General features: G+C 35.8%; 1 protein-coding gene, 1 long non-coding RNA gene and 2 pseudogenes across 20 annotated transcripts, besides 3 other annotated features; 3 read left to right on the forward strand and 1 right to left on the reverse strand.

Moving 5' to 3' along the window:
• Window positions 4,138-5,337: an enhancer, noted in NCBI's record as "BRD4-independent group 4 enhancer chr4:150262096-150263295 (GRCh37/hg19 assembly coordinates)". NCBI's record gives its function as "activates an origin of replication core promoter dependent on BRD2, P300/CBP, MED14 and CDK7 cofactors, and independent of BRD4, by STARR-seq in HCT116 cells {active_cell/tissue: HCT116}" and the evidence as "EXISTENCE:reporter gene assay evidence [ECO:0000049][PMID:35650434]".
• Window positions 14,903-479,037, reverse strand: IQCM (IQ motif containing M). 19 transcript variants are annotated; one of them, XM_017008901.3, is made up of 17 exons: window positions 478,794-479,037; window positions 478,505-478,542; window positions 430,943-431,025; window positions 411,887-411,949; window positions 405,849-405,933; window positions 398,570-398,652; window positions 396,438-396,702; window positions 349,572-349,662; window positions 345,312-345,400; window positions 284,323-284,438; window positions 273,251-273,289; window positions 251,124-251,191; window positions 226,886-227,084; window positions 216,337-216,481; window positions 211,649-211,783; window positions 96,590-96,751; window positions 14,903-15,260 (listed from the first exon to the last, which is right to left on the reverse strand). In XM_017008901.3, exons 5-17 carry the CDS (start codon window positions 405,883-405,885, stop codon window positions 15,145-15,147), a joined length of 1,545 nt encoding a protein of 514 aa, XP_016864390.1. In that variant the 5' UTR covers window positions 405,886-405,933; window positions 411,887-411,949; window positions 430,943-431,025; window positions 478,505-478,542; window positions 478,794-479,037; the 3' UTR covers window positions 14,903-15,144. The 19 variants fall into 19 exon arrangements, with proteins under 19 accessions (XP_016864390.1, XP_016864389.1, XP_016864391.1 ...); XM_017008900.3 differs by lacking the exon at window positions 430,943-431,025; NM_001378177.1 differs by lacking the exons at window positions 14,903-15,260; window positions 430,943-431,025 and adding an exon at window positions 93,126-93,223.
• Window positions 71,806-73,005: an enhancer, noted in NCBI's record as "CDK7 strongly-dependent group 2 enhancer chr4:150329764-150330963 (GRCh37/hg19 assembly coordinates)". NCBI's record gives its function as "activates an origin of replication core promoter dependent on BRD2, BRD4, P300/CBP, MED14 and CDK7 cofactors, with strong dependence on CDK7, by STARR-seq in HCT116 cells {active_cell/tissue: HCT116}" and the evidence as "EXISTENCE:reporter gene assay evidence [ECO:0000049][PMID:35650434]".
• LOC105377479 (uncharacterized) lies at window positions 180,074-184,458 on the forward strand. Its single transcript, XR_939327.1, has 3 exons — window positions 180,074-180,147; window positions 183,438-183,592; window positions 184,431-184,458. It is a non-coding gene; the product is annotated as an uncharacterized LOC105377479 (long non-coding RNA).
• Window positions 453,152-454,160, forward strand: AKIRIN2P1 (akirin 2 pseudogene 1; annotated as a pseudogene).
• Window positions 511,675-512,288: an enhancer, noted in NCBI's record as "H3K27ac-H3K4me1 hESC enhancer chr4:150769633-150770246 (GRCh37/hg19 assembly coordinates)". NCBI's record gives its function as "activates a minimal SCP1, AML or CMV promoter by ChIP-STARR-seq in naive H9 embryonic stem cells {active_cell/tissue: H9 hESC(naive)}" and the evidence as "EXISTENCE:reporter gene assay evidence [ECO:0000049][PMID:30033119]".
• RNA5SP167 (RNA, 5S ribosomal pseudogene 167) lies at window positions 570,754-570,869 on the forward strand (annotated as a pseudogene).

The raw sequence follows: 576,716 nt of genomic DNA on the forward strand, positions 1-576,716 counted from the left end.
GCTAGCCAGTTTTCTCAACACCATTTATGAAATAGGGAATCCTTTCCCCATTGCATGTTTTTGTCAGGTTTGTAAAAAATCAGGGTTGTAGATGTGTGGTGTTATTTCTGAAGCCTCTGTTTTGTTCCATTTGTCTATATATCTGTTTTGGTAAGAGTACCATGCTGTTTTGGTTACTGTAGACTTGTAGTATAGTTTGAAGTCAGGTAGCATGATGCCTCCAGCTTTGTTCTTTTTGCTTAGGATTGTCTTGGCTATGCGGGCTCTTTTTTGGTACCATATGAAATTTAAAGTAGTTTTTTCCAGTTCTGTGAAGTAAGTCAATGGTAGCTTGATGGGGATAGCATTGAATCTATACATTATTTTGGGCATTTTCACAATATTGATTCTTGTCCATGAGCATGGAATGTTTTTCCATTTGTTTGTGTCCTCTTATTTCTTTGGGCAGTGGTTTGTAGTTCTCCTTGAAGAGGTCCTTCATATCCCTTGAAAATTGTATTCCTAGGTATTTTATCCTCTTTGTAGCAATTGTGAATGGGAGTTCACTCATGATTTGGCTCTGTTTGTCTGTTATTGGGGTATAAAAATGCTTGTGATGTTTGCACATTGATTTTCCATCCTGAGACTTTACTGAAGTTGCTCATCAGCTTAAGGAGACTTTGGGCTGAGACAATGGGGTTTTCTTAATACACAATCAAGTCATCTGCAAACAGAGAAAATTTAACTTCCTGTTGTCCTATTTGAATATCCTTTATTTCTTTCTCTTGCCTGATTGCCCAGGCCAGAACTTCCAATACTACAATACTACATTGAATAGGGATGGTGAGAGAGGGCATCCTTGTCTTGTGCCGGTTTTCAAAGGGAATGCTTCCAGTTTTTGCCCATCCAGTATGATATTAGCTGTGGGTTTGTCATAAATAACTATTATTATTTTGAGATATGTTCCATCAATACCCAGTTTATTGACAGTTTTTGGCATGAAGGGGTATTGAATTTCTTTGAAGGCCTTTTCTGCATCTATGAGATAATCATGTGGTTTTTGTCATACGTTCTGTTTAGGTGATGGATTACATTTATTGATTTGCATATGTTGAACCAGCCTTGCATCCCAGGGAAAAAGCCAACTTGATCGTGGTGGATAAGTTTTTGATGTGCTGCTGGATTCGGTTTGCCAGTATTTTATTGAGGATTTTCGCATCGATGTTCATCAGGGTTATTGGCTTGAGATTTTCTTTTTTTGTTGTGTCTCTGCCCGGTTTTGGCATCAGGAGGATGCTGACCTCATAAAATGAGTTAGGGAGGATTCCTTCTTTTTCTATTGTTTGGAATAGTTTCAGAAGGAACAGTACCAGCTCCCTTTTGTAACTCTGGTAGAATTCGGCTGTGAATCCATCTGGTCCTGGACTTTTTTTGGTTGGTAGGCTATTAATTGCTGCCTGAATTTCAGAACTTGTTATTGGTCTATTAAGAAATTTGACTTCCTCCTGGTTTAGTCTTGGGAGGGTGTATGTGTCCAGGAATTTATCCATTTCTTCTAGATTTTCTAGTTTATTTGTGTAGAGTTGTTTATAGTATTCTCTGATGGTAGTTTGTATTTCTGTGAGATCAGTGGTGATATCCCGTTTATCATTTTTTATTGCATCTATTTGATTCTTCTCTCTTTTCTTCTTTATTAGTCTGGCTAGCGGTCCATCTGTTCTGTTAATCAAAAAACCAGCTCCTGGATTCATTGATTTTTTGAAGGGTTTTTGGTGTCTCTACCTCCTTCAGTTCTGCATTGATCTTAGTTATTTCTTGTCTTCTGCTAGCCTTTGAAATTTTTTGCCTTGCTTCCATAGTTCTTTTAGTTGTGATGTTAAAGTGTCGATTTTAGATCTTTCCTGCTTTCTCTAATAGGCCTTTAGTGCTATAAATGTCCCTCTAAACACTGCTTTAGCTATGTCCCAGAGATTCTTATGTTGTGTCTTTGTTCTCATTCATTTCAAAAATTTATTTATTTCTGTCTTAATTTTGTAATTTAGACAGTAGATATTCAGGAGCAGGTTGATAAGTTTCCATGTAGTTGTGCAGTTTTGAGTGAGTTTCTTAATCCTCAGTTCTAATTTGATTGCACTGTGGTCTAGGACTGTTTGTTTAGATCTCCATGCTTGTGCATTTTCTGAGGAGTGTTTTACTTCCAATTATGTGGTCAATTTTAGAATAAGTGCGATGTGGTGCTGAAAAGAATGTATATTCTGTTGATTTGGGGTGGCAAATTCTGTAGATGTCTATTAGGTCCGCTTGGTCCAGAGCTGAGTTCAAGTCCTGAATATACTTGTTAATTTTCTGTCTCATTGATCTATTATTGACAATGGGGTGTCAAAGTCTCCCAATATTATTGTGTAAGAGTCTAAGTCTCTTTGTAGGTCTCTAACAACTTGCTTTCTGAATCTGGGTGCATATACATTTAGGATAGTTAGCTCTTCTTGTTGAATTGATCCCTTTACCATTATGCAATGCCCTTCTTTGTCTCTTTTGATCTTTGTTGGTTTAAAGTCTGTTTTATCAGAGACTAGGATTGCAACCCCTGCTTTTTTTTTTTTTTCTTTCCATTTGCTTGGTAAATCTTCCTCCATCTCTTTATTTTGAACCTATGTGTGTCTTTGCACATGAGATGGGTCTCCTGAATACAGCACCACTGATGGGTCTTGACTCATCATCCAATTTGCCAGTCTGTGTCTTTTAATTGGGGCATTTAGCCCTTTACATTTAAGGTTAATATTGTTATGTGTGAATTTTATCCTGTCATGTTGATGCTAACTGGTTATTTTGTCCCTTAGTTGATGCAGTTTCTTTATAGTGTCGATGGTCTTTACAATTTGGTATGTTTTTGCAGTGACTGGTCCCAGTTGTTCCTTTCCATGTTTAGTGCTTCCTTCAGGAGCTCTTGTAAGGCAGGCCTGGTGGTGACAAAATCTCTCAGCATTTGCTTGTCTGTAAAGGATTTTATTTCTCCTTTGCTTATGAAGCTTAGTTTGGCTGGATATGAGATTCTGGGTTGAAAATTCTTTTAACAATGTTGAATATTGGTCCCCACTCTCTTCTGGCTTGTAGAGTTTCTCCTGAGAGATCCACTTAGTTAGTCAGATGGGCTTCCCCTTTGTGGGTAACCTGACCTTTCTCTCTGGCTGCCCTTAACATTTTTTCCTTCATTTCAACCTTGGTGAATCTGACGATTATGTGTCTTGGGGTTACTCTTCTCAGGGAGCAGCTTTGTGGTGTTCTCTGTATTTCCTGAATCTGAATGTTGCCCTGTCTTGCTAGGTTGGCGAAGTTCTCCTGGATAACATCCTGAGGAGTGTTCCATTCTTGGTTCCATTCTCCCCGTCACTTTCAGGTACACCAATCAAATGTAGATTTGGTCTTTTCACATAGTCCCATATTTCTTGTAGGTTTGTTCATTTCTTTTCATTCTTTTTTCCCTAATCTTGCCTTCTTGCTTTATTTCATTACGTTGATCTTCAATCTCTGATATCCTTTCTTCCACTTGATCAATTTGGCTATTGATACTTGTATATGCTCCACGAAGTTCTTGTGCTGTTTTTCAGCTCCGTCAGGTCATTTATGCTCTTCTCTAAACTGGTTATTCTAGTTAGCAATTCGTCTAACCTTTTTTCAAGGTTCTTAGCTTCCTTGCATTGGGTTAGAACATGATCCTTTAGCTTGGAGAAGTTTTTTATTACCCACCTTCTGAAGCCTATTTCTGTCCATTCATCAAACTCATTCTCTGTCCAGTTTTGTTCCCTTGCTAGTGAGGAGTTGTGATCCTTTGTAGGAGAAGAGGCATTCTGATTTTTGGAATTTTTAGCTTTTTATGCTGATTTCTCCCCATCTTCGTGGATTTATCTACCTTTGGTCTTTGAAGTCAGTGACCTTCGGATGGGGCCTCTGAGTGGACGTCCTTTTTGTTGATGTTGATACTATTCCTTTCTGTTTGTTAGTTTTCCTTCTAACAGGCCCCTCTGCTGCAGGTCTGCTGGAGTTTGCTGGAGGTCCACTCCAGACCCTGTTTGCCTGGGTATCATCAGTGGAGGCTGAAGACCAGCAAAGATTGCTGCCTTTTCCTTCCTCTGGAAGCTTTGTCCCAGATGCCAGCCAGAGGTCTCCTGTATGAGGTGTCTTTCGGCCCCTACTGGGAGGTGTCTCCCAGTCAGAATACACCGGGGTCAGGGACCCACTTGAGGAGGCAGTCTGACCCATATTAGAACTCGAACACTGTGCTGGGAGATCTGCTGCTCTCTTCAGAGCTGTCTGACAGGGATGTTTAAGTCTGCTGAAGCTGCACCCACAGCCGCCCCTTCCCCCAGGTGCTCTGTCCCAGGGAGCTGGAGGTTTTATCTGTAAGTTCCTGACTGGGACTCCTGCCTTTCTCTCAGAGATGCCCTGCCCAGAGAGGAGGAATCTAGAGAGGTAGTCTGGCAGCAGCAGCCTTGCTGAGCTGTGGTGAGCTCCACCCAGTTTGAACTTCCTGGTGGCTTTGTTTACACTGTGAGGGTAAAACCACCTACTCAAGCCTCACAATGGCGGACACCCTTCCCTTCACCAAGCTCGAGTGTCCCAGGTCGACCTCAGACTGCTGTGCTGGCAGTAAGAATTTCAAGCCAGTGGATGTTAGCTTGCTGAGCTCCATGGGAGTGGGACCTGCCGAGCCAGACCACTTGGCTCCCTGGCTTCAGCCCCCTTTCCAGGGGAGTAAATGGTTCTCTTTCACTGGCATTCCAGGTGCCAGTGGGGTATGAAAAAAACTCTTGCAGCTAGCTAATTGTCTGCCCAAATGGCTGCCCAGTTTTGTGCTTGAAACCCAGTGCCCTGGTGGCATATGTACTGGAGGGAGTCTCCTGGTCTGCGAGTTGCGAAGACCATTGGAAAAACGCAGTGTCTGAGCCAGAGTCCACCATTCCTCATGGCACAGGCCCTCACGGCTTCCCTTGGCTAGGGTAGGGAAATCCCCTGACTCCTTGGGTTTCCCAGGTGAGGTGATGCCCACCCTGCTTCGGCTCACCCTCTGTGGGCTGCACCCACTGTCCATCCAGTCCCAATGAGATGAACCATGTACCTCAGCTGGAAATGCAGAAATCACCCACCTTCTGCATTGATCTCACTGGGAGCTGCAGACTGGAGCTGTTCCTATTCGGCCATCTTGCCAGCAAAACCTCAAGTTTGTTTTTAACATGTTCTCCAGGTTAAGCAATAGCTGTTATGTGTTAACTATTTTTGGCAGAAAGACACTACACAAATCAGATTACATTAACATAATCAGATCCTATTTAGAGAACAATAATAGATTAAGATACTTCTAATAATACTAATAATTTTCATATATTTCATGAAATTAAAGTTTTTAGGAATTTTATTCTCTTAAAAGTGACATATTTGACACGTTAATGAACACTTGTAAATTTAGTTTAAAAGTTTAACATAGAAAATCAAATTTTTGTTTTTGCAGTGGTAATAGTATAAATTTTGTGAAGAATGGTGTTTTGGTAAAAACAATGTCTTTATAAAATCAAGAAATCTTTAGGGCAGAAATATTCCTAAAATTGGTTGTAGTGCATACATAATTCCTAATTGCATACAAACAAGCTGTAATGTTCTATAACTTGAAATAGAAGCTGGAGTTGTTAAATTTCAAACCCACATACACATATTTGTAAACAGAGTTAGAATAACTACTACAAAGTTGAGGGCATGAAGATGAGATTGAAAATGCAGCAATACTTCAGCATGGCAATAAGCATTTTCTCTCTTTCTTGCCCATCATCAATCTGAAAAATATTTCAGAAATATCTTTCCTTTAAAGAACTATTGTGTAATTCAACTGAAGAGTCCTACAATGATATTGAACCTTTCATGAGTCCTTTAGATTTGGGGTTCATTTTCTTTCAGAATCAATATAAAACCCTTAATAAAAATATATGATAAACATCATTGCTAAAAGATTCCATCTTTTAAATATTTTATTAAATCACAATTCTTGGAAACAGAAAGACACTGACATTTATCCCCATAAAAGCAATAGAAGAAGTGAGCAAATGAAACAATAGTAGTTTTAACGGCATGTAAGCTGTAATTCTGAAATTCTGTAATTTCACATTGAAGTATGTTGACTGGTAGAAGCACTATGTTATTGGAGTTCTAATATTTAATTGGACAAATTATGTTCTGGATGCAATGCAACTGACAGTGCCAATGATTTTGCAGGACCTGAAGTTGGTAAAACATTCAACAAATTATACATATATATATATATATATATATATATATATATATATATATATATATATATATTTGATATACTTTTTTCATGCAAAAATATTTGTTGAAGAATATACCTTAACAGGACACCAAAAGTGAATATCTCTGAAAACATTTGGGGTGAAATATATATATATATATCAACACACACAAAATATTTACAGTTAAGAATATCTTCACTTAGCAGAATTTGCTCTGAACTTACTGCACATATAAAAATTTTTTTTTTGGCTTCTTGGCTAAAAATAATATAATCTAAAGAAAAGATTTAATTAAAGGTGTCACAATTTTAAAATTGTTAGCCATCAAATGCAACTTAGAATAATACTGTACATAATTTTATGAAAAAAATGAAAATGAGACCATATCTGGGAAACATACCAATGACATTGTATTAAAGGGCTACAGGTAAGTAATTCATGAAATTATGCGATTTAAAAATGGGAATTTATACTGTCAAGGCTCAGAATGTGATATCTCAAAATACAGCACATTGACAGAAGTCACAGAAGCAAGAAGTTCACTCTGACCTTCCCTCACCTTTCTGTGTGAAGCCTGGCCATAAAGGAATTCTCTGACCTACCTCTCCTGAAAGTCAGTCAAAAGGTTATCATTCTAGAGGGTTGCTGCCCTGTACCAGGGGAGGGGAGTGCTACAAAGCAAGGCCAAGGAGGATCTGAACAAACAGGCCTTGCTGAGTTCTCCCCAGGTTATTGTCATGATTAGATCATAGCCCCCTTTGTCTAATCATGCTTCCTCATGACTATCCACTTCTTTCCTCAGACTAACAATAAAAATGCAGTTTTCCCTGGGTCTTTGGATCTTCATTTCTGAAGGCTTCCATGTCACATAAAACTTTGATTACATGACTGTGTTATGCTTTCCTCCTGTTAATCTTTCTTTTGTTATAGGGGTGTATGCCATAAACCTTGTGATGAGTGGGGAAAACATATCCCCTTTTCTCCCTTATAATACCAAAAATAATTATTCTGTTTATATAATTGTTAATGTTTAAATATTCAATGAAAACATCTTTCTATATTACATTAAGGCCTATAGATGTATGTTATTTAAAAAAATTGTATTTTTGTAATGTTTTTGGATGTGACTGACTATTGTACAGGTTCACCAATATAATAAAACTAGTTTGTTGAAAAATAAATACATAATTTTAGTTCCTTTTGGTTCTCCTTTTACACTCACAATGATCTCAATTTAGATGATATATTTTTGATTAGTCTTTTTATGACCTGTTACTATCTATATATTTTCTAGAAATTGCTGTAGGATAAAAAAAACTAAAGCCTTTTGCTTCTTGATAATACCCTTGCTAGTCTACTCTGCTTTGTAAACTAGTCTAGTTTAAATGATCTTAGTTCAATAAGAATTTCTAGAAAGCTTGCACTAGTGTTAGGCATGTGGATAATCATTGTTCTCAGGAATTGTTCTTTTGTTTTTCTGGTGAGTTAAAAATTTTGACGTTTGTCTGCAACATGTTGCTTTTTTTCCTGTGTTCCTATGGGACCTAGTCATCTGTATGACTCACAGAAGAACTAAAGAGATAAACATGCATGTGCTAAAAAAAAAAAAAAAAAAAAAAAGTAATGCTTCTGAAGCAAAGTGAGACCAGCGCAAGTAAGAAGTGCAACATAGCTTTAATAACAAAAATAAATGGTGCAGACAAATTCACGCTGGCAGAAGGGAAATGAAAGCACTGAAGATGACTTAGTTTTCTGGGAAAACTTTGAAGGTGGCTCTAGGACTGGTTGCCTAGAAAGATAAGCTAAAGTTTCAGCAGACAAGGAGAAAATAAATGGGAGGGAAGGGTTGATGGTATGAACTAAGTCAGGAATATGGCTTTTTTGGGGTGGTAAGCAGTTTGGTCAATAAGGTGGAGATACGTTGTAAGCAGCATAGGATATAAGCATGAAGATTTGAACTTCAGCTAAGGGTCTAGACAGTTATAATTGAGAGATTATAGAACAGATTTGAGTAGGAGGGCCATACAATGCTAGATGAATTGAAGAATGGGGATATTTATATCTGAGACAATTCTGAGACATATCAAGTAGTCTAGACTTAGAAGGACCTGGACTAGCAGAATGAATGCTGGAATGAAAAAAAAAGGGACAAATCCAGAAATATTTTGAAAAAAGAGTTGAGAAGAATTGGTAAATTATTTTCTAAAAGAAGCATGAGGTTTTTTAAAAAATGTAATTCTTTGTGGCTGTTTAATGCAGAGATTCTGTGCTAGCTAGCCTGGGATCTAAAATTAAACAAGTATTTTCCCTACATAAAACCTGAAATAATATAATGTATTGATGTAATCATGTAGTTACAAGATGCATACTAGGAGGGAAGCTCACTTAAAAAAAGTCATAACAAACACACAAAATAAAATGTATAGATAGGGAGGCTTTTATAATTCTATAATATTAGTAGTCAATCCATATGACATGAAGATTACCAGGATGCCCCTGAAATGGGTTGCACAAGATGTGAGATGTCTAAAGCTCTCATCATTAGTCATACACGATGAGTTGACAGGCCTTGTTAAAATGCAAACAAGGTGATACATGAAGCCATGAGGATTCATTAGCATCTTGAACCAACTTAATTGATCAAATTATCTAACCTATTCTAAAGCACAAGGAAAAGGGAGATGCAAGCAAGAACACCAGAGAGATTTTTCTGTGTATGGGAAGGGAAATTATTGAAGAAGTCAGAAAGAGGCATTCATCACATGGGTTGTGTGTAGTTTCTTTGTGTTGTTGCCCAGTTTGGGCTTGCATTGTAGATCCTTCTTCCTTCTAGTTAACTAATACACACTCACTTTGTCTTCTGGGAAGGTATATAAAATAGGATAAAGAAGATTGAATTGGGAATCAGAAGTCAATGCCAATTCTAGCTCAGGCACTAAATTGCTGAATGACTTTACTTACCCTCTTCATCTCAGCTTTTACTTTTGTAAAATGAGGGCCTTAGACTAGATAAGTAATACCTACTCCAGCTACTCCATTCTATAAGATAGTTACTCACATTTTTATCCTCACAGTCTTTTTTTGTTATTGGTATTTTTCTTTTAGTACAGGAGAATTTTATTTTTAAAAAACACTTTTATCAAGAAAATCACCTATTTGAGATCAAAAAGCTGGTGATGTTTTAAAGATGCATGTTTTCAGGCTCTTTTACAGATTAGCCGTGTTTCTTGGTTTACAGTGAAAATCTATAGAACCTACACATGCATAAGACAACATCAGTTTTCATTATAATCATATTTCACACATTACAAAGTCCCGATATTTCTTCTGTTAGTCATATAATTACATGAGAGACGTTTCTTCCAGAATAACTACATTATCATTGAAATTGTACTAAATTTACTACTAAATTTACAAATATTTTAGTCTTTAATATACATGTTGTCAAAATTCAGAGAGATTAAATTGATAAATATCTTCCTATTGCATCTTTTCATTTTTGTGAATTATAAGCAACTGTCAAGCCTCTGGAGTTTTATAAAATTATCATCCTGCTGGAGAATGTCGTGAACCCGGGAGACGGAGCTTGCAGTGAGCCAAGATCGCACCACTGCACTCCAGCCTGGATGACAGAGCAAGACTCCGTCTCAAAAATAAATAAATAAATAAATAATCATGCTGCTATCAAATATAAAGTTACATTTCTGATACCTCTGCCTTTTCTTGTATAGAGAATCACTTATAGGAATACTATTTAGGATATCAAATATTCTTGCCAGTAAGATGAAGCTGCAGTAATATGCAGAGGAAAAGTGGAACTAGGATTGCTTGGAACAATGTGACATACCAGGATATCTGATATCTGGCATATGCTTATGGAGTACCTCAAAAGTCTTCATTTTGAAAACTGCACCTTAACTTTTAAATATATTTTTATTAGTAGAGCCTTTATTGACTAGCATTATTTAATAATAAGGGAGGAAAAGATGAAGTGAGGAAAGGAAGGAAAGGAGGGAGGGAGGGAGGGAGGGAGGGAGGAAGGAAGGAAGGAAGGAAGGAAGGAAGGAAGGAAGGAAAGATAACTCATGAGTCAGGATTCTCAGAGAAGACAGGGTAACACTAGCTGTATTAATCAGAAAGATATTTACTAAGACACATAGACAACTCAAAATTGTTGCGATTGCAGAAGAAACAGATTGCAAGAGGTGTTCCATGAATACTCCTTGTATTACCCCATAACTCACTTGCCAAAATCAGGAAACTGAATCAGAAAGCCACCCCACAGCTGCTGACTTCAGAACCTGGCCCCATACCAGGCGGTATACCAGTAGGATGAATGCTCTGTGCTTGCCCTTTATCCCTACATAACCAAGCTCTAAAGCAAAGTTTTCTGTGGGGGTGAGGAAGGCTGAATAGTGTTTGGTGTAATATTATCATTATTACATTGAAAATACGTGTTCTACAATGTGGAAAATTAGCAAAATATGCAGACTTCTCCAAAAAAATCAGGAGACACGCAAATTTAAAAATATCTAATATGAAATCTGTTTAACAATCCCAAATCTTGGAAGTTTAAGGGTTTATTCCAGAAAGATCTTGCAATCTTGAAGACAGCAGATTTAAACTAGCACATTTGTTCAAAACTGTTAGCAAATCTATTTAGAATTTTGTTTCTTTAAGGTTTCTCTTTTTCCTTCCCCTGACTTGTTTCCAAGTCATAAAAGAGAGGGAAGAGAGAGAATTTTTAATTGTTCAACCTATTAGAATAAAGTTAAGAATTACTTCTGAGGTGTAAGACAGTCATACCTTATCACAGTTTTATTGGCCTTTCTTTTCTTGATTATTTACATAGAAAAATCTGGAGACAATATCATTTTGTGTCCCTCTCCACTGTTTTGGAAGTATTTGTTTCTGATAGCCTATTTCCTAAACCGAAAATTGTTGTTGTTGTTGTTATTTTCATTAAGAAAAATTATTCTTATCAGCATATTACTGAAAATTATTTACTTTACATAATTTGTACTTGAGTAACAAAAAACAAAAATAAACAAAAATAAAACCCAGAGTTCTTCATTCCAGAAGGAAAAGTATCTATCAATACTTTTTTAAAAAATATATGTTTTCTTTACATTGATGCTAGCTGTTTTCAGGATTCCTGATGAATTGTGCAAGGGAATTATTATCAAAATCTTGAAGAAACTAGGAAGAAACTAGAAGAAACTAGGAAAGGCTGGATTGTTTGGATATTTTTATAATAAAAATTTTAAACCAGATTTATGACAATCTAAGTGAAGCTATTTGAAATATTTCTTGTTTCCTAAAATAATGAGGAATTAAACTCATTTTCTTTGGCAGAAATTGGCACACTCTCTTCTTTGATACAAAGCTAGACCACATTTCCTAGACTTCTATAATTTAGAGGGAACCAGCTAACAAGTTCTCCCCTCTAGAATGTGAGTAGAAGTGATAAGTTCCAAGTTCAGATTGAAGTGGTTAAGAAAGTCAGCTTTCTCCACAATCTCTCTTTTTTGTCTATTGCCTGAGTGCAAAGGCTGCAGTGCTGGCCCTGAAGAATGGAACGGAGGCCAGACGCGGTGGCTCACGCCTGTATCCCAGCACTTTGGGAAGCCAAGGGAGGCGGATCACCTGAGGTCGCGAGTTCGAGACCAGCCTGACCAACATGGAGAAACCCCATCTCTATTAAAAATACAAAATTAACCGGGTGTGGTGGTGCATGCCTGTAATCCCAGCTACTCGGGAGGCTGAGGCAGGAGAATCGCTTGAACATGGGAGGTGGAGGTTGCAGTGAGCCGAGATCACACCATTGAACTCCAGCCTGGGCAATAAGAGTGAAACTCCGTTTGAAAACAAAAAAATGGAACAGAGTCCCTGCCTATTCACACTGGAATGTAAAGTGAGCAATGGGATTATTAGGATTGCCGTTTAACACTTTTAACCTACCCTGACTGATGTACATCTGTGAACATACTGTGCTTTGGGAGAAAGTAGTCAATATAAAAATGTGATCTACATATTCAAGCTGCTTCATATTGGTGCAAAAGTATACTGCCAACTCAAAAGCATTTTACAAATATATTATTATTAATTAAACAATAAAAATATTAATAGTTACACAGAATTCCGTGTTTCAATTGTGTTTGTGCTTGGGATGGAAGTTGGGGAAAGGAATGAATAGGAAAGAAAAATCCTCTTAAATTTGAATATTGTGAGAAGTCCATGTTATAGGACCAGAGAAGTTGGGCTTTCAACTATTCTAATAGTTGCACTGATTAAAAAAATTATAGATACATAAGAAGATGTAATACACAAGTCATAAACAATTTAAGAGATGTAACAAACCTGAATCTTGACCTTGCATTGTTTCTGTTTTTTTCCTTAATGCACTTTTATTTAATTTGGCTTAGCTATTTTAAAGATCATATTACTGCAGTCAGAAGCAGTGTTTTAGAATTCAGCTGGGTCACAGGAACTTTCTCACCACTCCATTCTAATTTGCAGTTTTGCTATAATAAAAGCCCTAAATATATTGCTACTGTCTAGATGTTTTATCTGAAACAAGTGTCCTTTGTAGTCTCAGAGGACTCTTCTATTTTATTTCCAGTAAATCAAAGTCTGTGAAGAGCTTCAGTTTTTATTAAGACATACCCTTCACAGTCCAGTGATTGCCAACTGTGGCAAGCCATTGACAGTTCATTTACATATAAGTGATGACTTCCATCAGGTAGTTGGCTCAAAAACACAATGGACATTTAGAGCATATCCAATATTTCTTGTTCTTTGATGAGCACCAAGTGCCAATTTTTATATAGAAACTGACTACTGAAAAGTGAAGGCTTCTTTTCCATGACCTTACACTGTCTTCTACAGCTCTAGAGTGAAATATTGTCACTGAACTTAATGTAGGATCACACCTCTAAAAGACATTCAGTAGCCTTACTTCAACTTGCTAAAAATCAAGGAGTCAAATGTAGAAAACCTGAAACAAGAACAATCACATTTTATTAAATGAAAAGTGAACTTCCACATCCTGTCCCAAACTGTCATAATCAGAACAACTTTTATATTTGTATAAAGTAATTGTGATATTATTAATTTTCTCTTATAAATATATTTACTACTTGGAATAGTGATTACACAACACTCATTAAGAAATCTTATATTTAAGTTTGTAAGTGCCTTTCATTTTAACTCCATGATTTTGCTCCTAATGTTTTTGGAATAGCAGTGGTTGAAATGTAGGCAAATTTTTATCCTAATTATGTTTTAAAAAAGGAGCAGGCTGATGACTTGTAATCATGCTTATATTCAACTTGCATAATTTTTCCCTTTTTTAAAAAGTTGCGCATTTTCTATTTTTTCAGTATGTAAACAAAAAATACTTTTACCTTTAAAATAAAATTCAATTATCAGTAAGGAGAATATGCATAATTAAATTTCACAGGTAAGCCAAATTCCACATTTTAGCTTTAGCTAGTAATCACTTCCTTGCCCTGCTCAAAGGTTTTTTTGTTACAATTTTCTGGTTAGCGCTTCATCATGATTTTTAGTCCACCTTGAGTTTGGTTTTGGTGAGGCCTGACTTAACATGATTCTTGTAATTGGCTTTTCTAAAGATTTAATAACTTCCATAGATATTCTTATAGTAAACTCAATTGCATAAAAATAACCTGAGAGTTTTTTGTTTGTTTTAAAATCAAAGAGACTATTACAGAAGTAATGGATGCAGAATAAAAGCTGTGAAACAATGGGACACTTGTCATGTAGTTCCCAGCTCTTTTCATATCTAGCCTCTATGCTATGTATAGACTCTATTCCTTCGATTATGGTTCCTCACTTGTTTCTCTAATTCCATTCAAAATAGAGGGATGGATAGATGGATGGATAAAATTAAATTAAAGATTCTTAAGAAAACTTTGCTTCAAATTCTTTCAGCATTGGGGCTGGGTGCGGTGGCTCACATCTGTAATCCCAGCACTTTGGGAGGCTGAGGAAGGCGGATCATTTGAGGTCAGGAGTTCGAAACCAGCCTGGCCAACATGGTGAGACCCTGTCTCTACTAAAAATACAAAAATTAGCTGGGTGTGGTGGCATGCACCTGTAGTCCTGACTACTTGGGAGACTGAGGCAGGAGAATTGCTTGAACCCTGGAGGCGGAGGCTGCAGTGAGCTGAGATTGCACCACTGCACTCTAGCCTGGGTGACAGAGCCAGACTGCATCTCAAAAAAAAAAAAAAAAATTATTTCAGTGCTAAGGCAAATCAACTCAGGAATACTCAGGAATACTGTATATTGCTTCTCACCTTTTTACTTCAGAATGAGCAATGAGTAGGGAAAAATAATACCATGACTCTACCAAAAATTAACACAGTTTAAAACAACCATTTCCAAAAACTTTACATAATAAAGGACATTATGGAAAACAAAGAAATTTTTTGACATATATGATTTCAATGAAACATCACACTGTTACCTTTTTAAAGAACAAAAAAGGTGAATCCAACAGTATTGTATACCAGATTCATGAGTTTTAGAAATAAGAATTTTAAAGTTTCTTTATGGTTGTTATTGGTAATGGAACAACATAAATTATAGTCTAATGAAAGGAGTACTTGACACTCTGCAGGTTTACTTCATTATGATAAAAGAGATGTTTTTTATGAAGGAGATCAAATGAATGGTGTTCATCCAAAAATACTAGAAATTATAGATAAACTTGTCAAAGTTCTTTCTATATTCAAAGATTTTTATCCTTTCTTCCTACTCATACAGAATTGATCCACCTCCAGTGTTAACTTGTCTCTTTGGGTAGAGAAGTTTAACTATTACAGGTAATAATATGTTGGAAACATCATTCAACTTTACATGACTTATAATGTTGTCTCATTTTCCTTTCTCTTATGGATCGGGCCACCAACTTTCCAACAACCCGGATGTTAGCTCGTTTGAGTGCTGGATGTCCATTTACTATAATACAAAACATACAGTCACATTAATATATTTTCAATTAATATGATAGTAATGTACCATGGTTTTGAAATTCTATAAGTTACAGGAAACTAATTATGGTTGTGTTAGAACATGCAAAAGACTGGACTTGGGCTCATTTCCTTCGGGTGTAGTGTGTTACCTTATATATCATGCCAAGAGACTCAAAGTTACTGTTAGACCAAAGCATTGAGGGAAGGGATGGGTGAAACTGGGTTCCACTAATATACAGAATATAGTCAGCCCTCTGTATCTGTGGGTTCCCTGGTAATGGATTCAAGGAACTGCAGATAAAAACTATTCAGAAAAAGAAATTTCACAAAGTTCTGAAAGGTAAAACTTGAATTTGCTACACAAGTACTATGTTGAATCCACATGAATGAAGAGGTGTGTAGCTACTGTATTAGGTATTACGTGTAAACTAGAGATGATTTAAAGTATATGGGAAGATGGGTATACATTATATGCAAATACTACCCCATTTTATATAAAGGACTTAAGCATCTGTGGATTCTCATATTCGAGGGAGATTCTGGAACCAATTTCCTACCAGCACTGAGGGAAAATCGTATTTGAAATAAATTAGATGCAACACGTTTGCTTTTAAGACAAACAGTATTGACTTTTTTTACATTAAAGTGTAATCAGTTCTGATAATGATATTTAAATTAACATAAACCACTATTCATATAGATTGGTTGTATAGATCCATCTTTATGTATAAAATGACTTTGCAATTAATAAATAAAAGGTATAGATTTACTGTGGCCACCATTATACAAAGAAATAATTTATAGATAGGGTAGTATATCTTTGCTGTTTAGGTCCTATAGTTGTTATTAAACAAAAACATAACCAGCTGCCAAAATCCAGTTAAAATTATAAGAAGAATAATCAACATGGCTAAAAGGAAATTAATGACTTGAGGTGTTATAAGAAACAAGGCATTGTTTCTGGGTTAATGTATCTCCATATTGTTATTTGACAAAGAGCAAGGCCTTATAACAACAAGATTAAATTGGGCCACTTTAAAAAAGGACCTGAATAGGCATTTTTCCAAAAAAGATTTAAAAATGGACAACAGGTATATGAAAATGCACTCAACATCATTAATCATCAGGGAATGCAAATCAAAACCACAATGAGATATCACCTCGGACCCCTTAGGATGGCTATTATCAAAAAGTCTAGATAACAAATGTTAGCAAGAGTGCGGATAAAAGGAAACACTTATACACTATTGGTGGGAATTTAGATTGGTGTAACCATTCTAGAAAACAGTATGGAGTTTCCTAAAGTAATTAAAAATAGAACTACCCTAAGATCCAGCAATCCCTCTTCTGGGCATATACCCAAAGGAAATGAAATCACCACCTTGTAAAGATTATCTACACGTGCACATTCACTGCAGCATTATTCACAGTAGCCAAGATATGGAAACAACCTTAATATATTTCATTGGACAAATAGATTAAAGAACTGTAGCATATATATACAATGGAATATTATTCAGCCTTAAGAAGAAGGAAATCCTGCCATTTGCCACAACATGAGTGAACTTGAAAGACATTAAGTGAAATAAGCCAGATACAGAAAGAAAAAATATTGCATGATTTCACTTACATGTGGAATCTGAAAAAAAGAGTCAAATATACAGACATAGAGAATCAAATTGGTTACTAGAGGTGGAGGATGGAGAGGAAATGGGGGAAAGTAGCTCAGGGATCACAAAGTAGCAGATGTTTAAGATGAACAGGTCTAGAGACCTAATGCTCAACCTGAGGACCACAGGCAATACAATTGTACCGTATTTGGGATTCCCACTAAAGATTTCAGTTGCTCTTGTCGCAAAAACAAAATAAACGGGAATGATGTGAGATGATGGCTATGTTGCTTCACTATAGTAACTATTTTACTATTTATATGTATCCCATTACATCATGTTGCTTACTTTAAACATACAAAATAAAACTTATTTTTTAAAACTGACAAATTGGCCAGGCGCGGTGGCTCACGCCTGTAATCCCAGCACTTTGGGAGGCCGAGGCGGGTGGATCACGAGGTCAGGAGATCGAGACCATCCCGGCTAAAACGGTGAAACCCCGTCTCTACTAAAAATACAAAAAATTAGCCGGGCGTAGTGGCGGGCGCCTGTAGTCCCAGCTACTTGGGAGGCTGAGGCAGGAGAATGGCGTGAACCCGGGAGGCGGAGCTTGCAGTGAGCCGAGATCCCGCCACTGCACTCCAGCCTGGGCGACAGAGCGAGACTCCGTCTCAAAAAAAAAAAAAAAAAAAAAAAAAACTGACAAATTAGGCCACAGTAATTGCAAAACAATTATTAGTTTTCATTCCTAGTGAGATCACAGGGAAAGGCAACCACAGATTAGTGTCCTAATCCTAATTTACGACAGTTATACTAGAAAAGCATGAGATATGCATTCTAGTTCTTGAAATGAGATCTCAGGATTAAGTGCTTTCCTATTATGAATTTCTTTGATAATACCAAGCATATATTTCATCAAGCAAGAGATACTTATAATATAACATTACTCAAAAGAGTTAAAATAGAAAGAAAAGTGAAAATAAGGGCCCAAGTTCATGTTCTTATACATTTCTGAGTGAATCCAGGTTTGGTATTCAATCTTAGTTTCCCTACTTTTGAAATTGGGGATAATATATATCTTGTCCAATTATTGAAAGGACCCAAAACTATATGTCAAAAGATATATTTGTAATAATATTTCATGAATATTAACTCTTCAGTTGTAATGAATGTACCACACTAATGCAACGTGTTAATAATAGGAGAATCTATTAATAGGGCTGGGGTGCAGGTGTGAGAGTACATGGGAACACTCTACTTTCCATTCCATACTTCTGTAAACCAATATTTCTGTAAAAGTAGAATAATGATAATACTGAAAGCTTATTAATTTAAAAACAGACATGACTCTGATACTTCATAAGTATTTAAAAAATAGTTGCTGGATTATTATCTACCCTATGATATCATAAAATAAGCTTTTTAAAGAAATTTCACTGGCAATTATAATATTATTATTTCATAAACATTTAAAGAATAATTTCACTTAGGAAGAATACAAATATAAGTACACATAATATATCTTTAATCTTTCAAAGTAAATATTCTTTTTTTAATTTTTTATTATTGTACTTTAAGTTTTAGGGTACATGTACAGAACGTGCAGGTTTGTTACATATGTATACATGTGCCATGTTGGTGTACTGCACCCATTAACTCATCATTTAGCATTAGGTATATCTCCTAATGCTATCCCTTCCCCCTCCCCCCACCCCACAACAGGCCCCAGCGTGTGATGTTCCCCTTCCTGTGTCTATGTGTTCTCATTGTTCAATTCCCACCTATGACTGAGAACATGCGGTGTTTGGTTTTTTGTCCTTGCGATAGTTTGCTGAGAATGATGGTTTCCAGCTTCATCCATGTCCCTACAAAGGACGTGAACTCATCATTTTTTATAGCTGCATAGTATTCCATGGTGTATTTGTGCCATATTTTCTTAATCTAGTCTATCATTGTTGCACATTTGGGTTGATTCCAAGTCTTTGCTATTGTGAATAGTGTCGCAATAAACATATGTGTGCATGTGTCTTTATAGCAGCATGATTTATAATCCTTTGGGTATATACCCAGTAATGGGATGGCTGGGTCAAATGGTATTTCTAGTTCTAGATCCCTGAGGAATTGCCACACTGACTTCCACAATGGTTGAACTAGTTTACAGTCCCACCAACAGTGTAAAAGTGTTCTTATTTCTCCACATCCTCTCCAGCACCTGTTGTTTCCTGACTTTTTAATGATCGCCATTCTAACTGGTGTGAGATGGTATCTCACTGTGGTTTTGATTTGCATTTCTCTGATGGCCAGTGATGATGAACATTTTTTCATGTGTTTTTTGGCTGCATAAATGTCTTCTTTTGAGAAATCTCTGTTCATATCCTTTGCCCACTTTTTGATGGGGCTGTTTGTTTTTTTCTTGTAAATTTGTTTGAGTTCATCGTAGATTCTGGATATTAGCCGTTTGTCAGATGAGTAAGTTGCAAAAATTTTCTCCCATTCTGTAGGTTGCCTGTTCACTCTGATGGTGGTTTCTTTTGCTGTACAGAAGCTCTTTAGTTTAATTAGATCCCATTTGTCAATTTTGGCTTTTGTTGCCTTTGCTTTTGGTGTTTTAGACATGAAGTCCCTGCCCATGCCTATGTCCTGAATGGTATTGCCTAGGTTTTCTTCTAGGGTTTTTATGGTTTTAGGTCTAACATTTAAGTCTTTAATCCATCTTGAATTAATTTTTGTATAAGGTGTAAGGAAGGGATCCAGTTTCAGCTTTCTACATATGGCTAGCCAGTTTTCCCAGCACCATTTATTAAATAGGGAATCCTTTCCCCATTGCTTGTTTTTCTCAGGTTTGTCAAAGATCAGATAGTTGTAGATATGCGGCATTATTTCTGAGGGCTCTGTTCTGTTTCATTGGTCTATATCTCTGTTTTGGTAAGAGTACCATGCTGTTTTGGTTACTGTAGCCTTGTAGTATAGTTTGAAGTCAGGTAGCATGATGCCTCCAGCTTTGTTCTTTTGGCTTAGGATTGACTTGGTAATGCGGGCTCTTTTTTGGTTCCATATGAACTTTAAAGTAGTTTTTTCCAATTCTGTGAAGAAAGTCATTGGTAGCTTGATGGGGATGGCATTGAATCTATAAATTACCTTAAGCAGTATGGCCATTTTCATCATATTGATTCTTCCTACCCATGAGCATGGAATGTTCTTCCATTTCTTTGTATCCTCTTTTATTTCATTGAGCCATGGTTTATAGTTCTCCTTGAAGAGGTCCTTCACATCCCTTGTAAGCTGGATTCCTAGGTATTTTATTCTCTTTGAAGCAATTGTGAATGGGAGTTCACTCATGATTTGGCTCTCTGTTTGTCTGTTATTGGTGTAAAAGAATGCTTGTGATTTTTGCACATTGATTTTGTATCCTGAGACTTTGCTGAAGTTGCTTATCAGCTTAAGGAGATTTTGGGCTGAGACAATGGGGTTTTCTAGATATACAATCATGTCATCTGCAAACAGGGACAATTTGAGTTCCTCTTTTCCTAATTTAATGCTCTTTATTTCCTTCTCCTGCCTGACTGCTCTGGCCAGAACTTCCAACACTATGTTGAATATGAGTGGTGAGAGAGGGCATCCCTGTCTTGTGCCAGTTTTCAAAGGAATGCTTCCAGTTTTTGTCCATTCAGTATGATATTGGCTGTGGGTTTGTCATTGATAGCTCTTATTATTTTGAGATACGTCCCATCAATACCTAATTTATTGAGAGTTTTTAGCATGAAGAGTTGTTAAATTTTGTCAAAGGCCTTTTCTGCGTCTATTGAGATCATCATGCGGTTTTTGTCTTTGGTTCTGTTTATATGATGGATTACGTTTATTGATTTTCATGTGTTGAACCAGCCTTGCATCTCAGGGATGAAGCCCACTTGGTTATGGTGGATAAGCTTTTTGATGCGTTGCTGGATACGTTTTGCCAGTATTTTATCGAGGATTTTTGCACCAATGTTTATCAAGGATATTGGTCTTGAATTCTCTTTTATTGTTGTGTCTCTGTCAGGCTTTGGTATCAGGATGATGTTGGCCTCATCAAATGAGTTAGGGAGGATTCCCTCTTTTTCTGTTGATTGGAATAGTTTCAGAAGGAATGGTACCAGCTCGTCCTTGTACCTCTGGTAGAATTCGGCTGTGAATCCATCTGGTCCTGGAATTTTTTTGGTTGGTAAGCTATTAATTATTGCCTCAATTTCAGAGCCTGTTATTGGTCTATTCAGAAATTCAACTTCTTCCTGGTTTAGTTTTGGGAGAGTGTATGTGTCGAGGAATTTATCCATTTCTTCTAGATTTTCTAGTTTATTTGCGTAGAGATGTTTATAGTATTCTCTGATGGTAGTTTGTATTTCTGTGGGATCGGTGGTGATATCCCCTTTATCATTTTTTATTGCATCTATTTGATTCTTCTCTGTTTTCTTCTTCATTAGTCTTGCTAGCGGTCTATCAATTTTGTTGATCTTTTCAAAAAACCAGCTCCTGGATTCATTGATTTTTCAAAGGGTTTTTTGTGTCTCTAGTTCCTTCAGTTCTGCTCTGATCTTAGTTATTTCTTGCCCTCTGCTAGCTTTTGAATGTGTTTGCTCTTGCTTCTCTAGTTCTTTTAATTGTGATGTTAGGGTGTCGATTTTAGATCTTTCCTGCTTTCTCTTGTGGGCATTTAGCGCTATAAATTTCCCTCTGCACACTGCTTTGAATGTGTCCCATAGATTCTGGTATGTTGTGTCTTTGTTCTTGTTGGTTTCAAAGAACATCTTTATTTCTTCCTTCATTTCGTTATGTACACAGTAGTCATTCAGGAGCAGGTTGTTCAGTTTCCATGTAGTTGAGTGGTTTTGAGTGAGTTTCTTAATCCTCATTTTTGTCATATGGCAGAATAGACTCAGAGAACAGTCCTTTTGATAAAAACAAGTCAAATCCTGGATAATATATTAAATATATTTTAACTTCATTACTAAGCTGGCAAAGAGGGAAGAAAAATGCAAAAGCCAAAAACAAGTGAAATCAGTAAGCTTAGTAAATATTTGAAATGCCAAGCCAGTTTTTTTGGTTGTAGGCTGGGGACAGAGAATAAAGCATAGGATCCACCCAAAAGAGGGAGTGTATCATGACAGCACAGTGGACAGTATATCATGATATACTCTCATGAGTATATCATGAGACCACAGTGGAGAGCTGTGCTATCAGAGTGAGTGGAAATGAGAAAGAGAGAGAGACACGGGTTGAGGGGTAGGGAGGGTGCAGGAAAGGAGGGAGAGAGGGAAAAGTAAAAAGAAAGAAAAAATGAAAAAACCTAAAGAAGGGGACATCAAGGAAATTTCCCTGTTTCCATAAGCTGGGTAGAGAGATCATAAATAACCCCAAAGCTGGTCCTTGGTTTGGTGTTCCAGTTCATGTCACTTGTGTGATCCAAAAATATCTCAAATAACTTTAATGCTCGTTGGTCCCCAAGAACAAATAAAAAACCTCTCTAGAGGAAAGTAACTTCAACAAAGGCCTTTAAAATATGTCATAAAAGCATATTTTATTAACCCATAGTGTGTTACAATGTATTTTTCAATGCAAAAGCAGTACCTATAATACCGGTATTTTAAAGTTATACAGATAGAAATACATGTAAAATATTAAATACCAAAATATTAATGATGAGTTTGGTTATAATTTAGCCTTATATTTTTTGCTTATCTACATTTTCAATGGAAAATATTATTTATGTAAAAATAGCAATATTAGAGATTTAAGCTTCTAGATTGGAATGCATGGTAGAAAGTAATTTTTATTGTAGATAATTAGGAAATAATTAGAAACAACATTTTTGTTTCTATTTCAACAGTTTAAAGAAGTGGCTTTAAATTGTGGAAATGTTCAAATAATAGATAATATGCTGAATACACGATTTACAGGCTGGATTTTCAGAAATGGGATATTTCTTTTTCTCAAAGGTTTGAAGTATTATTGTGTCCTATATTTTCTTTTAAATTATCTACAAATTTTTATATTCACAAGTCCATGTTATTATTCTTCATGCAAATTCCACAACTTATTCAAGGTTATATATCATTCAACACTATTGGCTACTTCCTGTGAACACTTTAAAATTAATCTTTGTAGAGCAACTTGGAAAGAAAACAAACACAGATAGTTTTGCAAAATAAAATAAGCATTTAGGTCATTGAGTATCTACTGAGTCCTGTTTGTTTAGATTCATGCTAAGTGCTATGGGGTGATATAAAGGGCACTAGCTGAGAGCTTTCTGGGTCTCCATTTCCTAATCAAGAAATAAACAAGAGAGAAAAACACTACAATTATTATATTACTCATAGTCATCTAGTTAAAAAAAAAATAAAGTGAAAGCACTACCTAACACAGTATCAGGATCTGCACATCAGATGATTATCATAATCAACATAAAGCAAAATACAGTTCTAGATGGCAATTAATGTATATAAGTATAGTCAGCCTTCTGTACCTCAATTCAACTAACTGTGGATCTAATATATTTGGAAAAATGCAATAAAAATAACACTATAACAATAAAAAGCAAAAATTAAAAAATGCAGTGCAATACATATTTATATGGTATTTACATTGTATTAGGTATTGTAAGTAATCTAGAGAACAATTTAAAGTATCCAAGAGGACAGGTGTATGTCATATGCAAATACTACATCATTTTTTATAAGAAACATGAGCATCTGTGGGTTTTGGCATGCTCCGGAGGTCCTGGAGTCAATTCTCTGTGTATACCAAGGCACTTATAATATGGTTTGGCTGTGTCCCCACCAAAATCTCAACTTGAATTGTAGTTCCCAGAATTCCCAAGTGTTGTGGGAGGGACCCAGGGGGAGGTAACTGAATCATGGGGGCTGATCTTTCCTGTGCTATTCTCATGATATTGAATAAGTATCATGAGATCTGATAGGTTTATCAGGGGTTTCTGTTTTGCTTCTTCCTCATTTTCTCTTGCTGCCACCATGTAAGAAGTGCCATTCACCTCATGCCATGATTCTGAGGCCTGTAAATCCAATTAAACCTCTTTTTCTTCCTAGTCTTGGATATGTCTTTATTAGCAGGGTGAAAACAGACTAACACAATAAATTGGTACCAGCAGAGTGGGGCATTGTTGAAAAGATACCCGAAAATGTGGAAGCAACTTTGGAACTGTGTAACACGCAGAAGTTGGAACAGTTTGGAGGGCTCAGAAGAAGACAGGAAAATGTGGGAAAGTTTGGAACTTCCTAGAAACTTGTTGAATGGCTTTGCCCAAAATGCTGATAGTGATATGGACAATAAGATCCAGGCTGAGGTGGTCTCAGATGGAGATGAGGAAGCTGTTGGGAACTGGAGTAAAGGTGACTCTTGTTACATTTTAGCAAAGAGACTGGCGGCATTTTGCCCCTGCCCTAGAGATCTGCAGAACTTTGAATTTGAGAAAGATGATTTAGGGTATCCGGTGGAAGAAATTTCTAAGCTGCAAAGCATTCAAGAAGTGACTTGGGTACTGTTAGAGGTATTCAGTTTTATAAGGGAAGCAGAGCATAAAAATTTGGAAAATTTGCAGCCTGAGTATGCAATAGAAAAGAAAACCCCATTTTCTGGGGAGAAATTCAAGCTGGCTGCAGAAATTTGCATGAGTAGCAAGGAACCTAATGTTAACCCCCAAGACCATTGGGAAAATATCTCCAGGCCATGTCAAAGACCTTCATGGCAGCCCCTCCCATCACAGGCCTGGAGGCCCAGGAGGAAAAAGTGGTTTTGTGGGCAGGGCCCAGGGTCCCTGTGCTGTGTGCAGCCTAGGAACTTAATGTCCCAGCCATTCCAGCTGTGGCTGAAAGGGGCCAACGTACAGCTCAGGCTGTGGCTTCAGAGGTTGCAAGCCCCAAGCTGTGGCAACTTCCACATGGTGTTGAGCCTGTGGGTGCACATAAGTCAAGAATTGAGGTGTGGGTACCTCCTCCTAGATTTCAGAAGATGTATGGAAATGCCTAGAAGCCCAGACAAAAGTTTGCTGCAGGGGTGGGGCCCTCACGGAGAACCTCTGCAAGGACAGTGCAGAAGGGAAATGTGGGGTTAGAGCCCCCACACAGAGTCCCTACTGGGGCACAGGAGAGCTGTGAGAAGAGGGCCACCTTACTCCAAATCCCAGAATGCTAAATCCATCAACAGCTTGCACCGTGTGCCTGGAAAAGCTGCAGACACTCAATACCAGCCTGTGAAAGCAGCCAGGAGGGAGGCTGTACCCTGTAAAACCACAGGGATGGAGCTGCCCAAGACCATGGGAACCCACCTCTTGCATCACCATGACCTGGAGGTGAGACCTGGAGTCAAAGGAGATAATTTTGGAGCTTTAAAATTTGACTGCCCCACTGGATTTTGGACTTGCATGGGCCCTGTTACTCCTTTGTTTTGGCCAATTTCTCCCATATGGGATGGTTGTATTTACCCCCATTGTATCTAGGGAGTAACTAGCTTGCTTTTGATTTTACAGGGTCCTAAGCAGAAGGGACTTGCCTTATCTCAGATGAGACTTTGGACTGTGGACTTTTGGGTTAATGCTGAAATGAGTTAAGACTTCAGAGGACTGTTGGGAGGGCATGATTGATTTTTGAAATATGAGGACATGAGATTTGGAGGGGCCAGGGGTGGAATGATATGGTCTGGCTCTGTCCCCACCCAAACTATCAACTTGAATTTTATCTCCCAGAATTCCCATGTGTTGTGGGAGGGACCCATGGGGAGGTAATTGAATCATAGGGGCCAGTCTTTCTTGTGCTATTCTCATGATAGTAAATAAGTCACATGAGATCTGATGGTTATACCAGGGGTTTCTGCTTTTGCTTCTTCCCATTTTCTCTTGCCACCACCATGTAAGAAGTGCCTTTCACCTCCCACCGTGATTCTGAGGCCTCCTCAGCCATGTGGAACTGTAAGTCCAATTAAATCTCTTTTTCTTCCCAGTCTAGGGTATGTCTTTATCAGCAGGCTAAAAACAGACTAATACAACTAATGTTGTTATATTTATATAGCAGAGGTCCAAGCTTGAACTTACGTTTTGTGTACTTCAGAATTTCTCAAAGGGATACATCCAGAACACTGGCAGAAGAAATCTTCTAGGGACCTCTGACCAACAAAACTTCTTGGGGAAAAACTTTTAGTAAGAGGAGAATGAGCTGAGTATTTCAGTCTTGTTCCAATAAGATAATGGCAGTTGGTAGAGTTGGATGATTTTATGTGCTCTGGAATGCCTCTTGCTATTTTGTTTTGACTTTCCACTCTCTTCTTCCTCACCTTTTCATACCATAAGTAGGAAGACTTTGGCCTATGTTTTGTGAGAGGAAGTCCCCAGTGAGAAAATGAAAGTAACTGAAAAGCTATCCTCTTAAACAATGTCCTGGGTTGCTGAGAGCACAGAGCATCAGTGCTCTGGGATCAGGGTAACTAGGGTAGAAATGTCAGGAGAGGGCCTTCTGCCTTCTGCAGGTTGACTTGACTCCTTGTGGAATCACCACAGCATGACCTGGACAGGTGTCAGTGGCAACAGCAGCAGCAAGACACCTTCATCAGGCTTCCTGAGCTTCAGAGTGACAGCATCAGACATCACTGCAATGGGGGCAGACTGAAGTAGGGTGGGTCCAGGAATATGGAATTCCATGTTGCAGTCTAGAATGATGTATTTATAAGTGCATGCAAGATATCCAAGGAGAATTTGTAGAATTTATTGCAATTATTGGGATTGTCTTCATAGACAGCAGAGATTGTGACTATTTTTGTGACTATATATGTATCTACATATATATATGTATGTGGTTATGTATTTCAGAGATTGTTTTGAAATACTAAACATTTGCTTTCCAACCCTCACTGCTCCTAGCTCCTGAGTCTATCATCCAGGCAGGAATAATGGTTTCCTAAAGGGTGACTGGAAACAAATCACCTCATTTCTTAAGTTTACCAATTTTGAAACATGGAAAAAATTATAAGTTGCTAAAACATATTGTATTTCTGAGTTTTTAAATAATCAGGTCCTGTTTTAATAATCTGCAAACATGGAAGACATATAGCTATTTAATAAACATAGCTACTTAAATTGAAGTGAATAAATTTCTGGCATTCCATATATTCACTGCCCTCAAGCAGAAAAACCCAAGAACAATGAAGACAAGTGCATTTCAAGAAGGTTTTAAAACATAAAGCATAAACAACACTTTCAAAAGTAATGCTTCTACTGGAATAGTATGACTTTGTTCAGAATCAATAGCATTCTTAGGATCCAAAATATCAGACAGAACCTAAAGAATTTAACACATAGAGACATATGGTAAAGAAGATTATGTAATGGCATAAGAACCCTTTCCAATTTTAAGGAGATAAAAACTGAACTGGAAGACTGGAGAAGGAACAAAATAGAAGAGATTTATGAGATCCTGAGCTCTTGTAAAATGACCAGGCACCCTTTCCCATTGTACCTCACACTGGAGGAATAGAAAAAGAGAAATCTCAACGATAAAAGTCACATATTGTTTTGGGGAAAATCAGGAGTGCAGGGGTTTTATTGAAGGGGGCTATAGCAATAGCTCTGGGCACTGTCTAGATGATGTTTCCGCAGCCTTACAGAACATATCACAGCTCAAGGTGGTATAAGGAGAGCTACTGATACTGCTGAGTTTCCCAAGGGGTATGGGAATTCTGAGAAGGCTGGCTGACCGGAAAAGATCTAAGGTCAGGATAAGAAGAGGACAGAGTATATTCATTCAGTTACTGGAATTATAGCAGATATTAAGAATGAATGACAACTAATGGCTCCTAAGGTCCAGGTGGCATGATTTATGCCACAGAGGAGGCCAGCAAGGAGACAAGATTGCATTGAGGATGTCTGCACCAGATGAAAGGAAATGAGAGAGCAGGCCTATTATAAATGGGTACCCAGTCACAGAGTAAGAAAGAATAGAGAATTAAATTAGATGGCATATATAAATAATAAGAACATCATAAAAAGTCAAAATGTAGCTTATAGAATATTGAAATAAAAGAAGTCAGTCTGATTACCTACAGAAAAATATTTTCTACATGATATACTTGAGTTTGAAACTCCATACACTGTGCAACCTGGAAATATAAGGTTCATTAAAAGTGATTTCAACTCAATCAAGGGCAAGGGGTGGAAAGGAGCTAACCTAAGTAACTCTGGAAATCAGTGTTTTGATTGGAAACTGGAGGCTAAAGACAAAATGCACATGGATACAGATGGATTATATATATATATAAAATTATAGATATGTTTACAAATATGGGTTCATATTCATAAATATATTTCCTAATTCTACCCTCTGAGAGGGCCTGGAAATAGTGACACTTCAGTAGCAATGAGCACATCCAGTTTCTAAATACTATTTTCCAAGTAAAGGAAACATGATTCCTTGGATAAATAGATGATTCCAGGGCTGGGATAGCAGCAATACAAGACGTGCCTGCAGAATTGTGTAGTGACAGCAAGTAAGGAAATGCACAAAAGACAAAAAGATGGGGACATGTCAAAGAGACACAGGAGCCAACCTGAAAAAGCTCCCAATCTCTAAATCTGGAAAAAATTGAGCAACAACAATAACAAAATAATACAGTATTAGATTAGAATTCAAACTATAAAAGAAATATACATAACTATTTACTAGTATAATCAATAAATAAATGGTGAAGAAAATTTTAGTACAAAAGAATTCTTAATAAGCTTTATAGATACCTCCACATCCAGAAGAAAACTTTAATTCCTGTCCCCTACCCCCATCCTTTGAGTGTGAGCTAGACTTAGTTATGTGCTTTCATAAAACAGAAAATGTAAAGGGAAGGGGTAGCTTTATAATGAAGAAATCTGACAAACACTACTTTGGACAGGTAATCAAGATTAATATCACCAGTGATAAGTCATATTGATAGCATGTTCCCACTGATATGATGAGGACACTTCACCTCTGTGATATTCTTTCCAAAAATTTGTAATCCCAATCTAAGCTTAAAAAAAATCAGACAAATCCAAATTGAGGGACATTCTACAAAATACCCAATCGGTAATCCTCAAAACTGTCAAGGTCATGAATACAAGGAAATAATGAGAAACTGTCAAAGCCAAGATGAGCCTAATAAGACATGACAAGTAAACACACTGTGGAATTTAGAATTAGATGCTGGAATGGAAAAAGGACATTAGTGGGAAAACCAGTGAAATCCAAATAAAGTTCAGAGTTTGGTTAATTATAAGGTACAAATGTTAGTTTCTTAGTTTTCACAATTGTACCACAGTTATCTCATAGATGTTAATAGGAGAAGTAGGGGAGGGAATTCTGTATTATCTTTGTAAGTCTTCTATAAATCTAAAATTATTTCAAACTGAAAAGTTCATTTAAAAAGTGGTACCAACTTTTTTACTATATAGGAGGGCTATCACCAGTAACCCAAACATTAAAGCAAAATAACAGAAATACAAAAGAAAATATCATAGCTCTAATAAAAGAGTACCAACAGTATAGTGGGTAGATGCTAGACTTTTTAGACTGGCTTGTGAAAACCTAGGGTACAGTTTTCAACAAATTTTAGAAACATAATGGCAAAATATACTACTTATGGCTTTTAGAAAGAAAGAACCCTATTTCAATCCTCTTTCCCAGCTAAATTGGTCTACTCCTCTATGATCCTACCTCCAAAACTTCCCATATCTCTTTTCATTGAATGCTTTCATCCTGCTTGCTCCATTGCCTGTTTCTTGGCTATCCTTCAATAGGAGGTTCAAGTTCATGTCTGTTTGATGAATTCCCAGACATTAGTAACAACTTTGTCTTCTAAATTCTATAATCTTTTTACTCTATGTCAATGTTTACCACTTTTAATACTATATTTTTCATTGTCCTCAAAAAGAGAGTGGAAAGTCGATTAGCTTAGAAAATACATAACAGCATGAAGAGCTACACCAAGCCAAATAAACAAACAGAAGAAGCTACAAGAAGATTTAGGGGATGTGTTGATATCTACAACTTACTCTAAAATGCATTAAAAAAAGATATGGTTTGATGGGTGAATGGCAGAATGGATGTGTTCCTCAATAAGTTCTTTCAAATTTCCTGTATGTATAAAAATTTTCACAATAAAATGCTGGGGAAAAATACAGAAAGTTCAAAAATATTTGAAATAATTGCATATTTTGTCAATTGCAAAACGGATTTGAAAAACTAATAATGACAAACAATGAGGAAAACTAATAAAACTAACAATGAGAATAATAACTGTCATTTAATGTATTTAATTCTGTGCAAGGCACTGTGCTGAGTGATGTACTTATATTATCTCAATTTTTCTGTTTACCAATACCTGATGCTATCATTTTTATTATGAGAAGCTAAGACTCCTATTAGTAACATGTTTCATTGAGCTATAGATAAGTCTTGATCCACATATGATTTCAGAAATGTTTACAGCAACTCATTGGAAACCATAGCACTATTTATAGCACTCATTTTTTAAGGAGTTCCATGCTACATTATATTGTTGTGTGATTTATTATATGTATGCCCTGTATACAAACAAAACACCAGTAATTCACTTCAAAACAGAGGTAATTCACTTCCCTATATCATTACACTAAACTCTAGGAGAGTGTCCTATAGATAAATGAGTGTTTAGTAAATATTTGATAATGCTTATTCTTGTTTTACAGAAATTATATCATACTATTCACATTTTGACTTATTTACTCAAGAGGAATCTCTTGAAATCTATCCAAGCCAACTAGTGTATCTCTAATTCATTAAGTAGTACATAGTATTCTATTATATGAATGGGCCATAATATTCCTCTACTGATTAACATTTTCTTTGGTGCCCAGTTTTACCAACTAAAAATAATGCTACAATAAGCATGCTTATTTATTCAGTATGCTCTTATTTCCAGCAATAAGATTTCCAACATGAAGTGCAGAGTCAAAAGTATATATCATATTAATTTGAATAGATATTGCTAAGTTGCTATCTAAAACTCTATGAAAGTCATATTTCTACCAGCAATGTGGAACAGTGCATCTTTGCTTAGGTCTCAGCCAGCAAAAGAAGTTATTGCTTTATTTTGCTTTGTTTTAATTTTGGCCAGTCTAAAAGCTGTCAATCTCACTGTGTTTTTTCACCTATTAGTGATTTTGAGCATCTTTGCATATATTTGATAGCTGCTGCATTTTTGTTTTGCGAATGGTTCCTCAATATCTTTTACCTATTTTGCTATTAGATTGTGTCCTTGTTCTCTATTTTAAGTAGCTCATTGTATCAAACCTCTGCCTTCTAAAGTGCAATTCCCCTTCAAATTATATTTATAGATTTGTTTATATTATTTTTCACATAAAAGTTTGAAATTTATATAAAAACAAAGTCATTTGTCTTCTCTTTTATATTCTTTATTAAGAATACCTTTCCTGTTCCTAAATTGAATATGCAGCTCTCTAGATTGGCTTCCAGAGTTTTTATTAATTAAATAATTAATTGTTTTGGACTTGTTGAATTTTTTCAATTACTTCTTTTAGTATTTAGAGGTAATATTATATAATCAACCTTCTTAGAAGTATTGATGTTATAAACTATGAGAATAGAATTATTAATATGGTATCATTCTGAAATAGAATGTATTTGGCCTTAATATATCCTTCAATAGATGGCTGGACAACTTAACTTTTCTCCACATACTCAGTACTCATGACTGCTAAGGCAAAGAATACTCAACCATTTCCACCTTGTTAGAAACCTTTGGATCCTTCAGGTTCAATGATAACAAATCCATTTTCAGTTAATAGCTATGCATCCAGGTTTATATAAAAATTAGCTGGGGCTGTTTCTAAGCAAGGACATGAGAGATGAAAATACAAGATCAATTTTAGGGCTTTGAATTTGAAATTCCTCATCATATTTCTTTTTTTGAGGCTTTAAGGGGAATGATTGGAAAATACAGGGTAATAAAAGTTAAAGACATTAGAGTCAATGTGAAAGGCACAAATTATATATATACATGTATATATATATATACATATATATACATGTATATATATACATATATATACATGTATATATATACATATATATACATGTATATATATACATATATATACATGTATATATATACATATATACACGTGTATATATATGTATATATATACACGTGTATATATATGTGTATATATATACACGTGTATATATATGTGTATATATATACACGTGTATATATATATGTGTATATATATACACGTGTATATATATATATATACACGTGTATATATATATATATACATGTGTATATATATATATGTATTTTTTTTTTGAGATGGAGTCTCGCTCTGTCACCCAGGCTGGAGTGCAATGGCACGATCTCAGCTCACTGTGACGTCTACCTCATGAGTTCAAGTGATTCTCCCGCTTCAGCCTCCCGAGTAGCTGGGATTATAGGCACCTGCCATCATGCCTGTCTAATTTTTGTATTTTTGTAGAGATGGGCTTTCACCATGTTGACCAGGCCAGTCTTGAACTCCTGACTTCAGGTGATCCTCCTGTCTTGGCCTCCCAAATTGCTGGGATTATAGGCATGAGCCACCACACCTGGCTGACACAAATACATTTCTCTGAGCTGACCTAGATCCTAATATTCCAAACAAATATATGAGATTAACATAAGGAAGAGGCCCATCTAAAAAAGACATTTTTAAAACCTAAAAAAAATGTGTACAAATGCATTTTACCCCAAATGTTCTACATAACTTGGTATATTCCTTAACCTTCATTTGTTTTACAGCTTGTCATAAAAGTGGTATAGCATTACTATGATGATCTACCAGAAAATTCACAAGCAAGTGCTTAATTATTCACTTTATTTTAACTATGTTAGGAAAACAGCAGTGAAGATTTGAATTGCCAAATCGCCTAAGAAGAAATAATCATAAGAAAATTAAACAAGTGTTCTGATATATGTGCACAATGAGAAACAGCAAAGAAGGTTCAAACCATCTGTGCTTATAATCTTTTGGGTTCTAATTGAAATCCAAATTATCTTAATGGGATTTAGATAGCAACATTTAATAGACAAACTTTGCAAAGCAATATCTCACCAGAAAGTGATAAAAATCTTGCAATAATTTTAAAAATATTTATTTATTCTTATTTAATTTATTAATTTAGGAGACAAGGTCTCACTCAGTCACTCAGGTTGGAGTGCAGTGGTGCAATTACGGCTCACTGCAGCCTCAGTCTCCTGGGTTCGAAAGATCTTCCCACTTTAGCCTCCCAGGTAGCTGGGACTACAGGCTGGGGCCACCACGTCTGGCAATTTTTTTATTTTTGTAGAGAGGGGGTTTCCCTATGTTGCCCAGGCTGGTCTCAAGCTCCTGCCCTGAGGCAATCCTCCTGTGTCAGCCTCCCGAAGTGTTGGGATCATAGGCTTGAGCCACAACATCCCACCTGTTGTAACATTTTTAGCATAGAGTTTATGAGCATGAACTTTGGAATTTGTTAAGGCCACAGTCCAAATATTGGCACTTCTACTTAACATCTCTGTGATTTTAAGAAAGATGAACTTGCATTTCTTCATCCGTAAAATGAAAATAACAGAACCTACCTTCAAGGATTAGTATAGGAATTTAAAGAGAAAATATACATAAAGCACTTAATTTGAAGTATAATAATTTCTCAATAAACTTTAGCTGTTATTATTCCCCTTTTCCTCTTTTTTGTCCTCCTCCGCCCAGAGGACCAATAATAGCTTATCATCATTTGCATATATATATATATACACACACACATACACACTATACACACACTATACACACTCTATACACACACTATACACACACACACACACCCTTATATGGGGTTTACTGGGTTTTGTAAAAAGAGTGTGCTGGCTCTGTGAATGCACTTGCAGACAAGCAAACAACCCTCTCTTCCAGTGAACTGACCACCAAGTTGTTTCTTCTAACCTTTCCCTGTAGATAAGTTTCTGTATCTACCACTTATGTGTCTACATTCAGATGTGTAGACCACTGAAATATATAATTCTCCTTTCACTCTGATAGGTTTCCAACACACAACCCTACTCCTCCACCTACACACTATATTAAATTCTAGCAAATGTGTATTTTTATTTTGTTAATTCTTTATAGATAAATCAGATAGATAAATCTACCTGGTGTATCTAAGATATAACCAGTACACAGCCCAATTTTCCTGCCTTCTTACCCTTCCCTTCTTATATGCGCATGACTCTGGAAATATTGTAAGACTCAGTCAGGGGAATTTCTCGAATTTCCTTCTTTTAGACTTAGAAGTTAGGCAATGACAACTTCTGAGTAAGCATAGTTGTTAAGATGAGTATATAATCCCTTATCAAACAGGGTCTACATCTATGGAAGGGCTGGGAGCAGGATGTGTTTATAGGGTAAATATGCTCAAAGTTGTAAATTACCACTAGATGTCACCCTTTGTAACATGTAAGCAAACGTGGGGCAACTTTCTACTACCAAAGTACTCTGGAGCCAAGGCACTTGCCCCAGGCCTGAGAAACACCTAGCAGTAACATCGACTCTGCCTGTGACCCACTGCCACACTGGAAACAAATAATAAAGATTTCTCTCCAATGTAGTACTGAGGCTGGCTCTGAGTGTCCTCTGATCAGGATAGGAGAACCCACTTATTTTCACCAATAAGGACTTCATTTATTAACTATCCACCTCCTAAGGACTGAGGCACAACTGCCGTGTTTCTGTCTCCAAGAGTATCTATCTTTCCAAGCTCCATCATGCCAGAAGGCTGATGGAATTACCTCTTCTGTTCTCTTAGATTGTGTTGGTATCACTAGCAAGAACTGATATGGACCTCGGATTTTGCGATGAAAACTAAGATTAGTCAATACCTCTTTATCACATAAAGCTCCACAGAAATATGACCTAACTGTCCCTGATTCTCCAAGATTCATTCTACCACTGCTGACAGATCATGAAAGTTAATTTTGAGGCTGAAAATGCAGCATTTTTCTACTTCTCAAAACTGCACTGGAACTGAAGAGATAAAACATTGCTTAATTCATGAAAAACCCCAACTTTTTCTGGATTCACGTGTAGCATTTCTCTGCTTCTAAGGATGGCCATTCCTAAAGATCTAGTGGCATGTTCTAACCATGACCAATTCCTTTTTCTCCATTTGATACTTCTCATGAATTTCTCAAGCTTTAAAAAAAATTGTAATTAATCTGAACCAATAGTTAAAAACAATATCTGATATTTGATTCTTCCAACAACTTTCTGATAAGTACTTTAATTATCCCTATTCACAACTAACGAGGAAACTAAAGCTAACAATTTAAGTAACCTGCTCAAGATTAAGGAGCTACTAAATGCCAAAGCTTGAGCTTTAACCCACAGTAACTGCAGTTGACAATCAAGCCAAGCTTGACTGTTACCTACATTTTCAGATAAATATATTTCAATTATTTGTAAGCTTAGTTGTATTTCTTCAAGTTATCTTTACATTAAATTTACATTTTGTTTTGTAAACTAAAGTTGTACTATTGTTTATGAACTCATAGACTGTATTACTGATAAGTTTTATGAACAAAAATAAGTGTTTAATATAAGGTGTTCCATGAATTTTAGAATAAAAGAAACTCTAGGGGATGTGCCTGCTAAACCCATGGGCATGTAGATATGTGTAAACTTAAATGTAACCTTCCTAAGAAACCTGTAGGGTAGCCCCATATTTGAATGGAGAAAGCCTCATTCAAATATGGGGCTACACAATAGCCTTTCAGAAGGTTTAAGAACAAGTTAAGGTCACATAGACAGTAATTGGCAGGATGAAGGTGTACATGCAGATTGGGTTTTCTGACCATAACATTTATTTAATTTTCATTAAACTGAGCAATGCTTCAAAGTGAGGACTGTTTCTTAAGTTTTCCAGTTATGGCTTTATTTTTTTTTCTTATTAACAAACTAAGTTTAAGAAAATCAATTTGTAATCATACTCTCAATTGCACCTCTTTTCCTTACTTCATTCTATTGTCATAGTTCCTTGGTTTTGAGGGACAAAATTAGTGGTGTTACATCCTAGAATTTTTATCACTTGGCATCTACTATACTGGTAGTAAAGATTTTACATATAATATCCACTATACCATATCTGAATAGCACATGAATATTGTGTACCAATCCAGACAGTTTCATGCCTGAGATGGTTTATCACGAAATCTGTGTCTATAAGACAGAATAAACAGAATAGGTAAGTGATGCTTCTCAGAAAAACTGCAAAAATAAAGACCTTGTGTTAAATCTTCTGAAAGAAAATGTTGACTAGACTGATATTGTGAAAGCAAATGAAGTAACTAAATGTAGAAAGTTTTAAAAAATACTCTGGATCTTATTTTGTGTCAGGCACTAGTGAAATCACTTTATATGTTATTTTATTTTTTTAAATCACTACCCTTACATGACACCTACAATTGTAACCTCAAATTTTACACATGAGGAAACTGAGGCATAGAAATTACAAGTAAATTTCTCACAGTCACATGGCTAGTAAACTCCATGACTGGACTTCAAACCTAAGTAGTGTAAGTGGGGTGTCTGAATCCAACAGCAACAATAACAGCAATGAATCAGACACCATATAAGCACTTTGCCTGTATTTTCTCATTTAACCTTGACACTAACCCTATGAGATGTTACTATCATAGTTCTCATTTTAAGAATGAGAAAACGAAGGTTCACAGAGGTTAAATAACGTGTACAATATATTTAATGGATGGCTGTTCAGGATTTGAATCTAGCTAGTCAACAGACTATAATTTTGTCTATTAAGTGAATATAAATTACCTGCATAAATATTTAATTCAGGTATATGTGTGTATTTTATACAAATTTTTTTTCATTATTGACATTATAATCTTAGGCCCAGGAATTAAAATATAAAATGGTTATACGAGCATTTATAAATATTTTCTATTCATGGATATTGATTCTGTCATGGATATTGTGGGTTGACTCCTCACTTCTGGCCATCTTTTAGATCTAGAACACTGAGAAATTTTAAAAAATATTTCTCAGAGGCCCATGGAACTCAAATTCTGGATGTTAATTATTTTCCACCAATTAGCTACACTCACTTAAGATTCAGAAGACAGAAATAAGGTGGAAACCTTTTCTCTGCCCTCACCTTTTCTTTTAGTTCTTCTTGCAGGCAAGGTCAAGGAAAGGTGAGTTGTTTCTGCTTTAGTGTTAGAAAGGCTGTTATCTAGAACAGAAGCATTTGCAGTAGCAGCAGCAGCGGCAGCAGCAATGGCATCTTCTTGATTTCACATCCTGATTTTGAGGATCCCCACCTGGGGTATGTTCTTGAATTCAAAACTCCAATCCAATGTTAGACACCAAGGTGGTAGCACCCTTGACAGGTCATCTCTTTAGTGTTCTGAGTCATTTCTGGAGGCCCAAACTAGAAATCACCCCTTCAACCCTCCAACAAATTTAAGTACTTAATTATTGTATCCATCTATTTATTTATCTATCTATCACATTTCTAGTGTCTATTTCCTGCCCTGGGTTTTGACTGATACAGTATTCATTGTTTAAACTGCATTAGTGCTGCCTGATAGAAGTTCTTGTAGCTAATGCTTTTCAGACACTGTGTTGCTGATTTATTTTACAGTTTTGTCTCTCCATGAATTTCAGTCAATCTTCTTCATCCCATCCCCCTTTCTCAGTAACTTCACCCATTCACTACTCCAAAAACATCTTTGAAAACCATTTTGACAGCCAAGCCTAACAAACCCAAAATGATAACATTCCAGCTTAGGAATGTTATTTTGATAGAAAAAGAAATTCTAGAAATAGAATGTTCAAATTTTTATTTGTTGTAAGACACTTAAAATAATAATGCTATTAATGAAAGGAAGTTTTGTTTGTTTGCTTTCCTGTTTTCTGGTGTATTTATACTGGGAAACATGTCCTGAGACCTAGCTCCCAACTCCTGCCAACCTTGACCTTCCACTCACCTTTTACCACTGTGGTTACTTGCTTTGCTGCTGTTGCTGCTTGATCTTGCCTTGGATGTTATGTTTCAAAAAAGGAGTTTAGGTGCTTTTACCTGATACTTGGCTTTTGCTATAAAATGTAATTGTCTTCAAGACATGCGTATAAAAACTAGAGGACAAGATTATGCCAAGTTCCTTGCCTCTGCCACACTTTCTTTGTGTGTGTGTGTGTGTGTGTGTGTGTGTGTTGTGTGTGTGTGATGTTCTTTATTAGCAAAATTTAACAGAGAAGTAGCCATTAAGGTAGTCTCAAATCCATTCAGTTAAATAGCTCAGTAACTTCGTATCAAAGAATACATATTGGTATTGAAGCACCTTGCTTAATTTGTACTCAGCTGCAAACTAAAATAAATACCATACATATTTATATGTGATGGCTGTTGGGAAGAATATCAGAAGGGTAAACAACATTTGGGAAAACCAACAGGCATTTGTTTCTTTGTACCTGACCGAAACTACATTCAGCTGCTATTTGTGCTACTACATAGATGGGCGCCTACAGGCCATCTGATATTTCTGCTCTTGTCGTCTTTCCCTGTAGAAGGAAGGGAGGAAGCAGAGAGATCAAGAACTATGTCTAAGTCCCAGACACCATGATCAAATCAGAGAAGTCTAACACAAAGGAAAGTCCATATCACCAGGAGCTGGGTTAGTTTCTACTTTTTGTTTCTGGATGGCAATCAGGAAGAGGTTTGTAAAAATATATGTGTATATATAGTAAACAATTTCTACTTTCAAAGTGTTTTAAACATTAGTTTGAAAAATTAATCAGGTTAATACATTTCTGTGGAAAGAATAAGCACTTTTTGTCATTGGTCTCTTTCCAGGTCTTTTACAAAAATATGAACTACAATTATCATTGCTATTTTCTTGCTGCTGTTTTTCCTAAATATTTCCATTTAATTCATTGATTCTTCCTCCCGGTTTATGTTTCTTCAAATTCAGATTGGAAGTATGAAATTTTCTCAGAAAACAGAATTGGCTGCTTCAAGGTTATTTTGATTTAAACTTACAAATAATCATTTAATGAAACGAACAAACGTCTGTTCAATTTTCACTGATAAGGCCAGAAATGGAATATTTAGGTATTTTGTTTCCAATGATTTATTATAAAATTTTACAAACATATTAAAATCATGGAAGAATTACACAGAGAAACCACCTAAATTGTACAATTAATATTTTGCTGTGTTTTCTTTATCATGCATCTCTCCATCTATTTGCTCTGTTTGGGAATTCTGTAACCACCTCAAAAGAAGAATCAGGTGAAAAACATTAGAAAGGGCATGATTTTATAGAAATATTCCTACCCCACACTTAATAATGTTTTCATACATTTTGATTTTGCTTTTTACTATCCAAATTACAATAAGAATTTGGAAAATGTTTTAAGTGAACCCTGGGACTTTGTGACTCAGATCTCAATATTTTCTGCAGGTTTTCCCATGTTTTTCAATAAAGTAGGGTTTGTTGAGAAGTAGAGAAGAAAGGGTTATCATTGAGTATCAGACTAATATATAAAACTCCTTACATGCCATCACTCTGCCCTCAATTTTTAAATAATGGGATTTTATAAAAAGACTGAATAAAGGACTCTAAAGCGATAAACTGCAGAGAGATACAAGATGCTATTGCCAAAAACCAGATAGCATTCAATTAGTTTTTTTTAAGGCATTCTTATCACATCTCCTCCTAATATTAGCTTTCTCAATAAACAATAGCCTGCTGCAATATTGCCAGGGTTGCCCAGCTGAGATGACAATGTGCAGTGACAGATGATTGGGATCATCCGAAACTGTTGATGTTATTCACAAATGGCACTCACTGGTCCTTTAGTATAGGAGATTATTTTATGACTCTAACATGAAACCAGATTAATATTTATGTGGTAAGACAGATAAGAAATGCATTTTTCTGCAATAAAAAAATTAAACATATTTTTTGGGTCCATTTTCAGCTATTAACTTTTATCTAATTGAGTCTGATATGTACATAAGATAATGAGCACACACATCTTTCTGCTCTTTGAAAAGGCTTTAAATCTTGTATGACTATTCAAGACCTTAATTTAGGCTTTCAGATTGTATTTGCTTTAAATGAAGGAAAAATCAGTAGGGTAAAAAATATCTACAATTTAATATAATAATGCTACCACTCATACTGGGTTATGTCAATCTCTGGTTGTTAGACATATGAATTACTTGGTCACATGAAGCTACTGGGTCAAATTAAAGTTTATAATAATATTTTATAGACCATTCTTTTTCTCCAGAATACAGAAAATTTCTAGTTTTAAAACAAAAAATAAATAAGTCATTACTTTAGTCCATCTAACGAAAAAGTATATTTTTAATATATTTTGAAACATTGGCCGATTTGATAGGATTGAATCAATTAACATTCTGAAAAAAAATTAAATTTTATTTAGATGCCAGAACTGAAATACAACATATTGAAATCTTTGGAATTTTCAATTCAAGACATAAAGCAATTACTAGCTTACGATAAACAAAACATTTCTGAAGATTATCTCCAAGGCCCTGAAAGGTCTGGCTGCTTCCTATCTTTCCAGTCTCATCTGGAATGATGCTTGCAGGATTTCCAGGTGAGTCAACTCTCTAGTTTCCTCCTACCTTATTGAGCTACTTCTTCTCAATATTTAGAGATTCTCCATTTTCTCTGACCTGGAATCATATTCTGAGACTCAAACTGTCTTCTTTTTTCACTCTCTTGATGTCCTCATTCAGTACTGTGTCTTTAAATATCATGAATTTGTTAGTGTTTATCAAATGTATATTTCCAGTCTGAATATCTCCCTAAGCTCCAGATTTGATGGGGAAAGGGATCCTATGATCTACTACATATCCGGAAAATGTGGACCCTGTCAGTGATGTGCTATACTAGCAAGAGCAAATTCTATATGTCTCCTCCCAATTTTGCATTCAGAGACATGCGGGTAGCTTGAAATCAGCCATATTGGGAGTATTTAGCCCATGAAAATCAGCAAATGCTAAAAATCCTCACCTGTCCTTCCAGAGCTGGGTTAGCAGAACACAACTGCCTATCACATCCTGAAGAGGCCTGATATTGTTTGGCTGTGTCCTCACCCAAATCTCATCTTGAACTGTAGCTCCCATAATTCCCTCGTGTTGTGGGAGGGACCAAGTGGGAGATATTTTAATCATAGGGACGGTTTCCCTCATACTGTTCTCATGGTGGTGAATAAGTCTCACAAGATCTGATTGCTTTATAAGAGGAACACCCTTTCACTTGGTTTTCATTCTCTTGTCTTGTCTGCCAGCATGTAAGATGTGCCTTTCATCTTCTGTCATGATTATGAGGCCTCCCCAGCCACACAGAACTGTGAGTCCATTAAAGGCTCTGTCTTCATCAGCAGCGTGAAAATGGACTAACACAGTAAATTGGTACCAGTAGAGTGGGGAGCTGCTGAAAAGATACCCAAAAATGTGGAAGTGACTTTGAAACTGGGTAACAGGCAGGCAGAGGTAGGAACAGTTGGAGGGCTCAGAAAAAGATAGGAAAATGTGCGAAAGTTTGGAAATCCCTAGAGACTTGTTGAATGGCTTTGACCAAAATGCTGATAATGATATGGACAATGAAATCTAGGCTGAGATGCTGAGATGGTCTCAGGTGGAGATAAGGAACTTGTTGGGAACTGAAGCAAAGGTGACTCATTATATTTTAGCAAAGTGACTGGTGGCATTTTGTCCCTGCCCTTTTTTGAGATTTGTCTGACTTTGAACTTGAGAGAGAGAACTTAGGGTATCTGGCAGAAGATATTTCTAAGCAACAAAGCATTCAAGTGGTGACTTGGGTGCTGTTAAAGGCATTCAGTTTTATAAGGGAAGCACAGCATAAAAGTTTGAAAAATTTGCAGCCTGACAATGTAATGTAAAAGAAAATCCCATTTTCTGAGGAGAAATTCAAGCCGGCTGCAGAAATTTGCATAAGTAACAAGGAGCCAAATGTTAATCCCCAAGACACTATGGGGAGAATGTCTCCAGGGAATATCAGAGACCTTTACAACAGCCCCTCCCATCACAAACCTGGAGGCCTGGGAGGCAAAAATGGTTTCATGGGCTGGGCCTATGGTCCCTCTGCTGTGTACAGTCTAGGGACTTGGTGCCCTGCATCTCTGCCACTCCAGCTGTGACTAAAAGGGGCCAAAGTACAGCTTGGGCCATGGCTTCAGAGGGTGCAAGTCCCAAGGCTTGGCAGCTTCCATGTGGTGTTGAGCCTGTGGGTGCACAAAAGTCAAGAATTGAGGTTTGGGAACCTCCGCCTAGATTTCAGAGGATGTATGGAAACGCCTGGATGTCCAGGCAGACATTTGTTGCAGGAGCAGACACTGATGGAGAACCTCTGCTAGGGCAGTGCAGTAGGGAAATGTGGGGTGGGCACCCCCACACAGAGTCCTCATTGGGGCACTGCCTAGTGGAGCTGTGAGAAGAGGGCCGCCGTTCTCCAGATCCCTGAATGGTAGATCCACCAACAGCTTGCACCCTGCACATGGAAAATCCACAGACCCTCCATGCCAGCCCATGAAAGCAGCCAGAAGAGAGGCTGTACCCCACAAAGCCATAGAAGTGGAGCTGCCCAAGACCATGGGAATCTACCTCTTGCAACAGCATGACCCAGATGTGAGACATAGAGTCAAAGGAGGCCATTTTGGACCTTCAAGATTTAACTGCCCTGCTGGATTTCAGACTTGCATGAGGCCTTTAGCCCCTTTGCTTTGGCCAATTTCTTCCATTTGGAATAGCTGTATTTACCCAATGCCTCTACCCCCATTTTATCTAGGAAGTAACTAACTTGCTTTTGATCTTACAGGCTCACAGGTGGAAGGGACTTGCTTTGTCTTAGATAAGACTTTGGACTGTGGACTTTTGAGTTAATACTGAAATGAGTTAAGACTTTGGGGGACTGTTGGAATGGCATGATTTGTTTTGAAATGTGAAGATATGAGATTTGGAAGGGGCCAAGTGTGGAATCATAGGGTTTGCCTGTGTCCTCACCCAAATCTCATCTTGAATTGTAGCTCCCATAATTCCCTTGAGTTGTGGGAGGGACCAAGTGGGAGACAATTGAATCAAGGGGGTGGTTCCCCCATACTGTTCTCATGGTGGTGAATAAGTCTCATGAGATCTGATGGTTTTATAAGGGGAAACCCCTTTCGCTTGGTTTTCATTCTCTTCTCTTGTCTGCTGCCATGTGAGATGTGCCTTTCATCTCCCACCATGATTGTGAGGCCTCTCCAGCCACATGGAATTGTAAGTCCATTAAACCTCTTTCTTTTGTAAATTGCCCAGTCTCAGCTATGTTGAAAATGGACTAATACAAGGCCCAAGAAAACCAGGACTAAGAAGATCATGCATAATGAATGTGCTCGTGTGTGTGTGTGTGTGTGTGTGTGAAAAGATTATTGTATTAGCAATTCCTTTAATACTATTCCTTAAATCCATTCCTTCAGTTTATTAAAAGTAACTCTATACACACAAAGTCCCAAATCCAGATTGGCAGCTCAATTTGGTGGCCCAGAGGTATGTAACCTATTATTCCAGATGTAATTACAAAGTTATGGCAATATGTGACATCAAGGAAACAAATCTAATTAATTTTAGGAAAATTTTGCTCATAATTATTGTCTAGATTAAGAATTTTATAATACTGGTGCTTCTAATCTCTCTCTGATCTATATGCTTAGATCAGGGAGGAGATACTAAACACAAACTGGCCAGATTCTCTTTCGGAAGAAGAGGGTCAATTAGCTGTTGGTAGCAACGTTGGAAAGTCATCTTTATATATCCTGTTTGACACTGCTGCCATAAAAACCCATGTGTTATGGGGCAGAGGAAATCAGGTATCAGGAAAGAGAAAAAAGTAAATGTGCAAAGAGAAAGAGTGCTAAGACATCCCACAGTCCAGGAAAGAGAGGGAGAGAGAGCCAATTGACATTCTACATCTTCAATTCCCATGCAGCATAGTTTTATTAGGTATCACATGCTTCCACTCTGTTCTCAAATGAATACCACTTTTGCTCAGAAGTTCTTATTAATAATACTATTTAAGGTTTAGTTGAGAAAAAAGTTTCTTTAATATCCAGAGTTGGTATTTAATTGACCTCTTGCAATCTTTGCTTAGATGTGTAACAGTCATTTCAAAATTCACATGCCTAAAACTGAACTCCTGAATTTCCCCCAAAGGTGCTTCATTCACATTTCATCTTCTTCTCAGCTCAGTAAATTTCTGCATCTTTTGCAGGCTAAAACTATTTGACTTTGATTCATTTTTTCTCACATAACTGTATCCAACCCCATAGCACGTCCTGCTGACTCTATTTTCTGAATAGAATATTCAGTCTGCACACTTCTTATTATCTTCATTGTCACCACCTCTTTCTAAGCCATTATTTTTTCCTGCTTGGATTATTGCAATAACCCTTTGTAGTCCCTGTTTCTGCCTCCTCTTCTCCCTTCAGTCTATTTTCTACACAGCAGCCAGATTAAACCATGTCATTCTATTGATCACCATGCCATTAAGCTTCCTATTTCTCTCAGGCTAAACGCCAAAAATCTTATAATGGCATCTCCTCTTTCACTGTCTAACCTCACCTCCAACTATTCACCTCCTCATTGACTTCTTTCCAATTACGTAGGCGTCTCAGCTCTTCCTGAAACACTCCAGACACTCTCTTCTCAGGCCCTTTGCCTTTGCTGTTCACTCCACTTCTTGGGATTTCTCCTCAATTATCTGCCTAGCTCCATTACTAACCTTCAGGTCTTTGCTCAAATGTCAACTTCTGAGTGCAGTTTTTCCTATCATTGCATTTAAACTAAAGTATCACCTACCCCTAGGATGCCCTATCCCTCTTCTAGCTCTTTCCCCCATAGTATGTATGTATGTATGTATGTATGTATGTATGTATGTATGTATGTATGTATTTTTAGATGGAGTTTGGATGGAGTTTAGATGGGCTCTTGTTGCCCAGGCTGGAGGGCAATAGCACAGTCTTGGTTCACTGCAACCTCCACATCCCGGGTTTGAGTGATTCTCCTACCTCAGCTTCCCGAGTAGCTGGGATTACAGATATGTGCCACCAAGCCCAGCTAATTTTGCATTTTTAGTAGAGATGGGGTTTCACCCTGTTGGTCTCGAACTTCTGACCTCATGTGATCCACCTGCCTTAGCCTCCCAAAGTGCTGGGATTACAGGCATGAGCCATCGTGCCTGGCCCTCCATAGTATTTCGAAGCATGCATTTTCTTCATTTTTAATTTTTTTGTTTCTCTCTACTAAAATATAAACTCTTTGCTGGCAGGGATTTTTGACTATTGAGATCATAGCTGTTTCCCATGTTTCTAGAATGGTGCCTGGCATACAGTAGATGCTCAACAAACCCTTGAATAAGTGAATAAGTGAATTCATATAATAAAAATACTTGTGGGGGTGCAGTTGGGGAAATGGCTGAATTATACAAACTATTTGTCTCCACTGCCCTATTTCAGTGGAATATTGCCAACTCTTTGCTCTGCTTTGTTCTATTTAGATTCTGCATCTGTGTAGATTTCTCTTCCAAAATTTGGGGATGTATAGTAATTTAGTCAGTGAAAGAGTTGTTTCCATGGATGCTTGGTAAACTGATTATAATGAAATTGGCACTGGGTCTTAGTTTTAATATGACACCATGGCATATTATAATTCTAATTTCCAATCTAAAGTTTCTCTAGTAGCAGAATAAGTACTTTCCCTGGGCATTTTTTTTTTCCTGCAGAACTTAGATAAAAAGCTCATGTTTTATTTGGCATCTGATCACTCACAGCAATCTTCTCAGATAAAAACACAATGTCAGTGAGAAGAAAGGAAAAACCTCCTGCCGAATAGAAGGGAATAATCCCTTGTAAAACTGTCTCTGGATGCTAATGAGCCAACAATAAAGGCCCTATTATGTAATTGTTTCGAGTGATATTGTTCACATTAAATTTCAGTGATGCCAAAGGCAGAATCACCCTGAGGCTCTGATACATCAGTTAGAATAATGACACAGATTCAAGCTCATCAATTTTGCTAATGGCTGGTGCATCTACTTTAGACCAGCAAGGAAAAACAAAAACTTGAGTTTTATTTTTAATCTTATTTTGACATTAATGGTCATATTCTTCAGCAAAAAAAAAAAAAAAAGAAAAATTATACTGAGGCATCAATACCCTGAAACAGGCACAAACATATCCCAATGAGACAACACCAGGATCAAAAGTATATGAAGTCCCCCTATCTGTCCACAGGCTGAAATAACAACACTTTGTCTTAAATTTCTTGTGTCTTCATACTCTAAGATTTTGATGTCTGGTTAGATTGGTAATTGCTTCCATTGCCATATGTAGACACTTTAAATAATGATATGGGTGATACAAACTGGGACAAAATGGATATTCAATATATTTTTGACTTTCTCCAGTATCTAGGAAACTTAGGTAATATCTAGTCATTAAATCATGTTTGAAATCATAAGTAAAAAACGAATACCTTAATGGCTCTCTAAGGATAATATGGATTCCGACAGGCACTAAAACTGTTATACCACATGAATGTGATACTGTGGTCAAGTGGACAGCATTTTGGTATATGCAATAAACCACATTTAACACAATCCTGTTTTTAAGTGTATAATTAAGTTATGTCACAGACTGAATAGCTGATTCCAGAAATTTTAAAGTCTTCAGCTACAAAATCTAATATTACATTTGAAAGACTAGATCTTTTTGGTAAACTGCCTACTGAAGGGATCAGCTAAGGTCCTCTATGATTAATCTTCATATTCTCTATAGAATATTCGAGAGCATAAGCCGTGCATGGTGGCTTACGTCTGTAATCCCAGCACTTTGGGAGGCTGAGGGAGGTGGATCACCTGAGGTCAGGAGTTTGAGACCAGCCTGACCAACATGGAGAAACCACATCTCCACTAAAAATAAAAATTAGCTGGGCATGGTGGTGCATGGCTGTAATCCCAGCTAATTCAGGAGGCTGAGGCAGGAGAATCACTTGAACCCAGGAGGTGGAGGTTGCAGTGAGCCAAGATCATGCCATGGCACTCTAGCCTGGGGAAGAAGAGCGAAACTCCATCTCAAAAAAAAGAAGAATATTCCAGAGCATATCCTTTATTAGATGTTCTTATAAAATTACAGTTTCTGTGAATGTGAAAATCATGTAGGACAGATGATAAAAAGTATATCTTCTCATGAAATTTGAGATTTGAGAATAACATTAGAGATTATCTTACTGTAATTTTTTATATTATAGTTAAGAAACTGAGATTCAGTAAAGCAAAGTGATATGGATTTATATCAGAAGTTATAATTGCATTATGTGACTGAAAGGGATCAGAAGAGGCCACCCCAAAACATGTTACTTTGGCATAAGAATTATGAATAGGCCACCCCAAAACATGTTACTTTGGCATAAGAATTATTTTGAGTTCAAAGCAACTGAGAAGCAGCAGATGAAGGAAGAATTCTCTGTCCTCCCACTTTCTAACTAAAAATAGGGCATACATTTCCTTTTGTGAAGGTTTCCTGCTCTCTTCTCCCATATCGAGAAAAAGAGACAATTCTTAATCACTAGATACTACTCTTGTCACTGGAGAGTAGTTGGCATAAGAATATTTACTAAACAACCCTTACTTTACATTAGTTTTTCCATATTTTTACCTTCCCACAATTTACCGTTTTTAGAAGGCTAAACCTCTTTTACTTTGTCTAGTCACTTTTCCACAATTTATCATCCTTTGTTAAAATGATTTATAAGCCCCTGGGTCTAACTACCTCTTAGGGATTTTAACCTCTTTTCTGTGAACCCCTCTCTAACTACACATGTAAAAATATTAACATCAATAACATATGTATGCCTTTTCTCCTGTTAATCTTTTTTTTTTTTGTCAGTTTAACTTGCAAACCCCAGTTATAAACCTAAGAGAGTAGAGGAAATGTTTTTCCTCTCTTTTGACATCTCATGACACACTTGATTATTTGCCACTTGGTTAAATAGAAAACATTAAGAATTTCCTCATTATTATCTATTTCTGTGGTGTGTTTGTAATTCAGCTATTAGTGATTTAGCTTCTTTACTTTAAAAAATGCTTCATTAAAATTTTCTACACCATCCACTTCAGAGCTCCATTCCTCTACTTGCTACATGTATTGAGGTGATGATGAGGTGGGGGAGAGTTGAGGGGTGGGATTGCTATTGCCATTTATCCTAAAGGACTGTTTTAGAAAGATACTGGAGAGTGCCTACTGTTTTAATGTTGTAGCACTAGCTATATTCCGGAGCTTAAATGTTAATGGTTTTAATCTGCCTCCATATTCATACTATTAGGCACCTACCTATATTACTTAGGGCTTACAAAATATCAGACACTTGCTAACAAAGGGAAGTCACGATGCCTTTCCTTAAAGGCCTTACAATCAAATATGAGGAGACAGCCGAAAAACGAGTACAAGGAAGAGGTTATAGACACCACGGTAGCAGCCTGTGCCAGAATAACAGGGGACAAAGGCAGGAGTAGACAATTGTAATAGGGTAAGTTGACGAAACTCAATAGAGGTGACCCTTGAGCTCATGAAAAGTGGCTTGTTAAGGGGAAGGTGATAAGTAAGTTATGCCACTTTTGTATTGGTGGATCAATCACAAATTTATATAAAAAACTCCTGGAAGCCAAAACCTTTCTCCTAAAATACAGATCCATCTATCCAACTGATTTACTTGACAAATCTATCATGCTTGACATGCTCAAATACAACTTATGATCTTTCCTTACAAACCTGGTCTTCTTTACTGTAGATATTCCATCCTATGTCTCAAGTCAGAAATCTAATCTTGACTCCTCCATTATTAAACCACTGCCAAGTATTTTCCTGTTAATTTTACCCCCAAAATATCTTTCAAATAAGTTGAAGTTCTTCAATTTTCTTCTTGACGACTACCATAATTCAAATTATGATCATCAACCACATTTACTATTACATTACTTCAGTAATTAGATGAATGCCTATCATATACTAAATGCTTAATAAATACATTTAAATGAATATATTATTGACTGAACTACATTCCTTTCATTCCCTTTCCTTACTCTCTCATTCACTTTTCCAGAGGGAAGGCATAGTGATCTAGTCAGCTCTTTAATGTGATTTTCCTATTTAAAATCCTTCATTGGCTTCTCACCTCTTAAAGAAAAGTCGTAATAGTAGGACTTAGAAGGTCCTACATAAATGTATTGGTTAGTGCTCCATCTTGTACAAAATAAGATAAGAAATGTGAGTTTGTGCACCTGTAATTTACTATTACTGTATAGCATGTTCACTGTGATGACACCTCCAGATTGAATAATTGAAAACTCTGGGTGTCATGTACTTCAATGGATGCCAGTGGAGAGAGAAGAATGAGGGAAAGTGGTAATCTCATGGGCACATATTTTTGAAAATAAAATTTTAATCACAATTATTTTTCAAACACAAAGTATAGAGAATATGTAACAAACTCCATGTACTTATTACATAGATCAGTTATCAATATTTTGCATTCTAAATGTTTAGTTGAAGTATTTTAGAGGCAATCCTAAATCTCATGTCACTTAATTTCAACATATTTAATTATACCTTTTAAAAGGTATACTTTTAAAAAGTGCATACTGCAATTGTCATTATCATAACTAACATAAATAGCAAGAATTCCTTTGTATTATCTGATATGAAAGCCATATTCAAAACTGTTCATTTGTCCCAAAAAACTATCTTTTATACACATGGGTTGTTAGAATCAGGATCCAAACAAGGTCCACACAGTGTGTTTGGTTATGTCTTCTAAGTCTCTTAATCTGAACTATTCCTTTGTCAGGTTTTTTTTTAAAATTTCATCCCATTGACTTCAAGAAATTGGGTCAGGTGTTCTATAGAATGTCCTATATTATATATGTTTCTGTTTGATCCTCTGTGGTTTCATTTAACTTCTCTTACCAGCAACACAAATTTTCTATCAGCTGTCAGCTCAAAAGGTTTTAATAGGTTCAGATTTAATATCTTTTTGTATCTCCCTTTACCAAAAACTACATAAGTGATGCTGTATATTTCATATAGCACCACAAATCAGGCATACAATACCTGGTGGTCTACCCCTTATTGATGCTAAAATAGATATGGATTCGATTAGTGTCTTAGTCCATTCAGGCTGCTATAACAACATACCATAGATTGTGTAACTTATAAACAACAGAAATCTATTTCTCACAGTTCAACACGGGGAAGTCCAAGATCAAGGTATTAGCAGATTCAGTGTCTGGTGAGGTTCCACTCTCTGATTCATAGATGACACCTTCTAGCTGAGTCCTCACATGATGGAAGGGGCAAACAAGCTCCTCCAGCACTAATCCCATTCATAAGGGCTTCATCCTCATGACCTAATCATCTCCCAAAGGCCCCTACCTCTTAATATCATCACCTTGAGGGTTGGGATTTCAACATATGAATTTTTAGGTGACACAGACTTTCCGATCATAGCAGGTGGTGACAAATGGATCCCTCTACTATAGAATTACCAATCAGTCTTTTACCCAATAGCTTCATTCTCTGGTGATCTTTGTCCAAATTAGGTTTCTTAGGGGTTACAAAATGGTGATTTTTCTAATTCTATCAATTCTCTCATATTTATTTGCTGGAATTTCTTTTCAAGAAAAACTTTCTTTTATCATTCAAGGCTTTTGGTTTGCCCTAAAATATAGTTCATATAGAAAGCTGCATTATTTTTAATTATTTTCCTCTGATAATAGAAACTGGTGCAGGGCCTATTTCTTTTTCTTTATAGCTTTATTTCATGAACCATAAATTTCACTCCTTTAAAGTGCATAGTTCAGTGGTGTTTAGTACATTCGAAATTGTGCAATCTATCATCATAGTAGAATTTTATAACATTTTCAACACCCACCCTCCCAAAAAGCCCACCCATTAACAGTCACCCCCTACTACCTCTACTCCTCAGCCTTAAGCAACTGATAATCTGATTTTTGTCTCTATGGACTTGCTTATTCTGAATATCTCACATAAATGGGATCATGTAATATTCCATTTTGTGATTCTCTTCTTTCACTTAGCTCAACATTTTCAAGGTTTATTTACTTCAAAGCATGCATCAATACTCCATCATTTTGATTGCTGAACAATATTCCATTATACAGAAATAGCATATTGTGTTTATCCATTCTTCAGTTGATGGACATTAGGTTATTTCCATTTGGGAGCTATTATGGATAATATTGCTATGAATAGTTGTTGATGAGTTTTATACTGACTTATGTTTTCATTTTTCTTGGGTAGATATCTGGAATGGAATTGCTGGGTCACATATTAGATGTGTGTTTATCCTTTCAAGGAAGTACAAACTGTTTTCCAAATTGCACCATTTTACATTCCTACCAGTGACATATAAGTAAGTCTTCCAATTTCTCCATATATTCATCATGGATATATGAATACATTCATTAATACTGACTTTCTTATTTTGCCATCATAGTGAGCGTGAAGTAGACTTTCACTATGCTTTTGATTTTCATTTCCCTAAAGACTAAAGATACTGAGTGTCTTTTCATATGCTTATTGGACACATACATATATGTCCAAATATATATATATTATACATATATATTATATATATTATATATTATATATAATATATATAATATATTTATATACATAAATATATATACATATATACATATATACACATATATAGGCAAAGAATATATATATACACATATATGGGCAAAGAATATAAAATATATATATATATACATATATATAGGCAAAGAATGAGGATAGTCCTTTCTCTGATTATATATGTCCTTTCTCTGACATATATATATATGACATATATAATATATATATGACATATATATATACACACACACACACACATATAATCAGAGAAAGGACTATCCTCATTCTTTGCCTATTTTTAAATTAGGTTGCCTTTTATTATAAATGTTCTTATATATTGAACACAAGGCCATTATCAGAAATATAACTTGCAGATATTTTTTCTCCCAATCCGTGGGTTGTCTTTTAACTTTCTTGATGGGTGCCCTGTGAAGCATGAAGTTTTAAATTTTAGTGAAGTACAACTTATTTATTTATTTATTTATTTATTTGTGCTTTTTTTGTCTCATAGTCAAGAAACCATTGCCTCATCTGATATCATAAGGATTTACTCTTATGTTTTATTCTAGAAATTTAATAGTTTTCACCCTTATGGTTATGCATATAATGCATCTTGAGCCAATTTTTGTGTATGTAATTTTGGAAGGGATCCAAATTCATTCTTTAGGCATGTGGATACACAGTTGTCCCAGGATCATTTGATGAAAAGGTGATTCTTCTCCTACCAATTTTTGTGGCAACCTTATAAAAATTAATTGATCATAATGTGAGAGTTTGTTTCTGGGCTCTTAATCCCATTCCATTTATTGATATGACTATCTTTATGCAAATATCACAGTCTTGATTACAATGCTGCTATAAAGACACATGCACACGTATGTTTATTGCGGCATTATTCACAATAGCAAAGACTTGGAACCAACCCAAATGTCCAACAATGATAGACTGGATTAAGAAAATGTGGCACATATACACCATGGAATACTATGCAGCCATAAAAAATGATGAGTTCATATCCTTTGTAGGGACATGGATGAAATTGGAAATCATCATTCTCAGTAAACTATCGCAAGAACAAAAAACCAAACACCGCATATTCTCACTCATAGGTGGGAACAGAACAATGAGAACACATGGACACGGGAAGGGGAACATCACACTCTGGGGACTGTTGTGGGTTGGGGGCGGGGGGAGGGATAGCACTGGGAGATATACCTAATGCTAGATGACGAGTTAGTGGGTGCAGCGCACCAGCATGCACATGTATACATATGTAACTAACCTGCACATTGTGCACATGTACCCTAAAACTTAAAGTATAATAATAATAAATGAAAAAAAAAGTTTTAAATCAAGAATCCTCCAATTCAAATGGGTGTTTCAACTTCGTTCTTCTTTTTCAAGATTGTTCTATTTTTGGTCCCTTGTATTTCCATATGAACTTTAGAATCAGCTTATGAATTTCTAGAAAAAAAAACTTAGATTTTATATGGATTGCATTGAATCTGTAGATCAGGTTGGAGAGACCACCATCTTGGTGGCAATGCTGATCTGTAAACATGAGATGTTTTCAATTAATTAGATCTTATTTAATTTATTTCAACAGTATTTTGTACTTTCAGTACACAAGTATTGTACTTATATTGTTAGAATTATTCTTTTAAAAACATTCATTCTTTGTGCTATTTTAAATGGAATCAGTTCCTTAATTTTGTTGTTTAATTACTAATTACTGATATATAGAAATACAATTGGATTTGTATATTAATTTACCTTGTATCCTGGCTGAATTCATTTAACAGTAGGATTTTCTTTTTATGAGATTTTATCATCTGCAAATAGAAATAGTTTTACTTCTTCCTTCTCCATCTGGATATCTAGATGCTTTTTTTTTTTCTAATTATCCTGGCTAGAACATCAAGTGCAATGTTGAATGGTAGCAGTGAGAATATCTATCCTAAAGACATTTCTGATCTTAGGGGAAAAGTAATAATTCCTTCTCCATTAAATATTATGTTAACTATGGGATTTTCATAGATTGGCTTTATCAGGTTGAAGAATTCCCTTACATTCTCAGTTTGTTGAGGGCTTTTGTCATGAAACTGTGTTGGATTTTGTCACATAATTTTTCTGCATTGAGATAATCATGTGGTTTTTTTCTTTATTAATATTGTATAACGCATTAATTGACTTTCAGAAGTTAAATCAATCTTGTTTCATGGGTTAAATCTCACTTGATCATGGGGTGTAATCTTTTTTACAAGCCACCGGATTCAACTTTTTAGTATTTTGTTGAGGATTTTTTGCTTCTATATTCACAAGGAATATTTGTCTGTAGTTTTGTTTTGTTTTTTTTTTCTTTATATCTGTCTGGTGTTGGTAATACTGGCCTCACAGAATGAGTGGGAGAAATATCCTCTCCTCTTCTACTCTTGACTTCAAAAGATAACTACAAAGCAGAAGTAATCAAAGCAATGTGATACTGGCATGAGGATAGACAGAGATAAATTGAGTAAAAATTAGTTAGATAAGAATTGGCATTAATTCTTCTTTAAATGTCTGATAGAATCCAACAATGAAGCTTTCTGGACCTGGGATTTTCCTTATGAGAAGGGTTTTAACTAGTAGTTTGATCTCTCTACTTGTTTAGGGCTATTCAGATTTTACATATTGTTGGGGGGTCAGTTTCAATAGTTCATGTGTTTCTGGGGATCTGTCCATTTTATTGAAGTTATCTAATTTGATGGCATACAGTTGCTTATAGTATTCTTTTATTATTCTTGCATCTATAAGGTCAATAACAATAGCCCCCCTTTTATTCTTGAATTTAGTAATTTGAGTCTTTTTTTCTTTGTCTGTCTAACTAAAGATTGGTAGCTTTTGTTGATTTTTTTAAAAACCAACTTGTGGGTTTTGTTGAATTTCAATATATTGTTTTCTATTATTTATCTCATTTACTGTATTTCTTCTCTGACATTCATTATTTCCTTTCTTCTTCTTGCTTTGAGTATAGTTTGCTCTTCTACTTCTGGATTCATAAGGTAGAAAATTAGGTTGTTGCCTTGAAATCTTTTTAAATGTAGGCATCTGTGGTTATATAAATTTTCCTCTAAGCACTGCTTTAAGTTTCAGTATGTTGTATTTTTATTTCCATTTGTCTCAAAGTATTTTCTAATTGTACTTGTAATTTCTTCTTTGATTCATTGGCTATTTAGGAGGCTGTTATTTATTTTCCACATAATATGAATCTCCCAAATTTTCCTGATGTTGATTTCTAATTTAATTACATTTTGGTCAAATAACATATTTTGTCTGATTTTGATCCTTGTACATTTATTGAGGTTTATTTTCTGGCCTAGCATTTGGTCTATGCTGAAGAATGTTCCATATGCACTTGAGAAGTATGTGTATTCTGCTGCTGTTGGCTGCTTTGCTCTCTAGATGTCTATTAAAGTCTAGGTGGTTTAAGTGTTTAGGTTCTCTATTTCCTTGTTGATCTTCTCCCTAGCTGTCTACCCACTACTGAAAGTGGGAAATTGAAGGCTCCAAATATGATTGTTCAGTTGTCTATTTCTCCCTTCAATTTTGTCAGTTTTTTTTTTTTTCACATAGTTTGGGAGTCCATTAGTAGGTTAATGTATCTTATAGATATTCTTTTTGGCAAAATATTAACTATTAGCTTGTTTTACAAATTTGAAATCAATGACTGAAATTCCTGTAAGTGATTCTATTCACACTTTTGGTTGGGCAAAAATAAACGGAGATACATAAGCAAGAAGGTTGAAGATAAAGCAATACATAAAGCTATAGCTAGCCAGTGGTGATTTGTTAATCTCTATCAACTGTAACCAAGCTTTGCAACCGTAAACAGAACTACCATCATCATATAATGTTTTTGAAGGTTGCAACCTCAGTAGAAGAATGGACTAGATTAAAATCTGTCCACGGGGAAAAGGAAATGACATAGATACATGTCTGACATGACCTGAATACTAGGAAGATTTTTTTTTCATTGAGTACATATACATAACCTAAGTTTTTCCCTCATGAGTTTAATATTAAAATTTATACTAACTCGATGGTTCCAGAAACTCCAGACTCAGAAATTAATTTATATTTGTTCCATGCAAGGAGTGTCCCAGAAGCCTGGAAAGAAGCCAGGGCAAATCTTTGCCAAGGGATTTATAAACTCAGAATCCAAAATTTACACAATGCTCCAGGAAAAAGGCCACCATCAGTGAATGCAGAACACTGAGGACTTACTCTCAAGAACTTCAAATTTTAAATATATATGAGACATAATGGGAATTAATGAAATTTTAAGGAATATGATTTGAACCAAAATATAAACAAATATTTGGGAGTTGTCGCTCACACCTGTAATCCCAGCACCTTGGGAGGCTGAGGTGGGAGGACTGCTTAGGCTAGGAGTTAGACACCAGCCTGGGCAATAAAGTGAGGCCCTGTTTCCAAAAAATAAAAACATAAAAACATAGCTGGGCACAGTGGCACATGCCTGTAGTCCTAGCTATTCAGCAGGCTGAGATGTAATGCTCATATGAGCCCAGGAATTTAAGGCTAGTGAGCTGCAATTGTTTCACTGCACTCCAGTCTGGGCTACAGAGTAAAACCCTGCCTCCAAAAAATATATACGCATATATAAATAAATAATAAAATACTATTAAAATATCAGGCAATGTGAAATAATTAGATTTCTGGAGATTAAAAATATAATGATTGAAATTATAAACTTCCAGTTGATTTAATAGCAAAATAGATACTGTTGAGGAGAAATGAGCAAGCCATAAAAAAGTGTTGAAAAAATTAGCCAGAAGGTAGAGCAGATGGAAGATATGAGAGAGAAAATAGGAAGAAAAGAATGAGAGGTTTCAATATAAACCTAACGGAAGCATTTTTTTAAAAAGAATATAATGGAAAAGATAAAATATTCTAAAAAATAGTGGATAAGAATTTTTAAGAACATAAAGATATATAGAAATTCAAGATTCTCAAATCCCAAATAAGATAAATAAAAATGGATACACATCTAAACACTGCTTACTAAAGCTGTGGGGAACCAAAGACCAAGAGATTTTAAAAGGATTAAGGGAGAACAATATAGTTACAACAAAAACGGCGGCAATGATAGACCCATATTAATATTATTAACCAAGAGAAAATGAGTGTAGACCAAGAATTAAATGTCCAGCTTAAGTATCATTCAAGACCAAATGAGAATAGAGATAATTTTAGAAAATAAAAAATGAGAATTACTTATTATCAACAGCTGCTTAAAATTTTTTCTGAAAGATATATTTCTGGAAAAAGGATTCCAAGAGGAAAGTCTGAGATGCAAGAAGAATTGGTAAGAATGAGCAAAGAAAATGGAAACAACAAAACAAAAACCTCTAAACAAATGTTGCATGGATAAAACAATAAGCAGGGTGGATCTAAAAACACTGAACAGTAGTTTCCAAATTAAGAGGCAGGATTTCACATGCATTTCTTCATTGTGTTCTCATAGTCAGTATTGCTCTTAGCATGTCCAATGCCATACTTACTTCAATTTATTTAAACATAATGTCTTTTTATTCATTTTGTTTTCTTTTTGTGAGTTTTTTGGATAATTTAACATATCTTGGTTATCTTACTGCATTTATTTTGATGAGTACATTGAAAGCCTATATAATTGGCTCATATCTTAAATGTCTGAAAATTTTTCTTTCATTATTTCTTTGATAATCTTCTCTTCATTTTTTGAATCTTCATGTTTTGAAACTGTAATAATGCAGTTGTTCTTCAGATTAATCCTCTAATTTTCTTATATTTTGTTCCCAATTTTTAAAAATCTGTTGTGTACTTCATCATTTTCTTTCAGAGACATTTATCTTGCAAAAGTATTATTTTAATGCTCATTATATTATTGATTTCCAAGCAATGTTTGGGTTCTCTGTTGTACTGCGCCTAATTTATGTACCTCCTTAGGTTTGCGCAGTCACACCTGCCTATGGAGAGAGTCCTGGCAGGTCATCTCACTTTCTCTTCTGATATAACCAGATGTCTCGATTTCCCTGGGGGTGAGGATCAGTCTCTATGGCCTCCAGGGTGCTTGCCACAGTAGGAATTCTGACAGGTGGATGCCCAAGTCCTGCTCAACTAAAATCCAATGCCACTACTTGAAAACTGGCGTGAAGGGCAAAGGATCTAGCTTCCACAGTAGCAATTACATCACACACTCTGAAGAGTTAAAAGATTTACTATAGTTTTGTATATCTAATCTCTTCATCTTGGGGAAATATTAATTTGAATATTTTTTACCTAGTTATTCATTAACTTGTATCAGAAAAAGGGACTGAAATGCTTCTAGAGAATTTGTTTGATAAGCAGTTACACTGCCATGAGGTCATATCACTCACTCCAGACAAGCTTATTTTGTTTTTTATTGGCCTATAATTTTACTGATGTGAAAAACATCTTAGAAGGAGACTCCACCAAATAAAACCTAGCTAAGGGAATAGGAAGAACACATGTCCACAAATAGATATCTAAAACTTCCCTACTGAAATCTAAGAATTCAAAGGAGGCCAATTCAAATGGGAAAGATGTCATGAAGTAAAACATATAAACATATCTATAGCTAACATTTGTTTTGATCACACGTTCCTCTAGGAAACACATGGCAACTAGGAAGAAAATCCTATTTTCGTTGCCAGCAGTTAAAAGGCTAACCTGCCTTAGAATCCAAAGTATTAGGGGTGTTGTGTGTGTTTTAAAACTAAGAAGTGCCACTTTACATGGTAGAGATTTACTTTTACAGTAATAACTGTTTCTATTACAGAAATATCATTTGCTGAATATGGCTTTCAGGCAAAACACCGGTATGTGGATTAATAGACTCAGGTCCAATTAGAGTGCTGCTCTTTCGAGAATGATTTACATATGAGCATGCCGGATTAACTGTTTTATTGAAGCATAGTTTGTTTTATATGACAAAGTTTGGGAGATATAAAAGTATAAACAGGAAGGAATCCCAAAGGGTTATGTGTTGCTTCTTTCTAACCACTGGGGAATTGCACAGCCCAACTGACATGTGGTTGTCTTTGCCAAAGAAAAAGAATGAATCTAATGTTATTCTAAGTAGCTCACTTCGATTAGCTACAACCATTTCTATCAGGAGACAGGAACATATTTTGGGAACAATAAAGTGCTATGCAAATGCTGGCTGTTATAATTAGTATTAAGACCTATTCTCTATTCCCAGAAGGGAAAATGACTAGACATTTTGCATCTTATAAAAATCCTTGTAACCCTGAAAACACTAATATGTTATTTCTTCAGCTTTCTCTATACAAATAAAAATCCAGTTTTACTTTTTCCCAATTAGCGTTACTTCTGAGTTGAATTTAATTCTCCCTGCTAGACAATGGCCAAATTTACCATGCCACAAATTTAAAACAAGTAGGCAATTAGCAAAAAATGACAAGATTTTTGTTAAATTTCTATATTTTTAGTTTTTTAACAGATAAAGGTCAACATGTCAATCATGTCTAATATTTGCATTTTAATTTTTTTACATTAAATTATGAATATTTTTAACATATAGAAAATCGAAAAATACTACAAAAAATACCTGCATCATCAGGTGGTCAATTTAATTCTACAATTATTAGCTTAATTGAATTGTTATAGTTGTCCCCCAAATGTCTATCCATAATCTTTAGGTAATTATTTTAATTAGTTTTTAGCTTATCTCTCCATTTGTTTTGAAAAATAAGTACAGGTATACATATACATACATATATTTTATATAAGAAAATTTTCTATATGATAAATGTTCTTACCATAATTTTAAAAAAAGAAAAAAAATACTACTAGACACTGATATGCAGAAATTACCAGGACACAATTTTAAGCAAACAGAACAAGCATACATTATACAGCTCTACATCTTGTTTTGTTTGCTTAATATTGTATCCCAGTGATTTTTGCATATCAGTATAGAGTAGGTCATTATTGTTCTTTTAAAAAAATTATTGGAAGAACATTTAACATGAGGTTTACCCTCTTGACAAATTTTTAAGTGTACAATATGTTGTTATTGACTATAGGTACAGTGGATCTCTAGAGCTTATTTGTATTGCTTGACTAAAACTTTATTCCTATTGATTAGTGACTCCTCATTTATCTCTCCCACTAGCCTCTGGAACTACCATTCCACTCTTTGATTCTCTTGAATCTGACTACTTTACATACGTAATGTAAGTGTAACCATGCAGTATCTGTCTTTCCGTTACTGGTTTATTTCTCTCAGCATAATATCTTCAAGGTCTATTCATGTTGTCACATATTGTAGAATTTTCTTCTTTTGTAAGGTTGAATAATGTATATACATTACATTTTCTTTACTCATCTGTTGATGGACATTTAGGTTGTTTCCACATCTTGGCTATTGTGAATCATGATGCAATGAACATAAGAATGCTCATATCTTGGAGACACTGATTTCAATTCTTTTGGTTATATACCTAGAAATAGGATTGCTGAATCATGTAGTAGTTCTATTTTTAATTTTTTCAGGAACCTCCATGCCATTTTCCATGGTGTCTATACCAATTGGCATTTCCACCAACAATGTGCAAGTGTTCCAGTTTCTCCACATCCTCCCCAACACTTAACAACTTTTTCTTTTTTTAATGATAGCCATATTGACAGGAGTGAGGTGATCTTTCACTGTGGTTGTGAGTTGCATTTCCCTGATGATTAGTGATGTTGAACATTTTAAAATATACCTATTGGCAATTGGTATAGTTTGACTCTGTGTCCCCACCCAAATCGAATCTCGAATTGTAATCCCCAGGTGTCAAGGGAGAGATCTCATGGGAGGTGATTGGATCATGGGGGTGATTTCCCCCATTGCTGTGCTCATAATATGAGTGAGATCTCATGAGATCTGATAGTTCAAAAGTGGCACTTCCCCTTCAGTCTCTCTCTCGCTGCCATGTAAGATGTGCCTTGCTTCCCCTTTGCCTTCTGCCATGATTGTAAGTTTCCTGAGGTTTCCCAGGCCATACAGAACTGTGAGTCAATTAAACCTCCTTTATTAATTACTCAGTCTCAGGCTGTTCTTTATAGCAGTGTGAAAATGGACTAATACAACAATTTTTTAGTCTTTTTTGGAGAAATGTCTAGTAAAGTTTTTAGCCCATTTTTAAATCCAGTTATTAGGGGTTTTTTTTCTTTTTCTTATTTTGCTATTGAGTTGTGGCAGTTCCTTATACATTTCAGAGATTAACCCCTTATCAGATATATGGTTTGCAAATATTTTCTCCCATTTCATAGGTTGCCTTTTCACTCCCGTGATTGTTTCCTTCATTGTGCAGAGCTTTTTAGTTTAATGCAGTCCTATTTGTTTATTTTTGTTGCTTGTACTTTTTGTGTCGTACCTATGATATTATTGCCAAGATAATGTCACAAAGGTTTTCCCTTATGTTTTCTTCTAGAAGTTTACAGTTTTAGGTCTTACATTGATTTTTGTGTATGGTGTAAGAAAAATAGGCACAATTTCATTGTTTTGAATATGGTTATCCAGTTTTCCCAACACCTTTATTGAAGGTGTTGTGTATTCTTGGTGCCCTTATTGAAGATTAGTTGACCATGTATGGGTATAATTACTTCTGGGCTCTCAGTTCTGCTCCATTTGTTTATACGTCTTTGTAACAGTACCATCCTATTTTGATGCTTTGTAATATATTTTGAAGTCAGAAAGAATGATACCTCTAGATTTCTTTCTCAAGATTGATTGTTTATTTGTGGTCTTTTGTAGTTTCATATGAATTATAGAATTTTTTTCTTTTTCTGTGAAAAATGTCATTGGGATTTTGATAGAGATACATTGAATCCGTAGGTCACTTTGCTAGTATAGACATGTTAACAATAAATATTATATCTTCCAATCCATGAACACAGGATGTGTTTCTACTTTATGTGTGTGTCTTGTTTCTTTCATCAATGATCTATAGTTTTTCAGTATGTTAGTCTTTCACCTCCTTAACTAAGCTTTATTCTTTGTGATGTTATTGTAAACAGAATTGTTTTCTTAATGTACTTTCTGGATAGTTTATTATTGCATTGTTTTTTGACAGATTAATGTTCCAGTGTGTAGATGTACTATACTTTATTATTATTTTTTTTGAGACAGGGTCTAGCTATGTTGCCCAGGCTACAGTGCAGAGGCACACTCATGGCTCACTGCAGCCTCAAACTCCAGGGCTCAAGTGATCCTCCTGACTCATTCTCCTGAGCAGCTGGGACTACAGGCATACATCACCATGCATGGCTAGTTTTTGTTGTTGTTGTTTTCTTTTTATTTTTGTTTGTTTTTAGTAGAGACAAGGTCTCACTATGTTGCCCAGGCTGGGCTTGAACTACTTGGCTTAAGTGATCTTCCTGCCTCAGCCTCCCAAAGTTCTGGGATTACAAGCATGAGCAACCGTGCCTGGTCCCATATTTTATTCTTGATGGATATTTGGCTTATTTCCAATCTTTTGCTGTTACAAATAATGACATAGTAAATAAACTTGTGCATATGTAGTTTCATACTTATGAATAGAGTAACATTCATAAATATTCTCAAGGCTCTTGTCTCTGAGTCATATGGTGCCTCCTTCCATTCCTTCAGGTCTTTTCTCAAACATCATCCTCTTAGTGAGGTCTTTTCACACCACCCTACTTAAAATAATGACTCCTCCCTAGCAGGTTTTGGTTCCCACTGGAATTAACATCCATGAGAACTACAGATAATACAACAAACAATAGCTTCATAAATACGTATTAATTAGACGAAGTGGAAGAATAGGGAACACAGGAAGAGAGACACAAGGCCAGGAGGAAGGGAGGTTGGGAGGAAGGGAGAGAGTGAAGAAAAGATAAGAAACAAAACAAGAAAAAAAGAGTGATAGAAGGAGGGTTATAGAGCTCTGCCTCAAATAGCAACAAAAATGTAAATATAAAAGACACTAAAAATAGATGAAAGGCATTTGTAATTACATTTTTTAAAAGTACCATTTCTTTGCCCTCACCCTGTTCTTCAAAAATGGGCAACTTCTAGTAACGATTAAGAGCACAGACTGTGGAGTCAGATTGTATGGGCCTGAATCCTGCCATCTTCATGCTCTGAATGCAACTTCTGGCAGGCTGCTTAATTACCCTGTGTCTCAGTTTCCTCATTTGTAAGACAGAAATAATAGCTTATTTTACCTCATGGGGTTACTTATAAATTAATATATGCAAAGTGCTTAGCACAGTGCCTAAATCGTAGCAAGTTCTCTTCAATAAATTCTAATTGTTATCCTTTTTGAGAGAGTATATGAAAAGGCTAGAATTTATGTAGAAAAACACCCTGTCATTTTAAGGGTGGACACACACACATGCACACACATACACACACAACAAATATTTCATAATTTAATGAAATACAATTGCAGACTCTGGATTGGCGGTAGAAAAGCATTATCAATACTTTTGTTGCTTATGTTTTTTAACTTTAGAAGCTAAAAATCTCTACTACTCAATTCTCTGGCCTCCACTGCTTATGATGTCATGTAACACTATTATGGTCAATGAGAGAAGAGAATGTGAGTAGGTTAGAGTCCCTGGGACATCAGGAATAGGTTTTTTTTTTTTGTTTGGGTTTTTGTTTTTTCTTTTTGCTTCTTCCTACATCCTTCTGCTTAGAACATGGACCTTAAATTATAATGGTACGTGAGCTATCTTAAGGCGAGAAGCTTAAAAACAAAGCCTTAAAAGTTAAAGGTGAAAGAGTGGAAAATAGGGACAATGTGAGTGCCTTATGGCACCATGGAGTTATGACACTAATTCTAGATTGTCTACATGCAGACTTCACGTGGCATGAGATACATTCATATATTTTAAGAGCTGCCTTTCTGGGTTCCACTATTTCCAGCCACATACATTCCTAACCAATATAAATAGAAATCAAAATAAAAATCTTAACATAATGTTTTTGTTTTAAATTCAATTTTTGATAACTTGTAGTTGAGAATATGAGAGAATATTCAGAAAAACGAATGACAGGTTAATACCACCAGCCCTTCTGTATATTAAAATACATTATGAGGCAAAAATAACTAAATTAATATATCATTGAGTGACAACTAAATGATAGATTAATGGCATAATATTAAAGTCAATAAATATTAAAAAGTTTAACATGATAAATTAGGCATGGCCAAATGATGGTGAAGGAAAGAAGCACTCAATAATTTTTAACATTATTAATGGAAAAGAAATTAGGTTTATCCACAAATCTCATGTAAAGCTGTATAGACTAATTCTTATGACAGACTATGTCTACAGAAGGAAACCAGAGTGCCCTGTCATATGCTATTGCTGTATACTTTGCTGTAGTACTTTTCACATCTATTAAAAGGGGTGACTTGCTTGTTTTTTATCAGCAATTCCTAAAAGAGTGTCTGTGTGCTCAATACATTCACAATAAATAATTTAACGCATATCTCTTTAGATCTTTCTAGCTGTGCTAAATTTAGATGAATAAGATAGGCCCACCCTCAAAAACCTTACAACCAGGAGAAGGGATACGATGATGTAAGTCCCCCCAAAAAGATAATACAAGTAGAATGTTACAGATGTCTAAGGCAGATGCAAAGCAAATATTCTATGAATTCACAGTATTCAAATTAATTCAAGAAGACATAGGGAAACATTTATGGTTTTGCCAAATAAGAAAATAAATATAACTTTTAAATTCATATATATTATTTAGAATGGTCTTTATATTTTAGTGGCTGACAGACTTTGAGAATCCAGTCCCTACCAGTAAACACTTCTAAAGAGAGAGAGAGGCAATCATTTTTTCACACAATTTCAGGAGATTCAGAATTTCCCTGATATTTGACCATAAACATTTAGTTAAGGACCATATATGTTTGATCCAGATATTTGTAGTCCAGTTTTTTAATCAATATTTATGTGATAAATAAGTTGATTGTGTCACTATATAGACTAGCAAACATCTCATGGAAATATATTTACCTTTGCTGTGAAGATGACCAGAACAATGCTGCAGATTCAAAGTACAATGAAAGTATGATTTAAAATGCAGGTATCAAACATTACATTTCAATGGTTAGGTAGATATTTTGCTTACAAAATGAGTTAAGAAAGTATAATAATTTTAGAGTAATGAATCTGTTTCTGAATGATTATTTTTCAGCACTGCTAATGAAAATGACAACTTTCCCAACAAATACTCCATGAAAACTTAGCACAATTTGAAGATTCCTTTTATAAAGGTTGATTAGATTCTAGGATATTGAGAGCATTTTGTCCATGCAACTTTAAACATTAATTATATTTTTAACACAAAACTATAATGTTCAATTGGATGATGTGGAAATAGAACTTTTTATAGGGAAATGTTGATACACGGATATAAGTTGTAATTTTTCATGACAACTCTATGGATAATTTGGTCTGAATTATAATATTTTTCTTGCAGTTGTTATTGCCATTGACAGAGGTGAAAAAAGAATAGAAATAATACATTCTTGAAATTCAGAACTTGGTGAATTCCATTAAGGCACAAAACAATATTAAGGTTCTTGGGTTCCTCTTTTCCACTGGCTCTCATTTTTCTATATGCTCAATAACAGGACAACACTAGATCCTATTGTGGGGATCTAGAAAAATAGATATTCCTTTTGATCTTCTACCCATACCTTTGTAGAAATTCAATAAAGAAGAATCAGTGATGGGGGCCTAAGGTCACAAAATATATAAGGGAGTTTATGTTCATGTGAGTTTAGAAAAAAATAAGTGTACCTCAGAAATTAATATTCACAGGTTATAAACCATTTTGGTGGATATCTGTTGGTTCTGAAACTGTGTTTTCAAACATATATCTAATACTAACTCTAGGCCATGATCAATTATTTCTTCCCATGAAGGTGAAGGGGTTTGGCTTACAAAGGAATGAGACAGAATAAGAGAGGAGAGAATACTGACTTAATGACACTTATGTACATTCAATAAACAATGTTCCTTTTTTTGTGACATAATCATGTTGGGGATCAATATATTATAAACCAAAATTAGAAATTGTGTAACAATGCTTTACTAAACAAATGGAACGCTGTAGTTACTAGAAACTTAACTAGGAAGTCTGTAGTTGGAGTATCCTATGTCGTATAACTATTTAAAATAAATTATGCCTTTATTTTTATGGTGCTTCACAAATTGCAAAGCAGTTTCACAAAAAAGGTTTTATCTAAACCTCACAACTTTGGAGTAGTTCATTTCATTTCATAAATGAGGTTTTTCAATGCCTAGTAAATGACCAAACCAGGATGTTAATCAAGTTCTCTCAACTCTATCACATGTTATTTCCAATTCAGCATGGTACTTGCATTTTACAATACAGAAGATGTACTGGCTTTATATTTTTCACTTATAAAATAATTTATCGTAATCCTCAGATGTCATTCGTATTTAAAAGTGCATCACAAACATATCCAGCATAAGCATTTTTAAGTGAATGAAATATTTTGATTATCTTCAGTGTTTTATTTCTTAAGACTGAATTTAGCTGGTGTTCAATTCTCCTTAAGAGAGATATTTATAGATTGAAACTACCTTTCCAGATTGCTGATTTCTTTCCAAACAAAATTTCTTTTTACTTTTTTTCCTCTGGCACAAGTTCCTGCATGTAACAGCAGGAATACAAATTATGTCCAAAGCACTTACGTAGTTGGCAGAAGTATTTTCTCTTCTGCAATAAATTTATCAAACATTTTTCAAAACAGTAAATCCTTGAAAACAAGGGCTGAATTCCAAATAGGATCATCATAGTTATGCCATTTACAATGTTTTAGTTTAAAGGATCTTCAATTATCCATCGTAAAGATGCTGAGTTTGAGAGCAATAGCAATTTGCTATGGGCCTGAACTGGCAGACTAATTTTCAGCCTCAGCTACTCTATTTTTTTTTTCTTGAAACTTTAGGCCAATTTTTCACTATGGGAAATGCATTGCTAATTAGTGATCAGTTCCTGTATGAGTCTTTCACTCATCCTATGAATATGCCTGCCATTGCTGATAGTAGCATCATCATCAAATCCAGAGCATAATGGGACAGATGGAGGAAAAAGGAACAGCTTCGAGGATTCAGAAGGCAAAACTGAGTGCGTAAGACATCATTTATAATGTCCCTATGTGTGCAAATTCAATTAGAGGTAAAATATTGATTAGGTAGTTGATGTCACAGATAATACATTATGGAAAAGCAATTAAACATTTTCAATTTTTCATTTTTTAAATATTCACAACCATATAGCAGAATTAAAGAGTGAATTAGTTAGGAAGTAAATGGTGCTGATGAAGGAGAGAAATGAGTCAAGCACAGACAAACAACCAAATAAATATTTCTTTAATTATCAAGTATTAGCAAGCATTTATTAAGTGCTTAATATTTGCTAGGCACCCTGTCAAGCAAAATGGATAAAAAGATGGATACACAGAGTAAGACAGAATTTCTTCCCTTAAAGAACTCTCACCTCTTGGGAGCACTAAAGAGACACATGTTCTTCGATACACCTTGCAACATTGTTCAGATTCACTCAGGTATGTATCCAGATTTATGGAGACAGAACTGAGTAGATAGAGGCAACCCCAGCTGCCACGCCTTTATCAGACAAATCAACATAGAAAATCAATCAGTATAGTGGTGCAAATGGCCACTATCAAAGCATGGATTTAGTTAAGACCTCCCTAGACTCTAAATGTTTGACCTTTGACTTCTATTTCTAAACTCTGCTAGAAAATATTAACCAGATGGAAACTCACAGAAAAGTTTCTGGGCTCTTGACTCTCAAACAAGAGTACCCTGAGAGTTCAAACGTTATGTCTGAATAATCTTTACTAAAAACTTTGCAATACACAAGAGGTGGAGATATTATGAAAAGTTTCAATACATGAATACAGAGCTAGAAGACAATATCAGAAATGCTCTATAGGAAAGGTGGTGTTTATTTCTTGGAGTGTAAAATACAGAAGTCTAGCAGCTGGTGAAAGCTAAAGGAACAAAATTAAATCAGATATGGAACAAAAAGTACAGTTAGTGACCATAGATAGGACAGCGTTTGGAGTCTATAAATGAAAGAAAAGAATGTAGTCTCCAAGGGTGTACAAAAAGAATTGTACAGAAAATATGTATACAAATATAAGGCTTTTTATAGCAAATGTTTATGGAAAAATATGAATTAACCGGTTAATAACAAAGTGTCCTCTAGAGAAAGCAGAGAAATATATTTCGTAGAGAAATATATTTAACAGACACAGACACCAATCTGTATTCTATATAGCAAGCATAATTTTAAAGATCTAACAAACTGAAAGTATTTGCTAAAATTTCCCATTATGGAGAAGCAACAATTCAGGAAATGTATAAAACTGTTCCACCTTGAAACAGAAAATTATGTTTTGGAATAAAATGAGAGCTCATTCATTTAGGAGTCTCCTGTCTGGTAAATTTTCATGTCCAGAAGAGAAGAAAAATTAGGCCAAAAAAGAAAGGAAAAAAAAGAAGAAAGCTTCTAAGCAGCTGAATCAAATTGCATAAAGTCATAATATACACAACAAACAGTTCCTAGTAGAGTGCTTGAAGGGTTTGTTGATCACTGAATTAAGTCAAACAGGAACTTCCTAGGTCCTCATTCTACAGCCGCTTAGCCTTCATTTTAAACACTTTTCTTGGTTTGTTATTTGTTTTCTTAGCTCCCAAGACATTAGAGATGGAGATAAGTAAACACGCAAGAAGAACATCACACACTGGGGCCTGTCAGGGGATGGGGGGCTGGGGGAGGGATAGCATTAGGAGAAATACCTAATGTAAATTATAAGTTGATGGAGGCAGCAAACTAACATGGCACATGCATACCTATGTATCAAACCTGCACATTGTGCACATGTACCCTAGAACTTAAAGTATAATAAAAAAAAAAGAATAAGTAATAGCTGACCCTCAAAGACTAAAGAAAGGGATAGAAAATAAAATTTGAAAAGCCTCAAGAAAATTCAAAATCAGTCACTTAATGTTGAAATATGCTTCTGAAATAGCTCTGAATAGCTTCTGAAATGATGTGCAGGACAGGAATATTAAAGTCACAAACTTGTTTTATTCATCTATTATTTCAATAAATATTTATTGATCATCCATGTCAGTATTTTTCAACCCTTTTTAAATTTTCACCTCCTAAGGAGCATATATATATATATATATATATGCTCCAGATATATCTCTCTCCATATATATATATATCTTCATATATATATATATATATATTTATCTCCATATATGTAAATATATATATATCCCTTTCTCCTTAAACCCCTTCCTTCCTCTATCCTCTATTTTGATATTATCATGAAATTATAATACCACAGATATGCTGTTCTTATTTTTATGAACTTTGGCCCTTTGGAAGTTCACAAATCATTGTAATAGCCAAGATTTTTTCACTCTCTTAAGAACCAAGTTTGCTTCCTTGAAGAAAATATCATTCCCATTGAACATACGTGTTCTACCCTTAGCCAGGAACTGTCAGGCACAATGTATTTAATAGTGAGCAAATCAAAGTCTCTGACCCTGTGGGATTCATTTCTAGGAAGGGAGACAATTATAATAATATAGACATATAAACATGATATGGTGACAAATGCTAGGGTATAGTAGTGAGCCCATAATATTGAATATTACCACCAGTCAGGGAGGTAAGAAAAGGCTGTGTTGAGAAACTGACACTTGAAGAGAGATCTGAAGAATGAATAGAATAAACCAGTAAGGAAGAAGGAAGAGCATTCAACATAGAGCGGACATCACATATGAAGGTCCTGTGGCAAGAGGGAGCATGGGAAAAGCAAGAGACTTAGGAAGACCTGTATAGATAGAACACTGAGAATATCAGAGTGCTCTGTAAGGAGGCAAGGGGTTACAGGTCCTAGTAAGGACTTTAGTCTCTATTCTCAGAGCAAAGTGAAAAAATACATGTCTTTAAGCCAAAGCAGAATATATGACATGACCAGTGTCATGATCATCACACAGCACACAAACTGAATTATTTATTGATGAATTCCTTGAATTATAGCAGCTGTAATATTTTCAATGTTTTCTACTAAGATGCCTACTTTTCAAAAATCTGAGGTAGATGTTAGTTATCTAGATAATTAAATTCTAACAGTCTGTATTAGTCTGTTTTCACGCTGCTGATAAAGACATACCCAAGACTGGGTAATTTATGAAGAAAAACAGGTTTAATGGACTCACAGTCCCACATGGCTGGGGAGGCCTCATGATCATGGTGGAAGGCGAAAGGCACGTTTTACATGGTGGCAGGCAAGATAGAATGAGAGCCAAGTGAAGGCTGGGGAGGCCTCATGATCATGGTGGAAGGCGAAAGGCACGTTTTACATGGTGGCAGGCAAGATAGAATGAGAGCCAAGTGAAAGAGGTTTCCCCTTTTAAAGCCATCAGACTTCGTGAGACTTACTCACTACGATGAGAACAGTATGGGGGAAACCACCACCATGATTCAATTATCCCCCCCCAGGTCCCTCCCACAGCTCTTGGGAATTATGGAGGCTACAATTCAAGGTGGGATTTGGGTCCAGCTAAACCATATCACAGTCTAACAGTTAATTTTCAATTTAATTATTCTACACTGCATTCATAAATTGTAACATCATTTTGAAATTAATTTTTAAACAAATTTTTATGGATTTAAGGGTACAAGTGCAGTTGTGTTACATGATTATATTGAGTAGTGGTGAAAGCTGGGCTTTTAGTGTACATTGTCCACCCAAGTAGTATACAATGTATTCAACAGGTGATATTTCATCCCTCCCCCTGGTGCCCCACCATTTGGAGTCTCCAGTGCCTATTATTCCACTCAATGTCCATGTACCCATTGATTAGCTCCCACTTAAAAGTGGAAACGGATTTTTTTTTAATTTTCTGTTATTGAGTCATTTCACTAAGGACAGTGGCCTCCAGTTTCATCCATGCTGCTGCAAAAGACATGATGATTTCATTCTTTGTTATGCCTGAGTTGTATTACATAGTGTATATGTACCACATTTTTAATGCAATAATCTTTGGATGATGAACAGTGATGAACAGTCAGTTTGGAACAGTTGATGGACACTTAGGTTGATTTCATGGCTTTGCTATGGTGACTAGTGCTACAATAAACATATAAACACAGGATTTTTTATATAATTTATTTTCCTTTGGGTAGATCCCCAGTAGTGGGATTGCTGGATCAAAGGGTATTTCTATTTTTAGTTCTTTGAGATATCTCCATACAGTTTTGTTGTACTAATTTACATTCCCACCTACAGTGTATAAGCATTCCGTTTTCTCTATAGCCTCACCAACATCTGCTGTTTTTTGACTTTTTAATAACAGCCATTCTGACTGGTGGAAGATGGTGGTTCTTATTTGCATTTCTCTGATGATTAGTGATGTTTATCTTTTTTATATGTTTCTTGGTCATTTGTATTTCTCCTTTCATTTTGTACCCCATAAATTTATACAATTACAAATTGTCAATTTACAAAAAAATAATGCCAGGAAAACCAGGTATTTTTCTACTTAAAATTAAACCAACTTATTGTGACATATGGAGTAATAAAGAAAATGAACTATGAATGTATGAAATAGGTGATTATCATATCTAAAATGTGAAAAGTAAACTGGTTATAAAATAATTGACGAAGCATAAATATTGATAAGAGGCATAAGATATGTCATCCTGAAAGCTACAAGAGCTTCTCCTAAACTGATATACTACGCCATCTGAATTTAAATGAACAAAACTGTGGTGTTGTTTCTTTTACCTCTGAATGCCTTTTGTTCCTATCTCATAAGAAATACCCATTAGAAATCAGGCAATTTTAAGAAACAGCTTTAGCAGTCACTCAATCCCCATTCTCTGGTACTATAACAACAGGAGGTGAGTCTTAAAGAACTTGGAAATTTGTTTAAATTTAAGGTTCTAATAAGTTCCAAATATGTTTTTGATTATTATCCTCAGTATGTTTGTGTTTATGTATGTGTACACATATCATTGAATATTAGGTTATAAAAGGTAAAAAAAATTATCATTTGAGGCTTTTCTTTTTCTTTTTTTAGATAATACCATAGCAGAGAAACACAACTGCTGTTCTTTAAGAGCAGACATCTCCCCAGCTGATGCTCTCAGGTTCACCAGAAGTCTAGCAGCTGGTACATAATATGAAAGAAAAGGCAGGGAGGTCTAGACGTGTTTTTTTATGTCATTCAAGAAAAACCCCACCTTGCTTCAACCTAGCTGTTCAACATTTTGTGTACACATCGCAACCTTTAACAAAATTACTTTCTGCAAATACTTCTATTTTCCAAACCAGGTAAAGTTACATAAAATGATCAACAACTCTCCATAACACTCTTGAAGATGGTGGAAATACTGCCCCATGTCATTCTGGAAAATAAGGATGGGCTCCCTACCAGCAGAGGTCTTGGGCTACTTCCAAGGCCTTTGGAAATGATCCAGTGAGTGAGAAGCCAGATCAGAAAATATTTACTGAAGATGCACAAAAGGTCAGTCAAGATGGGGCCTCAGATGTTACAAATGACTCTAGGATGGGTGCAAGGAAGCATGTGTGAATTGACAGACTGAAAGGCTTAGCAGGGGTTGGACTGTGGCCCATGCCAGTCATCCTCTAGCCCAGGAATTCATGGCCCACACCAGAATGGCCTCCACTCAGATATTTTGGCACTCCCGATGGCTGCACGCTGAGTCATAGGATGTGGCAAATAGTCCAGCAATTATCAATCTGGCATTTCACTAAGTAGAAATCACGGGGCTGCTTTTGTTCTATTTTGTGAACGCCCAACTGGCAAACAACAAAACAAAGGATAGCAGAAAACTTTTTGAAGTTTCTTCACCAACTCCCTTTTTGAAGTCAGTTGGAAATTTGTGTGGTGACATAGGGTGTAACTGTTTTTATAAATAAAAGAGAAAGAATAGTGTGTGCAAACGCTTCTGAACAGCTCTGAATTCTGCCTAATGAGCTGGGATGCTGAAAATATTCCTGTTCTCCCTGGTGTTTCCTCCACCATTTATGAAGACCCTCCACACTCCCTCTCTAAAAGCAGCAAAAGCCTCGGTAGTGAAGCAGTAGCACAGAGAGGATAAGCAGGCAGCAGCAATAGCCTGTTATTGGTCTCTACCTCTCCTGCCAGCTGGCCTTATTCACACTGCATCCAGTAGCACAGCCTGGTAAAAGAATCAGTTCTTGGCCTGGCCCGGTGGCTCATGCCTGTAATCCCAGCACTTTGGCAGGCCAAGGCAGGTGGATCACGAGATCAGGAGTTCAAGACCAGTCTAGCCAGGATGGTGAAACCCCGTCTCTACTGAAAATACAAAAATTAGCCAGGCATGGCGGTGGGCAACTGTAATCCAAGCTATTTGGAGGGCTGAGGCAGAGAACTGCTTGAACCCGGGAGGCAGAGGTTGCAGTGAGCCGAGATTGCGCCACTCCACTCCAGCCTGGGCTACAGAGCAAGGCTCCATTTAAAACAAACAAACAAACAAACAAACAAACAAAAAACCCCACAGTTCTCACAGCCAAAAGGTCCCAAACTGCTCCCATTTGCACCCTAGCACTCCTTCAAACCACAATTTTAACTAATACTATTTATAGTACTATATTTATAGACCATATTTATATAGCAAACAAGGTGGCCTTAAATTATCAAAATAAGCTTTCCCTCTTGGACGGAGATTGTTCCACAAATATATATATACACACACCTGTGTGTGTGTGTGTGTGTGTATTTAAATATTTTTATATATTTTTTCATATTATATATCAATATATGATATATATTCTAATATAAATAACTAAAATTTATGTAATATTTTCATTTTGTAATTTATAAACCACTGGCTTGTCATGAAAAATTTGTATTTCTATATACTGGAATTCAAGATCAAGGATATTAACAGTAGCATTCACATTGTCACACTTTTTTTTTTAACAGGCAAATTGCTCTTGTACCTTTGCCTTATGAAGAGCTATTTTCAATGACATTTAGGCTAAAATTAGTAAAAAGTCAGACTTCTATCTTTATCTAATGATATCTGATGAAGATGAAATTTTGTGGCTTTAGGTGACTGTCTTAACAAAGCTATGTTAGTGCTGGCCAATAGTTAACATAGACAAAGGACCTATTCCTAACCCTTCAACAGGATAGATGTTATTGATTGATTTCACCTCACTGGATTTTAATTTTTATATTGGATATGTATAATATTGTGGTGAACAAATGAGCAAAACTCTTTTCTGTTGCTGTTTTAAATTCTAGAAAAGAAAAAGAAATAAAATTAATAATCTTCTTGTGTTTCTAAAAGCTAAGAGTTGTCTTCTTTGTTGCCATTGATATGGGCATCCTGTTTCTAACAATGGTCTTTTCAAAAAAACTGAAGTTCATCAAAATCACCTATTACATCATAGCACTTCTATTGCAATATCCCTGAAATTTATAAAACTCAGGTATCCTCAATACTTCACTTTCAATAGTATTTAGCAGCAATTTTTTTCTACAATGTTTTTCAAATATCATTTTTACATGACTAATATTTTAGTGTATTTTAAAGCAAAATACAGACTTTGTTCATTACAGTTCTGTTGCAGAAAACAGAATTGTTTAACAGTTCAAAATATGTTTGTATTTTTACACATATTTTGGTTATGAAAGAAGGTGAAAAATCTGTCAGTAAAAGAGCTAGTTGTAGCTAACATTTTTTGAGTGCTCACTATGTGTCAAGTCTTCTTTTGGGTGACAAATTATGTATTAACTAATTTGTATTTGGGAATGAAAATTTACTTGGCAACATTAACAGAGACTGAAATAAATAAATCACTTTTCAACTATATAGAAAAATAAAATTTATTGATCAAATATTTCACCCAGACAAAGAGAAGAAAAAGCAAAGGAAAGGAATTTCCAAGATGTTTTTCACTAGGTTAATATTTCTAGTTCACCTTAAAATTAATTTTATTAGATTAAGAAAAGTACTTACATTTACTAGGAAGAATAATAAAAATGACTGACAATTATTAGGTATTTTTAATTGGGTACTATGCTATGTTACTTAAATATCTTACATTATTCAATCAACACAATACTGTTTTATCAATTTTTAAAAACTAGTGCTAAGGAAAATAAATACTATGTCCTATGACACACAACTGTAGCAATGGAGCTGAGATTGAGCCCAGATTGTTCTTTTTTTCTACTTCAGAACTGAAGGTCTCAGCTAAGATATGTGGGTTTTTAAAAGTATCATATAATTAAGCTATATAGTCTTTTTAGATGGATATCATCATATATTTTAAATGTCTTCATAGATCTTTACACGTATTTCTTAAAACATGTAACATTTAGTGTGTGTGTTTGTGTGTGTGTGTGTGTGTGTGTGTGTGTAAAATTCTTCAGTCTTCCCACACTTGCTCACCTTGCCACTCTGCAATCAATCTTGGAGAACAGATAAAGGAATACAAGGGAGGTGGCCCCACAGTAGATATGCTGGTCTAATAGTTATATCTTTGAGTCCCATGGAGAAAAAAGTACAAGCCCAGGCCACCCTGAGCCTAAGAAATTCCTCAAAACTTGAAAATAAGGCTAGTGAGGTTTTCTTCCCTACAGTACTTAAATTATAATATCTTTTTATTTTTTGACCATTAAAAAACCAACTGTAGATTACCTAGACCCCTCCCAAAGGGTCCTAATTCTTATATTTGTATTCTGACATCTTCTTTGAGTCATTGTGCACTGACCAAATTTCAAACCATATATTTGTTTGCCTTACTGTTGGTTATAAGCAGTAGTAGTACCTCTGTAGTACAATCTCACATTTCTTCTACTCACTCATTCAAAACTATTTACTGAGCACTTGTGATGTAGCAGTAACATGTGAGGTGCTGTAGATAGAAAGATTAATAAGATATGGCTCCCACCTTCCATAGTTCAGTATAGGACTCAAAAGACAGATATGTATAGATCTAAATCATAATGTGCTGTGCTAAGTGTTTTCAAAATGTCTGAATAATGGAGTATGCAAATTCAGAGGAGGCAGCAACTACAGAAATCTTAATGTTTTATATCATGGTGTCATGTTTTAGATTTAGTTAATGTATGTGAAGGAGTTTCCAGTCCAGAAGGAGAGCAGGGCTTTTCTGTAAGAGGGAACATGTGCTAAGGCATGCCCAGGGAAAGTTAAAAAGTTCAGAGTGGCAAGGAGGTAGGAGAGTGGTGGGTGATGGAGTGGAGAGAAAGCTGCCAGGATCAGACTGTGAAGGAGTCTGAGTTTTGTTTTCAAAGCCAGTGGTCTCTAAAATCTTTTATTGTTCACCTCCATTAGCATGAATCCCCCAGTATACTCATATTTATCTGTGTATAGATGAACATGTATGCACATTATAAAACACACATTAAAAGTACAAATTTCAAAAATACAAGATAACAATTTCAAATAGAAATGCTAAGATTGCCTTTTCCTACCTAATAGTTCATTCTATGTCTGTTTACCCTATTTTAGAAACTACTCATTTGGGCAATGACAATACAGAAGATGTGAAAACAAGCAAATGCTGAAATCAGCTTTGCCTGTTAAAGAGACTAACTCAGGAAGAAGTAAGGAGAATAGATTGAAAAAGGAATCTAGTGGGAAAGAAATCGGGTGGAGCCCAGAGCGACTGTCCAGGAGATAATGGGAACCTCAGCTAAACCTGTAGCGGGGAGCAGAGGCTGACGCTGAGATAGGGTGGGCAGGGGAGTGCAAATGCCAGGATGCCATCTGCCGTGGCTGCTCAGAACCACACACACACTAGGAAGAATAATAAAAATGGCTGACACAGTTCCTAGGAGTACTCTTCTTCTGCATGCTCTATATCAAGACTTTAATAAGGAAAAATCAATGAAATAGAGAAAAGTAAAACAAAGAGCAGTGTCTAAACAAAATTTACAGAGTTCGATTTGGGCTGTGAATAGGTGAGTGTTCATTACATGTCTCCATGTTTCTCTGTTTTTGAAATATTTAAAAATAAAAATATAGCTTATTCACGTGCTTATATTTTTTAAATAAACTTCATTAACTAGTGGAGAATTTTGATACCTCTGACTATTAAACATTAAATTCTCCTTACAGAAACTAAACATTTTTGTTAAATTCACTGAAATGTTGACATGTGAGAATTTCTTACCTTAAAATAACTAAACATTTCATGCATCTGGAGATAGGTGCAAAATTGCTATCAACTCTCTTCTTCTGTTACAAAATTAATGAGTATTCAGTGAAGCCATAACAAAGAATTTTCCTCTAGGCATGTTATAAAAACATTTCTAGTTCTAGTATTAATGCAAAGTCTTGCTTGAGATCCAGTGGTTTTTTAAAATGCACATTTTTGAAAATGACAAATGCCACACAAAAGAATTGGTTTGATTTCTCTTATATTTTAAACCCGTCTTATTTATCATCTCCTCTCTTATAATGAATGTTTTCCTGACAGAGGATTGAGGAACAATTAATGAGTAAATTCAGAGAATTCTCCTCTCTTCATCCAATTGCTTAAGGACATAGAGCTCCAATACATTCTGAATATCACCAAAGTATGTGGTCAATTCTACTGTATCTTCTTCATAAAAGATGATTTTGCCCAAAACCGATGCCTCAAATTACCTCAGGAGTAAGAGATTTCCTTTCACGATGACAGTTTTTCTATTATATAAGAATGCTAAGGTCTGAATTTCAGTCTCTGATTCATGGTACATTCATTTGAGTCCCACTATGAGAGAAAAGCAGTTTTGGAAAGCAGAGATGTGAACCTGAGAGAGTGCACAGAGCCATATATTAGTGAAATAAATAATCATCGATACACTCAGAGTTTGTCCATTATAGTCCTTACGATAAAAATTTAATACTTTCATTTTATCTTTTCCTCTCCCTTTTTAAGTGCCCCCATGATAATTTTCTGTATTTTATAGATATTTTTCAATTATATAACTAAGATTTATGTCATTAATCTTTATAAGTAAAAAAATTCAAAATTTTTTAAAAATTAAAAAATAAGATTTCTCCTTCTAGCAACAATATACCTATTTAAGAATTTTATTCTCACACTGATAGAATAATCGGAAGTCTCAAATATAAAATTTAATAGATTAAAAGTTTTAATTGATTTTTATAGGACGATAAGTCACAGAGAAAAAATATCAGGTATATTGAAGCAAGGTAAAAAACCCTCTCTGGCTTGTAGATTCATGAAGAAAAATACTTTGCATCAAATATAATAAAACTATATTTTGTAACATAGATCCAGCTATCTATATTTTCTTTCATAATTCTTATTTTTCATTTATGTTCCATAGTATTTGTATCTGGCTGAAAATAAACTCACTTTATATGACTTCTAAAAATGTCAATTATGCTGGAAAAAGAAATGGATACTTTGATTAAAATGCCATCATGTCACAGTTTCATCATATTTAAAAATGCATGTAGAGAAGGATAGCCTTGAACATTTGAAGTTTTCAGGTTACCTAGAAAAATTACATTGCAATCATTGGCTTCTGAAGAAAGCTCAATCACCATTTCTTGCTCATCATTCTTTGTAATTGATGATACCACTATATGAAAGAGAACCTGCCATCCACTGACTGGGGAATCTTGTGCAAGACATCATTCTTTAAACTTCAGTTTTCTACTATGCAAAATGAAAAAGAAAGTATCTATGTATTGCTTGCCTCGGTATTATGGAAATGATCACAGTGGTAAGTGTGTTTTATAATTCTTTCTGTAAATCACATAATAAATGGAAATATTCACAAGGAAGACAGCAGGAACATCCTTGCTAGAACACCAAATGATTGTTACTCTGTTTTGTGGCTCCTGCTTTTTTTTAGAATAGGCAGAGTATTTTTCTAAATTTTTCCACCTAACAGCAATGTTCACCCTACATCTAATCATAAATTGCAACCAAAATTGGAAAAAAGGAGTCAGGGATGAGACTAATAATAGAATATTCCATAATGGAATATGTAATATTATAGGTAAAGTAGTAATAAGCTCTGCAAGGATAGCTTTTCATAAACTCATCTATTCAGAGTCAGAGAGCTGGGTAGTGAGGTTGGTACAAAATCCCATCTCAGTCTAGAAAAGCTGAACTGGGTAAAAAGCCTGCTAGTACACACTTGGACACAGGAAGGGGAACATCACACACTGGGGCCTGTCGTGGGGTGGAGGGAGGTGGGAGGGATAGCATTAGGAGAGATACCTAATGTAAATGATGAGTTAATGGGTGCAGCACACCAACATGGCACATGTGCATATATGTAACAAACCTGCACATTGTGCGCATGTACCCTAGAACTTAAAGTATAATTTTAAAAAAGCCTGTTAGTAGAGTTAATTTAGAATCCTAATCAGATGACTGAGTGCTTATGACCCATAAAAAAACCTGGTTAGCACTAACCAACCCAGACAGATTTTTCTTCATTTAGGGATGAAGATACAGGAATCTTGGGATCAATCTCTCTCTTTCTCTCTCTGTCTGTCTCCCTCCCTCCCCCATGGAGCCTTAAAAATAATACTGCAGAACATAGTGATCCTGAAGATTTAAATAAATAATATATTCCTGAGAAAATATCTATTTTTGTATTCAATATAATTTTTTTTAGAAACTGGTACATGGTCTCTATAAATTAGAAGTCCGCATTCATTTGTTTAAATAAAAGGTTATTAGGTGAGTATTTTCTATGCTCCAGGCATTTTCATCTCTTTCATAAGGCAGTGTTTCTCAATTTTTGGTATACATTAGAATCTCCTGAGTAGCCTGAAAAACAGTAAGTGATGCCTGGGCCCCACCCCAGACCTTATTAGTCAATGCTGTCTAGGTCGGTGATTCTAGTGTGCGGCGAGGGCTGAGAAACCATATGGCTAGCAGTGGAGGACACACCTGTAAACATAGGTGGCCATAGTTCTTGAGGTAAGAGTTACTTCATGAACAGAGAAATGATATAATTTTAGGTATTGATTAGAGGAGATTTCAGGCAGGGAAATGGCATGATCCAATTCACATAGTTATAAACCCTTCTGCCTTTGTGTGGAATACAGACCAGGTGGGCAAGAGGAAGATTATTAGACTTTAAATAGTCCAAACTAGAGTTAAATAATGTGACTTGAACAAGAATGGAAGAAGTAGAAAGCAAGGTATGTTTTCAGCACTGGAAAATGCTGAGAGCTGACGAAGCTGGATAATGAGGTTCACTGCTATTCTGTCTGTTGAAAATTTCTGTAACAAAAAACTGTCTAAATATATAAAATAACTGAGGAATTGCTTTTAGGCTTTTGAGGGAAAAGATTTAGACCTAAGACTCTCATATGGTTTCCAGTTTTACAAAGGCAACAGAAAGACTTTCACAGGGAAGTGAAGACTTACATAATTTTCAAATTATTTTAGACATACTTTAGCAGATGAAGAGATTAATCAAAACTCAATTCAAGATTGCAAAGTTGCATAAAATAGTTTTTTTCTTACTCAGTTTGCAAATTCAAGGACCCCAGTAGATCACATGTTGTCGGAACATTTGCCACAGGCTGATCTGGCCTTGTCCTTAAGAATCCTTTAGAATTCTCCCTAAAGCTTGGAGGAGAGATTCCCTGGAGATCTATCTGCATGTTCATCTCTTGCACATGGATTTTGATCCCCTCATGTCAGATCGGAAGTGAAGTACAGTTTACGTGCCAGGAGGACATGGTGCTGTGAAGCTTGGTTGTTCTGGCATACTTTGGTTCCACTGGAACTAATCCTACCTGAACATATTTCTGGGTGTCACCTTATTCTGTTAGCTTAAGTCCAGTGAAGTTTAATTTAATAATCTTCTAATGTGACTAAATTAGAAACATAATTCATTATACATCACAGTGGACATTTTTAACAGGTGCATCACAGATTGGTATATAAAACCAGCTAGATTCAAGGTCCACAATTTAACATTCAAAGTTGTACAATTGAGTCATCCCTCTCTGTTATGCAGGAGAAAGACACACTTTACTGTCTCCTCTGTAATGATTTGCCATTTAGGTTCCAAGCTAGTGGGGATATGTTCAGATGCCAAATGCAACAAAAGCATTCTCTATTTCCCTTTTTCCTTTTTTTTTTTTTTTGGAAGGCACTTTGAAGTTTGTAAAAATAGCCACTTGAAGATTGTAGGAATTTATCCACAGCAATTGTGGTTTATGGGATGAATGATAATTATCACCTATATAGTCTTGAGCCTAGCAAATGCTAAAACAGTGTTAAGGGGGAAATTTATAGCACTAAATGCCCACATCAAAAAGCTAGGAAGATCTCAAATTGACACCCTAACATCACAACTGACCACCAAGAGCAAACAAACCCCAAAGCTAGCAGAAGATAAGAAATAAGCAAGATCATAGAGGAACTGAAGGAGAGAGAGACCAAAAGACCCTTTAAAAAATCAATGAATCCAGGTTATGGTTTTTTTTTTAATTAATAAAACAGACCACTAGCTAGACTAGTAAAGAAGAGAGAAGAATCAAATAGACACAATAAAAAAAGATAAAGGGGATATTACCACTGACCCCACAGAAATACAGCCATCAGAGAATACTATTAACACCTCTATACAAATAAGCTAGAAAATCTAGAAGAAATGGATAAGTTCCTGGACACATACACCCTCCCAGGACTGAACCAGGAAGAAGTTGAATCCCTGAATAGACCAACAATGAGTTCTGAAATTAAGGCAGTAATAAATAGCCTACCAAGGAAAAAACACGCAGGACCAGATGGATTTACAGCTAAATTCTACCAGAAATACCAAGAGGAGCTGATACCCTTTCTTCTGAAACTACTCCAAAGAATTGAAAAGAAGGAACTCCTCCATAACTCATTCTATGAGGCCAGCATCATCCTGATACCAAAACCTGACAGAGATTCAATAAAAAATTAAACTTCAGGCCAATATCTCTGATGAAGGATATTCAAATAGGAAGAAAAGACATCAAATTGTCTTTGTTTGCAGATGCCGTGATCCTGTATCTAGAAAACCCCATCATCTCAGCCCAAAAGCTTCTTAAGCAGACAAGGAACTTCAGCAAGGTCTCAGGATACAAGATGAATGTGCAAAAGTCACAAGCATTCTTGTACACCAACAACAGGCAAGCAGAGAAACCAACCATGGAGGAACTCCCATTCAAATTGCTACAAAGAGAATAAAATACCTAGGAATACAGCAAACAAGGGAAGTGAAGGACCTCTTCAAGGAGAACTACAAACCTGCTCAAAGAAATCAGAGAGAACACAAACAAATGGAGAAACATTCCATGCTCATGGAAAGGAAGAGTCAATATCATGAAAGTGGCCATACTGCCCAAAGTAATTTAGAGGTTCAATGCTACACCCATTAAACTACCATTGAGATTCTTCACAGCTATAGAAGAAACTATTTTAAAATTCATATGGAACCAAAAAAAGAGCTCCTATAGCCAAGACAATCCTAAGCAAAAAGAACAAAGCTGGAGGCATCATGCTACCAGACTTGAAACTATACCACAAAACCACAATAACCAAAACAGCATGGTACTTGTATAAAAACAGACACATAGACCAATGGAACATAATAGAGAACTCAGAAATAAGACCAAATATCTACAACCATCTGGTCCTTGACAAACTTCACAAAAACAAGCAATGGGGAAAGGATTCCCTAATTACTAAGTAGTTCTGGGAGATCTGGCTAGCCATATGCAGAAAATTGAAACTGGATGCCTTCCTTACACCTTATACAAAAATTAACTCAAGATTGATTTAAGACTTAAATGTAAGACCCCAAACTATAAAAACCCTGGAAGAAAATCTAGGCAATACCATTCAGGACATAGGCATGGGCAAAGATTTCATGATGAAATCACCAAAAGCAATTGCAACGAAGCCAAAATTGACAAATGGGATCTGATTAAACTAAAGAGTTTCTGCACAGCAAAAGAAACTATCATCAGGGTGAACAGGCAACCTACAAAGTGGGTGAAAAATCTTGCAATCTACCCATCTGACAAAGGTCTAATATCCAGAATCTACAAGAAACTTAAACAAATTTACAAGGAAAAAACAAAAAACCCTATTAAAAAGTGGGCAAAGGATGTGAACAGACACTCCTCAAAAGAAGACATTGACATGGCCAACAAACATATGAAAAGAAAATCAACATCACTGATCTTTAGAGAAATGCAAATCGAAACCACAATGAGATAGTATCTCACACCAGTAAGAATGGTGATTATTAAAAAGTCAAGAATCAACAGATGCTGGTGAGGTTGTAGAGAAATAGGAATCTTTTTACACTGTTGGTGGGAATGTAAATTAGTTCAACCATTGTGAAAGATGGTGTGACAATTCTTCAAAGATCTAGAACCAGAAATACCATTTGACTCTGCAATCCCATTACTGAGTATATACCCAAAGGAATATAAATCATTCTATTATAAAGACACATGCACATGTATGTTCATTGCAGCACTATTCACAATAGCAAAGACATGGAATCAAACCAAATGCCCATCAATGATAGACTAGATAAAGAAAATGTGGTACATATACACGATAGAATACTATGCAGCCACAAAAAGAAACAAGATCATGTCCTTTGCAAGAACACGGATTATCCTCAGCAAACTAATGCAGGAACAGAAAACCAAGTATTACATGTTCTCCCTTATAAGTAGGAGCTGAAAAATGAGAACACATGGACACAGGGAGCGAAATAACAACACTGAGGCCTGCTGGGAGGTGGGGTGGGGACAGGAAGACCATTGGGAAAAATAGATAATGTATGCTGGGCTTAATACCTAGGTGATGGGTTGATAGGTGCAGCAAACCACCATGGCACACATTTTCCTGTGTAACAAACCTGCACATCCTGCACATGGACCCCAGAACTTAAAACAAAAATTAAAATTAATTATAAAAAGAACTACAATTACCTCAAACTTAAAACAAGAAACTGAAACCACAGACACCAGGTTATTATTATAGAGTGAGTACTGGTAACATATATAGGTTGTATATTATATAGTAATTATGTTTTGAATTTAATGGAAATTTTGACTTCCAATGATAAAAATCATCCTCTTGACTTTTGCCTATACCTATGGCAAGGTGTAGTGAGGCACCAGCATCTGCTATAAAATTCTTCTCCCATCCATCTCTTCCACTTTTCTCTTCTGCCTCTAAGTCTTACTATTAAAGTCTATAGTAGGTGCCCATTAGACAGACTGTCAGATGGAGGTTATTATGCATAATTATGACCAGCACAAATGTTCAGTAGTGCCAATAATTATGACCAGCACAAATGTTCAGTAGTGCCAAAACATTTTATTCTCTGCATATTTTTAAATTCAGGCACTCTGGGAGGCCATCTGTGTACTGCATAGATAGAAATCTATTCAATGTCCAGTTGCTCCATGATTCTTTTTGTCTCTACATTGCTACAGATTCCTGGGTACATAATAACACAGTATACACTTTAGAGTATTCGTTAAATAAATGAATATATACATGAATGAAGATTTGAACCTTTCCTTCCAATAAGCTGAGATAGAATCAATTATTTTTTGCACAGATATGTGTCGAACTTACACTGAAAAAAAAGTGGGCCACACCACCAAAAATATGAAGAGAACACAACGGTGATGTGAATGTATAAAAACAGATATGTGATAATCATGATCTGATTACTGAGATCTTCCCATCCATAAATAAAATAAATATGGTCAAAATTGTTAGAGAACATCTATTATTTGCAACATGCCACAAAGATAAATTATTTTTTATAAAATTTTAAGTGTTTTATACACACAGCTGTCAATATGTTTATTAAATAACTCTAGTATCCAGGTGTTTGCATATCAAATGAAACCTGGGAGCCTCTACATTTTTTTTTGTATTCATCATTCACTATTTTCCCACAGTATGCAAATGCTACAGCTAAATAAACTATATGCATAGGTTGATTTTAAGTCTAAAGTATCTATATTTATATAAAAATCTATGCTTCAAATTTTAAACGCTTTAAGGAAAAAAGACAAGTATGGTTTTAGTATAAGATTTACATGCCTGTTTAATCTAATGTTAACTTTAAAGACATTTAAAATGTTCTATGCCCTGCAGGTATGCTTATTTAACAGGCTAATTTATTATAATATTATATAATCAAAACAGGATTCTGGCAAACTATATTTGAACTGAGATTTACATAATGACATACCTTTAATAGAAAGTCTTATCAGCTCCCTACAATTATCAAATGTTCTAATTTAACTGACAGTCAAACAATACAGAGGACAACTATAAAAATTCCAAAGTATTGTGAAAACATCTTCACTTCACTATGCTGCAGTCTTGGTGGGGGAAAAGTCATCATTCTCCCCTAGGGATAATAATTTTCAGCTTCAGCAACATTTACATCTAATAAGTATCAGTTTTGTTTTATGAAAGATTTCAGAATGAAGTGCTATTTCCTACTACTTAATATGTGTAGTTGGAAAAGTAAAGGAATTGAGCTTAAAATAGGCATACAAAGCAAGATTTGAGGGGCCAAAAATGCATGATCAGAGCTTTCAAAAAAGGTTGGTACTCAACATGTCCACAGGCAACAAGTTTACAAGGCTAGGGTACCTTAGTCCAAGGCCTTTGACTCACCTCTACTCCCAAGAAAGCAATAGGGGGAGCGGGCAGTATTTCTTTCAGATTTTCCTTCAGAAAATATACAAAGGGCAAAACCAACAACCTATTTTTAAGCTTCAGGAAAACAAAGAGAAAAATAAAGACTAATAAATAGACAAATGTTATGTTTACTTTGCCCAGAGAAATTACTTTTCATAAAAAGCCAGGAAGTTTGGGAGATTGTGCATGTGCGTGTGTGTGTGCGCACGCATGTGTGCATGAAGGGGGTGGAGTATGGACCTAATGTGACCCTGAATTTGAATCCTCAAAGCAGTTAAAATTAAGGACATGATCATGAACAAGCCACTTAGCCTCTGTGCCCTCAGCTCCTCAATTCAAATATTCTTCTAATACCTCCTAACTGGCTCTCTGTAAACATCAAAAGGAAGTTGGCATAATATCCCACTCAAGGTTTAAATATTCTATAGTTATAAATAGTTTTATAAAATCGTGGAAGAAACTATGACAAAATAATAAAAAGTGGTTATATTAGAGAGTAAGTGCTTGGTTTGCAATTTTACAAATTTTTTGCAATCCACTTTAAATTTATGCATAAAATATTGATGCATAGGACATTATAGTTGATCACTGTATGATGAAATAGTGTTAATCCTAGTAAACAAATGCATTATTTTTAATTATCATTATTTTAGAAGGGCTGGTTATGCCAACTTGGAATGTCTCTGTATAAGTCAATTTTTACACTTGTATAAAGAACTTCCTTGAGGCTGGGTAATTTATAAAGGAAAGAGGTTTAATTGACTCACAGTTCCACATGGCTGGGGAGGCCTCAGGAAACTTACAACTGGTGGAAGGGGAAGCAGGCACCTTCTTCACAAGGCAGCAGGAGAGTAAAGAGCAGGGGAAACAGCCACTTACAAAGCCATCAGATCTCGTGAGAACTCACACACCATCATGAGAACTGCATGGGGGAAACCTCCGTGATGATCCAATCGCCTCCCTCCCTGGACAAGTAGGGATTACAGGTTCCTCCCACGACACTTGGGGGTTACAATTCGAGAGAATATTTGGGTGGGGACATAGAGCAAAACTGTATCAGTCTCAGTTGAGTGGACTCTTTCTGTGAGCTTTGAATAATGTTAAAGAAGCCCTTACTGTTCTCCAAAGATGTTGACAGCCTCCATGCTCCTCTCCCTTGCAAAGTGTTTTCTTTAGCTTTCCTCTCAACATTGCTTAGCAGAACAACGGAGCACTCACTGTGTGGTTGTTTTACATCACTCATCACTGTCTATCTTTTATTGTGGTTAATTATTTATATATATCTTTTACCCAGTCTAAACCAATACATGAGAGGGAAGATGTTTTATTTACCTTTGAATCCTCCTCATGTCTATCATAGGGTATTGAATACAGACACTTAATAAATATTTGTGGAGTGACTGAATAATGCCCTTATCTCACCTTGGATTTTTGCCTCCCAATGGTAAATTTATATTTTATTTATTAAATAAAAAATTTAAATGTTAAAGAACTGCCATACTACATTACAGCCATATGTTATGGCAATCTTTGAATGAACCCAGAGACAGCAAATAATTTCAATATATAAATAATAAAAATGTATTTATCCTTAGTTTGAAAACATAGCTTAGCTGCTATAGTAATCCTTCATGTACACATTAAATAGTTTATGCACAAATACCTACTATGGGCTGAGAATTACAGTGGGGAATAAGGATAAATAAGTGGAATGTTTCTCAAAAGCTTACAGAACTATCAGAGATTTCTCAAATAAATATTATATATTTCACATGTATTTTAAAATGTAAAACTATTTTTAAATAGTTTTGAAATATGACATAATAAAATGGCCTCATTTCTCCTTTTCATTGAAAGGCTATATTTTACTTTGATGTAAACATATTCTTTTTGTCATAGTTTAACAGCAAAATCAAAATAAATAAGATAAATGTATATTTATCAACAAAGAACAATATAAAAATAAATAAAGCTTAGTTTTAAATTGAGGAATATGGCATAACATATGGAATTTCAGAATAATATTTTTAAGTCTCAAACTTTTATTACATTAAAAAATAAATGTGCATCAAAATGTGTGGAATATGCAGAAAAATTAGAAACTTCTGTTATATTAAAACAGTACATAAAGTCCACTGGATTCACAAAATCTAGATATTAAAGTTTATATATTCTTAACTCATTTTATGTAACTATATGAGTATATTATACATGATATACTATTCTGTGATCTTTTTTCATTAAAATTTATTTTTCATATTTTACTACAAATATTCAATGACATAACTGTAATGGTCACATGGAATTCCATCTTCTTTATGAATCATAATTTATTTAACTATTCCCCTATTGCTGGACATTTGCATTGTTTCAACATTTCTTTTCACTACAATGCTGTAATTATCATCCTTATAAATAAATCCATATGCATTATTTTCTTATGATTATTATACACACCTCACTAAATTCTAAAAGAATATACTGATTATAATTTAATAGCTTCTTGATGATTCAATATCATCTCCATCAAAACAAAGCATATTTCTTGCAGTTTAATGTGGAAATGTTTGCTCTAGAGTTAGAATGAAATCCTGATTGTACCATTCAGTAGCTGCATGACTTCAAGCAAGTTACTTAGCCTCTTTAGGAAATAATATCTCTCTCTGTAAAATGAGCTTGATAATAGCTATCATATAGATTATGAAGATAACATGAGAAAATGCACATAAAATGTATAGCTCTGAGTCTTATAAGAGTATAAAGTGAATAAATATTAACTTTACATTAATTATACAATTTTGTCATCATAGTAATTTTATCCATCAGGGATTTCCAGAGGAACAGATCCAATAGGCTATATAGAGATATACATAAAGAAATTGATTATGAAGGACTAGCTCATGCCATTGCAAAGACCAAGAAGTCCCACAGTCTGCTGTCTGTAACCTAGTGTCCCAGAGAAGCTAATGGTCCAAACCCAAAGGTCTGAGAACTAGGGGAGCCAATGGTATAAGTCCCAGTCTGAGTCCAAAGGACTAGGATCTTGGGGGTTGATGGTGTAAGTCCTGGTTCAAGTCCAAAAGTCCAAGAACCAGGAGCACTGATGTCCAAGGCAGGAGAAGATGGATGTCCTAGCTCAAGTAAATAGAGGAAATTTGCCCTTCCTCCACCTTTTTTTCTATTTAAATCCTCAACAGATTAGATGATGACCACCTGCCTCAATGAGGGAAATCTTCTTTATCTAGCCTACTGATTTAAATGCTAAACTGGTCCAGAAACACCGTCACCCAGAAATAATGTTACCAGCCATCTGGGCATCCCTAAGCCCAGTCAAACTGACAAATAAAATTAACCTTCACAACAATTATATTAAGATACAAGGAACTGTGAAGCTGTCCAACCCTGTTTACCCCTTGCTCAAAAAACTCCAGTCATAATAGATTTCCGTTTCAAACTATTATACAGATTTATTTTATAACTATTAAATATTACTTCAAGATCTATCTACATGTATATTTTATACTGCCAGATGTACTCATTCTCTTTTCCTAGGCATTATACTTAATTGCTTCTATTATATCAACGAACATGCAATCCCTATTGTTTTTCTTTATGCCCTGTTTCTTGAGTGTAACATTTCCCCACACTCCTAAGAATATTCTAAGAGTTCTACAGCCATGGTAACAAGTTAGAACTAGAACTTGTTTTGAACCTATTTAATTAGTCCATTATATTTCTATAATCATGGTGATAAGAAACTCTCAGAACCGGTTTTAAATATCAACCAGTGACAGCTAAACTTAGTAAACACACTTCTGAAAGCCAACCAGTCAGTGGGAGTTCCTGGTTTTCAAAGTTGACCACTGAACAAAAGTCTTATTCTAGTAACACATTTCTGAAAGCTAATCAGCAACTCAGTCTTTCCTGTGTAACCACACTCAGCATCCAGTGTCATTTTACTTTCACTGCTAAAAGTCACTAATCACTGACCTACATGCTTTCTATACTAGTTATCTACTGCTGTGTAACAAATTACCCCCAAACTAGAGGCATAAAACAACAAAAATTTATCTCACACCATTTCTGAGAGTTAGGAATCTGGGTAGCTTTACTAGGTGGTTCAGGCTCAGGGGCTATCATGAGACTGCCTTCAAGCTCTCACTAGAGCTGCAGTTATCTGAAGGATTGAACTGGAGCCTCCATTTCCACATTGTATTACTCACATAGAACTCAGTGACTCATTTGTGTAGGCAGAAGGTCTCAGTTCATCACCGCATACACCTCTCTAAGAGCTGCTGGAGTGTCCTCATGACATGGCAGCTAGCTTTCCTCAGAGCAGCTTACCCAAGGGAGAGCAAGGAAGAAGCCAGACTCTCTTTTATGATCTGGACTCAAAAATGAAGTACCTGCTATATTCTATTGGTAACACCTGATACACTATGAAGAAAAATACACACAAGCATGAACCAGGAACCACATCCTTGGAGCCATCTTGGAGACTGGCTACCACTCTTCCTGAAAACCCTATATAAGATCAACAGCCTGCTTTGCTCAGAGACCATGCTTAACCAGTATAATGCCCCCTTATTTAAATAGATAGTAAATTCAGATTTGTGGGTTTTATTTCAGATACTGAGAGTTAGTGTCATCCTTTTTTTTAATTTCTAGATGTTCTTCCTAGATTTTTTGAAGTTCCTCATTTGAAAGCATTCTATTTGACCCAGGAACCAACAACAGTGCTCACTGCACCTACTGCAGCCAAAACTCTGATGTTGCTTTATATCTGCTAGAATGTGAACATTTCTATGGCAGGTATTAAGCCTAAGTTATTTCTCAATCTTTATTGCCAAGTATATAGTAGACACTCAGTTAATACTTGTTAAATAAATAGATGCAGAAATCATAATGAAATATTAATCTTCCAAATTTCACCTCACAAAGTTAAGCAGTATTGAGTGGTGGATTGTTGTAAATGTACAACTCACATTTTCTTTATCTAATAGACCTGGTGCCATCTTAATATTTTCTTACTCAAATGTTTCCAACATGCTTGGTGAAGTTGGGCTTGGGAGGTAGGAGACACAGCTCTGATTTTATCATTGAAGTTTAAGGAAAAATGGAATTCACATAGAACACAACCATTTCACTAAATGAGAAAGACCTAATTCATCACCCTAATACATTTTTTGTAACTTGAACATAGTCAAAAACTTTAGCCAGGTACAATATTGCAATAGTTTTTATCTTACTCTTGGATGATTCATGTAAGTATAGCAAGTGTTGAAAGTTTGAACCAACTCAGCCATGTAAACATAAAACATTTCTCCCATCAACAATTACAATTACCATGAAAACACATTCACATCCATTTGCAACTACCAAAGAAAATCAAAAGGACTTTAGAGAACATGACATTGGAGGCTGATGGCAGTGTATAGTGGATAAAATAAGGGATGAATGAGGATATACCCAAACAACTTTTCAAGTCCTATTTGGCATAAAATATATTTTTCAGTGACTATATTATTCATCTCGAGCAAGCAGATACTCTATAGGCAAAGCATGACATTGACCTAAACATAGTGCATTTAAACTTATCCAAATTAGAATAGGCCATTTTGTATACTCGAGCAGATATAAATGATATAAAATATATAGAGCTCCTTTCAAATGATAATGTAAGTTTTTTACAGTAATCCTACAGAACACTTCAAAGAATAGCTCAAAATTAAGCTTAGTTTTTTACCAGGATAGCAAATTTAAGAAGGCAAAATAAATTACATACACATCATATAGTTACAAGAAAATATGACAAAAAATTAGATTAAAAAATATGGGTAGAAATCCAAGTAAATTCTGGGATGCGTATTTTTAAAAGCCTTTAAAAAAAATAAGCAGAACTAGTAGTAGCTAAGATTATATTCACAATAAATCAAACATGTATTGGATTATCATGTTGTATTCTGAGCTTCATCCCTTAAAAGAAATGAGAAAATTGGAAAAATGTTCAGAGAGAAGTGCCAAAAGGGATCAAGGATTAGGAGGGATTCTGAAGAATACATTAAATAGCCCATTTTAGAAAACAGAGAGTCATAATAATCTACGCATAGCCTTTATTTTGTAGCTAGTGAATAAGTTTCAACTGCAATAAAGGATATATAAGAAAGTCTTATGTTACAAAGTAGAAAATTCTTAAAGAATATCACCAAAAATCAGCCTTGACTGTCAAGGATGATTATCTAAATTGCTGGAATCTTTAAAGCTAAGATAGATTCTAATTTAGCAAATGTGTATCAAGTCTTGACTAAAGACAGTGAAGCAAACTGAATTGCGTAAAAAATACCTTGTACTTTTTTAATGGGAAAAAAACAGTAATTAGGCCAAGAAATCAGGTTCTAGTATTAATCACATCATTTAAATAACCATGTATTCTAAGGGCAAGTAAAATATATTATATGAAGTGCTGGAAATGATATGAAAAAGAAGTAGTAGAACTAGAGGTCGTTGATATTACTCAGCATCTGAACTAATGAGAAACTTGACAGTAATATAATAACACCATTTCAGTTAAAATGGACCATTGCTTTGGGAAAGTAATTTGATCATTCATTTGTATTCCCTAAGTGATTTTCTAGAAAGATAATAGCTAATCCACCCCTTCAAGGTATCTCCATTAGAATTCCAAGAATTATAGGCCTAAAATGCTCCTTAATATAATCTACAGCTTCAAGGTTAAAAATTTGCCAAAGTCACAAAAGCTTAACGAAGGAGAGAAACAAGTTGAGCATATTTGTGACAGTCCAGAGGGTTGGGAGCTTGAGGACAGACAGTGCATAAGGAAAGACAACGGAAGATAAGTTAAAAGACTAACTTTCCAAAATAGCCTTTCCAAAAATAAGTGTGACAAGCCATATATTCCTGGAAAAAAATTAAAGACTTGTTTTTTACTTGGTCTAAGATTATAAAATTATAATCTAGAAGAAATTCTTTGTGCCTATTAGCAAGTTGAAATTATGACTTATGCAGCATTCCAGTTACAATCAAGCCACTACTCTAGGAAATATGGGATATAAAAATATGGATGTACCAGGTATTTTTAGAGAATGTATGGTCCTAATACTAGGTAATTTGTTAGCAACCCAAGCCATTTATGGAGCATTCGTAACTCTATTTACTCCTTGGTTCTTGCTGTTGATAGATCTCTGAATTTACAGAGTGAAATCAATAAACAGGAGTACCTACATTGTAGAGTATTAATGTTGGAACACATAATAAATTCCCAGAGCTATCTTCCCTAAAATGTTTATAGTTAAGGAGTTACTCAGTTTTAGGAAGCACCTCTGTAATAGACTAATCTTTTTCAAGACAAATGTTGCAAATCTCTTGTCAGTCAATTTAATAACCATGTAATTCAAAAAGATTCAAGGCTCTGGTAACTTACCCAAAGAAAAAGAAAAAAATCAGCAAAAAGCTTGGAAGACAGAGTTTGAAAATAACAACGTAATGCCACTTGCATATTTCCTTTTAATTTGTTTATTTTAACAAAGTGCAAATAGACTCTAAACAACAAACACAAATAGATATAGGTCACCTTCTGATAATTTCAGGTGGAAAACTGCAGAGAAAATAAATAGCAGTCAGGTTCTTAATTCATCTTATTAAACCCAAAACTTTCAACTTAAGTTATTCTTTCTCATAATTTTCCTTCTTTTTTGTTCTCTCTTCTTCCTCTAGGCTATTATAGAACTGAGCACTTAAATATGCCTTTGTATGCACCAGCCCAGTGATATTACACTGAATTTGTGACTCTCTTTAAGTAAGTTTTAAAATGCAAGTTTTAAAGCTTCAAGAGGAAACATCTTTTAAAAATACTACCAAAATAAAAGCTTCCCTACCTTGGTTCTTTAATATTTATATTTTTAACTTTCTTTTTATAGATTTATTGAGGCATAAAATGTATACAATAAACTGCATAAAGTGTACTATTTAATAACTTTTTACTTTGTACATCCATGAAATGATAACCACAATCAAGATGATAAACATTTCCATCACTCTCAAATTTTTTAACCCATCACCTCTCATTTCTACTTCCAGTCCCCATTCCCAGGTAGCCACGGATTTGTTTCTGTCACTACTCAGTTTGCATTTTCTAGTATTTTACATAAATGGAATCATATAGTATGTACTCTTTATTGTCTGGCCTCTTTCACTCGCATACTTATTTTGAGATTCAGCCTTGTCGTTATATGTATCAAAGGTATCCAGGTTTTTCTTTTATACTGCTGAGTATTCTACATGGATATATCACAATATGTTTACCTATTCATCTGTAAGTAGTTATTTGAGTTGTTTCTATTAGTTTGAGTCTTTTACAAAAAGTTTTATGAATATTCATATACAAGTTTTTGAATAGACATATACTTTCTTTTCTTTGGGATAAAGATGTAGAAGTGTAATGCCTGGTTGTATGGCAGATGTATGTTTAATTTTATAAAAAATTGACCAGGCGCAGTAGCTCATGCCTGTAATTTCAGCACTTTAGGAGGCTGAGGACGGGCAGATCACTTGAGGTCAGGAGTTTGAGACTAGCCTGGCCAACATGGTAAAACCCCAAATCTACTAAAAAAAATTACAAAAATTAGCTGGGTGTGGTGGTGGGCACCTGTAATCCCAGCTTCTTGGGTGGTTGAGACACAAGAATCACTCAAACTTGGGAGACAGAGGTTGCAGTGAACCGAGATTATGCCACTGCACTCCAGTCTGGGCTACAAAGTGAGATTCTCTTTCAAAAAGAAGAAGAAAAGAAAATAGATAAATAAATGCAAAATATTTTGCAAAGTGTATTTACCATTTTATATTTGTACTAGCATGATATTAGTGTTCCAGTTGCTGCTCATCCCTGCTGACACTTGATATGGCCAGTCTTTTTAACTTTAGCCATTTTTGTAGATATATAATGATATCTCACTGTGGTTTAATTCACGTTTCCCTATGACTAATGACGGTACACATCTTCTTATGGACTTTTTGGCCATTTATATAAATGCTTCTCTTTTAATTTTGTGTTTATTTTAAAACATTTTACTTATAGTAAAGTTCATTCCTTTTGGTGTACAATTCTATGGGTTTTGACTTATTTATAATTATGTCATCGCTATCATAATCAAGATACAGAATGGTTCCATCACCCTAAGAACTCCCTCATGCTGCCTCTTTGTAGTAAAACACTACCATCAAATTTAAGCCCTAGCAATCACAGGCCTGATCTTTGTTCCCATAGGTTTGCTTTTTCCAAAGTGCCACTTAAATGGAATTATACCATAGCCTGGGACTCTGGCTTCTTTCACTTAATATGATGCATTTGAAATTCATCCATGTTGTGTACATCAATAGTTCACTCCTCCAAATCTGCTGAACCAAATTTTTATGGATGAACCAAATTTTGTTCATTCATTCACCAGTTGAAGAACAGCTGTGTTGTTTCCAGCTTTTGGCAACTTTGAATAATGTTGATTATATATATATATATATATGTGTATGTGTGTGTACGTATATATGTTACATATATGATATATTGTATATATTGCCTATTTATATATATTGTGTATATATATGCTTTGTGTAAATAAATGTTTTCTTTTATTTTGGGTAATTACCTAGGAAAAGAATGGCTAGGCTTTATGATTAGAATATATTTAATTTATAAGAAAGTATCAAAATATTTTCAAAGTGGCTGTATTATTTTGCATCTCCACCAGTAATGTGTGAGTGTTTGAGGTATTCCACCTCCTTGTTTGGTATCATTAGATTAAAAAATTATCTTAGCCTTTCTAATAAGTGAGAAGTAGTATTTCACTGTAGTTTAAATTTGCATTTCCCTGATGACTAATGATGTTGATCATCTTTTCATGTGCTCATTTGCTATCTATATATCTTCTTTGACTATTTGGTTTTGCAAAACTGCGAAGTTAATTTATAGAAAAATAGTCTTTTCAACAAATACCTCTGTTGGAAAGTTTGTGATATCAAAGTATTAAAAAAGAACTTCAATTTATATCTTGAGCCATATACAAAAATTAACCCCAAATCAACCACACACTGAAATATAAACCTAAAACTATAAAATTTATAGAAGAAAACCTTATTACTACAATCCAGGCCAACACTTATTGGATATGGCAGCAAAAGCATGCAATAAAGAAACACATAGTAAATTGTACTTTATCAAAATTGAAAACTTCTGCTCTTCAAAAGATACTATTAAAAGACAGAAAGGACAAACTATACACTGGGAGAAAATATTCACAAAGCATATATAGGTTAAATTATTTGTATTCAGAATATCTAAAGGATTCTCAAAACTTAATAAACATTAATAAATAATATGAAAATAATCAAAAGTTTTGAATAGACACTTCAACAAAGACATACAAATAGCGAATACTTGAAAAGAAGCCAAATAACATTATTTACTAGAGAAATGCAAATTAAAACCACAAAAAGCTACCAATATACATGTATTAGATTGGCTAAAATTAGAAAGACTGATTGTACCAACTGTTGATAGAGCTGTGGAACAAATGCAACTCTCATATCTCTGCAGTTGGTGGTAATATGAAATGTTATAATGACTGGAAAACAGGTTAGCCAACAGAAATGCAAACACATGTCTAAACATAGTCCTGAACATGAATGTTCATAGCAGCATTACTGGTAGTAACGCAAAAGTGAAAACAACCCAAATTTCCATTAACTAGTGAATAGACAGGCACAATGTAGTTCCACTATTCTAGCGGAGGCACCAAAGCATAAAATAGCCCCTTTTTAAATTGCAGGCAGAGTATCTAAGAAGTAAAGAGAACATTCTATAAGATCTATGTATCATCCCACATCATCTAAGTGATGAATACAGTTATATATTTAATATTATAAGGTATCACTTCTTCTTTACAATAAAAAATAAGGTTCAATATCTTACCTATATATCTATAACCTTCTTCCCCATTTACTATGGGTCTCAACCAAGTCGACTTGAGTAGTGTACTGTCAGGCACATGTGCACCTTCAGGAGGATAGAGTGTAAATAACATTTCAATTGCTTTGGACTTTTTGATTAGTTCAGAATATTTTTCTTTGCCATCTATAAAGAAAAGATAAAATATATAAAATTTTAGACATTTTACAGACTGTCATACTTGCTTCTTTTAAGGGATGCAAATTAAAAACTAACATTTGGATACAACAGGTCACACTGAAAACATGTCTTTTTTTTTAGTCAAAGTTACTTTACCAAAAATCTTCTTGTTAATTCCAAGCAAAAACTAAAGAGTAAGGGCTTTACTAATACCGTCTTAAACCACTATCAGCTTGAAGCAGTATTGTTAAGGCTGTGAAAAAAAATAAGATACCCAACGAACAGCATTCACATTATAGATTCTATAACATATCCATATATTCTTACTTTTAATTTCTATTTAACAATGGAATCAGACTAATCTGACAAAAATGTTGAGTAAATATAGAGTTCCATATATTGGAACTACTAAAATAATTAATATTCCTAGGCTATGGTTTTTAAGAAAATATAAAATGCATATTGCTGTGACTGAATTATTTTTATCTGGCAAACATTTGTATAGCACATATTATGTGCAAAGGATTATTCCTAGTGCTTTAAAATATTAACATATTTAATTTTCATAACATACCTGTAAGGTAACTCCTATTATTATTTCCTTTTACATGTACAAACTGAGACCCAGAGAAGTTAAATAACTTGCCTAAATTTCACAGTCTATAAATGATGCAAGTAGGCTTCAGATACCTAAGGAAGCTCTTATTTGCAAATGAATCTTTGTCAGCTGAACATGACCTGTATTAACTAGTAGCTGAGAAAGCTGGAATTAAACAATAATTTAAATTGCACAGCGAAAAATCTCTGGTATGCCCATTGGGCCTCCAGTTTGTAATTCTAGTTTTTGGTTGATAAGCCAGGGTCCTAAAATTCAACAAAGCAGTCTCCTGAGGACTTAAAGTGATTCTGCCTAGAAACACTTTAAAGAAAAGAGAGACACTAATGTAAATCTCCACTTATAACCCAATTACATATATTTCCCTCCTTTCCTCTTAGTCTCCTTTATTTTGTTACATGTCATATTTTCTGGCACAGTGAATATAAGGCCATATGACATGATTTGATGGCAAGCAGTGTACCAGGTATCCATCTATTGCCTCACAGATCCAAATCCATCCTTTACTGTCCTGCTTGTGAGGCTAGAACACTTCTTCCTCACAATATGGCATGATTTTAAGTATAAAACAAATTGGGCAATGGAGAGAACTAGAGGATGAATGGGTTCTTTCTGGATCTGGTGGGTCTCTCAGAAGGCTCCTGCAACTTCTCTGGCATCTCAGAGGGCACTCCCCTCCTCCCATCACTGGGCGCTTCCTAGATAGTTCCACCAGTGCAGCACCTTCCTATGAACGGCTTCCCACTGAGTTCCACAATGTGACATCACCCTACAGAGTTTGCCCCAGATCTCCAGAGTAGCTTCTCCATGAGTGCCACTAGAATGCCAGCTCCGTGTACTCCACCATTCACTGACTCCCCATGGGTGGACTTTGTAAACATTTGTTCTTTCCTCAGGTGCTCTGCCTCAGACCAAGGGGTCCCTATATCTGCTCTTGTCAATTATTAGAGTTATTTTACCCCTTAGTAGAAAATCACATTTACTCCAATCTCTGTCATAGTTAATAACTACTATATTAGACTTTTCCTGCTTAAATTACTATGTTGTTTCTATCTGCTAAGTGGACCCTAACTGATACAGACAGAACTGGGTTCTAATTCTTAATGGGCTTTGAAATATAGTCATGTGCTGCATAACAACATTTCAGTAATGATGGACCAGATACAAAACGGAGCTAAAATGCCTAGTGAAGTCCTGGCTGTGGTAACATTGTAGCACAATGAATTACTCACATGTTTATGATGATGCTGGTGTAAATAATGTTACTGCACTGCCAGTAATATTAATGTACAGAACATGCAACTATTTACATTACATTTATTATCATAAATGGCTGTTAGTGGTTTCTGTATTTACCATACTATAATTTTTAACTTTATGTTACAGTGTACTCCTTCTACTTATTAAAAAAAAAAAAAACAGTAAAACAGCCTCAGGCATGTCCTTCACGAGCTATTCCAGAAGAAAGCATTGTTATCATAGGAGATGGCAGCTTCATGCTGCTATTGGCCCTGAAGATTTTACAGTGGGACAAGATGTGGAGGAGAAAGACAGTGAATATTGACGATCCTGTGTAGGCCAAGGCTAATGTGTATGTTTGTGTGTTTATTTGTAATAAGAAGCTAAAAAAAAACAAAAAATATAAACAAATCCTAAAATAGGGCTTACAGAATAAGAATGCAAACAAAGAATATATTTTTTTACAGTTGTACAATCTATTTGTGTTTTCAGCTAAGCATTATCACAAAATGTCAAAAAGTTACAAAGAAATTTAAAAGTTTATAAGGTAAAATATAATAAGCTAAGGTTAATTTTTTATTGAAGAAAGAAAACTGTTGTTATAAAGTTAGTGTCGCCTAAGTGTTCAGTGTTTATAAAGTCTACAGTAGTGTACAGTCATGTCCTAGGCCTTCACATTCACTCACCAACTCACCTAGAGCAAATTTCAGTCCTACAAGCTCCATTCATGTTAAGTGCCCTATATAGGTGTATCATGTTTTGTTTTGGATACTGTATTTTTACTGTACCTTTTCTATGTTTAGATGTGTTTAGATACACAAATCCTTACCACTGTGTTACAATTATTTACCTATATTTTTCATATGCTTCAATATCAGGTCAAATAAAATGCCTACACTAAAATCTAAGTAGTGGTGAATATAGAACTGCCACTTTCTCCCACTAGCTTATCCTGATTGAAGACTAATAGAAACACATGAAGTCAATGGAGTGAGTGTTGAATTTGCAAGGATAACATAAAGATAAATGTAACATTAGACACATATCGAAGGTTTGTAGCTTAGAGTCTTGCTAATTCCCCATTTCCAATTGATAGTGTCAATGGAGCCTTGGAACTTACACAAACTTAAATGATTGTACCTTCTTTCATAATTGCATTGTTAACTAAAAATAAACATTTTCTCATTTCAAAAGGCATATAGCTGGTAAAACTCTCTTCTTTATATTTCATTACACATGTCATCCCAAGATAAAAGCAGGAATTTAATTTGTTTCTGATATTAATAATTTTTGCTGTTTATGGACTGCTTCTTTTTCGATATACTAAGTCAATATTGCCATAAGGGATTTAGATGTAGCAATACACTACTCTTAGAACTCAAAAGAATAAGAGCTCTTCCTTACCCCTACCTCACCAGGCCACATATGCAATATCTGAAGTTTTTTAAATTAGCAAATGTATATAACATAGTTGCCAGTATTTATTGAGAGCTTAGTATACAACAGGTGTGCAAAGCAGGTTATATACATTTGCTAATTTAATTCTAAAATCAGAATATGTTTAATTTGCTGACAATCCTATGAGGTCAATATTATCATACATCACAGCTCAAGATACTGAAGCATAGGGAGGTTACAGGGCATTTTCAATGCCTCCTAGCTGGTAAGTGGTGAAACCAGAATTTATTCTCTATTCTGTCTAACTTCAAAGCCTTTCTTTTAAACCACAATGCATATTGTTTTAACCAATGGTTCCTGGTATCAGGAGACTGTCAGCACTTCAATAGTTACGAGTGAACTGGTGGTCTCTCCCGTTGCTATCACCCTTCCAATCTTTTTAAATCCTTCTACAGCTGTACCTGTAAAGTGTACTCTGCTGGTCAGCCCTCTGAGAGCAGCATATAGCTCTTTCCTGGAGGTTTACTGATGTTAGTCTTCTCCACAAAAATTTATTTTGTAGCAGCTGTTGAAAAGCCCTCAGGTCAAAACCACCATTTATAAACTGATGATGGCCCTCTCAGTTCGCTAAGAATAATGGCTAGTATAAAATCCCACAATATGAACTCTACACCACCTCTAGTTTTCCCCTCTTCTCAGGTAAGTGAGGCTCGTTATGCTTAATATTCAGGGTGGATGAGGAGTTTTCAGAGAACTCAAAGTTCCCCTTCCCTTCCTCTCCCAAACAATGTGCTGTGTTATTGAGAGCTTGGTGCCTCCCTCCTGCAGAGCCTGGAGTATTTAAGACAGTGGCTCCAGGGTTGTACTTCAAGAATCACAGTGATTTTAAAAATAAATAAATAATAATAGAGAATTGACATAAAGATGGCAGACAACTTTACAGTCTAAGTGAGCATAATAAAAAGAAAGAGCATCTATTGTCGCAACTGTTCCTCCTTTGTATGTATTACCGAAGGATATTTCAACACTCAAAATGCATGGGCAAGAACATCTCAGATGAAAGAACAATAATTTACATTGAACCCTGGAGATTCCTAAATTTCCAGGATATTTTAAAGTTTCAAGTTCTTTCTAACGTACCCGCCCCTTCACACAAATGCCAGCCCAGACACAATACTTTAAAAAGGGCAAATGTATAAATTATTAAGGTCAGGACCAGTCCTAAGTGTACCAGGGAGACTTGTGGCTAACAAAGCTCTACTAGTGACCTTGGGTTATTAAACCAAAATGGTAGGGCTAGTTACTGAAGTCAATTTTTAACAAGTATTTATAAGTACAGATAGAAATAGCCTAATCCTTTATCTTTACCCTGTACTGGTACTATTAACTAAATGTATCTGCAAGGTTTAAAAAAAAAACATATTTTATAGTTTTCATACTAATACAGGCTAAAAACAATGGCAACAGGTAGATGTTTTCTTTCATTGTGAATGTTATGCATTCACAATGAATTAGCAATTTAATGCATAATATTTAATAAATAATGAATGATATTCATTAAATTGCTAATGCATCCTTCATGGACTACTAGCCAATACTGTGAAGTTTTTAGTATGGAATTTTCATATGTGAGTTTGAAGTGGTGGACAAATAATCTATAACCCAGCATAAATGACCAGTTTTTAAATGCTGTGCTTTTAACACCTTGTCAGTGTTCAGTTAAAGCACTTTATGTTGCATTCATTTTGATTTGAAATAAGTGATGTCATACTTTTTTGTCATGCCATTTTTATCTAAGTTTATTTCTGTTCATTAGTAATATTTAAAAACGAGGATACAAAGTTATCAATATGAAAAATTACGTACTTCTTGAGCAAGGAAATGTGAATCCAAAGCAGCCCCATTCTTAAATTAATGAAACTTTCTTACGTTTAGTTTCTTTTAAGCTGAAAGATCATTCTTAAAGATCATTGATGAAGGAAAATATTAAGATTCAAAACCAAGGGACAAAATGGTTAAGAAGACAGTTAAATGATATGCCAATAAATAATATGATTTGTAAAAATAAATGCTAGGACCACCTATCTCATATTACAATGAAATACCAACATTACTTAACTTAAACAAGAGTGAAAATGTTCTCTAACCCTTGACTAAGAGTAAATAATAATATAAAATGAGGTTATGAATTATTTAAAAATGTTAAATTATAGCAAATATTACCACCTTTAAATCCCTTCAGGTCATGAAAACAGGCACATATTTTAAATTTTGCCAGAATATTCTTCACTACACATTTAAATGTTAAATGTATGAAAATTGTGCTGTTGATACATACCTTTATAAATCCAATCAAAATGCCATTTTAGAGTAGAAAATTAGGGAATCACAGCTATTTAATTGTTCAATAATCAAACTACAGTTAGTTCAAAAGGTTCGCTTCTTCAGTGGAATAAAGAGTTCATAAAGAAATACACTAACATTTTAACTTTATTTTCATTCTGTATTTACTTATTTTTTGCTTGTTTGCTTAATAAACAAATTAAATAGACTTTCAAGTATTTGATATAGGAAGCTAAAAGACTTTTTCCTTTCCCTGTCTTCAAGGGCTTTAGATAGAAACACATATCATATCACTATATATAAATAAATTTTATAGCTGCCCAAAACACTAAAATACTTTTAGTTAATAACTCCAATAGAATTATAAGGATTCCTTAGGAGGAGCATTTTCTTTCTTCTAAAAGCATGTGTGTGTGAGTGTGTTTGTGTGTATAAGTGTGTCTGTGTACTGGAAATAATACAAACATTATCTCAAATTATTAAAGTGATTAATTTTAAGTACTCTATTTTAAAAATATAAATATTTTTATCTCTCAGTCTCAACATGGGTAGGTTAAATCCATTAATGAGACTTTGCTCTGACTAAAGACAAAAGACTAAAGATAAATGCTCCTCCCACCTTAGTTACATTTGTGAGAGTAATACAATAACACAAAAAATTCTTAAAATTTAAGAGCATAGTGACAGTTTTTATTGGGCTCAGCATACATAATCCATAAGATATTTCTTTTCACTTTGTTGGGAAGATAACTTTAATAAAAAAATTTACCTCACAGGTCAGATGCACGAATTTCCAATTAAGTGTTGCTATTCTTTTTTTTTTTTTTGAGACAGAGTTTTGCTCTGTTGCCCAGCCTGGAGTGCAGTAGCGCAATCTCGGCTCACTGCAACCTCTGCTTCCTGGGTTCTAGCGATTCTCCTGCATCAGCCTCCCGAGTAGCTAGGATTACAGGCATGTGCCACCATGCCCGGCCTTTTTTTTTTTTTTTTTTTTTTTTTTAGTAGAGACGGGGTTTCTCCATGTTGGTCAGGCTGGTCTCAAACTCCCAACCTCAGGTGATCTGCCGCCTTGACCTTCCAAAATGCTGAGATTACAGGCGTGAGCCACAGCGCCCAGCAAGTGTAGCTATTCTTAATTGTTAAATTAAATTTGAATTACCCAGTCCTTTTGTTTTTCCTGAGACAAATCGCATCATTTTGGTTATTTTTCTATATCCTTAAGGGGCAGAGGGCAACTCTATGAATTTTTAAGCTATTCATTACTAATATCAGTTTTAAATGTATTTTGAGCTAAACATTGCAGTTAATTACACAGTTAAATATTTTAAGTATTATTTTCCCATACTATTTAAATCCCTAAGAAAAACTGCAGTAATTGGCAGTTGACTATAACAAGCTTAGCTTTATGCATTTACTCAACAATTACATTAGCCCTGACATGCAAAAATATATACATTTTTTTCCTTTTCTTGTGCTTAAGCCTCTTTCTAGATTCAAGAGGCAAAAGTAATACCACGCTATTTCAGTAAAAAATGAACTTCAAACAAGTGAGAATTTTTCCTGATGGATTTTTTGAAATGAATTCCAAATAAATGTTTTTTTAAATTTATGTATTAATTTTTAAAAATAAGTGCTGTCTTTCAGAATTGAGCCATTCTTTAACTTTTTAGACTTCGTTTTCCAGACTTATTTAGATTTCTCAATCCTGTTCAAGATGTCTATAATTTAAGGCTTGTTTATTGATTATACTAATGTTAAGATTATTTTAAATTCTTTCCGAAACATGATTGGATACAAATCAATTTATAAATGGAATAATTTATTTACTTAACAAATGTACAATTTCCTGGCCCTGATTTATTTATATGCATTAATAGGTAATCATTTTCCTAGTTAAAAGAGACACAATAAGAGCAAAGATTTTCCCTTTTCCTCTCCCACAATGCCAAGATAAAGTATATTTTAATCAACCAAAAATATAAATATAACTGCATCTTTACTGAAGCATGAAAATTCCTACAACTTCCAATAACTTTAAAGAATGTATAACAGAAACAATAAAATTAACACCTAAATAAAAGAGACTGTCTAGAGTTGACACATCTAAATTTGGCATGGGTGAAGCCCTGGGTATAATCCATCTTGATGCATAATTCCTCTCCATTTATGGACCTGTGAAACTCAAGAATAAGTTATCTGCTCACAAAATACCTTGATGAGACAGGAATAAGCAATTCCTATTCAAAATGAGATAAAATAAAAAGAAAAAGGGTTACTGATCCCAAGCCATTTTAAAACCCAGCTGGGCAAACTTGAGAACAGTTCTAAGTCTGAGAATAATCCTCTGTGGTTTTCAGCTCTGCCTTCTAAGTCATCCTTCTTTTTTCATGAAAAGTAGCATGGGTTAGCAGCTGAGTCATTTTAATAGTCTATTTCCTGCCTGTACACTTTTGGGAGTCCAGAAGCCTTCTTTCCATTAATACGGTTTCTGTCACTTTTGGTCCAAGCTGGCAGTGTTCTACTGATTTAAATTTTTCAAAAATCCTGAGGTCTCATGTGTATTATGGGAATTCACTTCATTAGACAAGAGACTTCTCCACAAATCTTTCCTGTATAATCCCATTCCTATGATTTGAATGTTTGTTTTGTCCAAAATTCAGCTTGACATTTAGTTGCCATTGTGGCAGTATTGACAGGTGGGACTTTTGGAAGGTGATTGGGCCATGAGGGCACAGCCCTCATGGGTGGGATTAATGCCCTAGGTTCAGCCCTTTTTGTGCCTTTGCACTTCTACCTTCCACCATGTAATCATAGATTAAGAAGGCCATCACTTGTTGCTAGCACCTTGATCTTGGACTTTCCAGCCTCCATAATTGTGAGAAAATACCTATCTGTTCCTTATAAATTACTCAGTCAGGTATTCTGTTATAGCAGCACAAAACAAACTAAGAAAACTATCCTCATTTCTAGCTGCTGCTTGATAACTAATGAGACTTGTGAGTCACACATTTATTCTTTTCAAAGAGCCTTTGTGTGACTAAATTCTCTTTTTGATCTTTCTGAGGTATCAGCAAAAGGTTGTCCAGCCATATCTCAGTTGTCCCTCTAGAATATGCTTTCCTGACAGTGAATCTTCATTTTAGCATTTTTCACAATCTGGATGGATTGGAATTTTCCAAATCATCTAGTCCTGGTTCCTTTTTGTGCAACAGTACTTCTTTCAAAAGCAATTTTCCCTGGCATTTTACTATAAGCAACAACAACAAAAAAAACCCAAAAAACAAAAACAAACAAAAACAGGCTGCACATTCAATTCTGGTTAAAACTGTGCTTAACTGAATGTCCAAGGCCGTATCTGGAAAATTCTCCTCCTATGTAACTGCAGGACATTATTCCACTAATTAAGCTTTCTGCCACTACATAACAAGAATCTCTTCTCGTCCAGTTACCAATAGCATGCACCTCATTTCCTCTTGGGCTCTCAATTGTAGCATCTTTAACTTCCATATTTCTACTAACAGTCTGTTTATAATTAGATATTCTCTAAGGTAATTCAGGTTTTCCTTACCATGCTCCTCACTTCTTTCTGAGTCCTTATGAGCAGAATCTTTGACATCCATAATTCTACTAATGGTCTGTTCAAGGAAATCTAGGCTTTTTCTGTAAGGCTCCTCAATATCGTAGCCTCCACACACTGATCAATTCTACATTTTAAGATAATCTATATTAGTCAGTGTTCAACTGATATAGAGGAAGAACTAGCAGGCTATCTCTCAATACACACACACACACACACACACACACACAGAGAGAGAGAGAGAGAGAGAGAGAGAGAGAGAGAGAGAGAAAGGAATTTATTGCAAGGAATAGGTTTATGCAGTTGTGTGCTTGACTAGCCAAGTCCTAAGTCCACAAAGCAGGCCACCAGGAAAAGCAAGTTGAAACTCTTGTGCATGGCTGATGTTACTATTCACAGGCAGGATTTCTTCAGGGAAGCCTCAGTTCTGTTTTAAAGCCCTTTCAACTCATTGCACCAGGCCTGCCCAGATTATCTAGGATAATCTCCCTTACTCAAAGTCAATTGATCATGAACTTCAATCGAATCTAGAAAATATCTTTTGCAGCAACATCTAGATTAGTGTTTGATTGAATAACTGGAAATCATAGTCTAGTCAAGTTTGTACATCATGAAGTTCATGACAAGCTTAATAAACTTAAGGATATAAAAAGTGTCCTTTGGGAATCCAAATCACTTCCAACAGGCAATAACAGCTGGCTTTAGATTTTCTAAAACAACATTCAATGAAATAAGAAAAATACTTATAAAGTTCTGAGAAAATTCTGTAATCAAGTTTTATATGAAGCCAAGTATAAAGACACCAAAAAACATTCTCAGAAAATATAGCACCTACAACCTCTTCTTGGAATAAAACGAAATGAAATACTAAGTCTTGTTAAAATAGAGCGCAATAAAATTGAATTAAAATAACTAAAGAATCAAGAAGCCAATGGTAAAGAAAGGAAAGGAAAGGAAAGGAAAGGAAAGGAAAGGAAAGGAAAGGAAAGGAAAGGAAAGGAAAGGAAAGGAAAGGAAAGGAAAGGAAGAAAACTGGCAAGCCTTCAACCCATTTAAATACATCAGACTACAAGGTCAAAGAACTGTAAGACTTGTAGAAAAAGTACAAATGCTAGAATCCTTGAAAATATTTTTAACTATTAATTTTTTTCATATAGGGAGATGTTTGGAAGGAGAAGTAAAAGAAAGTTTAAATGTGATAAATTCTTATTTTATTAGTAGGATGTCAGTAGGGGAGATTGATAATTCAGGAACTACTTTAAGTTCCTAATTTGTAAAAGTATTCATTAAAAGGATCAAAAATAATGCATAATAATTCCTGATAAAGCTAAATTCCCAGTGCATAACATAGTATTTTAGCCAGACATATTGCTGCCTTCAACAGTTTAGAGGTTTCGCTATCAATTCAAAGGAGAAAGGCTACATATATTTATATTATCTTCCTCTATTATCCAGATGAATTAAAGACATTTGGAAAGACATATTTGGTTCTTTTTTAAATTCTCATGGCATAATTTTAAAAATGAATGTGTAAATAGCACACTTTTTCTATAATATATAAATTTGTCAGTTTAAGCTGATTTCTAGATCAAAGTAAACATTTATCAATCAGATTATCTAATAATTTGCATTTGGGAGAAAAGTGCTGTTTGGGTGATATATTTCTAACATTGGAGATATAGTAAACAGTAAATCCCTCTGTTTTGTGCATGATATTTCCTGGAAATATAAGACAACTTGGGTTATTTCCCTTTGGGTTTCTTCTAAAAGAGCAAGATTAATTGCTTGAATAAAGATAGGCTCACATCATTTATAAACGTGTATGCAGTCCACTGTGCTGTATTTAATTTCTTTCATAGGATAACAAGCTTAAAGGATAAAGAAAATTGGAGACCAGCTATCACTCTATTAATGGGGATTTAAAGAAGATTGCATTAAAAAATTATATGAAAACTGAAAAAAAAACAGATTAGCAGGCACTAAGATAAAATGAATCGAAGGAAATAATGAACAGGTTGTTTTTAGTGGTACATAGCAAATTGAGAGAAGATATTAGTTAAATTGATAACAAATATGAGCCTAACATATTGCATTGTCTTGAGGAAATAGGACAAAAGTTCATATAACGTAGTTCAGATAATGCATTGAAATATTCTTCAGAAATAGAACAAAGAAGAAAAGATGGTTGACTTTGACTACATTAAAACAAAGAACTACTGTTCATTAAATTATCCCCTTTCTGTCAATGTCCATTCCCATTTGGGTTGGAAATAACCTTTATAAGAATCATGTCTAAAATAATGTATAATACACTGTGACTGGATCATAGTTACAATATTCATTATTTTCCTTTAACCCTGAAGCATGATCAAGAGACATTTTGGTGACAATCAGCTCTTCCTTGTGAACAATATAACCTGTGGACAGGCCTTCAGGGGCACTTCTTTCCTGAACATTAGTGTGGTCTTCTTGGTTCAAAGACTAGAATTAATCAAATATAAGTGACTGAAAAAAATGGCGGCCAAATGGGCAACAGGACTGTCAAGGTAGGATAAACCTGGATTCCTTCACAGGCTCATGTAAGTTAGTTGTAACCACATTTAGATATAAATATTTATATGCATCCTTCAGTTTTAGACATAAAACATATACGTAGTTATTTCTCATCTAAATTATCATGCTTTTTAGTTTGTACACACTTGATACTCCAGGTATATAATTTAAAAATTAAGATTGAAGTCAATATAATAAACCATCCACCTGATAGTTAAAAATATGATCCTAATAAAAGAACCTGGTAAGATCAAATATACAGCCTCACTTTCTGGTCAAAATGATAACTTACAGAGAAGCAATTTAATCATTCTGCTAAATGTTGCCTGTGCTTAGGGTAATTGTTATCATCATTGGGCAGTAAAACAAAAGGTTTCATGACTTCAGCCTTTTTATCTGTATCGTTACTCTATGCAGCCCTTTCATAACGGCTAACAGCTGTTTCTCTGATGATTTACCCTAAAATTTGGGATCTTGATTCCGATTTTTAAAGGGACGTTTATGTTTCAAGCAGCATCAACATGTTTCATTTAAGATTGCAGTTGAAAATAAAAAAGGAATATCATTTTTTCCCTGAGAAATACAGCTGCCCATTCACTTATTTTGTCATATGATCTGCTACTGATCTGGTTTTAAAGAAAAATGTTTTTCCCTATATTTACTCCCAAGAGGTTTAGATCAGCATTACAAACTAAAGAATAACGTCTACTTCTCAATTGTGTAGCATTTTCCCTCAAAAATCTTGACATTATTTTATCTTACTTTCAGATAAATCACCAAGGACTAAGAACAAATATGTGAGAATCATTATATTCAAACATGTAATGTTTTGAATAAAACTGTCATGTTACTGACTTAAAATACTAAAAATATAGTTCAAAGCTTTTTTTTCTTTTATTAGTTGTCCTGAGAAATTTGGAATAAGCTGTTCACACTCTCTCATTTGGTGACTCTTATGAACTCTGAGATATATTTATAAAAAAGCTGTCTTTAAAAAGGAATTTATTCTTGAGCAATGAAACAGAATGGATTCTTTGCGGTAAGCTAACTGGTCCATGAAATAATTGAATCCATGATGCTACTTTTATTTAATATGCTCCATTCAAAAGAGCTTACTGGCTCAAATATGAATAATACTTAAATTTTTGAACAATAATAGAAATTTATGTAAATGATACTTTTATTTTATTAACATTTTTAAGATGCAAAGTGTCCTTTTTCTGGAGAGGCACAGGCATGTGGGAAAACTTGAGAAATTATTACAGCAAACTAAAACATACGCAAAACCAGGATCTTAATGTGAATTACATTTGGAAGCAGTTGAGGGAAATAATGGGTCTTACATTTACTCATTTATTAACTGTAGCATTAGATACTTATTTCAGGTTAAAAATTCAAATGAAAAACATTTTACATTCTTATAAATTATACATATATATGTATCACCATGAAGCATTCCTTCATTAGAACATTTCATTAAAAATTTCAGGGCAAAATATACTGTTTTAAATTCCTTAAGGATAGTCAGAATCAAAACTATGAAACCTGAAGATGGCTTATATTTTACATGTATTATAACAAAATTTAAATGTTGTCAAGAATGTTTTCAGCAAAACAAAATGTTAACTCACGATGTTAAAAGAGCAAAAATCTAAAATAATTCATTTATTTATTGAACAATTATGTGATAGACACTGTGTTAGGTAATAGGGATAAAAAGAGAGCAAAGTGGCCCTTCCTTTCCTGGAGATGATGGCCTACTGGAATATGAGACAGAGAGATAATAAAGAAGTAAATGAACAAAAACAAAAGAATTATTTCTCATGTAACACAGCTAAAGGATGTAGTGATATGAGAGAAAATAATATAGTAGATGGAAGAAGAATGAACCACGTAAGGTAGGTTTGTAAGAAATTTCTTTCATAGAAATTGAAAGCACAAGCATATTTTTAGGGACACAAACAGCAAATACCAGTAAGGTCAAATTCACAATGTCTGGCATTCAATAAAAATTACCAGACATGCAAAGAGGTAGGAAAATACAACTCATACTGAGGAGAAAAATCAATCCAAACCGATCTTCAATTGACACAGATGATAGATTTAATAGACAATGATATTAAAAGTTATTATAACTATATTCCACATGTTCAAGAAGTTAAAGGAAGTAGAAACATGAATGACTAAAATTAAACATCTAGAAATGAAACATACAAATCTGAGATGAAAAACACAGTTGATGGGATTAATGGCAGATTATACTTTGCATAAGAAAGATAAGTGAAATTGAGAACATACCAGTGAAAACTCTGCAAATGAAACAGGGAAAAAAGACTAAAAAAATAAACAGAGTATCAGTGAGCTGTGGAACCAACATTAAAAAGCCTAATATATGTGTAACTCAAGTTCCCTAAAGAAGTAGAATAAAGACATAACAGAATATTTGAAAAATAATGACCAATTTTCCAAATTAAATTAAAATTATAAGCTCATAGGTCCAAGAAGCTCAACAAACTCCTAGCATAAGATATATGAATGAAACTACAGATAAATCATAATCAAACTGTATAAAACTGGTGATAAAGAAATAATCTGTAATGAATCCAGACAAAAAAGACATTACATACAGAGGAACAAAGATAGGAATTAGAAACAATGAGATTTCAATATTCCCTTTAAAATAATCGAGAGAACAAGTACATTGAAAACCAACAAGGATATAGAGTTGAATAATACTACCAATAACTTAACTAAATTGACATTGACAAAACATTTCAACAAACAACAACATAATACACATTCTCGTCAATTGTACACAGAACATGTTCCATGATTGATTAAATTTTGCATTAAAAACTCTCAATAAATTTCAAAAGATTCAAGTTATATTCAATATGCTCTATGACTAAATTGGAGTTAAGTGAAAAATAAAAATCTATATATAGCTGAAAGATTTTGAAAACTTTAGAAACTATACAACATTTCTAAATAACTCTTGGCTCAAAGGGAAATTAGAAAATATTTTGAACTAAACAGTAATGAAAACATAAATATTCATATCTCTAGGCTGTCACTAAAATGGTACTTTGAAACCTATAGTACAAATGCCTATATTAGAAAAGAAATACTTCTCAAATTAAAGAGCCAAGCTTTTGCCTTAAAACTCTTGAAAAGGAAGAGTAAATGAAACCCAGAAAATATAAAATAAAGCAAAAAATACAGATCAGAGGAGAAAACGGTGAAATATAAAACAAAAACAATAAAGAAAATCAATGAAACAAAAAATATTATTTAAGATCAATAGAATTGATTAAATTTTAGCCAAAAAAAGAAGACAAAAAATTTTTCAATATCAGGAATGAGAACAATGTTATCACTACAGCATCTACAGATAATTAAAATGATGACAGAGGAATATTATAAACAATTTTATACCAATAAATTCAACAACTTTGATAAAATTGACAAATTCTTTGAAAGACACCAATTAACAAAGTTCACTCTAGGAGAAATGGGAAAGCTGTACATATGAAAGAAATTGAATGTGTGGTTAAGCACCTTCCCACAAAAGACACCTACATGCCCAGATGGCTTCAGTGATAATTTTCACCTAATACTTAAGGGAGGTATTATAGCAATTCTTTGGAAGACCTCAAAGATATTTGAATAGGAAGGAATGTTTCCCAATTCATTATATGAGTCAAAATATTTCCAATATAAAAACAAGGCAAATATATTCCAAGAGAATTACAGAAAAATATCCTTCAAGAACATAGATTTAAAAATTCTTAAAAATTTAGCAAACTGAATTTAGCAATATACAAAATAAAATAAAATAGATCATGGACTTGAGGTAGAGAAAGTTGGTGCAATAGAAGGCTCCACCAACTGTTCCCCCCCAACCCGCCACCCCCCACCACAAGGACACCAATTTAACAAGTATCTATCAAAACAAACAAACAAACAACAAAAAAAAGCAAAACACCTTCATAAAAAGCAAAAATCAGGTGAGTACTCACAGTACCTGGTTTTAAAACCAGGTTTATATATATATAAATAAATTATATTATATGTATATATTATATACATTATATTATATATTATATATATAATATATATATTTATATTTATATATATATAGTTCCTGAATTATCAATCTCCCCTACTGACATCCTACTAATATTTTATTATTCTCCACCAAAAAAGTATTATTACTGAAAAACAAATTCAGTAAAGTTGCAGGATACAAAGCTAACACATAAAAAATAGTAGCATTTCTATATGCCAACAGTGAACAATCTGAAAAAGAAATTTCAAAAAAGTAATCTCATTTAAATAGCTGCACATAAAATTAAATATCTAGGAATTAACCAAAGAAGCAAAAGATCTCTATAATGAAAACTATAAAACAATGATGAAAGAAATTGAAGAGGCCACCAAAAAAGGAAGATATTTCATGTTCATGGATTGAAAGAATCAGTTTTGTTAAAATGTACATACTACCCAAAGAAATCTACAGATTTCAATGCAATCCCTATCAAAATACCAATGACATTCTTCACAGAAATACAAAAGAAAAATCCTAAAATTGATAAGGAATCAAAAAAGACCGAGAGTAGCCAAAGCCATCCTAAGCAAAAAGAGCAAAACTGGAGGAATCACATTACCTAACTTCAACTTATACTACACAGCTATGGTAACCAAAATAGCATGATACTGGCATAAAGACAGACACATAGACCAATGGAACAGAAATGAGAACTCAGAAACAAATCCACACATCTATAGTGAACTCATTTTTGACAAAAGTGCCAAGAACATATACTGGGGAAAAGACAATTTCTTCAATAAGTTGTACTGAGAAAACTGGATGTCCACATGCAGAAGAATGAAGCAAGACCCCCATGTCTTGCTCTATACAAAAATCAAATCTAAATGGATTAAATACTTAAATCTAAGACCTCAAACTGTGAAACTACTACCAGAAAACATTGGGAGGAATCTCCAAGAGACTGGTCTGGGAAAACATTTATTGAGTAGTAATACCCCATAAGAACAGGCAACCAAAGCAAAAATTGACAAATGGAATCAGATCAAGTTAAAAAGCTTCTGCACAGCAAAGTAAACAGTCATCAAAGTGAGAAAACACACATAGAATGGTAGAAAATATGTGTCAACTACCCACCTAACAAGGGATTAATAACCAGAATACACAATGGGCTCAAACTCTGTAGGAAAAAAATCTGATAATCCAATTAAAAACTGGTCAAAAGATTTGAATAGATATTTCTCAAAGGAGACATATAAAAGGCAAACAGGCATGTAAAAATGTGCTCAACATCAGTGATCATCAGAGAAATGTAAATCAAAACTACAACAAGATATAATCTCATCTTAGATAAAATAGCTTATATCCAAAAGACAGGCAACAACAAATGCTGGCAAAGATGTGGAGAAAAGAGAACCCTCAAACACTGTTTGTGGTAATGTAAATTAGTACAACCACTATGGAGAACAAAGTAGAAGTTCCTCAAAAAAACTAAAAATAAAGCTACCATACGATCTAGCAATCCCACTGCTGGGTATATGCCCCCCACCAAAAAGGAAATCACTATATTGAAGAGATATCCACACTTTCATGTTTGTTGCAGCACTGTTCACAATAGCCAAAATTTGGCTAAGTGTCCATTAATGAAGGAATAAGCCGAATGTGTTTAGTATTCAGCCATAATAAAGAATGAGATCCTGTCATTTGCAACAACATGGATGGGACTGGAGGTCATTATGCTAAGTGAAATAAGCCAGGCCAAAAAGGCAAAGATCACATGTTCTTACTTAGTTGTGGGATCTAAAAATCAAATAATTGAACTCATGGAGATAGAGAGTAGAAAGATAGTTTCCAGAGGCTGCGAAGGGAAGGGAAGGGTCAGGGGAGATGGGGTGATTAATGGGTACAAAAAAATAAAAAGAATAAATAAGTCCTAGTATTTGACAGCACAACAGGGTGACTTTAGTCAATAATAATTTAATTGTGCATTTTAAAATAACTAAAAGTGTATAATCAGATAGTTTGTAACACAAAGCATAAATACTTAAGGGGATGGATACACCATTTTGTATGATGTGATTATTATGCATTGCATGTCTGTATCACAGCATCTCATGTACTCCATCAATATATGCACCTACTATTTGCCCACAAAAATTTAAATAAAAAATTCCTTTAAAAAAGCATTATGAGTAAGTAAGGTTTATTCCAGAGATTCTGGTTTAACAATCAGACAAAAAGTCTAAAGACTTAAGACTTTAGGAAAAAAAGAGCAATTGATAGAAAATTAATCAATTAAATTCATCATGTTATTTAACCACATAATATCTGAATAGATGCAGAAAAAGTATTTTACAAAATCTAATAGCTTTTTTCTCGTAAATTTTCTCAGCGGTGTACAGAGGGGCATTTCTTCAACCTGATAAAGGACATCTATAAAAAACAATAGCCAACATCATATGTAATGGTGAAAAATTGTATGTTTTCCTCTCAAATTCAGTAACAAAGCACTTCCTTTCACCATAGTGGTGATTCCACCTAGTGCCATAAGGCCAGAAAAAGTGATGACAGGCATCTATCTTAGAAGCGAAGCAATAAAACTGTCTTTACTCACAGACTACATGTTTGTCTATGTATAAATCCTATAAAATCTACAAAAGCTGCTAGAATAAACAAGTGACTTTAGTCAGCTTGCAGATTACAAGCTAAATATTTAAAAATCAATTGTTTTTATATATGTGCAATAAAAATCAGAAATTAATATAAAAATTGCATCATGATATATTAAACATAGAAGTATAAATCAAATAAAAGATATGCAAGACTTGAACACTGAATGCTATAAACATTACTAGTAGAAGTTAAGGAAAATCTAAATAAATGGGGAGATATGTCATATACATTTATCAAAATACTCAATATTGTTAAGACATCAATTCTCCCCAAATTGATCTACAGATTCAATGCAATCCCAATTATAATTCTAACACAATTATTTGTAGAAATTGACAAGATGATTCTAAAATATATATGAAAATATGAAGTATCTAGAATAGCCAAAATAACTTTGAAAAAAAAAATGAAGAACGTATACTATCAATGTTAAAACTTATTGCAGAGCTGCAGTAATCAAGACAATATGATATTCATGTAAAGATAAATAAATAGATCAATAGAATTGTATAGGGTTCAGAAATAGACCCAGATATATATGGTTAAATTGATATTTGACAATAGTGTGGAAAAGACAGTCTTTTCAAACTTTTTTGAGGAATAATTGACATATAAAAAGCTGTACAAAATTAGTGTATACATATTGTGCATAAGTGTATACCCATGAAACTATCACCATCATCAAGGCCATAAACATATCCATCGCCTCCCAAAGTTTTATTTTGCTCTCTTTATTATCGTTATTGGTTTGTTTCAAATTGAAAACTTTGAATAGGTAAAGTTTGTTATTGTCAACTAGGGCTTAATAAAGTGGTTAAACAACTTAAATAAAGTAGATTATTCTCTAGCAAAGTTTAATTTTAAGAACGACATTGGAGACTAAGAAAGAGTGGTTTAAAAAAAAAAAGCTTTAAACAAATAGGATATATTGCATGATGCTAATTCCAACCGCAGCATCATGCAATATACCCACGTAACAAACTTGAACACGTACCCTGTATCTAAAATAAAAGTAGAAATTTTTAAAAAAGGAAATGAGTAAAAAAAAAAAATGACAAATAGAAAGCAATTTACAACATCGTAGGAAAGAAGAAACAATTAGAAATAATCTTAAGAAACAAAGTGTGAGACTTGTATACTAAAAACTGCAAAAGAATAAATTTGGACCTCTACCTCACACCATACACAAAAATTAATTATTAATTTAAAATGGATGATAGTCCTAAGTTTGACAGCAAAAACTATAAAACTCCTAGAAGGAAAGACAGGAGTAAATTTTCATAACCTTGGGTTAGGCAATGGTTTCCTAAATATAACAACACCAAACTCACAATGACAAAAGACAAAAACTCGGTAAACTGCACTTCGACAAAAACAAAAACGAAAAAGAAACAAAAAACAGGCTTCAAAGGAAACCATCAAGGAAATGAAAAGACAACCCATAGACTAGAAGAAAATATCTGCAAATCTTATTTGTGGTAATGGACTTGTATAAGGAATATGTAGAGTACTCCTACAACTCAACAATAAAAAAGACAAAAAAATGTTAATGGGCAAATTATTTGAATGACACTTTCTCCAAAGAATATATACATACGAACAATAACACATGAATAGATATTCAACATCATAGTCATCAGGTAAAGGTAAATCAAAACCACAATGAGATACCACTTCACATCTACTAGAATGATGATAATCAAAAAGACAGAAAATAACAGGTGACAGCAAAGATTATCGAGAAGTTAGAACTCTCATATATTGTTCGTGAGATTGTAAAATAGTGCAACAACTTTGCATAAGAGTTTGTCGGTTCTTCAGTATGCTAAAGATATACCATATGACCCAGCAACTCTACCCCTAGGTATCTACCCATGAAATATTAAAATATATGTTTATACAAAAACTTGTAATCAATGTTCTTTGCCGTATTGTCAAAAACAGCTAAAAACTGGAAATTTTAGCTGTTCATCAACTGATGAGTAGGTAAACAAATGTTCATCAACTGATGAGTAGGTAAACAAAATGTTCATCAATTGATGAGTAGCTAAACAAAATTTTGACACATGCACGTGTATGTTCATCACAGCAGCAAAGACATGGAATCAACCTAAATTCCGATAAAGGTAGACTGGATTAAGAAAATGTGATATATATATATATATATATACACACACACACACACACACACACACACATATAAACACATACACACACAATTACAATTTATGGTGTATATACATATATATATATTTCTATACACACACTCCATGAAATACTACACAGCCATAAAATAGAGTGAGATCATGTCCTTTGCAGCAACATAGACAGAGCTGGGGGCCATTATCCTAAGCGAACTAATGCAGGAACAGAAAACCAAATATTGCATGTTGCTACTTGTAAGTGGGAGCTGAACATTGAGTACACATGGACACAAAGAAAGGAACAGACACCAGGTCCTACTTTAGGGTTGGGAGTGGGAGGAGGGTGAGGATCAAAAAAATACCTATCAGGTACTATGCTTATTATCTTAGTGATGAAATAGTATGTGCATCAAGCCCCAGTGACAGCCAATTTATCTGCAGAATCAGCCTGCACATGTTCCTCTGAAACTAAAATAAAAGGTTTTTTTAAAAAATGTGGTTCATCCATACACTGGAATATTATTTGGTAATAAAAAACAGTGAAGTATTGACACATGCTACAACATGAATAAACTTCAAAAACATTATGCTAAGTGAAAGAAGTTATGAAAAACCTCATGTATGATTCCATTTATGTGAAACCTCCAGAATAGGCAAATTCATAGAGGCAGAAAGTTGATTAGTGGTTACCCAAGATTAAGGGATGGGGGTAAATAGTAGCAGGGTAGGGGATGGGGAGTGACTGCTAATGGATACAAGGTTTATGTTTGCAATGAAGAAAATGTTCTAACATTAGGTTATGGTGATGGTTGCACGACTCTGTGAATACCCTATCATTGAGTAATACACATGATCTCCAACTTAGGATGGTTCAACATAAGATTCGACTTACAATTTTTCAACACAATGATGGTGTGAAAGTGATAAACATTCAGTATGCTTCTCAACTTATGGTGGGGTTACATCCTGAAAAACCCAACAATGTATGATACGTTTATTAGATGTAACCTTGTTGTAACCTTTATTCAAGAGAGACTGCTGTGTTGCATTTGCCGCACTGGCAGTTTATGCAATCTTCCAAGGGAGATGAAGGCTGTAAGATGAGTCAGGTTCAGAGGAGCTATAGATATGGCTCATTCACTCAATGCAGGATTTACCCCAAACTACCTGATCCCAAAGGCAGAATGTTGTGGGGGAAGCCCAACTCCTACCTGGCACCCAGACTCTGCAGTAAGTATTTCATTGCCTGACATCCTGTGAGAATGCCCTTCCCAGCACCCCTTGGTAGAACATATGACTGTTCATGTATTTACGACCACCTTCCTCAATAAACTTTAAACCCCATGAAGACATGAGGACATGAAGACATGTCCCTTTTACAACTCCCAGACACTCAGTGTATAGCAGAGTGCTATTCCTTTGTTGAGCAAACTGAGCACCTACTATGTGCTAGATACAAGAAATAAATGAATTATTGCTGGAGTGGTATTTTGTTAGCAGGAGCTGCAGACATGTAAAACCACACCTCCAACAATAAAATAAGCCAGGCATGGTGTCTCACCCCTGTAATCCCAATACTTTGGGAAGCTGAAGTGGGAGGAACACTTGAGGCCAGGAGTTTGAGAGCACCTTGGACAAAATAGCGAGACACCTGTCTCTACAAATTTTCTTTTTTTTTTTTAATTAGCCAGGTGTGGTAGCATGCACTTGCTGTCCTAGCTACTAGGGAGATTGAGGCAGGAGGATTGCCTGAGCCCAAGAGGTGGAGGCAGCAGTGATCTATATTCACACCACTGCACTTCAGCCTGGGTAACAGAATGAGACCTTGTGTCTTAAAAAATAAAAATAAAATTTTAAAAAAGAAAAGATTTCTTACTTCACCATCAGTTAGGTTCATGGCTGAGATCCCTATTAAAAAAAAGAGATTAAAAAGAGAAAAGCATACAAATTTACTTAATGTAAGTTTTACATGACATGAGAGTGTTCAGAAATGAAGACCCAAAGAAACAGGAAAATTTGTGAATGAAGAGTGGAGAGTTGTACAGAAGTACGATCAGACAAAGAGGATATGATTTCATGGTAATAAACTTGGGGGAACTTAGCAAAACCTGTTCAAGTTGTTCTCTGTGTCCTTGTGTCTTCAGAGATAGGGACATTCCTTTTCTTGGATTATGGATTGAGTAGCCTTTATCCAAAATGGTTAGGACTAGAAGTGTTTTGGATTTCTAATTTTTTTAAATTTTGGAATATTTGCATATACAAAATGAGATATATTTGGGATGGGACCTAAGTCTAAACATGAAATTCATTTATGTTTAATACACAATGTATACACATATCCTGAAGGTAATTTTGTACAGTATTTTAAATAATTTTGTGACTGAAACAAAGTTTTGACTGCATTTTGACTGCAACCCATCACATGAGCAGATCAGGCAGATCAGCTGTAGAATTCTCTACTTGTAGTGTCATGCAAGATCTCAAAAAGTTTTTAATTTGGGAGCAGATTTTGGATTTTTTGGTGAGAAATATTAAACCTGCATAGGGAGAGAATCCCTCTCATGAGAGTCTTATAACCTACTTTAGAGAAAAGTCAGAGAATTCTTTATGGCCCGCTTCAGAAGGACGAAAGAAGGTCAGAAAGACCTTCCTGCTTCTGCTGTTTTCTCATATGCCAAAGTACGTTAATTTGGATTAGAATGTCCTGAACTCCATGAAAGCCAGTGTAAAGAAAAAGTAAAGAGGTGAGTTAACATTTAAAACTTTCTATGTAGCCCAGTGGTGTCCCAGGCATTGCCACACATGAGATTGCATCAATTACCAAGATTTTATGTTTTTGTTACTCCTGTTGAAACATTTTAAAAAGCTCAGAGAGGTTAAATTTGCTGAATGTTCCACAACTCTAAATGAAGCTGTAGTTCCAAACTCAGAGTTATCTGATTTCAATTTTCTTCTCCTGAGGCCATACTAAAAAGAATACCAATCATTTATTTTTTTCTTAAAATTGATACAGTTTTCACCTATCTCACTTGCTTATAACTAGAGTTACAAGAAAACTTTGAGAAACTTTCTCTGCTTTGGGATTACATTATAATTAGCACTATCTAAAAAAGGAGTGTCCTATTTGTCCACAAACAGATGTACACAGGCCCTGGAAATCTCTCTGATTGTCCTCTCTAGCTTCCTCAATACTTAGTGACAGCTACCTTTGTCACTATCATTAGAACAAAAGCAGGGTGACGTAAATGCACCCAAAAGTAGAAGAGATAAACTGAATAGTGTGCTTGCTCTCTTCTAATATGCATTTCCAGAAGAGACTCTAGCAAAGGGTCATTCATCTGGAATACTTGATTTTTTAAATGTATAATAAATTGAAATAATTCTAAAACCAAGACATGAAAAACATCAGTTTTAGGTTTTGTTTTTGTTTTTGTTTTGCTACTAGCCTAAGAAAAGAAAAAAAAAGACTTATCAGAGGTTGGTTAGCTGAAGGATAAAATGATACAGAAGTATGATCAAAATATAGAAAGTTATTTCTTGAAAAAGAGACTGGAACAAAGGGTACCATGATGCCAACGTTATGGTTTAAAGATGTGATTTACAAATAGATTTTAGAATTCTACTGTTTTCTGTAACTGTAACATTTTCTATAGCAATCACGCTCCCTTTTGGTAATAAAGAAAAATATATGTATTTTAAGAGGGAGAACAAAAAATTAGACATTCATTTTGACTTGTTACTTTCTTTTCCTTACATCATATACAAGTTATAATTGTTTAGGAGACATAAATTAAGCACTGCTATATGCACATCAGTAAAGGTGATGCGAGAGGGGTGATGCTTTGTTGAACTTTGTTCAACAAAGTTGAACATAAAAGAAGCAACATAAAATAGAGTAGGGAGGTAGATTTCAAACAAACAACCAACAAAAAAATTTAGCTTTGTAAGTACCACAGGTTAAGATTTATAAAACCCCTTCAGGAAAACAAATATGAAAGTGTTTGGAAACTGCTTAATTTTATACTTGAAAGTGCTTAATAACTAAGATACTGTGCTAATCATTTAAATTACATTAGCCACCTGAGAAATAATGTGATTTTATTAATATTAAAATAACACCAACAAAGAATGTAAAAGGAGCTTCCCTAAGCAGTAAACAGTGTACTATGCTTAGTACTTTTGAATACATGAACAAAATAAATTCAGGAAAAAAGAAATGATAAAAGCTCTTAAGATTTATTTTTTAAAAAGTACCCAGTAAGTAAATTTAGAGCCAAAGTTTAGTAAAAGACAATAAGAAATAAGTGAAAATAAAGCGAACATTTAAGCTCTAAAGTATAAGATTATTCTCTAATCCTCTTAGTGTTTTTTGACTTTTCTTAAATGCCAATCTTTTAAAATTAAATAACCCTGCTGTGTGGTAGGTTTTAATTTTTTAGCATCTAGTTTGCAAGACAGAAAACCAACTTAGGAGTTAATTTTCTTAGGGAAAAGATTAAAAAGGAGAAATCCTAACTATTTTACCCAATGTTCTTATAGACAAGTTAGTTTGTTGTCTTAAACGTTCTAAAAGCTAATTCAGAATTTAGTATTTTGGTAGCAAAATCTTTTCTCCATGTGGTGAGGAATAGAAAAATTTAGTAATTGATTAATAGGTTGCAAGCAGATATAATCTATAAAAACTATTTAGTTTCCATTATCCTCTGTAAAATACTAGGTTTCAGGATTATGCTTTACCACAGATTAAATAGTTTATCTTTTGGGTGCCCTAGGCAGCCATCCAGTCTAGTAAATGGCTAATGGAAGTCATAACAATAAAGCTAGATAGAGGGTTTCTGTTGTTATTTTACTTTCAGCACCACTAGGTTATAGTGCAGTGGGGGTGTGAATCCCTGCCTGAGGCTTTCAAAATATTCCCACATGTTTCATAGAGTGACTGTGACTGTGCTGACACAACAATGTTCCAAATACCTCAAGAAAACTTATTTGAAAAGGTTATGGTATGATCACATATTTGAGATAAATATAAAATAATTGTTCTCTTCTTTAAATGAGATAAAAACAAAACACATACAGGATGAAACCAAGGGTGCTCTGTGCTGAGGTTATTACATTGCCTCCCATTAATGTCAGATGTGTCTCTCAGCCATTCACTTCTGCCTTGCCAGTGCCTGGCACTTGGCAGGTAATCACTAAATGTTGGCTGTTGAATTAACTGAAAAGAGAACAGTGAAGAAGTAATTGCAAAAATGAAGCACACACCCCTTTTCCCCAACTTTCCCAATGTTTTTATTGTAGTAGAATACACATAACATAAAAGTTACCATATTAGCCATTTTTAAATGTACAGTTGAGTGGTATTAAATGCATTTTTAATGTTGTACAACCATCACCACCATCTATCTCCAGAATTCTTTACATCTTGTAAAACTGAAACTTTAGACTCATTAAACAATAAGTCCCCACTCTCTCCTCCCCCAGCCCCTGGCAACCAACATTCTACTTTCTATCTCTATGATTTTGACCGTTCTAAGTTCCTTATACAGAATCTGTCTGTGATTGGCTTATTTCACATAGCATAATGTCCTCAAGATTAATTTATGTCGTAGTATATTCCAGAATTTCCTTTCTTTTTAAGGCTGAATTATATCCCATTATATGTATATACCACATTTTGCTTATCCATTTACCCATCAATAGACATTTTAGCTACTGTGAATAATGTTGTTGCGAACGTGGGTTGAACAAATACCTTTTTAAGACCATGCTTTCAATTATTTTGAGTAAATACTCAGAAGTGGAATTGCTGGATCATATCATATAATTCTATTTTTATTTTTTGAGAAGTTGCCAGTTTTCCACAGAGGCTATATACCATTTACATTCCCACCAACGGTACACAAGGGTTCCAATTTCTCCACATCTTCACCAACACTCTTTGTCTCCTGTGTTTTTTGGATAGTAGCCATCCTAATGTGTATGAAGTGGTATCTCATCGTAGTTTTGATTTGCATTTCCCTAATGATTAGTAAGGTCAAGCATCTTTTCGTGTGCTTATTAGCCATTGTATATCTACTTTGGAGAAATGTTTAATCCAGTCATTTTTCCATTTTTGCCTTGGGTTGTTTTTGTGTTGTTGACCTTTTAGAGTTCTCTGTATTCTAGATATGAACCCCTTATAAGATACATGATTTGCAAATATGTTCTCCCATTTTTTGGGTTGTCTTCTTACTCTGTTGATAGTGTCTACCCATTAAAAAATTTCATAATCTAATTTTAACTGTTTCAAGGTTTTAGAAACAGATGAGGACATATATAGCATATTTTTAGCTGTATAATGTCTACTCTAGAATTACCAAAGAAATGTTTAAATTACCTTGAGTAACATAATTATGTTGCCTCAGGTTACAAAGTCTCTGGAATTGGTGATTAAAATTTTTATCTTGGTAACAGGTAGAGCATCACATAAGAGGATCAATAGTAATATTTTGAAAGAAGAAAGAAAGGGAAAAAATAAAGGAAGATCAGAAGGAAGAAAGGCAAAAAAAGGAAGAAAGGATCAAATGATACAACGTATGAATTTACCAGAGGACACAGAAAGCTGTAATGCTTTTTAATACCCATCTTTGCCATGTAGAACAAAAGGTACTGACAATAATTGGAAAATATTTATATCTAATGGAATAAAGGAGTCTGCTTTTCAAACAAAATGAGGTACTGATTTTCAAAGATCCCATTGGTCCCCTTGGCATACTAGTGTTACACACTAAAATTTTTCTGCTTAAAAAAAATCAATGTCAAAATGTCATTGGCCAGGAACGGTGGCTCATGCCTGTAATCCCAGCATTTTGGGAGGCTGAGGTGGGCAGATCACCTGAGATCGGGAGTTCGAGACCAGCCTGACAGACATGGAGAAACCCAGTCTCTACTAAAAATACAAAATTAGGCGGGTGTGGTGGCACACGCCTGTAATCTTAGCTACTCAGGCGGCTGAGGCAGGAGAATCACTTCAGCCAGGAGGCAGACGTTGCAGTGAGCCAAGATCGTGCCATTGCACTCCAGCCCGGGCAACAAGAGCAAAACTCCATCTCAAAAAAAAAAAAAAAAAAAAAAATTCATCAAAGTAGTGTTTTACTCCAAACAGCTAAAGAGTCACAAGGAATGCTATTGTTTATGGTAAGGTAACATCTAATGACCACTTTTACAAGGTTATGATATCAATAATTATTTCCCCTTTATAGGAACTTTAAAACCCACTATGCTTATGAATATCTGTCTTTGTTTAAAACAACCTAGATTAGAAAATGTAAAAACAAACATGACTACATGGTGAAACCCCATATTTACAAACAAATACAAAAATCAGCCAGGTGTGGTGGCATGTGCCTGTAGTCCTAGCTACTTGGGTGGCTAAGCTGGGAGGACTGCTTGGGCCTGGGAGGTCGAGGCTGCCATGAGCTGTGATTGTGCCACTGTACTCCAGTCTGGACAACAGAGCAAGACCCAGTCTCCAAAAAAAAAAAAAACAAGAAGAAGAAAGAAAGAAAAAGAACATGAAAAAAAATCACCTTTGATTGTCTTTTCAATATTGAAATTAATTTTTTAAAAGGGAGAAAGATTCCAATATGGCAAATTTCTTATCAATGGCAACTTGAAGCCAATAAAACTAAAGGAATACTATATATATATAGTGTGTATATATATATATAAATATCCTGACACTATATCTGGCAGTATGGATCATTTTCAACAGAAGAAATTTTTATTAGAAAAGATTGAATTTTATCAAAACTTGGATTAGTCTTAACAGTACTGGTCTGTGGCCTGGGGGTTGGGGTCCCCTATCCTATCCTATAAAAATCAGGTGCTTTTACAGGCTTTATGTATTACATATATGTTATTACCTCTATCAATATACTGTACTTAAAAAGGTTTTATATGTAATACATATTGAGTGATCTATGAATTATTTGGAAATTTGTTAATGTTCTGTATCTGTGCTGCACAAATGCAGGTCATTATATAGTAGGTCTGGAGTGGAGCCTGAGATTCTGCACTTCTAACATAAGCCCAAGTGACATCAATGTAGCGGATACCACCGCACACTCAGTGGAAAGCTTCTCCAGGGCTGGTTTGCCAATGCAAGAAGAGGGGCTTTTTTGGGGATAGACCAAAAGCAGAATAATGATACTTCTTCAGAAAGAAAATGACTCAGTCAAAATAATGATAAATAACTACACAGAATGGAAGGCCAAGCCCACTGTCCTCTTGTCCATGTGTTTCCCTGACCATCTAAAAACATAGGAGGTAGAGGATGGAGTGTTAGAGGAATAGATGCAAATGAAAAACTACTCATCTTTTCCCATCTCTACAACAGCACCTACCACCTACATAAAACAGTACAAAATTGAAGTTAATTTTCAATACAGCAATAGGAGTATTTCCTACTGTTTGAATTCCTGTCTTTTCCTATTTACCTTACATGTGTCTTTTTCTCCTTTTTCCACTTGGGACCCATTAGTTATCATGGAAATAATGATTCTGGTGAGAATGAGGAATAAAGACATAAGTATTTTCAGCTGAGGCAAAGTGCTACAAATTGCATTCAATTCTCAGAGCTGGGTTTACACCACAGTTGGAGAGCAGCAAAATTAAATCAGAAATTAGACTGCTGAATTATTCTGGATTCAACTCTAGAAGGCAGACTGCTAGTCTCTGCAGGAGAACATACAAATCTGAGCTGCAGAGAATGATTAGGCAATGAACAGCACACTGGGAGAAAATGGATTTGTAGGAGGAAGGGATAAATAAAAGTTCTCTGTCCCTTTTCTACAAATTTTAAATATCCGTTTGTTGTGGGGTATTGGAATTATTGCATTGAAAAGACCATTAGTAAGAACTTGTAAAAATAGCATGATTCCCAATATTTAGGGAACAGCCTCTGGTTAGGAAAAATTTTTTAAAAAGACATTCGCATTATATAAGAATTCCATTTATACACATGTGCAAGGTGAAGCCTATGGGGTTCTCCAATGAAAATCTGAACCTGATTTGTCAAGTCGTGAAGACAAATGATGATCAAACAGAGCACTTTAAAATGAACTGCCATAAACAAGAAGAGTGCAGCTTACTGCTGCTATTAACCATAATTGGGTTTTGGAAGGAAACAGAAGCCGAATGCAATATAGGTAATTAAAGAACAAGCTTTCGTTAACACTAGCAATCAAGGGGTTGTGATTTTAGAGACGTTGAATGTATTATGGTGCCCTGAAACTCATCTATTTTTAAATGGGTAGTGTGTTTCTCTCTCCTGCAACACTAAAGTATAATCCTAGCTAACAGACAGGTCGTTTTCTATTCAAACTATTTACCTTCCATTTAGGGCAAAGATGAGTCTTTTCAAAATTCAGAATTACCATGGAAACCATATTCTGAATCCCTGAGGAATGGGGAACAATTGGTTATGAAATTGTGATGGCTAAATTAAAAGTCCCTAAATAGTGCATTATTGTAACTACTATCTCAATACTAAGCATATGGGTTTTTATTTTGTTTCCCTTTAAAATGAACTCATTGTTCTTTACAAGATGCCTATAACATTTTGATTAGGTAACTTAAAGCAAATATGGTATTTCAAAATATGATAGCTGAGAATCAAAATTAAAATCATAATGAATATAAAAGAATGATTACAATTGTCATACCAGATGTTCAACATTTCTGGAGAAATAACTGAGACTTAGCTTTATAAAAATGTTCAGAAGTAAAACATGAAAACAATCCTAGGAGATTCAATAAGTAGGACCTTTTTCGAAAGTTTTGAATCATGCTATTTTGAAAGAAAACTTGAATATCAAAGCAGTAGCTCTTCAGATAAAAAGTTAGAGTAAACAGCACATTTCTTTCCAGGTTAGGTACACAGGTAGAATTATAAAGCTTTGTGGTATCCATCTTTTTCCTCTTACTGTATATGTAATTCTGCTACTCGGCTAACTAAAATGAACTATTGACTCAGAATGTTCATACCTCCCACCTGACAGAAAGGACACAACTCTACGTAAGGGTTGTGCTGTGTACCACATTCTTAATTGGGGAAGCTGGATTACTCTTAACGCTAGCTTAATCTGAGATTATATGTTGGTTTCTAGACTAGGTCCACTTAAATAAATCTCAATCTCTATCTTAAATTCACTCCAAATCCAGGATTCAGATCCTTCCTATCCCGCAAACTAAATTCTTGACAGAGTATCTTGTATATTTCCAGTCCTGTCTAGGATTAGAAGCTCTCCTGCTTTGATCTTGCCAGAGCCCTCTGGACTAAGCCCCTGGCCCCTAAGGTTTCTTTCTTGCCAGGTTTGTCTGATTTTGCCATCTTGCCATGTGACTACTGCCACTACCATTATCCTCAGGCATCATGCCTTGCTTACCATATGGCAAACTTGCCCAAATGTACCTCCAAGTATTGTTTTTGACGGGACCTTTTGAGACCTTTTGACCTTTTGAGATCACCTTGCTTGACCTAGGGGATCTACATTATCCCTAGGTTCCAGTTCTCCATGATCAGTGCTACTCAACAGAACTTTGTGGAATGATGGAAATGTTCTATATCTGTGCCACTCAATTTGGTAGCCACTATCAACTGGTGCCTCTCAGGTACGTAAAATATGGCTAATGTGACTAAAGGAATTAAATTTTTAATTTAAAAATTTTTGATTAATGGGATATTATTTTGGATAGCACAGATCTAGATCCTAACTTCTTGATAGCTTAGAAATGTAAATCACAATACAAATTTAAATAGGAATAGTTATGAAGTCTAGATGAAGAGTGTGTACATAGACCTGCAAAGAGAAGAAAACCATGCATATTATTATTTTACTTCTGCCTTCATTTTATTTTCATTGTATGACACTAACCAGCTTACACAAGTGCCCAAACTATTAACAACAGGATTGATAACACATTCAAGATGATATGTCAAGAAAAATGATATTTAGATGCTAGTTTTTATATAAGATTTTTTTACATTATTGAATATAAATCAGATAAATTTCTATGAAGAGCAAAGTAGTAATACATTTTGGTTTTTTTTAATCAATTGATTAACAGAAGATGTAAGATATGTAGCTGGACAAGCATAATTTATATAAATAATACAGAAATTTTTCATTGTTCCTCAAGCTACACATAGGCCCTTGTGGCACAGCCACTAGACAGTGTTTCTCAATACAATAGGATGATATTAGGAGCCAAGGGACAAAACTAGTAACTAGGGCTCCCAGATGAGTACCGAAAAAAGGCTGATTAACTGCATTCTAAGTACACAAAGCTATGCTGTTGAAACTATCTCCCCAAAGAGCTTGCTGAGAGATATATACTGTGGATCAAGTACTAACTCAACTTTCACCCCACTATACAATCACCACCACCACAACTGGGGGAAATGAAGGTGCCTTTGAGAGAAAGCCATTTTGAGGGGAGAAAGAAAATATTTCCTTCTTCTCACCTACTTGTAGGACCCTCTCCCAAGTCAAATGAAAAAGATTCCAGAAAATTGGTTGTAAATAATCAGGGCTTCTTCAAGAAGGAAAAAAAAAAGTTTTTTTTTTGTTTCTAGTTGGCCATGTATTAGCCACTATGCTTACTGATCTGCCTCTGTGCTACTGGAATGGAGAAAAAAAAATAGTAGGGAATGATTCCTAATGGCATGGTAGAGAACTGTCAGGTGGCACAGGGAGGACTGCCCTCATGTCACCAGTTTCCATGAAATCAAGGAGGATACACTGCAGAGGTGGCAGGGTGTCAACCTTATTTATAATCAGAGAAGTGCATATTGAAACAGTTGAAATATTGTTGTGCTCACCAAATTTTCAAAAAGCACACTGATTAATAGCATTGAGTAAACTAGAACTAAAACCCAGCTGACTCAATACATCTTTATCACCATAACAAATAATTCTGCTGTTCATCAACATTGCGACATAGCTGTGAACAATGCTGATAATATGCACACTTCTATCATATCAGCTAGGACACATCACTACTCTTATTTGTTTCTTTGTCCAGCCTCTTCCAACTAGGCTGTAAGCCAGTTGAGTGAAGGAAGTACACTGAATATATCATAGAACCCAAGAGACTTTCTTCATTTTGGATCATAATTGAGGTCTAACAATAACAATAATAATGTTCAATTAATGGAGCTTAGTTTTCCCTAACAGAAGTGTAATAATCTGATAAGGGGAGATTCCTGTTCTGATCTCTTTTGCATGGGTCAAGCCACATCTGAAATTGTATACTCAAATCTGTGCATTACACTTTTTGTGGAATTTTTATCAGGAGAAATATTAAAAAGTCTCCTAGGATTAGCATGGACTACTTATGAGAAAACAGTTGGCAATGCTTATTTTCAAGAGGAGCAAAAATGCAGACAGCCATGATAGCTGTCTATAATTGTTAGCAAGAATGCCAGTGGGAAGACAGATGAGATTTGTCCCTGTAACTTTGGAAGGTAGAATTAAGAGAAAAGAATGTAAATCTCAACAGAGAATTTTCATTCAATTTAATAACATATTGTCTTAATATGTTCAGGCTGTGACAACAAATACCTTGGATTGGCTAATTTAAAAACAACAAAATTTACTTCCCAGAATTTATTGTTCTGGAAGCTGGGAAGTCCAAGATCAAGGTTCCAGCAGATTCAGTCTCTGGTGAAGGTCTGTTCCTCAGAAATAAAACCTTCTTGCTGCATCCACACAAGACAGAAGGGACAAAAAGCCTCCCTCCAGCTTCTTTTCTAAGGGCACTAATCCCATTCATGAAGCCGGGGCCCTCATGACCTAATTACTTTCTAAAAGCACTCCATTAATACCATAATGTTGGAGGTTAAGTTTGCATATATGAATTTCTTTTGGGGGGGCACATATTTTCAGACCATAGCACAAATTTAATAATTAGTAATGTCTGAAAGTGAAAATATTCTGTAACAGGCAATAGTGTGCTATCACTCAACATGTGGACAGGCAACACCTTTTCAGGAAACCACTTTTCAGGAATAATCACTAGAAGAATAGATGCCTACAAAAATCTCTTCCAAAGCTGAGATGCTGTAATCTTAAATTTGGGAGAATATTTCAAATCAAATAAGTTAAGAGTGTTGGGAACCACATTATTAGAAGAGGGAGAAAAGGCATAATGAGAATCCTTAATTCATTTGTTTATTCGTAATAACAACAAATATGTATTGAGTATATACTATGTCCCGGGCACTGTTCTAGGTTTTAGGGATGCATCCATGTACAAAATTGGCAAAGATCCCTGTTGTGAAATGCAGACAATAAATAACATGATAAATAAGTAAATTGCTTGTATGTTTTTCAGCTAGGACTTCAGTTGGAAACATGACATACTTAATAAAAAGTTTAATGAAAAGACCTCTTTTAAAAGGTAAGGGCAAGATTTAGGAAAACCAACCAAGCCTCATGCAGAATTCCCAGACTAGAAATTTCAAGGTCTTGCTATACCAGTAGGCTGGATGGAACAAGTGAAGAGCATAGCTATCAGAATCCAGAAAAGTCTGTCTGATAGGAGCTGTGGGTTTTAGTAGAGCAATGCAGCTAACTGGTAGAGACAGACACAGCAGTGAGGTTGCTGGAGAAATAAATATTCCAACTTCATTATTCTTCTGCCTTCAGATCTAGTGTTGCTGCCTCCCATTGGCTATACTTAACTGGAACCCAAAGGACTAAGGAGCCTGTTGATGCTGTTTATACATTTCATCAATGCAGGGCACAGAGTAGGGTGAATGGCACTGAAGGGGCAAATGAAAAATATCTGTTATTGCATGTTAGAAAGCAGTAAATATGGAAGATTGCTAGGGGGAGGCTCCAAGATGGCCGAATAGGAACAGCTCCAGTCTGCAGCTCCCAGCGTGAGTGACGCAGAAGATGGGTGTTTTCTGCATTTCAAACTGAGGTGCTGGGTTCAACTCACTGGGGCTTGTCAGACAGTGGATGCAGCCCATGGAGCTGGGCGGGGCATCGCCTCACCCAGGAAGCACAAGGGGTCAGGAAATTCCCTTTCCTAGCAAAGGGAAGCCATGACCAACAGTACCTGGAAAATCAGGACACGCCCACCCTAATACTGTGCTTTTCCAATGGCCTTAGCAAATGGCACACCAGGAGATTATATCCCGCGCATAGCTCAGAGGGTCCCACACCCACGGAGCCTTGCTCACTGCTAGCACAGTAGTCTGAGATCAAACTGCAAGGCAGCAGCGAGGCTGGGGGAGGGGCGTCCGCCATTGCTGAGGCTTGAATAGGTAAAAGGAAGCAGCCAGGAAGCTCAAACTGGGTGGAGCCAACCACAGCTCAAGGGGCCTGCATGCCTCCGTAGACTCCACCTCTGGGGGCAGGGCATAGCTGAACAAAAGGCAGCAGAAACTTCTGCAGATTAAACATCCCTGTCTGACAGCTTTGAAGAGAGTAGTGGTTCTCCCAGCATGGAGTTTCAGATCTGAGAACAGACAGACTGCCTCCTCAAGTGGGTCCCTGACCCCCGAGTAGCCTAACTGGGAAACACCTCCCAGTAGGGGCCAACTGACACCTCATACAGCCAGGTGCCCCTCTGAGACAAAGCTTCCAAAGGAAGGATCAGGCAGCAACATTTGCTGTTCTGCAATATTTGCTGTTCTGCAGCCTCTGCTGGTGATACCCAGGCAAACAGGGTCGGAGTTCACCTCCAGCAATCTCCAACAGACCTGCAGCTGTGGGTCCTGACTGTTAGAAGGAAAACTAACAAACAGAAAGGACATCCACACCAAAACCCATCTGTACGTCACCATCATCAAAGACCAAAGGTAGACAAAACCACAAAGATGGGGAGAAATGAGAGCAGTAAAACTGGAAACTCTAAAAATCAGATTGGCTCTTCTCCAAAGGAACACAGCTCCTCGCCAGCAATGGAACAAAGGTGGACAGAGAATGACTTCAACGAGTTGAGAGAAGGCTTCAGACGATCGGTAATAACAAACTTCTCTGAGCTAAAGGAGGATTTTGAACCCACCGTAAAGAAGCTAAAAACCTTGAAAAAAGATTAGACAAATGGCTAACTAGAATAAACAGTGTGGAGAAGTCCTTAAATAACCTGATGGAGCTGAAAACCATGGCACAAGAACTACGTGACGAATCCACAAGCTTCAGCAGCTGATTCAATCAAGTGGAAGAAAGGGTATCAGTGATTGAAGATCAAATGAATGAAATGAAGCAAGAAGAGAAGTTTAGAGAAAAAAGAATAAAAAGAAATGAACAAAGCCTCAAGAAATATGGGACTATGTGAAAAGACCAAATCTACATCTGATTGGTATACCTGAAAGTGACGGGGAGAATGGAAGCAAGTTGGAAAACATTCTGCAGAATATTATCCAGGAGAACTTCCCCAACCTAGTGAGGCAGGCCAACATTCAATTTCAGGAAACACAGAGAATGCCACAAAGATATTCCTCGAGAAGAGCAACTCCAAGACACATAATTGTCAGATTCACCAAAGTTGAAATGAAGGAAAAAATGTTAAGGGCAGCCAGAGAGAAAGGTCGGGTTACCCACAAAGGGAAGCCCATCAGACTAACAGCGGATCTCTCGGCAGAAACTCTACAAGCGAGAAGAGAGTGGAGACCAATATTCAACATTGTTAAAGAAAAGAATTTTCAACCCAGAATTTCATATCCAGCCAAACTAAGCTTCATAAGTGAAGGAGAAATAAAATCCTTTACAGACAAACAAAGGCTGAGAGATTTTGTCACCACCAGGCCTGCCTTACAAGAGCTCCTGAAGGAAGCACTAAACATGGAAAGGAACAACCAGTACCAGCCACTGCAAAAACATGCCACATTGTAAAGACCATCAATGCTAGGAAGAAACTGCATCAACTAACGAGCAAAATAACCAGCTAACATCATAATGACAGGATCAAATTCACACATAGCAATATTAACCTTAAATGTAAATGGGCTAAATGCTCCAATTTAAAGACACAGACTGGCAAATTGGTTGAAGAGTCAAGACCCATCAGTGTGCTGTATTCAGGAAACCCATCTCACATGCAGAGACACACATAGGCTCAAAATAAAGGGTTGGAGGAAGATCTACCAAGCAAATGGAAAAAAAAAAAAGCAGGGGTTGCAATACAAGTTTCTGATAAAAAAGACTTTAAACCAACAAAGATCAAAGGAGACAAAGAAGGCCATGACATAATGGTAAATGGATCAATTCAACAAGAAGAGCTAACTATCCTAAATATATATGCACCTAATACAGGAGCACCCAGATTCATAAAGCAAGTCCATAGCGACCTAGAAAGAGACTTAGACTCCCACACAATAATAATGGGAGACTTTGACACCCCACTGTCGACATTAGACAGATCAACGAGACAGAAAGTTAACAAGGATATCCAGGAATTGAACTCAGCTCTGCACCAAGCAGACCTAATAGACATCCACAAAACTCTCCACCACAAACCAACAGAATATACATTCTTCTCAGCAATACATCACACTTATTCCAAAATTGACCACATAGTCGGAAGTAAAGCACTCCTCAGCAAATGTAATAGAAATTATAACAAACTGTCTCTCAGACCACAGTGCAATCAAACTAGAACTCAGGATTAAGAAACTCACTCAAAACCACTCAATTACATGGAAACTGAACAACTTACTCCTGAATGACTACTGGTTACATAACGAAATGAAGGTAGAAATAAAGATGTTCTTTGAAATTAATGAGAACAAAGACACAACATACCAGAATCTCTGGGACACATTTAAAGCAGTGTGTAGAGGGAAATTTATAGCACTAAATGCCCACAAGAGAAAGCAGGAAAGATCTAAAATTGACACCCTAACATCACAATTAAAAGAACTGGAGAAGCAAGAGCAAACACATTCAAAAGCTAGCAGAAGGTAAGAAATAACTAAGATCAGAGCAGAACTGAAGGAGATAGAGACCCAAAAAACCCTTCAAAAAATCAATGAATCCAGGAGCTGGTTTTTTGAAAAGATCAACAAAATTGATAGACCTCTAGCAAGACCAACAAAGAAGAAAAGAGAGAAGAATCAAATAGACACTATAAAAAATGATAAAGAGATATCACCACCAATCCCACAGAAATACCAATTACCATCAGAGAATACTATAAACATCTCTACACAAATAAACTAGAAAATCTAGAAGAAATGGATACATTCCAGGACACAAACACCCACCCAGGACTAAAACAGGAAGAAGCTGAATCCCTGAATAGACCAATAACAGGTTCTGAAGTTGAGGCAATAATTAATAGCCTAGCAACTAAAAAAAGTCCAGGCCCAGATGGATTCACAGCCGAATTCTACCAGAGGTACAAAGAGGAGCTGGTACCATTCCTTCTGAAAGTATTCCAATCAATAGAAAAAGAGAGAATAATCCTCCCTAATTCATTTTATGAGGCCAACATCATCCTGATACCAAAGCCTGGCAGAGACACAACAAAAAAAGAGAATTTTAGACCAATAACCCTGATGAACATCAATGCAAAAATCCTCAATAAAATACTGGCAAACCAAATCCAGCAGCACATCAAAAAGCTTATCCACCACGATCAAGTTGGCTTCATCCCTGGGTTGCAAGTCTGGTGCAAAATACACAAATTAATAAACGTAATCCATCATATAAACAGAACCAAAGACAAAAACCACATGATGATCTCAATAGATGCAGAAAAGGCCTTCGACAAAATTCAACACCCTTCATGCTAAAGACTCTCAATAAACTAGGTATTCATGGGACATATCTCAAAATAATAAGAGCTATTTATGACAAACCCACAGCCAATATCATACTGAATGGACAAAAACTGGAAGCATTCCCTTTGAAAACTAGCACAAGACAGGGATGCCCTCTCTCACCACTCCTATTTAACATAGTGTTGGAAGTTCTGGCCAGGGCAATCAGGCAAGAGAAAGAAATAAAGGGTATTCAATTAGGAAAAGAGAAAGTCAAATTGTCCCTGTTTGCAGCTGACATGGTTGTATATTTAGAAAACCCCATCATCTCAGCCCAAAATCTCCTTAAGCTGATAAACAACTTCAGCAAAGTCTCAGGATACAAAATCAATGTACAAAAATCACAAGCATTCCTATACACCAATAACAGACAGACAGAGAGCCAAATCATGAGTGAACTCCCATTCACAATTGCTACAAAGGGAATAAAATATCTAGGAATCCAACTTACAAGGGATGTGAAGGACTTCTTCAAGGAGAACTACAAACCACTGCCCAACGAAATAAAAGAGGACACAAACAAATGGAAGAATATTCCATGCCCATGGATAGGAAGAATCAATATTGTGAAAATGGCCATACTGCCCAAGGTAATTTATAGATTCAATACCATCTCCATCAAGCTACCAATGACTTTCTTCACAGAATTGGAAAAAACTACTTTAAAGTTCATATGGAACCAAAAAAGAGCCCGCATTGCCAAGACAATCTTAAGCCAAAAGAAAAAAGCTGAAGGCATCACACTACCTGACTTCAAACTATACTACAAGGCTACAGTAACCAAAACAGCATGGTACTGGTACCAAAACAGAGATATAGATCAATGGAACAGAATAGAGCCCTCAGAAATAATACCACACATCTACAATGATCTGATCTTTGACAAACCTGACAAAAAAAAAGAAATGGAGAAAGGATTCCCTGTTTAAAAAATGGTGCTGGGAAAACTGGCTAGCCATATGTAGACAGCTGAAACTGGATCCCTTCCTTACACCTTATACAAAAATTAATTCAAGATGGATTAAAGACTTAAATGTTAGACCTAAAACCATAAAAACACTAGAAGAAAACCTACGCAATACCATTCAGCACATAGGCATGGGCAAGGACTTCATGACTAAAACACCAACAGCAATGGCAACAAAAGCCAAAATTGACAAATGGGAGCTAATTAAACTCAAGAGCTTCTGCACAGCAAAAGAAACTACCATCAGAGTGAACAGGCGACCTACAGAATGGGAGAAAAGTTTTGCAATCTACCCATCTGACAAAGGGCTAATATCCAGAATCTACAAAGAACTTAAACAAATTTACAAGAAAAAAATCAAACAACCTCATCAAAAAGTGGGAGAAGGATATGAACAGACACTTCTCCAAAGAAGACATTTATGCAGCCAACAGACACATGAAAAAATGTTCATCATCACTGGCCATCAGAGAAATGCATATCAAAACCACAATGAGATACCATCTCACACCAGTTAGAATGGCAATCATTAAAAAGTCAGGAAACAACAGGTGCCGGAGAGGATGTGGAGACATAGGAACAGTTTTACAGTGTTGGTGGGACTGTAAACTAATTCAACCATTGTGGAAGACAGTGTGGTGATTCCTCAAAGATCTAGAACTAGAAATACCATTTGACCCAGCCATCCCATTACTGGGTATACACCCAAAGGATTATAAATCATGCTGCTATAAAGACACATGCACATGTACGTTTATTATGGCACTTTTCACAATAGCAAAGACTTGGAACCAACCCAAATGTCCAACAATGATAGACTGGATTAAGAAAATGTGGCATATATACACCATGGAATACTATGCAGCCATAAAAAATGATGAGTTCATGTCCTTTGTAGGGACATGGATGAAGCTGGAAACCATTATTCTCAGCAAACTATCGCAAGGACAGAAAACCAAACACCGCATGTTCTCACTCAGAGTTGGGAATTGAACAATGAGAACAATTGGACACAGGGTGGGGAACATCACAAACTAGGGTCTGTCGTGGTGTCGGGGAAGTGGGGAGGGATAGTATTAGGAGATATACTTAATGTAAATGACAAGTTAACGGGTGCAGCACACCAACATGGCACATGTATACATATGTAACAAACCTGCACATTGTGCACATGTACCCTAGAACTTAAAGTATAATAATAAAAATAAATAAATAAGATTGCTAGTCAAAAAAAAAAGAAAGCAGTAACTATGAAAAGTAATAATAATAATGATAATAGTGGAAGGAAAAGGAATAGGGCATACAGAGATCAGGAGAGAGGACTATAAAATAAAGTAGTCAAAGTAGACATAACTGGTTGAGCACAGTGGCTCAGGCCAGTAATCCCAGAACTTTGGGAGGCCAAGGCAGGAGGACTGCATGAGCCCAGGAGTTCAAGACTTCAGTGGACTCCAGCCTGGCAATAGAGCAAGACCATATCTTTAAAAAAATAAAAATTAGGCCAGGCACAGTGGCTCACACCTGTAATCCCAGCACTTTGTAGGCTGAGGCAGGTAGATCACTTGAGGTCAGGAGTTCGAGACAAGTCTGGCCAACATGGTGAAACCCCGTCACTACTAAAAATACAAAAAAAAAAAAAAAAGGCCAGGTGTGGTAGCATGTGCCTGTAATCCCAGCTACTCGGGAGGCTTAGGCAGGAGAATCGCTTGAACTCGGGAGGCAGAGGTTGCAGTGAGCCGAGATCGTGTCCTTGTACTCCAGCCTGGGCAACAAGAGTGAAACTGTCTCAAAAATAAATAAATAAATATATATAATTAAAAAATAAAAACAGAGTAGACGTAACTGAGAAGTATCATTTGAGCTAAGACTTAAAGGAGATGAAGTAGTTAGCTGGATGAAAATCTGAGTAGAGAGCATCCTAGGAAGAAGAAACAGTTGGTGAATGGCCACGGTGTTCAAAAAAACAGGGAAGTTAGTGTGCTAGAAGTAGAGTGAGGAGGAAAGTAATAAGAGTTGGAGTCAGAGTGGTTTGGGGGCCAGATAATGCAAGGGTTTAACAGCCATTGAAAAGGTTTGATCCTTACTCAGCTGAATGAGAAACTGAGGAAGGGTTTTTAGGAAAGACATAACCTAACATATTTTGAAAAGACCATTCTGGCTACTGTGTCGAAAATATTCTGTGCTGTTAGAGGGTCACAAAGGCAGCATGTGAGGATGCTATTGCAGTAATCCAGGTAAAAAGATGGATGAGACTATCTCATGGCAGGAGAGGTTAGTAATCATATCTGAATATCATTGAAGGTAGAGCCCATAGGTTTTCCTGACAGATTAGATGTGAGGATGAGAGAAGGAGAGGAGTCAAAGATGTCCCCAGATTCCAGATTTTGAAGCAATTGGAAGGATGGAGTTGTCATTAACTAAGATGGGTAAGAATATAGGTGGGGCCAATTTGGACTATAATCAGGAGTTCAGTTTGAATCCAGAGAATCTATTAGACCTCCACATGGAGATATTGAATAGGCAGATACATATGTGATCCTGGTGTTGAGAGACTCTGGGCTAGAACTAGATATTTGGGCATAGTCAGCATATACAGCATATAAATGATATTTAGAGCCATAAAATGGAAGAGATCACCATGGGGGCAGTAGAAATAGAGAAAGAGAAGAGAGCTAAAGACTGAGGCTTGGGGTCTTGTAGCACTGAGGGGGGAAGAAGAAGCAGAATCAGCAAAGGAGAATGAGAATGAAAAACCAGAGAAAAGAGGATGAAAGCCAAAAAAGTGGGTTGTCTTTGAATAACAACAAAATTAAAAAAATATATATCAAAGGGAAGGGAACGATCAACTTTGGGATATCATGCTGATAGGCCAAGTAAAATAATAACAGAATTGGCCATTAGAGTCAGCCAAATGAAGGTTATTGGTGACCTTGACATGAGCAGTTTTGATGGAGTCATGAGGGACAGGGTAGGAAGGTGTATTTCAGAGAGAATAAGATGTGAGGAATTGAAGACAATGAGCGTGGATGACTCTTTCAAGAAAGTTTTGCTGCAAAAGAAGTGGCAGATGACAGAGGTGAAGGTTTTTTAAGATGGGAAGAATAATAGCATGTTTGTATAATGATAGGAAACATCCAGTAAAAAGAAAAAATAATGATTTGGAGAGAGAGATGAAAATTACTGTAGTAATGGCCTTAAGAAGGAAAGATAGGGCTGAATCTAGGGCACAAGTGAAGGAACCAACTTCAGATCGAAGCATGAATAAACTGGCACATCTATGGCAGCAAGAGAAAGGCAGGGCACTGGATAGAAATAACAAAGGCGTAAATAGTTTTTGTATGGGAAGATGCATCAGCCTACTTGTCTTCTGGCAGAAAACGAAATTCAAAATGAATCTTAGTTTCCTTACTTAAGTTTCCCAGAGTGGCAGGAGGAGTATAGATTCTCCATGATGAGTAAGGATTTGTATTACAATATGAAATTATCATATAGGTAAGATGACTTAATTTTGAAGGCAGAAAGCGATCAAACCATTACTAAAGCTTAAGTGACAAGTTGTAAGACTGGGATATATGGATTTCAGTGTGGTCACTATGTGAGTCTACTTCAAAGAAGAAGAGACTGGGACTATAGGCTTGTAAAAGTAATAGAAGTTTGTATTAATACATTCTTTGTAAACTGGAAAAAAAAACCATTATCTTGAAAGGTCTAATAAAAGACATCAACCGAAAGGTAGAGGAGGCTGGATCCCATATATCTATCAGACTAGATTTAGTCTAAGCTCTAGGGGAAAAAATGCTTAATTTTTTTCCTTTAAACTAGTTTTAAGAAACTTTAGGAGTCAGGTATAGGAAAATGCACACTTGGAGGGTAAACTTGCCCATTCATCAGAAAAAAAACCTTCTCCATCTCAGATCAGTGGCACTGAGTCCTGTTGTACTTTAATAATATACCTATTGGTACAATAACAACAACCTTTCATTTGAATAGAATTTTACAATTTATATTAAACGGAAATCACATTGAAAAGAGCCTCACAAATACAGGAAAGACTGAAATCTGGCCCCTGGGAAGGCATCTGGCTACATAGAAGCTTATACGCCATCAGCACTGTCCTGTATTCTCTTCATTTTTATTTAATCACACCCCAAAGATAAGAAATTAAGGGTAAAATAAGTAGCAACAGATCTTAAACCTATCAAAAGACATCAGTTTTTGTGAAATATGGCTGAATACATAAAGTTAAAACTAAAGGTCCAAATGCCCTTCCTGCCACCTTTGATAAATCAATTGATGATGTTCATTTGGAGCTTATCTTAGACTACTTTCTATTGAAGCTATTTTTTTCTGTGTCTCAGCTAAACCCAAATGAGGACTGACGCTCAGGCCTTTTCTGATGAACTGGGAGGCTATGATCTCTCAGGGCCTTGTAAACAACAGCTGATATGCACAAGGGTAAGGGAGCCTGTAAAGCAGAAATTCCCCTCTGGTAAGAGGGAGAGGACATGTGAAAAACCAGGAGGTGAATATTTAGAGTATTTACTCTGTATCATGCACTGTGCTGGGAACTTGGTATATATAAGGAAGTAAAAATCCACATGGTCCTTGCCCTCACAGAGCTTACTGTCCGGTGGGGGCTGGAAGAAGACAGACATTAAATCAAATTGTCCCATAGGTAAATGCAAACAGAAATGGAGCAGGTATGTGTAATGGCAAGGATGAAATTATGCTTTCAGAATGGGTAGCTAAAGCGGAACAAAGGATAGGTCACTGTAAATGAAGTGGTCAAGGAATATCCTGGCCCGTGTGTTGGAGAAATCCATGTAGGTGTTAGAATTGCCCAGGAGGGAATAACTGGATATCAGAGATGACAAAAAATGAGAGGGTATACTGGGGGGAAAAATGCATGTGGGAGGAGTGAATGGTATGGTCAAATGGAACAGAGCTCTCAAAGAAAGGTCTTGTACAGGAAGGACTTGCTTAGTGGAGATCTCTGGCATGGATTCAAATTCTGACTCTCAACCTTCAAATGTATGACACTGGGCAAATTTCTTAAGCTCTATGTTTCTGTTTATTAATCTATAAAATGAAGATAATAATAGTACTTATCTCATGGGGTTGTTTTGTGGAATTAGACAAGTAAACACCTAAAATTACTTAGAATACTGCCAGGGATGTAGTTAGTGTACAGTTAGTATTAGCTGTTATTATTATTAAGATAGAGTGAAAAGCACATGAAAAGCCCCTGAGGCTTAGTCAAAGAACACAAACCAGGCCGGTGTGACTTGAAATAAGTGAGCAAGAGTTTAACAGTCTTTGCGAGGAGATGGGCATCAAGTCTAGTGACCACAGGACTTGTCTTTCTTGCCTGTGTAATGGCAGGTGCAAGATTGCACACACTGGAGACTGTTGATTGTAGATATCATAGACTCCCATGTTCTGAAAGTCTGGGCCTATTCTCCAGCCTGGAACAAGGGTTGTTGGACTTCTAAATAGCAAAGGGCATGATGATGCATGGGTCACTAACTCGACAGTTTAGGTACCAGGTGAAAAGAATGTCATGATACATAATTAGTGAGAGGGATATGCTTTCCATTAAGGTATGAAAAACAATAACATTCTGGCTCAGTGAGGCCTGGAGGGAACACAGCATATTTGATACCTGTAGAGTTATGCAGATTTGGACTACCAGGAAACACACTGGAGCAATTTCATGGAGAAGACAAGACGCAGGAAATAGCACTGTAGCCTTAAGCTTTCCTCAGGCATTTGAAGACATGAGGCAAGCAGGAACGATCCTGTACATGAGAATCTACAAGAGTCTTTCTAGGGACTCCTAGGAAAATACTGATAGGTATGGAACTCCTTACAGCCAAATCAGTTAGTTATAATTAGGGGAAATTTGGATATTAACATTAATGTGATTTCATTCATATGTATAGGTTAATGATGACTGAGGACATTTGGATTATATATGCTTATTATTTTTCAAAATAAAATGCAACCACCTAGAGGGAAGGGACTGTGTCCTCCCCCCAAATTCTTAACAAATCATTTAATAAATATTAGTTGATGATGATTAGAGTCCTTTCAATAGAATAAAAACTTTTGACAGAATCAAAAGAGGCAATAATTCCATATTTTAGAAGTAAAGAATCACTCAGTTTTACTCTGCTTCAAAATTTGGACAAGTGTCGCAAGAAGAGAAAACTTTTTATAGGATAGCACAGTAATTCATATTTGAATAACTTAATGACAATGACTGGTTACATTGAACCTATTAGCTTAAGTATGATACAGAAAGGCAACATGATGAACCGTTTATTTTCAAAAGATTCCTCTCAAATGGCATGGTATACAGAGGGAAAAACACCATTCTAGGGGTAGAGATCATAGATCCTGATTCTGCCACATGGCCAAAGTTATAATATTTGGGCATACCCCTTAAATTTTAAAATAATACCAATGATAATAATTACAAATCTCAATTATTTGAGACTATTTACTATGTCAGTAACTGTTCTAGGGGCTTGGCATGTATGAACTCATATGATCTTCCTAGTAACTCTAAGAAATAGGCACTCTTATTATTTCCATTTAAAGAAGAGGACCCTGAAAAACAGAGTAAAATTCACAAGGTCACACCAATTTTAAGTGGCAAAGCCACATTAAGAATTCAAGGAGTTCCTCCTTCTTTTTCTTTCCTTCCCTTTCTGAACAAGTCAGATCTAAAGCCATTAGGTGAAACTGAGTATGGTAGACATCTGCACCAGGCAGGGAGAGCCACAGTATCTCTGGCCTGGGATGATGGAGTGCAGAGTCTGAGCAGGACAAGGAGGGGTCTCCAACCAGGGACAGCCTGGTGCAGTGAGTTAGGTCCCAAGTTGGGTGAGGAAGGCAGCCATGCATAGGGAGCCCAAGACAGGGGCCCAAGAGATTATACCAAAGCTCTTATATTAAATAATGTGTCATATGCCCAGACCTTTAGTAGAAACTGCCACCAGGAAACAAGATAATACCCAGAAAAATTAAGTGTGAATACACATGTAGACAATATATGAAGTACAAAGAGCAACTCATTTGCAATGAAAAGCCATTGTCCAATATTAAAGGATGATCTTATATGACTACTGACATGTAAAATGTTTTCTCTTCAAACATCATAAGCATTGTTAATTAATATGCCATGGGTAGATCCACATAACATCACTCTGATTTACCAATTGTGCATTTTTTTTAGTTTTTTTCTTTTTAATTTTTGTGAGTACACAGTAGGTGTATATATTTATGGGGTACATGAGATATTTTGGTGCAGGGATGCAATGCATAATAAACAATCCAATTACACTTTTTAAAGTTATTTTTAAATACACACTTAAATTATTATTGACTATAGCCCCCTGTTGTGCTATCAAATACTAGGTCTTATTTATTTTTTCTTTGTTTTTGTACCCATTAATCATCCCCATCTCCTCCACACCTTCCCATTACCCTACCTAGCCTCTAGTAACCAGCCTTCTATTCTCTATCTCCATGAGTTCAACTGTTTTGATTTTTAGATCCCATAAATAAGTGAGAACACGCAATATTGGTATTTCTGTGCCTGGTTTATTTCACTTATCATAATGACTTCCAGTTCCGTGTTATTGCAAATGACAGGATCTCATTCTTTCTTATAGTTGAATACTACTCCATTGTGTATAAGTACCACATTTTCTTTAGGCATTCATCCATTGATGGACACTTAGATTGCTTCCAAATTTTGGCAATTGTTAATACTACTTCAATAAACATGGGAGTGCAGTTACCTCTTTGATATATTTATTTCCTTTATTTTGGGTATGTACCCAGCAGTGGGAATGCTGGATCCTATAGTAACTCTATTTTTAGATTTTTGAGGAACTTCCACACTGTTGTCCTTAGTGGTTTTCCTAATTTACCTTCCCACAAATAGTGTACAAGGGTTCCTTAGCTCATCCTTGCTAGTGTTTGTTATTGCCTGTCTTTGGATATAAGCCATTTTAATTGGGGTGAGACGATATCTCATTGCAGTTCTGACTTGCATTTCTCTGATGATCAGTGGTATTGAGCACCTTTTCCTATGCCTGTTTGCCATTTGTATGTCTTCTTTGGAGAAATGGCTATTCAATTTTTTTGCCCATTTTTTATTAGATTATTAGATTTTTTCCTAGACAGTTGTTTGAACACCTTCTATATTTTGGTTATTAATCCCTTGTCAGGTGGATAGTTCGCAAATATTTTCTCCCATTCTGTGGGTTGTTTGCACTTTGTTGATTGTTTCCATTGCTGTGCAGAAGCTTTTTAACTTAATGTGATCCCATTTATCAATTTTTGCTTTGGTTGCCTATGCTTGTGGAGTATTACTCAATAACTTTTTGCCCAGACCAATGTCTTAGAGATTTTCCCCCAATGTTTTCTTGTAGTAGTTTCATAGTTTGAGGGCTTATATTTAAGTCTTTAATCTATCTAGATTTTATTTTTGTATAGAGCAAGTAATAGGGGTCTAGTTTTATTCTTCTGCATATGGATAACCAGTTTTCTCAGCACCATTTATTAAACAGACTGTCTTTTTCCCAGTGTATGTTCTTGGCTTGTCAAAAATGAGTTCACTGTAGGTGTGTGGATTTCTTTCTGAGTTTTCAATTCTGTTCCATTGGTCTATGTGTCTGTTTTCATGACAGTACCATGTTCTTTTGGTTACCATAGCTCTTTGGTATATTTTGAAGTCATGTAATGTGATTCTTCCAGTTTTGTTTTTTTTTTTTTTTTTTTTTGCTTTTTGCTTAGGACAGCTTTGGCTATTCTGGGTCTTCTGTGATTCCATAAAAATTTTAGGATCCAAAAAAAATTTATGTGAAGAATGTCATTGGTATTTTGACAGGAATTGCATTGAATCTGTAGATTGCTTTGGGTAGTATGGACATTTTAAAAATAGTGATTCTTTCAATGCATTAACATGGAGTATCTTTCCTTTTTTTGGGGGGGTTGGTTTTCTTCAATTTTTCTCATCAGTGTTTTATAGTTTTCATTATAGAGATCTCTTTACTTCTCTGGTTAAATTAATTCCTAGGTATTTAATTTTATGTGTGGCTATTATAAATGGAATTGCTTTTTATGTCTTTTTTGGATTGTTCACTGTTGACATATAGAAATGCTACTACATTTTATATGTTGACTTTGTATCCTGCAACTTAACTGAAATTTGTTTTTCAGTTGTAATAGTTTTTTGGTGAAGTCTGTAGGCTTTTCCAAATATAAGATCACATCATCTGCAAATAAAGATAATTTGATTTCTTCCTTTCCAATTTGGATGTTCTTTATTTCTTCCTCTTGTCTGATTGCTCTAGCTAGAATTTCTAATGCCATGTTGAATAACAGTGGTGAAAGTAGGCATCCTTGTCATGTTCCAGGTCTTAGAGAAAAGGGTTTCAGGTTTTCCCCTTTCAATATGATACTAGCTGTGAGTCTGTCATAAATGGCTTTTATTATGTTGAGGTATGCTCCTTCTGTACCCAATTATTGGAGGTTTTTTATCATGAAGGGATGTTGAATTTTATGAAATTCTTTTTTAGAATCAATTGAAATGGTCATATGGTTTTGTCCTTCATTTTGTTGATATGATGTATCACACTGGTTGATTTGCATATGTTGAACCATCCTTGAATCCCTGGGATAAGTTCCACTTGGTCATGATGAATAATCATTACAACTTATTTTTTAATTCAATTTTCCAGTATTTTTTGAGGATTTTTGCATCAATATTCATCAGAGATATTGGCCTGAAGTTTTCTTTTTTTTTTTAATGTGTCTTTGGTTTTGGTATCAGGGTAATACTGTCTTCATATAATAAATTTGGAAACATGTTCTTCTTATTTTTCATAACAGTTTGAGTAGAATTGGTATTTTTTTTAATGTTTGGTATAATTCAGCAGTGAAGCCATTGAGTCCCAGGCTTTTCATTACTGGTAGATGTTTTATTATGGCTTTATTCTAGCTACTTCCTATTGGTCTGTTCAGGTATTGAATTTCTTCATGGTTCAACCTTGGTAGGTTGTATGTTTCTAGGAATGTATCCATTTCTTCTAAATTTTCCAATTCATTGGCATATAGTTGTTCATAGTAGTCACTAACAATCCTTTGAATTTCTGTGGTATTAGTTGTAATGTTTCCTTTTTCATCACTGATTTTATTAATATTTATTTGCATCTTCTCTCTTTTTTGTAGTTAGTTTGGCTAAGGGTTTGTTGATTTTCTTTATCTTTGCAAAAAAACTTTTTGTTTCATTGATCTTTTGTATTGTTTTCTTCATTTCAAATTCATTTATTTCTGCTCTGACCATCATTATTTCTTTTCTTCTCCTAATTTTGAGTTTGGTTTGCTCTTGGTTTTCTAATTTTTAAAGGTATATTATTGGATATTTATTTGAAGTTTTTCTTCTTTTTGATGCAGGTTCTTATAGCTATAAATTTCCCTCCTTAGTATTGGTTTTGCTGTATCCTATAGGTTTTTTATGTTGAGTTTCCATTACTAACTGTTTCAAGAAATATTTCAATTTTCTTCTGAATTCCTTCATTGGCCCACTAGTCATTAAGAGGCATATTGTTTAATTTCCATGTGTTTGTATAGTTTCCAAAATTCCTCTAGTTATTGATATCTAGTTTTATTCTATTGTGGGAAGAGAAGATGCTTGATGTTATTTCAGTTTTTTGGAATGCTTTGAGAGTTGTTTTGTGACGTAACATATGGTCTCTCCTTGGGATGGGTCCATATGCTGAAGAAAATAATGTGTGTTCTGTAGCCATTGGATGAAATGTTCTGTAAATATCTACTAGTTCATTTTTTTCTATAGTGCAAATCAAGTTTGAGCTTTCTTTGTTTATTTTCTGTTTGTGAGATCTATCCAGTGCTGAATCTGGGGTGTTGAGGTCTCCAGCTGTTATTGTATTGGAGCCTATCTCTCTCTTTAGCTCCAATAATATTTGCTTTATCTATCTGGGTGCTCCAGTTTGGATGCATATATATTTACAATCATGATATCCTCTTGCTAAATTAATTCCTTTGTCATAATGTAGTGACCTTCTTTGTCGCTTCTTACAGTTTTTGTCTTGAAATTTGTTTTGTCTTGATATCTATTTCATCTGATATAGGTATAGCTACTCCTGCTCTTTTTTTGTTTGTTTGTTTCCATTGGCATGGAATATCTCTTTCCATCCCTGAAATACATATTTTCAGCCTGTGTGTATCTTGACAGGTGAAGTATGTTTCTTATAGACAATGGATCATTGAGTCTTGTTTTTTCATCCATTCAGCCGCTTTATGTCTTTTGATTGTAGAGTTAACTCAGTTTGCATTCAATGTTATTATTGATAAGTAGGGACTTATTCCTGCCATTTTGTTATTTGTTTTTTAGGTTGTTTTTCAGTCTTTTCTGTTTCCTTCACCACCTGTCCTCCTTTCAATGAAGGTGATTTTCACCGGTGGTATTATTTCTTGCTTTTTATTTTTTGTGTATCTATTGTATATTTTTCAATTTTAGGTTACCAGAGGCCATGCAAATACTCTCTTATAACCCATTATTTTAAACTGATGACACCTTAACATTGATTGCATATAGAAACAAACAAACATGCAAAAAAAATTAAAAACTCTACACTTTAATTTTGTCCCTTTTTTTAACTTTTGGCTGTTTTTCTTTATGTCTTACCGTACTAAGTCTTAAAAAGTGGTTGTAGTTACTATTTTTGTTTGGTTCATCATTTGGTATTTCTACTTAAGACAAGAATAGCTTACACACAGCAGTTGGTGTGTTATACTATTCTGTTATTCTGTGTGCTTGAGTTTTGTACCTTCAGACGATTTTTTCTTGCTCTTTAACATCCTTTTCTTTAGGATTAAAGAATTCCCCTTTGTGTTTCCTGTAGGGTACATTTGGTATTGATGAAATCCCTCAGCTTTTATCTATCTGGGACAGTTTTTATTTCTTCTTCATGCCTGAAGGATATTTTCACCAAATATACTAATCTAGGGTAAAAGTTTTTTGTTTCTGTTTTTCTTTCTAACTTTAGCACTTTAAATATGTCATGCCACTCTCTCCTGGCCTGTAAGTTTTCCAGTGAAAAGTCTGCTGCCAGACATATTGTAGCTCCATTGTATGTTATCTGTTTCTTTTCTCTTGATACTTTTGGGATCCTTTATCCTTGACCTTTGGGAGTTTGATTTTCAAACTCCTAGAGTTAGTCTTCTATGGGTTAAATCTGCTTGGTGTTCTATAATCTTCTTATATGTGAATGTTGATATCTTTCTCTAGGTTTGGGAAGTTCTCTGATATTATTCCTTAGAATAAACTTTCTATTCCTATCTCTTCCCCTACCTCTCTTTAAAGCCAATAATTCTTATATTTGTCCTTTTGAGGCTATTTTCTACATCTCGTAGGTATGCTTTATTGTTTTTTATTCTTTTATCTTTTGTCTCCTCTGACTGTGTATTTTCAAATAGTCTGTCTTCAAGCTCACTAATTCCTTCTTCTGCTTGATCAATTCTGCTACTAAGAGACTCTGATTCATTCTTCTGCATGTCAATTCCATTTACCAACTCTAGAATTTGTTTGATTCTTTTAGGTTATTTCAATCTCTGTTACATTTATCTGACAGAATTCTGAATTCATTCTCTATGTTATCTTGAATTGAGTTTCCTCAAAGCACCTATTTTGAATTCTCTGTCTGAAAGGTCATAGATCTCTGTTTATCCTGGATTGGTCTCTGGTGTCTTATTTAGTTTATTTGGCAAGGCCATATTTTCCTATATGGTGTTGATGCTTGAAGATATTCTTCAGTGTCTGGGCATTGAAGAGTTGGGTATCTATTGTAGTCTTCACAGTCTGGGCTGCCATTTTGGGAAAGGCTTTCCAGGTATTCAAAGAGACTTGGACAATTAGCCCAATAATGCTGTGATTTTTGCATACTCATAGAAGTATCACCTTGGTGGACTTGGATAAGATCCAGAAGAATTATCTGGGTTACCAGGCAGAGACTCTTGTTCACTTCCCTTACTTTCTCCCAAGCAAACAGAGTCTCTCTCTCTCTCTCTCTCTCTCTCTCTCTCTCTCTCTCTCTCTCTTTCTCTGTCTGTTCTGAGCCACCTGATGCTGGAGGTAGACTGACACAAGCATCCCTGTGATCACTACCACTATGACTGTGCTGAGTCAGACCTGAAGCCAACACAGCACTTGATCTTGCTCAAGGCCCTTCTCTTCAGGGCATCAAGTTCTTCCAGGCCCTGGGTGTGTCCAGAGATGCTATCTGTGTGTCCAGAGATGTTATTTGGAGTCCAGAGCTTGGAATCAAAAACCTTAGCATTTTACTTGACATTCTATTGTATTGTGGCTAAGCTGGCACCCACACCATAGTACAAAGTCCTTCCCACTCTTCCCTCCAGTTTCCACAGGCAGAGGATCCTCTCCCTGTTGCCACCACCACCACCAATCCACTGGGGTTCTGTTCACTTAAAGCCCAAAAGCTCGGCCAGGCACTGTGGCTCACGCCTGTAATCCCAGCACTTTGGGAGGCTGAGGCAGGTGAATCACAAGGTCAGGAGTTCAAGTCAGCCTGACCAAAATGGTGAAACCATGTCTCTACTAAAAATACAAAAATTAGCCAGGTGTGGTGGTGTGCACCTGTAATCCCAGCTACTCAGGAGGCTGAGGCAGGAGAATCACTTGAACCCAGGAGGTGGAGGTTGCAGTGAGCCAAGATTGCACCACTGCACTCCAGCCTAGGTGACAGAGTAAGACTCCGTCTCCAAAAACAAACAAACAAAAAAGCCCAAGAGCTCTTTCCTCAGGTTGTAGTGAATGTTCCCAGGCCTGGGCTCACCCTTCAGGGCAGTGGGCTCCCCTTTGGCCAAGGGAAGATTCAGAAATGCTGTCCAAGAGCCTAGGCCTGGACTCATAGACCCCAAGAGCCTGCTTGTTGCTCTATCCTACTGTGGCCAAGCTGGCACCTAAGGTACAAGACAAAGTCCCTTTTACTTTTCCCTCTGCTTTTCTCAAACAGAAAGAGTCTTTCACCATAGACACCACAGCTGGGAATGTTCTGGGTCACTCCTGAAGCCAGCATGTCTCAGAGTCCAAGGCTCACAGTGTACTCCCTGGTATCACTGCTGGTTATTCAAGGCCCAAGAGCTTTTTAGTCAGCAGGTGATAAATCTTGAAAAGACTGGATCCTTCCCTTCAAGGCAGCAGATTCCCTTTTGGTCCAGGGTGTGGCTAGAAATGACATCCAGGAACTAGAACCTGGAACAGGGACCTCACAACTCTGCCCAGTGCCCTATCTTACAGTGCCTGAGCTGGTATCCAAGATGCAAGACAAAGCCCTCTTTACTCGTCACTTTCCTCTCTTTAAGCAGAAAGGATTCACTTTCATTGTTGCAAACTACACTGCCTGGGATTGGGGGAGAGATGGTGTAAGCACTCCCTTGGCTGTGCCAGTTGGTGTCTCCCTGTCACGTGCCACCTTAGTCCACTGTCTCTAAGCTCAGCCTGGCACTAGAAGCTGTTTAGGAATTCCAGTCCTTGTGTCCTAGGCTGCATTTTAAGTTTACCTAGGACCCCAGGGCACTTCAGCTCATGGTGGCGAGTCTTGCCAAGAAACTCAAGTACTGACCACTGGGATGGGCTATTCCCCTCTGGCTAGGTAAGCTCCAAGTGCTCCCTTTGTGCACAGGTGCAGGCTATGCACTGCATGGCTTTATTCTCCACTGTGACAGGGCAACACTGAGTTCATTGTAAAATCCCCTAGTCACTGCACTCTCCTTCCTTAAAATGCACAGGATTATCTCTTCCTGTAGCAGTGCCTCTTCTGGGAGATGGGGGTGAGTGATACTGGCGATTCAAGACTCTCTCTCTCTCCTGCCCAGCTCAGTGCTTTTTTTAGTGATATGAAATTAAAATCAGGTACTGTGATTGCTCATCTGGTTTTTGGTTCTTCAGATGGTGCTTTTCTGTATGCAGATACTTGTTAAAATTTGGTGTTCCAGCAGGGGGTTAGGGGGATGAATGGTGTAGGCTTCTATTCTGCCATCTTGCTCTGCCCATTTTCATCTGTGTGTGTTTTTTAAAGATATTTAGATAGGTATAAAATATTTAAACATATTTTATCATGATATTTTATTTGTTTACCATATAAAATTCTTCATATAAATTTATTGGTATTGTTATGCTGTTAAGGATTTCAATGTCTACATTGATGTGAAAAGTGTGGGGTTACTATGCAATATTTATCTATTACAAACAAAAACATTCAGAAATAAATATATTAATTTGCCTTACACATATTTACCAATGAATCAGTACTGTGAGGAATATTCTGATTATAAAACAGGCATAAAAATATAGTTATGCTAAAATGAGCCAACTATTTCAAAATGATAAAAATCTTATCTGAAAATACTGTTCACTTTCCAAAAATACATTTGGGATAGACTTGGAATTTGAAACAACCAAATTTGAAACTTCAAAGTTTATCATCATATAAATTTCTTTGTAGGTCAGAAACATAAATACATTATGTAAAGTTGTTAATAGTATTTTTCCAGATAGATCGCTGTCATAACACACTTCACGCTGCTGTTTTTGAGGTTGTATACATCGATTACAGACTACATTGAAAAGTGTAAAAACAGCGACAACTTTCTCCTTAGGGACAGAAAATAGTCAGATATGACCCAAAAAGGCTCTATTGGGTCATAACCGCCTCTTTTCAGTCCCTGAGGATAACTTTAATTTGGAACAATTTTTTTAAGTAAATTCTAGAAAAAAATCAAAGAGGCAGAGTAGGTAGATTAAGATAATTCCCAAGAAGAGAAAAGGTAATATTAGACACTTCATCTCAAAAGGTAACATCAGCTGATAAATGTGATTATCTGAAAATGTGAGTAGCCTTTTATATAGAATAGTGAGAAGGTAGACCTTTTGATGACATGAATGGCTATGCAAAAACAGAACAGTAATTTAAGATATTTTTACTAAAACTATAGATCAACAAATTCTAGTGATTTCCAAAGTCCCATCTAGCTAAAAGACTTTCATGATCAGCCCTCTTCAAAGTCATTTGGAACGGAGATCTAATTGGATGTTCTATTTAGAGACTGTGCTATTGAACTACACTTTTGTCAACATCAAATAGGCATAGTAACATAATTCAACAAGCAAGGAGGTAATGGAATGGAATTAAACAAAGGAAAACATACACCCACAACAGTGAACTTAGCGTTGGAGGGCTTCAACTGCATTTTTTTAAAATTTCGAACTAAACACAAAATGTCCAGCATAGTCTTCTCAGCAAGTACATTATTTGTTGGAAGACAGAATGCTGTTTTAATGCATTCTGATTCCTTATTTTGTTACATAATAATTTGCTTAAAAAGCAACACATTGTGAGCTTGGGAGCTGTTAGGCTTTTATTTACCATGGTAGGTTAATCTCATTCAGTGAGGTATAGAAACTCAATAATGAGTGCTACAGTATATAAGCTAATTGCTAGGATAAAACCAAATGAATAATTACTTAACTCCAGAATGAGGCCTGTGGGAATTTTTCTTTAATAAAGGTTTAATTCACCAGTGATAATGAATGCAATCTCACATACTACTGAATAACACCATTAGCATAATGGCTGTGATACAAAAACTATAATTAGAACTAAACAGAAACGTTAATTACAGCCACCAAGGTACTGAATGAAATACTGTTGTTTAAAAAATTGACCTGCTTTGCTGTCACGCATTATGGGCTCAAGGATATCTCTATAATTCAATACATATATGTGTGTGTGTATATATATACACACACACATATATATGCATATCTATAAACATATATTAGAATACAGCTTTTATCATTCTATTGAAATTCTCCTAAGCACAATAAATATATTATTGAGAAGTTGTCTAGAATTTGAAATACAAGCTATACATAAAAATGATTAAAATTTTTGTTTTTGTTTGGTTAAATACAAACATCAATATTTGTGCTTTAAAAATCCAACATTAGAGAAGATAGTTGTCTCTGATTTTGCATTTTACTGATGCTAGCTCTACAAACACTAGAAGCAGTTTCTGAAAATGAACAGGTTCATAAAGTGTGAAACATTACTATAATAGGTTGGAGAAATAAGTTGCATAATCAATGAAAAAAGTCAAAGTACTAAACTAATGGTTCTAAAAAGACTCAGTTATGATTCCTAAAATTCTTTAATTTTCAATTACCAGATATATATATATATCTGCATGCATAATAGATTTACCTATGCAGATACATATGTTTTGATAAGCATTTTGAAACCAAGTGTCACATTCTATTAAACATTGAAAACAATGATCATAACAACCATCTGTTATCATACAATCTCAATGGGATATGCTTAAACCTATTTTCAAAAAGGTAAAGTCTTGTATCTCAAATATAGTTTATTGCCAACTCTAATTGCATGAGTTTTCATAAGAAAATAATCTTTATTTCTAAGATAGAACTTCCTCAATAGAAAATAAAAAACATACTATGAGCCAAATCAGGTAAGACTGGAAAAATGTTTTAGAATCATATTCTTAATTTATCCCTGACTACTCTTTATCCTTTACTCCATTATTCAGCTTTGACTGAATAAATATATTGCCTACTATTTTTCTTTCAATCCCTTTCCTTCATTACAACGCATTTTCCTCATGGTCCAACACAAGTTTTGAGGACTCATATGTATAACAGCTCCCATAGTGTACCTGGAAAGTGCTTCTCTTCCCACCAGCAACCATCCCATGAAAATTTCATTCTTTAACAAAATATTACCTACTTCTAATAATGCATATGAAAGACATATTTATCCTTGGTAACGCTAATCACAATCGCCCGTGACCTGGATGATTTCTCCACACAAGTGGACTGCTAACCATAGCACACACCCTGACAGTAGCCTATGAGGAAACAGAAGGGAAACAGATGCTAAGAGGAAGATTAGTTTGGATGTATCATTTCCTATGGGACTCGCCTGGCCTCTTATGCTCATAAAGTACGTGAGTGGAACTGATTATTGTCTTCAAGTTTCTCTTTTGCCATTCACCATCTTGTGGAACTGTGGATAAAACAATTCCTAGGCCTAAATTACCAGCTTTGACTTTTGAACTCCTGACCCATGTTGGAGTTTTTTAACAGGTGACCATAACTCTTTTTTTTAATTGACAAAAAAATTGTACATATTGTGTATGTGTTGTTTTGAAATACGTATACTTTATGGAATAGCTAAATTAAGCTAATTAACATATGAATTACCCCACATACTTATTTCTGTGGTGAGAACACTTAAAATTATTCTCTTAGCAATTTTCAAGAATACATTGTTATTAACTATAGTCACCATCTTGTGCAATAAAACTTTTGAACTTATTATTCCTAATTGAAATTTTGTATCCTTTGACCAACCCGCAACCCTCAGCCCCTGGTAAACCATCATTCTACTTTCTACTTCTATGAGTACAACCTTTTCAGATTTCACATGTAGGTGAGATCATGTGGTATTTGTTTTTCTGCGCCTGGTTTATTCCACTTAACATGTTTTCCAGGTTCATCTATGTTTTTTGCAAATGGAAGGATTTCCTTCTTCTTAAAGGTGAAATAGTATTACATTATGTACATATAAGATTTTTTTATCCATTCATCCATTTATGGATACTTAGGTTGATTCTATATCTTGGCTGTTATGAATAATGCTGTAATGAACATGGGGTGCAGATGTCTCTGTGACAAACTGATTTCATTTCCTTTGTCTACACACTCAGAAGTGAGATTGCTGGATCATATGGTAGTTACAGTTTTAATTTTGTGAGGCATCTCCATACTGGTTTTCATAGTGGCCATACTAATTTATATCTCTACCATTTTTTTCAAGGGTTCCCTTTCTTCTACATCATCTCCAGCATTTGTTATCTTTCATTTTTTTTCATAGATGCCATCTTAATAGGTGTAAGCTGATATCATTGTGGTTTTTATTTTAATTTCTCTGCTGATTGGTGATTTTGAGCATGTTTTTTATACACCTATTGGTCATTTGTATGTCTTCTTTTGAGAAATGTCTATTCAGATCTTCTGCCCATTTTCTTAATCTGGTGTTTTGTTTTCAAATTCTTGAGGTGACCTCCTTATACATTTTGGATATTAACCTCTTATCAGATACATGGTTTGCAAGTATTTTCTCCCATTCCATAGGGTTTTCTCTTTACAGTGACTGCAGCTCTTAAATAGGTCTTTGATCAAAGTAAGTGTTATTCATATCAGGAAAGGTAATTTTCTTGCACAACTTTGGATGGGTTACAGAAGTGGAAAGGGAAAAAAAGATTATGACCTAAAACATTAGATGTGTCAGATAACTCTAGCACCAATAGGATGAATGTTCACCTTCATTACTAAGAAACACGTCTAACTGACTGTTGGACATTTCCAACACAAGCATCTACAAACTAAGCCCTACTTGGTACTAACCTACACAAGTCTTCCTCCTCTTATATTCTCTGCTTCAGTTAATGGTAACACTATCAACTTGAACATTTTAATATACTATAAGAGACATTTTGTAGCTACAAGATTAATGATAGCCATAAGGCCCATTCGAACATCTTGCAAGGCCTACATTCTGTGTCACTTAGTAGTATGATGCAACCTGGTCTGGGAATTTCTAACTCTGGCCCCAAGATTACATGGTCTATATGACAATGGGACTTAAAAACCCTGTTTGCCCTAGAGACAAGATCCCCTTAGCACAGATGCAACTTTCACGAAGCTTAAAACAAGCTTACCCTTACAAGAATAGCTTAAATTCCCTTTATGATAGAAACACTTGGTAACTAGCCCAGACTGAAAACAGGTATAAAAAAGAAGGAAGAAGTCCCCAAACTCAGAATGGTCTCCAAAGGGCAGAGATCCTCCCAGTCAGGAAGTCATCTGACCCCTGACTGCATGTGGCCCATGCCACTGGTGTGTTCCTGATGTCCATCTTGTAAGAGCACTGCCAAAATAAACTACCTGAACATCAGGTGGTGGTGGGTATAAGACTTACTTATGATGTGAATCAGACTCATGGGGAATATCCACTCCTGGGGAAGTTGGTTAACCAGGATCACCCATGATCCCCAAATGCAACTAACTCATCCAGAAAATCCAGAATTTTTTTCTCAATACCCTCATATTCAATTGGTTAACAACCTTTAAATACTTTAAAATTTAAATTTTTCTTGCCATCTTTAATTTTCTTTTTTTTCCCTCATTGAGAAAAAGGGGATCTAGAGGAGAAAATAATTTTCTTACAACAAAAACTTAAATGAACTTTAATTTGCCTTGAATTAAAAGAACTATTTTTGGTCAATTAAAGACAAAATTAGGATTTTTAAAATAATATTTTAATCTGGACAACATAATTTTATCATTCTTGGAAAATGTGTTACCAACTGACATATTTATCACAAATGTTAATTAAGTACTATTAGTTCATCCAAGCAGGTATAGAAATGCTTGTTAGCATATATTATCTCCCCAAAATATATATGTTGAAATTGCCTCTAACTATGTGGTTTGAGAGCAATCTCCTGTGTTTGCATTAAGTAGCCCTGTGACTTGCCTGTCTTTCTAAAGGAAGAGAAGGAGGGGGATTCTAATGGCTCCCAGCAATCAGTACTTTTACCCTTAGGTGACCTCTGCAGTCTGAGAATGTGTGCATAATAAGAGAATGATTCACCTTGCTATGGACCTTGAACCATTCTGCAAACACACAGAAAAATAAATTAAGTTAATTCAAGTGCTGTTGCTGCTGCAAACGCTGTCCTTCACTGAGGAGAAAAAAAAAATAGGTGGGTGCGAGTAGTTGGGAGGACTACAGGGAAAGGAATCTGGAAATGACAAAAAAAAAAAAAAATCTATATTCTGCCAAGAGCTTGTTGGCATATAAATTTCTGAAGAGCAGAATTATAATCAGACACAAACCATCTCCTTTGTGGTACAAAAATTAGGAAGCATGGTTCAAGCATGTGGCTCTGTCAAGATACAAGTCTTTTCTTTTTTTTTTTTAAGGGTTTTTTTGCACTTTCCACTTCACAATATATAAAAACTCTTGTCCAAACATAGCCTGATACGATACCCACAATAAGATTCAGCCTCCTCTGTATTTTTAATTAACTCAGGCACAGCAGTCGTTTTTAACGGCTAACATTTTGTGTGAGTTACAGTATGCACACTGCTGAGACATAAATGCAAAGTAATCACTCTAATAAGTAGATATAAACATTTACAACAATTGCAACAAGTCTGTGCAACAAATAAGGGAATATAAAGAAAAATAACCAGCAGCAACCAAGGAAACGTGTCTCAATACAATTGCATAGGTATGAATGTCATTCAAAGCTCTGATCTTTTGTTGCCTTCAGTAATTTCAATACACTAAAGTCCCTAATGAGATTGTACTTTTAATGCCAAAAAATGACAGCCCTGATTAGGAAACAAAAACAAAAATCAAGTCTTCAATTTTCATGTTTGTGCCCAAGAAACCAGCAAGAACTCAAGGCACTTGGGTGACTGCATCATTTCCCTAACAGAAAGAAATTATAATACCTCAGTCCAGAATAAAACAGGGCAAGCCTTCAGCACTCCATCTGCAAACAGTAGGCCTTAAGGTAGTAAGAGGCTTCTTGACAAGCATAAAGAATAGAACAAATGCCAATGGAGGTGGAGCCCATGAGACAGGAGAGACTGCAACAAGATGAGACTGGAGAAGCAGACAGCAACCAGGGTTTAGAAATTTTGGTGGATCAGAATAAGGGGAACATATATTATTCAAAGCACAGTAGTCATGGGAGGACTTTAAGCAAGTTAATATCGTGATCTGACTTATGTGTCTTAAAGGTTTCTTTGGCTGCTGGTTAGGGAATGGGTTGTATGGGGCCAAAGTGAAAACCAAGAAACCACTCATGGTCTACTGTAGTAAGAGTTATGGTCTTCAGGATTGGAACTGGAGGTAATGCCAGAAAGGACAGACAGATAAAGGATAGTTATTAGCGGAGAAAGTAAGAAAAAGGTAGAGATAAAGAGCCCCAGGTTGGGACTCAGGCATATGAAAGGGTGACAGTGCCATTTATAGAAACAGGGGATACAGAGAAAGAAAAAGAATGAAGGCTTAGACAACATTCAATCCAACAATTTTTAAGTTTCTTATATATTCCAGGGACTCTCTTATGGCATGGATATTGTCATTGTCTTTTAAAAGCTAGATCTACTGTGACACAGAGACACAACTACATAAGCAAACATTGGAAAAGAATAGCTACCACGTAAGATATATTAAATGTGAGCTAAGCACTAGTTTGAGAGCCTTACTTATTCAATCTCACACAAACCCATGTTACTGGTGAAAGCTCTGGGGTCTAGAATATAGTGACAAGCCCAAGCAACTGAGCAGATAAATGTTTGAGCCAGGATTTAAAACTGAGGCAGTTTGGCTCAAAAATCCATGACTCTGACCATTGATACCACAGGACTTTCAAAACACATGTGCACCTGCACACATGCACACATATACACACACTAAAAGTGCTATGGTAAAAGTACAGTAGAGTAAATATTGATTCCAAGTCTAAGCATCTGGGATGGCGAAAAAGCTACTTTGAGGAGGGCAGTGTAGAATGAACCTTGATGGCAAGGTAAACTTTTTACACAAAGGCAGAGCAGGGTGGAGCTGCCAGGCAAAATGGTTAGTATAAGTAAAAAAAATAGGTAAGATAAAGGTAACTCAGTTAGAGAAGCCAAGAAAAGTTTGGGAAAATACTTCTCCTCAGATGTAATTTTGCCTAAGTCATGATATGCTAAAAACAATTGACACCAAAAATAAATGTCTATCCTAAGCTGGTAGAGTGTTTTGCCTAATTTATTTCAGTAATGGTAAAAATCTTATAGCTCCTTACTTACATGATCTCTGAGTATTGTGTGTTTCACCATCTTAGAGGGAAGATATTTAGCTGCATGAGATTAAGCAAATGGATCAGGTCAATGATATTCTGCAACTGGGCAGTTTCCATTTATTGGCCTTTGTACGGGGAAGTGGGCATCTTTGAGAAATGTGCAATAAAGTCTTCTCTAAAAAGAGAGTCAGACTTGAGAGGGTGGAGGAGTAGGAGAGTATGGGGGTGAAATGGGAATATTTGCAAATTCTAGCTCTAGGAATAACAATTTTTAGCCCAACCCAATATAATTCTCATTTATACTTAATATGAGCCAGGCATTACATGAGTTATAAGAATCCTGCAAGGATCTATGGTAGACAGAATAATAGTACCCCAAAGATATCCACATCTCAATCCTGAAATCTGTGAACACATTACCTTACATGGAAAAAAGAGGCTTTGCAGATGTAATGAAGTGAAGTATTTTGATATTGGAAGATTATTCAGGATTATGTGGGTGAGTCCAATAAAATCTCAAGGGTCTTTATAAGAGAGAGGCAGGAGAGTCAGAGTCAGAGGAGAGGAAAAGATGAAAGCAGAAATCAGAGAGGAAGAGATATGAAGCTGGCTTTGAAGAATGAGGAAGAGGCCATCAGCCCAAGAATGCAGGCAGCTCCTAGAAGGTAGATGAGGCAAGGAAATAGATTCTGCCCTAGAGCCTCCAGAGGAATGCAGCCTGTTGATGCCTTGATTTTAGGACTTCTGACCTCCAGAACTTCAAGATAGTAAACACTTGTTGTTTTAAGCCATTATGTTTGTAGTAACTTGCTATAGCATCAATAAGAAGCTAATAAAATTTGTAAGCTCACTAATTTGCTCATTTTATTATTTTTATAATTCCTTTCATTCAATATTCATTAATCCCTTTATTCATCAAATACTTAAGCCATGAGGCATGCCAAGGCCTCCTTTGGTGTCTGAAATATGAATGGCAAAATAAGACAAGGTATTTGCTCCTAAAATGCTGTCTATTGGAGGGCACAAAAACAAATAAGTGTAATAAAATATTTTAAGTGATAGAGTGGCATGATAGTTGCAGGTGGGAAAGAAAGTTCAGCTCTGCTGGAGGAAGAGAGAGAAGCATTCAGAAAGCCTTCATGGAATTTCGCCCTCTGTCTCTCCTTTCTTTAATGTATGGGGCAGGAGAGTCTAGCCCATTTCCTAGTCAGTCTTTCAAAGAATGCTCTGAGTGACCCCAGCTCCCACCTCCTCAGCTGGATCCTGGGCTTTCTGGGAGGAGGAGGAGCCTCAGGGAAGGACTGGGCCTAAGAAGGTCTCTCAGGACAAATAATAGAAAAGCCCTAGGGCTTTCAGGCACCAGCATCCTCAGCAAATTAATCCATTTCCTCTCCAGAAGGCCAGATATTAGGAGAAAAATGTCATAGTATCAGTCCATTTTCACACTGCTGATAAAGACACACCTGAGACTGGGCAATTTCCAAAAGAGGTTTATTAGAACGTGGCTAGGTAGGCCTCACAATCATGGCAGAAGGCAAAAGGCACGTCTCACATGGTGGCAGACAAGAGAAGAGAGCTTGTGCAGGGAAACTCCCCTTTTTAAAACCATCAGATCTCATAAAATTTATTCCCTATTATGAGAACAGCACTGGAAAGACCTGCCCCATGATTCAGTTACCTCCCACTGGGTCCCTCCCACAACACATGGGAATTCAAGATAAGATCTGAGTGGGGACAGAGCCAAACCATATCGGTCACTTTTCCTGAAAGTCTATCAAGGGAAAAAAGTAATGTTGAAATTGTATTTCACTTTAAAAAAAAAAAAAAAGGAAGAAAAAAAAGCAACCACCCAAAAAGAACCTATATATATTTCTATCAATTGCAAGTTTGTGTACTCTGATATAAAATTTTTTCGCTTAGTATTTTTCTTTTTGGTTTACAAGTCTATATGTTATTCCCACGTGATGTTGAGTGGTTTTTGTTCTCCTGCCACCAAATTGTAACTGATGTTCTGATGCTCTGATGCTCCAAAGATGAATGTCATAGATGTGATAAAACACCACATTCTAAAGACTAGCCCAGATATATTATTGGAAAAGTTCCTAAGAAAAGTTAGAACTGGCCCTACCACCATTACCCTGTACCCAACTCCAGGTCCACCCTGTTTAAACAGGCATTAGGAATGTAAGATAGAATGTCTGGAGCAGCGACTGAGTGAGCTAGGTAGGAAACCACTTGTTTTTCCCCTCCTTACTCAACAAGAAAAGGGAGAAGTATGCTCCTCCCACACAAAACCAAGTGATGACCCAGCAAAAATGGGTAAGGTTGCAAGAAGGAGACCAACATTTTATTTCTGCCTATGGAGCAGAACAGCTCTGTGACTCTTGGACCAAAGAAAAAGGAACTGAGACAAGTGGTAGAAGAGGCAGGATCAATGGTGGGACCTGCCATCACTTCCATTATGGTGTGACAAGGATTTTATCTTCCTGGCAGATCATGTTTACCATGGAAAGTAGCCAGGCTTCGACTTCCTTGTAGGCATTTCAACCAAGAAAACTGCCTTCTGAGCAAGGGGATCCCAGCAACCCTGGTACAGCAGGCTCTGAGCAATACCAAGGAGCAGGGCAGGAACTAAGAGGGGCTATGTAGGAACCATATCTCGATCAGGAAACCGCAGTAGGGAGGCCCTCCCAGGGTGCCCTGAAGAACACATACAGCTCATAGAGAGTAAGTGATTGGAAGACAGTCAGGTAAAAAATATCTACATTCCTCTTCTCCCTCCACTTCTTCCTACTACTCCAATACCATGGTCCACCTTCAAGAGAAGCAGAAGAAGATGGCACAGGTGAGTGAAGGAACACACAGGCCATGCTCACTTTCCCACCATGATTCTAGCCAAAGCCCACCGGTTTGGGTTAGAAAGGGATAGGGTGCATGGAAGAAATATAATTGAAGTTTTGCACTGGAATAAATGTATAAAAAAGTTAGATATTTGTCTGAGAAATTGTTAAGAGACAGAGAGGGGGGATAGCTAAAGGTGGTAAATCAAAAAATAAACAAAAATAGAGGTTCTCCACCAAGTTCAAATTGTTCAATAACTTGTAATTACCAGCATATTTGAGTGTTTACAAGTGATATATAAATAGAAATAAAGTTTGAGACTGTGATTTAGTCTCCTTAAAATAAAGCAGAGAAAGCATATATTCAATTTTCCAAAAGTCCCTGGAATACTAACACAATTTCTGGCTCCTAGAAAGCAGAATGTGGGGTGGGAGGATGTTATGCAGAGAACAGGAAATGTCAGGTGCCAATGCTTATTTGAATATCATATATTACTCTTTAAGTTAAAAATATACATGCATGTGCATATACCTGCTACTTTTGCTAGAAATAAAAAATACAATCACCACAATTTTATTTAGTTTATTTAATTTTCTCAAGAAAACAATACTTTTTTCATTAAAATATTAGGAAAAAAATAATTTGCCTTAGTAAAGGAGAATGTAAACATAGTAACTCTAATTTGGAAAGATACTGAACCTATATTGGATAATAAAATATATTATAAAACCAGAAAGACACAGCAATATTTAAAATCTAGCTGATTTCCCTTTGGAGGCAGATGACTAACAGCTTACCTCAGCGAAGCAAAAATTGCTACAATAGTTTTTTTAATAGAAATGGTCCTTATTTATCATCTAAGATAACACCTATATACCTTATAGGCAAGAAATGAAAGATCTTAAAGACATTATGAAAAAAATCCAAACCTTATATTACAGTAATGTGATACTAATTAAAGTGGTGGCCTGGAAATAAATTCAAGATGTCTACACAATCCCTAGTAATGAAGAAAGGAAACATAGACTGACTAAAATAGTAGACAGAAAGTCAGTTGTGATTACTTTGGGATATAATTTTTATTCCAATATTAGAGCCAAGGGAATACAAAGAATACCTCAGAAACTGCCTCAAGACTACGCAAGTTCTTGTGTCTGACCCTTCCTTGCTCAACAACTTCCTATAATGCACTCCATTGTAAGAATACATAGGTCTCTTTCCCAGCTAGCCCAAGGCAACAGCCGAAGCTTAGCAGACCTTCCAGCTGTCTCTGGAGAAAAGTAGTTTAAATGAGCAACCAATAAATAAGCTTCTAATTTGTCCAAATACAATTTGGTTAAGAAATTGTGTTCAATGACCTTTCATTTAGTATTTGAAAGGTAAAGAATCCAATATAACAATAAGAAATGATTAAATGAGAAAAGTCTGAACTTATCAATAGTGGGAGAGATCTCTGCAGAGGAACAATTTACATTCTGCCCTTCTAAAAGTTGGCATAATTATTTATGATCCAAGACAGCAAAGTGTCAAATGACTCACAGGCTTAAGTTAGTATCTTTTAAATAATATAAACCTTCTTTCTATTCATCTAGAAAGAAGTAAAATCTGTGAGATGTAGTGAATTGAAGTTCAAGATAACAGAGAAGAAATTAAATTAACATTTAAGTGTATGAAAAGAGTTCAAATATTCAGACCCAGATTACTGAAATAGAGATGGCTGAGGCATTTTCAGATATGAACACATCCTACCTTAAATTAACTTTTAAAAGCCATACAAACTTGAAAAGGTACCAAAAGACTGAGATAGGCAAAAAGTGTCTCATCCCTTTTATTTTAAGTCTGGGCTCCAGAAACCATAGAAATGTTGACATCAATCTCAAAAGAAAATACTGGGACAGGTTTTTAAGCAGATGGCTTGTATATATTTAGGAAGAAAAGAGTGGAAATCAAAGCAGTCCACCTAGGGTCAGTAAGAAAATCTAAATCAAATCAATACTAGTTCCTTTTTTTGTACAGTTTCTCTATTAGAAGAATAGATGAATAGCCCAGACACACAAAGACAATTTCGTTAAAATATTCAGCAAAATCACATGATATTTTAGGATATAATGTAAAAAGAGATAGAACAATGACATAATACCAATCCTGATGGTTATGCTATTCTATGCCATGAGGTTGTTTCCTTTGGCAATATTGCTCTTCAGTGACTTGAAAGAAGACACAGAAGTCATGCTTATCCATTTTTGGAAGACAAAAATCTCTTTATATTTATTTGGCATGAAATACTTAAAGCTTTTTCCCTTCCATATTTTGGCTTGCTCACATGCGGTTACTTCCCTCTTCAGTGACTTTCCTTTGCCCTTCCTGATTGCTTCTGCATTTCCAACTAATCTCAATTTGACTTACAATTATATTCTCCCTATTGCCTCCACTAAGGAGCTGCAGAAATATTTTTCCCATACCTGAATGATTGAACTAATCACATTGTGTGTAAATTTTCTTGCTGTTTAGCCATTTAGATGGTTCTGTCTGGAAGAAAGCATATTTAAAAATTCATCTTGGTATCTTGAGGGCCTGAAATATAACAGATATTCAGTATTTGATAAATAAAACCAACTTGAATGATTCCAGAAGTTCATCAGGACAGTAAGAAACTCCTGTTAGAAATTGCAGAAGAAACTGCAGCCATCTAGATAACAGAAAATTCCTAGTAACATGAAGGGCCTGCTCATTGCTCCAGATTCCTACTGAAATGAGCCATAGAATGTAAAAAAATAAAACAGGGAAATCTGCTCAACCATGAGAGGGTCCACCAACAAAAAAACAATCTGTAGTAAATTATACAAAAAAGTACAGATAATATTGAAGATAGGAAATGAGAAATGATCTCCAAATTATCCTGCTAAGAAACATTAGAAACATCAGGAAGAAGGAAAAACCGGTAACTAACTTTGGAGAATAAACACTGGAGTCATGAACAGTGCATGGCCCACTTAGACTCTTGTTTGCCACTTGGAAATTGATTGCCCTGCAAGACCCAGGGCTACAGTTATGTGCAGATGAATGGAGCAGCAGCAGATCAGGAAGGTTGACCCTGGTGCAAGGCTGAGACCAAAAGAAGACATCATCTGAAAGCTGGTTCCCAATATATCAGTTTCATTAAGAAGAAAATTCTCTATAAGGAATTTCCCCTGCTTGAACTTCCTATAACTTTAGCTCCCTCTCGATTCACCTTAGGCTCATACACCACTGGTTATGTAAATTTTTATGGCAACAATTTAGACAGTGAGAATACATCAAACCACTTATGGGTAATTACTAACCATGAATAGATTTCTCTCATTCAATGAATAATTTTTTATAATTATATATATATACACACACACACACACACACATATATATGTATGTATGTACTTTTCCCTAAGTACCTTATTATTGAGAACAAAAGTAAAAATTGTAAATCTGTCAATTTTGTACTCACAATAAAATTCAAAAAATAAATGGATTCTTAAACCAGAGATGAAAAATAAAATGGTAAAGAAAATAAAACACACTGAGAGGAAAAATTGTAAAAGCACAATGAGATAAGAGAAATGGAAGAGGCTGGGTGCATGCCTTTAAAGGCTCATGATTTAAACCCAACACTTTGGGAGGTGGAGGTGAGAGGATGGCTTGAGCCCAGGAGTTTGAGACCAGCCTGAGAAACAGAGGGAGACCCTGTCTCTGCAAACAAAACAAAACAAAAAACTAGCCAGATATGGTGCATGCACCTGTAAGTCCTAGCTACTCAGGAGGCTGAGGTGTGAGGATCACCTGAGCCCTAGAGGTCGAGGCTGCAGTGAGCCATGCTCACGCCACTGCACTCCAGCCTGGGTGAGAGAATGAGACCCTCTCTCAAAAACCAAGCCAAACAAAACAACAACAAACAAACAAACAAATAAAATAGAGAGAGAAATGGAAGAAATGCAGTTGAAGAACTGAAATATGTGCCAAGAGCAATGAACGGTCAAATCATCCTGACAGAATGTAGAGGATGAATGAGTGAAAATGTACAAGCAATCAGAGGAAGGCCAAATAAACTAAAGGCTAGAAAATCAGTATCCAATTGCCAGCTATGTGTTGTTCCTAAACACAATACCAGAAAAAATTTGATTAAAAAAAAAAGTAGGCCGGGCACGGTGGCTCATGCCTCTAATCCTAATACTTTGAGAGACTGAAGTGAGAAGATTTTTCAAGACCAGCCTGGGCAATATAGTGAGACTCCAACTCTACAAAAAAAAAATTGTTATTTTAAATTAGCCAGTGTGATGGCATGTGGCTATAATCCTAGCTACTTGGGAGGCTGAGGCAGGAGGACTGCTTGAGCCCAGAAGTTCGAGGTTACAGTGAGCTATGATCATGCCACTGCACTTCAGCCTGGGCAACAGAGCAAGACCCTGTCTCTACAAATAAAATTAAATACAATAATATGAATAACAATAATAAATTAAAATATCTTTTCTGACCTATAGAAATGCCTGAATTTGCATATCTAAAGAGCTTACTAAAAACTGAGAAAATTAGTGCAGAAAATAACACACGGCTATACATAGCAGTGATATTTTTAAATTTTAAAGACAAAGACTCTCCTCATCATCCAGATTAAAGACATTTGAGGATGAGGGGAACCAAAATCAAAGTGGCTCCAGAATTGTCCCAACAAATATTAAATAATAAAATTAAATGACACCTATAGAGTTTTTAGAGAAAATTTTTGATGTGCAGCCAAATTGTAGGAGACATGTAAATGCTAAAGACTTACATTATCTGAATGCTAAGATTCAGAATCTAGGATATAAGGTATTTTTCTATAAATTTTTTTTGAAGGTATATGCCAGTGAACCACAGGAAAATATCAAAAACTAAATGACTAAAATATTAAAAACTAAAATGAAATAGACAAAAAATTTTTTTTAATCTGTATCAGCCCTTAAATGTTAAGGACTTGCAAAATTTCATGTAGATTGCAGTGAATTGAGGGACATGTTCACATCAAAATGTCTACATATAAAAACACCATCTAAATAAAAACATAAACATCAAATTGGAGATGAAATTCATCTGGAATTTTGAGGGAGAAAAAAGCTATTTTTCTAAGCATTTAAAGAGCATTTCCAAATTATTAAGAAAAAAAGACAATCACACAAATTAAACAAATTAGCAAATCACCCAAATAGACCATTAACAAAAGAGGAATTTAAAGTGGTAAGTTTCAGAAAAGACTCATTCTTACTAGCCAATGAATAAAAAAAAATTAAAACAATACTCTGAAACCATTTTTCATCTATCAGATTAATAATAATTAAAAAGCATGATACTACCCCAAGATGGCCAGAGTGAAAAGAAATGGATAGTCTCATACACAACTGGTGGTAATATAGTAATGTTATAGTCTTTCTCCAAACACATTTGACAGTATAAATTTAAAAAAACTTAAAAATGATTTACTCTTAAATAGTTAAACAATTCTATGTTAAAATTACTGCGCAAAATGAATGTGCAACCGAATTTAAGAACAATATAGACAAATCATCCATTTATTCACTTAATAAATATTTACTGATTACAAATTATGTGTCAGGTACTATTCTAAATGGGGATACTACAGACTGAATGATTGTGTGCTCCCCTCTCCCAATCCCAATCCCCACCGCCCAGCCCACACCCACCCCCCATGACCCCTGTGACAAATTCATATGTTGAAATCCTAACCCACAATGTTACCATATTAAGAGGTGGGGCCTTTGGTAAGTGACTAGGTAATAAAGGCAGAACTCTCACGAATGAGATTAGTGCTTTTACAAAAGAGACTGGGGGCCAGGTGCAGTGGTTCACGTCTGCAATCCCAGCATTTTGGGAAGCCGAGGCAGGTGGCTCACTTGAGGCCAGGAGTTCAAGACCAGCCTGGCCAATATGGTAAATCCTGTCTCTACTAAAAATACAAAAATTAGCCTGGCATGATGGCAGGTGCCTGTAATCTCAGCTACTCAGGAGGCTTAGGCAAAAGAATCGCTTGAGCCCAGGAGGCAGAGGTTGCAGTGAGCTGAGATCGTGTCAAAGCAAGACTCTGTCTCAAAACAACAGAGAGAGAGAGAGAGACCCTGGGAGGGCTCCTTTATCCCAGCAAGAAGACTGTCTATGAACCAGGAGGCAGGCACTTATCAACATCAAGTCTGCTGGCAGCTTACCATAGATTCCCCAACCTCTAGACCTGAGGAAAAAAAATTCTGTTGATCATAAGCCACCCTGTCTATAGTGTTCTGTTATAGTAGTCCAAGTGAACTAAGACAGCAACCTATAGTGTTACACATGGCAGCTCAGATCCCTATTATTATGCTCCCATTATATTATAATGGGAAAAAGGGGGACAGCGGGCATAACATTGACATTTCTGAATATATCACCTCAAACATACGTACGAAAGAAAACAGAAATTGCTCAGTTATAGAACATCAATGACTAGATGTAATTTTAAAATAATCTTTGTTTGACATATCTATTGAGTAGAGTTTCTTAAAGGTGTTCTATACTTTAAAAATGAGAGTTTATAGTTACATTGTATTGACGAATACTCTTAGAGTTTCCCAATATATGTTACCAAATTAAAGGCTCTGAAAACTTTGGAAAGATAAATTTTTCATCTTCTTTAAGATTCCCAAAACTTGTATTTTTTAAAATGTTGCTCTATAGTTTTTACCTGATCATATACAAATGTTTTGAAACACTGTCATAAAGAAAAGCATAAAGAAGCAAGTATAAATCATCTGAAATCCTGCCATCCTGAGATAATCACCAGAAACAGTTTGTTGCTGACCTTCTCTTCTTTCATTTTTCCATGTCTATATAATCACACCATCAAACATGTGTATTTAGAGATCATTCTAAAATGCTGTTGTTATTTGTGAATGCGTTTGTTTTCCTTTTTTCTTTTCTCTCACCCCTCCATTCTCCATTCTCTATCTAGAAAATCAATATAAAAAATCTGGTTGTTACTTTTCCCCACATTTATATAATCATGTACACATTTTTACATAACAGAATGTTAAATGGAATTGACCCTGTACTCTGACACTGGCCTGAAGCCGTAAGCAGAAGATGATGAGTAGTAAATGTCAAAACATTCTAAATTTGTTAAGGAAAGGTCCTGGATACATTTTTACAAGGCTTTCTAAAAGGGGAATACAACTGGGCCTGTGACTCTTACTTATCCACAAGATCTAGCCTACATATGAAGATTTATTTATACAAAGAGGTACTGACTTAAAAGAGTGTGAATCAGCCTTTCCTCTTTCTACTAGTGGAGTGGATGCTGCCCTCTCACCTATCAAGCCAAGAGCAGGAGTGGAGAACGAGGAAGATGGCCATAAAGTCCTTGGGAACATTCAGGGGTATGTGCATAAGGAGATTCTGCCACAGTTATTTTCTGGATGGATGCTTGATAACCCAAGGAAACTCATTAGCCTAACTAGTCCTTCATCTACCTCTATTGCAAAAGGATTCTTTGAAAATATTATATATCCCTACAAGAATTTGGAAGAATACATGATAAAACTAAAAGCTGCTTGAATTCCCTGACATCAGAATAAGGAGAGAAGAGTGCAACAAGAGTAAAATACATTTCCATAGATGTGGGGCAAGAGGTTAAGTTTTCCATGTCAAGTGATACTATCATTGTAAGTAAGCTAAAGCTGCCTTGAAAGGATCCCTTTTTAGGGTGCTTGGCAGAAGGAGAGGGCCCAGGATATATACCCTTTGGAAAGAAGTTAAGAGAAAATAATAAAAGGCTAGACTAAACGTGTATCACTCAAATTAGAAAAAGGTAGAATATAAAAAGCCATAGTACCAGGTTGCTGGAGGTAGTAGTGTTTCTAAAGAATCCACAAATAATTCCTAAGAGAAAAAGCTAGCAACAGTTAGACATCTGTTATGACAGACAGCATAGAGGAACCAAGAAAAAATTCCCAATAACATCAGCCATTGCCTGGTTACCTCTTATCTCCCCTTCCTGCTCTGACACTGCAGTGTCAGAAGCAGCAAGAGTGTGAGGGGAAAGGTAAGAACAAGATAGAGCAATAGTGAAAGAATAAATGATACTGCATCACTACCCAGCTGATAAGGTTGGCTGTGCCCCCACCCAAATCTCACCTTGAATTCCCACATGTAGTGGAAGGGACCTGGGGGCAGGTCTTTCCTATGCTGTTCTCATGATAGTTCTCATGAGATCTGATGGTTTTAAAATGGGAGTTTTCTTGCGCAAGCTTTCTTTTCTTGTCTACTGCCAGTGTGTGATGTGCCTTTCACCTTCCACCATGATTGTGAGGCCTCCCCAGCCATGTGGAATTGTAAGTCCAATAAACTCTTTCTATTGTAAATTGCCCAGTCTTGGGTATGCCTTTATCAGCAATGTGAAAACAGACTAATACAGTAAATTGGAACAGCAGAGTGAGGCGCTGCTGGAAAGATATCTGAAAGTGTGGAAGCAACTTTGGAACTGGGTAACAGGCAGAGGTTGAAACAGTTTGGAGGGCTCAGAAGAAGACAGGGAAATGTAAGAAAGTTTGGAACTTTGGAGACTTTTTGAATGGCTTTGCCCAAAATGCTGACAGCGATATGGAAAATAAAGTCCAGGTTGAGGTGATCTCAGATGGAAATGAGGAACTTGTTGGGAATTGGAGCAAAGGTGACTCTTGTTACCTTTTAGCAAAGAGACTGGTGGCATTTTGCCCCTGCCCTAGAGATTTGTGGAACTTTGAACTTGAGAGAGATGATTTAGGATATCTGGCAGCAGAAATTTCTAAGCAGCAAACATTCAAGAGGTGACTTGGGTACTGTTAAAGATATTCAGTTTTAAAGGGGAAGCAGAGCATAAAAGTTTGGGAAATTTGCAGCATGACAATGCAATAGAAAAAAAAATCCCATCTTCTGAGGAGAAATTCAAGCCAGTTGAAAACATTTGCATAAGTAACAAACAACTGAATGTTAATCCCCAAGACAATGGAGAAAATGTCTCCAGGGCATGTGAAAGACCTTTGCGGCAGCCCCTCCCATCACAGACCCAGAGGTTTGGGAGGGAAAAATGGTTTGGTGGGCTGAGCCAGGGTCCCTCTGCTGTGTGCAGTCTAGGGACTTGGTGCCCTGCATTACAGCTATAACTAAAAGGAGCCAAGGCACAGCTTGAGCTGCTGCTTCAGAGGGTGGAAGCTGCCAAGCCTTGGCAGCTTCCACATGGTGTTGAACCTACGAGTCCACAGAAATGAAGAATTGAGGTTTGGGAACCTCTGCCTAGATTTCAAAGATATATGGAAATGCCTGGATGCCCAGGTAGAAGTTTGCTGCAGGGGTGGGGCCCTCATGGAGAACCTCTGCTAAGGCTGTATGGAAAGGAAATGTGGGGTCAGAGCCCCCAAACAAAGTCCCTACTGTGGCACCACCTAGAGAAGCTGAGAGAAGAGGGCCACCATCCTCCAGACTCCAGAATGGTAGATCAACTGATAGCTTGCACCATGTACCTGGAAAAGCTGCAGACACTCAATGCCAGCCCATGAAAGCAGCCAGGAAGGGGGCTGTGCCCAGCAAAGCCACAGAGGCAGAGCTACCCAAGACCATGGGAACCCACCTCTTGCATCAGCATGACCTGAACATGAGACATGGCGTCAAAGGAGATCATTTTGGAGGTTTAAGATTTGACTGCCCCACTGGATTTCAGACTTGCATGGGGCCTGTAGCCCCTCTGTTTTGGCCAATTTCTCCCATTTGCAATGGTTGTATTTACCCAATGCCTGTACCCGTATGTGGGAAATAACTAACTTGTGTTTGACTTATAGGCTCATAGGTGTAAGGGACTTGCCTTGCCTCAGATGAGACTTTGGACTATGGACTTTTGAGTTAATGCTGAAATGAGTTAAGACTTTGGGGGATTGTTGGGAAGGCATGATTGGTTTTGAAATGTGAGGACATGAGATTTAGGCAGGGCCAGGGGTGGAATGATATGGTTTGGCTGTGTCCCCACCCAAATCTCATCTTGAATACCCACATTGTGGGAAAGACCCAGTGGGAGGCAATTGAATCGTGGGGGCAGGTCTTTCCAGTGCTGTTCTCATGATAGTGAATAAGTCTCAGGAGATCGGATGGTTTTAAAAAGGGGAGTTTCCCTGCACAAACTCTCTTCTCTTGTCTGCTGCCATGTGAGATGTGCCTTTTACCTTCTGCCATGATTGTAAGACCTTACCAGCCACATGAAATTGTAAATCCAATAAACCTCTTTCTTTTGTAAATTGCCCAGTCTTGGGTATGCCTTTATCAGCAGAGTGAAAACAGACTAATATACCAGCCTTCCCTTCATCATCCTCAATATGTTTTGCAGAAGCCAAGATCCAGCCTGAGCTAGGGGTATGGGAGGCAATTTGAACTGTTTGGGAGATTGAAGTTTTGATATTAGATTAGATTTGACTTTTTCTTTTTTCTTTTTTCTTTTTTTTTGAGACAGGGTGTTGCTCTGTTGCCCAGGCTGGGGTGCAGTGACACAACCATAGCTCACTGCAGCTTCAACCTCTCAGGGCTCAAGTGATTTTTCTGCCTCAGTCTCCCCAGTAGCTGGAACTACAGGCATGCACAATTATGCTCAGCTTTTTTTTTCTTCTTTGCAGAGATGGGGTCTTGCTATCTTGCCCAAGCTGGTCTCCTTGGCCTCCTAAAGTGCTAGGATTACAGCATGAGCCACCACACCCAGCCTAGATTTTTATTATCTAAAAATATGACTGGAAAAAAACAAGAAATCTGACATCAAGATATAATCTAAGGCCAAGAAAGGGAGATCTGAGAAAAGTCTGCTTATTAGTGGAGGAAAGCAAAAATTATTTAATTAGTGTAAGGTATCGAGACTTCCACTTTCACTGTGTATATAAATATATATCATTAAATTTATAAAAGGCAATTGTATTTTATATATTTATCTATATCTTTTTTTCGAATTTGGTAAAATACTCTGGAAAGCCTCCCAAACCTTGATTCTAATTCATCCATAATGATTGCTTTGAATCTTTGGTCCAATGTACTCACCTGTTTTTCATCATTCTCATATTAATAACTTTCTTTTCATTTCAATACTTTTTGTTGCTCAAAAAATCCCACTGCAATATCTACCCTTATTTTATGCTAACTTTTACTTTTATGAAATCATAGAAGCAGAAAGCATGAGTCTGTTTGCTAGGAAAATGTATGCATATTATATTCTAATATATTGCCAACATGATTTCCACAAAAATATAGCAAAATTTCCACGTGCAATATATGAAAATGCTAAATTTTTGGAATCCTTGTTAACACCAGAAATTACCACTCTTTTAAATTTTTAACAATTTACTGGGTTAAAAAGCGATTATCTCATTGTTTTAATCTGCATTTCTCTGGCTACTGGTAAGACTGAGCATGGTTACTGGTCATTCGAATGTACTCTTCTGGGAAATTCTTTATAATAAAATTGGCCTATTTTTCTAGTCAGTTATTTGTGTTTCTCTTATCAATTTAAAGAATCTTTGTGTGGTATAGAATTTAAATATTTATATCCCAAGTATTACAAGTATTATTTGCAAATCTATCATGTCATAGCCATACACTGTTTTTCACTCTTTTACAATAAACATTTTTTATTTTGGAAGAATTTTAGATTTATAGAGACATTGTAAAGATAGTATAGGGAATACTGAAATCCCCTCACCTGTTGCCATCTTCCATCATCATGAGACATTTGTTAAATCTAATAAATATCAGTATTGATATATTACTGATACAGGATGCCATATTATATTTATTTGTTATGTCTTTCTGGTATCCTCTGGTTTATGATAGTCTCTCAGGCTTTCTTTCATGATCTTTACAGTTCTGAGGAATACTAGTCAAGTATTTCATAAAATGACCCTAAATTTGGATTTGTCTGATATTTTTCTCATAATTAGACTGGGGTTATGTGTTTGTAGATATAGTGTCATAGAGTGCCCTTCTCATCACATCATATCAGGCAGTACCTGCTATCCACACAACATCACTGATGGTAGTAACCTTGATCATTTAGCCAGGTTTCTCCATTGTTAAGTTATTACTTGTCTCTTTCTATACTCTGTTATTTGAAAGCAAGTCACTAAAGGCATACTTTTTTTATAATCAAATGCATAATTTTCATTTAAACTTTTGAGTTTCTTTCCTAAAATACTTCCTCATAGCTTATGGAATAAAGGCCAGCCTCCTTAACATGACCCCTAAGTTAAGTCCATAGAGGATGTCACTGTCAGTATCTTTCTCAGCTTCATTCTGACATGTCTATGATATTCTTCCTTTCTCTCCCTCATCTCTAATTTCGCTGAGTTAAATCTTATTCTTTCTTCAGATACCAACTTACATATCACTTTTTAAAATGTATTTTGTGGCTGGGCACGTTAGCTCATGCCTGTAATCCCAGGACTTTGGGAGGCCAAGGCAGGTGGATCACTTGAGGTCAGAAATTTGAGACCAGATTGGCCAACATGGTGAAACCTCATGTCTACTAACAATACAAAAAAAAAAACAATTAGCCAGACATGGTGGTACATGTCTGTAATCCCAGCTACTTGGGAGGCTGATGCAGGAAAATCACTTGAACCCGGGAGGCAGAGGTTGCAGTGAGCTGAGATCACACCACTGCTGTCCAGCCTGGGTGGCAGAATGAGACCCTGTCTCTAAATAAATAAATAAATAAATAAATAAATAAATAAATAAATAAATATTAAACATTTAAAAAAATGTATTTCGTGAGATCTCCAGTTTGGGTCTGGTGACATATCTCTGTGCTCCCATGGCATGTTGTCCTCCCCTGTCATAGACCTTATTATTGTGTGTTATAATCCTCTGTATCTTGTACTGGACTACACATTACAGCAGAGCAGTGATAGTGTCTATCCTCTTTCCTTTGTATTTCCAGAGGCTAGCATAGTGCCTGTTGCATAATGTGTACTGAGTAAATATTTTATAAACAAATAAATACATGTTGCTTCAAAATACTAATGTCTTGACTGCAGTAGCCCTCAAAAACCTGTGTTTATTGCTCTTAATTTTCAATTATTTATGCATGCCTTTATTCATTCATTTATTCAATCAATATTTATTGTATACCTCCTTTGCGCCAGATACATCCTAAGTCCTAGGTGTTGGGTGCTTAGTGAACAAGACAGACAGGGCCTCTGCTTTCATGACCATAGTGTCATGTACTGCAAAAAATCATGAAACTTTTTAAAAGGTTAAGTCCATTCCAAAAAGTTGTTCATGGGCCACCTTGTGGCTGTCAACACTGACTGGTCAACCCCTTAGGCTCCAGAGCAACATGAGCTCTACTTCATGGGAAATATAAATCAAGTACTCTTATTCCATTGATCAGCTTCCCTTGGAAAGCTTAAGTAAGTAGTTTATAGGGGTTGGGGGGGCAGTGTGGGAATGGGGAATAGAAATATCAAAGAAAGTGGAGAAAATGGTATAGAAATTGGGGATTTCAGCACTGACATGATACCATGCCACAACCTGGTTCTGCAAATTTTATTTCAAATGCTAAGCTAAGAAATTTGGTAGTAAAGATGGCAGTGGCATTGTAGAACTCTTTATTACAGATACTTATTTAGCTTAACTTGAGAGAATTCACAAATATAAATTTTAATGGACAGCTTTTGACATTTTATATTAGGTTTAATTTCTTTCTCTTTTAAATTGTTTGAGTATTTTTATTTGATTTTGTGCAGACAGTTGAATTATTCTACTAAGCCAGAGGTAAAACTTACAATTATGAAATCCAAGCATATTTGTGACTTATGACCCAGCAGCTCATATTACTGCTGACTGGGTGAACCCCAGACCTTCTAAAATATTGAGTAATTCCCATTGAGGCCCTTGCTATTTCTCATAAATATGTGTTTCAAAAAAAATAAAGTCACTATAGTCGTCAGTGTTCTGAATAACTTTTATCTCATAAAGCTGAACTGAAATGTTTTTAATAAAAATACTGTCCTCTACCTACAGTATGATTGCTTGGATTTCTATGTGAATATAACAAAGAGGGATTTAATCTAAGTTTACAATGTCTTATTTAGGCTTATATTTGGGTCCATAAAACACCTCCAGTTTTTCTGTTATATAAATAACCAAGCTGTGTCCTAGATGCCATGCTCAGCTACAGGCCTAATGCAGACTAGTGAACTATTTGTAGCCCAAATTCACTCTAGGTTACCAGTGAACCATAAAGCCTAAAGTTAGCAGAGAAAGAAAATCTAGTCTCTTTATTCCAAAGAGAATCTTTGAAAAATTTACCATTTCCCATATTCCATTTTGCTTCTAAAGGGTATGGAATAATTTAAAACTTGGAAAATATACTCAGTGAGGAGAGAGAGCTGGATATTTCAGAGTATAATGAGCCAATTCCTGAAGATGAATGAGACTTCTGTAGTTAGTGTACTCATCCTATTTATAGTGCCCAAGTCATCCTTATGTTCTTCTTGTCAACTTAGCTTTAAGGCTATTTTTCACTTCCTTTAGAAAACAATACAAATATACAAAACTAATATTCCCTTATAAATAGTAAATGTTAAATGAAAAAAAAGAAAAGAAGGACCACATTTATCCATTTAGTTGTAATAAATAATGCAAGCTTTCCAAATGGAAGTACTAGAATAATTAAGCTAATTTTCCAAAATTATTCTAGTGTATTCAATTATGGATTTTAATTATTTTAGAGAAGCAACTCATAGTGTTAATGAAAGAGACAGAAGTAAAAATCATGGTGGAGTTAGGTTTCATGTTTCTGCATTCTATAAGCTTTATTAGACAATGTTAATCAAATATTTAATGAATACTAAGAGCCTTTTGGGAGAGTAAAATGAATGTTACCATCATGGCTCTGAGAACTAGGTTGAAGTATAATCACAATCAGTTAAGGTAAGTGGATTTCACTGCCAAAGGGAACATTGGTTGTTGAAAAGAGGTCTCTGGAGAATTGTTTGGTATTAAAAAGAAATAATGCTAAAATAAAAATTAAAGCATGCCAAGTTTATGACATAAACTCCTAGATACCAGAAATATTAGGATAATGTTGCTCTTCAATCTTCAACTCATAATAGTCAAAAAGATTCAGCAGAGTATAAATGAACTGAATAGACCCCTTATCATTTCATTTTCTATGTTATGTTTGTTTTATGTGTCACTCAAATATATCTTATACTTTTTGTTTCTGTGGCATCTTGAAAAAGAGAAGAGAAGAATGTAAAAAAAAAGAAACCAATGTTTCTTAAACTAACTGCATTATAACCACTTGGGAGTAATAATTAAAAATACAGATTCCTAGTACTTGACCCAAAACAAATGAATTACTTGCTAGGGTTAGAGTCAGGAATTTGTTCCTTAAATGATCTGCCCAAGTGATTCTTAATCACGTGAAAATTTGAGATCTGCTGAATTAGATTTTTAATTGTGAAAGAACATGCTAAATATATATTAGGATTCCTCTCTTCTCCTCAAACATTATTATGACCATCTGTAAATTATATGAATTCACTTTACCTTCTTAATGAGTATCACATACTAAAATACTTTGCTTATTTGAAGCTAAACAAATCTTACAGAAACTTGTATCAGGCAGCTATTGTTGTGAAACAAACAATGACTATCAGAGGCATAGGATGAAAAGCATTTACTTACCTCATATGTGTTTATCATATCAATGATAAACATTTAGTTAGCTCATGTGAGTCAGGTGGGGTTCATCTGGTCTAGGCTGGGCATAGCTGGGCAGCTATACGCTGCAGGTTGTTTTTCAGTCTGTTAATGTCTCTTAACCTTCTTGGAGCTTGTGATGGTTAATACTGAGTGTCAACTCGATTGGATTGAAGGATGCAAAATATTGATCCTGGGTGTGTCTGTGAAGGTGTTGGCAAAGGATATTAAGAGTCAGTGGGCTGGGAAAGGCAGATTCACCCTTAATCTGGGTGGGCACCATCTAATCAGCTGCCAGCGTGGCCAGAACATAGAGCAGGCAGAAAAATGTGAAAAGGCTAGACTGGTTTAGCCTCCCAGCCAACATCTTTCTTCTGTGCTGGATGCTTCCTGCCCGTGAACATCAGACTCCAAGTTCTTCAGCTTTGGGACTCAGACTGGCTTCCTTGCTCCTCAGCTTGTAGATGGCCTATTGTGGGACCTTGTGATTGTGTGAGTTAATACTGCTTAATAAACTCCCATATATATACACGTGTGTGTGTGTGTGTGTGTGTGTGTGTGTGTGTGTGCAGGCGCCCATAGGTGAATCACAGCAGAGTTCTCTAGGATTTTTAGAGCAAGGCCCTGCCATCTTTTGGAGATAACTACTCCCCTTTTTTTGAGAGGCAGCTCTTGGCCTGTTACTAGGCTTTGGTGGAAACCAAACGTTTGACTATGGGTCATCAAGTCACCATGCGACCTGAATTGCCCATCATGAACTGGGTGCTTTCAGACCCATCTAGACCCATAAAGTGGGTTGTGCACAGCAGCATTCCATCATCAAATGGAAGTTGTATATATGTGACTGGGCTTGAGCAGGTCCTGAAGACAATAGTAAAGTTACATGAGGAAGTGGCTCAAATGCCCATGGTCACCACCCCTGCCACACTGCCTTCTCTCCCTCAGCCTGCACCAATGCTCTCATGGGGAGTTCTCTATGATCAGCTGACAGAGGAAGAGAAGACTAGGGCCTGGTTCACAGATGGTTCTGCACGATATGCAGGTACCACCTGAAAGTGGACAGGTGCAGCACTACAGCCCCTTTCTAGGACATCCCTGAAGGACAGCAGTGAAGGGAAATCTTCCGATTGGAGAGAACTCTGAGCAGTACACTTGGTTGTGCACTTTGCATGGAAGGAAAAATAACCAGATGAGCAATTGTATACTGATTCACGGGCTGTAGCCAATGGTTTGGCTGGATGGTCAGGGACTTGGAAAAAGCATGACTAGAAAACTGGTGACAAAGAAATTTGGGGAAAAGGTATGTGGATGGACCTCTCGGAGTGGTCAAAAACTGTGAAGATATATGTATCCCATGTGAGTGCTTACCAACTGGTGACCTCAGAATAGAGGATTTTAATAATCAAGTGGTTAGGTTGACCCATTCTGTGGACACCACTCAGCCTCTTTCCCTAGCCACCTGTCATTGCCCAGTGGGCCCATGAACAAAGTGGCTGTGGAAGCAGGGATGGAGGTTATGCATGGGCTCAGCAACACAGACTTCTGCTCACCAAGGCTGACCTGCCTATGGCCATTGATTAGTGCCCAATTTGCCAACAGCAGAGACCAACACTGAGTCCTCGATATGGCACCACTCCTCAGGGTGATCAGCCAGCTACCTGGTGGTAGGTTGATTATATTGGACCTCTTCCATCATGGAAAAGGCAGAGGTTTGTCCTCACTGGAATAGACACTTACTCTGGATATGGGTTTGCCTATCCTGCTCACAATGCTTCTGCCAAGACTACCATCCATGGACTCACAGAGTGCCTTACAACCATCATGGTATTCCACACAGCATTGCCTCTGACCAAGGCACTCACTTTACAGCTAAAGAAGTGTGGCAGTGGGCTCATGCTCATGGAATTCACTGGTCTTACCATGTTCCCCATCATCCTGAAGCAGCTGGATTGACAGAATTGTAGAATGGCCTATTGAAGTCACAATTACAATGCCAACTAGGTAACAATACTTTTCAGGGCTGGAGCAAAGTTCTCCAGAAGGCCATGTATGCTCTGAATTGGTGTTCAATATATGGCACTGTTTCTCCCATAGCCAGGATTCATGGGGCCAGGAATCAAGGGGTGGAAGTAGAAGTGGAAGTGGCACCTCTCACCATCACCCCTAGTGATTCACTAGCAAAATTTTTGCTTCCTGTTCCTGTTACATTACGTTCTGCTTGCCTAGAAGTCTTAGTTCCAGAGGGAGGAACACTGCCACCAGGAGACACTATGATTCCAGTAAACTGGAAGTTAAGATTACTACCTGGTCACTTCCACCTTTAAGTCAACAGGCTAAGAAGGGAGTTACAGTGTTGGCTGGGGTGATTGACCCGGAATATCAAGACAAAATTAGTCTACTACTCCATAACAAAGGTAAGTAAGAGTATGCATGGAATACAGGAGATCCATTAGGGCACCTCTTAGTATTACCATGACCTGTGATTAAGGTCAATGGGAAACTACAACATCCAATCCAGGCATGACTACAAATGACCAGACCCTTCAGGAATGAAGGTTTGGGTCACTCCACCAGGAAAAAAAAAAAAAAAAAAAAAGCCATGACCTGCTGAGGCGCTTGCTAAAGGTAAAGGGAATACAGAATGGGTAGTAGAAGAAGGTAGTCATCAGTTCCAGCTATGACCATGTAGCCAGTTGCAGAAACGAGGACTTAATTGGCATGAATATTTACTCCTTCTTTTGTTAAAAACATGTTTGTGCATGTATACACTTGTACTAAGAAAATATCTTCATTGTATTTCCTTTACCCTTTATCATGTGACATAAGATTTATTGACTTCTTATCAGCATTTAAGTATTGTTAACTTTATGTAATAGCATTTGGGTTGGGGATTGGTGAATTTCCAGTTGTGCGAAGGAGAGTTGTATTGTTAGGCATAATTATGACCTTATTATTGTCTTTATTTGAAGATTATGTATGATCTCAGGAGATGTGTATGGGTTCAAGTTGACAAGGGGTAGACTTGTGATGGTTAATACTGAGTGTCAACTTGATTGGATTGAAGGATGCTAAGTATTGATCCTTGGCATGTCTGAAGGTATTGCCAAAGGAGATTAACATTTGAGTCAGTGGGCTGGGAAAGGCAGACCCATCCTTTATCTGGGTGGGCACCATCTAATTAGCTGTCAGTGTGCCCAGAATATAGAGCAGGCAGAAAAATGTGAAAAGGCTAGACTGGCTTAGCCTTCCAGGATAGGTCTTTGTCCTGTGCTGGATGCTTCCTGCCCTGGAACACCAGACTCCAAGTTCTTCAGCTTTGGGACTTGGACTGGCTTCCTTGCTCCTCAGCTTGTAGATGGCCTATTGTGGGACCTTGTGATTGTGTGAGTTAATACTACTTAATAAACTCCACTTTATATACATGTATCTATCCTATTAGTTCTGTCCCTCTAGAGACCCCTAATACAGAGGTTCTTGACTAGTTGAGGTATGTTGTTATAGTAATGACACAAGCATATTTCGAGTCTCTGCTGGTGTCACATCTACTAATAACCCATTGACCAAGGCAAGCGACATGGCCAAGCCCAACACCAAAGGATGAAAAAAGTACATTTCACCTACCATGAGGCTAAAGCTAGTTATATGGCCAAGTACAATATCAAGAATGTAGGGAAGTATACTCCTACCATGAAGGGAGTAGGAGAGTGGAAATGAAAATTTCACAAGCCTCAATGTCATAATTTACTTAGCAAAATAAGAGTAGGTCTCTGTTACCCTAGTGCTTACTGGGTAGATGAGAGACCTGTGAAAGGGTATTCCCTTACTCACGAATCTACCTAAAATATCACTATTTAAGTTTATTCCTTTGAGTTAAGTCTCTCTGATATGTAGGAATCCTGTAGTATAATAAAAGCTCCCCAGAAAGGAAGTAATATTAAGCCTGAAAAGAGCAGTAAATTCTTACATCCTTTTTTTTCCAAATAAGGGGATATTTAGGGGCTGTCTCATTAGCATATTACAAGTCACATGGGTCATATAAAGTACTAGCCAGGAAAATAGGAAGAAAAGAAAGTCAGAGATATTGTGAAAGAAGGTTTTTAAAAACTTGACAACTAATTCAATGGTGTGAAACAAGTGGAAAGAATCACAATGGATTTTAGGTTCCAGTGGATATTAAGATGGAAATGACTCACAGAATATTGTAAAGGTGAAAAGAGAGTTCAGCCAAGGAGCCAGACCAGGGAGAGAGAGAGAGAAATGTAAAAGTCTCAGACAGAAGTTGAGAAAGATGATGAGGTTACTTAAAGAAAGTACTATGGAAACATATAGAAAGCAACAAGGGAGGCACTCTTGAAGAGTTCCTACACTTAGGGAAGAGGTAAAAAGGAAACAAAGAGAGAATATTAAGCTTCCTTGCCCACCAAATCAATCATACAACAAATAATAGATAACAAATCCCATCATTTGATTTAGAGAAAAAAGCAGAGGAAAGACACTAAATCCCATGGTCTGGTTTCTTGTCAAACAGTGCAAGTGACCATTTTTCCCAGATATTACTTTTCTTTTTCTAGATAGAAATCGCCTTTCTGAATCGAGTAAAAGCAAATAAATAAGAGCAGCTTGATGTTATATACAATATACAGTGTTACACAAAGTTGTGATTCATTTTCTACTGGTGTTTAGTGAGTGTTTGACTGTACCATTTTGAATCATTGGAAAATTATTGTAATTTTTTTGCTTCCAAAAAGAATGATATTTGCTTTTCTATTAATCAGACCATACCCTTAAAAGTGCTTTCTTGGCCGGGCGCGGTGGCTCACGCCTGTAATCCCAGCACTTTGGGAGGCCGAGGCAGGCAGATCACGAGGTCAGGAAATCGAGACCATCCTGGCTAACACAGTGAAACCCCGTCTCTACTAAAAATACAAAAAAATTAGCCTGGCGTGGTGGCGGGCGCCTGTAGTCCCAGCTAATTGGGAGGCTGGGGAGGCTGAGGTAGGTGAATGGCATGAACCCAGGAGGCGTGAACCCGAGAGGCAGAGCTTGCAATGAGCCCAGATTGCGCCACTGCGCTCCAGCCTGGGCAACAGAGCGAGACTCTGTCTCAAAAAAAAAAAGATTGCTTTCTTAAAAATGTGCCTCTTAATATATGTGTCATGCTTTTAAAACAGTATCCTGTTTTGGGCTGGGCATGGTGACTCATGCCTGTAATCCCAGCACTTTGGGAGGCTGAAGCGAGTGGATCACGAGGTCAGGAGATCAAGACCTTCCTGGCTAACACGGTGAAACCCTGTCTCTACTAAAAATACAAAAAAAATAGCTGGGCGTGGTGGCGGGTGCCTGTAGTCCCAGCTACTCAGGGGGCTGAGGCAGGAGAATGGCATGAACCTGGGAGGCAGAGCTTGTAGTGAGGTGAGATCACGCCACTGCACTCCAGCCTGGGAGACACAGCGAGACTCTGTCTCAAAGAAAACAAAAACAAAAATAAAACCACTATCCTATTTTATATCCATTAAACAATATGTAGTACAATCGGTTAAGAATGCCCACTAAATAATAATGGTAGGGTAATAATGGTTAACATTTTAAAGTGCTTATCTATAGCCCAGGCATGGCTTGAAGTACTTTCTGTATATTAATTTTTTTATTCCACAAAAAACCGTATATAAGGTGGGCACCATTTTTTTTTTTTTTTTTTTTGCAGGTAAGAAAATCAGAGCAAAGGAAGTTTGAGTAATGCACCCTGGCTCCCATAAATGGTAGATGCAGAGCTCAAACCCACATGGCTGACTCCAGACCTCAATGAAGAACACGTTCCTGTTTTCCTGGGTGGTTCACCATTTTGCCTGTTGTCCCAGGGTAATTATTACTGGCTTGTCCTTTAATTCTCAAAATGTCCTATTTGTGATGATGAATTACATCATTAGCCTACCCAGAACCCAAATCCTTATCAACAACACAATACTGCCTCCTTGGCAGAAAGCTAGCAGTGCTGAGGATGAAAAAGGGGAAAATGAAGAAACTGTTGCTAAGAACAGTGAATAAAGTTAAAATGTACCATCTCAAGGGGCTAGTCATATACCAGGTGTTTTTTTCCTTATTATAGAAATGTAATTTGAATGCTCCAGATGTCACTAACCTGTCAGCAAAAATGCAGTCTCATTAGCTTCAATGAACAAATTCTAGTTACCATCTGGATAATGCCAAGACATCATACTTCCCTCAAAGTCTTTCCCAGTTATGTTAGAGTCTCCAGAAGATATACCACATACCTGTAGACAAAATGCTTTCTAGCTCTTCCACCTTGCCTCCTACTTTGCAGGGACACTGTTCCTATCTCATATGCCCAATAGGAACTGCACTCTCTCAAGCACCCCAGCCTCTCTCGCTGCTCTGCTGTGCACAGCAACACTCTGCTGGTGGCTTCTATGCAGGATCCCAAACTACCCTGAGTTCTGTGATGATGCAGAGCTAAAACAGGACAGCTAGCTAACCCACTCTTTTCTGCAGTTTCTCACTTGGGTCCATAAGAATCTGTTCTTACCCAAAGTGTCATCAAATTATTCATGAATAGTTCTTTCTGTTCATGGTCACAGACCCTCTTTAAACAAGGCCTTAAATCAGGTTATTACTTGGAGAACAAGAGGTGACAAAGAATTAGTCTGTGAGCTCATTTCCTCCTTTTCATCTTTCTTAGCCCCCATGCATTTGAAAGGAAGAGAAGGAGAACAAAAACAAGGAAAGAAAGGAAAAAAGGAAGGAAGGGAGGAAGTCAAGGCAAGGTAAGCGGAAGGGAGGGAGGGGAAAAATAAAAGGAAAAATGCATTTAAAAAATGTTCTCCTCTTTTTTCTACCATGCAAATTATTACCTACTCACAATTTCCATAAAAAAAATCAGTTTTTGTTTCAGAGACAGAAAAATCAATCTACTTTTAGTAATTGTTTAGTTCAGTTTAAATATTTGAATCATTCAAGCTTCCTCAGAATAGGTCAGATGTTTTATGTCAAAATGTAATCCAGATGTCATTCAGTTGAGGAGTCTTGAAATGAATTGACCCTTTAGACAATAATTTGACCAAGCTTTCTCCAAAGCATAAGCTATTACTTAAGTATCTAACAGCGACAGCATTAAAGGCTTCACTGGACTAATTGGGTGTGACTGAGACAAACATGAATTTAATAGTATCTCAGTTCCAGCTTGGGAAATGAAGGTAATGAGTCAGGTTATATTGGCCTTTGGACTCATGCCTGCAGTCCTCTCCCACTGCCATCCAACTGACTGGAATGCTTGCTTTGTCTCCAGACAAGATGGGCCTGGAGAGCATGAGTAAATCCGGGGCTCAGGCCAGGGCTCAGTAGATCTGACACCTGCATCCAACGCAAGAAACACTGAATGCTGAGGGGAGGTTCCTGGGACAAGGACCAAAACACCACCCCTTATTCTGACAGAGCTGCACCAGTAGTGATACAAAACTTAGAAACAAAAGGCTGCCAATTCCAGGGAGCATATGCTAGTCTCCCTCTCACTGGGGGTGTTACAGGGGAGCCAGCAGATAATCCCAGAGTTTCTGACATCTGATGCTAAGAGAGCCTCTGCTGTTAAGACTACCATGGAACAGACAGAGTTATTCTAGTTCCTCTGGAACCTTTCCTGTCACTACCAGCCAGTCCCTGCCAATTCATAGGGCAGGACAGCTGCTCACCCCACCACTATCCAGATTGCCACAGCTTAAAGTAACCAGTAGCTGGCCCTGTCTGCCAAGATATAAAGGACCATAAGTATGCAAAGGAAAATAATGCTATGCTCCAGGAACCCAAGAGTCAAGTAGAAGAAGAAACAGAACACCCAAAACAGATGGCTCCTATCAGAATAGAAGAGATGGAGACAGAATAGCACTTGAACAAAATAACGTAAGAAAACATACCATTAAAGACCAAAAAGACTTTCTACAACAACACAAATATGATTTTCTACTTTAATAATTCAGTGAATACATTGTAAAAAGAGGATAATCATTAAAGCCTGATTTAGTAGCCTAGAAGATACAGAGGAGGAAATAATTCAAGACATAGAGGGGGAAAAAGTGGGGAGAAGGAGGAATTAATATCTCCAGAGTAAAGATAAGCAACATATCAACAGATCCAAAAAATATAACACAGAAATTGAGGTTTTATAAGAAAAAAGTAACTACAGAAGGAAGGGTAATTAATCAACTGATAGAAAATTATATTGCTTGAATTAATCCAAACTTGAATGTACAAGTTGAAAGAATTTATAAAGCTCCAGAGTTCCTATTGGGACTATAAGAAAATACACAAAATAGGTATATCCTGGTAAAATTCCTGAACCCCAAAGATAAAAGAAAAAATTTGTACATGATTCCAGACTGAAAACTATGATATCTTAGTCAGCTCAGACTACTATAACAAAAATACCACAGACTGAGTGGATTAAATGACAAATATTTATTTCTCATGATTCTGGAGAGGCTGGGAAGTCCAAGATCAAGTCACTAGCAGATTAAGTATCTAGTGAGGGAGCAATTGCTTCCTGGTTTATAGAAAACTGCCTTATACTCGTATCCTCACATGGCAGACAGCAGAGAGAGAGGAAGCAAGCGCTCTCCTGTCTCTTCTTATAAAAGCACTAATCCCATCATGACTCACCCTCACAACCCAATTACCTCCCAAAGGCCCATCTCCAAATACCATCACACTGGGGATTAGGGTTACAGCATACAAATTTTGGGGAAATACATTCAGTCCATAGCATGCAATTACAAAGAAAAAAGCATCAGACAAAGTATTGAATTTCTCATCAACAACATAGGAAGTTAAAAGACAGTTGAAAAAAATCCTCAGGTTGTCAGGAGAAAGGAATACAACCAAACATATTTACACAAACAAGGACAGTTCACATGTCACATAAAAGTAAATATATAAATATAAAAATAAATATGTTTATGGAAAGTCAGTATTTTGAGACTACATACCCAAGTATTCCAGCTGAGCATGATGATCAACAAAAAATAAATCAGAAGAAAAACCGCAAGACAGAAAGACAAAGAGGAGAGCAGACAAAGGTGAGCAATAATCATTCACTGGAATATCTACATCAATATTTATAGGTAGATGGATGGGTGGATAGCTGGATCAATTGATGAACTGATTGGTTGACTGACTGATAGATTTATATCAAAATGGAAAATGAGAAAGAGACTGGAATTATACACAAAGTAAGTTCCAAATAAGAATTCTGGAAATGGAATATTAATAATATAAAGAAAAATCCAATGATCTTCAAGTAAAAATAATTAACTTTCTCTGCAAAACCAAAGGAAAAGGGCAGAGTAAACGCATTCTAGACTGAAGAGTGGGTGGAAATAGTAACTTGTTCATACATAATTGCATATATAGTGTTTATAACAGCTTTGTGTATAATAACCCTAACCAGGAAATATATCAAATGTCCATCAACAAGAGAATGAATAATTTATGATAGATAAATTCAAATAACAATTTTATTTGGAAATCCAAATAACAATTTTTAAAATGTAATACTGTTATATACCACATAGATGACTCCCAGAAATGTTAAAAGTGAAGGAAGTCAGACAGAAAAGAGCAGATGCTGTATGATTCCCCTAACAAGAAGTTGACAAATTATTCTATGGTAATACAAGTCAATTTGGTGGTTATCTCTTGGAGTGGTGTACTGACTGAGGAGCAGCACAGGAAATTTTCTGGGGCAATGAAAATGTTCTATATGTTCATCTAAATGGTGGCTACACAAATGTACAGTACAGATATGTAAAATTCATCCAGCTGTAACTTAAGATTTGTGCACTGTAAGATTTAAGACTTAAGAGCTGTAAATTTAAGAGTAGGTAAGTTATGCCTCATTAAAGAAACATTTAAAATAAAGAAACTAAAATTAGAACTCTCTTAGAGAAGAGTGAAAAATGAATACTTCACACCAAAAAAATTAGGAGAACTAGAGTGATAGCTAGAACAAATTTGTAGCATTGTAAAGGGAGAACAACTACAAATAAAGGAACTTAATACACCTCTTTAAAATTTAAATAATAAAATAAGCAAAAAATAAAATTAGTAATGGTAGAAGCTGACATGAATACAAAAGAAAACAGAAAATAAAAGAGTGTAAATTCAAATCCTAGTGGTTTAAAATAATTAATCCCATAGAAAATCTTTGCAAGCTTTCAAAGGAAGAGTAGAGAAGACATACAAGACAATAAGAATGAAAAGAGACATAACCATCTGTAGAGAAAATATTAAAATAAATTATGAGAACATGAAAAACAATTTTATTGTAATATACTTATAAACCTATAATAAATTAAAAATTTCCTAAAACTAATATAAACCAATAGTGGTACCATAAAGTACCACTATTAATCAAAAAAATTGGATATTTGAATAAAGCAATAACTTTAAAGTCAATTGAAACAGGGATCAATGATTTTCCTTTCAAAGAAGCACTGGAACCCAATGTTCCTACCTAAATTTTACCTAATCTTTAAGGAAAAATAATTCCAGTATTTTAATTAAACTTTCCTCAACCCTAGGAGATCACAGAAAAATCTTTATTTTATGAAACCAACATAATCTCAACTGCAAAATTTGAAGTTATCGAAATATCACAGACTAGCTTCATTTATGAAAGTAGATGAAACATTCTACGTAAAATATTACAAAATAGAATGTAGCAAGATTTTCACTATAAAAAAGTATATTTATTTTAGGAAAGTCACTACAATGCCAGCAAATCTGCTAATAAAATGTATTAAATCAAAATATTAAAACAAAAATATGTGATTCATAAATGTTAAACTGGCAATAGATTGAATCAAGCAGTCAATCCTACCAAAAACTTTATAACAGACACATGGATAAATACAACAGAACAAAGGGCCCTTAACTAGATTTAAGCATATATGAGAATTTAATGTACAAAGAATTATTTCCACTTAGTGGTCAAAAGACAGTAAATGATATTGATATACACAAATATCTAGCTGGAAGAAAAATAAGTTGGACCTCTACTCACACCACCTTCAGATATAAGTTCCAGATGTATTAAAGGTTTGTAAAATAATAATTTTAGAAGAAAACATTAATAGGTTCTATGTGTACCTTGGAGTTTGAAAAATGTTTTTAACCAAAAAAAGGTAAACCAAAAGTGTAAATATACACTAACTACATAGAAATTTAAAGATTTCATATTACCAAAGATAACATAAACAAAGGTCATAATTAAATGACTGGTACATTGTTGTAAAATAAATGACAAGTGAAGGATTAATATATAAATAGGGTAAAATGTGCATCAGTAAGAAAAAGACAAATAAAAAATTAAAAAATAGACAAAAATTATAAATAGGCAATCCATAGAAGAGCTACGTATATATGAAGAGCAACTATATATCACAGAAATGTAAATTAAAGTAAGTGTAAATCATTTCACACTCATCACATTGGCAAATACATCTACCATTGGGAATTTAGAAATAAAAAGATGTGCTCAATTTTGCTGAGAAATTTGAATTGATAATCATTCTGGAGATATCAATCAAAATTAAAAATATTTATACACTTTTATCCAACAATTTTACTCTTATAAATCTGTTTCATAAAAATAGAAGCACCAATCCAAAAAGATGTTTGTAAGGGCACCAAACTATAAACAAAGTAAATTCTGACTAACTGGAGAATGACTGAATAGAATGGGGTATATTTATATCATGGAACATTATGAAGACATTGAAACGGGTTAGAAGATTCTCATGGCGATTCCAGACAGTGTAATAAACAATGACCATAAACATGTACTTTCATATGCATATATAAGCAAGAAGAAGAGCACTGAATATTTTTTAATTTTACAAAAATATATTATTTATATCATCAAAAAAGTTCTTTTCACTGTGAAAAATTTCAAAGAGCTATAAAAATGTAAAAAATGGCTCCTCAAATAATTTGCAGCCTGCTTACATTACACAAATGGAAATTTAATCTAGACAAATGAAACCTACTTGTCTGTGCAATCATCATGACAGATTAATCCATGTTTAATGTATAAATATACTATAATGATAAAATGCTCTCAACAGAACTAAAATGAGCTGATATTGTTTTTGACAATGAACAAATGTGTAAATAGTAAAACTAGAAAGTTCTATGAAAAAATATTTTATGGCAATATTTTAAATATGTAAACTGTGAATGCAACATATTACTATCCAGAATTTAAAAAATTACCTTGCATAATTTTTATTTTGTTGTTGTTTCCTATATATTTTGCTTATTAATGAATGTTTTATTCCATTTTAAGGAAATAATTTATTACAAAAATTTTTAAATAATATATTCCATTATTTATTTTTATAGCCTCTTGGAAAAGTAATAATATATAGTCAGTTTACAGGACATTTACAGATCAGTACAGCAAGAGGAATTCTAGTTACATGCCAAAATACTTTCCTATCTGACTCCTGGAATTATTATCTCAGCGAGAACTAACGGGAATCAGCATATCAACTTGCTATAAAAATATCATGATTATCGTTCCCATAAACTATCAAGCACTAAACTAAGCATGGTGCTGGCCACACATACCAAAGCAGATTTAATAGTTGAATCTTTTTCACAAGAATAAGAAAGACTAAGGATATGAAGTGACTACTATTTATGAACCTGAAGATGTGTTGCTTTATATGTGACATGTATTTCCCTCTTATTATGGATTAAATGTTTGTGCCTTTCCCCAAATTCATATGTTGACACTTCAACCCCCAATGTGATAGTATTAGCAGGTGGCTTTTGGGAGGTAATTAAGTTTAAATTAAGTCATGAGGATGGCACCTAACAAGAGCTCTTCCTTCTGCCATGTGAGGATGCAGCAAGAAGGCTGCCATCTGCAAGTCAGGAAGAGAGTCCTCACCAGACACTGAATTTGGCAGCCCCTTGATCTTGAACTTCCCAGTTTCCAGAACTGTGAGAAATATATATTTATTGTTTAAGCCACCCACGCTATAGTATTTTGTTAAAGCAGCCTGAGCGGAGTAAGATACCTGTTGAATTTCAGTATGTATTATTCTAATTTACACAGGAGTTAATAAGGTTCCAAAAGAGAAACTTGCCCAAGATTATACAGCTAGTTTGTGGTGGAACCAAAATTAAAATAAGTTATATTTCACTCAAGTCTTTTTGCTTCTCCCATGCCATGCTGTGTTAAAGTAAACACAGCCATGCAGCAATATGAAGAAAAAAGTGATTTTCTGAGACAATGTTCAAAGAATAATGCCACTTTCCTTTCCCTGACATCAGCAATCGACTCAAGAACAGTATTTCTTCCTAGTCATCTTGTACATAATAGGTACTTAATGATGCTGCTTGGATATCTTCATGAGAGATTTATCTTGTTTTTTGTTTTTTTTTTTTTTTGAGACTGAGTTTTGCTCTATCGCCCAGGCTGGAGTGCAGTGGCATGATCTTTGCTCACTGCAACCTCCACCTCCTGCGTTCAAGTGATTCTCGTGCCGCAGCCTCCTGAGTAGCTGGGATTACAGGCACCTGGCCCCACACCTGGCTAATTTTTGTATTTTTATTAGAGATGGGGTTTCACCACGTTGGCCATGCTGGTCTTGAACTACTGACCTCAGACGATCCACCCACCTTGGCCTCCCAAAGTGCTGGGATTACAGGCGTGAGCCACCACACCCAGCCTATCTTGATTTTTAAATAGAATACTCAGTTGTCTCAACTGAGGCACCATGTAGAACCCAAAAAGCTTCACAGCTTAACATTTTGTCAATCATCACTTATCAATTCTTTGAGTTAAGGCATTAAAATATTTTATAAAATTACATATCTGCTACATGGCAAGGATAGTATTATGCACCCATGACTATCTCATCAGATATTACTACATAACATAGGTAATCTCAAATTCTGAAAAGATGAGGTAAAATGTAATCATCCAATTGCCTTGGAGAGCTCTGAAGAAGTGGCTCATGGGAGAATCAAATGTTTGAAGTAGGAGAGTAAATTAGGAAAGAATAAGCCTGAGGAATTGAGGTAACAGAACATGGCAATGAGGATTCTGGGTACAGAAAATGAGTATAAAAGTGTGAACATTGATGGAGGACTCCCCAAGACAAATTTCTCACATGCCACAGTTTGTCTCAGGCTAGTTTAAATGCTCAGTAGATGGTACTTCTGACCATCAGTTAACTTGACAGACAGTGTACCTTGCACTATAGAAGCTCTCTGAGGTATGAATGGCATTCTGCTTGAGATGAAGCTTACAGGAGCAAAAGGAAGAATTTTTTTTGCATAAGAAGTAAAAGTATTTTTATTCTGCTGCACTAAAGGGTCTTCATTAAATAATATACTCCTTTAATAAGTGAAAAAGTAGCAATAAAGCAAAAGTAAAGGAATTGAGCACAGAGACATAATATTTAATGAGCAAAGTTTATTATGAAAAGCAAATATTACTGGGTAGGAAAATATATATATATATGAGACAGAGTCTCACTCCATCACTCAGGCTGGAGAGCAGTAGCACAATCTCAGCTCACTGCAACCTCAGCCTCCTGGGTTCAAGCAATTCTCCCGCTTCGGCCTCCCAAGTAGCTGGGATTACAAGCACACACCACAACAGCCAGCTAATTTTTGTATTTTTAGTAGAGATGGGATTTCAGCCATTTTGGCCAGGCTGATCTCAAACTCCTGACCTCAAGTGATCTGCGGGCCTTGGCCTCCCAAAGTGCTGGGATTACAGGCGTGAGCCACCACACCCAACCAGAAGAATACGTTTTAAAAGGAAGGTTTTTGTCATTCCAAATATTCTGGTTTTGAGTTATTATATTTTACTTCCCTTGGGTTGGCGACATATTTTTCTCATAAAACCATAAAGGTCTCATCCCATTTCAGGCTTTCATTGGCATTGACCAACAGTGTTTTCCTACAGGCCATATGCTAGGCTACAGGGATTTTGCCAAATCTTTGAATAAAGATTTGCACTATTACCAAAAGTCTACAACTCTACAGAGAATATCTCTAACATAGTCCAGTTTTCAGTTGCAAGGATTCCAAAGGTTATAAAATGCTCCTCTTGAGAGGTTCCTGAATCCATCATTCTCATCATACCCTGTAAACCCACTTAACTGAGCTTTCCCACTCTCTTACAGGTCCAGTGGCAATAGCTTCCCAGCCAATTCTTCATGCTTCCTCTTTTGGGCCCCACAGCCCATTCACATGAAAGTCATGCCACTCTTTCATAATATAAGTCATATGAAGTCTCCATCATATTTACAATAAAATCCAAAGTATTTAATGTTGCCTTCAAGATACTCTATGACCTAGTTCTTGGCGACTGCTCCACTGTTGTTTCCTTTCACCACCTGCCTTGATCCATCTGTTCCAGCTACACTGGCTTTCTTGCTGTCTCTCATTATCCACTCCTGCCTTAGGACTTGATCCTTCCCACAGTCATCAGCATGGTTCCCTCCCTCACTTCCTTATGGTCCCTGCTCAAACACCATGGTATTCCAAACAATTATTCTGATCACCCCAAAGAAAAATGTCCCCATCTTGCTCTCTATCTTCTTACCTTGCTTTAGTTTTCTTCATAGAACTTATCACTGATTTGACATATAAATATATATGTGTGTATGTGTATATATACACATAAAATATATAAAATTTATATGTATACATATATATAATTCCCTCTCCAGTACAATGTAAGCTTCAGGAGGGCAGGAAATTTGCTTTATTCATACTGTACCCATGGAACCTTGAAGAACATACAACATATAAGATGCTCAATAAATATTTGTTGAATTAGTGAATGGGAGAGAAAACTCTATGTATCTATGGGAACAACCAGGAAAGCAATCTCTGTGTATCCAAGAGAGGATACAGAATTGACACATAGACTAAGTTACTGGAACATAAAAGTAGTTTTGAAATATATTAGTCCTGAGACAGTATCATGGCAAAGGGACTGGAAATAGATTAAATCCCAAATTCTTAATTAAATCTATTTAGTTTCTCTTCATGTTGTACTTTACCACTGATAGTTACCACTAGGGGCCTGATTCAGATAAGACAGTCACAGAGATTTTATTTCTAGGTAGAAAGAACAAAGAAAAGGCTAACACCTTATCCAATGAAGATATATCTAGCTATCATGTTACCTACACCTGCATACTCAGACACAGACACCCCCACCCCCCCACCCCCCCCCCACATACACACACTAATTGCGTTCAGTTAACATCATAGCCTATTTTAAACCATAAAATCTCCAGGTAGAGAAATAGAGAGGCACAGATTCCTAAAAATGTATGGGCTACTTTGTTTTATGTTCTATATGCACAATTATCACATTTATTTTCTGAGGAGTGGTGGGCTAACAAAAACTGGAACTTATTTGCAAGGATGTTTTGGAAATACTTTTAAGAAAAACTTCCATACTTCATGTATATATTCAATATAATTAGACAATACTGGGATTCATGTGAAAAAGTTTTACTCAGGAGCAGAAATGATAGAGTAAGTTATAACTGTGTCTACATGATAAATTTACTATATTGATTGTATGATAAGATTCTATGAAGAACTATTTGATTCATTCTCTTTGTTATATGCGTAAACTCATCCCTTAAAAAGTGACATGAGTTTTACCTCTTAAGCATCTGTATGGTACGCCAGTTCTGAGTAAACTCCTTTCTAATTCCTTTCAAATGGCAAGAAATTATGGTAACAAGATAAACATTTGAGAAGATATTTTTCTCTATTTTTGTAAACTCTGTATGTTTCAACCTAAAAAAGTTCAAAACTACTGTAACCCTCACTCATTGTTTGCTTCCTTCTTTCCTCCCTGCATTCTTTCCCTCCTTATTCCCTCTCTTTTTCCAACTGCAACTTCCTTCTCTTTCTCCTTCCCTTCTTTCCTTCAACAAATATTTATCAAGCTTTTTTAAAATGTGTGAATCCTGAGCATACAAAAAGGCATAAGATAATGACCAGGTGCTTATAGTCTAGTATGTAAAAGAGGAAAAAGCATAATTTCAATGCATTTATCACCAGCAACTGTTATAAATATGTAGAAATTTCTTGGATGTAAACTGGCAGCCATCAGTTTTTAAAATTAGTTATATGTAGCACTAGCACAACTGAGCCCCTCAGAGGAGACTGCATACTAGTTACCATTCTGTTTTACTTTTATTTTAACAATTAGAATAATGATCTTTTTAATATTTAAACATTTTCTGTGATTAAACTGTCCATTTCTCCTGACTCATAACAGACACTGGCCTGGTACTGTTTGTTAACTTTCTTATGAACATATTGTTTATAGTAGGTGTCTTATTAATGTAAGTGGTCATTGAAGGCTCATTCTTGGCCACATAAGAGGGTAGCTTTGCCTGACACGAGGGCCAGCTCCACTATCACCTCATGTATCTGAATCCTAATCTTATTTAATCCCCTCCCAGCTTTCACTTTTGTTGGGTGACTCATGCTTGGCCGGCTCTGCAAGTGTGTCCTAAGTTCACAACATCATAGCAGAAAATAATGCAAGTGTTCCTGTATAGATACAGTCTCGGTATACATGAAAGTTGTTTTCACCTTAGAAAGCTCAAAAACAATATACAAACTAATAAATATAAGAGCAGCAATATGTCTTTTACCTAGTATACAAAGGCAATGCTGGTATGATGCCAGGGTCCATTAGGGATTCTCAGTGCCTACCAGGAGACACATTGGCAAGAGACCTACAAGAGATTCCATGTTTGAAATAATATTTCCCAAGAATCACACAGAATACTCATGAATAAGAAAGTATTACCTGGGAAATACTACAGGATCTCCACAAGCTTTCCTGAAAAAGAGTTTTGGAAAGTTCTGAGAGGAGCATGCTTTTTCTGAAGGATAATTATCTTTTTTTTTTTTTTTTTGTCCCAAGACAAGAAAAAAAAAGAGACTGAATCATTTCTTTTTATCACTAGAGGACTATGTGGGGGCATATACTACCTCTTTACAATTTTTTCCTACACTACTAATTTTAAAGGAAAGTATGAAAGATTTTCCTTTCATGTTTCTTAGCTTAGTATGGGCATGTGGCCTTCAATCTGCTGTGGCTGGTGACACCATCTCTTCCCTCCTTTCTACAAACAAGGTTCTATTTTATGAACTGGGTATTAGCAGTGAACATGCAAGGTATGGCCCCTGCCACACTGGAAATCAACAGGCTAGTAGAGGGAGATGGACCATAAACAAATACAGAGAAACATGTGTAATATAATCTCAAGTAGTAATAAGTGGAATGAAAGAAAATAAATATTAAGGTAATGAAGCAAAGATGGAGGGCAGAGGTCAGTGGGAAGACAGCAGGCTATTTTAGAGAGAAAAGTCAGGAAGGGGCTTTATGAGTAACTGATATTGAAGCTGAGACATGAGTCAAACTCTTACAAAGGGAGCCATGAGGGAAGAAAATTTTAAATAGAAGAAACAGCAAATGCAAGTAATTTAGTGTATTTAAAAAGTCAAGTTATCAGCCTAATTATAGTACAGTGAGCAAAAATGAGAGGAATAGGAGCTGAAGTCAGAAAGGTAGAAAATGTGTCATTTGTTAATGTTTATTCTACATGTGATAGGAAGGATTGAGAGAATTTTTATATTTTCATTTTGAAGTATTTCTGACATATAAAAAAGAAATAAAGAAATAAATAAGCATCTCTGTATCTAGCGCCTGACTTAAGAAAACATATAAGAGAACTGAATCTCCTTCATTTCCCAACAGCAACAGACAACTAAGGTTCTTAGAAATAAGTATAAAAAGGGATCCATAAGTTCTTTATAGAGAATTTTTAAAAGGCCTTTAAAAAATACAAAAGAAAACTTAAGTAAGTAGATAGCCTATTTGTATTGGACTGTTCTCACGCTGCTGACAAAGACATACCCGAGACTGGGTACATAAAGAAATAGAAGCTTAATGGACTCACAATTCCACATGGACAGGGAAGCCTCACAGTCATGGCAGAAGGCAAAGGAGGAGCAAAGGCACATCTTACATGGCAGCAGGCAAAGAGAAGTCCAGAATGAAGGTGAGGGAAAGCCCCTTATACAGTCATAAGCTCTCATGAGAACTCACTATCATGAGAACAGCATGGAGGTAAATGCCCCCATGATTCAATTACCTCCCACTGAATCCCTCCCATCACATGTGGGGATTATGGGAATTACAGTTGAAGATGAGATTTGGGTGGGGACACAGCCAAACCACAACACTATTGTTAAATAGCAAGATTTAATAGAAAAAAAGAAATCCATTCTCTACAAACTATCTTAATATGAACTGCACTTTTCATGGAACTAGAGAGACTAATTCTCACATTTATATACAATGAAAAAGTCCAAGAATGATAATATATCTGGCAGGGAAATTCTACTGCTTTATTTGTCTTTAGAATTTTAGACAGTGACAGTGATGTTATATTGATTATCCTTTAATCCATTCAAATCTATTTCTTACTTTAAAAATCTAGGTACCTTAACTTTCTTAGAATCAACTTATTTGGCACTCACTTTACAATTTATTTAAACACATAAATAGGTTATGAGACCTTGGTTAAGAGCCACTAAATATTGGTTTAATGTTAAATGTAAATCTTAATGCTAGAAAATGCACACTATAAATTGTAGGTGTACATTCAATTTTGTGCCTTTTTTGATTAGTATTATGAATTAAACTCCACAAGAAAGAGAAAGAGATTGTTCTGATATCTGCCTTTATTATAGGAAGTTGTTAATGCCGATAGGCATTACTATTGATGCACATGCTATGCAAATACGCTTGTATGGGTGTATCTGTGTTTACTTCAAAAGATGACAAGTGCATATGAAGAAGTATATGAAAATCATGTCCTCTATATCCAAACCACTGAACAACATCAGCCAAAAGGATGTTTGGACCCTCATCATGCTAAAATTATATACACAGTGGTATATAAGGAATCATTGACGAGAATATTTTGAAAGAATAAAAACTCAACAGTTTTATGGTAGGAACATGAGATATTTATATTAATCCCTGAAAAACTATGCCAAAAAATTTACTCCATAAACATCTCCTTTTATAAGTCAGCATGGTTTATAAAAGATATAACTACACCGCTGTATTCCATGTTGATTTCAATATGAAAACTGAATTTTAAATTTTGGAAATCAAAATACCAAAATGAAACTCTTATGGACCAATCATGGCTCTAGAGGTAACCTTTTTAAAAAAAGGAAGCTTTTAGCATAAACAATTGGCTTACGTTCTGCCAAACTGGCAGCTCCTAGTAAGAGGCTTGCTTTTACAAATCTGAATCATAAGCTTTCAATTCAATACCACTAATAATTTATATCGTGCATGACAGGCTTCACAGCATGGAAGCATCATGTTGCCTTATTGAGCAATGCATAATGTATAATAAAAGCTTGATTCAGAAAAGCTAGAAAAATGTTCATTACTAAATATGACTTAAACAAACTGAGTGAGAACTACAAAACATTATGACAGTAAAGGACTAAAAACTACCTTAAGTCCTTTGGAAGTTTTCACTTTACTGTAGCAATTTATAGGACTCTGCATCAAGATAAATGCCAGAAAAAATAAAAATATCCTTAATACTATGTTTACGATGTTGGAATAATTATATTAATTAAAAGTTTGCATATTTTAACAGCTTGTATTCAAGAATTTACGATACAGTATTTTATATTCATGTTCCTTTCATGTATCAGAGACTTGTATGGCTAAGTTTTTCTCATCAGGGAGTTTATATTCCTGGTATTATAGTAATTTAATCATATAAAACAAAGACTTGCTAGTGGCTCTCCGCATGTTACGAGTACTGGGTGTATAATCTTAATAAACAGAGATCTAACAAAAGGAACCAAAAGTCCTGCTCTCTAACAGACTTATGAAAGTAATTATACCTTTATTGAAGTTACACCATTCTAAAGCCCCCGCTGTTCCTGCTGTTTCTTAAAGATGGTTATTTTCTACTTAAAGAAAACAGACACACTTTAGAAGAATAACTCTTGTTAAGTAATATTACAGAATTTAATCAGATTCTCTATGCAGCTTACATAACAATGGCACAAATATATCAAACCAAATAATAAGAGTCAAAGGTTTAAAAAATACAGAATGGCAAATTAGAGTAACTTACTAATTGGAGTAACAACTCACATGACTGTAGGGTAAGACAGGAAAGTGGAGGGGAAGAAAAAGCCTTTCACTAGCCATGATGATTCCCAGAGGCTTTAATAGGCTTTACACAGCTATTGCTAGGGTGAAAGCAGGCATTAACAGAGTTAAATAATGTAAGATGAGACCATATGTCAAGAACCATCTTTAAAAAGTGCTAGGGAAGAGAGCAGGCAGAATTGTAGGAACAGCTGCCTAGATTAGGTAGCTAAAGCAAGGTGATGATAAGACAAATCTTTCAGGGTTGCTCTTTGCCCTTAGAGTTTGGTTTCTTGTTTATCCAAAGGTATTCAGCTCTAGGGAAAAGGGTTTAAAAAGCTTCTACTGACAATATTGATTTATTTCCAAAATCTAATTTGCATTGTATATTTGAAAACATCCATTTACAGTAGGCAGATGATAGGTAAATAACAAACTGAAAACAATAGAATCCCATGGGGAAAAGCAATCACAATTCACTAGACCTAAATAAATGATCAGACGTATTTTAGTCAGCAGTTTTAGTAGCATGGCTCCCTCTCCAGGTACCCACCCCACAGACACAGACTTTCCCCTATTCACTGTTACCAGCTATCCTGGAAATTCTAATCTGCTTTGCACATTATCTCTCTTCTATGTGTTAAACCTTTGCTTTTATTTTCTTATCTAGTTAACTCATCTTACAATGATTAACTCAAATCCTACCCTCTATCTAAGGAACATATAATTAATACTATATCATCTTAGCACTTGATACATGTGTGAATGTCTAAGCATTTGTAACATTGTATGCATGTAGTTATATGTTTGTATGTCTCTCCAGTTATTATGGAGAGTCTGAAATATTTGAACCACATTACTTTTCACAGCACATATTAAGTGTTCAAAATATATTATACTTGTTAATTATATTTACAAACAATTTCATCCAAAAAGACTCTGGATTGCTTCAACCAAGGAAGGTATCCATTAGTATGTTCTCATGAATTTCCTTTCACTTTTTGATTTATTCTTTAAATTATTAACCAGAAAATAGAATGTACTTTTATCTCTCAGATGGGTGAAAGCAATAAAGAATACCTACTAAATATCAGAAAAGTGGCAGCCTGCTACACAAAAGTTGTCGACACCACTGCCCAAAACCTTTACATAAGTAAATCCTGGAGCAGGCCATAATGGAAAAGGGAGAATCCATAGTTGTAACAACAAAGTATCTAAAATTTCCAGTGCTCAACAATAACAACAACAAAATGAGACATGCCAAGAAATGGAAAAGAGTGACCCATACTTATATGAAAAGGAGGTACTAAAAATTGACTCTGAATGAACTCAGAGGTTAGATTTAACAGACAAAGAACTCAAAGATACTATTATAAACATGTTCAAATAATTATTATACATTATATTTAAAGAATTAAAGAAAAATGTGATAATATTAAAATAGAGATTATAAAGATAAATAGAATCAATAAAATGAACTAAACGTATTCTAGAGTTGAAAAATACAGTAATGAAATAAGAAAAATTACAAAATGATCTCAGCCACAGATTTGAAAAGGCAGAAGAAAGAAATAGTGAATTTGAAGGCAGATTAATAGCTATTATCCAATTTGAACAACCAAAGAAAGAAAGATGTAAAAATAAACAGCACCAGAGACTTGTGGGAAAACTTTAAGTGTACTAACATAAGTATAATGAGAGTTAGCAAAGGAAAGGAGAGAGAAGGAAAAGTGAAGAAAAATATATTGGCTGAAAATTGCCAAATTTGATGAAAAACATTAATCTAAAAGTCCAAGAAGTTCAATGAACCCCAAGTATGATAAACAAACATGAAGTGATCACTTGTAAACAAACCATAGACAAAATGTTGAAAGACAAAGGCAAAGAGATACTCTTGAAAGAAGAAAGAGAAAATGCCTCATCATACACAAGATAACAAAAATAAGATTAATGACTGATTTCCCATCAGAATCAATGGTAGGCAGAAGGCAGTAGAAGGATATATTCAAAATGCTGACTGAAAAATAAAAAATTGGCAACCAAGAATTCTATATCCAGCAAAAATATTCAAGAATAAAGGTGATAAAGACATTTCCAGACATAAAGACATTAAATGAATACACTGCCAGAGACCTGCTGAAAGAAAAAGACACCAGATGGTAACTCATATCCAGAGAAATAATGAAGAGCAAAGGAAATCGTAAATGTATTTATATATATATGAATATATATATACATTTGCAATATACATTTGCAGATATCTTTTATACACTTATATATGTTAGTTTTATATATATAACAGTATAAAAGATATCTGCAAATGTCTTCTCTTAACTCCTTTCAAAAGTATATTATTACATAAAACATAATTATAAAACTATATTGCTAGGCTTATAAATTTCATATGTTATACATATGACAGTAACAACACAAAGGAGGAGGGATGACAGGAAGCTGTATTGAAGCAAAGTGACTACGTTTAACTGGAATTATTTTAGCATTTATCTAAAAATATTGGAATAAATTAAAATGTATATTGCAACACCTAGAGCAACCACTAAGAAAATAATTATTAAAATATACTTTAAAAATTCCTGGTATGATTATAATGGTACACTAAAAGTATACATACAAAATGCAAAAGAAGGAAGTAAAGGAGGAACACGGGGACAAAGGAGACGTGAATCATATACAAAATAAATAGTAAAATGACAGACATAAATGTAGCATATCAATTATTGTACCAAATATGAATGAACTAAAGACTCCAATCAAACAGACTACATTTTTAAAAGATCAAACTCTATGCTCTCTATAAGAAAACACTTTATATTCAAATTTGCAAATAGGCTGAAAGAAAATAAACTATAGACCAAAAAGTAAGAGCTAAGTCATTAAAATACTTGGAAAAATCATAGAAGAAAAACCTTTATCTTATTACAAGCAAAAACTTCTTAGATATAACACCACAAGCATACCCCAGAAAAGAAAAAAAGAAACTGATGAATTAGACTTCATAAAAATTAAAAACCTTTGCTTTTCAGGAATGCCATTAAGAAAATAAAAATATATTCCACAGCCTGGGGAAAAAAAATGCTTGCAAATTATATATCTGATAAAGAATTTGTACCCAGAATAGAAAGACGTTAATAATTTAATAATAAGAAAATAAAGCTCTTGATTGAAACAATATGCAAAAGTTCTGAATAGGCTTCTCTATAGAAGATAAATAAAAATGTCTAGTAAAAGATGCTCAGCATCATTCATTATTAGAGAAATGCAAATTAAAACCACAATGAGATCTTCATAGTAACATTATTCATAACAAAAAGGTGGAAACAACCCAAATGTCCATCAACTAATGAGTAGATAAACAAAATGTGGCATATTTATACAAAGAAATCTCATTCAGCAATAAGAAAGAATATAGTACTTAAAATATGTTACAACATGGATGAACTTCAAAAATATTGTTGAAAAAAGCCAGTCATAGTAGACTACATATTGCATGATTCTATTTATGAGAAATGACAAATCTATAGAGACAGAAGGCTGTCTAGTCGTTGTCTGGGGCTGGGGGTAAGAGTAGGGATTAGCTGCAAATGGGCACAAAATGATGTTTTGAGGTTATGAAAATCTTTAAATTTAATCTAACATGCTTATGGTTGTACACCAATGCACATTTACTAAAAATCATTTAACTGAATCCTTACAATGGGTGAATTTTTTAAGATGTAAATTATAACTCAATTGAGATGTTAAAAAATAAAAAGAGAATTGGCCAGGAGTGGTGGCTCATGCCTGTAATCCCAGTAGGCCAAGGCAGACAGATCGTCTGAGGTCAGGAGTTTGAGACCAGGCTGGCCAACATGGTGAAACCCCGTCTCTACTAAAAGAAATACAAAAATCTAGCTGGGCATTATTGTGGGCACCTGTAATCCTAGCTATTCGGGAGGCTGAGGAAGGAAAATCTCTTGAAACCAGGAGGTGGGGGTTGCAGTGAGCCAAGATGGCACCACTGCACTCCAGCCTGGGCAACAGAGCAAGACTTCATCTCAAAAAATAAAATAAAATAAAAAGAGAATCTTTATTGCATCCTGATTAAATTGACTAATAAGTGCCAATAAGTCCAATGGATATCCCAGGTGTTATAGACTGAATTGTGTCTCCTCCCAAAATTAACCTGTTAAGCAACTTTAACCTGTAATGCAACTTTATTTGGAGATATGACCTTTAAAGAAGGCATTAAAGTTAAATGAGGTCATAAGGGTAGGGCCCTACTTCAACACGACAGGAGTCCCTATAAAACTGAAGAGATACTGAGGTGAGCATGCCCAGAAGAAAGGCCATGTGAGGACACAGCAACAAAACAAGCCCAGAAAAGAGGCCTTAAGGGAAACCAAATCAGCCAACACCTTGATCTTAGACTCCTAATGTTTAGAACTACGAGACACTAAATTGTCATAGAACTACAAGACACTAAAGTGATCTAGTATGTGGGATTGCAATGAACTAACTACCAGGAAGTGCCAAAGTTGACAGCTAATATTGCAGATCATCTGAACCCCACAAGCTATGTCACTACCTAACAGACAATAGACTTCATATTGTATGATTCTATTTACAAGAAATTTTTGGAAATGGCAAATCTATAGAGACAAAAAGCAGATCAGTGGTTGGTTGGGGCTGATAGTAGCAATAGAGATTGACTGTCGTCCACTCTGATTTAACAAAAACCTCAGAAAAATAGAATGAAAAGTCAAATTGCCTGAAATTAAATCTTATGCATGAAGCCTGAAAATAAAAAGTAAGTCTTAAACAGTGAGCTTGTGAGCTGCGATTTGCACCAGCAACATATGTATAATGTGATCCTATTTTTATTCTATTAATGAAGAAGATAAATTGCCAAACACATTTAACCAAATGTTAATGGAGGAACTTATAAGATCCTTATAAGAACTGACTACCTATTCTGATCCCTAGTCAGGAGCCTCACGCCATTCTCAAACATAAAGTTGCCAGTGTTCTTCATTTCACCTTTTATTTTTAGGGTGTATTTTCAAAATGTGTTACAATAAGGATGTGTCAAATTTCAATTTTAGAAGTTATTTAAAATAAGGCTACTCTAACATGTTACCTCTGATACGTCTTCATTCTTTTGCCATCAGAATTTTTCAGTCTTAAATTTTTTCTAATCTAAAGTCCTCTATTTTTAAAATGTCCTTTTAAATCCCTTCCTAGATAATTAAACTTTACGATTAGAGTGCCTGTTCATGTGAAAAACTTTTAAGAGAAAATCACTATATGTTTCCCATCTAATAACAAAAAGCTATATATTGGTAAAGGAGCAGAAAATGCAGCATTGTTGGTTTGTGGTGGACAAAGCTGTGGTCTGAGGAACAGGAGGCTCAGGAAATAGTTACAGTTTGCCACTAACTAGTCAGAAAACCTAAAATGATTCATGTAATATCTCAGGTTATAATTTGTTCAGATGCATAGGATATTTCAGGTTAAACAGAATATAAGTACCTTTCATGTTTTTTAAGATTTTTGTCTAGGGCTCCTCACTAAAAATGAACTTATCATCGTTGTTGAGTTTTTTTGATTATCTTAATTGCAGAAAATGAACTAAAAGTTCTATTTACATGTTGGAAAAATAGGGGAAAACCTTCAAAGTTCACATTTCTAAAGACTAGACAGAAGTATAAGTAGATAATATACACCCACAATTTATTATTTTCTTTACTTTTTGATATGCTCTTCTCTTATTATTAGTTTCATTTACTGGAATTTAAATGAATATCAAGTAATGGTTTTCATGTTTGCATATTCTGCAGCTTTTAAGATCGGCCTACAAATGTAGCCTGAAGTTGCTTCATTCTCCCAAAGTAAGATTTTTAGACAAAAATCATGTCCTCAGTCACAAATTTTTTTGTTACCATAGTGATAAGAATAAAGAATGAAAAAAAAAGAGCTAAAAATAACTGAAGACAGTTTTAGAACTGTGACCCACTTGGTGTCGTACACTAAAGTAGTTAATCAATTGAATTAGTTACATATGCGCTCAGGTGAAATATTCTACTGGATGAAAAAATGCGTAGGTTGCACATCTGGAGCTATTATACACAATCAAAGAAGTCAGTATGAATGAAGATGATAGACAATCTAAAATGCATAAAATCAAATTCTTTTAAGAATAGAATATATACCAGAAGCAAATAGGAATCCATTAATTTAGCTCCTTTTTGTATCAATTTTCTGTTGTCTTTTCATTATTTTAGAATATCTCCTCCATTTTAAATTAAATCTTCTTATGCATCAAAAAGTGTTGTAGCTGGATGGAGCAATATAATTAGACATATATTTAAAATTACATTGGAGTGGCCCCTTTCTGTAAAGGAAAGTTTCCCAATCTTATGCATTATAATAAAAATATGCTTTTAAATTAACTTTTCTTTTGAAAATTTTAGTTTAAATAAGAATCTTAACAGACACAATCATTTACAGAAAAATCTAACATATTGCAAGGCATTAAGCTAGCCTGGGAAACATGAACAGGCAGCTCTTGCTATCAAGAATGTTTTAATCATCCATCTAATTATGTTTTTATAACACTGATTTTTAAAATGTCTGCACATAGTAGAATGGAAAAAGCATTCACCTTAACTTGAAGAGAGCAAAATTAAAGTTCCAGCTCTATCAATGAGCTTAGAAAAGTCTCTTTCTAAGCCTCAGTTCTCCCATCCATAAAATATGTATAAACGAGCATATCCCCTCCTCTAGCATATAGATCATTATGATAATCGAAAGGGATGATATGGGTAGAAACCAACTGATGACATTCAGTATAAAATCTCTGTTAAAATGAGTCATTATACAATTTTGTTTAATATTTAAACATTTTCAAAATGAAGATAATTATAGAAGTTTATTTTCATAATTAAGAATATGTAAGAATTATTTATGAATAATAGCAAACTTTTATTGTGCACTTACAATGGACCACATATTTTACATAATTATTTCATTTAAGCCTCATAACAGTCCAGTGACTTAGATATTATCTTCCTTTTACAGCTGAAAAAAGTGGGGTATAGAAGGAATAAATAACTTGTCCAAAGACAGCTAGAAAGTGGTAGAGCAGGGAATTAAGCCCAGGCAAGCTAACCCCAGAGCCATGCTCTAAATCTAAGCCATTATGATATACTCTAAAATAATGAGTAGAGAAAAATACCCCTATGAAACTGTTAATTTGAAAAAAAAATACATATTCTAAATTACTAACACTAGTCATATATGTTTTTTAACTACTTGATTAGTTATATTTGGCTGCATTTAATTTTTTAATTTTATTATTATAAGAAAAATGAAAACAACTTAAATGTATAACAATAAATACATTATAGAACATCCATATGGCAGATTACTACTCTGTCAAAAATAACACTGTAAAACTTATTTATAGCTTTGAAACTGATAAGTATTGTTAAAAACAATATATTCAAACTATATGTGGAAAATCTGGATTTTCATAAAATAATGTCATATTGACAGAAAAACTTAGATAAATAGTAAATGTTAACAATTGCCCCTTCCTGTGTCCATGTGTTCTCATTGTTCAATTCCCACCTATGAGTGAGAATATGCGGTGTTTGGTTTTTTGTTCTTGCGATAGTTTACTGAGAATGATGATTTCCGATTTCATCCATGTCCCTACAAAGGACATGAACTCATCATTTTTTATGGCTGCATAGTATTCCATGGTGTATATGTGTGGGGTGGGGGGAGGGGAGAGGGATAGCATTGGGAGATATACCTAATGCTAGATGACAAGTTAGTGGGTGCAGCGCACCAGCATGGCACATGTATACATATGTAACTAACCTGCACATTGTGCACAGGTACCCTAAAACTTAAAGTATAATAATAATAGAAATAAAAAAAGTGAAAAAAAAACAATTGCTATTTCTTCAAAATTTTATGTATTTCTATATTTTCCAAATTTTCTATAATAAAACATTAAATACTTTTGTCATTAAAAGTCACTTAAACAACCTAAACTGAAGCACAAAGTGATGTAGATGCTTCTACAAATAGGTGAACAAATATTTATCAAAGTCTAAAAAATTGTTCCAGGTACTAGGATATAGCAGTGGCAAAACAAAGTCCATAGGTAAAGAATTGTTTAAATTTGCACTAAGAATGAAAGAAGAGAACTCCAAACATACAATGAAGCATCCATCTTTACATTCTGATTTACTCACACCTTTGTACTAGTATGTGAGCCCTTTCTTTAGATTAAAAAAAAGATCCTGAAATGTTTGTTTCACTTCCTTACCATCTCTTCTCAATTACTTTGTGGTGACATTATCTCTAAACACAGTAGAAAGCCAGAGCATGAGTATATAAATAGAAAGAAAAGCTAACAAACAAAAATCAGTTGCATTTCTCTACATTAACAAAAAATTATCTGAAAAAGAAATTAAGAAAACAATCCCCCTTGCAATCGCATCAAAGAAAATACAATATTTAGTAATAAATTTAACCCAAGAGGTTAAAGATCTGTACCCTGAAAACCATAAGACACTGATGAAATAAATTGAAGACACAAATAATTGAAAAGGTATATTGTGTTCATGAATTAGACTTTATATTGTTAATATGCCTATACTACCAAAATGATCTATTGATTCAATGCAATCCCTATCAAAATTCCGATGGCATTTTATAAAAACCAAACCTAAATTACATGAAACTATAAAAGTTCCTGAAAAGCTAAATAAACCTTGAGAAAGAAAAACAAAGCTAGTGGCAACACATTTCCTGATTTCAACCTATATTAAAAAGCTATTGTATTCAAAACAGTATGATACAGGCATAAAAACGGACAAATAGACCAATGGAATAGAATAGAGAGCCAAGAAATAAACCCATGCATTTATATGCAACTAATTTGTGGCAAGGGTGACAAGAATACGCAATAGGGAAAGGATAGTTTTTACAATAAATGGTGTTGGGCAAACTTGATGACCACATGCAAAAGAATAAAATCGGACGTTTATTTAACACCATATTTAAAAATTAACTTGACATGGATTAAAGACTTAAATGTAAAGTCTGAAGCCACAAAACTTCTAGAAGAAAACAGGGGAAAAACACTGTGAAGGCAATCTTGGCTATGGTTTTTTTTAGTATGACCCCAAAAGCACAGGTGACAGAAGCAAAAACAAACAAACAAACAAAAAACAGTTGGGCACAGTGGCATGTGCCTGTAGTCCCAGCCACTTGGGAGGTTGAAGCAGGAGGATCACTTGAGACCAGGAGTCCAAAACTAGCCTAAGCAACTTAGATCCCAGTTTCTATCATAAAAAAATAAAAATAATTTTTAAAAAACGAGCGGGACTACCTCAAACTAAAATGCTTATGCACAACAGAGGAAACACAATCAACAAAATGAAAAGAGAACCTGTAGAATGGGAGAAAATATTTGCAAACCATATGTCTGATAAAGGATTAATATCCAAAATAAATGATAAAGATACAACTTAATAGCAAAAATCCCAAAATAACTCAATTCAAAAATGGCCAACAAACCTCAATAAACATTTTTCCAAAGAAAATATGCAAGGGGCCAACAGGTAGATGATCATCAGGGAAATGCAAGTCAAAACAACAGTGAGCTATTACCTCACACCTAGTATGATAGCTATTATTAAAAAGACAAGAGATAGCAGGTATTGGTGAAGAGGTGGAGAAAATGGAATCTTTGTACATTGTTGGTAGAATATAGATTGGTACACCCATTATGTAAAATATTATGGAATTTCCTTAAACAATTAAAAATAGAACTACCATAAGATCCAACAATCCTACTACTGGGTATATATCCAAATAAATGAAATCAGTTTGTTAAAGAGATAGCTGTACCTATATTGCAGCATATTCACAATAGCCAAGATAAGAAAGCAACCTAAGTGCCTGTCAACAAATGAATGGAAAAAAAAAGTGGTATTTTTTTTTTATTATTATACTTTAAGTTCTAGGGTACATGTGCACAACGTGAAGGTTTGTCACATATGTATACATACGCCATGTTGGTGTGCTGCACCCGTTAACTCGTCCTTTACATTAGGTATATCTCCTAATGCTATTCCTCCCCACTCCCCCGACCCCACGACAGGCCCCAGTGTGTGATGTTCCCCACCCTGTGTCCAAGTGTTCTCATTGTTCAATTCCCACCTATGAGTGAGAACATGCGGTGTTTGGTTTTTTGTCCTTGTGATAGTTTGCTAAGAATGATGGTTTCCAGCTTCAACCATGTCCCTACAAAGGACATGAACTCATCTTTTTTATGGCTGCATAGTATTCCATGGTGTATATGTGCCACATTTTCTTAATCCAGTCTATCATTGATGGACACTTGGGTTGCTTCCAAGTCTTTGCTATTGTGAATAGTGCCACAATAAACATACATGTGCATGTGTCTTTATAGCAGCATGATTTATAATCCTTTGGGTATATATACCCAGTAATGGGATGGCTGGGTCAAATGGTATTTCTAGTTCTAGATCCCTGAGGAATCGCCACACTGTCTTCCACAATGGTTGAACTAGTTTACAGTCCCACCAACAGTGTAAAAGTGTTACTATTTCTCCACATCCTCTCCAGCACCTGCTGTTTCCTGACATTTTAATGATTGCCATTCTAACTGGTGTCAGATGGTATCTCATTGTGGTTTTGATATGCATTTCTCTGATGGCCAGTGATGACAAACATTTTTTCAAGTGTCTTTTGGCTGCAGAAATGTCTTCTTTTGAGAAGTGTCTGCTCATATCCTTTGCCCACTTTTTGATGGGGTTGTTTGTTTTTTTCTTGTAAGTTTGTTGGAGTTCTTTGTAGATTCTGGATATTAGCCCTTTGTCAGAGGAGTAAATTGCAAAAATTTTCTCCCATTCTGTAGGTTGTCTGTTCACTCTGATGGTAGTTTCTTTTGCTGTGCAGAAGCTCTTTAGTTTAATTAGATCCCATTTGTCAATTTTGGCTTTTGTTGCCATTGCTTTTGGTGTTTTAGACATGAAGTCCTTGCCCATGCCTATGTCCTGAATGGTATTGCCTAGGTTTTCTTCTAGTGTTTTTATGGTTTTAGGTCTAACATTTAAGTCTTTAATCCATCTTGAATTAATTTTTGTATAAGGTGTAAGGAAGGGATCCAGTTTCAGCTTTCTACATATGGCTAGCCAGTTTACCCAGCACCATTTATTAAATAGGGAATCCTTTCCCCATTTCTTGTTTTTGTCAGGTTTGTCAAAGATCAGATGGTTGTAGATGTGTGGTATTATTTCTGAGGGCTCTGTTCTGTTCCATTGGTCTATATCTCTGTTTTGGTACCAGTACCATGCTGTTTTGGTTACTGTAGCCTTGTAGCATAGTTTGAAGTCAGGTAGCATGATGCCTCCAGCTTTGTTAAAAAGTGGTATTATACACAATGGACTGGTATTCAGTCTTTAAAAATAAGGCAATTTTGTCATTTGTCACAATAAAGATGAACTTGGAAGACATTATGTTAAGTTAAATAAGCCAGATATGGAAACACAAATACTGTGTAGTCTCACTTATATGGGAAATCTATAAAAGTTGATATAAAAGCATAGAGTTGGATGGCAGTTGCCAGGGCTGAGGGTTGGAGGCAATTAAGGAGATGTTGGTCAAAACATACAAACTTTTTGTCTTTCAGTTTGAAAGACAAATAAGTTCTGGGGATCTAATGTACAGCATGGTGACTGTCGTTAATACTGTATTGATTACCTGAAATTAGCTAGGAGAAGAGTTCTTATGTGTCCTCACCACACACTCACACTTACATACACAAACAGTGACTATGAATGGTGATGGATATATTGATTAATTTGATTGTAGTAGTCATTACACAATGCATATGTATCCCAAATCATCATATTACATCTTTAATATAAACCATTTTAATTTGTCAATTATACTTTGACAAAGCTGGGGAAAAAAGAAAGAAAAGCTGAAAAGAATCTTAAAATATTAAAGGAAAATTCATTGAGATGTTTTCATACTTTTGTGACAATTTACATCCCCTTATTAGTCTTTAGAGAGAAATCTTGCTCAATTTAAATTATTAAATATTCTCATAAACAATATTTTTCATGTATTATTCAGAAAAGAAATGATTTTCTGTGAAAGTCTATTATATTGAAATAGCTTACAATGTTTATACATTTTAACTTGACCGTGTTCTCCAATACCAAATCTAACTATCCAGGAGAAAGCCTCCTAGCATCAGTATTTAAAATATGATAGTTTAAAATATACTCAGCTTGATGTAACTTATTTTATATCCAAAAATACTTAAAAACTATAAAAATGAAAACCACCTCTTCCATCTTCCTCCAAAAAAACCTGTATTGTATTAACTTCTTTTAACCTACTTTTCAAATATTTTCCTTCACAAATATTAAGATCAGATGCAAAGAAATTTGAGGGAAAGCACTTACACAAAAAGTTTAGTAAAAGTAAGGGAAGGAATGAAGAAAGGAAGAGAACAACTAAGGAAAGTTGGGAAAGAGAAAAGAAAGAAGTTGAAAGGAAAAGAAGGGGGGAAAAAGAAATGAGAAACTACTCACCTTGATGGACCAGGTCCCAAGTATCATCAACTTGTTTCTGAGTTGGGAAATGACCACAGTCACTGAAGAAATTGGGGAGCTCATTTCTTTCAATTTTTGGCCAATCTTCCCTCTTAGCAAACATTATTTCATAGACTAAAAGGACAAAAATGTAAAAGAAAATATTTTTTTAAACAATACATCAAGTAAAAACTTTAACTCTAGCTTTATTTTCCTGTCTACCAGTAAGTCTCCATGATTAGTCTAGCACTATATCAACCTTCTGGCAAAGGTTAGAAGGAAGTGGGCATGTTTCTCTCTCCTCACATTCCGCAGTAGTGAAATTTTTACTTGATTCCCCAAGATGAATACTGGCATCTTCTATACTGACTTCATGATAATTGACCATAAATCCTATAATGTCAACTCAACCATGTCATAAGACATAGTTTTTATGACAGGACTTCTGAGGACCTGACACCTACTGATCCATTTCACTCTTCATTGTTTATTAGCTGCTCTACTTTTTTCATCTGTTGTTGGCTTTTACTCACATTCTAACTACTTAAAAATTGGTAATTCCACTTTGGATGGCTTATTCTGTTTCTAAAGTTGGCCCCTAATTGGGAGCAATGTCTACTTTTTGCTCACTAACTTCATGTATTTCTACTTTCATATTTAAGATACTTTGTCACTCCTGGCTCAAGACTACCACAGAAAACCACTCAGTTGGGCCACCTATCACTTATCTCCCATACTTGACTTTAGAAAGGAGTTAGATAATGAGCAAGAAAATTGATGGCCGGGCGCGGTGGCTCACGCCTGTAATCCCAGCACTTTGGGAGGCCGAGGCGGGCGGATCACGAGGTCAGGAGATCGAGACCATCCCGGCTAAAACGGTGAAACCCCGTCTCTACTAAAAATACAAAAAAAAATTAGCCGGGCGTAGTGGCGGGCGCCTGTAGTCCCAGCTACTTGGGAGGCTGAGGCAGGAGAATGGCGTGAACCCGGGAGGCGGAACTTGCAGTGAGCCGAGATCCCGCCACTGCACTCCAGCCTGGGCGACAGAGCGAGACTCCGTCTCAAAAAAAAAGAAAATTGATGCATACATTTTATAAGTATAGTTTTCCATAAATAATTTCTTTTTTTCTCTTTTCAAAAAAGTGACACTGAGTTTCTACTTTGAAATATGTTACATTTAACCCCATGAATTGTATAATTGTATCCTGTAAATGTTGATTGTGTAAGTCAACATTTATAGGATGTCAGGGACTGCTCAAATACAGGTTTAGCTCTGGCTGCCAATGGCAAAAGGCACCAAAGTGGTTTCTAACAGAAGTTATATCATCCTGGCACTCAACCACATGGATTTCAGTTTTTCTATTCATTCATTCATTTAGCTGAGGGAGATAGCTATGAGACATCAACAGATTCAAGACATATTTAGTGATTGTCTAAATATGAATAGCTATTTGAGATCCTAAAACACAGCAGTAAAATAAATGAAAATGTATATTTAGTGTATTTATGGCTATTTGTCTCTTTTGAAATAAGCAAACTAGAGCAGTTTCTTTCAGTGCCCCATCCATAACTCCTTGTCCTTACTTCTGTGCATGCTAAGTTGACTTTCAATTGCCAGCATCTGCATTCCATTGCCTAAGGGCTCCCTCTGGCTACAGGCCTTCACTCAACCCATCTATGCACCAAGCAGTGGGCCTCAACCACTGACTCAGGGGAGTTGGTTGATAAAGACCCAGCACTCAAGGCAAGTTGTTTACACTGTTTTTTCTCAGTTCCCTAGAGGGATTAAGCTTCAGTTGTCCAGGTAGTAATTTGCTTGATATTGCACTCTTTTTTGACTCCTTTCCCTTCTGTCTCCTTTCTTCATTCCATTAACAGTATTGCCTAGGATTAACTCCCAAGCAAATTAGTTGTACTTGAATTATTGTCTCAGGATCTGATTCTAAACTAAAACAAAAAGAATATCACCTTTTACTTTTGTGATTAAGTAAATGTATTTCTCCTTGAGAAATCCTTGAATTAATCACTTTATATGTTTCTCACAAGATAATATTGATGTACCTATTAATATTATGACTTTGAAACTGTATAATTGATAACAGTGCCCTTAACCTGTATATTATGCCCTATGAGCAAACTTTCAGCAACATGCAAGGATAATTAGTATTCAAGGATGATATATTTAGGGTAAATATAAAACTTAAATCATGAAAATTAATGAAATTTTCTGATCATTGAAAGATGCTTAAAAAGTGTATAGGTAACTGCCAAATATCACCCAATTAGCCATCAACACACGGAAAGGATGAAGAATTTTCTAAGTAACATGAAGACAAATTAGAACTTGCAAATTCTGTCTCTATTGAGTTACTTTCCCCTCAATGTAAATGGATGCTCTGGTTGGTAATTCTTTAAATTATTCATTTACCAATTTCTGTTCTACTGTTCAGCTCCTATGTTGGACAGACCACCATCTGTCCTAACTGGACTCCTTTATTCTGTTTTTGCCACATGTTAGCCTATTCTCAACAAAATTACCAGAGTGATGTCTGCGACACAAGTTGCTTCATAGTCCTCTGTTCCCAATCCTCCAATGGCTTCCCAATTCTCTCAAGGTAAAATGCAATCGTCTATAAAGCTTGACATAACCTGTGCTCCCCACTACCTTTCCAATTTCATTTTGCTCTGCTCCAGTCACAAACTTCATTCCAGTAATACTAGTCTCCTGGCTTTCTCCAAGACTAGCCGCCTCCAAATTAAGGCCTTTGTGCTTGCTGCTCCCTCTGCTTAGAACCTTCTTCCCCCATAGTCCACCTGGCTTATCCCTTACTATCTATAAGACTTTTACTGAAAAAGCTTCTCAGCTAGAAAGCACCAGAGTCCAGGCTGGAAAACAGAAATCACATTAATTATTTTTTTCAAACTGAGGGGATATTTTAGGATGCAAAAATATTGAAATCTGCATTACAAATTGAGAAGGAGAAATCATGAAAAGAAAGTAAAGCTACGAAAAATAAGCAACATTCCATAACGTTAAAAAATCAATTAAGTGATAGTTTGGGGTATGAAGAGAAGACTAATTGAGTAAAATAGTAGGAGCATTTTGGAAAGGATATGTGATTTGGAAGTCAGCAGCTAAAAATTAAAGTGGATGGAAAAGAAAATGTGGTCAGTGTAATAACTGTAAGGTTTTAGTATATATTTTGATAAGTATTATGAAATCAGTACATTCATATTAGATTATATAATATAAACTACTATTCATAAAAAAAATACTAAGATCTTCCTGAATTTTCTACTAGTGGTATGGAGAGTTTACGGGCAAAAGTCTTAAAATCTGACTCTCACTCTCTCTCTCGGTTCTATAAGTAAAAGGAGTCCAAGTAGCTTCTTAATGGGAGAAGGATCTTCTCTATCACTGCCTCTCTCTCTCTCTCTCTTCTCGTTTTCTCATTCTTTCTTCTTCCTGTCTTCCCATCTCTCCAACACTTTGCTGCTTTCTGCTCTTTTCTCTAGAAACCAGGCTGTTGGGCTGGGCTGGATGAATTGATCTAGCAACCTCTGACTTATATAAAACAATCTCTCTCTCTTTTCTCTTTCTCCTCTCTCTCTGACTTCTTCCTCCCTCTACCTCTAGCCACAGAAAAGAAACTATTCTAACTCAAAGAGTTCTGGTTATCTGCAAATAGCTTTTAGCACATAATTTTATCATAACTTAATGAAAACTATCATTTTAACAAATATTTTTGAGCCCTTCTTATAAACCAGGCATTTGCTAGATAGTGAGTATTTACTGATAAATATAACAGACATAATCCCTTTCTTCATGGACCTTACAGTCTTAAATGTAAAATAAATACTGTATGACTAGCTGAGACTACCAACATTTTCACATTTTTACCCATAAAGCAGTAAGACAATGATTCCAATTAAATATAACTTACTTGTGTCATTTTTTTAGTCAAGAAACTGGCTCTAATAATCTATCCTAATCCTAAGCAATACTGAATTCATTAAATATAAATATAAATTGAGATCTCTGAAAATTAAGATATAAATGAGATAATTTGTTCTATGAATAGAATTCTAACACTAATAAGCAATGTGTTGTTTAGTAGGCTCGGTGTCCATTAACTATTATTCTGGTATATACAATTTTTCTTTGTGCAGCTACCCCTCCTCCAATGAACACAGTTTCTGTGCAACTCTCAAGCAGGATTCCCTACCTTCCCACTGCAAAGTGTTGGATTTATGATTCAAGCTATATGTATCAGTTGCTGTCTCCCTGGAATATGAATTTAAAGCATAGCAACAAAGAGTCTTTAAGTGGTAGGGGCTTATCTATCCCCCAGAGGCAAATTGAGATTATCCCTTATTTCCTGCTCCCTAGATCTCTGAAGCAGTTGTGTTTCATATTCAGTCTGAAATCTAATTGTTTCACTATCTTTGCAATATTCTCCTGTTAAATTTCCTTTTTGCTTTGGATAGCTAAAATGAGTTTTCTGTTACTTGCAGAGGATCCAAATAAATTAATTCAAATGTACAACATGCTAACTTAAAATGCAAATTGCTTACAGCAATATAACATATAATCTACCTTTGCTTTCTACAGGTAATTATATTTAAAATTCCAATGGCTAAATTAACTCCAAACTTAAATTCAAACCAGAAGTGTCTGCATCACTTACATTTTTTTCGGTCCATCCACTCCTCTAGCTCTGCTAAGTTGAGAATTTGTCTTGTCCTCCAAAGACCACGTCGATATCTAACACGGTGGATTAGTCTGCCATACATGTTAATAACTGCTTTCATATCTGGTCCATGATCCAAAGCCTACAAAGACAGAAAAGCTCCTTATATATTTCTGGTATTTATATTTAATTTGATTTCGCCTCTTTCATTTAGTCTATTTCACCTAGTTTCTAAGATTATGGGTGTATTTATTGTTTATTGCCTAGGTTGGCTAAATATACGCATTGTAGAGTAATATAATCTCCCTGAAGTTCAGAGATTTCCATTATGAATTGCTTTGTCATTATATATTCATACTTCCCATAGAATAGAGCTTCCAATATTGGCTTCTTTCACAGACACTTCCTATACTTGTGTGCAGATTTCCATAATATGTAGCCCACTCTGCCAGAAACGATGTAGTCTTATTAAGGTATTATTCTGTAATAGATGATTCTTGTCTAAGCAGTCCACTCTGGGTGCTCAAATCTTTGTCTCTTATTTCCTTGGGAAATTATACATTCATGTCCTTTACCTATTTTTCCCTGGGCTTTTTAAGGTTTTTTTGTTGTTGTTGATTTCTAAAAATCTCTTTGAATATTCAAGAAATTAACCCTTTTCAGCGTATGTGCAAATTTTGTTTCATTAGTTTACCTGTGACTACATTCTTCTGTGTATGCATTTTCAACATTCCACCAGAACAATTTTTTTATTAAAGTTTTAAATATTTACCTATTTCAAATTTGTTTTCTCTTTTCTAAAGAGCCATTCCCTTTTAGTTAACAAGTCAATTATTTTTACATTTTACATTTTCTGGCTTATTAATGTCTCTATATATCTTTATTAATTCCTTTCTAAATAATATTTAGATTTATTTTCCTGTTCTTGACTTCTTAAAGGCTTAATTTTTTAAATTTTCATTATTTCTTGTTTGTTTAGGAATGTGTTTACATTTACACATTTTTCGCTGAGTTGGCTTTCCTTTTCTGTGTTTTGCATACCGTATTATAAATGAAAACAACTGAAGCAGAAAATCTTTAAATAACTTTCCCAAGGCCCCATAGCTAGTAAGTTGTATCATTGGTTTTGAAACTAGCATAGAGGCATTCCAGAGCCCACTTAATTGTACTCTACATTCCTTTTAATTTAGTGTTTTCATCCTTTTTTTTTTTCTTGAGACGGAGTCTCGGTCTGTTACTAGGCTGGAGTGCACCTCTGCCTCCTGAGTTCAAGCGATTCTCATGTCTCAGCCCCTGGAGTAGCTGGGACTACAGGCACTCACCATCATGACCGGCTAATTTCTGTATTTTTGTAGAGGTGGAGTTTCACCATGTTAGCCAGGATGGTCTCGATCTCCTGACCTCATGATCTGCCCACCTCGGCCTCCCAAAGTGCTGGGATTACAGGCATGAGCCACCGCACCTGGCCGTGTTTGCATCCATTCTACAAGATTTTTTGTTTGTTTGTTTGTTTCTTAGCATATTTCATATTACACATTAATTTTTTCTTTTCTTTTCTTTCTTTTTTTTTTTGAGACAGAGTGTCGCTCTGTCGCCCAGGCTGGAGTGCAGTGGCGCGATCTCGGCTCACTGCAAGCTCCACCTCCCGGGTTCACGCCATTCTCCTGCCTCAGCCTCCAGAGCAGCTGGGACTACAGGCGCCCCCCACCACGCCCGGCTAATTTTTTGTGTTTTTAGTAGAGACGGGGTTTCACCGTGTTAGCCAGGATGGTCTGGATCTCCTGACCTCGTGATCCGCCTGCCTCGGCCTCCCAAAGTGCAGTGATTACAGGCGTGAGCCACTGCACCCGGCCCATATTACACATTATTTTTCTTGTTTCTGTCATGTTATTTTCTGTTTATGTGAAATAATATTTTTTGTTTATTTGAATGAAAAATTAATTAGCATAATTTTACTACCCTCCTCTTCTCCTTTCTCCTTCCATCTAATAGCAGATTCTGGATGTTTGCTAATGTCTCTCAACATTTAATAACATTTTTCAATGTGTATTTTTAATCTGCCTTTTGTTCAATAGGCTTTTGTCTTTTAAAAAAAATAATAAATTGATTGCACTTTTGGCACATTCCCTACATATGAATCTTAGTGGGAGGCAGAACTCACTTCCCACAATTTGAAGCCAAAAGTCAGGTGCTCATGACTCATACCTCTTCTGTTGCTAGGATGCACACACGTGAACTTCATCCATTATCTCCACCAATCCCAAACTTTGAATGGAAACAAATAATGCTTTTAAGAGTGAAACAGTGGGAAATCTATTTGTGTGATAGAGTAACTGTAGTACCAATATACATTTTTCAAGGGCAGCATTTGTAAAGTCAGGAACACCCAGGATTCAGTGTCTGCATCAAACTCTTTCTGTATAGGATTTGGCTGGATTACTGGGAGCTACCCAGCCTTTACTATTCCTTTATGTTTATGAACTTAGTTCTCTAGACTTCTGTACAATATCCTATTCAACATCTTTCTGCTTAAATCTATAAGTGGATTTCTTTTGCTTATAATTAAGAATCAAGCAGTTTTTTGACTGTATCTTTAAAACCTGAATAGAAAAGTTCCCTCTTGGAATGTGCTACTTGGACAGATGATGTTTCTGAGAAAAGGAAGGGCATTGGGCAACCACCGACTTCAATTTGAGTACCTTTTCCTCTGAATGTAACAACTCTTTTGGGGAACACAACCTATCTTCTAAGGGAGCCCTTTTCAGATCTCAGGCATTTGGAAGGTTACCTAGGGCTTTTCATGGTTAGGAAGTTGAGCCAGAGAAAATGACAATGGTCCATCCATGTGGTTTTTATTACAGGGAGTGTCCCTCCCAGGCTTTCACATGGAAATATGCTTCAGCTATTGTGCTAGTACATTTCAGCATGTAAATCTTTCACTATAAGTCTAAATATTTCTCAAGGTAGAATTTATCAGAAAAAAAGTACAAATTTCTACTTACAACAGCAATATTGCAATATAAAGTTATTATAAATTACTGATTATAATATTCCAATTTCTGTTATCTTAATGGACAAATGTATTATACTTATCAACATTTAATAAAATTTTCCAGTATTTATTTCAGTTTGTTTTTGCTTGATATGGTCATGTCTTTTTTTTTTTTCTTAAGTAATTTATTCATTGTTTGGAGAATTCCGCCATCACATGACCCTTAGTAGGACTTAATTTCTGTTAGTGTGTTTCTTACCAGTTTGTAAGAGATTTTTATATGTTAGGCTTTTTTAAACTTTGTGTCATATTTCAGCAATTATTTTGCCAGTTTGACTTTTAAATTTGAAAAAAGATTCTATAGACCTATAAGAAGATATCTTGACCACATTTGTTGATTGAAGTCTCACCTTGTCTAAGCATTTAGGTATGAAAATATCAAAAAAATCTTTATTCAAAAGCCTTATAAAAACAAAAGGGAAAATGTTTTAAAATGGCAAAACCTATACACAGTGAAATAAAAATTGAACATTCTAAATAGTTATCTCGATCGCATACACATGAACACACACTTACAAATATACAAGCCACAAATACCATTAAGTGTGAATCTTATATTCACTTCCCCATCCACTAAGAAACTAGCGAAGACCTTATCCATGCATAGCTACTGGACATGTGTCTCTCCTAGGTTTGGTTCCTCTTGCCCTCTTTCAGGCCTCTCCTCTGTGTCACTGTTGCTTGCTGTACTCATTTTGATCTGAGTCAAAGAGATTATTATTACTACTACCTGAAGCATATGCCTCAATCACTCTATGTCTAATTGCTCAGTACAGAAACTGTTAAATAAACATTCTTGGTCAACTTTATCATTAAATATAAATAAAAATATATTGTTTTCTCCCAGTGTACTCTGAAAAATATTAAATAGCAGCTCCTGATTGCCATAGAAAGGGTGCCTCTCTATAGGCCGTGGTTCTTGGCTTCATGTCTCTGATGTGAGCTCACCTGGATTAGCTCTATTAGCGTCAGGTGGGAGTATTATCTAGCCTTGGCTTTCGGCAGGAAACTCCAATGTTCATGTTGAGCCTGATCTGAGAAAAGACTTCACAATTTGCAATAATTGGACACTTCTGGTACCAGAATGGCCTCGTTTTATAGTGCTCTGGAGCTAGACAGCCTTATGTTTGATTCTCAGAATTCATTCTCAACTATGTCACTTGCAAGATGTCCAATTTTGGGTAATTATGTTACATCTCCATGCCTCATTTTTCATAATTACTAAAGAAAATTATACAACCTGGAGAAATGCTACTACTCCAATTCTTGATCACCAACCTCAATGGGGTTCTCAAAGTGGCCTGGAATTTCATGCACGCTTTTTAAGGCATCTCTCTGCCATTTTCTGTATTACCTCAATCTCCTCGAACATTCAAACCCATCTAAATGCTTACTCTCACCAAATGGCCTAATTCCTTACTTCACACAGGAAGAAAAAACAATTAGTTTATTGCAACCCCAACTTCCCACCGGCAAGTCTAAACACTTAGCTGCATCTACACACCTTCTTCTCCTGCAACAATGGAGAAATATGTTTCCTCTCACTTAACGCTAATCTTGTCAAGTAAATTAGAAATCCACCCCCTCCAATCTCCTTAAAGTCCGTATAATATGGATTATCTTCATCTTTCTTGTATTGACAACCATTCCCTCTTACTGGCTTCTTCCAATGAGCATTTAAGCATACATAAATATTTTTTATCTTAAACTATCCTTCTCTAAACTTCGTAGTGCCTCAATTTATCTACTGCAGATGTTTTCACTGCATGAACTTACTGTTACTAAAGCCAGAAAATTCTATCTAGCAGCATTGGAGACTATGGATCTAACACTTTTCCTTGTACTGCCTTTCAAGTTCCTTGATCTAGCACATTCTGGTTTTCTTCTTACCTCTCTGGTTACTACTTTAGTGTTTGTGGAATACTCATCTTCTGCTTCCCCTTGAACACCAACCAGTTTCTCTCAATCTTTCTTTTTATGATTCTCTCTTTACTCTATATAGTCTCCCTAGACAATGACATTGACTTTCATGGCTCCAGTTAGAATCAGTAACAATGATTCTCAAATCTATGGGTGGTGGCAGGTTTCAAGGAGGGCATCCTTGGTCAGGGACCTGCATCAGCATATTTAGAAGAGGTTTCTCAAATTTCAAATCCCTCCTGGCCCCAAAATGCTGTTATGTATCCTTCACTCTCTTGAAAATAATTTATTAAAAACATGTATTAGGCTCCTAGTATGGGCCAAGAATGTACAAGACTTTGCGAATAGATTAAAGATCAGGAAAGATAAAATTTCTGTTTTTAGGGGGTTACATTTTAGTGAAAGGAGCAATAATCTAATAAACAAATATATGTTAGGTGGTAGTAAGTGCCATGAAGAACAATAAAGTGTTTTAAAAGAGACAGGGAGTGATTAGAGAGTTATTTTCTACAGGTTAGTATGGGGCAGCTTTTCGATAATATGACAATGAGCAGAGACCTGAATGAAGTAAAGGAGCATCACCTGGGGGAAGAGCTTTCTCAGAAATATGATGAGATTCATTGCCAAAATGAGGTACTTTTATAGATGAGAGGGTTTTACATTCTTCTTCCATGAAAGAATTTAAGAACTACTGATAAATCCCAAGTCTTTCTATATGGCCCAATTCCCTTCTGAATTTTGGACCCATATACTCAACTGCTTCCCAGACATCTCAAGGATTTCCCACAAAAGTTTTAAACTCAGTGTTGAAAACTGGACTCAGTGTTAAAACACAGTGTTGAAAATTGGACTCTACCTTCGTTCCTTTCTTCTGCTCCCTCTTGCCTGCCCTTTCCCTTAAATTCCACATTTCTCAACCATACACCAGATTGCTCAAGACAAGAACCTGGGAATCATTCTTGACTCCACCCTCCTCCTTATCTCCAAATACAACCAAACCCAAAGTCCTATCAACTGTCCATTTCCCCATCACCACCATGCACTGGATTACTGAAAAAGCATACTAGTTGTTTTACCTCCATTTTGTCACCCTCTCCTCCCAATCCATTGTCCAAAGTCAGTAATTTTTCAAAAATACAAATCTATTGGTGTCACTGATCTATTTTAAAGGCATCCGTTCTCAGACACCAAGTATAAACTCCTTATTAAGTTTTCTAAGAACGTTATTAATCTGATTCCTACCTTCAGCTTCCTTTACTGCCATTGTCCTCCCAGCTATGCCCCAGCCCCTTAAATGTAAATAGCTCACCTAAGCTCATTGATATTGTCTTTCCTGTGCCTCTCAGCCTCCCAGTATACCTGACAAAATAAAGCCTCACCCTCCAGATCTCAGTTTACTGGTCTTATCCAATTGCCACATCAAACACACTTGGGGTTAAATGGCCTTTCTAAATGCTCTGATGATACCTAAGACTTCTTTCAGTTGTCTGCATTGCTCACTAGACTATGTATGCTCTTCACACACCAGGCAGGAAATTGGACCCAGTATATAGTAACTATTATCAAATCAAAAAATACATATGTTACTGAATAAATGAACATAGGTCTCCAGGTACTTGTGAGTGTTAGCACACGTTATGTAATAAAACTGTTCTATACAACAGGAGTCCCCAACCAACTGGTCTGTGGCCTGTTGGGAACCAGGCTTCACAGCAGGAGGTGAATTGTGGGTGAGAGAGCATTACTGCCTGAGCTCCTTCTCCTGTCAGGTCAGTGGCAGCATTAGATTCTCATAGGAGCTAGAACCCTATTGTGAACTGCACATGCAGGGGATCCAGGTTGTGTGCTCTTAATGAGAATCTAATGCCTGATGATCTGAAGCAGAACAGTTTCATCCTGAAAATATCCCTGCCCCTGCTCTGGTCCATGGAAAAATTGACTTCCACAAAACTGGTCCCTGGCACCAAAAAGGTTGGGGATTGCTGCTATACAAGATGACCTGTCCTATAGGCTTCATGAATAGATTCAGATTTTGTTATTATTTCTGTTTTGTTCTTTTGAGATAATGATAGGAAATTCCTACTTTATCAAATTTTCAAAGAATTCTATAACCTCCAAAATATTGAAGACCATGGAGTTATTCTTATGGTAATATTGAAACTCAGATTCTCCAGGGCTGTTCCAAATTTATTGATTCAACAAATATTTATTAAAAGCCAATTTCAAACACTTTTTATTATTGTAGCTATCAACCATTCCAATGTCCTGGAATTTCAACATTTTTAGCCAATAGCAATAGAATATATTTAATTTAGGATTAAAACTTTAAAATTATAAATATTTAGAGAAAAATATTGAAATTAAGTAAGAGCCTAGAAGCATTACATCGAGGGACATACCCTGTTTTGTGTCTTTATAATTTTTAATATCATTATTACTTATACCAAAACACATGCAAACAAACAGCACAAAAATTTTTAAAGGAAAAGGACATTTTTAATTGTGTAAAAAATATTCATATTAAAATATAGCAATCTCTGTGGTCTTTCGATGTATGACAGGTAAGATAATTTGATGCTGCTTCACTATTTCCAAAGAATTTCAAACCAAATTTTTCATAGGGAATGGAAATTGTACAGTCTCTTGAGTAATCTTAAACTTCTAGCAGACATTCTAGCAGACACTGTCCACAGCAACAAACTCTGAAGTGGCAGTAAAGCAATATGACTATGGAAGTCTCCCAGCGGAGGGACTGCCACAGTTCTGACAATTATCCAGTGATTTGCTGTGCACCCTCTAGAGCAGAAAGTTATCAAGAATTCCCCCAACAGCAACCCTTCACACAGGCACAGTCTAGGAAACTTACTATTAACTGCATTACAGGCTGTCACACCAGGATTTTGACAGTAGGCAAAACAACTTTAACCACATCAACAAAGCAATCATCCAACAGATGAAGCACCATGCCAATGATGGAATAAAAAAGAAAATCAATGATCATAACAAATATTATAACCAAGTAAAAGTCAACAATCTACTTTATATTGGCTCTGATCCTTTAAAAAGTACTTTTTTATCTCAAATTCTATCTCCGTATAGAAATTCAGCATTTTCCTTATCAATTAAATCACTCCTTTTCACGCTCATCTTTGGCCCATTCTTTCTCTCTCAATTTTTTAGATTCATTTTTGTGCCAGAGGTTATGAATGATTCTACAATTATTTCTGATATTAGGAAATGCTATAATTAAATTATATAGCATGTATCAAATGTGTGTAGACAGAACTTTAAGGATGTGTGTGTGTGATCTCCTTAGACTGCCATGATAAACTTCTACAATTATATCAATTCATCCACTCAATAGGTATTTGTGGAGTGCCTACATATAATCAAATACAATCAAATACAATAGGTATTTGTTGAGTGCCTACTACATACTAAACACCATTCTAGGCATTTGAATACAGAAACAAACAAGACAGATACCTGTCTTCATGGAGTTTGCAATCTATCTAGCCAAACTGAAAAATATATGTATACAAAGAGATAAACAAGAAAAAATAGTAGACCATACATGCATACAGTTAAAGTGATGGAGTATATATTATGTGTCAAGATAGTCTGTGGTGCTATGAATAGAAAAATAAAGAGTACGTACTTCCAAATAAGTCATATAAACCATACTGTCCATATCAAACATGTAAACAGATGACAACAATCTAAAGAACTGGCACAATAATGACCAGAAAAATGGAGAGATCAGCTCTGCTTGATGGACCAGAGAGGGTGTCTAAGTGAATACACTTTAGGAAGATCTTGAAAGATGAATTGGAGTTTATCAGAAGATAAGGAAGGCAGAGGAGAGAACAGCATGAAAATATAAGATGACAAGAAACAATCAAGATTTGCAGTTTGCTAAAACACAGAGAATGTGTCAGGGGGTATCATGTGATGAAGCTTAACAAAAGGCAAGAGCCAAAACAGGGAGGTCGTGTGTACTATGTTATAGTTCCTACTATATCCTGTAAGCAATATAGGTCTTCAAAAAGATTGTAAGAAATGGAATAAGGTAATAATAGTGGAATTTTTCAAATATGGCACATGGCAGATAGATTTGACAGAAGTAGGTCTGCAGGCATGGAGATCAATTAGGAAACTATTGCAATTCTCCATGTAAGGGTAGATGAATGGAAGTTCTGACAAGAAGCACAAAGAAGAGCAGTTCAACAAATGTCATGAAAGTGGAACCAGTTGAATATGGGAGTGAAAAAGTTGAAAGAATCTAAGAGACATCCAGGTTTATGGCTTGAACAATGAGTGGTAGAACAGTTTATCAATATAGATAGTTACAGAAAAGAAAGAGCTTTGTGGAGTAAGAAAATTAGTTCATCTCATTTTGGAGAAATTTAAGTCTAATTTAACCATGGATCTGTCAATGTCTTAGACAGACATGGGTTTGAATTCTAGCTCTTTCACTTACCAGCTGTTTGACTTTGGGCAAATAATTTGCTTCATTTTTTTCAGCAATGAAATAGATATAGCAGCTACCTTACAAAATTACGGGATTAAGTATATGGAGTGTTTACCTTTTGCCAGAGTTTTACATGTATTATCATGTTTAATCAGAACTACATATGTGATTCCCATACATATTAATTTATACATGTTAGTACATGTAAAAATTTATACCCAGAGATAGGCAGATGGATTAACTCTAACAGTATCACCACATTGTCAGAGAAATGTGTTCAGGATGCCCACTGCAAATCTATTCCAGAGGTTTTTCGCAGAAGATCAAGGAATTGGAGTGGGCACTACTAATCTATTTTATTTATAGTTGATTTCCCAAATTCCTTATTAGCAGTAAAACTTTAGCCCTTTAAGGTGAGGACATTTAGGATTCTCTCAAAGGTTTTCCAAGATGGACCCACTTAGGTTCATCTGCATTTGCCCAGCCAAAATGGGTGTGCATTATTTATTTTAAAAATCAGGATTGCGATCTATGAAAGTTGACCAGGTAGATATTTGTATATGTGTGTAATTCTTTTGAAATTGGACATTTATGCACTGCAAGAGTACCCAGGAGTGTGGGAAGTGAAGGAAAGTTGCTCTAAACAGAAAATGAACAGACAGCAAAGAAGAAACAACTTTAGTGCAAAGTTATTTCAAAATATCCTTGTTTAAGAATAGGTGGTCCCAGAATTGCTAAGTTAAGGATAAGTGAGGCCTTTTGTTCAGAGTCTCCAACTTTGCACAGCCTAAAAACTGTCATCATAACAGATTATTCATCACATTTTCTTAAAGTATGTACACTAAAAATTAGCTGGATGTGGTGGCAGGCACCTGTAATCCCAGCTACTCAGGAGGCTGAGGCAGGAGAATCGCTTGAACCCAGCAGGCAGAGGTTGCAGTGAGCCAAGATCACGCCATTGCACTCCAGCCTGGACAACAACAGCAAAACTCTATCTCCAAAAAAAAAAGTATGTACATTGACCAGATGACTATTCAAAATTCTACTGAATTGAATCTAATGAGAAATTTTAAACACATTATAATATCTGATGGATATCTTACCTTGGTCATTACTCTTTGCAATCTTTTCCGTTCAAGCCATCCCCTGACATGTGCCTGCATGACGGTGACCATTCTAATCAATTTTGGGGTAATCATGAATTTTTTTCTTTCTCGGAACACTTGGAAGATTTCTATGTGTGGTCCAATTCTTTTAACTTTACTGTCAAGTTTATCAGTTTTATTTGGAGTACCTTTTATCCTAAAAATAAAACAAATTTCTTATTATACATAATATGAAAAATTAACCTTCCACAAACAGTTTTAAATTATTTCAATGATGAATACATTGAAATAGGAAATATATTATAACTTGTACATAGAATTCAATGTATGATATCACCAGGACATGTCAATAAGGACCTCCAAAGAAGGTTGAATATGCCAAGACCAATATTACATGGATAAAACTAACCTTCTAATGAAAAGAAATCCAAAAGAAAGTGAATATGTCAGTCTATCTACAACTACTCCAAAGAGAATGTTTTCATATGACACGGCAGTTTAGTTCAAATAATTTTCCTGTCCCAGAAGCTATTTTAAACTACAGAGTACTTCAAAATTATTTAATTATTTGGCACTGATATGCTGTTAACCAAACGTCATCAGAAAAGTAACTTTGATTCAAATGCTTTGAATTGAGAGTCTCTGTACTATGGTGGTAGGATCATGGCCTATAGGATCAGCAGATGGGAAAGGTGATACTGCAAACGATGACCAGTCTGCAATACGGCTATGGGTGACTGTGGTAGTTAATAATGAGTGTCAACTTGACCAGATTGAAGGAACAAAGTATTGATCCTGAGTGTGTCTGTGAGGATGTTGCCAAAGGAGATTAACATTTAAGTCAGTGGGCTGGGAAAGACAGACCCATCCTTAATCTGGGTGGGCACAATCTAATCAGCTGCCAGTGCAGCTAGAATATAAGCAGGCAGAAAGATGTGAAAAGACAGACTGGCCTAGTCTCCTAGGCTATATTTTTCTTCCGTACTGGTTGCCTCCTCAAACATCAGACTCCAGGTCCTTCAGTCTTGAAATCCGACTGGCTCTCCTTGCTCCTCAGCCTGCAGACGGCCTATCGTGGGACCTCCTTATGGTCATGTGAGTTAATACTTAATAAATTCCTATATATATATATATTCCATTAGTTCTGTCCCTCTAGAGAACCCTAATACAGTGACCCTAGCAGCAATTAATAACATTTGAGAAAACTGAAGATTTACTACCATTAACAGATTATCTGTAATCTTGGTAACCTTGTGTCAGCTTTTTCTTTATATGTATATACCTGTTATGTTTTACATATGATAGCCAGTTTTTTTCAAAGTCTTCCAAAGTCCAAAGTCTAGTTCTCTTGCAATTTTTGGCATATAAAAATGCTTTCTTCTTCTTAATGTTTTTATTTCTGCCCTCTCACAAATGGAGTTCCACTGACTGAGATGCCCAGGTCAATTCATTCACCAGGGCTGAGTCTTGCCCCAAAAATGATCTGTACCTACACCTCTGAATCCCAGACCCAAGTTTCTTGATTCTCAGAGTGAATCTCTGACTCACATTCACTCTGTTTTTGCATATTTTCTTAGTCTGTTTTATTTAATTTTTATGTTAAGTTTATTCTTAAGTCTTGTTCTGTTTTGTACATGGATATTATTTTTATTCTCTTGGTAACTGAAATGTGGAGTATGATTTTGATTATTTGACCCAGCCACAAAGTCTCTGTTAGGTGGTAGATGGCAGGAAATCCCAGTTCTGTCTTTTCATATTTGTCTTTCTGTAGTTATTCTTGAAGCTTGTACTATCTCCTGATATTCTCTATATTGTATGTCATTTGAACACTAGCATAACACCATTTTTGAACACTAGTTTGAATATCATTCAAGAGAAAATTTCCCACCCACTAGAATGGAGATCAGCCCCAGATTAAGAAATTTTCATAAGAAGAATTTGTTGATCTTTTTTACTTCCTGACCTTCCTACTCCCAAGTAGCTGCAATGAACCAGTGAGATTTGTTGAAGCACAGAAAATTGTGCTGTATATTTATTTTTGACCTATATCTAAACATGTATAACTGAGGCTGCTAGTTCTCTTTGTGTCTATGTGTGTAAATGAAAAAAAAGTCATTTTCTTCTTTGCAAAACGAAATAAATTAGCCTTGTACAATATTCTTATAACTGTAGCTCTTTTGTATCAGTGGCTGATTCATTCTATCATTTTCTTTCACTCTCTTGAAAATTTTTATAAATTACTGAGCCAAATATATATCATTTTGTACACTGAGGGATAGATGTCTTATTAAACAAAGCTGCCAGAAGAGCTGAAGAATAGGAAACAAAGTTTTGTATTTGTTTGTTTAAATTAAGACTGATTTTGAATAGCTTAGAAAAGAGGCAGCTCTGCCTTCTAAGAGGATTTTTGCTTGGCTAATATAATAAATTTTACAAATGGGCATTGATGTATGAGACCAAGTGGAATGCAGGTGAAATGGTAATGATTACTTCTGGCTTGTCCGTAGCATCAAGATCTACTATGAAATCTAAGAGATTCTGAGTTGACATCTTTTTCTCATTTCTCTCAGAGGAAATAAGAGGACTGTTATAGAAATAGTTAAATACCCAAGCCAAAAAGTGAGGGAAGGTTTCATGTTCTAACAAGATGCAAATAGCAGAGGAATATGTGTGATGGTAGGGTGATATGTAATGTGTACTATTGAAGTGACAGCTCTAGGTCATTACAGTCTTCTGGTCTCCTAAGTTGCCTTGAAAGGCACAGTTTTTAATCCTCTACTGAAAAGTTTGTGTGTGTGTGTGCGTGTGTGTACACATGTACGAGAGAGAGAGAGAGAGAGAAAAGTGACAAAGAAAGAGAGACACAGACAACAGAGGCAGAGAGAGAATTGAAAGTTATTTGGGGTAAAAGCTGTAGCTAATATGAGTGATCAGAACTATATTACGTAAAAAATAAGAAGAAATACAAGCATGTTTACAAAATGATGAATGTGATTTGTCTGGTTTTCATAACAATTGAAAAGAAATGAATTTTATCTTAGGTCTGAAACAGATGTACTTTGATCAATACTATATCTCTAGATAATTGGAATGTTAAAGAAAAGACAAGAACAATTTATAGAAGTGAACAATTTATAGAAGTCTTGATGGAAAACAAATTGTATTTACAAATAATGAGTTTGAAAAGAAGCTAATACACTAAATTTTGACAATGGTAAATTTTGATGAGCTTAATCATAAAACAGAGAAATGCTTGTGAATCCTTAACTATAAAACATTACACAGGTGGTATATTTTAAAAGTAAAATTAGAATATGATATCACTTTTGTTACACTGACAAACTGATTTTTGATTACAGTTTGCTCTTAACATAGGGAAAACCATTCTGTGCCTTCAATATATTTTGCCCAAATATCAAAAAGTTCCTTTTATCACATAAGTATTCCTTTTATTGTGCTTGTGAATCTTTTTTCTCTTCTTTGTGACTTATTTGCAAAGTTTGGTATTCCTAACATTGAAAGTTACTTAGTTATTTGCGTCTCTGTTACTTCTTTTTTACTCAAAAGGCACCTGTGACTTCTGTTCATGTTTTACTTCATCTGACAATTTTTTCAATATTTTTCCCACATTCAAGTTCCAAATTTTATTTTATTATTATTATCCTTTTTTGAGACAGAGTCTCACTCTGTCACCCAGGCCGGAGTGCAGCAGTGCGATCTACTCTCACCACAACCTCCACCTCCCGGGTTCAAGCAATTATCATGCCTCAGCCTCCTGAGTAGCTGGGATTACAGGTGTGTGCCACCACACACAGCTAATTTTTTGTATTTTCAGTAGAGACGGGGTTTTGCTATGCTGGCCAGGTGGGTCTTAAACTCCTGTCCTCAAATGATCCCCTGCCTCCACCTCTCAAAGTGCTGGGATTATAGGCATGAGCCACGGTGCAGGGCCTCAAGTTGCAAATTAAAAAAACAAACAAACAAAACAATTATAATGTCTTTTTAACCTATCTTTTGGGTATCCCAGATGGCTTCAGGATCATACCAAAGATTTTCTTCTTCACTATATAAAAGGAGGGCTGCAAGACATGACAAGGTATGTCTTGTGTGGTTGTTATACAAATGTTATAACAATTTTATTTTTTTAAAGCTAAAGATGTTTCCTATATATTGGCCCTTATGTTTACTTCTGCATATTAGGACCATTGGCTCAAAAGCTTGCCAGCTCCGAATTCAAAATTCTTAGACATTCAGCTGTTTTAAATATGGCCCAAATAAGCATATTTTTAGCCGTTTAGAGTCTACTTGCTTTGCCTACACCATGAAATTGCTTCCAATATCTGTTAGACATCAATAAGGCACATCCTGGGGCTATAAAAGACCTCATGCCACTGCTGCTCTTTGGAGCTCAATGACCCAGAGATTCTCCATCCTGTGGTTGAGTGTCATCATCTAGACATGGAAGTCCCCTCTCTGATTTCCCTCTCCCACAGGAGACCGCTACTCCTTCTGGGTAGTGGCTCCAGGTCACGGTCTCTGGAAGGCCTTTGCTGGGAGAGACGTCTCATGCAAACCTATCCATGTGCTGCCCAAATAAAGCTTGGTATGGGCTACTGCCACCTCAGGGTCATGTCTTTTCCTTGACAAGACTCATGATCCTTGACCTTGTTACAATGGTCCATATTTTTGTCTAATTCAATACTGTATTCAGGGCTGTCCTGTTTATCAAATCTCAAAATATAAAAAGAGGTGACTATTCAAGGAAAATTTTGGCCTAAGTTGAATATATAACAAATAAAATATTAATAAAGCCAGGTACAGTGGCTCCATGCCTGTTATCCCACCACTTAGGGAGGCTGCGGCAGGTGGATCATTTGAATCCAGGAGTTCAAGACCAGCCTGAGCCACAAGGTGAAACTCTGTCTCTACAAAAATGACTATGAAAAATTAGCCAGGCATGGTGGCACATGCTACCATGGGAGGCTGAGGTGGGAGGATTGCCCAAACCCAGGAAGTCAAGGCTGCAGTAAGCCATGAGTGTGCCATTGCACTCAGCCTGGGTGACAGAATGGGACCCTATCTCAAAATACACATGTACATATATATTTTTACATTAACATAAACATATTAGAAGCACAGTGCAGTATATTGATGGCCAATTAAAGCCTCCTTAAATCCATACCTTTGCAACGTGATTGTGCAGCCCTACTCATCAAGAGGTGGAGTCTATTCACCTACTCTAGGACTATGAGCTGGTCTTGTGAATCGGTCTAGCCAATAGAATCCAATGGAAGTGATAATGTGCCAGTTCTAACTATGTGCTTTAAGAGACTTTACACAGTTTCATTCTTTCAGAACCCTACATCTACATGACAATAAGCCAGCAAATCTCTAAAGGATGAGAAGCCACATGGGGAAGAGAGAAGTTGTGCCCACTAGCATGAGCCCAGGTCTGGACCAGATCATCATCATTGTTGCACAATAAATAATAAATAGCTGTTGTTTTAAGCCACTAAGTTTTGTGATGCCATTGTGGCAATAGATAACTGATGCATATACTTAGGTTTATACTCAAAGACTAACACAATAACTGTCAAATTGATTTTTTCAAAGATTTTGTTTCAGAGGTAAATTATCTGTCAAGTCGTGACATTAGGGATGACATTTTTAAAACCTTGAGGTTTGTCAATGTCCTTGTTGTCAATATGTTCTTAGTTCAAGGTGATCAATGACTAAATCCATATGGAAAAAAAATATGTATGTCCTCAGTAGAGGACTCCATTCCTCTCCACTCTGAGATTGTTTATTATTACAGCAAATTTTTGCTAAACATATATTATACAAATCAATCATATCATTAGCAGGTAGTTTCTGCCCAAAGCCCTGCTACAAGTTACAGGTTATAAATTTCATCTTTTGAAAGAAACATCAAAAGAATGGTAGCCTTATGAACAATGCATTTTCTTAACAATTTATAGTAGCAGAAAAAGACCTATGGGTACAGGTTTCTCAGTTTAGTTTAAACTGACATCATAACCATGAACCTGTTAGACTAAGCAAAAGAACTGATTCGGGATTTCAGGACTTTTTTTCCTCCAGAAACAGAAAACTTCATATGGTAATCTGCTTAAACCAAGATCAGCAAAATAAGAATTAATTATCTAGAACTGAATACACTGATTGAATTATGTTTCATATTTATTTTCTAATAAAATATGAGAAAGCTTTTTCTTTGAATCAATTTATAAACTTCAATTTGTTTGCTTTTACTAGTACAAACTGGAATGAAATATCCTTTAAATAGTATATAAATGGTTTCAACTAACCCTTCAGAACTTGAGGGGGAAAAAGTCCTAATAAAAATGTTCATATATATAATAAGTTAATAAATCATTGTGAATAACTTTATGGAAATTAAGAACACATTTTCATTTATCTTATCTTTAAAACAATATAGAACAATAGTTAAATATATATAAAATGCCTTTACTGAGTTCATTATAGAAGTATTTATTTACAAAGTTTTAATAAGAATTGATACTTTTTTCTATCATAATGTAATTGAAAAATCAAGTTTGTAATCCACTTTCCATTTTAATATATAACATTTAAAGGTAAGGCAGTAAACTAGTATGGTGGCTCCTATTAAGGAACGTGGATTTAATCTTTACGTGAAAATGATGCCCACTAGGTCCTCCTAAAAAACCAGCTCGCTCTTTTCTATATTGGTTAGGGATTGCCAACTAATGGAATGTTACAGGAAAACACATATTGGGAAATTTGAGGATATTAAAAAGAGAAAGGGGGTGCTTTTACCATTATATGTAATGTAGGTAAAACCTGGAAGAAGAAAATTGGATGATTCCTAATTCCTAACCTCAATGAAAAAACTGACAGGGGCAATAAAAATCCTGCTACATAAAATCATTATGAAAGAATATAATGTGACACCAGGGGATTTATCAGTCTTCTAGACAGAAGTTACTGATATGTTAGTATCATATGATTCTAGTTTTGCTAATGAAACAATAAAAGCATCCATGTTTTAATCCATTCCTTATTCCACATTTACTAATGAAACTGACTCAGTAAAACACCAAGTTAATGATATTGAATCAAAAGTTGCTAGAACATGGGCAGAGCATTCAAATAGAGATTTCCCTAAAGAAGACATACAAATTGCCAAAACATATATGAAAAAATGCTCAACATCACTAATCATCAGGGAAAGACAAATTAAAAGCACAATGAGTTATCACCTCACACATGTTAGAATTTACTATCAGAAAGAGAAAAGACAGCAAGTATTGGAGAGGACACAGAGAACAGGGAACCCCTGCACACTGTTGGTGGGAATGTAAATTAGCACAACCTTATGGAAAACAGTACAGAGGTTCCTCAAAAAATTAAAAACAGAATACCATTTAATCCAGCTATCCCACTCCTGGGTACACATCCAAAGGAAATGAAATCAGTTTGTCAGAGATAACTGCACCACCGTGCTCACTGCACCATTATTCACAATAGCCAAGATATGGAATCAACCTAAGTGTTTGTTAACATATGAATGAAAAAAGAAGATGCAGTATATATACACAATGGAATACTATTCAGCCATAAAAGGAAGGAAATTCTGTAATTTGTGACAACATGGATATACCTGGAGGACATTGTGCTAAGTGAAATATGCCAGATACAGAAAGGCAAATACCACATGACCTCACTCATGTGGAATCTAAAATGTTGATCTCACAGTAGAGAGTAAAATGGTGGCAAAAAGAGCTGGAGCATTTGGGAGCAGGTGTTAGGGAGATGTTGGCCAAAGGATATAAAATGGTATTTACATAGGCGGAATAAGTCCAAGAGATCTATTGTATAACATGGTGACTATAGTTAACAATATATTGTATTCTTGAAAAATGTTAAGAGCGTGGACATAAAATGTTTACACCATAAAAATAATAACTATGTAAAGTAATGCACATGTTAATTAGCTCGATTTAGTCATTCCGCAACATATATATACTTCGAAGCATCATGTTGTACACAATAAATACATACAATTTTGTCTGTAAATAAAAATAAATAATGAGTAAACCAAATAAACAGTTGCTGAACAAACTTACACAGTCACAACCATGCTTTATGAATGCATCTTGATCACAAGATAGGGATGAGAAAGCAAACAACTTAGCTTCCTCCATAATGCATAAGTAGTATATAATATCTTACAATCAAGGGGAATAAGCACCTGCTACCCTGTGACAAACAAACACAGGTAATTCTGTCTAGCACTAATCTCCAAAATAACTAGAATCTCTAGAGCTCCCCTTCTTTATATAAGTTATTACTGAATCTATAACCAAAGAATAACTTATAGCTCTCACTGATATATGATGACCCTGGATGGGAAGGTGAAACATTAGTCAGTCATTTAGTTTTTGACCACCTGACACATTCCAAGAATAGTAATAATGTGCAGACAAGCAAAAGGGACTGGCTTCCTTCACATTATTTCAGGTTTATACTTATTTTCTGGATAAAACAATATCTATTGCTGATCCTTTTATTTTCCTTTTATTAATATATTTTTATTTTTATTTTATTTTAGAAACAGAGTCTTGCTCTATCACCAAGGCTGGAGTGCAGTGGTACGATCACAGCTCACTGCAACCTCTAACTCCTGAGCTCAAGTGATTCTCCTGCCTCAATCTCCCAAGTAGCTGGGTCTACAGGTATGCATCACTAAGCCTGGCTCATTTTTCTTTTAGTTTCCAGCAACCAAACCTGTCTTCATAAAAGCGTCTTTCACTTAATTTCAAATTTTATATCTCTATTAAAAGATATATATGTATATATATCAAATTTCACTTCCAAAATGAACATCCCATATTTCATCTGCATTATATTTCCTAACTATGGTATAATAATTTCTGAACATATTTTTGTGAGAACCACACAACCAGAGCGCCTTGAAGGTTTCATCATGTTCTCAAATACATTTTTTGTTGTGATTAGTTAAAACACACACCTGGCAAAAAATAATTAGAAACATACATATAGAAAAATGTTTCAATAATTATTTTAAGTTAAAATAGAAATAAGGCACCATTTTTCACTTCCAAATTTAGGAGGAAAACCCTGTGAACCTATAAAATTCCAGAGAAAGTTTGGTTCAAGATGCATTTCCAACATTATTCTCAATTGCGTAATCTACTTGGAAAACAGATTGACTTGGCAATATGAATCAAGAGCATACAACCTAGTAATTTCCTTTTTGGAAATTTCTCCTAAGTATGAAAAAAGCTATATGCATGAAGACACCCATCCCCAGTTTCATTATAATAGAAAAAATTTAGAAACAAATATCTAAGTAAATTGTGTTAGAGCCAATCAATAGACAATTATGAGGTCATAAAGGTGTTGTTTTAGAAGATTATGTAATAATTTGAGTAAATGCTTGTCATTTCAAAAATTGATATTAAAAGAATAAGGTTATTAAATTATATACATTATATAATTGTAACTTTTAAAAATGTATATATTTATATACATATATATAAAAGACCACAAAAACATGCCAAATATTATTAATGGTTATATTAACTAAGTGTTTCTAAATCAGGAATGGATAGGAATCACAACAATTATTTCCAAGGAACTCCTCTTCAAGACCTTCCTTCAAAGATTGTTTCATTGACTCCTTCAGTAAAACTGATGCAAATTCCTGATTAGATGCTGGGTTGTAAAAAAAACATTAGGTTGTAAAGAAAAATGATAATTTGTTCCTTGTTTTCTAATTTTGTTCATATTTCCTGAAATAGGCTAGCGTTCACTGTGTAAAGTAAAAGTTTAATAATTAAATCCATTAATATCAGCAGTAGTGGTAGTAACAATCTTTTATTAAGCATTTATTTCAGACATACTTTCTCCTTCACTCTTCAAAATAGTATTGTTAGGGATGGAGGCAGTGATGTGCACCTGTAGTCTCAGCAAGTCAGGTGGCTTAGACAGGAGAATTGCTTGAGCCCAGGAGTGAGAAACTAACCCAGGCAACCTAGTGAGACCCTGGCTCAAAAAAAAAAAAAATTAAAATTAAAAAAAATAGTTTTGTTGGATGATTATTATTCTGATTTTATAAATGATAAATTTATAAGTAGTACAGCCATAATTCCAAGCCTTCTTGATCCTCTGTGTGATGAAATCAAAGGAGGACGAAATTATGTCATGACAACAGAAACGTTGGTATTGACAATAGCCAATCCTCAATAGTTAGGATGACTTGGGTAACCGGCTTTAGGTTTTTGTTCATTTGTTTGTTTCAGGAGTATTGAAAGATACAGCCATATCACAAATACAGACAGACTATTACAGAAATGTTCAATTTTATGCCACGGACTTTATGTTCATTCTTTATATAAGAATGAGTTGTAGATGAGATATGAGAAATGTATTGTGACTGTCAGATACATGGAGACTAAGTGACCTCCTCTGAGTTAGAGAATCACAGAAATTATTCTTTGCTTACCCTCCAAATGTAATTTTTAAATTTATCTTTCTTTACCATAGAATTTTGATATGGAGCAAATTGTCATTTTTACAGACATTTTTAGCCACTAAAGAGTCTCCATACAACTCTTAAAAAATCCTCATGAAAATAAAAATGTGAGTCATTAAAGGCAAGATATAAAACAAGTTTTCATCACAGAAGAGACCACTCCACTTGTTTTCATGCCACCTCCTACTAATGTCACTCTAAGAATGAGAGAAAGAACAGGGCTGACTGGCTGCCTTTTACTTTTTCATTTGAAGTTTGACAAATCTGTGCTCAAAGCATCAAATCAAATAGTTTTCAGAGAGATAAGAGATCATTATGCAAGATTACATGTGAGAAAAGATACAATAAGTTGATTAGTAAGTTAATCATGTCCGAACATTACACCCTGAGCTTGGCAAACATTTGAACAGGGAATTTCCTTTCAACTGCTAATGCTTATATGATAATATATATTAAACACTAAATCAGTTTTAGAGTTTGGTTCAGATATTGCTACTAATTAGTTTTGGCTGATATTGAAGTATTTTGTATGCTCCATTTATAAAAGCACTATTTGCCCATCTGTTCATAGGTTGAAAGTGATTAAGGATACTTATTTCGGCTGTTGTAAAAGCCAAATACTTCTTAAGCTGCAAATATGTGACAAAACCAGATCAGGTTGCCAAGTTCAGAAATATAGTAAAAGAGATCTGTGATGCCTCCCTCCCCCAATTCCTCTTCCAACCTGCATTATTGAAAAGTAAATATCACTGCTTTCCTGATTAGACTAGCATGCCTGCTTTGTCCAAATGCTTTGCAATTTAGTTATAATTTACACAATTTACTCTGATTTGGATCTGCTGCTACCAAGCTGTGTCGAGGGCTTTCGTTTTCTGTACGTGCAGCCTTGAAGTAGAAACATGTGATACTCTTGTGCTTTGAATGTGGTATTTGAAAGTAACTTGGGTAATGAGTGGAACAAGTTTGTGGCCTACTTTAAACCCCTAAATGATTTCTGTTAAGTTTGAAAACAATGCATTAAATTCAGCATGGGTGATATAGATTTTTAAGGGGAGGGATGTAATACATGCTCGTGAAATTCATCTTTTGTCTCATTATTATTTTACTATTCCTTTTCCACTGTTCCCAAGGGTTCAGTACTTCACGCTAGTAAAACCTGTTCACTTCAAAAATCAGAGCAGTATTCCTGGGACTTTCTAAAATAAGATGCACTCCTCCTGAAGTGGAAGATAATGTCACTTTAATTCAGGCAAATTTTTAAAATAGTTTAAGTACCTAAAGGAGATGTAATTCTTGGGTGCCTTCTGTTCTCTTTTTGTACCCCAATCATTCCTCAAAATGCTACTCCATGCCAATCCCCAAAAAACAAGTGCCCTCCTATTTTTGACTGTTTCTAGGTCTACGGAAATCTGTTTAACTAGATCATATCAAAGGATGGAGATTGATATCCCATTTAAAATCTCTAAGACAATTGGAATTTCTGGGTAGGATACTTTTTACCACCTATGTAGATTCCTAGTTAGAACATTTCAGGTAGTAAAATGCTTAAGGCACTCACTATGGGAGAAGAGAATCAGGCATGGGTGCAGGAGGCAGAAGACATTTTCCAGGCGCATGATATCATGTCTAAGGAAAGAGGGGTCTTATTGTTATTACAGCTACTGCTGCTGCTTGGTTTCAATTTTCCAACAGATTTTCCTCAAAACAAAATAGAGACTTAAAATTCCAAATTCAGTTCAAAAAACACAATTATTTCTTTCCTTCTGGCATAGATAAACATTCTGCAGGAGCACTACTTATTATAAATTAAGTTGAAACTATCATTTCACGTAATGGAAAAGCAAAACCAGAAAAAATACTGTTTTTATTCCAATTTAATCAATTCTGATTTTTTTTCTTTCCAACTTTTCAGGTTTAGGGTGTACCCGTGCAGGATTTTTTATGGGTATATGGTATTTTGTGTTATGGAGTTTTGGAGTACAGATTATTTTGTCACCCAAGTAATAAGCACAGTACCCAAAAAGTAGTTTTTTGATCCTCACCCTCCTCCCACTCTCCACCCTGAAGTAGGCCCTTGTGTCTATTGTGCCCTTCCTTGTATCCACGTGTACCCAATATTTAGCTTGATTTGCTTTTTTGTTATTATTTCAGTAGCTTTAAGGGTACAAGTGGTTTTTGGTTACATGGATGAATTGTATAGTGGTGAGGTTTGAGATTTTAGTGCACATATCACCCAAGTGGTATTTGGTTTTTTGTTCCCAGATTAATCCGCTTAGGATAATGACCTCCAGCTATATCCATGTTACTGCAAAGAATAGGATTTTGTCCTTTTTTATGACTGCATAGTATTCTATGGTGTATATGTACCACATTTTCTTTATCTAATCCACCACTGATGGACATTTAGGTTGATTCCATGTCTTTGCTATGGTGAATAGCATTGCCATGAACATACATGTTTAAGTCTCTTCATGGTAGAACAATTTATATTCCTTTGGGTATGTACCCAGTAATGGGATTGCTACATTGAATGATAGTTTAAGTTCTCTGAGAAATCTCCAAACTGCTTTCCACAGTGGCTGAACCAATTTACATTCCCACCAGCAATGTATAAGTGCTCCCTTTTCTCCACAACCTCACTAGTATCTTATTTTTTGACTTTTTAATAGTACCCATTCTTACTGGTGTGAGATGGTATCTCATTGTAAGTTTGGTTTGCATTTCTCCACTGATTAGTGATGTTAAGCATTTTTTATATGCTCATTGGCCACATATATGTCTCATTTTGGGGAAAATGTCTGTTCATGTCCTTTGCCCACTTTTTAATGGGGTTGTTTTTTGCTTGTTGATTTAAGTTCCTTATAGATTCTGGATATTAGACCTCTGTCAGATGCATAGTTTGCAAACATTTTCTCCCATTCTGTGGGTTGTCTGTTTACTCTGCTGATAATTTCTTTTGTGTGCAGAAGCTCTTTAGTTTAATTATGATTGATTTGCCAATTTTTGTTTTTGCAGCAATTGCTTTTGGAGTCTTAGTCATGAAATCTTTGCCAGGGCTGATATCCAAAATGGTATTTCCTAGGTTTTCTTCTAGAATTTTTTATACTTTTAGGTTTTACATTTAAGTCTTTAATCCGTCTTGAGTTGATTTTTGTATATAATGAAAGGAATGATCCAGTTTTAATCTCCTACATATAGCTAGGCAATTATCCCAGCACCATTTAATGAATAGGGAATCCTTTCCCCATTGCTTGTTATTGTTGGCTTTGTCAAAGATCAGATGGTTGTAGGTGTGCGGCTTTATTTCTGAGTTTTCTAACCTGTTCCTTGGTCTATATGTCTGTTTTTGTACCAGTATTGTGCTGTTTTGGTTACTGTAGCCTTATAGTATAGTTTGAAGTAGGTAGTGTGATGCCTCTAGTTTGTTCATTTTGCTTAGGATTGCTTTGGCTATTTGGGCACTTTTCTTGGTTCCATATGAATTTTAAAAGAGTTTTTTCTAATTCTGTGAAAAATGATATTGGTAGTTGATAGGACTAGCATTAAATCTGTACATTGCTTCGGGCGGTATGGCCATTTTAACACTACTGATTCTTCCTATTAGTAAGCATGTTTTTTCATTTGTTTGGGTCATCCTTGATTTCTTTCAGCAGTGTTTTGTAATTCTCATTGTAGAGATCTTTCACCTCCCTGGTTAGGTGTATTTGTAGGTATTTCATTCCTTTGGTGTCTATTGTGAATGGAATTGTGTTCCTGATTAGGCTGTCAGCTTGGACATTGGTGAATAGAAATACTACTGACTTTGGTTCATTGATTTTGTATCCTGAAACTTTGCTGAAGTTTATCAGATCACGGAACCTTTAGGCAGAGGCTATGGGGTTTTCTAGGTTTAGAATCATTTCATCTGTGAAGAGAGATAGTTTGACCTCTCTTGCTATTTAGATACCTTTTATATCTTTATATTCTCTTGCCTGATTGTTCTGGCTAAGACTCCTAGATTCTGATTTTTTAAATCAAGTTAATATATAATGCATTTTAGGGAACTCTCTTTAACCTAAACATGTAGGAAACTCCATTTTATTGTACCTACATGTTTTACCGGTAGGATACTGAAAAATATTACCATTGAGGTCAACTGAAATAACTAGGGTGTTTATGCCAAAGGCGTGATGAGGGCTGATTTTTCAGTGGCACAGTGACCAGAGTTGTCAATTTTTATCTATGAAAAAGGGAACACAGTAAATTGTTCTGCTCTTCATCCCAACACAGTTATTTATTCCTCTTGGGGATACTTCTGCTCCCAATCCAAACTTTAGTCAGTCATGGAGAAGAGCTGACTCTACCTACTCCCATCCGTCTCTCTCACCTCTGCTCAAAAAAGGGTGAAAGATAAGATTCCTTATCCCTAGAATAGGGACTTTAGATTATAGGGCTCCAGAAAATAAATGAATGTCCACAATTCAGGTGATTCTAAAATCAATTTCTAATATTATACTCAATGTTTTATTGCCAACCACGTATATATCAGGGACTACCATTTCCAAAAGACTGGGGAGACCCCCAAGCGGGAACACACAGAATGATGGTCAGGCAATCATAGGCAAAGCCTGTTAGAGAAGTAGAACTGTGGACAGTCTGAGAGTAACCTGGATTAGAGAGAGATGGGATCCTTTGTCCCCCTTCCCCATGCTTTTGCCTCTCTATTCACCCTCTTAATGTGTTCCTCCATGAAAAAGCAATTGCATATCTGATTTTCCCTGCCTGAGATTTCATTCATTCTCATTGCACTATTAGGGAGGATTACTATGTTTTGAAGAAGAGAACTTATGTGTGTTCTGTCTCTCTATTCTGCTTGCTCCTCCTTGGACGATTTTCTTCATATTACATGCAGGAGTCACACCTACACCTTCTTCTTGAACTAGGCCCAGTTTTCCTCTTTCCCAGCTGCTGATTTCCTATAGTCAGTTTCCTTACTCTCTGCTACACCCTTCAGCAGAAACTAGTGGAATTATGTGTATCCCATGCTTATGAGTGAGGAAGTACACTCTTGACTTCTCTAGAGATGAGGCCATTTCTATTCCAGGGGAGAAAGCAGAAGGCCCCGATTTAGCCTGTAGCTGAAGCCAATATGCTCTAACTCAGGTTTACCAGAGAGCCCAGCCAACAGTAACTGGTTATTTTGTGTCCTCTTTGTTCTGCCTATCAGAGCAGTGTTTTTTTCCATCCAATTAGGCTAGACTGGGAAACCAGTGATGCTGACATTCTGATGCCTCGTGACTAATGCCAGTGTTAGACTCTGGACACATTCAGAGGCATGAACTACCAGCAGTTCACTGCCTGACCCTGCTCCTGCTTCAGCATACAGCTCTCTTGGGCAGGACCTTTGCATAAGAGGCAATTGCTTGCCTTAAATTTGGTTATCTTTATTTTTGCCTCATACCACTGAGAAGTAATCCTAAAGAAAACAGGCCTAGAAGACTTAAGATGCAGCTAAATAACACTTGACTTGGAGGTATATGAGGGAGTTTGGAGATGGTAGCATTTTCAGGAGATGCAGTCTCTAGTAGCTGCTTTTGAAGACTTCATCCTATCCCAAGATCATGACACTGAGATATCATCAAGGGAATTAACTATAGCTCTATTAACTAGCTAGTCATAGCAGAAAGCAACTAAGTCATCTTAGGAATTGACAGAGCCAGGAAAGTAAGTACTGGACACAGTTAAGTATATTCTCTAGCTTAGTACTCAAAGTGTGGTCTGAGCACAAGCAGATCAGTATCACCTGAGAGTTTATTTAAATGCAGTATTTCAGGCCATTTCGATTCTACTATGCTCAAAAAGAATAACCATCAGACTAAAAATGATAGAACAAATACTGATAGAAGAGAACTGAAACGCAAGCCACAAAAGATCTCATAAAGAAAATTGAGACTTCTTTTAATTAGTTAAATTTTCTGGGCTCAGGTGAATAATTTTCCATAGAAATCTGCCGATCTATCTTTGAGAAACTGGAGAATAAAAGAGATGTGAGAATTCTGGAGAATGGCAAATGCCCTCACTTTAAAAAAGAAAAGAATAAAAAATTGTAAACTCTAGGCCAGTAAATTAAATCTTAGAGTCTATCAGTTATCAACTGGATGTTGGGTGAGGACTTAACAAACGAAGCAGTGGTGCCAAGAGCCAGAATGTACACAAAAAGAATAATTCATGTCATGCTAAACTCATTTTCTTTATTTTAATTTAATTTTATAGCTATTTTGCTTTTTCTTACTATATTGCTAGACCAGGAAATAATTTTTGATGTGTCTGAATTTCAGGTAGGCAATTTTCAAGGTTCTCATAAAATCTTTGTAAACAAGGTAGGGAACTATAGGCTGATTGGGTGGTCTTGGGTGATGGGAGGGAGACTGCATCATTAATAACTGAGATAAAGAACACAGTAGAAAAGGATGGGAAAACTAACACGTAATTATTTCAATTTTGAAAAGTTGTTATGGGATATTCCAGTGAAGATGCCCAGGAAGCAGTCTCTAATTTCTAACTTGAGATGAGAACTATACACAGATGGAAGAGAAAGAAAATTCATTATAAAGCAGAGAAAATATATTAAAAGGGTGATTCAATAATTGAACAAATATTTATTTATTTACATATTTATTTTATTACTTGTGTAAGGTGCTATTCTAATGTTGAAGATACCCTGTTGAATAAACTACAAAAAAATTCCCCTGTCCTTATTGAGCTTATATTCCAGTAGAATAGATCAATAGTAATCACAGTAACCAAGTTAATAATAGAGTGTGTTAGAAGATGATGTGTGCCATGGTGAAAAATAAAGTAGGATTTGGTGGTTGGGGAGTTCTGGCAGGGATCAAATACGCAATTTTAAATAGTATGTCATGGCAGGTGGAGGGGTTACTGAAAAGATGACATGTAGTAATTATCTGAGGAAAATGTGACAAGAAGCTAAGTCAAAATGTAATAAAATTACTTGTAAAGTACTTCAATTCATATATATATATATACATACATATATACACATGTATATATATACTTGTGTGTGTGTGTGTGTGACTGCACAATAATTTCACTATGACCTTGAAGATGCTAGGTGTCTTACCTCCCTCATTGTAGTTATTACACTATTTTATAATGATCTACAGGTCTATCTCCCTTCTATGCCCAGAATCCCTGAAAATGACTACTTTTCTTGTATAATAGGTGAAGAGAGAAAGAAAGAGGTAGAGAAAGAACAGGAAGGAAGGAGAAAGGAAGAATATATTAGTAACACATTAGAATATCTGAAAAGTTCTCGGGGTTTGTCTCTTTTTCAGAACTCGAATCAGTATGAGTTATTGCCCTTGGGAAGTTGACCCCTAAAGCTGACATGACGGGTTTCATGAGTTGATCTACAGGGTCTAGGGTTGGGTTCCACTTTACACTGTGCTACTAAAATTTCATTTGAAATACTGTGTTTTTTCCTGAGCATATTTTAATGGGGACATTTTTTAGTACAGTGAGCATCTGTTTCTTTCCTCTGTCTGGCACCTCCTATTCTTTGGAGAATTGCACTTTCCCATTCCAGTCATGTGACTCTCCCATGATTTGTCTAGGGCTGGTCATGTCTTCCAAGGTGGGAAGTCAGCCAGAATATTTCTGTGTGTGTGTATGTGAGGAGAAGGGGAGGGGCAAGGTGCTTTCTGCCTTGGAGCGGGGAGGTTTGGTGGGGAATTGTTTGTTGCTTTTGTTTTTGTTTTTTATTTTTTGTGCTAATACAACACCGCCATTTTGGTAAGAACGAGAAGTGAATTAGATACCTGGGAGCTACCCATTTTCCTTGCCACATGGAGAAAAATTCTATAGAAGGAGGTATTAAAGCCAAGCAGAGATTAAAAATGAAAGAAAAGACAATGCATCCTGAAGACATTACTTGAGTCCTTGAGTCATCTGAGCCTGAGATGCTAAACCAATACAAAGAACAAACAGCCACCAGATCCTGCACCCTTGTAATTCCTATTTAGATGGGTCAGTCAATCCAATGAAGATGCTGTAGACATATATATATATATATATATATATATATATATATATATATATATATATATATATATATATATTTAGTTGAAATAGGCTGAGGGGCTTAATCAGAAAAGAAAAAGTTGATAAGGAGGGGTGACTTCTAGAAGACCAAGGGATACCAGTTCAAGAGAGATAGGTATTAAGCTTAAATCAGACAACTCTCTGAAAATCAGAGCAGTCCTTTGAATTAAATAGGATGACACTTGAATTGAGGTATTATGAATCCCTGGATTTTGCAAATAATGTCCATGTGTGTACAGTGTTATAGAGGAGATTTGTCCTTTGGAAAGAGAGTTTTAGTAGAAAATCTTTAAGTTTCCTCAAATTCTCAAAGTCTATAATTCTGCAAAGACAGAACACACAAGTAGAGGTCACCTGAGAAATGTTATTCACCATACATTTATTTTCAAATAATGTTTAGGATAGGCACTGACCCAGAAGAATCAATTGACAAAAGATGTCTAATGATAAGCAGGCTAACTTTCCATTCATAGGTAACAAAATTTCAGGAGAGACCAAAGAAAAGTTTTTAGGTGAGAAATTTTAAGATTGTTTTGAGATAAAATAAGAGGACTTGATCTCTTTCAGGAAAAAAAAAATGGTGACAAAGAGAATACAGTAATTTTCAAGATAAAAGGGAAACATTCAAGAACCTACATAAATATCTGGACTCTGAAATGTGAATTTTATACTTAGATATGTAAGTTGATGTACCATATGCCACTATATCAAAAAAGAAAATATTTAGAATTGGTAATTCAATTTGCCTTTCAGAAAGATATTAGTGTCATATCTTATTATTATTTTAGTTCCAGTATGCTACAAAATAGGAAGAAGGAAGAATACAACTATTCTTCATCTACATATTTACATGAACTATAATAATATTTGAAATTCTAAAGATTTTTTGAAAATAAGGAAAACTCAAAAGTTCCAAAACAGTACACTTACTTCATAGATGGTAAATTTAAATGTTAACACTTATATCAATAATTAAAGCAAATTAAATACTAAAAATATGAAAGGCTGATGACCAGCCTCTGAACTTATCACAATCACAAATTTAATATTATGAGTCAACAATAGAATGCTTTTCCTCTATGAATTAAAGACCTATCAATTGTTATATTCTATACCTGGAAATCAGTCAAGCATTTTTAAAAACAATTATGAGCTTTCGAAGTTCAACAAAAGGAAAATTTATCACTGAGGTCATAGTAATCTACAAAGCATTAGCAGCTCACTGCAAAAAAATACATCAAAAGAGTGTTTTATTCATGGAATGCAATAGGTTATCTTAAGGAAAACGTAGACTTTTGCAATATGGTTAGAGGTACTAAACAAATTCAAGTGGACCTCAAGGAACATTATGTATAAAGTATTTTTTCTTATGGAAAATAAAAGAACATGTCATCACAATAGTACAATGAATTATAATCTATACAGCTTCTGGTTCACAGTTTTTGCTTAGATATTGAGGATGAACTCTCAATGCATTACTTCCCTTTAGCTAATAATATAAACTGTTTTTGATATTTTATATTAAGGATACTATACTAAAAAAGAGAAAATATATTAATAAAGAAGTAGTTGAAAAATATGATGCTAGGAAAAAATGAGATCCCACTTCATCACAAAATAATCTTTACCTTTATAAAAATAAAAAATAAATGTATACACTATCATTCATGTACACATTACATTTATTTAAACTAAAAATTAAGAACAACATTTATTTGAATCAATTCTATCTGGGTTAGAGGTATTTAATTTTTTAAGACAAATAGATATTTTATTTAAAAAACAGAAAAATGTTCCTTTGGCAATTCTGATTGAACTGAGATTTTCTGGCTTTCTTTGAAATGTTTAACATAAACTTCTTTTCCTTTAAAAATGGTTTTAGAATTTCTCAACCATATTTTAATCTTATGAATTTCTAACAACTTTCAGAAACTTATGGAGTTCTAACAATTTGAAAATGTGTCATTTAAATTAAAATATTGAGGAAGTAGAAAAATTCAGATATTAAGCAATTTTGTTTTATAAGTTTTCATCTATGAAAATAATTTAGTATAAATGTTGAGCATAGGTGTATATGAAATGAATACTTATATAGCAGAATTATAAAATGATAGCAAAAAGATAAACTTTTTCTCATAAAAATACATAAATATATTTAAGAACTCCCAAATTAAATCAAGTATCTATATTCACTATGCAGTCTTTTCAACCCAGTAAATTCATTCTAAATGTGTGAGATTTTAACATTATAGCTCTGTTTAATAATGCTTCTAAGGGAAAATCTTATATATACTTGTACATATACAAACAAAAGTACCCAAGCACTATACAACCATCTTTTCTTCCCTTTCTGAATATTGAAATGTTTACAGTTGAAGAAAACAGGAAGATGAACAACAACAATGACAAATGAATTTGAAATTTGCTTTTTAGCTTTGTGATCATTGAAGATTAGGAGAGAAATAACCAGGACTCTGACTTATCCACCACTATTTATCCATATAAGGCAAAGGCAACCAAGAATAGGAGTGGGTGTTCACATTAGCAGTCATTCCAGACCAAGTGCTGCTGCAGCATTTTTTAGTTTGCTTAACTTCCCCACTCCCACCTTTTAACAGCCAAGTGACTGCCTCTTTTAAAAAAATACTGCTGAGTGGGTACATAAACCAGTCCTATTTGCCAACTGTAAAGGGTTCCCGCAAAGCTTGTGGGTATGTGTAAATTAATTCCATCATCTTTTTTTCTATAACCAAGAAGAGATGGGGGAAAAGAGACTCTCTTATATTTACTGTAGCCTGGCAATAGTAATATATGTGTGACATATTTTTACCCTTGAAACACAAAAGTACTTTAGAAATTAGCCAGTACTTTATTGAAGTTGACTGATGACTGATGGAAGGTTATAATATACTCTGCCTCATGCAGGCTGTAAGGAAACCTCTAGCCGAAAAATATATGGGAAATTCCTCTGTAACAAGAAAAGTTCTTTAGGCAAAGCTATAAATCCAACATGTGGACTCTAAAGTTTCGTGGAATTTTTATGATAGAAATGGTGCAGGATTTCAAATAAAGAAGAGAATCTTAATATTGATTTACTTAAATATTTTCAATTAAGTACATTTGTGTATTTTATATAGACATATATAAAATCTCACATATATACATATATATAGTTTTATATTGTTCACTACTTTGCTTTATTTTCACATTCAATTTCACTCTTTCATATTTCTCTCTCTCTTTGATTCTATGCCAGTAATATTTTTAAATCACTAAAGCCACTCAAGTTTAATAATTTATTAAGTATAGTTTCAATTTACCTCTCTTAAGTAATCATCAGAAAGCCTATTAAAATTTAAGATACAAATGGTATAAAAGAAGCATGACTGACTAAGAATATCACTATGCTGTGAGGTGAGATTTAGATTCTAGTCACAGTTCTGTTTTTTACTTTCAGGACCTTGAAGAAGTCACTAAATCTTTTTTATCCCAATTTTCCTAATTGGAAAATAGAAGGATTGAACCAAGTGATGTCTAAAATTCCTTCAGCCATCATTCTTTAAAATATTTAAGACATCCCTGAAAAACTTACACAGGGTAGACTATACAGAAAAATGTTTAGAGTCCAGATTATCTGACTGGCTGGCTGGCTCCAGGGAAATAACTATAATAAACATTCATCGTGGAGGCTGTCCAATTTTTTATCATTGAAATGGCTGGAGTAATTTTAACTTAGTAACATCTGTAAGGAAAAAAGGCTTCCCAAATTAACCAGGTAAAGAATATTTCTAGGAAAAGGACTTATGCAAGAACACGAACTGCTTTGAACACCATCAAATATTTTCAAAATAATGTACATGTGACTGTTATAATTTATTTGCTTTAGAGGAAGTCTCTCCGTGGGAAGGTTTTTGAAAACAAATTCAATTTCTTTAGTAGACACAGGTCATTCAGATTTTCTATTTCTTCTTGTGTCAGTTTTGGTATGCTATCTGTTTTCAAAAAACTAGACTACTTCCTCTTAAATGCAAATGACATGAAGTTATTTACATATTATTTTATTATTATTCTAATGTCTATAGGATATACAATTATGCCCTCTCTTTCATTCCTGATATTGGTAATTTGTGTTTTATCTCTTCTTTTTTAAAAACTGGTCTTAAAAAGAGCACATAAATTTTATTAATCTTTTCAAAGATTAATGTGCTTTGTTAATTTGATTTATTGTTTCCCTAATTTCTATTTCATTGCTTTCTGTTCTTATCTTTATAAAACCTGTTACATGTGCCCTTAAAAATAATGTATATTCTACATTATTGGATGTAGTCTTCTATAACTGTCATTTTTGGCAAATTAATTAATGGTTTGTTAAAATCTGCTATATGTAGAATTTTCATTTGATTCTTTTGTATAGCTTTTATTTCTGCACTGGGGATCTCCTGTTATTATGAACACCTTTTTTAAGTTTTGAACATTTATAGTAACTGCTTTAAAGCCATTATCTGCTAATTCCAACATCCATAGAAAGAGAAAAATCTTTTTTTCTTTCTATGTAAACAGATGAAGCAATTGAAAACTATGCAAGCTGTTACTTTAGGATGTACTTTCTTGAAGTCTTTTCTACACATGCACAATTCAGGAGTCAGCCCATAATTTTAGAAGAGTTTGTACACAGAATTGGGACTCCTCTCTCTGTGGTTTTCTCCTTTTATGAAATTTCCTAATCAACTTTTAGTCATTTTGGCAGCTCTAAACTCTGTCTTCTGACATTTCACACCATTAACACTGAGGTTTTCTGCCTAAGTTCTCACTATCTTACACTGCATGACGTTGGAAAAGCTAGATAAATGGGGATCTTACCCATTGCAGTTCCTTTCTTTCAAGAGTCAAATAGTTTCCCTCCAGTTTCTGTCCACATGCCATCACTCTCCAGTGCCTTCAAATATTCTTTTTTTAGCTTATAATCATTTATAATTAATAAATGAATGTATTCCCAGTGAATAAGAAAATACAAGTATAAAATCTGCCCTTTTCGAAACTTCATTGTTAACTTTCCACAATTGCTTCTTTCAATCTCACGCTCTAATCTCTCTCACAAAATCAATGTTTTCAAAACAGTTTATCAACAAAGTATATAAAGTAGCAAAGCAATCTAAGAGTTTTTAATAGAGTCATTGAAATGCATGCTTAACCCTAGTGAATTGTGGTACATAGTTTCTAACAAACAAAAAAAAATAGCTAAAACATATGCAGTGTCATTTACGGCATTGTCATTTACTGTCATTTACGGCATTTACTGTCATTTATGGCAAATTAAATGTTTCCACTGCTTTCTCCTAGATACTGAAAAGTAAAACTTCAGCTGGGTCTACTAACTGATTACTAAAACACTCAAAAAACTGTATTTTTCTCCTTTCCTCCGTCAAATTAAAAGGCCACATTGAAAAATATGTATTAAAACCTGAGCTTTCAACAACCTATACTTCCTTAAACCTAGTTATTAAAGTCAGCAATTACATTGATAACAACAAAAATGAGTGCATTAATTTACACTTTTCTATTATATAAAAGATATACCTGGGTTGTGATTTTGGTTCTGGCTTGATAGGTTGTCGCTCCTTTTTAATAAGGGTTTTAAAGGTTTTCTATAATAAGGAAAAGAAGAGTTGACATAAGTAGAAAAACAATGTTATCACCTATAAAATTTTAATTCCATTGACGTTCTGTTATATTATCAAAGGGAGAATCATTATAATATATATTATGAATCTGCACATTTATATACATTTTTTAGTATACTCAGAGGGGTATGACTGTTGAACCTCCTTCAGAACCTTTTAGCACCTAGGAATACAGTTCCTACTAGTTATTTTAATGAGCAAATATCCTTACAACTATATTATAGATCAGAATTTTATTTATTTATTTATTTATTTGTCCTCTGTCTTACAAAAGAGATTTAAGATGCCTTTTAATAAATACAGTACATATGCAAAAGGGAAATAAAATCCAGTGAAGGGGAAAATATGGGTAGAAAAATAATGCCAAATATGCTCTGATAATTTGTGATATTTGAAATTTGGCTCTCAAAAACCTAACTATTGAGGTGTTATGGACTGAACTGTGCTTCCCCTAAATCCATATGTCAAAGCCCTAATCCCTCAATGTGACTGTACTTGAAGATAAGGTTTTTAATGAAGTAACTATGGCTGAATGAGGTCAAAAGGGCGGGGCCTAATTCAGCAGGACTGATGACTTTATAAGACGAGGAAAAGATACCCAAGAAAAGGCCACGTGAGGACACAATAAGAAGATGGCCATCTTCAAGCCAAGGAGAGAAACATCAGGAGAAACCAACCCCACGGACACCTTAATCTTGGACTTCCAGCCCCCAGAACTGTAAGAAAATAAATTTATGTTGTTTAGTCTGCAGTATTTTCTTATGGTATCCCTAACACACTAAAACACACAGTAACAAATAAAACAGTAGTTCTAACATTCACAATGTCTGTAACAAAGCAAGCTTATTTTCAGTGAAAAATTGCTTCCATAGGTTTTTCAAATAAACCTGGCATAATATACCAGCTTCAACAGCATCACTTCCAACAATTTATGGATTTTTCTTATATAATCCTTCAATATTAGTCAAAGATAAGAAGAATAACTGAGGAAGATAATTCTACAAGACCCCAGAAAAACTGGGCCATTGCCTGTCTGGTCATTCAGTGTGGTCCAAATGTAAAATTGATAGCTAGAGGCACTGATGGCTTGCATATCTACTTTATAATCTTCCAGGACAATTTTTGTATAAAATAGCTTTTAAAAAATAGGGAAGAGGAATTTGAAGTAAACTTGATAAATGAGTAAAATGGTTAGAGGATTTTGAGTTGTTAGTGTTGTTGTCTCCCTCAGGCGCTCTAAGAAGTCAGTAACAAAAATTTATTGGTCAGTGATATATGGTGTGCTCATGATACCACAAGGAAAGTGATTATTTTAGTTTTGCATTTTAAGTTTCAAAGGTGTCATTGACAACTAAAGCCAAAAATGTCTCTTCTATAAACTCTCAAGAGATATAAAGAGCCAATGTAAAGATGAAACGTGGAAGAAAGTGTGTTTATCCTGCAAAAATACTCAGCATTGACATACACTGATTTCTAAAACATTTTAAACAAATCACAAATCTCTTTTACTGAGTTAAGCTTCATTCTGACTTATGCTGCCATCTCAGATGCAATCTTACTAGTAAGTGTTAATTTCATTTCATGGCATTCATTTCTTAAGAACTAACATTGACCTTTCTTCGGGAACACAACAATAACCCGGAAAATTGTTGTGCATCATCTCTCAATATTTGTTACATTTAGAATTCCCTGATCATGTTTCCTTTTTCAAAGTAAACAATAATCCTCAAGAATAATACTGTACTTTTTTAAATGTATGTACAACACGTAAATGATAATAAAGCAGGAAGCAGGACCTATATTTTAAATGTTACCCTCAAGATGTTCCGTGACACATTTTCATGGCTATAAAAATACTAATGGCCAGAAAAAAATTGTTAATCTTGATATTTCATACTTTTACACAAAACAATACACTTGGATTGGGACACACTGTCCTTCTGTGCTACTACTGTTTACACTTGCCAACTTAATTTTTTTTCAAGTCCTTCCTTCTTGGCCACACTAACTGAATTGGCACATTCTCCATAATAAGGGGTGGCAAATGTGAAGGCTGTTAAGTAAAACAATCTCAGACAAACATTCCTGAGGATTTCCTTTCTTTAGATGTCCTCTGTGATTCTATTTTCTCTCTTCCAACTTCACTGCCTTTGCAACCTCCATTGATGTTTTCTACCTAACATAATTAGCAATTGATTTTTTCTTTTTCTTTCCTTTTTTTTTTTTTTTTTTTTTTGCTTTCCTTTTTGAAAAGTAAATATCGCCTTTGTTATAAGGGGTCTGGTGTTTTTCTAAGTCTTAGTCTTCTACATACTTATATATTCACATCTCAAGTCTATTCTGCCTTGATGTTTCACCTCTATTTTCTCTTAAATTCTTTCTCTCTTCTTTACACAGCCACTACCTGCTTCTTTCAACTTCTTTTTTTATTATTATACTTTAAGTTCTGGGATACATGTACAGAACGTGCAGATTTGTTACATAGGTACACACATGCCACGGTGGTTTGCTGCACCCATCAATCCATCATCTGCATTAGGTTTTTCTCCTAATGCTATCCCTCCCCTAGCCCCTTGCCTGCCAACAGGCCCCAGTGTGTGATGTTCCCCTCCTTGTCTCCACGTGTTCTCATTGTTCAACTCCCACTTATGAGTGAGAACATGCGGTGTTTGGTTTTCTGTTCCTGTGTTGGTTTGCTGAGAATGATGGTTTGCAGCTTCATCCATGTCCCTGCAAAGAACATGAGCTCATCCTTTTTTATAGCTGCATAGTATTCCATGGTGTATATGTGCCACATTTTCTTTATCCAGTATATTATTGATGGGCATTTGGGTTGGTTCCAAGTCTTTGCTATTGGGAACAGTGCTGCAATAAACATATGTGTGCATGTGTCTTTACAGTAGAATGATTTATCATCCTTCTTTAAAAACCTGGTCTTCCCAGGCCAATGCATTTGGAGTGACACATTCTAAACACTTGGCTGAATATGTAAGTCATTTATTAAACTCCCCTGGAAAAATTTTCAAATTTTTGTAACAACCTAAATAGATGTATTGAAAACTACTTTTCATACTCCTTTTCCCCACATATTTTCTCAAATCCCACAGTTTAACTGGTACCAAGCTTCTGATAATTTACACAATATTTTTACACCTGAGGCTTCTTTCTAAAAAAGCACCTGTATAATTCATCAATTCCCTTCCTCTTTTCAAATATCATTGGATGATTTTTTCTTTTGACAATTCCTTCATGGTCTAATGATTAAATTCTTTCATTAATAAACCATAAACCTTTAGCCTTCAATTTTTGCATCTTAATTATAGATACATTTCATTTAACTCCTATTAGCATAAAATTATAAAATATGTAATTTATAATTGGCCTATTATGCCCCAACACTTACATCCAAATGTGGTTAAAGGTTTTTTTTTTTAATACTTTAAGTTCTAGGGTACATGTGCACAACGTGCAGGTTTGTTACATATGTATACATGTGCCATAATGGTGTGCTGCACCCATTAACTCGTCATTTAGCATTAGGTATATCTCCTAATGCTATCCCTCCCCTCTCCTCCCACCCCACGACAGGCCCCGGTGTGTGATGTTCCCCACCCTGTGTCCAAGTGTTCTCATTGTTCAATTCCCACCTATGAGCACAAACATGCGGTGTTTGGTTTTCCATCCTTGCGATAGTTTGCTGAGAATGATGGTTTCCAGCTTCATCCATGTCCCTATAAAGGACATGAACTCATCCTTTTTTATGTCTGCATAGTATTCCATGGTGTATATGTGCCACATTTCCTTAATCCAGTCTATCACTGATGGACATTTGGGTTGGTTCCAAGTCTTTGCTATTGTGAATAGTGCCACAATAAACATACGTGTACATGTGTCTTCACAGCAGCATGATTTATAGTCCTTTGGGTATATACCCAGTAACGGGATGGCTGGGTCAAATGGTATTTCCAGTTCTAGATCTTTGAGGAATCGCCACACATTGTCTTCCACAATGGTTGAGTTAGTTTACAGTCCCACCAACAGTGTAAAAGTGTTCCTATTTCTCCACATCCTCTCCAGCACCTGCTGTTTCCTGACATTTTAATGACCGCCATTCTAACTGGTGTCAGATGGTATCTCATTGTGGTTTTGATATGCATTTCTCTGATGGCCAGTGATGATGAGCATTTTTTCATATACCTGTTGGCTGCATAAATGTCTTCTTTTGAGAAGTGTCTGTTCATATCCTTCACCCACTTTTTGATGGGGTTGTTTGATTTTTTTTCTTGTAAATTTGTTTAAGTTCTTTGTAAATTATGGATATTAGCCCTTTGTCAGATGGGTAGATTGCAAAACTTTTCTCCCATTCTGTAGGTTGTCTGTTCACTCTGATGGTAGTTTCTTCTGCTGTGCAGAAGCTCTTTAGTTTAATTAGATCCCATTTGTCAATTTTGGCTTTTGTTGCCATTGCTTTTGGTGTTTTAGACATGAAGTCCTTGCCCATGCCTATGTCCTGAATGGTATTGCCTAGGTTTTCTTCTAGGGTTTTTATGGTTTTAGGTCTAACATTTAAGTCTTTAATCCATCTTGAATTAATTTTTGTATAAGGTGTAAGGAAGGGATCCAGTTTCAGCTTTCTACATAGGCTAGCCAGTTTTCCCAGCACCATTTATTAAATAGGGAATCCTTTCCCCATTTCTTGTTTTTGTCAGGTTTGTCAAAGATCAGATGGTTGTAGATGGGTGGTATTATTTCTGAGGGCCCTGTTCTGTTCCATTGGTCTATATCTCTGTTTTGGTACCAGTACCATGCTGTTTTGGTTACTGTAGCCTTGTAGTATAGTTTGAAGTCAGGTAGTGTGATGCCTCCAGCTTTGTTCTTTTGGCTTAGGATTGTCTTGGCTATGTGGGCTCTTTTTTGGTTGCATATGAACTTTAAAATAGTTTTTTCCAATTCTTTGAAGAAAGTCATTGGTAGCTTGATGGGGATGGCATTGAATCTATAAATTACCTTGGGCAGTATGGCCATTTTCACGATATTGGTTCTTCCTATCCATGAGCATGGCATGTTCTTGAATTTGTTTGTGTCCTCTTTTATTTCGTTGAGCAGTGGTTTGTAGTTCTCCTTGAAGAGGTCCTTCATATCCCTTGTAATTGGATTCCTAGGTATTTTATTCTCTTTGAAGCAATTGTGAATGGGAGTTCACTCACGATTTGGCTCTCTGTTTGTCTGTTATTGGTGTATAGGAATGCTTGTGATTTTTGCACATTGATTTTGTATCCTGAGACTTTGCTGAAGTTGCCTACCAGCTTAAGGAGATTTTGGGCTGAGATGATGGGGTTTTCTAAATATACAATCATATCATCTGCAAACAGGGACAATTTGCCTTTCTCTTTTCCTAATTGAATACCCTTTATTTCTTTATCCTGCCTGATTGCCCTGGCCAGAACTTCCAACACTATGTTGAATAAGAGTGGTGAGAGAGGGCATCCCTGTCTTGTGCCAGTTTTCAAAGGGAATGCTTCCAGTTTTTGCCCATTCAGTATGATATTGGCTGTGGGTTTGTCATACATAGCTCTTATTATTTTGAGATATGTCCCATCAATACCTAGTTTATTGAGAGTTTTTAGCATGAAGCGTTGTTGAATTTTGTCGATGGCCTTTTCTGCATCTACTGAGATCATCATGTGGTTTTTGTCTTTGGTTCTGTTTATAGGATGGATTATGTTTATTGACTTGCATATGTTGAACCAGCCTTGCATCCCAAGGATGAAGCCCAGTTGATCATGGTGGATAAGCTTTTTGATGTGCTGCTGGATTCGGTTTTTCAGTATTTTATTGAGGATCTTTGCATCGATGTTCATCAGAGACATTGGTCTAAAATTCTCTTTTTTTGTTGTGTCTCTGCCAGGCTTTGGTATCAGGATGATGCTGGCCTCATCAAATGAGTTAGGGAGGATTCCCTCTTTTTCTATTGATTGGAATCGTTTCAGAAGGAATGGTACCAGCTCCTCCTTGTACCTCTGGTAGAATTTGGCTGTGAATCCATCCGGTCCCGGACTATTTTTGATTGGTAGGCTATTAATTATTGCCTCAATTTCAGAGCCTGTTATTGGTCTATTCAGGGATTCAACTTCTTCCTGGTTTAGTCTTGGGAGGGTGTATGTGTCGAGGAATTTATCCATTTCTTCTCGATTTTCTAGTTCATTTGCATAGGGGTGTTTATAGTATTCTCTGATGGCAGTCTGTATTTCTATGGGATCAGTGGTGATATCTCCTTTATCATTTTTATTGCATCTACTTTATTCTTCTCTCTTTTCTTCTTTATTAGTCTTGCTAGCGGTCTATCAATTTTGTTGATCTTTTCAAAAAACCAGCTCCTGGATTCATTGATTTTTTGAAGGGCTTTTGTGTCTCTACCTCCTTCAGTTCTGCTCTGATCTTAGTTATTTCTTGCCTTCTGCTAGCTTTTGAATGTGTTTGCTCTTGCTTCTCTAGTTCTTTTAACTGTGATGTTGGGGTGTCAATTTTAGATCTTTCCTGCTTTCCCTTGTGGGCATTTAGTGCTATAAATTTCCCTCTACAAACTGCTTTAAATGTGTCCCAGAGATTCTGGTATGTTGTGTCTTTGTTCTCATTAGTTTCAAAGAACATCTTTATTTCTGCCTTCATTTCATTATGTACCCAGTAGTCATTCAGGAGCAGGTTGTTCAGTTGCCATGTAGTTGAGCGGTTTTGAGTGAGTTTCTTAATCCTGAGTTCTAGTTTGATTGTACTGTGGTCTGAGAGACAGTTTGTTGTAATTTCTGTTCTTTTACATTTGCTGAGGAGTGCTTTACTTCCAACTATGTGGTCAATTTTGGAATAAGTGTGATGTCATGCTGAGAAGAATGTATATTCTGTTGATTTGGGGTGGAGAGTTCTGTAGATGTCTATTAGGTCCACTTGGTGCAGAGCTGAGTTCAATTTCTGGATATCCTTGTTAACTTTCTGTCTCGTTGATCTGTCTAATGTTGACAGTGGGGTGTTAAAGTCTCCCATTATTATTATGTGGGAGTCTAAGTTTCTTTTAGGTCTCTAAGGACTTGCTTTATGAATCTGGGTGCTCTTGTATTGGATGCATATATATTTAGGATAGTTAGCTCTTCTTGTTGAATTGATCCCTTTACCATTATGTAATGGCCCTCTTTGTCTCTTTTGATCTTTGTTGGTTTAAAGTCTGTTTTATCAGAGACTAGGATTGCAACCCCTGCTTTTTTTTGTTTTCCATTTGCTTGGTAGATCTTCCTCCATCCCTTTATTTTTTAAGTAGGAAGGGATTTTCTCGGTTTTAAACAACCTTGTGACCCTACCAGAAACATTAATAAACACATCACTCACATAATACGAAATGTTTGTTTAAATAGGTACTGTGAAGAGAAAATTATTAATTGCAAATACATATAAAATTACAAATTATATATTAAAACATGTGAAGTAAACTGAAGAGTTTTTTTCTGCCAGGCTGGGCTATTAACACTAGCATTTGCCCTGAAGAAGTCAGTCATGTCCCTAGCGCCTTCTGTGAAATAGCAGTGGGCTGCATTCTTTATGCTGCTACTAATACGATTTAAACAGAAAAAATGTCAATCACTTGCACACATGCAGAATCAGGAGGTACCAAACACATCTTTCTGAGATTTTTCACAAGCCAATCTCTTTACATTCTTGAATTTGAGAGCTTCCAGGAATGCAAACAAACCACAGGATGGTTTAAAAGCCATATAACCACCCATGGGAGTTATGCAAAATCTTCTCATGGAGCCAGACCAGCCTCCACTTTGGAAGGTGGTCTTAAGTGTAGTATTCCCTTTATTTACATTTCTTTACAGAGGTGAAGGTATCCTAAAGATAATGCTGGTCACTTTGTAATAGCCATGGCTTCAAAAAGCCATTCAACATTCAGATTAGGAAAGACTGGAGAAGATGACACAGAAAAATACATGTTGCTTATCTACCAGTCACTAGAGAAAATTTCTTTAACCTTCACAAAAAATTAAAACCACAGAAATTTAATCATTTATGTAGACATTTAAGCTAAGTGTAGGAGGCAATACACAGGCTGAAGAGAAGGAGGGAAATGGATAGGGAGCTTTGCATCCCAATATAAGCCCCTGTAAAGGTTGGAATCTATTTGAAAAAAGATACAAGGGGATTGCTGTTTCTAGGAATATGTTCATAGTAACAAATCTCAACATAATCCAACAATAAATTCTAAAAACATAAAAATAAAAGATGTTGTTTAATGCATGGCTGAGCTGATGGGAAAGTAATGGAATTCCATTCTGGCCAAACACTGAAATGTTGAAATTACTGTTTTATAATTTCAGAAGCTTGTCTTTGCCTTGGGGATGGTATGGCAATTTCTGACAGCTTAGAGTCTAGGTTTTAATGACCTGCATGCCCTGCAGTTGAGAGGTAAACATTGGAACCCAGAGTACCAAGGAAAGTCAAATCTAAGAAAAGTACTCATAAAACCCAAGTCTTGGAAGGGCAGTAGACTTAAGGCATAAACCAAGATTTTTTAAATGTCCTGTAGAAAGAGAGAGACTGTGAGACCACATACACACTGTGGCCTTGGCTCTGAGTGAAGAGATAAAATTCCTAGAAGTTTTCTAGGAATTTCTAATGACAATATACCATTTACCTAGATTTAGAGGTTCAATTCAGATTACTGTAATGCCGTACAAATCTGGGCCCCCACCAAAAAAGTTTGAAAATTTAGAATAAAAGTTGTCTCACCTTAGTAGTGCCCTAAAGCACTGGGTAAAAGCAATTTTATCAATCATTTTTAGATTGCAGTTTAACCCACACTTCTAAGAATTCTCACAATAAAATACCAAGAAAAATTAGCTCAAAATCAGGAAATTCAGTAAACATGAGAAAGCAGCAATCAAGGAATCAGAACCTACATATTCAGAACCTCAAAGACTAAATATACTGTAATTATTATGTAAAGACTATAAAATAAGAATGAAATTCCATTTCTACATGTTTAGAGAAATATATTGAAGAAACAAAAAAAATTATCAAAATTGACTGAGCAGACTTGGAAAGTAACAATCGACATTATAAAAATAAAACACATAATATTTAAAATTGGAAATTCAGTGAATAACAAAAGAAAATAATAGACACAGATAAAAAGAGAACTGATAATATAAACTATGAGGGATAAAAAAACACCTAGGTTGCAGCAGTGAGACAGAAAGAGATGGCAAATATTAAAAGAGGAAAAAGAGTAAGGACAATGACAATTGAATGACTCACATTTGTCTGATTAAAGATTTATAAAGTTTTTTCTTGTTGTTGTGCTTTTTTTCTTTGTTTTTTGTTTTTGAGATAGAGTCTCGCTCTGCTGCCCAGGCTGGAGTGCATTGGTATGATCTCAGCTCACTACAACCTCCACCTCCCAGGTTCAAGCAATTCTCCTGCCTCAGCCTCCCGAGTAGCTGGGATTACAGGCCCACGCCACCATGGCCAGCTAATTTTTGTATTTTTAGTAGAGATGGGGTTTTGCCATGTTAGCCAAGCTGGTCTCTAACTCGTGACCTCAAATGATCTGCCTGCCTCAGCCTCCCAAAGTGCTAGGATTACAGGTGTGAGCCACTGCACTAGACCTAGAGATTCATAAAATTTTAATTAGAGTTTTATACAGAAATTATAGAAGACAGACAGTATTTGAAAATATAATGGCAGAGTTTTGTGTTTGGGGTTTTTGTTCTCAGAATTACTGAAAGACACTGATTTTCAGATATAAGAAGCCCAACAAAAATGGAGAATAGTTCAAAATAAACTACACTTACACACCTCATAACAACAAAATAAACTACACTTACACACCTCATGACAAAAAAAAAGTTCTTAGAAATAGAGTACATAGACATATTACCTACAAAAGAGAGACAACTTGACAAACATCTTTTTTTACCCCCAGCAACAATGGTAGCCAGAAGACAGAAGAATGATAACTTCAAAATGCTAAGAAAGTATGGTTGAGAGGAAGAAAAAATACATTATCAATTGAAGTATTTTGCCAACTGACCCTTACTAATGGCACTTCTAAAGGATGTAGTTCAAGAAGGAAAATTATCCAAGAGGTCTGTGATGCTAGATGTAATGGCAAATAAAATAATTGGGAAGCATATAGATAAACTTTAACAAACAACGACACAATGAAACAAAATAATTGTGTCTAATTTTTGAGGTTTTAAAAAAGAAAGAACTAAACTCTAGAAGTTAAGTCAATCTACCATCGTTGTGTGGAATAAGAAAGTAGGGAGTTTAAGGTAAAATACATTAAAATCTACAGATTAACCATTTATTAAAAAATAAAAACAAAAATATAAATGCCAAGCTAGCAGAAATGAAAGATAGCACAAGAGGATACTTCAAAAAATAAGAGAATTATTTTTATTTCTTCTTCTTGGGCAAATAACAAGTACAAAATGGAAAGAACAAATAAAGGGCAAAAAATGAAATGAAAGAAATGCATTTAAATACATTTTTTAAAATACAACCATGAGATGTTCACAAAGGAGAAATAAATAATTGCCCAGAAACATACAAAAATTCTCAACTTTATTTGTCATTAGGAAAATGTAAATTAAAATCACAAAGAAATATAATTTCATAAGTGCCAAATTGGCAAAGGTTAAAACTTTGACAGTATTAATTGTTTCCAAGTATATGAAGCAATGGAGACTCTCATAAACTGCTTCTGGAAGTGGAAAGCTGTTTGCTATTGCCTGGAAAAGTTGAACCTATGCTCACTTGACAGCACAGCCATTCCATGGTTAGGGATTATAGGAGTTGGTGGAGTAAATAGAGGAGCTGCTTATAGCTAGTGGCAATCAATTATTCAGGTAATCAATAATCAGTTATAGAGCTCCCACTGCACTGACCTTGCCCATCTGCCCCCAAGACTGGATGGCATATATATATATAATATGACATCCCAGATGCAACAGAATGCAGGTTCATATTGATGTTAGGAGTGCTTGCCCTAGAGAAACTGACACCTATGCTTCGGGAGACATATAAAAGAATGCTTGTAGCAGGTTTTTTCACAATAAGAAATAACTTTTTTAAAAGCAAAATATCTCTCAGCTATAGAAAGGATAAATAAATTATAGTATATTTATTCAATGGGATGTTGTGCATTGATGGAAATGAATGAACCATGGGATTATACAACCACATCAATAAAGATGAATGGATCACAAAAATACATTGTTGAGCAAAAAAGAGAGTGAAGAAATTATAATTACATTTACACAAAGTTATAAACAAGCAAAAGTAAACAAGACACTAACTAGGAATATGTGTACATGTGCTAAAATTGTATGGAAATGTAAGAGAATCATTAACATAAAATTAAGGAGATGTTTCCTCAGGATATGAAGAGAAGGAAAAAGACAAACAATGTTCTACCCCTTAAGCTTTGTGGGTCTTTTTTTTTGAGTATTATTCCTTCACACACATGCAGGTATACATATATATACTCTTAAATGATTGACATATAAAACAATAGAAAAATTTTAATAAAATTGTGGAAATATTCCTTGAGCTTAAATTGAGCATATCACCCTGTGGTAATACGTTTGGCAGATATATGACAACTTCCTATAAGGTTATGTGGATCCAAATTTCTCCTGTGGTTTGTGTATGCTTTGGAAACTCTAAGATTGAAGAATGCCAAGCAATGAACAGCTGCTGCCAGGTGTTAATTACTTTATTCTGAAGTTTTAAATTGTACAAGTCTGTAATACTTGTTACTAATTTTTTATTGGCTGGAATTAAAACTTTATATCTAAAAGGCCAGATTGAAGAAATGAATTTCCATTTTATAATTTGGGGGCATTTTAATATACTTGTGTTCATATTGATGTTGAAGTTGATACTTAAAACTATGCAAGTTATTTGCTTTTGAACATGATTCCCACCTTTGGATTTTAAGGGAGCCCCCTGAGTAGTTAATTTTTACTAAACAATTCAGTTATAAATTGGACAGTATTTTTAAAAATCGAATTAAATCCTTTTTACTTGTGTATTTATTGAGGACTAATTTGAATGTAAATCCATTCTAAATGATGAGTTCTGCTATTATTATGAGATTTATATTCTACGTGGCAGGTCTGGAGCTGCATCACAGAGCTAATAAAAAATTGTTATATCTAACAATTAGAGTCTGCCTTGTGCTTTATGTGTATTATCTTCAATCTTCACCAAGACTCTGCAAAGCAGATGTTTTATTTCCACTTTTCCTGAGGAAACTGAAAAATTTAGTATCCTTCCCTTGATTCCATAAGTAAGAGATGGATAGGATTCAAATTCAATATACCAAAATTCAGAAAGTTAAATTGGGGATACAGGCGGGAAGTTTTTAATCTATGAAAATAGAATACAGTGAAAAAAGATAATGATGGAGTTCACATTAGATTTTTAATTACTTAGCCATCAGCAATTTTGTCTTCTACATTGTTTATTCCTTTAGAAAAGATCCAGTGATTTTCTAGGGAGTCTCTGGGAATTAATCTTAATGGGATTTACAGCTGCCTATCAAAGGCACTGGGGTCAAAGGCTGCCCTAGCCTCCCAATTACAACTTGACTATCACTCCTTGTTTGGAGGACTCTGATGGAGAATTATCTAAAAGAATGATTCTCAAACTTCAATGTGCTTATAAATCACCACGGATCTGATTCCTAGAGACTCAGGATATGCTTACATAAATATATCAGTTTGTTGAAACTGTCCAGATTAATCCATCTGGGTGAAAGCTCTATTATCCAAATACCTAGAAAATTTTTTCAGGACAATTTTGACATCAACTGTGGTCCTATTTCATTATTTGAGAATGTATTTCTAATATCTTTGATTGGGTATTATCTCATTCCTCAACTTTCACAGAGAAATGGCATTCCTACCCCACACAATGACTAAATTCATAGAATTTCTGCACTTCAGGTATTTATCAGGAAAAAAATTACCTCGTACACATTGTCACTACTTATAAAAAGCTCACTTAATGTGAATAATTTATGGAGAATCTTTTAAAACAGTGTTTCTCAAACTTTAAAGTGCTTATAAATCACTACAGATCTTCTGATTCAATAGATCGGGCTGGGACCTAAGATTAGAAGATTAGAATCTTTCTAACAAATTCCTAGGTGATAACAATGCTACTGACCCATGGACAACACATAGAGTAGACAGGGCCAAAAATACATTCCTCCATTCCTCAAGATACCTTCAAATCTATCTCTGATTGAAACTAAGCCAGCATGTAGGTAAACTTAAACAATGACACAATGAAACAAAACAGTTGTGCTACCATTTAGGGAGAAACAGCAAGAAGAAAAGGCTGTACATGTTCAGTACAGATGCAATTTAAAAATATGTATATTTTTGATCTGCATTTGGTTGAATCCATAGATGCAGAACCTATGGATAAGGACGACCAACTGTTCTAGGATAATATTGTTTCCACACCACCTCCACAACAACCAACACCTCTAAGCCCTCCCATCCCTGAAAAAGTGCTTTCACCAAATTGTACTTCAGGCTTATAAATAAAATGAGGGTCAACATTTAGTATACTACTACATTTTATGAAAGTATATGTTTTAGTACATTACAGTCAACCCTTCATCTGGTTCTGCATCTGCAGATTCAACCAACATTGGATTAGAAATATGTTTTATATGGCCTGGCGCGGTGGCTCATGCCTGTAATCCCAGCACTTTGAGAGGCCAAGGCAGGCAGATCCCAAGATCGAGACCATCCTGGCTAACACGGTGAAACCCCGTCTCTACTAAAAATACAAAAACAAAATTAGTCAGGCGTGGTGGCTGTCGCCTGTAGTCTGAGCTACTTGGGAGGCTGAGGCGGGAGAATGGCGTGAACCCGGGAGGCGGAGCTTACAGTGAGCCAAGATTGTGCCACTGCGCTCCAGCCTGGGCGACAAAAAAAAAAAAAAAAAAAAGAAAAAATATGCTTTTTACTAAACAACGAGAAATTAGAATACATCAATAAAAATATACAAGGAAAAAACAATACAGTATAAAAACTATTTACATGCTATTTACATCATATTATGTATTATAAGTAAGCTAGAGATGATGTAAAGTATAGGGGAGGGCTTGTACAGATTATACAAAAAATAGTATGCCACTTTACATAAGGAATTTGAACATTACTGGAATTTGGTATCTGCTGAATATCAATTCAGAACCTCGAATACTAATTTGGATACTGGAACCAATCCCCTATGCATATAGTGAGATAACTGTATTCATTACATTTATTTCATAGTACCCTCTTTATTATCATCTACATGACACATATTTCTGGTTTGTTTGCGTTTATTTTATGGAAACACTCTGAATCAAGTGACCAAAAACTTACCCTCTTTTATTAATTGCTAAAATGTCCACGGCCAAATTTATGGCCTTCTTATTACAAACATCTAATATACCAAATTCTGAATCTGTATACTTACCTAAATCTTAATTTCTTATTTTCTATTTTCTTTTCCATAACCCCTGATGTCTTCATTTATGTAATATTTCATGTTGTATAGATTTTTATAAGGTATCATAAATTATTCATGAAATAATGTAATAAATTTTTAAATAACTTAATAAAGTTAATAATAGCTATAATATAGTAAGTCCTTACTATAACCCACTAATACCATGCTAAGCCCTTTTCATATATGATTATCTATTTTTTGTTGATTATCAGTTTGTCCTTTTTTATGCACTCTTGTTTTGGAATAGAAGAAGCAATAAAAATCCAAAAAATTCAAAACCAACACTATTTAGAGGGCAATTTAACCATATATAACAAAATACAAAGGAAAAAGGTAGGAGTAGGAGAGGTACCAAAAATTCCACTGCAAGGAATTTATTGTAAAAAATTAAATCTACAATAACTTAACTACAAATATAGTGTACTACATTTTGCCAAAGCTCTGTTCAATTGCCAAATAACCAAAAAACAAGTTATTTCCATAAATAGGATATTGCTGTCATTTATTTCATGGTAAGAAATATATTAATCTATATAGAAAGGTTAATTTGAAAAAATAGTGGCCACTAAGTATTGTTATAGTAATTATGGTTGATTTTCTCTTTATTTTGCTCATCTGAGTTTTCTTCAAAATATAAGTATTGAAAGCATAATTTTAAAAAATCTTAACACATGATAAAAGACAAATGTTAAAAGGCAAAGGTTAAAAGTTATCTTACATGTTTGGTTCAAGAGTAAAACTGGAATCAGATTAGGAATCAATCACTGAGGACTCAACTGTCTTAAAATAATCTTTCATCATTGATATGGCATCAATTGTTTTATAATTTCCTAACACAACAACTTGGTGTAGCCTCTTAATTACTACCAACCAGGTCTCACCATTTGTGACCTATTCTTCATTACTAGGATCCCCTAAGAGTCACAGTTTTGGGTTTGTGTCCCTATGATAGACTCAATCCTTCCATCTAGCCAATGCAACATGCCTTGCCTGTGGTAGAAAAAGTGGTCTTCTAATGAGTGTTAGAGGGTGTTAGAAAATAGAAAAAGAGAAATCAACAAGAAAACTCCCTGACAAAATGAGAATGGCCACTGATTTCAGAGAAGAGGAATAGTTAAAAAAAAAAAGTCAACTTCAGAACAAAGAAATTAAGGACTGTATGAGTCTTTGTTGTCAATATAGAAAAAAAAATTACAGCAAAATGTAGACAACATCCTAAATTCAGCATTTTTACCCTTTTTCCTCTTCTTAATATTATAGCTGTGTTTTTCACTGCTTTTGAACTATGTGTATATGCACACCTGTGACATGTGCGTCCTCATCTCCTTATCTTTCCTAGTCTCCTTCACCAACTACTGCCACCACTACTGTTATTATTAGTACTACTGCTGCAAGTCTACAATTCTAAGACTCTGAAATGTATAAAAAGCTCTGAAAACCAAAAAAGTTTTCATAATATATATAAAGGTAAAACTTAACACCTGATTTTGGGTGGCAAAACCTGACCTAAGCTGACCAACACAAGGCCTATATAGTGGCCTCTATCTACCACTTGATGAGAATATGCATATGCTACAAATATTAGCAAGTGTAATTACTGGTTTGATTGTGAATCCACTTATCTTCTTACCTTTCTAAAATTTTAAATTTTCAGAATTCTTACATATGTGTAGGCCCAAGAGTTTCAAATAAAGGATTATATATCTACACAACTAATATAAGCTGTAACTATTACCACTGCTGCTGCATGTGTTATAAAACTTTGCCTTTATGTAGCTCTATATTTGTTATTGCAGATCATTCTAACAGCTCATCAGCCTAAAGGTATATAACTAAAGATCCATCTATTGTTTAATGAATACATGACTTTTAAAACATTTTACCTGATCATTTAAAAAAAATACTGCAAATTTAAACCAACACAATATTAACAGCCACAATATCCAAAGCCTGTGGCCATAACCCTGGCTACTAGAACTTTCTAAGTCTTCTTATTATTACTACTGAAATTTTCATTTGTATTCAACATCCATGTCTGGTGTATTTTGTTTGATGAAAACAAGCTAATTAGTGCTAAACCTTCCCTAGTTCATAAATTTATTCCTAAGAACATTAAAAGGAAGTCAAGTGAGACATGTTCAGTAACAGATGTTTGCCTTATTTGGCTGCCTTTTTACAGTTTGTTCTCTTTCATTACTTTTTAAGAAATTTAGTTAATGTTCCCTTTACTAGAGAACAAGCATACCTAGCTTCCCAGGAGGTGATGGGGGGTGGGAGGAGGGATTCCCCAGGGCAGGCACAGTCTGTTCATTTTCTTAATCTGCTATCTGCTCAAATGCTCTCTATATTCAACTTTTCATTCTCCCATCCAGGTATTCACTTGTGTGATTTCACAATCACATATCTGTTTATCTCACCAAACAATGCCTATGTTGACACAACTGTACAACTAAAACTATTGTTAACAGTATTACTAATGTGTATGGGCCTAGTGCTCCCCAAATATCTTTCCCACATAAGGATATCTCAGAGCAAAAGGTCAATTATGATTGAGAATTGGGTTGAATATTTTGGCTTCTACAGTACAGAAAGAATGTGAAGTGGCCTCCAAAAGCAAAAAGTCAATGGCCTTTTATAATAAAGGAAACTGAAAATAGGTATTAAGAGTTTTCTCTAGAATATTAAATTCATTCAAAAATACACATTTAAAATTATACTACTTATTTACCTATACCTCCACATTTGAAAATCTTTTATGTGGGTGGGACTGTGATGTGGTTTAGGAAGTGGCATGTTGGTATATCTAAGTAACATTACAATTCACATCTTGCATTTGCCAAGAGTGCTTTCTTTCAAAACTCTATGAGAATAGTTGAATATACATCTTGATCTATTTACTGCTAAATAAATTTTGCATGTAGTACATTCTCCCAATAAGTATCTTCTAAGCTAGGACAATAGTAGGGTTATTATCTAAAAAGAAACATTAAGTAAAATAAAATAAATGATGGTTGTAAAAATACACTTTAGGCCCAGATAATATTGCTGCAAGAAAACATTACTATTAAAATATGGGCTTTTATTCTGGTGCTACACTGGTCTTGGAGGCAGTGAACTTGGGGTGTACATGACTCAATGTGACACCAGCTGTAGTAGCCAAGGGAATGCAATGCCTATATAACCCCTCCCCCAACTCCTGAGTCACTGAGTCAGTGAAGCTCAGAGAGAGATTTCTGCTTGGGGGAAGGCAAGGGAAGAGTACAGAGCACTTTGTCTTGCAACTTGAATACCAGCTCAGCCACAGTAAAATAAAGTACCAGAAAAATTCCTTGAAACCCCTGATTCCAGGCCTTTGCTCCTGGATGGTGTTTCTAAACCCACCCTCAGTCAGAAGGGAATCCACAGCTCTGATAGGACAGACCCAGTCTTGGCAAGATTCACCACCTTCTGACTAAAATGGCATTGAGCCTTGAATAAGCAAAAGAGGAAGCAAGGCAGTATTTGCTGTGGGCCTTGGGTGAAACCCAGTTCTGTGCTGGTTTGCAAGGCTTCAGCTGGGAACCTGCATAATGCCATTTGTGATGGCCATGGGAATACCAGCATCACCCCTCCCCCAGCTCCAGGCAGCCCAGTACAGAGAGAGACTCCTTCTGTTTGGAGGAAACAGAGGAAATACAGTGAGAGACTTTGCCTGGTAACCCAAGAGTTGCAATATTCCTGGGTTTACCAGGAACACTGGTGTACCATAGTGCTGAAACAGCCGCAGTGACCACAGCCTTAGGTCACAACACTCAGTCCCCTTTAAACTACTAGAAGGCCCTCTCAAGAAGTATGAATACAAACAAGCCCAAACCACAAAGGTTGAAATAAATACCTAATTCGTCAATGCACAGACATCAGTGAACATCCACAAGCATCAAGAACATCCAGGAAAACATGACCTCACCAAATTGACAAAATAAGGCACCAGTGATCAATCCTGGAGTGATGAAGATATGTGACCTTTTAGACAGGGAATTCAAACTAGCTGTCTTGAGGAAGCTCAATGAACTTCAAGATAACACATAGAAGGAATTTAGAATTCTATCAAATAAATTTAACAAAGAGATTAAAATAATTTTTTAAATCAAGCAGAAATTCTAGAGCTGAAAAATTCAATTGACAAACTGAAGAATGCACTAGAGTCCCTCAATGCAGAATTGCTCAAGCAGGACAAATAATTAGTGAACTCAAAGACAAGCTATTTCAAAGTACACAAAAGAGAAAAAAGAGAAAAAAATACAATGAAGCACACATACAACATCTAGCAAATAGTCTCAAAGGGGCAAATCTTAGAGTTACTGGCCTTAAAGAAGATATAGACACAGAGAGATCAGAGTAGAAAGTTTACTCAAAGAAATAATAACAGAGAACTTTCCAAATCCAGAGAAAAATATTAATATCCATGTACAAGAAGCTCAAAGAATACCAAGTGGATTCAACCCAAGTAAGACTACCACAAGGCATATAATAATCAAAGTCTTACAGGTCAAGGATAAAGAAATGACCCTAAATCAGTAAAAGAAAAAAAAAGCAAATCACATATAAAGGAGCTCTGACAAGTCTGACAATAGGTTTCTGAGGCTAGGAGGGAGTAGGATAACATTTTCAAAGTGCTGAAGGAAAAGCACAACTAGAATGTTATACCCTGTAAAATTATCCTTCAAATACAAATAAAGACTTTCCCAAACAAACAAAAGGTGAGAGATTTCACTGACACCAGACCTGTTTTCCAAGAAATTCTAAAGGGAGTTTGTTCAACCTGAGAAAAAAAAGAGGTTAGTGAGCAACAAGAAATCATCTTGAAGGTATACAACTCACTGCTAAAAGTACACAAACACAGAATACTCTAACAATGTAATTGCGATGTGTAAACCATTCATATTTTTAGTAGAAAAACTAAAAGACAAATATAACAAAAATAATAACTGCAACTTAAGAGATAAATAATATAAAAGATAAATAGAGATAACAAAAAGTCAAAAAATAGGAAGCATGAGGTTAAAATATAGAGTATTTTAGTTTTCTCTTTGTTTTCTTTGTAATAAGAGTTAAGTTGCCATCAGTTTAAAATAATTGATTGTAAGATGTTATTTGTAAACCTTGTGATAGCCACAAAACAAAAATCTATTTTAGATACGTAACATTTTAAGAAAAGAAACTAAAACATACTACCAAAGAAAATCACTTTTACACAAAGGAAGATGGATGGAAGGAAGGAAGGGAGGGAGGGAAAAAGGAGACAAATAACAAAATGGCAGTAGTAAGTCCTTACCAATGAATAATAACATTGAATGTAAATGAACTAAATTTTCCAATCAAAATACATAGAGCAGCTGAATGGATTTAAAAAACAAGAGCCAACCATATGGTGCCTACAAGAAAGTCACTTCACCTATAGACACACATAGACTTAAAATAAAGGAATGGAAAAAAAATACTCCATGCCAGTGGAAACCAAAAAAAGAGTAGGAATGGCTATACTTATCAGATAAAAGAGATTTCAAGACAAAAAGGAACAAAGAAGGTTATTATATAATGGTAGAGGAGACAATACAGCAAGAGAATATAACAATTTCCAAATTATATTCATCCAACACTGGAGCACCCAGAAATACAAAGCAAATTTTACCAGAACTAAAGACAAATATAGACTCCAATATAATCATAGCTGGGTACATCAACACTCCACTTTCAGCATTAGACAGATAATCTAGACAGAAAATCAATTAAGAAACATCAGACTTAATCTTCACTATAGACCAAATGAACTGAATAGATATTTATGGAATATTTTATTCAACAGCAGCAAAATACACATTCTTCTCCTCAACACATGGAATATTCTCAAGGATAAACTATATGTTATGCCACAAAACAAGTCTCAAAAAATTTAAAAACATTGAAATCATATGAAGTACCTTTTCTAACTACAATGGAATAAAATAGAAATCAATAACAAGAAGAACTTTGAAAATGGTAGAAACATATGGAACTTAATATATTCCCAAATGACTAGTGGGTCAATTAAAAAATTAAGAAACAAATTGAAAACTTTCTTGAAACAAATGAAAATGAAAACACAACATACCAAAACCTATGGGATACAGCCAAAGAAGCATTGAATGAAATTTATAGCAATAAATGCCTATATCAAAAAAGCAGAAAACAGTCAAATAACCTAATGATGCATCTTAAAGAACAAGAAAAGCAAGAACAAATCAAAGCCAAAATTAATAGAAGAGAAAAATATAAAGATCAGAGCAGACATAAATGAAATGAAAACAACACCATGAAGGATCAAAAACCAAAAAGATGGTATCTTAAAAGGACAACAAAATGAACAAAAGTTGAGCCAGACTGAAAAAACAAAGACAGAAGACCCAAATAAATAAAATGAGAGATGAAAAAGGAGATATTCCACTGATACCACAGAAATTCAAAGGATCATTAGAGATTATAATTAGCAACTATATGCTAATTAATTGGAAAGCCTATAAAATGGATAAACTCCTAGACACATGCAACCTACGAAGATTGAACCATGAAGAAATAAAAAACCTGAATAGACCACAACTAGTATTGAGATAGAAGCAGTAATTTAAAAATCTCCCATCAGAGAAAAGTCCAGGACCTGATGGCTTCACTGTTGTATTCTACCAAACATTTAAAGAACAGCTAATACTAATCATACTCAAACTATTTTTTTAAAAAATTGAGGAGAGAATACTTCCAAACTCATTCTACAAGGCCAGTATTATGCTGATACAAAAACCAGACAAAGCCAGAACAAAATCAAAGAAAACTACAGGCCAATATCTTGACCATAGATACAAAAATCCTCCAAAAATACTAGCAAACAAAATTCAATAATACATTAAAAGAATCATTCATCATGATTAAATGGGATTAACCCCAGGGATGCAAAGATGGCAAAACACACAGATTAATGAATGTGATACATCATACCAACAGAATGAAGGACAAAAATCATATGATTGTTTCAATAGATGCTGAGAAAGCATTTGACAAAATTCAGCATCCCTTTATGATAAAAACTCTCAACAAACTCGGTATAGGGGGAACATACCTCAACATAACAAAAGCCATAGAAGACAAACTCACAACCAATACCATTCTAAATGGAGAAAAACTGAAAGTCTTTCCTCTAATATCTGGGATAAGACAAGGATGTCCACTTTCACCACTTTTATTCAACATAGCACTATAAGTCTTAGACGGAGTATTTAACAAGAAAAATAAAGGGCATCAAAATTGAAAAGGAAAAAGTCAAATTATCCTAGTTTGCAGATTATATGATCACATATTTATAAAAACATAAGCACTCCACCAAAAAAATATTAGAACTGATAAACAAATTCAGCAAAATTGAAGAATATAAAATCAACTTACGAAAATCAGTAGCATGTTTATATGCCAACTGCAAACAATCTGAAAAAGAAACCAACAAAGTAATTCTATTTATAATAGCCACAAATAAAAACACCTAGGAATACACTTAACCAAAGAAGTAAAATATCTCTACAAGGAAAACTATAAAACATTGATGAAAGAAATTGAAGAGGACAAAAAAATGGAAGGGTATTCCAATGTTCATGAATTGGAAGAATCAATTTTGTTAAAATGTCTATACTACCCAAAGCAATCTACAAATTCAGTGTAAAACATATCAAAATACCAATGGCATTCTTCACAGAAATAAAAAATAATCCTAAAATTTATATGGAACTGCAAAAGACCCTGAATAGCCAAAGCAATCCTGAGTAAAAAGTACAAAGCTGGAGGCATTGCATTACCTGACTTCAAATTATACTATAAAGCTATGGTAACATAAACAGCCTGATAGTGGCATAAAAACAAATAGACCAGTGGAACAGAACAGAGAAACAAGAAGTAAATTCATGTATTTACAGTAAACTCATTTTCAACAAAGGTGCCAAGAACACGGCCTGGGAAAATAACAGTCTTCAATAAATGGTGCTGGGAAAACTGAACATCCATAGGCAGAAGAATGAAACTAGACCCCTATATCTCACCTTACACAAAACTCAAACGAAAATGAATTAAAGGCTTAAATATAAGACTCAAAACTATGAAAATACTAGAAGAAAACATTGGGTAAACACTCTAGGATGTAGGTCTTGGCAAAGATTTCTTGAATAAGACCTAAAAAGCACAGGAAGCCAAAGCAGAAATTAACAAATGGGATCATATTAAGTTAAAAAGCTGCTTCACAGCAAAGAAATCAACAAAGTAGAGACAGCCAACGAATGGGGGAAAATATTTGCAAATTACCACCTAACAAGTGATTAATAACCAAAATATATAAAAAGCTCAAACAACTCAATAGGAAAAGATAAATAATCTGATTTTAAAATAGGCAAAATATCTGAATAGACATTTCTCAGAAGAAGACATACAAACGGTCAAGTATATAAAAAATTGTCATCATCACTATTATCAGAGAAATACAAATCAAAACCACAGTAAGATATCATCTCAACCCAGTAAAAATGGCTTTTACTAAAAAAAATGGAATAATGGATGCTGGTGAGAATGCAGAGAAATGAAAAATGTAAATTACTATAGCCACTATGAAGAACAGTATGGAGGTTCCTCAAAAAACTAAAAATAGAACTACTACATGATTCAGCAACCCCACTGCTGGGTATATATCCAAAGGAAAGGAAATCAGTATGTCAAAGACGTAGCTGCACTTACATGTTTGTTGCACCACTATTCACAAATCCAAGATATAGTATCAACCTAAAAGTCCATCAACAAATGAATGAATAAAGAAAGTATGGTACATATACACAATAGAATATTATTCAGACATAAAAAGGATGAAATCCTGTCACTTGCAACAACATGAATGGAACTGGAGGACATTATGTAAAATGAAATAAGCCAGGCACAAAAGAATAAATATTGTACGTTCTCACTCACATATGGGAGCTAAAAAATAATTTTATCTCATGGAGAGAGGGAGTAAAATGATGGTTACCCAAGTCTGGGAAGAGTAATGGGGGTGGTGAGATAAAGAAGAGATGGTTAATGGGTACAAAAATATAGTTAGACAGACGGAATAAGATCTAGTGTTCAGTAGAACAATAGGGCAACTATGGTTAACTATGATTTATTGTATATTTCAAAATAACTTAAAAAGTGGAACTGGAATGTTCCTAACATAAAGAAATAATAAATACTTGAGATTTGATAATTATATGTTGTATCAAAATATCATATGTACCCCATGAAAATATACAACTATTACATATTTACAATAATTAACAATAATTTTATTATTTATAAAGAAAAGAGGTTTAATTGACTCACAGTTCTACATGGCTGGTGAGACCTCAAGAAATGTACAATCATGGTGGAAGGTGAAGGGAAGTAGGGCACATCTTACATGGGGGAAGGAGAGAGAGAGAGAGAGAGAGCAAAGGAGGAAGTACCACACACCTTCAAGCAATCAGATCTTGTGGAAATTCACTATCAAGGGGGATGTCCATTCCCATGACTCAATTACCTCCCACCAGGCCCTCCCCCAACATATGGGGATTATAATTTGAGATGAGATTTGGGTGAGGACCCAGAGCCAAACCATACTACTCTTTTGGCAATTATGATTGTAAAGCTCCAAAGCACATTCACGGCCATCTCTACCAAGTGAAATCACTTTATGTATGTCCAAAAATAACCTGAGCTTCATTTTATTTTTCCACCCATTTTCTCATTTACATATTTCTGAGGTCTTTTTTGTCACACTTTTAGACACAGATTTACAACCTTTGTGAAACAAGGTGAGTTATTAATATATAAATACATATGTATGTTCATTTTCAAAGGAGCAAGATGGATCACAAAGAAATGAAATGACTTGTACTAAAAGTAGCAAAGCAGGAACAATTCCTGTGCTCTAAATTGTACAATAAAATTGTTTTAAAAAACAAAAAAAGCGGGTTTTTTTGGTAACTATGTAACTGTAACTATGTAACTTTGTAAGCTATGTAACTGTAACTGTAAACTACATAAATTAATATAGTTTTTTCAAAGTAAATATCTATGTCATTTTGTCGAAGAGATTCATACATTAATATTTCATAGGAAAAGAAATATTCATTTCAAAATTAAAATTGGGAAGTTTAAAGATAATGTACAACCTTGGGCATCAATACTCCTTACAGTAGGAAGAAAACAAACACAAAACATAGATAAGAATTAACTACTGGAATGCTATTCAAAATGTCAAAAAAAATCATAGTCACTTACCTGTTAACTCAGGACCTGAGTTAATTCCAACCCCACTATAGAATTTCCCAAAAGTAATTTTATTTCTAAACAAAATGACCCCCCAAAATTAGGAAATCATATGAATAAAAAGAATTTTTAAATTTAGTAGTTCTGATGATTTGTGCTAATTCATAGAAATGTCAGAAAATCAAATGAGATAACCATCTTTTATCAAATGTAACCCATTAGAGGAGAAAATCATGAGTATGAAAATAATTACAGTACCTCCTCAAATGTTTTGGAGGAGAGAAGAAAAAGCGCAAAGAGAAGAAAATATGATGAGGGAGAAAAAAATGAGCAAATATGTTTTATATAATAAAAGTTAATTTACTATTTTTCATTATGTGATAAAATTTTTCAAGTGCATGCCCACAGTTTTCTGACAGTACAATTTGGTAAGGAATTTTAAAAAGATGTTGAAATTTCCAAGTCAGAAGAAGAAAATCTCCTTCGATTCTCCCCATATTCATTTTTACCAAAATGATTCAAGAAATTTCTCCAGAGAAAAATGAAAAATTTCGTATATTAAAATCTTGTCAATCCATTCTATGGTCAAAATTAACCTGATGTGAAGAACTTAAGTTATACTTGAAATTCCTGTTTTCACTTTTTTTTTTAATTATACTTTAAGTTTTAGGGTACATGTGCACAATGTGCAGGTTAGTTACATATGTATACATGTGCCATGTTGGTGTGCTGCACCCATTAACTCGTCATTTAACATTAGGTATATCTCCTAATGCTATCTCTCCCCGCTCCCCCCACCCCACAACAGGCCCCGGTGTGTGATGTTTCCCTTCCCGTGTCCATGTGTTCTCATTGTTCAATTCCCACCTATGAGTGAGAACATGCGGTGTTTGGTTTTTTGTCCTTGCAATAGTTTGCTGAGAATGATGGTTTCCAGCTTCATCCATGTCCCTACAAAGGACATGAACTCATCATTTTTTATGGCTACATAGCATTCCATGGTGTATATGTGCCACATTTTCTTAATCCAGCCTATCATTGTTGGACATTTGGGTTGGTTCCAAGTCTTTGAAACAATATGTTTCTACAAAACGAATGACCTGTTTTTATTTTTTTCATGACCTAAACCTATGTTTTTTAAAAAATATGACCAGCAATTCTTTTTTATTCTCCTCTCTCATGTAGGATGTGTTCCCCTTGGTGGGAGTGTTGAGGGTGGGGCTGCAAAGTCTAATGTCCAGAAGTCCATAATATGTTCTTTGAAAACAATTTTTAATGCAGCTTATTATGAGACTGAATTCTATTTGCTCGTAATCCTGTACTTCAAGCATCAAAGTTAGGCAAATTCTTTTCATTGAGAGTTAAGAAGCTATAAAGCGATTGAATGGCTTCCTCCTATTCTAGGGCATAAGCTCATTAAAGAGGTCTACATGGCACTTGATGATTATAGGTCCTTGCTTATCTCTTCAGCTTCATTTCTTGCCACCTTCCCTCTAGCATGCTGTGCTTTTGCCACACTGAATTTCTTTCAGTCTCTGAGATGAATCCTGTCTTTCCACCTTGGACAACCACAACTGTCCTTTCTGGGGCTGGAACAATTTTCCCGCTACCCCTTGGCCCTATCACCATTGCAAAGTGCATGTATTCATGCAGCACAGACATTCCCTTGCTTGTCAGCTCTTCCTCATTCTAGGGCATGGGTGTCCAGTTTTTTGGCTTCCCTGGGCAACATTGGAAGAAGAATTGCCTGGGGCCACACATAAAATACACTAACACTAACGATAGCTGGTAAGCTAAAAAGAAAAATCGCCAAAAAATCTGATAGTGTTTTAAGAAAGTTTACAAATTTGTAATGGACCTCATTTAAAGCCATCCTGGGCCACATGTGGCCCACAGGCTGCGAGCTGGACAAGCTTGTTCTAGGGCATCCACAAGTGGCAGAGCTCCTCCCAGTGACACCTTCCTGACTCTTAGGACCACTGCAACATAGTATGTTAGCCACTTGCTGAGGAGAGTCCTGTCATACTGACAGCTAATTGATTACAGTTATTTCACTCTCTTCTGTATTTCCAAATACTAACTAGAAATTACTTATACAAATTTCTGCCAATATTTGTTTCTATCCTCCTATTTTAAGAACACTATAGATAAGTGCATTGATTGTCACGTCTCAGAATTTTGATAAATACCAAGGTTAGATGTTGTTTTTTTTTCAGCTATGACTACAATCCCCTACATTATATGTTCCATGATTGCTTCATACATTATAAAGTTAGCAAACCTTTTAAAGAAGAGTTATGATGAGAAATTGCCTCAAGAAAGTTGGAGATGGTGATCTTTCCTATCAGACTGCAATGTAATATTACATTTTATGTTACACAAGGAATTACATTCCAGGTCTCACTCACCTTAGATAAATATTATCTTTCAGGATAATTATGGTTAAAAATATCTTAGTACTTCAGAGACCATAAAAAGTAATACTAGAAACTGTTTCTTCAGGATGCAGTTTTTAAAATTTTACATTAAAAAGTTTAGGGTCCCATGTGCCACTGATTAAAGTAACTGGAAATTCTAATATAATTCTAATACAATAAACATGTGGTTGCAGAAGTGAAACGTTTAAAGCATAAAGACATATAGCACTATTGATTTTTTTAATTAGAACTAAAAACATATGAGGATACAAAATACATTTTAAAAAGCACTTCAGGCTTAAAAAGGATAGTGTTCTTCTAGTCTAAAGAATGCATATCTACAATGACTTTATTTTAGCAAATTAAAATTTTGATAAGACTAACTAAGTTGTAAAGAGTTCTTCTAAGTAGAGTATGTTATATTTATCTCTCTTCCAATGAAATCAAAGACCAAGTTTCCTATGCCCTTGTTTCCACTCCTCTTTTAACAAGGCAGGCTTCTCTGTTTTGAGTTTTCCCAGTCACCTTTTGTCTTCTGAATTGATAAAACAATTTCACATCAAGATGACTTACAACTTCATATCCATTAGGATGTGAAGCACCAGAAAATATAAGAAAATGGGAGAAACTAGAACCCTTGTGCATTGCTGGTGGGAAGGTAAAATGGTACAGCCACTGTGGAAAATGATATGGTTATTCCTCAAAAAATTAAACAGAGAAATACATTATATTCTAGCATTACACTTCTGGGTACACACCCAGAAGAAGTAAAAGTAGAACTCAAACAATATCTGTACACCCATGTTCGTGGCAACATTATTCAAAATATCCAAAAGGTGGAAGCAACCCAAGTGTCCATTGATGGGAGAATGGATAAACAAAATGTAGTATATACATACAATGGAATATTATTCAGCCTAAGAAAGAAATTCTGACACATGATGCAATGTGTATGAACCTTGAAAACATGCTGAGATAAGCCAGCCACAAAAGAACAAATATTCTACGATTCTGTTTATGAGACACCTAGAGTAGTCAAATTAACGAAAACAGAAAGTAGAATGGTGGTTTCCAGGGAATCAAGGGAGAGACGTAGAGACAATTAGTGTTTACTATGTAGAGTTTCAGTTTGGGAAGATAAAAAAGCTCTGGAGATGGATAGTAATGATGGTTACACACAATGTGATTGTGATAAATGCCAAAGAACTATAAACTTAAAAATGGTTAAAATGGTAAAATATATGTTATGTATATTTTACAAAATATAAATTTATAAACAATAATTTTAAATTATTTTCATTATTTAAAATGAAAAAAGTCTACTTAGAACTTGGTGTTTACATGGACACAGGGAGGGGAACAACACACACAGGGCATGTTGGGCGGCAGCGGGGTGTGGGGAGGGGAGGGAGAGCATAAGGACAAATAGCTAATGCATTTGGGGCTTAAAACCTATGTTCCAGGTTGATAGGTGCAGCAAACCACCATGGCATACATATACCTATGTAACAAACCCAAACCTAGGTGCCAAGTTAATAGGTGCAGCAAACCACCATGGCACATGTATACCTATGTAACAAACCTACATGTTCTGCACATATATCCTGGAACTTTTTTTTTTTTTTTTGAGATGGGGTTTCACTCTTGTTGCCCAGGCTGGAGTACAATGGTGCAATCTCAGCACCACAATCTCTACCTCCTGGGTTCAAGGTATTCTCCTGCCTCAGCCTCCCGAGTAGCTGGGATTACAGGCATGTGCCACCACTCCTGGCTAATTTTGTATTTTTAGTAGAGACAGGGTTTCTCCATGTTGCTCAGGGTGGTCTTGAACTTTCAACCTCAGGTGATCCACCTGCCTCAGCCTCCCATAGTGCTGGAATTACTGGCATGAGCCACTGCACCCAGCCAATATCCTGGAACTTAAAGTAAACTAAAAAAACAAACAAAAAAAGAACTTGGTGTTTGATTCCTGTTATAGGTGTTGGTATTTTAAAAAATAAACGAAAGGGGAATCCTTACTAAAACATCCATTTAGACTTCCAGTGGTGAAAATTGAAAATGAACTGAGCAGCAAAAAACAAATTTGAGTGTTTGAATATCATTCTCTCATATTTATTCAGACACACCCCCAACCATGTAGTTGGTACACAAGGGTAAGATATAAACCTTTATTACCTCTAACTGGACAGGCAAAAAAGGTCACTTTATTGACCACCTGGTGTCCACTCCAGTACACCCCAAACTTTCAGTTTATAAACACCTAAAGTCTCCATCAAAAAAACTATTAGAACAGATAAATGAACTCAGTAAAGTTTCAGGATACAAAATCAATGTACAAAAATTAGCAGCATTTCAATATACCAATAATGATCAAGTTGGAAACCAAATCAATAACTCAATCCCATTTATAATAGCTACAGAAAAAAAAACACTGAGGAATACATTTAAGCTAGGGAGTGAAATATCTCAACAAGGACAACTAAAAAATTCTGATGAAAGAAATCATAGATGGCACAAACAAATGGAAAAGCATCCCAGTCTCATGAATTGGAAGGATAAAAATAATTTAAATGATCATACTGCCCAAGGCAATGTCTAGATTTAATACAATTCCTATCAAATTACCAATGTCATTCTTCACAGGATTAGAACAAATAATCCTAAAATTTATATGGAAGCAAAAAAGAGCCTGAATAGCCAAAGTAATCCTAAGCAAAAATGATAAAGCTAGAGGTATCACATTACCTGACTTCAAATTATACAAGACTATAATAATCAAAACAGCGTGACATTGGTTCAAAAATAGATACATACATCAATGGAAGAATAAATAACCCAGAAATAAAGTCACATTATTACAACCAAGTGATCTTTGACAAAGGCAATTAAAAAATACATTGGGAAAAGGACACCCTATTCAAGAAATGGTGCTGGTAAAATTGGAAAGCCATATGCAGAAGAATAAAACTGGACCCCTATCTCTCACTATGCACAAAAGTTAACTCAAGATGGATTAAAGACTTAAATGTAAGACCTGAAGCCATAAAAATCCTAGAAGAAAACCTAGGAAAAAGTCTTCTGGACATTGGCCTAGGCAAAGAATTTACAGATAAGCCCTCAAAAGGAAATGCAATGAAAACAAAAATGGACAAATGAGACCTCATTAAACTGAAAAGCTCCTGTACAAGATAATAATTAAAAGAATAAACAGACAACCTACAGAATGGGAGAAAATCCTTACAAACATGCATCTGGCAAAAGGTTAATATCCAGAATCTATTAGAAATGCAAACAAGAAAAAAAAATCCCATTAAAAAGTGGGCAAAGGACATAAGTGGACATTTTTCAAAAGAAGACACAAAAGCAGCCAACAAACATATGAAAAAATGCTCCACATCACTAATCGCCAAAGAAATGCAAATTAAAACCACAATGAAACACCATCTTACACATCACAGTGGCTATTGAAATGTCAAAAAACAGTAAATGTTGGTGAGGATGCAGAGAAAAGGGAACACTTATACAGTTAGTGGAAATATAAGTTAGTACACCCTCTATGGGAAACAGTCTGGAGATTTCTCAGAACTAAAAATAGAACTAACTTCAGTTCAGCAATTCAACTACTGGGTATTTACCCAAACAAATAGAAATCATTGTATACACACATTCATTATGTTTATGGCAGCACTGTTTACAATAACAAAGTCAGAATAAACGTAAATGTCCATCAATAGATGACTGGATTAAAAATGTGGGATGGATATATATATATATATATATATATACACCATGGAATACTACTCAGTCATATAAAAGAATGAAATCATGTATTTTGCAGCAATGTGGATGGAATTGGAGGCCATTATCCTAAGCGAAATGACTCCGAAGCAGAAAGTCAAAAACCACATGTTCTCATTCGTAAGTGGGAGCTAAACTATGGGTAGCGATGGTCATCCAATAGACACTGGAGATGCTAATAGGTGGGAGGATGGGAAAGGGGTGAGGGATGAAATGCTATCTATTGTGTACAATGTACATTATTCAGGTGGCAGCTACACTGGAAGCCCAGACTTCAGCACAATGTAACTATCCATGTAAAACAACTGCACTATCCCTAAATCTATAAAAACAAACATAATAAAAACATTAGAAATAAAAAAATTAGCTTTAGTAAATTTGACTCACAAGGAATTTAGCAACATATGCTAAATATGATATATTAATAACTTAAAAGTTTTGGTTTACAGAAAAAAATAAAAATCCAACATGTGTTATTTAAAATGACAGATTAAGAACTATTCAACAGGTAGATAAAAGAATTTGGTAAAATATATTTCAGTTGTCTAATGATGTTATGGACTAAATTGTGTCCCTTTGAAATTCATATGTAGAAGTTCAAACCTCCACTGTAACTTGATTTGGAAATAAGACCTTTAAGGAGGTAATTAAGATTAAATGAGGTCATAAGGGTAGGGTCCTAATCCAATATGACACCAGGGATGCATTAGTACAGAAGAAAGACAACATGGCCGGGCATGGTGGCTGACACCTGTAATCCCAGCACTTTGGGAGAGTAAGGTGGGCAGATCACCTAAGGTCAGGAATTTGAGACCAGCCTAACCAATATGGTGAAACCCCGTCTCTACTAAAAATACAAAAATTATCCAGGCATGGTGGCAAGCATCGGTAATCCCAGCTACTCAGAAGGCTGAGGCACAAGAATCACTTAAACCCGGCAGGTGGAGGTTGCGGTGAGCTGAGATCACACCATTACACTCTAGCCTGAGCAACAGAGAGAGACTCCGTCTCAAAAACAAAAAAAAAAGAAAAGAAGAAGAAGAAAGACAATGTGAGGACACAATGAGAAGGTAGCAGTCTGCAAGCCAAGGAAAAGGGTCTCAGGAGAAACCAACGCTGCCAGCAACTTTATCTTGGACTTCCAGCCTCCAGAACAGTAAGAAAATAAATTTTTGTTGTTTAATCCATCCAGTCTGTGGTATTTTGTAATAACAGCAAATGGCAAGTCCAGGAAAAAAAAATCAGTGATATGAAAAGAGAGAAAAAGATAAAGAAGATAAAGGACAGGACAGACATATTCACACACACAACAGAACATGTGGGAGATGTAAGAAACCCAGACATATTTACAGACACTGCGAAACACAATGTTGTAAAATAGCATTACGTGGCCTTTTAAGAAATTGTTGCTAAAGATGTCTGAATAACATGAGTTTCTTCTACTATTCACATGTATATATTAGGACTTGCTTTGAGAAATAAATGAATTTAAAGTACCAATTCTACTTTCAGATCACAAGTTCTCATGTCCTGGATTAGAGTCTTCATTCAGAAAACCATCAACATGTGGTCATAAAATTGCCCTTGGATTTTTTAATCCTTCCATTATCATGCCTTTAACAGATGTCTACATTCTACATTCTCCCCTTGCCTTCATTATGTTTTCTTGACAGTCTATGTACCATTACAAAAATAGTGGAGGTGCTAACACATTTGGAGCAAACCATGTGATGATCGCTTTAACCAATGCTCTTCAAATAAAAAATGACATGCATATTGTGGGATCGGGTGATCAGCAAGATTTACACAAGACACAAGAACAAAACTAAAGCAATGCTTCAGAAAAAATGAATTTCAGTGGAGAACTATCTTAGGACTGAAACAGGTCCATAGTAAAATCTCAAGTGCTTTCATCAAAATTAATGCAATAATTTACTGGAAAAATGGCAATTCAAATCTACATCCAGTTTTATAAATACTTACAGAATAATAATCCCGAAATATTGATGATGATTGAGAGAAACTAACTCGACGGGAGTCACAAGCCAAACGGAAAGACCTTGTCAGCACAAATCCTCTCCAGTCATAGAATGCTTTGTCTGTTAGAAATATCAATGCAGGTTAAAACAATATCTATCCAGGAAAAGTACACACTGATTATATTGCTTAATGTTGCAAAGAGTAAAGCAAATCATCTTTATGGCCTCACTATTCTGTATTAAAATCACATCTTGTCATCTAATCGTAGAGAAATGAAGACATGATAGGATTGCATAGAGAGAGGCTTCAATTAATTGGCTCCTTCATATGGTAAGGTTCTCGTGTTTTTATTGCACAGTGTGCCCATCAGAAAACTATAGGTTCATTCTCTTTACTATCTCCTCATGAAGAACATCAACTTCTTTTTTTTTAAAGGAGGCTTAAAGGAAAATCATGTTTGCGAATAGCACTTATAAAAATAAAAGGAAAACCTCTCTGTGTTACATACTTTAAAAGAAAATTCAGTATTTTATAAGGCACAAGTTTTGATATTGCAAAGTAAATTAAATTATTAAAAGTCTTTAAGGTAAATAGGTCGAAAGCACAAAAGGTTAGCCAGCATCACCACATATTTGTTCTGTCTCATGGCAGTTGGTACATAAGATTTCTACAGAAACCATTTTTCTTTAATCATAGGAAAGAGATTTAAGATTTATTTGTCCATTTTTTTCCTCAGAGATATTAATCATTTAAAAAGAAGGAAATTCAGTTCAATCCTGCCATCGAAATGAATCAAACTATTTTCATATTTCCAATTTTCCTTCATATATGTATATATATGTATATATGTGTATCTATGTAGTCTTTCCTGAAACTTTCAATTTAATAAAGTCATCCATGGACTGCTTAGTTTTACATAAATTTATAGAAAACTCAAGAAGTAATAAATTCTCTCACTTCATTGCTTCAATTTATTTACAGGATCATAATTTGAGTGGTCTATGGGGAGGCAATGAAGTAACATAAAATAATAAAAAGGTAATGTTATCTCAGAGACATTCTAATCAGTACATAAACATTCTGCCTCATTTTAACTTTATATATATTTCTTCCATTTCAGTCAAGAGTCTCTGCACTCTTTCAAAAAGGCAAAATCTCTAGAAGAGGCAACACAATCATATATTTCAATCACAATCCAATGTGAATCAGTGGAATTCTTTTTTATTTTTTTTTTGGAGACGTAGTCTCACTCTTTCCCCCAGGCTGGAGTGCAGTGGTGCGATCTCGGCTCACTGCAAGCTCTGCCTCCCAGGTTCACGCCGTTCTCCTGCCTCAGCCTCCTGAGTAGCTGGGACTACAGGCACCAGCCTCCACGCCCGGCTAATTTTTTGTATTTTTTAGTAGAGACGGGGTTTCACAGTGTTAGCCAGGATGGTCTCGAACTTAAAATTATTCAACGGAAGCAAAGGCCAATAACGAGTAGCTTGTAGAGAATCTGAGCATTTTAGTACCTAAGAAGAAGATAGCAAGGGAAAGGCCATGCCCTTTATATTTTCATTTGGCAGCTTTGTAAGACCAAGGGAGTATAAAAGAGTAACACAAGAGTTATTAAGATGTATACACCCTTACGTTTCTTATGAAGCCCTCTTAACGAATTCAAAGAATTCCCCAGCTCATGGGCATTATTCCTGACCTACCCACTCCCCTTAATGCACCATTACGTACAATAAGCAATATCTCATATTTTAGATAATCATGCTTCTCTTTCCAATCTCATTTTGAATTTATAAACTGTTCCAAGGCAAGGACTATAACTTACCTGGAATTGCTCTGTGTTTCTGATTCATTAGCAATGCGAATAAGGTAGCTATGTAAATACTGGTGAATAAGAAGGAGTATATTGAACATTCCCAACACAAAGAAATGACAAATGTCTGAGATGATAAATATATTAACTACCCTGATCTGATCACTATACATTATATGTATAAAAACATCACTCTGTACTCCCATGAATGTGTACACTTATTTGTTAATTTAAAAAATAAAATTAAATAAATAAATAAAATTCCTCTCTGATTAAAAAATGAATTGTCTGAAAAGGTTAAATCTTACAGGCAAAGAGATTATCTTCTTGATCATTGAAGAGTCCAACCCAATATATGAAACTAAAACCTATACAACTTATTTTTCCAATAGAGTCCAGAGCATTTTCAAATGTTTTATCTTGCTTACTCATAAAACAGACTCACAGAGTTGAAAACACCATGCATTATTTTCTCCCAGTATATAGGTATCATACTAGAAAATATAGCTATAACTTTTCCGCTTCAGGAAGCAGTAAAGCCTCCACTAAAATCCTCAAGGTAATCATTCACATACTGATGTATGCTAATGACTCCTCCTTAGAAGCCAGGCACAGAAGGTGACATGCAACAAATTCCAGTTTATTCCACAAAGTCAGTCGAAAGTTATAAGCTAATAGTTTGATGAAGACCAAAGTCATTAATCAGACTAAATCTTCACAAACCCTTCCTGGAGTCAACAATCTTCACAGATAATGACACATAGAAATAAAGGTTCTGAATCCCAGGTGTGTGTGTGTGTGTGTGTGTGTGTGTGTGTGTACACATGTGCACAAGAGTAGGCTGTATATTGATAGATGGAAAAGAAGTCTTGTCAGTAATCCCAGTTATCAGTCAGCAGGACAGAATAAAATATTGTAAGAGTAAACGAATCTGAGGAAAACGCAATATCAAGATTTGGAAAGAAACCAAAATGGTCACATCAGTTTAACAAGGAGTTAAAAAGTAGCTAGTGTTGAACATAAAAAAATTTGTTAAATAACTACTCATACTGATATCTGACTTTGTGTTTCTTCAATATTTTAGACTATCATCAAAAAAATATTAATTCATGTTAGTGTGCTGCCTTTCTGCATATCTAATTTGCATATTGAGACTTAAAAGTCTTTCACTTGCTTTGTATGCGCCATAAAACTGAATATAATGATGTGCCCCAAGTGTGTGTGTGTGTGTGTGTGTGCGCGCGCATGCATGTGCTCCTGGATTAGAACCCGATTTGGCATTGACTACAAGGCTAACCAACAAAACCATAAGAGTGAAAGGTCCCATAGAATCCAACTGAAATAAATACATAAAGAAACAGAAAATCCTAAGAAATGGGCTTTTAAAATTCTGACTTTTAGATATTTTTCACCAGACCATCTCCCCTCACTTTCTAGCATCATCTTGACGTTTATAATGGTAATCATTTTTCAATTTTATTTTCTGTTTTTATTCAAATTTATGTAGTTGACAATTAGCCCATTATTTACACAGGTGGGAGACATTTCCAAAACCTAATAAGTAGTTGTTATTTTATAAGCTTAAATTATACAAATGACTCACAGAAAACTGAAAAGATCGTATACGACAGGTGATAATGTCAGGGAATGAGAAACAAGGGAAAGAAAAGGGAAGGAAAGAAAAGTTCTTAGGTAGTTAAAACAATCCCCACATCTATAATTTTTGTAGTGACAAATATTATCTTAGTATCGCAAATGAATAGATTGGTTCAATTCACCTGGATATCAGCAAAAGACCCAAAGGCAATAGTAGTTCAACGTTTAAAAATATACTGTTTTGGTCAACTTAGAAACCAAATGCTCTTAAGAAATAGTCTGTATATCTGCCTTCCAGAGTAGAAGCAAGTTCAAATGAAAATGTATCTTTATTAGGATATGATAAAACCAAAGACATTACTGAGTTTAGTGGTCCCGTGTCCCTAGAGCCTCTTTTATGCCAAGCTCGTTCTGTTTCCCTTTTATCAATTCTCTCGTATCAATTAATTCTTTGAGTTAATTGCACATGCAGTTTTAATCTGTAGGTAATTACAAACAATTAATAGTTAGGAGACAGAATTAGCAGTTCCTAGTTTGATTATCTATATAATTAAAAGGGGTGGCAAACTAGAGTTGACAAATAGCATCTTAATCATTTGAATAATCAAACCCCAGAAGCTTGCTTGGGTGGCTGAATTCCATCTGTTACATTAGTTTAAATTTTAGAATTAATGACTGAAATGTCCATTTAAATCAATTCATATGTGTTGAATTTATAGTACAAAATGAACAAGGCCTTTACTCTAAAATTACTTAAACCACCTTCTTTTGTTTGTTTATAATAAGTTGTTTCCAAAAGGATTCAATGAAAACAAAGATTTGTAGAGGAGAAAAAGTAATATATTTCCCTCACCCATTGGAAGTGTTCATGGAGGAGACATCCCTATAACAAAGACTGATTAACAAGAGAAAAGTATAACAAGCTTGTTTATCAAAGTTTTGTGTAACATAGGAGGCTTCAGAAATGAAGACACAAAGACTCAGGGAGAACTGCATTTTTTATGTAGAAGTATGATTGGACAAAATGTGGTATGACCTTAGTAAACTAGGGGAAACTCAGCAAGGCTTATTTCTTCGGATTTTTCTTGGCTTCCAGATATGGGGCAGGACATTTGTCACAAGAGAGTCTTCAGGAGGGAAGGGAGGAAGTCGAGAGTGAAGTTCCCGGGTTTTATTGCTAGCTTTGGAGGAGAGGAATTCTAGTTTCTATGTCCAGCTTCTAGGGAGAAAAATCCAGAGAGGGCTTCCTGCTTCTACTGTCCTCTCAATTCTTGCAGCTTAAAATACTCAGCATACCAAGGCACCACATTTTTGGGGTATCGTGTTCTGAGTCCTGACAGATTCGATAGACTAAATTATGTACATCTAGTGAATGCCAGTTAATACTCATGGATACCATTTCTATGTTATAAAATATCTAAGAAATATGGATAATTCTTTTCATACTATGTTCTGTTTAATACTTTTTGTGCTGTGATGGTTAATAATGAGTGTCAACTTGACTGGATTGAAGGATACAAAGTATTGATGCTGGGTGTGTCTGTGAGGGTGTTGCCAAAAGAGATTAGCATTTGAGTCAGTGGGGTGGGAAAGGCAGACCCACCCTTAGCCTGGGTGGGCACAGTCTAATCAACTGCCAGCATAGCTAGAATATAAGCAGGCAGAAAAATATGAAAAGAGACACTGGCCTAGCCTCCCAGCCTACATCTTTCTCCCATGCTGGATGCTTCCTGCCCTCGAACATCAGACTCCAAATTCTTCAGTTTTGGAGCTCGCATTGGCTCTCCTTGCTCCTCAGCCTGCAGACAGCCTATTGTGGGACCTTTGTGGGATCTTGTGATTGTGTTAGTTATACTTAATAAACATATATATATATAAGTTTATAGCAAATAAGACATACTATTTTGCTATCTGAAGGAACCAGAAGTTTGTAGATAGCAAATACTAAGCAGCAAAACAAGCTTAAGGTAAGTTAGAAAATGTATGGGAACTTCATTCTGATTAGAAAAGAATGTGATATAGAACAGTAGCATCACTGTTGCATAACATCTTTCTGAATTGCCAAGTATTTGAACAAGTTTGGTAGATACTTTGAAGCTAATAGTAGATAAAAATTGTTCAAAAAAATAATGACTTCTGGTTCAATATGGTCTGTTACCTTTGGCTGTGAGGCAGCCCCTTTACAACTTCAATAAATACTATAATGATAAAGGAGAAGATGAAAATCTCAAGATCACAAAAAATAAATCTAACCATTTACCAATTTGCAATTGAGGAGAAAATTTAATTAGGATAATGGAAGTGAATTGAGGAAAGCAATCAGTGACTTTTACATAATAATATACTCACCCCTCCCTAATCTGAAAGATGGTAGAAAGATGCTTAATATCTCCCAAGGAAAAAAATACAGAAAAAAAAAGAACAAAAAATGTTTCTCTACAATGTAGGTGCTGCTTTAAAATAACTGATTCCCTTTTCCTACCTTCATCTACCACAATTCACTTAGACACTACAGCTCCAAGACAACAACTAGGAAAGAAAGCAGCCCTGGCTTCAGCAGCAGTATTTGATACAGCCCTATGGAAAGGAAAGAGTTCTGTGTGGAGGCTGGGGAGGGCAGGTATTGATAACAATGCATAATGGAGATTGTAATTTTTCATGAGGTAAATAGCTGAAAATAATAAGAATGAAGGTGTGGAATAGGAAAGTCTCCACCTCAGCAGAGCTCAACTTTTTGAGACAGGTGTCTGCAAGTTACTGGGAATTAGGCAGAGAACCAGGCATTGACACCTGATCATCAACTATAGAACTAGATTTTTCTCAGGGCTGAGAAAAATCCACATGTTCTTTCTATTTGTAATCGCTCACTGCATAGATCAATTTCTCCTTATCTGGGGCAAAGTAAATAAACTAGGGCCTATATTAATCATGGTAATACTTGTTAACACTTATTGAAGGCTCAAATTACTAAACAATTTACACACATTACCTGACCTATGCTGCAGAATAACCCTATGAGGCAGATGTTCCATTTAACAGAGGAGAAAACATATTATGTCCCTTGGTCAAGTTCAGAGGGTAAGAGGTTGTGTGAACCCAGGTCTATCTTGAAGCTTACCTGTGACTCTGACACAAGGGAAAAGGTCTCTGTGGTAGACTGTTCAGAAAGAGACCCATGTCCTAATCCCTGAAACCTATAAATGTTATTAGCTTATATGGCAAAAGAGACTTTGCAACTGTGATTAAATTAAGGATTCTGAAATGGGGAGGGAGATTATCCGGGATTGTCCTGGTGGGCACCACATGTAATCACAAGTGTCCTTACAAGAGAGGCAGAGGCAGACTTTACTACAGAAGAGAAGATATGATGAGGCAAAAAATAGAATGGAGTGATGTGAAAAAGGGCTCATAAGTCAAGGAATGCAGGTGGCCTCCAGAAGCTGGAAAAGGCAATGGAAACAGATTCTTCCCTAGCATCTCTGGAAGGAACTAGTCCTGCTGACAGCTTGACTTAATTCAGTGAAATTGATTTCAAACTTCTAGCCTCTACAAATATAAGAAAAAATTGGGGATTGTTTCAAGTTACCAGGTTTTCAGTAATTTGTTACAGCAGCCATAGGGAAACTAACACAGTCTATAATTCTAAAAATTCAGTAAAACTGTTTAAATCTAAAAATATTCTGCTAGACCCAGGGGAAAATTATAGAAAAGTGCTTGGCATTCTCACTATATTATAATAAGCCAACTCTTTGAAATAGAAGCCAAAACAATAAAGAAATAACTAAAAGTTTAACAATAATAATAATTGTAAGTCAAATAAAAATGAGAATTAGCATTTTTAAAAGGGAAGAAATACAAAGAAACCAAAAATGTAATGGCAGAATAAAAATGTACTTCAGAGTTAGTAGGAGTATAAGTGACAGCATGGAATATCAAATGACTGGATTTGGCAAGCACTCCTAGAATGCAGAAGAAAAGCATCAAAGATGAGAATTATAAGAGAGAAGATTATAGATTAAAGAGCACAAAAAATAAATATCCATCAAAGGAACCACACACATTACTGAAGATGAAACTAGAACAATCAGAAATGAAGAAAACATACTATGTAATAATTTCCTAAGCTGAACAAAAGATTTGAATCATCTGACTATTGGAGTTCACTGAATTATGGGGTAAGTTTATTAAAAGAGACTTGCATACAAGTATATTCGGCAAAATTACAGGAGTAAAGAAAACTTCAATGATAAGAATAAAGAAAATTTAATATGTATTCAAGAAGAAAAACATCTGCAAAGGTGTAAACTCCAGGTTATTCTCAAATTTCTTCTGTGAAACAGCAAAAGAATCAATAAATAATAGACCACCAACAGAATTTTCAGGAAAATGAAAAGTTAAATAAATTTTATAACCAAATTGCCTTCCATGTGTAAAGGCTAGGAAAAAACACCATTATCAAATACACCAATGCTCTGAAAATTTGCTCAGAAAACACTTAACTAAAGACTGAGGCATGAATCAATAAAAGAATTTAGAAACCACTGTGTAAGAGAACTAGCAGTTCTTACCCTCACCAATATACTCAGTTCTCATAGGATCAGGTGTAGTTACATGGATTCTATAGCTTGGTCTTAAAGTGTGGTCCTGCCTGGCTTTACCTCACAGTTTCTATTCTGCATATTCTACTTTCTTAGGAACTAAACCATTTTTTTCCCCTAGGGTATAAACTTGAACTCACTCACAGTTCAAATGGAATGAGCTTTCAAACTGAATCCTGTTCTATGATTATCCAAAGAAACAATAACCAGTTTGTTCTGTCATGCACTTGCAAAGACTAAACATTTTATTTGGCTTGAACATGTACCGAGAGACCCAATATAATGGCGATTTTGATTTTCTTATAACTTAAATATGAGTTTTCTCCATTTTAGCAATTCAAACTAAATCACCTGAATCATGACCTTGCCCTTCAGAAAGCTCTTCCTTATATCATGGGAACAGCCTCTGGGTGTTCCTATAAAGCTAGGTGACTTAACTAAGAGAAAAAAAAATTAACAAGCAATTGTCTTTAGGCAGCAGAATACTAGATGGCTGTCATGATAATGTTCTGTATTTTCCAAATGTTTTGCAATTAATCATAACTAATGGCAATTTTAGAGGAAACACATTAAAAATAAGTCTATATAATTTTAGGTAAAAGTGGGCAAAAATTATGTTAAAATTAGGAGCAAAAGCAAGGTATGGAGAAAGCAAAATGAATTTTAGAAATGTTTGCCTCAAAGGAAGCATTAGATTAAGACTAAATTGCACTCATTTTTTTCTAAAGAGAACATTTTGTATTTGCAAACGAGAAAATACAATTTGTTTAAACTTCCTTTAATAAAGATACATAATAAAATGAATGTTTCCTTTAAATATGCCCTCAATGGCACCTTTTTGGGAGCGGGTGTGGGGTGGGGGGGTGGGCAGGGTGTGAACCACAGTATCATTAGGTAAAAGTGAGAACTCCTATTACCTTCCCAGGAAAGGAGAGAGACAGCCTGCTGTGTCATAATAGCTTTAGAAAGCTTTGGTCTCAGGCTTACAAAGTGAAAACTCTTGATTAAGAAAATCAGAGGTCCTGATGACAAGTCTATCAAAGATTGACTTTTGCAATGCAGGGGCTACTATCTGGCTTGGATGGCAGCATACTTGTCATCTTTGTCAGGAAGCACTCTGCCAAACGCAGTTCTTGCGGGCAATGGACTGCAAACTCCAGCAGGATTGGGACTGTGTCCCGGGCACTGTTTTGCTGCTTGCATAACCACAGTTACTGGAACAGGATATGCACTAATTTTATAGTACAAATGATTGTTATGGTGAACTAGATAGTACATGTTTTACAGATAACAGTGAAGTATAGGTTTCTAAGCAAGAAAGACAGAGGTCCTGGGGAAAAGTGGACACCGAGTGATAATTTAAAGGGCATATTCTTAGTGGTCTACCTGAAAAGGAAGCAATAATTAATTAGTTTTTCATTTATCTCACATAATTTGATTTTTAAAAAAATAAGAATTATTCCAAGTTTATCGTGTATTGATATATGAATCATATGTACCTTACCTATTTTAGCCAAGGCTTTGATGCCTGAACTCATACATCCCTGATGAAAATGAAAATTTGAAGACTTTTAGGAAAGTAATTGTCAGTAATAAAAGTCTTTTAAATGTTCATATTTTTTGTAATACCAATTTCTAAGAGTCTTTCCTAAGAAAATTATCTGAAATGTGACTAAAGATTAACAAAATTGTTTATTATAGCATTATTTATAATAATTATGCAGAAAACACTTAATATAGCAAGCTTGAGACTGCTACTCTTAGCAACATCTGCTTGTAAAGTTGACCTTTGGTTGATACCTTAGAACTTAGCAGGTAAACAATTCCTGATATAAAACTTTCCCTAAATGATAAGGGTGTCTCACTATACCCAGACCAATTGTGCAAGCAATATGGTTTTTGCTGAATATCTGCTTTCCTTCCAGAAATCCAGAATGTTGGTACATGCTAGGCAGAGTATGCCTATGTGACTAGGCTCCAATAAGAGATCCTGGGTACTAAGTTTTTAACAAGCATCCCAGGTATACAACACTTTACACATGTTGTCATGACTTGCTGCTGGAGGAATTCAGGGCATCCTTTCTGACTCCACTGGGAGAGAACTATCGGACTCTTGCTCCCGGTTTCCTGTGGATTTCAATCCCTGTACCTCTTCCCTTTGCTGATTTTGCTTTGTAACCTTTCACTGTAATAAACCTTAGCCATGACTACAACCATATGCTAAGTACTGTGAGACCCTCTAATGAATCAGCAAACTTGGGGTGGTCTTTGGGACTCCAACATAAAAATAAAATTGGAAAAAATATAAATGTAAATATAATATAAATGTCCAGAAATGGGAGACTGGGTAAATTTTACTATATCATGCATTGACTTATTCCTCAACAACAAAAGTTATGCTTATGAAGTATTTTACATTATAACTGTATTGTAAGAAAAAAAATCTCATATACCTTGTGCTTTTAATTATGGACCAAAAAAATCCATAAACCAAAAGACTTCACAAAATTGTGCCAAAATGTTAAAAGTAATAGCTTTTGGTTTGATCAATTTTTTTTCTGTATTCTATTCTCTTATTTCTGAATGGGCTGATTGTGGAGTTCATGAAACCTTAAATACCTGACTCACATACTGCCACCTCTTAAGGAATGTTATTCTAATTGTTTTTTTCTCCATATCAATTGCCATTGTACCTAAACCATGGTTTCACTGTGAAACCAGACTGGCCACTGAGCTTTGGAGGACAAGATTAGGAAGCAGTCTGTGAGTCTGAGGCAAATGCATACGAGTTGGATATAAGTGATTAAGCACATTGGACATTTTGGCTCAAACTCTACCCAGTTTGGTTTCTACACCACATAGAAATAATCTGATAAAATCAAATCTTACATGTTAACAGTTTAAAACCTAGGTGAATGAACAGAAGCAGGCCATGTTAGCTGAGAGGTGAACCAACCTCACCAGTTCTCTCTGAAGCTGGTTGATAATCCCAGCATTGGGAAATCTAGAACTGAGAATGACTGGGGTCAGGGGATGACTTTCCATGATATCTTCACATATAAGCTCCATCACTAAAGGAAATTTCTACAGGTTTTGTAAAGAAACAGACCTGAACGTTTGGCTTTCCAGAATTTTTATAATGAAGAGGTATTTGATTGGCAATGTGAAAGAATGATTAAGCTTTAAAAAACAAAAACTACCTACAAAACGTATGGTCATAAATCTTTGGTATTTTATTTCTTCACAGGTTATGTATGAGCTACAATAATTGTGCAAATTCTGAGCAAATTCAATGAGCTAGCCTTTTTAGGAAACAAAAATAAGAATCTAATCCCCTAAAAAAGATTATTAATTTTGTTATTTTCATCTGTTTTTGATGACCAGCTTGTCAGAAGATTGAAGGTCACTAATGTAACATTATCTTTACTGAAAGTTAATGTAATACATTCAAAAGAGGAAAAAAAAAGATCCTGGTGACAAAAACAAAGGGATGATTACAGAACAAAATTTTAGCCCTGCTTATATTTATATATTCATTCCAAATGTGTCACTCTATTCTTTACTACTCTCCTAGTCAGGGCTGGGAGGAAACTAGCTTGTGACCTTACAAGGTATGAACTGTATATGATTGGTGGGAACTTCACTAAATCGTACGCATGTGGAGAATTAAATTAAAAATCTGTGTTAGTACTAAGAGGCTCACGAAGTCCAAGTGATAAAGCTAAAGTAAAAGATAAATATAAAGCAAATATCGGCCGGGCGCGGTGGCTCACGCCTGTAATCCCAGCACTTTGGGAGGCCGAGGCGGGTGGATCATGAGGTCAGGAGATCGAGACCATCCTGGCTAACAAGGTGAAACCCCGTCTCTACTAAAAATACAAAAAATTAGCCGGGCGCGGTGGCGGGCGCCTGTAGTCCCAGCTACTCGGGAGGCTGAGGCAGGAGAATGGCGTGAACCCGGGAAGCGGAGCTTGCAGTGAGCCGAGATTGCGCCACTGCAGTCCGCAGTCCAGCCTGGGCGACAGAGCGAGACTCCGTCTCAAAAAAAAAAAAAAAAAAAAAAAAAGCAAATATCACACATAAATATAAGAAACAAGAACAGTGAAATGAGCTAAGGCGAAGACTTTCTATTATTGTGATCAATGTTTACAATTATTGGATGTACGGATTAGCCAAATTCTACCTATCCTTTTCAGTCCTTTCATCAGAAAGAAAGCAAAATGAAACACAAATCATTATTTCTACTTGTTATCAATATAAGTAAAAGGCTAAGTCTTAAGAGGATGAAGAAAATTCTGAATATTAATGCTTTAGGTGTTATCTATAAAGCTCAGATAGCCACATGGATTCTGTTTCCATTATTACTAATAATTGAAAATTGATGATACTAATAAAATATTCCACAGATGCTCTGTCTTCTCTCTCCTACACACCAACAGATCAAATTCAACATAATGTGGTTCTTTTGAGAAACATAATATGTATTACTTGCATAGAAATTTTAAGAATAATTAAGAACAAAATTAAGTTAATTTTTCAATCTACTTTACTGGTCTTACTAACTACTATGTCCACATATGAACCTTTCCTCCAGTTAAACTACTCTACGACCTTAACCTGAAATAACTTTGAAAACACATCTCCACACAGTTGCCTATGCCACAGTCCCCCAATAACCCATCCTCACTGATCTCCACCTTCCAAAAGTATGGGCAACTTTCAAGGCCAAGCTACACCGTCATTTTTTTTCTTTCCACTCATGATGGTACATTTGAATTCAAAGGAATGTGACTATGTGATAACAAAGATAACCCTGAATCTACTCTAATTATTAAAAGGTTAAATAATTCTCAGCTTTATCTTTTTCTTTTTCTTTTTTTTCTTTTATTATTTATTTATTTGAGACAGACTCTGACTCTGTTGCCCAGACTGGAGTGCAGTAGCATGATCTCGGCTCACTGCAAACTCTGCCTCCCAGGTTCAAGCGATTCTCCTGCCTTAGCCTCCTGAGTAGCTGGAATTATAGGTACACGCCACCACACCTGGCTAATTTTTGTATTTTTAGTAGAGACGGGGTTTCACCATGTTGGCTAGCTGGTCTCAAACTCCCAAACTCAAGTGATCTGCCCACCTCGGCCTCCCAAAGTGAGCTTTTTCTTTTCAGTATTTAGAAAACATACCTTGCAATCACTTCACTGATCCTGATATGCTAACATGAATGACCATGGAGAATGAGAACTGCTAATCTCCACCACTGGAACAGAACACATCCCATTGCCTTGTATTGTAGATTACAAAAGGGATTATGTTTTCTTGTATTCTAACTCAGCCACAAGACTGTAAATTCCTTATAAGGCATGGATGACATCTAAAATTAATTTGTATTCCTATATACATAGCACAGCATTTCGTATGGTCATGTTTCAAAACATGAACAAAAAGTCCTTAGTCAACACTTCTTTGCCTTTAAAACTCAGATGACATTTTCACTTTCATTCTGCAAACTTATAACAAAAGCCTTTAACCTTTTAAAAGATGGAAGCAAAAAAAGATGTAACAAACCCATCTGCCTTTGAATGAAGCCTCTATCAAATATAATGAAACACGGACATTAGAACAATTACTATATATTAGTTCATATTAATAAGTTGTTAATTTTAGGTGATGTATTTTGATTGTGCTTTAAAAAGAGATTCTTCATCTTTTATAATACAAGCTGAAAAATATTTATGAATGGATATCAAAGAATTTGCCTCATCTAATCCAAGCTGAGAAGGGAATTGGATGGGTGCATGGATAAAATAATACTGGCCATGAATTCATAATTGTTGGAACTGGATGATGAATATTTGTGGATTTATTATCCTAGTTTTTTTACTTTTGTATATTTAGATTTTCCATAATAAAATGGTTTTTTACTTTATTCCAAAATGCACAAACTTTTCCAATGCCAAGAAAAGTTTGAATTAAACATCTATTCATGAGGAAAAGAGATCAGACTCACAGCAAAACATGAATAATACTACTTTTCCAACAAAGTGTGACTTTAAAAAAGAAAGAATGGAACTGCATTATAAAGTGCAAGGAGGCATATCTCAGCAATCTCCCAAGCAACTCTCCAGATCCTCACAGGGTGACTGTTGAAGATACTGTAAATTCCTAGATCAGAACTATTCTCAGTTAGAGCAAAGCATCAGAAATGTGTTTACTTGCTTATTAGCTATCTTCTCAACTAGAATGTAAGTGTCACTAGGTCAACATCTTTACTTTGTTCTCCAGTATCTCTCCAGCAAAAAGCAGTGCATCCAGCCCAGATAGCAGGTACTCAATATATATTTGTCAATTATTTCTATGTATAAAATATGCCCTCTCCTGCCTACTACAAAAAGGTCATAAAGTATTATGAATGTTAAGCTATTAGAATAAAAATTCATTTCAAAGTTTCCAATTTTAATTATGTATATTCCTTTCTGAAAATAGCTTATCATTAACTTATCTATTTTGCATATTAAAAATTTACAAATAACACCTGCATGCCTCTTCTCATCTTAGCCTTATGTCCACTGAGAGGTAGATAAAAACGAGAATTACCTCTCCAGTCCCAGAAAAGCAAAAAACTGAAACTCAGAATATATTGATAATCTGATGAGATTCTAACTCTGTTTTTTGACTCATAGTTCATTATTCTATAAATTATAGAAATACCTGTATATTTCTTTAAATTGGGGCTCATCAATTAATCAAGCATTTCCAGTATCATTATTTCTAGTAATAGAGGAAATAGATGTGAGAGATTGAACTCAGCCTCACAGAATAAGAGATTTTAAAAATCAAATGCATTACACCAACTTTTAGGTATAATATTAAGAAATATCATTTAAAAATCTTAAAACACGTAGAGTTCTATGTTTACTTTAGACATAGAATGTCATAAAAAAAGATCTTTCCCACTATAACAATGAGAACGAACCAGACAGTCTACAAAATAATGATTTCGTTTTTCAGCTAGAGTGCTATGGTCACAAGGCAGTCTGATGATCTGCAATGCAAAGTTGACAAACTCCTCCACAGAGATGGAACACAATACTATAATACCTTGGGCAGACCAAAGAGGAAGAGATGGCCACCACAGAAGCAGGCAAGAAGAAAACAGATAAAATTTTAATTAATCTTTAAAGGCCAATTGTGACCCAATTTGAGAGTACAGAATCCTCAGAAGCCCTGGACAAAAGGGGTGTCTGCACTGACTCTCCTACTCTTACGTAGGGCTTCCACTGACTGGCAACAAGAAAGACTGGTGGCAGGAGAGGAGACCTAAGAGAGACCTCCTCCATGATAGACGTGTGTGGATCCTCTTTTGATTTGGAAGTGGAGCAGAAGAACCCAGAGAAGTCTATCTCCAATCCAAACACTGCATAAATGCTGCTGAGAAGGACCAGAAAAGCCACACATGCCCCACCTCTACACTGATAGCAGGCAATTATTTTTTTAAATATTTTTTATTTTTAAATCTTGCCTAAGATTTAAAAATAAGGCAGGAGGTCTATAATCACTGCTTCTATTCAGCATTGTGCTAGAGTTTCTAGTCGGTTAAATAAAATAAGAAAATGATAAGTAGACACAAAATTGGGGAGCAGGGAGTAAAGCTGTTTTTATTAACAGATGATATGACCAAGTATGTAGAAATCCTGATAAATCCGAAAGAAAACTAGCAGAACTAGAAAGTGAATTTAGCGGCCGGGCGCGGTGGCTCACGCCTGTAATCCCAGCACTTTGGGAGGCCGAGGCGGGTGGATCATGAGGTCAGGAGATCGAGACCATCCTGGCTAACAAGGTGAAACCCCGCCTCTACTAAAAATACAAAAAATTAGCCGGGCGCGGTGGCAGGCGCCTGTAGTCCCAGCTACTCGGGAGGCTGAGGCAGGAGAATGGCGTGAACCCGGGAAGCGGAGCTTGCAGTGAGCCGAGATTGCGCCACTGCAGTCCGCAGTCCGGCCTGGGCGACAGAGCGAGACTCCGTCTCAAAAAAAAAAAAGAAAAAAAAAAAAAAAAGAAAGTGAATTTAGCAATGTTACAGTATACAAAGTAAATTAAAAATTAATTGTAATCTACATAGTAACTGAAACAATTAGAAAAATGTAAAATCAACATTAATTATAATAGTTTCAAGACTTTGAGTATTAAGGGTAAATTTAATAAATAGCATGTAAGAACTGTACACTCAAACTATAGAACATTGCTGAGAGATTAAAGAAGGCCTAAATTAATAAAGAGATACACTATGCTCATGGATTGAAGACTTAATTTTAAGATTGTTATTCCATGTCCCTTCAATTCATATATAGATTCAAAGTAATCCCTATTAAAATCACAGCAGGATTTTTCTGAAAATTGACAAGATAATTTAAAATTTTACCTGGACAGGCAAAAGAAACAAGAATAGCTAAAACAATCTTAAAAAGAAACAAAACTGGAAGGCATACATGACATGACTTCAAGACTTAATATAAAGCTACAGTATTAAGATAATACGGTATTAGCAAGAGGATATACAAACAGACCAATGGAACAGAACAGAGAGTACCTAAATCGACCTGCATATATAATATCAAAGACAAAGGTACCAAAGCAATTCAATGGAGAAGGAAAACTCTCCTCAACAAATGGTACTATCTTAAACCACACACACAAATCAGTTTGAGGTGGCTCATAGGTCAAAATATGTAAGCTAAAACAACAAAGCTACCGAAGAATAACTATAGAAAATATTCACAACCCTGGAACAGACAAAACAAAATCACACTATTTTAAAAATGGAAAAATTGGACTTAATCAAAAATAAAAACTGCTCATAAGAAAAGGCAAGAAAAAAGTAGGCAAGCTACAGACTGTGAGTAAATATTCACAACACATGACAAAGGACTTAAATTCAGAATATATACAGAGTTCTGCAATTCAATAATAAAAAGACAACTCGATTTTTAAAATGGGCAAAGGACACAGATTATTCACAATAGAAAATAGACAAATAAAAAATATGCATGTGAGAAAGTGCCTAGCATCATTAGTCATCAGGCAAGGATGTGTAAAATAAAACCCCAATGGGTAAACCCACTAACATGATTAAAATGAGATTGACAACATAAAATGTAGAAGAGGATGTGGAGCAACTGAAACACTCATAGATGGCTGATGAGAGTGTAAAATGGTATGTGGGAAAACTCTTTTGTTTCTTAAGTAAACATACATCTATGCTATGATCCAGCAATTGCACAGCCAGGTATTAAAAAAATGAATACATATGCCCACACAAATATGAGTAAACAAATGCTGGTAGAAGCTTTATACTAGATAAAACCTGGAAATAAGATAGATGTTCAACAATATAATGAATTGATACACTGTGGTATAGTCAAACAATGGACTACTACTCGTTAATAAAAAGAATGAATTACTGATATATGCAAAAACATGGATAAATCTAAAAATATTATGCTAATTAAAAGCAGCAAGGCAAGAAAATATACGTACTGTAGGATTTCATATATCAGCTATTGACTAATTCCAATCAGTGAATTAGCTTAGCCTAGGTAGATCCAATTAGCCAGTTATCTAAATAGCAACTGCTGATTCATCAAGGCTGTTCCAAAATAGTGGATGTGAGCAGCACATGCATACACCAAGAAGGAGAGCAGGGCCCTGAAATACTAACCTGGACAGAAAGCATCACGTGGCTTTACCATCAGCTTAAACTCTCCACTATCAGGGTTTAGTTTTGCCTGCTTCTAAGTCCTAAACTGGCAAAAAGTTTTGCCTGCTTCTAAGTCCTAAACTGGCAAAACTAAACTCAGATCAGCATTTACTTCTAGAGGTAGAGAGTGGAGCAAGGGTAAATTGAGAAGGAGCCAAAGGGAACTTTCTAACGTGACGTCTACTTGCCAAAACTGACTGAAAGGCACGTTTGAGATCTGGTCATTCACTGAATATAAATTATATTTCAATCAAAAAATGAAGACAGGGATTGGGGCAGGGGCTCACGCCTATAATACCAGCACTTTGGGAGGCCAAGACAGGAGGATCGCTTGAGCCCACTGGTTTGTGACCAGCCTGGGCAACACAGGGAGACCTGTCTCTACAAAAAATTTAAAAATTAGCTGCACATGGTGGCACGCAGCTGTGGTCCCATCTACTCAGGAGGCTGAGGTGGGAGGATTACTTGAGCCCGGGAGATCGAGGCTGCAGTGAGCTATGATCGTGCCGCTGCACTCCAGCCTGGAAAACAGAGTGAGATCCTGTCTTAAAAAAAAAAAAAAAAGAAGAAGAAGAAGAAGGAGAAGGAGAAGAAGAAGACAAGTTAAATATTCTTATCTTATCTTCTATTAGTACCTCCACATAAGCAATTTATATTATTCATGTTATGGTGCCAAATCAAATTTGAGTCATATTCCTGAAAGGTTAAAAGCTCCTACCAAGTATTTTAAAGATACTTTCTTAATTTAAAGTTCATCTTTAGGCCAGGTGCAGTGGCTCATGCCTATAATCCCAGCACTTTGGGAGGCTGAGGTGGGTAGAACACTTGATCCCAGGAGTTTGAGACCAGCCTGGGAAATATGGCAAAACTCTAGCTCTACAAAAAAATTAAAAATAAAAAAATTAGCCAGGCATAGTGGCATGCATCTGTAGTCCCAGCTACTTGGAAGGCTGAAGTGGGAGGATCCCTCGAGACAGCGAGGTGGAGGTTGCATTGAGCCAGACCACACCACTGCACTCCAGCCTAGGTGACAGAATGAGACAACTACATCTTTAAAATAAAATATTTGCAAAATAAATGAGAGCATTTCAAAATCTAAAGTAGCCAACTCAATTTTCTGAAATTAAGCTCTTTTTCTTTCACTAGCACATGCAATAAGTTTAAAAATTATTTCTTGAATGTTGCCTTCAGGTGGATTTCAAAGTATACTGAGAATCAAAATTCTTGTGGTTATTTTAAATTGGCTTTAGAATTTTAGAAAATTGTTTTAATTTAAAAAATGTGTGGGTACATAGTAGGCATATATATTTATGGAGTGCTTGAGATATTTTGGTATAGGCATGTAACACATAATAATCACATCATGGAAAATTGGATATTAATCCCCTCAAGCATGTATCCTTTGTGTTACAAACAATCCAGTTATACTCTATTAGTTACTTTAAAATGCAGAACAATATTGTATTAAATTATTCAAAAATTCAAGTATTAACACTTTATTCTAAACACAGTAATCAATAAAGTTTAATGCTTCACAATTTATAAATTAACCTCTACATATACAATCTCACCTGGTCCTCATATTCACCATGAGAAGTAGATGAAAGTGGTTTCCTCTACCATTTTAGAAAAAGGCAAAGCTATCATCTTCTCTTCTCTTAATATTCTTCCTTATCTTGCTTGAAAATTATCTTTTCTTTAAAACTGTCTTCCTTCTGGACTGCTTAAATTCTAACCACATTTTGCATTTCTATATCATCTTTAAGGCTTTTCCCATAGTTAACATCTTCAGTTTTTCTAAAGAAGTTATCCTTTTTATCCAACGTTGTGTTTGTGTGATTTTTTTTCTCTTATTTTGAGGCCAATCTTTTGATACAAAGACAATTTAATGGAGTCGAGAATATATTAAAAGTTTTTTAACAACCGGATAACATCCCTGATCCACCTTTCAGAAAATGTCCACCTTTCAGCCAGGCGCAGTGGCTCACATCTATATAATCCCAGCACTTTAGGGGGCCGAGGCCAGTGGATCATCTAAGGTCAGGAGTTCAAGACCAGTCTGGTCAACATGGTAAAACCCTGTCCACACCAAAAATACAAAAATTAGCCGAGCGTGGTGTTGCACACCTGTAGTCCCAGATACTCAGGAGGCTGAGGCAGGAGAATCACTTGAACCAAGGAGGAAGAGGTTGCAGTGAGCTATCATGCCACTGCACTCCAGCCTGGGTGACAGAGTGAGACTCTTGTTTCAAAAAAAAGTGTTCTCATTTTAATTGATGCTCAAATATTAAACTAACTATGAGAAAACAAAACAACAGAAAAATAGAAAAGAATTATAACAAAAAGGTAAAACAATTATGTTATTTAGCCAGTTTATTTAATGTTTTTCTCTACATCTATTTATTAATTCTGATTGAAATTACTTTTAAAAGACCCAGGATATTACAATCACCCACAAAATCCTTCCCTATATTTAATTATGTACTTTCAGAAACACTGAAAATGAAGAAAAATTATAAATACCATTTTAAAAATTAATGTCCTACAAATTAATTGAAGAAAAACACTTTCATTCATATACAATTAGATGAAAATGATTTGGGGCAATTAAAGATCATGAAAAACATAAGCAAAAATATTTTTTAAAGTTTGTGTGTTTTCTCTTTTTGTAAATGGGATGTAAATGTTCTCATTTTTTAAACACAATAAAAGAAAAATGCATCAGTCACTTAAATGTTTTTTCAATATATTTCCCAACCATATTTTCCTCTACAGAGGATTTCAACAAAATATTATTATATCAGAAAATGAAAAATTTAGAACATTAAAATTATCCTTATTTCCATGGTTTGGTTTCTTTCCTATTCCTTAAGTCAGATAAAGCTTACAACGTGTTATATAGCATGACTGTAATTTACTAGGGTCATCAATTATTAACTCCAATTTTTAAAACATATGCCAGAGAAACTACCTTGGGGATAAAAAAAGATCATTAATCTGTTTGGGAAATTGCCTTTTTAAAAAGGCAAATTAAGGGGTAAGATCTTGATTTTGTATTCTAAAAATTAGTTCAACAATTTCACTGTAGATAAATTAACCAACATTAATACCTTGTCTATCTGTGGACAAAGTTAAATCCTCAGTGTGTATACTCAAGAAGAAATAGTCCAGACAGTGAACGAGGGGGAAAAGAATCAGAAAATGCTTGCACGGAGAGTTGCTTTATAGGGCTGATAGTTTAACTAATTAATATGACATTTAATAAATGGCACTTTGAAGAACTGCTAAGCTTCAGTAAACTTTCAAGCCAAACCAACTTTGCTTATTATTTTAAAACAATAGAATTATAGTATATTTTGCCAGCATAATTTTACTACCTCATGTTTAAAAGATTCATATATATGAAATGCTTGAAAGAAACATTGCATATATATAGCCACTGTATTTCCCAGTGGACACAGCTTAGCACAAACTGATAAAAATGAGAGGTCGTAAAATAAATCTATTTTCATACCCATTGGTGTGTAATTGAATAGATTCTTCGAATAGTTGCTATAAATTAATTCCAACTTTAAGGCAATGAAATATTTTACCTCTTGCAAAGTAACCAGGAATGACAAAAAGTATTTTCCTCCTTCAGCAAATAAGAGATATTCTGTGATCCCAACTGTTATTGCCTTCATATATCTAAACTATAAACTCATCTATGGACTACACAGGAAAATTTGGAGCTCCTTCAAAGCTCAGCCATCCAAAGACAACAGAGATCCTCATTGGTTTAAAGTACGTTTTAGAACACTAGAATACTGTTCCAGTACATTAAATTTGAGAATGACTTTCGTTTCGCTATGAGTTAGAACATAATAATGAATAATTCTCCTTAGATTTGGGATAGATTCAAAATTATATTTAGGGACACAAACAAGTCTACTGGTTCATAAAATTTGTATCACTCTTTGCCATATGTATTCTAGAGAGAAAACGTACATTACTTTTTTTAAAAAAATTGTAATAACTGGTGGTTACTTAGCAGAACTCATACACAATATAGTACCTGCCCTAGAGTGGTTTACATTCTAAGACATTTATATTCAATAAGAATCAGTAGCCTACAGATCAGTACTGACCTTTTTTAAATTTTTTAAATTTTTTCCTTTTTTTAACTTAAAAAAAAATCAAAACATTATTTACCGCAGTTACATTCAACCAAACAAGCAATACTTAACCAGACATAGGAACAACAACATAGCATGGTTTTCTTTGGGCCAAACTAATTGTAACGCCTAGTATTTCAGTTTAACACATGGAGTTATTGTCTACAACCTCAGCAGGTATTTATTTCATATTTATTAGATGCAGATAAACACTGAATACCTACTTTGTGTCAGGCATGTACCAAGTGTTGACAATGCAAGATGAACAAGAAGAAGCCCCAGGCTTTAAAAAGTATACCATCTAATGGGGAAAAGTAAATTTTAAAAATTCACTATCACTTTGTGCTAAGTGTTATCATAGATGTATGTTATGGAGGCTTGCTCAAAGACAAAGCAACTCTACCAGAGGAAGTCTAGGGATAGCTCCACAGGTGATAAGACATTTAAGCTGGACATTAAAGGTTGGTGAGTAGGTCCACCAGGGAGTGAAAGAGATTCTGTTTCTCAGAATACAGCAACAATAAAAATGAGATCAGGCTCTGAGACTTATGTTATCAGGGTACTCAAATCCTTTTTAGAGATCTCTATGGCTTAAGTACCGAGCACTGTTTATCCAAACAGGAGGGTGTAAGTGAGAAAACCCAGTCAAAACCCAGAAGTTGCCAATGGTATCCAGAGAGGCTTGTCAGTCAGGACAAGCCTTGGCAGTTAGGAGCTTGTAAAAAACAAGTAATTGTTTAATACTGTGGCCTTTTCCTAGATGCTATAACTAGAAACTTCAAATAAATCTCTCCAGTGGGTTACACTTTAGATTCTTGCTTTAATTCCTGGGTTTACAGACTCCGCCTTCTTACTCTTAATGTATTTCTGATCATAATTTTATATTAACTGATGAAATATCAAGGCCTTACTCTTCACATTTAATGGACTTTTTAGTGATAAAGTGGTCTAAATGGATACATGGTGACCAAACATCCAGTTTGCCCAAGACTGCCTTGGTATTAGCATTGAAAATCATGCTCCAAGAAACAGCTCGGTTTAAGGCAAACTGGGCCAGTTGGTCACCCTAAAATTTCCTATTCCCAAAGCGTCTAGCAAAATAGATGCTCAGCATCTCCTTTTCTAGTAAATTAGGTTTTTTTAAAATCTACTATTGTAAAATATAACACAGAGAAAAGCATTTAAATATATACCTACAGCTTTTGATAGTGGGCCACTTAGCAGAAACAATATAGATGCTACCACCCTAGAATCCTTCCTTCCCAAAGTACTTTTCCTCCCCCAAGAGCTAACGACTTTCCTAACTTTTCTTGTAAATATTTGCCTTCTTAAAAGAAATAAACTTGCCAATGGTGTTAAACTATAAATCTTAGCTTTAACTTTTTATTTGAATTTGATCTACCAAAATACTTTTATGTTTTGCTTTTATTGATAAACATTGTTTATAAAACTGATTCCTGTTGTTGCATGCAAATGTAGATTGTCTACTTTCTTGTTATATACTCTTATCTTGAATGCATTTTCCGCAATTTATATATCTATTGAACTGTTGGTGACATTTGAATTGTTACCAGTTTGAGGTTATTACAGAGTATGCTGCTGTGAACATTCCTGTATGTTCATCCTGGGGTACAAATGCAAGAGGTTCTCTAGGGCTGTGTTAGTGTGGTCCACGGATTAGCAGAACCTTCAACATGTGGGAGCTTGATAGAAATGCAGATGCTCAGGCCTCATTCCAGACCTACTGAATAAGAATTTCCATTTTAACAACACTCATTTGCATGTTAAAGTCTGTGTGAATAGTACGCAGAGAGAAATAAGAGAAGCACTTCTCCAGAATATAACCTAAAGAGTGCAATCACTGGAATTAAATTTTACTTGGCACCAGAAGTATACCAGCCTTCTGTATCCTCACCTACACTTTGCACTGCCAGTCTTTTAGATCTATAACTATCTGGTGGTTATAGACTGGACTCTCCTAGATTTGCTTTGCATATTCTTAATCACTGATGAGTTCGAGCATCTTTCTATAAGTTTATAAAGGATTTGGATTTCTTCATTTTAAAACTCCTTTTCTAGTCCTCAGTCCAGTTTTCTGTTGGGTTCCTCCTCATTTACTCTTTAGTTTCCAGAAATGTCTTATACATGTAGGTTTTTAAAAATTGTTGGTTATATGTATTACAATTTTTTGCAAGCCAGAGTAGCTATGATTTCACTCCTTTATTTGATGAACAGAAGTTCTTAATTTTAATGTAACTTAATCAGTTTTTTAATTGATGTTGTGATTATGCATCTTCTTTAAGAAATCCTGTCCTACTGCAAAATCAGTGTATTTTCCTATATTGTCTGCAGAAGTTAAAAGATTCACATTTTTAACTTTTTAATTGAAATTTCATGCAGAAAATTGAACATAAGAATTCAACTTAATGAATTTTCACAATGTCTTGGTTAATAGTGCTTAGATTAAGAACCAGAACATTTCAAGCAATCCAGGAGCCCCTCTGATGCTCCCCTTAAATCAGTACTACCCAAGAGTAAGGTGATGTGAGACAGCTGTCCAATTTCACCTTTTTCTATGATGATAATTTCTCTATCGTGTATTGAAAAATCCCTTCTTTTTCCATTCATATGTAGCACTGCCTTTTTAGTATATCAAATGTGCATATGGGGTGTAGATCCCTTGGCAAACTCATAGCCCCAGACTGACCTGGAGATTACTTTCCCAAGGCCCTTGCAGTAAAGACATCACACTCCAGACCTCCTGCCAACAGTGGCACCCAACTCCCTCTCCTCACCTATCCCCTCCCAGAGGTTTGTCTTCCATTACCCTCCTGATGTGGACACCAGGCATTCCAGGCCTCCCACCCACAGTAGCATCCCTACTTCCTCTGCACACCTGCATGCCTGTGTACCTGCCCCTGGCTGAGACCTGCTTGCAACCCAGAGGAATACTTCCTGCTTATACAGTGCCTGTGGATTGGCTCAGGCACACAGTGAACTTTTCTGCCATCCAGTGGTCTGCAACTATACCTTCTCTAATGAAGTCTGAATCCCAGCCTTGGGGGAGAAGGGGTCTAAGTTTTCCCATCCCTAGGTACTCTCTGTCAGCCTTAGGGAACCCTGTAGAGTTCTCTTAAATCTAATAGTTATTCTTTTATCGAGGCTTAATAATTCTTTATATTATACTTCCCCTTAATTAAATCACTCTATTGTTTATGTCTCTTGATTAGACCTAGATTAATATGAATCTTTTCTATTTCTGAAATATAAACTTTTAATATCCTCTGAAATATGAGATTAGAGTTATTTATTCTTTGAATGCATCATGGATTCTTGAGGTTTTTTTTTAAGTCAGTTGGGTACAGCATATTTTTCCAGAATATTTTTATTATGTCTAAATTTTCAAAAGTATTGGTATAACATCTCTCTCTTTTCTGTTAGTCTATTATATCTATAATATCACCTTTTACATTCTTAATATTGATAAAAGGACAAAAAAGATATGTAAGCAGTAATCAAAAGAAAGTTGACAAACTTTTTACTTCAACTTTTCTATATCCTATGTTTTAAACATGTCTTTTATATTTGATCATTGATTTCCATACGCTGAAGTTCTTTGACTTTCAACTGGTATATTTCGTTCATTTATGTTCAATTAATAACTTTTTTAGGCCAGGTGCAGTGGCTCACGCCTGTAATCCCAGCGCTTTGGGAGGCTGAGGCAGGCAGATCACCTGAGGTCAGCAGTTCAAGACCAGTTTGGCCAACATGGTGAAACCCCATCTCTACCAAAAATACAAAAATTAGCTGGGTGTGGTGGCAGGCGCCTGTAATCTCAGCTACTCAGGAGGCTGAGGCAGGAGAATCTGTTGAACCTAGGGGGTAGAGGTTGCAGTGAGCTGGGATAGCACAACTGCACTCCAACCTGGGTGACAAGAGTGAAACTCCATCTCCAAAAATAATAATAATAATTTTTTGTGTGTGTTCACCTTCTAATTTGTCTTTTCTCTTTTGCCACTTGTTCCTTTTCTCCCCCTTCTTGTCCCTATTTGCATTACTTTTTATTATGTTGTTTGAAACCCGCTGCTAGTCTGAAAGTTGTACAGTTTTAAAAGTGATATTGTAGATACTAAAAAATGCATACATAAAAATTTTACCCACTTTTTGGATAAACAACTCAACTGCTCTTTAATACCTTAACTTATATGTTAATGCATAGATAATTGATTATATTTACTATTTTTGGCTTTTTAAATCTTTAAAGGAAAATTTTATTTTCCCTTATATTTCAGGTCTCCCTTCTAAGAACATTTTTTTTTTATTCTAAAGTACAGTTTTACTATTTCCTTCATGAAAGTTTGTTGGTCATAAACACATTGTTTTTATTTATCTACTTTGTCTTTATTTATCAAGCATCCTGAAAGATGCTTGCGGAATTTTAGATTGGAAGTTGTGTTTCTTAAACATAGTAAGGTTATTATTCCACTATCTTCAGGCTTTCATTATCACTGTTGAGAAATCAGTTATTTTACTGTTCTTCCTTTGGAAATAATTTTTCTCTATTTTTCTTATCCTTTTTCTTTTACTTCTTTTGCTTTTCTTTTTTTCTTCTCTTTTTGCTGGCTTTTAAAAATTGTTTCTCTTTTTATTTGGTTTTCTTCATCTTCACTATGATTTCAAAGTGTATATTTCTTTGTATTAATCAAATTTAGGATTAATTGGGTCTCTTGAACCTAAGAATTAATGTCTCTCATCATTTCTGAAACATTCTGAGCCATTGTCCCTACAGATGTGGCCTTTGCCATATCCACAAGAGAAAATATTCTCTTCTTTTTGGACTCTGATTATAGGAATGTAAGATCTTGGCAGTTTTTTATAGTGTCATTCTTACCTACTCTTTTGTATTTCTTTCTCATTGCTCTGTGTTGCATTCTGGATAATTCATTCCACTAGTTACCTCTTCTCTACTGCATCCAATATGCTAACAAATATGTTCATTGACAATATATTTTTTCTAGAATTTCTGCTGTTCTATTTCAAATTTATGTTCCTTTTTATAATTTCCTATTTTCTGCAGATATTTTCATCTTCTCATTTATTTATTTAAACACATGGAATATAATTGCTTTAGTATCTAATCTTATCATTCCAATATCTGAATCTGATTGAAGCTGTTATAATTGTCTATTTTTTCCATTGGTTTTTGTACCTTTTGCATTGTTTCCTTATGTACTTAGCTATTATTGACTCCTTATTTGTCATTGTCTTTAAAAAACAATTTGTGGTAGTTTGCTGAGAATGATGGTTTCCAGCTTCATCCATGTCCCTACAAAGGACATGAACTCATCATTTTTTATGGCTGCATAGTATTCCATGGTGTATATGTGCCACATTTTCTTAATCCAGTCTATCGTTGGACATTTGGGTTGGTTCCAAGTCTTTGTTATTGTGAAAAGTGCCGTAATAAACATATATGTGCATGTGTCTTTATAGCAGCATGATTTATAATCCTTTGGGTGTATACCCAGTAATGGGATGGCTGGGTCAAATGGTATTTCTAGTTCTAGATCCCTGAGGAATCGCCACACTGACTTCCACAATGGTTGAACTGCAAGGACAAAAAACCAAACACCGCATGTTCTCACTCATAGGTGGGAATTGAACAATGAGAACACATGGACACAGGAAGAGGAACATCACACACTGGGGCCTGTTGTGGGGTGGGGGGAGAAGGGAGGGATAGCATTAGCAGATATACCTAATGTAAATGACGAGTTAATGGATGCAGCACACCAACATGGCACACATATACATATGTAACAAACCTGCACGTTGTGCACATGTACCCTAAAACTTAAAGTATAATAAAAAAAAGAAAAAAAAGAATACAAAAATTAAAAAAAGAAAAAATAATTTGCGTAAATTACCTTTATTCAATATGGTTCACATTTCCTTATGCCAGCATCTCGGGCATTGCCAGTTGGAAATCATCTTAAACTACATTATAACTTGAGATCACCTGACCAAGCTAGGCTATGCATACACAAGGTGTAAATTCATGCAAGATTGTATGTGGCCACAACTTCTAAAGGATTTTTGTCATTGTTCTCTTTTTTTCCTCAGCAACAAAGAATCCTCCCACCCCACCTGTTCAGAAAAGGACCCCTCCTTTTCTTAAGGAGGGGTCCTTTCCTTAACAGTTCCCATCATCTGCTGGGTGATGGAATGGGTTCCATTCTAGTTTGCTCTCACCCTGGCTTAATGCAGCGAGGGTCTTTTATGAAGATCTCCAACATGGATAGACCCTAGGCCCTGACTGTTTCCCTTACCTGCATGCTTGATTTTCCTAAGTGTGCAGTGTCAACAATGCCTTCATGGCATAAACAGGTGTGGCACTCCAATATTTCACTTCCTATTCTGGATATAGTTGGTCAAACAAAAATTGATCTGTGGGGTTCCCCTACTATTTTTTAAGTTCTATGGTGACTTTTTAAAGATAATTTTAAAAAATAGTTTATTTTTTATTATTTCAAAAAGGATGATTTATTCAAATAATATTACCACCTACCCATTAACTGAAATAATTACCTCATTCAAATTGTCAAATTACAAAAGCCAGAGCTTAATAGGTTTCATTTACCCACAAACTAAAACAAAGCACTATTCCAAGGCCTCCATTTCTTTGACTGCATGGTAACAACTTTTAAAGACTTACTAAGTATTCATCTGTCCATAAAATAGATAGCTAGGAAATGCTGGATTGTATTTAAATCTCTTGATATAATAATCACTGTCAGGTCTCCAAACATCTTTTACCCAACTTTAAAAATATACAAATATAGACACAGTATTAAAACAAGGAAATCCACGTCTCAATGGTTTGATATAGTTATCATAAAGAGAACAATGTTTGTGTTTTTTAAAGATCGTTTCACAAGCCTTGCTTATCTATTAAAAAATAAACTATGAATGAGTTAAAACAATCAGCTAATCCAGTATCTACCAAAAGATAGTAGGCCCCATGTTATGGGGCCAAAATTATGTTGCCCAAAAAGATATGTTGACGTTCTAACTTTGATACCTCAGGATTTGACCTCATTTCAAATAGGGTCATTGCAGATGTAATTAGTTAAATTAAGATGAGGTCATATTGGTGCCAATACGTTTTATGTCCTTATAACAAGAGGAGAGACACAAAGACACACAGGAAGACAGTTTTGTGAAAGCCAGAGGCACAGATTAGAAATATGCTTCTATGAGCCAAGTAACATCACGGGCTACCAGAAGCTAAAAAACACAAGGAAGATTGCTTCCCTAGAAGCTTTGGAGGCAACATGGCCCTTCCAACACCTTTGTTTCAATTAATTTCTGGGTTTTTTTTTTTTTTTTTTGACTCTGTCACCCAGGCTGGAGTGCAGTGGCGTGATCTTGGTTCACTGCAATCTCCACCTCCCGGAATCAAGCGATTCTCCTGCCTCAGCCTCCCAAGTAGCTGGGATTACAAGTACCTGCCATGCCTGGCTAATTTTTGTATTTTTAGGAGAGACAGGGTTTCACCATGTTTGCCAGGCTGGTCTCGAACTCCTGACCTCGGATGATACACCCACCTCGACCTCCCAAAGTGCTGACATTACAGGCATGAACAACCGCTTCCAGCCTAAATTTCTGTCATTTTTAAGCCCTTCAGTTTGTGGTAATTTGTTACCACACAGCTAAGAAACTAACGCACCCTAGTTTTACATCTTTTGCGGAAGTTTTAATACTACCATTTAACATAAAAGTACAGATTGGCAATAAGTTTTGTGTTAAATATTTGTGTATGAACTGTAATTGTTTCAAGGAAGCTTGCTTCTTGGCATTTGCTTTAGTTCCTCAAAAGGTTGTTACACACCTTCTTATTTGTAAATTGCGGAGGAAAAATACAGTCTTTGCCCCTTTTTTCTTCTTGGAAATAATCCAAAACCATTAATAAAAGTGAAAAATCAGGAATTCACATTCCTTACATTAAATCAGAAGACATCCATAACCCTAAAGCATATTGCATGAGAACAAACTTCCTAATATAAATGAAAGTTAAATTGGAAGTGAAAGAAGAGGAAGTTAAAGACACCCACAGTTGCAGATCTGAGACAACAGAAAATTGCTCTCTAAAATAAGTGGTCACATCCTGAGGAGCAAATCCATTTGAGAAAAAGGGAGATAAAGTGCTTATTCTGACAGCAGAAGCACCCTGGACCACATTTTCCCAAGGTCTCAAGAAACTGGAAGGTGGAAATAGATGAGGAATCTCACAGATAATTCATATTTTTAGGACTCGACCTCCAGTTGAAGCAGGGGTAAGAAGAGCTACTCAACAAAGTGAGTTGCCCTTCAGTGTGGAAATAACCTGGCTAGGAGAAATAAAGGCTAAAAGAATTCATGCACATACACAAATTTGTGTCATTACAAGTGTTTCCCATTCACCTGGAACACTGCTCTGGCTACTGTCACACACAAACTTCCTTACAAATGGCTGGTCTGGGAAGAATTCACCACATTAAAAGTGAAAAAAAAATTTTAAATGAACTAACATACAAGGTGTACAAAACTACTGCAGTAACAAAATGGAAAAGGTATAAAAAGATATGACTGATGAATGACAAAAGAAAAATGTTGCTGAGGAAAAAAAATGTTGACACTAACACTATTAATATTTTGACTAAACATATGGCCTAAGAAGATTTTGGGGTCAATCACTTAGAATGGCTGTCCTTAAAAAGTCAGGAAACAACAGATGCTGGTGAGGATGTGAAGAAATAGAAATGCTTTTACACTGTTGGTGGGAGTGTAAATTAGTTCAACCATTATGGAAGACAGTGTGGCGATTTCTCGAGGATTTAGAAAAAGAAATACCATTTGACCCAGCAATCCCATTATTGGGTATATACCCAAAGGATGATAAATCATTCTACTGTAAAGACACATGCACACATATGTTTATTGCAGCACTATTCACAATAGCAAAGACTTGGAACCAACCCAAATGTCCATCAATAATAGACTGGATAAAGAAAATGTGGTACATATACACCATGGAATACTACACAGCCAGGAAAAAGAATGAGTTCATGTCCTCTGTAGGGACATGGATGAAGCTCAAAACCATCAACTGCAGCAAATTAACACAGGAACAGCAAACACTTCATGTTCTCACTCATAAGTAGGAGCTGAACAATGAGAACACATGGACACACGGAGGGAAACTTCACATGCCAGGGCCTGTTGAGGGGTGGAGGGAAGGGGAGGGAGAGCATTAGGACAAATACCTAATGCATGCGGGGCTTAAAACCCAGATGACGGGATGATAGGTGCAGCAAACCACCATAGCACATGTATACCTATGTAACAAACCTGCACATTCAGCACATGTATCCCAGAACTTAAAGTAAAATTAAAAGAAAAAAAACAAACCATAGCATAAAAACCAAAAAGATTTTGGGGGCAAAAAGGTATCTCCTCTATTAAAAGAACAAACCAACAAAAAGGATATAAAAGCTGAGGAGAGATAATGGTGAGACAATAGAAAGTACGACTTGAGCCAACAGTTCAATAAAGTAGCAAAGAAAAAAAAACATCATTTCCAGAAATGAAGAGAGAAGATGGAACATTGAAAATAGGATTGATAGATGTGAACAACATGAAACAAAATAAAGGAAGAGCTTAAAAGGAGTAAAAGAAAAATGATAGACATGGTAAACAGAAAAAGAAGAAAGGAAACAAAATAATAGAAAACATGTTAAAGACATAGTTTAATAAAAAGTTACTGAAGTTAAATGAGATTAAAATCTTGAAACTGAAGGACATATCTTATCTCAGAGGAAAAGAATTGCCACAGTAGGATGCTCACCAAAACACACCTCATAAATTTTACTAGAATACAGAAATAATCTTTTGAATAGCTAGGCAAAAAGAACAATCTGCCTATAAAAAGCAAAGCTGCAGACTAGAAGGCAGTGAAAAATGTTGACAAAATATTCAAGGAAAATAAGTGTAACATGAGATTTTTTTTATCCTAGCCTAAGTTATAAAATCAATAAAGATCTTAACTAACCAAAATTTTGAGAGGGAAAAGAAGTTGGTAAATGGTGTATCATTTAAAATTAATAACATGAACCAGGGAGCAGGTGGTCAAGAGTCTTCCCTGGGAGATGGAGAAGATGGCAGCAGGTGTGGCCAATTGAAAGCCAAGGCTCCAAACCTCCATTGCACGTTTCCTTATCCCATCAGACTCTCTTACCAAACACAGATTTAAAGACAAAGCCACTAAGAATTTCAAGACAGCAGCTACACAGCATTAAACTCTTCTAAAGGCAAGGTCCTGTGTGATTGCAGGGTCTCATGCCTATGAAGCCAACCTCTCTTTCTTTCTATGTATATATCTATATAACATATATGTGTGTGTGTGCACATTTTATATATATATATATATCCTGCACACTTCTTCAGGCTTTTTATATTGTATGTGTGTATGTATGAGCATGAGTGTAGAAAAGAACAGATCATGCCCCTATTTTCTTCTGCAATTCCCTGAGCCATGGATCAGGTGAGAGCAGAAGGAAATTGAAAAGATTTGAGGTGACTGTGACATTAAATTTTTAAATCGGATATCAAGCTGACACATTTACCAAAATGGTCATACATCGAAATGTGGACCTGTACATTTAGAGGCTGTTTTATAAATTATTTATAATTAAGATCATGGGCAATTAATTCCACAGCATGCTAAGCAATTTAATATAATTGTCCTTGGTTATAATCTTGATGCCAAGAAACTCCTACTTTCTGATTTTTAGTTTCTTCCTTTCTACTCAATTGTAACTGGGAAAAAAATGTACTATATTTGGTGGGGCAATTTATAAAATCTAATAAAAGTGGATACACATATATTAAATCATCTAATATATAACTTAATTAAGACTACAGAAAGGAAAAGGATGGAAGGAAACAAAGGAGGTGCTTTACATATGTTACATTTATTTGATTCTTACACAATGTTTCTGAAAAGCGGATACGAATATCCTCATTCCTACAAAGAACACAAGTTAGGGAAGATAATTTAGTAACAAAGGCCATCAGCTAGTAAGTGGATATGTAGCTCTATCTACTACAAAGTTCTATTACCTTTCTTTTCCTTTCTCACTGTCTTCCTTTCTTAAATATCTACTGTATGATATGGTTTGGATCTGTGTCCCCACCAAATCTTATGTTGAAATGTGATCCCCATTGTTGGAGATGGGGTGTGGTAGGAGGTGTTTGGGCCATGGGGGTGGATCCCTCATGACTCAGTGCTCTCCTCACCATAGTGAGTGGGTTCTTGGTAGATGTGGTTGTTTAAGTGTGTGGCACCAACTCCCTCATCTCCTCATGCCCCCACCACTCTCTGTTGCCCCTGCTTTTACCATGCAACATGCAAGCTCCTGCTTCACCTTCCGCCATGAGTAAAAGCTTCCTGAGGCCTCCCCAGAAGCAGATGTCTGCACTAGGCTTGTACAGCCTGCAGAACCATAAGCCAATTAAACTATTTTTCCTTATAAATTACCCAGTCTCAGGTACTTCTTTATAGCAATGCAAGAACAGCATAATACACTGTACATTTACTAAGTGTCAAGCATTATGAGAGGTAGTACAAATATAGAAATGAGTGACCAAAGTCCTTTGGAGCACAACATCCAAGCCTGAACTGTCAATATGGTAACTACAAGCTATGTACATCTATGAGCACTTGAAATGTGGCCAGTATGATTTAAGATATGCTGTAAATTAAATAATACATTATATTTAGAAGACTTGGTAAAAAGTATGCAAAACATATAACATAATTTTTTATATTGATTGCCTATAGAAATAATTAATTTTGGATATGAGGTTAAATAAAACGTATGTTTAAAATTTCTTTTAACAATTTCTCCTTACATCTTAAATGTGACTACCAGAAAATTTTAAGTTATAAGTGTGTCTCACATTTCATTTCTATTATACACCACTGGTCTAAAGATGCCATCTCAATCTTGCTTTAGGATATATACATGAATGACCTACCTGTAATTTTTAAATGTTATATTTCAAGATTATTTCAAATAAGAAATACCTGTAATCCACTTTCTGCCACCATCAATACTTATTGACTGTATATTCAGTCTCTCTTGAAATTTTAGAAGTCAAATTAAAATTAGCTAAATCCTGTTGGTTTTTATTTTCCTGACAGAGTACACAATGAGCAGGAGATACCTCAATTTCAGACATAAAAATTCTTGTAATGGATTTAAAACTCTTTTCTTACATCCCACAAGTCTCTCTTAGAGATTTGCTGAACACTTTTAATAACATAGCATGCATTTCTGCCAGCATGAAAAATTTTGTTTAGAATTTGATACATTAAAAGTATTTTTCATGTTTTCCTAAAGAAGATCAGGCAAGATGTGTTTTCAGATAATAAAACATTTGTCTTTATGAAATATCTATTAATGTGAACAGTGGGGAATCATACAAAATGGTATATTTTCTATAATATTGTTACGTACCGATAGAGCAATATAAATTTATAATTCAACATAAAGCCTAACATTCGAAAGTTGTGTAAGAGACAGTAACTATATTGATAAACTTGTAAGAATGATTGAAAATGCAATTCCAAAAAATATGTAAAATAGTGAGAAACACCAAATTTTAACTGAGTGCATGGACCAAAACTGTCAAAAAAAATCACACAACTTTATACTATGCTTTAGTTCATAACTAAACTAAACTGGTATTTTATGTACCACAAAATGCTCACTTTATAAGCCCCTCCTACACTGAATCACTTTGTTTTGCCTTTTGATAAAACTGAAATGGTTTGATAAAACTGAAATATTCCAATTTTATCATCAAAAACAAAATTGTCATAAATACACATAAGACAGTATGAGCATACACAAAGCAACATTATAAAATGGAACATACAAAGGCATGGAATCACAAGCCAGATACTTGTGAGGCTCCAGGTAGTCACAAACTTTCTGATTTTAATTCCCTCATCTGAAAAACAGGAAAACTAAGGCTGGCCATGCCTGGGGAGCCTGTGAAACTCAAAGGAGAGCATACATAAAAGAAATGTATTACCAGTAATGTGTGACACAAATTATGCTATCATTATATTAAAAATGAGTTTATTCTATTATTTTATTATAAACATCTACACTTCAATTAATGTTTTGAATAGTTATTGTAACAAAAATAAAAATATTTTAAATATATTAAATTTCAGCATTTTCAAATCATTTTGGAATCATCTTGGTATAAATTACTAAAATCACACCAATAAATAAAAATATTTATGAAAAGATACTTGATGATGACAATCGAATTTTGGGAGATAGCTGACCATAGAATTAAAAGGGCAAGCAGCAACTGCCTGAATGTAAATAGGCAAGCATCATCTACCTCCCACTGTACCTGTTGTGATACAGTGGATTCCTGCATGAAATTGAATCTATATAGAATGTTTAAATTTTATTATTTTAAAAAATCTATTTTCCACTTCCAAAATGGATTGAGAATACCTCCTTCCTTTCCTTACTTCCTTCAGCTGCCTTCACAAAGTATCAGAAGACCGGGAAAAACAACATGGCCTTTGCTCTGATACTGAGCAATCCGTGGTGGGGCAGGCAGGTGGGAAGCCTGGAGAGTTGATGCACTGGTACGTAGGGCGGAATTCTCTTACAAGCCTTGAGAGAAAATGAACTGGACATTTTTTTTCCAGTTGTGGAAATGAAATAATTATATTAAACTTAACTACAAAAAAGTTCAAATTTGTATAGCCAGTGTGTTTTAAGGAGAAGCAAAGAGAACAAAATCAGAAGGAAATAAACTAAGTTGTTAATCATGGCTGAGAGACGGTGGTGGCATTAACAAAAGTTTTTTCCATTTCTCCAAATGCTCTTCAACATTTATGGCATACAAGAACATTCAAAATCCTCTCTTCTAGCTATTTTGTAATATACAATACCTTACTGTTAACCATCATCACCCTACTGTGCAACAGAACACCAGAACTTAACTCCTCCTATCTCATTGTAACTTTGTACCAGTTGACTAACTTCTTTCCATCCTCCTCCACCTCCCGCCTACCCAATTTCTAGTAACCACTGTTCTACTATCTGCTTCTGTGATATCGATATTTTTTTAAGATACCACATATGACTGAGATCACATGGTATTTGTCTTTTTGGGTCTGGCTTGTTTCACTAAATATGATGTCCTTGAGTTTCATTCATATTGTCACAAATGACGGGATTCATTCTTTTTATAGCTGAATAGTATTTTATTCTGTATATGTACCACATTTTGTCTACCATTCATCCATTGTTAAACACTTAGGTTGATTCTATTTCTTGGATATTGTGAACAGTGCTGCAAAAACATTGGAGTACAGATATCTCAACAGACAGAATTCATCTCCTGTGGATACAGACCCAGTAGTTTGATTGCTGGATCATGTCAGGTCTATTTTTAACATTTTGAGAAACCTCCATACTGTTTTCCATGATCGCTTACTAATTTACCATCCTACTAGCAGTATATAAGTGTTTCCTTTTCTCTATATCTTCGTTAATACTTGTTTTCTTCTGTCTTTTTGATAATTGCCATTCTAACTCAAATGAGATGGTATCTCATTATGGTTTTGATTTATGTTTTCTTGACGATTAGTCACGAGCATTTTTTCATGTATGTGTTGCTCATTTGTATGTCTTCTTTTGAGAAATGCCTATTAAGGTCTCTTGCCCATTTGTTACTTGGGCTACTAGATTTTTTTGCTGTTAAATTTCTTATATATTCTGGATACTAACTCCTTGTCAGATATATAGTTTGCAAATACTTTCTCCCATTCTGTAGGTTGTCTCTTTATGCTATTATTTTGTTTGTTTTGGATTTTTTGTTTTGTTTTGCTGTGGAAAAGCTTTTCAATTTGATGTAATCATATTTGGTTTTTTTTTGCTTTTGTTCCCTGTGCATTTGAGTCTCATCCTTGCCCAGCTCAATGCTGTGAAGCATTTTCCTTATGTTATCTTCTAGTACTTTGATAGTTTTGGATTTAAGTCATTAGTCCATTTTGAGTTTACTGTTGTACGTTAAGAGGTAGGGGTCTAGTCTCATTCTTTTTCATGTAGATATCCAATTTCCCACCACTGTGTATGGAAGAGACTATCTTTTCCCCAATGTGTGTTCTTGGTGGCACTTTTGTTGAAAATCAGTTGGCTGTAGATGTCAGAATTTATTTCTGGGCTCTCTGTTTTGTTCCCTTGGTCTATGTGTTTGGTTTTTATGCCAGTACAATGCTGTTTTGGTTACTAAAGCTTTGTAATATATTTTTAAGTCATGTTGTGTAATGCCTCAAGCTTTGTACCTTTTACTCAAGACTGTCTTGGCTTTTGGGGTCTCTCGTGGTTCCATAAGAATTTTAAGATATTTTTTCTATTTATGTGAAGAATATTGATATTTTCATAGGGTTGCTTCAGGTAGTATAGCCACTTTAACAATGTTAATTCTTCCAATTCATGAACATGGGATATCTTTCCATTTATTTGTGCCTTCCTCAATTTCTTTAATAAGTGTTTTGAAGTCTTCAATGAAGACATCTTTCACAACTTTGGTTTAGTTTATTTCTAGGTATCTTAATTTTTTTATAGCTATCATGGAATTGTTTCCTTGAGTTCTTTTTCAGACAGTTCACTATAATCATATAGAAATGCTACTGATTTTTGTATGTTGATTTTGTATTGTGAAACTTTACTGAATTCATTTATTAGTTCTAATATTTTTTGGTGGAGTTGTTAGAGTTTTCTATATATAAGATCATGTTGTCTTCAAACAGGAACACTTTGACCTTCTCCTTTCCAATTTGGATGCATCTTGTTTCTTTCTCTTGCTTAATTGCTTGGATGAAGACTTCTAGTATTATGTTAAAAAGAAGTGGTTAAAAAAAAGGGTATCTTTTTTATTGCATCTATTTGATTCTTCTCTCTTTTCTCCTTTATTAGTCTTGCTAGCAGTCTATCAATTTTGTTGACGCTTTCAAAAAACCAGCTCCTGGATTCATTAACTTTTTGAAGGGTTTTTTGTGTCTCTATACACCAATAACAGACAAACAGAGAGCCAAATCATGAGTGAACTCCCATTCACAATTGCTTCAAAGAGAATTAAATACCTAGGAATCCAACTTACAAGGGACGTGAAGGACCCCTTCAAGAACTACAAACCACCGCTCAATGAAATAAAAGAGGATACAAACAAATGGAAGAACATTCCATACTCACGGGTAGGAAGAATCAATATCATGAAAATGGCCATACTGCCCAAGGTAATTTACAGATTCAATGCCATCTCCATCAAGCTACCAATGACTTTCTTCACAGAATTGGAAAAAACTACTTTAAGGATCATATGAAACCAAAAAAGAGCCCGCATCGCCAAGTCAATCCTAAGCCAAAAGAACAAAGCTGGAGACATCACACTACCTGACTTCAAACTATACTACAAGGCTACAGTAACCAAAACAGCATGGTACTGGTACCAAAACAGAGATATAGATCAATGGAACAGAACAGAGCCCTCAGAAATAACACCGCATATCTACAACTGTCTGATCTTTGACAAACCTGAGAAAAATAAGCAATGGGGAAAGGATTCCCTATTTAATAAATGGTGCTGGGAAAACTGGCTAGCCATATGTAGAAAGCTGAAACTGGATCCCTTCCTTACACCTGATACAAAAATTAATTCAAGATGGATTAAAGACTTAAACGTTAGACCTAAAACCATAAAAACCCTAGAAGAAAACCTAGGCATTACCATTCAGGACATAGGCATGGGCAGGGACTTCATGTCTAAAACACCAAAAGCAATGGCAACAAAAGCCAAAATTGACAAATGGGATCTAATTAAACTAAAGAGCTTCTGCACAGCAAAAGAAACTACCATCAGAGTGAACAGGCAACCCACAAAATGGGAGAAAATTTTTGCAACCTACTCATCTGACAAAGGGCTAATATCCAGAATCTACAATGAACTCAAACAAATTTACAAGAAAAAAACAAACAACCCCATCAAAAAGTGGGTGAAGGATATGAACAGACACTTCTCAAAAGAAGACATTTATGCAGCCAAAAAACACATGAAAAAATGCTCACCATCACTGGCCATCAGAGAAATGCAAATCAAAACCACAATGAGATACCACCTCACACCAGTTAGAATGGCAATCATTAAAAAGTCAGGAAACAACAGGTGCTGGAGAGGATATGGAGAAATAGGAACACTTTTACACTGTTGGTGGGACTGTAAACTAGTTCTACCATTGTGGAAGTCAGTGTGGCGATTCCTCAGGGATCTAGAACTAGAAATACCATTTGACCCAGCCATCCCATTACTGGGTATATACCCAAAGGACTATAAATCATGCTGCTACAAAGACACATGCACATGTATGTTTATTGCAGCACTATTCACAATAGCAAAGTCTTGGAACCAACCCAAATGTCCAACAATGATAGACTGGATTAAGAAAATGTGGCACATATACACCATGGAATACTATGCAGCCATAAAAAAGGATGAGTTCATGTCCTTTGTAGGGACATGGATGAAATTGGAAATCATCATTCTCAGTAAACTATCGCAAGGACAAAAAACCAAACACCGCATGTTCTCATTCATAGGTGGGAACCGAACAATGAGAACACATGGACACAGGAAGGGGAACATCACACTCTAGGGACTGTTGTGGGGTGGGGGGAGTGGGGAGGGATAGCATTAGGAGATATACCTAATGCTAAATGACGAGTTAATGGGTGCAGCACACCAGCATGGCACATGTATACATATGTAACTAACCTGCACATTGTGCACATGTACCCTAAAACTTAAAGTATAATAATAATAAAATAAAACAAAAATAAAAAACTAAAAATAAAAAAATAAAGATAAATGGGTATCTTTGTCTTGTTTCCAATCTGAGAGGAACAGTTTGGTGTTAGCGGTGTGTTTGTCATAGATGGCCTTTATTGAGTTGAGGTACATATCTTCTATACTTAATTTGTTGAGAGTTTTTATCAGGAAATGATGTTGAATTTTGTCAAATGCTTTTCCTAAAAATTTTGAAATTATCATACAGTTTTTGTTTTCCTTTCTGTTAATGTGGTATATCACATTTATTGATTTGCATATGTTGAACTATCCTTGCATGCCTGGGATAAATCCCACTTGATCCTACTGAATGATCTTTTTAATGTGCTGTTGGATTTAGTTTGCTAGTATATTGTTGAGAATGTTTGCATCTATGTTCGTCAAGGATATTGAATTGTAGTTTTGTTGTTGTTGTGTCCTTGTCTGTTTTGGAATCAGTAAATTGCTGGCCTCACAAAATGAGCTTGAAAGTATTCTCTCCTCGAGTTTATAGAAGAGTTGAAGGAGCATTGGTTTTAGTTCTTTTTTAAATATTTTGCAGATTTCAGCAGTGAAGTCATCAGGTCCTGAGCTTTTCTTTGATGGAAGATTTTTTGTTACTGATTCAATTTCCTCACTCACCCTTGGTCTGTTTAGATTTTCTATATCTTCATAATTTAAACTTGGTAGGTTGTAAATGTCTAGGAATTTATATGTTTCTTCTATATTATCAAATTTGTTGAGGTATAGTTGTTCACAGTAGTCTCTTTTGAACCTTTGTATTTCTGTGGTATCAAGTTGTAATGTCTCCTTTTTTATTTCAAATTTTATTTAGTTGAGTCTTCTCTGTCTTAGTCTGGCTAATGATTTGTCAATATTGGTTATGTTTCTTAAAAAAGTTCTTTGTTTCATTGATCTTTTGAATGGTTTTCAGTCTGTATTTTGTTTATTTTTGCTCTGAGATTTATTATTTCCTCCCTTCTACCAATTTTAGGTTTAGTTTTTCTTGGTGTTTTTAGGTCCTTGCAGTGCATTATCATGTTGTTTATTAAAAATCTTTCTTCCTTTTTGATGTAGGCATTTATTGCTATAAATAACTCTGATATAACTGCTTTTGCTATGTCCCGTGGGTTTTGGTATGATGTGTTTTCATTCTTGTTTGTCACAAGGTATTTTTATATTTCCCTTTTAATTTCCTCATTGATCCACTGGTTATTTAGGAGCGTGTTGACTAATGTCCATGTTTTTGTTATGTTTCTGAAGATTTTCTTGTTGATTTCTAGCTTTCTACCACTGTGATCAGAAAAGATACTTGATGTAATTCCTATCTTCTTAAATTTGTTGAAACTTGTTTTGTAGCTTAACATATGATCTATCCTGAAGAATGTTCCATGTGCAGATGTTGGATGGCATGTTCCATAAATGTCTTTTAGGTCCATTTGGTCTATAGTGCAGTTTAAGTCCAATGTTTCTTTATTTTTTTATCTTAATGATCTGTCCATTGTTGAAAGTTGGGTGTTAAAGTGCTCTACTAATTTTATATTGCAGTCTATCTTTCACTTTAGATGTAATAATATTTATATATTTAGGAGCTTTGGTGCTGGGTGAATATATATTTACAATTGTTACATCCTCTTGTTGAGTTAATCCCTTTATCATTATATAACCTTCTCTGTTTCTTTCTATAATTTTTTAATTAAAGCCTATTTTTTTACATAAGCATGGCTACTCCTGCTCAGTTTTGTTTTCCATTTTCAAAGAATATCTTTTTCTATTCCTTCACTTTCAGTCTATGTTTGTCTTTAAAAGCAAAGTGAGTACCTTATTGGCAGCATACAGTTGGGTCTTGTTTTTATGTCCATTCACTCACTCTGTATCTTTTAATTAGGGGATTTAACCCATTTACATTCTACATTATTATTGATAGATAAGAACTTACTCCTGCAACTTTGTTCCTTGTTTTCTGATTGTTTTTTAGGCCCTCTGTTCCTCTTTTGTTGTTTACCTCTCTAGATTGGTGGTTTTTTTGTGATGCTAGGCTTTGTTTCCTTTCTCTTTCTCTTTTGTGTATTTACTATAATTTCTTTCTTTGTGGTTACTATGGAACTAACATAAAGAGTCTTGTAGTTATAATAGCTAATTTTAAGCTGATAACATTCTTAGTTTAGTGAACATAAAAGTACTCTAGATATTTTCCCTCCATCCTACAATTTATTTTTTTTCCCTAATTTATATCTTTATGTAGTATGTGTTCCTCTGCCACTAATGGTATCTGTTGCTTTTTTTTTAACCATTTTTACTTTAAACTTTTATACTAGAACAACGAAAGATTTAGATTGCACCATTAGAGCACTGGGGTATTCTGAGCTTGATTATGTATTTACCTCTCCTGGAGGTTTTATGCTTTCATGTGTATTCATGATAGTAATTATCATCCTCTTGTTTACAGCTGTAATATTCCCTTAAGCATTTCTTGTAAGGCTAGGCTAGTGATGAATTCCCTCAGCTTTTGCTTGTCTGGGAAGATCTTTATTTCTCCTTTATTTCTGAAGGAAACCTTTGATAGGTATATTATTTCTCCTTTATTTCTAAAGGAAACCTTTGCTAGGTATAGTATTCTTTACTGACAGTTGGTTTTCTTTTTTTTAGTATGTTGAATATACCATTCTCTTCTAGCCTGGATGGTTTTGGCTGAAACATCTGCTGATAATCTAGCAGGAATTTCAGTTTCTGTAACTTGATGTTTCTCTCATGCAGCTTTTAGAATTCTCTGTGTTTGACATTTGACAGTTTGATTATAAAGTACATCAGAGAAGATTTTTGCAGGTTGAATATAATTTAGAATTTTTGAAATTCCAGGATCTTGATGATCATGTCTTTCCCTAGACTTGGGAAGGTTTCAGTAATTATTTAAGAGGTTTTATGTACCCTTCTCCATTTCTTCCCCCAGCATCCCTATAATGCAAATATTAGTTCACTTAATGATGTTCCCTAAGTCCCATAGGCTTTCTTCATTGTTTGATTCTTTTTCCTCTGGATTATTTTGAAAGCAAGTTTATAAATTTTTCTGCTTGATTAGTCTGTTGTTGAAGCCCTCAATGGTATTTTTACTTCATTCATTGAATTCTTCAGCTCTAAGATTTCTGTGTGGTTCTTTTCCATAATATCTATCTCTTTATTGGATTTCTTGTTCAGATAATAAACTTTTTTCCTAATTTTATTGAATTCTTTGTCTATATTTTTTGTATCTCCCTGAGCTTCCTTAAGATCATTATTCTGAATTCCTTTCAGACATTTCATAAGTATCCTTTTCTTTGGGGTCTGTTACTATAGACTTATTTGTTGCATTGAGGGTGTCATATGTCCCTGCTTTTTCATGTTTCTTAAGTCCCCACATTGATATCTGTGCATCCAATGGAGCCGTCACTTTTTCTAACTTTATGGAGTAGCTTTTGTAGGGAGAGACTTTTTCCTGCAGATGGTCAGAGTGTCAGTTGGCTATGGTGCATTGGCTTTGGTTCTGTGAGGACTCAGTAGCATCATCTCTGTGCAATTTCTTTAATTATAATCCTCCTCATTATGTCTGTGATTGTCTCAATGGCTAAGATGTGAGAGTTTGTGATGGCAATGCCACAGTTTTGTTGGGGACACGGGCACTGGGCTGATTGTCAGGCCAAGCATGTTTACTCATAACGGATCAACAGTTTGTGCAATGGACTTTCTAAGGGTGCAGGGCTGCTGCCAGACTGACTGTCTGGAAAGGCAACAGGTGGGGTTACAAGCAAGTTCTGCAAGTCAGGTGGCTGTGGGTTGGTCTCTCCAGAGAGGCAGGGACACCACTGTTCTGGTTTTCAAGCTGGACATAGGCATACACAGCCTCAGTGGGCCAGCTGGCTATGCTATGCCAGTGTGCACAGGCGCAGCAGGTCAGCTAGCTATTAGGCAGCTTCCTTACTCTGCAGGTCTTTTCATTCCCTAGAAAGAGGTTAGGCACATGGAATTTGAAACCAAATTATCAACTGTTTTGTTGGACCTAGGCTCTGGGCAGTCAGAATTGCAGTGCTGCAGAAACCCATGTGAATGTGGTGGAACAACTGTAGGGCCTCACAAATGGAAAGAGTCAGTGGCTACTGGCCCCTGGGGTAGGACACACTCTGGTAGTAGGTCCAGCTTCAGGATGGTGCCATTCCATAGCAACTTAAATCATAGGAAAGGAAGGTACTAAACATGGGCCCCTACCCCAAGACAATTCAGCAGCACAAACTCCTAGCAATTCTCCAAATTGGCTTCAGGTCCTGTGAGGACTGAAGGACCCTCCTGTAGTAAACTACTGGCATCTAAGGCAGTAATGAGGACCACTGAGTGGTCTCCACCTTACTTTTTCCTTGCAAGAAGAAGTCTTCCTTGACTCTGAGCCTGTCCTAGCAGGGAAGACAGTGTATCAGAGGCAGGGTGACTCACTCACCTTTCTATGGTGCTGTCCTATACATCCATGCTCCACAGATTTTGCTGCTCCTCTGGTGCTATCCAGCAAACTTCCTCAGTCACTCCAGATGAAATATACTTGTTTATTTGTTGTTTCGGTCTCTCTTTGTGGGGAGACAAATGCCAAGCAACTCCAGTTGGCCATGCTATCACTTGCCTACGAGCTCATTTTAGAGAGAGATTGCTATCCTAACAACTCTCATTCACCTTATTGAGAGAAGGTTCCATCACACTAATTGGACAATAATTTCATATGGAACTGTATTTAGACAATGTTAATTATTGGCAGACCCACCCTCAATCTGGGTAGGCACCGTCTAATCAGCTGCCAGTGTGGCCAGGATAAAAGCAGGTGGAGAAAGGTGGAAGGACTCGACTGGCTAAGTCTTCCGGCCACCACATTTCTCCCACGCTGGACACTTCCTGCCCTCAAACATCAGACTCAAAGATCTGATGTTTGTGGACTCTGGGACCTACATCAGTGATTTGCCAGGGTCTCTCAGGCCTTTGGCCACAGACAGAAGGCCGCACTGTTGGCTTCCTTATTTTTGAGGTTTTGGGACTCAGACTGGCTTCTTTGGTCCTCAGCTTACAGATGGCCTATTGTGGGACTTCACCTTGTGTGAGTCAATACTCCTTAATAAACTCCCCTTCATTCCTGGGTAAGATGGCCAAATAGGAACAGCTCCAGTCTGCAGCTCCCTGTGAGACCAATGCAGAAGGTGGGTGATTTTTCCAACTGAGGTACCTGGTTCATCTCATTGGGACTGGCTACACAGTGGGTGGAGCCCAGGGAGGGCAAGCAGAAGCAGGGTAGGATGTTGCCTCACCCAGGAAGAACAAGGGGTCAGGGAACTCCCTTCCCTAGCAAAGGGAAGCCATGAGAAACTGTGCTGTGAGGGATGATGCTATCTGGCCCAGATACTACGCTTTTCCCATGGTCTTTGCAATCCACAGACCAGGAGATTCCCTTGGGTGCCTGCACCACCAGGGCCCTGGGTTTCAAGCACAAAACTGGGCGGCCATTTGGGCAGACACCGAGCTAGCTGCAGGAGTTTTTGTTCATACCCCAGTAGTGCCTGGAACATCAGCAAGACAGAACCGTTTACTCCCCTGGAAAGGGGGCTGAAGCCAGGGAGCCAAGTGGTCTTGCTCAGTGGATCCTACCCCTACAGAGCCCAACAAGCTAAGATACACTGGCTTGAAATTCTCGCTGTCAGCACAGCACGCTGAAGTTGACCTGGGATACTAGAGCTTGGTGGGGGGAGGGGTGTCTGCCATTACTGAGGCTTGAGTAGGCATTTTCCCCTCACAGTGTAAACAAAGCTGCCCAGAAATTCAGATTGGGTGGAGGCCACCACAGCACCACAAAGCCACTGTAGCCAGACTGCCTCTCTATATTCCTCCTCCCTGGGCAGGGCATCTCTGAAAGAAAGGCAGCAGCACCAGTCAGGGTCTTAAAGATAAAATTCCCATCTCCCTGGGACAGAGCACCTGGGGGAAGGGACAGCTGTGGGCACAGCTTCAGCAGACTTAAACGTCCCTGCCTGCCAGCTCTGAAAAGAACAGCAGATCTCCCAGCACAGCACTTGAGCTCTGCTAAGGGGACAGACTGCCTCCTCAAGTGAGTCCCTGACCCCCATGCCTCCTGTCTGGGAGACACCTCCCAGTAGGGGTCAACAGACAACTCATACAGGAGAGCTCTGACTGGCATCTGGCATGTGCCCCTCTGGGACGGAGCTTCCAGAGGAAGGAGCAGGCAGCAATCTTAGCTGTTCTGCAGCCTCTGCTGGTGATACCCAGGCAAACAGGGCCAGGAGTGGACCTCCAGCAAACTCCAGCAGGCCTGCAGAAGAGGGGCCTGACTGTTAAAAGGAAAACTAACAAACAGAAAGGAAGAGCATCAACATCGACAAAAAGGACAACCACACAAAAACCCTATCTGAAGGTCACCAACAGCAAAGAGGAAAGGTAGATAAATCCATGAAGATGAGAAAACCAGCACAAAAAGTCTAAAAATTCCAAAAACCAGAACACCTCTTCTCCTCCAAAGGATCACAACTCCTCCCCAGCAAGGGAACAAAACTGGACAGAGAATGAATTTAACAAATTGACAGAAGTAGGCTTCAGAAGGCGGGTAATAACAAACTCCTTGGAGCTAAAGGAGCATGTTCTAACCCAATGCAAGGAAGCTAAGAACCTTGATAAAAGGTTACAGGAATTGCTAACTAGTATAACCAGTTTAGAGAAGAACATAAATGACCTGATGGAGCTGAAAAACACAGCACAAGAACTTCGTGAAGCATACACAAGTATCAGTAGCCGAATTAATCAAGCAGAAGAAAGGACATCAGAGATTGAAGATCAATTTAATGAAATAAAGCATGAAGACAAGATTAGAGAAGAATGAAAAGGAACAAAAAAAGCTTCCAAGAAATATGGCACTATGTGAAAAGACCAAAACTACATTTGTTTGGTGCACCTGAAAGTGACAGGAAGAATGGAATCAAGTTGGAAAACACTCTTCAGGATATTATCCAGGAGAACTTCCCCAACCTAGCAAGACAGGCCAACATTCAAAATCAGGAAATACAGAGAACACCACAAAGATATTTCTCGAGAAGAGCAATCCCAAGACACATAATTGTCAGATTCACCAAAGTTGAAATGAAGGAAAAAATGTTAAGGGCAGCCAGAGAGAAAGGTCGGGTTACCTACAAAGGGAAGCCCATCAGACTAACAGCAGATCTCTCTGCAGAAACCCTACGAGCCAGAAGAGAGTGGGGGCCAATATTCAACGTTCTTAAATAAAATAATTTTCAACCCAGAATTTCATATCCAGCCAAACCGTGCTTCATAAGTGAAGGAGAAATAAAACCCTTTACAGACAAGCAAATGTTGAGAGATTTTGTCACCACCAGGCCTGCCTTACAAGAGCTCCTGAAGGAAGCACTAAATATGGAAAGGAAAACTGGTACCAGCCACTGCAAACACATACCACAATGTAAAGACCATCAACATTGCCTCTCAGGGCAGCGGGGGGCAAGGGGAGGGATAACGTTAGGGGAAATACCTAATGTAGATGATGGGTTGATGGGTGCAGCAAACCACCATGGCACATGTATACATATATAACAAACCTGCACATTCTGCACGTTTCCCAGAACTTAAAGTATAATAATTAAATAAAAGAAAATGTGAATTATTATAAGTAAATGCTGAAGTAAAATTAAATAACAAATATTAGGACTTCAAAGAAAGTGTTTGGTCAGAGCTGATCAACGTGAAGAGCAGGAAGAAATACCAGTACATAGCAATGTGATATAGAGAAAATCAGCAAAACTAAAAGTTGGCTTTTAAAAGAAGAAGAAAATAAAGTTGAGAGTACTTCAGCAAAATTCTCCAAAGAGAAAGAGGAGAAAGGGGTGAAAAGTGAGAGAGATAGAGAGCAAGTACCTAAATAATCAATATCAAGAATAAAGAGATATCACTACAGATGTTATTATTAACAACTTTATAGCAATACTTTTGACAATTTAAACATATCTTTATAAACACTTACTCAACTGATAGAAGATGTCTTCCACAATGGTTGAATTAGTTTACAGTCCCACCAACAGTGTAAAAGTGTTCCTATTTCTCCACATCCTCTCCAGCACCTGTTGTGTTTCCTGACTTTTTCATGATCGCCATTCTAACTGGTATGAGATGGTATCTCGTTGTGGTTTTGATTTGCATTTCTCTGATGGTCAGTGATGATGAGCATTTTTTTATGTGTCTGTTGGCTACATAAATGTCCTCTTTCGAGAAGTGTCTATTCATATCCTTTGCCCACTTTTTGATGGGGTTGATTTTTTCTTGTAAATTTGTTTGAGTTCTTTGTAGATACTGCATATTAGCCCTTTGTCAGATGGGTAGATTGTAAAAATTTTCTCCCGTTCTGTAGGTTGCCTTTTCACTCTGATGGTAGTTACTTTTGCTATGCAGAAGCCCTTTAGTTTAATTAGATCCCATTTGTCAATTTTGGCTTTTGTTGCCATTGCTTTTGGTGTTTTAGACATGAAGTCCTTGCCCATGCCTATGTCCTGAATGGTAATGCCCAGGTTTTCTTCTAGGGTTTTTATGGGTTTAGGTCTAACATTTAAGTCTTTAATCCATCTTGAATTAATTTTTGTATAAGGTGTAAGGAAGGGATCCAGTTTCAGCTTTCTACATATGGCTAGCCGGTTTTCCCAGCACCATTTATTAAATAGGGAATCCTTTCCCCATTGCTTGTTTTTGTCAGGTTTGTCAAAGATCAGACGGTTGTAGGTGTGTGGTATTATTTCTGAGGGCTCTGCTTTGTTTTGTTGGTCTATATCTCTGTTTTGGTACCAGCACCATGCTGTTTTGGTTACTGCAGCCTTATAGTATAGTTAGAAGTCAGGTAGCATGATGCCTCCAGCTTTGTTCTTTTGGCTTAGGATTGTCTTGGCAATGTGGGCTCTTTTTTGGTTGCATATGAACTTTAAAATAGTTTTTTCCAATTATTTGAAGAAAGTCATTGGTAGCTTGATGGGGATGGCATTGAATCTATAAATTACCTTGGGCAGTAAGGCCATTTTCAAAATATTGTTTCTTCCTATCCATGAGCATGGCATGTTCTTGAATTTGTTTGTGTCCTCTTTTATTTCGTTGAGCAGTGGTTTGTAGTTCTCCTTGAGGAGGTCCTTCACATCCCTTGTAAGTTGGATTCCTAGGTATTTTATTCTCCTTGAAGCAATTGTGAATGGGAATTCACTCACGATTTGGCTCTCTGTTTGTCTGTTACTGGTGTACAGGAATGCCTGTGATTTTTGCACATTGATTTTGTATCCTGAGACTTTGCTGAAGTTGCTTATCAGCTTAAGGAGATTTTGGGCTGAGATGATGGGGTTTTCTAAATATACAATCATGTCATCTGCAAACAGGGACAATTTGACTTTCTCTTTTCCTAATTGAATACCCTTTATTTCTTTATCCTGCCTGATTGCCCTGGCCAGAACTTCCAACACTACGTTGAATAGGAGTGGTGAGAGAGGGCATCCTGTCTTGTGCCAGTTTTCAAAGGGAATGTTTCCAGTTTTTGCTCATTCAGTATCATATTGGCTGTGGGTTTGTCATAAATAGCTCTTATCATTTTGAGATATGTCCCATGAATACCTAGTTTATTGAGAGTTTTTAGCATGAAGTGCTGTTGAATTTTGTTGAAGGCCTTTTCTGCATCTATTGAGATAATGTTGTGGTTTTTGTCTTAGGTTCTGTTCATATGATGGATTACATTTATTGATTTGCGTATGTTGAACCAGCCTTGCATCTCAGGGATGAAGCCAATTCTATCATGGTGGATAAATATTTTGATGTGCTGCTGGATTCGGTTTGCCAGTATTTTACTGAGGATTTTTACATCAATGTTCATCAGGGATATTGGTCTAAAATTCTCTCTTTTTTTTTTTTTTGTTGTGTCTCTGCCAGGCTTTGGTATCAGGATGATGCTGGCCTCATAAAATGAGCTAAGGAGGATTCCCTCTTTTTCTGTCGATTGGAAGAGTTTCAGAAGGAATGCTACCAGCTCCTATTTGTACCTCTGGTGGAATTTGACTGTGAATCCATCTGGTCCTGGACTCTTTTTGGTTGGTAGGCTATTATTGCCTCAATTTCAGAGCTTGTAATTGGTCTATTCAGGGATTCAACTTCTTCCTGGTTTAGTCTTGGGAGGGTGTGTGTGTCCAGGAATTTATCCATTTCTTCTAGATTATCTAGGTTATTTGCGTAGAGATGTTTATAGTATTCTCTGATGGTAGTTTGTATTTCTGTGGGATTGGTGGTGATATCCCCTTTATCATTTTTTATTGTGTCTATTTGATTCTTTTCTCTTCTTTATTAGTCTTGCTAGCTGTCTATCAATTGTGTTGATCTTCTCAAAAACCAGCTCCTGGACTCACTGATATTTTGAAGGGTTTTTTTGTGTCTCTATTTCCTTCAGTTCTGCTCTGATCTTAGTTATTTCTTGCCTTCTGCTAGCTTTTGAATGTGTTTGCTCTTGCTTCTCCAGTTCTTCTAGTTCTGATGTTAGGGTGTCAATTTTAGATCTTTCCTGCTTTCTCTTGTGGGCATTTAGTGCTATAAATTTCCCTCTACACACTGCTTTAAATGTGTCCCAGAGATTCTGGTATGTTGTGTCTTTGTTCTCATTGGTTTCAAAGAACATCTTTATTTCTGCCTTCATTTCGTTATGTACCCAGTAGTCATTCAGGAGCAGGTTGTTCAGTTTCCATGTAGTTGAGCAGTTTTGAGTGAGTTTCTTAATCCTGAGTTCTAGTTTGATTGCACTGTGATCTGAGAGACAGTTTGTTATAATTTCTGTTCTTTTACATTTGCTGAGGAGTGCTTTACTTCCAACTATGGGTGCCTCTCTGAGACGAAGCTTCCAGAGGAAGGATCAGGCAGCAACATTTGCCCCTCTGCAATATTTGCTGTTCTACACCTCCGCTGGTGATACCCAGGCAAACAGGGTCTAGAGTGGACCTCCAGCAAACTCCAACAGACCTGCAGCTGAGGGTCCTGACTTAGAAGGAAAACTAACAAACAGAAAGGACATCCACACCAAAACCCCACCTATACATCACCATCATCAAAGACGAAAGGTAGATAAAACCACAAAGATGGGGAGAAACCAGAGCAGAAAGGCTGAAAATTCTAAAAATCAGAGCGGCTCTTCTCCTCCAAGGAAACGCAGCTCCTCGCCAGCAACGGAACAAAGCTGGACAGAGAATGACTTTGACAGGTTGTGAGAAGAAGGCTTCAGACGATCGGTAATAACAAACTTCTCCAAGCTAAAGGAGGATGTTCGAACCCATTGCAAAGAAGCTAAAAACCTTGAAAAAAGATTAGACAAGAGGCTAACTAGAAGAAACAGAGTAGAGAAGACCTTAAATGACTTAATGGAGCTGAAAACTATGGCACAAGAACTACGTGACGCATGCGCAAGCTTCAGTAGCTGATTCGGTCAACTGGAAGAAAGGGTATCAATGATTGAAGATCAAATGAGTGAAATGAAGTGAGAAGAGAAGTTTAGAGAAAAAAGAGTAAAAAGAAACTAACAAAGCCCTCAAGAAATATGAGACTATGTGAAAAGACCAAATCTACATCTGATTGATGTACCTGAAAGTGACAGGGAGAGTGGAACCAAGTTGGAAAACACTCTTCAGGATATTTTCCAGGAGAACTTCCCCAGCCTAGGAAGGCACGCCAACATTCAAATTCAGGAAATACAGAGAACACCACAAAGATACTCCTCGAGAAGAGCAATCCCAAGACACATAATTTTCAGATTCACCAAAGTTGAAATGAAGGAAAAAATGTTAAGGGCAGCCAGAGAGAAAGGTCGGGTTACCCACAAAGGGAAGCCCATCAGACTAACAGCAGATCTTTCGGCAGAAACTCTACATGCCAGAAGAGTGGGGGCCAATATTCAACATTATTAAATAAAATAATTTTCAACTCAGAATTTCATATCCAGCCAAACTAAGCTTCATAAGTAAAGGAGAAATAAAATCCTTTACAGACAAACAAAGGCTGAGAGATTTTGTCACCACCAGGCCTGCCTTACAAGAGCTCCTGAAGGAAGCACTAAGCATGGAAAGGAACAAATGGTACCAACCACTGCAAAAACATGGCAAATTGAAAAGACCATCGATGCTAGGAAGAAAGTGTATCAACTCATGAGCAAAATAACCAGCTAACATTATGACAGGATCAAATTCACACATAACAATATTAACCTTAAATGTAAATGGGCTAAATGCTCCAATTAAAAGACACAGACTGGCAAATTGGATAAAGAGTCAAGATCCATCAGTGTGCTGTATTCAGGAAACCCATCTCACGTGCAGAGACACACATAGGCTCAAAATAAAGGGATGGAGGAAGATCTACCAAGCAAATGGAAAACAAAAAAATGCAGGGGTTGCAATCCTAGTCTCTGATAAAACAGACTTTAAACCAACAAAAATCAAAAGAGACAAAGAAGGCCATTACATAATGGTAAAGGGATCAATTCAACAAGAAGAGCTAACTATCCTAAAAATATATGCACCCAATACAGGAGCACCCAGATTCATAAAGCAAGTCCTTAGAGACCTACAAAGAGACTTAGACTCCCACACAATAATAATGGGAGACTTTAACGCCCCACTGTCAACATTAGACAGATCAATGAGACAGAAAGTTAACAAGGATATCCAGGAATTGAACTCAGCTCTGCACCAAGCGGAACTAATAGACATCTACAGAACTCTCCACCCCAAATCAACAGAATATACATTCTTCTCAGAACCACTTCGCACTTATTCCAAAAAAGGCTAAGTTTTTTGTTGTTGTTTTTATTCCTAGGAGAGTTCTAGGCCACCAGAAATACGTATGAGCCATGAAAGCAAACTCTAAAGAACTTTAAACCCCTGTGTAATATAGCTTTCTTTTATTTTCTGAATTTAATTATTTACACTTTCTTGCCAGTTTGGTCAGGTTTTAAAAATTATTTTTTCATATTTAAGCAGCATTATTAAGTATTCTGTACTCAGAAGTCTTTCTTTGCAGAGTTGTTCACCATATTCTCAGAAAAAGATACAATGAAACAAAAACACACTGATGATTTTTTCCGGTGTATTTTTTATTAAAAATGAAAACAGCATACTTGAGCTCCTTAGAGCCAGATGAAAATATTTATTCTAATAAATTAGGTAACTTTCCTCATTAAGTAGAAAAAATATGATAATTGGTACAACACTTTTACAAAATAAAATGCCAGTATCTTAGTTAATCCAACAAAATATAGTAAGCCCTTTTTATGTGCCAGACATTATTCTAAAGGATTTAGTATGAACAAATCAGTCAATGCTAACTGCCTTTATGGAGATTATATTCTAGCAGGAGGAGGCAAACAATACCAGATAAGTAAAATAGGCAGTATATCTTGATATCGTAAATGCTAGAAATCAAAGAAAGAGAAGTAGATAGGTCTGGAGGATGTGGCTATGCCTATGACAGAGTAGTCAGGGATGGCCTTACTGTTAGAGAGGCCTTTGGGCGAAGCATGAAAAGAGTGATGGATTGATGCCTATAATCTCCAAAGAAAAAAACCTTTCCAGGCAGAGAGAACAACACATACACAGTTCCTGAGTTTGACATGTTAGGTTGGAAATGCCTATTAAAAATTAAAAATCCAGGTGGAAACCTTAATTAAGCAGTTGAACATGAGCTGGAGTTTTGGAGAATAACCAGTCTGGAGATAAACTTGTGGAATCATCAGCCTATTAACGGTACTTAAAGCCATGATCTGGATAAAATTACAAGAGAGTGTTGTTTAGCTAGAGAAGAAATTAAAAACTTGATATCTGGGCCTACTGTAACCACCGGGAGCCTCAGGCTCCCAGTAGGAATTTTAAAAATTGTCAGCATATAGGTGGTCTGGTTAAACAGTAGTGCTCTTCAAAGTGAGATTTTGGAAGTATTACAAAGATTGTTGTAATTTGGAAGTATTTCTAGACCATAACTATTGGAGAATGTATGTATTATGATGGAGGGCAAAATCATGGGAGGAAAAGAGCTCAAGGAGTAGAAAAGTGAATGGATTAAAATATGATATCTATCCAAGATAAATATCACCAAAAACTATGAAAAGATTAGTGTTACAGAAATTGACAAGGATCCAGGGTCTACATTTCTTTAAAGATATGCAAGAATAGATACAAATCAATAGATTACTATAAGGAGAGGATATAGTTTGATGACATGAGATTCAAAGCTGAGCATGCTAGGGAAGACAAAGGGAGAATGGTTTGGAAACAGCAATGAGGAGCAAGGAGGAAACCACCCCACCACCAGTCTCAGAGGTATGAGACATGGGAGGAAAAAAAACCAGCACCACCTGAAAGGGTGGCAGGGGAAGAAATGTCTTCAGGGCACAGGTTTCAGTTAGGCCAGGAAGGGGAAGGAAACATTCAGATGAGGTTAAGGATTCTGAGTTTTTGCTGGCTATGAATTCAGGGAGCATAATGGATGAATTTCAGGAGTGGGAGGTTTGAGGGGTGACATCAGAAAAGAAGATATACAAAATTATATAGAGTGGGGTTTTAGTGATCGCAGGTACCCTGGAAGTCCTAGGTGTCTTGTGGAGACTGAGGTAGACACAGCTTAAATACATAATGAGATCCGTCTTAAGAGTCTGAAGGCTGTCAACTTGGCAAGTAGAGAGAAATAAAGAATCTTGCCAGGAGCTGACTTTAGGGGATCCCTCCTCTCTCCTGCCAATGACTATGTAGAGATGTTTTTAATATCTGAGAAGCAGCCATCCAGAAAGAGGAAATTTTCTAACTTTTTATCTCTTTGAGGGCCATTTCATTCTTTCCTTGAGGATTACAGATGATGAAACTAAGCCCAGAGCTTTGAAGAGGTTTGCGCCAGGCCACACAGAGAGTTGGTTATTATGTAGAGCATTATTAGCTTTTTTTCTTTTGAAAAAGTCTCTTAAAGTGTTTCTCTTAACAAAAGAGTTTCTGTTTCTGCCATGGGTCTGTTTCCTTACAAAAGCTTTACAATGATCAGTAAAATGAACACTTGAGGAATATCAATTTAAGAGTGACCTACCAAATGTATCAAAATAGAAGAGCAAAAGGCAGAGTCAAGGTCTCTAGCAGGATAACAGTGACAATAGCAAAAATAGCAGACTCCACGAAGGGCTACAGTTATTGTATTTACACAAGACCATAAACCTCACTTCCACTTCCTGAATTCACAATGTGATAGCGAAAGTCAGTCAATGTTGTGATGGGGTATGTCTTGTGATTACAGTAATATGTCCTTTAGGACAGGACCAAAGCTAAGTAATCAAACAACATGTTTTTTAGTATATTATGCATTAAAATTTATATGAATGTAGGAAGTTGCGACTAATTATGGTAGCTCAATTTTATTAAGCACCAGGAGGTACACTATGCACTTGACAAGCATTATCTAAACACTTTGAGGTTGGAATTGGTATTATCCCCCCTCTACCCAATGAAGAAATTGAGTCACAGTGCAATTAAGTAACTTGGATAAGATTTGACGCTAGAAACTGGCAAAGCCAGAATTCTAACCTAATTAGAGTAACTTCAGTGCTGTCACTATTAATCACTATACCATACTGCTTTAAAAGGCAAGGCTTCAAAAGGAAATAGATAGATAATTTTTTAAGCAAACGGATAGAAATCATAACTTGCCTTATATCTTATGTTCTAATATCCTTTTCTTTTTCCTTTAATAAGAATAATTCTTTATTCTAAAGAAGAATTGAGGACCTCCAGTTCCAAAATGGCAGCAGAGAAGCAAGCTAGCATAACCCCCTAGAAAACCATAAACAAATATACAGTGCCAAGATTATTACCAGAAATATACCAGAATTCAAACACAAAAATTATGAACACAAGTCAGTTCTTGGGGCCACAAAAAAGTGAAAAAACTTCATGTAGGCAGTAAGAAAATTGGCACATCCACAATGCCTCACTCCACATTCTTCCTGGCACCAAGTATGCAAAAAATACTCCCCAAAATCACTGTTTTGACACTGGAAAAGTGAGATCAAAGTGAACGAAGAGCTTATTCACCATCTTGGGTTCTCTGACAGGAGATCTGTCCCTCCCCTGGCCCATAAGAAGCATCATTAGTGCCTGAAAGGAGAAATATCCCTGAGGACAGGTAGAGACAAAGTAGGGATGCAGGACTACTATCTCCAGCTCTGGAAACTGCTCTACAACTTGGCCAAAGGCCAAATAAGAGTGGCTTTTAAGCAGCATCACACTCCAGGAGCATGGGCACAAACCTTTGCCAGCCTATCCCACTGCTGAGGTATCCCCATTGGGACTTCCTGCACTTGGGAAGAGTAGCACTCCAAACACTTGCTAGAGCTGAGACAAATCTGGGCTTAAGGTGCCATCTAGAACTGAAAAGGAGGCAGTTGCCTGACAGTAAAGAACCTATAAGCAAATATATCCAATAAAAAAATAAAAGAAGCAAGACAGAGAAGACAACAATAAATAAAATAATAATTAAATAAGACCAAATTAATCTTACAATGCAAAGACATAGATGTACATCCACAAGTAACAACCACAAACAGGGAACCATGATTTCCCCAAGCATACAAAGCAAAGATTTAGCAACTGACCCTAATGAAACAGCAATTGGTGAGCTCTTCGACCAAGAACCAAAAATAGTAGTTTTAAAGAAACTTGGTGATCTCCCAGATAACACAAGAAAACAATCCAGAAAACTTATTAGAGAAATTTAACAAAGAGATTGAAATAATTTTTTTAAATTAAACAGAAATCTAGAAACTGATAAATATATTTGCTGAACTGAAAAATTCATTAGAAGCTCTCAACAGAAAGGATCAAGAAGAGCAAAGAATTAGTGAGCTCAAATACAGACTATTTGAAAATACATGGAGAAGAAAAAGAAAAAAGAATGAAAAGCAAGAAAGATCACCTAAAAGATATAGAAAATTACCTCAAAAGACCAAATCTAAGAATTATTGGTGCTTAAGAGGGAGGTCAGCAAGAGCAAAGGGTAGAAAGCTTATTCAAGGAAATAACAGAAAACTTTCCAAAACTTGATTAAAGATAAATATCCAGGTAAGGGAAGGTCCGAGAACCCCAAACAGATTTGACTCAAATAAGACTACTCCATGGCATATGATAATCAGACCCTCAAAGGTCAAGGATAAAGAAAGAATCCTAAAAGCAACAAGAGAAAAAAAGCAAATAACATAAAAAAGCTCCATTTAATCTGGCAACAGACTTCTCAATGGAAATCATACATGCCAGGAGAAAATAGAATAACATTTTCAAAGTGCTGAAACAGAAAATCTATTGCCAGCTAAGAATACTGTATTCAACAAACTACAGTTCTAATATAAAAAACTGATAAATTCTTTCCCAGACAAGCAAAAGTGGAGGTAATTCACTACCACAATACCCATCTTACAATACATTCTAAAGGAAGTTCTTCAATCCAAAAGAAAGAGACACTAATGTGTTTTTAAAAAATGGAAGTTATAAAACCCACTGGTAAAATTAAGTACAAGGACAAACCCAGAATACTATAATAATATAATTGTTGTATGCAATCCACTAATAAATAAATCTAGTATGAAGTCCTAAAGACAAATCTAGCAACAACAATAATAGCTAGATTGACCTGTTAAGAGATTGACAATGTTTCAAAAAAAGACATACGAATGGCCAATAGGCATATGAAAAATGCTCAATGGAGACATGTGAATCAAAACTACAATGAAGTATGATATTACCCCAGTTAAAAATGGCTTCTATCAAAAAGACAGGCAATAAAAGATGCTGATGATATGAAGAAAGAGAAACCTTAAACACTGTTAGTGGGCATGGAAATTAGTACAGACATTATTCAGAACAGTATGAAGTTTCCTTACAATTGCTAAAACTAGAACTACCGTATGATCCAGAAATTCTGCTATTGGGTATATATCTTTTAAAAAGGAAATGAATGTATCAAAAAGACATCTGCATTCCCATGTTTATTGTAGCACTATTCACAACAGACAAAATATGGAATCAACATATGTGCCCATCAACAGATGAGTAAAGAAAATGTGACACATATTATGCACAATGAAATATGATTCTGCCATAAAAAAGAATGAAATCCTGTCATTTGTGACAACATGGAGGGAACTAGAGGTTGTTAAGTGAAGTAAGCCAAGCACAGAAAGATAAATATTGTGTGTTCTCGTTCATATGTGAAAGCAAAAAAAAAGTTAATCTCAAAGACAAAGAGTAGATTTGTGGTTATCAGAGGCCATGAAGGGCAGGGAGGAGAAAAGATGAAAATAAGATGTAAATATATGGGTTGCCAGAAGAAATAAGACCTAGTGTTAGATAGATCAGCAGGGTAACTACAGTTTACAATAATCTATTGCATGTTTCAAAATAGCTAGAAGAGAAGAATGGAAATGGTTCTGTCATAAAGAGAAGACAAATATTTATGGTGATGGACATCCCAAGAACTGATTTGATCTTTACAAATTACATGAATGTATTAAATAATCATGTGTATCACCAAACTATGTACATGTGTTATGCATGAATTGTAAAAAAAAAAGAATTGGGTGATAATTTGAGTCCAGTAGGTTACCATATACCCCAGGGAAAACTGCTATATCTACATTTTTTACTATTTATATATTATCTTGTTAAATAGACCTCAATGATTATGTCAGATATTCATTGAAGCTATAAATTATTATGTAGAGTTATAATAATGATGTGGAGAATAAGCTTTTTTGTGCAGACTTTTTAGACTATAGCCTTAACATGAACAAAAAAATTAACAACCATAAAAAGTATTCATTATTTTTCACGAAAGACACAAAGTGTGGACCACTCTTAAATTATTCCAAAAAAATGAACATTTTTCACATTTTACTAATAGCTTACACAAAATAAGTTGGTGGCCATAATCTTTCAGATATTTCTAGCCTTACTTTAAAAATATGTAATTATAAAAGAATGTTGTGGCTGAAAATAAAATAAAAACTTCCTAAATAACAAATCAGTGAAAATCCCTATTCTTATCTGATTAAAGATACATTTCATTTTAAAGGAAAAAAGAACACCTACTCTATAGCATTTGGAAAGAATGATTTTAATTGTAAAACTTTTTACTTTTTCAGCATATTCAACCTTCCAATTCTCCATGAAGTTATATGAGTATTGAGATACTTATAATATCATAAAACTAATAATCTCAACAATTTGTTTTTAAAGCATATAAACTAAACTGCATAACATTTTGTTTATTTTGATTGGTATCTCTGCAGTCTATGTATAATCAGTTTTTAAAAAGAACTGTAAAAAATAGTATCTAGTATTTTATTTTCTCAATTTCTTTTTTTCTTTAACAGTTATTGAGTTTTAGCCTAATGTGCAGAGACAGGTGCACAGATAATACTGAAGTATACTTCAATTGGGTGGTTTTTCCTTTTTAATTTACATTTGTTCATTCATTTAACATATGGTTATTAGCACCTACTATGTATGTGTCATGCACTGGAATAAGTATAAGGAGTCTTTTAGCTTCTATGAAGTTATGGTTCAATTAATAAACATTTCACAATTCAGCAGAACATTTCTGCATGGGTAGAACCTTTAGCAAATTTCAAAACTTATCACATGGGTGACTACCAATTCTGCCAGCCTTTTCCATTCACAATTTCATAATAATCTGTAGCTAATAACCAGGATTCTCTAAAATATTTTAGAAAAGTTTTCTACTCTTGTTTAGCATTAAATAAACTATGGTCTAGCTCCTGTATATAAGCTCCATAAATACAGAAAAATAAGACTTAAATGAATTTCAACATCCAAACTAAAGCTATGAGAATTGCCAAGTCCTTCAAAGAGCTAAAAAGTTCCTCTGCAAGATGATGACACAACTGACCCATGTGAGGTGAATGATACTTGAAGACTGAGGCGTTCATAAACCTTTTGATCATCCTGAATAAATTCTAAATGTCACAGAATTAGTAGAACTTTAACTGATGGTAAAGAGCTATAGAACACAGCTTTCAAGGAGATCAGATTTCAAGAGTATTATTTATTACACCCATTAGACCCTAGCCTTGTATAAATATTTGCCTACATTTACTTCCACACATGTATATTCAATTTTAGAATCAGTTGAGACCCATACATTATTGTATTGCCCTGGGACCTCAAATTATCTAATAAAGCCTTAAAAGAATTTAAGCTCTGAACCAATGTAACAATCAAAATTGTAAAATACATCTATTGCATATCTTCAACATTTTGACAGCATATTCACAAATTTTAGTTTTGGTGAATATTGATTGGAATCATGAAAACATGATTCATAGAATTTGTTTGGAAGTGAGCTTCCACTTAATGCTTCAGTTCCTTCTATAATAATCCAAACAAAAGGTGGTAAAATTATAAAGGATATTATATGCAAAAGTGCCTTGAGAACCCAAGGAAGAGTTTATTCAGCAAATTTTTAAAAATTTCTTCTGAAATCAATAAAAGTCCTACTTTACAAGAAGAGTTTTACCTTAATGACAGCCTGAAGCTCATGAGGAACAAGTTAAAAAGCGGGAAAACTAAAAAATAGTTGCTTTGAATCAATAGCCCCCTAGGTCTTTAAGCAGTTCAAGTTCCAGAGAGTTCCTCGATCACATTTAAGGGACTTTAAAGAATCATCTATATTCTCTTTTAAAGAATTGTATGTATTTTTTAAAAACAACAATAACTCAACTGTAAATAAACTTTTAAAATTACAAATTTTGTCTTTATAATTTACTACAACCTGCAATATTCATATTTTTAAAAATCCAGTCTCTCAATTTCAGATAAAGGCATGGAAAACTAGTTATTAGTAGTTGTTTCCAAAATCTGCTTATCTTTGATACAGTGTTTGAAATGAAAATAAAGGAAATAACTCTGTTCAATACTAGCTCTTTGTTTTTGCATTTAAATGAATGCAAAATAATGAAAATCAATGTGCTGCTACCAACATTTATGTATAAGACTCACCAGGTTCTTTCAGAAGTTCCAAGTTAGAGGTCCCAGGTTGTAAGTAAAGATGGACAGGAAAGGGATAGAGTAATTCCAACATTCTGTTTCTGAAACATTAAGTTGGATCTTTAAGTAATTTGATAGTCCCTATTTTGTAATACAAATCTTCAACACTAAAGTTATGGACTAAATGCTAATCATAGAAAACCACTTGTCTCTGGTCAACAGGACTACACCTGTTGTTCCCTCAGTGCCTTGCAGAGTAAATATTATTAAACAAAGACAAAATACTACGAAATTTTGCTGGTTCTGAGACGAATAACAAATAGGAACATTTGCTTTCCAAATGAGCCCAAACTAGCAAAAATCAGGAAAATGAACAAGCATCATATCTATCTATTTCTTCAGTGTTTTGCAAGAGATTTTTGAGTAGCATGTTTTCCTAACATGATTGAGAGAGCTTCAATCTCAACAGCTGAATAAAGTCAAGTATCACATAGAAACTTTGGAAAATGTGAGTAAGAAAAAAAGAAAGAAAATAAAAATCTCCCCTAATCTTATTACCCTGATATTTTAGTAATAATTGCAAACCCTTCAATGCTTCCTATAGGCCAGCATTTAGGGCACTATTCTAATCCTTTTTATATGTTTTACCTGATTTATTCTTCAAAACAAGCATGTAGGTACTTACTATTATGATGCTCATTGTATAAATGAAGAAACTAAGACATTTAGGGGTTCAGCAGTATACAGTTCAGATTATTCCAGCTAGAAATGGGTGGGGTCAGGACTCAAATTCAGTCAGTGGGACTTCAGGAACCATATTACTATTTTATACTGATTCCATTCGACATGATTAGCATATGGAATATATTTCATTCCTTTTCTCTGTTTAAGTGTACATAAATGCACGCAAAATTTTATACTATTATTTTGCACTAATATATCACAGAGATCTTTCTTTATAAATGTACAAAGGTGCACATTGTTATTTTGACCCATTACATAGATTTCCATGTTATTTTGGCCCATTACATAGAAATTCATTGTATAGATTTTAACATACTGATCGCTTATTTACCAGTGTTCTTCTGTGGGATATATTTGTTGGTTTTGCTTTTTTGTTGTTTATAAACAAGGATGAAAATCTTTGAACATTTATATTTGTGCACCTGTATTTCCTTGTGTTACTATAAATGCCTAGAAATTAAAATGTTGGTTTGAAAATTATATAAATCTTACATAAATTTCTAGAATTTTAAAACATTTGCCTAGAAAGCAGCATGGTCTATGAAAGAGGGGACTCTTCAGAGATTCACATTTGGCACATAGTAGGCACTCAATAGATAGTAAAGAAATAACTAATGATACGATCTATTAATTTGACTGTCACTCATGTGGTCATGCCCACAGAGTTGGCCAAAGGACTGAGGTATCCCTTAAGTTGTATCAAGAGAAAATAGAGAGACGTGAGTATGCAGTCAGTTTTATAAAATTCCATTTGAAATTCTATAACGTTTTTATATATCACCAAGAATGGGGTCAAATTTCATTGATCAGGCATAATTTCCTTTGCTTTCTAATATCTAGTCAATGGATAAGTGTTATTTAATCTCCAAGTTAGAACTAATTATGTATTTTCAATTGTTCCTGACTAATGAAAGATTCTAATGGAAGTAGACCATTCAACCACTGAAGCAAAATATTTTACAGACATTAAGATGAAATGGCAGTTGCTTCACACAAATGTGAAATGCCAGGAGGGATTCTATCATTATTTTATAATATCCTCATTCTGTTATGAAATTGATCAGAACAACCTAAACATGAATTGTCATGTAACACAGGAAACTCACTGATCACAAAACTGGGCAAAGAAATCCAGGCTCACTTGCCTAAATTACAGAATGCATTTACTGAAATGCAGTTGTCATAACTTCAAATGCACCAAATAATATCAACTAAAAATTAGCACTAGTAAATAAGTGATTAATAAATGCATTTTGTTGATGGGAAATTAAAATTTAGGATGAACCCATATCTATCATCATCATAAAGAGTATTTTAATGTAGGGAAATCTTTGAATTTAGAATTCAAAGGTACACTGAAGAACTTTACCTTCTTAAACTTATATTGAAATTGTAACAGTATTCAATTGTGTTTTCCCACCACAGGTCAAAAATAGACAAGTTTAGAAAAGGGAAGAAATCATATATTTAAAAGATTTGATCATATTCATGTTTTGCTCAAGGAAATTTCTTTTGTTGGGCCAATATTTCAATAGTCATCCCAAAAGTATTAGAGTCATCTTAACAATCAGCATTTTTCAAGGCATCTTCAGGATAATTATAAGTTGTTTATATACAACTTTTCTCACAGGGGTCTAATTAACTTGAACAAAAACCTTTTGGGAGTTTCATAAAGAGTTGGGTCATTCATACTAATTAGTCCTAGAGCCTGTCCCTGCATTGTTAACAATCTCATATCTAATTTCCCAACTGATTATATTATCTTTTCTTCTGCTTATATTCTCATTGCTGTTTCCTTATCTTCATTATGTGGTGAACTCGATTTCAAAAAAAATTTTTGCCTAATGACATTCTATTTGTCTAGTTAAGCACAGGTTTCCAAAAATCCTTAGTCACCACGTCCCAAAGCACTTATTTGTCTTTCCCCCTGCATTCCCATCACACTTTTAACATTAATGAAATGAAGCTAACTGTTAAAGTAGGAAACAAGTTACCACCATCAACTAGCTATAAATAAAGACAAGGCAGCCCAGGTGTATTGAAGCTCAGGCTTTACATGCCCTGAGCTGTCACTGGAAGTACATGCACTTGCTCTTAATTTCAAAGGATGTTGATCTTCCTCATTAAGCAGGATATGTTTTCATTAAAAACAGGAAGTTAGGGTGTCAAGGGACCTTTATCTTCTACCAGTTGCAGAAGAAACAATTCTTCGGAAAATAGTCAACTCTCTTAAGAAAGACATTATACTGAAAGATATTATACCTGATCAGATTTATTAATAAGTGCTTCACTTGTCCCTAAAACATTATTATTCTGCCATGGCTTACCAGCCTCATCTAAAGATACTGAAAATGATTTTCAAATCAGTTAACCTTTTCAGTTAGTAAAAGCTGACTTGAAATTCTAAACAATTTGGCTAAATTGCTATATTAACTACTCTTTTAGGAGCTACCAATTTGCTAGACCAATTTGGATCTTGAGTTAAAATGGGTAACTCAAAGGCAGAGAAGAAATTTATAAAAACTAGTAAATTTCCAATATAATAATTTCTTTTCCTTTGTAATTAATATCTTCCCTTATCATGGGTATAACCAAACCTTTAGTATTAAGGCTGTGTATATATTTCACTCTTTCAAATCTGAGTATTGTATGACACTTAAGCCAAGAAAGTGGTTACCCTGAGCATGGATCTTCTAGTGTTAAGCACATAGCTCACAACTTAAACGTTGGAAGACCCATAAAGTTCTTCATAGCCTTGCCAGCATTTCCTCAACTAACTTGTAGCTGTGCCAATTACCCCAAATTTCTGACCATGTTATAATATCAATGAATTATTGTAAAACAAGCTACTGAAAAATATATTTTAGCAGAGAAGTATTTACTGTCTGTAAGTATAAATGTTCTTACCAAATATGTGCTGAAGGGCTTAGAGGTTCTATCTATAGCTTCAGCACCAACTATTGTGTATGTAATTTTAAAGTTGTCTTGAAGATGGTGATGCTATTTCATGCAATAATTCAGAAAAGGAACTGACCCATCTCCAGACACTTTTGGAAAGCAGAGGCAATGCTCAGAATTCCTGTGTTCAAACTATGTTCTGTAGAACCAGTGTCACCTTCTGTTAGAAAGACTAACCTTTAATTATTAGATTTAGAAAGGAAAATTATAACTTACTCTGCTCCATAATTGCTGCAGATGAGTTATTAAAATTCTAAACTTATGTAATATTATCATAAAATATGGCATTTTTTTCCCCAGGAAAGCCACAAATTGGATTCAAGCTTATGCACTGTAAAACCCAGATGGTTTACTTAACTACTCAGACATCCTCCAGTTCAAAAGTTAATTGAACTGAAAACAAAAATTTTGATAATTGATATGCTTTGAGGAACTCAAGCGGAACAATAAATTAGCTTCATGTATGGGGTGTTAATAGAAAAACTTGAGAGACCATGACAATTGGTCAGGGAATATTGGCAAAGTAGAAGAAAATATATATTTTCTATAGGTTAGCTAATTATACATTACCTGGACTCCTCAAAGTGCTGTTGCTTTGCTGTCTCCATTTTTTTACTCACTGGTTCAATAATAGTCATGATTTTATCCAATTTAACTTGTCCTGAAATTTTGTTAAAGTTTTAATTGCATACTATTAGTTTTCAAGTTGTAAGTGCATTTTTCAAATTCAATTGCAAATCACAGATTTTTAATAACAAGAGCTATAATCTTTTAAAATGTTACTAACACAGAGATACTAAAAATCACAGCTGAGTAGTTTTCTTCACTCCATGCTACTCAGATGCTTTGCAATTACTAAACTTTAGGACTGAAAATTATAGTGCAAATGAACTACATATATCAGAAAGGAGATTGCTCTCAGAGAAATGGCTGCAACAGCATAGCATATACCGATGAATACAAACAGCCTCATTTATACATATCAGTATTATTATAATCATTATCATCACAAAGCTTAGTTCTTACAGAAGGGGCTGCTATTTTAAAATAATTTGGCAAATCTCTAGTTCCTATAAATAGGAACACAAAGTGCTCCAGAAATCTCATTATTTGATAGAGTAAGACTAAAGTTCACAAAAGGCAAAGGTTCTACTTTTTAAAAAATCTACTTCTTCAAGTCTAAAGAGAAATTTACATAAGTATTTTTAAAATACTCATTACTTTCTATTGTCCACAGATAATGGGACCAATATATAGTTTGAAATATTATAACAAAAATATTATCAGGTAACTATTGAGCACCTTCTAGCTACTAGCTCAGATATATTATTAATAAAAGATACAGAACACATGAGACGAAACCCTCTGCTTTAGAAAATTACAGGCTAGATGGATCTCAATGTCATCAAAAAGAAGAGCGTATTAGACTGAATTATGTAACGTATATTCAAAATGTACGTTCAGAGAACATAACATTTTTGTAGAAATGGAAAACAGAATATCAATATTGATTAACTACAGTCGGCCTTCGGTGTCCTTGGGTTCTGCATCTGCAGATTCAACCAACCACAGATTGACAATATTCAGAAAAAAAAAATTTAAAAATACAATACAATAAAAATAATATAAATTTAAAAACAATATAGTAGGAAAGCTATTTGCATAGAGTTTGCATAGCATTTTGTATTATAAGTAATCTAGAGATGATTTAAAGTACAGGAGAAGAAATTGATGCCAATCATTCTGACACTACTCCACAAAATAGAGAAAGAGTGAACCCTAATTCATTCTATGAAGCCAGCATCACCCTACTAACAAAACCAGGAAAGGACATAACTAAAAAGAAAACTACAGACCAATATCCCTGATGAACATAGATGCTAACATCCTTAACAAAATACTAGCTAACTGAGTCCAACAACATATCTAAAAGATAAGCCACCATGATCAAGTGGGTTTCATACCAGGGATGCAGGGATGGTTTAACATATGCAAGTCAATAAATGTGATACACCACATACACAGAATTAAAAACAAAAATCACATGATCATCTCAATAGATGCAGAAAAAGCATTTGACAAAATCCAGCACCGCTTTATGATTAAAACTCCCAGCAAAATCAGCATACAAGGGACATACCTCAATGTAATAAAAGCCATCTATGACAAACCCACAGCCGACATAATACTGAATAGGGAAAAGTTGAAAGCATTCCTTCTGAGAACTGAAACAAGACAAGAATGCCCACTCTTACCATTCCTCTTCAATGTAATACTGGAAGTCCTAGCCAGAGCAATCAGACAAGAGAAAGAAATAAAGGGCATCCAAATCTCTAAAGAGGAAGTCAAACTGTCACTGTTTGCTGAAGATATGATCATTTACCTTGAAAACTCTAAAGACTCCTCCAGAAAGTTCCTAGAACTGATAAAAAAATTTCAGCAAAGTTTCCAGATACAAGATTAATGTACACAAATCAGTAGCTCTTCCATACACCAACAGTGCCCAAGCAGAAAATCAAATCAAAAACTCAACCCCTTTTACAATAGCTGCAAACAAAAAATAAAATACTTAAGAATATACCTAACCAAGGAGGCAAAAGACCTCTACAAGGAAAACTAAAAAACACTGCTGAAAGAAATCATACATGACACAAAAAATGGAAACACATGCCATGCTCATGGATGGGTAGAATCAATATTGTGAAAATGACCATACTGCCAAAAGCAATCTACAAATTCAACACAATCCCCATCAAAATACCACCATCATTCTTCACAGAATTTTTTAAAAAACAATTCTAAAATTTATATGGAACCAAAAAGAGCCTGCATAACCGAAGCAAGACTAAGCAAAAAGAACAAATCTGGAGGCATCAGACTACCTGATTTCAAACTATACTATAAGGCCATAGTCACCAAAACGGCATGGTACTGGTATAAAAATAGGCATATAAACCAATGGAACAGAAGAGAGAACCCAGAAATAAACCCTAATATTTACAGCCATCTGATCTTCAACAAAGCAAACAAAAACAAAGTGGGGAAAGGACACCCTTTTCAACAAATGGTGCTGGGATAATTGGCTAGCCACATTTAGGAGAAAAAAACTGGATCCTCATCTTTCACCTTATACAAAAATCAACTCAAGGTGGATTAAGGGCTTAAATCTAAGACCTGAAACTATAAAAATTCTAGAAGATAACAGTGGAAAAATCCTTCTAGACATTGGCTTAGGCAAGGATTTCATAACCAAGAACCCAAAAGCAAATGCAATAAAAACAAAGATAAGGACACATGCACACCTATGTTTATTATGGCACTGTTCACAATAGCAAAGACTTGGAACCAACCCAAATGCCCATCAGTGATAGACTGGATAAAGAATGTGTGGTACATATACACCATGGAATACTATGCAGCCAGAAAAAGGAATAAGTCCATGTCCTTTGTAGGGACATGGATGAAGCTGGAAATCATCATCTGCACCAAATTAACACAGGAACAGAAAACCAAACACTGCATGTTCTCACTCATAAGTGGGAGTTGAACAATAAGAACACATGGACACAGAGAGGGGAACATCACACTATGGGGCCTGTGGGGGATGGGAGAACATTAGGAGAAATACTTAATGTAGATGACGGGTTGACAGGTGCAGCAAACCACCATGGCACATGTATACCTATGTAACAAACCTGCACATTCTGCACATGTACCCCAGAACTTAAAGTATAATAATAAAAAATAAAAATTTTAAAAAGATAAATATTTGGGACTTAATTAACTAAAGAACTTTTGCACAGCAAAAGGAACAGTCAGCAGAGTAAACAGACAACCCACAGAGTGGGAGAAAATCTTCACAATCTATGCATCTGACAAAGGACTAATATCCAGAATCTGCAACAAACTCAAACAAATCAATAAGAAAAAAATACAAAATCCCATCAAAAAGTGGGCTAAGGACCTGAATAGACAATTCTCAAAAGAAGATATACAAATGCCCAACAAACATATGAAAAAATGCTCAACATCACTAATGATCAGGGAAATGCAAATCAAAACCACAATGTGAAAGAACAGCCATAATCAAAAAATTAAAAACAGCAGATGTTGGCATGGATGCAGTGATCAGGGAACACTTCTACACTGCTGGTGGGAATGTAAACTAATACAGCCAGTATGGAAAACAGTGTGGGGATTCCTTAAAGAACTAAAAGTAGAACTACCATTTGATCCAGTAATCTCACTACTGGGTATCTACCCAAAGGAAAAGAAGTCATCATACGAAAAAGATACTTGCACATGCATGTTTATAGCAGCACAATTCACAATTGCAAAGACATAGAACCAACTCAAATGCCCATCAATCAATGAGCGGATAAAGAAACTGGTGTATGCATGTATATACACACACACAATGGAATATTACTCAGCCATAAAAAGAAATGAATTAATGGCATTTGCAGCAACCTGGATGAGATTGGAGACTATTATTCTAAGTGAAGTAACTCAGGAATGGAAAACCAAACATCATATGTTCTCACTGAAATGTGAGAGCTAAGACATGTGGATGCAAAGGCATAAGAATGATACAATGGACTTTGGGGACTTGGGGGGAAAGGTGGGAGGGGGATGAGGGATAAAAGACTACAAATAGGGTGCAGCATGTACTGCTTGGGTGATGGGTGCACCAAAATCTCACAAATTACCACTAAAGAACTTAACTTGTAGCCAAATACCACCAATACCCCAATAACATATAGAAAAAGTAAATACATTTTAAGAAATAAAACATATGGGAAAATGTGCATAGATTATGTGCAAATACATACTACACATTTTATCAGGAACTTGGGCATTCTCGGATCTTGGAATGATGGAGGTAGGGTAAGTCCTGGAACCAGTTCCCCAAGGATACCGAGCAAAGGCTGTATTTATAAGGTATTGGTTAGCATTCCTTGTGAATTATCTCATGTAAGCTTCAACAGTTTTGTTCTGTTTTTGTTTTTGTAAAGTACTGTGATTAGTCTGTTTACTCGGAGAAGCAACTTTCCCAAGATCCTTTAACCTGGAAGGTACAGAGCCAGGACTCCATTATTTTTTACTGTGCTCTACACTGCCCCCTGGAACTTCAGGGGATTCATCAGTAAAAGTGGGTAATTTCTGCCTTGTTTACTTCAGAAGGTAACTATAAAGCTCAGAGGACACACTTTATATAAAGACACGTGGTATGTTAAGTGATATCATATTAAGGTAAAGGAGAATTTTTAAGTTTGAGTCTTAAAAATAGAAACATTAAAATATTTGCCATATGCCAAATGTGCTAATTGCTATATATGGATTATCATGTTTTATTCTTAGAGACATCCCATAGATTAAGTACTATTACTATCTCCATTTTACAGATGAGGAAATGAAAGCAGAGGTGTGATTATTTTCCCCAAGATTAGACCATTAGCAATAGGTAGAGATGATATTCAAACCCAGGCAGATAGCCCCTGGAACCTGAATTCTTAATCACTCTGCTGCTCAATATTCCTGTTTGTTTACTGTACTTATTTATAGAGTATCTACTTAGTAAAAATTGCTATGCTAACTCCTGGGAGGGGAGCAGTGTAGAGTATAATGGTTAATAAAGCACTATTGCTACCTTCAATGGACAGCATAACAGTGAAAATCACTGCAGAAAAGTGAAGGAGGAAAAGGATGGGGCAAAGGTGATGGGAGGGGCAATCTGGAGATATAAAGAGTGAAATTTTACAGCAATGGTAAAGAAGTTAACCTTGCAATGAAAGAAAGACAATCACAGAAGCTAAAGAAAGCATTAGGATTTAGTGAAATTTTTGTTGTTGTTTTATTTTTCAAGGCAGGAGGTTTTCAAGTCAGATAGGAAAGGAGCCAATATAGATCAAGAGATTACAGATACTCACATCTGAATACACTTGGAATTGAATACATGAGCAGGGAACAGGTTCACTACATACCTAGGAAGGATATGATGAAGTTCACAAGTGAAGGTATTATTTAAGGATAATATTATTTTGAAAGCAACATTATGAAACTAAATTTTCACTAATGAGGAATTCACGTTTGTAAAAATACACATCTATGCTTAAAACATACAACATATATGTGTATCTTGGTTTATTTATTTGCAAATGCACAGGAAAGATATGGAAGAATGTACACTACAGCAGAGACAATTAGTACTCACCAAATTATCCATGTGCTCCCCTATATTTTCCATACCCCTTTAAAATTACTTTGAGGACATGTAATTAGACTCTAACCAATGAGATGTGAGTACATGAGGTGTGAGCCACTACCAGACATGGGCTGAAGTCCACTCTTCCCCTGCCACAGTGCCCCAGGGAGCCTGTGCACCAAATGGTGGAGCTATAAGGTAAACTGTCTATCACACTGTGATTGATGTAGGGGGAAAATAAGTCTTTATGAAACATGAAGTGACAGAGAATCTAGGGTTCATTTGTTACTCAACAGAGCGCAACCTTTCTTGTCTAATATTACACCAAACTAAGACCATCAACAGTATCTATCTTTGGAAGGAAGTGGAAAATGTAGTATTGTTAGGACTTTCCCTTTCAATCCTATATATGTATGTATTTTTTAAATCTTTATAATGAGCTTGTGTTAATACAATAATTAAGAAAAAGATATGTCTATTTTAGAGAAAAAAAACTGTTAAATACTTTGGGTATAATCCTTTTAAGTGCTAAACTAAAAGCCCTCTATAGACCATTGAGCTAAGTCATATTAGGACTGCATCCAACATACAAAATAAATGCAGATATACTTTTTAAAAAGTAGTATATAGAGTTAAAGGAGATCTCTAAAAAGGCAATTAAAACATATGAAAATCTAACATTGCTGCAGATAAACCTTTAGATGGCAACTGAGACTTAGTGTGTGACTTTAGGCCAATTATAACATCTCTGAATTTCTAACTATTGCTTATGTAAAATCTAGTAGCTAAACCAATTCCACCAAACTAGAATTTCAGTTCTGAAATATAAATTATAAATAACCTCTGATTAGAATACTCATTCAAAGAGAGACCAAAAGGGAGACCAGGGCAAAAAAACAGAGGTAAAGTGATGAATTCTTAGAGGTTTTACAATGAAGTTAAGCAAAAGGAATGTAAGGCATTAAAACTGCCAACTTAGGTATGAGCTGACAGGCAAAAAAGAAAAACAACAACAAAAACTCCCAACCAAAAGACTCTAGTCTCTAGCACTACTTACTATGTGCTCCTCAGAGTCCAGCTGGAATTATTCATTCACCTGAGCTCAATCATTTGTTCATCTGAAATCAATCATCCATTCAATTTCATTCACTTCTGACAATTTTGCCTTTCTCCTTCATGGGCTCATTTTGCTTTGACCACCTCCAGCTATTGTGTGTTCCCCAAAGCTATTTCTTTCCTTGGCTACCTTCTAACCCTTTACTTGAATGATATGGTCCATGACCTTGGCTATATTTAGCACTTCAATGTGCACAAATCCATATATCTTGCTTAGACCACTCTTGAGATCCAAATTTGAATAGCCGACTATCTCTGTCTCAATCAACATGTCCCTCTCACACATAACGACACTACTGTCCATCCATAAGCCCGAAAGTCATCTCCACTATTCACTCTCCCTCAATCCCCTAATAGAGTCATTAAATCCCTTCCATCCTTTCCCACTCATACTCTCTCAATTCAGACCTTTATCATCTTTCATCTGGTACATTAGCAGCTTCTCCACTTGGATTCCTGAATCCAACCATGAAACTCTAACCCATCCTCCATACTTTCCATAAATAATCTTTCATTTCCAAATTATGGAATTTTAAATTATCATTGTGTTATTGTTTTCTAATTTAACATCACAGTAGTCAGAGAACAGGTTTTGTATAATTCTAATTGTTTGAAATTTGTTGACTCCTATTTTATATACCATTGTGTAGTCAGTTTTCATAATGCTCCATATTTGTCTGAAAATAGTGTATATTATTTAATTCTTAGGAGCAATGTCTTATATCCACCTGATAAATCAACTTGTTAATTTAATTGTTCCCCATTTTGCTAGTCATTTCAAGACTCAGCACAAGGGATATTCTCTAATCTATCTTAACATTGAAACAATTTGCAGCACTCATTGTTTGGTTGGCCCACCATCCCTTTACTAATCTGTAAACTCTCTGATCATGTGGACTGGGACTTATTTCCCTTGAATCCTCAGCACTTCCTTATAATACCCAGCACATTCAACAAACATTTGTTATAAGAATCAATCAATAAATAATTTGTTATAAGAATCAATAAATAAGACATTTAATACCTCTTATTCAGTTACATAGATTTTTCAGTATCACTTTTACGTTTGCCAGTGCCATGGATTAATTTCTTTTTTTTTTTTTTTTTTTTTTTTGAGACGGAGTCTCGCTCTGTCGCCCAGGCTGGAGTGCAGTGGCGGGATCTCGGCTCACTGCAAGCTCCGCCTCCCGGGTTCACGCCATTCTCCTGCCTCAGCCTCCCAAGTAGCTGGGACTACAGGCGCCCGCCACTACGCCCGGCTAATTTTTTGTATTTTTAGTAGAGACGGGGTATTAATTTCTTTCCATTACTTTCTCGGATACTTTCTCAGATACCGTAGATAATATATACATACTTCCACTAATTCCCACTGTTCTCCTGACCTTCATAAAGAATCCCTATTTCTCCCCCTCCTTCCACACACACACACACAAAAAACAGCATCTCTATTTCAGATTGTAAAAATCGTCTATGTTAAATAGTTAAACTGAACCAATGTATTACTGGAAACTAGTTTTCTATAATTTAAAGCTCAAGCAAACTGGAAATTCAGTGTCAGAAAAGGGAGTGTGTTCCTCATCACAGATATCTGTTAGCAGAAAATTTCAGAAGAACACTGTAGAGGGGATTTTATGTTGTGAAAATAGTTGGGCTTGAAGAGCTTTAAGGTCTCTTCTACACAAAACTTACTACTGTGAAAGTGCTTCAGGCTGGTAAAATCGTTTTCATTCGAACAATGAGAGATTTTATATTTTGTACACTGAATAATCATAAAATGGTTTTCTCACCTTTCTCTCTTTTTAAGACCCACTATTTAAATTTTATTTAATTTCATATGAATTATAATGAAACTTAAAAATTTTAAAGTTTCAAATTTATAGACAGATTCATTAGTCAAGAATGACAGATTGCAATTTACTGACATTTCACATTCTAGTGTGTGGGCTGGGTAGATGTCATATAATTTTCTACTGTTGGAATTTCAAGCACATGTGTGTTATATAGAATGCCAATTCCTCACTAGACTGTGAACTCTGACGGTTTCTTGAGGACAGACATTGTGTTTTTATGCATCCATCCATTTATTCAATCATTCATTCAACAAATATTTACTGAATACCTACAATGTGACAGGCAGTCTGCTAGGCACTAGAAATGCAAAAAAGAACCCAGAGATTATGAAGTTAACATTCTTAGGAATGAAATTAACTACAAATAATTACATAATTCCAAATACAGCGCTATGAAACTTTATTTTCATTATCTCATGAATTTAAAACGAGGAATGAAATGTACCCTTCAGCTTTTGTAATTGGGAGGTCATTGGACAATTTAATGGAAGTAGAAGCAAGATTTCTTTGGGTTGAAGGAATAATGTTATTGAGGTAATAAATGCAGACTCCCTTTTCAAGAGTTATGTGGTTTGAAGAAACAGACAGCAATGAAATGATCACCACAGAAACACAAGTTTGAGAAAGTAAATTATAGTGTCAATATATTTTTAATATGAGAGAAACTTTAGTATGCTTATAGGTTATAGGAAAGGAGAGATGGAGACATAAGAGAGGGCAAATAATACATAATAGATGAGATAGGTTCCTGGCAGAAAACAGAAAGAATGGGATAGAATTCATACCTGAAGAGGCATCTTCTAAAACCATAGACAAGATTTTGGGTGGCTATTAATAAGTTTCCAGTGAGTTCGCCATGAAGACCTTTATTTTCTCTATGAAGTAGGAGGTAAGGTCATTTACTGAGGGAAGCGGGCTGAGATTTGTTAATGGTTGTGAAGGTTTGGGCTAAATAGTAAGTGAGATGGGTAAAAGAATTGCAAAAAGTCAAATGAAAGATTTTTAACTTAGATTACTACTTAATGCAGTCATAATCATAGCTAGCACTTGAAACGCAAACTTTCTCTTCCTATTGTTCAGTTTCTCCACACTTCATAACAAAATGTTTAGACTGGTTGTCTGCATATATTGTTTGCTCTTTCTCACCCCATTTTTTCGTCGCTACACTCCCAATCTACCTTGTACAGTGGTTGCTCTGTGGAAACTGCTCTCATCAAAGATACAATGACTTCCATGGTAGCACACCCAATGAACAAGTATTTGTCAGCTTTTTGCTGAACCTTTACTGCAGCATTCAATGATAATGATTTTCTTTTATGAAAAGATTCCAAAAATTTCTCCTAGATTTCCTCCTATGATGCTGCTTCTCCTTGTCAATTGTCAATCTCTTTTGCTGACTCTCCCTCTTCTATCAGACCTCCAATGAATGAAGTGTCTTCAGCCTGTGTCTTAAGCCAGCCTTTTTGTTTATGTTAACTTCACTTATTCCTTAGGAAATTTCATCCAGTTCCATCCATGGCTTTAAATACTGTTCATACACCAAAGACACCAAAACTTTATTCTCCAGCCCACATCTCTCCTCAAAATTTCAGACTTATGTATGCATTAATTCGTATCTCAAATATAATCTATTTAATGGAACTCTTCCATTAAAGAGACATTTTAATGCAGTTAATAAGTTTAGATGTCTCTTGCTTATGGTCCTTTGAGTTAGCCAGAGCAGTTCTGCTTCAGGCTATGAGTCAGCTGGCTTAGACGCATCAGGCTAGATAGGTGCCACTACCTGGGGCATGGTCTTTTCTTGGTAGATCAAAAAAGTGTAAGAGACAAGATAAACTACTATGTACATTTAAAGTCATTGTCTGCATCATGGCTTCTCATCTTCCATTAGCCAAAACAAGATAGGGTCAATCTCAAATTTAGTGAAGCAAGAAAATATACTCCAAACCAAGGTGGAGGAGGAAAGGAAAGGTGGAACAATAACCCAATCTAAGCCATCATTATCTCTTTCCTAGATTGAAAAATCACTTTCTCTGGTCCATCCTAGAGAATAGAGGCCTGCATATCTTTTAAAAATAGAAATCTGATCATAACATTCGTCTTTAAATCATTCAATGACTTTCTACCACTCTTAAATAAATCAATTCTTTGCCATTACCTACAGGGCCATACATTATCTAACTTATGCCTATCTCTCTCTCAGCTGATTTCACATCACTATCATTTTATCTGCTATTACACTGCAGCCACAATGTTTCCCTTCAGGACCTTGAATAAGTCAAGGTCTGTTCCTCCTCAGGGCTGATTTGTACCCGTATTCAAGAGTTGATTGTTGTGCTGCACCCATTAATGGCACATGTATACATATGTAACAAACCTGCATGTTGTGCACTTGTACCCTAGAACTTAAAGCATAATAAAAAAATAAAGTCATTTCAGAGTTAAAAAAAAAGAGTTGATTGTTAATTATAAGGAATTTTGCAATCCAGATTAAATGTCTGGTAGCCTGAAATCAGCCAGGGTGAGAATATTTATACCCTGGGAGTCAGGACGTGCCATAAATCAGGCTTTTTTGCCCCCTGCAGAACAAATTTACCAGCACACCATTGGTCCTTCTTGTCCTTCAGATCTCAAATCAAATATATAAGTTCCTAAGACAGGCATTCATGGCATTTGCATCTAAAATTTGTCCCTATGGTTAGTCTATTAAATCATTCTATTGCCTTCATTGTGATTATCACTTTTTGTCATTATCTTATTTGTTTGCTCCTTAATTGCATTTTGCCTATCTACTGCCAGCAGAATGTAAGCTTCACTTATTCACAACTATATCATCAATGTCAAGAAGAATGCCTGGCATATAATAGATGTTCAATAAATACTTATTGCATAAATGAATTTCCCCTGGTATGTTATGAGTTCTTTAAGAATGGAAACATTCTTATTCTCTTTCTAACTCACATATAGCATTATAAATCAGAAGCCCAATAAATATTAATTGGATAAATGAAATAATTTATTAGTGTGTTTACTAGGTACAGATATAATGAATTTCAGATTTGATGTAAGGAAGGGGAATAAAGACATCTGTGCTAGACGGGTTGTCTGAATACTTTGTACTTCATTATATAGATTTTTTTCCTACTCTACCTTCATGTAAATAATTATCATCCTCAATTCAATAAGATCATTTAACTAATAAGTTGTTATTGACTATTCTTTTTAGCCATGTGTTAGGGACCATGGAGGTTATAGGGGGAAAAAAAGGAAACATCATTTCCACTTAGCAAAGTTTACATTTCATAATCCCGTAATAGCAAATTTTATATTTCATAATCCCATAATCCCATAATATTGTTCATAATGTTGATTGAACAAATATCTCAGTGACTGGCCTAGCATATATTAGGCACCCAATAAATGTTTGCTGAATAAATGAATGAAACTCAGCCAAGAACTGAGGGCAGAGCTGAATTAAATGCTTAAGAATATAAAGTTCTCTACGATGTTAGCAGAAGAGTTGAAAGTTAATCCATGTTTTGTCAGTGCAATTTAACTTCACCACGAAACTTCAATGTGTGTAGCAATAGTGCAAAATGTACTACAAAAACGTAACTATTTTCAGAAATCTAAAAACATGATAGTAATGAAAAGTAAGATGAAGTTTGCACAACTCTAATAAAGACAATGTAATGAAAACCAATTCAATGTCTTTATGCTAACCTTATATATTTCAGGAATTTAAATATTATCCTCCAGGTAAATATATTGCATTAATTATGAGAGATAATTCAGAAAAGTGGTTAAGAGAGCAGACAGACTTAAGTAAGTATAAATATGAACTTTACAATTTATCACCGGTATGACCCTCAACAAGTTGTATCACATCTGAGCTCAGCTTCGTCTTTTGTAAAAAAGTATATAAGGATAAAAGATTGCCATAAGGATTGTGTAAATGATACATGCAAAGTCTTTAGCACAAGGCCTGGTACATAGTAAGTACTCAATAAAATTAGTGATGTTGATGATTATAAAGATATGAATTTTAATAACATGATATTATGGTCTGTACAACAGATAAGGCAGACACATAACGTCATACAGTATAAGACTATGAGTGCCATAAGATAAAATGATATGAAAATATTATCTCAAATATGTAAACTTTTAGTAATAGCACAACATATTGAAAACAAAATGCAAAGTTATATTGTGCTTTATATTTCCATGACCAAAACTTCTCTATCAACAATTTTCTCCCATGTCAGTTATAAGATACAAAAGTGCTCATCAAGTCTTTGCCAAATTAGATAGTATACACTCTTCCCCAAAAAAGGAAATAATACCAATTATCTACTAGTGAGAAAAGTGAATTTTTACCAAGTAAATACCATGGTCAGAAGCTTAGCAAAATTGCCCAGAAGAAATGTGTTTAGATTGATCTTCCCCGGGTTACCCTCTCCAACAATAACAGATATGGCTACAGTCCAATACCTTTATCAAATCTGAGCCTTTGCTCAGGCTTACTGGGCTCTAGTCCATCTGATGGAAAGATAGAGGCATATATCCCTAGTCAGCCAATCCTGATCTTCCCCCTAAAAAAAGTTAAAACAAGAGTCCAGGAGAAAATTCTCCATGAATATTTTCACATATCTGTAGAGTCAGAGCTTTGTGAGCAAGGAATTCTGGCACCTGGGTTAAAAGGGGTTTGAGTGGCAAAAAAAAAAAAAAAAAAAAAAAAAAGCCATGGAAGTTAAAGACAGAGACCTTGACGGAGATTTAGAGGCACCTCCCCTTGTGCCATTTATTTACTTACATTTCAAAGAATGATAGACCTAGGGACCTTTAGTTCACCACCTGTCTCCAGATTGGGTGTGTTTGCATTTACAAAGCACTTGCTTTCCCTCCCCTTCTGTCTTTCCCTCTATCTCTTTCTCTTTCTTTTCCCTCTCTCTCCCTGCAGCGGAGGAGGGGGAAATGTGCCTAATGCCCTACTTAAGTTCTGAGATTCATAAATCCAGTGTTCCTTTTTTGTGGTACTAACTGCATTATTCATGTAGATAACACCTGCCCTCATTGTGTTGCCCCAAAGAGGACGGAGGCATGGGAAAACTGAGGCAAGATGCTCTGAGCAATCACAATCTGTCTCTGATGTAGAAATCCTGTGTTTCCTGTCAAGATAGACAGATAGGCATACATATAGGCATACACAAAGATTTTAAAACTTAATCTAAGCAGGTCTGACATACTCCTTTCCTTCACAGATAGCCCACATGGAGCTTTGTTAAGAGCTGACTTCCAGAAGTTTAAACTATCTTTAGTCCATCAATTAATCCGGCCCCTTGTAATTGTTCTCCAAGCTTTGAGTTCTCACTCTCTTCTCTGGGCAGCTCCTGATGTCCTCAAATGTAACTCTATCAGGTCACCCCCCCACACATACACACATGTCCCCTGGCTCTCTCATCACTGTGAAAAGAAGGCTGTTCTCGGTACCTTTACGGCTTCAGCACTATTCTCTTTTAGCTCACAGCTGGGTACCTACTGAGCACCTACCTCTAGTGGTAACTATCCTGTTGCAAATGTCTTTCAGGACAAGGATTTTTGAAAACAACTCATTAAAAACATTTATTCTCTCAGGAAATGCACCAAACCATAGAGTGTGATATACTTAAGTCAGGAGCATGGGCATTTGAGTCAGTAGACTCAGCTGCCTGACCGCTTGCCTTGGGAAAGTCACTTAGCCTCTCTGAACTTCTGTTTCCTCTTTCTTAAAATTGGTGAGTGATACTTCTGACCATTATAAATTAGATTGTGATGCATTAAATAAGCTATAAACAACTTATAGAAAGTACTGAGCACTCAAGAAATAGAGAACAGTTACTATTGTTAATATTTTTATTGTGAAGAGCAAAAGAAACATAAAATCATCGGCATCTGTTTTACCTGGCAGGACTCCTGAGTCCACTAAGGATATCATCAGGGACACTGTAGTAGAATTCATCTTTCTTTCCCATCGTATTTGAACTGGAGAATATAGGAGACTTAGTCATAACCCCAAATCCCTCTTTACATGCTTCCCAAAAATGAGGCATACAAATATACAAACTGAGGCTCAGAAACAGGTACATTTATAGGATCACTCTAACATAGGCCCTCAATAATATTTTGAGAACTGAAAGAATTCATTTAACCCCAGCTGGGATACTGTCTGAGGAAACCTGAGAAGGGAGCAGTCATTAGTGGTGGGTGACAGACAGAAATAAAAACCAAAGTAATGACCAAAAATAATTTTTTCATGTGTTGGGGGGAAAACAAAAACATTCATGGAGAAGCCTAAAACACCACAGTCCTTGCTTATAACCATTTAGTAACCTTGACATAGCAAGAAGAATATTCATGTATCATTTTGTTCCTCACAGCATGGGACGAGGTGTAATTACTAGGGCAGGGCCGCTAAACATAGAAAGTGGTAACTTTAAGGCATGAGAGAGTGTTTGAGAATAAAGGTTGTTTTTATTTATTTAATTTTTTGTAGCATTAATCATGTTGCGTCTTGCAATGGTGTTGTCATTTCTCTTGCATGCACACACTGAATTACTGAGCAGTGCTATGCAATGTGTCTCACACGCTCTGGCACTTCCATTTCATACTTCACAGTTTTAGTGTCACTTTGAGGTTTGAAATGTTTCACAGTTATTTGCTATATGTGGGTGCCAAAAAAATCAGCCTATATCACTAAAAAAGATACTACAAGAATAGAAAATGGTTAGAGTCAGATGGGAATTTTTGTTTCATTAACATTCAGAACTTTATCAAGAATCACTTTACTTTTTATCAAAGTCCAATTTATGTTTTACAGATGTATGGATGAGTACAATTATTTTTCTCACCATACAGTTCTTATAAAGTTAAATATAAACTTTTATTGATGTAGATAAGATTCTATAATTAGAAGGAAATTTAAAACACCATACATCTTTTCTAGCCTCACAACTTGTCCATATGCTCCAACATAACAAGCCCAAGAGCCTCAATCCAGTCACTTGATCTAATCCAGTATAAATATTGAGTGAATTTTTATGTATGTATCTCAATGCATGTTTCAGCTTAATGTGTTAAAGTCAATCTATTTAAACAAAAATAGAATGACTTATATCTGCCACAAATATAAAGTCATTACAACTGATAACACACTAAGTAAGATATTCACTGGCTCTTACAAATAATGACACACATGTCACCATCAATTTTTGTAAAGCAATGACACACCTGACGACTTCCTTCATTCTCCCTCTATACACTCACTGATGACTCCCTCACTTCACACACACACACACACACACACACACACACCCATAGCACATTGGCATTTGACCACCTAAATACTACCTGTATTTTTTATTAACTTATTCTGCCCCACAGTCAACCAAAAATCAAATACATAAATAAATGACAATAAACATGTTAAGACCCATAAAAAGAAGCTTTTCACACAGGAGAATGGTCTTGAAGAAACACCTGACATAAATTAAGCACTCAGTAAAGAGTCATCCTTTTCCTCTCCTTATCTTTTCAACTTCACAAGATGCCTCCTCAAGTTCAAATGTCTGGTTTGTTTCAATACAAATAGAAACTGAGACCCACTGGTAAGCATGAAAGGAAAGCAAAAAGAGAAATAAGAAAGTACAGATGGAAACTCATAGTGACATTTTTAGGCATGCTCTGAATAAGATTTTAGTATCTGAAATTATTTTCCTCAGACAATTTAAAAGAATTTTTCCATCTTAGGAAGAGGGAATTTATACTTACAATTTTGGCTATCTGAAAGATTACAACTAATTACTGGAAAGTAAGAGAGTAACTTTTTTATCTGAGGGATCCTGCTCTTAACAGAGAAACAAATAATGACTAATTATGCTAACATGTTGACAGCACTGGTAAAGGTTCAAAAGGCCTACTTGAGTTTCAAATATTCTGACAAGAAATCAGAGTAATTCTGCAAATGTGTGTGTGGGACAGCCAACCTGCCACAAAATGCACGTAAGAAAAGCTGATCAAGACGGTATACTAACATAGCTTGCTTTGTGTTATCAACTTAATCCAAATGCTAAGTTGACAAGGCCACACCAAATGTGCAAAACTGTCTTCATTATATTTTACATTTGCAACTTTCTCTTTAAATGCATACATACTTAAATGTTTAGCAGCCACAGATAATTCATACAACTTCTTTAGTACAAGAATAAAAGTACTCTACTAGAAAGCAGAGACATTCTGCTCTAGATTTACAATAGCCCAAAGGTACTAAAACTATATCAAATGGGTTTATGGAATTAACAAAAAAGTTCTTAAAATCAATTAATTCTTATTCATGTTAACATTAAAATTAGTACTTCCAGTGGCATGTTTAGGAGTAGATTGTTTGGAGGAGGGCTAGGAAGAATGGATAAAAAATACACACAAAATCTCATAACTATCATAACTTTCAAAAAAAATGGTTGGGAAGTGTTGGTACAGACAATAGGCCAACATCTTGAACTATGGTCTCTATACAGACCAATAGGGCTTTCAGGCTACCCTGTTTACTTTTTATTTAGTTATGAGCATGTTGCTCTTTGCATATCAAACATACTGTCAGACACTGCAGGGTTAACAAAAGCTATAAAATATATAAAATACATGGTCTGAGCCATCAATAAAATTAGAGAATAGTATCTTATACAGAATAAGAATTTATTTTAACAATATGTAGAAAGCAGTAATTCAGAATATTCTTGTGGCTGTCAAAGGGAAAATCATTACTACTAAAGGGATAAATGAACTAATGGTCAAATGCTTAGTAGCTGAGACAGTTTCCCCAAAAACTGTTAGAACAGTAAAGACAGTGAGAATTAATAAGGTTCTAACGTTCTCTAGAACCCTTTCACTATTTCACATCTCATACTCACTGCTCCGTATACTAAGAATTCCTTTCACTTATACAAGCACAGGAGTGATATATTCCAAATGTATGGTCTTTGTGAAAAGTGTGAAAAGGTGGAGCAGGAGCCTCCAATTTTCTAATCTTTTTTGCATACTGCTATCACTAAAAAAAATTTTCACCAGCTACCCCAATATATGTAAAGTAATTTATCTTATTGCTTGTCTTAACATTATTTATCTTATTATAAACTATATTCCTATTTTACTTTATTAACATATCACATACACTATAAAACTAACACTGAAATACACACTGTATTCAGAAGATATAGAAAAAATATAAATAGAAGCTTCTTCCTACACAATCATGTATCATCTTGCTCAACCCCTGGAATAAACACTCCCCATATGATACCAATGGGTTAGAACAGGGATTGGCAAACCACGGTCTGGGCCTAATCCAGCCCATCGCTTATTTTTGCAAATAAAGCTTTATTGGTACACAGCCAACCAACTTGTTTACCAATTGCTTCTGGCCACTTCCTTGCCACAAAGATATGAATAATTGTGACAGAGATCATACGGCCCACAAAGCCAAAAATATTTACTATCTCACCCTTTACAGAAAACGTTTTCTGACCCCTAGATTAGGATTAATTTCAGGGTACTTATGAAGGAAAAGTTCTCCGGACAGAGTAATAAGGCTGAGCATATGAGATGGAAAAAAGAGAGGCAGAAGAGATAAATCTGCCAAGAATGCCAACAAAGTTGCAAAGCAGGTGTGATGATTAATTTTATGTGTCAACTTGATTGAGCTAAGGGATGCCCAGATAGCTAGAAAACATTATTACTGTGTGTGTCTGTGAGGATGTTTCCAGAAAATATTTACATTTGAATCGGTAGACTGGATAAAGAAGATCCATCCTCATGAACATGGATAGGCAACTTCAGTCCATCAAGTAGTCAAATAAAGCAAAAAGGCAGAAGAAGGGCAAATTCTTTCTTCTAGAGTTGGAATGTTCATCTTCTTTTGCCCTTAGACATGAGAGCTGCCCTTAGACATTCTGAAGCCTTTGGACTCTGACTCCAGAACTTACACCCCTGGTTCTAAGGCCTTCAGACTTGGACTTACAACACCAGCTTTCCTGGTTCTCCAGCTTGCAAACAGCATATGGTGGGACTTCTCAGCCTCCATAATCACATGCTAATGATATAATTCCCATAATAAATCATATATATCTATATTATACATATTATAAATATATAAAAATATATAAAAATAAAATATATTTATATATTATAAATATATAAAAAGAAACATATATATCCTACTGTTTCTTTTTATATATTTATAAAAATATATAAAAATTAGGGCTCTGGAGAGCCCTAATACAATAGGCATAGGAGTAAAATTTTCTACCAGGATACAACTATTAGAGTAGGGCTGACTATAGCATGACAGGGTACAAAAACGGAACTTTAATACCAGTAAAAAGAAAACATAAGTCAAAAGGCATAGACAGCAATAGTTGTGGCATTATTTTTTTAACTGGTGTTTCTAATAACACCTCCATCAGAGGGTAGGTATCTCTCTCCATTACAGCACGACTTGAGTTGGCATACCTTTTATATCCATTTTCCTACTTGCCATAAACGTCAAAATAGGCCCAAGGAGATATTTAAGATATCAATAGGCAAAAATTATAATTTAACATAAATAATGAATAGCAAAGATTCGAATTCAGTATCTCTCTAGCACACATATACCTGCACACACATAATTCTAGTACTGGCACCTTCTAGTAAATATCATAGTATTCCTTTGGTCATGAAAGAAGGTTTTAAAAATATGCTACTAAAAATAATTGTTGGGTTATGGAGAGTTAAGGCTTTCAGTCACCAATACTTTCTGTTCTTTCTGAAGTTTTATTATATTTAAAGTCAATGCCAAAGATTGTAGCATTTAGTTATTCTCCTATATTAGTTTTGACTTCCCAACTGGAGAAGACACAAATAAAAAAAAAAATTCTATATCTTTGTATGCCCCATGTAACTTGGTAATATACAGTACTCAATAAGTAATTATTAATTGGTTCTCCAGAAGTCATGTACAAAATACACTGCTACATGTCAAATCTAATTTTCCCATTGCTTTCATTGCAAAATAGGATATTCTTTTTTAAAAAAGTTTCAAGATAAAGTAGAAAAAACAGTGGACTAGGAGTATGCAAATCTACTTCTAGTCACAATTCGTGTGACAAACTAGCTTTGTGGACTTCAGCATATCACTGAATCTTCTTTATTTCCATTTCAGCATAATGATGGGTTAGAGCAGCTGATAATTAATATCCCATTTAGCTCTGAAAGTCTATGTGACAAAAATCACATTTAAGGATATAAAAAAATCTTTTAAAACCACACTATTCAGGTAAGGTATTGCAAAATGGCAGCAAGAAGGTCAAAGCCAGAGGCAGACATGGATTTGGGGGGCATGTGGTATTTAGGAAATGTTAAATCAGAGTGTGTCTAGATGGCTGTGCTTTCTCTAGATTGCCATAGACTCCATTCCTTCCATTGATCACATCAGCTATTTCACACATTGATGTTACCTGCTGATCTTAGAAGAGCATTTGAGTTTGGAACTCATGACTTATAAGGAATTATAATTCTGTTATTTTGATAGCTAAGTATTATCTTGTATATGTAAAACAGAAGTCCTATTGTTACTAAACCAAACTTGAGAACATATAATGTGAAGGTAGTAAGCTTCTACCAATATCCTTTAATTCTTTTTCTTTCATGATGTAACGTAGCATAATTACAAGAATGCTGAATTTTAGATATTAAAACAGTGGGTTCTGGTCTTCTCTTTTCTACTAATAAGACCTGTGACCTTGAGTGGAAATTCACTGAGGCTCTCTGGACCTCTCTTTTTTATTCCTAAAATGAAGGTGGAATGGTTAAATTGTGAGTCTAATGTACATTTTATTTCTACAATTCTACAGTTCTAAGATAACAGGCAATTTCATTGTTTTGAGTCTATTTCCTAGAATTTTGTGAAAGGCCTTTAGAAATAAACAGATTTTTCCAAGCTAAAGGAAGAAAAGATGTAGGAACACAGTAGACTGACAGAATCAAAAGACAGCAAAGATGAACAACTTCAGGAAAGGAGTGCTCATTTCCTGAAATGTAGAGAGCAATAAATAAAGTAATGGAAAAGCTCTCACTAAAACATGGAGCCAACATGGCTTGAAAATTCTTTAGCAGTGAGGTAAACTGGCTAATGGTAGTAGCATTAGGCTATGAACTAAGAATGCTATGCTGCAGTGCCTGCCATGTCATTTATTTGTGATTTTAGCTTCTTATTCAAATACACTGAGCCTCAACTTCCTCACTTGCTAAAAACAGGGAATAATAATGCTTTGAAACTGCAAATATATGTGTATAGTTGTTATGCATGTTACAATAGACACATTGTTTATAAGATATGAGTTCCTTAGTGTTGGAAGAGGCTATCCACCATGGACCCGGAGCATCCCTGAAATCATACTGGGTCTGCCACGAATGTGAGGCTCTGGACACTCTTTGCTCTCTATCCAGGCATTTTCTCAGGGCATCCTTGAGGAATGAAGTAACATCTCTCCCTGGGACAAAGAGCGAGCTTGCTCTAAAAGTGATAGACTCCCCAAGCTCACATCTCTCAACTCTAACACAAATCTACTATGTATGCAGCATCTACCTGAGCCCTCTATGTTGCTTCCAGTGGACTTGGGGGAAACTGACATGGATGGAAAGCTCAGCCTACATGTTGTACTATAAGTAATAATGTTCTTGTCTCTAATGAGTCCTGACTGTGTCTTCTGCCTATACCCATGAAACTGGCAGCACTAACTTTTTAGCTTGTAAATATGGGGAAATTCCAGACCCTTCAGAGACCCTATGGAGAGGCTTAGTAAATGTATGATTGTTAGGTGAATGCAAATTAGTGTATTTCATATGTATTTCATTATCTTTTCTTGGTAGAATAATCACAGTTCTATATTTTCATCTAGAACCAGGAAGACAATTTGTGTGATGTTTGCAATCTTCCTTCTTCCAGTCCTCACAAATTGTCATCTGTTGCATAATTCACTGCACTATCATCAACAACCCACTCTGCCATCCACTCAACATTTCTGACAAATGCCAGTACTTCACCACCTTTCTTCTTTATCTTCACACAGTCAGAATGTTTCCCACGTTCAAGCTAAAGACTTACAGCTTTACTACTAAGGTTCTTCTGATCCTGAGCTGATCCCAGATCTGCTACACTAATTGTAAAGCAAGTTATTGTAATGTTATCCAGCACCAAAATATAAAATATATTCTCCTAGTGGAAACTTTACAAGTTATACTTATATCCCTAATTGCACTTGAAATTGCTACAAGAAAACAAAGCTGAAAAGACTGTAAAATTGCTTAGGATCATAGACAGGAACTTGAAGATTTAAGTGCCACCTCTACTATATTTTGTCAGAATGTAAATATAATTGCAGGTGCCTAGAAAAAAAAAAGACAAGTATACCAATAAAAAATCTTACATGCTGAATACTAGGAGAGCAATAGCACTTCTATTATAAACCATTATATGTGATAATTGCCTTTTGAGAAATAGGGATAAAGATATTATCACTAACAGAAAGGCTTTAAAGAAATGCAAATTCCTGATTAGGATCATTTTCCAGTGAGGTAAACAGCTCTTTGTACATGATTATTTCTCTCCAGCTCTTAGCTTTCCTCACATTGTATACTACTGTTTGTTTTAGGTAATATATCTCAAACATCTTGACATACTTTCTCACCTTGCATTAGGAGTCATATTTTTTCTATGCCTAAAACTAAGTCTACATGAAACGACAAAGGATGCTTGCCAAACTATAATATGTTGTTTGTCCTCAAATGAATTTGGCACTCTTTTTATTGTTTATCTACATAAACTTGCCAATGGTATTAACAACCAGACAGAACAGGAATCTGACTCATTTGCAGCCAATTACAAAGCTCTAGGCTGTAAAGCTGACCAGTTTTTGTGACTCATTGCAAAATCAGAAATCAAGGTGAAATAGAGGATAGAACCTGGCCCCAATGCTAATTAAAACACTTTACTTCCCAGTATATCTGATGACAAAAACATGTGTCACAGTTGTTTCATAGCAGTTTATTAAGTAGTTAAAGTTTTATTAACTCTTTAAAGCCATAAGAAACACTAAACTCTAAAACCACATAATGTACTTGGGTATCAACGTAGCTTGAACATGGTCACATAAAACTAGAACATTAGCTTTCAGATAAACTCCAGGTAAATGTATCATACTAAGCGTTAGATTCTCTGCCAAATGAAAGTAAGGTTTAAATACAAACTGTTGGTTGAAGAGAAATAAAGGAAGAGAGAACATGTAACCCACCTGTATTTCACAGAAAATTCTCTTTTTACCAAAGCACTTTGTGCCTGCTTTACCCTGATACAGGATCATCTGCTTTTCTGTATGAGCATATATACTCTTTTGAGTCTTTCAAGGGGTCATCACTAATGTGTCTGGTATTTTATAGTTTATATTATGTTTTCACACAAAAATCTCATTTGATCCTCACAGCAATATAGTCAGCAGTTATTTTTATCATCAGCACTTAACAACATAGGAAATGGAGGATCCAGTATATTAAATAATTTGGCCAAGATATTTCAGCAGGAGAACCAGACCTTGGTGTTTGATCTTTAGTCCCTAAATCCCAGATTCTTTCTAAGTAGATGCAGTGATTTTATTAAGTGTGGCACATTTAATTAGATTCCCATTATCATCCAGGAACAAACCATCATTCTGGACTATGTTCACAGCATGGATGCACAAATGCAAAGTCTTGTTACTCATCCTCTCCAGCCACAGAAGCTGCTCCTGCAAGGAGTGCAAACATTTTCTCCTGGAAGGAATGTTTACTTCAGGGCAACTAACACAGGAACAAGTCTAGGAAGATATAAAATTCACTACAGTTTCAAGAAAGTAAAGCTTGCAGGCCAACCAAAAAGGGAGTGCAACCTCTTATAACAGTGAAAATCAACTCTTTGAGAGTAACATTCTGTTTTCAAGGGAAAGAATGATCCAAATTTAATGTCTGGACTATTAAATTATCTGTAGGAAATAAATGACTAGAAAAGTTATACACTCATTTGATTTTATTGCTGATGTCATAAAACTCTTTCTAAATGTAATTATGCCCTATAAGTAAATAAAATCAGTTGTAAGAGGCAGCTCTGAGCAAATTAGGGTTCTAGTTATTATCTTCTTTCTTAAATAAGGCAAAAGCACTGTGTACAAATTAAAATCAGGCTTCACTTAAAAGCCAGGCAAAGAAATGCCTTGCAAGTTGTAAACCCAAGGCCCAGCATTGGGTCCTAGAATTCTAAATGTATAGTGTCTATTCACTTCTAACTATTCACAGAACAATTTTATCTAAGAAACTGTCTAGGAGCTCCAAAACAAACTTTATAGCCATTTTGGACAATTCATCGTTGTTGGCCCAGCAAAGTAATCATGCCCTCACCTTCTTTATAGAAACAGGCAATCCATGCCCATATTCTTGTTGCTCCTCCCATTCAAGAAAACCATCTGTGCTCCCATTAATAAATGTGGTATTGTTAGAAAGACTCTCCAGGTAGACGTAGGAACCGTCACTATTTTCTCAATAAAAAAGTGACTGACAAAGCTCATCCCAAAGCTAATATTCTAACCTTTAAAATATCTGTATAACACTAGCTCTCTATTTATTTTTACTAGCAAAACTATATTTGTTTCCTGGAATTTCTTGAGCTCTCCAATCTATAGCACAATACACTTAGGTGCCATTTCTTTTCTGGTGAAGTTTCTGAAATTCATCAGGTCTTTGTAGCTTTGGTCAGAGAGGAAAGTGGAGGGAGTAGCAGTAGTCCAATATTTCACTACTAACCCATACAAGAAATCAGAGCTGAATCACTTAGCCATAACCACTCTCCGGCATTTTTTGTCTTCATCCATAGAACACATCTGTGAGGACCTGCTGAAAATGACACAGACACTTGGGGACATCTTTGGAAGAAGCAGGAAAGTACTCAATTGCTACAGGATATAACTGGCAATAGGATAATTTATTATCTAAGAATAATGTTGGGCACTTTAAATGCCACCTTTCTTCTGAAAGCTTATAGTTCTTCATGAAAATAAAAGTTTTTCCAAGCAGCTAAGGCTAGATCAGTTTTATAAGGCATACTGAGATGCTAAGAAGAAAAGCAACTTGCTCAAGGTTATACAATAATTTGGAAAAAGACTAAGAGTCACTTCCATACTCCCAAGGCACTTGAGAGACCCTCATTCCTCCACATACCCCAGTTACTCAAGAAAGAGGATGTAGCACACTGTATGAATTAAATGAGCGAAAGCTTTAGATTCAGAAAGACTAAATTCAGATTCAAATCCTGGTTCTGCCATTTACTATTTATTGGTGACAATTTCAGCATGTCTCTGAGTCTGAGTTTTCCTGTCTGTAAAATCCAACTAATAATATGCAAATCTTGCAAGATTTTGATAATGCATGGCTTAATATACTGACTGATAAGTAGGAGATACTCAATACAGGCCAACTTTTTTTAGCTGCTCTGTCCTATTCTCTATAAATTGGCTTTCAATAAAGCAGTGGAAGCATTTTTGGGTTTTTAAAACCAAAAACCAGTTTGCAGAGATATAAGCACATTTTTGAACTTTCATAAAATAAAAAAGCAAAGGTCATTTGCTTACAGAGCTACAACCAGCTATTCCAGTCTATTTTTGAAAGCTACTTAAAGGCCATACTTAGCAGTTGAGTATAGTTGGACACCAGAAACTTTGGCAGAAACTACCATCAACTCAGTCACATTGGTAGTACTTATGAGCACCTGTTAAATGTGATGATAGCATGTTATATGTCTTTGTGAATGCCTCTACAGTAAGCATATAAAACGCTTTTTTGATCCATCTTCACTAAGTATATTCAGAGTACTCACTGGGCTTCTGGAATAGTTTAAAATATAAAGTGTCTCTAAAATAATGTTTTGATTCATTAACTGCAATGGGACCAAAACCAGAAGGATTTGGCAGCAGGCTTGTTCCCCTGGTTCTTAGGCTGCTTCAGAGCAGTGCCAGCTTAGAGAAGGGATGATCAATGTCTCACATTCCACACTTTAGGCACTAATAGATCCTTGGCTCCAGGATTCCAGGGTTCAGAGGGAATGCCAGAACACACATGCTGTGACAGAATCATTTTGGAAGCATTCATGCAGGCCAGAGAAATTAATAACTACCTTGGGCACTGACTTGCTCAGGCAACAGCTGTTTTGCACCGGACAGTGATTAGGATTGATCTCTTTATCCTGTGCAGATACTGTCATACTGTCAATGTTCACACACACACACACACACACACAACACACATACACACACAGTCTTCTGATATAACTCAGGGATCAGCATAACAGAAGTACCCCCTCCATGGTACATAGATCAGTTTGAAAAACCACCTGGCTTGCTTAAACCTGGCTAGCAATTTACACTTACGCTCATATATTCACTTCACTTCATTATGCAACAAGCATTTATAAAATATATTTAAAATTCTCAAGAAGCCTACTGTTTTCCTATTTAACCACTGAGGATGGAAATACAAACAAGACTGGTAAGGTCTCTGCCTTCTAAAGGCTTACTTTCTAGCATAGAGTACAGATTAGTACATAGACAAACCAATCTGATGGAAGGTGTTTTTCAGGAGTACTTAATACCTCTCCAGAATGGTAATAAGAATATTGAATTCTGCCCCCAGTCATTTTGGAAGATTGTTCATGTCTCAGGAGGCTACTTTCCAAGAAATCCATGTCCCTGGAGTAGAGGACTATAATGAACATTTCTTATTTTTAAAATATTTGGCCTGAAAAATAACTTGCCCTCATATGTTCTGGTACAAATTAACTGCCTAGGTCAGGATACAAATAAGGGGCCTTATCAGGAGAAAATGTCAAAAAGTTTATAAAGATCCTGGCTAGCCAAGACTTGCTAATAGTAATGTTCACTAGCAAAATAACTAATATCAGATGATTAACAATCTAGATGATAATAGGATTTTCTACTGAAGTCCTACTAAAACAAAATATTAAAACATAGAGGCTACTTGAAACAACACTGCTGCTTGATGAGCTCATTCTGAAGCATCCCACTTTCCAATCACCACTTTCTCCTTTCTTCGGGTTATTCCCTATCACCAACAACGCTGGACCCCCTACCAGGCCCTGTGATTCATCGATACTACCACCTTTTTACCCTCCCTTGCCACCTTCACACCTCAGGCAGCTTAAATTCCAAGGTCAATCCTTATGAACACTCCTCTCACAGGCTGATTTTGTTGCCTCCCTCTTATTTTGTCATCTTGTTTGAGAAAACACAAAGCCCTAGTTAAATGTCTTTCTATCCACCCTGTGGTGTTTGTACTCTGCATAATTAATGTGATGGGAGAAAACAAAACCATGACTGGTCTCATATAACACTAACACTAACCCAAGTGGACATTACTGTTATCCAGTAATCATCCTCCACTTCTCAGTCCATTCACTCTCCCGTCTGTATTTCATATTTTCTCTCTTTAAACCTCTAACACTTCCCCCTGCCCTTACTTTCAGCTGCTTTTTTTGCTTCCTATTTCATTGAGAAACTAGAAGCAATCAGAAGAGAACTTCTAAAGCCTGTGTCCTGAGAGTATCTGTTCCCATACACTCCATGTGCCCTCTCATTACTACAGGTGAAAATATTTTACATTCCCATCTAAGGCCCAACCCCTGTACTTATATTACAACAGCTCTCATCCACTCTCATCTTCTTATAGATACTGTTCCAGCAATTCTTCCTTTTTCTTCCTTCACTTGTGATTTTCCCTCTCCTCCTAATTGTTTCTATCAGTATAAAAATATATTGACATTTCTCCCATCTTAAATAAGGGGAAAAAAGAAGTGCTCTCTCTTGATCTCACCTCCCCCAACAGTCACCTAATTTCTGTGTTCTTCATAACTATTTGCAATAGTTATCCATATTTATCTAATTTCTCTCCCTCAATTCTCTTTTGAATTGATCACGCTACTAAAATAGTAGGTGTCAAGGTCATCGTTGACCTCCACAGTGCTAACCCCAATGTCAATTTTAAGTCTTTGTCTTCCTTGATCTGTAAGCAGAATCTAACACAGTAGATCCAACACTCTCTGCTCCTGGGAAGACAATCTTCACTCAGTATCCTGCACATCTCAGTCTCCCATTTTTTGTTTTTTCTTCCTCACTTGCTGCTCCTTCTCAGTCTCTTTGTTAGTTTCTCCTTATTTCCCTAAAATCTAAATACTCCACAGCTTACTACTCAGACTTCTCTAACTCCCTCCCATGATTATATCATAGTCTCATGGCATTAACTACCATCTATAAACTGAGGTATCTCAGGTTGATAACTGATACTGGTCCTTTCCCATGAACTCCAAATCCAGATATCCAACTCTCTATTCAATATCTCCATCTAGATATCTAACAAACATTTCAGACTTTATATAGTAGTACTCCCTTATCTGAGGGTGGATACATTGAAGACCCCTAGTGGATGCCTGAAACTGTGGGTAGTACCAAATCCTATATGTACCATGTTTGTTCCTATACATACATACATACCTATGATAAAATTTATTTACACATTAGGCACAGTAAAAGATTAACAACAATAATAAAATAGAATAATTATAATAATATGCCAGCATCGCTACTCTTGCATTTTGGGACCATTATTAAATAAGGCAAGGGTTACTTGAATACAAGTACTGCAATATGGCAACAACCAAGCTGATAACCAAGACAGCTACTAAGTGATTAAATGGATGGGGCACATATATAGTGTGGATATGCTGGAGACAGGGAGGATTCTTATCCTGGGTGGGATTAATTGGTATGGGGCAAGATTTCATCTCCCTACTCAGAAGGATGTATAATTTAAAACTTATGAATTGTTTATTTCTGGAATTTCCCATTTAATACTTTCAGACCACAGTTAACTTCACGTAACTAAAAGTTCAGAAAGTGAAACCACAGAAAACAAAACCATGGATAAGGAGAGACTACTGTCATGGGATCCTTGGGGCATCACTTCACCAGCCAGAAACCTCTGTGGCTGGTGGTGCCTTTGCCTGAGTTTTGCTGGGGCCTGCTGTGCTAAGTCCACCTGCTTGGCCTGACAGGCTGTGCTCAGCTCACATTACTGGCCCAGATCCCATGCCTGCCAAGGGTGAGCCAGGCATGGAGTGGCAAGGGGTGCATGAATTAGCGAGCACAGGGTTCAGCCACTGCATACAGTCAGTAATGCTGGCTGTGGAGGGGTGGCCAGCTCCCAGCACCAACTCCTGCAAGGCTGCAGCTATACCAGGCATACTGCAAGCAGCTTCCACTGCTTCCACCAGGGAACATAGTAACCCCTGGAATCTTGGAGATGCCAGGAATCACAGAGCCCCAAAGAGAGTGTCACAGTCCTGGCTTGGGGAGCTCCTAGGTCTGGGCTCCCTGAAGGACCGCTGCTCTTCTCTCCTTTCCTCTTCTCTCCTTCTCATGGCCTGCAACACGGTGAGCAAGGGGCGTGTTTCAGCCCTGTTTGTGTTACAGCTCTTTCAGTCCTGCCATCTGGTGGGTCCGGAGTTCTTGTCCCATGTCCAGGAAGAATGAGGTATGTGGACAACTGGAGGGTGAGGTGAAGAGGTGCTTTATTGAGCAACAGTACAGCTCTCAGGAGACCCGAAGTGGGTAGCTTCTTTCTGCAGGCAGGTCGGCCAGACATTTGCTCACCTCTCAGCTCCGCAGATTCCTCTCCACAGGCAGGTCATCCCAACATCAATGTCTCTGCAGCCCTCAGGGGAGATGAGACCAGTAGTGGGTGGCTCTTATCTGCAGATAGGTCTTCCTGTCCTCTGTCCAAGTCTGGCTGAGTCCTGGGGAGAAAGTGCTTACTGATTGGTCTATGGGTGGGCCATGGGCGGACCCAGAAAAAGCACCATAGGTTCTCACTCTAGTCCACAGAACTGGCAGCCCAGCCCCAGGCTTCAGGCCATCCCCAGCTCGAAGGTGAGGCTTCACTGGGATCTGCCCCTTTCTGCCCAGGAGCCTGTCTGCCTCCTGCTGCCATCAACCTGCCATCTACAGCACCCACAGCACCCAAGCTGTTCATGCCAAGGGGTACCTCCAGTCCCACACCGAGCTGCCTTCAGCAACCCCCTTGGCCTCCGTCCCATGCTTGTTGGTGCCCAAAGTTTGGAGGAGGCCAAGACGGCAGGAGGCTGGCACGTCAGCACAGCCCTGAGCATGTGCACACTTGGCTGGGTCGTGACAGTGCCGGGGCTTGGCCACAACTTTGCTCCAAAATTGGAGTGAGGACTGAGAGTTGGGAGAGGCCAGCCAGCAGGAACAGGCATTTCTGAGCCTGTGGGGGCAGGTGGAGCCTCCCAGGCCCCCAAGAGAGCAGAGATGTCCAGGTCCGCTGTTGCAGCTAGGCAGCTGCAGCTGCGCCAAAGAAGGCAAGATCCTCCAACGCGGAAGAGGGCGGGGCTCACACCTGTTTTCTGTTCCCTGCGGCTCCATGGAGCACGTTGCCCCAGCCAAGCCTGCCCGGCTGCAGCCGGCATCTTTGCAGCAGCCGCTCCAGATGGGCTGCTGCTGCCATTGCTATTGTATGTCTAAAGCTGAACAATAGTTCATACCCATCAAACCTGTTCTTCACAAAGACTTCCCCAGTTTGGTAAATGACAACCCCATCCACAGTACATAAAGGCAAAAGCTTGGAGTCATCTTCCTCTCACATCCAAGTAACCAATTCATCAGAAAATCCTTTAGGTTCTTTGGAAAGGAGAGAAGGGCTGGAAATTGAGTTAATAATCAATCATGCCTACGTGATGAAGCCTCCACAAAAATCCCTGAACTATGGGAGTTTGGAGAGCTTCCAGGTTGGCAAGCACACTATGTGCCAGGAGGATGGCACATCCCAACTTTACAGCAACAGCTCCTGAGCTCAGGACCCATCCAGACCTCACTCTATGTATCTCTTCACCTGGCTGTTCATTTACATCTTTTATTATATCCTTTATCAACAAATTGGTAAACTTAGGTAAGGTGTTTCCCTGCATTCTGTGAGCTGAGAAAATTCATCAAACTGAGTTGGGAGTTGTGGAAACCCCAATTTATAGCCAGTTGTTGAGAAATTCTAGATGCTCATACTTGAGAATAGCATCTGAAGTGACGGGCAGTTTGAGGACTAAGCCCTCAACCTATGGGATCTGATGCTACCTCCAGGTACATAGTGTCAGATTTGAATTGAATTGGAAGACACCAAGCTGGTGTCCACTGGAGAACTGCTTGGTGTGTGAGGAGAAATTCCCATACGTTTTGGTGACCAGAGGACACAGAATTATTCTGTGTTGTGGTTAGCAGAGGATAGAAGAAACACACTTTGTTTTTCCCTTTATAGCTGAGAAATCCGTTTCAAAATTAGTAAAATATAATTCCATTATTTTAACTTCTTTTATATAAATATACATCAATTTCAGCACACTATTATCCCACAAAGAAAACTAAAATCTTAATAAGTTCAGCCTCAAATGTTTAAAGTTAACTTTGCTTGATTTACTAATTAGCATTTAATAATAAGAATTGAGCCTGAAAAAGGTTAAAGTAATACAAATGTTAATGGGTGAGGTTGACCAACTTACACAGAGTATGGCAAAAATAATTATGGGTCCCTTGGCTACATATAAATTACTGATACAGAAAGTATTTCATGGCATAGACTTTTAATGTCCTAACGGGCCTAACACTGCTAGGAGGCAATGCATGTGCCACTCAATAAAAGACTTAATTACTTTAATAACCGGTTTATGGTTGTCCCTTTCCTAAACCCTCCAAAAGGTACGTAAACCTCATGCTATTGGCAAATCCCCGGTGCCTACAAGTAGTTAGTAACATGGTGGCCTCTGATGATAGGAATTTGTATCCATGGGGAGTATATTTATGCCCTTTCTCTTAGTTCAGACAAAGAAGACTGGCTAGACAGAGAGGTTCATGGCTTTGGTGAGAGTAAAAGGCCCTCCTGCCTACAACTGGAAGGGTAAGTTTAATCCTGGGAGAGGATCAACAAACCATGGAATCACTTATTTAAAGCCATATTCTCTAATCAACTTCCACCATAATAAAATAAACATTTGATCTTCATTTGCTCCATTCCTGTGTCTTACTTCTCAATTCAAGTGGTTCCAAACTCAGAAGGAAAAAGGTGGTGCTACCATAACTCTGATTCCTACCCTCCCCTCAAAAACCCTGAAATATGTATTTTTTTAAGCAAGAGAGAAGAAAAGTAATGTCTGCTAAACTGAAAGTTCCATGAGGGCACAGACCATGGTACACAGTATCTGGTTCAAGTAGGAGTTTAATATAGCTGCTGAATAAATACATGAATGAAGAGACAAAAGTTGAAACAATTAGCCTATTGATCACACTTCTATACTCCTTTTGACAAGGAAATTATTTTAGAAAAATGATGTCTAGAATTGAAATGTACTTTCAGAAGTATACTGTATTAGTTTTATATGCCCATTAAAACAAATTACCAGAAGCTTGTGACTTAAAACGACGATTTCCTCACAGTTCTGGAGGCCAGCAGTCCAGAATCAAGATCCTGGCAGGGCTGCTCTCCTTCATAGCCTCTAGGGACAAATCCATCCCTTGCCTCTTCCAGCTTCTGGCGACTGCCAGACTGGTGTGGTTACATCACATGAATCCTGCCTCCATGGTCTCTTTGTGTTTTCCTCTTTTGTCTGTAATCTCCCTTTGCCTCTCTTTTATAAGGACACTTGTGACAGTATTTATAGCCAACCTAGATAATCCAAGATAGTCTCCCCACCCAAAAATTCTTATATTAATCACATCAGCAAAGACCTTTTTCCCAAATAAAACATTTACAGGTTCTAGGAATTATCATCTGATATCTTTGGGTGGCCATTATTCAGCCTACTATTTACACCTGAAGTGAAATTTTTCCAAGAATGATTGGATAAGAAAGGTGTTTCCAGGCCAGGCATGGTGGCTCATGCCTGTAATCCCAGCACTTTGGGAGGCCGAGGTGGGCAGATCACCTGAGGTCAGGAGTTCGAGACCAGCCTGGCCAACACGGTGAAATCCCATCTCTACTAAAAATACAAAATTAGCTGGGTGTGGTGGCACATGCCTGTAATCCCAGCTACTCGGGAGGCTGAGGCAGGAGAATTACTTGAACCCAGGAGGTGGAGGTTGCAGTGACCCAAGACTGCATCATTGCACTCTAGCCTGGGCAACAGGAACAAAAGTCAGTCTTAAAAAAAAAAAAAAGAAAAAAGAAAAAAGAAAGGTGTTTCCATTAGACCTCCAGTGACTACCAACAGAAAACTAAATTATCTGAAACAAATATAAGAAACTACCAAGTGATAAAGCTGGGATTTGAGCCTGGGAAGTTGAAATCCCATGCTCTGAGACACTAAACCATCTATCTGCCTTCTCAAAAGGGAGGAATTCACTGATTCACATAAACTGGAAAGTCCAGCTAAAGTTTATCTTCAGCAATGCTTGATTCAGAGATATAAACAATGTCATCAGTACTTCATCTCCCTCCACCATTCAGCTCTTTCTTCCATGTTGGCTTTATTCCAGAATTTCACACTGTCTTCTGTGACCTCCAAGCTCACATCATCCTTGTTGGATTAAGCCCCATCACTCAACCCATCACTGTGGCCAAGAGAATAATCTAATACCATTGGCTATGCCTGAATCACAAGCCCAAAGCTGACAGGTGACATAACAGTCCTACCCAAACTGCATGAACTCCAAGTAGAGGAGTATTTTTCCAAATCAGACTGAAATCTTGTTACCAGTTCTAAGGTTAAAGAATACCGAGAAGCCAAAACCAACACATGTTCACTGAGGAGGGTCTGCACTACAAATAGAAAACCATTTCTAGAAAGCTACTGCTCTCATTTCACTTCCTCAGAAGAGGTGGTATTATTTACACCCACATAAAGCTGACAGAATGACCCTGGGCCACTGTAAAACATTTGACTAACCTCTTAATTCTCTGCCTGTGTTCTTTGTCAAGTACAAAACATTGAACAAACATGTTCTAATGTTCCAAAACATGTGCTTAATCAGAAAACCTCTGCAAGTCACCACTCTATTCTAAGATTTTTTTTATTCCTGAATTTCCCCTCTGGGCCAATAATATCAGAGTTAGCAGAAGAAAAATGGTAAAAAAGAATGTGTTTCAATTGCTTCTAAATCCTTATAATGTTTTAATATCTTTTCTATTTATAACATACTATTAATTCTATGTATTCATAGTTTTATTCAATTATATTAATTCATATTTAAGATGCTATTAACTTCATTAAAAGTTAGTGAACTTTGTGGCTACTTCACTGCAGGAAACCAAGTTGCTCAGAAGCAACAAGTCTCCTGTCTTACTCTGAGTCCTCATCTTGCATCTTTCTATTTCGGAGCTTACCAGGTCAGTATAAAAAGAGAAAAAGTGTAAAGAAGAAAGGAGCATGTTCAAGACATTTGTCATTCAGATATGAATTATAATTCTATTCATGTGCTAATTTAAGAATTCTGTTTAGGTTCTTTCTGCAAGAGCATTCAAAAGGGCAAGCAAAAGAAAATTCCTGACAAGAAATGAGAAGAAATACAGCAATCTAAACCAGGAAGAAATGAAGAAAAGTAGAAGCATTTGCAAAATTCTCCGTGTGATAATCTCTCAAGAGATTATCTCAAACTTATTCTCTCATTTAGAAATTTCACAATAAGGATCTGTTTTTATGCATGGAGAGATATTAGTATGTTTCAAATTCCAAGACTTCAAATCAAATTATTCTGTGACACCAAACTCAGCATAATTTTCCATCTCATTGAAAACAATCTCTAGTTTCCACTTTTTTTATAAATTGTTATGGCTCCTAGTCTTAAATTCTTCCGAGTAATTTTGTAGGAATGAGTAAAAACATTTTAGCATGTTTGCTGCATGTTTGTATGTATAATCGGTCATCTGTTTCTGTAGATTCAGCATCTACTGATTCAACTAATGGCAGGTTGAAAATATTTTTTTAAAATACACAATAAAAAATAATACAATTTAAAAAACAATACAACCACTATTTACATGGGATTTACACTGTATTAGGTATCATAAGTAATCTCAATATGATTTAAAGAATACAAGAGTATGTGCTTAAGTTATATGCAAATACGCCATTTTCATTTTTTTCTTTTATTTATATTTTTTATTTCAATAGCTTTAGGGCTACAAGTGGTTTTTGGTTGCTTAATTGAACTGTGTAGTGGTGAAGTCTTGAATTTTAGTGTACCCATCACCCAAATAGTGTACATGGTAATCCATAGGTAGTTTTTCATTCTTTAGACCTCGCCCACCCTCCTCCCTTCTGAGTCTCCAGTGTCCATTATACCACTCTATATGCCTTTGTGCAGCCTTAGCTTAGCTCAGGCTTATAAGTGAGAACATGCAGTATTTTATTTTCTATTCCTGAGTTACTTCACTTAAGATAGTGTCCTTCCATTCCACCTAAGTTGCTGCAAAAGACATTATTCTGTTCTTTTATATGGCTGAGTAATATTTCATGGTATAAATATACCACATTTTCTTTATCCACTCATCAGTTGATGGGCACTTAGGTTGATTCCATATCTTCGCAATTGTGAATTGTGCTATGATAAACACGTGCATGTAGGTGTCTTCTTTATAAAATGACTTCTTTTCCTTTGCGTAGATACCCAGTAGTGAAATTGCTGGGTTGAATGGTAGATCTACTTTTAGTTCTTTGAGAAATCACTGTACTATTTTCCATAAAGGTTGTACCAGTTGACATTTCCACCAGCAGCACATAAGCATTCCCTTTTCACCACATCTGTGCCAACATCTATTGTTTTTTGACTTTTTAATAATGGCCATTCTGGCTATGGTAATGTGGTACCTCATTGTGGTTTTAATTTGCATTTCCCTGATGATTAGTGATATGGAGAATTCTTCATATGTTTTTTGACCATTTGTATATCTCCTTTTGCGAAATGTTTGTTCATGTGGTTTACCAACTTTTAAATGGGATTATTTGGTCTTCTCCTTGCTGATTTGTTTGAGTTTCTTGTAGATTCTGGATATTAGCCCTTTGTCAGATGCATGGTTTGCAAACATTTTCTCCCATTCTGTAGTTTATCTGTTTACTCTGTTGAATATTTCCTTTTCAGGACAGCAGTTTTTTAGTTTAATTGGGTCCCATTAATTTATTTTTGTTTTTGTTGAGTTTTCTTTTGAGAATTTACTCATAAATTATTTGCCTAGGCCAATGTCCAGAAAAATTTTTCCTAGGTTTCCTTCTAGAATTTCATGGTTTGGGTCTCATATTTAAGTCTTTAATCTATCTTAATTTTTGCATATGGCAAGTGATAGAGATCCAGTTTCATTCTTCTACATGTGGGTATCCAATTTTCCTAGCACCATTTATTGAACAGGGTGTCCTTTCTCCAGTGTATGCTTTCATCTGCTTTGTCAAAGATCAGTTGGTTATAAAGCATTTGGCTTTGTTTCTGGGTCCTCTATTCTGTTCTATTGACTTGTGTGTCTACTTTTACATCAGTACCATGCTGTTTTTGTTACTATAGCTTTATGGTATTATTTCAAATAGGGTAATGTGATATCTCCAGAATTTTTCTTTTTGCTTAGGATTGCTTTGTCTATTTGAGCTCTTATTTGGTTCCATATGAATTTTAGGACTGTTTTCTCTAATTCTGTGGGAAAAAAAAGATATTAGTAATTTTATCAGAATTGCATTGAGTCTGTGGATTGTTTTGAGTAGTATGGTCATTTCCATGACATTGTTTCTTTCAATCCATGAGCATGAGATGTTTTTCTATTTATTTCTGTCATTTATGACTTCTTTCATCAGTGTTTTATAGTTCTTGTAGAGATCTTTCACCTCCTTGGTTAAGTATATTGCTAGGTATCTTTTCTTGTAGTTATTGTAAAAGGGACTGAGTTCTTTATTTGATTCTCAGGTTGGTCATTGTTGGTGTATAGCAGTGCTACCGATTTGTGTATATTGTTTTAGTAAACTGAGACTAAACAGAATTCATTGCTCAAATCTAGGAGTCTTTTGGAGGAGTCTTTAGGGTTTTCTACATATAAGATCATATCATCAGCAAACAGAATTAGTTTTACTTCCTCTTTTCTAATTTGGATGCGTCTTATTTCTTTCTCTTGCCTGATTGCTCTGCCCAGGACCTCCAGTATTATGTTGAATAGAAGTAGTGTAAGCAGGTACTCCTCTCTTGTTCTAGTACTTAGGAGAAATGTTTTCAACCTTTCATTGTTCAGCATGTTATTGGCTGTGGGTCTATCATATATGGCTTTTATTATTTTGAGGTATATTCTTTATATTCTTAGTTTGTTGAGGGTTTTTATTGTAAAGGGACGCTGCATTTTTTCAAATGCTTTTTCAGCATCTATTGAGATAATCATATGGTTTTTGTTTTTAAGTCTGTTTATGTGGTGAATCACACTTATTGACTTGCACATATTGAACCATCCCTGCACCCCTGGGATGAAACCCTCTTGATCATGGTGAATTATCTTTCTGATGCACTGTTGGATTCAGTTTGCTAGTGTTTTGTTGAGGATTTTTGCATCTATGTTCATCAGACATATCAGTCTGTAGTTTTGTTGTTGTTGTTATTTCCTTTCCTGGCTTTGGTACCAGGGTGATACTGGCTTCATAGAATGAGTTAGGGTGGATTTCCTCCTTTTTGATATTTTGGAATAGTTTCAGTAGGATTGATACCAATTCTACTTTGGATGTCTGGTAGAATTTGTCTATGAATCTGGGCCTGTGCTTTTTTTTTTCCTTCCTGGGAGATTTTTTTTAAATTACTGATTAAATTTCATTGCTTGTTACTGGTCTGTTCAGGATTTCTATTTCTTCTTGATTCAAGCTAGGAGAATTGTATATTTCCAAGCATTTATCTGTTTCCTATGGATTTTCTAGTTTGTGTGCATAGAGGTGTTCATAGTAGTCTCAAATGCTTGTATTTCTGTACTACAGCATTTTAAATAAGGGACTTGAGCATCTGCCAATTTTGGAATCTGCAGAGTTCATAGAACCAGTTCCCCACAGATACCAAGGAATGATCATATACCTGAAATCATTAAAATATAAATTAGGTTTCATAAACATTGTTGATCAAAAAACTATTTGGTAAGTTGTCACCACTGTAGGCAAAGGAAAAATCACAGCACAAAGTCATTTTTTTCTGATAGATTTCTCCAGTGCCTTCTAGCTATGTAGTCATTTTAAAGCATTATTACAATTTATTATGCTCTCATTTTATATATAAAGGAAAAGATTTGTGATTTGGAGACCAAGGAACACATAAACACTCTCTCTTTCTCTCTCTCTCTGACACACATACACGTACACTCATACAAATATGTAGAGACTCTCCCACACCCATAAACACATATACACAATCACAAACACACACATACACACTCAAACACACTCTCACAACTCACACACTCATACATATTTTTAACTTCTTCCAGACTGGGTAAGGAACAACTCCATATCAACCCTAAATATATGTGCATGACATGGATGTAATGAAATCTTGTTGAGCTTAATTAGAGCCTGTTTTCAAATTTAAATAACTCAAAATAGACGTAAATATTTTTAATTCCTGAGAGAATGCAAATTATATATTATATAGTACTACATGGACAAGACAATACTGTATTATATGCTAACTAACATTAATATTTTATATATATTACAAAAACATTGATTTTACATGAAATTTCTAATTTCTAATAGTCAATCATTTTAGTAATCTAATAATTTAAAATTTAATAATTTTTAATAATTAAGATTCATAAATTATCAGCAGAATGACAATACAAACTGGTTAAGCAGTACTGTAGAATATCTATACACAGAAAGAGAAGATAATTTCATATTTTTCCTGACTGCTGTATCAAAACTATGGGCATGTATTTACAGGCAAGCACAAAGAAGATATTTACAAAGGATATTTGATACTATAATTGTTACAGGGTATTCTTTAAGTTGATATCCTTGGATCAAATTCAAGGAATCTTTGGCCTATTCTCACATAAGATATTCAGTTTATGGAAGATAATGCAACTGAATTTGTCTGGGCTGTCTGAGCAGAAACTACATACTCTAAACACGCAGTACACACTTTTCTTTCTAATCTCACAGACTTTAATCAAGTTCTGGGATTAATGCCACTGATATCTTAGATCATGCTTCCATTCACCCTGAAGTGAATATTGGGAATATGCTTTAAAAATAGATCCAAAGTACAGAGCTAATACATGCCTTTTGAGATAAAAACTTTGAAAAATGAATTGCAATTTTAATTCAAATATAAACTCAAAGATCAGCATTTCAGAGCTGTCTAGTGAGGCACATGCAAAGGTTCCTAGTAGCATGTCTCTGACCTCAGCAGAGTCTATAATGAGATTTTCAGGAGGATTTCTGTCCTCCTTGTGCTCCTGATAAAATCTTCACTTCCCTCTTACATTGTCCACCCCCAACACTTTGGCCTCATGATTACAAAGTGCTAAAGAGAAAAATCCCCCAAAAGAGACTATCATTAGAAAGGATTACTCACATATTCTAAGTGACCCTCAGAACTAGTCTTCTCACTCTTCTTACTGCTGACCTCAATCTCCATAGACCTGCCATCTTTCATCCTTCCTCGAACCAGCTCCCAAACTCTTCATTTGCCCTAAGAAACCCAAGAGCTTCTATTTGCTAAATTAATATTCTTGCTATCTTCTGTACATGTTCCCCCTATCTTCTTGTTCTACTAATCCTATTTTCCTAAGGAGACAGCTTTTTCAGCAGCTCTCTCAACGAATAGCTATTCCTTTATTCTACCCTTCACATACCCTAGGGCTTTAGGCAAAGACAGTTTCTTCCCTGATGCTCAGTGACACTTCCCAACCATTTCTCTTCCCTCTAAAAGAAAGAAAGAAAGAAAGAAAGAAAGAAAGAAAGAAAGAAAGAAAGAAAGAAAGAAAGAAAGAAAGAAAAGAAAGAAAGAAAGAATTTCATTTTTTCATAGCAAACTATATTTTCACTTTCACATTTTTCCAAATTTGATTATTTCACCCTTCTCCTTGCTCCTCAAAACCCCAACACTTTCGGTCCCATCCTACCCTCAAGTGAATAACTCACTTCTAACTTCATTGAAAAAAAAATTGAAGTAATCTCACCACCTGCTCTATCAATCCACCTGCATCTGCACTCATGTCCCTGCCTTTCTCTTGGGACAACAGATAAGCTGTCCTTGCTCCTTTCTAATGCATTACTCCTTAATTGAAATATGACTAATATATTTCCCACTCCCCTGATTTGGCTCCTGTTCATTTTCTGCTTCCTTTGCTGGATACTCCTTTTCTTGCCCTCTAAGTGTTAGAAATTCTCAGGGCTCAGTTCTTGGATTTTTTTTCTACCTACATTTATTTCCTCAATGATCTTATCTAAGTCTATGACTGTAAATAATATCTATACCTGTGTTGTCCAATATGATAGCCAATTACCATATGTAGCTATGAGCACTTGAAATGTGGCTAGTCCAATTTAAGCATCACTATAAGTAAAATATACACTGGATTTTGAAGATTTAATATGAAAAATATATAATATCTCAATAATTTTACATATATATATGTAAAAATTACTGAGATACTATATATCTTTTTTTTTCCTCTGTCTCCCAGCTAGAGTGCAGTGGTGCAATCTCGGCTCACTGCAGCCTCCGCCTCCCAGGTAGCTGGGATTACAGGTGCCTGCCATCAAGCCTGGCTAATTTTTGTATTTTTCAGTAGAGATGGCATTTCACCATGTTAGCCAGGCTGATCTCCTGCCCTCAAGTGATCTGTCCGCCTCGGCCTCCCAAAGTGCTGGGATTACAGGTGTGAGTCACCACGCCTGGCTCCAAATATATTATAGAAATTAATTTTACCTGTTTCTTTTTACTGTTTAAAGTGGCCACTAGAAAATTTTTTATTATATGTGGCTCATGTGGCATGTCTACTGGACAATATTATCTATAAATTAATGACTCCAACCTTTCCCATGAGTCTGCACTTACTTATAATGGACTACCTATTTGATGCTTTGATTTGCATGTCTAATTGCCTCCTCAAACTTAAAATATCCATATCCCAATTCTTGGTTTCTGCCCATTTAAAACGCATCTCTCTATTCTCCATCTCAGAAAGTAGCAGTTCTCATCTTCCAGTTCATCAGGACTAAAGCCTAAGAGTCATCCTTCATGCTGTCTTTCCCTTACACTCCACACCTAATCTTTCAGCAAGTACTGACAATTCTGCCATCAAAATATTTTTATGACAGTATTTTTAAAGTGATATTAGAAATGAAGGAGGAGAAAATAAAACAAGCAAGAAGGGAAAACTAATGTGAAATTTTTTTCTGAGTTGACCATCATTATAAGATACTGGTTGCTTAACTGTCCGAAACCTTCTGAGAAGCTTTATAAAAGGTTATTGAGACCCTTCTGCCCAGGGACAGAAGGGAGGAAACATTTATCCACTGGCTCTCATCCCCCCTTCCTGGTTGTTTATGTGTCAGCTGAAGCTGGTCCTATGAATGTCTCAAGCCAGGAAGGAGTCCAGGAAGTATGGAACAAGGACCAGTAACCCTAGCAGTGGCTGCAGTGCCTGGAATAAGAGATGAGCCCAAGAGGATTTCAGGTGATGAATGAGAAGTGTTTGACACGGCCTGCATGCAGTGGTGTGCTGCAGCAAGCTCAGACCTGCTCAGGAGAGCTGACTGTGTACATCTCTTCCCAACTCCTGTAATCAGTGGTACCACTATTGGTAGTTTGAAATTGGCTATGTTAAGAGTATTTACACCATGGAAATCAGTAAAAACTACAAACCAGGACTTCCTCCCTCCCCTCACCAGAGCCAGTTGTTAAACATGTGCTAGCACGGCACTGACTAAAAGGTTCTGTTCTTATACAGTCTCAGCTCACTCCTCTCCAGCTGATTCTCAGAACTGCAATCACATTAACTCTTTTTTCACTTATTTGAAAGTTCTTCCATGTGCCCCACACCTTGGGTCATTGAAAATGGTTTTGCAATTGCCTCAAACTTCCCACTCTTTGAGTAATTCCTATGCATCTTTTATATCTTAGCTCAAATATCATTTCCTCTGGGAAGTCTTGCAGACACACAGTCCATGTCCAATTTACTTGTGATGTACTCTCAATCTGTATATATGTGATTGTTAATTGATATCTGTTTCCCTAGCTAGACCACAGGTTCCACGAGGACACAATTTATGTCCATTTTTTCTCCTTTGTATTCTCTGCACTGAGCTTTGTATATTTACTGAATATCTGAACTAAGTTTTTTAATCAACACATATTAAAAGTACTATTACCACTGTTTAATTATTTTAAGAATATTGAAAAGAAGTCCTCCTACTTGAAAATGTGGGGAGCCACATTGGGAGGAGAACACATAACACTTTTATGGGAATCACTTATGTGCATTTTATGTGCATCACTTCCAGCTATAATCCACTGAGACAAATCTATCACATAGCCCCATCTATTTTCCAAGTACCAAGGAAGAAAAGGATACAAGTTTGATGAGCATCTATCCCGTCTCTGCTACAGTCTGTTCTTTAGGACACTAAATATTCATTCCTTCTTGTTCCTTTACAGAACACACCTTTCCTCTCCCCAAAGATGACAACCCAAAGTTCCCCCTAGGCACTACATCCAGCTCAGAGAGCAGGACCTCCAGCTGCTGTGCAGTTTTATCCAACAAGTTCAGATGTGGCTCCTTACGGTCCAGTAATATGAGACCCAAGTACAGAAGATATCTCCATCTTCCCCAAAGCATATAGCATACAGTAATAGAGCAGGTATAGGATAACCTCAGTAAAAACTCCATTAGTGAAAGGGAAGAAAGTAAACATAATAGTCACCAGTCCAAAGATGTTATAGAATTCTATTGGAAAGTCACTGAGAAGGCCCCCTAACCTGGAGGTGGGGAAGTTCCTTGAATAGACAATGATTTTGTCCTGGGACGCGCTCTCTTCATTTTTTCAGTGGCCTCTTGATCTACTCTCTGAGAAGCCTTTTACTTGCTCCTTGGACACATCTTGCTATTACCCTCCTTGGAGGTTGTACGGCTTGTGTCAACCACTTCCTGATAAATCTAGGTTATCTTACTTTTTGAACATTCAATTACATCAAGGTTTATGGTTTCTCTGGAAATGAAATTCTCTAAAAAAATCTGTTAGGCTTTTTAATCTATTTGCTTCCAGTTAATTCTGCCTGACAATAACCACACTCAAAGTCTTTTTTTGTTGTTTTTTTTTTTGTTGTTTTTTTTACCTTTTTTGAAATGGAGTCTCACTCTGTTGCCAGGCTGGAGTGCAGTGGCACGATCTCAGCTCACTGCAACCTCCGCTTCCCAGGTTCAAGCGATTCTCCTGCCTCAGCCTCCCAAATAGCTAGGATTACAGGAGCGTATCACCATGCCCAGCTAATTTTTATATTTTTAGCAGAGACAGGGTTTCACCATGCTGGCCAGGATGCAGTCATTTTTTTTAATATATGGTTCTAAAATCTCCTTTGCATCTTTGTTTCCTTTACCCCTTGGATTAGTCTCTCAATAATGACTGCCATGAGGGTATCTGAGATAACGGGCTGTGTGGTAAAAGATGTACTTTTAATATGCTTTTTGCTGCAATGTTAAGTATTAGTAGATATTTGCTCAAAACCAAGACCCTAAGTACCTAGTATCTCTCTATGCCCATTCATTTCTAATTGTAGACTAGCCAGGACTTTTCTCAGTTTATCTCATGTTTATAATAATTCCCAAAGCAAGCCAGAAACCAGCAATATGTCTTAATAATGAATTTCCCAACTTCTTTACCTGAAGCTACAAAGCTCAGTAGGTACATGGTCTAGATTCCAACTTATTGGTGGTGGCAGTTTTTACCATTATATAAGATGCATCTCCAACCTTCTAATTTGCTATACCTGGCTTCATGCTGCCACTTAGTGTAAACCACTAACCCACTACCACAGCTCTTCCCTGTGTCTTATGCTTTACTTTATTGTTGACCAAGTTTAAATAACTCTACCTTTCTAATGTGTGTAAAATCTCTCCCAACACTATCCCCAGTGTTACTACCTTCATTTAAGTTGTCTTTCCCCGTGTGAATTACTATCTCCTTATTGGTCTCTATGCATCTAAAATCCATCATACCCCATCTCTACAGCCAGTAAACATGCTAAAATGCAAATATTATCACTGCAACTTCTCTTTAAAACATTTAAATTGTTCTCATAACTTTTAGGTTAAAATTCAGTGTTGTTCAGTATCTAGTCTGTTATCTGTAATCACTCCCCAATCCTCATGTTCTAGTCATGTAAAATCATTTTAATTCTGTCAAAAACATCATAATCACTTTCTCAGAGATCCACTGTCAGGTAGATGCTAGGCCCTCTAGCTAGATAGAATTTTCTTTCTCTTTTGAGTTAACACTTATTTATCTTTCAAAATTTACCAAAGACTTTAAATTTCCTGAGAATCTATTCCTGACACCTAAATCTGAATCAGATATCCTCCTATTCACTTTAAAGCAGTAGAGTTACTTTCTATTACAGTATGAGTCATACTATAATTGTCTATTTATTGTCCTTCAATGCCACTGCAAAAACTATATACATCAAATTTGAATTTCTTGAAGGGAAGCAGCATATCTTTTGTCTCTCATACCTCACATGTTAAATTAAACAAATGTTAGGTGAAGAAATGCATGAGCCCCACAATTTCAGTACGGTAGTGATCCCTCACATCTATCTTCAATCTTCACGTACCTCTCAAGTGCTAGGTCTCCTTTTCCAACTTCCTAATGGCTATCTCCACATGTGTGTCTACTTAACAGGTCTAAAACTGAATTCGTTATTTTCCCCCATCCCTTTCCCCACTTGTCCAAAATCTGCTCCTCCCCTTATTATGCTTCAAATGTTTGTATGTCTCCAATATTCATGTTGGAACCTAAGATCCAATGTGATAGTATTAAGAGATAGGACCTTTGAGGAAGTGATTAAGTTATGAGGGCTTCACCCTCATAAAGGAAATTAATGTCCTAATAAGAGAGGTTTCAGAGAGCTGCTAGCCCTTTTCCCTTCCATCCCTTCCACCATGTGAAGACACAGCTTTTGTCCCATCGAGAGGACAGAGCATTCAAGGTGCCATCTTGGAAGCAGAGACTGGACCCTCACAAAACCACATGCTAGTTAGTACCTTGATCTTGGATTTCCCGCTTCCATAACTATGAGAAATAAATTTAGTCTGTTTATAAATTATTCAGGCATTTTGTTATAGCAGCAAGAACAGACTGAGATAGTCTCTAAATTTCTACCCCATCCTAAGGATTTTTGTCCAGTTTCTCAGTCTAGAAGCCTCAATATCTTATCATCTTCATTTTCATTACACATCAGTTGATTTTTCAAAAACCAGTTAATTCATCCTAAAATAATCCACTAATTCTGAATTTATCAAAATGTATTAAAAAGAACACTAGTCTCAAGGACATTAACTGGTATAATGTGGAAAAAAAATGGGGGTTCTTTGGCCAAATGAACTGGGGGTAGCAAGGTTAAAAACAGTAAACAGATTTCTTTTCTGCAGTATTTCCTAGACCTTTCAATATATTGATAATCAATACGAATCTCCAATAAGGAATATAACGTGTATTTTATTTAAATGTTTCTAACCAAAGAACCCTTTGTCAGGTCACTGAATCACTCAGGACTAACATTCTGAAGAGCATGCTTTGAGAAATGCTGATGGAACAGCCCTCCTCCACACTTTATGCTTCCCTACTGCCCTAATTTAGGCCCTGTCATCTCTCACCTGGACAGCCTCCTCACTTAGCTCTCTGTCATCACTCTCTCTACAGTTTCTGCTGCCAGTTTTATTTTTCTAACAGAAAGATCTGATTATACCTCACCTCTTCCCCCACCTACAGCTTTGAAATCATCATGTCTTTCCATTAAACATAAGTTCAAATTCTAGGTCTACTATTATATTCCCTTCAAACTCTAGCCCACCCATCTTCCAAAATTTATTTCCTACCACATCTCTCCCTTCCCAAAATATATCATATTCTTACATCCTTCAGAGCTTTAATACATTTTGTTCCTGCGACTCAGAATGGCATCTTCTGTTTCCATCCTACTTCTCCTGAAAACCCAGTTCTAAAGAGATCTCTTCTGATAAATTTTCAGGAGAAATCTCTTCTGGCCTTTGGTTGGTTGCTCCTCAGTGTTTCCATAATGCTTCACACTCACCCTCTTACAGCAACTGTTACACTGTATAGTAAGAAATTACCCTGTGTTTATCCTCACCATTACTCTCTGAGCCTTTTAATTGCTGTTTCTCCAGCTCTTAACTTAGTGCCTGGCACAGAGCAGTCATTCTTTGTTGAATAGGAAAAATACAAATGAGTGTATGAATAAATAAACATCTTTAGAAATAACGTAAGAGGAAAAAAATAAGATGAGGCTGTGAAAGCTATACTAGAAATGTATTATAAGCAGTCATGTATTCAAGCCATTATTTTCAGGAAAACAATATCACTTTGCTTAAAGCGATCTCTAATTTACACCTACCATGTTACTGATAGAGGATAAACCTTTACAATTTCTTTTAAGGGAAAACTCTATAGCTTCCAAAAATCTTTTTAGTGTTTTGAGGAAACACGCTCACGAGTAAGTTGCCTATCCTATTGATCCTGCTCAAAAACAGAATTCAGGGCTATCGTCCATGGCTGCTTTAGCATCTGTGAAATAAACAGTCTCTGAGGATTTTCACTAGGAAGAAGATCACTTCTGGAAGACATGGCTAACAAGTTTTGTTCCCCTAAATTTCTCTTTCCCTTTAGAATGGGTTCATCTCAATTTCTGGTGGTGCCCAGAGATTAGCAGCTCTAATAATCAGGCCTCCCTACCTTTCATTGTTAAGATTTAAAGTTCAGGGAATTATTTGAAAAAGAAAATTCCATTACAGGCACATAAGAAACAAATAGTTTTGTCCGTGAGTTTGCTGAATTTCTTCACTCCACCAAAAACTTACCTTTTGTAATTAGATCTATGGGCCTGCATCTTTCTCTTCTACTAAAAATGTGTGGTTCCTTGAAGGAGATTCGTTGTGGGGGTTCCTGAAGATGCTCGCTTTTGGAAAGCTCCTTGGGAAAGCAAATCCTTCTGAGTGCGGCCCGATGTTCTTGCACCACATCACGTGTTACCTTTTTGTCAATCTCCAAAGGTATGTATTTGCCAGATTTCGGTTTTTGGTGTTTCTTTCTAAAAACATTTATAGAAGTACCTTGAACTTTATTCTATGAATAAAACAAAAATAGATTTTGGCAAAATTTAATTTTAGTATGCATTATTTAATAAAGTTATATATTTTATTAATAAGTTCATGAAATTGCACCTCTAGTACATACATTTTACAAAGTACCTTGCTATATAAGACATTTACTCTAATGTAAATTACAAATGACAGTAACCAGCTAAATCAGATGTTATTCTATGTCACTCTCTAAAAGTCCTTCACAAGCATAAGGATTATATTCCCCTTTGAAAGAAATGTAAATTTTAAAATAGCAACTTTCTCCCCAAAGTGATATTTTTAATTACAGGTTTCAAGTCTACTGTAAAATAGGAGTTTTTCAAATAGACATGTAAGAATTAAATTATTTTCAACCATCTTTGAAGAACTTTCAGATGTCCATAAAATGCTAACATCCCCCAAATCTCTTCCTTTGCTGAACCAGAAATAACTGAACATACATGGAGGTAACCTCTCAAAAAGAGCATACTGGTAATACAACATACATTTCATATCCTTTAATCATAATTGCTTCTTTATTTTGACCACCTTGAACAACAGAGAAATAATACAGCTCCAGGTCTCTGACAGGTAATTATCCAAATAGCATAACTGTTCTACACACAGAGAGAGCTATAGTTCTTCCCTATTCCCCCAACAACACACACACACCCAAAAAAAAGGTTTAGAAAAATTCAAATTGTTGCTGACTCAAAAGGTCAATAAGGAGGTTTTAGTGTGCTAGTATTACATTTTTCCAGGCAACCGAAGATGGAACATTGGACTGTTATTATTAGATAAAAATTTAAACAGGTCAAGTTTCTAAGGCACATCTGTCTAACTCTGAAGACCGTGAAACATTCATCCCATGTTCCCACCAGTGAAATTAATATAATTGAAAATCATTTTAAATTGGTTAGAGGAAAAATTAGTTAAGCAATGCGTACAATGTTGATTACATGATTAAAAGTATGTATGGCCAGTCTTGGCATAAAGGACCATTCAAAAGAAACATAAGTAAAAATTAGAATCCTCCTCCCCATCTGCAAGAAATATTGAAAAATATTTAAAAGCTTACTTAAAATTTTGTTTAAAAAAATTTTTAAGTATTTAGCAGGGGACTAGGATCATTTGACACACAGTAAACCATCCGAAGTTACCCTCCCCTCACCTGTCTTCCCAAAGGCCCAACGGTCACAATAGTTGCCCCTTCCCCAAATTTGCTACCTCCTCTATAGATGCTCTCCTCCAAAATGTCACCCTGTGCTGACCCTCCTCTGTCTCTTTGTTATCCCTTTCCCTTTCACTCCTTCTTCTCACTTTCGAAATATATGCCATTCAGCAAATATTTATTGAGCCAGGAACAATCATTATTGCTAGAGATACAGCATTCAAAAAATATTCTATGCCCTCAAGGATCTATCAGACCAGCAAACGGACAATTTTAATGCAAAAAGATACATGGAATATAATGTATCATGCTAAGGTAATCATGCTAAGGGTATAGAAGAGACTCATCTCACAATTTATTTTCTAGTTTAGCTTCGACTAAACAGCATTTAAAGGGATATTTATGTGACATGATAAATCCAATTATTTATGTTAAAATTCTTCAAAAAAAATTTAAATTGTATTAAATGTACAAATTAAACACATTTGTATAATTAAAATTCATACAACTAAAAAATCTTATTTTAAAATGTCATTTGAAATCAATTTTTATAGCTAGTGAGCATTTCATTTTTCTCTTCAATTCTATTCTCTTTTCTATTTATTCTATCATATCTTAGGGTTTATGCAATCCTTTGGGAGAATCCTTGTAGTATGCAAAAATTTTAAAATGTAACATTAGATAAATGCAAAGGACTAACCTCATTTATTTTCTCATAATGTTGGGCAATGAGAGTTTTTGCTTCTTGAAAAAAGTCTTGCTTGGTGATCTCTAATGTAGGACCTAATATACAAACAGAGAAACATTTTTTAAGCAGTTAATGTGAAAGTAAATTTTACAAGTTGACATTATAAAAGGAAGCAAAAGAAATACAATGATCTCTTAACATAATATTTTGCTTTTAAGAAGAAATATAAGGTTGTAATGGTCAGGTGATAAGATAGGTTATCCTAAGTTACTTCAGTCCAGAAAAAACAAAGAAAATATACAAAACAGAAACATCCTTCAGTTCTGAAAGTCCTTTAAATGTTACTGTATAGAAGATATAACAACATGTTTTGGGCACAAAAGTTATTAACAAGTCTGTGTTTTCCATACTTGATGACTAATGTATGAAGCTGTACATTTCCTCAAGAGTATTTACCTTCCAACTTGTTGATAAAATTATAACTGTAAAATAAAATACCTCAATAAATTTATTAAATAGAAGCAGCACTGAAATTCAAAAACACATGTCTATGGATTTTTCTAAGTTTCTTAATTTCTTTCGACTTTTTTTTTTTTTTTTGTGAGACAGAGTCTCCCTCTGTTGCCCAATCTGGAGTACAGTTGCACAATTCTGGCTCTGTGCAACCTCTGCTTTCCAGGCTCAAGCAATCCTCCCACCTCAGCCTTCTGAGTATCTGGGATTACAGGCGTGCACCACCACATCCAGCTAATTTTTGTACTTATTGTAGAGATGGGGTTTCACCATGCTGCCCAGGCTGGTCTCGAACTCCAGGGCTCAAGCAATCTACCTGCCTTGGCCTCCCAAAGTGCTGGGATTACAGGTGTGACCGAAAGCACCCAGCCTAAGTTTCTTAATTTCTTTTAACCAGGGTTATGTATACAATTCTACAGCATGTAGACTACATCATTCTCATTCAGCCTTGTCTAAGTTTTCCTCTTTACATATTTTCTTTATTATTAGCTGATTGTGTGCTTGCTTCAGCAGCACAAATACTAAAAATGGAATTGTATCAGTGGATCCTGACACTTATAAGTGTTTCTTGGCTTCCTCCTCTTAACTCAAACTCAGCAAAATTTAAATATATTACCTATTCAAAGTCTGGCCAGTGGGCTCTCTGTTTTTATAACTCTATCTCTATTAGTACTCTTACTATGAAGGTTTTCTCTACTCTTCACCCACTCAAATTTTAAGCAATTAAAAACTCAATCTTCATGTGAATCAAAACTATAATGAGATACCACTACACTCACCAAAACGGCTAAAATTGAAAAGACTGATAACACCAAGTGTTGATGAGGCTGTAGAGCTACTGGAACCCTCAAGTATTGCTGGTGGAAATGTAAAATAGCATAATCAGTTTGGAAAAGGTATGGCAATCTCTTTTAAAGCTAAATATACACCCATCCTACAACCCAGCAATTCCAATCCTAGGTATTTACCAGAGAGAATGAAAATGTATGTTTACAAAAGATTTGTACAAAAATGTTTACAGTAGCTTTACTCATAATAATTCTAAATTGAAAACAGCCCAGATATGTAACAACAGAAGAGTTTGTAAACTGTGGTTATATGTGTACAATAAACTACTACTTAGCAATAAAAAGAGGTACTGACATGTACACCACTACGGATAAATTTCAAAAATATTATGCCAAGTTAAAGCAGACTTACACAAAAAAGCACATGCTATATGGTTCCACTTATACAAAGTTCTAGAACAGGTAAAACTAATCTATGGTGGAAAAAACAAAACAGTTATTATTCTGTGGGAAGGTATGATGGATTAACTGAGAAGAGACATGAAGGAAATTTCTGGAGTGATGGGAATGTTCTGTATTTTGATAGGAATTTGGATTATACAGGCATATATTATCATTAGTGTACTCAATGTACACCTAAGATTTGTGCATTTCATTGTATGTACATTTTACATCAAAAGAAGAAAAACTATAAAGAAATAATTAATTCTAACTAATGATATGCATGTTGATTGATGGATGGGTATGTGACAAATCAAGTACAGTAAAATATTAATGGTAAGAACTTGGTAGTAAGTATATGGGCATTGATTCGAAATTCTTTCAAGTTTGCTGTGTGTTTGAAAATTTCATAATAAATTATTGAAGGCCACACTCTCTCTTTATTCTTGCACAAAATATCTCCTTGCTTTTCACCACGTAGACTCACAGGCCACAGGTAGCTGTTACCTTAGGGTAATGAGGTCCTGAGGAATGGAGCCCGGTTCACATTAATTTTCCAATTCAAGCCAAAAGAAGCACTGTCCTCACACGGAAAGGGCAAGAGTTCTGGAATTAAAACTGTTTCATCAAATTTCAACCAAAATCCAATTTTGCTTTGAGGAGGCCTCTAGCCAGAGCATTTACTTCATGGAGGAAAGCCAGCAAGCTATTCCTAGGTGTGACTTCACAACCTGCCCTCCTTTTCCTTCTCTCATGACAGTCCTTTCCTCTTTTAATTCCCTTTTTCTGACTAATCAAATATCCCTTACAATTACTTTAATTACAATCACTTATAATTACAACATTGTCATGTGCATGACACATGACAAGCAATATAATTTATTAATATATTAAGTCACTGGTTTTTTGTTGTTGTTCAAAATGTAGCTTTGTGGAAACCATCATGTCTTATTTCAGACAAGACCTTAGAGATGTTCTAGTCTTCATTTATAGGCAAATTCTGAGAAGCAGAGACCTGACAGCCTGCTGAAGTCACACAGCAGTGCTGCGGCTCTGCACAGGCACTGTGCTCCTGAGTTCCTTGCTGCTCTTTTCTACAAATGTACTGCTTTTCCCAGTGCCATGTACACCTCATGAGTACTGGAAATTCCTCTGAAACTTGGCTGGTCACACTGGTGAGATACGCACGTTTCCCTGACACTTGCATTTTAAGCCAGCAATCCTGCCCCTTGTTGTCATTTAATGTGCTGATGCAGCTGTTTCGACTTCCCCCTTTGTAACTAGAATTAGCTTTCGACAGAGGAGTTAAATTCCCAAAGTAGCATTTTCTTCCTTGCTGGGCTCTTTGTTGATTAGTCCCTGATTTCCCCTGTCCACAAGTGCCACCCATCACCTGTGGACCGTGGAGAAACTATATGCGCTCTAGTAGCGCTAATGGCCTTGCTGGGGCCAGAAAGCAGATCTTGACATATCAAGGTATTGTCACAGCATACCCTTACAGTCAGGCCATGAGATTACTGAGCAGAACAAGGCCTGAGACTGTTCATAAAGGAGCAGAGAAAGGCAGCCAAGGTCAGAAAGCAGCAATTTCACATAGATCCTGAAATGGCTCCAATGAAGTCATGTGGACATTGACTTCCAGCTGGCAGTCCTGAGCCCTTGTTGTCATTTGAGGCACTGAGGTAGCTGTTCTGATTTTCTACCATCACTAAAAAGTGGCCCTTGAACAAGAGTGAAATTCACAAGATAGCACAAGATAACTCATACCTCAATGCCTTAGAAAAGACAATGCTAGCATCATTTATTTTTATAATTTCCAAGGACATGTATCTATCCCACAAATGAGTCTAAAAATTACAAGAAATCAAACAACATTTTTATTAAAGCTCCATCTAGTCAATAATCTTTGAGGCTTCTCTTTTCTTTGTTCATAATGGGGTAAGAATATAAGCTTGCATCTTTTACACATTCAAGTGCACTTCACCTATTATTTTGCGGAAGTTGCCAAGGTCTGTTCCTTCTTTATTATGAAAACTATACTTATAACTTAATTTGTAAATACATATTGATAGTATATAGAATGATTTTTAAGAGCTCTTATTCCTGAGTCACACTATTTTGTGCTTGAATTCCAGTTTGCTCATGAACCTTATTGTCTTAAGCCTTATTTTTCTTATTTGTAAACAGAGGATAATAATAATATATGTCACAGAGATTTGTCTGAAGATTAACTTAAACACTGTTACAAAACAGCACAGCACCTAACATATAAGCTTTCAATAAATGTGAGAAATTGTATTATTTTTGAGATTATTGCATTACCATCATTGGGCTAAACTTTTCCCCAACAGTGTTTATATAATTTTTTTTTTTTTTTTAGTCAACCCTCATTTCTTCAGAATCACAAAGATAACTTCCTAATGCAGTTTGGGTAAATTGTCTTATTAAAATTCCTTTTTATCCAAAACTAACTAATATGTTTGCAGTTAATAAAATATTTTCATACATAGGATTCTTCATGTTATTAAAGTTCCCAAAAGCAATAGTAAGTCATTACAAGTAATAATAAATGTTTTGCAATAAAGTTCATGAAGAGGTTGAAATGGTCATATTAAACTCATCTAAGACATGAGTGCAAATACTAACATTCCTATAGGAAAAAAAATATGAGTAGCTCTAATCCCAAATATTTCACTAGCCTAAAACATTTTCACACATTTATCTTTTAAAAAAAAACCTCATTTTTCATATATCATCAGCTTAACACAATTGTGATGACGGTTCATAAAACCAGATTTCTCTACTACTTTAGAGGTTCTACATAGTTGCTCCAGTGAGCCTCTGAAGTGAAGATACAAAAAGAAAATCTAGTTATGGAAACTATGACAGAGAATAAGCCATCTCTTAATTAGAATTGTTGAGTAAGTATTTTCTGTATCCGAAAAGACCCAGGGGCTTAAAAACATTTGCTTTTCATAACGATAATAAAAACAACTGGCCATACTCAGAGGGTTTACATCCTTCCCATTAATAGGCTACATTCTTCAGAGAGGCTTCACAAAATTTTAGTTAAAAGATAATCTTAAGCAAAGATGTGTGGCCACATGGCTAAGGCCAACCCTGTGTATGTAATCAGAGTAAATGCCTGACAGGTGTAACAAAAGCCCCACCTCAGACACAATGGGAGTCAGTTTAGCACACATTTTTTAAGTACCTACTAAGTGCTAGATGCTGTTTTGATGCTAAATGTGCTAAAATAAGTAAGACTAGCTATTTCTGTCTTCCAAGTGCTTAAGAGTCTAGTGCTAGAAAAAATGTGTAAATAAATGCCTTGACAGTCAGTTAAGATAGGCACTGTGATAGAAGCCAACATAAACCACCAACACCCCCTACCGCTAGCGCACTAATGTATGAATTTCCCTTTAAAAAGATAAAGCTTTACACTGTATTATTGAAAATAATATTGAAAACAGAAATACTCCAAGAGAAATAAGTGAATGGAAGCCAGGCTAAGGCAGTGGTTTTAAATATGTGCTTCATTAATTTCATGTGCCTTGGGGGTGCTTCCTTCTTTCAATCAGAGGCTCAGATCTTATCTGTTTTACATATTTGAGCTCTTCCTAAGTTTTATTTTGCAGAATTTCTTTGCTGAAAAGTAAACATACAACAGCTAAGCAAAAAACAAATAAAGGTCTGAATAACAGTGCCTCTGTGGAAAGAACCTGCTTGTAAACAGGTTCAGATGGAGAGAAGGATTAGAGTGCCAAGAAGTGGAGAGAAGCTGTAGAGGGGAGAAGCTGAAGAGGAGAGAAGCTGGAATTAAGGCCATCAGTTCTAGGGTAAAGAGTTATGGAGCTGGAAAGTAAATAGAAGCTCTTTGGACAAAAACTTCAAATACAATAATTTATATTAATTTCATTACATGTAAGTGAAGAAAACATAAATTATTTCTAATTTATTCCTAAAAAGAGTTAAAGAACCAAATGAAACCCAAATTTCAAGTGGCATCTGGTTATCATCTCCTAAAACACATATTCAACATTTTTTTCCGTAATACATTCTGCATTAAGACTCAACTCTTCAGTTCTAAATTAAAGGCACTCTGTTGAGTTGTCTCTTACTGACTTACTTTCCCCCTCCCTTATTCTCTGGTCTTCTTTAACAAAGTATCCTGCCTTATTTGCACCAAGAAATGCTAATAAGTTTCATATATACCTCAGACATATCTTACAGGGTACTGCCCAAAAATCTTTCTATGTTAATATTTCTCAGACAGTGGTCAGGTTACTAAGGAGATGTAGGGAAATGCCAGGCTCATAGCATCAAGGTCATGTGGGCATGACCTAAAGCAAAATGGAACTAGAGAATATTCCTCCTCCACTTCCTGGATCTTCCACCCTTTCTGACCTTCCCATCTTTAAAAGTGTTCTGTGTTATCCACATAAAAAGAGAGTTAAAGTGATCATCACAGAGCTCTATTGGCAGCCCTGGGCAGATGCTTGCTGGCCTGTATCATACACTGTCAGGGGTAACAGGAGCCAAGAGGAAGTAGCAGAACAGTAATAACCTCAGCTCTATGTGCGGCACTATATGTTAGGATTGCTTGTATTTGCTGCCAAGTCTAGATTAACTCTAAAAGAAATATAATGTGTAATTAATAATAATGTATGGTATACCTGAAAGTTGCTGAGAGAAATCTTAAGTAGTCTCATCACACCAGAAAAAAAGCTAACTATGTGAAGTAATGGATATTATAATTAGCTCGATAGAGGTAATAATTTTACAATGTGTATACATGTTAACACGCACATTGCACACCTTTATATTTAATTTTTATTTGTGAATTGTACCTCAATAAAGCTAGAAGATTATACAGTGTGAACTGAATATGTAATTTACATGTAATTTAAATTTTTCTGGTAGACATACTAAAAAAGGTGAAATTAATTTGTGTAACATAATTTTTATAGAATATTTTATTTAAATAAAATACATCTAAATATTACCACTTCAACATTAATCAATATTTAAAATGAATTAGATATTTTACATTCTTTTTTGTTCTATCTTCGAAACTCTATATGTATTTTGTTTGTACTTACATACATCACAACTCACATGCTAAATTTTTATCAGAACTACTTAATCTGTATTTACATTTTATAAAATCATCACTTGAAAAAATAGATTTATATGCCCAAATTTGTTCCAAACATGCTTAAAGGTTTTCCAATAACTGAATTATCAGTTTTTAAGTTTAAATTAAAATTCATTAAATTTAAATTAAATATTCAGTTCCTTAGTTTCACCAGCCACATTTCAAGGACTGAATAGCCCACATGTGACAAGTGGATACCATATGGGACAGCACAATAAGTTAAAAAGATCTCTCAAAAGTTGGTTATTTTTAAATAAAGGGAATGGAATAAATCCTTTCAAGATGTGCCAATAAGTGTAGTGCTCTGAGGGTCACTAATTAATAGAAAAGAGTGGTTAAAACAGTTGGAGTGTTATGACTTGTACTATGTTAGGTAAGCACAGATACTCACATTTTGCTTTTTCAGGCATAGCCTCTTCAGTAGTCATGAGGGGCAGTTAGAATGATCTTCTTTTTTAAAGTGTGAGCTCCAAGTCCTTAAACACAGTTACATTAAGTAATTCAGTGATGATAAATATTTATTTTTAGCTATTTCTTTTGCTCACTCATAGGTAAATAGGGTGAATGATTAAAACTTTTTATATGTCATTTCTGTGCTCTATAACCTTCAATGCCTTCCCCTCCAAAACACAGTAACAATAGCTAGCATTGGGTAGGGCTCTGCAGTTTATCGAGTACTCATATACACATTGCCTTACTGGGTCTAGGCAACCTGATAAGAACTATTATTATGAATATTTGGCAGATGTGGAAATTGGAGCTTAGAGAAGTAAAATAGCTTGTCAAGGTAAGAAGCTATGTAGTGGCATGTGCAAAACTCAAAAGATGTTTGGGCTCAAGACCCTATGCAGGTCTCTCCGATTTCCTACTACTTTCTACTACTTGCTTTCTTACTACTTTCAACTAATATCCAGTTAATACCTGGCACATACCTTATACACTCCTGCCTTCAGCTTAGGTTTATGCCAGCCTTCCACTCAGAATGCCTTGACCTCTCATCTATATTTATTTATATCCTACCTGCCCTCAAAGCCTAGGTTCAAATCCTACCTCTTCCATGACCACCCAGCCTCTTTTCCTGTGATCTGTTCCTCTCTTAAATACAGTAGTTATGTTGTCCATGCCTCTCCCTAGAAACTTAACATAAGCTGTCTGTGTAAGGGGCTAAAAACACAGAGTGATCGATATATACTATATATCTATATTCCCAATTTTAGTCCTATACATTCCCAGTTAGACTCCAAATGCCTTGAAAACAAAACTATACTTTATACCAGTAGTTCTCAATGCTGGATGAATATCAGAATCACCTAAGGAGTTTTTAAATATATGTCTAGAGTGGGACCTAGGCATCTGGCATTTTTGAAAGTTTCCCAGAATATTTAAATGTTCAGTTAGAGGAATGAAGTCTGCCTTGTGCCTCATCCTTCATGGTTCCCAGCTCAGTGCATTGCATTCTAGAGGTGCTCAACAAAGGGCTGATTAATGGGTTCATTAGCTGAGCCCTTCTACATTTGACATTATCATTACTTCAAAAGCATTATCCAAAATGCATCAAATGTTACCTCTATATCCAAGGAGTCAGTTACACCAGTGCATACTACTACATGCTCAAATGGCTTTACAATTAGAAATGGGAATATTAAATGCTTTAGCAGAGTTCCATGGAGACCCTTGTTCTAAGATTCTATGTATAATTGTTCAGTTGGCAGACTCGACTAACAAACTATGAGTTCAGAATTCAAAACCTATTAAATAATTTGGTAATTATTTCAGTAAATCTGTAAGCCAGCTTTGCCCTATGAAAGTCAGGACCCTGTAGCCTCATGCTCTTAGATAAAAGGCTACAACACTTTTCCTCAGCTTCTACCCAGAGCGGGGAAAATACCATTGCAGGTACAGTTTTAAAATAGCAAATCTGGAACATCCAAAAATGATTAATTCTCAAATTGTCAGCATCATCTCATGGGCTAGAGCACAGAACATGTACCTTGTCTGCCTAGTTCTGCAAATGAACTGGGATAAATTAAAATACTGCATCTCCCTCAGCAATTAACAATCAGAACTCATCTTCTGGCCTGGTTTAACTACACTGTCTTCTTTAAGTATAAGAAGGAAATAAAAATGTTTTGTGCTCCATCATTTTCTTGTTTTAATTTCCACAGAAATGGACTCTTCTCTGGGTCTGTTGGCTCCTCCACCTTAATTCAGTGTGCCAGGAGTGTCAGCCTGCATTAAATTGGCTGGAAAGCAAGACATCCCACTGTCCTTTTAATGCAAAAAACTAGCCAAGCATCCTAAGGGGTGCTGGCATGGTAATGTCCCTGCAAACTTGAGGTGATGAGGGAGGACTCTGAGACAGGAGCTGGGGGTGTAGAACGGCCAGGAAGGATGGAATTGCTTAGAGATGGGCACAATGACACAAAATATCAGCAAATGGGGCCCCTCTCCACTTTAAGTCTCCAGCAGACAGTTACGAGATGCTGAGTCCTTCCTAATGCATCCATCAATTAATAAAAGCATATTTAGTGCCTGAGCTGTGCAAAGGACTTGCCATTTATTTCAGAAAAAAAAGCCAAAAACATAAATCAAATTTTAAATAAAGATGCAAACAACATGCAAAAAGTATGCCAGATGTCATAAGGAAATCTGTGAGCTTTGTGAAATAAGTGATATAAATCCGTGAGTACTATGAGTTCAAATGAAGACAACATCACCGAGGCCTGAGAAGGTGACATAAAAGAGAGTTCAAGAAGAACTGAGCTACTTACACCTGGAAGGGTGAGCACAGGGTTAATCAGAACCAAATGCTGGCCAGTACACCCCTGTGGTACTGAATACCAGTCCTGAGTGGATCAGAATGCCTAACTTAAGAGCAGAGAAGACAGAGAGGTGAGAGAAATAGTACAAGCAAAGGCATGGAGGTGAGAATACTCGTAGTCTGGGGGACATCAAGTTGTGTGTCTGTTTGATTTTAGCAGAGGGCTACATTTTATGCTGCTGAAATGGTCAAAGAACTATTGAAAGTTTTTGAACAGGGCATTGACATAACCAACGTTCTAGAATGTAACTTCCATAAAGGCAAAGATTCTGTTTTCCTCTCTGCAACAAGCCTTGAACAAGGCTTGGTATTTGGAAGGATCTCAAAAAGCATTTGCTATTTGTATAATCAGTAATTATGGCAACAGCATACTGGACAAGGATGACCTACCTTCTCACATTTCCTTCAGCACATTTGTGAAAAAGTCCTCTCACCCTTTCTTTTACAGTAGATGCAACTTAAGGCTCTCTGAAACGGTTACAGGAATGCTAAGGATTTCTAATTCCATTTCTACATGGATGAAAGACAAACAGAAGTAGAAACTATTTCCCTACCTTATCTTCTTAGCTTGACATTCCTAAAGTAGATGACTGATAAGACTTTAAGGCTGGGTGCAGTGGCTCATTACTAAAATCCCAGAACTTTGGGAAGCTGAGGCAGAACAATTGCTTGAGCCCAGGTGTTCAACACAAGTCTGGGCAACATGGTCAAACCCCTTCTCAACAAAGAATACAAAAATTAGCTGGGTGGGGTGCATTCATATAGTCCCAGCTACTCTACTGGAGGCTGAGGTGGGAGGATCAGTTGAGCCTGGGAGGTCAAGGCTGCAGTGAGCCGTGATCGTGCCACTGCATTCCAGCCTGGGCAACAGAGTGAGACCCTGTCTCAAAGAAAAGAAAAAGACAAGACAAGCCAAGGCTTTATCATGGCTCTTATAATTCAGTATTCTTTTGGCAAAAAAAAAAAAAAGCCTTATCGTAATTAGCAGGATGCAGGGAAACAAGCCATGCTCCAGGGATCTGGAAAGGTAGTTTCAGCAGTTGATATTATGGCAAATGGAAGTCCTCATTTACTACCCCAAACTTTCTCCCCACTGTCCCTCCACCTCAATCCTCCTAACCCTGAATCATACTTTCACCCTTCCCCATTTCTCTGTCTTAGAAATTGTACCTATATCTACCTAGTTGCTCAAGCCATAAATCTTTTATTTCTCCTATATTTTTGTCTACCACATCCAATTCATCAAGTCTTCTAGGTTTTTAACTTAAAAATACATCTGCTTCTCCCCATCTTAATCTCCCAGCCACAATCATTTCATTCTGGGACTGCTGAAATAGCTTCTTAACTGCTCTCCCAATTTCCTCTCTTTCTCTGCCAATTCATTCTCCACACAGCAGGAGTGATCTTAATTGTGTATCAGATCATATTATTTCCCTTCCATGGTTTCTGAACTTCATTTAAAATAAAACGTAATCTCTTGCCCTGAGCTCTTCTCTCTTATGCAACTGAGTATATATGGGTGATAAGCATAGTACTGCCATTCCACAACTCCACACAGAACTGAGCCAGAAGGCTTGGTTTGACTTCTCTTGGACTTAGTTTTCTCATTTACAAGGTAAAATTTTTGGGCAAGAAGATCTCTAAGACCCCATCAGTTTCTAAAACACTATTATTCCATTGCTTTTGTGTACTATGCTAAAAAATAGTTGGCTCCAAATCCAAGAAATCAACTGCATGGGCAAGAGTTCGTGCCTCCCTCCTGACCTTCTCTACTTCACTCTGCGCTCTGTAACTCTGGAGAAGAAAACCAAAAAAAAGGAGTCTAGACCAGGCCACTTCTGGTCATGTCCCTAGTTGCAGGCCTCATCAGGTGTCTCTCAAGCCTAGGCCACTAGGACCTCCCTCCCAGCTTTTGTCCTAGTCACCCTTCTCTGATAAGTATAAGCCCCCTTCCACTTTTCCTCTACTAAGTCAACAAGGACCTTTAGGTTATTTTCTGGATTTTCTTTCTAACTGACTTCTGTCAAGTCTCCTGGTGTCTCTGACCAAATCATCAGATCTGCTAGCACCAAACAATAGGAATAAGAAAAGAGAAAGGAGAGCAGGTAAAGAAAACCAAACAGAACAAGTTCCAATGAGGGCCAATATAACAGGACAAATATTAGGCATCTAAAATGTGCAAAGGTATACAGTCATTGCTCTGTATATGAAGGATCGATTCCAAGACCCCTGTAGATGTCAAAATCTGCAGATGCTCAAGTCCCTTATGTAAAATGCCATAGTATTTGCATATAACCTATGCACACCCTCCCATATAGTTTAAATCATCTCTAGATTATTTATAATGCCTAATGCAATGTAAATGCTATGCAAGTAGTTCTAACACCATATTGTTTAGGAAATAATGACAAGAAAAAAGTCTGCACATTCAGTACAGACACAATTGTCCATTTTTAAAAAATATTTTCAATCCATGTTTAGTTGAATCTACATATGTGGAATCCACGGATACAGAGGTCCAACTACAGTAGATGATAGGAGAACAAGAAATTTATAATTACATAATTAAACTATAATCCAAACTTGTGAGAGGGCCATAAAATGAGTTGGAAAGAAGATACTCTATGAATTTATGATTAATATCAGGCTAGCTAGGAACGCAGGGACCACATGGAACAGTGGCAAGCCCATGAAATCATACTCCTTTCCTGATGCAGAAACCTTCCTCTAAATTTCTAATTAATTCAGGTTAATATATTACCCAGAACCAGGAAGTGGGAAGGAAATAATATAAATGAATCATTAGGATATCACTTTAGCTAACACAAAGCTCAGAGTCTAGGAGCACTGTGATGAGAGCAAACTTGGATTTCAATCCTGATTCTGCCATTGCCAAAGTGATCTGAAGCAAACCAATTAACCTCTCTGAATCCTACCTCGTCTAGAAGCAAAAGATTTAAAATAGACCCATAATATTAAAAATAGCAGCTTCAACTTATGTTTAAAGAAACTCTGTCTCAGAAGTCAATGAGAATAACAGGTGGAAAGCCTGGCTGCTCTGACTGAAGAGGATCTCATGGGCTTTCCCTGAACTGCCCATCACTCCCGACTACCTCCCACCCACCTTCAACCCCAGCACTCCAAGTTCAGAGGCACACCATCAATGACTTCAAAGGTACCTTCTGGATATAAGTTTTCACTATTTCATAAAATAGATATTATGTTCTATTCTTTTATGGGCATGCATGGACACTTACATTAATTAAGATATCTCAAATATTCCCAGCTTACATGAAATATTTAAATCTTTAAATCACAAAAAAGCAGTTATTAATACATTTCAGTTCTCAACTCATTAAAAAGGAGATGTTAAACTGAGAACACTCTCCCATTATACTTTAAAATTCTTACTTTTTTTGGCTAAAATACACTCTTTTTTTCACCTTTTGACTCTCTTAATGGGTAAAACCAACTATTCTGAGCCATATTCAACAAGCTATGGAGTTTTTCTGTGATCTTATTTTAGGATTTTGATACTGTTATGTATAAAATATGATTTGGCAATACATGGACATGTACATTGAAGGTCACTGAAGATCAAAGCTTACCAACAGATGATGGGCTGGGGTTGGTGAGACAAGACTATCATTCATAGTGGTTAGGTGGAGTAACTTGGGGGTAAAAAGGAAATGATCAATGTTAGATAGACCCATACTTGAGTAGAGATCAACTACTAGAATAAATCGAAATACTGAATTTTAGTCCATGTATCATCCACAATTATAAGCACAAATGTACCTTATAATATAAAGAACTTTTACAAATCAATGAAAAATACAGGCAGTTGAATATAAAAATAGGCAACAAAATGGGAAAGAAGCATGTGAAAAGACATTCATTCAAAACTCATTCATCACCCAGGAAACACAAATAAAACCACGACCATCACACTCCCAAAAGAATGGCTTCTTTAAAAATACCAAATGTTGAGACAGATATAGAACTACTGAAATATTCACACACTGCCTGTTGCAGTGTTAGTTGGTAGTCTTCAGGAAACCATTTGGTATTATCTTTAAAAATTGAATCCGTACCTAACCATGACCCATCCCTCAGACTCCCAACAGAAAGGCTTATAATGTATACCAAAAGGCACATATAAGAATGATCATAGCAGTGCTATTTGTAACAGCTAAAAACTAGAAGCAACCCAAATGTCCACTGACAGTAGAATACACAATTTGCATTTTATTTATACAATGGAATATTTCACATCAGTGAAAATAAACTGGTATATTCAAAGACATAGTATATTCTCACATATATTATTTTGAAAGAAGCCAGCATAATCAGGACACGGTCTATGTTTTTAATAATATAAAGTTCAAAAACAGGCCAAACTTACTAATGACAATAGGAAACAGGATAATAGAGAACTGTGAGGAAAGAGTGCAGGGTCTGAGGTGGGGGGCACAAGGAGGGCCTCTGGAATACCTTCCAGGGGGTAGGCATTTCTTTATCAGAGGGTGATTATAGAGATGTGTACACTTCGTCAATATTCATTGAGCTATACACAGGAATTGTGCACTTTTCTGATTATATGTTATAAATCAGTTACAATTTACTTAACAGTAATTATATATACTTTATTAATGTTTCAATATAACCTATTAGAACCCTGAAAATACTACCCTAGTCATTACAGGTGGTTCCATTTCTCTTCTTACACTCACTCAAAAGAAATATGAAGCATCAAGCTTTGGTAAAAGCCACCAAGATCTGTGCTGGATTGTAAGCCCCACCAGTGCAGGAACTAGCTGTTTAAATTTCTTTGTCTTCCATAAGCCTGAGCACATGACTAGCCAAGTAATAAAACTCTATAAAAACTGTTTATTTGAATTCCTGAAAAGAAGTCCTAAAGCATTAGCATTACAATCTTCTTTGTTTTCTCAGAGTTCCTAATATTTATTTGGAAATCCCGCTACTACTGAAATGTATGTATAACCTCTCATGAATTTTTGTAATGTGACTAATGGGCTTTGCTTATTTAATTTTTTCCCTCTTGTTATCTTGATAAAATTTTGATAGGAAGACCATAATTATCCAATGAGGAGCTAAGTACTTTGATACAAAGTGAACGGTAATGAAACACACACACACTCTCCAAAAACTGGTTTCAGAAAAGTTCACATTATTCCACATTTTTCTCACCTGAAATTCCCATTCAGTCATTGAATACAACCCTCATATGCCGAGAGAAAGGCAGAGGTGGGGGTAATAGAGTGACGCTTTCCTTGAACAAAATGTTAAAATATTAGAAGCTATGTCTTATTGTAAATTTTATTTCTGGGGGATTTCAGTTAGAAATGTATCAGTTAGGGCATATATGTCCAAGAACAAAAAAGGTAATAAGAGCCTTATTTCCTTAGAACACTACTATATCAGAAATGATTTCAAAATATTTTATGAAGAGTCCCGTATCAATACATGCAGTTATGCCTTCACTGATAATTGTGGCATGTTGTGACTCTGTTTTTCTTGTGATTTTCACAGATTAAAACAGTGCTGTTATAAAAGTACATTCTCCCAGTTATTAATCTCACATGCCTTAAATAGAAGCCATTAACATTTTATAAATAACAATAAAGAGAGAAAATTTATAAAGCATTCCCCGCTGAGATGTTTGGGACACTATGTTAACAGTTAAAGACAACAATGAAAACACCATAAAGTTAATTACAACAAATTAAATACACTAAATTAGAGGCCAAAACTGTTCAACTGTTCCAATAGAATTATGCTGTGCTTAGAAATAGTGATGTTAAAGAGCAAAATCTAGAAATTTGAGCAAATCATGAAATATTGCAAAATTCTGGCTTATATTTTCTGTTTTCTTTTTTATCTCTATAAACTTGTAAAAACTAGCTAATATTTACAAGGTCTGAAATGGTTTTGGAGCGTTTATATGTAAGGGATAGTTTCAAGGAAAACAACTTTAAAATTGAAAACAATCTTGGGAGTTGATTTGTTTAGCCTCTCATTTCACAGGAGAGGGAAGAGCAACATAGGGCTGTAAGTGATTTCAGCTTAACACTGGATTTGTGAATGAACTGGAACCAGAATATGGGTTTCCTGATTCCTGATGAAGCAAGAATCCCCCTGATGAAATTCCAGAATTTTACCCTCCGTGAATCTCCCCTCCGTGAATTCTTTCTTTACCTTCTGCTCTCTGACTGAACTCTCTTATTCTACTTTGTTCTAACAGAGACAGTATGACGTCATGGTGAAGAGCACAGACTTGCTCAGATGGGACTGGGTTCAAGCCCAGGCTTAATCACTTCCTAATCAAGGGCCTTAGGCCTTGAGTAATCAATTCATTCCAGTCTGCCTGAGATTTTCCCGGCTTTAAAACTTAAGGTCCTGAATCCTGGGAGCTGCACAGTCCCAGAAATTAGGACAGCAATTTCCTTAACCCTCATAGACTAAGCTCTTTCATCTGTAATAATCATTGTATAATCTTTATATCTCACAGGGCTACTGCAAGACCAAATGAATGAATGTCTAAAAACATTTATGACAGGTCTACACCTGGTCCACTCAGTAAGTACTCATTTCCATATCTGTTACTTCTTATTGGATCTTATTCTATATTGGAGATTTAAATTTGAGAGTAGTTTAAACCAGAGATGATATGTAAAACCAAGAGAGAGAATGAGTTCTCTGAGAAATAGGGCAAGCAGCAGACTCGGGGAGGGTGGGAATAGCATAGAAAGAACAGAGAACACAAAGAAGGATGGCGAGTGCCTCAAGGCCATATTCGTCAACATCATCAAAGAAGAAAAGAAGGGAATTCTAGGGACATGATATGCATGGAAGGACTTAGTAATAAACTCTACTCTTGAGTCTATAAATATGTGTGGATTCTGTAAAGAATTAAAACAGAAGAAAGAGAAAGGATAAGAGATCTATAGGTATAATATTTTGTGTACTACATGGGTGACTTTAGAAACATGAAGAGTCCCCAAGAAAGCAAATATTGTCCACAATTAACACATCATTGATGCATACAGTATCATGTCTAGCATTTACATCTTTCTAGAAAAAAAAAAATCCCTGGGAGGAATAACACATTGAGTAACTATTATCAAAGCACCTATCTTTTTCTCATCGATATCTGGCTGAAAGGCCAGGCACGGGTGGCTCACGCCTGTAATCCCAGCACTTTGGGAGGCTGAGGAAGGTGGATCACCTGAAGTCAGGAGTTCGAGACCAGCCTGGCCAACATGGTGAAACCCCATCTCTACTAAAAATACAAAAATTAGCCAGGCATGGTGGCAGGCACCTGTAATCCCAGCTACTCACAGGGCTGAGGCAGGAGAATTGCTTGAACCTGGGAGGCAGAGGTTCTAGTGAGCCGAGATCACACCACTGCACTCCAGCCTGGTAACAGAATGAGACTCTGTCTTAAAAAAAAAAAAAAAAATGGCTGAAAGCTTTTCCCTAAGGAATGAGACAGGCATTAATAGGGTAGGGATGTACTTTTAGTCATCTTCAAGGGCCAGAAATAGAAAATTAATACAGAGGGGTGATGGGACTGAAGCTGTGGATGCTGTTCCAGCTCCCAGAAGCCAAGTAGAGGCAACCTGGAGTTCAGCTCCAGTGTAGTAACCAGAACTCAGAGTAATTCTCATGTTAGGTAGGGGATCACAGCGAGGCTCTGCTAAAAATGACTAGCTAAAAAGAGGTAGAAATGCAACTTCCCACTGGTGCTTGATACAGGGGGTTATCACAAGCTCCATATTTGGAGAGGCAGAGGAGACAGACATGTCTTACCACCACGCCCTAGCCACACCAACACTGACTCAGAAACAGGTTTGAAATATCACTATCAAAGGGGCAGGAGCCCCAAGGAACCAATATAAGATCTGGTTCTGGACTGGGAACTTAGGGGCAACTACAAAACTGTGAAACAGAAAGTGGTGAGCATTAGAAGTAAATAAAACATAAAAATATAATAAAACTTACTACTCTACATAAGCCTGAAAATTATTATGAAATAACTTAAAAATTATTTAACATATGTCCAAAACTAACACTAGGAAAGACAGCCAATAAGATCAATAAGATCAACAATTGGAATAGTAATTTACTCCATAGGAAACGAAAACAATAAAAAAAATGAAAAAGAATTTAAAATAAGTAGGTTAAGACTCTACCAAGAGACAGAGGAGGAAACCATCTCTCTAAAAAAGAATATAAAAATATGAAACAAAATAGCCAGAAACAAAATAGAGATATGAAATAGAACAAATTGGAATCCTTTAAATAAAAATACGTTCTTTCAAAAACTGTATAAGCTTGATATACAGAATAAAATGTGGATTGGACACAGTATAAGAGAATCAGTGAGCTAGAAGATAACACTAAGGAGTTTCCCAGAAGTTGATGAAATGAGATAGAGAAAGAAAGATGAAATAACAATGAAAAGATATAAAGGAGGGTGTGGGGAGGGAGGAGTGTTAGCATTAGGAGATATACCTAATGTAAATGACAAGTTAATGGGTGCAGCACACCAACATGGCTCATGTATACATATGTAACAAACCTGCACGTTGTGCCCATGTACCCTAGAACTTAAAGTATAATAAAAAATAAAATAAAAACACTGAGACCAAAAAAAAAAAGATATAAAGGAAAAACTGAAAGATTCCAACATGTGTATAAAGGAAGCTCAGGGGAGGGGGGTGGGAAATGGAGGAAAAACAATATTTGAAGTATCGTATAGAAAAATGACATCAATCTAGAGATTAAAAGTACATTCCAGATGCCAAGAAAGAATAAAAATAAATCCACACCCAGACACTTCCTAGTGAGTATCAGAAATGAAGAAAAAAAAAGAATCATCTAAGCTGATTATCTCCAATTTTTCTCTTCCCATTCTCTTTTGAACTGGCTCTCACCAGACTTTTGCCCTTGCTACTTTAAACTGCTTCTAGTGAACTCTGTGACTACTAAGAGCCCCCTAAAGAACTTATTACCCAGCTGCTAGCAATGCTACCAGATTATAGTCCACAGCTTTGCCCTTCAGAATTGCCCTGTCTGAGGAGTCACACAGTTACCTTACAGGGCAGTCCAATATCAGTGACTAGTCAACTAGGATTTATGCAGGCTCAGATAACTTGTCCCAACTCAGGACAACTCTGAAGGGTCAACTCAACATTAAAGCCCCTCCCCGCCCCGGGGAGTCTTCGCTAGACTGCATCACAGCTCAATTTCTCCCTCTGACAATTCCTGCTTTCTTCCCTTTCGAAATCCAGAGATGGCTATTTCAAGAGCACTAATTAACAAACATCTCTCTCATCCTCCATGTCAGAGGGTCTTTCTGGGGAATGCAACCTGCCATTCTTTGTCAAAGTCGCCAATAACTTTCATGCTGTTAAATCTAATTGTCAATCTTAGTCCTCATCTTAGCCGACCTGTTAACAGCATTTTATGTATTTTATCACTGTCTCCTTCTTGAAATATTTTCTTCATTTAGCTTCCAGGGATTTCCAGTGTCCTAGATTTTCTGTTACCTTCTCTTACTTCCTTCTCAGTCTCTTATGCTAGTTCCTCCTCATCTCACTGACCTCAGCATATTGGAATGTCCCAAGGCTCAGGCCTTGAATCTCTTTTCTACCACATACGTTTATTTTGTGATTTAGTCCTGGCTCATGGCTTTCAATACCATCTCTATATTGATAACTGGCAAATAGATATTTTTATCCTGGGCCTCTCCCCTTGTCTATCTCACATCTTCATTCGGATGTCACCAAACCATCTCAAATTTTACACATCAAAACTGAGTTCCTGATCCTATTCTGATGATTTCTCCCTCAGCAAATGACATCTCCACTCTTCCAGTTACTGAGGCCAGACAATCATCTTTGGCTCTTCTCTGTTTTGTACATTCTACGTCCTATTCATTAGCAAATCCTGTCAGCTCTACCTTCAAAATATATTCAGAAGCTGATAGCTTCGCAACACCTTTACTATTAACACTCTAGCTGAAACCACTATTCTCTCTTACCTGAATTATCAGAATAGCCTCCTAAGTGGCCTAGTTCTACTTCCTGCCCCTATCCATGACCTACTCCCAACCCAGCAACCAGAGTTATTCAAATAAAACATAGGTCAGACAACATCCTCCATTCAAAAGCTACTGATGCCTTCCAGTAACAATGGAGTAAATATAGAAGTCACCATGTCCCCACACACCCCTACATTATCTGTGGCTAGCTGACCTCATTTTCCCTCCAGCCCCTCAATCCCTCTCCTGGAGCCAAACAGCTTTCTTTCCCAGCTGCTCTGGTCAGACCAGGATTGCCCCCACCTGAAGATATTTGCATTTGCTACCTTATTTGCCTGAAATGTTCTTTTGTCAGATTCACAAGGTACCAACCCTTCACTTCTCCCAGGTGTATACTTAAACACACCTTCTCCATGAGGCCTTCACCAGCCACCCATTCACGATTGCAACCCTCCCTAAATCCCTCCTGATTTATTTTCTTCTTTACACTAATACTATTTAACATACAATATATAAAATACTCATTTATTATTCATCTCTACATGCAGAGACTGCTAGCTGATTCCCAAATGTATTTTCTCTTCCTCCTGGACCCATAGCTGGACTACTTTTTCCAGGTGCACTTGAAGTTGAAGTATGGCAAGTGACTTAGTTCTGGCCACAAGAAAAAATGTGGTCAAAATAAGTGCCCCTTGTAAGCCTGGTGCCTAAATACCCGCCATGCAATCCTCTATGCTCTTTCCCCTCCCTGCCTGCTAGAATGGAGGTGACTCTAGGACACCATTGGTACCAAAGTCCAAATGTAAAAGATAGCAGAGTCACATAGCAGAATAAGAAGGCTGGGTCTTTTAATAATTGTTTGGAGGAGAGCTGTCTAACTGGGACAGTTTGATGAATAAAAAATAAAATCTCAAGTAATCAAGCTACTGATAATTAGGAGTTTAATTTATTATAGCATCTAGCTTTATCTTAGCTTATATATTCACTCCCTAGACTGCAAGGTTAATGAATGCCAGGAATTTTTACTGCTTTGTTCACTGATGTATACCCCCCGCCGTGCCTACAACACTGACTGGAAATCAATAAATATTTGAAGAATAATGAATAAAAAACTTAAATTCTCACATAGAAAAAAGATAGGCTATCTAGAAAAGGATGGCAACTTTGATAAAAGAACTCTTGACAGCAATGATAATTAACAGAAGACAATGTTTTAAAACATCTGAGGGAAAATACAAATAAATATAAAATTCTAAATCAATCTAAACTGTCATGCAAAATTGAGAACAAAACAAAGACTTTCCAAAATACTAAGTCTAAGAAATCATACAACACACCCAAACATATAGATCCTCAAAAGTGCTACTAAAAAATAAGCTTCACAGGAAGAAGAAAATGAACCCAAAAGAATGAATGGAACACAAGAAAAAACAAGTAAGCCCAGAAATTAATATTTACAAATATGCTTATAAATATGTTTATGTTTATAAATTTAAACAGCTATTACTTACAAAAATTTAAAAGAGGCATCAGTGTGGATTTTTTCATGTAGAACTAAAATTTTAAACCCAACAATCAAGAAGGGGGAAAGAAGGCACAAAAAGGAGGAGTTAGTGGATTAACGGTTCTGGGTCCTTAGCTTGTTTAAGAAGAGGATAAATAGACTGAGCAACGTTTAAAGAAAAATTTGGAGACAAATGTTCCCATTGAAATATTAAAGGTAACATTTAATAGAATAGAAATATAATGTATAACTCCCAAACTACCAGATAAACCACACAGTAATTTTTGAAAATGTTATCAAGCTAAATAAGGCCATAGATGGCCGGGTGTGGTGGCTCACGCCTGTAATCCCAGCACTTTGGGAGGCCAAGGCGGGTGGATCACGAGGTCAGGAGATCCAGACCATCCTGGCTAACACAGTGAAACCCCATCTCTACTAAAAATACAAAAAATTAGCCGGGCATGGTGGCAGGCGCCTGTAGTCCCAGCTACTCAGGAGGCTGAGGCAGGAGAATGGCATGAACCCGGGAGGCAGAGCTCGCAGTGAGCCAAGATCCCACCACTGCACTCCAGCCCGGGCAACAAAGCGAGACTCGTCTCAAAAAAAAATAAGGCCAAATATGAGGAAAAAGAAAAAGAAAAGGAAAAAGGAAGATAAGCAGAAACCTAAATTAAGATATTAAAATAAATATAAATTAATAAGTACAAAAAAATAAACAGATTCTGTTCACATATCAATAGAGATTATCAAATAATACAAAGACAATTCAGCTCAGGTTGGCTATAAAAGCTATAGTTAAAACCAAAGAACATAGAAAGGGTGAAAATTCCCAAGAAAATAAATACCAAGAAATAATAACAAAAAAATTTGTAGCAATAATGTTATCAGATAAAATAGACATTAGATGAAAAATTATTAATAGGGATAAATAGGTATGCCAAATTATGATTAAGACAACAACGGGTCAAGAAGATGGGGTAAACATGAATTCATACGTACCTAACAAAATAGTTCCAAACTTTTTAGCACACACAAATTAGAAAGGATTTAGATCTAACATTAGATATATTCCTGATATTATATATGTGTGTGTGTGTGTGTGTGTGTGTATATTTCTGCAGAAAAAATACATATTCTTCTTAAGCACACGTGGGGCATTTACAAAAAGTGTCCATATTCTAAGTCACATGAAATGTCTCAATAAATGTTAAACATTTGAATACAATTGTTAAAAGTGAACAATAAAGATAGCTTATTAAAATATACTCCTGAATAACTCATTGATTAAACCATAGATCAATAGCCAACACAACATTGAAGAAGAACAAAGTTGGAAGACTAGCACTACTTCATTTCAAGTCTTAATATAAAGCTACAGTAATCAGGACAATGTGGTATTGGTAAAAGAATAGAAAAATAGATAAGTGGAACAGAATGGATAGCCCAGAAATAGTCTACATAAATATAGTCAGCTGACCTTTGACAAAGGAGCTTTTGTAGCAATAGTGTTATCAGATAAAATAGACATTAGATGAAAAATTATTAATAGGGATAAATAGGGATCTATGGACAAAAGACAGTCATTTCAACAAATGGTATGGAACAACTGGACATCCAGATGCAAAAACAAAGAATCTAAACACAAACCTTACACTCTTCTCAAAAACTAACTCAAAATGGATCACAAACCTAAATGTAAAATGCAAAACCATAAAACTCCTAGAAGACAACAGGAGAAAAATCTAGATAACTTGGTTTGGTGGTGACTTTTTAAAATATGACACCAAAGTTATTATTCATGAAAAAATAATTGATTTAAGCTATATTTTATTAAAATAAAAACTTCTGCTCTGTAAAAGACACTGTCTTGAGAATGAGAAGACAAGCCACAGACTGGGAGAAACTACTTGCAAAAGATATATCTGATACAGAACTGTTATTTAAAATATACAAAGAATTCTCAAAACTCAACAATAAGAAAACAATCTGACTTTTAAATGGGCCAAATATTTTAACAGACACCTCACCAAAGAATATAAATGAAAAGATGCTTTACATTATACATCATCAGGGAAATGCAAATTAAAACAATGAAATACCACTACACACTTATTAGAATGGCCAAAATCTAGAACACTGACCACATCAAATGCTGACAAGAGGCAGAGCAACAGGAACTCACTCATTGCTGGTGGGAATGCGAAATGATACAGCCACTCTGGAGGACAATTTGTCAGTTCCTTACAAAACTAAACATGCTTTGACCATGTAATCCAGCTATAGCACTCCTTAGTATTTCCTCAAAGAGTTTAAAACATGTCCACATAAAAGCCTGCATATGAATGTTCATAGTAGCTTTATTCATAATTGCTAAAACAGAAGCAACCACGATATCCTTCAGTAGAATGAATTATTACTCGGTGCTAAAAATAAATGAGCTATCCAGCCATGAAAAGACATGGAAGAAACTTAAATGCACACTACTGGGTGAAAGAAGCTAATCTGAAAAAGCTACATACTATATAATTTCAACTATATGATATTCTGGAAAAAGCATAACTATTCAGACAGTAAGCAGATCACTAGTTGCCAGGGGTAAAGGGAAGGGGAGAGATGAATTAATAGAGCACAGCGGATTTTTAGGGCAGTGAAATACACCACGTAACGGTGAATACATGTCATTATACATTTGTCCAAACCCATAGAATGTATAACACCAAGAGTGAACCCTCATGTAAACTATGGGTGTTGGGCAATAATAATGTGTCAATATAGGGTCATCAATTGTAACAAATATATCACTCTGGTGGGTGATGTCAATAATAGGGGAGACTATAGTATAGCCTCATGAAATAAACAGATCACATTCACTTATCAATAGAGATTATCAAATAATACAAATAAAATCCAGCACAAGTGAATTTAGGCAATATATAGGAAATCTCTATACTTTCCTCTTAATTTTACTGTAAAGCCAAAACTTCTCTTAAAAAATTAAATATCATTTTTTTAAAAAAGAATAGATCACAAGGGAAATTATGAAATATTTAAAATTGGGAGTAAACAGAAACACAATAAACCATACCTATGAAAAGCAAAGTAATATCAAGAAATAAGTTAATTGTCTTAAATATGTTTATTAAACCAAAATAAGCATTTAAACAAGCATTCAACTTTAACAGATACAAAGCAAAAAGTATATTAAATTCAAAGAAAATAGAAGAAAGAAATTTAAAGGAGTAAAAATGAATAGAAAACAACTGCAAAATATGGCACAACAGAGATTGTGAACAAAATCAAAACTAGTTCTTTGTAAATATTAACAAAATGTATAAACCTCTAGGTTCTAGACAGAAGGAAGGAAGGAAGGGAAGGGAAGGGAAGGAGGGAGGGACGGAGGAATATTAGGAAAAATGGCAAGGCTGAAGATGATGGGGAGAGAAGTCTAGATTTTGTTAGGGTACTGGGTGGACAAAATAGGCCCAGTTAAAGGACAGCAAGGAAGGCCCAAACATTCAAGAGCAGCACAAAGGCAATGGGTCTTACATCGAAGAAGAAATAATAGATAATAAGGAAAAAAGACCACAAAGAAGAGCATGAAATATACCAACAAGAAAGCCAAGTGAAGAGTGGCATAAGTTAACCATAAGCTAGCTCTTCAAGTATTTTCTTTCTAAGTAAAGCTGGCATTACAAAAAATAAAAGCAATTTAGAATAAAATGACTTTATTAAGAACTATTTATACAAGATGAAAATAGTACAGCAGAAGGTTGAAAGTGAACTTAATTGTCCTTTTATACATCTGAATAGCTCATTAACAGAAATCAAGGTAGTCATTAAGAAAGCACAGCCAATCTTCCTCCAGAGAAGGATCCCTAATCCAACTACTCACTAAGGGTCTGGTTTCAGATTTCATGTGCTGGAAAATGCCTTTTAGGCCAGAAATAATGATTATTTTATTTAATTTTTATTAAAATATACAAATAAAAACTACCAATGAACTCAGTGTTATATTCATGTTTATATATATATTCATTTACTTATATTTGACATTTTTCTGAGATACATCAGAACAGAGTATATAAAATTACAAAGTCAGTCAAAAAATATTAAAACCAGATTTGGCCTAGATATTCTCTTCTTAGTATTTACTCTTAGTATTTACTCAAAGAGTTTAAATAATATTTAAATAAATACTCTTAGTACCTACTCAAAGAGATATTCTTTCCCTACACAGGACTCCCATATTATGCCCAAAGTCTTTTGTATTTTAACAAAGGAAATGTATCAAGGCATTGATCACTTGCTTTTAGAGAATATGTCAAAGAAAATATCAGGTATTAGAGGACAGAGAATTTTGTAAAACAAACTTTCCTGGTATTTCTAAAATCACAATATAAAGGGGGGACCACTACTATTCTGCCAATTACTTGGGCTAACAATACCTTTGATACATACGCCAGCACGTGAAACTAAATAAGTGTTTAGAGCCAAATAAATGATATAAAATCTAGCTTTCCTTCACATATAACCTTATTACTAAATACTTAAAAAATCATAAAAATCCCCTTAATCGTGGATCTATTTATGGATCTCTTTTTATCAAAGTACCAGTGTTTATAAATAATCTAATAATAAATAATCCAAAGCCACATGTCCAGCTCAAAGTCCCCATGTCCTTACTGATGCTCAATAAGTTTGGGCAAAGGTGAACTCATTTCCTATTCCCAACACTACTACCACCCTGTGCTTTCCTCCTTCCTTAGTTTTGCTCATGCTGCTTTCTCCAATATTGATTTTCTTTAGAGGAACATACTGAATGCCTCCTCCACAAAATTTTCTCCTTTTGCTCCTCCTCATCAGAAGTCTTTCTTCTCCTGTAAGAATCCCACAGCACTTACACTATCTATCCTTTATAATACTTGTCCTTTTAAATCTTGTAGTATGGTTATTTGTGTGCACATGTTATATCCCCCACTATACTTACAAGAGTCTTAAGGATAATATTTCTGTCTGAATTATAATATCCCTCATAGTTCCTACGAAGAGTCTCTAATACAAGTGTTCAAAACTATTTGCAAAACAATTGATATAGCAATAAATTGCAGTGATTTTGTTAGTAGTACAAAGAGCTAGTTCCTTAGAAATATATGTGCCAAAACTATATTTAGCTACTGACTTCTTGTATGATATGATTTATTTTCTGGGACCTTAATTTCTCAAATATGTATAGCATTAATTAAGAGCAGTAAAAACTTTTTAACTTATAAAATTTATGAAAAGAGTTATATGATACACAAAGTAAAAATTAAGGTCTTTAGAAATTAATGTAGGTGTTACTGTAAGTATCCTCCAAAAAAATCAACCTGCTAGCTTATCATAAAGAACTGAAGAATTTATCTCCATTGACAAGGCTTAATCATCAATTAGGACAATATCTCTAGGTAAGGGGGTACTTTAAGAATGTGTGAGACACAAGAGGTCATAATTTTTAAAAATTTAATAATTAAAGGTGCAAGCTTCCCAAAATAATTTTCATGATTAAAGGATAAAAGATCTAGGCATGCTCAGTGATGAAAAAAAAAAAGAAATGACTGAGGAGGCAGTATTATATCTGTCACGGGTAGGGAGGACAGGCCTCAAAAAACCATTAGGGTAGCCAAATAAGAAATGATAAAGTTAAGATACAGTAAAACAAGTTTAAGCAAAATATTAAGAAAAACTGCATGGTGAATCTTTAAAATTGTATCTAAAAGCTTGAAAAATGTGACAGGGGAAATTCTTTATTGGTAGGGAAAATAGAGGGATATGCAAGTTTTAAAGTAATGAACAGAACAAGATCACATTAGGAGAGCAGGCCCTTACTTACAAAGACATGTGCATTGAACATAAAGGTTGCAGTATTTCTATATTAAAAAGGCATTGTGATCTCCTAGGCTCTGCTCATCTCTCCTCTCTATAAGACAATCAATGCCAGGAGCGAAATTATATTTAATTTCTTTGTTATTTAATAAATTTTGGGTGGAGTTCCACATGAGGGATTTGAAAAAATAATTTCTAGTTCAGATTAATTTATTAAAAGCCTATTCAATTGTAAGTCAGGGGATAAGGTTCTCCACAGACCTCTATAACATTTAACAAACAAATTGCTTAATACTTTATTTGAATCACCTTTCCTAATTACTCTTATAAGGAGTTCTCAGAGATGTTAATCTGTTGCCACATAGCAATTTTTAGTAGCAGCTTCATAAACGTGTTAAATTTAAATACATATTTACATGAGGTGCACACATCCTCATGTAAATATGTATTGAGAATTGTATGTATTACAACCAGTTCCATGCTCCTATAACTTCATACTCCACAAGAAGTTAAATTCAAAAGGCTATGGCGTGCATTCAATTAGTCACATTAAAATCTAATTAAATTTAATCTAATATTGGCCTTCATCCTGAAAATATTATGGCTTTGTATTTGTACGGAACTCATCATCATCATCACGGTCGTCACCAGGAAGCAATAATGTGGACAGCATATTATACCAACTAGTGTACAGTATAGCATGATTTATATGACATCAGGAAGAACAAACAAAAAAAGCCTAGTTTGTATCCTAAACTATTAGTTGGAAAGATGGACAAGCAGATCCCAAATCCAGATATGGTGAAATAAACATTTGCAGTCATCACAGAGTATTATTTTTTTGCATGTTGAATTGAGGATATACACAAAAATCCATGCAAAAGATGGGACTTTAAAGAGGTTTCTAGAGGAGAAAAAGAGGCTTAGAAAAGCACAATGAGTGGAGGAGCTCCTCTCCTAAACTAGAACATCAGAGGGAATCTCACAAAAGGCTGTAAATTAGGATAAACTGGTATGTGAAGCCCCCAGAGTATGACTGTTACTACGCTAAACCCTTTAATACATTATATTATTGAAAAGCTACATTTAATAATAATTGCTCCACATTTAGTACAGATAATTTCAATTTCTTAGCTAGAGACACTGGGGTTTGGGGAGAGCCAGTGATCTGCTCAAGGCGGAAGAGCTACAGTGGCAGAGCCAGGATTCAATCCAGACTCCTCTGACTCCAAAACTCAAGCTCTTAATCTTTGGGCATGCTGCTTTTCACTATGAAATGAATGAAGAGAAAGTCCTGCAAAAAGATGCAATACCTGAAGAACAGGGAACTTTTTTTTTTAATCTGCAGGAATCTCTGTAATGAGGAGGAAGATGTTGGAACAGAAAACACTTGGTGATCTTGGTGTTAGAGCTGAGCAAAGTGCCCTATTTGCCAGAGAAAAGATGCATTTAAAAAAAACAAAATAAATAAAAAATAAAAAATCCTCAAATTACCTTGTGAACAAAAGTGCTGGAATCAAGTACTTGAATCACAAGGCAAATTTGGATTTCAGTGAGGATGCTCTTATACCTTGTTGGGGCACAACAACAAATTGCCACAAAAACTGGTGCTTGGATATGCTGAGAGATCTTAGAACCTGAATCAGATTCGAGGTCCGTCTAACCTTGTCTTATTTCACCCCCAAGCACTGGGAGAGAATCTCTTTGGAATTTCCTTATCTGACCAAGAAAACATCTTTCCAAAGAAATGCAATTGTCTTAAACCCCCTCCCTAGGGATCTCATCAAATAACCAGGAAAGACCAATCACTGCATAAGAGAAGAGACTGACAAGTCCTCACTAGCCTGGACAGACTTTTCATCTATTCTTCTGAGAGCAGCTACAAGAGATTTCCTGAGGGACTTAGTATGCATAATGAGACAACTTTTGTCGCTGTGCAGCTCCCTGCTCACCTTCACATAATGTCTGCCTCCCGCCTCCCAGGCCCATACATCTCTCTCTTGTGAAGAGAGTATTTAAGCATCACCGTCTGGCCCCTCTTTAAGTTCACATTTTGTATGACTCCCCTGCATATGTGTGCACATCAACAAATGTTGAATGCCTTTTCTCCTTTTAATTTGCCTTTTGTCAGTTGATTTTCAGCAAACTTTCAGAGGACAAAGGGAAAGTTTCCCCTGCCTTTCTACAACTCTCTAGTGCAGGAACAGGTACTAGAGACCTCATAGCTGGATAGAAAAGCTTGACATACTGCAAATCCTACATTTCCCTAACAAAAATGACAAGTCGCAAGCTATATATCTCTGGTCAGGTATGGTATGGGTTATTGAACAAAAATGATTTACTAAGGTTTTACTACTTCAACCATAGCTCAAACTCAATAGCAGCATTGCTTTAACATTTGCTTCTGAATGTTACAGAAATCAGGAAAGAACAGGAAAGGGGTCTCAGGTGATATTTGGGTCTGCCACTAACCTAGAAAATGATAAAGAGGAGAAGAGTTGACAGCGCTAGACATAGAAAAAAATGTTTCTTCCATCAAACCAGTTCAAAATCACTTTAAACATAGAAAAATTACCAAAAAAAATTTCTTTATGAACTATCCTTGAAAAATTTAGAATGTGACACATTTAGCTACACTAATGCATCTTATGTACTAGCTAATGCTGGGATCAGGGAAACCAAAAAACAAGGTCAGAGTCTGTCTGGAACAGTCTTCACCTAGATGAGGTGACCTCAAGGAGCAATAAAGGTGGCATTATTATGAAGTATGAGACAGACATTGGCCAAGATAAAAATATGTGTGAGAATATTAGAAATATATCAAAGATGAAGTAATTTCGAAGAGAAAAAAGATAAGAATCTCTGTGCTTATGAAATCATCTTTGCAAAAATTATGACACTGAGAGAAATCTAACATAACTGACTCCATTTTGCTTCCAACCTCACAAGCTAACTGTCCTGGGTGGAGGTCAAGCTAACAGAAATTATAGTTTCACTTTAAAGCAAGGATGATAATAGTCCCTTCCCAAAACTAAGTCCCTTCTGGTTGGGGACTGAAAACTGCCCTTGTAAAATTAATGAAAGACCACAGGGTTAGGATTATGGGAGGGGCCTGAATTCTGCTAAAATGTTAGTGTAGCTAAATGATAACCAGTTATTTTATCCTAGCTTGCTTTTCTATAATTTCTTACTTCTCAGGAGTCATGTAACCAGAGGTCACAAGATTTGTGACTTCCCCATTTGCTCCTATAGATAACATCACTATCTTGGTCTTTGAGTTATTTTTCAGACTTTTGCATTCTAGCAACGGACTGAAACCACCCAGATCCATGACTCATACCAAGGAACTGATTCAACCAGTCCAGTGGCCCCTACCCAGAAACTGACTCGCACCCAAGAAATTTTTTGACCAAGATCCATGGTTTCATCCCCAACCAATTAGCAGCACCCATTTCCTAGCCCCCTGCCCGCCAAATTATCCTTAAAAATCCTAGCCTCTGAGTTCTCAGGGAGGTGAATTTGAGAAATATCTCCCATTCTTCAACTCAGCTGCCTTGCAATGAATAAACTCTCTCTGTACTGCAACACCACTGTCTCTGTGTATTGGCTTTTCTGTGCAGCAGGCAAGAAGAACCCACTGGGCTGTAACACTTATTGCTGTCAAATTATGCCCCATCTACAGACAAAATGGACTCCCTGTGGCTAACTGAGATGCTCAAGTTAAAGCAAAACTTGGCAGCCATAGTAGGATGAAGGGGCAGTCACATACTCTGTGTTCTTGGAAAATGTTGCAAAAAAATATTATGACTTCCCTTTCTGCAATCAAGCTAAACCAGTTCCTGTTATTGATGCCTATGGATGCCAAAATAGACTGCTGCTAAAAATTTCCCAATTGACCACTTGGAATTAACCAATAGAGACTTGTCGTTTCAGGCTTAAAGGTGGTCCAAGCAAGGCTCTGTTCCTGGCTCCCCAGATACCCCTCCCTTGCATTTCAGTTCTTGCCTTTATAATCTCTAACTCTCCAGTCCTTCCTCAGAGTGTAGTTTTGTATTGTCCCAAAGGCTGGGTCTACCCAATATAGAGATTACTATCAGAAAATAAAGCCCATTTTATTGTCCCCACAGGTCGTATGGTCTTTTGTTAACATTTCTATTATTGTATTTCTATTACTTGCTAACAAATGACCCAACTGTTACTATTTTGCAATCATTACTCCATAACGGGAAGAATTATTATGAATAAATCTTAGTATAGAAAAGAGGGTTGACGAAAATAGAAAATTTGGTGGATTCCTATAGGTACAGGATTTGGCTCTCAGGCTTTCAGGTTAAAAACATCATTGCATATAACTTTCTGATGTTTAAATTCAGTGTTACTACTGCTACTCTTTTCACATTAATGGAAAGTAAACCTAATAGTAGTAATCATATTTTTTCCTTACTTAGGGCTAACTGAAATATCTTTACCTAATGATATCACTAACAAAAACAAATATTAGATTTTAAAATAATATGTTTAAAAGGATCATATTTTATAAAAAGTACAAATGAAATTGTGATGCAATTTCATCTTTTTTCTTTTCTAATTTTTCTAAAAACAACTTGCATTACTCATATAATTTTTAAAAGAGAGAATAGAAAGAGGTAAAATCTAATGAAATGATTTTCATTAACCAAAATTATCTATCACTAAAATGGCCATTTATTTATTTCTTAAAGTAACTATCATGAAGATCTTCATGAAGACACGTGACGCTCAGATATTACAATAAAAGGGTATTAAGCTGGGTGCCATCTTGCCTGAGAAAACTTGATACACACAAGTTTTGTGTATCAAAGAGAATGCTTACTCTACAACTGGTTTTTCAACAGTTCATGAAAGATTATTACCTGTATTTGTTTCAACATATGTTCACAATATGTAATTTTTATTTCACTATATTTAATTATATTTTAATTTGGTTCATTCTTGCTGTCATATTCAGCTCCTGCAGTTTCAAAATTACACTAGACGAGAGATGGCTTTAAATAGCAAATCCCATCCATGCATGGTGCTAACATCAGTATTGGAGGATAATATTTCCTGAACTGGACCCCAGTTTCTAGGATGCATCTTGTTTGAAGGCCTATGGTCTTCCCTCACTGATTATGTTGGTGAGTAAAAGTTTCAGTATGGTAACTGCACTTTTTCATTGTATTAAATGGTTTGTTGAGCTGTGTTTATTACCTTTGCTGATCATCACTCTTATCATTAACATGACAAGTTAAAATGATTTTTGAATAATTGCAATCCCTATGCGTAAATATTTCCTGAAAAATACAAAGAGAATAAATACGACTGTAGAGGAACTATAGACACATTTTTAAGTGATAACATAAAATGGACTTTTATAAATATAAATACACTAAGAATATCTGTTTTATGGTTTACAGTATTTACTATTTTTAACTTACATAGCTGGCCTAATTTTAGTTATATGGGCCTAGAAAAAAATTCATGTGAAATGAATGTGATAATCAGTTCCACGTCTCACGTAACTCACAGCCCTGATGTAACTAATTTTATCACCAAAGTTCCTAAAATAATAATTAAACTGGAGATGAGGTTCTGTTCACAAGTCTTGCATTTGGCTTTAAATTAAATATTTTATAAAAACATGAAGCGATGGTTAGATTAAATTGTTAGTAATCATGCCTTCAGCAAAGACATAATTTCAAAATCCTTCTGAAATTTGGACATTGGATTAACTGCAATACCAGCCAGCGTATAACTTTGCCCACATCACACAATCTGCTGATAATAAAACCAGAGTTAGAATTCGAAAATTTTACTTTCTAGGTAGATCACTTATAATGAACCATCCAATTTTCTATCCTGTCATTGGATTATGGATAAGTACAATAAATTTCATAGATAACCAACAGTTAACATAAAAAATTAAGTAGAGACATTATGCCAAATATTATTACATTGCTTTAAAAGTTTTTGGACAAGTGCATTTTAAAGTTAAAATAAAATCTTACATGGATCAATTTTCTGAACAGCCTACACACAACCCTTAGGAACTTGAACTTTTGCTGCCAAGAGTTCCAGCATGCAGAATTCAGCCTGTGACATTTTTCATGTAATGGGATTATCCCACTATTTCCCCCACCCCTAATCAGGGTAAGGTTACTCAACAACAGGAGCACTTAAACAGAGACCAAAGATCATTAGGGAAAATACTCTGAGACACGGCAACTGAATCACATAATTATCAAAGGTTTAGGATATGTGAATCCGCTGTCATATTACTTGGCACCAAGAGTTATGAACAAAAAAGCTGACAAACTTGAGTTTTTTGGGCACTTTATGTAACTCGTTAACCAGGACAATTGAATTCTTTGTGGCATACTAAATTTATTAAAAATATACTTATGGACATTTAAGCTATCTGAGGTAATACATTTAGATCAAGTACTTTAGAAGAAATATTAAAATCTCTGCAGATCATAGAGTGAAATATCCAAATAATCTTTCATTATATAGGATTCACTGTTTTTGTATTTAACAATTCATAGATATAAAAAATTATTATTATAAGTATCACTATGGCATTAGAACTTTCCTAAACTACAGATTCTATCTCATTAAATATTCATGCACGCCAGGTTTTCATACTTGGTCCTCTCATTCTGAAGAGTTTTATTAGGGAAACTCTTCCATACCCATGAATTCAAGTCCTCCTGAACACGTAGTTCTGAGATCCAGAACCATATATTCAACTGCCTGCTGGACATATCCGCCCCCAAGGTAGTCCATCAGGAATTGCTAACTCAAATTGACCACACAAAATCCAACAACCCTTTATATCCAAAATGAGCCCTTCTCTACATCTTCACAAATAAAACTACCTACCATTCTGACTCAGCATGTTAATGGGGCACACATAGGGGAGCGAAGATACAGTCCAAGTCCCTCAAAAGTGCAAAATGATATCAAAGATCCACCCACATAAAACCTAGAGCCCCAAAATGTACAATGCTCTATAGCTAAAAAAAAAAAAAGTTTAAAAGTAAAAGGATAGAAAAGGTAGACCACGCCACAGTAATCAAAATAAAAAAATGGAGTAGCTATATTAATATTAAAGTATATTTCGAGCAAAGAATATTGCCAGGGATAAAAAAAAACTTCATAATAATAAAGGGGTCAATTGTATAAGAGGACATAACAATCCTATTGTGCTTAGGTTTATGCACCTAATAACAGAGCTTGAAACTACATAAAGTAAAAACCTAATAAAACTGCAAAGAGAAATACGCAAATCTACAATTATGGTTGGAAAGTTGAATATTTCTTTGTAATTGATAGAAAAATAGATAATTGGCAACAATGCAGGAGAGTTAACACTATCAAGCAACTTGACATAACTGGCATTTATAGAATAAAAAGAATAGCAAATTAAACCTCAAGTAAGCACAGTAAATAAATAGCAGAGCAGAAATCAACAAAAAAGAAAAAAAATAGAAAATATTAATAAACTCCAAAGCTCATTCTTTAGAAAATCAATAAAGCTGATAAACTGCTAGCCAGACTCATGGAGAAAAACTGGGTGAAGACACAATAAAAAAAGGGGGCATTGCTACAGATTCTACAGAAAGTTAAATAAGTGTATTTTATCAATAACTTTATGTCAAAAAAATTCAACAACTTAAGTAAAATGGTATTCTAAAAGATACCAACTACCAAAGTTCACTCAAGAAGAAACAGATAACCTGCTTATTTTTAAAATTGACTGGATAGCTTTTTCACAAACAAAGCTCCTGGCCCAGATGGCTTCACTGGTGAACTCTACCAAGATTTTAAGAAAGTTGTAATATCAATTCTACACAGCTCTCCAGAAAATTGGAAAGGACAAAAATACTTTTCAACTTCTTCTGTGAGGCAAGTATTAAGGCAAAACCAGAGATACATTACAAGAAAAATAAAACAAAACCTATGGACGATATCCTTTATGAACATAGATGCAAAATAAAATTAGTAAATAAAATTTGGTAATCTGTAAGAAGAATAACACATCATAACAAAGTTCATCCCATAATGCAAATTGTCTTAACAATAAAATATAATGAATGTAATTCACCATATTAACAAACTAAATGAGAAAACCCACATAATCATCTCAGTAGATTTAGGGAAAAACAAGTTTGACAAAATTCAATATTCATTCTTCATTTTAAAGTAACTTTCAGCAAGCCATGAATAGAATTTTCTGAACTGGATAAAGAGCACCTATGAAAAACCTACAGCTAGTATCATACTTAAATTAACAGTGTAAGACTGAACAATTTTCCCCCTAGGGTCAGGAACGACACAAAGATGTCTATTCTCAATACCTCTTCTATAGTATTGTACAGAAGGTTCTAATCAGTACAATAGGCAAAGAAAATGAAACGAAAGACATCTGGACTGGCAAGGAAGGAAAATTGTCTTTATATGTCCAGTGCTCATTCTATCATACCTCTAACTTCATGATTTATATTTTCCATCTCTTTATATGTCCTAAATAGTAAAAGAAATCTACAATTAAAATTACAGCAAGAATGTTTATTAGCAGTTATATATTTTCTATAAAGAACACAATTTTATTTTTCAGACAGATAACCCAAGGAAACTGTTATCTATGAAACAGAATATCATTGCCTGCCAAGAACCCTCTTAGCAACCCCTTTTAAATCTACTGTTTTTAAAAATGTCCTACTAAATTTTTGTCTTCGAATTGTCATCTAACTATCTGCCCCTGTCAAGCACAATGCCTTATCACAAGTTCCAAGTCATATATAGGCAAAAGAATAAAAGCTAAAGACAAAGACGGCCTTAAAATAGTTGTGTCACGCTTAAATGTCATATTGTCTCTTAAAAAATCCTCATATTACAAGTTCATTAATTTATTCACTTAGATTATGAAAGTTATCTCTTCAAAATATCCCATTGTAGAGTAAAATCCTTTTCTCATTCTATCTGGGAAAGACTTAAAAGACTAATAAAGTTCTTTCTTCCACATCTTTACTTCTTGGTTGGTTACTTGGTTCAGGCTTCCTCTTTATAGTAATGCTTTGAAATGTGTTATGTTCAGATCGATTTTATAATTTTATAGTGAGATTACATTGTATATCCTAAGTTTGTGTGTGTGTCTGTACTTGTTATTTCTAACACTCCATGTGTCTTTACATTCATTCATAAACAGATTCTGATGAATAAGAAAGCATAAATTCTTGTGCTGATAATGAATTATCATGACAATATGCTTTTACTATCTTTATTAAAATAGATCATACTAACAGATGTATTTTTTAATCCTACTAAGGGGTAAACATTGGAAGACTTTTAACTTAAAAGAAAAATAATTCTATTTTCTTTTAGTAGGATGACCCTATGTCCCATTTCAATCAGTTAAATCTTTGCACCTATTATCCTAGTTCTGTCCAGGTTAGCATTTGTTCTGGTAAAAATGTCCTGGCTGAAATGATCAACAACATGGTCACCTTGCCTTTTAGAGAGGTAACTCTGAGCCTCAGGAAATGTTCATATCTTTTGATCAATTAATCCTTCAAGAAATTTCTGCAAATAAAATAATTACAAATGCAGAGATACACATTTGTATAAAAATATGTCCATTATGAGATTATTTATAATTCAATGTAAACACAGTAGTAAACAATGTAAACAGAACCACTAATAGTTCATAAATAAATGGAATATTACACATAACTTACACATTATGGTTTTTCAAATGTTCAATTAATAAGAAATGCTCAAAATGTAATTTTGATAGAAAAATAAAGTACAAAATGTGTATATAGTATAATCTCTACTCTGTTATATATATTTCATGCATAAATACATACACGCACCCCCCATTCAGAAAAATAGAAATGTGCAAAATGATGAATGGTTATGGATAATTATTATGGGTCATATATTTCCTTCAAACTGCTGTGTTTTTCAAGTTTTGTTTAATAATGTGTCACTTTATAAACAAAAAAATACATTGTCACAAGAATATAAGAAAGAGAATCAAGATGACTAAAAAAAACTACCACTTTGGAATTTGGGCAGTAGAGAAACTAATTTGTATAAGTAAATGAGGCATAAAGCAAGAAGCATCTTTGAAAATAACATGTTAACATTGGTTAGTAACAGGTCATTTTCTGTGCTGTCGTTCTTTTCAGACATTACTAATTCAAACAGTAATTCAAACAGAAAAGTGTCTAAAATTGAAGTACTTACTTAAACTAACAACTAGATATCACTTTGAGTCTAATATTGTGAACACTTTGTGGAACATGTTTATTAAACACTTTGTGTATAAACACTTTGTGGAACATGTTTATTAAAGGCTAGCAGCTAAGATTTTTTAAAAAACACTTGAAAGCCTGTTGTATAAAGAACTCTTAAAGATCCTGGGAATGCTTATCTGAGGGAAAAAATTTAAGTGGACACAGATTTTGCATCATCTAGTGAAGAAATAGCTAATGGTCAGAGCTAACCACTTAAGAATTACTATCGGCCGGGCGTGGTGGCTCACGCCTCTAATCCCAGCACTTTGGGAGGCCGAGGCGGGTGGATCACGAGGTCAGGAGATCCAGACCATCCTGGCTAACATGGTGAAACCCCATCTCTACTAATAATACAAAAACATTAGCGGGGCATGGTGACGGGCGCCTGTAGTTCCAGCTACTTGGGAGGCTGAGGCAGGAAAATGGCGTGAACCCGGGAGGCAGAGCTTGCAGTGAGCCAAGATGGTGCCACTGCACTCCAGCCTGGGCGACGGAGCAAAACTCCGTCTCAAAAAAAAAAAAAGAAAGAATTAATATCCACCAAATAGATCGAATATCACAGTGCAAAAGAGCCCACATGACAACCAGTTTGTAATCTGGTATTGTTTTTAAATACACTCTTCTTAATCTTGTTTTAGAGAAAGGAGCTAGGCATCAGATGGGTATTTAAACTAACTGTTCTGTAATGATCTCTCCAAATCCGGCATAATGTGATGTTAATATTACTGAGATTTAATCCACATTTCTCACATTTCTTTTTACATCAAACTGTAAGATAAAGCTGATGTTCCATCATTTAATAGCCAGTTAGTGATTCTTCTCAGCCACTTCACTGTTCATTAGCACTCCCACTAGAGGTGGAGGGGGCAGAGAGGAGTTCATTTAAATGAGTTGACTGCTGTGCATGTTAAAAGTTAGAATAATTATTTCATGCAAGTGTTCAATACTACTGGCCAAAGTGGTGAACTGGTATCATGCATATGCTCCCTTAACAATTTATCCTGATTACCTATTTCCCTTTGGTGTTTTTTGTTTGTTAACTAAACCTACAATTGAAGATTTAGAATATAGTTGTCATCTCAGCCCTGAAATGCCAAATCTGTAACAATATTAATATGGTAATGCTGAGCTCATCTAGCCTAACTCATAGTTCTAATTTTATATACCTTATATATTTGTGTATGTACATGGCTGATTCTTTGTGCTTCTCTATCGTGACTTTCAAGGTAAATGTCATTCATATAAGAAAATCGTCTGTTAAAATCTCTAGGCTTCATTATTTTAGATTTCTGGGTAAGCTCTAATCCAAGGTTTATTTACAGAAAATAGACTACATTGACCAGGTAAAAAAAAATTTTTTTTATTGTGGTAAAAAAACACATAACATAAAATTTACAATTTTAACCTTAAGTGTTAAAGTTCAGTAGTATTAAGTATATACACGCTGGTCCTGAAACAGATATCCAGAAGTTCTTTTTCTTGCAGAACCAAAACTAACTGTAATACATGTCACCTCCTCAATTTGCAAACCTACAGCAGCAACATGCTTGCAATAAAATAAAAACCTCTATTTCCTTTAAAAAAACAATATTCACATGTTCCTCGCGACATGGCTGCCCCCACATATCCCCACGTGTGTAGAACATCATGGTGCCCTGCATTTGCATATTAAAAGGCTAGGGTGGGAAGGCCAGCTTTTTCCGCAGGCCACGTGAATGACATGCCTGGTCAAACCAATCCCCTGAGCCCTATGCAAATCAGACATGGCCTCCTCCAGCCTCTGCATATATACCTGGCTGGAGTCTGCTGCACTTGGGGACGTCCTCTTCCAGCTTTGGAGGCCCCCTCCCTCTGTCTCTGTACGAGGGAGCTTCTTCCTTCTCTCTTCTCCCTTCCTCTTGCCTATTAAACTCCCCTCTTCTTAAAACCAAAAAAAAAAAAAAAAATCAGGAAGATGAAGTAAAATACCTCCAACTGTCTGCCTTTCCCAGGAGGAAAGTATATATAAAAGAGAAGATAGAAAAATATGTTTTAATTTGTTTTTAATTTAGCAAGTTAAGATGTTGTAATAATTAGACATTTATTTTTTTCACCAAGTAATCATTTCCACATTATTGGACAGGTTCATGAGTTTTACTGCTTCATTGTCATTTAATGATCCTGAAAATAAGCCCACATTTTTCTTGAGTTCTTTTTGCCAAAAAAAAAAAAAAAAAAAAAAATCCAAGTTACTTTAGACAATGCAGCAACTTTGCATTATTCCTCCTTTCTTATGAACATTTAAAAACTAAACTACTTTCTTTCATCCTACCCCTAAATTCAAGGTTTCTAGGAGATAGATTTCTGGATTACTCATATTCTTGAAAATGATTAAATACAAAATCTTCTCTAAAATAAGTGTCGGATTGAATGTTGTTTCTCCAAAAGCAAATGTCTCACAATATGACCCAGAATACTATTTCTCAGCCCAAGACAAAAAAAAAAGTAGTGCCTGAAGTTTTAAGATTTACAAAAGGGAATCCAGTAAATACTTAGCAAAGCATTCATTGCAGTTCACCAGAACTTTAATCTCCTGATTAAGAGACAAAAAATAAAAATAAAAACAGAGCTCTAAAACTACTAAAACCTACTAAATAATCTGAGATAAAACCATCACTTCTAAATTCCCAATCTTATAATGTTCTTTTCTATAGTTCTATTTGTCAACACAGGTCATAAACTCACTTGGTATTGCACAGGGCTTTTAATCAGGTCTTTAAGCAGCTCAGTGATTCTAAGTGCATATTTTCCAATTTATTATAGATACATCTCTTAAATTATACTTTGCTTGCCCAAACTGAAAAACATGGCATATTATACAGCTGCAAGTTCCTTCCACACAACCTATTTAAGTTCTAGTATCAGCCAAGATAATGATGTTCACTAGAAAACACTATCTATAGCAGGTTTAAATAGCTATTTTTAAAAAATATTCCTTAATCCAAGGATTAAGAGTGCCCTAAATGAAAGGTGCTGAGCTACGTGGGGTTGGTAACACAAAGGTGGAGAGCTATCCCTGTCCTCAGTCAGTTTTCAATCTACCCAGGATGACATGTATAAGAAAGATAATAACTGTATTTTAGATGACAAAATTTATCATTCACTCTAGGACACTTTTGAGACTAGGAGAGGTGCTCTTACAAATTAAGCCAGAATTTGAGAGGATCTTTTGAACACAAGAGTTTAAGGCTACAAGGAACTTTGATCATGCCACTACACTTCAGCTTGGGGACACAGCAAGGCTGTGTCTCTAAAAAATTTAATTTAATTTAAATTTAGAAAGCAAAAGAAATCAAGCAAGGATAACAGACATAAATGTCCAAGGAAAATTGGAACATATAATCACCCTAACTATGGCACACAATGCTTTGTAGTTTACTAAGTTGTTTCAAAAATCTATTTTCTTTCTGAAAACAAAGATATGAGATCAATAACACAATACTATCCCCACTTTTAGATGGGAAAACCGAGGCTCAGAGAAGCTAAAGGACTAATCTAAGGTCACATAGCTAATAAATATTAGGTTCAATGCTTGAACTTAGGTTTTCTAATTTCAAATCTAATATCTTTCCACTATAACACATTGCTGCATCAATAACTGTAACCACAAGATACACAGCTAAATTCTATAATCACAACTTGAAAGAAACATGGTTCTTCTGATTATAACATCCATATAAAGATATAGGGAGAAAACATTTACCAATTTGAAAGTATTACTATTTTGACGGTAAAATGTATTTGTGGATGAATAAGGGCAGATTAATAAAATGAAACATTTTATATGATGTAAAGATTACTTACAAAAAATAGTTAAAACAATTTTAAAATGTAAAGAGGGATGTCCTCCTCATCATTATTATTCAAATTGTCTTTTAAGTTGTAACAAATGAAGAATGGCTAAGAAGACATAAAAACATCTTTTTTGCTAATAAGATTATATACATAGAACATTCAAGAGTCTATAATAAAATAATAATAAAAAATCACTAAAAATTTTTAAAATTGATAAGATGCTAGATTTAAGATATTTTTTAAATCAGAAATTTTTCTAATTTCTGTCGATAAGGTCCTCATCCTATCAGTTCCAGGCACCTCCAGACCGCTTCTCATTCTGTATAGATCTCTGCTCCAGTTGTATAAGGTTTTTATGTTCTTGAACAGAGTATATAACATCCCACCTCTAAAGTACCTGGTTTGGAAAATTTCTCCAAATTCCAAAGCTACTATTAGAGCAATAATTTCTCTTCTACCTATGACCACTAAGATTTACTAAAATCTTTCCTTTCAGGACAAAGAGACTGTCTGAAATTCTGCACCTCATCTTTGACCACTGGCAGCAAATTTATGGCCAAATAAAAATTGCCAATTTGTCTCTGCTTCTACTCTTCAAGAATGTATAAATATTGACATTCACTCTCAGAGCATTCAATGCAGACAAGGGAAAAAATGTCCATGATAAAAAGGATGCGTATGTGTTTTTAGAACACCGTCTGGTTCATAACTGGCTTTCTAACAGCCTGGTACAGCCCATTTTATATGCCTGTTTTTCAGCTTTTATAATGGATTTCTAAAAAGATAGCAAACTCTGAGAAACAAGTTTATTTATCAATGAGATTTATATGTCACCCTTTGAAAAACTGCTGGTAACATTAAAATAATTTTCATTTCATTGTTGTGTTGAGATTTATTCCCTGACACCTTTCATCTATTTTGCCTATAACAGGCATACGTGACCAAAAGCATGGTACTCCTCAAGAATATAGAAATAAAGGAAATACCAACTTCTGCTTCTGAGAAAACGGAGTAGATGTAATTTTCCCTTTTCTTTCCCCGAAGTACAACTAAAAACTCTGGGCATTATATAAAATAAGCATTGGAAGACTCTGAAAGTAAAGAGGAGGCGGCACGCTAGCTAGGGACCTCAGCACCCAAGGACTGACGCAGTGGTGCGTTCCCTAACTTTTCTTTTCATTTCATATATCTCAGACTTGGAAGTAAAGAGGTCAGCAATCCAAGAATACCAACAGATGCAGACCAAAAACAAAACAAAAAAAAAGGCCCAAACCAAACCAAAGCCTATTCTCTCTACCTTGAAGAACAGGAAAATCTCCAAACCCATGGAAACTAAACAATGTACTTCTAGGTAATCTATGGGTCAGAAAGAAAGTCTCAAGGGAAATTTTAAAAAACACAGTTAAATTAAAATGAATTGGCCGGGCGCGGTGGCTCACGCCTGTAATCCCAGCACTTTGGGAGGCCAAGGCGGGTGGATCACGAGGTCAGGAGATCCAGACCATCCTGGCTAACACGGTGAAACCCCATCTCTACTAAAAATACAAAAAATTAGCCAGGCGTGGTCGCAGGCGCCTGTAGTCCCAGCTACTCAGGAGGCTGAGGCAGGAGAATGGCGTGAACCTGGGAGGCGGAGGTTGCAGTGAGCGGAGATGGCGCCACTGCACTCCAGCCTGGAAGACAGAGCAAGGCTCTGTCTTAAAAAAAAAAGAAAAGAAAAATTAATATACAACATATCAAAATTTGGGCAACAAAGCTAAAGCAGTAGTAAGAGGGAAATTTATAGCACTGAATGCTTACATTAGAAAAGAGGAAAAGTTTAAATTAACAATTTGAGTTTTCACCTTCAAGAACTTAGAAAAAGAGCAATAAAAATAAGAGCAAAAACCCAATTATTTGAAAAGATTAATACAATTGAGAAATCCCTAGTAAGACTGACAAAGGATAAAAAGAGAGAAGACAAAAATTACTAATATTAGAAATGAAATGGGTATCACTACAGATTTGCAGACATCAAAAAAATAAGGAAATATTAAAAACAGCTCTATATACACAAATATGAAAACAAATGAAATAGACAAATTCCTCAAAAAGTATAAATTGTCATAATTAACCCAATAAGAAACAGATATTTTTGAATAGCCTTATAATTATTAGATAAATAAAGCTGATAATTTTAACACTCTCGAAAAAGAAATTGCCAGACCTAGACGGTTTCACTGTAAATACTACCACATTATTAAAGAAGAATGAACACAAATTCTATACAATCTCTTCTAGAATACTGAACAAGAGAAATACTTCCAAGTTCATTTTACTAATCCAGTAAAACCAGACAGGGATAATACCAAACAAACAATTAAAGGACTCATATTCATCATGAATATACACAAAAATTCTTAACAAAATAGAAGGAAATAAAATTCAGCAAATATTTTAAAAATTACACACCATGATCAAGTAGAGTTTATTCCAGTGATTCAATGCTGGCTTCATATTCAAAAACCCAGCAATGTAATCCACTCTACTAACAGGTTTAAAACAATTCCTATACAAATCCTATCAAGATTTCTTATAGATACAGACAAGATTATTCTAAAATTCATATGAAAGTCAAGGAACTAGAATAGCTAAAGTATTTTGAAAAAGATGAATAAAGTGGGAAGAATTAAAGTATATCCAATTTCAAGATTTACTCTATAGCTACAGTGACTAAGGCTGTGTTGTATTGGCATAGACAAATAGGTCAATAAAACAGAGTAGAGCACCCAGAAATTGTCAAAACACCAATATGCTGGGTTTTGACAAAGAAGCAAAATTCAATGAAAGTAAGCCTTTTCAATAAATGATACTAGAACAAATGGATATCTGTAGACCAAAAAGTGAACATCAACCTAAACCTTATACAAAAAATTCAAAATGAATAATGGACTAAATATAAAATGTAAGAATAGGTTTGGAGAGTCAAAACTGAAAAATAAATCAGATAGAACCAGTATTAAATGAGCAGGCAGCTATTCATTCCCTAAGAGAAGGCAATTGGTAAAAGGTTCTGGTACAGAGTCTCCAAATATGCATTTGATTTTTGAATATCCCATAAATATGTTTTGACAACTTTATGCCAACTTTCAAACCCTGAATTGGCACTGGCTACCAGGCAACAAATCAGTTGCTGTAAGGTCACTATCCTTATACTACGCTGTTTGTGCAACTAATTAAATTTTTACTGCATTTTGCCTCATTACTTCACAAAATTGGTGAAACACTGAAAAATCCAAATCTAATGGCTGTCACTAGTGACAGGGAGTATGTCATATCAATCCAAATGGATTTGAAGGAAAGATGCAAATTACTGAATGTATCCAAAATAGCAAATTCTTAGCTTCAATGAGATATTTGTTCGATTTAAGCCATCAAGTCTATGTCAATTAGAAAAGGACACAATTAAATATTACAGCATAAACATTAGAAACATATTGTTGAAGACAGTCCCTACAAGTGAGGAGTAATTAGAAATGTTATAATTATTTTTAGTTCTATGGAAAAGGAACTCACGTTAGAACAAATAAATACTGTCCAACTTTTGCACATTTGACCCTGGAACACATAGAGGGATGATCTCTTTGTTGACACGTCTTGATGGATTAGCCTGAAAACAAAAGTTCACAGTAGGGAACAAAATGATTCTTCAATAATTCTCTGCATGAAGATTTCAAAACCCAGGTAAAAAATACACTGGCCAAAAGTGACTACCAACCAAGACAGAGAGTCTCATCATCCAAGACATCATCAGAAACCCAACATGAACAATGAGGAAATCCTTAGCCTTAATGAAGTAACTTTAAAATATGTAAGTTATATATATATATATAAAACATATTTTTTTCCACAGAAGAAAACCCTTAAATAGAGCTACCCTGAAACTTACTGGTAAAAGTAAACAAGAAAGGCTTATTGTACTGAAAAGAGATATATGAGAAAGAAAAACCGTTCCTAAATTTCATTTCTTCAGGGCAGGGGTGGAAATGAATTTAAAATACCTTGACAAAGGGAGTAGGGAGCAGGTCTAGAGGTGAAAAATACTCCAAAGAAACATCACCACAACCAGTAAATGGTTGCACATGGGGCTAGATTAAAAAGACAAGTCAAAGAACTAAAAGCCTAAGATAGTGAAGAGACAGATGAATTAAAATGGAATGTATTAAATGCACTGTTCACTTCCCATGTGCCAGGTATCATGCGAAGATGAGTGGTTTAGACATGTTGAGTTTAAGGAAATAATAGGCATTCAAATGGTGAATTTAAGTAATGATGAGAGAAGTCCAGGAAAGACATAAGCCTCTAAGAGTTATTTATATAGATATAATCATTAAATACATAAAAGAAGTAGAAAGTGAGAGAGAGAGAAAGGATTGAGAACCTGGATTTTAGAAAACATTCCTATTTCAAGAAAAGAAGAAGCAGAAAGCTAAGGATGATGAAGTTGTAGCTTCAATCTTCACTGCAGGCCCCTGAACTATTGTATACAGTAATTGTCCTTATCCATTGTTTTGCTTTCTGTGGTTTCAGTTACCCATGGTCAACCATGGTCCAAAAATATTAAACAGATAATTCCAGAAATAAATAATTTAGAAGTTTTAAATTGCATGCTGTTTTGAGTAGCATGATGAAATCTCATGCCGTCCCACTCCATCCCACCCAGGATGTGACTCATCCATTTGTCCAGCATATATATGCTACGTTTATGCTACCCACCCTTAGTCATTTAATAGCCATCTCATTTATCAAATCAACTGTCAAGGTATCACAACGCTTGTGTTCAAGTAACCTTTATTTTACTTAATAATGGCCCCAAAGTGCAAGAGTAGTGATGCTGGTATATTGTTATAGTTGTTCTGTCTTATTATTAGTTATTGTTAATCTTTTTCTGTGCCTAACATATGAATTAAACTTAATCATAGGTACATATAGGAAAAAACATGGTATATATAGGATTCAGTACTCTCTGCAGTTTCAGACATCTGCTGGGGGTCTTGGAATGCATCCCCCTCAAAGGGAGACTAGTGAACTGCCAAAACATTATGAATTGACAAAACTGTAAGAATATTCTATGCTTGATACATTGGAAAAGAAGCAGACTAAGGGAATAAGTAGGCAGCCTAGGAAAAGGTCATGAAAAACCTCCAAGAATTTGAGATCTTGGCAAAAGCATAAAAACCTGCTAGGGGAAACACACTGAGTAGGAGAAACAATATGATGTTTAAAGGTATCCATCCACAAAAAGATAATGTATTCTGACTGCGTAAGACAATATTTTTTTTTTAATCTCAGAAAAGAGAGAAGAGACCGTGTCTCAAATAAGACAATAAACAGCCCTAACACTTATTTGCTCAAGCAACAATAATAATAATAACAATACTTAGCCTTCAAACTGTAGTCCAGAGGGGCAAATAAGTTATAAATTCAGTGGAAAATGATTCAAGAAAAATTTACCCATTCTGCCCATGTTATGCATAAGCAAGATAATAAATATACATCCTACTCTTACTACTACTATTTATATACACATACATGCAAACTGGAAACAATCATTGCACAGATGAAGAACTCAGTTATGAGGAAAAAAAGGAAAGAAAAATATAAGGCAAATAAAAAAGATTTTTCCCAAAATATTTTTCACACTAAATATGTAATAAAACAAGAACTCAAAAATAAGATGGTAAGAAAATATAACAACCAATCTGGGAAACAAAGTGAGACTCTCTCTCTCTACAATTTTTTTTTACTTGCCAGATGTGGTGGCACACAGCTATAGTCCCAGCTATTTGAGAGGCTGAGGTGGGACGATTGCTTGAGCCCAGGCTGCAATGAGCTATGATCATGCCACTGCACTCCAGTCTGGGTGTCAGAGCAAGAGTCTGTCTCAAAGAAAGAAAAAAAAAGTGGGGGTGGGTGTGGGGGGAAATACAATAAGATTCAAAAGAAAAAGGAAGAATCCAGAACTTAAAAAAAAAAAAACACCACTATCAACCACTGTGAATCTAACATTATTAGGTAACTGATACCTTTAAAAAAGCAAGGAATAGAATAGACTTAGCTAGAAGTCTAATTAGTGATACAGAAGGAAGACAGATTTTATGATAATCATGTGAAACATTTTTCTCACTTGGCTCCTAGGATTCTACTCTCTCATGGTTCTCTTTCACCTTCCACCCTCACTGGACACTCCTTCTCAGTCTTCCTTGCTGTTTCCTCTTCATCTCTCCACCTCTAAACATTAGAGTGTTTCATATATCAGACTTCAGATGGCTTTGATTCTCTATTCCTACTTCTTTGGTGATCTCATCCAGTCTCACTGTTTTAAATTCCATCTTGTCTGATGGTTCTTAAATGTATATCTATAGTACAGAACTCTCCCCTGTACTCCACATTCATCTATCTAACTACTTTCTCCACATCTCCACTTGGCTATCTAACCAGCATTTCCTAACTTAACAAGTCTAAAACTGAATTCTTTTTTCCAGCCATCCCACAATAAAACCTATTCTTCATTCAAGTCTTCATCTCAGTAAATGTCAATTCATTTCTTCAATTTTCTTAGGCTAAAAACTTGCACATAATTCTTGAATCTTCTATGTTGCTTGTATATCTCATGTAATTCTTTAGTATTAACAAACGCTCTCAAAATTATATCTAGAATCTGACCACTTCTTATTACCTTCTCCATTACCACCCTATTTCAAACAACCTGATTATTACATTAGCCTCCTAGCTGGGCCACCTGCTTCCGTCTTGACCTCCCTACAGGATATTCTTCATATAGCAACAAGAATAATCATTTAATATCAAAATTCAGATCAAGTCACTGCCAGCACAAAACCCTCTGTAGTGGAAAGACTCTAGGGTGATCCTTGCCCTTTGATATTCATGTCATTATGTAATCTCCTCCCTTTGAGTAGGTAGGAGCTATGACTTGCTTATAACCAATAGAAGATGGCAAGACTAGTATAATGTTATCTCTATAATTACATTATATAAGACTATCTCATCAGACTAGAGAGAGAGGCTCTCATTGTGGGCTTGATGCAGTTAGTGACCATGTAAAGAAGTCCACGTGACAAAGAGCTTCAACAGCATCTAGATACTGCAGGTGGCCTCTAGGACCTGAGGCAGCCTCCAGTTGACAGTCAGCAAACAGTTAGGACCCTCAATCATATAACTGCAAGGAAATAAATTCTTCCAGCAATATGAATGAGCATGGAAGTGGATTCATCCTCAGTCAAGCCTCCAGTTGAGAATGCAGGCTGGCTAGTTCATTGAATGAAGCCTTTTAAGACTTCAAAGCACAAAACAGACTCAAGCCATGCCCAGCGTCCTTACCCATAGAAACTATGAGATAATGTATGTGTTGTTTTAAGCTACTTAATTTGTGATAATGTATTACACAGCAATAGAAAACTAATATTTCCTCCAATGGCTTTCCGTCTTACTCAGAGTAAAATCTCAAGTTATTTCCACAATTTGGCCTATATCCAACTCTGACTCATCTTCCATTGTCTATATTTCTCACTTTGCTCTAGCTACAATGGCCTTTATGTTGCTCCTCAAATATGAAAAACTTGCCACTGGCTCAGGGATTTCAAACATTCTGCCTGAATATGCTGTTCCCCCAGATATCCTCCTTAGCTCACAACCCTCACCTTCTTTAGATCCTTAGTCAAAGATCATTTTGTTGCAGACACCTTCTCTGAAAAAAGTAAATCTTTTTCTTGCTCTTTCGCCCAGGCTGGAGTGCAGTGGCGCCATCTAGGCTCACTGCAAGCTCCGCCTCCCGGGTTCACGCCATTCTCCTGCCTCAGCCTCCCGAGTAGCTGGGACTACAGGTGCCCGCCACTGCGCCTGGCTAATTTTTTGTATTTTTAGTAGAGAGGGGTTTCACCGTGTTAGCCAGGATGGTCTGCATCTCCTGACCTCGTGATCCACCCGCCTCGGCCTCCCAAAATGCTGGGATTACAGTTGTGAGCCACCGCGCCCGGCCTGAAAAAAAGTAAATCTTATCCCCAACCAATATGCATTGCGAATGTCTGAATGCTGTATTGTCTCATTAGCACTCACATATCACTGCCTAATATGCATTTATTCATTTATTTATTGTATTTCTCTCTGTACCAGAATGTAAACCGTAAGGAGGTACAGACTTTGTTAACTGTTGTAAACTTATATATGGAAATCATTTGTTAAATAAACAAATGAATAAATGAATAGATAAGTTAATGAACAAATTAACAATCAAAATGAATACACTATGACACTGAAGAAATTAGAGGGAAGTTAACAGATACGAAGAGTAAAGAAAACAATTTAATATAGAGATATGTTTTATGTAACAGATGGAACAGAAAATGCATCCATGGCTATAATAGATGCTAACTTCCTGATTCCTTACGATCTAGGCAGGAAAAATAATAACTTTTCCACTCATGAGAAATAGGATGCCTTCATACCTGTTCATAGCAACTGCCAGAAGACAATGGAGCAATGAGTAAAATATTCTAAGAGAGAGTGTGACCTTAGAATTTTATACTCATCAAACTTTTCCTTTGAGACTGAGGCAGCTGACTTTATTAGGCACACAAAGTTATAAGAAATATAATTTTTACCCTAGCTTTATGAAAAGTAAAATCCTATGCTAATCAAGAAATGTATAAAATAAGGAACTCAAATAGAAATGTAATTCATGAATAACGGTTGGTAGGCATTCCATCAATTTAAATAATTTATTTAAATAACTATAGTAATTTGTGGGAAAATATAATTTGAATGTTTCAAACTTTGACAAAGAAAAATAATATAACCAACAAAACTGAAGGATGGTACACAAATGGCTGAAAGAAGTATTTCCTTACAATTAACATCAGGGAGAAAATTTATATTATCTCAACTTTAAGCATGAAATTGTTAAAAAATGACCCAAAAAACTTAATTAAACCTTCATAATAATTTTTCTAACCTTAGATCTTTTAGGCTTTTTTGTACACATTTTTTCTGTGGATGGTCAGATTGTAAATAGTTTAGGCTTTGCAGACCACATACAATCTCTGTTGCTTATTATTCTTTGTTTCTTTTACAACCCTTTAAAAATGTAAAAAAAAAAAAAAATCTTAGCCCTCAAGCTGCACAAAAACAGGCCATGAGCTGAATTTGGCCTGCTTGATGTAGTTTGTTGAGTCCTGGCTTACAATGATGTAACACTGAGCCAAAATTCCATTGTTTCTTCAGTTTCACTCTAGAATCTTTTGATTCTGTTAAATTTAAGTAAAACTAATTGTGGTATTTTGTATTTCTAAATTATATTATAATGTGTAGAACTTCCATTTCTGGCCAAGATGAAATAAGGGCTAAATTTTCCTTCCATCTGGAACAACTAAATAAATGAACCAAATATAAGAAACATTTCTGGACTTTGGAAATCACACAATGAAGGGTCAGTGATTCCTGAGACATATGACTCACACAAAATTAGCCTTACAATTGCCCCCAGCTTACTGCCTGGAGGGAATTTCTGGCAATGAAGGAAGCCAGGTGGAGCCAGGCAAGCTCCTTGAGTTGAAGGAGACCTGGTAATCTGGAGAGATCAGGAAGCAGAATATCAGAGTGGAGAGATTTTACGGAGAAAGAGGTCCAGAGATGTAAAAATGTACTCTAGAATCTTCAGCTAAATAATGATACATATAAGGAAGGAAACTACCCAAGACCAAGAACAGAACCACCCCAAAGTAGAAGAGGAAATTTAAACAAATTCACAAGAAAAAGAACAAACAAAAACCATCAAAAAGTGGGCAAAGGACATCAACAGACACTTCTCAAAAGAAGACATTTATACAGCCAACAAACATATGAAAAAAGCCCAACATCACTGATCATCAGAGAAATGCAAATTAAAACCACAGTGAAATACCATCTCACACCAGTCAGAATGGTGATTATTAAAAACTCAGGAAACAATAGATGCTGGCGAGGCTTTGGAGAAATAAGAATGCTTTTACACTGTTGGTGGGAATGTAAATTAGTTCACCCATTGGAAGACAGTATGGTGATTCCTCCAGGGTCTAGAACCAGAAATACCATTTGACCCAGCAATCCCATTACTGGGTATATACCCAAAAGAATATAAATCATTCTACTATAAAGACACATGCACACATATGTTTATCACAGCACTACTTACAACAGCAAAGACATGGAACCAACCCAAATGCCCATCAATGGTAGACTGGATAAAGAAAATGTAGTACATATACACCATGGAATACTAGGCAGCCATAAAAAGGAATGATATCATGTCCTTTGCAGGGACATGGATGAAGCTGGAAGCCATCATCCTCAGCAAACTAACACAGGAACGGAAAACCAAACACCGCATATTCTCACTCAAAAGTGGGAGTTGAACATTGAGAACATATGGACACAGAGAGAGGAACACATACTAGGGCCTGTTGGGGGATGGGGGTGGGAACTTAGAGGACAGGTCAATAGGTGCAGCAAACCACCACAGCATATGTATACCTATGTAACAAACCTGCACATTCTGCACATGTATCCTGGGTTTGTTTTTTTTTTTAGAAGAAATACAGGAATAAATAAAATAAAATAAAATACATCATTTTTCATAGAAATGGAAAAAATCCTAAAACTTATATAGAAACAAAAAATATCCTAAATATCCAAGCTGGAGGCATCACACTACCTGACTTCAAAATACATTACCAAGCTACAGTAACCAAAAGAGCATTGTATGTGTATAAAAGCAGACACATAGACCAATGGAACAGGATAGAGAACCTGAAAATAAATCCATGTATTTCCAGCTAACTGATTTTTTTTACAAAGATGCCAAGAACATCCATTGGGGAAAGAACATCCTCCTCAATAAATGATGCTATGAAAATTGGATATCCATATGCAGAAGAATGAATCTGGACTCTATTTCTCACCATATACAAAAATCAACCGAAGCTAGATTAAAGACTTAAACATAAGACCTGAAACTATAAAACTAGAAAAAAACAGGGAAAACACCTCAAAACATTGGTGTAGACAATGATTTTATGGCTAAGACCTCAAAAACACAGGCAACAAAATAAAAAGTAGACAAATGGGACTATATTAAAGTAAAAAGCTTCTGCACAGCAAAGGAAGCAATCAACAAAGAGACAACTAGCTGAATGGAAGAAAATATTTGCACACTATTTGTCTGACAAAATAATATTCAGAATATATAAGAAGCTCAAACACCTCACAGGAAAAAAACAAATAATCTCATTAAAAAGTTGGCAAAGGACGTGAATAGACATTTTTCAAAAGAACACATACAGGCCAGGCGCAGTGGGGCTCATGCCTGTAATTCCAACACTTTGGGAGGCCAAGGCGGGCAGATCACCTGAGGTCAGGAGTTCGAGACCAGCCTGGCCAACATGGTGAAACTCTGTCTCTACTAAAAATACAAAAATTAGCTGGGCATGGTGGCACAAGTCTGTAATCCCAGCTACTTGGAAGGCTAAGGCAGGAGGATCGCTTGAACCCAGGAGGCAGAGGTTGCAGTGAGCTGAGATTGCACCACTGGACTCCAGCCTGGGCGACAGAGCAAGACTCCATCTCAAAAAACAAAAAACAAAAACAACAAAAACATACAAATGACCAGAAGGTATGTGAGAAAATGCTCAAAATTATTAATCATCAGGGAAACATTAATCAAAACCACAACTGAATATCGTCTTACCCTAGTTAGAACGGCTACTGCATAAAAAGACACAAAATAACAGATGCTGGTGAGGGTGTGGAGAAAATGGAACTTTTATACACTGTTGGTGGGAATGTAAATGAGTACAGCCACTACGGAAAACAGTATGGAGATTGCTCAAAAAATTAAAAATAGAACTATCATACAATCCAGAAGTCCCATTACTCAATATTTATCCAAAGGAAATGAAGTAAGTATATCAAAGAAATACATGCATCCCCATGTTTATTGCAGCACTATTCACAATAACTAAGACAAAGAATCAACCTAAGTGTCCATCAGTGGATGAATGGATAAATAAAATGTGGTATATATACACAGCAGAATACTATTCACCTTAGAAAATAATAAAAGCCTGTCATTTGTAGCAACATAGATGGAACTGGAGGTCATTATGTTAAGTGAAATAAGTCAGGCACAGAAAGGCAAGTATCACATGTTCTCACTCCTATGTGGGAGCTAAATAAGTAAGTCTCATGGAGGTAGAGAGTAGAATGATGGATGGCAGAGGCTGGGAAGAATGTGCAGGTGGTAGAGGAGATGAAGAGAGGCTGGTTAATGGGTACAAACATGCAGCTAGATAGAAAGGGTAAGGTTTATTGTTCAACAGCAAAGTAGGGTGACTATAGTTAACAACAATGTATGGTATATTTCAAAATGGCTAGAAGAGAGGGCTTAAAATGTTCCCAACACATGGAAATGATACATACTCAGAGTGATGGATACCCTAAATACTCTGACTTGACCATTAGGTATTCTATGCACGCAACAAAATATCACATGGACCCCATAAATATTTAAAATATTATATATCAAAAGGACAGTGAAATAGCACAGTTCAGTAATTATAAATTCTATTCTGAGATAACCCAAGGATCAGGCCACACAGCAAGAAAAAACATACTGCCATTTGTACCCCCAATTCCTTCCAGTATCAATTTAATAAAGTATAGTGACTTGAGGTAAGTAATGCAGTCATTCCATTTTAATGGTCTTTAGCTTTTAAATTTATCATCTCAATATTAACATCCAGACAAATATTATGAATACATACACCTTAAGAGCCAGGTGCAGTGGCTCATGTCTGTCATCCAAGCACTTTGGAAGGCCAAGGTGGGTGTATCACTTGAGCTCAAGAGTTCAAGACCAGCTGAGCATGGTGTTGCACACCTGTGGTCCCAGATACTCAGGAGGCTAAGGAGTTGGGAGGATTGTTGAGCCCAGAAGGCAGAGGTTGCAATAAGCTGAGATCTCATCCCTACTAATAATACAAAAAAATTGCTGAGCATGGTGTTACACGCCTGTGGTCCCAGATACTCAGGAGGCTAAGGAGTTGGGAGGATTGTTGAGCCCAGGAGGCAGAGGTTGCAATGAGCTGAGATCACTCCACTGCACTCCAGCCTGGGTGACAGAGTGAGACCCTGTTTCAGGCAAAGGCAAAGGCAAAAAGGCAAAGACTTTTGCCTTTGCCAAAGCAAAAAGAAAAAGAAAAGAAAGGCAGAAGAGAAGATACTCAGAAACGAGTTTCCAAGACACAGATCTGTGTTGTACTTCTGATGCACATGCATTTCTCCTCAGTGGATCAGCTTCACCAGGAACTTCATCTGCAGCATCCTCACCATTAAAAAAAGAACAGCCCTTATTTACTCTATGGCAGGTTGGAATGATCTGTGAACATTAGTTGAAAGAACATGAAGAGAAAGTTTGGGAAGAACATGAAGAATATTGAACACAAAACTTGCAGAACAATAATGATGCATCTGTGAAATTTACACATGATCAAATAATGTGATGATATGGAGAAGAGCCTGCTAGTTATGTTTCATGAATCATGTATTCTGCATTTGCGAGCTGCCTTCTTCCTTGTTGAGTTGTTGCAAGAGGTCCCACTTATGACATGGAGCAATGCCAATACCCCTTCTGTGAATACAAGTTATTTCAAGCTTTCTTCAGTGGTAACCACTCTTAGGCAACAGCAACGGGTTTTGGAAATTTCCCTGATGTCAGTACCACCTGGATGTGGATGTTTGCTACCTGTATTAATACCAGTGGCCTCATTTTGTAAGTTATCATTACAATTTGGCTTCTTACATTAATGTTTTAAAACGATTAAAGCTGGTATTCTAGAACATGCCCTTCACTGGTTGTATAAAAAAACTGTAGAGTGACACTCAAATGAAGTTACTGTGATTTTAATTGTGCAATACAACCAAGCTGTAACCAGGTACTAATTTTAGAATATAATCCCAGGACAATATTAAGAAAATAGCCTGCAGTGCCTCCTGTGAAATAGCGACAGAGGAGGGCATTTTTGTATTCCAGGACTTCTTGGGGTTTCAGAATGGGTTTATATGATTTTTTTTTTGGTACTTTTATTTATTCTATCAGTCTTTTTAACAAATGTTTACTGCTGCATTTTTTTCCAGTGTATCATTGTTTTACTGCCCTTGTAGTACTGGAATTAGTTGGAAGAATAAAACATTTACTTCTAAAATAAAATAAAGAACTCTAAGAAAGAAAAGAACTCTCTTATACTCATATGTTGAGAAGCACTTACCTCATTTTAGAGCAAAGTTTATAGATAATCAGACCTTCAGTAATTAAAAAGTAAAGCAATATAAAGTGCAAGTAATTTTATTCAGGAGCCAAAAATTCCAATAAAAGGATTAATAGTGACATGTATGCTTCATATTTCATTAACATAAATCATTTTGGTAGATAACACATGTTTATTTGCCAAATTTTATTACTGTCTTTTATTGATTTTTATCTTTTTTATTGACTCTCATTATTTTTAACTAGAAACTTAAAAAATTATTATAGATGCATAATAGTTGTACACTTTGGGGGGGTACATGTAATATTTTGATATAAGCATATGTTGTGCAATGATCAAATCCAAGTAATTAGGAGAGCTATCTCCTCAAGGATTTGTCATTTCTTTTTGTTAGAAACATTTCAGTTCCACTCTTTTCATTATTTTGAAATATGCAAAAAAATGGTTAACTGTAGTTGCCCTATTGTGCTACCAAACATTAGATCATACTCCTTCCATCTAGCTGTATTTCTGTTCCCACTAACCATTCCCTCTTTATCTGCCTCCCCCTCCACTACCTTTTCCCAGCCTCCGGTAACTATCATTCTACTCTTACCTAGAAATTGTTTTTTAGTGTGCATTCTGCATGTATGCTATTGGATGGCTGAGAATTCTAAAAGGTTTATTGTGCATAAGTAACATAACCATACTTCATATAATGTCCTTATTTTATACCACAGGGATGTTTAGATGAAGAGCGTCTAATAGGATAAGCATCAAAGCTTCAGAATCCCGTATGATCAATTGCAAACAGTCATTATTGCAAACAGTACATATTTAAGCTATCACATTGGAATGCTAAATCTTAAACTCAACACAGAGATTAAATACCAGTAGAAAAAATAAATACTGGTTGAAAACTAAAATTGTTTTTTCAACACATGAAGAGCATATACACAATTGACATCAAGAGTAGGCTAACCAGAGACTAAACTGATGCAAATAGGATGGCAAGCAAAACTCAGCTTTCTGCCAAAAGCTTTCCCCAAGAGGTGAATAACATTTTCCATAAGTCTATGGAAATTGCAAAACTGGTTTGCTAAGGAAATACTCTTTGCCACTTTTTAATGTATGATTTAACATTTCTGTTCTCTACTGAATAGTATAGGTTATATTAATTACATCAGAGGGGAGCCCATATTTATATTCAACGAAAAGATTAACAGCATTTTAATTCACTAGAGAAAATTTTACCATATGTAAAAATGAAATATGCATTTTTAACTACTTTTGCTAGTGTAAGAACTATTTATACAGTGTAATTCTGCAAGATTAAAATGAAATATAACCAGCCTGGGCAACATAGTAAGACCCTGTCTCTACCAAAAATAAAAAAATATAAAATTTTCAGGCAGGAGCACTTTATACTATGTGATGTTAACTGTAAAGTATTATAATTTAAAGGGTCATGTTATTTTTACAAAGTTATATGTTTACACCAATTCATCACAGGAAAGTTAGACAGCCAGGGGGAAAATGTCTATTTTTTAAAATATTTTCTGTCCAGTCATTTCCAAAATGCATCATAGGTGACTTTCAAACAATAGAAAAATTTAACATGTAAGCAGTCTCTACTTTTGTCTTTGGCCCATCTTCATTTACCTTCTTTAGTATTCGACGTGTTTATAAACAGAAGCCATAATTAACTCCTATGCTTACTGTTTTCATTGTACTATATCATTTCCAGATATTAGAAAAGCAAACAATTAAACCAAGTGATGGAAAATACAAGTGATGCTGCAAAATTATAGTGAGTCAGGTAGTAATGCACCTGACTGATCTCCAAAGTGTTCAGAGGAACAAATGCTTTAAGAAGTTTTCAACCATAATGCAAAATCAGGTTCTACCGTAGACCCCACACATCTCAGCACGGGAACAATGTTCACATGCAGTAGCCTATCCTGAAAAGATACATAAATTGTCTATATCCTTGACTGGGCACCTGTGACTTTGGAAAATTAAATTTCACATTCATTATTTATGAAGTCAGCTCAAATCCCTTGATGGAATTTCAGCCTAATTAAAAAGTATTAAGAGAGGTTTGCAGCCCCTTGCTAGTTCTCATAAACACTCCACTGGTTTAAAAAGTAGATAGCTACCTTCTGCCTGAGGAAAACTAATGAATCCATGCATTTATACCCAAGATCTAGAGAAATTCAGATTTGTTTTTCTGTAATAGTCTTGAGTTCTAAGTGTTCAGGGTCAGAACCACCTCAAAATTCCTTCCATGCCAAAGGAGACAAGAGGCAGAAGATGAGATATTTTCTATTTTTACTCTTTACTTTTAGGCACCTCATTTTCCACCTTTTGTCAGTTCTTTTGCTTTACTACTCCTAGTGCCTCTCTCTTCTAATTGCACCAGCTTCTGACTATCTTTATCCTTTCCTGCTTCCTAAGAATACAATCAAGCAAAGCCAAAAACTGCTTTAAGCACAATTCATTTTAAGCATATATTATTTTAAATATGCATGTTATGAATTTGCTTTTAGTTTTTCTGCTTTTGCCAGAACACAAATTTGCCACAACAAAACTTCTACACATTCTGTTGTAATACATTCAGTTATGGTTTATGTTAATGGATTTTATACATTAGTCACTCAACAAGTATGCACTGGGTCTGTCCAGCATTCAGTCCATGATAGAATCTATAAAATATAAAGAGAGGGAAAAAAAACCTATAAGATACTTAAGACTGATTTTATTGCTTCTAAATTTCTTTAAAAATCAAAAAAAGGCAAAAGCATGAATATTTAAATAACAAGATGACATTCTAAATGCATGCTACTGCTCAGGCAGGAGGGCAGACTGAGCATGAATATTTACCTTTCTACCTCCTAAATCACACTAAAATGATTCTAAAAATGTAAAAACAGAATGCAATAGCAAAAAGTGAATGAGGTGTGGAAGCAGAGTGGCCAGAAAACTGTAATGAGTGTTCTACAGTGTTTAACAGGGTTTAGAGAAGATAGCATGCAGATGGGATTATTGCAGTGATGGAGAAGACAGAGCTTGTGGAGTGGCACATGAGGCCTGTACAGAAGATGGGTCTGTTGTGCCCAGGAAAGAACCCAGAAAGGATTTAACCACACAGGCTAGAAATGGGGCAGGAGTAGATTGTAGGGCAGTATTGAGGATATTTCATTAAAGTACTGACTACTGAACAGCTGGATAAATCCCTCCCACATTTTCACTTTCAGACAACTGGCAGAAATGCCATATGACACAGGAGGAAAAGAGCTCACCTCTAAATAATTTGAATAATTTTTCTGTGAAGTGCTACACTCCAAAGAAAACTACCAGCTTATCTGCCTATTACACAGTGTCCATATTAAATTCAAGCCTATTTACCACTGAATCAGTGAATGTGTTCACCCAAGTATATATAGTTTATGTTAAAATATCCCATTCAGGGGAAATAGATGAGTACAATGGTGAAGGAAAACTAGCCAGCGAGTTATGTTACTCAACCTTTCCCATTAACAAGGAACAGTAGACAACCATGAATCACCAGACATTTGAGGAAAATCAATAGCATAAGAGAAATTCCAAGAAATGGTGCATTCATATAATAATAAAAAAAGACTTCTGTGTTGTGGTGGTGGAGTGATTAGAAAATAGGAGCTTAAAGGAAATTGAAAATATAATTACTAAAATTAGAATTCAATACAAAAGCTGTAAGATAAAGTCAAGAAACTCACACAATAAAAAATAGTAAATTTAAAAGATAGATATAGATATTTCAGCTTTTGTTCTTTGGTAAATAATATTCAGAATATCATTTTTTAAAACTTTAAGACCTACAAAGAGGCAGGAAACTAATAATTAAGTGAACATATATTCAACAGAAGCAGATCACAGATTACCCTTTTACTGGAATTAGGAGACAAGGATTTTAAGACATCTATTATAATTACATTAAATAATTTATAGTAAAAGATACAATGGTTGAAAATATGGGGTATTCAGGAGATAAATGGAAACGCTAAAAAGAACTAAAGGGAAATTCTACAACTGAAAATTATATCTAAAATTTTTTAAAATTAGTTGAATGCTCTTAACTTCAGATTGCATACTGCAGAAGAAAAGAGTAGTGAACTCATAGAGGTCAGAAAAGTGATCATGTTTAAACAGGGCATAGATTAAAAAACAGATTAATAACTCCTCCACCCCTGGCAGCCATGGCTTGCTGTGGAGAGCACTTCTGTGTGCTGGGGGAAGGAGAGGACTGCAATTGTGAGGCATTTAACTCAGTGCTGTGCAGTCATAACAGAAAGGAAGACCAGACCAAACTCAGCTAACAGCCGCCGAAAGAGGGAGCATTTAAACCAGCCCTAGCCAGAGGGGAATCACTGATCCCAGTGGTCAGAACTGAGTTCCCACGAGCCTCACCACTGCAGGCTAAAGTGCACTGAGGCTCTAAATAAACTTCACAAGGCCACATTTAGGCAAGTCCTAGTGTTGAACTGGGCCCAGAGCCAATGGACTCACGGGACATGCAACCTAATGAGACAACAGCTAGGGTGGCTAAATAAGTGCTGGCATCTCCTCACCCTTAACCCCAGGCTGCAGAGCTCCTACCTCCAAAAGAGACCCCTTCCTTCTGCTTCTGGAGAAGAGAGGGAATAGTGAGGAGAACTTTGTCTTGCATCTTGGATAACAGCTCAGCAACAGCAGGATAAGGCACTGGTCAGAACTGTGAGACCCCCTTTCCAAGCCCTAGCTCCTGGATGACACTTCTAGAAACACCCTGGGCCAGAAGGGAACACACTGCCTTGAAGGAAAGGACTCAGTTCTGGCAGCATTTATCACCTGCTAACTGTAAGAGCCCTTTGGCACTGACTAACCAGCAGTTATACCCAGGAACTTCATTGAGGGTCTTGAGTGAGACTCTGAGACTTGCTGGCTCTAGGTGAGACTCAGAACATTGCCAGCTATGGTGGCCCTGGGGCGAGACTCCTTGTGCTTGAGAAAAGCAGAGGGAAAAGTAAGGGAGACTTTGTCTTTGGCCACAAGGGTAGAGTACCAAGTGGGGCCATGAGGTATCCAATTCCAGGACTTTACTCTTGGGAAGCATTTCTGGACCTGCCCTGGGGACAGAGGGGAGCCCACTCCCTTGAAGGGGTGAGATCCAAGACAGGCAGCATCACCACAAGCTGACTGAGGAGCCATTGGGCTATAAGAAAACATAAGCAGTAGTCTGGCAGTACTCCTCCTGTGCCTGAGGTGGTAGTGGTCACAGAGTGAGGCTCCTCTCCCTTCGGAAAGGGGAAGGAAGAATGGGAAGAACTGTGTCTCATGGTTTAAGTGCCAGCTCAGCCTCAGTACAGTAGAATACCAGGTAGACTTCTAAGGTTTTTGACTGTAATCCCTGGCTCCTGGACAGCACCTCTGTATCTGCCAGAAACCTGGGGAACCTGCTGCCCTGAAGGGAAGGACATAGGCCTAACTGGGTTTGCCACCTGCTGATTGTAGAGCCCCAGGCCTTTGAGTGAACATAGGCAGTAGCTAGGGAGTGATTACATCAGGCCTTGGGTGAGATGCAGCCTTTTGTTGGCTTCAGGTTTTACACAGTGCAGTCATAGTGGTGGTGGCCACAGGGGTTCTTGAGTCACTCCACCTCCAGCTTCAGATGGCTCAGAATACAGAAAGAGACTCCATTTGTTTGAGAGAAAGTAAGGGAAGAGGACAAGAATGTCTACCTGGTAATGCAAAAAATTCTCCCAGATCTTGTCCAAAACTATCAAGGCAGCACCTCTATGATTTTGCAAGAACCACAGTATTGCTGGACTTGGGGTTCCCCTAAAGCAAATACAGCTTAGATCACAACACCCAAGTCATTTCAAATATCTAGAAAGTCTTCTAAGAAGGATAAATACAAACAAGCCCAGACTGCAAAGACTACAATAAATACCTAACTCTTCAATGCTCAGACACAAAATAACACCTACGAAGTATCAAGACAATCCAGGAAAACATGATCTCACCAAATCAACTAAATAAGACACCAGGGGCCAATCCTGGAGAAACACAGATAGGTGACCTTTCAGACAGAGCATTCAAAATGGCTGTGTAGAGGAAACTCAAAGAAATTCAAGATAATACAGAGAAGGAATTCAGAATTCTATCAGATAAATTTAACAAAAAGATTTAAATAGTTAAAAAGAATCAAGTAGAAATTCTGGAGCTGAAAAAGGCATTTGGCATAATGAAGACTGCACCAGAGTTCTTTAGTAGCAGAACTGATCAAGCAGAAGAAAGAATTACTAAGCTTGAAGACAGGCTATTTTAAAATAACAGTCAAAGGAGACAATAGGAAAAAGAAGAAAAAATGAAGCATGCCTACAGGATCTAGAAAATAGCCTTAAAAGGGCAAATCTAAGAGTTCTTGGCCTTAAAGAGGAAGTAGAGAAAGAGATAGGGGTGGAAAGCTTATTCAAGGGGATAATAAGAGAATAATAGGATATCCAATATCCTACAGAGAGATATCAATATTCAAGTACAGAAAGGTTATAGAAAACCAAGCAAATTTAATACAAAGAAGACTACTTCAAGGCATTTAAGAATCAAACTCCCAAAATTAAGGATAAAGAAAGAACCCTAAAAGCAGCAAGAGAAAAGAAACAAATAACATATAATAGAGGTGTAATACGTCTAGCAGCAGACTTTTCAATGGAAACCTGACAGACTAGGAAATAGTGGCATGTCATATTTAAAATGCTGAAGAAAAAAAAAAACTTTTTCTCTAGAATAGCATACTATGATAAAAAATATCCTTTAAACATGAAGGAGAAATAAAGACTTTCCCAGACAAACAAAAGCTGAGTGATTTCATCAACACCATACCTGTCCTACAGGAAATGCTAAAGAGAGTACTTCAATCAGAAAAAAAAAAGACATTAATGAGCAATAAATCATCATCTAAAGGTACAAAACTCACTGGTAATAGTAATTATACAGAAAAACACAGGATATTACAACACTGTAACTGTGGTGTGTAAACTACTTTTGTCATAAGTAGAAAAACTAGTAATGAACCAATCAAAAATAATAACTACAACAACTTTTCAAGACATAGATAGCACAATAAGATACAAATAGAAACAAGAAAAAAGTTAAAAAGTAGGGGGACAAAGTTAAGGCATAGTGTTTTTATTACTTTTCTTTTTGCTTGTTTTTGCAAACAGTGTTAGGTTGTTATCAGGTTTAAATAATGGGTTATAAAATAGTATTTGCAAGCCTCATGATAACCTCAGGCCAAAAAGCATACAATGAATACACAAAAAATATAAAGCAAGAAACTAAATTGTGTCACCAGAGAAAATCACCTTCACTAAAGAAAGACAAGAAGGAAAGCAAGAAGGAAGTAAAGACAGCAAAACATTCAGAAAATAAATTACAAAATGGCAGGAGTAAGTCCTTACTTGTCAATAATATGTTTGAAGGTAAATGGACTAAACTCTCCAATCAAAAGACAGAGAGTAGTTGAATGAATGAAAAAATAAGACCCATTATCTGTTGCCTACAAGAAACACACTTCACCTGTAAAAACACACATAGACTGAAAATAAAGGGATGGAAAAAGATAGTCCATTCCAATAGATATCAAAAAAGAGCAGGAGTCACTATACTTATATCAGACAAAATAAATTTCAAGACAAAACCATAAGAGACAAAAAAGTTCACTATATAACGATGAAGGTGTCAATTCAGCAAGAGGGTGCATATATATGTATCTAATACTTTAGCATTTAGATATAGAAAGCAAATATTATTGGAGCTGGAGAGAGAGATGGGTCCCAATACAATAAGAGGTGGAGACTTCAACACTCCACGTTAAGCATTGGACAGACTATCCACACAGGAAATCAAAAAGGAAACATTGGACTTAATTTGCACTATACACCAATTGGATCTAATAGATATTTACAGAATATTTCATCCAAGAGCTGCAAGATATGCATCCTTTATTTTTTTTTTTTCACTCAGCACATGGATTACTCTCAAGGACAGACCATGTGTTAGATCACAAAACAAGGCTTAACACATTCAAAAAATTAAAATAATATCAAGCATCTTCTCTATCCACAATGGAAAAAAACTAGAAATCAATAAAAAGAGGAATTTTGGAAACTATACAAATACATGGAAATTAAACAATATGCTCCTGAAAGACCAGTGGGTCAATGAAGAAATTAATAAGGAAATTGAAAAAGGTCTTGAAAAAATAAAAATGGAAACACAACATACCAAAACCCATGGGATACAGCAGAAAAGTACTAAAAGGAAAGTTTATAGCTATATGTGCCTGCATCAAAAAGAAGAAAAACTTCAGATAATCTAATGATGCATCTAAAAGAACTAGAAAAGCTACAGCAAACAAAACCCAAAATTAGTAGAAGAAAAAAAATAAAGATTAGAGCAGAAATAAATTAAATTCTAATGAACAAAACAATACAAAAGATCAATGAGACAAAAAGTTGGTTTTTTAAAAGTTAAACTAAAATGACCAACCTTTAGCTAGACTAAGAAAAAAAGAAAGAAGATAGAAGTAAAATCGGAGATGAGAAAGGAGACATTACAACTGATACTGCAGAAGTTCAAAGGATCATCAGTGGCTACTATGAGCAACTACATGCCAATAAATTGAAAAATCTAGAAGAAATGGACAGATTCCAAGACACATAAAACCTACTAAGAATGAATCAAGAGGAAATCCAAAACCTGATCAGATGAGTAGTAAGTAACAAGGTTGAAGCTGTAATAAAAAGTCTACCAGTAAAAAAACAAAAAAACAAAAAAACAAAAAAAAACCCAGGACCTGATGGCTTCACTGATGAATCCTACCAAACATATAAATAACTAATAGCAATTCCATTCAAACTATTCTAAAAAATAGAGAAGGAGGGAATACTTCCAAACTCATTCCACAATCTAGTAATACCCTGATACCAAAACCAGACAAAGATACCAAAAAAGGAAAACTACAGGCAAATATCTCTGCTGCATATTGATGAAAAAATCCTCAACAAAATACTAGCAAACCAAATTCAGCAATACTTTAAAAAGATCACTCATCATGACCAAGTGGAATGTATCCCTGGGATGCATAGATGATTTAACATATGGAAATCAATCAATGTGATACATCATATCAACAGAATAATGAATAAAAACCAAATGATCATTTCAATTAACACCTAAAAAAGTATTTAATAAAACTCAACATTACTTCATAAATAAAAGCCTGCAAAAAATGTGTATAGAAGGAACATATCTCAACATAATAAAAGCCATATATGACAGACTCACAGCTAGAATCATACAGAGTGGGGAAAAACTGAAACCCTTTCCTCTAAAATCTGGAACACAAGAATGCCTACTTTCACCACTGTTATTCAGCTTAGTACTGGAAGTCCTAGCTAGAGCAATCAGACAAGAGAAAGAAATAAAGGGCATCCAAACTGGAAAGGAAAAAGTCAAATTATCTTTGTTTGCAGATGATATAACCTTATATTTGGAAAAACCTAAAGACTCCACTGAAAAACTATTCGAACTGAAAAAAATTTCAGTAAATTTGCAGCATATAAAGTCAACACAGAAAAAGTAGTAGCATTTCTATATGCCAACAGAGAGCAATATGAAAAATGGATCAAAAAGTAACCTCATTTAAAATAGCCACACATAAATTTACCTAGGAATTAATCAAAGAAGTGAAAGATCTCTATAATGAAAACTATAAAACACTAATGAGAGAATTGAAAAGGACACCAAAAACAGAAAGATATTCCATGTTTATGGATTGGAAGAGTCAATATTGTTAAAAAGTCCATACTTCCCAAAGCACTCACAAATTCAATGCAATCCCTATCAAAATACCAATGACATTCTTCACAGAAATAGAAAAAAAATTCTAAAATTGATATGGAATCACAAAAGACTCCGAATAGCCAAAGTTATCCTTTGGGCATTTTTGGGGCAAAATATTTGGGGGCAAAGTTTTTGGGCAAAATGAATAGACATCTCTCAAAAGTGGACATACAAATGACAAACAGGCATATGAAAGGGTGCTTAACATCATGGATCATCAGAGAAATGCAAATCAAAACTACAATGAGATCATCTCACCCCAACAAATATGGCTTATATTCAAAAGACAGGCAATAACAAATTCTGGTGAGGTTGTGGAAAAAAAACAAGAACCCTCGTACACTGTTGGTGGGAATGTAAAATTAGTACAACCACTAAGGAGAACAGTTTGGAGGTTCCTCAAAAACACTAAAAAATGAGCTATCACATGATCCAGCAATCCCACTGCTGGGTATATGCTCAAAAGAAAGGAGATCCGTATATCAAAGAGATATCTGCACTCCCATGTTTGTTGCAGCTCTGTTCACAATAGCCAAGATTTGGAAGCAACTTAAGTATCTATCAACAGTTGAATGGATAAAGAACATATGGTACTTATACACAATGGAGTACTATTCATCCATAAAAAAATGAGATCCTGTTATTTGCAACAACGTGGATGCAGCTGGAGATCATTATGTTAAATGAAATAAGCCAGGGACAGAAACACAAACATCACATGTTTTCACTTATTTGTGGTATCTAAAAATCAAAACAATTGAACCCACGGACATAGAGAGTAGAAGGATGATTACCAGAGGCTAAGAAGAGTAGTGGAGGACTGGAGGGAAGGTGAGGATGATTAATGGGTACCAAAAAAAATAGAAAGAATAAATAAGACCTGCTGTTTGATAGCACAACAGGGTGACTATAGTCAAAAATAATTATACATTTTCAAATAACTAAACTAGTATAATTGGATTGTTTGTAACACCAAAGACAAATGCTTGAGGGGATGGATACCCCATTCTCCATGATGTAATTATTATGCATTGCATGCCTGTTTCAAAACATCTCATGTACCCTATTAATATATATATATCTACTATGTAGCCACAAAAAATTAAAAGAATAGAAATATAAAACAAAAAAGAAGTATGGCTTATACAGTTTGATAAGTTAAATTAGGCCAAATTTTAAAGGATTTAAGTGGCAGCCAATATGTAAAAGTCATGTTTCCCAAAGTATGCTTCATGCAAAACTAGTCCCCTAGGATGAGCCTTTTAAAAATGTTCTGCAGTCAAATGTGAAAGAGGGAAAAAAAAAAAACTTTTCATCTGACGAATGTAAGCCCCTTAAAATTATCAGGCCAACAGAAGCATTTAAAATGTGACAGCAGTCACATCTCACTTCACCTCGAGCTAAATATTACCTCTCGTAGTCACTGGCTGTGTTGGCTCTTGACTGACTGACACCAAGTAGCCATAAAAATTCCACAGGCTAGACACCATAACTCATAACCTATAGTTCAGTGATGTACAGCCAATCACTACCAATGTTGTTTCTGTTAACTGATGAGAATTCCTGTCAAACAACTTGTATTGGCCCACTTTTTGCTCCCTTTGCCCTTGAAAACCTGCTTGTAACAAAAGCTAATGGAGCATTCTCCAAGGCAACATAAAAGTATGTCCTGGGAAGCTTTCCTAACTTTGGCTCAAGTAAACTCTAAATTATATTTTGTACCTCAGCTTCTTTCTTTTAGGATGACAAATGTATTTGAGAAATGCTTCATATTAATTCCCCTTCTCTAAAATACATAACATTTTCAAGGTTATATAGTAAAGAGACTTTTAAAAATTCTTTATGTAGTCAGATATTTCCTAAAAGTTCTTTATTGTGGAGCATGTTTCTGGTAATTCTTAACACCCCTAGAATCTTGTGTTCTACAGAAGACACTCGGAAAAATGCTGCTCTACATATGACAACAATGACAATACTTTCTAATGTTCTATGTTTGGAGGTCAGGAACAATCCTAAAAATTTAATATATATGATCTCATTTCATCATCACATCAACTTCATGAGTTAGACTCTATGATTAGCCCAATTTTATAAGGTAACTGATCCTCAGACAGATGCAGTAACTTGCCCATGATCCATGTGCTAGTAAACAATGGAACTGAGGTTTATACCCAAGCCTTCTAGTTCCAGAGCCTGCATATACTCTTGAATATTTGGTATGGAACGTCATTAAAGCTTTCTGAGACATAGATCGTGTTCAAGAAAAAAATCCTTCCATAATCTTGATTTTGTCTATTTCCCTTCCTATATCATGTTATGTGCCATCATAAGGACAATTCCCATGTAATATATTATATAATGGGAAATTTAATATTTCCACCATATGCATATTACAACATTTGTAATTGTCCCACAGTTCTTACTCTGCTCCTTTTTCATTTATTCTTTTTTCTCTTTGAGAGAAGGTTGGAAGTTTCTATTGACATTTATTCAACCTCATTGAGCCTTTCTTTGACCATCTTCAGCCTACTAATAAGCATGTCAAAGGCATTCTTCATTTCTCACATTTCCTTTGATTTCCAATCTGATAATTCAAAAATTTCTGGTACAGTTGAGTCTGATTCTGATGTTTGTCTCGTCTCTTCAGAGTGTGCTTTTCGCCTTCTAGAATGCCTCATTTTTTTTAAAGCTGGACAGTTGCATGAAAAGGAACTGGGGTAAATACACCTTTAGTGTGGAGTTTTATGTTTATCTGGCTAGAAGTTTATCTGTGTCTATATTTGCTTCTCTTATAGGTGTCAACATTTTTGCTAGTGTTTTTGTTTTTTCTCCTCAGTCATCTCTGGGTTTCCCTACAGACTATTTCTTAAATAGGGTCTGAGATGTGCAGTTCTTTGAGTTATAATTTTCTGTTATTGTATAAGGGCCCTATTGATGTGGTGGTAAGATGAGAGAGGAAATGTTCTATAATCTTCTGAGGGTCTCAGTCTTTTAATGAGCCTCTGCCCTTGGGTTGTGATCTTCAAAAGTGCTTCTTAGCTTCTCCCTCCTCCCCTTAGGTGATACAAGATGGCTGGAGGGGGCTGGCACTAGATATTTTCCTTCCCCACATGGAAGGCTATAGGAGGCTGGAGTTGAGTATTTCCCTTTCCTCAAGTTGGTTAGGCTTTTGTAAAACCCAAGGAGATTTGGCTCTGGTAAGATAGTTTTCCTTGAGGGCAGGTCATTATTAAGGAGAAGAGAGCACTGTGGGCTTATTTCAAAACAGTTACTTTCTCCCTCACCCTGACAGAAGCACAAGAGGATTTTTCTTTAATCTTCACCATGACAACCTAGTAGAGCTCCTGGACACAAAATTTACAAAGTATGGGGGCCTTCCTTAAGCTAGGACCCTGGGAATTTTTATTTCTCAAGAAAGTCCACACTCAGTCTTCAGTAGTCAATTACCCTTTAAGTGTCCCTTCCAGGTTCTAGCAGCAGTTTCCACTGCCAATGAGCTGTGATTCTCTGTATCTGCCTGTCTCTCCAGTTTACAGAGTGACAGACTGCCCTGTGACCTCAACTGTCTAAAGAATCTAAGAAGAGTTGTTGACTTTCAGTTTGTTCAGCTTTTTTCTTGTTGTGAAGACAGAAGTGTTGACTTCCAAGCTGACATGTCAGACCAGAAACTGGAAGTTTTGCCTATTTAATTTTTGCCCTGTATGTTTATCCCTTTTTTAGAAAAGAAGTATTGTTATTAATAGTTGCATTAAAATAATCCAGATGGGCTTGGTAGACCTCCACTTTTTAATTCTAACTTCTATCGTGGTCTTTTCTAGTAACATGTGAGATAAACAGTTGTGCAGTGGGCAGATTTCTCACTTTAATACATGATTAAATTTGAAAGATATTTAGTGTATTTCCCTCTTTTCCACGGACACTTTCTGGATACAGTATAAGTAGCACATCCCTTTCAAGAATAGCATCTAGGGCATTTACTAGTAAAATGAAGTGCACGAAGTAGGATGCAACCTGCTGGGAACATATAACTGCCTCTAATCTTGAATGATGATGGGAGAAGTATTCACATTGCTGCCCTGTTGGCCACTTAAAGGAAAAGCCAGTTGTGAAGTGTTCTATCCTTAGGTTTGTACCATTCATAAAGCTGTCAAGCCACCAGTAATGAGCAGTAAGAAATATGAGAAATTATAGGCTAGAGTTGCATGAATATGTGTAAGAAATTTTAATCTGCTCTTGAGCATATAGAGAATAGTATGAGTACTCTTGCTATGTAGTTTTTAAATTTTATTCTATACTGTATATCTACAGTGATTCATTCATTTTATTTCTTGGAAATGCTTTTCTGTTTGTTTTTAAATAAATCCTTTATTGGGAAATTAGCTCAAAAAGGTACATGTTAAATAAAAAATGAGCAATGAATTTTCTTTTCTCTAGAGAGTTCATAATAAATGTGTAACTGACACAAAGTGTTTTTCGACATTTTCCATCCTTTGGGATGGTCATTTCTAGCCACATGAAACCAAGAGGAACAAACATCCTGAAGAAATATCAGCATCTGTTTTAAAATTATCTTAAAATTTAACATGTAGCTGCAGAAGATATTTTTATGTGTCACTCTGTGAAACATGACCTTTCATTTAGATCAGATAAGGCTTTTAAAACAACTTTGTATATTTTTAATTCTAAATTTTTTCATTACACAAATAAAAAGTGAAGTAATAGCTGTTGAAATGTTGGCTCCATTAGCATAAAAAGAATTTGCAAATGGTTAAATATTTCCAATTTCATATCAATGTCATCAGTTGCTTTGAAGGAAAAAAACAGTTAATTCCAATAGTGTTTGATTTTTATTTTTCATCTAATTCTTGGACTGAAATTAAAGCTTCTGGGTCTTTAGTCTGTCAAAATTAAACATCAGATAGTATTGTGAATATGCATGTAACATCAGCTTAAAAATTCAATGTTGAAGATTAAATTATTTGTTTTTTGATGTTAATATGAATTTTGGTAGTGCACAATGACAAGTTACGATGGCTTTGCTAAATTAATAAAGCTTGGAGAAATATAATTGGAGTTGGTTTTGGTACACACATAATATATACATTCACATCCAAAATGAGCTATGATATTCTGCCAAATGAAATAGAAACTTTGATTGTCAAAATATGCAAAGAATTATATATAGAAATATTAAATATATTAATTTAAAAGAATTTTTGTAAAAAGCTGTTAATTTTTATGTACATGCTTTAGCATGGTATTATGTGTTTTCTTTCTTTGCAGCTCAAATGGATTATTTTTCCAGGATATTATTTATTTAATTTAGTTTAGTTATTTTTTAAGGAGGTATATCGGTCACCTCAAAGATTTATCTTATTTTACGTGTCAAGAACATTACACTTATTCTATTTTGGCTAATTTGAAATATACAATAACTTGTTGCTAACTCTAATTTCTCTACTGTATTATCAAATACCAGAACTTATTTCTCCTATGTAACTGTATTTTTGTACCCATTAACCAATCTCCCTTCATCCTTCTTCCCTTCTTCTCTTTCCAGTCTTTGGTAACCAGCATTCTGCTGTCTACCTTCATGAGATACATTTGTTTTAGCCCCTACATATGAGTAGGAACAGGTGATATTTGTCTTTCTATGCCTAGAAATTGAGAAATGGTAATGAACTTTTATAAGTAAGTCCCTGGTTACATTTTATTAAATAATAGCTGGAAATTTTTAATAAAAGTCATCAGTAAATAAAGGATCAAAAATCTTATGACCTTGAAGCTTTTCACAAATTGCAATTTTTGAAAACAAGCTTGTAAACAGAAAAATCTATACATGTATCACAGCAAAAGCAAAGGAAGGATAAACAAATCAAACTATGAGAGCTTAAAAAACATACATGATTTAATTTTGAAAATGTATATTTGACACTGACAGTGATCGATCTTACAAAAAAATCAAGAAAACAATCCCATTTACAATAGCTACAAAACAGGAATAAATTAAATCAAAGAGGTGAAAAATCTCTAAAAGAAAACCTACAAAACACTGATAAAATAAATTGAAGAGGACACAAAAAAATGGAAATATATTTCACACTCATGGACTAGAAGAATGAATATTATTAAAATCTCTATACTATCCAAAACAATCTACATATCCAACACAATCCCTATCAAAATACCAAAGACATTCTTACAGAAATAGAAAAAAAATCCTAAAACTCATAGGGAATCATGAAAGACCCCAAATAGCTAGAGCAATCCTAAGCAAAAAAAGCAAGGCTAGAAATATCACACTACCTAATTTCAAATTATTCTAAAAAAGCTACGGTAATCAAAACACCATGGTACTGACATAAAACTCCAAGAACATACACTGGGGGAAGGGATAGACTCTTTTTAAATAAATTGTGCTGGGAAAACTAGATATCCATATGTAGAAGAATTAAGCTAGATACTCATCTTTTGCCATATATAAAAATCAACTGAAAATGGATTAAAGACTTAAATGTAAGAACTGAAACTAGAAACTATGAGAAGATATTGAGGAAATGCTACAGGACATCAGTCTGGGCAAAGTTTTTTTTGGAAGGTAAGATCTCAAAAGCACAGGCAATCACAGCAAAAATAGACAAAAGAGATTACATCAAGCTAAAAGGTTTCTGCACGCAAAGGAAACAATCAACAAAGTGAAGAGACAACCCATAGAATGGGAGAAAATATTTGCAAACTACCCATCTGACAAGGAATTAATAGCCAGAATATATAAGGGAAAAAAAATTAATAGCAAAAAGAACAAATAATCCAATTTTAAAAGTGGTCAAAAGACCTGAATAGACACATCTTAAAAGATGACACACAAATGGCCAACAGGTATATGAAAAAATGTTCAGCATCACTAATCACCAGGAAGATGCATGTCAAAACCACCTCACCCCAGTTAGAATACTATTATTAAAAAGACAAAAAATAACAAACGCTGGTGATGACGTGGAGAAAAGCTACCACTTTTACACTATCAATAGGAAAGTAAATTAGTATAGTCACTGTGAAGAATGGTATGGAAGTTTCTCAAAAAACTAAAAATAGAACTACCATATGATCCAGCAATTCCACTGCTGAGCATATTTCCAAAAGAAAGGAAATTGGTATATTTAAGAGATATCTGCAAGCCTATGTTCATTGCACCACTATTCACAATGGCAAGATATGGAATCAACCTAAGTGCTCATCAGTGGATAAAAGGATAAAATGTAGTATAGATGCACAATGCAATATTATTCATCCATAAAAATAATGAAATCCTGTCATTTGCAGCAACGTGGATGGAAATGGAGGTCATTATGTTAAGTGAAATAAGCCAGTCAGAAAGACAAATATTGCATGTTCTCACTCATATGAGGGAGCTAAAAGTGTGTCTCATGGAGATAGAGAATAGAATAGTGGTTACTAGAAGAGACAGAAGGGATGAAGAAAAGTTGGCTAATGAGTACAAAAATACAGTTACATAGCAATAAGTTCTAATATTTGATAGTGCAGTAAAGAAATTATAGTTAATAATTTATCATAATTTATCATAGTTTTCAAAATATCTAGAAGAGAATAATTATAATGTTCTTAACACAAAAAGGTAGATGTTTGAGGTGTTGGATATCTCAATTACCTTGATTTGATCATTACACATTGTATACGTGTATCAAAATACCACATGTATCCCCAAAATATGTACAATGTATCATAAAAAATCAAATAAAGAAAATCTATATTTGTGCTTCAAGTTTCTCAACTTGGGAGAGGAATCTTGATGAAGTGCTTATTTTTAAGTTGATAAATATATATCCTCTATCAGAATGTAATGAAATTTAGAAGGGTATGACTGTAGTATCTAAGTTTTGTGAAATATTCATAGAAATTATAAATAGAAACAAATTTGATGAGTTGTCTTGTAAGATAATTTTTTGAAGAAAGTTACTCTAAATGGAAGTAAAAAGGTAGCAAACACTTTTGAAGATGTTTGGTTTGGAATATTTACACATTTTAATATTTTGAAAAAATAAGAACTAAGGATATCCTTCATTTAATATTTGTCCTGAACTTACCAGGCACCTCAGCACCTGCAGAGAGTGTTTTCTCAGTTAAAAATAGTGTGGTCTTAGACAAGATTCATTGAAGGTATCAACAAGTTCAATTTTATGAAAAACCCAGCTACCCGGGAGGCTGAGGCAGGGGAATCGCTTGAACCTGGGAGGTAGAGGGTGCAGTGAGCCGAGATCACACCACTGCACTCCAGCCTGGAGACAGAATGAGACTGTCTCAAAAAGAAAAAAAAAACAGTTGAAAAATACGATTTTCAGACAAATACTGGTGTCACTATAATAAAAACAGATAGGCTAAGAACAATCTTACAGTATACAAATACTTCCCAAAAATGGCTATTCCGCTTATAGTCATTTTTTTGATAGTCAGATAACCAAGTGGGTTTTTTGTTTGTTTAGCTTTAATGTATACGGACATATTTATTTTAATTGACTTAAAGATTTTTATTTTTGAAAATAGTATTTGAATAGGAGTATTTTATAGTTTGAGACCAGAAAATAATTGAATTGCCAATAAAATAAGAAATCTTACCCAGTATCAAACTTTAGTAATTTCAAAACATAAAAGTAAGCTTGATACACAGGCAACACCTAAAGAAGTCTGAGGGCAACAATACAACTCCTCGACTGATCCTTGCCACATTAGGATGTGCTCTGGTCCACATCTAACTCATGTAATCACCAAATGATGCATGAGAGGCATTACTTACGGAGTGGGAGCTATTTTGATCATAAAGCATCTCCATTTCATATTCTGATAATTACCTAAAACTGACATTGACAATTTCAAACAGGATATGCACCAGAAATCTTTCAATCCTATTGTTTACCATAAGCAACCCAGATAGATCAGATATTTTCTGCTGAAAATATTCCACAGACAAGTACTCTCAGTTATCTCTTTTCCTTAATAAATACCGAGTGTCTGATTAGCACATTTCCAGGTTTCTTTCCTCTCTCTCTCTCTGTAGATATACAGATATATATCTTATCTCCAACTCCTCCCTCGGTCATAGATCAGCTGCTTTTTCCTCCCCACAGGTATTACAATGTTAGAGTACGGGCTGGACATGGTGGCTCACACCGGTAATCCTAGCGCTTTGGGAGGCCAAGGTGGGTGGAACACTTGAGTCCAGGAGTTCGAGACCAGCCTGGGCAACATGATGAAACCCATCATGGGGCACAGTGGCACATGCCTGTAATTCCAGCTACTTGGGAGGCTGAGGCAGGAGGATTGTTTGGGCCCAGGATGCAGAGGTTGTGGTAAGCCATGATTGCGCCATTACACTCCAGCCTGGATGACCGAGCAAGACACCATCTCCAAAAAAAAAAAAAAAAAAGAAAAGTTGGAGTGCTTATACCAAGATAATAAACCTATTAATAGAGGGATACATATTATTTCAAAAACATATAATTTTTTTTTCTTTGAGACAGAGTCTTGCTCTGTCACCCAGGCTGGAGTACAATGGTGCAATCTTGGCTCACTGCAACCTCTGCCTCCCAGGTTCAAGCGATTCTCCTGCCTCAGCCTCCTGAGCAGCTGGGATTAAAGGCACGTGCCACCACGCCCGGCTAAGTTTTGTATTTTTTTAGTAGAGACGGGGTTTCACCATGTTGGTCAGGCTGGTCTCAAACCCCTAACCTCGTGATCTGCCCACCTCAGCCTCCCAAATTGCTGGGATTACAGGCGTGAGCCACCATGCCCAGCCCAAAACATATAATTTTAATTATTTTGAACATCACCTTTCACTCTCAAAACCGTCTGGATTTGGATTGGGTGATAAATCATGTGATCACCCTAGCTATTATATTTGAATTTATATAACCCGCCAAACTTTGCCAAGTTTGTATGAATGATATTTCATTCCTCCTATGTAACATATCTGCCAATTAAACACTCGAAGTAGTAGGTGGTGCCTGAACCCTGCTATAGCTGTCAGTTTCCCATTGGTGTGATTAACCAAGATTGGTTAGATTTCTTAGCTTGCTTTTCTACTCATAGATACTGTTCTATAAGAAGAACAAGCCTAAAAATTTCTAAAATAAGTGGATTATATTTCAAAGTCTTTACAATTTAGAGCAAGCCTTTAAAAAGAGGCACCTGCTTGAACTGAAATATCTTTCAAGTCTACCAAGGACACAACTACATTGCATTATCCCTGCCATGTACCAAAAGCACATGAAAAAAATTCATCTTTGATAGAAATCTGGTGATTTCTTTCCATCAACAGAGTTTCCAAATTATTTAACTGAGTAATTCTGGGCTTTTCTCCTTGCTTTGGATAATAATTAATCCATAACCATGTTTAATGAATAACATATACATAGTACTGTATGTTTGTGGCATCATTCTAATACAGCTTATCTACATTCTTTTTCCCAAAATATCAAGATATATATTAAAACAAAAAACAAATTCAAAAAAGAAATACAAAACCATTTCAGCACAGTACCCAACAATATTAACGTAAAAGCTTTTATGATAGTGAATGGACTGATCCACAATATGTCAAAGTTTATCTTTGGCATTTCCCTGCTTCTCTTTCTCTTTTCCTCTCTTAGCTCCTGTCTCCTCTGCCCCACTCCCAGGTATCCAGGGTCCTCATTCTGCCTTTTGGATGACAATAGTGAACCCACTTCAGTGCTCTCAGCTCAGGCTTGCCTTATACTGAACAATCCCGAGGACTAAATTATTTCCTTTTTCTCTCTTCCTGGGCTCCATCAAAATGTCCATAACTACAGAAAAGCAATTTAATTAAACTAAGCCACACTGGACTGTGAATAATTGATTAACAGACTACTTAACCCTCCCTGGGATATTTTTCTTTTAAAAGAGGACACTGTAATCTGAGTGACTCTGTAACATGCAGAATTTCAAACAGTTCAAAAAAGTAAAGAGAAATATATAGGCTTCATTCAGGGAGATATGTTTTGATAGAAGGGCCTTCTAAGAGTTCCTTAAATTATCCATGTTGGTGGCCACATACTCAGCCTCCATTCCTAACTAGGAGAATAAAGCATTGACTGAAATGCCCTTTTCCAGTTTTATAAGTGAGCAGCAAAGTACTCTCAAAGGAAGGCATTTGACTTTGAAACAGACTTCAGAAGTCAAAGTATGGTTTATTACTCCTTTGGGTGAACTGAGAAATACAAATGCTTCTTTTAATTTGGAGCCATATTCCTAAGAGTCATCCTTAAACACCAAATATCACTATGACAAAGGGCAAATCCTTTGTTGTGGAAGTGACCCTTTTTAGATTAGTTACATGTTTTTTAACTTTTAATTGGAGGATGGGAATGAGCACCAGAAATATATGATATAGCTCTGTATATTGTGAAGATGCAAATAACAATATACTGGAAAAGAAACCTCATGCTAAATTTCTTCCTTTCATTTTATCCATTCTACCTTCTAGATCTCTCTCTCTCTCTCTCTCTCTCACACACACACACACACACACAGACACACACACACACACACACACACACTATCCTTTGAGGATAGTAAAATCCACTATTCCTCAAACAGTATTTACAGAGTATTCTCTTAAAATTTAGCTATTATCTAAAATTTTGGAATAACATTCATAATTACAATGCTATCATATCATTATTGTTAATAAATTAGGTTTGACGTGATTAGGACTACCTTTTTGCTTTGATTGACAGTGTACTTTATTTCTGCCCTTATACCAGGTATAAAATGCAAAGAGAAGGAACTACTTACTCTCGGCCTTCAGTTTCACTGACATAAATTGAAGCTGAACCTCTGCTCTGGCTAATTGTGTATTTTGCCCTCCCCTACACCCAGGTGACAATGCAGACCTCTCTGGTCATGATAAAAGCCTCTAGCATTTTACTTTGTTGTAATAGTTTTAAAAATCAACAACTTAATCCTGGTTATCAGTCAGCTACATTAATATCTCAGAGTTAATGAGCATCTTTTTGCAGAAATGTCAGGCTATATTTAAACCTCGGTGAACTTTTTCATTGCATTAAAATATTACATTTTGTCTTAATATTCAAAATTCACATGATGGGGCTGGATTAAGGGTTACTTCACAAAAAAAGCATTCTTAGTCCTGGCATCCCCCAAACAAGAAAATTTTTATTATTTTTTTCTTTCCACTCAAAAAATAAATCCTTCTCAGCTAAGTAAATTTTCTACACCAGACCCTGCTGTACTATTAGCTTCAGATCTATCGTCTGAAAGAGGTTGTCAGTTTCCCACTCAAAGGTACATCTTGAATAGGGTGTTCTAGGGTAATATAAAATATTGAACAAATGTATCTAATGCATCTTTTTTTTAAAAGACATGAACCCACAAGAATGGGAAGAACAGGACAGGAGACAATGGCAATGAAATTTTTAAAGCTGAGAAGCAGGTGGACAAGAAGTAATTGAAGTACTACACCCAAGAAAGCTCAATCTTAAGTCAGTGACAGGAAAAGCCAAGAATTAACTAGTTACACAACAGATACCCCCAAATGCTCAGCAACTAGCAGTACCAATTTCTCTAAAACTGGGAATTAAAAATGGGTAGGCAGATAGAAACCTAAAATAAGGAGACTGGATAAAAGCTATCTGAGAAGTAATTAGATACCTATATGTCTTCCCCTACTCCACTTTAGTTACTTAAGTTACTAGAATCTTGTTTGAATCTAAGCATCTTTATATTGAGCTAGAACAAACTGATTCATCTCCAGATAAGGAATACCTTTAAAGAATTCATTTATTGGCTAGTCCTCAATAATATCCCCCTCTCTTCAGAAAAATAGAGACCAACAGGTGCCAAAATTATTATTCCAGAGTCCTTAGCACAGAGTGCCACTTGGATTTTCTCACAAGCTGATAAAGTGCAAAACCTGCTCTGACCCATTTAGAACTCCAAAGCTTCATTACAAACCTCCCAATAATTGAACAACTGCAATTCATTATGAGCATGCTGTAATCCAGGGCTTCATGAAGAAAGTATCTGAATGATAGGAAGCAGTTGAAACAAATCTTCTGAATTCCTTTACATTTCTAAAAGTAAACAGGAGACTCTCTGGATATGGTTAAGATACAGAAAATCAGATGGAGCCTAGGTCCTGAGTTCTTTAATATTCATTGCAATAAAAACTTTGGCACACTACCTAAACTTCTAAAATACAGAGAATTATGTTTTAAAACTGCAAGACCTTCCAAGAGGAAATATTGAAGTACAAATGTCTATCAAATACTGGTCAAATAATTTCACTCTAAATGATAATTCATGTTGATAGTTCCATATTAAAAATCATGTTACAAGCCTGTAACTTCCTCCCCTTGAAAACATATAATTAGTCATGCTACATTGGAATCAGCTTTAGAAAATGATCTCTTACCACCAGAATTATTTTCACAGTCCATTCTGAAAGAACAACCCAGTCTTTATCAAGCTAATTATCTTAAGTATACAGGGTAATTACTTCAAGATGCTCAAGGTGATATCTTTATACTTAATCATTCCAAAAAAAATAGACTGTAAATATTATTAGTATGTTTTTAGAACTCTATAACAGATTTTTTTCATAACAAATGACAAATATCAATCAGGTATCCAGAATAGCTATTCTAAAACCACTATTCACCTCTGTTCCATCCCACTTAGGGACAGTTAAGATTAATTAACAGTTAAGATTAATTTCTCTGAATAATTTCTTTGACCTATCTCTTGGATCTATTATTAGCATTTGACCCAATGGGCAGAGACCATCAAGAGTAAAAAATGTATAATACTGATGGTTCTGTATATGACCACTCTGGAGTATGAATCATATACAGTTAAAAGCTAGGATTTTTCTCATGCCACATTCAGTCTTCCAATTCAGTCTTTAAAGAGATTAAATATGTCTGTGTTCAAGAGCACTCTAAAAATCTATATGTAAAAGACATTTAGTAATGGCGTTGATTTACAAAAATAAAGCAATAGTAGAGTATCCTACTCTTTGAAAATGCATGATTTTATTTTCTCTTTGTAAGAGGCTTCTCAAATAAGTGGTGGTCTCTGTTGACAATAGTCATAACAGCTCAGTATTAACATTAAATATATTTAATTTGGCAAAATCATTTAGCCTTTAAAAGGAAAATTTTAAGTAGCCCAAATAAGCAAACCAACTCACGAAGCTACATGGGGGGTATAGTTTATAACTGAAGGCACATGAGGATGCAATGCCGCTTAAAATCAGACACTGACCAAGGGGCCTGAATTGTTATATACAGACAACGTGGTATATTAGTAACTTCTACCTTAAAGTTTTTCATTCCAAGGTCATTTGTTCTTCTTCCTAGAAGGCACAGGAGAGTTCATTGAAAATATGCTCACAGCTTGTAAAACAAAAAACATTGTCAACCATATATCTTATCATCTAAGCAAAAAAATTTATAAACATAATTTTATCAAATCCTAAGAAAACTTATTTCTTTGAACAAATTCCATGAGAAAAAAAAATGTGCCTTGCAGAAAGTGTGTAAAGCTTTTTATAAGAAACAGATAATTAATACTACTTAAGCCAATTGATAGTATTTAATTACTTACCTTTCTGCCTTAGTTCCAACAAAACTTCTAGAAACAAATTCACTGCCCCAAAATCATAATAATCTCAGTTGCTTCACAGCATAGAAACCTTGTATTCTTCCTTTATTATTTATCTTTAATTATCCAGCTTTATATTTCTTTAAATTTTTAAGACCAATTCAAAATAGGTAATGAATATTTCAAATAGATTCCTAAATCCTGCCAATCTTCTGATTGCTTCTTCTCACATATGCCTGTCTTCTTTGGGCATCAGAAGAATTCTAGAATCAGAATACTTATTTGTGATGTATTAGATAATTGGCTATTATTATCATCCTGCCTATGTCAGGGGGAGCTCTCTATTCCAAACAGTATAGGTACAGACTAAGCTCCTTCGTGAAGAACACCAAATCTGACAACAGAAAATAATAAGATGCCTCATAGGAGAAAGACTCTACTTTTAACATGTAAGATTTAAAAGAACTCCCACACAATAATAATGGGAGACTTTAACACCCCACTGTCAACATTAGACAGATCAATGAGACAGAAAGTTAACAAGGATACCCAGGAATTGAATTCAGCTCTGCACCAAGCGGACATAATAGACATCTACAGAACTCTCCACCCCAAATCAACAGAATATACATTTTTTTCAGCACCACACCACACCTATTCCAAAATTGACCACATACTTGGAAGTAAAGCTCTCCTCAGCAAATGTAAAAGATCAGAAATTATAACAAACTGTCTCTCAGACCACAGTGCAATCAAACTAGAACTCAGGATTAAGAAACTCACTCAAAACTGCTCAATTACATGGAAACTGAACAAACTGCTCCTGAATGACTACTGGGTACATAAAGAAATGAAGGCAGAAATAAAGATGTTCTTTGAAACCAGTGAGAACAAAGACACAACATACCAGAATCTCTGGGACACATTCAAAGCAGTGTGTAGAGGGAAATTTATAGCATTAAATGCCCACAAGAGAAAGCAGGAAAGATCCAAAACTGACACCCTAACATCACAATTAAAAGAACTACAAAAGCAAGAGCAAACACATTCAAAAGCTAGCAGAAGGCAAGAAATAACTAAAATCAGAGCAGAACTGAAGGAAATAGAGACACAAAAAACCCTTCAAAAAATTAATGAATCCAGGAACTGGTTTTTTGAAAGGATCAACAAAATTGATAGACTGCTAGCAAGACTAATAAAGAAAAAAAAAGAGAAGAATCAAATAGATGCAATAAAAAATGAGAAAGGGGATATCACCACCGATCCCACAGAAATACAAACTACCATCAGAGAATACTACAAACATCTCTACGCAAATAAACTAGAAAATCTAGAAGAAATGGATAAATTCCTCGACACATACACCCTCCCAAGACTAAACCAGGAAGAAGTTGAATCTCTGAATAGACCAATAACAGGAGCTGAAATTGTGGCAATAATCAATAGCTTACCAACCAAAAAGAGTCCAGGACCAGATGGATTCACAGCCGAATTCTACCAGAGGTACAAGGAGGAACTGGTACCATTCCTTCTGAAACTATTCCAATCAATAGAAAAAGAGGGAATCCTCCCTAACTCATTTTATGAGGCCAGCATCATCCTGATACCAAAGCCAGGCAGAGACACAACCAAAAAAGAGAATTTTAGACCAATATCCTTGATGAACATTGATGCAAAAATACTCAATAAAATACTGGCAAAACGAATCCAGCAGCACATCAAAAAGCTTATCCACCATGATCAACTGGGCTTCATCCCTGGGAAGCAAAGCTGGTTCAATATGCACAAATCAATGAATGTAATCCAGCATATAAACAGAACCAAACACAAAAACCACATGATTATCTCAATAGATGCAGAAAAGGCCTTTGACAAAATTCAACAACCCTTCATACTAAAAACTCTCAATAAATTAGGTATTGATGGGACGTATCTCAAAATAATAAGAGCAATCTATGACAAACCCACAGCCAATATCATACTGAATGGGCAAAAACTGGAAGCATTCCCTTTGAAAAGTGGCACAAGACAGGGATGCCCTCTCTCACCACTCCTATTCAACATAGTGTTGGAAGTTCTGGCCAGGCCAATTAGGCAGTAGAAGGAAATAAAGGGTATTCAGTTAGGAAAAGAGGAAGTCAAATTGTCCCTCTTTGCAGACGACATGATTGTATATCTAGAAAACCCTACTGTCTCAGCCCGAAATCTCCTTAAGCTGATAAGCAACTTCAGCAAAGTCTCAGGATACAAAATCAATGTACAAAAATCACAAGCATTCTTATACACCAACAACAGACAAACAGAGAGCCAAATCATGAGTGAACTCCCATTCACAATTGCTTCAAAGAGAATAAAATACCTAGGAATCCAACTTACAAGGGACGTGAAGGACCTCTTCAAGGAGAACTACAAACCACTGCTCAAGGAAATAAAAGAGGATACAAACAAATGGAAGAACATTCCATGCTCATGGGTAGGAAGAATCAATATCGTCAAAATGGCCATACTGCCCAAGGTAATTTATAGAGTCAATGCCATCCCCATCAAGCTACCAATGACTTTCTTCACAGAATTGGAAAAAACTACTTTAAAGTTCATATGGAACCAAAAAAGAGCCCGCACTGCCAAGTCAATCCTAAGCCAAAAGAACAAAGCTGGAGGCATCACGCTACCTGACTTCAAACTATACTACAAGGCTACAGTAACCAAAACAGCATGGTACTGGTACCAAAACAGAGATATAGACCAATGGAACAGAACAGAGCCCTCAGAAATAATGCCGCATATCTACAACTATCTGATCTTTGACAAACCTGAGAAAAATAAGCAATGGGGAAAGGATTCCCTATTTAATAAATGGTGCTGGGAAAACTGGCTAGCCATACGTAGAAAGCTGAAACTGAATCCCTTCCTTACACCTTATACAAAAATTAATTCAAGATGGATTAAAGACTTAAACGTTAGACCTAAAACCATAAAAACCCTAGAAGAAAACCTAGGCATTACCATTCAGGACATAGGCATGGGCAAGGACTTCATGTCTAAAACACCAAAGCAACGGCAACAAAAGTCAAAATTGACAAATGGGATCTAATTAAACTAAAGAGCTTCTGCACAACAAAAGAAACTACCATCAGAGTGAACAGGCAACCTACAGAATGGGAGAAAATTTTCGCAACCTACTCATCTGACAAAGGGCTAATATCCAGAATCTACAATGAACTCAAACAAATTTACAAGAAAAAAACAAACAATCCCATCAAAAAGTGGGCAAATGATATGAACAGACACTTCTCAAAAGAAGACATTTATGCAGCCAAAAGACACATGAAAAAATGCTCATCATCACTGGCCATCAGAGAAATGCAAATCAAAACCACAATGAGATACCATCTCACACCAGTTAGAATGGCGATCATTAAAAAGTCAGGAAACAACAGGTGCTGGAGAGGATATGGAGAAATAGGAACACTTTTACACTGTTGGTGGGACTGTAAACTAGTTCAACCATTGTGGAAGTCAGTGTGGCGATTCCTCAGGGATCTAGAACTGGAAATACCATTTGACCCAGCCATCCCATTACTGGGTATATAACCAAAGGACTATAAATCATGCTGCTATAAAGACACATGCACACATATGTTTATTGTGGCACTATTCACAATAGCAAAGACTTGGAACCAACCCAAATGTCCAACAATGATAGACTGGATTAAGAAAATGTGGCACATATACACCATGGAATACTATGCAGCCATAAAAAATGATGAGTTCATGTCCTTTGTAGGGACATGGATGAAATTGGAAATCATCATTCTCAGTAAACTATCGCAAGGACAAAAAACCAAACACCGCATGTTCTCACTCATAGATGGGAATTGAACAATGAGAACACATGGATACAGGATGGGGAACATCACACTCTGGGGACTGTTGTGGGGTGGTGGGAGTGGGGAGGGATAGCATTAGGAGATATACCTAATGCTAAATGATGAGTTAATGGGTGCAGCACACCAGCATGGCACATGTATACATATGTAACTAACCTGCACATTGTGCACATGTACCCTAAAACTTAAAGTATAATAATAATAAAAAAAAATATTGTGAAGATTGAGAAACCCTGACACAAGGACTAACACTACAAAGATCCTATTAATGTGCTATGCTTCATGTTGTAATAAGGAAGATGAAAGAACTAGGGCTAACAAATAACTTTTTCAATGGTCAATTTAACCCTATAATTTATTCTACATTTTGGCACTCCAAGTCCATACGTATTCATTAAGCTGTCATTCTAGTCACATACTTTCATTCAAGAATCTTCTTATGCCATTCCAGTCCAATGCTGGCAGATACCTCTGAATAATTAATATTAAGTACCATTTTTAATAAAAGCCCTCAGGGTCATATGTCTACTTTGAACAAAAGTTCAAAGAGAAACTAAATAAAATACATTTTGTCAGTCACTAATCCTTCAATGTCTTCTATTTAAACCATCTAACTTTTACTCCCCAAATGAAGTTGATTCTTCACTGGCAATTTTCCTGTTCCTGTTATAGTTCTGACAGTTCTCTGAAACTTCAACTTTGATCATGAAAAGAGATGCTCCAAAATGTAAATCAGGTATCCTCACTATACTAAAAACTATACAGTGTCAAAATAGAAATATCAGAAACCAAAGTTCTCTGATCAGACGCTTTCTATGAAATATGAAATAGCTAAACCAACTCTAAGCTGTGCCTCAAATTTATATGCTTCCAAGCTATTCAAATATAAAACAAGCACTAACAAATGCGCAACCTTGTCCATCGCAAGGCTAATAAATCAAAATCACCAAGGTAAGTTAACTGCATTTTCAGTGGGTGCAGATTTATCATCAGAGGCATGATAATCATGCAACCACTAGAAAAAGCAATGTGTTTTCCATGGCCTTGGTCATAATTCACCAACAACACTGACTTGTAACGTTTCACTATATCACTCTGGGCACACTCTAAAAAACGATTTCAGGACTTTGGGTCTTCTGAACACGCATGTGTTCATCTGGTGATTTTTTTGGCACTACAATTTAGTATGAAAACTATAAACACCTGATACCTAAAGAATAAGGCAGTGGATAAGAAAACTGAAGAAAAGCAGGACTTAAATGTCTTTAAAGGTTTCCGAAAATGAAAAGCTGACTGGAAACCTCAGTTATTCCAAATACAGAAGCCTCCACATTTTCACCCTTTCAGCAATGACTATAGCCCTTACATCTGACAATTTCTTTTAGTTGAATTCACTACAACAGGAATGTCATCAAGGTTGATATAAAGTCAGAGAAGGTTCACGCATTCTGTTCTGTAAGTAGTTTTATTTTGATTTCCACAAGTGGAGAAAGGCTTGACTGCCACAAATGTTTCCAAGAAGGACAAAGTGGTTAAAAGATACTGATATCTTTCCAGGTTTTCAGAGATTAATAGAAAGTATAGAAAATCACATAAGGAACACAAGATAAAGGAAATAAGTTGTTGCAAAGATGGACAAGATGTCAAGGTATACTTACCTAACTTGCACCTTTGCTCCCAAGTTTAGAATGTGAAAAAATTGAAATTGCATTTTTAAAATATTTAAATGGAGATTTTTTAAATCCTAGGACAAAAGGCCAAGTGTCCAGAGATAAAATCTTGAAAAGTTTGACTATTTGAAGAATTGCATAAAGCCAAAAGCCTGAATTGGAATCCTGATTGCGATCCTTCCTGGATGTGTAAATTTGGGCTAGCTATATAATCACTCAGAGCCTCTGGTGTTTGTTCTTATTGTTGTTTGTTTTATTTTTATTTTTTGGTTGTTTTGGTTTTGGTTTTTAGTTGTGAAGTAGAGATCATAATGTATATCAAGAGCATGAAACATATGCAAGAAAGTTCATGCCATTAATTATTAACTCTCTCTTGAAGTAGGTTATGGGTCTTTGTGAGAAGACAAAAAGCAGAGACAGAGAGTGAGCAAGAGCTCCACATTTATTGTGGACCATGAGTTCTGAAGACAGTCCAGAAAGTGACCATTGTCGAGCTTTTCTGACTGCTGGGTGGGAAATGAATCCATTGGAAAACTCAAGGTTCTAATAATAGTAGTAGCTAATATGCTAGACACAACAATCTAATTGAGGTGGTTCTATCATTATCTATTAGGATTCTTATTCTACTTCTGCATAAATCAAAGGTCAGATAAATTAAGGAGTTTTCTCAGGTTATAGGCATCAAATGGATGTGTAATAAAACCAAAAGCAAGCTCAAGAGCTGGCAGCAATGGTCATAGAGTGGGTTCTGTCCATAAGGGGTCCTAGATGAAATGAAACATTAGAATCATTCTCATGAGAGACTAAACTATCAAATATGCCTTTATTCTGTTTCAAACATACATATTAATGGGAGAGAATAAAAAATTCAGAATATTAAAAGATAATTTGAAATAAATAGGAAAGATTGAATTATAAAATAAATATAATTGGGACAATAACCCTCCATTTGGGAAAGAGGAAATCCTATCACACACCATAACACACAAAAAATAAACTACAGAGGAAGTAGCTTTTATTGTTATTGTTGTTGTCATTGTTAGAGACAGAGTCTTGCTCTGTTGCCCAGGCTCAAGTGCAGTGGCACAATCATGCTCACTGCAACTTTGAACTGCTGGGTTCAAGAAATCCTTCCACTTCATCCTCCTGAGTAGCTATGACTCAGGCTACTCAGGCACGCACTATCACATCTGGCTAATTTTTTAAATTTTTGTAGAGATAAGTCTCTCTTTGTTGACCAGGCTGCTCTCAAACTCCTGGGTTCAAGCAATCCTCCTACCTGGGATTCCCAAAGTGCTGGCATTATATGCATGAACCACCATACCTGTCCCCAAAATAAAATTTTATGTATAAAAATCCAATAGCGTATTTTAAAAATTAGAATATTTTTATCTTGAGGCTGTTCTTTCTAAGCATGACTAAAAAGCCAAAAATCATACAGGAAAATATTAAAAGTTTTGACATGTAAAATTATAACTTCTGTTCAAAAAATACACCATAAACAAAGTCAAAAGATATAAAAATTTTGAGCAAAACATTTGCAGCATATCTTTAATAAAGTACAAATTGTTGATTTAAAAAGATGAAGATTGTTTTTAAAAAATCAGAAGACATACAGACAATTCATAAAATAAATGAAAATGGACAGTAATTAAAAGATGATTGATCTCATTGATGAGCAAAAGATAACAATTAAAACAACAATCTGATACTTTTCACCTATCTGTCAAAAATTATTATGATTATTAATGCCCAGTGCTGGGGAAGTTGGGACTCATTTCATTGACAATGAGGGAATACACAGGTAGAAGTTCTCTGGAAAGGAATCTAGCAATCTACAACAATATCAAAATATATGTGCCTTCAAACTAGTAATTTTACTGCTAGGGATGTTTCTAAGGAACTAATCTAACAAGCATTCAATAAGTTGTGTAGAAAGGCATTTATGGAAAAATTAGTTAAAATGGTGACATCTTTCAAACAACATAAGTGTCCCTCAGTTTGTTGATCAAATTATGGTATTTCCATACTATGATATGTTATTCATTTGTTTAGAAAAGTAAAGTAGATTAATATTTAGAAAGCTGTTCTTGGCATAGTGTTGCTTGATTAAAGCAGGCTAGGGGATAATTATTTATAGCATAATACAATTTATGTAATCAAATACATATTTTTAAGTCTGGAAAGGTGTAACCAAAGAAAGAAAAGAAAATAGTTTGGAAAAATATTAACCAAGGTTAACATGGTTGTCTATGAATAGTTGAATCATAAATATTATTTTCTTCCTTTTGTTTCAATATTTCCTGATTTTTCTTTAATAAACATGTTTTGTCTTTGTAATAATTAAACTTCTTACAACCAAATAATTTATATTAAAATATTCATCTTTAATAGGCTCATAAACATTAATTAAAGAAAACCAATCTGTTTTTACAGAGAAATACTGTTTTTCTCTTTTTGCAGCTGCACTAAAATAGACTAGTCTTCCTAGTATTATTTTTTTCACATTTAAGATAATTGATTCATTGCTTCTAAAATCTAAAATCAAGGGGTATAGCTAATACTTGCTCTAACCCTTATAATTTTAGCCTTTCCAAAGTAAAATTGTAAATGTCTGCTGGTCAATTTGTTTTTAAACTAAAATGGGTGATGTAATATTAGTATCCAACACACACTGTTGATTGGCTGACTCATTTTCTAACAATGTGTAGAAAAATGCCATGGTGCCTACCAACACACTAAAATACGATGACAGATTAATTATTTAGAGGGTGAATCATAGTTACAGAAAAAAATAAACAACGGAAAATAAAGGATTCTGAAATTAATCACATCAAGGATTCTGTGTAAATGTGGAAGACAGGTTCTTCTATTCGTAGATGATAGTTGGCTACTTCTGGAATTAATTTTTAAAGTCTCCGATCATGTTCTGAAAGCATTCAGTCTCAAAACAAGTATGTTATTTCAGTCTCCACACTCATTGAGTCTTTCTCCAGAAAAGCTGCCAAACCCAGCACCAGCTGGCCTCTTGGGAACAAGACTAAGCTAACAGCAGATACTTCTTTTTGAACTGTTAATAGATATTAAAAGGATAGAGTTGAACTAATCTAAATCTATTAAGTTGGAAACAAAGGTTGCCTTCAAAGGCATTTGAATTCTATGGTCAAAATTTAAAACATTTCCATTTTCTTCCCTATAAGTGCTTATCTTTTTTTTATTTTTTTATTTTTTTAATTTATATTTTTATTTTTTTGAGACAAAGTCTCACTCTGTCACCAGGCCATAGTGCAGTTGCAGTGTGGTCTTGGCTCATTGCAACCTCCGCCTCCCGGGTTCAAGCGATTCTCCTGCCTCAGCCTCCCAAGAAGCTGGGACTACAGGCGGGCATCACCACGCCCAGCTAATTGGGCTTACCTCTTTTAAGTGCTCTGGTTTTTCTTAAATATTGGTTGTAAATAAGTGCCTATCAATTCTACTGCTCTCTTTTGCCTGGCTCTTTCCTGTGTTGTCAAAGTGGTCCTTGGAAGCATTAGTGAAAACTGAATAAAACTAGGCATAGCAGGGCGTGGTGGCGGGCGCGTGTAGTCCCAGCTACTCGGAGAGGCTGAGGCAGGAGAATGGCGTGAACCCGGGAGACGGAGCTTGCAGTGAGCCAAGATCGTGCCACTGCACTCCAGCCTGGGTGACAGAGCGAGACTCCGTCTCAAAAAAAAAAAAACTAGGCATAGCAGCATGTTACACAAGCCGCGTTTTCTTACCTCCCTTCCTGGACCCCATCCACAATATCAATGAAATTTACAGAGATTCAAGTTAATAGGGAGAAAAAAGTAAAAGGACATGATTGCTAGATTGCTAATGAGAGTATAAATTGGTCCAACTGCTCTGCAGGGCAATATAAAGCAACGCTTTTTAAAATCTTCATGCCCTTATACCCAGTAATTCCACATAACTATTTATAGACAAATAAGTCCAGCACAGCATTATTTGATTCACAATAGATTCATTCACTTGCCAGATTTTTTTTCTAACTTTAATCAGCTAGTACTCTAATACAGAATACACTCACACATCCAGAAACAACGTTAGAGCCGCAGTAGACATGAGCAATCTTTGTGCCCAGTTATTTCCAGTGATTTTCAAACAGGTTCCTAAGGATTACTTTTAAATTTTGGAGAGTATTTGATGGTCCTAGTGGGTGGGCCAGGGATGCCACATGCCTGCAATGCCTGAATTATTTCCATATAACAAAGAATTCCCCTGCCGAAAGTACCAGCAGTAGAACTGGTGCTTTACCCAGGTCCTCTCTTCAAGGCTGCCCATTCCCAGTTTCAGGGAATATTGCTCATTTCTGAATCATAGCTGTGTCTTTCATCAGGCATTGCTGCAGAGACCTGCCTTGCCCACGGTTATTATTCCCCCTCCCAGGTGGTACCCATGGGTGATGTCTGCTGATACAGGAAACAATGGCTGACTCCTTTGCTTCAACTTGGGACAATTCCACAGGGCCTTCCTATTCCTATAGCTCCTTGTATGATTGACTGAGTGCCTCAATTGGTATCCTATTGCAGGTTAGCTTCCCCCTCTGCCCAATCCTGCCTTCTCAACTTCATTATAAAAGTATCTCTTATGAACACACACCAGTAAAACTTCTGCATTCAACTCTCCCTCTCAGTTTGTTTCCATGGAACCCAATTTATGACAATCTTCACTGAGATACACTGCTTTAGTCCATCCCCTTACATTCTAGATGTGTCAAGAAGGCGCTAGAGAGAGTAAAGATCATGTCTAAAGTACAGAGGTAGCTAGTTAAGCACTCTTTGCACATACTACACATTAGAAACTGCGAGAAGTTTAATAGGGAAAGAACCAAGAAGGAAAGAAAAAAATGTTAAAATATGTATTGTAGGAAAGTATACTACCTAAGGAGAAGAAGAATGAGAATGACAAAAAGCATTAAGACATGACTGTATGGAGAAATGTTAAATAATGATAAAACTTGAGAAGCAATAGTACTAGTTCACTACAATAAGATAAATCAAAAGAAGACTGCCCAAATATCTCAGTTTGGGGAAGACTGTTTACTGGATTCTTTAACTACTATCAGTCTGCCTAAACTATTCATAATTAGTGTTCATCATGGTGATGAAGCCAAAAGATAATAGATATTTTCTTCTTAAAAGCAAACAGCTGGTAGGACATAGAGACCATCCACTCAAATGAGAGTGAATAAGCTCGAAAGTAAAATAAATCCCTTTCATCTACAACCATTATTCCTCTGTCCTCAGAAAAGGTAGCTAATTCTAAACACTCATTGTCCACTAAAGTCTTTCTTATCCTCAGTGTTCTCTTCCTAGTCATTTGTCAATCTTGGAAGACATGTCTCTTCTATGGCCCATTACTCCACTCTTATTTTAACACAGTTCTTCAATACAGTATGATGATATTTTTACCCTGCAACTTTTATACTTACAATACCTCTGTTCTGTATCAAGTGCAGAAATTTCCTCTATTTTCAAGAATAGTGTAGAAAGAACTGCAATACTGCTGAGAGTTCCAATTGTGACCTAACAAGCACCTCTCCAAAAAAGAAAAGAAAAATGCAGGTTTTGAAAATTTTTTTAATGTAACCTCACACTTAGAATGCAGAACTAGTTTGTAAAATTAGTAAGACTTTTTATTTTTACATAAAAAGAAAACTGACTTTACCACACTGGCTTTCTTAATTTTCTCAGAATCAAAACTAGTATTTTTAAAAACAGGAAATAAAGTACACTAAATGAATGGAATTATTACCAAAGCCAGTATAGCCAAGATAATCTCCCCCAAAACCTCATTTGAAAAGAATTTGATAACTTAATGTAAAAATTCAAAGAAATCCTTGGAGTTTAACTAAGCATCTCAAAACATTGTATCAAATACCTAACATTTATTTTTAAGTAATTTGAATAGTACTTTTACCTTGTACATGTCCAAAAACAATCCTGAAAAAAATATTATTCTAACTTACAATTCAAATGTCCTGCCTTTCAAAGTCTAAGAGATGACATGGATAAAATACTAGGTTCTTGTTTATTCATTCATGATATGAAAAGAATCTTGTCCAACAGCTTCAGGGAAAAGTACTAAGTAGAATTTACGTTAATAATTTTCTCATTGATTGTTATCTACGTGAACTACAGTAGGAGGGAGTCAAACTTTAGGATTTAACTCTTTAAAAGTTGAATAATGACAGGAGTTATCATTGCCAGATTCCACTCAGTTATGTAAACTCTATGATTTTACATCAAAGAGCACCATAGTACTATTTTAGTCATCCTCTGATTCATTGGCCTCGCTTTTTTCATATTACATAGAACAATCATATGTTTAATTAAATTTAGAAAAAGTAATAAGCATTCCACATTTTGGGGTGGCAATATGGACCTCCTCCTGTGTTAAACATGTCCCAGTTTATGGCTAAGTTGACAATTCAAAGGCTAAACTAGAAAAGTCAGGACAGCTTGACTTTGTTGGGTTCCCAATTGTACAGCTTGCAATCCTTCTATTTCACTGAGGTAGCGGGGCACCATAACAGGAACAGATTGTTCCATCAGCAGAACAAAAATTGAACCAGCAGCAGTCTTCTCTAAAACTGAGACTGTTTTCCAAATGTGCATGCTCTAGTTAGGGCTAAGGTTATTTATTCAAATGCTAATAGCAGTTAATGTAGTCATTAGCTTTCTAAGTGGAATTTAAAGACTATTTCTTTTCTCTCTTGCCTAGAAGATCTGGTCATATGCCTAGATATTTTCCTGGCTATTAGATTCTGAACCAAATACCCCTTTTGTATGAAATTGTGATTGATCCCTCTGTTTAATTTGGCATCATTCCACAAACATTCACACATTTAGAAAATAGTATTGCCTCAGTTTCTTTATAATTATGATTTAGTTCTGCTCTCCTAGGTCACTTTTAAGATCAAGGTAGCAAAAGACTAGAAACCCTTGGATAGTAGAAATAACTTTCTGGTAGATAGTCTTTATTAAATCTGTTCAATTTACATCCCTGGCTTTCCATTGTCTTTGTGATGAAATCAAAACTACTTAATTTGGCTTACAAGTCCTGTACCATCTGCCTTCTGTTTACTCTTTCAAGGCCCCATTTCCCCCCTTGAACTCTAGCCTCAGCTTCAGTAAAACTCCTCCCCATTCTGCAAGGTACCAAACTCTTTGTTGTACTGGAGCCTGCACACATCCCTCTCTCTGCCTGAACACTCTTGCTGGAAGTAGTATGATCCCTTTTGCCTGCCTACCTATTTCTCATTCTCATCTCATCTCTATCTCTCTCTCTCTGATTCTAATACACATACACACAGTATTCGTTAATGTCTGATAGAATTAGAGTTGCCATCAAAAGACATCTGTCTCAAAACATTTCTCTTACTAGGGCATTCTTGTGAAGATGCAAATATAAATTTTAAGAGAATTGGACACAGAATTATCTGCATGTAATGAACCTGGTGAAGGTAACAATACATTTTGTTTTGTGAATATGGCAGGCAGACAAAAGAGCCTCAGGGTGAGAAATGTCCAAGGAGAGTAGTAGGCATAGATGTAAACCTAGAAAGGGTGCCCACTTACAGGCCATGACCATCTCTATATCAGTGCCACCAAACAAGGAACCAGCAAGTTTCTTGTGTGAACTCTTTGTTTCAGGACAGTGGGAAGATAGAAGCTTACACTGGGAATCAACACTGCTTTCTTCATTGAGAAAGTCTTGCTACAAAAGGAATTAATAAATAATTAGCTGAATTTAAACATGGTGTTTAGTGACTTTTAGTGGCACTGCTCTATAGCACAATCTGAAGGCGCTAGAAAAAGAACTAAATAATAGGACCTTAAAAGCAAAAACAAGCTCACTAAATAAAAATTTTGTATCCGTCATTTCTATTTATATCGATAAATTATATCCATAACTCTATTCATTGTTTTCTCTTACCTCTGGCATACTAGATAGACCTACCTATGCTACTAACTGGGTAAATAAGGGAAAGCCTCTTAATTCAGGAAACAGGTAGGATATTAACATCACTTTACAATAAAGGGGTTGCACTGAATCAGTGGTTGAACTGAGGGTGATTTTGCCCCCCAGGAAGCATTTGGCAACATCTGGTGATCTTTTTCATTGTCACAACTACAAATAAATAAAAATATGCTATCAGCATCTAGTGAGTAGATACTAGGGATACTATTAAACATTCTGCAATGCACAGGACTGTCTCCTCCTGCCCCCACTACTTCCCAACAAAGAATTATCCATTTCAAATTATCATAGTGCTGAGGTTGAAAGATCCTTCATTAAATAACCTCTGAAGTCCCTTCCATCTTTAATATTCTCTGGTGCTTTATTCTGATGTTCACCAGAATTGTATTTATTTTAGTGATCTAATGAAAAGTGGTCAAAATGACTTCTTTAATGTGAATTTCTGCAGTGAAATATATGTAGGCTATGAAGAAAACAGGGTAATAAAATTTCAGTATAAATTCAAAAGTTGAAATGGTTACAATGCTCAGCAAACTTCCTTAGTGTAGGTGATGTAGTCTAATGGAATAAAAAAATTAACAAGAGGGAAAATGCCAGAAATTTCTGCCTAAAATAACTTCTTTTTCTCTATCAGCTATTTGTTTAATCCAGTTGTATAAAAAGCAGAAAAATATTCAAGAAACCTAGATTCAGTCAGCATCTCTGTCCTGCTTCATTGCAGAGCCTTAAGCAGGATTCTTCATATATTCTTGGCTTTAGTTTTTTATTTGTTTTCACTGGAAAACAGAGATATTACTTGAAGGGTACAACCAAGAATGTTTGACACAAAAATAAGATGGTTTATTGCATTCGTTGAGGCCTCTGGTTAAAATTTATACCGTTTTTAAAAAACACTATCATTAATTCTGTTTTACAATGTCACTCTATATGAGTACTTTACAAATTCTTAAATCCAAACAGAATGACTATTCCTTTTACATACATTTTATATTATATGACTACATTTCTTTACTAAAACACTCATTCAAAAGCAAATATATCCTCTTGCATATAAAAATTATATCTTGAAGATTTCTAATTCTCATTTGCTTAATGATATCATTGTGCCTGTAAAATTCACCAGAAGTTAAATTTGGGGCCCCTGTGCTTTGGTGAAAGAAAAGACCAAAGATTCTCACAGACAATGTCAGTCATACCCTGGAATTATACCCTTCTAGTCTATCTGTTTCAGCTTTCTCAGCTGGCACGTGCGTACTTGAAAAGAACAAAAAAAAACCTTCTCATATTCCCAGGATGGTCTTTTGTCTTCGTTACTCTTGTGCAGAGAGAAGTGATCTTGTCTCTGCATCTTCTATTATAGTTTTGTCAAGTGGTTCCAAAAGTACCTACCTCCCAAATTCTTGGATATTGCTCTTAAGTATTCTTCAAAGTCATTAGACCTTTTATGTTCATAGCCATAAACAGATGGTATTATAATCCATGTAGCCTATATAAATATTAATGACTACATGCTAAGCATCAGATGCAAAATGGGCAATCAGGATTTTTATTTAAATTTAAAGACTCAGAACAGAAATGTTAAGACAGAAACTGCAGACTAAAAACAACAAAAACAGCAACAACTGCAGACTCAAAAAGTAATATGGATAACTAGAATGGTAACATAAATTTCCAAGTATATAAGAATGAATAATGAAATGAAAATAATACTGGAAGAGTTAAAACACAAGTAACTGTTTTGACCAATTAGTAGAATGTAGTATTTAAGAGCAAATTCCCTGAAATTCCAGCCCTACTTGTGAGACACCGGCATACCTCTAAGATATTGTGGGTTCGGTTCCAGGCTACCACAATAAAGCAAATATTGCAATAAAATGAGTCACTCGAACCTTTTGGTTTCTCATAAGTTATGTTTACACTATACTATAGTCTATTAATTTTTAAAGACAATAACATTATGTCTTTAAAATGTACATATCTTAATTTTAAAATACTTTATTGCTAAAGGATGCTAACAATCATCTCAGCCTTCAGTAAGTTTTAATTGTTTTGTTGGTGGAGGATCTAACCTCAATGTTGATGGCAGCAGACTAATCTGGGTAGTGGTTGTTGAAGTGGTTGTTGGGGTGGCTGTGGCAATTTCTTAAAATAAGACAACAAAGTTTGCCCTATCAATGGACTCTTCCTTTCACGAGAGATTTCTCTGTAGCATGTGATACTGTTTAGTAGTATTTTACCCACAGTAGAATTTCTTTCACAATTGGAGTCTATCCTCTAAAACTTCCAGTGCTTTATCAAATAAATTTAGGCAATATTCTAAATCCTTTATTGTCACTTCAACAATGTTCACAGCATCTTCACCAGGAATAGATTCCATCTCAAGAAACCATTTTCTTTGCTCATCCAAAATAAGCAACACCTTGTCCATTCAAGTTTTATCCTAAGATTGCAGCAATTCAGTGATATCTTCAAGCTCCACTTCTAATTCTAGTTCTCTTACTATTTTCACTCCATCTGCAGTGAGTTTTTCCACTAAAATCTTGAACCCCCTTCAAGTTATCCATCAGTGTTAAAATAAACTTTGTCCAAATTCCTGTAACTATTGATATTTTGATCTCCTCCCATGAATCATGAGTGTTCTTAATGGCATATAGATGATGAATCATCTCCAGAAGGTTTTCAATTTACTTTTCCCAGACTCAAATTACTATCTATGGCAGCTATAGCCTTACAAAATGTATTTCTTAAATGACAGAACTTGAAAGCCAAATGACTCTTTGATCCAAGGGCTGTAGAATGGATGTTGTGTTAGCAGGCATGAAAACAACATGATTCTCCTTGTACATCTCCATTAGAGCTCTGGGTGATGAGGTGCATTGTCAATGAACAGTAATATTTTGAAGGCAATCTTTTTTTCTGAGCAGTGGATCTTAACAGTAGGCTTATTCAGTAAACCATGCTATAAACAGATGTGCTGTCATCCAGGCTTTGTTGTTCCATTTACAGAGCACAGGCAGAGTAGATTTTCCATTATTCTTAAGGGCCCTAGAATTTTAAGAATGGTAAATGAGCACTGGCTTCAATTTGAAGTCACCAGCTGCATTAGCCCCTAACAGGAATCAGTGTGTCCTTTGAAGCCAGGAATTGACTACTTCTCTCTAGCTAGGAAAATCCTAGATAGCATCTTCTATTAGAAAGCTGTTTCATCTACACTAAAAATCTGATTTAGTGTGGCCACCTTCAACAGTGATCTTAGCTAGATCTTCTGGATAACTTGGCTGCAGCTTTTCCATGAGCACTTGTTGCTTCACCTTATATTTTTGTGTTATAAAGATGTCTCCTTTCCTTAAACCTCGTGAACCAACATCTGCTAGCTTCCAACTTTTTTCCTTCAGCTTTATCACCTCTCTTAGCCCTTATAGAATTGAAGAGAGTTAGGACCTTGCTCTAGATAGGACTTGGGGCCTAAGAGAATGCTGTGGCTGGTTTGGTCTTCTATCCAGACCACTCAAACTTTCAACATATAAGCAATAAGGCTCTTTTGCTTTCTTATCATTTATGTGTTCACTGCAGTAACATTTTTAATTTCCTTCAAGAACTTTTCCTTTGCATTCACAATTTGACTATTTGGTGCAAAAAACCTAGCTTTTGGCCTATCTCAGCTTTCCACATGCCTTCCTCACTAAGCTTAATCATTTATAGCTCTTGATTTTAACAGGCTTGTAACTCTTCCTTTCACTTGAACATTCAGAGGCCATTATAAGGTTATTAATTGATCTAATTTCAATATTGTTGTGTCACAGCAAATACAGAGGCCCAAGCAGAGGGAGAGAGACAGGGAACAGCTGGTCAGTGGAGCAGTCAGAACACACACAACATTTATTAAGTTTGCTGTATTAAAAGGATGCAGTTAATGGCACCTCAAAACAATTACAATAGTAACATCAGAGATCACTGATCACAGATCCCCATAACAGATATAATAATAAAAAGTTTGAAATATTGTGAAAATTACCAAAATGTGACACAGAGACACAAAATGAGCACCCACTGACGGAAAAATCGTGTCAATAGACTTTCTCAATGCAGGGTTGCCACAGACCTTCAATTTATAAAAAACGCAGTATCTGCAAAGTGTAATCAAGCAAAGCGCAATTGAAGTATGCCTGTATGTGAGTAAACTTCGTTTCTGTATATTTTTATTTCCTTCCCTGTAAAACAGGGTTTTCAAAATACTTGCCTTATATACTGTAACAAATGAGTCCATATAATGTACGTATGCAGTGCCTGACACAGAACATCCAAATAATATACTTTGACTGTTATCCAGAAAAATGATCTATTAATAGAAATTAGAGTCTAGACCAGGGGTTGGCAAAATATAGCCAGGCCCACAAGCCAAATGCAGCGGGCCACTGCTTTTGTAAGTAGTTGTCTTGGAAACCAGCCACGCCTCATTCATTTACATATTGCCTATGGCTGCTTTCACCCTATGATATGGTCTAGCTCTGTGTCTCCATCCAAATCTCATCTTGAGTTGCAATCAGAATTGTAATCCTCACGTGTTGGAGGATGGACCTTGTGGCAGGTGACTGGATCACAGAGGCAGTTCCCCTGTGCTGTCCTCATGATAGTGAGTTCTCACAAGATCTGATAGTTTTATAAGGGGTTCTTCCCCCTTCACTCTGCACTTCTCTCTCCTGCCACCTTGTGAAGAAGGTGCCTGCTTCCCTTTCCACTATGATTGTAAGTTTCCTGAGCCCTCCCCCGCCACGAGGAACTGTGAATCAATTAAACCTCTTTCCTTTATAAATTACCCAGTCTCAGGCAGTTCTTTATAGCAGTATGAGAATGGACTAATACACCCTACAACAACAAAGTTAAGTCCTTGTGACATAAACCATATGGACGGCAAAGTCTAAAATACTTGCTACCTACAACTTCACTGTTTCTAAGGATCTGTTGCCCTGAATAAACATACTAACAATTATCAAGAAGCAGAGCACGAGTATCCTCTGCTTACACATGAGCAAAGCTTTCTGGGAGCTCTTCACCTGAAAGGTTTTATTCCAAAATCACATGGAAGGAATCGGTGAGGGAGAAAGAATAAGCACATCCTGCAAGGACAAAGAAAAGAAAATATTCTTCAGACGCTGGGTTCTTACAGTTGAAAGCCACTGTCATGGCTGCTGTCTCTTCTAGGGATTTAATAGAGAACCATTTGGAAAGGAGTCTTGAGAGACTTCACAGAGTTGTGGTTAAGAACATAAACACTGGGGTTAGGTCTCTTGGATTCAATCCTGGCACTGCCCTTGTCTATCTGTGTGACCTTGGCAAATTAATTTCTCTGAATCTTAGTTTTCCAGTCTACGAAATGGATCCAAATAATAGCATCTATCTTATGGGATAGTAAGGATTAAATAATTTACTAAAAGCATCTCGTACTTAATACCAGTAATCTGTTCCCGAAAATTGAATGTGTATGCACAAATGCTCACCAACCTATATTATTCCAAATTAGAAAAATCCACAGTCGACTTCCTAAATAGAAACTGAAGCAGTAACACTGTGCCTATTTATAACTAACAGAGAATCGTTTGGGGATTAAAATGTTCAAAACGTCTCTTTCTGATCACTAAACATCATTAATATGCTTGTTTAAAAACTTTCTATGAAGTAACATCTTTTCCACTTGTTTTTCTCAGTGGCTTTGCCATTTCACTATCATCTTGTCTATTTTTTTCAATATTTTCTTATTACACAGTTTTAGGCAAAACAAGGCCTAAATACAAAGGCATTGTAGAAACAGTTCAGGACCAGCACACAATGACAGAGTGGGGGTCACACTGAGTACGATGCAGTGACGCCCCAGCTGGAGCCAGCAGCATTCAAAATGCCCAAGATTGTGGCTTTCCGAAAAGTCTACACGGTATTCTGATCTTCTGTCACTCTGAAATAACTCCAGACTTTTTACTGTACATCCTTTTATTTAAAAACGTTGCATTGAGTTTGCGGAATGTACACACATATTTTCCCCATATAAGCATTGCCTGAAAGGTACATACAATCTATGAAGTATAAGTATTAAAAAAAAAAAAAGTCCCCAAGTTGCACCCCAACCCTTGCCCAAGCCCCTCCTGCTGCCCCAAGGCGACTCACCTGTGCTTCTGCCTCAGTCGGACTCAGCTCCTGAAGCACTTTGTGCCTCCTCAGCGTGCTGCACCTCCACCCACTCCACCCGCCTCATCAAGCCCCAGCCCGCGCCCTGCCCCGCCCGTCACCCTCCCAGCACCCCTCCCGCCTTCCTCCCGCCCACTGCCGACTCCTCAGCTACCTGGGGCCACTTCCCTGTGGTGGCCTCAGACTTGTCAGCGATCCAGAGACCTCAGCCGCCTATCCACTTAGCAAACCTCCTGCAGGCTCAAGACAGCGCCCTCAAGGTACAAACGAGTGTTTCTCACAGTGCCTTTGAAGGGGTTCATAGCTACAGAGAAAAACAATGGCCGTCACATAGCCTCAGACTTAGCTATTGTTCATGGGCAGAGATCTTCACCAGCTTCAGAAGTAGACTGGTTAGCTCTAAGGCCTTTGTAGGCCTGTGGCCTCTTACTGTGGTGGCCCAGGACTACCAGAAAATGGACGCGAGGAATCCAGGTAACTGCGAAAGATAGGAAGCAAGAGATCTGTTGGTCACCTCAGCGTCAGGGCCCCATCGCTGGCTTCCCCCTTTTGGCTTCACACTGGAGGGCTGCCGCGCCACTCTGAACTCCCATGGTACGATTGGAGTTGCTGCCTACTTGGGGGCATGCAGGGCTTAGGGCTGGGATATGCTAAACCTCCCTAAATGCCAGATGCCCACTTGGAGAGGAGAAAATAGGAAAGGCTAGGAATTTATCTCACATTCTGTTGCTGCAAGGGTCACTTACCTTTTGTCATTTTTTTAAAGCATTCCCAAATAGGAAGTGATGTAAAACAAAAATTTCTTTTCATTCACAAAGAACTTTCATTTGGGAAATATTTATGGTACTGAAAATTTTAATTTAACACAAAATGACTTTGGCTGTTACTATAAAAATAAATGCTGATCCAAAGATTCTCAAATTTTCACAGCACCCTGAATGCCTGAGTAATCTTTTCACAGCACCTCTAGGCCCAAAGAAATACATAACCATCCTATGTATTAAGTAGTTAAGTCTAAACAACCAATACATATTTATATACTAATAGCTTAGTAGCCTTTGAAAAAATAATAGAGAAAATATTTTTATCTCATTCTCAACAGCAATTATTCATAAGACGTGTGAGCCTTTGGGACACACAAAATTCGCAAATCTTGGCATCAGGCTACATGCCACCCTCATTTTCTGTTCCACACTGATTTTATGTGGTAGTCATTTTATTCTCAAAGCAACCACCAAAAAACCAACTTTGCAAAGATATGGCATCACTGAAAGGAATGTAGCACTATCATTCACAATATTCAAACTGTGAACTACCTCAAGCTAGTAGCCCATGTAATTCCTGACAGATGTGAAGTATTGCCCTCTTTCCTTGAATATTTGAAATATCGTGCAATGACCTTGTGAGTTCATTCCAGTGACTCAGTGTCTCAGCACACAGTTTGAGAACCATGGGTTTAAACTATATGCAATGAAATTTAACTTCCTGAGGTCAGGAGTTCAGGACCAGACTGGCTAACATGGCGAAACCCTGTTTCTACTGAAAATACAGAAATTAGCCGGGCATGTTGGTGCATGCCTGTAATCCCAGGTACTCGGGAGGCTGAGGCAAGAGAATTGCTTGAACCTGGGAGGCAGAGGTTGCAGTGAGCCGAGATCACACCACTGCACTCCAGCCTGGGCGACAGAGTGAGACACCATCAAAAAAAAGAAAGAAAGAGAGAGAGAAGAGAGAGAGAGAGAGAGAGAGAGAGAGAGAAGAGAGAGAGAGAGAAAGAGAGAAGGAAAGGAAAGGAAAGAAAGAAAATAACTTGAAACTGTGAATTAATTTATGGAACAGGAGTGTGTGTGTGCATGAGAGTGTTTGCAGGACATACACATTTACATCTTTTGGGTTCCATGTTGATTATGGGTATAATGCTTACACCCTCACATTAAGCTGATGCTCTCAGAGTAAAAGGTCCATCACTCAACTACAATACACACTGATCATAAAACACTGTTTCTCCATATCATTTGTAAATCTAGGGTATTTTTTTCTCCTCCAGGCAGGCACATTTTTCTACTTCCAGGATTCATTATCTAACTCTCTCATTTACTTGAGGAGAAGAATACCAAGGAAAGATATTATTAATTACTAGATACAGGATTACTTCTTGCACATCGAGGAAAGATATGTGGGATTGTTTTGACATTTGTGCCAATCAATCTGAATTATTAAATTAAAACAATGTTATGATGTCAAAGCTAATTTTAGAATTGTTACAGATTTTTTAGAGAATCATGAAAGTAGAATAAATATATTTATTAATTCAGAATTGCATATATTCCTGATTCATGTGCAATTAAATGAATTTGAAAGTCCTGTGCATAAAAAGGAAAGATTGTGTTTATTCTAAATTATAGTTCAGAGGATAGTGTGCAATAGGCTCTTCATGTTGTGATCATTCACATACTCAAAAATAATACATTAATCCTTTTGCACAACACCAAGTATGCTTAAGTTCAACATATATACTTTATGAATGGATCATTTGTAGCAAATACAAAGCTAAGTCATAAGTAATTCGAAGAGAGTCTAAGTTTCTTGTCTGAGTTGATCCAATCACAACTGCCTTTTAATGAATAAGACTTTACACAACTGTGCTAAAAGGTTTATATTTTTCTTATAGCTTCAAATTATCTTTTGAAGGATTTGTTGAAGTAACAAATAGATTTTATATTTATAATATCACTTGAACATGATTTCTTAATTACTCTCCAATATTACTCTAGCTCACTGGTACTAATTATTTGAACAAGTAAATACAGGCATACCTCCAGCAATATTACAGGTTCAGCTCCATACTACCACAATAAGGCAAATATCACAATAAAATGAGTCACACAAATTTTGTGGTTTCTCAGTGAATATAAAAGTTTTGTTATATTATACTGTACTATTATATTAATGTTATATTATACTGCAGTATATTAATTGTGCAGCAGCATTATGTCTAAAAACAAGGTACATACCTCAATTTTAAAATACTTTTTTGCTAAAAGATGCTAACGTCATCTCAGCCTTCAGTGAGTTGTAATCGTTTTGCTAGTGGAGGATCTTGCCTCAATGTTGATGGCTGCTGACTGATCTGGGTAGTGGTTGCTAAAGACTGGGGTGGGTGTGACAATTTTTTAAAATAAGATGGCAATGAAGTTTGCCCCATTAATGGACTCTTCCTTTCACAAAAGATTTCTCTGTGGCTTGTGATACTGTTTAGTAGCATTTTCCTCCAGTAGAACTTCTTTCACAATTGGAGTCAATCCTCTCAAAACTGCCACTGCTTTATCAACTAAGTTTATGTAATATTCTAAATCCTTTATTGTCATTTCAGCAATGTTCATAGTATCTTCACCAGGAATAGATTCCATCTTGAGAAACCACTTTCTTCACTTATGCAAAAGAAGCAACACCTCATCCATTCAAGTTTTTTTCTGGGATTGCAGAAATCAGTCAGGGTCCACTTCTAATTCTAGTTGTCTTGGTATTTCCACCCCATCTGCAGTGACTTTTTCCACTGAAATCTTGAACCCCCTCCAAGTCATCCATGAAGGTTAAAATTATCTTCTTCCTATCTCTTGTTACTGTTGCTATTTTTACCCCCTCCCATGAATAATAAATGTTTATAATGGCATATAGAATAGTAAATCCTCTCTAGAAGGCTTTCAATTTACTTTGTCCATATCCATCAGAGGAATTGCTATCTATGTCATTTATAATCTTATGAAATGTATTTCTTAAATAATAAGACCTGGAAGTCAAAATGAGTCCTTGATCCATGGGCTGCAGAATGAATGTTGTGTTAACAGGCATGAAAACAACATGAATTTCCTAGTATACCTCCACCAGAGCTCTGAGTGACTAGGTGCATTGTCAATGAGCAGTAGTATTTTGAAAGGAACCTTTTTCTTAGCAGTGTATCTCAATGGTGAATTTAAGATATTTAGTAAACCATGCTATAAACAGATGTGCTGTCAATCCAGGCTTTTTTGTACCATTGATAGAGCAACAGGCAAAATAGATTTCCCATTATTCTTAAGGGCCCTATAATTTTAAGAATGGTAAATGAGCATTCACTTCAACTTGAAGTCACCAACTGCATTAGCTTCCAACAGGAAAGTCAGCCTGTCCTTTGAAGCTTTGAAGCCAAAGAATTGACTTCTCCTCTCAAAATAGGAAAGTCCTAGATGACATCTTTCAATGCTATTTTATCTACATTGAAAATTTGTTGTTTAATGTAGCCACTTTCATCAATTATTTTGGCTAGATCTTCTGGATAACTTGCTGCAGCTTCTCCATCAGCACTTGCTGCTTCACCTTGCACTTTTCTGTCATGAAGATGTCTTCTTTCCTTAAACCTCATGATCCAAACTCTGCTAGCTTCCAACTTTTTTTCTTCAGCTTTATCACCTCTCTCAGCTCTCATAGAATTTAAGAGAGTTAGGACCTTGCTCTGTATTAGGCTTTAGCCTATGAGAATGTTCTGACTGTTCTGATCTTCTATCCAGACCACTCAAACTTTCTCCATATCAGCAATCAGGCTATATTGCTTTCTTATTATTCATGTTTTCACGGAGTTTCACTTTTAATTTCCTTCAAGAACTTTTCCTTTACATTCACAGCTTGGTTATTTGGTATAAGAGACCGAACTTTTGGGCTATCCAGCTTTTGACATGCTCTCCTCACTAAGCTGAATCTTTTCTAGCTTTAGATTTAGTTAGAGATATGTGACTCTTTCACTTGAATACTTGGAGGCCATCATTGGGTTATTAATTGGCTTAATTTCAATATTATTGTGTTTCAGGAGATAGAGAGGCCCAAGAAGATATAGAAAGACAGGTGAATGGTCAGTGAGTGGAACAATCAGAACACACACGTTTAGCCATTAAGTTCACTATCTTGTATTGGTGCAGTTTATGGTGCCCTAAACAATTACAATAGTAATATCAAAGACCATCAATCACAGATCACCATAACAGGTATAATAATTACAATGAAATTTGAAACATTGTGAGAATTACCAAAATGTGATACAGAGCCACAATTACTAACATGTGATGCAGAGACACAAAGTTAGCATATGTTGGAAAAATTGTGTCAATAGACTTGCTGGACACAGGGCTGCCACAAACCTTCAATTTGTGAAAAACTCATTATTTGGGAAGCAGAATAAAGTGAAGCACAATAAAACATTATGTGCATATAATCCAATTATGTAATGATCATTTTTCTATGTTTAGAAAAATAGGCAAGATTTTATTTGTCCTACTGTATGTAGTTATGAAATTGAACATCAGTATAATCTATATTTGTAAGCATTTTATAGAAGATAAGCCAAATAATTTTTCTAATATGAGTCTCCTGACTGTAACCTCCTTTAAACCTGTTCAGATTTTGTTTTGGGCCCTTATTTTTGCCTCCATAGCTGCCTGCATGTTGAGCTTTCTGTCTCACACTGGTCAGGAACAAAAGGCCCCTCAGAGAGTCTGTACTATTAAAGAATTGAAATGTATTCAACTCAATATATTTTATTTCTAACATTCAAAATCAGAACTTCAAAATGAAATTGGAAGATTCTATAAGAACATTCTTTCTTAAATAAAATGAAATATATATGTGTATATATATACACATACACACACACACACACACACACACACACACACACGATTAAAAAGAAAGAAGAGGTGATCTGCCTGAATAATGCTTACCAAGGAGACTTTCTTCAAGGTATAGCCAAATATGTAAAGTTCTTAGAACAGTGTCTAGCATGTACTAAAAAGCACTATGTTTGTGTTAATTATCACTAACAAAATAATAATTATTTTTATTATTATCACTGGCTGAGGTCTGCCTCCCTTCAATGTATGAAAGGCTGAGATGACAAGAATTAGGAGGAATGGAAAATGCCTTGGATAATTTCAAAATTAATTTTTCTGTTATACAGATAATAGTGGAAGGAAGATAGAACAATCCAGGAAATAAAGTTTTTTCCCTATATACTTTCCCTCTGAAAACATCATTATATTCCTTTATAAAGATTACTGTCTCCTCTAACAATTATTTTGTAGAGGCTGAGGAAGAGCACAATCATTCCATTGATATACCTGTGTACTTTTTCATAGGTGGGATCCAAGAAACAGTCTCACCAGGAAACCCAACTTTTTTGTATGGCATTCCTGGCACCCCAGAAATAGCATGAGATGGGAAACAAATCCATATATTGCCCTGTTCCTTCCCACAATCTTCCCACTGTAACCCCATCTAAAATATACCACTCATTCCAAGGTCCCCTTCAAAATAAGAGTCTACATCTGGATTGGTCTTAGCTTCTTTTCCTGCAGGTCAGAGGTCCTTCACATACCTTCAGGATCAAAGAGTACTGAATAAGTGCTGCAAAACTATGCAGGCTAACATTCCAGTGTGAAATGTCAGTAGCCCCATCTTCATTCCCTGTATTACTGCCTCACTGTCTTCTCTCTTTCCCATGCAATCAGGAGAACTGCTCAGCAAATCTTACTTAGATGAAGCCATTCTCCAGGTCTTATCAACAACGATCAGAAATAGTTGGCAAGAATTCTTTTAGTGGCTCCCTTTGATTTGTTCTGTCTTGGTTTTGACAATGTATTTAGTGGTGGTCAGTGATTAAAAAAAAAAAAAAACATTAAACTACTGTACTGGGAAGGCCTAAAAACCACAGTGCTGTTAGTCTTTTTATAGCTCTTAGCGAAACATTTGTACTGCTGAAAAGTAATTTGCTTCTGTATTCCTGTGAGAAACAGTAATGTCTAACCCAGTGGTTCTCAAACATTGTAGCCTCAAGAACACTCTATACGCTTAAAAATTATTGCATGCCCCATATATTTTTGTTTATATGGGTTATATATATGTTGATATTTATCATATTAGAAGTTAAAACAGAATTTTTGAAACAAATTAATATACAAGAGCAATAAAACTATCATTGTACACTTAAGAAACGCTACTGGGAGCATCAGGAGTGCTATCATACCTCATATGAACCTCATATGAATCTTTTGGGTTGGTTGTCTTTTTAAAAATCCACAGTGCTGTGGTTTGAATATGTTTCCCAAAGTTTATTTATTGAAAATTTAATTGCCATTATAACAGTATTAAGAGGTAGGGCCTTTAAGATGTGTTTAGGCCATAAGGACTCTACCCTTGTGAAGGGATTAATGCCATTATTGTGAAGTGGGTTAATTATCTTGGGAGTGGTTTCCCGATTAAAAAAAGGATGAGTTTGACCTGATTTCCTCTGTATCACATGCTCCTTTCTCCCTTCTGCCTTCCACTGTGGGATGACAGCACCATGCTCTTGGACTTCCCAGCCTCCAGAACTGTGGGCCAAATAAACTTATGTTCTTTATAAATGACCCAATCTGTGGTATCCTGTTATAGCAGCAAAAAATGGAATAAGACACAAATTAATAAATAGAAACATTAAAAATCACTTTCATATATTATCTTTTTCTTATAAAGAGGAAAAATTATGAGGAAATGAATATGTTGGAAAAATTCAAAAAATGTTGCAAACTTGTTAACTTCCCATGTGAAGTTTCTTCCCATGAGCTTGAAGGCCTGCTCTAAATCTCTCTAAATCAAGCTTTACCTCAATTCACTAATATCCACCACACCAGATCTAATCTCTGAAAATCCTCCTCCATATTCCATGTACTAATCCTCCAATAAAGACATTGACATTGTCCCAAGTTTAAGCCTGCTCCTAATATTTACAGGCCCTATGGTAAGAATATATCAGGAAACTCTAGTTCTATGCTCTAACCCCCTTCTCCTCCCAGTCACAGCTTTTTCTTGCAATGTATGGGGCCTCAAAACATGTGTATATGTACACTCTAACCCAAGAGCCAACCTTTATCCACACCTCCACCACTTGAGCCTAAGGGAGCATGATCTGTACTTAGGAGGACACCCAGGGAGCAGAGGCCCATGCTGGTTCTGGAAGCATGCTTGGCCCATTTGGACAAGAAGCTCCAGGTTAACAGACAATAAGCATTGTCTGGAGTATAGGACACAGGCTCTGGGCAGGCACATGCCCTAGCCCAGCAGTCTCCATACCCTCTAGGGAGGGTATAGAGAGGAGGGCCAGAGAAAAGCCCCTCAAAATCTGGTTGCCCAGCTTTAAGGATAATTCTGAGTAAAAGCAATAAATCTCATTCTATGAGTGAGGCAGTGGTTGTAGATATATATTGCACAATTATTACAAAAATCCATGTAGAGATTCAGAATTAACTAAAGCACCCTTAAGGCCCCATTTACTTTTAAAGACCAGATTTTTGTAATTTCATTTCCCTTTCCCAACAAACTAATTACTGAAAACTAGTTTCTCTCATAATTTCCTTCAGTTTTTCTGGAACTCCCCAAAAAATCAATTTTTTATAGGACTCACCATTCTGTCTTCAACTGTTCTATGTTCACCTCTCACAAAACCACCAAGAGAGGCTCCACTCTACACTATCCATCACTGAAACTCCAAGGTCCAAATCAAGGGTCCTAACTACAGAGACTCCTAATACTTCCAGTCTTTGCAACAAATATCAGACTTGTTTCTAAGCTCCATGTGGAAGAGAAGAGAATGACAACCTGTTCAACTCTATGTCACGTTTTGTCACCCAAGTTCCCAAAAAGTTCTATTTCCATCCACTTAAACCTTCATTGTTGGTAGCTCTCCTGAATAGCCTGGCTTGGATTTGGAGAAAACCTACAGATCCTTCTTTGCAGCAGGAGAGGAAAAATGTGAATATTTTCAATATAGTAAAATAGAATGAAACAGATAAATTTGCTTCCAACCATAAAATGACATACAACTTACTAACCCCAATCTCAGTCACTTTGGGGTGAATCTCTGATTTAGATTATCCAAGACCATTCTCCTCCCATATTTACAATAATAAAATCATTAATTAGAAACAAATATAATAAAGTTTCCTGAATCTCCTTTACACTAGACTGAATGCTCTATATAAGATGATCATTGATAGTTAGTACATTGGGATTGATATGATAATTAGAACTTAGAGCCACTTCACATAATGTGTGTCTGGGAAGAACAGTAATCAACAGTGAATCACTAGTACTGAATCAGAGAAAACTAAATTATAACACTGCTTAATTTTTAGTGCTTTGATAGGGCCAAACCTTCTACAGTATCATTTATGATGAAATGACAAATAGGTTACAGCAGTTGATTATCTCCTAATAGATGGCAGCTCCTCTTTTTATAAAAGTCAAGTCATCATATAGAGAACTGGACACCTGCAAATTCCAGAAAAGTCCTAGATATAAACATCTTGGATCTACTTCTTTTATCTGAACTTGTGGAGCCCTTAAAAAAAAGGTTAAAATGATTGTGAAAAAATTGAACATTTCTGTTAAGCTGTACATACAATTTGCCTGTAACTGAGTGAACATCAAAAAAATTACATCTCTCAGCAGTGACAAAACAACAAAAATGAAGGAAAGATGAACAAGCAGCATATTTTTAAAAGTCAGATAAAAACTCTTTTAGCCTGCCTTCTTTTGGATGTAGTAAAATCACTGTTTTATGAGAAATAAAATCTAAAGCAAAAACTGTTGATTCTATAAAACATGCTGTGTGGGAAAACAGGTGCTTAATGCGCTTTGCAACAGAAAAAAAAATTCTTGTATTTACTCATGTGTTGAGGGACATATGTTGTCTTGGTCTGGATATTGTCATTGTTATTTTTGTATCACTTTTAATACATTGAACTGAACAATAAGAAATAACATCTATATATCATCTAACAACTAAATCTTTGCATTTAAAAATAATTAAGTTTGTTAAAAAGCAGATTTTTGTGAACTATTTTATAATTCTTAAAATAAAAGCAATGAGTCTACTCAGTGTACCCCTCATTTTTACAGTTTTCTTATACAACCAACTCCACAGGGGAAAATATTAAATTGTTCTCATTCATTTCAGTATTTTGCTAAGGTTTTATTTTACCCACTTAAAAATTCTCTTTCATGTTAGATTTTTATTTTTTCTCTAATATATTTGAAAAAGTTCTTTATTTGTTTTTAGCCAGCACACAACATACTTTAAATTTTGATTACTAATAACAAACTTTGTATATATATATATATAAATATATATATATATATAATTGAATGTGGAACATAACAAATTCTGAACCTGTGGCAACTACATTGAGGTAGGGTTGCAATGTTTTCTTAGTACCCCCATTACTGGATGGATAGTCTTGAGTGTGAGTTGTCCAGATACTTGGTGTGTTGAACAATGAATTGAACAAAACACACAAAGCAACAAAATAAAGAAGCAATGAAAGCACAGGTTTATTGAAATGAAAGTACTCTCCACAGTGTGGGAGCAGGCTTGAGCAAACAGCTCAAGAGTCCCAATTACAATGTTCTGCAGGGTTTTTATTAAGCTAAGAGAATTTTTTAACACCCCAAAGTACTCTTTAGATGTCTCCAATTGGTTACACCCTATGTAAATGAAGAATTGGCCCATGGCCAGTTAGAGGCTAAAGCAAAGGCTTGGCCCACAGCCACTCAGGCTGATGTGAATTGGCACCTTATTACAAATGAAGGATTGGCCCATGGCCAATCAGAGGGACTTTTCATCTGTGACCCAGTGGAGTACAGGGAGTGGCCTCTAGTCCCTTGTCACTTGGGCATAGAGAGGTGGGATTTTCCTTTTAATCCAGTTCCAGAAATTCAGCGCAAACTGGTCTTTGGTTCCCTGTGTCCAAAACCTCTTCTCCTGCCTCACTCCCTCATCAACGCTAAAAGATAATTTCTGAAGATAATTACATGACTAGAGGAGATATTAATGAGATATCCCAAATGTATGGCTGCATCACTATGGACCTATTAAGTCCATAGTTTATTTTCTACTTCTTGATAAGATTAAGAAAAAAAATAGACACTTTATGTGGGTCTAATTTCTAATACTGAAACAATGGGGCACAGGAAATAGAACTTGGGAGATATACTTTCCAAAACAGTTAATCCTAAAGAAATGTTGAATCACCTCTTTCCTTTAATAAGTTTCCAAGAGAGTTCCATTAAAAATAAGAGTAGAAAAAATTGTCTAGGCTGCTTCCTTATTATACACCTATGTCTTCTCTACCAAGGAGATATCCCCAGATCCTAAATGCTTTTCACATCTATTCCCATATTTTTTCACAGAGGACCAGGAATTTGACTGAGGACTCTAAATAACTCCCATGATGAATGGCTTGATATAGACATATTTTATAATACCAGTTTTTTTCAGATATTTATTAGAATCAGACCAAAAAATATATAAACCAGCAAACTTTGAATTACTCCATAGTCCTGTAGCTACTCCAGTACTTGCCCAGTAACAGAGTCATGCAGATCGGTGTAAGTTTCCAAAACTTTGCAGCTAAGTCTTTAAATCAATAGCACTCAAGGCAGGCAAAATCTAGCCTCAGGAGATAAAAGTCAGAGAACTCCAAGCTTTAAAACAGAAGAATAAAGGCATTAGTGATTCTGTCTCCCTCTGAAACTATCTGAAAACAACAAGGAGAATAAGAAACAGAAATAGATTGGACAAACCACAGTATATTTGAAGGAGAGTTTGCAGTAAAAATTGGACCTGTATACAAAATGATGCTGAGAAAGAACACATAAACCTATGTGAGAATACCGAAAGAAAAAGAAGGAAAGAAACATGGACAAATAGCAGGCAGACAAAGAATGCACTCCAGAAAAATTTTCCCATGGAACAGGTGATCATCCAGCTAAACCATTCTTTAGAAAATTTCAGTAGCAAAAATGACATCTATGAAATAAAAGTTTAAAGCATAGATAGAAGGAGTCGAGAAAGAAATAAGAAGACCAAAGGAGTTTTATGGGTTTTCTTAATAGTCTGAAAAACCCAGGAAACAAATAAAAAAGAAAAAGTCATCATACAATTTAGAGCCACAGGACATAAACACCTATTATAAAGCAAATTAATTAAAATGGATTGACAATGGGAAAGTATGGATAGTCCAGAAATAGGCCCATATACATCAATTACTTATTGTTTAGAAACTGACATTTCAAATTAGTAGGAAAAATAGATTATTCAATAAATGGTATTAGAAAAACTGGCTAGCCATCTGGTTAAAAAATGCTATATCCCTAACTCACTCCTTATAATAAAATATACTGCATCATAATAGATCAAATGTTCAAACATAAAAGTAAAGTAAAAATTTACCAGAAAAAAATATTCTTAAATAACTTCAAAGGAAGTTAGGGTATAAACCCATGACCCTTACTTCATTAAACAAAATGTTAAAATTTCAACATAACAAAAATAATTTACAAGCCATACAAGTCAAACAACAAGTAACCAAATAGAAACTTGCAACTAAATGTGAAAGCTAATAGGATATTTTCCTTAATATATAAGAAGCTCTTAAAGATCATTTAGAAAAATTATCAACAATCCACTAAGAAAAAAACAGTCATAACTAGGTAGGCATGTCCTGCTGTGCACCAGAACTGGGATTCAGTGCTAAGATCCCCTCATTCTAGGAAATGGGGGAGGCCAGAAAGGTGGCCACTCCCTCGCCCATTCCACAATGCATGTTCATGGGGATGCTGGTTCTAAACCATTCTAAATGACCTGCTTCTGCATGGGTGTTTTCTACGTAGTGCAGCAGCTCCCTCACTGTAGTTTACTGAAAGTCAACCCTGGACACAAGAGGTTTTTTTTTTTTTTTTTTTTTAAGTTATGTATAGATAGTTCATTTAAAAAGAAATATAGGGGGAGGAGCCAAGATGGCCGAATAGGAACAGCTCCGGTCTACAGCTCCCAGTGTGAGTGACGCAGAAGAGGGGTGATTTCTGCATTTCCATCTGAGGTACCGGGTTCATCTCACTAGGGAGTGCCAGACAGTGGGCGCAGGTCAGTGGGTGCGCGCACCGTGCGCGAGCTGAAACAGGACCAGGCATTGCCTCACTCGGGAAGCACAAGGGGTCAGGGAGTTCCCTTTCCTAGTCAAAGAAAGTGGTGACAGACGGCACCTGGAAAATCAGGTCACTCCCACCCAAATACTGCACTTTACCAACAGGCTTAAAAAACGGCGCACCACGAGATTATATCCCACACCTGGCTCGGAGGGTCCTATGCCCACAGAGTCTCGCTGATTGCTAGCACAGCAGTCTGAGATCAAACTGCAAGGCCGCAGCAAGGCTGGGGGAGGGGCGCCCGCCATTGCCCAGGCTTGCTTAGGTAAACAAAGCAGCCAGGAAGCTCGAACTGGGTGGAGCCCACCACAGCTCAAGGAGGCCTGCCTGCCTCTGTAGGCTCCACCTCTGGGGGCAGGGCACAGACAAACAAAAAGACAGCAGTAACCTCTGCAGACTTAAATGTCCCTGTCTGACAGCTTTGAAGAGAGCAGTGGTTCTCCCAGCACGCAGCTGGAGATCTGAGAACGGGCACACTGCCTCCTCAAGTGGGTCCCTGACCCCTGACCCCCGAGCAGTCTAACTGGGAGGCACCGCCCAACAGGGGCAGACTGACACCTCACATGGCCAGGTACTCCCACAGACCTGCAGCTAACGGTATTGTCTGTGAGAAGGAAAACTAACAAACAGAAAGGACATCCACACCAAAAACCCATCTGTACATCACCATCATCAAAGACCAAAAGTAGATAAAACCACAAAGATGGGAAAAAAAACAGAGCAGAAAAAATGGAAACTCTAAAAAGCAGAGTGCCTCTCCTCCTCCAAAGGAACGCAGTTCCTCACCAGCAACGGAACAAAGCTGGACGGAGAATGACTTTGACGAGCTGAGAGAAGAAGGCTTCAGACGATCAAATTACTCTGAGCTACGGGAGGAAATTCAAACGAAAGGCAAACAAGTTGAAAACTTTGAAAAAAATTTAGAAGAATGTATAACTAGAAAAACCAATACAGAGAAGTGCTTAAAGGAGCTGATGGAGCTGAAAACCAAGGCTCGAGAACTACATGAAGAATGCAGGAGCCTCAGGAGCCGATGCGATCAACTGGAAGAAAGGGTATCAGCAATGGAAGATGAAATGAATGAAATGAAGTGAGAAGGGAAGTTTAGAGAAAAAAGAATAAAAAGAAATGAGCAAAGCCTCCAAGAAATATGGGACTATGTGAAAAGACCAAATCTACGTCTGATTGGTGTACCAGAAAGTGATGGGGAGAATGGAACCAAGTTGGAAAACACTCTGCAGGATATTATCCAGGAGAACTTCCCCAATCTAGCAAGGCAGGCCAATGTTCAGATTCAGGAAATACAGAGAATGCCACAAAGATACTCCTCGAGAAGAGCAACTCCAAGACACATAATTGTCAGATTCACCAAAGTTGAAATGAAGGAAAAAATGTTAAGGGCAGCCAGAGAGAAAGGTCGGGTTACCCTCAAAGGGAAGCCCATCAGACTAACAGCAGGTCTCTCGGCAGAAACCCTACAAGCCAGAAGAGAGTGGGGGTCAATATTCAACATTCTTAAATAAAAGAATCTTCAACCCAGAATTTCATATCCAGCCAAACTAAGCTTCATAAGTGAAGGAGAAATAAAATACTTTACAGACAAGCAAATGCTGGGAGACTTTGTCACCACCACGCCTGCCCTAAAAGAGCTCCTCAAGGAAGCGCTAAACATGGAAAGGAACAACCGGTACCAGCCGCTGCAAAATCATGCCAAAATGTAAAGACCATCGAGACTAGGAAGAAACTGCATCAACTAACGAGCAAAATAACCAGCTAACATCATAATGACAGGATCAAATTCACACAGAACAATATTAACTTTAAATGTAAATGGACTAAATGCTCCAATTAAAAGACACAGACTGGCAAATTGGATAAAGAGTCAAGACCCATCAGTGTGCTGTATTTAGGAAACCCATCTCACGTACAGAGACACACATAGACTCAAAATAAAAGGATGGAGGAAGATCTACCAAGCAAATGGAAAACAAAAAAAGGCAGGGGTTGCAATCCTAGTCTCTGATACAACAGACTTTAAACCAACTGAGATCAAAAGAGACAAAGAAGGCCATTACTTAATGGTAAAGGGATCAATTCAACAAGAAGAGCTAACTATCTTAAATATATATGCACCCAATACAGGAGCACCCAGATTCATAAAGCAAGTCCTGAGTGACCTACAAAGAGACTTAGATTCCCACACAATAATAATGTGAGACTTTAACACCCCACTGTCAACATTAGACAGATCAAAGAGACAGAAAGTTAACAAGGATACCCAGGAACTGAACTCTGCTCTGCATCAAGTGGACCTAATAGACATCTACAGAACTCTCCACCCCAAATCAACAGAATATACATTTTTTTCAGCACCACACCACACCTATTCCAAAATTGACCACATAGTTGGAAGTAAAGCTCTCCTCAGCAAATGTAAAAGATCAGAAATTATAACAAACTATCTCTCAGACCACAGTGCAATCAAACTAGAATTCAGGATTAAGAATCTCACTCAAAACCGCTCAGCTACATGGAAACTGAACAACCTGCTCCTGAATGACTACTGGGTACATAACGAAATGAAGGCAGAAATAAAGATGTTCTTTGAAACCAACAAGAACAAAGACACAACATACCAGAATCTCTGGGACGCATTCAAAGCAGTGTGTAGAGGGAAATTTATAGCACTAAATGCCCACAAGAGAAAGCAGGAAAGATCCAAAACTGACACCCTAACATCACAATTAAAAGAACTACAAAAGCAAGAGCAAACACATTCAAAAGCTAGCAGAAGGCAAGAAATAACTAAAATCAGAGCAGAACTGAAGGAAATAGAGACACAAAAAACCCTTCAAAAAATTAATGAATCCAGGAACTGGTTTTTTGAAAGGATCAACAAAATAGATAGACCGCTAGCAAGACTAATAAAGAAAAAAGAGAGAAGAATCAAATAGATGCAATAAAAAATGAGAAAAGGGATATCACCACCGATCCCACAGACATACAAACTACCATCAGAGAATACTACAAAAACCTCTACGGAAATAAACTAGAAAATCTAGAAGAAATGGATAAATTCCTGGACACATACACCCTCCCAAGACTAAACCAGGAAGAAGTTGAATCTCTGAATACACCAATAACAGGAGCTGAAATTGTGGCAATAATCAATAGCTTACCAACCAAAAAGAGTCCAGGACCAGATGGATTCACAGCCGAATTCTACCAGAGGTACAAGGAGGAACTGGTACCATTCCTTCTGAAACTATTCCAATCAATAGAAAAAGAGGGAATCCTCCCTAACTCATTTTATGAGGCCAGCATCATCCTGATACCAAAGCCAGGCAGAGACACAACTAAAAAAGAGAATTTTAGACCAATATCCTTGATGAACATTGATGCAAAAATCCTCAATAAAATACTGGCAAACCAAATCCAGCAGCACATCAAAAAGCTTATCCACCATGATCAAGTGGGCTTCATCCCTGGGATGCAAGGCTGGTTCAATATACGCAAATCAATAAATGTAATCCAGCATATAAACAGAACCAAAGACAAAAACCACATGATTATCTCAATAGATGCAGAAAAGGCCTTTGACAAAATTCAACAACCCTTCATGCTAAAAACTCTCAATAAATTAGGTATTGATGGGACATATCTAAAAATAATAAGAGCAATCTATGACAAACCCACAGCCAATATCATACTGAATGGGCAAAAACTGGAAGCATTCCCTTTGAAAAGTGGCACAAGACAGGGATGCCCTCTCTCACCACTCCTATTCAACATAGTGTTGGAAGTTCTGGCCAGGCCAATTAGGCAGTAGAAGGAAATAAAGGGTATTCAGTTAGGAAAAGAGGAAGTCAAATTGTCCCTCTTTGCAGACGACATGATTGTATATCTAGAAAACCCTACTGTCTCAGCCCGAAATCTCCTTAAGCTGATAAGCAACTTCAGCAAAGTCTCAGGATACAAAATCAATGTACAAAAATCACAAGCATTCTTATACACCAACAACAGACAAACAGAGAGCCGAATCATGAGTGAACTCCCATTCACAATTGCTTCAAAGAGAATAAAATACCTAGGAATCCAACTTAAAAGGGACGTGAAGGACCTCTTCAAGGAGAACTACAAACCACTGCTCAAGGAAATAAAAGAGGATACAAACAAATGGAAGAACATTCCATGCTCATGGGTAGGAAGAATCAATATCGTCAAAATGGCCATACTGCCCAAGGTAATTTACAGATTCAATGCCATCCCCATCAAGCTACCAATGCCTTTCTTCACAGAATTGGAAAAAACTACTTTAAAGTTCATATGGAACCAAAAAAGAGCCCTCATCACCAAGTCAATCCTAAGCCAAAAGAACAAAGCTGGAGGCATCACACTACCTGACTTCAAACTATACTACAAGGCTACAGTAACCAAAACAGCATGGTACTGGTACCAAAACAGAGATATAGATCAATGGAACAGAACAGAGCCCTCAGAAATAACGCTGCATATCTACAACTATGTGATCTTTGACAAACCTGAGAAAAACAAGCAATGGGGAAAGGATTCCCTGTTTAATAAATGGTGCTGGGAAAACTGGCTAGCCATATGTAGAAAGCTGAAACTGGATCCCTTCCTTACACCTTATACAAAAATCAATTCAGGATGGATTAAAGACTTAAACGTTAGACCTAAAACCATAAAAACCCTAGAAGAAAACCTAGGCATTACCATTCAGGACATAGGCATGGGCAAGGACTTCATGTCTAAAACACCAAAAGCAATGGCAACAAAAGACAAAATTGACAAATGGGATCTAATTAAACTAAAGAGCTTCTGCACAGCAAAAGAAACTACCATCAGAGTGAACAGGCAACCTACAAAATGGGAGAAAATTTTCGCAACCTACTCATCTGACAAAGGGCTAATATCCAGAATCTACAATGAACTCAAACAAATTTCCAAGAAAAAAACAAACAACCCCATCAAAAAGTGGGCAAAGGACATGAACAGACACTTCTCAAAAGAAGACATTTATGCAGCCAAAAAACACATGAAAAAATGCTCACCATCACTGGCCATCAGAGAAATGCAAATCAAAACCACAATGAGATACCATCTCACACCAGTTAGAATGGCAATCATTAAAAAGTCAGGAAACAACAGGTGCTGGAGAGGATGTGGAGAAATAGGAACACTTTTACACTGTTGGTGGGACTGTAAACTAGTTCAACCATTGTGGAAGTCAGTGTGGCGATTCCTCAGGGATCTAGAACTAGAAATACCATTTGACCCAGCCATCCCATTACTGGGTATATACCCAAAGGACTATAAATCATGCTGCTATAAAGACACATGCACACATATGTTTATTGCGGCACTATTCACAATAGCAAAGTCTTGGAACCAACCCAAATGTCCAACAATGATAGACTGGATTAAGAAAATGTGGCACATATACACCATGGAATACTATGCAGCCATAAAAAATGATGAGTTCGTGTCCTTTGTAGGGACATGGATGAAATTGGAAATCATCATTCTCAGTAAACTATCACAAGAACAGAAAACCAAACACCACATATTCTCACTCATAGGTGGGAATTGAACAATGAGAACACATGGACACAGGAAGGGGAACATCACACTCTGGGGACTGTTGTGGGGTGGGGGGAGCGGGGAGGGATAGCATTGGGAGATATACTTAATGCTAGATGATGAGTTAGTGGGTGCAGCGCACCAGCATGGCACATGTATACATATGTAACTAACCTGCACATTGTGCACATGTACCCTAAAACTTAAAGTATAATAATAAAAAATAAATAAATAAATAAATAAAATTGAAATTAATACAAAAAAATTAAAAAAAAAGAAAACGTGGTACATATGCACCATGGAATACTATGCAGCCATAAAAAGAAATGAGATCATGTCCTTTGCAGGGACATAGATGAAGCTGGAAGCCATCATTTTCAGCAAACTAACACAAGAATGGAAAACCAAACACTGCATGTTCTCACTCGTAAGTGGGAGTTCAACACTGAGAACACATGGACACAGAGAGGGAATAACACACACCAGGGCCTGTTAGGGGGTGGGGAGGTGAGGGGAGAGAACTTAGAGGATGGGTTAGTAGGTGCAGCCAATCACCAAGGCACATGTATACCTATGTAACAAACCTACATGTTCTGCACATGTACCCCGTTTTTTTTTAGAAGAAATAAAAAATCATGAGTTTTTTTGTGAAAATAAATAAATAAATAAAAATAAATGTAAATATCATTTATATATGTATAAACTCAATCAAAATTAAATATGTAAAATTAATACATGAATACACTATTTCTTATTTCTTAGTTTGGCACTGTTGGATAATACATTATGTCAGCCAGTATGTAGAGAAACAGACATTCCCATATATTAGTGTCAATGTGGAAACTGAAACAGTTTCTCTGGAGGACAAGTTGATGTCTATCAAAATTTTAAATGAACATCCACAGATTAATTCTAGCTCTAAGAATCTATCTGTTTGCAAAGATATGGTGAGTATTCACTGTAATGGTGATTATAACAAAAAAAAGAGCTTAAAATCAATCTAAATGTCTACCTATCCAGAAAGCATGAATATACAAGTTTCTATGCAAATGGTAGCATCTATAATACTGCTCTGCATATTGTTCTTTTCTTAAAAATGTGTCTTGGAGATTATTCCTTTTCAGTATGTACAGATATGCTTTATTCATTTTTGCAGTTACATAAACCATCCTTCACATTTCTGATACCTTTCTGTCTGTATTTCTTGACTCTGATACCTTTCTTTCTGTCTGCATTTCTTGAAGTTTTCCATACTGCTGTATCCAAACTCTCTCCTCCATCACAGAAAAAAGGAAACATCCTGTTCATCCTCACCCCTCTTCACCTGATGCCCTATCTCTCTCTTTCGGTAGGTGACTAAACTTCTCCAAAGTGTTCACACAGTTCCTCAACCACAACACATTCTTCAACTCTTTCATCTGTCCCTGCTCCCATTAGTCCAACAAAACAGCTGCAAATAAGGCCATCAGTATTCATATCACTGAATACAAGTTGTTTTCTCCAACATTTTGTTTTCTCCAACCAATAGTCTTACTTACCCTTGTCTACCACTCAGTGGGTTCTCCTTGGCTTCTTTGATGGAAGGTTTTTGTGTTTTGCATTCTACTTTTAATAGTCATTCATTTCCTACCTTCTTCTTGCCCATTAAATCTTAGAGTTCCTCAAGTCTTCGTCCTAGGCCCTCTCCTCTCCTCACTGTACTCTCTCCCTGGGCTAAAATACACCAACACGTTAGTTATCATTCCTAACCTAATGATCCCCTTGTATGTCCAGCCTAGACCTCTCCTCTGAGTTCCAGCCTCATATATCCAGCTGCCTATTTAACCAACATCTCTACTTGACCATCTTCTGTTGGAAGTCATGCAAGTATCTCAAACTCAGCAGGTCTAAAATTAGCTTATAAAGTTCCCCAAAAATCTAAGTTTAATTTCCAGTGTTTCCTATGCCACTGAATGTTATCATAACTCATCCAGTGGCAAAAGCCAGATGCCTCAGATTCATCTTTGATGCTTTCCTCTCTCCCTCAATCCATCATAAAATCATGCCTATTTGATCCCAAGTACCTTTCAAATATGCCCACTACTTTCTGTCTCCACCACAGCCATCAAATGAATGATACCTTCATTTCTCACAAGGCAACTCTTCAAAATGTTCTAGCCCATTCACTGTCACCACCCTCCCCAAACCAGTCTACACAGCAGCCAGTGATCTGTTAAATATGAACCCCAATCATGCCACATCCCTGCTTTGAACATTAGTGGTATTCTTGGAATAAAGACAAACTACCCTACTATGGCTTATGAGCCCCTGGCCCCTGGCTGTCTAGCAATAGCTCATACATTTCTTATGCCTTAGCCATGCTTCTTTGCTTTAATTCCCTCATTTTGCCATGTTCCCTCCCACCGAAGGTCTTTGCACAAACTGTCCCTCTGTTAAGAACACCCTTCCCTCCTTTTCTTGTCTAACAGTGCCTATTTATCATATATCGTATATATGCTTCTTTATATCTTTATGTGCTCAAGGGTCTCTTTCCTGCCATCTGACTATTTATCAAAATCTTCCTGTTAAAACACCTATAGCACCATTTATCTCTCCTACTTAGCTAGCAACTGTTATAGTTGTAGTTTTACATTGATTTTTGTAATTGTTTTATTAAAATCTATCTCCTCCTTTAGACCATAACCTGAGAACCATGTATAATGTTTCATTGTACAATATATTCGTTGTATAATGAAATACGTTGTACCTTTACAATGTATTCATTGTAGCCCCAGCACAATGGTAAATGATATATGGTAAATGCTTAATAAGTATTTGTTTAATGAATGCCAAAAATCAGTTCAGAATCAAGCAAGCATTCGCTGTAACTCCATTCTCCCTAATTGGAGAAAGAATGATATTACAAAAATATTAAAATGTAGTGGCTATGAGGGACAATGCCTATGGAAAGGTCAGAGATTTCTTGAATATTCTGAGAATGAGTGATCAGAACAAGAGTGGGGCCAGTAATTAACAAACAGATATTTAGGGATATCAAGTTAAAATAGGACACTGGGTTTTGTGTTAGTTTGTTGAGTTAGGGGTGTGGTGACATCCACCACAGTTGACATTTTTAGAAATAAACACACACCTGGCTGCATCATAAAAATGGCTCAAGACTCAAGCCATCATTTCTTTTTATATATCATAGTTTTACATATTTTGGGATATATATGATATTTTTAGAATGTATACAATGTGTAATGATCGAATCATAGTAAAGTCACAATTTCTAACTGCTCTAGTGTGCCTATCTCTCAGTCCTAAATTGCAAATCCCAGCTACCTCTCCTCTAACAAGTTCAGCACACCTTCATTTTCTCTCTCCCTCAGTCTCCTTCTCACAAGCTTCCAGGTGCTTCTTGTGTTTTCCTTCCATTCTTCTCTGCCCTTAGAATCTAAGAGGCCCCTTCAGCATGCTTCACTGCCACCCCTCACTATCACTCTTAATTCTGCCAACCTATAGGAACAGAACAGACTAGCATTCAATCTTAACTAGGAGTCTGCAGGACAAAGTGGAGTACTTAGCAGCCTGGTGAGGATTTGACATTTACCAGGAGAAAGATTTATTTGGTTAATTGAAATTGTGAAAAAAGTTGAGTTTGCCAAAATACAGAACAAAGAGAGAGGTCAGAGGATTGAACCTTGTGAAATAACTACCTTCAGAAATTAAGGAGAAGATAAGCAGCCATTGTCCGTAAAACCATTCTCCACAGAGATGGCAAACCACTCAGTCTCTAAAGAAGAATTCAGTTCACCGAGTATTTTGAGCGCCTGGTATGTGACTGATGGGGACTACTTGTATTAAAGACAGTGAAAATCAGGCACTGTTTGGATGTTCAGTTCCAAAATGGTGGTATAGAGGCAAGCTGGCTTTACTGCCCACCACCAACAGAAAATAAAAAACAAATTTGCAACAGTGAGATTATTGTCAAGAATATCCCACAACTCAAATATGAAGATGAGACAATTCCTAGAACCGCAGAGAAATGAAATAACTTATAGCAGATTGTAAGAGAATCAGATTTCCACATCTGCAACACGACTTATCCCATACTGCCTGGCACCAAGCATGTGGAAATTTTTCCTCAACTTATTGTTTCTACACTGAGCAAAGTGATACCAAGGTGGACAACCACTTCCCCACCATCTTGGGTTCTCTTGAAGGACACCTGTCCCTGCCTTAACCCACATGAAGCATTACAAGTGCCTGAAGGGAGAAATATCCATAAAGACAGGCAGAGACAAAAGGGGGAGGTGGGACTATCATCCCAGCCCTGGAAGCTCTGGACTGTAACTCAGCCAAAGGAAACACCAAATTAAAGTGGCTATTCAGCAGCACCATGCTGTAGGAGGTTTGTCCCACAAGTACCCTGAGCAGGAACCCATAGCTAGTCTTTCCACTTCCAGGACATCCCCTTTGGGACCTCCCGTATTTGACAAAGGCAGTGCTCTGAGTGTTTACTAGAGCCAAGGTGAACGTAGGCACAAGACATCACCTAGAGCCAAAAGGAGGCAGTAAACTAGTAGTAAAGAACCTCTAAGCAAATATATCCAACAAAAACCGAAACAACCAGACAGGGATACAGGAATAATTAACTAATCTTTCAATGCAAAGATATACACCCACAAGAAATAACAGCAAACAGAGAACTTCAATCTTCCCAAATGGGCAAAGCAAGGAACCAGTAACTGACCCTAATGATATGGCAATATATGAGCTCTTGTGACCAATAATTCAAAATAGTAGTGTTAAGAAAACTTACTAATTTCTAAGATAATACAAAAAAGCAATCCAGAAATTTATCAGAGAAAGTTAACAAAAAGATTGTAAGAATTTTTAAAAATCAAACAAATCTTGGAACTGTGAAATATATTTGCTGAACTGAAAAATTCATTCAAGGCTCTTAACAGCTGAATGGATCAAGCAGAGGAAAGCATCAGTGAACTTGAAAACAGGCTATTGGAAAATACACAGTCAGGGGAGACCAAAGAAAAAAAGAATGAAAGTGACAAAGATTGCCTACAAGATACAGAAAATTAACTAAAAAGACCAAATCAAAGAACTATTGATGTTCAAGGGGTAATTGAGCAAGAGCAAGAAGTAGAAAGCTTATTCAAATAATTAATAACAAAAAAACTTTTCAAAACTTAAGAGATAAATATCTAGGTACAGGACAGTCAGAGAACATCAAACATATTTGACCCATATAAGACTACCTCAAGGCACATATTAACAAAACCTTCAAAAGTCCTCAAAGGTCAAGGGAACCGGGACACAGAGGTTGCAGTGAGCCGAGATTGCTCCACTGCATTCCAGCCTGGGCGACACAGCAAGACTGAAAAAAACAAAAAAGGTCAAGAATAAACAGAAAATCCTAAAAGGAGCCAGAGAAAAGAATCAAGTAACATATAAAAGAGCTTCCATTTGTCTGGCAACTGACTTCTCAGTGAAAACCATACAGGCCAGGAAACGGGAACAACATTTTCAAAGCACTGAAAGAAATAATTGCCATCCAAGAATATTGTATCTAGCAAAGCTATCCTTCAAATGTGAAGGAAAGATAGTCTTTCCCACACCCAGAAGAACAAAAGCTGAGTGAATTTACCACCACCAGATTCACCTTATAAGAAATGCTAAAGGGAATTCTTCAATCTTAAAACAAAACAAAACAAAACAATAACATGTGAAAAAATACTGAAGGTATAAAACCTCCCAATAAAATGAAGTATGCAAATGGACCCAGAATACTACAACTATGATTGTACAATCCACTCATAACTCTAGTATGAAGCTCCCAAAGACAAATAAATCACAAACAATAATAGCTATTACAACCTCTTAAGAAACAGGTAAAATGAAAATATATAAATTGAGACAACTACAAGTCAAAATGTGTGGGGATGAAGTTAAAGTGTAGGATTCCTTTTTATTTTTTCTGTTTCTATTTTCTTTGTGATCTAAGATAATTTGTCAACTCTTTTAAAATAACTATATAATTTATATAACTTATTGATATAACTATATAGCTATATATAGGATTTTTTGAGAAACCTCATTGTAACCACAACACAAAAACCTATATATAGATTAAAATAAAACAGCAATGAATTAAAACATACTACCAGAAAAAAAAATAACTTAATCACAAAGGAAGACAATAAGAAAGGAAGAGAGGAATCGCAAAACAACCAGAAAATAAGCAACAAAATGAAAACAACAGCAGTAAGTCCTTACTTACTAGTAACAACACAGGATATATATTAGTCAGGGTTCTCTTAGAGGGACAGAACTATATATAAAGAACCTATTAGTTCCCTCATTTTCTCTCTCTCTCTATATATATATGTGTGTGTGTGTATATATATATGTATGTATATATATGTGTATGTGTATATATATATGTATGTGTATATATGTATGTTTATATATGTATGTGTATATATGTAAGTATACATATATGTATACTTTATATATGTATATATGTAAGTATACATATAGGTATACTTTATATATGTATATATGTATACTATATATACACATATGTATACTATATATACACATATGTATACTATATATACATATATATGTATACTATATATATATGTATACTATATATATGTAAGTATACCTATGTGTATGTATATATATGTATGTGTGTATACATATATGTATGTGTGTGTATATATATATGTATGTGTATATATATAAAGAGGAGTTTATTAAGTATTAACTTACATGATCACAAGGTCCCACAATAGGCCGTCTGCAGGCTGAGGAGAAATGAGAGCCAGTCTGAGTCCCAGGACCGAAGAACTTGGAGTCCGATGTTCGAAGGAAGGAAGCATCCAGCATGGGAGAAAGATGTAGGCTGGGAGGCTAGGCCTGTCTTGTTCATTCATGTTTTTTCTGCCTGCTTCATATTTACTGGCAGCTGATTAGGTTGTGCCCACCAGATTAAGGGTGGGTCTGCCTTCCCCAGCCCACTGACTCAAATGTTAATCTCCTTTGTCTACACCCTCACAGACACACCCAGGGGATCGATACTTTGTATCCTTCAATCCAATCAAGTTGACACTCAATATTAATCATCACAGGATGTAAATAGACTCAATTCTTCAATTAAAAGGCATAGAGTGGCTGAATAGATAAAAAAAGTAAGACCCAACTACATACTACTTTCAAGAATTCCACTTCACCTATATAGACACACACAGACTAAAAGTGAAAAGGTGAAAAAAGATATTTCATGCAACTGAAAATCAAAAAAGAGCAGGAGTAGCTATACTTAGATAAGAGAATACAAATCAAAGACTGTAAAAAGAGAAAAGACAGTGACTGTAAAATGATAAAGGCGTCAACTTAGCAAGAGAGTATATAATAATTACAAATCTCTATGCACACAACACCAGGGCTCCCAAGTATATAAAACAAACATTAAAAATTTGAAGGTAGAGATAGACTACAAAACAATAATAGTAGGGGACTTTAACACCCTACTCTCGGTAATGAACAGTTCATTCAAGCAAAAATAATCAACAAAGAAACATCAGAGTTAAAACTACACACTAGATCTAATATGCCTAACTGAAATTGATAGAACATTGCACCCAATTGCTGCAGAATACACATTCTTTACATCAGCACATAGTATATTCTCCAGAATAGACCATATGCTAGGCAACAAAACAAGTCTGAACAAAATAAAAAAAAACAGAAATTATACCCAGTATTTTTTTCTTACGACAATGGAATAAAACTAGAAATCAATAACAAGAAAAACTTTGGAAACTTCATGAATACATATTAAATAATATGCTTTTGAATGACCATTGAGTTAAATAAATTAAGAAGGAAATTAACAATTTTCTTGAAGCATATAAAAATGGAAATAAAACATACCAAAATCTATGTGATACAGCAAAAGCAGTACTAAGAGAAAAATTTACAGCAATAAACACCTACATCTAAAAAGTAGAAAGACTTCAAATAAACATTCTAACAGTGCACCTCCAGGAACTAGAAAAGCAAAAACAAATCAAGCCCAAAATTAGTAGAAGGAAAGAAATGATAAAGATTAGAGCAGAAATAAAAGACAGAAAGACCAAAATAACAATACAAAAGATCAACAAAATGAAAATTTGGGTTTTTGAAAAGACAAATAGCATTGATAAACCTTTGGTTAGACTAACAAGAGAAGACAAAACTACATAAACATCAGAAACAAAATATGAGACATAACAACTGAAACAATAGAAATATAACAAATCATTATGATCAATTCCATTTTAATCATAATATAGATTATGAACACTTATATGCCAATGAATTGGAAAACCTAGAAGGAATGGATAAATTCCTGGACACATGCAACCTACCAAGAATGAACCATGAAGAAATAGAAAACCTCAATAAACCAAAAATGAATAACAAGATTAATAGCTATAATAAAAAGTCTGCCTTCAAAGAAAAGCCCAGAATCAGATGGCTTTGCTGAATTTTACCAAACATTTAAAGAACTAATACCAATTCTACTCAAAGTCTTCAAAAAAATTTAAGAGAAGAGAATTCTCCCTCACCTGTTCTACAAGGCCAGCATTACCCTTCTACCAAAACCAGACAAAGATACAACAACAAGAAAAAAGGAAAACTACAGGCCAGTATAACTGATAAAGATGCAAAAATCCGCAACAAAGAAACCAGCAAACTGAATTCAACAACACATTAAAAAGAGCACACAATATGATCAAATGGGATTAATCCCAGAAATGCAAAATGTTTCAACATATGCAAATCAATCAATTTGATACATCATATAAACAGAATGAAGGAAAAACAACATACGATTATTTCGATAGATGCCAAAAACCTTCAATAAAATTTAACATCCCTTAACAATAAAACCTTCCTCAAACTGGGTACAGAAGAAACATACTTCAACATAATGAAGGCCATATATGACAAAACCACAACTAGCATTGTACTGGATGAGGAGAATTGAAGGCCTTTCTTCTAAGATCTGGAAAAAGGCAAGCATGCTCAGTTTCACCACTTTTATTTAATATAGTACTGGAAGTACTGGCCAGAGCATTTAGTCAAGAGAAAGAAATAAGAACCATCCAAATTGGAAAGAGAAAATCAAATTAACGTTGTTCACAGATGATATAGTCTTATACTTAGAAAAACCTAAAGAACCCACACAAAAAATCTCTTAGATCTTCATAATGAATTCAGTGAAGTTGCATGATCCAAAATCAATGTACATAAATCAGTATAATGTATATAAGCCAACAGTGAACAACCTAAAAAAAATCAAGAAAGCAATCCCATTTATAATATCTACAAAGAACAAAAAATACCTAGGAATCCATTTAACCAAAGAAATGAAAGATCTATATAAGGAAAACTATAGAAACACTGATGAAAGAAATTGAAAAAGACACCAAAAATGAAAAGATATTCCACGTTCATTGATTAGAAGAATATTGTTAAAATGACAACACTATCCAAAACAATTTACAGATTCAATGTGATACCTATCAATATTCCAATGACATTCTTCACAGAAATATAAAATGCATGGAATAACAAAAGACACCAAATAGTCAAAGCAATCCTGAGCAAAAAGAACAAAGGAAAGGCATCACACTACCTGACTTCAAATTTTACTACAAAGCCAGAGTAACCAGATCGTCATGGTACTGGCATAAAAACAGACATATAGACCAATGGAACAGAATAGAGAACCCAGATATATATTCACAAATTTACAGCCAACTTATCTTCAACAAAAGTACCAAGAACCTACAGTGGGGAAAGGACAATCTTTTTAATCAGTGATGTGGCAAAAAATGGATAGCTATATTATATGCAGAAGAATGAAACTAGAACCCCTCACCTTACCAAAAATTTAAATCACAATGGATTAACAACTTAAATGTAAGACCTGAAGCTATGAAACTATTAGAAGAAAACATTGGAGAAACAATTCAGGGTATTGGTCTGGGTATTTTTTTTGTGTGTAAGACCTCAAAAGCACAGCAACCACAGCAAAAATAGATAAATGAGATTATGTCAAGCTAAAAACCTTCTGCACAGTAAAGGAAACAATCATCAAAGTAAAAACCCACAGAATGGGAGAAAATATTTGGAAACTAACCATCTGACAAGGGAATAGTAGCGAGAATATATACATATACATGTACATATATATATATCTCTCTCAAAACAACTCAATAGCAAAAAAAAATTTAATCTGATTTTTTAAATGGGCAAAAGATCTGAATAGACATTTCTCAAAAGAAGACATACAACTTGCCTAAAATGTGTACGTACAAATGCTCAATATCACTAATCATTAGAAAAATGCAAATAAAACCCACAATAAGATGTCATCTAACTCTAATTAAAGTGGTTTTATCAAAAAGGCAATAATGAACGCTGGCAAGGGTGGAGAGAAAGGGGAACCCTTGTACACTGTTGGAGTGTAATGTCGTGGTAGTCACTGTGAAGCACAATTTGGAGGTTCTTCAAAAAACTAAAAATGAAACTACCATATGATCCAGCAATTCCACTACTGGGTATATATACCCAAAAGAAAGGAAATCCATATATCAAAAAGACATCTGCACTCCCATGTTTCTTGCAGCACTATTCACAATAGCCAAAATATGGAATTAACCCAAGTGCTTATCAGTCAATGAAAGGATAAAGAAAATGGAATATATATATATAAAATAAAATATTATTCAGCCATAAAAAAATGAAATCCTCTCATTTGCAGCAACATGGATAGAACTGGAAGTCATTACCTTAAGTGAAATAAGCCAGGCACGGAAAGACAAATATCACTTGTTCTCATTCATATGTGAGAGCTGAAAGGTGTATCTCATGGAAGTAGGGAGTATTTTGGTGGTTACCAGAGGCCAGGAAGGGTAGCAGGGAAGAGGGGATGAAGAGAAGTTGATTAATGGGTACAAATATACACTTTGATAGAAGAAATAAGACCTAGTGTTAGATAGATCAGCAGGGAGACTATCATTTACAACAATCTATTGTACATTTCAAAGTAGCTAGAATTCAAATGTTTCTAGCATAAAGAAAAGACATATTTAAGGTGATTGATATTCCAAGTACACTGATTTGATCTTTGCCAATTATATGGGCATATTAACTTATCACACATATCTCAGAACTACATACATTTGTTATGCATCAGTGAAAAAAAGAATCAGTCAGTCATTCAGTGTCAGGTGTTTTAAGTTGAGCTCCTTGGGAAGGAGACTCTCAGAAGGAGATTTGTATGGGGAAGGTTTACTGAGCAGTGCTAGTAAGAACATCTATAAAAGAGTAAGGGAAACATTAAACTGAGATACAGTTGCAAATGATCCCATGGGAAGCTCTGGGGCTGAGATTACTCTTCAGAAATGTCCTGAATTGAGGCAAGGGGATCAGGCCTTTACACTCCCACAATGAGCAGTTATTTGGTGTGAGCCATGGTTGGGATAAGGTATCATCTTTGAGGAGCAGTTTCATCAACTGAAGACTCCAGGAAAAACTCAGCTGTGAGCCACAGTAGTCAATACTTTCAGCAGCTGTGAGACTAAGTCCTTTAGTCCTTAAGGGGTAGGTCTGTGTAATGCATCACAACACTCACTACAAAGAAATAGTCAGTGGCACCTTTTGGGAGCAGGGAGGAAGAATAGGTGAATAGAGTGAAGTCTGGGGTTTTCTTAAACAGCTTTATTGAGATTCACATACCACACAATTCACCATTTTAAAGTGTACAATTCAATGGTTTTTAATATATTAACAGAGTTGTGTATCTATCACCACAATCTATTTTAAAACATTTTATTATCCCCTCCCTGCCAAAAAAAAAAAAAACCCATACTCCTTAGCTATCACTCTCCCAATCCCTTCATCTCCCCTAGCTCTAGGCAAACACTACTTTCTGTCTTTGTAGACCTGCCTGTTGTAGACATTTCATATAAATGGAATCATAAAATAGGTGGTTCTTTGTGACTGGCTTCTTTCACTTAGCATAATATTTTCAAAGCTATGTTGTAGCATGAATCAGTACTTCAATTCTTTTCATTGCCAAATAATATTCCATTATATAGATATACCAGATTTTATTTATCTATTGATCAGTTGGTGTACAAATGTGTTATTTCTACTTTTTGGCTATGATGAATAATGCTGCTATGAACATTCACGTACAAGTGCTTGGACGGACATATTCTCATGGGTGTATTGCTAGGATTAGAATTGCTGGATCATAACTGTTAGAAATTGTCAAATTGTTTTTCAAAGCAGTCATACATTTTACATTCCCACTAGCAGTATATCAGGGTTCCTGTTTCTCCACATTTTTGTGAACACTTGTTATTGTCTCTTTATTAAAACCATTTGAGTGAGTGAGTGAGTGAGTGAATAGATATGGCGTGGTATTTAATTATGGTTTTCATTTGCATTTCCCTGGTGGCTAATAATATTGGGCATCTTTTCATGTACTTATTGGCTATTTATATATCTTCTTTGGAAAAAATGTTCAGTCAGATCCTTTGCCCATTTAAAAAACTGTGTTATTTGTCTTTTTCTTTTTGAGATCTAAGAGTTTTTTATACGTTCTAAATCCAAGTCCTTTATCAGATATGTGATTTGCAAAAATTTTCTCATTTTATGGGCTTTCTTTTCACCTTATGATGTCCTCTGAAGCATAAAAGTTTTTATTTTTATTTTTTTATTTCACTATTGTTTATTTTCTTTTTTTTCTTCTTCTTTTTTCTTTTTTTGATTATTATTATACTTTAAGTTTTAGGGTACATGTGCACAATGTGCAGGTTAAGTACATATGTATACATGTGCCATGCTGGTGTGCTGCACCCATTAACTCATCATTTAGCATTAGGTATATCTCCTAGTGCTATCCCTACCCCCTCCCCCCACCCCACAACAGTCCCCAGAATGTGATGTTCCCCTTTCTGTGTCCATGTGTTCTCATTGTTCAATTCCCATCTATGAGTGAGAACATGCGGTGTTTGGTTTTTCATCCTTGCGATAGTTTACTGAGAATGATGATTTCCAATTTCATCCATGTCCCTACAAAGGACATGAACTCATCATTTTTTATGGCTGCATAGTATTCCATGGTGTATATGTGCCACATTTTCTTAATCCAGTCTATCATTGTTGGACATTTGGGTTGGTTCCAAGTCTTTGCTGTTGTGAATAGTGCCGCAATAAACATACGTGTGCATGTGTCTTTATAGCAGTGTGATTTATAGTCCTCTGGGTATATACCCAGTAATGGGATGGCTGGGTCAAATGGTATTTCTAGTTCTAAATCCCTGAGGAATCGCCACACTGACTAAATATTGTTAATGTGCAAGTGATCTATTTTATTTATTTTTCTTGCTTGTGTAATAAACCATTGTCTAAGCCAAGGTCACAGTTATTTCAACAGTAAACAGAAAAAAAAAAGCTAGTAGAGAGAAAGTATAGGTAGTGGGTGAGATGCAGTTTTGGATAGCGAAAATCCCAAATTCCACTAGGGAAGGTTTACCTTAACTCAGATTAATTTAAACACACATTTTATTTTATGCCTACAAGGCATTATTGAGTAGCACAGATATATGTTATATATATATATGTTATGTTATATATATATATGTTATGTTATATATATTTATATATATGTTATGTTATATATACTTATATATATGTTATGTTATATATATATTTATATATATGTTATATATATATTTTTATATATGTTATGTTATATATATTTTTATATATGTTATATATGTGTTATATATGTGTTATATATGTGATATATATGTGTTATATATGTGTTATATATGTGATATATATGTGATATATATATATATATGTCTGCAATACAGAGCCAAAGAGCAAAACAAACAAGTATGGTTCTATCCTCCTAATCCATAGGACAAACATATATATATACATATATGTTAATATATGTATATATAAACATATATAACATATATGTTATATATGTCGTATGTGTCATATACAACATATATGTGTCGTATGTGTCATATACAACATATATGTGTCGTATGTGTCATATACAACATATATGTGTCGTATGTGTCATATACAACATATATGTGTCGTATGTGTCATATACAACATATGTGTCGTGTGTGTTATATATAACATATATGTGTCGTGTGTGTTATATATAACATATATGTGTCGTGTGTGTTGTATATAACATATATGTGTCGTGTGTGTTATATATAACACATATGTTTATATACGTTTATGTTTATATATGTATATATACATATATGTTTATATTATATGTTTATATATGATAATATATAAATATATATAATATATGTTTATATATTATAATATAATATATGTTTATATATTATATGTTATATATAACATAGTTATATGAGAAAATATTAAAAACTTTTATATAAAACATGTATTGTTATATATGTTATATATAACATGTATTGTTATATGTTACATTTATGTTATATATAACATTTATATGTTACATTTATATGTTATATATAACATATATATAACATGTTATATAGCATATATATATGCTATATATATAACATATATAACATATGTTATATGACATATATAACATGTTATATATGACATATATAACATATAAACTATATATAGTTATGTTACATATAAACTATATATAGTTATATGTTACATATAAACTAATATATGTTATATATATAAACTATATATAACTGTATATGTTATATATAGTTATATATGTTATATATATAACATATATAGTTATATATAATAACATATATATATGTTAGGTTTTGTAAAACTGGGATTTGTGCTGGACTCTTTCAGGTATGTAGGATCTAGAGTGTAAGGGGAAAAAAAGCCCTTTCCAGATTAGTAAATAGCAGGAAAAAAAATCACACAGGAGAGAATGGGCATATTAAGGAACAGTGAGCTCAGGCAGGTTGGAACAGCAACAATAAACCAGGATGTGGGAGAAGAAAGATGTTACAAAGCCTGAAAAAGGGTCTGCAATGCAGAGCCACAGAGCAAAACAAACTTAAGTATGGCTCTGTCCTCCTAATCCATAGGAAAAAACATAGTAACAGTAGTCTCTGCATAGTTATATAGGAGTCAGTGGGCATTTGCATATGGTTCTAGGAGACCTGTTCATTTACAACAGAGAAAAAGAAAACCTGTAGCTAAGACTGAAGCAATCACAATACACCTCTCCAAGGTAACAAGAGTAGAGAGATATATGCAGATTGGAAATTAGAGCGTCATCCCCAATCCTCACAGAAAACAACAGTATTGTGCAAAATAGCTGGTAGTGTATGAAGTGTGGTTGAGGTAGAAGCCCAGACCAAGGTGTAGTGCTGTGACTGAGGAGTTCTCAAGGTGGTCCAGATGGCATCTCAGGGTGCTCCAGACCATGGAGTCTAGTGGACAATGTACTGAATTCTGATCCCCATGTGATCATGGTGCTGAAGCTCGTGATGAGTCGCCTCCTGGCCACATCATATCTGTACAACATCTAGGGACCACTGATACCAACATGTACATGGACCGGGGAACAGAGAGGCAGAAGAAACAACCCACAGAAACTAATTGCGCTGACATAATATGGTTGGATGGAGCCATATCCTGAAGAATTTTGAAAAGCAGGCCAAGAAGGTGGAACTTAACTCAGGATTAAGAGGCCATTGTATCTTAACAATCCTAAAGGCACCATGCTAGGTTAGTAACATTATGGAAGCAGTGTCCAACAGTATTAACTCGAAGTTTCATTCTGCTATTTCAAATTTTAATTATTCACTCTTAAATCCTCTTTAAAGTGACAATACCCTTTCCTGTAGCTCATGCATATTCCCCACCCTATTCATATTGGTTCTATTTCTTCAGTGGCCTATCTATTTCAGAGAAAATCACTCTACTCGCAAGCCCAAGAGCATATTTCTTACTTAAAAAGCCTGGTTACACCAAAACTATAATGATATGAGAGAATTCCATTGATTCAAGGTCTCCAGAGTGTAAAAGACAGACTCTTTTGCTACAGCTGGCTGCTGCTTTTTATGGGATAACATACTTGGAAGCTTGAAAATTTCAACCATTATGTCCATCAACCCGTCTTCCCTCTGTACATCTGCCACAACATATCTGATAGTCAGCCAAAAGCACTTCTACCTCTGACATTAGCAATGTTGACATCTCTGCCTATAAGAGAGAATTCCAGATTTTTTTCTCCCAAGTCAACTCCTCCCAAGTTTCATGATCTTAGGAAATGATATCATTTTCACCCATAGAGCAAGAAAAATACTTGGAAATTATCCTTGGCTACTCACTACCTTGTCATCTCACATTAAACCCATTACCAAGCGCATGTTGATCCTTTTTAAAAAAAAAAAAATCATAAGTCTGACCACCGTTTACTACAACTACCTCTATCTTCCTAGTCCACGCACCATCATCTCTCACCATAGTTCCTGAAGTAGCCTTCAAACATGACCCGTTTCCATTCTCGCCCCGAGTGGAGAACACCGCTAGCTGTCTATCCAATACCCATGCTGCTCTTCTTTCTTACTAAAGTGGAACCCTTATTTTGCTCAAGAATACAAGGTGAACAGCTCAATACTTACCTTCTGAGCTGTGCTTGTAACTAAGGGTAGCCATTCCCAGTTCTGACCAAACAGAAATGATCAAAGTAATCCTGAATAGGACTTCCAAAGGAGCTTTTCAAAGGAACAGATTTAATCACCATACACTTTCAGTCCTTTTCTCTCCTTCTTTTGTCTGCCTGTAACATGGTCATGATATCCAAAAGTGAAACAGCCACATGGCAACCAAGAGATAAGACAACATACTCGACATAGTGCATAGGAAAATGGGAAAAGACTGGATCCTTAACATCACTGAGCCATTGCATCAGGCTTGGACTGGCAGCCTGCTCTCAGTTTTCTTATTGTGTGAGACAAATAAAGCCCTGGTTGTTTTAGGCAATGCTTGTATGGTTTTGTTTGGGGTTTTTTCACTCAAATGCATTCTTACTAAAGCCCTTTGCTCAAGTTTCCAGCAAACAACCAATGTAAGCTTGGCAAAGAGCGTCTTACCATCAAATTTAGAAAAAATCCAAACTCTTTATGTGGCCCTGTATGGTCTGGTCCCTGCCTATCTTTCTGAACTCATCTTCTATCACTTTCCACTTTGATACACTAGCATTAGTGACAATAAAACAATGTATGTGATTATGAAGTAAAAGAGACTATCATAAGAACAGAATCTATACTTTTCTTCTTTATCCCTCCTCCACTCATCTCCTAAAGGACCAACCTATTCCTGGATCCCCTATTCACATTCCAACAGTCTTAGTACCAATCTTTGCTCTCATTACTCATGTTGAATGAGATACAGGCATGACACAGGAGGAGTTCAACAGGACCTTTATGTCAATACCTAACCTTCTTTCCCTTGGCTCCCTCCACTTCCATAACTTCCCACTCCCCCAAGAACCTATCCACCTTGAGTGCGAAGTGCCTATAACTTGTCTTTTAGTTTCACTAATAGATCAGTTGCTTATTCAGTTTTTCAGCTTCCTATCTTTGGATTCATCCAAAAAATTCCTAAAATGACAGTCAGATGATACAACTCCTTATAAGTAGTTGAAGAATTGTCCTCACCAGGCTGCTAAGGCTACTTGTGAAACATATTTCTGCATTAGGATGAGTGCTCTGATGAGACTGAAACTTCAATCATCATATTAGTTTATCAAATATTGTAGGGAATGTTTAAATAAAATTGAGAGATTATTATATAATATGGTGAGCCTCGGCTAGATGTGATTTTGGGAGGCCGAGGCGGGAGGATCACTTGAAGCCAGGAGATCAACACCAGCCTGGGTGACAAAGCAAAACCCTGTCTCTGTCTCTCTCTCTCTCTCTCTCTCTCTCTCTCTCTCTCTCTTTCTCTCTCTCATATATATATGTGTGTGTGTGTACCTGTGTGTATATATGTATATACATGTATGTGTATATGTGTATCTATGTACATGTGTGTATATATGTGTGTGTGTGTGTGTGTATATATATATATATACCACCACCTTCCGAGTTTGCATGTGCCCCTCTGTAGTCAATTCCCTACTCTTGCCCTCTGGGCCTTACTAACCACTAATTTGCTTTTCATCACTATTGGTTTGCCTTTTCTGGAATTTTATATACACGGGATTATACAGTATGTAGTATTCTGTATCTTACTTCTTTCACTTAGCAAAATGTTGTTGATCACACATATTGTTGCATATGTCAGTAGTTCATTCATTTTAAAGCTGAGTAATATTTCATTGTCTGGCTATATCACTGTTGGTTTATCCATTTTCAGCTATTGTGAATAGAACATCTTCAAGTATTTGACCTAATGGACATGTTTTCATTTTCCTTGGGCAATAAAGTGCTTTTTCTAAATATACAGTCCTATGCACGCCTATACTTGTAAAAAATTTTGTGCAAGTGCCCTGCAATAATATGGGTGCATCTACTCTCATAAATGTATGATATACAATTTTACAATAACAAGTGAATGGGTTAAGATGAAGCACAGTATTAGGATTGCATTAAAAATCATTTTAGAACTAATGCATTTTGACTGTTTCTTATCTGATGCTTATGCTTATATTACAGAATGTGAATATTTGTTAGATTTAGCCTCAAAATATTCACAAGTATTCCTTTTTAAAAACATCTTATTTAGCTTAATTGCCTTACAATAAACTTCACATATTTAAAGTATAAAATTTGATAAATTTTGACATATGCATACACTCATAAAACCAGCACCACAAGCAGGATAACGAACATACCCATCACTCCCAAAATTGTGTTTGTGTCCCTGTATAATCTTCCTGCTTTTCCTCCCCACAGTGCCCAGGTAACCACTGGTTTGCTTTTGGTCAGTAGAGATTAATTTGCATTTCCTAGAGTTTTATGTAAATTGAATCATACATATGTGTTTTTTTCTTGCAATTCTCTCACACTGTATAATTATTTTGAAATTCATTCATGTGGTTGCACATATCAATATTTCATTCCTTTTAATTGCTGAAATATATTCCATTGTATGCATTTACCACACCATTAATTTGCTAATAAAGTTTTGGTCATTTCCAGTTTGGGGCTATCATAACTAAAGCAGTTATGAACACTTATGTGCAAATCTTTGAGTGGACATATGCTTTCATTTAATAAATACCTATGGGTGGAATGACTGGGTCACATAGTACTTTTACACTTAACCTTTTATGAAAGTGCCAAAATTTCCAAAATCGTTTTAACCATTTTCCGTTTCTACCAGCAGTGAATAAGAGTTCTAATTGTTTCATATCCCCACCAACATTTAAAGTGGTAAGGTTTTTATAAATTATAGCCATTCTAGTGGGTATGTAGTATGGGCTTAATTTGCATTTCCCTAACAACAAATTATGTTAATCATCTCTTCCTGTGTTTGTATGACACCCATGTGTCTAAATACTTTCCTATTTTTCCTATTTTTCCTATTAGTATTGCACTGATGCCTTACTAATGAGTTATAAGAATTCTTTATATAGTCTAGAAATGAGGAAGTATTAATTCACTTTGTATTTCTATAAAGGAATTCCTGAGGCTGGATAACTTATAAAGGAAAGAGATTTATTCTGGCCCATGGTTCTACAGACTGTACAAGAAGCAAGAAGCAGAGTGTCAACACCTGCTTTTGGTGTCGCCTCAGGAAGCTTACAATTAGGTTGAATGAAAAAGTGGGAGTAGGCATGTCACATAGAGAAAGAGAGAGAGAGAGAGGAAGAGAGAGAGGGGAGGATGTACCAGGCTCTTTCAACAACCACCTCTCCTGTTAACTCATTACTGTGAGGAGAGCACCAAACCATTCATGAGGGATCCACCCCCATGATCCAAACATTTCCCACTCTGCCCCATCTAAAACCATTAGGGATCACATTTCATCATGAGATGTGGAGGGGACAAATACTCAAGCTTTAGCAAGAGGCTTTGTCAGGTATATTGTTTACAAATACTTTATCCTTATTGCTGGCTTTTATTTCCATTTTTATCAATGTTTTCTGAGGAGTAAGGTTTTTACTTTTATTGAAGTCTAATTTATTGATTTGGTTCCTTTAAAAAATTTTTACCAAACTCAAAGCCACTGTGATTTTTCTCAACATTTTTTTTAGAGGTTTTAGAGTTTACCACTTACATTTAGATCTGTGATCCATCTGGAGTTAACTTTTTAATACGGCAAGCTAAAGCTAATTTTTAAATTGTATTTATTATTTTGCGTATAGCTATCCATTGTTCCAGAACCACTTATTGAAAGGATTGCAATTTTCCCCCCCTTAAATTGCCTTGAAAACTTTGTGGAAATCAATTGACCATGAGTGGGGGAGTCTGGATGCTCCATTCTATTCCAAAGCTCTATGCCTATCTCTCTGCCATTAATTATCACACAGTTTTGATTACTATAGATTTATTATAAGTCTGTCCTGCAACCTTGAACTTTTTCAAAATTGTTTTGGCTTTTTCACGTAAAATTTTCATGTATATTTTAGGGTTTTTTAAAATCAATTTATACAAAAAAAAGACTTGAGATTTTGAGTGAAATTGCATTGCATATGTAAATTTGGGGAGAATTGGTATCTTAATAATTTTGAGTCTTTCAATGCATAAATACAGAATATTTCTTCATTTATTTAATTTTTCCTTAATTTCCCTCAGGAATATCTTACAGATTTCTGTGTGCATGTCTTACACATTTTTGTCAGATTTTTCACATTTTTGTGATATTAATTTAAAAATGATATTTTTTTCTTTTCAATTTCCATTTGTTCTTTGTCAGTACAGAGAAATACAACTGATTTTTATTTATTGCTCCTGAGACCTGCATCTTTGCTAAACTGACTTATTAGTTCTAATAGTTCAATAGCACTGGCCAGAAAATATTGAATGCAAGCGATGAGAGTGGGTATTCTTTTGGATCCCTGAGAAGACAGAAAGCATTCAATTTTTTTCAATAACTATAATATTAGCTGTGGTTTTTCATAAATGCCATTTATCAAGTTGAAGACATTCCATTATATTCCTAGTTTTCTAAAAGTTGTCATTACAAATGAATGTTGGATTTTATAAAATGTTTTCTTCTTCATCTATTGAAATTATCATTTTTTTTCTTTTTGGTTCTGTTAATATGGTCAATTTATATTGATCAGTTTTTTTAATGTTAAACAGAAGTCGCTGTCCTGCACTGCTTGATGTCCAATATTTGAAAACCATTGTTTCATATGTTTTGTCTGGTTACTCTATCTTGGCTACAAGTTAAAGTCTCTGGTATTTCTCTTTCAAGTCTCTGGTTCTTAGTTGCATTCCTCAGTCCCACACCCCAGTTGGTCACAAAATATAATCCTTTTTATTGCATTATAATTTTATATTATTAGATTTCAATTAATCTGTTTTTTATCTTTGTTGAGGGTGGGCTCTTTGGGGGGAGGACTTAGACTTTTTTCTCTGTCATTTTGGGTAGATTCAATTGCTGTGTCTTCAAGATCACTAATCTTTTCTTCTACAGATTCTAATCTGTTGTTGTTCCTGTACAATGTATTTTTTAATCACCGATATTTTATATTTCATGTCTAAAAATTTAATGAGCCTTTTTTATATCTTTCATATCTCTACCTTATAAGCTCAATCTTTATGTAACTTTTAAAATATGTGCAATATAGTTATATAACTATTTTAATGTCTTTGTCTGCTAATTCTGTAATCTAGGTCATTTCTGAGTCAGTTTTGATTAATTGATTTTTCTCCTCATTAAGATTGTATTTCTTGCCAGGAAACTGTTTGATCCTTTGAGGCTTGCTTTTAAGTTCTATTAGACAGGACCAGTATGGTTGTTTCTTTCCCTGGCCTTGACTAGTTTTCTCACACACATGTGTTTCTCAATGTTGTTTCAGGGATAATACTCAGCTGAAGACTCAAGGAGAACCCACTGTCTGTTTCTGAAGCCATCTCCCTGTATTGCTGTGTTCAGATACCCTGTTTTATGAAGTCTAGCCTCATTGGCCCTACCTAATTCCCAGTGACACCTTTTCAATTCAGAGAGACTACTGGACTCCTTTTGTATTCCTCCTTGCAGTATTGCTGCCTGGAAATTTTTTCTAGACAGTAAGATGGGTTAACTGTGGGCTCCCCATGCACATTTCCTGTCTCTCAGGGATCACTGTCCTGCACTGCTTGATGTCCAATATTTGAAAACCGTTACTGTATATGTTTTGTCTGATTATTCCATCTTGGCTACAAGTTAAAGTCTCTTGTTATTTCTCTTTCAAATCTCTGGTTTTCCTTAGTTGAAAGTTATTTAGAAATTGAAAGGCAAGTGCTTAAGGGGGATAAAATAGTTACTATTTTATTATTTGTAGCTACCTATCTGTATACCATTATTTTCTCATTACTATGCAATCAGAAAACAGAAATTGGTTGCTGATAAACTTTCATCTATAATGCCCAGTTTTAAATTTTGTTTGTCAAAATAATTTCATCATTCTCAGTGAATTCTTTTATAAGTAAACATCAAAATTTGAACTTAAAAAAAACTCATTGTAGAAAAATGCAATTTTTATAGATTGGTGTTGTGTGAAAAATTTTAAGTGAAAAGAAGGTTCTGATGCAAAAAAAAAAAGTTTGAAACAAATATTTTTGTTTAGGCAAAAATATTCATAGCTGTGTGTTAATACCTACAAAGATTTCCAAAGACACAAAGGAACAAAGCCCAGGTCAGAGTTCAAGTGACTATATGGGTGAGAAACCCTAAATGTCAACAACAAAAGAGAAAATTACTGCAGCTCATTATCTTTCAGTTATAAATATTCTTATCTCAAGAACTATGGGGTTGGAGAATCCTTGATATTAACAGTTCAGACTCTCCCATATCTTCACATATTTAATTCTATAAAATGCAGGGCATGCTTGCCAGGGTTTAGAAAAATGTCAGAATATTCTTGATCTTCTGCAGGATTTCACTCACTTGGGCTACTATCCCAATCTTTCTGCCATTGTTTTCAAGATAATCCTATATTACTAAAGACTTACTTAATTTTTGGCGAATTAACATTTGCCCCATACTCTGCATGACCTCTATATCTACCAACAATGAAATGAACAGCATGAAATTATATACAGAATTTTATTTACAGTGTCAATAAATCTGCTATCTCCAGGAAATTCCTAACTACAAAATTATTATCTAATTAAAAAGGGAAATTGCAAAAGCCTTCCTAATTCAGGTCATAATAAACCCAGAAATGAAGAGAACAATGGCAGTCCATTAAATATGTCGCCAGAAAAAAATAAAAATTCTTAGGTTCTTGGCTCCTTGGATTAAATGGCCCTAAAGCCTTTATTGTATTGTTGTGGGCTTATTTCTTCTTCTTTACTATAAAAAAAATTTATAAAACAACCCATCAATATATGAATAATTAAATTTCCATATGAAAGATTAATTTAAAAATAGGTTCATTGCTTATGACCATAGAAGAGCATTTTCTCAGATATGGAAATTGTGAAAGCCATATTTTTAAGATGTTAATTTAGAAATATGAAATCTAACTCTTCAACTATTTACATCAATTTATATACATTGTAAACTCTTAGTATGAAATATTTACAAAAAGCTTTCTTCATGACTTAATATAAGATCTTACAAAGACATGATATGTTATTCTAATAAAAATTATAAACAATTTTCATAAGAAAATCTATAAAAGTTGAATCATGTATTCACAATGGAGAAACAAAATATAAAGTAAGCTAATGCATTTAAAGAATGAAATTAAAACTATAAGTAATTTAAAACCTAACACACAGAATGAATCAATTTTTTAAGGAATTTTTATCTTAAAACTTTTCTACTACCTCCTGATAAAGCAGTAATGCAAAGCCAAGGAGACTATAATACCACTATGAATGTAAGATTTTTAACACACGCTAATACAAGCTAAGAAAAAAAATTAAAATATATACCAGGATGATTAACAGATTATTTGCTGAAAGGTGCTAAACAAACTCCCATGGTGTTTAGTTCTCAAAAATGTCTAAAGCCATCAGTAAAGAAATTGTTGGAAATTAAACAAAACACATAGCTCAGAATCCCTTATGTGGTGTCATTGACGGCCCATAAAAATAAAAAAGAAGTGTGTGAGAGAATAAAATGAATTTGCCAGATGTGTTAAAATAACCTGGCAAAATAATTCCTCGTAGGGATTATAACCAATAGTTACCTGGAACATCTATATTTTCAGAAGAGAATTTTTGGAAAGCATTCATGAATAGAACTACATTTCTGGGGTCAAATAGCTTCTAGTGACTACTTTTGTATAACAGGTTTAACATCTCTATGTTTGTTTCTGATTTGAAAAGCACATACACCAATTCCAAGTGGAATGAAGAATTTTTAAGTGCTTTAGGAAGGATTTGCATAGCAATAACTTTTAATATCTTGGAAAAATAAATTACTGATTTTTCCCAGGATCATCCATCATAATCATAACTCATTCACAAGAAGTACCTAGACCAGTGCTCAGCACAAAGGAGACACTCAATAAATATGATTCCCTTCCCCTACCTACCTCTACTCCTCTATCAAACGCTATGCAGTGATTCCCCTCTGGTGCCTCAGGAACCCCAGCCATTGATGAGGTGAGATGAGGAGGAGGTCAAACAGGCTAAGCTTTTATATGAGCAGCTTCATTTGTATATCTGCCTTATATATTGGCATCCAGGTAAGAGTTTCTTTGAATCAAGGGTTCTAACTGCAGTAGAGGGAAGAAAGAAGATGATCTCTGTTCTTTAGAAGTGAAATTCTATCCTCAGCTTTCTCTTTCCAGGGTGATTACATTCCTCCTATAGCTTCAACTACCCCCTATACAATGATATCCAGCTCTTTATCTCAAGTCCTTCATCTCCATTTTCCCCAGAACCCAATCAGTCACAAAGTCCTGCAAATAATAAATATCTCTTACACCACTCCATTCTCTGCTTTGGTTCACTGATTTGGTTCAGACCCATATATCTTTTGGGCGAACTGGTGCAATGGAATCCTATTGGTCTCCAGCCTCCAGTTTATCAGTCACCTTTCATCCTCCAAACTGGAGCCAGAGTAATATTCCTAAATTACAAACAAGGTTGTGTCATTCTCTATGTCAATACTTCCCTGCCTCTCCTTCATCTACCACAGAATTAGAGAATACAAGTTCTATCATCTGCACAACTGCCTACCTTTTCTTTCTCATCTCCCTTTATCTCCAGTTTTTCTTATATCTAGTAATTTCCGAATTTTGCCATAATGTCTCATAATTGCAGTTTGTTTCCTCTGACTGGAATGATCTTTCCTCTTGTTTGTCTGAAAAAAAATTGGTTTCAACATTCAGCTGATGGGTCATATTCTCAGTAGGACTCTTTCTGACACTACCAATCAGTGTTGGTTACTACCTCTGCATTTCTAAAAGCTCTTTGAACAGAACTTGGTTATGTCATTTATCCTAGTAACATGATTTTTTCACTTGTTAGTACCACTTACTAGTCTAGAACCTGGAGGGGGTGTAACTGATTTATAGTTGTTTTTCTGTCTTCAGGACCTACACAATGACTTGCCCATGGTAAGAGCTTCATTCATGGTTGTGGAACAAGTCAGTGAGTGGTAAAAAGAGGAAAGGGGAAAACAATGACCAAAAAAAAAACAAACAAATAAGAAGGAGAAGGGAGAAGTGGGTATGGGAATGAAGAGAACATCCATGGCATGTTTGGTTGAAGCACAGCATTCACATAAGGGAGCAATGGGAAGTAATATAAGTAGATATAACTGCAAAGCTCAAAATTTCACCTATTAGTAAAAACATGGCTTTTGACAAGGAAGACAGCATGCACATAAATTATTTTGGAGAGTTCATTCTTGCGATGTGGGCTGCACTAGGAGGGGCAAAGGGAGGCGGCAGTCCAGACAGGAGGTAATGAAGACAGATTAGACCAGTGGCAATGAGGGGGAAAAGGTGAGGGGGAAATGCACTACACAAGAAGACCCAAAAGATTTGTTAACTAATTATGAGGGGAAAAAGAGAGAGAGAACAAGAAGTCAAAGTGACTCAAAAATTTCCCAGCTAAGTAAATTGGAAAATGCCTCAGATTAACAGATTGTAGAAGAGAGTAGAATCATTAAAGAAGATGGAGAAAATTAACCCAAAAATAGAATGGCAACCAGCCCTTTGCAACATCAAGAATAAAAGTAGTAATAATTATTATTATAAATTATGTCATGTAATTTATAATTATATTATTAATAATTTTATGAATTACTATTACTATTTTGGTTACTACAAAGAAATACAAAGGTCATGGGGGAATTGTCAATAAGATGAGATGATATAGACATTAAAAAGAAAGGAATACAGAGAAATGTTGTCAATGAGGAGATTGACAATGAGGAGATCATTAGTGTCCTCAGAGAGTTGAGTGGGAATAGAAGCCAGTCTACAAGGAACAACGTGAGTGGAAAATGAGAAATGCAGACAGTACTCGATTTTAGAAAGTATTGGTAGAGAAAGGAAGGGTTGGGGAGGAAAAATATGGGGAGGGACAAGATGGCTGCTTAAAGAAATTATGAGCCTTGGCCGGATGCAGTGGCTCACGCCTGTAATCCCAGCAATTTGGGAGGCCAAGGCCAGCAGATCACTTGAGGTCAGGAGTTTGAGACCAGCCTGGCCAACATGGTGAAACCCCCTCTCTACTAAAAGTATTAGAAAATTAGCCAGGCATGGTGGCGTGCATCTGTAGTCCCAGCTACTCAGGAGGCTGAGGCAGGAGAATCACTTGAACCCGGCAGAAGGAGGTTGCAGCCGAGATCGAGCCACTGCACTCCAGCCTAGGCAACAGAGCGAGACTCTGTCTCAATTTAAAAAGAGAAAGAAAGAAAAGAAAGAAAGAAAGAAAGAAAGAAAGAAAGAAAGAAAGAAAGAAAGAAGAAGGAAAGAAAGAAAAAAGAAAGAAAGGAAGGAAGGAAGGAAGGAAGGAAGGAAGGAAGGAAGGAAAGAAAGAAGGAAAGAAGGAAGGAAGGAAAGAAAGAAGGAAAGAAAGAAAGAAAGGAAGAAAGAAAGAGAAAGAAAAGAAAAGAAGGAAGGAAGGAAGGAAAATTATAAGCCGTGTCAAGTTTACAATATTTTAGAAGAGAGTAGAGAAGAACCATCCATTTTATAGAGCTGGAAAATTTGCCTCTAGTGTTTCAGTGTTTCCTTTACAAATAGGTCACAATAAGAGACATAGCAGGCTCTCATATGTAAGAAGATATGCAGAGAAATCTACACTGATGTGAAGTAGACCATATCCTAGCCACGTGTAGCTTTTGGGTAGCTGATTCTGAGCCACTGGCCTTTAGGCCAAGGGCTGGGATATTGCAAAGACATCCATCATTTTACTAAACAAAACAAATAGTGTCACAGGTATACAACTTTTTAAGGTAATGTTTTCCTTCACACTTCCAAATTAACATTTTCAGATCTTTTTCAAAAAATAGGTCCTACTAGAAGTAATTTGATAACACAAAATATTTAGAATACAGCATCCATCAAATTACCTCTATTAATTCCAATGTCAGCACAAACTTTAATCACAAAAATAACCAGACGACTGACAGTATATCTAATATTTGACACTTATGAATTTATCTCCTGAAAAAATTTACACTGCCAAATTCAGCAGAAGTCAAAATGCAATTAGAACAAAGGGTAACAATTCCAAACACATGCAGCTTACTGACTGGCCCTTGCCATTTCATAAATAGAGGGTGCTTGAAACCTGCCCTTCAGCCCATAATAACAGCCTGCCAAGGGCTTCAAAAGCAAGCAGGAAGGAATAGGGGAGTGAGCTTGGGATCTGAGGAGGAGATTCTGTATATTTGGAAAATTCCATTTAAATAACCCAGTTGTCACAAATCCCCTTCCCAGATCCCCATTCTAGGAGATTGAAAAGCAGTAATTAGAATGGGTGGGCTGGGAAAGCCAACTAAACACAGATTGACAGATAGGCTACCAGAAGAGGCATCCCCTGAACTACATTATTCCAACAATAATGTCTTTATTTACATAGCAGAGTGGGTATATTGTGTTCAGCAAAGCTTTCAATAAGTAGAAACATGCTGCTAGAAGAATAGCCCACCACCACACAAAACTGCTAATTTAAAGATACAAAAACCAGTGCACCAATTAGTTCTGCAATCCCCACAGAAAACATGAAATAGCTTTTTCCATGAGCCTTGCAGATCACAACCATAGCAACTTAACATGTGCAGTCCCATATGGGTTGACTGCTTCTCAGAATGAGGCCAGGAACTCAGGAATCCAAGCTTTTACATCAGAAATGGAGAAAAACCGAACATGGAATAGTTTTGTATCAAAGTTAAATTTCAAATACTCTAAAATCAAGTCTTAATAATTTTATATATATGTATATATATATATATATATATATATCTGCATCTTATTGTACTGTTCAAATGGGTATTCTTATAATTTTCTGGCCTGTTCTATGTTCCCACAATGAACAAAAAGAGACTCACTAATTAAGAATGGTCAGTGCAAAGAAACGTGTGTATGTGTGTGAATTTTATTTGGCTTTTTTTGTTCTGATTCTGAACTGAAGAGAATTCTCAAAAATTTTCTTGCTATGAACAGCCCCTGACTTAAGCTGACACTGACTATAGAAAAGCACTACTCCTGATGGTCTGCTACCAATTTGTAATACATACCCTGAACAAATCAAAAAGTGCCAATGTATTTCCTTATGCCAAAAGTGTAAGAGTGGGTTCCTTGTAATTAAGTGTGTGCCCTTGATGAGTCTTAGTTTTCTCATATGTGTCAAATGAACTGATTGAACTAGATTAAGTTTAAGGCCTGGCTCTTCCACTTAATTTCCATAATCTTGAATGGATTACTTAACTTCACTATGCCTCAGCTTCCTCATCTGTAAAATGGGGGGTGATAATAGCATTTACCTCATGAAATGATTTAATACATGTGAAGCAGTAAAACAATACCTGCTCTAGTAACTACCTAGTAAATGTTCTCTAAGGTAATCAAGAGACCGCTTCTAAAGTACCTTCCAGCTCCCAGAACCTGTAATTGTATGAAAACTATATGCCCCGTGTGCTATGTTGGCTTTACTTAAGAATTAAATATTACAGCCAAAAAAGAAATAATTCTGATGAAATATTGCTTTCAAAATCTTGATGTCATCCTATTGGAAATACCAAACAGAATCTTTATAAGGTATTTTTAGTCAATACCTTCTGATCACAATTATACCCTTAAAATGAAATTAAATCCTATTTTCATTGGAAAAAAGGTAGACTGTGCCATATTTAGGGTTTGTCTTTCTTCTTTATCATTCTACCCTTTGTGGTTTCTGCATCTTTTCTGAGTCTCAACTATCTCCTTTCTGTGTGTCCATAATGGCAGAACTTAGAGACAAATTCAGGAGTATATATGCAGATTCCATAAGTGGTTATTAAAGAAGAGGTCTTCATTAAAAATGTTTATAGAGAAATAAGGATGAAGAAGCTAAGGGCTAAGTCTCTTTCTAAGTGCCCCAACAGTTTTAGAAAAATGAAAGACATGTTTCTGCATTTTAAGTTAATCCATACATTCTTTCACTGAATATATATCTATTGAAAATGTTAAGCACTGTTCAGGAAACCACAGGTAGTTAAGGAAATACACAGTCTTTTCCCTCAAGGAGTTTGTAGCTGAGTGGTGAGACAGCCACAAAACCCAAAACTTATAATACAGTATGATAAGAGAAGTATTAGAAGTGTGTTTAAGATACAATAGGAATAATAAAAAAAAAAAAAGAGAACCAATGCCTGCTGCCTGCCTGGAAGTATCAGGCAAAAAAACTTCCCAAAGGGAAAAAAAAAATGAAATTGGAAAAGAGATTTTTCTCAGCCTAGGAAGAATGAGAGAACATTTCAGGCAAAACGAACTACATCTGCCAAAACGTAGAGGCATGAAAGAGCACTGCCTGCTTGACGTGCTGCCAAGAGATTGGTATTGCCAAAGGGTGCAATATAGTTGGAGTCACAGCTAGGAGAGAAAACTGGAGCAGTTGATAGGAAACAGATCATTCATGCCTGGCTACGGAATGCAGATTTTATCCTATAAGTGGTACACAGAGAACTATGACGAAGAGACCAATACTCACTGATTTCAATTTTGGAAAGAACGTTCTAGTACAGAAACAAGCCTGGAAGATAGGAGAGGCAGAGTCAGAACCTCAGGCCAGAGATGGTGCGTTCCTGAAATAAAGCAGTAGTCATAGTAAATAGAAATGAGGGAATGCTTGCAAACCTGCAGACATGAACATATAGAATCTGGTCATTGGGTATAGGCATGAGAAGGAGGCAAGCAACAAAAATAATGCTGAAGTTTCTATCTTGAGTAAAACAAGTAAAAAACCAGGATAGACAGAGATGGTTTGTGAGAGTTGAATGTGCAGAGAACAGAAGGAGCAGTTAAAGCAATGAGCATGATGAGTGTGCATGAGTGAGTGCAGAGGTGAGAAGAGGAGGGACCAAGAGGGAGCCTGATATATGAGGTGAGCAGAGGCAACAGAATTCCTAAGGAGAGGCTCAAATCATGGCAACCACTGAGAGGAGGAGAGCGTGGTCACCAGTACTAAATGTTGCTACCAGGACATGAAAAGGCACAGAAAAAAAAAATGTCTACTGGATTTGATAACTAAGGAACCATTCATGAGTCTGAAGGGAGGGAGGAGGGGTGGAAGCTGGGGTTCCTGGGTTGAAGATTAATTAGGAAGTTGAGCAAGTGAGAGCAAGTAGACCCAGCTCAGCTCTTTCCAGACTAACACACGTGGTTTATTTAACACACATTGCAAACACACAGTCACACCTTCAGCCCACTTGTTAAAACCACACTGGTCCTGAGTAGACAGTGTTATAAACTGCTATCTACATGGCGTGATGTTAAGCATGTCAGCAAGCTCCCCTCTTCCTATAAAGACCTTTCCACCAATTGACGAATGCCTGGAAATCTGACAGAAGAAAAAGCCTTTCCATCACATAATAACTAGAAATAAAACCTAAAATGTAAATCCCCTTAGAAGAGGTAAAAGATGAGCAAATTTACTGCAAACTGAAAATTGCCCTTACCTGACCCTTTTCTGAGAAGAGGATTAGGTAGGGAAGTTGCCAGGAAGAATCTGAGTGAGCCCTGAGGGAGAGAAGAGAAAGAAGAGGCTGAAAGTACTGAAAACAAATTTTTACCTGGTCTGAACTTTTATTTAGCATTAGCATGTCTTCCATGATTTTAGAGGTCACCTTGTCACAAGCATAAGGAGGAAGATCCCTAACCATAGGCAGAAGAGTTATTTCCCCTGGTTGCAGAAGGAGAGAACCAGCCTCATTAATAATTTCACATTGTCTAAACTCTAGATAGCTTTAAATATAATAAAAAGTCTGCCCTATTCTCCAACCCACATATTCATTTTCAGCTTCTACCTAATAATCTTGACACATTTCACTTGGTTTTAAGTTTTTTTCATCTCTCTTTAGGATTAGTTAATTTTTTAATTGCCAAGAAAGGTTTTTAAAATCTATTACAGGTATTATGATATAGAACGATTAAGCTTGAACATATATACTGATTTTCAGATATTTTCGAAACCTGTCATAAAGTATTAAGTTTTTAAAATACTCTACTACTTTCACAAGCCTTCTAAAAAACCACTCATCATAGCCATTTAGAAAGAAATATGACATTAAAAGAAGGTAAATTTTCCAAGTGTTATACTGTGATTTAGTTGTGCTCTCCCATTAAGTCTAAATGTGTCTTCCAACCAGTATAAAGCAGTCATGATTTATTTGAGCCTGATGGTAAAGGTCTATTAAAACAATAACTTGAAAATAGTCTGCATAGCTAACACATCACCCATCAAAGAGATTAAGGCAGGAATTCTCAGAAGGCTGTGTGTATATCTGTGACTCAAAGAGATGAGCAATTAGAGGGACTAAAAATGTCTGAGTCTTTTATGTACAGAAAAACCCACTCTCCAAAGGTCTCAAAGAACTGGGGAAAACTTGGGAAAGGCCAGCTGGAAGTGAGGGGTCTCAGCCTGTGCTTGATGTAGGCCATGAACTATGATCATAGCCCAGCCCTGCTTTTAAAAAAGAAAATGTTTGCAGTTGGGTAAGGAAAACAAAACGGATGGTTTTTAATTCTTTAAATAATGTGTAACAGAGTTGCTTTATAATACAGCTTGCTGGTAAACATAGATATTCTGAGGATGAAATGAATATATCCCAAGACATAAGAGTTACATTAGTTAAAACCCAAGAAGACACAGCTATAAAGAGTGATTTCATTTTGACTACATTTGCCAAGTTGTCTCACAGCCCTTTGCAAGGTTAAAGCTTTTTAGGTACCTGAATCCAGCAACGACCTTCATGACAGGACCTTCTTCTCTAGTGCTGTGCACTCGTTTTATCACTAAACTCCTCAAATGTGAATTCTATCCACACTATCTACTTTTTCTCACTACACGGACATTCCTCAATTCATTGCCTCCACCACTCTACTGGCAATGCTCTAGGTTGCCTTCTCATTTGCTAAATCCAACTTTCTATTTTCTGTCTTCACCCCTCCTAGCCCTCTGCAGCATTTAGTACTGTTTATCATATCTTCCAGAGCCCCGTCAGCTCCTGCTTCTCCTCCTTCCTCTCTGGTCATTTTCTTTTATGCCATAATGACTACTACTTCTACTTCTATTGGTTACCGTGTTTGCATCTGAGGTCATTTTCTCCATTCACACCACCTGCTCTCTCTTCATGACCTCAGCTACCATCTACAGCTGATAAGCTTTCAATCTTCAGCTCCAGCCCCAATCTTTCCCAAGGTCCAGACACCCATATCCACCTTTATGTTTCATAGCTTTTTCTCATGCACCATGACCAAAACTTATTTTAGCTCTGCCACAACCCATCCCACTTCAAAACTTGTTCCTTCTCATTTTTTTGTCTCCGTTAAGGGTGACACTTCAAATGTAAAAGCCTGGTAATATTCTGTGCTTCCTCTCTTTCTCTCACCCTGCCCAGTGAGTCATCAAAACTCATGAGTTCTATCAATCACAGAAATGCTTTGCAAATCTAGTTTCTCTCCTGCACCATTGCCTCTGCCTTAGACTAAGCACTCCTTATCTGTTAAATGCATTGAAGAAATAACCTCAATTTCTCCTTCTCATGGCAAGGATTCACATACATAATCCTAAAAACAAGTGCTGATTCTGCCACTCCCCAAGACAAAGACCCCATTGCTTTACCTCAGCTGTCTTCGGATGAAGTTAGAGCTCCTTAAAAAGGCATAAAAGACCTTCAGAGTCTAGCCCCAACTACTACTCCAGTCTTAACTCCTGAAGCTCTTCCCACAGGTATCTACATCTAGTCACATAGGACTTCTCATTTACTCTCTCTGAAATCTTAAATTAATTCTCACTGAATGACTGAAACTTCCATATGTCTAACTTGTTCACCGTTTTAAACACAATGTATCTGGCTTTTTTTTTTAAAGCTTGCTGAAGCCCCCAGTTCCTCCATAACACCCGCTTTCCATTTATTTCCCATCCATTAGCTCCCTTTTGAATGAATGTTCTACCCCTAAACTTCACTTATGTTCCCAACCTTTCCTTATCTCTCTTGCCCTTCTGGTCTTCTAACTAATCCTATGAAGCTCAACTCTGAATGTATGAATTCTTCACTAGTATTTTCTGGGAGTAACCACCTTTCTCAGTTGTGCTCTCAGAAATAAGTCTATCAAATTTTAGGAAAACACCTTATAACAACAGTAGGTGTCATTGTGCTCCATGAGAAATTAATGAAATGGATAACAGAATGTTCTCTGATGCTGCCATAAGGATTAGAGATATTTTGGTAGGGAACTTTGCACAGACAATTTCCCTGTCCAGGACATCTTTGTCTTGGTCAATGAAAAGTATAAGCCCTGAATCAGGATTGCAGGTGTGTTGCAGTATGATCTTATGGCTGTCTTTCCAGCCAGCCTACATTCAATTCTCATCCCATCAAGTCCTATTTGCTAGCCTATTCAGATGGGTTTTCCAACTAATTGAAACTGAGAGTGATAAAATAGCAGAAAGTTGCATTCACTTTTTTGGTTCTCTGATATGAATCTGGAAAGCATTGTTCCCTAAGTATAATAGCATATTAATATACAGAGAAAGAGGACAGGCTTACTCTTCTTATTTGAAGCCATATTTTGCTTTTGTTAAGATCTATTACCAACTTCATCCAAAACACAGTAGAACTGTATTAGTCTATTTTCATGCTACTGATAAAGACATACTTGAGACCGGGCAATTTACAAAAGAAAGAAGTTCATTGGACTTATAGTTCCACATGGCTGGGGAGGCCTCACAATCATGGCAGAAGGCAAGGAGGAGCAAGACACATCTTATGTGGATGGCAGCAGACAAAGAGAGAGCTCGTGCAGGGAGACTCCCATTTTTAAAACCATCAGTTCTTGTGAGACCCATTCACTATCACAAGAACAGCACGGGAAAGACCCGCCTCCATGATTCAGTCATCTCCCACCAGGTCCCTCCCACAACATGTCGGAATTATGGGAGCTACAAGATGAGATTTGGATGGGGACACAGAGCCAAACCATATCAAGGACAATCTAGATTCCAGGTGGAGATCCTAAATGTTGTTGACAGCCAACTCTTAGAGCAAAAGGCAGTAAAGAACCCTTTCTACCCAGAGGCGGGGCTTAGATTGGAGCCTTCCTTGAGATGGACCAAAATTCAGAAAAAGTTAGTACATTTGTGATTCTGTTCAAATAACAACAGAAAAAAACAAAGAGTAAGCACAAAGAATAATAAACAGAACAAGCACTTGATGCAGAACACTTCAGGGACAAAACACAAGAAGCATAAGTTCCCATGTGCCAGCCTATTCAGAAGCAAGCCTACAGCAAGCACTGAGGCACTCCAACACAAACCTCGGTAGCTAGGATTCAGAAGTCAAAATCAGGCAGTGAGAAGACCTCACCCTTTTTAAAGTGGGCAGCCTCAAGGGATCAAGTGTGGCCTCAGAAACATTCACAAGAACTTGTTCTTCACCGTTAACAGGCAGCCTCCAAGCACTTCTGCTTGGCAACTATCCTCACAAATGGACTCAGCAGCTCCCAGCTGTCTGTATTTGTGTAGATTGCCATAAGGACACATTCCCTTCCCTCTTCAGGGAATGTTAAGGGTATTGTCTTCCAGCAAACAGTACCTGAGTCCTGAATCACCTCACCAAAGGAATCTTGGCCTTCTTTTCTCCTGCCAACATCTCTGTTAGCCTGTTGGTCAACACATAAAGAAAAAAAAAATCCTATGTTCAGCCACAGTCATTTAGTACCATTGGAAAGGTGTGGCTGTAATCTGCCTTTAGTATTGACAAAGATTCTTGTTTGTCCAAACTTTAGTCAGCTCCTGAACGTTTTCGTAGGCCCATCTGTGCCCTTTCTTATAAAAACCAGTTTTAGCAAAGAACCCTACTAAGTTTAGCAAGAACTCCCCACTGGTAGTATCTGATTGCCCTGGATACCTGCTCAGGTTTCTTATCCTCAACCATCCCCCACTCTCCATAATGTCTGATCACCCTGGCCTGCCCTCATCAAGCATCCTGTTAGATCAATTTAGCCAGAATCCCTCTTACCCCTGATGTTTCCTCTTAATTTTCTATCCACTGACCCCCACCCTCTCCTGGGCCATAAATTCCCACTTACCCATGCTGTATTCAGAGTCAAGCTCAATCTGTCTCCCCACCACAAGACTACATTGCAGTGGAGCCACTACCTATCACGATGCTCCTGAATAAATTCTTCCTTACTGTGCTTTCACAATTAACACTGATTTTTTTTTAACGTTAGCCAAACTAAAACACAGCCTTCTGAAGAGAGAGGAAAAGGAAGGGAAGGGTAACAGAGGGAACACCAACATGTCAGAGGAGGAGAAAAGAAGTCATTTATTTGACTCATTTTCCCGGCAGCATTAATTTATGATTCTTGTAGACTTTTGGCAGGAATGTAGGAGGAAGGATTTCAAGAATTCATAGAATCATTTTTTAAAAGAAGCATGGAAAGGGGGATATGCAATGTATCTAGTCCAGTTCTATCATTTCATAGACTTGGAAAATGAAGAGAGGAAAGGAAAAAGAGGATAATATTTACTGAGGTCCCATTACTTACCAAGTGCTTTAAATTTGTCATTTCATTCATCCTTTAAAAAATGGTATGATGTAATGATATCTCCAGCTTACAAAGATAGGAACTAAGGCTGAACAAGTTGAAGTAAGTTTTCTAAGGGCACATGACTTGGTAAGTGAAAGGGTCAAAATTTAACTCAGATTTTCTGGATCTGGAGCCTCTTTACACTATGTTAGGTTGCCTCACAAAGAGGCATTTGGAGGTTTAGAAACTGTGCTAGGCAACCTAGCCAGTGAAGTGGGGACAGCTAGGCCTCTGGACTTCCAGCCTCAGAGTCTCCCCACTGTAAATAACACTGCAATTTATATTATCTATAACTGAAGACACATGACACTGTTGTTGACACAAAGAGTTGAACTCTATAAAATAGTTCAAGAGGTTTATCCTGAGCCAAATATGAATGACCAAGGCTCATGACACAGCCCCAAGAGGTCCTGAGAACATGTGCTCAAGGTGGTTGGGTTATAGCTCGACTTTACACATTTTAGGGGGACAGAAGTTACAGAGAGACATCAGTCAATACATGTAAGGTGTACATTGGTTTGGTCCGGAAAGGCAGGTCAACTTGAAGCTGGGGGTGGGGGTGGTGAGCTTCCAGGTCACAGGTGGATTCAAAGATTTTCTGATCAGCAATTGGTTGAAAGAGTTAAATTATTATCTGAAGTCCTGGGATCAATAGAAAGAAGTGTCTGGGTTAAAATACAGGTGGTTGTGGTGACCAAGGTTCTTATTAGGAAGATGAAGCCTCCAGGTAGCAGGCTTCAGGGAACGTAGATGCTAAATGTCTCTAATCAAACCTAAAAAGGTACCAGACTCTTAATCTCTCCTGGATCAGGAAAATACCTGGAAAGGGAAGGGGATTCTCTACAGAATGTAGATTTTTCCCCACAAGACACAGCTTGGCAGGGCCATTTCAAAATATGTCAAAGAAATGTATTTTGGGGTAAAATACTTCAATTTCCTTTAGAGCCTGTTATCTGTCATGCAGTGCTACACTGGAGTCAGGCTGGAATTGTGTATCTTACTGCAACAAAGTGTCAGTTTTGTCAGTCTTAAGATCTCTGTTTTAATTTTAACGCTGGTCAGTTGTGTCTGAATTCCAAAGGGAGGATGGTATAGTGAGGAATGTTTGACACCCCCCTACTTCCCATTATGGCCTTAACTAGTGTTTCAGATTTACTTTGGAATGCCTGTGGCCAACAAGAGGATCCATTTAACTGGCTGGGGGGCTTAAAATTGTATTCTTGGTTTACACTGTGAATTAAATGATCCCATTCATTCAGTGTAGTGAATTTCTATTGTTTTTGCTTGCCCAGCACTACTCTTTCCCATCTTTCCTCCAGCCCCTACTTCAGATCTGCCCAGAATTCACCACTTTACTGGGCCTGTCACTGACCCTACTTTCACAATTTCCCTTCTCATTTGTTCTCTACAGAAAGTACCTGTCCTTTCTCTTATTCCCTTAGAACCCAGCTCTCATCTAAGGAACTGATTTGTTCATTTAAAGAATATGTTAACTAATAAAGACCTAATGCTGTAGTGTGTTATGTCCATGCAGATATCATTTACATGTTAATGGCCACCTACATTGTAGTAACCCAAAGAATTCAAGTGCAGGGAATGTCAGGCCTCAGGCTAGTCAAGGAAGGAAACTTCAGAGCCATGGGTGGTTTTTATTTTTTACTTTTTATATTTTTTTAAGATGGAGTCTCACTCTGTTGCCCAGGCTGGAGTGCACTGGCATGATCTCGGCTCACTATAACCTCCGCCTCCCAGGTTCAAGTGATTCTCGTGCCTCAGCCTACTGAGTAGCTGAGATTACAGGCGTGTGCCACCTTGCCCGGCTAATTTTTTGTATTTTTCATACAGACGGGGTTTCACCATGTTGGTCAGGCTGGTCTCAAACTCCTGACCTCAAATGATCTGCTTACCCTGGCCTCGCAAAGTGCTGAGATTACAGGCATGAGCCACCATGCCTGGCCAGTGGGCACTTTTTAATCAGCAATTTTAGAGTGAGGCCAGTACCTTCTCTCCACAAACCTGTCTCCAAAAGTAAAATACATTATCAATCAATACATATGTCTTGAGTACCTACAATGTGCTTAGCACTGTTCTAGATCTCAGGATAGATGAAAGGTGAAAATGAAAAATATCAGACACTGTTCTTCACCTTAAATTGCCTATATAATAATATTTATGAAGTTAGAAAAAGCTGGCATCTATAACCTACTAGTTAGCCACTCTGATATATTTCTGGAACAACCCTAAACAACATTTTCTTCTTTTCTCAGTAAAACCTAACTCTCCCACATACAAAAAAACCTACATACTCATTTTGGTTAATAAACACCATTCTCCCAGTAACCTAGACACAACACCTCTTCCCTTTACTCAACCAGCCAGTTGTCTAGTCCTGTTGATTCTAGCTCAGCCCTGTCAATCAACCATCCCAATCTTTCTTTTCTCACTGCTACTATTACGTTCATGCCTCTATCATCTCTTTGCTTGATTATTGCAATGGTCTCCGTGTCTACAGAATGTCCCCACTCTCAGCCATTCTATCTATACATTGGTTTAATTTAATCTTAAGTAGATCTGTGTCCATGTCACTTGTCTGATAAAAAAGTCTATAATTCTCCATTTTCAATAGAAATCTAAATTCCTGGCCAGGCAGAGTGGCTTATGCCTGTGATCCCAGCACTTTGGGAGTCCAAGGCGGGTGGATCACCTGAGGTCAGGAGTTCAAGACCAGCCTGGCTAACATGGCGAAACCCTGTCTCTGCTAAAAATACAAAAATTAGCCAGGCGTGGTGGTGGGTGCCTGTAATCCCAGCTACTCAGAGGCTGAGGCAGGAGAATCACTTGGACCCAGGAAGCAGAGGTCACAGTGAGCCAAGATCGTGCCAGTGCACTCCAGCCTGGGCAACAGAGCAAGACTGTCTCAAAAAAAAAAAAAAAAAAAAATCTAAATTCCTTAGCCTGACACTCAGATCTTTTCATGGTTTGGACCAATCTTACCTTTCCAGCCCTGGCTCTCATTAGGTTTCCTTTGTTAAACTTTGTTACATCACATTCATTGAACCAATAACTATTTCTTATAAGAATTCCTGTTTCCATGTTTGTGTCTGCTCTTAACTTCTAACTTGGCAAGTCCTTCTTTCCTCCTCTTTCTCTGCCCACCCAAATTGTATCCATTCCTTAAGGGTCAAATACCACCTCCACCATGAAGCAGTCAGAAGCTGACTATCTGTCTCTAAATGTTTGTAGGATTGTATCGGATTATCCAACACCACGTTGATCAATTTCTAGCTTGTTTCATAGTTATTAGCAAACACAACTTATCCTTCCTGCTGGCCTATAAACTCCTCAAAATGAAAGACTAGCATTGGTGGTAGACAGAAGTTAGATACTACCTTCCATCTGGAGAATCCAGGAACAAAAATAAGCAAGAAGTAGCCTTTAAACTGAGCCTTAAAAATGAGGAAATTTTGAATGTAAGAAAACTGAAAAGATCTGTTCAAGAGAAGGGAGGGTCTCTGGGCCAGGTACGATGGTTCACACCTGTAATCCCAGCACGTTGGGACGCCAAAGTGGGCGGCTCACTAGAGTCCAGGAGTTCGTTCAAGACCAGCCTGGCCAACATGGTGAAACCCCATCTCTACTAAAAATACAAAAAAAATAAAATTAGCCAGGTGTGGTGGCACGCACCTGTAATCCCAGCTACTCAGGAGGCTGAGGCAGGATAATCCCGGCTACTCAGGAGGCTGAGGCAGCTACCCGGGAGGTGGACGTTGCAGTAAGCTGAAATGTCACCACTGCACTCCAGCCTGGGTGACAGAGCAAGACCCTGTCTCATAAAAAAAAGAAAAAAAAGTAAAATTTGCTTTTAAATTAAATTTTTTTAAAAACAGAGAGAAGGGAGGATCCTGGCGTAAGGCTAACTTTTAAATTGTATTTATAAGGAAAACAGAGTTATCCAGTTTGGGTTGAGCTCAGAGTGTCTGAAAATTTGCTTTTTTGCTTTCCAAATTATAGGTAAAGTATCATCAGAATAACTTTCTTTGAGTATAGATTTTTAACTCACAAAGCTCCTAATAAGCACATAACTTAGATACGCACCCCAGAGGAACCACACTTTGGCTAGTGATCTACAGAATATGTTATACTTCTTGCACTTTTCCAGGTTAGCCAGGGGAAGGAAAGGAAGGGAGTTAGAATGTTCAGCACCTCTTGGCAATGTTGCCCAGTGACCTGGCAGCCAAAGCATTACTGCAGCCCACTAGAGGAAACACTGGGCACAGAATAATAAACTTACCTGTGAGAATATTCAAAAAGATCCAAGTTGGCCTTAACCTATATCTTAAAATTATTCTATTATTAAGTTTATACAGCAGGATATGAATTCAATTCTTATCCTGACACATATTTTCCTGTAAGTCGTCTTTGGTTGCATTAAGAATACAAAGAAACTCTGAAATATTTTTAAAATATCTACCAAGCTTGAAAAGTATGTATGCTTCTGTCTACTGCATACATCCCTGTTCCTTCTTTTATTTTGAAGAAAATGAATAGAGAATAATAATTTTCTAACCACTTAGAAAATTCTTTTGAGAAAATGTACTGATATCTTCATTCAAGAAGTAGTTATTGCTTATTTCTGTTCTGACAGGCACTTTTTTAGCACTGAAAATGCAGCAGTGAGTCAAACAGACAAAATGTGTTGTCTTCGTAGGGCTTACATTTTGGCAGAGGGAGACAAACAGTAAACAAAATCAATATGTAAGTTATGTAGTTATTAGAAGGTGGGAAGTGCTATGGAAAAAAATTGAGAGGAAAGGGGAGTGGGAATGCTGGGGACAGAGGACGGTGGGGGTGAAGGGAGTAGCAACTGCATATAGAAGATCAGGGAAGTCTTCACAGAGAAAGCGACATTAGAACAAAAAGATTTGGAAGCATTAAGAAAGTTAGTCACATGATTATCAGGGGAAAAGCATTCCAGGCATAGGGAACAGCCACTGTAAAAGTCCTGAGGTGGGAACAGGTCTGGCATCATCAAGGAAGAACAAGGAGGTCACTCTGATGGGTGCTGCCATGGGAATTTGAGGCAATAGAAAGAGATGCTCATGGTATAATATAGGAAGTTACCCCAGACATGAGAATATGTAGCTTAGATACATGGAGTCAGCTTCATAAAGAAGGAAAGATGTTACCTAAAATGAAACTTTAATGTTCCTGCTGGAAAAGCCATGGTAATTTAGGAGTAAGGCAACAACCTTGGGGGATGGTGGCCCAGCAGTGGGCGAATGGAGGCGCTATATATATATATATACACACACACACACACACACACACACACACACACACACACATATATACACACGCACATATATATACATATATATACACATATATACATATATAAATATATATATACACACATATATATACATATATATACACATATATACATATATATACTCACACACTTTAAGTTATAGGGTACATGTGCACAACGTGCAGGTTTGTTACATATGTATACATGTGCCATGTTGGTGTGCCGCACCCATTAACTCGTCATTTACATTAGGCCAACATCATCCTGATACCAAAGCCTCGCAGAGACACAACAAAAAAAGAGAATTTTAGACCAATATCCCTGATGAACATCGGTGCAAAAATCCTCAATAAAATACTGACCAACCGAATCCAGCAGCACATCAAAAAGCTTATCCACCATGATCAAGTTGGCTTCATCCCTGGGATGCAAGGCTGGTTCAACATACACAAATCAATAAACGTAATCCATCCTATAAACAGAACCAAAGACAAAAAACCACATGATTATCTCAATAGATGCAGAAAAGGCCTTCAACAAAATTCAACAGCCCTTCATGCTAAAAACTCTCAATAAACTAGGTATTGATGGGACATATCTCAAAACAATAAGAGCTATTTATGACAAACCCACAGCCAATATCATACTGAATGGGCAAAAACTGGAAGCATTCCCTTTGAAAACTGGCACAAGACAGGGATGCCCTCTCTCACCACTCCTATTCAACATAGTGTTGGAAGTTCTAGCCAGGGCAATCAGGCAGGAGAAATAAATAAAGGGTATTCAACTAAGAATGGAGGCTTTGACTCCTACAACTGGAGAGGCCTCCCACTCTCCCACACTGGTTTCTGCCTCCACCCTGTGGGCTGCATGCAAATGACACAAACCCAGACAAAAAGGAGTTTTGGAAGAGTGTTAGCATTAACATGTGATCTCATGCTTCATCTTTGGCATAGCTGATTCTGTTTTTTCTGATAGTTTAATCTTTCCCCAAAATTTTGCAGAGGGACAGAAAGACAATTTGGCGTGGATGTGTATCTGCTTCCTATAGTATATATTCCCAGAAATGCAGAGGGGAGAGGGATATTGCAGTAAAAAATGGTTGTTATGGTCTAAATGTGTGTGTCTCCCCAAAATTCATATGCTGAAATCCTAACCCCCAAAGTGATGATATTAGGAGGCGGGGCCTCTGGGTGGTGATGAGGTCATGAGGGCAGAGCCTTACACAAGAGGCCCAAGGGAGCTCCCTCACTCCTAATGATGTGTGAGGGACAGGTGAGGACACGGCAAGAAGGTGTTGTCTATGAGCCAGAAAGTAGGCTCTCACCAGACACTGAAGCTGCTGGCACTTTGATCTTGGACTCCAGAACAGAGAGAAATAAATTTCTGTTGTTTATAACCTACTTGATTTATCATACACTGTTATGGTAGTCCAAATGGACTAAGACAGTGGTATCTAGTTAATGTAGAAATTTGGGGGATTTTAGGGGAGTACTGTACCTGACTCAACCAAAATCTACTAACAGATTTTCTTCATTCTAAATGAAATCTTAATTTAACAATTGTCCCTACAATCGATTGCCTTATTAAATGGTATTCTAGTATGTTATGCTAAACAAACAATAAATCATAAATTTAAATATCATATCTTAACCCCACTATAAGCACTGAACTCAGATATTTCTAAGACAAAGAACAAAGATTGAATTATTGAATACCATTACTATGTGTTAAAGATGAGCTCTCTAAAGCCCATTAAAACGTGTGTGCTTGAATCCTCCTTTATTTCAAAAAGTTGGAAAACAAAGAATGAAAAACTTTGCCTCACTAAAAATATCTGTGCCAAACTGCAAATATGTATGAGGAAGTTGTCACTTAATAATAGCCAGGCAAACTCTTTCAAAATACCTGAAACCAATATAACAATAATTATTATTCACTTAAAAGCTCTGAGCTTAGCATGATTTCTATATTTGTGTGAGCTTTAGGTTATCATATTTGATTCTGTCTCATTTCACAGCAAAGCAATGTCATATATAATGATATTATTGACCTCAGAAAAACAACTACCTGTTATAACAGGATATCTTAATCCTGCTAAATTAGTGGTTTGTCACTAATTTGCTCCAGCACTAATTTTATCAAGGTGCAAACACCATGCATAGCAATCCACCTGCATTTACTGGTATTAAAATCTAGGCCTTTTCTTCAACAACACTGCCACCTTCTGCTTAGTATAGACTTTCACTTTATTTCTATGCCTTCAAGAGTTGTGAGATTCACTTTGAAATAATATATACTTAAAAGTTAGAAGGGACCATGAGAATGTCTAATCAGGTCCCCACATTCTATAGATGAGGAAACTGAGGCCCAAAGGGATTAAGTCACTTACCCAATGTCCTACATTCATTTTCTCCAGATTAAATCTCACAGTTATTAATTCTCCCTAGTTCTCTTCCCACTGACATATTTATTATTAAACTGTATAGAGAAGTTACATCAAGACATTGATTATAATAATCTAGAAGCATGGAATCTTAGACTATGTTTTATACTTTTTGTTTATTTGCATTATATAAATTTTTTATCATAAGCAAAAAATATATTTTTTCAATTTTAAAAGATTTGTATTTGTTCAATGTGTAGCCTTAAATAGAAAAATTATTCTAGATCAGAAAAGCAGACAACTAAAATTTTTTCTTTTAATCTCCTCCATTTTCTTCTGAATTATGAAAATGTCTATCAAATCAGGCACAATACCAATGCTAATGGGTAGGTTTTAGAAAAATAAGATGCAAGAATGTAGCATGCAAACTTAGAAGTAGCCAACAAGAATTGTGTTGTAAAGCTTTATATGTTTAGCAAATCCTATAGATATATTTTAAAGTAGGCGATTTTAAACAATAAACTCGCGTTTAGCAGGGTTTTTTGAAAAGGTTTTCTGCCAACTTAAATGCCTCATTTGTTTAGGTTGGGTGTAGATTCTATCAGCATTTCTAGTATAAACCATGCTTAGTGGAGAGTTACTATCTTTCTAACATAATACATATTTGTCAATATTTTGTTACAGATTTTTTTGTCTATGTCACAAGGGATATTGATCTGTAGTTTTATTTTACTGTGATAACTCGTTTTAATATTAGAGTAATGTTGGCCTCATAAAATTAGTTTGGCCTCACATTTTCTGGAAGAGGTTTTTATAAAGCCAGAAATATTTCTTTCTTATATGTTTTATAGAATTCACTAGTAAAACTATGGTTTCCTTTGAGGTAAGGTTTCTATTTATGAATTCAAGTTATTTAGTAGAGATAGATCTATTCTCATTTTTTATTTATATTTTAGTTCATTTTGTTAATTGGTATTTTTCAAGGATTTGTCCATTTAATCCAAGTTGTCACATTTATTGGCACAAAGATGTTCATAAATATTTTCTGTTGTCTTCTCAAATTCTGTAGGATCTGTAGTGATATCCCCTCTTTCAATCATTGGTGATTTGTCTCTCTTTTTCTTGATTAGTCTGATGAGAGGTTTATCAACATTTTTTGTACTTTCCAAGAAGTAGCTTTTGGTTGTATTGATTTTATCTAATGTTTCTCTAATTTTTATGTTGTTAATTTCTGCTCTTTATTGTTTCTTTCCTCCTACTTACTTTGGGTTCTTTTTCTAGTTTCTTATGATGAAAGCCAAGATCATTATATTTAAATCGCTTTTCTAACATAAGCATTTAAAGATATGAATGGATTTCTATACCCTGCTTTAGCTGCATTTCACAAATTTTTATATATTTTATTTTCATTAATATTCAGTTCTATTTTCTAATTTCTCTTGTCATTTCTTCTTTGACCCATCAGTTTTTTTACAGTGTGTTGTTAAATTTCCAAACATTTCAGAATTCTCTAGATTATTATGTTATTGATAACTTATTTAATTCAGTTGTGGTCACAGAACAAATTCTGCATAATTTCAATCCTTTAAACCTAGTTGAAAATTGTTTTATAGTTCAGCATATGGTCTATCTTAGAGAATGTTCCAAGTACACTTGAAAAGAATTCACATTCTCCCATTGTTTAAATGAGTATTCTATTAATGACACATAGATCAAGTTGGTTTAAATAGTTTTTTATGTCTACCAACTCAATATTCAAAGTATACATTTACTTTGTAGTTTAAAGTTTATTTCAATAATTTTTAGATCACTGTACTCACCCTGGAGTGATATCAAACCAGAGTTTAATATCATTGCCTAAGCAATTAATCAGTTTGAAAGCTAGAGACCACATGATTTCCTAAGTTATTCTAAAATTTTATAATTAGGCACAAATTTGAAATGTAAATTAGAACTCTTCATTGAAGGGTCAATGGAATTTTGTTCTAAAATATAAGATTAGTGAAATAAAAGGTAAAATTAAGAGTTATTCATACTTTTACAAAGTAGAATAAAATTTAACTTGTAAAATTGTCAATGCATTTAGCCTTCTAGGTTTAATTCTAATTAACCTACATTATATGAAAAAAAATTAAAGTTCTTTGTCCTAAAGCTGGTGGGTTATTATGATGCTTTGCTTCCATTTTCTTAAAACTGGTTGGTCTGTAACTTCTTGATTTATGCTGTGGTTCTTGCATACTGTACTTCATAAAATATAGAATATAAATAAAGGTTAGAAATTAGAGATTTCTATTATTTCTGTTAATTAACCTTAATTTAACAGAACCTTCTGTTCAATTTAACCTTTGGGGGCTGCATGCATATGTACATATGTGTGTAATACTTGAGAAAGACTTCAAGATTTTCCCTGGGAATATATGCAGAGTTCTGAGATAGTACAGATACTGATCTGGGTATCCCACTGGAAGAATAGCTTACCTTCATTTGTCAGTCGTAGGATAATATGCTATACTCCACCACCCAACCCATTCTACTAATCAGCAATTGTGGCAAGAGCACCTAGAAATATATGCAAATATTCATATTCCTTTTCTTGTATTCAAAGCCAAGACCTCTGGGAGTTCTTTAACAGTTCAGAAGTTTAAGCTGCTTTTCTATCTCTTCCTCTCTCACCAGTCCACAATGACTGCACCTGCTGGAATACTGAAAACTGTCATAAAATATCTAAGGAAATTATCATTATTTGAGAAATATTGAAGAGGGAAAGAATATCAGAGAAGGGCCAAAGTAAAGCAACAACTTGTTGTTAAAAGACATGAGCTTTATATAAGGTGATGTAAAGGACTCTAGCGACTCAGTAGGGGGAGGGTAAGAGGAGGGCTAAGGATAAAAAACTATATATTAGATACAATATATACTACTCAGGTGATAAGTGCATGAAAATCTCAGAATTCACCACTATATAATTCATCCACGTAACAAAAAAACAGTTCTACCCCAAAAGCTACTGAAATAAATTTTTAAAAAAAGGATACGAGCTTTGAACATGAAGAAAGAATCATGCCTGGTTTTTCATTTAGGAATTGTGTGACACTGGGCAGTTTTAGGCCAACTTCCTCATCTATAAAATGAGCATTATAAATGTTTTATAGACACATATAATACGTTGCATAGTACACAGAAGGTGATTACTAGGAATTTCCCTCTAACCACCCTCCAGCACACCTGTCCAATTCCTCTACTGGATATAACTTGATGTTTTAAGGACACAGTTTCATCTTACAGATTACGGTTGTGAAAGTAAATATCAGGAAGAATAGGTGTATTTCCCACACAAATTTAAGCAATGCGTTGTGACCATCCCATAGACCATAAAGGCACTCGTTTTTGTTTTTTTTTTTTTAATTATCTGAATTCTACAATACATGGTCCTAAATCCTTTATTCTCCATTCCTTTTTCAGCAGCCAATCAGATTGTTTACTGTATAAGTTATACTTACTGTGTTATCACAGGTGACAGTAGTCAGTAAATATTAACTAAGGTTCAAGAAGTGTGCTTTACAGTAGTAAGAATTGAAAAGTATTTATTCTTAGAATTTTAATCACATTATAATTAAATAATATGTATACTAATGAGTCATTAGTGAATTGAGAGGTAAAAATTTTCAGATATTCTTCTTTTGAAATTACCTCTACTTGTATAATTTTGTTTCTAAGGGAAAGTTCATCATTGCTTAACAGATCGAACATTTGGTTGAGAAGCTTTTAACTCCTAACATATAATGAGGACAGATTTCGTTAATCATGGTGGCTACCATGCCAGCAGCCCCTGCAAATGGAAACTGCCCCATGCCCACAGCTTCTGCATAGTTTGAAAGTCCGGGCAACATCTTCTGATTGGACTAAGATGATTATTGACCCATAAGAAGTCAATCCACAGTCTAGTCAGTAATCTATAATATTATTTGACCTGAAAAATATCAACCTCTGTCTTAGGAAATTTAAAATTGTTAAAAATATATATTATATCTATTAAAGAAAGCCAGTGAAGGCTCATGGAAAAATATAGGATGAAGGAAACTGTGAGAGCTGAATTTATGAGCAAACCAAAATTATGAGTAAGCAGAAGGCATAAGGTAGAGAAAAGATATATAAAGAATGGAGGGTGATGAATAAAGTCAGTAGAGTGAGGAGAATGAAACAGACACATGAAAGGTAACTGAATCACAATAATGGCAGAGCCCTTGACTCAAAATCAATAGACTCCTGCTGTCCAAATCCCTAGATCTGCCTTGAATTCTGAGCTGACGTCTAGTTCTGGTTTCTTCTTGATTCTCATATGTTGTGTCCTCCCCTCACCCCAAATTGCTTGAAACAAATTGATTTTCAAATCTTTCCAATCAAATCAGTGTAGTGAGAATAAAGAGATTAAACTGTCTACTGCTTCCGTGGTATTCTTATTGCTTGAATAAGCATCTGATGGTAATGTATTTGTTATTGATCCTTCCCTCATAAAAGATTAGTACAGAAATAATAATAAAGTTTATTTAATTATCAGTTTTTCAGATTTCATTTTAAGTAGCATTTAGGCACTCTGTGATGCAACTGTTGGGTGAAGGCAGATTGAATCCAGAAATAAAGAAATACAGAATCTAGATTGAGAATAATCAAGGCTAAACTCTCCATGTACAACAAAGCCAGCTCCACAAAAGAAAGAATATTAGGTACTATTATTATAACCATATTAAAAGATTCACAAGCCAATGGTCTTAGATCTACAGGAAAAAAATAAGTCAAATTTTTAGTGTTTCATATGTAGTTGTATGTTAAGTACACAATCCCTAACTCCAATACACAAAATAGAAATGGAGAAATCTGATGAAATCACATATAGGCAAAATATTCAGATTACCAAATTTGAGAGATGAATAAGATAAACTGAATGAAATGCTAGGAGAGGCTGGGCACGGTGGCTCACGCCGGTAATCCTAGCACTTTGGGAGGCTGAGGCAGGTGAATTGCCTGAGCTCGGGAATTTGAGACCAGCCTGGGCAACATGGCAAAACCCATCCCTAAATAAATAAATAAATAATGCTGGGAGAGGAAGGGGAGAGAGAGAGAGAGATCAGTGGAGAGAGGATATTCTAGAGGTTAAAATTATGCTCCAAAACCTATATACAAATACACTTTAGACTTCACAAGGAAAATTAGGGCAGGCTGGAGAAGCATTAGTCAGGCCTGGAAAAAAAGTAAAAACAGGCTGAAGAATGGTAGGATGATGGAGTGTAGTGGCTCATGCTTGTAATCCCAGCACTTTGGCAGGCCTAGGTGGGAGGATCGCTTGATCCGAGGAGTTCAAGACCAGCCTGGGCAACATGGTGATACCCCCATCTCTACCAAAAAAAAAAAAAAAAAAAAAATTAGCTGGGCATGGTGGAGTGCAACTGTGGCCCCAGCTACTCAAGAGGCTAAGACAGGAGGATCACTTGAGCCCAGGAGTTCAAGGCTGCAGTGAGCCATGATTGCACCACATGCCTAGGTGACAGAGTGAGACCCTGTCACAAAAACAAAATTTAATAAAGAATGGGGAAGACAAATGCTCCATTCATCTTTCACCATCTCAGATTTCTTTATCAATAAGGCGTTATAATTTGTATTCTTGGCTGGGCGCGGTGGCTCACACCTGTAATCCCAGCACTTTTGGAGGCTGAGGCGGGTCAATCATGGGGTCAGGAGTTCAAGACCAGCCTGGCCAAAATGGTGAAATCCCGTCTCTACTAAAAATACAAAAATTAGCCAGCCATGGTGGCAGGCGCCTGTAATCCCAGCTACTCGGGAGGCTGAAGCAGAGAATTGCTTGAACCCAGGAGGCGGAGGTTGCAGTGAGCCAAGATCACACCACTGCACTCTAGCCCGGGTGACAGAGCAAGACTCTATCTCAAAACAAACAAACAAACAAAAACTTGTATTCTTTAGTTCAATGTTGTAATGCATTTAGCTATGAAAAGAAATTAAGAAGGCATTTACAGTCAATATTGAAAATAAAAATATGTTGCTCATGGAACCCCAATTACATTTTTGTTAAATTATGTTAATGCACTTATGTGTTTGTTTATGGGATGCCTGAGAACCTTGATCCATATTATACGCCCTTCTAATTTTCATCATGTGGCTTTGGTTTTTTCAGACTATCTTATTTCCCCAAGATATGTCATGTTTTGTGCTCTGTGTAAATAATAATTAAAATCAAGTCAAGATTATATGTAGCTAGTTGTGCCTGACTCACTCAAGGGATATGCCCCTGAAAGATATTACCCATCCCACCTCCATAGCCATCACTACCACCAGATATCAGAATGTAGTACTCATATAAGACCTTACTGATGGAAGTTAGGCCTGGTGATATAGTATCGACATTGGGGCGGAATAGGATGTAAATAAATATAACCACCACTCTATGACTATTATGGGGAAATACATTCCATATCCTAGTGAATGAGCTAACAATTTAACCTTTGGGGGCTGCATGCATATGTACATACGTGTGTAATACTTGAGAAAGACTTCAAGATTTTCCATGGGAATATATGCAGAACTCTTTAAAAATCCAAGGGAAAAAATAACTATTTTAGTGTTGCTTCACTCAAGAAAAACATTGCATTAACACATTTGTTTTGAGACGTCAAAACTTTCACCAAGGGTAGAGAGGCATTGTTTTTACACATTGCCTGAAGGTGAGTTCAAAAAGAAAGGTGCCAAATGTTCGTGTCATATTAAATGTTAAAAGTTTTGTAATCTGTTATAAAGTTTAAATGACAGGGTAAATAAATTTTTTAATGGCCATAGAGAGAAAAACTGAATTCACTTTTTTGGGAGCCTATTAAATTAAAGTGATTTTTAGCACACTTGGCATTCTCCTTGCTTCAAAGAGAAATAATAATTCAGAGACCAGCCCTTTTTTTATTCCTCTGAGAGGCATAAAAAACAATGACTGAAATGACTTTGAGAGGAGAAAAAGAACTGACAGCCAGCAGGGAGAGTGGATACTGCTGTGATAAAAGGACTTAGAAGTAAAAAATATATTCAGGGTAAAGGAAGTAAAAGTGTAGTGGAAATGGAGAAACAAGCACAGAAGAATGGATGGGTCAGGGAAAATCATAAATACTATAAAAGTTTTGCATTCAAAACATAAAATATAGGACACAATATTGACCAGAAAAAAAACTCTGAGAAAAAAAACACATTACTTCTAATGCCTGTAAAATATATTCATGCTATGAAATTCCTTTTTTAGTGTACTCGTTATTTCCAAAGCTGGCATCATGACTAAATAGATTGTCACATTTACTATATTTATCACTTATCCTTAGTTACTAAAAACTCCAAATTAAATTTCAATAAGGAAAAATAAAGAAATGAGAAACAAAGTCTCTACCTCTTTAAGAAACATACTTGCTTCCTTTTTCCATTGCATTGCAAGAATTTTTGCATGAAGTAATCATCAAACCTGTGAATTTCCTTTTTAAACTTCTTTCTTTAATTTTACAACCAATGCTCAACTAAAATTTTAGAGGTTAAGTAGCTGCCCTACCCAAAATATATTTGTCTTTTTTATGAAGTATCAAACCAAAAACAGCAAATATCAAACAGAAGTTTTGTAAAATACAATCTTAACAAGTCCCATTTATGTACTAACATGAATCCCAAAACTCTGCCCAGTAATGCAGTTAATCTTTTACTAATTGTAAAGTAAGTATATCCTCATTAGAATGACTTCTTTCTTTCCTCAGAACCTTGCAAGGCAAGTACCTGTTCACAGCATTAAATGCCATCATATGTACAATCCAGAGAAGCACCATTCACTTTGGGGCTCATATACATGGTGCCCCCTGGAATTGTGCAGTATACAGGCTATGTGACAGTACATGAAAGCCATAGCAGTATTTATATTTGCCATAGTCAATTTTCCTGCTGTCCTATATCATTAACCTCAATTTCAAAAAGTAACAGCAACAAATTTGTTATTATTTATTATCAAAACTGAATCTATCTTTATCATTCATTTCCTAGTTAGGTGTTGTGAAAAGAACACCAGCCTTCCTTCAGACACATTTAGTTTAAATCTCAAATCTGCCACTCACTATCCATGATATTTTCTACAAATTATCCATCCTCTTGGCCTCAACTTCCTCATGCCTAATAGGATTAGCTATGTCTCAAATAATTGTCATAGGCATTAAATGTTAATAATGTAGGTAAACTTCCTGACCCTGAATAGGTACTCAACAAATATTAATTGTTATTATTATCATAGCACCAACATACTCAATCTTACAAACTTGGATTATTAAAAATTCCAAAGGTTAAGGGGCTCTGGATTTACATAGGAGCTCAGAACTGAAAACTGTGCCCCTGATTAGATAATTGTCATAAACAATATGCATGGCATTCTGTATTTTAATATATGTATAAATAAGAGTTGTGTCATATGGAGATTTGAATATTTTCATATACACATCCACATATAATTCTCCATAACATACATGTATTTAAATAAAGGAATATTAATATATATGATAACAGTTAAGAAAAGGTTATTTTCATTTGTGAAAAATACAACTCTAGGCTCAGATGCCTTTACAAGGGAAAAGTAAGTTCTCTACCAAACATTCAGAGAACAGATAATTCTAGTCTTATATATATTGATTTAATTTAAAGGAGGGTGATACTGATGCCCAACTCATTTTGTATCAAGAAATAACCTTGACACAAAAATCAAGATATTTTAAAATGTAAAATTATAGATTCATCTTACGTATGATCATGAACACAAAATCCTAAACAAAATATTATCAATCCAAATCCAGCAGTATATTTTTAAAAAATAAAATATTTTATTTATCACAATAATACAAAGATGAATTAATGCAATAAAAATCTGTTTATGTAATTGATCATACAAATGGATTATAAGAAAAAAAATTACATAATCTCCTCAACAGGTAGAGTGAAAAAAAGGCATTTGATAACATTTAACCTACTCATGACTTTTTTTACATTAGCAAAATAGTACTAGAAAAAAAACTTCATTAATTTAAAAAGAATATATAATAAAAACTCAGAATGAGTATTATACTTAATGGAATATTATACTAAAGAAAAATCAGGATGTTTCGAAGCATTCCCTTTAAAGTCAAACATAAGACAAGGATATTCTATTATTGGTTCTATTCAACCTTGTCCTGGAATTCCTAATCAATCAGTAAAATAAAATTTAAAAAAGAGTTAAGGATTGGAAAGGAGTGGGCATAAGTATCACTGTTTTGTATATAACATGATTTTCAACCTAGAACACTTAAAAAAAATCTGCAGATAAATTACAAGAGAGTTTAGCTGAATGGTGTCTACCGCCATACCACCCTGAATGCACCCAATCCCATCTGATCTCAGTAGCTAAGCAGAGCTGGGCCTGGTTAGTACTTGGATGGGAGAGTTTAGCTGAATTGCAAGGTGAGAAAAAAGCAATACATTAAATCTGTAATGCTTCCATATACGTGTAACAATTAGAAAATGTATTTTTTAAAAGACTCCATTTTTAAAAAGACTCCATAACAACAACAAAAACTATAAAATACATACAAATAAAATTTAAAATGTTGGGTAGCACCTATATGGAAAAAATTTACCAAACATCATCTCAAGGTAGAAAAAAATAACCAAATGAAAGAAGAAATATATGATGTTCATGGGTGGAAAGAGTTGAACCATAAAGTTTTTCATTTTGCTCAAATTTATATATAAATCAATGTAATTCCAATTTAAAACTCCATAGATTTCTATGAAACTTGAAAAGCTGATGCTAAAATTTATTTAGAAAAGTAATGGAACAATAAAAGCTGAGATAGTTTTGGAGACAACAAACAAGCTGGGGTAACTTGACAAAGCAGTGAGGAATCAACACTTACTACAAAACTCTAGTAATTAAGACAATGGAGTCTTGACTAATTACACAAATGAGATGAATAAAATGCTCAAAAAAGAAAGAAGGTGTTAATAAATGGTTGTGGTACAGATAATTGAGCAAATATATTAATATTTATGTTAAAACATATTTATTTAATAAATTGGGCTGCCATACACAAAAGTTGTTTGTGATTTAAAAGAACAGAAAATGAAAAACAAAAGTTTACAACATTTATAAGAAAGGGAGACTATGTTTGCAGGATGAAAAAATATTTCTGAAACAAGGCATCAAAAGACAAGCAATAAAGAAAATACTTATACTACTGACTATACTTTTAAAATAAAACTTTAGTAGCACAAAAGACACATAAATAAGAAAATAAAATATGCTATATGCCAGGAGAAGGTATAACAAATATAACCATCAAGGGATGGGATCCAGAATTTAGCAAGAACTCTGAAAAATAAGAAAACAAAAGCTCAGTATAAAATAGGCCAAAGATAGAAATAGGAAGGTCAAAGAGAAAGAAACACGAATTGCTAATGAACAAATATAAAGATGTTATCCTACTCAGTAATCTAGAAAATGCAAATTAAGACTATGATATGATACCATTTCACACCCATGAAGTTAGCAATAAATTTAAAGTCTGTCAGTACCAAATGTTGGCAAGAATATGAAGCAATGAACTCTCCTAAACTACTGATGGAGTTACAAATTGGTACAATGTTGGAAAAAAATTTGGCAATATCTAATAAAATTGAAAATAGCCATACTTTTTGTCTCAGCAATTCTACTCCTAGAGAAACCGTAACAAGGTCTCCAAAGAGACCTATACACAATATTCTTTGCACTGCTATTTGTGATAGTGAAATGTTGAAAATAACCTATATGTCTACCAACAGAAAAATGGATTAAAAATTATGTGGTTAAACTATGGGATATTATCTTGTCATGTGATTCTTTACACTTTTCTGTATATTTGAAATAGCTCCCTTTTTTTAAAATGGTCAGGGAGGGTCAGAGTAGATGATATTTGAAAAATGAAATTCTTCCAAATATTTCAAATCTATTAGCTATGCTTGAAAAATGAGCAAAGAAATCTTTACACGATAAATTCACAAACACCTTGAATACATCAAAATGAATGATCTGTAAGGAACAGGTCTCATTAGACTAACCTAATTTTGTAACATGACAGAGTAATAGGCCTGGCAGATCAAGGGGCAGAGATAAATGCTATGTCCCAACTTTAGCAAGAATTCTTATCCTGTGCCATATGGTATTCTCATCAAAGAAACGGGAAAGGTAAAGAAATGTAAAAAAGAAAACAGGGATAGCATAGTCTAGACCTGGACTCCAGCCAACAGAATAAAATTACCCAGCACACTAGAAGATGGATAACTCTTCCTTCGGGGCTTATCAACCTCTGAGAACTAAACCAAAGTCTCTTGGCCTGGTGATAAAATGAAAACCCATAGGCCTTAAATGTGCAATTGACATCTAAGAGGCAGTGAGAAGAGCTCCATAATATGAAGATGTATTTTATTAAAATCGAGGAAGTGGTCAAAACCGAGCTAATATTTAAAGAGAGGATGACAAAAGAGTAGCACAAATAAGGAAGGGAAATTAATATTTTAAAAATAAAAGTGCCAGCTAGGAAGCACAATTCATATTCCTCTACATGAGAAACAACTTTATCCGGGAAAGTGGTGATTTTCTATTAAGCAGTCATTTGATGAGAGACACACAGGATAGCAAGAGAGGGATCAGGCTTCTCTGCAGCTGCATCTCCACGCTGTCCCAGGAAGCAAACCTGCCTGAGAGACCATTCATGTGAGCGACCAGCCAGACAGTTTCATGTACTGGGGCTGCCCAGTTGAGAGTAGAAATCACTTTAGAGGTCAGATGGGACATCAAGTTGAATTTTAAACATGAACGTGTCACTGTGATCTGGAAATCTATTAAAATAATGTAACATAAAAGTAGGAATGCTGCACTGACAAACCAGAATCCCCGTTTTCTCCATTTTGGCTCCACTGCGTGTCCACTTCCATTTCCACCACTTAAAGATGGAATAGGATATAGGAAGGTGGGTGGGGAGATTCTTCAAAATCAGCCAGTTGTTATAAAATTATGCCTGTGGAAAACAAATGATTTTAAAATCCAGATTGTGAGAGAATTTTAGTAAGCTATTTCACATATACAAAAGGCCTTACCGAGAATTCTGTGGCCAGCTGTTCTTAATTAGAGAGATAAGAAAATAAGGATTTAGATGTGCGAGATGGGATACTTAGATGAAAAATTTTACACGATTTTCCTGACAGAGAGCAGCTGATAAACCTTAGGAAGACTTTACATGAGAAATTGTAGAATCACAACTTTAAAGAAGGCATTCTTTAAATAAAATCTTTTCTGCTCTGGATAATTCTCTCAAAATTTCTCTCAGCCCTCAAATAAAAACTGTCCCAGAAATATTCTCCCCACCTAAAAAAAATTACCAAACAATTTTGAGGAAATATATTAAGAGAAGAAAGTCATTACATATTATACATTAAGCACATGGCAAAGTAAACTTTGCACTGTGCAATGAAGGTATTTTACCTTATACTATACACCCACATTCAAAACGTTGTTTTGCTTTTAAAAAGCATTGGTTAATGCTTCACAGAAAAATATATAATTTCAGAAACCATCTGCCTATGAGTCATATTTCCTCATTGCTTCCTCGTGTTTTCTTAACTAATTTGTTAATATTTGCATAAAAACAGGACCTTACTTTCATGAAAACACAGATATTCAATCAATGTTTATAATATTACACATTTGTTGAAATTACACTGAACAAAAAGCACATATATAATTCTTAGGTGCTTGCATGCTGAATGTGTGAGCACTCCTAGAATAAGTATTATGTGTGTATCTGACATGGTAATTGCTGGTGTTTTTCTATTCTCCAGGATCTGTTTTCTTATTTAAGGAGTGAGCCCAACTCTTCCACTTATAGGGTGGAGTGGCAAAGAGGAGAGAAGAGGTGAGAGGTTATCAGGGTGTGGGGTGTGGTGGTGCCTCCCTCTGTGTCACTCCTACACTTGCTTTCTTTTTTTATTATTATTATACTTTAAGTTCTAGGGTACATGTGCACAATGTGCAGGTTTGTTACATATGTATACATGTGTCATGTTGGTGTGCTGCATCCCTTAATTCATCACTTACATTAGGTCTATCTCCTAATGCTATCCCTCCCCCGTCCCCCCAACCCCACGACAGGCCCCGGTGTGTGATGTTCCCCACCCTATGTCCAAGTGTTCTCATTGTTCAATTCCCACCTATGAGTGAGAACATGCGGTGTCCTTGCTTTCTTAAAGGAATGAGGGCAGGTCACCGATGCACATGCACACATGAATTGCTAAAATGGGGAGTTTTTCCTAGCTGAGATTCAACAACAGCTCTCTCTGGCCAGGAAGTGCCACTTACAAGTGCAATCATTTGGGCCCTTAGCATCAGCAACTACAACCCTCAGACTGAACAAACTATTGATGCAAATGTGCACACAGAACCATTTCCAAAGATTCTTTGAAGTTACACATGATTGTGAGGAACATTTTAAGTTTGGAGGGATTTCATCCATTTCAGACCAAACCAAACATCACACCAAGTTAGAATCCTAAGGCATCAAAACAATAGAACACTTGAAAATTTTTCTAAATGACAACTCCAGAGATTAATACATGTGTTTTAGACACACTTAAATGTGCCTCAAATTAGTCTTTATAAAAGGTGTATTATCACATCATCGTTTATATGTAAGTGTAGGTGTCGGCACTATACGTGTACAGCCACTTGGTTTCAGGGGGCACCTACCTCAAATAGACCACCCCACTTTTTATTTTTTCTGGCTCCTGTTTCTTCATAGGAAGTGCACAGAGATGCATGTCTACACACACTTTTACAGGTACTTATACATTCACCTATTTAACACCGTGCATGTTCCTACACGTTAGGTGGATACTCTGTACATGTAGTATATTTACAGATGATTTACTGAGTCATAAAATCCCCCTTACCCTTTCTCAGCATAATAAGCATGAAGCAGTTAAAGAAAAAAAAAAGGAACAAAACACACACAGGGACTTGGCAGAAAGCTAAAAATAACAACGACATTTTTGAAGAGAAAATTGTAGAAGCAGGCTTTAAGGGGGATAAAGTTTTTCCAACACCATGGGAAAGTCACATTTCTTCCTTAGGCTTCCAAACCTTATTTAAGCTGTTAGGCAAACATGAAGAACTGTACCTCAGCTTCTAGCAGCTGCACATGGAGTGAAACCTGTATAGACTACCTACCTGTAAGTTTAGTCTGGGAAAAATAGATATTTTTAATTAAACTTTAATACTTTCAGATATCTATAATAATCCAAGAAGGCCAAGAAATGGTTAATGTGGTGAACCTGGATTTAATGAATAGATAAGCAGAATTTCTTAACAAGCCCACAAATATTCTTGCCAAATTTAAATGTATATCAAATTCAAATTAGATTTTTTAAAAGGTATAACCTGCCATGTATATTTTAAGCTAATCACAGAAAATCTATAGCATAAAAATGCTTTTAATTCCACATTCTAATGTGTTCAGACATTTAGAGTCACAATATTTCAAAATTATACCAATAAGATATCAGCTATTTCTTATTTGGAAGAGGTGTAAAGAACACTTCCCCACCCCAGCCCATTGACCGCTACTGCCGTGTGTAAATTTGCTAGAAAACGTTACAGCAGTGGCAAGAGGGATGTCAGGATCACCCCTCCCTTCCTAGGAGATGATGCTATTGATTAGTTGCAGGAAAGAGGGGCAACATAGTGATCGCTATAGCCAAGGAATCATTTAGCCTTAATAGAGTTTTGTGAAGCCAAAATGGTCACTTGTGTGTTTTTTAATTCATATTAAATTCCTGTTTAATGGTTCACACAATGTTTTACTTCTCTAGAACCTCTTTTATGAAATTTTCATGGAGAAGTAACTCACTAACACTAGGTTGCTTTTGTCATATCCAGTCAAGAGTATGGCTCCAAATACAGCAATTGGCCTTCATTGAATACCGTACAGACAGTGTTATATTTCACACATACCCATGCTGTCCTGAGTTTTTTCCTTCTTTTTTTTTTTTGGTTTACATTTTTTTCTTTTTATTGTGGTAAAATATATATAACATAAAGTTTGTCATCTTAGTCATTTTTAATGTACATTTCAACAACATTAATTACATCCACAATGTTGTATGACCATTATCATATCTATTTCTGAAATACTTTATCATGCTCATCAGAAATTCTATACCCACTAAGTGACAACTTCCCATTCCTCCTTCTCCTCAACCCCCAATAGCCACTAATCTACTTCTAT

The sequence above is a fragment of the Homo sapiens genome, chromosome 4 (assembly GCF_000001405.40).
Source record: "Homo sapiens chromosome 4, GRCh38.p14 Primary Assembly".
Lineage (NCBI taxonomy): Eukaryota > Metazoa > Chordata > Mammalia > Primates > Hominidae > Homo > Homo sapiens.

Excerpts from the sequence above, each read along its gene's own strand:
- IQCM (XM_017008902.3), bottom strand. The coding sequence starts at position 405,885 with ATGACTACTGAAGAGGCTATGCCTGAAAAAGCAAAAT. Across the intron at positions 211,784-216,336 it reads GTGGATGGACCGAAAAAAAT|TCTATGAAATAATGTTTGCT; the intron begins GTAAGTGATGCA and ends TTGTCCTTTTAG. Across the intron at positions 15,261-96,589 it reads AGAAGGTTATAGATATATAG|TAAATGGACATCCAGCACTC; the intron begins GTAAGATATTGA and ends TTTGTATTATAG.